We start from the raw sequence: 487,587 nt of genomic DNA, 5'->3' as shown, positions 1-487,587 counted from the left end.
GTGCAGCGTAGGAACTTGTACTTCATTGTCAATACCATGGTACTGAATAAAGAAATGCCCTTGAAGCGCAAAACAAGATATAAGGCAAACAACTTACAGTACACTATCTGCCAATACTAGTCTCAATTGCGTCACCCTTCTGTAAATAATATGTTATGAAAATAATTTTTGTTGCACATACTGTAATTGGCTCTTCCCAGTGCTAATAGACAAGCTTATCTTCTTTTAAGTTTACGTTTAGTAACAACCAAGCGTAAAGCAATGTTTTTGTCGGTCTATTTATAATAGCCTATCGAATCAAGAAAATGAGAGCGAAGTATACGTAGTATGGAGAGGAGTGTGCTTGGTGTTGAATTAATTTAGGAAAGGAGAATGGATCTTGTATGCCACGTGTATTATCAAAATGAACAGCCAATAAGATTATAAATGGGCGAAGTTTTTATTTGTCCCTGTTTTCTAATCATCATATTTTTTTGTGTTCAGAAAAACAAAAGTCCTCAGAATGGCCGTCACCACCACTGAGCTACCGATGCTTACACCACAGTTTTGCTGTTGGTGATCGATGACTACAATTATTATCAACGCCAGGACATGTTAAGAGGCAGGAAAGGAATGTGGAAAAGAGAACAAAGGCTGGCAGAAACCCGCGCACTAAGTGGCGGTCGAGACGGGTCCAGGAACGAAGACCGATAGTGAACAACGGAACTTTTGAATCGAAACCCGGATCTAATCGATTCGTTCATTTTAAATCGTTCGTTCCTGAACGTTGCAACACCAATAACAAATTCCTAAAATATGACGTCTTTAAACATGTTGGGTTGATTACAAATATGTTATAAAGGCATATTTGACTGTTTTGTACAGTTTTTGAGTTCTGACAGTTAAATAACGAGACTCGCAAGACTGTGACGATAGCAAGTGCTGCTGGCGATGGGTATTAATTAGTACATGTCTGAACTCTACGCAGTAGCAAATTTGTCTTGACGAGTGCAGAGTTCTGCTTTGACTGACAAAAGTGTTTGGTACAATAATTTATTTACCGTCTATACACAAACTTAAAAATGTTGTTAAAATTACTTAAAATTACAACATTTTTTCATTAGATACTAGATCTTGTTATATTTTATATTGACGACATGTTTCGATGTGTATTACACCATCATCAGGTCTATCAATTTTAAAAACTGTTTTAAAAACTGTTGCACATCTTGCTTTGCTTATATTGATTTGTTTGATTTTTAAGTCTCTTCCTTTAAATGTTGTGCTTGGATGTTTTATATCTGTAAAATACACATCGAAACATGTCGTCAATATAAAATGTAACAAGATCTAGTATCTAATGAAAAAATGTTGTAATTTTAAGTAATTTTAACAACATTTTTAAGTTTGTGTATAGACGGTAAATAAATTATTGTATTAATAAACACAAACATGACGCAATTAAGATATAAATTAAAAAAAAAAAAAGTGTTTGGATACCTCGAAAATGGGTGATGCAAATTTTGAGCAAAGAATCAACATGAAAGTTTCGCTCGAACTTGAAAAATATCTTTGAATTGGTAAAGCAAGTGTCTGGAGGGAAGGTTTGTTCAATAACACGCGCTTCTGAATTGTGTCAACGGTTTTCTGAAGGAAGGGACGGAGTTGAGTTTAACAGCCGACCTGGACGTCCGACGATATCAAAATCAGATTAAAACGCTGAAAGGGTAAGACATCTATGCTGGATGATCGACGTCTTACTGTCAGGGTAATTGCAGAAGTGAATGTCAATAGAGAGATTGTGTGATTGATTCTGACGGAAAATTTGTGGATGGAGAAAGTTTCTGCGAAGATGCAGAGGAGGGGGGAGGGGGGGGAGTTTTCGCTGAACTTCTGCAACGAGCAGAAGATAAATAGCTGAACACACTCATCACTGCGGATGAAAGTTAGAGTTTTCAGTATGACCCCGAGACAAAGTTACAGAGCATGCACTGGAAATCTACAGGCTCACCCAGCCCCAAGAAAGCGAGGATACTACAATGAAAAATAGAGATAATGTTGATTTGTTTATTTGCCTGCAAAGAGATAGTGCACCGATTTGGAGGGAGAAACATCGATCTTAGTCCTGAAACACCCCTCTTACTCACCCGATATCGCTGTGTGCGACTTCTTCCTGATCCCTAACGTGAATAATCATTTCAAGAGATCACATTTTGAAATACGAAAGAGAATGAGCTTACCACTCCTGTTCCAGACAACCTGCAGAAGAATGGCTTCGAGAGTTAGAATTAACGCTGACATTCAAGCATAGTCGCAGACGAGAAGTACTGTGAAGGAGACCACTGCAGTTCAGAATAGCATTCAATACGGTGTTGCCTTGCATACAGTCTCATTATTGAATTATCAGACCTTGTACAGCAAAGCCAATCATTGCAAGTAGGTCTAATGCAATGGAAATGGAAATACCAAATCCACGTAAGTTAACAAATAATTCAATTTGTCTGGCACATCTTGAAAACTAAAATAGAATTCTGTAAGACTGGAGTTACCGAAACGTAACATTTCACTCACCTGGACTATCTTTAGATGCACATGTAACACCTTTACTCATTTTTTTTCGGAAGCCAATAGATTAGTTATTATGTTACACAATAACAGTTAAATATTAAAGTCAGGTTGTTAAACACTGCGTCAAATAATATAGCAGTGAGAATTGATTATCTGTGCTCCCAACATGGAATGCACAACGTTGTAAATTGCGTCAACTTTTGTTTCGTTTCTATTTCGAAAGAATGGAGGAAGTTCTGTAAACGTAACACGAGCCATAAGTTTGACACGGAGTATTTTTTTTCAAACCACTGTGCCGCAACTGAGGCGGTTAGTCATCGGTCTCTGAACATGGAGGCTCAGGTTCGAGCCTAGGACAGTCCATGAGAAAATTGTGATGGACAAAGTAGCACTGGGATAGGTTTTCGAAAGAGTTCTCTGGTTTTCCCCTGTTAGTATCATAGCACCTATGCTCTATGTTCACTCCCACACAGACACAGTCTTATCCATGGCAAAGAATAACAATATTTTAAACGCAATGCGATATTAAGATCCCAGCTTGACATGTATTTAGTACGACACGTTCATTCCAGCAGTTGGGGTATTAAGGTCAATAACATATAAAATAAGTAAACTCTCCCCTTTTCACCACATGCGCACAAGCTTAGAGGAAATAATTAATTTCCAGGAAGTCAATTAAAGCTGGCTCACATTCAATGCAATCAGTGACAGGAATGCGTCCCATCAGTTCAGACTCCATTTACTGGAATCGTACTACATCAGTGGTATCAAAAGTGCGTGAAGAATTGTAAACAAATTCTGATATACACAAGTACAAATACAAGATACAGGTATAACCTTCATATGTCAAACACTAAACTCAGTAAATATAAAAAGGAGTTTATTATACTGGAACTGAGCTATTTTTCCCCCCCATTATAAACAGTCTGAATCACGATATAAAGAACTTCATGCCAGCACTGAAATAATATCTTTTATCTCACTCCTACTCCACACAAGAATTTACCTCAACCAAAAGTGTCAGCTATTATAAATACGAGTACATATAAGCAATAGTGGTTATGCATTGCTATGTAATTAGTTTTGCAGTAACACTGTAGTTTACTGTAAATCACTGTCATAATTATGTAATTTATAATTGTATTAGAAACAGTTAATGTATTTGTGGTATGACATGTCCTTTTGTTCTGTATGGGTGCGAAACATGGTCTCTCACTCTGAGAATAGAACGTAGATTGAAAGGTGTTTGAGAATAGGGTGTTGAGGAGGATAATTGGGCCTAGGAGAGGAAAAGATGGGGTATGGACAAAAGTGCATAATGATGAGCTTAATAATCTGTACTCCTCCCCCAATATTATCAGGGTAATTAAGTCAGGAAGAATGAGATGGGTGGGGCATGTAGCGCGCATGGATGGGACAAGAGGTATTGGTTGGGAAGCCTGAGGGGAAGAGATCGCTGGGGAGACCTAGATGTAGATGGGAGAATAATCTCAGGCGGGATCTATGGGAGATAGGAGTTGAAGGAGACTGGATTTTGGTGGCCCAGGACAGGGACCAGTGGAGGGCTTTGGTTAATTCGGTGATGAACCTTCGAGTTCGGTAACCAATCTCGTTAGTTAGTTAGTTAGTTAGTGGTATGACATGTTCTACATCTTTGGCTTTGGTCTATAAAGGATCTCTAGAATGTAAACACGTTCTATTCTATTCTGTTCTGTTATGTATGGAACAAAATTTTTCTCTACCGCCATATTCGTTTGAAGCAGATGTAAGCCTCAGCCTGCCATTTATGTACTGTGAACTGAGTTTCTCTGTAATAAGGACGTGTGATATTTATCCTCGTGCCCAACTCCTGTGAATGGTTTGTCCCGTGTAATATGCGTGAAAGTAAATTGACGTTGAAGAGATTAATGACGATGCAAGAAAGTGGTCCAGACCGAATGGAAGAAAGGTAGCGAGTGTGACTCGCTTTTGGAAAGTCCCCTGTTCTAATCCTACCAAGGTTTGGACTACGCATATTCGCGGTTCTCCCGAAACCCTTCCTGCAAATGTGGAAGTAATACCACAATGTAGGCCACGACAGTCCATTCTTCTTCCATAAAGTAGGCCACTACAGTTCCTATGTCCTTTATTCAGAATTACCCTACCTCACTCGAAGTTACAAACTTGACGCTAAATACTTGAAAAACCACGAAGAAATGTCCGTCATGACCAATCTGTCTAAGAAAATCCATTTTTGCTTGTAAAGATATAAACTGTTTTTGCACATGTAGTTTGTAGCAGTGGTACAGTAGCGTTCGTTGTATGACTGCTTCCATTGACTTTGACCCCCAGTCGGTTGTAATATGTGGGAAACTAATGGCAACATTAAAAAGTCGAAACATAGTGAAATGCTTTGTCTCTTAACGCAACAAACGTGACGTTACAAACTTCTGACGCAATGCGAGCTGCAAGTCGCGTCAGCTGCTATATCCGGATGCCGATAGTTTCTCCTGACGTCGCGCTGACACCCACTGACCCATCACCCCAGCAAGTCCCGACAGAATCAACGATTGTCTATATCTGGACGGGACAGGTCGGCGACTTGTCGAAGGTTTTGGCAGGTCTCTGCTTTTCATAGTCAACAAAACAGCCCCATTGACCGCTGTAATGTCTTGTTCCACAAAGATGATCATCGGCATTTCACCAGAGCTTCAGGATGGAAAATTCAAACTAAGTTGGTCTTCACGGCTTTCGAAAGACAGTAACATATTTAAAATTCCGATAACTTGTTCCACATCTATAATGTGAGACATGCTCGCCAAATAAGTGTGCAAATATTTATTCCATTCACAGGTGTGTTTACTTCGTACTTACCAATGAGTTTTTTCCCCTAAAACTAAAAGACCGGGGTTCGATCCCCGACGGGGGCAGAGGATTTTTCCTCTAGCCTCTGCGTCCAGACTGGCTCTGGGGCCCACCCAGCCTCCTCTACAGTGGGTACCGGGGTCCTTTCCCGGGGGTAAAGCCGGCCGGGGCGTGAGGCTACCACTCACCCCCATCTAGTGCCGAGGTCAAGGAAGAGAGGAGCTATACCTCCACTCACCCCAAGCGCCTGTATGGCGTATAGTGGGACAAACTTTACTTTACTTTTACTGTACTAATGTACTATAATATACACTTCTGCTCTATATTATAGAGCTATTGGAAGCGAAAATATTGTTATGTTGTACAAGATCCTAGAACTTGTATAAAAATATTCAACTTCTGTTTTGGCCAGTTTGCGTGACATGTAAAATAACAATAGTACCAACACAAAACCCTTGTTTACTTTTTTTTGATAACAGTAACTGAAATCTAAATGTATGATCTTTCATGTGGAGTTAAGTTACAAGCATATCTACCCACAGTTACTTTTAATATACTGTTCCCCATCCATCATCTACATTTGTTCTCAAAACACCAAGTCACGGAACGTACCGTTTTGAGAATAATAGGCCTATTACAACCATGAGGCAGCAACGTGACATACATTCAGAAATGAATACCTGCCCAATCTGCACGGAACATTTTGTGTGTTAAGAATAGCGATCTCAGAAGAGAGCACGAATGCTTGAAATTGTGCCTAACGTCTTTCTGATGCTCTATAGGTCTACTCGTGGAACTTATATAACATAAGATAAAGCATTCTGTTGTATAATTAGCCTTGTACAAATACCATTCTAGCTGGCCTTTCTGTAGAAATTTAAGAGTTACGGAATTTTCCTGTTTCTCCCAAGTTACTGCGTGTCTATAAAATTACATAAACTTTTGCTTTTAGCAAAAAGCTTAGTCGTTGGTAATACATTACCTTGAACGATTATTCTATTAATGGTACACACTTAAATGACAAACAAACGCGAAATGGAAGATGCAGACTATATAAAATGTGATTTGTCATTGTGTTGTCTTAGCGAAAACCAAGGGTACTCAACCTTGTAGGCAGCAAGCCACATTTAAAGATTGATGTGCCAGAGAATTTAGATGTCTCTACAGTGAGAAATACAGCACTGAAAATTACAATAATAATAGCCTGAATTTACCATAGTAATGTGAATTAAAATTTAGTTCTCACTAACTAAATAACTAATGGGGTCCGCAGTGGCCGCGCGGTCTGAGGCGTGGGCCTTGTGCCGCTTGGTCGCTGGGACCGTGGGTTCGAATCCCACTCAAGCCATGGATGTTTGTCCGCGTTTTTCTGTGTTGTGCTGTCCTGTGTACAGATAAGATCCTTGCGACGGGCCGATGCCTCGTCCTACCGAATGTCGATAGATCAAGCCCAACATTAACTTTGGTACCGGAAAAATGTATAAACATTGTTAAACTAGAAATATATATAACTAACTAACTAGATGGCTTAAGGATCCCGAAGGTTCATCACCGAATTAACCAAAGCCCTCCACCGGTCCCTGTCCTTTTTTTAGTCGTGTCTGGTCAATACCTGACCGTCGTGACCCCTTTCGGGGCGCTCATGAGAAAGTACCACGGCAGGTTCGAACTTCCTTCCGAGGCCAGTCTTAACCTACCAGACTGGAAGAAGAGACGCGGACAAACATCCATGCCTTGAGTGGGACTCGAACCCACGGTCGCAGCGGCCAGGCGCACGAGGACCATGCCTCAGACCGCGTGGCTACTGCTGCTGGCGGTCCCTGTCCTAGGCCAACGAAACACAGTCTCCTTCAGCTCCTATCTCCCACAGATCCTGCTTGATATAATCCTCCCATTTACGTCTAGGTCTACCCAGCGGTCTCTTCCCTTCAGGATTCCCGACCAATACCCGGTGCACATCTCTCTGACAGCCCCAAACATAAGAAAAATGAGTTTCTGTTTATCTTGAAGATTATGTCGTGAAAATATATTTGGCTACTAAGTGAGCAACACGGCAATGTGCCCGCAATGTAGAGGAATTATCATTGGATTATTTTCTGAAGACATTCTCTTGTGACTGAAACCCCGTTTTTAAAGCTGCCACTTTGTCTCTTCTGACAGCACCGACATAGTTTTTGTACTTCTTTGTGATCCGAATTATAATGCTTAGCAATGTTATAGTCTTTCAAAACAGGTATATTTCCAATATAAATTAAACATAAAGAATTCCCATGCATACAAACACATAAATATTTGTCTGCACACTTTTCTTGAAAAATTCTACGTTCAGAGTCCACTCCTTGATAAAGACATTATACAGAGATTACATGTGTAATGTTTACCATTTCAGTGCAATATTGCTCATGAAACGAAAGGCAGAGAAAATAAAACAAAACGTATTTTAGTAGGTTATGTGATCAAGTTTATAATTCATGCCAGTTGATTTTCAAAAATTGTTTACTTTGATGAGCTACAGTCACAGTTATTAAAACTGCGTTTGAAGTAGAGGAATTTCTCATACCTATTTTAGAAAATGAGGGTCCAGAGCGCCTTCACATTTCCACAAGGAAGCGAACGAATTCTTAAATTACAATTTCCAGAGAAATTAATTGCCACCACTGGCTACCACTTTGCCGGAAATCAGTGGGTGGATAAGAAATGCAGTGGCTACAATAACCCCTGACTTGCTTGACAATGTGTGAATTGAAAGTGAATGCAGATATAATATCTACCCAGACACTCATGGTATCCTCATTGAATATCAGAAAAGTGTAGGTCACGAAAACGTGATCATATAACCTACTCAAAAACTTTACTTTCATCTCTCTGCTTTTCAGTCCATAAGCAATGGACAGCAAAATTATATAAATTTCATGTGTAGACCCTGTGTAAGGCATTGTTGTTTAATTTATTATAGTTCCTTCAATTATAGACAAAGAAAAGTAACTAATATTGGAAAAACGTACACGCATTCACACTTAGAACAGAGTTCGAATAAACTTTCCAAAGAATGATAAGTCTGCCTGAGAGGAATTGTCCCAGTTCTACCCACAACCAGACTGAAATAAATTTAATCGGTCAACATCGGGGAAAAAACGTTGAATGCACTACAGTCAGCATGAAAATTTACCACAGACACAAAATTCTGTTACGAACACAAGACAAACATCTTGCTGATGTGGGCCGACTGATACTTTTCTTGAAAACGTATTGCAACTCAAATTGCAAAACAATATCGAATTCGCACGTGTTATGATGGAAACTTTAAATATTAGTGGCAAAATTAAGTACAACAATTCTCTTGGGAGAAATTATAAGTGAATTTTCCCTCCCTAAACTAGGTGGCACATGTAGACATATTAATATTTGTTGTTTTGGCCTTTTGCGTGTCACGCCACTAGCGATCCTTCGCAGAGAGGGTACATGAAACGGATGCATTCCCTTCGGTGCGAGATGCATCCCGAACACTCCGGCCTCCCTCAACAGAACCTGCGAAACTATGTCAGCCTTCTCCAAAGTAAAGGATTTGACCCTTAACCCCAAAATCTAGGTGCAACTACGCTACCAGTACAAGCAGAAGAAATTTTCGGACCACGTCCTCCAACTGCAACTGTTGATGCCGATATTTAAACGCGGTTCCATCAGTTATTGAACTCAGCTGAACATCTGAAGGACATGCAGCGAACAGTCCGCTATAAGATATCGCTGTTGGCCAAACATCTGGCCGAGATTAACGAAGCCCCAGGTGAGTTCCTAAAATAGAATTCCGACCTATTCACCACCAACGCTGTAGCTAGGTTATTAGCAACCCCAGCCCCGTCTAAGGTGGCAGACAAAGCTGAACATGGCGTTGCAGGTTGCAAGGACAATCTGTTGATTGGCACATGTATCTGTCAAGATGCCTTCCAGTATAAACGAAACCTGTCAATGGTCTGGGTGTACTATAAGAAGGCTTTCGACACAACTTCTCATGAGCTGATTCTCATCTCGCTCAAAGTGCTGAAAGTCCAGCCTGACATAGCGAGATGCATCGAAAACCTGCTACCGCTCTGGAAAACGCGCTTCATTTTGACATCTGGGAAGCGTGGAGTGTCGACAGAGTTCGTATGCTACCACCGCGGGGTATACAAGGTGACAGCTTGAGTCCTCTTCTTTTCTGCATCTCGTTACTTCCTCTTTCCGTTGTGCTAAGACGTGAGCGCGGTGTGATGTACCTTTCAACCGCAGGCATAAAGTCACCCACCTTTTTTATATGGATGACTTAAAGCTTCATGCCTCCAGCGACAGTTACCTTCAAAGTGCACTGAACACCGTGCAAGTATACACTCAGGATATCGGCATGGAATTTGGATTGGACAAGTGTGCAGTTCTGCATTTGAAAAGGGGAAGAAATAGGGATTTCGGCGAAGACGTGCAACTCGTGGACCGAAGCATCACACACCATCTTGTTCCCGGAGAGTTCTATACATATCTTGGTGTGAGTGTGAGTCATGTCCAGGATGTGTCCAAGGTCAAAGAGGCTCTGTGCAGCAAGTATAGACACATCCTACGACAGATTTGGAGTTCCGAGCTCTCTGGTAGGAATGAAGTCGCTGCTACCATCATGCTTGCTGTTCCGATCCTGCGCTACACTTTTGGAGCAATAAAGTGGACAGTCTTCATCCCAAATTTTCCGTCGAACTCATATACCTCCCAAGTCATCTTGCAGGTATAGGTCTCTTGGGTATGGAAAATATTCATAATAGGATAGTACTGGGTACAGCTCATTCCATCATAAATAGCTCTGACCCCCTCTCAAAATTCGCATGCTCACATGAGTTTGAGGGTGTAGGAGCGTTTATATTTCAGGCGGCAAAGAGAGCAGGAAATGACCTTGGACTTGACTTCGACATCAGCTCAGTTGGACGGCGAAGACAGTTGCCCCTGTTGACGATGACGTCAGATCAATTCAAGGGCACTGTTAAGAAGGCTGAGAAAACTTTGTTGATCAAACAACATGCAGATAAACCCATGCATGGGACCTTCTTCGAAAATGTAGAAAAAATGGGCTTGTCAAAAGACCTGACGTTCGCCTTTCTACGGTCTGCCGGACTAAAGTCTGAAACCGAGGGTTTCATCTTAGCGTGCCAAGATGGTGTTGTAAACACACTTGTGTACCGCCGAATGGTGATGTGTGTGGGGGTAGCGGATACTGTCTGCAGGGCATGCCGAATGCAACCAGAGACGCTGATGCATCTTCTGTCGACATCCAAACACTATGCCAGCTGCGCCTACATTCATCGACATAATGCTGCTTTACGTGTACTCTAATACCACCTGAGGCACTTTTATGGCATTGATAAGACCCCCCGTTTTGCCGTACGCCCCTGAGGACATGGAGTCCGTTGTTCAGATTGCTCCGACTACTGCGTGCGCACGATCCCAACTCACTGTAGCCGCCCATCTCGTGGTTCGAGCCTTGGCTGCAGTTTCGCTTGGTCTGCAAGCAGTCGAGTTATGACGGCCAAAAGCCCTAGGTTTTGACTGTTTGTGGAACAACCAAACAATTGATTAACAATTATAATGATGATTATAATGGCAGTTGCTTACAATGATGTTTTTGTGTCAATAGCATAGTCATCAAACTGAGAGAACTTGCATTACCATTTAGAGATCAGGTTTGAAGAAGACGTTTTCTAAAGCAGTAATTTTAATGTAAGTGAGACATCTGTCATAAATTGAGACGAACGAGAGAGCTTTATCGCCGTATTTTTAGCATTCGTCGGGGTATCATGATATATTTCTCTTCCACACCAGCACATTTACACATCTCTCCCGTACCCAGCATCTTTTTCCTTTTTCTCATCTCGCTTTGATTATTTTTTCGTATTATACGTACTAATACGCAGGCGGTGAAGTCTATAGTGCAGAGTCATTGATAGAAATATATCGGAATGAGATATAGACTCTTATCAAAGGATTTAATAATAGTAGCTACAAGAGTTTCGATAAAATGAAGTATTTGCAGAAATACTAACGAATTCTGTATTCTGAGCTAATTATACTAATGAGGTGATAACATATTCTCAATTGTAACAATGATATAAAATAGCATACACGGTTAATAACTGGGACAATGCAACACACAAGAACTGTTACATTTCTCTGTGCAGTGAAGAAAATCTGACAACTGTGTAGAGTCTTCATCTAGACCTCGTAGTCTACACTGTAGACTACGAGGTCACTCTCAATGTAGCTGAATATCCAAAGCCTAAATGCATAACCTATTGTAAGATTCTATTATTGTACCAAATTACAAGAAATGTGATACTCTAACTCACTCCCTGGCAGCAGAACCTGCAGGTCCAACACCGACAACACCAAAGCCTGCCACCAGCCATGATCCTTAAACAGCTCCATTAATTTACTATTTTCACAACCCACCTCCCTAAGATCCATCTTGATATTAACCTCTCATCTCCTTCTTGGTCTACCCAGTGGTTGTTTTCGAGAAGGCTTCCCTCCCAAAATTCCCCTTGCCTTCCCCCCAATGTGTTCTACACGTCCAGTCCACCAGAGCCTCCTACATTTCGCTATCCTCACTATGCTAGGTGACCTGTACAATCCATGCAGCTCCTTGTTATGCAATATTCTAAATTTCCCATTTATTCCATCCCTCCTAAGTCCAAATATCTTCCTGAGCACCTTGTTTTCAAACACTTGTAATCTACATTCTTCCTTCAAGGTAAGTTTCACAACCCTGCAACAGGCAAAGTCATTGTTTTACATATCCTGATCTTTAGTGTTTCGGACAGCAACAAGAGTTTTTGAATTGAATAAAAACAAGTATTTCCCAAACTGTATTCTACTCTTAATTTCATCATGGACCTCATTTCTATCTGTTATTGTTGTTCCCAAATACTTAAATTTTCAAATGATTTGTTAATTACAATTATATTCCACCACTGTTGCCGATGTTGATCCTGTATTATGCCCATGTATTTAGTTTTGTCTACCTTTAATTCCAGTTTCTGCATTCTTGGTTATGGAACCCACACCATCAACCAGCAAATTGACATTATCAGCATAGGCAAGTATCTATAAATCATACAAAACCGATATTGTGTGTAACATCCCTCATTTTGGTTATGAGGCCTACAAAATGGTGGAGAAGCAGCAGTCACAAATTATTGCCACTATCCTGCTACTACATGTGAGCTGGGTAGCACAGTCAGGAGAGTGACTGGCTACAGGCTGGTTGATTGGGTTTGATCCCTGATACAGGATTTTATTCTAGCCTGTGCATCCAGACTATCTCCAGGGCCCATCCCACCTCCTGACCAATGGGTAACAGGGTCCTTTCCTGGTGGCAAAGTGTGGCCAGGGTGGGCTGCTGACCACTCACCCCATCTAGTGCCGAGGTTGAGAACAAGTAGAAGCTATACTACCTCTCTCCTGTGTGTCTGCATGGTGCTTAATGGAATGGAAAATCCTATATGGCTGAAGGACTGACAATTGGCGTGAACTATGGTAGTAGAGAAAGTAAAGTGGACTGATGAATGTGTGTAGTATGGTCAAACTTGGTTCTCTGAGATCACACAACCACAATGTTATGCCATGTAGTCTGGTAGAAGGGCAATGACGGAAGCAGTAACCTGGAAGACAGCCATCTTATTGCCATGTGAAACTGAAATCTCACAATGTATCTTGTAACAGTCAACAAGTAAGTATAGCTGGATTCAGCGTTTTTGGCCGCTGAACTTTGTGAATTGGAACCTCGGAGCAAGTCACTTACCAGAAGTTTCCTGGAAGGGATGGCAGCACACTCCAAATAAAATGAAACATCACCATGGTATGTAACACAGGAATGTCGATTTCACTACACTACACATAACTAGAAAATTAATACTGCGGAGAGTAATAGATAATTTTATCTTCTTCACAACTCTTCTGTCCTCTTCCAATTCTTCCACTCCTGACAGACCTTAACTTTTTGACGTATCATTCAATTTATCACTGCTGCCGCTGCTGTCCACTCCATTATCTTCAATTATAATATGTTCAATAGTGTCTTCGATTATGCTTTCTAGCTCATAATAAATTTGTTCTAGTTTTTCCACATGCCAACATACATTCTCTCATTCCTCTTGCCCAATTTCTTCGAATCTCTGGCGACACAGATTCTCGATGTCCTTTATTTTAAATGTTGTGTTCTTGCTTGCAACCCATTGTTTTGCCCAAATAAGTTCAATGGCAGTCTCAGCACAGTGTGCCCTTTGTCTGTCAAAATCTTATCAAAAACATAACATTTGTGCTTTGGCTTATTTAAATTGATTAAATCGTACAGTAGAGATTTCAACATGTCACAAAATGGGATGTTTCTTTCCGTTAGCCAGGCCTTCATTTCGTCCTTCTTCGAGTTAGATGTCGGTTGTTTGTGTCTGTCTGAGTGTTGTGATACGAGGCTTTATCAATGACCAGAAGGGAGATTGCAACGAACAGGTGTCATGTTGTTAACACAGCATAGTCACAAGACAACAATATCAGGCTTTCACACTGCTGCACTGACACAGACTGTACTGACTGACAGAAACAAGTGGCAAACTTAATTGCCTCCTTTCCTCCTCCTCCTTCCTTACCTCATTAAGTGGTCTGCATAATGGGCTCTCCCAACAAGGTCAGCAGCCAAAAACGACGAATCCAGCTATACATTAGCCTGATATCACCTTGCAATTGAATGTAAGGACAAGAGATGCTATTCTTGAGTAAGGTTTTGCATGTAACCTTTATTATTTTGAACTACACTTCCTGAATCTGATACCACAGTTCTTATTCACAGTGCATGAAATTATCCCTGATTGTCATCCTCTGGGGTGTGCTACCAACATTTTATACAACCTACTTCCTCCAGCTTCACTGTCATTCCTTCTTAAACACTGGTAACCAGCTGCAAAAACTGACAGTCTGTAAGTCCACAGTCTAATCTCTCATTGCTGTGAAAACCTCAAGTCTCTAATTACAGGTCCTTTACCTATTCCTGATGTCCCTAATGTTTACCAAGTGGTCTCTTCATTTCAGGTTTCCCAGTAATATTTTTGTATGCATTTCTCATCTCTACCATGCATGCTACATGTTTTGTGCTACCCATCTTATCCTCCTTGGTTTCATCATCCTAATAAATCTGTCACAGAGTATAAATTGTTATGCTTCTCAGTATGCAGTTTTCTCCAAACAAACATACAAAACTGGGGTTTCTTCCTTTCAGGACTTGAACCTGAGAGGATCTCCATACCACTCTATGAACTAGAAACTGATAATTCAACAATTCATTTTGAATGCATAGGAATCATTGAAACATACAAATACAAAATGCAGAGTTAACAGATTGTTGAAGCACCTGGGACATGTAATTACCACTGGGCTTTAAAGGATTAATCACCATAACAATGCAAGGCAAAAGGGGTACAAATTATGAAGCTCCTCACTGCATACCTTATTTTCTGCAGTGTTAAGATACACCGAGATTTTAGAGGAACAACTTTAGGGGAAAAAAACCTAGAATACTTTATACAACCTAGAACACCTTTGGACCAAACAACAGTATAATTCCTATATCATAATAACCTAGCGCTTGGGGTTTCTAAGCCCTAATTAAATTTATGATAAAATTTCATCTTTCAACTGCTTGTCTTATTTTTAAAAACACTAATCAACATTTTCACTAGAATGCTACAAACTATCTACAATCTGAATTTCATTACCTGTTTCTTACATATCATACTGCAAAAAAAATCTTACATTTAGTAACAGGGTACTCAAAATTATATTAGTTTATTCTGGAAAATTTGGAAGAAGCAGTGATTTGGTTTTCTGTGGGAAATAAACATAACTCTTAAACAATATAAATTATTTTATTTCACCTTGTGCCACTTATGTATACATCTGAAGTTAAAAAATTCATTTTTTTCCCCTAAGATGTTTCTACTATATGTGGGTCATCTGCAAAAACCCTTGATAGTATATTATGCAATATAATTAACACTACATCACAGGAACAGAATTCTATACACTGCAAATAAATATCACTTTACACAGATACATGCAATATGTTACAATCTGCTTCACTGAAAGTGATCGATGACAAGCCACTTTTCTTGTACCTGCTCTACTTGCTTTGTAAGAATTGGATTGCGAATGCGAACCTTCACTTCCAACTTCCCACCTACTGGCTTGCGACCTTCCATGAGCTGCAATACAAGAAAACTGTTACAACATTATCTCAATGATTTAAGAGATTACAGGTACAAGTATTACAGTTTTAACAATATATCAGAATAAAATACCTGTTTTGCTGTTGGATCAGGTTTCATGCAGACATTAGTATTATGATGTTATATGTGTTATTACATCTAAGCTCTGTGATTCATAAAATACTGTCATGAAAAGGCAACAGTCTTATTGCTTATGAAATGATTTGTTGTGTATAAGAAATATTACCTATACATAATTTGAAGCCATGATTATTATTTCTATTGTACCACACTTCAACACAACAAAATAATGAATCTGCATTTTGCTCTGCTACCATATTATTATTTTCCACCTACATAAATGTTAAATTAACAAAAGTTGCAAATTATTTGAAGAGTCATATAAAATTTCAGAATTTTCACTAGTTTGATAATTGTACCGTGGGGAATTTGGTTTGAAAACAGGTTTTGCAACTTATTTATTGCTTACAGCCTGCAGAATGGACTGTCAGACAAGGAAGTAAATACTATTTCAAGACTACATAAAAACAATAATCATGACAAAGATCAAGAAGTACTAAACTGAAAATAGAACATTGTGAACATAACTAATATATTACATTATCCCACACATCACAGATCCTTCATGCAGAAGCATGTTCCCAAATACTGGAATTCTGTCACAGCTTTGAGGGCTTTATTAACTATTATGATTTTGTCCTGCAGTTTGGTAACAAGACATGATGATTACTTAATTTTCTCCGTGTTTACTTATACAATGACTTCTTTCCTAGCATCTAAGGCAGGTTCCACATGCTCCGTTTTGCTCATCATTTTTCCTGCAAGCTCATAAGGTCTGGAGGTAAAATAGTACACAGGGACTGCCCACACTCACAACACTCCCTGTTCATCATTTTGCCTTTACAATCATAAGTCTGAAGGTAAGACGGAGCATTTGTGGGAGCACATAAGAGTTATAAACAATGTGATAGCAAATCCTGCAACTAATGCACAGTCTTACCTCTTGCCAAGTGACTGAGAGTACATCATGATTGGAAGAAGAAATGACACCAAGAAAAAGTTAAATATGATGCACCAGTATTTACAATAAAGGCTCTGGAGATCCAAGTATGCATTTTAATCTTTATAAAACTATTTTAATTTTATTTTATCAAGCATAAATATAATATTAATAGATCATGCACAAACAGCACACTAATTACCCTACACTGTTGTGACAGACATGCATTAACATAGAACACTGATGATGATCTGTTAAAGACTGAAACATGTCTGACTGTTAATTGCAGCTACATGGTTTGAGAAATTAGAAGAAAATAATCAGGTCTGCTAGTAGTTCAGATTCCAAAAGTAGTTTGCAAAGAAAAAAGTTATGAAACTTTCTGCATATATAGAACTTGACAGAGCTATGTAGGAATGATTGAATTGCAAAAGAGCACAAAGGACACAAGTATCCAGCATAATATGCACTAATCAAGCACAATATTTCTTTGAAGACTCAGGAGTTGAGGGCAAAATCAATGCATACTCCAGTTGGCTAATGATATTTAACACCAATATGGTATATGGGAAATAGACATTCAATTCCAATCCTTTTCTGTGTTCTATGACCTCACACTGCCATTCAATTTCACAGGGATTTCCAGGAATGCATTCTGAATGAAAATCTAAAAGTAGATAAAATAACAAGGATAAAATTCTGGAAGTGTCTGCCAACAAAAACTCTAGCTTTCTATACATCACGGAATGCACTGTGCCATACACTGAGCAAAAAACCACATCCTAAGAAAATTAAGTAACTGTCCATTCATGCACACATTTGGTTATTTACAACAGCTGTATTTATAACTTCTAATCACAATGAATGAAAACCAAACATTCAAATGCTACTAACTCTCTTCAGTTTGAATGTTACGATACATTTAACATAAATGTCTGATCATGTAGTGGCAGAGGAGCTGCTATCATTATTTTGCTCTTGGATGCAATGTAAACTGCAAGAAAATGCAGTATGACCTCTGTCTTATGATGTTATGAAGGCTCTATCAAGAGGCAACATTTGAAATTCCATAACTATGGAATGTTGCTATGTGCTGCAACTGTTTCTTTAAATGTTCTGCTCCAAATTATCTCAATGACCCTGTACAGTTTGGCCATAAGAATTTAAATTACCCTGTTTATTGTAGGCTGCTACCCATTTTTTATTCTTTAATAAAAATTTCTAAAATATGTATTCTTCCTGTTTTGTTATGAGCCCATACTATTCTGTCATCCCCCTTCTTACTCCCAAGTCTTTGACTACCTCATACCATATATTGCAATTACCTCAATTTATCTGGCACAGACTCTACAGTCATCACAATTTAGTTTTAAACAGTGAAACTTATAATGATTCACAGTACACCAATATGCTTAGAGTCCATTAATTTAATTTTACTTCATCATTTGTGATGGAACTTACATCAAAGGAGTCATGAATAGTGCATTTGGTTTCCAGTGGAAGCAACTTCACAGCAGCTGTTCCAATCAACACATCACTTCTGAAGAAGCTCCTACAAGACAAGACCTTCAAATGTTAAACATTGCATTACCAAGAACTCAGACATTACAATGATGGCTCAATTAATGCATGCCCACAACATAACAAACAAAACCTGGAAAACTGAAGAATCCTTATGCAGTAAGTGTATCTTAATAACAAATAACACAAAACAAGTATGTACATATGCATGTATGAGTGTGTTTATTGTGTTATGGTGTGTGTGCGTACACATGAATGTGTATGTATGCGTGGGTGTGCATCCCTGTTCACTTAATCCACTACCAGCCCTGTACATCTCATGAAATACAGTATCCTACATAGCAGGATTTCATAACATTCTTCTCAGCTTACTGGCGGCCATAATCAAGGTCTCCGTATACATCCCAGGTCTCATATGGTCCCCAGGATCTTTGGGGAGGGTTAACCTCTTTAACCAGGAAGACCTGGATCTTTTATGCACCCTGGTCAGGGCCTCTGTATACTTGGGTAGTGCCATGTGCCCTGGTTTCCATAAGCCTCTGGTATTACATTGGCTATTTCTGGTTTTAATCTTACTTCTGGCACTTCCAGACACTTTGTCTTTGCATATGAAGTATGCCTTTAGAACAGTTGTCTTCTCAAAACCTCTGGATTGGCTAATACTTTCAGCTTCCCAAGGTGGTATGCCAGAACTGCTGGCTCCCTGCTGAGAGGAATCAATTTTCAAATAGAGGCCCCGTGTTAGAGAGCCCTTTCATTGGTGGCCATAATCAAGGCCTCCCTGCAAGTCTCTGTCTCAGAGTCACTGGGTCCTTTGTGTTGACTGGCATCTTTAATAAGGATGGTGCTTTCAAACGTAGGCCTTATAGACACCCTGGTCAAAGACTTCCTGGACTTGGGTAATGCCAAGTATCCTGTATGCTATAAGCACCTGGTACTACTTTGGCTCTCCTTGATTTTAAGTTTCCTCCTGGCATTTTCAGACACTTAGTCAGATGAAGCCTGAACCTTAAAGTCTACATACTGTATGTCACCTTTATCCAAAGGTTTGCTGAAACCACCAGCTTTCTGTGGTGGTATGCCAGAGCCACTGGCTCCCTCTATAAATGGCAATAGTAGATGAGTCCCTGCCCCCACTGTCTTCTGAGCTAACACTGTTAGGTTTCCAAGATGGTAGGCCAGAACTGCTGGCTCCCTGTAGCCTTTAAACAGATGCTTCATATTGGAGAACTCCTTTGTACAACTTCCATCCCCTTAAAAGTTACATATTGTAAGTCACCTTCATCCACAGGTTAGTTGGAATTACCAGCTCCCGGTTGTAATATGTCAAAACTACTGACTCCCAATTTGTAGGTTTCCTGGAGCCAATGGCCCCAGTCCCCACAGTGGAGTGCCACATCTACTGGCTTCCAACACAGAACAGTAAATAAAAACAATGCAGCTATGACACAACTTAGTTCAGGATTAAACACCACCAAAAATAAAATAATAATCAGAAAAGAAATAAGGTCCACAACAACCACCAGGGAACAAAATACAACCTAGTTCAAAATAAACACCATCAACATAAAATAATGATTCACTGAAGACTGAATTCATTGCTCTGATGACAGAGGCAGTATGACCTCTGAAATGGTGGTGGAAATCTACCATACTACATGACACAATAACCCAGAATACTGCAATCTTCAGACTAACCACTGTGAAAACCTCAAATCTACAATGATTCACTATGTAACAAATACATATATTTAGAATGTACGAGGGTGAGTCAAATGAAAACCGTAATTTTTTTTTTAAATTTAATTTATTGAGTGAAAGCGGTACACAACTATATCATTTTTCTACATAGTCTACATTTCGTTCAATACAGGCCCTCCAGCGTTTACGAAGTGTATGGATTCCTCTAGAAAAAAATTCTTGTGGTTGTCTGCGCAACCACTCATGCACCGCCTGCTGTATCGCTTCGTCAGAACGGAACTTCTTTCCTCCCATCGCCTCTTTGAGTGGCCCAAACATGTGGTAATCACTTGGGGCTAGGTCTAGTGAGTATGGCGGATGTGGAAGACACTCAAAGTGCAAGTCTTGGATTGTTGCAACTGTTGCACGGGCAGTATGGGGCCGAGCATTGTCATGTCAAGGACACCTCTAGTCAAAAGTCCACGTCGCTTTGATCTGACTGCAGGTCGAAGATGATTCTTCAAGATTCTTCACTGATCAAAAAACGAATTACAGAACGTTGTTCTTCTTTCGTGCACGTAACTAGTGGAGCAGCCATTTTCAAATTGGCACTGTGATGGCGATATGTTTGTCTGCATTATACTACCACCTATAGGATACTCTTTATAGCATTGGTAACATGTCTGCCAACTTATAGGACAATGGCGCGATATTTCGAATTTTTATCTCAGTTTTACGGTTTTCATTTGACTCACCCTCGTATAATCACATCATGTATAATTTTATGATTTCTACAAACTGAATAAATGAAACAATACTGTTACAAAGAGATTCATTTGGTGAAGTTATTATATCATTACTTACAGCTGTATGTACAAAACAATGGAACATTAAGCAACTCGAATAAAAACGTATGACACATGTGATAGCCCAAAGGTAATCCATGCATGATTTAGTAACATCCAAAAATACAGCTCATAATAAACAATAATTCATAATTTGAAGATGGCTGTCTCCTGGGTTACTGTATCATTGAGTTCAGTACAAGTTTAATGATGCTTCAGAGGTGCTTATTGCCTCCACTATCAGAGTGATGAGTAAGCTGCACAAGGATCAGTTTGAAATATGAGAACCAGTTGGACAAGGCAGAACCTTGGCCAAACCTGTGGGGAAGGGAGTGAGAACAAAGGAGCTAATGGGATAAGAGTAGACCAGATCCTGACCAGGAGGAGGAGGGAAAGATAGGTTTACCTTGGACATGTGTGACAGAGGGAGAGGAAAGGGGAGATTGCTGGGCAGAAGCAAATGAGGACATTAGGTAAACATTAAAGAAGAGGTATGGCATGATGGATGGAGACAAGAAAAAGGAGAGTACAGGAAAAAAGACAAGAAAGAAAAGTTTATTTTTCCTTCTTTCCTTTCCATTCTTCATACCATTTCATTTGTTCCTTCTATTCTCAGTGATCTGCTATTGGTTGCTGAGAGGCACTGATAAGGGCTATTTGAGGTTTTCACAGCGATGATCGCCCTGATGACGGAGGCAGTATGACCTCTGAAACGTTGGTTAACATCGACCAGACTACACAGCGCAACAACCCAGAAGATGGAAATCTTCTATTTCCTTTTCTTTATCTTTCTTGCATATCTGAGCTACACATGTCTTCCTCCACTCCTTCTAGCCAGGCTGTGATCTGCTCTTCTCCTACTGGCTCCCTTGCCCTCTACCCCACTGGTCTAACCAAGGTTCTACCATATCCAACTGCTTTCCATATCTCAAATCTGATACCTTGAGAGCTGCTTACACACTGCTCAGATGATGGAGATAGAAAGCACTTTTGAAATGTTGGTAAACTATTATCAGACTACACAGTGCAACAACCAAGCCCAGAAGATAGCCATATTAATACTCCTCACTGTGAGAACCTGAAATCTCACAATACATAATTTGTATTCTTCAACAAATATCATCGGGTAATAAAATGAAGAAGAATGAGTTAGGTAAACATGCAGCATGCACCAATAGCTGAAAAATGCATAGATTTTAGTAAAAAAAACCCTGAAGGAAATAAGCCACTTGGGAGATCTGGGCATAGATTGGAGGAAGACATGGTGATGGGACTTAACATGTTCAATCCTGTATCCACTTTTGGTCCTTTTCTGCTGCCTTGTCTAGACTAACAAATCTGACCTAGGCTAAAAGATAAGATGTTGTGAAAAGAAACAAAAAGATTTCTCTTTCAGAACACTTCAAGAAGAAATCTGTTCCATAGACTTAGTTACATAAAAATTAATCAAGCTTGGTTCTATTAAAAAAATAAAATGATCTTAAAGTAGTGAGAAAGGGAGGAAACTTACTTTACAACCACTTAGAAAAAACTGAACACAACTCATATAATAAAGGGTGATTAACGCAAGTGTCAGAAATATAAAAATGTACAATATTAATAGACCTAGATGAATACGAGGGGCAGTCAAAAAGTTTCCGGAATTGTGGTATAGCACTGTAATGGTAGGACATATGGCAACGCTTACCTAATCACCTTCAAAGTAGGACCCTTGCGCACACACACACTTGCTCCATCGATCCTGCCATTGTTGGAAGCACCGGCGGAAGGCTTCGTTTGGAATCTTCCGGAGTTCAGCCGTCACATTCGATTTGATGTCCTCCATGGTTGCAAAACGCGTCCCCTTGAGGCCCATTTTCAGAGTAGGGAACAGCCAGAAGTCACTCGGAATGAGATCCGGAGAGTATGGTGGTTGGGTGACGACAGTAATGCTTTTCTCAGCGAGGTGTCGAATGCGACGGCCGAACTCCGGAAGATTCCAAATGAAGCCTTCCGCCGGTGCTTCCAACAATGGCAGGATCGATGGAGCAAGTGTGTGCGTGTGCAAGGGTCCTACTTTGAAGGTGATTAGGTAAGCGTTGCCATATGTCCTACTATTACAGTGCTATACCACAATTCCGGAAACTTTTTGACTGCCCTACGTATATTTATAATATTACAGGACGCTGTTTTATACATCAGTAGGAAAACAAATATATGCATTTGTTTGAATACTGAAAACATAAAATACAGTGTCAATGTTACCTGAAGGAACCATCAAAATATAACTGATGTGCTGATGATTTATTTTGTTCCTTGCATGTTTCAGTCCACCTTTGCCATCATCAGGTTTGTGTAATACACACACATATCTTCTTACAAAACACTCTGCTCCGTAAAGCATGTAATAACATTCATGCAATAAAATATGGTTAATAATTATAATATACAAAGTACAAATAAAAATAAAAGTAAAATGTAAACATCTAATTAATACAGGCTGAGAATTTTCATGATCAAGCATCTCAACAGTTTAAAAACATTAAAATATAACACGGAAATGTACTTCATGGTGTGAGCTACTTAATGTCATGTTTCTGTGGTATAAGCTGCCGTAGTGAATGAAGCTGAACTATATGTGGCTGTGATAGTTGAGTATACACTACAACATACACACCACACACATTTAAACTTTAAATGGTTAAACTTTCATGGTTCCTTTAACAAACAATATGTGAAATATAAAAGCATGGCATCCAATATGAAAGTTAAACACGGTCAGCTAGTAATAAAAAACTTGTTTATGGAACATAAAATAAGCAATTTAATTTTCTTCTGTATGGAATGAAATATAAGATATTCTGCATACCTGAAACTGGATACAGATATTGTTTAGTTTGAAAATTTATCTAGTATTATAACTGTTTCTTCACAGGGAATGTGAAAGATGAAACCGAACACAGATAATGGACTAATGAACTAGAGACAAAAGTAAAGTACATAAAGTAAGAAATATGTATCAATATTTCCTACTGAAACTTAATATGATAAATATGAGATTTGTAACCTACCCTCGTGACCAGACCTCCAACTTGATGCCGTGTCTCTTGAACACTCGCTGGCAAGCACGTGAGTTACGATGAATTGTCAGATTGAAGGTAGAATTATATTCAGGGTTATTTGTGTCTTTTACCAAGGATGTTCGGTCCTTTGGTGGATCCTCCTGCACAATAAATATCATGATTTGTGAAACAGCAACAAAAATTACTTGCTCATAGCTCACTATAGGAAGTTACTTACACTGGGATAGGGGAACTCAAACTTCACATATGTGTCCACATCCTTCGGGTTAGATACAGTGTAATTGATTCCTTGTATAATTGTCAATTCAAGGTCATTGTCACCCAGATCTGTACAGCACCTAGAAGCATGAATGTTAGTGAAGGTAAGCAATGCTGCTTTGAAAAACAAAAAAACACATTTATAATGCAGCAACAGCATCAACGTAGACCTAAATGACCAGTTCCATTCACACAGAAATACTTAAGAATATTAAAATGTATCTTCCATTGCTTTCTTCAGGGTCCAATATCTCTGTAGCTAATGGGTTTATAAGACATAATGTGCTATTGTCTGCAGTTTCATTCATGAGAGATTTTGATGCCATTCTATTTTACATGACTGAATACTTTCACCAATATTAAATATCTGTAGTTCTTCACGTACAGTTGTATTTCATCTTGAAGGGTATACCCAGTGACTCATCTTAAAATTATATTCATATTTTTCTAATAAACTGACACACAACACAGGTATGCCATTACACTCTCTGGGATTTCAAGAGGCAGTACTTTATTAACCAATAAGATACATAATGCTACTGTTCAAATCATAATCCCCATCTTAACATTTATTTCAGCATATGAAAAGCATTTTGGATGTATAAAAAAGCTTTAGTAAAAAATTAAACCATTTCTACTTCTTCTCTCTCTCTCTCTCTTTTTTACATCTGCATCATGTTTGAACTTACGGCTACAAAGCATACCATTAAATGAACCAAACATGCACAGTAAAATTTCAGTATAACAAATTTCTGTGCAATGGCAAATTATATTTTTAATACTGACATTTTATCATAATGAAAGGTAGGAAAAACAAATTAATGACATATTTATTGTTTTTACAAAGGTCAATCGATTTTACCAAATAAGAGGCACACCACCTGTTCATAATGCTATTAACAAGTGTAAAAAGAATTGTTTACTCCACTATTGTGATGTGACCTAGAACAATCTGACATTTACATGATTATGTATAATTACCCTTTACCAGCTGATTGTGTAAATTACCATTTATCAGCTATGTGTAAAGGTTTGTTTATGCACAGTTTGGCTGGCTATGCATCACAGCAGCATACAACGGCATATACTGTTAATTGTTAGACTGAATCTGGCAGCTGACATGGCACACTTCTCACAAAGATCCGGTAGCCAGTTACTCACGGCCTGCATTTCTGCTGCAGTTTAACTTAACTTATTTCATAGAAAAGTTACAAAGTAACGACCCTCTATATTTAAATATGCCTCACATTGTAAAAATATGTTCCTAGACACACGCCTCAGCTACTGTACAGGAATAGCTGAATTTCATGCCCAATATTTTCTTGAACTTCTTCCAAAGAGTGCAGATTGTTCACATACACATTCTCTTTCAGCATGCCCAACAAATAAAAGTCACAAGGATTTAAACTGGGTAATCACAAAAAGCCACAATCCCCAACTTATAACTCGTTTGCTGAATACTTCATGTAATGCAACTACAGAATTGAAGATGGCTGTCTTCTGGGTTTTTGTGCCTTGTAGTCTGGTAGACGTTTTTTCAGAGGTCCTTGCTGCCTCCATCGTCAGGGTGATCTCTGATGATGGAGGCATATGTATCATATACAAACAATTTCTGTTCAGCTCTTTACTTCATTTTCAAGCTCTGTGCTTCACAACACTGTGAACCGTACTTGTACATATCTCAAGGACATCTAACTACGCTAATCACACAGCAATATCGAGATATGCCAGCAAGCATCGAGTGAAAAAAGACACTTCGGCGGCCAGCAGTGGACATGCATGGGCAAATAGATTTTTAGCCGGCCAGTCTAAGGGCAAATGGGATTCCTTTAAAAAAAAACGTTTAATCGTTTAAAATACAAATGACCACCTTGTAGTATGGAGGTTTAAATCTCCTTTCCCATACAGTAAAGGTCATTATATGTTCCTTGCAAAAGCACTCACACAAGAAGTGTTTTGAAAATTTGTATGAATTTCATGCCATATGGGGATACCTGGGAGCCAGATTTTCATTTGCCATTTCATAGCACACCACCCACTGACAATGGAATTGCATTCTAATCCCTTATTTCACTGTCCGATGTGGCACTTTTGTCACCAGATTCTTAACTGTCAGCCATTTCATTATCACTGTCACTATACTCTACTATTAAAAGATTTCCATCCATAAAGGAAAAAGTTTCAAAATATGATAAGCACTCACTTTGTTCTATGACATACTACATTTTAGGGGAACTGAGGTAGGTGGAAGGTTTTTACGATATACTGAGCTCACAGCAAAAATTTTCATTACAATATTTCCATCTCATAGTTTACTGAACTGACATTTTGGCATATATGTGTATCCTGTGTGTGTTTGTGCATGCGTGTATGGATACATGTATGGCTGTGACATCTAGTACACATTTAACAAACTATATAAAAGAAACTGCAGTAATTTTTAATTCAGAACCACCACTTACATTGCCAGTACAACATATGCTTGTGAAGGACTAACAGTCTCAATAAATTTTTAAAAATATTGTTAAAAATAATTTTTATGGGAATGGGGTTTTCCTGCATTGCACTGAAATGTCAATATATAGCAACATCTGTTATTGTGAAATATTTTTGCATATGAGTACAGTAGGGCCCCGCTTTTCGGCGCTCCGCTAATACGGCGCTCAACAGCTGAGTCAGAGAAGTGCGTCCAGCGCCATTTTCTCATCGCTGATTCAGTCTGTTTACAGCTTTTGTGCGCTCCGCGTCTCTCTGTATTTCTGGCAATTTTTCAGTTATTACAAACTGTATATTTATATAATATTTTTGTGTTACTACAGTGTAATTACAATGGCGTCTAAGGGTAGTAGCGATAAAAAGAGGAGTCGTAAGCCTCTTACTTTAAATGCCAAGTTAGAGATGATTAAACTTCGTGAACAAGGCATGTCTATGGCTTCCGAACCATCACCAAAACCAATAAGATTCGTTGAAGAGTCAGATGATGAAGATGCGCCATCTCCTTCATCCTTCCTACTATAAGCATATCAATTTTCAAATTTATATTCACCAATCACTATAAGCTGAGGACAATGTGTGTATTGCTGATATTCATTTTAATTTCATATCGTTTTCTTAGGCCTAGCACTATTGTGCACTTACTATATGATTGTGTAACATCTTATTAGGCTTTGATATGCATTTGCAAGTGAAATAAGGCAAAGATCCGCTTTTCGGCGATTTTCGCTTTACGGCGGGGGTCTGGTCCCTAACCCGCCGTATAAGCGGTGCCCTACTGTATATGGTACTCTGGTAGGGGATGAACAGTATTTTTATATAATGAAATTTAATTACAATGGCAAGCTTTACCTGAGACTGTACTATTACACTCATAAGATGAAAGATAAGGAATTTATGTCAAATGTGGGAGTCTTGGTACAATTCAGGACTTTTTTGTTATCAGGTGGAGCAGCATCTTCCTGCTGGAAGAAAAATCTTGTCTAGGAACCTTGCCTTTTTGATGTTATGATGATGATAACATGAAGCAGAATATTTCAGTTGTTCTCTTGGCTGCACAGAAATTCATCAAAATAGGATAATTTTTCTCTGTACCATCGAGTCGGAGTCGACCCCTAGTAACATTATGAACAAGATCCCTCTGATATGGAACTGTTCATATATTTTCTACGCAAATGATCCAGAAGTGGTTTGCTGTTGCCTTCTTCTGTTTGCATGGAGTATAAATGACACAGTATGGAATGCAGTGTTCCATGACTAAGATTCAATTTTATGAATAAACACACACATTTTTTTTAAATTGTATGCTTAGATTTTTCTGTTCTCTGAAGTGTTAAAAGGTTTAACCTAATTTTTGACTTATAAGACCAATATTTTCATTAAATTATTAACACATATTAATGCTAATAATATTTACTTTTCAATAATTCTTTTTGTTGCTGTTTGAGTTTTGTACTGAGCCAATATTTATTATGGTACGTTGTTAAATTCTTAACAATTTGTGCATATTTGAGAGGCATAAAAGTAGTTTCAAGAGTAAGGTACAAACAGGCACAGAATGTAGTAAATGAGTGGAAGCATTTTACAGGCATTGTTAAGGGTGTTTGAATACTAATCTGAACAGTGAGCAATGCACATGCACATGTGCATGACATAAAACCAATATGTCATTGAGAATGGAGACTTGGATGAAAATTGTCTCTGCGTACCTTACTTTCAGACCATCCCTTGCAGACTTCTAACAGTAATGTACTGAATGACACAATATATAAATAAATTAATTACTGTGATTGTGTTCTTTGCTGACATGGACATTATTTTATGGACTAAAACATAAGCTTTTACACTTTACCCCTGAGTAAACAAATGTATACTCACTGCACAATAGAGAAGCTTTTAGTTTCATAATGGAATTTGGGGATTGATTCACTCCGTTTGTGTGCACAGCGCACTGCATTCAAATCTTTCTTTGAGTGTAATGCCAGTTGCTCAAAACGGTTTGCACTAGCCACATCTCCTATTGCTTTGAAGTGGTCCCGTGTAGTCAGACACATCTGTAATCAATAGGTTTCCATTAAGTTATGTGAATAATATCTACAGCAGAAGCAAATGAAACTAGTAGTTATTTCATTGAGGAATTTTCTTGATATGAAAATAATTTTCAATTATTTGTACAATTCATTTTTAATGTACAACAAATGAGGATTATTACATAATGAAAAATATAATGACTTTTAAAGGTCACCTTGTATTATTAAAGACAGTACAATCAGGGAGACTATGACGAGATAGGAATATGTGTATGGTGAAGGAGAGCAAGACCGCAAACAGAATTTTTGCAGGAAAAGCTGTTGGAAAATGTCCACTTCAAAGACCAAGGAGCTGGAAGGATGACAATGAGATAAATCTTAGGAAGACAATGCAGTCATGTTTATAAAGATTACCTCTCAACTGAATATAACTTTGAGTTATTGTCAACAACTGCTAAGGAAAGGATATTTGCTGAGCAAACTGCATTCTTCATTTTGATCAATTAACACTTAACATATAAACAGCTCAGTTTTATCAAAATCTGAAATCTTTAATCACATGAGGATATACCTGGAACTGCTGAGACTTTTAATTAAAGTGCACACAGATTTGTCCCACTTTATGTGATGTTACTTGCCAGGATTACAGATGAGATTTGATGAGGTAAAACTGACATTTTGGACACTAAGGACTTCAGTTCTTGCATCTAAAAATCAGTAGTTTGGCTACTAGGACCATGGCAAAATGTTCTTGTAATACTGGTATAAACATAACAGCAGAGTTAGTTTTTTGAATTCAACCCAAATCAGGTTCTTCGTCATTTTCCAGTTTTTTACTATGGTTACAGGTTTATTATAAAAAGTATTTCACTGAACATTGTGATAAAATGGTTAACACTCCTGCTTAATATTTGAAAGGTTTCAGAACAAACTCTGGGCCTGGAGGCTGACTACCTTAACTGAGACTTTTTACCATCTTCCTTACACATTTCAAGAAATGTTTGAACACCTTAAAACAGACCACAACCACTTAGTTCCATATCTTTTCTGATAAATAATTAATAATTTTTCCTATTCAACACTATACGTCCCGCACCGTAGCCGCGTGTTCTGAGGCATCATGCTTCGGACCGACGATACGGAATGCGTGCTGGTTCGAGTCTCGGGGGAGAAGAAATTTTCTCATGAGGTTTCGACCAGTGTATGGGACCGGTGCCAACCCAGCATCATGAGGAAATTGGGGAGCTACAATGGGTAGCATAATCCGGTCAGGAAAACCAGCAATGGCTGGGGGGTTCGTCGTGCTGACCACACGTCACCCTATATCTGGTTGGATGATCGTTCATGCTTAGGCATGTGAACGTGAGACCAGCAGTCAAGCTAGTCAGCTTTGGCTCTCTTGAGCTGTTACGCCACATATTTATTTATTTATTTTATTCAACACTACACAGAAAATAATTAAAATCCAGTTGACATAACAAATGTGGATTATCATATGTTGTGAAAGTCCATGAGGGTTTTTGAATACTTCAAAACTATCCAGTCAACATTTTACAAACCTATACAAAATTTTGCAATGAATGACATCAAGTTTTTAGCCGTATCCAAAGAAGAAAAAATATCTGGAATAATAGTGCAAGACTTTTATAGCAGATGATATATATATAATACAACGTGCCAGTTTACATAGAAAAACACGAGAATACTGCTGCAGGTGTCAAATGGAACACAGCACCAGGTAGCAAGAAAAGCAGAGGTCCTTGGACATTGGCTGCTCATAAACACAATTATTTTTCATTACCTAAACTCTTTTTGAATCTACACAGTAGTAATAGGAATGCTTGAAGCACTGACAGTCAAAACAAAAATGTATTTTAGCTAGAGATAATGAAGCTGGAAAAGGGGACATCTACATATGCAATGCATGAACACACAAGTGGTGTTTGTTGGAAATACAAGGGGAATTGTTATGCACAATCCTCTGTATTGGTAAAGAAGGAATCACTACTCCCATGGGGCCAAACTCACCCATACATTATACAGCTTCATCTTTCAGGAACAAGCCATGTCAAATGTTGAAAGTTATCCAACATTTCAGCTAACAATGCAGTTGCCATCTTCAGGGTGAATGTGTACTGGTTGGGCATTATTTTAAAGCTTTACAGAGGGCAGGCAGTAGGAAGTGAGATTAATGTGATGGTGCTGACTGGTGGAGCACAGATTCTCTTGTTCTTGTGATAAGGTGTACAGCAGCCAAACAGGCTTTCACAACACTACCAGGATTTCATGATAAATCGCAGAAAACAAACCAGAAAACCAGCAACCTGCAGTAGCCAACTATTCTATAGCAACCAGCACTGACTTTGACAAAACAGAAGTCACATCCAACATCCACAACTAATAGATACAACTGAAATAACTAAACACACCCACAACTTCAACCATGAAACTGTTATAGATGAAGTAATTTCTAGCTTCACCTCTTCTCTCCCAAAACACATATCCAACCATCTCTATCCCTGAACAATGATCAAACCTTCCTTCCTGTCCATGACAAAAACTTTCTCATCACCTCTTCTCCTTCCCAGGAGCAAGTTGAAAGACTTTCTCATCACTTCCACTTAACATGGCACCTCCCTTCCAGACTTACAAGACCACTAATCTTCTTTCTTCACCTCTTTTTCTCATCTCCAGTTGGACAACAGCCCACTCTTACAATCCACCAATCAACAACATCACATCCAACTTACCTCCTACTGTCTGCCCTATATAAAGCTTTCAAAAAATGCCCAACCAATACATATTCACCCTGATGATGGTAACTGCAACGTTTGCTGAAAATGATAATTTCAAACATTGAACATGGCTGATTCCTGAAAGCCAAATTTGTACATAAACTCCAGCTGCAAAAATCTAAGGACAATAATCACCCATAAATTTCAAGAATTATTTCTAGGTCTGTTTTATCTTATAAGATCAATTTAGGATTTTGAAGATGATGATGTCCACTTTGTGCTTAGTTCATAAAGTATGCGACTGAGGTTGAACACAGAGCTAGGGCAACATTCATCTGATAATACAGTGTCACAGCCTAAGCAAAAACACTTCATTTGGGGAATCCTACCAACAAGCAAAATATCTAAGCCACACAGATGACATGCCATGTGCTACAAGCATGGGAAGAGGAGGGATTGGTATATTGGTGTGAGACTTGTGATATGGGCCTCTGTTTCAACCATTTTTAGGATCATCACACCAAACTCAACTTTTATGGTATCCATCATCCATCACTAATTATGGATGCTATCATTTTTAAATAATATGCACATAATTTTTGGGAATTTAAATCCAAATCTCCTCTGCCTGCAGGATTTAAATATAATTAAATACTCTAGTAATGAAAGGGTACATTGGCTTTTTTTTAAACATTAATTATAACCAAGTGAAACTTATCATCTCCATGTACATTATTTATCAAAATGTTAATTGCCACACAGGTGGTTCAAATTTAATCTGGAATTTTGATAATAGTATGCCAATAAATTACTTTATCCATTTCATCATAGGTAGTCTTCTTGAGGTACTATCAACCTACAAGTTCATGCTTATTTCAGTCTTGCAACAGAATTTTTTAAGATGGGTCTGCAACCAAAGGAGAAATTCAGAAACAATAAAAACCCAAATTAAATTTGAACCAACCTTGTACTTAAAACAACACAAATCTGGAATATACCTTGGTTTGTTTCAGAAGATCTTCTTCCAATTTATCGAAAATTTCAGCATCACTTCCAGGGACACAGTCATCAACAGTAACAAAATCAAAATCTGATTCAAGGACTACCCTTGTGTCTGGAGGTATTGGTACCTGTAAAACAGATATATGTTTGCATTTAGTTCTTTCTACCTATTACTTATACTGTCCATTCTATGATATTTTCAGTTTCACACGACTTTAAAACATTACACTCGCTGTAAATTAATAAGATGAAGAGTTCAAAATGTGTAAGATTCTATGTAAGCTTCAGCTTCAATCATCATTCCAAACACACGACACTGAATGAGGACAGTTACCCCACATCTGACACTATTACTACTATCCAAAATGAAAATAGAAGTCAAAGTTGCTACTTCCTTACTCTAGAAAAAGTATTTATAACTGACACTAATTACAACATTTTGAACAGGTGGAAGAATTACTTCTCTCAGCTACTGAATGTTCACAGAGTTATTGATGTTAGGCAAACAGAAATACATACAGCTGAGCCATTAGTACCTAAGCCTAGTACATTTGAGGCTGAAATTGCTATTGCTAAGTTGAAAAGGTATAAATTGCCAGGCAGTGATCAAACTGCAATAGAAGTGATTCAAGCAGGAGGTGATACATTATACTCTGAGATCCATAAATTCCTAAATTCTATTCGGAATAAGGAAGAATTGCCTCAGCAGTGGAACGAGTCTATTATTGTACCAAATTACAAGAAATGTGATACTCTAACTAACTCACTCCCTGGTAGCAGAACCTGCAGGTCCAACACCGACAACACCAAAGCCTGCCACCAGCCATGATCCTTAAACAGCTCCATTAATTTACTATCTTCACAACCCACCTCCCTAAGATCCATCTTGATATTAACCTCTCATCTCCTTCTTGGTCTACCCAGTGGTTGTTTTCGAGAAGGATTCCCTTCCAAAATTCGGTATGTACCCCTTGCCTTCCCCCCAATGTGTTCTACACGTCCAGTCCACCAGAGCCTCCTACATTTCGCTATCCTCACTATGCTAGGTGACCTGTACAATCCATGCAGCTCCTTGTTATGCAATATTCTAAATTTCCCATTTATTCCATCCCTCCTAAGTCCAAATATCTTCCTGAGCACCTTGTTTTCAAACACTTGTAATCTACATTCTTCCTTCAAGGTAAGTTTCACAACCCTGCAACAGGCAAAGTCATTGTTTTACATATCCTGATCTTTAGTGTTTCAGACAGCAACAAGAGTTTTTGAATTGAATAAAAACAAGTGTTTTCCAAACTGTATTCTACTCTTAATTTCATCATGGACCTCATTTTTATCTGTTATTGTTGTTTCCAAATACTTAAATTTTCAAATGATTTGTTAATTACAATTATATTCTACCACTGTTGCCAATGTTGATCCTGTATTATACCCATGTATTTAGTTGTCTACATTTACTTCTAGGCCTATTTCCTTGCTAGCCTGTAGGAGAGTTTCTGCATTCTTGGTTATGGAACCCACACCATACACCAGCAAACTGACATCATCAGCATAAGCAAATACCTGGTGCAATCCATTCAATTCCAGCCCTTCCTGATGACATGTTCTAAGAGCAAAATTAAGAAGCATTGGGGTTAAAGCATTAGGCCATTGTGCATTGGGAATGAATCCAACAGAAGGTTACCTATACAAACTGTACTAGATACTGCATCCATGCACATCTTAACTAACTTAAGAAGTTTCTTTGGTATTTCAAACACAATCAAAATGCCATACAGTACCTCTCTTCTAACTGAGTCATACTCCTTCCTAAAGTCCACAAACAGCTGGTGTACTGATCCATTATACTCTCACTTTTTCCATATTTGTCAAATGCAAAAGATCTGATCAATGGTTGGTCTATTAAAACAGAATCCACATTGATTGTCCCCCCACAGTTTCATTAATAAATGGCATTATTGGATAACATTTTGTATGGTGCTGACAAAAGAGGGACACTTATGAAGTTACTGCACTCAGTTTTATAACATGTTTTATGGATAGGAACAACAACTGATTCTTTCCACTGTTGGGGTAGTAATTTCTGGTTCCAAATCTACATTATAAGCATATGTACCTTTGAGTGCAGTGCCCTACCACCTGCATGGATTAGTTCCACTGGGATTGAGTCAAGATTTATAACATTTTAATTTCCCAATAAAAATTTAAACTTCATTTAGGCTCAGTTCCGGGATGAAGGGCTCTGCTGTTTTTACTTCAGGCTCTTTAAATTTATCAGCTACGTGAACGTTTAGTAACTTACTAAAGTAATTTCTCCATCTGCTATGTGATCTCCATTTTCATCCTTGATCAACTGTGTCCTAAGTTTGTACCCCCTCTTAAATTCACTCATGCCTCTATACAACTCTCTGGTGTTTTATTTTTGCTGTTCGTTTCCAACTTTCCAGTCTAATCTTTGAGATACTCCCTCTTCTTTTTCCTCAAAATTCTGCTGGTTTTGCAACATCTTTTCCCTGTTTATTTGAGTACGTGCCTGCAGCCATTGCAATCTAACCTGCTTCCTCCACCTTACCAAAATAGAGTATTCTTCATCAAACCATGCTTTATTTTGCAAATTGTTATGATACCCTACACTCTCCTCACTTTAAATTTCCATGTTATTACATATATTTCCCCAGGCCATATTGGGGTCTTCTACTTATTCTCTGTATTATCTTCACCGTTATCTAGGATTGCAACCTGATACTCTTGCTTAGTTTCTACATCACTCAGTCTTTTTACACTGAATTTTTCAATCCTGTATATCTGTCATACCTGTTTTCTGACAAAGAGTCTTGACCTCAATTTTGCTGTCACTAAATAATGGTCAGTATCACAGTCCACTCCCCTATAAGATCCCATGTCTACAGTGTTTGATTGTCTCCTCCAATTGATTAGAACGTGATCAACTTGATAATAGGGCATCACATCAGGTGACGTCCAGGTGTGCTTATGGATATCAAGATGGAGGAATGTTGTTCTTTTGATGATCATATTTTTGAATGTGTGGAAGTTCATTAATCTCACCCCATTGTCATTACTAAATTCATGTTATGGGGCGATAATCTGACTGTAGTAATCATCAAGGCACATTACTGTTTTTAACTTCATACAAAATTTTATCCAATATCCTTCTTTCAAGGCTAATTCCATATGTAGATGAAATTACTGGCCATCATCAGTGTGTGTTTCAACATACGTAATAGGTCAACTACTGATCATATTTTTTGTATTCGTCAGATAATGAAGAAGAAATGGGAGTACAATGAGACAGTACATCAGTTATTCATAGACTTCAAGAAAGCATTTAATTCAGTTAAAAGAGAAGTATTGTATAATATTCTCACTGAGTTTGGTACACCCACAAAACTAGTTAGGCTTATTAAAATGTGGTTCAATGAAAACCACAGTAAAATCTGACAAGCTTCATATTCAAAATGGTCTAAAACTAGATGCTTTATCGCCATTGGAAAGGTCCAAGAAAACCAGGTGGGACTGAAAATGAATGGGACACATCAGCTTCTGGTATATGCTGATGAAGTAAATCTATTGGGGGATAACATAAGTACCAGAAAGAAAAACACAGAAGCTCTAATTGATGTTAGTAAGGAAGTTGGTCTAGAAGTAAACACAGAAAAACTAAGTATCTGTTGACATCTTATCACCAGAATGCAGGGCAAAATCATAATATGAAGATAGCTAATGGATCCTTTGAAAATGTGGCTAAGTTCAGATAACTGGGAGGGACAGTAACAAATCAAAATCCAATTCATGACAAAATTACGAGCAGATTAAATTTGGGTAATGCTTCCTACCATTCAATTCGGAACCATGTCTTCTCATCTACTGTCTAAAAACATAAAGCTTTAAAATACATAAAACTATAATTTTGCCTGCAGTTTTGCGTGGGTGTGAAACTTGGTCTCTGACACTATGGGAGGACTGTAGACTGAAAGGATTAGCTAACAGGAAAATATACGAACTCAAGAGGGATAAAATACTAGGAGGTTGGAGATAGTTGCATAATGAGGAGCTTCATAAGTTGTACTCCTCACCAAATATAATAGGCTGATCAGGTCAAGGAGACTGAGATGGTCAGGGCATGTAACTCACATGGGACTTTCTTAAATTTTTATGGGACAGAATTCGAGATGGAACGCATATTATTCATACAATTGCCAACAATGTCAGTTTAACTACAATTAACACCATCAGCTTGCATCATCCTCTCACCACACCCACATTTACCACATTCCTTTCAATTTTTCCCCTCACTATGCACCTCAAAATCATAAATCTCTGCAAGAATTTTACTGAAACCACAGGCTTCCAACCAATCTTATTTCACAATTTAACTGACAGATTTTCTAATTATTTACTGGAGAATAGGGAAGAAAATTGTGCCATTGAATTGCATTAAAAACTTTCATTATGCAAAGAGAAGTAAAGATTTTAATTTTTATATGCTGCTTTGTTAAACCTTTCAGTAAAAATGTGTTTTTAAAATACTTTAGATTTTCCTGTTATTCTTTATGGGCAATTTGCTAGTTATTTCTCAATGTAATTTACAGCACCTACCATTCATACGATGTGTAACAGTTAAGTTTTCAGAATGCTCTGTAAAGCTGTATTTAATTAATTACAAACTAGTGGATGCTGTCACCTTCAAAGTAGTCTCCCTGTACATCAGCACTGTAACCGTCCCTTTAGTTCTACCACACGTCTCAATGTTGTTCACTGTTTGTTTGTTCTTGTGGCCAGGTGCTCAGGTGGTTACAGCCTTCTTTACGTGGGGTATGTGTGCGGAGATATTGAAGGGAATTTTTGACGATGGTGTGGGATTGTCGGCGAGTAGGAGCCTCCGACACCCAGGGAATATACGTGGAGCAGATGGTGAGGCGGCTTTAACACAGATGGAGCGAATTCTCTTCTCTTATGTCACTGTGATATTCGGAGAAGCGTACCTTTATTGTTTCTTAAGATACAAAGCGACGAATATATTCGTAATTACACTTCTAGTAGACGGCTCGATGATTCAGCTGTTGCGTTTGATAGAAACGTGTCTTCTCGGTGGAAGAATCAAAACTTGAGAGTGCCAAGAGATTGAGAGATTGAGCTTCCGCAACCACACTCGCTCTTTTTATACACTGCATTACGCCTGGCTTTTTGGGTTACGCCCGGTTCCCACCAGACCGAATGTCGAAGAGGGAAACACCCAAGTGTGTGAACACTTTCTTGCAACTTAATATGCTTAATAAGGACAAATTTTTAATACACAATCAAATTTAGATGAAGTAAGGCGTTCCCATAACCATCTAATTACACCTTCGTTCTTTTATATATAAACCAGTTTAACATGCCAAAGCCTGGTTTACACTTCATCTCAAGGTTTAGCCCGTTCGGGGATCGAACCACTTACCTGGACTGGCACAGCACACTTAGTGAGTTGGTGTTTCCAGTGCTCAAAACATCTGTGGAACTCCTCTTCTAGAAAGTCATTGCATGTCTGCAATGTCTGAAAAACTGGCCCTTCAAAGCAGTCTTCAGTTTTGGGAATAGCCAAAAGTCACACAGGGCCAAATCTTGTGAATAAGGTGGATGGTTCAATTTCAATATCAACTGTTTGGCAAAACAGTCCCAGACAGCAAGTGGGTCACAAGCAAGAGCAATGTTATGATGCAAGATCCAATAATCAGAACAAAGTTCAGGTCTTCTCCAACAAACAGCCTCAACCTTGCCATTATTTCCAAATAACACTTAATCATTTGTCAGAATAAACCAATTTCTGCACTCTTTCCACATGTTCATCTGTCTGTTGAATTTCCGAATGTCCAATTCTTTCAGCATCTTTCATGTGTTTCCAATCCACTTTAAACCTTTTATGCCACTCACAGACACTAGAATTTTTCATAGCATCAGCACTATAAGCTTCTGTTAACACCTGCAGAGTTTCACTCACATTTTTTCCTGACTTTGCACAATGCATTACTCCAATAACCTATCACTCATTTAACTCCTGGGACAACACAGGCTTGTACAACTATGCCACTGCTTCACTATTACTGACTTACTTGCTTCACCACCACACAAGACATAACCACATACATGTCATAACATGTCACCACTTAGTTACTGCTCACTCACTACTCAATGCAACATACATGTGGGGATTCTGAGAATTTAACTGCCACACTTTGTATGTTGTACTATACGGTTAAGATCCTCGAGGCTTCCAGGACATTATAATTTTACACCTACCACAGCATATCAAACACCAAAGTTTCATTAAAATCTTTGCACGTGACTATAACATGACTGACTCCATGGAACAGAGTTCTTCTTAAGAAGCTGTTAGTAACTCATCTGGTATGTATAGAAATTTCACATTACTTTAAACGTGAAAAGATGACTATGCAAAACTGAGATGTTACATAATTAAGCCACAATGCAACACTATAAATCAAACACACAACTTCTGTATAAAACATTTTTTGTGTATTAGAGAATAAAAACAATAAACAATCAAGTTACGTTTTTAAGAGGAACAAAAGCTGATCTAGGTATGGGCAAGTTCACCATTTGTTTGTACTCTTATCTGCTACCCTAATAAGAGACTTCACTGCACTAAGAGATACTATGGACATTTAAGATTGCATTATAAAGTAGAACTTATATTCCCATTATGACATATAAAGAATAATCATGAAATCATAAATTATGAGCAATTCAGTCATATAAAGATTTCATTTCACTTTCAACTTGTTCCTGAATAATAAGAACAGTGTAGAGAAAGAATATCATGGAGATAGTCCTTTCTTCAAGCTATGACTTTGATAACTGATATAACTTATGCATCCTGCCCTGAAGGTGGTGTTATAGCACTAAGCAATCACAATACATCATGCAATCAGACATTCTGATCAGCTTAAAGAGTTTTTTGTATCATCAAGTCGGAGTCAACCCCTAGTGACATTATGAACAGGATCCTAATGATAGGGACCTGTTCATATATTTTCTACGTAAATGATCCAGAAGTGGTTTGCCGTTGCCTTCTTCTGTTTGCATGGAGTAATTGTTAGGATGCCATGAAGAAACCAGGGAAGACCCAGAGGAAAACTCTGTGATGCGTAGACCACGGCCTTGCCCAACACAAGTTATAAATCCGGGCACCATCGGCAATCGAACCCGGGACCCCATGATTACAAGGCCAGCGTTCTGACCGCTAGACCACCGTGGCGGTGCTTAAAGAGTATATGAGGGAAATTCAACAACTCTGCCATCATGCATGGAACAATGAAAGTAAAATACAATGTAGCAAAAACCTAACATCTTGTAACTGTAACCAATCTGGTACATAGGACATCTATTTTAAAAGTGTCCCTCCCATGGCATACTATATAGGAAAGTATGGTTATAAGACCAAACAATCAGTCTGTAATACACTTCACAATCTCTCACAAACTATTCACATTATATACCACTGAAAAATCTCATGCACCTGCAAACACAAAATCATAAGCACAAGTATTTATTGTTTTAAGTAAATTATGCAGATTTGTGCTGAATTTCATGTCAATAAATGGAATGAAGACTAAATAACATAATCCAATAAAAATAATTTAGTTACATCATCAAATTTTTAATAATACTCACTGTATCCATGTCTACTGGCAAGCCGCAATTTGAAGCCTCAATTAGTGGATCAAAACCTTTCGCAAGCCTTAAATATTCCTTAGCTTGATTCACTTCTCCTTTACGTTTAGCTTGTAATGCTGCTTCTTTGAATTCCTTTTGGCGAGCCAGAAGGAATGCCAATTGCTTTTCTTGACGGGATTGTGGAGTTTTGCGCACTACAGAAAAAGAGTATGTGGAAAATGATTAATACCTGAGTAAGCATTATCTGATAGAAACAATGTATTACAAGAATATTAACTAACTAATTAGATGGCTTACGAAACCCAAAGGTTCATCATCAAATTAACCAAAGCCCTCCACAGACAAAACATTATATACTTCCTTTCCTTCACATGAGGGAGGGTTTTAAAACAAAATTGCCCATGTGAAGTAAAACACAGGAATATTAATTAACAGTAATAAAATAAAAGTGATAATTACAACAACAACAATAACACATATACCACAGAAGGAACAGTTAATGACACATATAAGAGGTTGGGCTCTGTAACAAGACACTCAGAACATCTAAATTTTATATATATATGCTCTTCTAATTATGTTTAGAATCAACTATATCTATCAGAAGAAATATCATATATCTGCCTATGAAAATAAAGTATCATATATCTAATTATTGCAAGAATCTAATAATGTAGCTATGGCTAGTAAGCATGAAATCAGTGAACAGGCATTTCTTTATAAAACTGTAATTGGTGTTTTAGACAATAGCGCATTTCTTGAATTAGATGTTACTACCAGTTAAAGCAACCTATATACCTGACATCTCATCTCTTATATTATCCAAAAAAACAGCACAGAGCATGCCACTGCTTATAATATATGTATAATGCATATAACACTGTTGCAGTGACATATCCAGAACTTGATTTAAATCTGCCACTTGTTCAATATTTAAAGTTACTTTTTTATGTCCGAAAACTTGTACACTGGATAAATGATGTTTCAGGCAATTATTAATTTTTGTAATTTTGTAATTTTTCCTTCTTTAACATTATTTTACATGTATCATATTAAGAAGATTGTAATTCATTTTATTTTTCCATGTTTGTAGAGCATTCGTGTTTTGTATGCATTGTATAGGCCTCTTGTAACTGGAGAGCTTCTCTGTTGGAGGAAAATAAATAAATGTAGACACTTCTGTATTAGATATTTAAATTTTCTTTCCATTATCAATTCAAATATATATGACAATTTAATCTTTCTGTTACAATTTTAATTTATTTTATCACTTTCTAGATCAGAGTAACACAAAATGGAAGACACTATTATTGATATGAACCCTATTTTACATAACTTGATTTCTCATGTGTAATCTGTTTTATTAACAATTCATTATGAAGGTACACAATATCAACGATGAAATTTCTATCAAATGGCATCCCCAGTAACAACTACCTGTCTTTCATCACCTGAATTTCTTAATATTATTCACTGCCGAGTGTTTCCCTTGTCAAATACATACATACAAGTCAGAACAGTGACAGTGATATCCATATCAAAATATCTTAATACCTGACACTGGAGGTTCTAAGTCAGGCAGTTTCATGCCTACACTTCTTTTCTAATGGCATCAGTTCCCATTCATTTCCAATGGATCATTTGGTAAATTTATGTAACTTATACATTAGTAACAGTGGTGGTGTGAGTGCTTGCATCACTGACACTAATTTTTCAGGGACAATTATAATGGACAAAGGTAAACCATTACAGAAATTAGTGAAACTCAGAAGAAAAAGAGTGCAAAGAATGTTAAACAAGAATGTTAATTTTTGTTCTTCTGTTTTCTTTAAGAAGACAATTCTCCTGCATAAAATATTAAGAATTCAATTTTAGTAAACATTAGACACAGCATATATACTGTACATGCTTATGTGTATTGTATACAATGTACCTGATAGTTAATAAAATTGAATTTTCATGTAATTTTTGTTCTTGTTTGGGTAAAACTTAAATACTTAGAAATTCTTCTCCCATATCAATAGTGGGATAAATAATTAAATAATCCAGCTTTATGCAGTTAATACAGATCGCCTGTAAACATGCATAACTAAATTTCAGAAATACATCTTATAAACTTACGTTTCAACTGGTTGCTTTTAAAACATAACAAATATTACATACAGCACAGCAATTCACAACCTTATAAATTTCTTTCTTAACCCTTTGTGGTCTCCTTTAAATACCACTACAGCTCTCAGTTGATCTATTTAATTACCACTAAGCTGTATAAATTAAACTACTATTATGAACTGGTTTGATTTTATTTTATAACTTGCATAAAACAGACGAAACTTTGCTAAATATGGCGAAATATGTTCTGAGAGGATCATAGTTCCTTTTGTTTGAATACTGACCATCTGAAATATTTTTCATGGACTGTACCACTGTCAATAGTGAGATGCGTAATAAGTGGTGCCTTTCTGCTTGCTGTCGTTCGGTAGAGAATAAAGCAAGACCAAGGCGGGAGATATGACTTTGGTGACTAAACATCTCTTATTGCATGCAGATAAATGATGTATAAGCATTGGATTTATTACCAAGTTCAACACCATAAAAGTGAAACAGAACGCGAAGTGTAAAGGATGAAGTCACCACACATAAAGAATGCTTGATAAGAAGACGAATGAATATGCATGTCACTGGTGGATTGCTCAATGCATCAAAAATAATTTAGAAAATAGAATATCCTAGTAGGAAGATGGGATATTTGTCTCTAACTTTATCAGCTATAAAATACTTATATTCTAAGCAAATATGACAGATACACAACCAATGGTATTCCTTCACTATATGGTACGAGGTGCGATCGGAAAGTTTCAAGACTGTGTCAATAGAGGGCGAACCGGATGTAGTACGAGCTTCTGCCGCTAAGGGGTGCGGCCTACATTCATAGTGAATCAGTGTGCCAGCCAGCATCATCGAATTAGAATTTGTTTCTTAGTTACGGGCGTTTTGGTAGTGCATTACACCGACCCTCCTGCGATTTCGGAATGGCGGATTTTCATGAACAAATCAAATTTTGCCAAAGACTCGCCAAAACGGCTACGGAAACCTATGAAATGCTAAAGCAAGCATTTGGGGAGTCCGCAATGGGTCGTGCACAAACGTTTGTGTGGCATTCACGTTTTAAAAATGGCCGAACCTCTGTCGATGATGACGAGCGTTCTGGACGATCATCTTCGAGCACAACGCCCGAAAATGTTACGAAGATTCGGCAGGCCATTCACGAAGATCGACGTCGTACCATCAACGACTTGTGCGACATTGTTGTTGGGATGTGAGACGGAAGCGGCCGGCAAAGTGGCGCAACCACAACTGGCTGCTGCATAATGACAACGCGCCAGTGCACACCGCCCTCAAAGTTCGGCAGTTTTTGGCCTCAAACACCATGGCCGTCATCCCGCACCCTCCTTATTCGCCGGATTTAGCTGCGTGTGACTTCTTCCTCTCCCCAAAGATGAAAATTCAGCTAAAGGGAAGGAGATTTGAGACGATAGAAGAGATTCAGGCAGAATCGCAGATAGGGCTTGACAGGCTGACAAAGAAAGATTTCCAGGGATGCTTCCAGGCTTGGCAGCGGCGCTGGGATCGTTGTGTTCACTCCCTGGGGAACTACTTCGAGGGTGATGGATGAATTTAATACCTGAGATAAGTGTACGGGTTTTTATAGGCGCAGTCTTGAAACTTTCCGATCGCACCTCGTATATGGTAAAATATTTTGTGTGGAATCCTGGCTTCCTTGGACACCTGTCAGAATAAAATGACTTTTCTCTCCTGCCTCCTTTCACTATTATAAGTCACACAAAGTCTTACCAGGAAAACTAGGATAGAACTAGTGCAAAGAAGAAGGCTTGAATGATATGCTAACACTGTTTACAAGCCTCAGTTTGACAACAGATCACATAAAAAATTTGTAAAATACGTGGCGGACTCAGTCCGACATCGGACCGGAACTCGGATTTTTAAATGTCGGATTCAGTCCAACATAGGACCGCAAGGGTTAAACAAAGTTTAAATAAGTAATTATTAAAATGACAGGAAACCATCCATCACAAAGCAAATGGTAATGACCGAATAAAAATGTCATTTTCCCCATTTGGAAACTCAATCCTTTGCGAAGATGACAGCAACTTTTACGAAATTTAAGATAAATTCTCAAATATAAAAATGTTAAGCATTCTCACCATTTATTTTTAGTGGTGTCTCTGGACCAGATGTTGTAGGAGCAGTGCCAGATTGATCTTCCTTTGGTCTAAGGATTGGAGATGATGCAGCAGCAGCAGCTGGAGTCAGTACAGTAGGGACAGGAGATGGTGCACGATCTTCACTTGGACTAGTGGTTGTGGGTGCAGTTCCACCACCTCCCAATGGGATGGGGCCAAAACCTGAACAATAGAATAGCATGGATACAACAGTGAAATGATTCTCTGAAGGTTTGTTATAATGACTGAATCATGAATGTTATGTTAGACACTGTCCACTGTCTGAGGAATTTAGATAAACCAAATATTTTGGAAGGATGGAAGGATCCTGTTCATAATATGTCGCCAACCTTCTGTAAAGGAGACGGTGTAAGAAAGAAGAAGAAGAATAAATATTTTGGGAATTGACTATTCCATTTTCAAGTAATGGCTGTCATCAGCCCAGCAGTCTAATTATTAGTGTATTAACCCAGAATCCAAAAGGTCCTCAGTTTGATTCCAACTTTCACCACTAACATCATAAATATAAAAGTAATGACAAATCTGTCAGTATAATGATAACCAATTTCTTAATTACAAGAGCAGAGCCAACTCTCAATACACTGTGTACATCAAACAAATCTCAAAAACTAGATAATGTTGAATTTAACATTTGTATAAAGAAATGAAAGTTCATTGCTGCTATTTAAGGTAATATCTAAACACATAAAGACTTAAGGTTATGAACAAATAATTTTTAATTATAGTTCACAATTGAAAAGGTCCCAGAAAAGTAATTTCTCACATATTTTGCTACAAATGGAAATGCAGCATGTTTAAAATGTAGTTTTAATACAGTAAAACATATTTATGTTACTAGAATGTATATTGTCCCATAAATTACTAATTTTATTCAGTCCATTAATTTTCCTACCACATCAATGTGTTTCTTCCCACCAATTACATAATTTTATTTGAGTTTACCTCTTTTTTCCCTTGGGGGGGGGGGGGGGGGTGAGACTGGTCAACTTTTCTTTCAAACCACTGGCTACTCAAATAAGTGAAGTCATTTTTGCCAGGTATCAACTTAACTTTTGAAATGATTGCTTTCAAGTTGGCTGTTGTTATTATTTAATCTGTTAACAGAGTCTGCTGCATGCACTGCAGTTGTTTTATTTGAATTTGCAAATCTGATAATGAACATTGACAACACAAAAAAAATCAACAGGCCATGAGATGTTGACATGCATGGGGATTTATTTTTCCTGGGTGAAGTAATATGGATTTTCATTATCAACTTTGTGTATAAAGTAAAGAACTGCCTTGTCATTGAAAGAAAATACAAATCAGTGTGGAAGATACCAGAATATTTTTTGAAGATTTTCATATGAATATTTTTAGTTTCTGGAAACTATGTCACAGAAATGTCCATACATTGCTTAGTAATTTGCCTACATTATTTCTAGAGAATTCCAGTAAAGGGTTAAGGTAAAGGACAGTACCAAGTTTATTATTTATGCATTTCCTGCAATTTACACTTTTCATCAATGCCCAGAAAAGTGTAGAAAAGGAGTTCCACTGTAAGTGGCATCACCCACTAGTTTCACAACTTGAATTCTTTTGAGCTAAGCAGTATTAATGAAAGCTTTGGAACCCATGAAAAACATTTAACTTACTGATTACCAAAGCGAAGGAGACAGTAGTTTTGCTTATAGTGTGTTCTGCTGTGGAGTAGCTTTTGTTAACCTTTAGGATACGGAATTGAAATTTCCTTGTGCAAACTTGAGGCCAGATTAAATTGTCATTTAATGCTTTAAAGTGCAGAGAATAGTTACATAAAATTCAGTCTATCATTGCAAAGAGATAAAAAGATACGTCTAAATAACTTTACACCAAAGTTAATAGTACTATCAAGACTTATGGACAAGTGAACAAGAAATAACACTGATATTAGCAGAAAATGACCCTAATACAATTCCCTTACCCTAGATGAACTGTTGTCAACATTGCAAAGTTTTAAGAATAAAAAATCTCCAGGTCCAGATGATACAAATACATAATTAATAAAAACTGCACCACTAATCTTTCTCTTAAAATTTTGTAATTCCTAAATACATGAATAATAATACATAAATAGAGGCATTTTTGAGGCATCTTCAGATATTTCTATGTGATTTTGACATTTTTGGGACATCAAATAAAGAACAGATTCTTGGAGAGAACTATTTTAAATATTCCAAAATTTCTGCAAAATTCAGAGGGATGTTTGTAAGTAAATACACCCCTTAAAGTGAATAATTTAATTACAAATGAATCTCTAATAATTTAAGAAGCCTATCGCAGCATTTTAGAAACACAAGACATTGTTACTGAATATATACAATTTTTATTGAAGGTTGATCTTGTTTGTCCGTCATATTCTGGCAGCCAGTTTTCAAACAAAAATTATCTTCAATTCCATGTCATATTTCAAAAGTCTGTATAATCATACAAATTGTGCTTAGTCAAGAACAAAAACTTTTGAATGCTTTATGAGATGCAGGGAAGATAATGTAAAAAAAAAAGTTAATGCTGGGGGAGAATCACAATTAGAGTCCAATTAATAACAAAATATTTTAAAGTGTCAAACAAAATTATATAATAAATTTTAGTTGGAACCTTCAACATGTTGACAGTTTGTGTGCACATGGTTATGAAAATGTTGACTGATGATACAGAACTGAGGAGGAAGGCAATTTATTCTGATCATATCATAGTTCAAACCAGGACCAAAATGTGGATTTTTCAGTATTATTCTGAGACCAAGCACCAGACTTGTCAATGCAAATCTCTAGACTTGCAAACATTCAAAAAGACATGAATACAAGACCTCTTTAGGTTCCTTCTTTACAGCCAATAATATGGCAACTAAGTAACTAACTAGATGGCTTACCGAACCCGAAGGTTCATTACCGAATTAACCAAAGTCCTCCAATGGACCCTGTCCTGGGCCAACAAAATCCAGTCTCCTTCAACTCCTATCTCCCATAGATCCCGCCTGACATTATCCTCCCATCTACATCTAGGTCTCCCCAGCGGTCTCTTCCCCTCAGGCTTCCCAACCAATATCCGGTGCACACCTCTTGTCCCATCCATGCGCGCTACATGTCCCGAATAATAATATGGCAACACCAAACACATATATATGCAACGTATTTTTATAAGATTTTATAATAATAAATCTTGTTTTTCAAGTAGACACAGTTAAAATATTTTTGTCACCTGCATACAGATGAAATTATATGCAAGCCAGATATGTAACTGCTTCAAATCTGACTACCAAGCTCATCACTTACTAATTTTAACTATGTCAATAGACCATTTTTGTAATTAAATAGAATCAGCAATATTGCAGTTTATCATCAATAAATCAGGATCCTATCAGAATACGAATAGTCGTCAATGGTACCTCTTCTCCAAGTTTATATTAATCAAATTTTAACTAACTTTCAGATTTTCTGTAATACCTTATTTCATAACTTGTGATTTCTTACACCTGGTCAACCCTTGAAGATAAACCTCATTACTGTACCTGAATCTTAGACCAAGACAGCAGTGAGTGTCGAAACAATAGATTAGAATGACAAGAGACTACATCCAATGTGAAATACTTGAACAGTTCTGTTATGGTATCAAAGTGTGCCTGTAATATACCTGGGGGGTTGGGTAGTTCATCCACTGGAATTGGTCTGCCTGCATTATGTAACTTGATGGCATTCTCATACTGCTTCACAATACGACCCATGCGGCGGGCTTTGCTGGTATTTCCATCATCACGAGCAGCCTGTTCAACACTGCGATACTTGAGGAGACGTTGTTCCAATGCTTCCATCACTGTAGTTGGTGCTGGTGGGGCAGAATAAATATCCACTTCTGACTCAACCAATGGTGCTGTTTCTGTTAGCTCAGTGGGTGGCACCACCTGGTCATTTACCAGTGCTGGGACCTCCTCAGATGTACACTGCCTTTCACCTTCTTCTTTCTGCCCACTTAATGCTGATGCAGGTACCACAAAGTCTGGTGGAGGCAGTGGCATTGCACTCAAATCCACTGGCTGGCCTTCCTGCAGTGCTGCTATTACAGGATCAAATTGCTGTGGTGCACAAATGTGGAACTCATCAACTGTCCAGAGGAGCATATTATTCTGACCAAGAATGGGTTCAAAGATGGTTGTCTTCTGTGTTGTAGCAGCATGTAGTCTGGTAGAAGTTTACTGACATTTCAGAGGTACTTACTGCTGTCATCACTAAGACAATGATGGCCTCACTCAATGCCCTGATGATGGAGGCAGCAGGGATCTCTGAAACACCAGTATGTTTCTACCAGACTACACAGCACTACAAACCAGAAGATAGCCATATGAGAACCTCAGAGGCTGCTTCATACAAGTCAATACAAGATATTCAACAGAAACAAATACAATATAAATTGGTTATTCACTGTGTATAACGCCCTACCAAAAAAAGAGCTGAAGACAGATGAAACAGAACGTACACAGATAAAAATTAATATGTGTCATCAGATAATGAAATACTTCTTTTTTTAGAATATCAGTGGTAAGCTAGATTTAACATAAGTAACATTAAGGAACTGGTTCACAGTGTGCATTCAAACAAACATTATTTTGGTTTACAATGTGTGAAAACTGAGAGAGAACAGTAAAATATTCCCTGCATTAAACATATTTATGAGTTTACTTTGTTACTATACATGTACAAAAAAGAAACAGATTTCATAGCAACCTCTTTATCAGTGCAAAGCAACCAAGCCACTTACCAAGTTGACTTCTTCAGTACAACTTGCATGTTGACTATTTTTCATTATTTATTAGCCTTTTTTACATTCTGTAACACTTTCTACTAGGATGCCTTCCTTTCACATTAATTAACAATACCTTGACTGTACGGACATACTGGATGGCTAATGTATTGTTGCCTGCCCTCTTGGCCTGTAATGCAGCTTGCTTGTACTGGCTTTGCCGTTCCTTCAGCATGTTCAGTGTCTTACTACCTTCCCCTGTCAATTCTACAGGAGACTGGGATGTACTGTTGTTTATGTCATCTGCAACAATGCCAGGCAAAGGAACTCCTAATGGAGGATGGGGTGGTACAGGAGGTGGCTGGACTGAAACTGGAGGTGGTGGTGCTGGGCGTGATGGTACAGGAAGTTCTTTTGAAGGAGGTGATCGTGCTGAAGAAGGAAGATCGGGTTCAACAGATTTCTTCCCTGCAACAGTCACCACAGGAGGAGGTATCTCTTCCTCACTGACTGCTTTTCCTGAAAGGGCTTGTTTTAGAAGGTCATTGAGTGTCTTGATACCACGACCAAACCTGAAATACAGTATAATGCTTACTATCTCACCAGAGAAAAAGAGATGAAGGGAGACAGAATAGAATACATACAATGACAAAAATTACCAATATGGTTTCAGACAAATAATTTTTATTAGAATAATAGTGACAAAGCTAGATTACGAGGTGCGATCAGAAAGTTTCAAGACTGTGTCAATAGAGGGCGAACCGGATGTAGTACGAGCTTCTGCCGCTAGGGGGTGCGGCCTACATTCATAGTGAATCAGTGTGTCAGCCGGCATCATCGAATTAGAATTTGTTTCTTAGTTATGGGCGTTTTGGTAGTGCATTACACCGACCCTCCTGCGATTTCGGAATGGCGGATTTTCATGAACAAATCAAATTTTGCCAAAGACTCGCCAAAACGGCTACGGAAACCTATGAAATGCTAAAGCAAGCATTTGGGGAGTCCGCAATGGGTCGTACACAAACTTTTGTGTGGCATTCACATTTTAAAAATGGCCGAACCTCTGTCGAAGATGACGAGCGTTCTGGACGACCATCTTCGAGTACAACGCCCGAAAATGTTATGAAGATTCGGCAGGCCACTCACGAAGATCGACGTCGTACCATCAACGACTTGTGCAACATTGTTGGGATAGGCTATGGGACCTGTCAGCTGATTCTAAAGGAAGAACTCCACATGCAACGCATCGCAGCCAAGTTTGTGCCAAGGCTCCTGTCTGAGGACCAGAAGCAGAATCAACTTCTCGTTTGACAGGAGCTCAAAGATCTTGCCGGATCGCCGGATTTAGCTCCGTGTGACTTCTTCCTCTTCCCAAAGATGAAAATTCAGCTAAAGAGAAGGAGATTTGAGACGATAGAAGAGATTCAGGCAGAATCGCAGATGGTGCTTGACAGGCTGACAAAGAAAGATTTCCAGGGATGCTTCCAGGCTTGGCAGCGGCGCTGGGATCGTTGTGTTCACTCCCAGGGGAACTACTTCGAGGATGATGGATGAATTTAATATCTGAGATAAGTGTACGGGTTTTTATAGGCGCAGTCTAGAAACTTTCCGATCGCACCTCGTATCATGAAGAAATCATAACACACTTCTACAATTTTCCTCACTCATACATATTCTAATACAACGTGCTACTAAAGTACAAATATTTATTTCTTAAATTATTTCATGCTTAATATACATTTTAATGTTAATATTATCTCTTAATGTCACATTATGAAACTTCCAATCATCTGACTTTAAAATCAGCATGATGTATTAACGTTTAAGAATAAATAGAAAATTTCAAGTCTTCTGCACTCTTCTTCACTAACTCAATAGCCTGTAATTACAGATATTTTCTAAATCCTATGTACACTTGCAACAGGACTCAAGTGATAAGCGATCAATCCACAATGTCTGTACTCCCTCGGAGTAATATAAAAAAAGCAAATACATATGGTTTGAGTAGAGTTTGATTTCATAATCCTAATGTATAGGCATACCTCGTTTTATTGCACTTCACTTTATTGTGCTTCGCAGATATTGCGTTTTTTACAAATTGAAGGTTTGGGGCAACCCTGCATCGAGCAAGTCTATCGGCGCCATTTTTCCAACAGCATGTGCTCACTTCGTGTCTCTGTGTCACATTTCGGTAATTCCCGCAATGATCTCGCATTGTTTTTTTTAGACATAATGCTATTGCACACTAATAGGCTGCAGTATAGTGTAAACATAACTTTTATATGCACTGGGAAACCAAAAAAATCATATGACTCACTTTATTGCGGTGGTCTGGAACCGAACCCACAATATCTCCAAGGTATGCCTGTATATAAAGACTGTGGTCCTTTCACTGTGTAGCCAAAGCAGTAATTAGCTTCACAAGCACTTCATCATGCATATACAACATGAAGTATTACTGGCATTCTAAAGGACATTAAGAATGGTATATTGTAATAGTTTTGGCTAAAATTTTGGGCATTATCCATTATATGTTGTTTCTCATGAAATGGCATTTTGAGTTCTGGACCTGCCTCCATCATCAGGTAAAATAGGGGGGCAAAAGGGTTCCCACTCTGTGAGGTCCCTCAGAAGGAACTAATCTCCATCCCTGAACACCTACTGGTGTCCATGCCGGGTATATACACTCCTTGTGTTACATTTCATCTGTGAGAAACATCAACACCTAAAACCTAAATAAAAATTTTAGAAGATTAGTAAAGCATAAAATAAAGAAGCTGCCAAAATCTCAAGCAGGAGTGGATGCAAAAATCCAAGCTAGCACAACATACCTACAAAGGGTAGCAGTAGGTGTCCAGAGATGAAGACTAGCTCCTTCTAAGGGACCCCAAACAGTAAGAACCCTTTTGTCCCCCTTATATTACCTGATGATGGGGACAGATCCAGTCCCTGGAATGTTATGATAAACAACTGATGATTGATAATGTCCAAACATTTTGCCAAAAGTGTTAATGGCAACTAAAAGTAATAAAATTTAGCAAATAGTCTGTTTCAAAATAATGTGGTTAGCTGGTTGAAAAGATTTTGTCAGTCATGAGAAGTCTGGAAGTAATGAGAATCAAAGCAATACAAATCATGAAGTTAAATGTTAGTAACTTTTATTATCTTTCCTTATTTTATATACACAGCCAAACAAAAGAGCAATGTCTCACTACAGAAGCAACTAACAATCATACTTTTTAATTCCCTACCATCAACAATGACAGCACGGCAGTTACGAGAGTTTCTGAGACAGATAACACAATGTAATGTAGGGTTTTTAAATTCTTTTATCATATTTGAAAAATATGTAATAGTTGTTCAGTTCATTTTTGTAGACTGCAAAATAATATTATGGCAGTGAAAATTTTAAATTTACCTTTCATCTGACAGCAGCAATAAAAGACTCATTGCAGCCAGGTATGTTATATTTGGTATGTGCAAGCAATATAAACATACATTCAAAATATGTGTAAATTATTTCTTATATGTTCAAAATTACAAACATTCATATGGTATACAACTGGTACATATGGTATACGAGATGCGATCGGAAAGTTTCAAGACTGTGTCAATAGAGGGTGAACCGGATGTAGTACGAGCTTCTGCCACTAAGGGGTTGGGCCTACATTCATAGTGAATCAGTGTGCCAGCCGGCATCATCGAATTAGAATTTGTTTCTTAGTTATGGGCGTTTTGGTAGTGCATTACACCGACCTTCCTGTGATTTCGGAATGGCGTGTGCATCAAATTTTGCCAAAGACTCGCCAAAACGGATACGGAAACCTATGAAATGCTAAAGCAAGCATTTGGGGAATCTGCAATGGGTCATGCACAAACTTTTGTGTGGCATTCACGTTCTAAAATTGGCCGAACCTCTGTCGATGATGACGAGCGTTCTGGACGACCATCTTCGAGCACAACGCCCGAAAATGTTACGAAGATTCGGCAGGCCATTCACGAAGATCGACGTCGTACCATCAACGACTTGTGCGACATTGTTGGGATAGGCTATGGGACCTGTCAGCTGATTCTAAAGGAAGAACTCCACATGCGACGCATCCTGTCTGAGGACCAGAAGCAGAATCGACTTCTCGTTTGACAGGAGCTCAAAGATCTTGCAAGAACCGACCCCAACTTCCTTTCTAAGCTCCGTGTGACTTCTTCCTCTTCCCAAAGATGAAAATTCAGCTAAAGGGAAGGAGATTTGAGACGATAGAAGAGATTCAGGCAGAATTGCAGATGGTGCTTGACAGGCTGACAAAGAAAGATTTCCAGGGATGCTTCCAGGCTTGGCAGCGGCGCTGGGATCGTTGTGTTCACTCCCAGGTGAACTACTTCGAGGGTGATGGATGAATTTAATACCTGAGATAAGTGTACGGGTTTTTATACGCGCAGTCTGGAAACCTTTCGATCGCACCTCGTATCTAAAAATTTTCTGATAGAAGAAATTGGCAATAACTGAAGGAAATTATGTATAAAACTCCTTCTATAACTTATTTTTTCATTTAAGAATTTAAATGGGTACATTCATGAATCTGAATGAAATGCAAACAATAATGAATGTCAAGTCCAAGATCTGGAGAGTAGGAATTTGTTTCTTTGCCACTTCTTTCAGACCAAATTTGGGGCCGACTCAGCTTCCTATCTAATGGACCAGAGGATCTTTCCTGAGGGTCATAATAAATGAATGTATGTACATGCATACATGTGTGGGGAAATGGTGCACAACAACAATAGGAACAAGTGGAAAACCTCAAAATAAAAATCACAGGAGATGGCTGTCTTCTGGTTTGTTGCGCTGTGTAGTCTAGTAGAAGTTTGCCAATGTTTTTGAGAGTTTATTGCTCCCACCAGGACCTCTGAAACGTCAGTAACCTTCTACAAGACTACATGGCACAACAACCCAGAAGACAGCCATCTTCAGACTCACCACCATAAAACCCTCAAATCCTATGTGAAAATCACAATACACATTTAAGAGAAACTTACATTTAAAAATCTGGGTATTTGTACATCTTTAAAAAAATTATGTGTGAACCTTGCAATGAGAAACTGCATAGGAGGCCAAAGTTTAGATGGAAAATGGATTTTATGTACAAACTGGCTTATTTGTTTTATTTATGGCTCATTTACTGTGCTGTCCTTAGTTCAGACTACATAACATCAAATAAAAGGCTGAGTTCATGTGAATAGGGTTTAGCTGCCTAATGACAGTCCAGTGGTTAACTTATGTATTTATGCTGATAATCCTATATAGTTAATGTTCTGTGTTTGTATACAACAATGTGAGATGTCAGAATGATTTTGAATAATAAACTGAAAGAGGTGTGTGGGCAAGTGATGTGACCTATTTCAAATGTACTACTTCAGCTTTACCTTGAAAGGAAAAAGACAAGGGTTAATCTCTGCAAGAGAGAAACTTGCTTCATCAATATCATGCTACTACAACGCAATGTCTGTTCCCACAGTGGGATCATGAAAGTCTACAATTGCAGAAACAATGAAGAACAAACCACATTTTGCTTATATTACCTTCTTGCCCTGGAAGTCTCACCAGCAGCCTTTGCACTGCCTTCAGCTTCCTGGTACATTTTGAGTCTCTCTTCAAGCATGGCCACTAAGGAAAGTTCCATGTTACCAGGGCCAACTGATAAGCCTTCAGCTACATGATGGGGCACAGGCTCCTCCACTTCATCCTTACTTAAAGCACTGAGCTCATCCTGGAATATGGTTAACAGCATTTGTTAAGATTAATACTGTCAGTAAGAGACAATATAATGATAAATGCTTATGAAATTTGCAGTGAAGTCAGGTAGGCCTGATAACTATCTCATTATCCCACAAGGGAACTGAAGGATTCATGATCATGCCATCACAAGACACAAATCTTGACTTCATAATCTACATCTCTAAACTGCAATTAATCTGCTCCATAGTCTTGTAATTTTCACAGAAAAATTCCACATGCACTTCTTGTATCCCCCAAGTGAGCTACATGACTAGCCCATCATAACTTCCTTGCTATGGCTAACTGAATACTACAGAACATGAGGTCTTTGTTTTCAAACACTCGCAATTGACTTCTTCCTTTAAAGTTAAAAACCATGTTTCACCCTTCTAAACTAGACGAATAATATGAATTATGAAGCTCTCATCATGCAATTTCCTCCACTCATATGTTCATTTATCTCCCTCAGACACAAATGGTCTTTGTTCTCACATAGTATTGATACCTGTTCTGACCTTTAGGCAAGAAACTTAAAAATGGTATATGAAATCAATTATACACTATCACTTAAGTTACTTTTTGGGTAAAGATAAAACAATCTATACCACATGGCAGAATTAATTTCCTAGAGTCGTTTTTTTCTTAATTTCATATGTTCTTTAGACAAAGTGAATAAAAGTTTTAAAACCATGTAAGAGTCAGGAATTATTATCCTTGTAATTCATTATAAGTAATCACCATGTTGAAGAAGATGCTTCAAAAAAATAGTTACTAGTCTCAATGAGAACTACCCTTCTATGGACTCATTCAATGCACAATGAACCATTTCTGAGGAAATCAAACTTTATTTAGGGTTTATATCTGCCAAAGATGAACTAAAATCAAGTTTACTTGACTTTAGTGCAACACCTAATACCAAACTTCACACAAATCTGCCAAATAGTTCTGAGATAAGACATGAGACAGTCAAATACAGTGTGTTATATGTTGACTGATGACAATGACTATAACAGTCACTTCCTGACTCTAAGTGAGAACTGCAAGACTTACTGCCAAGTGCCAACAGTAACTGCTGCTAAAATTATTCACAAAACAGTGTGACTGTATCTAACATCATGTTAAGTACTGGTCACTGTCATGTACGAGGTGCGATCGGAAAGTTTTAAGACTGTCAATAGCGGGCGAACCGGATGTAGTACGAGCTTCTGCCGCTAGGGGGTGCGGCCTACATTCATAGTGAATCAGTGTGCCAGCCGGCATCATCGAATTAGCATTTGTTTCTTAGTTATGGGCGTTTTGGTAGTGCATTACACCGACCCTCCTGCGATTTCGGAATGGCGGATTTTCATGAACAAATCAAATTTTGCCAAAGACTCGCCAAAACGGCTACGGAAACCTATGAAATGCTAAAGCAAGCATTTGGGGAATCTGCAATGGGTCGTGCACAAACTTTTGTGTGGCATTCACGTTTTAAAAATGGCCGAACCTCTGTCGATGATGACGAGCGTTCTGGACGACCATCTTCAAGCACAACGCCCGAAAATGTTACGAAGATTCGGCAGGCCATTCACGAAGATCGACGTCGTACCATCAACGACTTGTGCGACATTGTTGGGATAGGCTATAGGACCTGTCAGCTGATTCTAAAGGAAGAACTCCACATGCGACGCATCATGACAACGCGCCAGCGCACACCGCCCTCAAAGTTCGGCAGTTTTTGGCCTCAAACACCATGGCCGTCATCCCGCACCCTCCTTATTCGCCGTGTGACTTCTTCCTCTTCCCAAAGATGAAAATTCAGCTAAAGGGAAGGAGATTTGAGACGATAGAAGAGATTCAGGCAGAATCGCAGATGGTGCTTGACAGGCTGACAAAGAAAGATTTCCAGGGATGCTTCCAGGCTTGGCAGCGGCGCTGGGATCGTTGTGTTCACTCCCAGGGGAACTACTTCGAGGGTGATGGATGAATTTAATACCTGAGATAAGTGTACGGGTTTTTATAGGCGCAGTCTAGAAACTTTCCGATCGCACCTCTTATGTGTGTGTGGATATGGTTCAATACACTGTCAAACAGAATGCTTCTCCATATGAATCTTACGTAAAATGTGGTTCCATTAGAAAGCATTGGAGAAAATTACACTATAAATTTTCCAGGATCACAGTTTCAAGCACAACAGGCATCCATAATGTTCTTTTGTTAAAGCATGGTTTTATTTACATGGACATAATTGTTTAATTTTAACCGTCTAATCACAATGAAATATTTTATGAAATATTAAAATATTATTATTACAATTAACATTTAATATTTAATATATTTTATTAAATATTAAAATATTATTATTACAATTAACATTTAATATATTTTAATATATTTTAAATATTAAATGTTAATTGTAATAATAATATTTTAATATTTAATAAAATATTTTATTGTGATTAGACGGTTAAAATTAAACAATTATAATCATCACAATATGACGCAACATTATCATCTCATTACATGGACATGTTTCCTCCCACAATAACCACTACTGGAGTTCTGTTAATCAATATTTAATCTACAAAGTTTCTCTTCATAACATAAAAGTTGGTGTGGTGGAGAGTAAATGCTAAATAAATTATTGGGCACACATTCTGTGTAGAAACATTTAATTCTGATTAGTATGTGACACTAATATTGACATAATTCTTTTTCTTCTGCAGGTAAATTTAAATCTATTTAAATGGTATAGCGCACATGTGTGTGTACGTACAGGAACAATATTTTCAGCACCTCTTGTACTAAAAGATTAACTACTAGATGGCTTACCGAAACCGAAGGTTCATCGCCGAATTAACCAAAGCCCTCCACCGGACCCTGTCCTGGGCCAACAAAATCCAGTCTCCTTCAACTCATCACATAGATCCTGCCTGATATTATCCTCCCATCCATGTCTAGGTCTCCCCAGCAGTCTCCTCCCTTCAGGCTTCCTGACCAATACCTGGTACCCACCTCTAGCCCCCATCCATGCGTACCACATGCCCTGCCCATCTCACTCTTCTTGACTTAATCACCGTGGCAATACTAGGGGAAGAGTACAGATTTTTAAGCTCATCATTAAGCATCCTCTTCTCTCCTAGCCCCAAATATCCTCCTCAACACTCATTCTCAAAAAACCTGCAATCTATGTTACTCCCTCAGAGTGAAAGACCATGTTTTGTACCCATACAAAACAAAAGGCAAAATTATCGTTTTGTATATTTAACGCACAAAGACTACTGCTCTACAAACCATCATGAAGAAGGAACATCGAACGACCAAAAAAACGGAAGGACCAGCTTTGATTAACCCGAGGAGATGAAACAGGCACAGTGGCCTAATCCGTAAAGTTATTGATGATGATGTATATTTTAACCTTTAGTTTCTTAGATATCAGACAGGAAGACAAAATATTTTGAACTGAAAAGTAGCAAGCATTTCCAGAATTTAGTCTCCTCCTAACTTCCTCATAAATATCATTTTGATTTGTTATTGCTGTTCCCAAATATTTGAACTTTGTCACACTCAAAGGATTTATTAGCCACCCTAATATGATTCTGCCCACTTGTCTGCTGAGAGGACACTAACATGTATTTAGGTTTTTCCTGAATTTACTTTAATACTTTTGTTTCTCTTTATTGTATTTATATGTCACCCAATACATTAGCATCGTCAGCTTATGTCAATAGCTGATGTGTCCCATTCAATTCCAAACCCTCCTGCCTATCTTGGACTTTCCTGATGGCGTATTCTAACGCAAAGTTAAAGATCAATGGAGACAAAGCATCTCCTTGTTTCAGACCATTCTTGATGGAAAATGAGTCAGATAAATATTTACCTATATGAATTTTACTACAAGTTTCATTTAAGCACATTTTTATTAGACTCACTAGCTTCTTTGATATACCAAATTCAATGAGAATATAACACTTCTCTCTTAATAGTTGTAAATTTTTTTGAAATTTATTAACAATTTATGGATGGTCCCACTGTACTCCCATTTTTTCTAGTAACTGACAGATGTAGGAGATCTGATCAATTGTTGATCTGTTACATCAACCCACACTGATAATCCCCAATAATTTCATTCACATATGGAGTTAATCTCGCCAACAGAAATGTTTAATAAAATTTTGTATGAGGTTGATAGTAGACAAAGTCCTTGGTAATTACCACACTCAATCTTGTTCCTCTTCTTATGAATAGGAATAATTACAAACTCCTTCCATTGTTATGGCATCTCTTCCTTATCCCAAATTAACTGAATAAGCTTATGGGTCTCCATATGCAACTTTCTGTCACCTGCTTAAATTAATTCTGCTGGAATTTGGTCAATACCTGGAGATTTACAACTTTTCAACTTCATCTAAACGAGGTACTGGCACTAACAGTTCAGCCGTATGTATTTTCATTTGTCTAACATCATCAGTCCCATGAACATGTAAGAGCTGGTTAAAGAAATTTGTTCACCTACTCAAAATTTTGATTGAATCTGTAAGTAAACTGCCATTATCATTCTTTACCAAATTAGTCTGAGGTTGATATCCTTTCTTAAAATCATTTATGCCTCTGTATATATATATATATATATATATATATATATATATATATATATATATATCTGCTATTTTTGTCCTTACTATTTGTTTCAAGCTCAATAATTTTACCTTTCAGATCTTTTCTTATTCCTAAAGGTTTTACTAGCTTCACGTCTCATGTTACATAGATTATCCGTAATCGTTCTGTTTCGGTCCTGCAACCATTTAAGTCTTGTTTGCTTCTTTTGATCTATTAATTCTGAACATTCTTCATCAATCCATGGTTTATTTTGCTTTCTCCTGTAGTATCCTATAATAGTTTCCCTTTGGTTGAAATTTTTATACAATCTCTGACATTTTCCCACTTCCTGTTGAGGTCCACACTTTTATCAAATCTTTGTGTCAAAATTTTGCTTAGTCCCTCTACTTACTGAAAGCCTCTCCCTCAATTTTGTTACTACCAGATAATGGGTAGTAAAAGATAAGTACATTTTATTGTTTTTATGGAACAATACTTGACTTGTATCAAGAAAAACTTGTAGTGTTTGGCAGTGAGTCATGAAGTAACAAGCTGAGAAGTAACAATTGCATTTATCTCTGTCAGTGGCCATACTGTATGACCTCCTAACATTATGGATTAATTTCATGTGTGAAGAAAAGATATTAAACATTCATAACATTTTGAAATTCAATAAAATTAAAGCCATGCTGAAAAGTAGGTATGATGTGGGGCAAGTCTACCCAAAGAAGAATAAGAAACTGGTCCAAATATTCTGGTACATATGTTAACCACTTCACACTTAAATAATGGGTATTTCGCAAACTTTTACAATTACATTAATAGGAAAAGTTGTTTGTACCAAGTTCAAACCTAATATCAGTTATTTAGCATGCCAACCCAACATTATCACACTCAAGAGGTAATTGAAAGTGTGATTTAGTGTCAAGAGAAAAAAACTTGATCAGATATTATGAATAACATCTACTTCAAATAGTGCACAAGGGAATGATTAGGTGATGTGGTTATCATTAATGTCAACAGCACCATTAATTTAATAAAATAATCTTTCTTTCAAAAATAAAACCTTGGTTATGCTAATGGATCAGTGAAGAAGGCAGCCTTCTATGTTGTTGCATCATGTAGGTTGGTAGAAGCTTACCGACATTTTAGAGGTGCTTGCTGTCTCCATCATCAGAACAACTTGTCTGACTGGTTCCCACATCTTAAACCAATTCCTCACACAAGGCTTACTCATTGCCCTGATGATGGAGGCAGCAAACATCTCTGAAATGTCAGTAAACTTCTATCAGACTACACGGCACAAAAACCCAGAAGACAGCCTTCATAGTTGCCACCATGAGAAGCTGAAATCTCACCTATTGGATCAGTTCTTCGAAAAATTCATACCTGATTCTCAAAATACCAACCCCTTCAGAGATATGGAATTATTCAAAGATAGATACTTACCAACAAATAAGAATCATTCTCATCTTCTGATAATTCTTCATCTGTAGGGATATCCCGCATACATTCTGACACCATCACATCCATATTTACAGGAGTTGGACGAACTGCAAAGTAATATCTGAGTTCAAAACACTGTGAGACATAAACATGGAACCCTTCTTCCCAAACTGTAGGCTCTAAAACACAGGTCGTCAACCTGGTCCCTACCGCCCACCAGTGGGCGATTCAAGTTTTCATGGTGGGGGTTTTTGTACGATGTTACAAATTTTGTTCTTCCTCCATATATCGAATACATTGCTAACAACTTCGCGAGTTTGACTTTTTAAAATATGCTTTTGCAATTTACTTTTGAATTCCATCTCTAAACTTTGAATATAGATAATAATTCACTGGACACTTCTCGAAGTATACTCGTGGACGAGGGAGCAACGAATGAGCTCCATAGCCAAAGGCACGAGTTTAGTGCGCAAAACGACGGCGGGGCTTACCATCAGCCATCACTCATTCTTCGAGCTGTACCTCTTTCATGGTGGTAGGCAGTACGTGCGGCACCAGTGGGCGGTAAGGAAATTTTACCATCAACAAAGATACAAAAGTGGGCGGTAGGTATAAAAAGGTTGATGACCCCTGCTCTAAAAAATTATCTCTTCCCACTTATTTATATGAAACAAGTATTAAATGTAAGAACTAAAGTTTTCACAGCAATTTGGGTGTAGGAAGTTGGCTTGTGTGTTGCTGCATCATGCAGTCTTTCGCCTGCATACCAATGTTTCAGAGCAACATATTGCCGCCATCTTCAGCACTAAAGATGTACATCACCATATAAATCTCCAAGGGCTTATTGTTTCCAGCTTTCGGATTCACATAGCCACAATGTCAGTACCGTTGATTAGAGACAGTTAAATAGTACTATAGGGTGGCATCCAAAGTATATGATGTCTTCAAACCTGTCACTCCTTTCTTTTAAGTAAGCCTTAGAAAAATTATTTACATTTCCACAAAAATTTTGTTCACATCACTGCGGCAAAGCACGTAAATCCATCAATGAAAACTAAGAGCTCTGTTGAAAAGACTGAATACTGACATTACCTATGGCAAGAACCTTGCAAAATGCACAGGTAGGAATGAAGTTGAGAAAAATCCCAATACAAAGACACAATGTTTCTTGAGATTTAAGGTTTTCAGTGTTGAAAAACAGGACCGTGGCCTTCTGGATAGGACACTGTACAGTACTGCAGATGGTTACCAATGTTATGTACGAACTTATAGCCTTCATGTGCTTGGTGATATATTCTTCTGAAAGGTAAGTAATCACCTACAAGACTACACAGTGCCATAACCCAGAACATCGTGACCCAAACTGCTTCTTTACCAAGGTCTGGCACAAGTCAGATGGTTTATTATAAAGGTAATATTCATTCAATTTCTAAAGCTTAACCTTATAGCTAAACCTCAAAATTATAAAATCAAAAATAGTCTGATATTTGCATTTTGTTTCAATGAAATTCTTTAAAAAATTTATGGAATCTATACAACTGCACCCTCTTATATATTCTCAGGAAACTGTATTGTATTTTTCATGTGTTTAGGTTTTTATTATAACTAGAGCAGGGCGCTCCTTTCGGAGCTCCTAGGGAGAGTTGGTCAAGTTTGTAAAACGCCACCAACCTTGTGTAAGAAACTAAACTAACCGCCCTGAATTGAAAGTTAAAACAATTGACCATTGCTTTTTGAAATCTTAAGTAACACGCTAAACTAACTCCCCTTCGGGGGGGTTAGTTTAGTGTCTCATTCAAGTGTTTTAACCCCTGAGTAAGAAACTAAACTAACCCCCCGAATGAGGTTTTAAACACTTGGCGAAACCCCCCCCCCCCGGAGGGGGGTTGGTTGCGTTTTAAATTCTTGAGTAAGACACTAAACTATCCCCCTTTGGGGTGTTAATTTAGTGTCTTATTCGGAGCACTTTCTCTAATCTGATTTTTTACTTCTTTATGTCGCTGTTCAGAGGCCAACTGTTCTTGGTCAGTCAGCTTTCTACGTCCAACCCCACCCTTTCAAATCTTCGTCTGATTTTTTCCCTTCTGTTTTTGTTGAATACGTTTTTCTACTTTTATCAATGTAAGTCTTACTTCGCTTTCCTTCATTTGTTAAATAGTTCTGATGTTTTAGTTCTTTACCTCGCTGTTCACTTGCCAACTGATCTTGGTCAGCCAACTTTCTACGTCCAACCCAATCCATACATATCTTCGTTGTTTCTCTTCTACTCTTGGTGAATAAGTTTTTCTACGTTTATCAATGTATGTCTTCCTTAGATTTTCTTTATTTGTTAAATAGTTCTGATGTTTTAGTTCTTTACGTCGCTGTTCAGAGGTCAACAGTTCTTGGTCAGTCAACTATCTACGTCCAACCCCACCCTTTCAAATCTTCGTCTGATTTTTTGTTCTTGTGTTCTTGTTAAATACGTTTTCCTGCGTTTATCAATATAGGTCTCCCTTCGCTTTCTTTATTTGTTAAGTACGTCTGATGTTTTAGTTCTTTACATCGCTGTTCAGAGGCCAATTTTCTTGGACAGTCATCTATCTACGTCCAACCCCACCCTTGCAAATCATCGTTTGTTTGTTTTTTGCTCTTCTGTTCTTGCTGAATAAGATTTTCTACGTTCATTAATGTAAATCTCCCTTCGCTTTTCGTTACTTGTTAAGTAGGTCTGATGTTGTAGTTCTTTACGTCTCTGTTCAGAGACCAACAGTTCTTGTTCAGTCAACTTTCTACGTCCAACCCCACCCTTACAAATCTTCGTCTGCTTTTTTCCCCTTCGGTTCTTATTGAATAAGTTTTTCTACGTTTATCAATGTAAGTCTTACTTCGCTTTTCTTTATTTCTTAAATATGTCTGATGTTGTAGTTCTTTACGTCGCTGTTCAGAGACCAACAGTTCTTGTTCAGTCAACTACTTACGTCCAGCCCCACCCCTGCAAATCTTCGTCTTAAAATCGATCAAAAGTCAGTTTAAATAATACTTTCGTAATCGTAATATATCGAATGAGTATCAGTTTACCTTGTAGGAGTTGTTGGAGTTGGTACTTCAAATACTCGATAACTTCTTCTTTCACTTTTCTGAGGTTTTAGGCCAACTGTCAGTCAATATTCAAGAATGCGATATGTTGCTTCTGGAGCAGTGATAATGCAACTGGGTTGATAGTTTTTGATTTCTTTGTTGTGAAGCGTTATTTGTTTACTCTGCATTGTTGTGTTCCACAACAAAGCCGAGTAAACAAATATCTGTTGACATTGTTGATGACGTAATTTGTTGACGACAACGAGGAATCACAAATTTTTATAGTAGAAAGATAAAGACTTAATTATATGTAACCTTCTCTGTATTAGTTAGTTTCTTCATACTACACCTCGTTTTGGCCTGGTAGGAGATTTTCCTGAAGTCAAAGCCATCAACTCAGCCTCAAGATCATCATCTTCATAATCATCCACTCCTCCCATCACTTCAATATTTCCAAAATCATTTAGATTTGGTACATCCAACAGTCCAAACTAAAACAATAACAAATTGTTTCACTCATTATTGTTAGACCTTTTGTTCATCTTATATACAAAATTCAAATTGTGGGTAAATGTGTATGAATGCTCACTCAAAGTTCAAGGAGGTATACACCAATTTGCCCCACAATTGGTTTTGAGACAAGAAAGAGATTTCAGAAAGGTCATAACTTTAAAAAAAAAAGTCACAGGCTCAAATCCAAGCAAAGGCAAATTTTTGTAGTTCAGCATGATTAATTAAGATAATAAATGAGAAATGGCAAAAGCCATATAAATGAGTTCTCTGACACAGTCTCTACCTGAAAGACAATTCTTCCTTCTCTACAGTGAGGCAGCAGTTCTGGCATACCACCTTGAGTAGCTGATAGTATCAGCCAACCTGGGTAAACTGAAAAGACAACTAGGGACAAGAGCCCACCAGTTATGAGAAACTTGCCTTTTCTATTTATAGAGGTCACCTTTCTGGATGCCAGCAGCTCTGGTATATCATAACATGAAGCTGGTGGTTCCAGCAAACCTTTCTGCCTTCAAAAAGTACTCTAATACACAGCCTCCATTTTAAAGTTGATTTCTCCCAGCAGAAAACAAGTAATCTTGGAATATAACTTTGTGGAGCTGGCAATATCAACCAACCCATGAAAGCCAAGAAGACAAATAGGGGCAGGGACTCTCCAGTTGTGAGAAATCTACTTTTACATTTTATGGAGGTCACCTCCCTGAGACATCAGCTACAGCATACCACCACAGGAGCTAGCAGTTCTTGCATGCCTAGGAAAGAAGCAGTAGCTCTGGCATACAACAGGGGGCTGAAAGTTCCAGATAACCTGTCAACTGAGGTGACTTAAACATGTATGTAGCCTTCAAGTAGGTGGAAACTGTACAAAGTTCTCCAACATGGAGCCTTCATTTGATAGCTGATTTCTCTTAGCAGGGAGCCAGCAGTTCTGGCACAACACTTCAGGAAGTTGAAAGTACCAGAAAACACAGGGAAGCTGAAAAGACAGCTGGGGGCAAGAACTCACCAGTTGTGATAAAATTACCTTTACCATTTATACAGGTCATTTCACTAGGAGCAAAGGCTCTGGCATATCATCATGTGGGAGCTGGCAGTTCCAGCAAACCTGTGAATGACATAGGTGACCTACAATATGTAGACTTTAAGGCAGACAGGGTTCATTTGACACATACCAAGTGTCTGGATGTGCCAGGAGAAAGCTTCAGAAGTCTCAGAGAACGAAAATAGCATCGAGGGCTTATGGCAACCAAGGTATGTGGCACTACCCACTTTTCTTTATAGATGCTAATAATTAATTTTGCAAATGAAACTCTCCCCCTATGTTGCAGTATATTCTTTGCAGAGTCAATTGTTACTCGGCTTGTCAAGGATTAGCCCACATCCTTTATGGAACCCAAAGGTTCATCCCTGTGTTCACAAAAGCCCGCCACCAGACTCTATTCCTGAGCTACCTGAATCCAGTTCACTCCGTCATTTCCTGTCTCCCTAACGTTATCCTCCCACTTAAGCCTAGTCTTCCCACCGGTCTCCTCCTGACAGACCTACCAACCAATACCTTCATATTTTATATTCCAATACACTACATTGTATGCAAGGTTTTAAGATTGTTGTAAACACTCCTCCCATCCCCCACAAAATACCGCATGTCCTGCCAACCTCATCCTCCTCAATTTAATCACCCTAACAATATCAGGTGAGGAGTACAGGCCATGAAGCTCATCATTACACAATTTTCTCTATGATTCATTCATCTCCCTCCCATTTAGGTCCAAATATCTTCCTCTACACTCTGTTCTCAAAAACCCTAAATCTATGTTCCTCCCTCAAAGTGAGAGACTAAGTTTCACACCCATATAGCACAACTAGTAAAATTACACTTTATATATTTTAACCTTTAGTTGTTTCTTTATGAGACAGGAGGACAAAAGATTTTGGACTGAATGATAGCAAGCATTCCCTGAATTTAATCTGCTCTTGTTTTTGTCATGAATGTTATTCTTACTTGTTAGTGTTGTCCCCAAGTACTTAAATTTTGTCATATAATTTTTAAACGGTTCATTAGCTATCCTTATAATCTGGTTCTGTTCTGAATTCTGGTGCCAGGATATGATCACATACTTATCTTTTCTGCACTTATTTCTTGGCCAACAACCCTTCAAACCCTGATTCTGAGTTTGCTTTTACAGTATTTACTGTCGCCCAACAGATTAATATCATCAACTAGAACAACAGCTGATGTGTCCTATCCAGTGCCAAACCACCCTGATTATCTTGGACTTTCCTGATGGCATATCCTAATGCAAAATTGAAAAGCAACGGTGATAGAACATCTCCCTGTTTCAGGCCATTCTGAATAGGAAATGTATCAGACAAATGTTTACCCACATGAATTTGCTTGAGGTTTCACATAAACAGATTTTAATTAACCTGACTAGCTTCTTAAGTATAGCAAATTCAAGCAAAATATTATAAAGTGTTTTTTTTTTGAGAGAGTCATAGGCTTTCTTGAAGTCTATAATTAGTTGATGTACTGTCCCATTAAACTCCCATTTTTTTTCTACTAAATGGTGTATGCAGAAAATTTTATCAGTTATAGTTATGGAACCCACACTGATATATGGAGTCAACCTCACCAGAAGAATGATGGATAAAATGTTGTAAGCAACAAAAATGAAACTACCATGTGAGTATTTAATCACTTTTTTTCAGTTTTATGATCAATGGAGATAGTGTGCAAAATTTAAGACATGAAACCAGTAGAACATTTAGGAAGAAGAAAAGGGAATACCCAAAAGACAAAATTAATTAACTTGAAACTAATTATACAAACAAAAATATTAGACTCAAGTAATTACGTAGGTAAACATTTGAGAAGCTAGCAGTTATTCAACTGCACAAGAAATTCTCTGCTTGTTATGGAGTCCAAATATTTTTTTACTGTGTTCACAACCTGATAATTGGTCCCTACCCTGAGCCAGAAGAATCCAGTCCACATTTTCATACCCTATTTAAGATCCATCTTAATATTATCATCCCATCTATAAATAAGTTTCCCTAGTGGCCTCTTCCCTTCAGGTTTTCCAACTAACAGTATTTTGTGAAGTGCAACAGTAACATTCATTACCACCAAATTTTCTCCAGCTTTCTGTTACTTCCTCTTTCTTAGATCCAAGTATTCTTCTAAGCACTCTATTCTCAATTACCTTCAATATATGTTATTTCCTTGACACAGGAGACCCAAGGTTTGTAGTTCAAAGTACTTCCGGAGGTACAGCACTGTAAACTGGCCTACCACGATAAGCAAAATTAACTAATTCATGACGAAGGTATGCCAATTGGAAGCATACATGTCAGCTAATCATATGAAAATGGATCCAATAAACTTTAAATTATCAAACCTAAACTCATTCACACACTATTATTTGATATTGACCAGCTGCAGGTAACTACTTCTCTCAGAAAAAAACATATAAATTCACCCTTATTTGTTTGTATTTATTCTCTGTTGTGTGCTACTGAATACAGTGTCTTTCTATGTTAAATCTCACTTCAGAGGCAACATTTTCAAGGCCATCTCTGATTCTAATAAAATTCTGGAAACTTGTTGGGTCTCCTTATGAAGTAAAGCTGTCCCACTATACGCCATATAGGCGCTTGGGGGGAGAAGTAGTATAACTCCCACTCATTCTTAGGGGTAAATGATCAGCATCATGCCCCGCCCGCACTTTACCGCTAGGAAAGGACCCCGGTACCCAATGGATAGGAGGCTGGGTGGGCCCCAGAACTGGTCTGGATGCAGAGGCTAGAGGAAATATCCTCTGCCTGTCAGGGATCGAACCCCGGTCGTCCAGTCCATAGCCAGTCACTACACCAGCTGAGCTAAACTGTACCTATTGAAATATTAGATTTTCTTTAAATGTTCCCTAATTCTGATTTACAAAAATGCTTTTAACTCTGGTCCTAGTTGAGATAGAGAGCTTACTCTTGAACTAATTGAAAGCTGTTAAACAAGGCTTTTATTTGGTATGCAACTATTCTGGAACACAGGAACATTTTGGCTGTTTCCTTCTCATTTATTTTCTTTATTCTAAAGGATATGATAAATCAATTGTGATTCTTATCTCATCTGCTGCTTTAAATAAATATACCACATATACTATTTACTTTAATACCACATAATAAAATGTGGTTTGCAACCTCATTACTTGGCTAGCAGGATTAATTTCTGCAATTGGTTTTTGTAAGCATTTCATAACAGTGAAGTTGACCATCAACTGTCTTCTTTCACAGATAAAACATGGCTTCATTTGCACCAACATGTTTCCTCCCAGAATAATCAATACTGGAGTTAATCCACAAGTAGCTTTTAACATAATTTAAATGTATTCAAATTGTATAGAGTGTGTGTGCTTGTACAGTAACAGCATTTTCAGCACATAAAAAATGGAAAAGTAATTTTATGTTTTACGGAGCAATATTTGACTACAGGAAAATCTTGTAGCACTTAGCAGTGAATCATGATGATCCTGCCAGGAGCTGAAAACTGACAAATGTGTTTGAATTTGTATAAAACACGTTCATAACAGATATGAATGTCACACAATTCATTAGATATCTGATGAGTAATCCTACATTTTAATTTTCTGAGAAGCAAACTGAGTACCTAAGATATACATTCCATACAGTGAGCATGGAAGGTGGCAGTGCTGATATGGATGGTATGCATATCGCACTGTAATGGGTAAAGTTGTCACTCTTTAACTAAGCACCATGCCATTAAGACAAACGGAAGTACAACTCAACCTCTTACATATACACACATCCAAGAAACTTGGTAACTTATCTATATCACGAATAAGAAAGAAATGATACACCAAATTGCAGTTGCATCCAAAGCTTGACTGAAACAAATTTAATAAAACTGCACTGATTTATTCAACTACTTACAACCTCAACAAACTGTAACTATATGACCACCAAGAATTTAGAGGTCAATTTTATTCTTCACGGTGATACGCATAATACCTTGTGAAAAACCTAAAATCAGGGGGAAAATGTTTAGAAAAAGGAACCATCGTATTACTAACTTCACATACTTCCTCCTGGTAGTAAACATAAGAGTTTAAAATTTCCATGCCCACCTGTGACAACCCACGTCCGTCATTCATACGGCGTTTTTCCTCTTTCCTACGGCCAAACATTGTGAAATACCTAATATTAATCAGTAGCAACAAAGTTTCCTGTATAACTCATACGCAAGCAACTCAAACAGTATCCATTACTAATTCAACTACAACATGGTCGCCAATAGTGGTGGACTAAAGTGCTATCCCCAACAGTGTTGCCAACGGACGATTATTGTCATTCACATGGCAAATAAATCAGAATTACCCACTGTGTGCAATTTAACCAATTACGTTTTGTTTGTGTATTGTCCTCTTACTAACAGAGGGCCCACAGTGTTACTGTGGGCAAATTCGACAAAACCTTTCCACAGGCCTGATCATTTGATATATGTCACTGAATATAACAGGAAGAAACGTCTTCACCGGGTCTCAGACCCACAACACACATTCGTGGTTGTGACCTTTGTTCCTACAATTTTCTCGCAGAAACAAAGTCTGATCTTGGTGTCGTCTTTATACTGTGGCTATTTTATACTTTCTCAAATAACGGAAACATTTTCACTGGGACTCGGACACAACGATTTTCTGGCCTACGTTTCTTGGATACATTTTTCGGATTTTTGTCCTTTCTAAATGTCTTTCTGGTCTCAAGGAATAAGCTTGCTATGTTCAGTGCAAATTAATGTATTTGTTCTTTTAGCTATAATTGCACACACATAGTTTCCATTTTATAAACAAGAGGACTAGCTTACATTTTAGTCTTCGAACAATCGTCAGTGTCCATGCTATTTGTAACATTTAGATTCAACAAGCAATGTATGATCTGAAGGTTTCACGGCGACTAGGTATAATGAATTATTCTTGGACTACCAGCCGTGTCAAGTGATTGAATGGAGAAAAACACCAACGTTTCGAGAACCATCTTCGTCCTCGACCTCAGAGTACTGAAGTTAACCTATGTTGGTGATCAGCCACCCAACCACCAAAAAGCAAGCTAGGGGCGAAGTCCTGCGCTGCGCAAGACTTCGTCCCCTACTATGTTACACCATCCTTGCGAAAGAAACGCATTACTGGAAATAGTAAACAGTGTCTTACAACCAGAATGGGGGTGTGCTTACGCTAACCGGGATTTTGTGTTGGCGGAAAGGATTGACTATTCGAACTAGGGTATATTGCTGCTGATTAGAGATTATCCCGTCAATCAACTTTTCATTTGTGAAAGGATTTTGGTTACATGGCTCTGTGGAATTTTAACCCAGAAGGGGCGTGAATCGCTTTGACTGATGGCTACTGCGGCTTGGGGGAGAGAATCACTTCAGCTGAAAGCCTCCATGATTCGGGAGAGCGGGCCATGCCCCTTTTGAATTGTACCATGGCATTTGCCTTGCACCTGAGGAAAAGCACGGAAAAACTCAGTCAGTGTAGCCAAATGGTTAGACCACTCGTTGCGCCGACTTGGCCGTCTTTTCAGGAACAGCTTCGGCTGTCCTGCTAAACATCAACCAGCCCTTGGTCGGCATAAGCGTCTTCCAAGTTGCCGAATTATGGAGTTCCCCTCCTCAGCAAACTTTAAGTCGAAGCTCTCAGTCAGTGCTCTGATGTGGGTGGCGAAGAATGGAATTCCCAAATCCTCGTGAATTTGCGTTACCAGCATACCAAGGCTCGTTGGTTCGCAATGCAAATACACTTGGATTGTAATACTTGAAGCTTCCGGACGTGGCTGCTGACATGCAAAATCCATCATAGGACGTATGAGCTGCTTGTAGAGCAGCGAATCGCTTCTGATGGACAGGCCGCTTTTCCTGTTAATCGTTGCGTTTCCCTGTTTTCCACCTAGCTGACGTGCGCCGATCAGGTCACCCCAAGATACCACGCTGTTTTGACCCATTGTATCGGCTCTCCGAGAAACTGCACTGCTCAGGGCTTTCGGATGTGTTTCGCGTTTTTTAACGAAGAGCACAAGCTGTGCCGCTTGGTCGCTGGGACCGTGGGTTCGAATCCCACTCAAGCCATGGATGTTTGTCCGCGTTTTTCTGTGTTGTGCTGTCCTGTGTACAGGTAGAGGCCTTGCGACGGGCCGATCCCTCGTCCAAGGAGTCCTACCGAATGTCTATAGATCAAGCCAACGAAAAGTTGGGATCCGCAGTGCTCAGGCACTTGAAGAACGGGTCTTTCCCAGTACCTGCAGTATCTCCCCCTCCACGCGTTGTGGAACTTGGCAGTAGACAGTTTCCTGATCCAGCTGCTTTACCCTTCGTTAGAGGGCATCTAAAAACATCGAAATGTCAAAGCATGGCCTATTCTCCCATCCAGATTTGAACCAGTTACTTCCCGAATACAACAAGCCTGAAGCCTTGCAGTTTAAAACACTACCTCGGTATATTAGACTTCGGAAGCTTTGTATAGGCAGGCCTACTCTATTTTTGTTCAATTTGAAAACACTACAGATTCGGTACCCCAGTTCTTTCAATTATATTAACAAAAACTGATTCCGACCTTCGCGTACTATTAGGAAAAACTTAGAGGATTCGAATGTATGCAGCTCAGGTGCTCAAAAGTACTTATTATTCAAAAAAAAAATTGCACAACGTTGAAACACGAACATCGGAACCCAAGGAGATTGAATTCGAGTTGTACAGCCTGAATGAGTGTTAATAATAGAGGCCTTTATCCTTTCAGAAGAACATAATCGTCAACGCGTTGGTGACATGCTCGGGCAGTACCAGGCTCGAATTCCGGATGGAACATCGAATGTCATGCTGTTTTCATGGTTCTCCTCAGTCTTTCCAGACTAATGCTGGATGAATTAACACACACCTTCACGTCTTCTTCCCCCGTTCTTCTACTACGCCTTGTACAATCATAATCTGAGTCAAAGTTAAGTAGCCTCTGTACTTGATACAGCATGGTTAAATACCCTATTTTTTTAGTCGTCTCTGGTCAATATCTGACCGTCGTGACCCCTTTCGGGCGCTCATGCGAAAGTACCACGGTAGGTTCGCACTTCCTTACTTGGGCAGTCTTAACCCGCCAGACTGGAAGATTCGAACCCACGGTCGCAGCGGCCAGGCGCACGAGGACCATGCCTCAGACCGCGTGGCTACTGCGGCCGGCTAAATAACCTATAAGTCTCTTAACATGTCTTGTTATAAAAGAAACTGTCTGTTTGGTTAGTTATTTGGCTGTGGAATTGGGTTGCATTTCTGTACGAATGTTGACCCCATATTATTGATAAACTCTTTCGAGGAAAGCATAAGGGACTCCTCAGTAATCCTTGATTCACAAAGAAAGTTAAACAGGAAACTGTCGAATCTCCTCTGGCACCCAAATGGCTCGCTTCCACGATCGTTTGCTTATGTTTAAAAATAATTCCCATGCTTAAATGAGGCTCGTACGGAACTTCGCAGTCTGTAGGCCTACTTTCACGACTACAAATTCTTATTTTATGTTCTTTGGCTATTTTATTACGGTGAACCATTTCATTTACCGAAGTCATTTACAGTTTAGTGAAATATTATTGAAACTTTGAATCAGAACGGGTATGGGAGTAGGCTCCAAGATGCATGTTTTTGCAAGTTGAACTTTAGTGGAAAATATACCGATATTTTTCTATGTTATTTGAAATGTAAATCATCGTAGTGTCGGAAATTCTATTTAACATTTTTTCTACGTGCCGAACTTTTTGGGTACTTCTATATTTAATTCTTTAAATTTAAAAAATCAACAATTTGCCACGTTTCCTCTATAAGTGGAACATTTTAGGTTTATAGCTTTTTACGATAAGCTGTTATATAAGCTGTCATGAAAACTAGCAATGGCTGGGGGTTTGTCGTGCTGACCACACATCATCCTATATCTGGTTGGATGATCGTTCACCTCTGCTTAGGCATGTGAACGTGAGGCCAGCAGTCAAGCTAGTCGGCTTTGGCTCTGAGAGGGCTGTTACGCCACGGATTATATTATTATTATTATTATTATTATTATCATCCCATCTCTTCACCACCTTATGGGGTATGTACTTCCATGTAACCGAGACTATGTCCCTAAGGTACATAGGGCAGCAGCTATTTCCGGGATCCATATTGTTTTTAGCAAGTGCCACATGTATTATAAAATATTTTACAATACATGTGACACCAAACTACTTCCTTCATTTCTTCTCTTGTCCAAGCCACTCTTGTTTTTCTTGATTGATTTTCTGGTGAGTCTTGGGCTTGTTGGCTGTGCGTGAATAGATGGGATAATAATAATAATAAAGATTTCTGTCTTCTGGGTTGTTGCGCTGTGTAGTCTGGTCGATGTTAACCAACGTTTCAGAGGTCATACTGCCTCCGTCATCCCCACTATCACCTGTCATCGCCAATTTCTACATGGAGAACTTTGAAGAAATGGCGGTGGACGGGGCGACCTTCAAGCCCCTCTGCTGGTTCCGTTACGTAGACGACACGTTTTTCATCTGGCCCCACGGCCCTGACAAGCTCGCGGAGTTCCTCAGCCACCTCAACAGCATTCACGAGAGCATCCAGTTCACCATGGAGACTGAAAAGGACGGCCATCTCCCATTCCTCGACATAGACATTCACCGAAAACCTGACGGCTCATTAGGCCACAAGGTGTACCGGAAACCAACCCATACCGACCTTTACCTCAACTCCAATTCCCATCACCACCCGTCCAACAAACAGGCCGTGCTCTCGACCCTGGTACACAGGGCTAAAGCCCTTTGCGACCACGACAGCCTACAGAGTGAACTGGAGGCACTCACCACCACCTTCAGGAAAAACGGATACAGCAACCGTCAGATTCAGAAAGCTCTCAATCCGCCTGCGAGGCTGCCACCGCCTACTGAAAAACCAGCCTCGGTTGCCTTCCTGCCCTACGTCGGGACGACCTTCAACCGCATAAGCAGGTTGCTGGCCAGGCACGACATCAAGTCTGTTGGTCTTCCGCCAAAGAAAATTCCCAGTTTTCTCCGGCCGGTAAAGGACGACCTAGGACTGAAGACGCCTGGCGTATACAGACTTCCCTGCGAGTGCGGAAAAGTCTACATCGGCCAGACAGGCCGTTCCGTTGAGGCCAGGATCAAGGAGCACGAACGCCACATCCGGCTCGGGCAGCCCGAGAAATCTGCGGTTGCTGAACACCACTTCACCTTGGAGCACAAGATACAGCTAGAGGACACTTCTATCCTCTCCTCAAAAACCGGCTACATGGACCGGTTAATCAGGGAAGCCATCGAGATCGAACTTCATCCTGATAACTTTAACAGGGAAGATGGACTTCACCTGAGCCGGTCCTGGAAGCCTCTGATCCACACACTCCGAGGACTCCGAGAACGAGCAAGAGTGCGCCGCCAGAACCAACCAGACCAGTAACTCGGCCCCTTTCAGGGCCTTTATCCATACAACTACACTCACCTTTCTCTCTCTACTTTCTCTCCCTCTCCCACCCTCGCCCGCGTGCTACCATTGGTCCACTCCCATACCTGCTCCCATTGGCTCGGGGCAGGCTACACCTTTCACTTCCCTGCCTATAAAATCCAACTCCTCACACCCTATTGGCATAGAGATAGATAGAGGAGAGGATTGGATCTCACTTTTCGGCACTGGTCGAGAGAATTGTCTGGTTCAACACTCTCAGCGCTCGGCGAGGTATGGACGGAGGTGACCTGGCCTTTCTGAAGGCCCACCTCCCTGAGCTGCTCCAGCAGGTGCGGAAGCAGCTTCTGGACGCCATCGACGCCGAAAAGCAGCGACAGCGGGCGGCAGCAGCAGCAGCAACAGCAACAGCCGTAGCCGTGGTCGGAGGGCCTACTCGAGCCAACGCTGGCAAGAGGAAGGCCAACGAGTTGGACTTGTCCAACTCGGGCGGTTCGACGGAACCCGCATCTAGGCGCCCGGCGCCCGGGCCACTGTCCGGAGCCGGGTCCACTCCTCTGCCGGCACCGGCGAAAGTCCATCGGCCCGATGGCTCGGCGGCGGCAGTAACAGCAACCTACACCAACGCTTCCACGGGCGAACAAGCCACCTCGTGTGGCCGGCAACTCGGCAGTTATGCTGAGGTCAGCGCGGCGTACACCGGGGTAGTGGCCGGGCGACCGGTTAAAGGGGCGACTGCTGGGGTGGATTCCTCGGCACCGCTCCCCACTAAAGCCGGGGCCTCGCAAGAGGTTAAAGGAGTGAGGGACGTGAAGTCGTCCCGCGGACCTCCCCCCGCTCACCCCGCCGCGCTGAAACCGCCAAGCGGGACAGTGAAGCCCTCAGCCAAGGGACCCGGCTCCCAGCCGGGACCCGCTTCCTCGATGGAGGAGGCACATGGGCGCAGGTCTCCCCGGGCTTCCGGGGACCTGTCCGGGCCGCTCACTGGCGTGTCATCTGACGCCGCTTCTTCTTCCCACGCTCAAGTGGACAAAACGGCTCCGGGGGAGCGCCGTAACAAAACCCCGGTGTACGTGTCTGGGGTGAAGGACGTACGCGGTTTCCTGCAGAGGATTCGCGCGGAGTCGGCCTGCGGGATCGTGGCGCAGATGAAGGGAGAAAACCTGACTCTTGTGCCTGAGACCGCCGACGGATTCCGGGCCACCGTCAGGGTCCTGCGTTCCCTCGGTGAGGGCGAGGGTGTGAGTTTTCACACATTCTCCCTCCCCGAGGATCGGTGCGTGCGCCTGGTGATTAAAAACCTGGGCGTGCGCATGCCCGTGGCCGAGATACGCGAGGAGCTGGCCGCCATGCACATTACTGTGCAGGGTGTCCTGCAACTCCGATCAACGCGCCGGGCCATGGACCAGGACGGTGACCGTCCCCTTACGCCACACTTTATAGTGTCGGTAGCACGGGGCCCCGACGTGGCGAAAGTGCGTTCCCTTACCGAGATCTGCGGTCTGCGGGTCAAGGTGGAGACGTACGTCGCACCGAAGGGGCCCATGCAGTGCAAGCGGTGCCAACGCTTCGGGCACACGCAGCGGAACTGCGGTTATGCACCTAGGTGCGTGGCCTGCGGGGACGCTCACCCATCCGGGTCGTGTGCCACCCCCAAGCAGCAGCTTAAGTGCTGCAGCTGCGGGGGCAACCACACTGCGAACTATAGAGGTTGCAGAAAGTGGAAGGAAGCCAAGGCGGCCGCTGCGCAGCGTGCGAAAGGGGATCGTGGCAGAAAGGACGGCGTCTTCACGCGCCTGCCAGCGCCCAAATCGGCGCCAGCTAAGCCTTCTCTAGACCAGGAGAACTTGGGCCCTGGGTGGAACCACGTGGTCCGTGGTGGCCGCGTCGTCAAAGCTGCGGCCATGGGGAACTCCGCCCCAACGCCATCTAGCGCCATTGCACGGACTGAGCGGCAGGCTGTCTCCAAGGGCGGCCGTGCCAAGCCCGCTCGTCCTGCGGTGCCGGTGGCAAATCCCACTGCACCTGTTCCCAACAAGCCCGCACCTGCTCCCAAGAAGACTGACCCCACCCCACCCAAGGGTCAGTCACCGCTCCAGGACATCGCAGATATCCTGGAGACCCTCTTACCACGAGTCTGCGTCGAGTTGACGCGCCGTCTCCTCGCCGCGATCCACTCCCTCCCACCCGGCGGGTCTCGTCCGCGAGCCCTCCTCAAAACCGTTCTCCTCTTCATGGCCGACAATGACTGCACGGCCTAGAGGACACGGTGGTAAAGCCTTGCGGCTGGCTTACTGGAACGCCGACGGTGTTCGCGGCAGGAAGCTGGAGCTGGAGCAGTTCCTCGGTGACTACGGAGTCGATGTTTGCCTCCTGAACGAGACGCACCTCACGTCGGGTCGGGCCTTGAGGTTCGCGAACTACGTTTGCCACCGTACGGACCGCCCGACGCTGGGGGGCGGCACAGCGATCCTTGTCCGCAGGGGCATTGATCACTACCCTGTGCCGGTCTCGGGTCTGCAGCAACTGGAAGCAACCGCCATTCACCTGGTGCTGGCAACTAGGAAAGTTAAGCTCGTGGCGGCATACCTCGCACCCACCCGGCCCTGGATTGAGTCGGACTTGACCGAGTGCTTAAGCGGGGGTTTCCCGGTCCTCTTGGCTGGTGACCTCAACGCAAAGCACACGGACTGGAATTCTAGGCTGATCTCTGCTAGGGGCTCGCTCCTGCGTGATTACGCCAACAGAAATTCCTGCTTGATCTACGGGCCGGATTCCCCAACCACGGCTCCCTACACACACAACGCCACACCCGACGTCCTTGATATTGTCCTCATCAAGGACTTCGTTCTACCGGTGCACCTGACTGTATGCCCCGCACTCAGCTCAGATCACCTGCCCGTCCTCATCGACACCACGTGCCGATCGTCCTTTCAAAACCTGCCTGATCGCCCGGACTTCGCGAGAATGGACTGGGCTGCATTCCAGGCTTGCCTCGAAAGCAGACTCCCGGGGAACCCCGTGGTAAACGACGAGGAGGCAATCGACAAGTGCGTCGAGGAGCTGACCAGTGCTATCCTGGAAGCCACAGCAGCGTCCGCTCCCAAGCTTCGACCCCGCGTTGACAGGCGACCGCTTCTGCCCGCTAGTATTCGGGATGAAATACGCCTGAAGAACCGGCTGAGGAGGCGGTGGCAGGTCACGAGGGACCCCGCTCTTAAGACCCAGGTCAATCGACTCCAGAGGTCGGTGACCTATCGTCTCAACGAGTGGCGGAACGAACAGTGGAGCGACACGCTCGAATCCTTGGACTGCGAGGACCAGTCGCTTTGGAAGATGACCAAGCGGGTGATGCGAGTCCCCACTCCGTCGCCCCCCTTGATAGTGCCGGGAGGACTGGCTCTCTCGAACCCCGAGAAGGCAGAAGCCCTGGCCGACAGCCTTGAGGTCCAATTCCAGCCGGTAGACAACCCGTCGGACCCGACTGCAATTGACATGGTTAACGAGGAGATGCGAGCATACGAGTATGCCCCCGCAAGTGAACCGAAATTAACCAGTCCCTCGGAGGTCGCCCAGGCCATCAAGGGACTCAAGGTTGGCAAGGCTCCGGGCCCCAACGGTATACCGAACAGGGTCCTGAGACATCTCCCACGACGCGCGGTAACCTTTCTCACGAAAGTGTTCAACGCGGTTCTCCGCAGGCAGCACTTCCCCTCGGCATGGAAACACGCTCGCGTGGTGTCCATACTGAAACCGGGGAAGGACCCCACGCTACCTTCTTCCTATAGACCCATCAGTCTTCTCGACACGGTAGGCAAGCTCTGCGAGAAGATCCTTCTAACGAGGGTCCTACACGAGGTCAGCGAACGCGGGCTGCTGCGCGACGAGCAGTTTGGGTTTCGACCCAGACACAGCACGTCGCTGCAGCTGGCTCGCCTCGTCGAAAGGGTCAACAGAAACCTTGATGAGAAGCGGCTAACCGGCGCGGTCTTCCTGGACGTGGCCAAAGCCTTCGACACAGTCTGGGTCCAAGGCCTCCTATACAAACTAACCGTCCTCAACTTCCCGTCGTACTTGGTGAAAACCATCTCTTCCTACCTCGCTGACCGGACATTCCAGACGTCCTTCCAGTCGGCCGCGTCCACACGTCGAGCCATGCGGGCTGGAGTTGTGCAGGGCGGACTTCTCTCCCCTGTGCTCTTCAGTCTGTATGTCAACGACATACCCACTCCGTCCCTCCACGTCGAGTTAGCACAGTACGCGGACGACACGGCTCTAGTAGCCACGTCCCGTAGCCCAACGCTTCTCGTCGGGTACCTGGAGACCTACCTCAGTAGACTGGAGCTCTGGCTCAGGGCCTGGAGGATTGCTATCAACGTCTCGAAGAGCACCGCGGTTCTCTTCGTTTCGTCGAGAAGACGCATCCAACATCCCAGAGCAGTGCAGTTTCTCGGCCAGCCGATCGAATGGGTCAAAACAGCGCGGTATCTGGGGGTCACCCTTGACGCCGGGCTTACCTGGTCGGCGCACGTCAACCAGGTGGGAAAGAAGGCGGCGCAACGATTAGGTGTGCTAGGCCCGCTCATCAATAGGAGAAGTGGCCTGTCCATCAGGAACGGTGTGCTGCTCTATAAGCAGCTCATCCGTCCCATGATGGATTACGCATGCCCGATCTGGAGGTCAGCTGCCCGCACCCACGTCCGGAAGCTGCAAGTTCTGCAATCCAAGTGTCTCCGCATTGTTACTAACGCGCCCTGGTACGTTAGTAACAGGCAAATACATGAGGATCTGGGGGTCCCTTTCTTTGCCGACCACACCAGAGCACTGACTGAGAGATTTGACTCGAGGTTAGCTGGTGTGGGGAACCCCTTAGTTCGGCAACTCGGGAGGCACTCGTGCCGAACGAGGGCTGCCAGAGGTCGCCCAAGGGCAACCGAGGGCGACCGATGTCCAGCAGGCCAGCCGAGGCCGTCCCCAAACGACGGCCAAGTCGGCACAACGAGTGATTAGACTACTCGGCTACCCTGACTGAGGTTTTCCGTGCTTTTCCTCAGTTGTAAGGCGAATGCCAGGGTATAACTTAATAGGGGCACGGCCCGCCACCCTCCCCCCCCCCCCCGATCGTGGAGGCCATCAGCTGAAATGATCTTCCCCCCACGCCGCAGAGGCCTTCAGCCGAAACGGCCCCCCCCTCTCTGGGTTCAAACCCCAGAGATCCAACCAACCAAATTCCTTTGGACAACTTGCCTGACGGGATAACCTCCCATCAGCAGCAACAGATCCCAGTTTGAATGGTCGAGGCTCCAGCCACGGCGTAACCCTGTTAGCGTCAGCAAAATTTTCGTTTTTTTTTTTTTATATTAAGACCGTTTACCATTTCCAGCAATGCGCCTTGAGTGCAGGAATGGTGTCACCTAGGTAGGGACGATGCTTGCGCTTGCGCAGGCCTCCGCCCTCGGTTAGCTTTTTGGTTGGTTGGGTTGGCCTATTGGCATATTCATCGCCCTGATGACGGAGGCAGTATGACCTCTGAAACGTTGGTTAACATCGACCAGACTACACAGCGCAACAACCCAGAAGACAGAAATCTTCATATTCACCGCTGTGAGAACCTCAAGTCTTAAATAATAATAAAGCTAGAAAAGAAGCACTGTATGAACACATCCCGAAGAGAGTGGAGACAAGTCAAGATAGCCAAATAACTATTTTGTGAACCAACAAGTCAGAGCAGATAGAACCATCCCAAATAATAAACGAGACATTATAATCAGAAACAAAAACGGAACTTGCCTCTGACTTGTCTCCACTGTCTTCGGGATGTGTTCATACCAGTGCTTCTTTTCTAGCTTTATTATTATTATGTTATATACGTATTTTGGAAACCCAATACCTAATTGTTGAAATACAAAGAAATCTATTTTTTCCAGGATTGTCTTTCCAAGAGGTATTTACCACTGTCTTTTAAGACACATAAGTTTTTGGACATCGCTGTGTTTGATTTCGATACTTTCCTGGGGCTGTTCCTCCAAGACGAACAATTTTTGTCCGTGTTACTTTTTCTACGATGCGTCGTTTGGGAGGAAAGTGATAAGCCGGACAGACGGACGGACGGTTGGCTGGTATATATAATTAAAGATCATTGGTTAGATAGGACGTATTGTTGCAATTGGATGGAGTAGAAATGGAAAACGGAAGCAATTTGGCTACCCTTTTAAACACAAAATTAACGTAAATAATATTTAAAAATCCAGTCCCTATCTCAGAGAAAACATAACACATCTCCATTAAAAACACCAAATGATTAATGCTGTTACAGAAATAATCACTATTTGTTCCGAGAATAATACGAAACCAGTCAATCCCCTCTGTGGGCAAAATTCAGAGTTAGTGAATATGAAAGCCGGTTGTATGTACACTTACCAATATCAGTACATAGAAGAGCAGTTTCGTTATGACTATTCTTTAGCTGCATACATTTTCACCAACTAGTTTGACATCAACGGTTATTAAATTATTCAGTAGCCTATACAGATTCACATTTATTACGATGTGAATAATGATACGATAACCACTCGTTTGAAAATTTAGTCTCGAAAATTTAGTATTTGTCATAACTAGAAGTTCTTAACAGAAAATAGAATTGCTGGTTCTAAAAATCCATCTAGCATTCTAAGACAAAGTAGATAGAAATTTTGTAAAATATGCCGAAATAAAATAAACCAATGATATCTAAAATATACGAGTACCCTGCAAAATGCATTTAGTTGTCAATTCTAAAGGGTTCTGACGATGGTGTACCACTTTTAAAATTACTGTATTTCTCGACTAGTATGATTTTGAATATCCAGAAAACCAGTAATTCTAATTCATTTCATTGTGTAGATGTAAACTGATTTCAAGCGGTTAAAATTAAGGGCAAATGATGCCCTCTTATGGTGATAATTAAGGATGTTCAGGTTCTATTAACGTCGTAATTTTCATTTTATTGGAAAGTTATGAGTTAGTTATTGTTCAGGATAGCCCCGTATCAGTTTCTTAGTGGTGTTAGTCAATAACATTAATAATAACAATGAAGGTTCGAAAATATGTTTTGTTTCCCGGGACAGGCCTTCGTGAATACACTTTAAACTTGTTTCCAACATTGCATGATGCAAATTATCTATATTTTGTGAATGAAGAATTACAATGACAAAAGAACGCTATCACTGAAAAAAGGCAAAGTGACTAACAAATTAAGTATGCTAATGCAGACATGTCACGCTATAAATGAAGAGATTTTTTTTCAGAATTAACAAATGGACAAAAGTTATTCTGATAATACCTATGATTTTAACTGTTTTGTTCATAACTCTCTACATAATACGGCATTTTAGTTCAACATCATTTGGGAGGAAATTAATAGTCAATTATAATTAATATAAATTCACATCTGTGCTCAAGCAGTATACGCCATGAAAGCTTATAAATAAGATTTGGGAAGACTGTGAATGGTGTAAGCCAAGCATGTCAAACTCGCGGCCCGCGGGCCGCATGCGGCCCAAAACGAATATTTTTGCGGCCCAGCCAATATAACGATATGTAAGAAACGTTTTAATAAAAATTTCGTAACTTAATTTGAAGGCAAAATTCAGTGAAGTTGGCGTGCCTGGATTTTGCAAATATTTACCTGCCAGGTTTGAAAATACTCGAAAATTCGCATATGAAATTATTTCCATGTTTGGAAGTACTTATCGGTGTGAGCAGTTATTTACAATTATGAAAGGAAATAAGTCTCCTGTCAGATCCAGAATTACTGACATTCACCTTGGGTTAGTTTTGAAAGTAATCACTGCGAACAAGATTCCCCTCGAAGTAGGAAAGATAGTAGCAGAGAAGAGATGCCAAGTGTCAGGAAGAAAACATTTCATTTTATCGTTGTTCTTGTTCTTTTTTTTATACTATACTTTTCGAAATAAACCTACGTTTCTATGAAAATTGATTATTATTATTTTTTTTTTTTGCGGCCCACATAAACTTGAACCTTGTTTGTGTGGCCCGTGTTAGCCTTTGAGTTTGACATGCTTGGTGTAAGCAGATATAACCACAACTTATCTGAAGACAGTATCCCTGAAATCGCTTTGACAGACTGAGAAAAACTACAAGACAATTCATCCAGGACAGTAGGTAGATCGGTAGAGATTCGAACCGGGTACATCCCGAATACAAGTCTAAAACTTTATTATTATTATTATTATTATTATTATTATTATTTACTATTGACTGCAAATGGGTTTATACCCGGTGGCAGTGACCTACAATAAGATACAAAACAATGAGACACAACAGAACAATGAGATACATCAACACAATGAGACAGAACAAAAACAATAATAAAAAAACACAACAAGAAAAGAAAACTATAAGACACAACAAAACAATGAGATACCTCACCACAATGAGACAGAACAAAACAATCAACAAAAGGACACAACAAAAACAATAAGACACAACAAAACAATGAGATACATCAACACAATGAGACAGCACAAAACAATAAAAAAAGGACACAACAAAAACAATAAGACACAACAGACAATGAGATACATCAACACAGAGACAGAACAAAACAATAAAAAAAGGACACAACAAAAACAATAAGACACAACAAAACAACACATCCCACTCAAAATCAACCAACTCATAAATTACAAAACCATCCAACCTAAAGTACTTAACTTAAAAAAAAATAAAACATTAATACCACCTAGACATAAGACAATAACTGTATTGTATTACAAACGTCATGAATACAATGAGACACAACAATACAACATACCACACTCAAAATAAAACATCTGGCACACAATACAAAACACACATCCACTAATTAATCACAATACTTAGAGTAGAATATAAAGTCCGCTCTCAGTACATGAAAATTTTATCCCAAAGAACTACAGCCCTTCATCACTTGGAGACTAAGACACTTCACTTCCCTTATCACCATTTATTCCCAACTTAATAACCCTTAGCTTGTAACTACTTTTCTGACCCTCTTTCTAAAGGTGCCTAATTTACAGGGGAAAGACTCTAGCACGCCTGGAGGTAATTGGTTCCAGCTTCTTATGATCCTATTTACAAAGGAATATTTGCCTACATCCGTTCTTTGTTTCCTAGTCCTAATTTTCCGAGTATGATCGTCCCTGCCCAGGTAGCATGGCTTTAGTAATCTATCCTCTATCGTTTTCCAAGCCCGGCCCCCCGTGTATGCTTTGAAAAGGGCGCACATTCGGGCTATCAATCTACGCTGTGCCAATGTTTCCCAACCAGATTCGTTCGTGAAATTTGCAAATTTAGCCGCTCTCTTCTGCACCCGATTTAGGGCTCTTACCTGCCCTTCCCTGTAAGGGTCCCAACACACAGCTCCATATTCAAGTATCGGTCTCACTAGCGACGTATAAGCTAAACGTTTCGTATTGTTATTTCCCTTTTTTAGTATACGCATTACGAAATGGAGAGCCTTCCATGCTTTAATTAGTGTATAATTTACATGATCTGCCCAGCTCAGATCGCTGCGAATAAGTATTCCTAAGTACTTAAAGCTATTTGCCTCTGGAATAAATTGATCCCCAAAAAAGTACCTCAGCCTATCCTTCACCCTAGCTTTATTGAAGCTGACTGCTTTACTTTTACCTGGATTTATCTTCATTTCATTTTCTACCGCCCATTCCCATAATCTATTCATATCTGTCTGTAACTTATCAATGTCACCACTATCCATTATTTTCCTGTATACTATACAATCATCAGCGAAAAGCCGTATATTTGAATCAATGTTTTTCCAGATATCATTAACATAAGCTAGGAATAGCAAGGGACCTAATACGCTCCCTTGCGGCACTCCTGACGTTACCCTGACTTCATGAGATAGTTGCCCGTCCACTCTTACTCTTTGCGAACGTCCTAAGAGAAATTCCTTTACCCATACCACTACCCTCAAGTCCACACCGGTTGCAGCAATTTTTGTAATCAGCCTATCGTGTGGGACTAAATCGAATGCCTTTGAGAAATCTATTATAACCGCATCAGTCCTGATTCCTTCGTCCAATGAATCAGCAACATCTTGACAAACCGTGACTACTTGACTTTCGCATGAGTACCCTGGTCTAAACCCATGTTGACCCTCATATAACAACTCACTCCTTTCCCAGACTTGCCTTAGATACCCTGCTATAACGTGCTCCATTTGCTTGCAAACCACTGAGGTTAAACTGACCGGTCTATAGTTCCCAACTACCGATCGATCTCCCCCTTTATAAATAGGGACCACTGTAGCCTTCTTCCAGGACCTGGGATAGAATTATTAGTGAGATGTGAATGGATATGCGTGCAATGTTCTGGCAAGTGCACCGGATTTTGGTAACCACTTAACGAGTGACTTCTACCACCGAATTTCACCACCGAGTGGGTAGTACACCTGTTTGGTATTCGGGAGGTCCTGGGTTCAAATCTCGGACCGAAGAACCGGCTATTCTTACGAATGGTTTTCGCGGATTTTCTCAGTTCCTCCAGGCAAATTACGGGATAGTACCTCGAATTAGGTCACGACCGCTTCCTTCCATACCCTTTCCCATTCATTATTCATCAATCACCCCCATCATTCGACATAAAACGTTTAAGCTACTGACAGCGTCTTTAAATAAATCACAAATGAAAAAAGAATAAGAAAATTCTGACTGACTTAACACATTAATGAATTTGTACACACCTGCTCCAGATGGAAGAGAGCAGTAGACTTTATTCTTCGGCTGAATTATGTGGATAGGGGGACCCCAGAACTCTTTGAATAAAAGGTTGTGTGTACCTGAGCCTCGGTCTTAACTTAGCAAAGAGAGGAATCCTGTTTGTAAGTAAAATCGAACTCGGTTAGTTGATGATAATCACAACAAGGAACATTCCTCCTCCCACAAAAAAACTTGATCCGCAGTTAAGCCCTGTCTCACTGCTGTAACGAGTATCGCGATATACCGGTAAGCAACTAGTTTGTAGATGACCAAACATAAGTATATTTTAGGTCTTCAGTTTTAGGCTCCGCAGTATGAGAGAGGATGATCTCATGAGTTTATTTACTATACGAGATTAAGGTGGACTTTTGTGGCTTTCCGTAACACAGTATATTGCCACACATATCACAAAGTTGAAGCAACAGCTCACACTTCCAAACAACACAAACAGTTGGTGATCTGGTAGACAATTTCTACACACCTCCATCAGACTAAGGCACCCAAATTCAACTTGAGGTGTACAGTACATATTTATCAAAATATTTCTGTCTTAATCATCTGTACTTTGCGATGGGGTAATTTCCCAGTCAAATATTCCTAATGTTTCTGAATAAAGGTAGATACTTTCCTTCAGTCACCACACTGAATTCCAACATGTGATAAGAAATATAGAATATATATAAATTTATATTGACATCCAAACGCCCATCACCGCTACGACAAAACACTGTTTGTACAGGACAGGTTCAATTTTCTTACAGAACCACTGCAGTAGAGAAAACTGAGGTATGACTTGGACTGTAAAACCAGTTTCTACATCGAAATCCTGTACCATTTCCAAAGTCACTTAAAAACAATTTTTGGTTTTAGACACGTTACTTTAGAACGTTTTGGGCAGCATGAACTAAGATTTTTTCTTTGCATTAATCACTTCGTAATTTCCACAGCTGGAATCTTTACACTTAACAAACTAACAAACTACCGAGTGGGCTGGCTCAAATGTGACTTGGAAAAGCGGCTCGAACACAAATTGTCCTGTCTCATTTGCTTCGTAATTTTCTCAGTCTCTCCAGGAAAATTCTTGAACACTATAATAAAGTCAGCCACGGCCGAGTCCATCTGTATTCTTTCCAATTCATAGTTCATAATTATTCTACTACTCTGTCAAATTTCATGGAACGCGAATGTCCATAACAGTGTTCACCGGAGCTCCCTACTAGACCCTACCATGAGCTAAATAAATCCAGTCCACATTGCAACATCCTATATTTAAGACCCATTTTAATATTATTCTTTGACCTAGGGACTCTATGAGGCCAGGGACCTATAGGGAGGCCTTGATTATGGCGGTCAATAAAGGAGCACTTGAATACAGAGCTATTGTACTTCTTAGAAGGTACGGAGCTGCTGGCAGATTTTGTGAATGAGAAGAAATTGTCACGGTGCAAGGGTTGATTGGGCGCCCACCCATTTACAATCAAACAATATTGTTCTTTCATCTACATGTAGGTCTCCCGAGTGGTTCCTTCCCTTCATGTTTACCAACCTATATTTTTCATAGCATTTATAATCTCTCCCATGCGTTCTACATGTCACGCCCATATAATCCTCCTTAGTTTTATCACCGACTTAATAACGCAAGTGAGAAATTTTAAAACAGCTCAAGATTCGTGGTACTGCAAATTTGCTTTTCCAGTGCTTGGTAACAGCGATACTTACCGCTCATTCCCACTTCCAGTATCCGATATTACGTCATTCGACATACCACTCGAAGTTGTGTTTATTCAATTTCTGTGCGTGGCTTCGAGCGCATGGCTGATGACATACATGACACCAAGGAGTGTGCGCGGACAACATGGGTGTGTCTGTGGGGAGGTGAAGGGAGGAAGACGCCACTACGACGTCTGTTAAAAGCATGTGAGAAGTTGGATCTGGTACCTTGCTATATATTTTAATACAGTTTTATGACTTACCTGCATCCAGCCACACAATACGCTGGGAGCGAGCATTATACTATACTCCGCACACTGTTAATTTAAACGTGTTAAAAGCACCGAAAAATGACATCTCAAAACGTTTAAAAAAGTATTGTTTTGTTTGAGTGACAGTATGTGTGAAACACGCTGAACTTGTTGGTTTCTCCCGTGCTGGGAAGACGGTCAGTCAGACCCGTATCATATGGTGGTTTGCATTGATTGCTCTGTTGGTGGATCAGAGTGGCCATGCCTACACGCCTAGACGTTAGCATGGTAACATCTAAACCTCGTAAGTCGTCGACTTCACCTTCGCATCACGGGATGTCGTCATTTGCATCCAGGGTTGTTAGGAGGTTTCGCAGAGTCACCCTGAAGCTCCGACATAAAACAGGTGACTATATGTTACGATTTGTAACATTTCATTATCTTGCTAAACACGTCATTTCAAGCTGTAGTGTAGTGTAGATATTGTTTAAAATTCAATAAATTATTAATTATTATGAAAATATCACGTATGAGATCATGCTGGAGGTCAGTCCAATAAATACAAACATAGAATATTATTTATAACTTTAAACAGCAATAAGTGTATAATTATCTCGATCACAGTGGTTTTACTGTCTGTATGATATTTGACGCTAGAATACAACATTTGTTTTCGCGCGTTGCTTTGGGTTTCTTGTCCTTGCGACGAGTCGACACCCAGCCTAGGGAGACCCACAAAATATCTATACTATTTATGTTTTCATAATTACTTCAGAATAGGAACATTCCAGAAGGACTGATACGTAATGGTTTAAGAAGATGTAGGCTACATAATTATCTTGTCACATTATTTAAAAGGAAAAATAGGAGAATAAGACTGTTTGCAAGGTTCAATGTAACCGGTAAATCGAGAGTCTTCTTTTTTAGTCCTATTACGTTTTTTGACTTGTGGTCAGTGCATAATGGGAGGTCCCGTGCTTCCGTCCACGTGTTTCATCTTATAAATCAGTTCTTTCCAAACCGTGATCAGCGGAACTCTGTCGGCTCATGGCTTAATCTATGACTGTCGGAAAATTCTAGTTATACTGTAAGCTTTTCACACACACAGCTGACAGCTTTGTTTATTTTTCGTTTTCTCTTGGCGACTGAACAGTTCGTGTTGAACAACACTTTAGTTTAATGGTGAAGCCGGCCGAGCGATGAGATCAAGAGCACGAATTTTGTAAGTTGGTCGCTAAACCCTCATTGATAGTAAGGTCGAGCTGCATTTAATTACACACTTCAGATTCTTCGACGACGCATCGGGTGACATTACTACAAGTTGGAAAGCTAATATGAACCTGTTCAGACGTATTAGTGATACACTTGCACATCATTATCATTCAACCTATCTGTGTTGCACAATATGATACTGGTGGAGATAAACCTCGTTGTATAATATAAATTTCACACTTCATACTTTTTATGTGTTTTCCTGAGAACTTTGTTTCAAAATTCTGCAATGTTCTTCCCTATAAACTTCTCACACGTAGCCTATTGCTCTTTCGAACTTTATATATCTTCCTTAGAACTGCTAAGTGTAAATAAAGAAGTGACCTATATATGAGCTCAAAGGAGAAAAAAGGAAGCAATATAGCCTTTTTGTCGCGAAATCTTTCCACTTGCAACACTATGGGATATTAATTATTAGTTTCTTTAACGATGTTGTTTCATCTGCAAAGGCTATGTGGGGTCGAAGGAAAGGATTTGAAAGGATGCTGCCTTGGCTCACTTATATGCCTATGTACTAACCTGTAATCTCTATGGATAGCGTGAGGAAAATCACGAATAACCTCAGTAAGGCCAGGTGGTAATCTATGTGCACCCTGAACACAAGCCTAGAATTTTACCGCTATACTAGCTTGCTTGGTATAACAAGGATGAGATGGAACTGTAATAATTAAAACTTATTTTATTAGGCAGGTAGGTTGTGAGTAAAACAAGTGGACGGGACTGATTCAGGACAATATCCAAGGATGGGTTCTTGCGTTGGTGGTGTTGACCTTTGGATCCTTTTACCAGAGAATTCATAAGTAATAAAGTGGAAGCAGGCGGCCATGACCTTAAAGTAGCGCCACCGTGCTTGAGAAAACTGAAGAAAACTACGAAATCATCAGCGAGGACGGACAATAGGCCTGCTCTAGCTTATGTACAAATTGCGTACGTTTCGTGAATTTTCATGGCTTGTGGAATAGGCACGGACAACTTTCATACTGCATGCGACATTTTGTACAATCTTCTAGATGCACGTAGACAGAAAATCTACATAAAGTACACAACCATACAGGCCTACAACCTATATACGCATGTGGAATGAAGGCAGTTGCAGCAGATAAATGTCACTCTTAGCCCATAAACGATTCCTAATATTTCAGTCAAGAAAATTTAACACGCACAAAAGTCACCAATTAATCAGTGAGTAACACACAAAATTTAGAAGTTTATCTCGATTAAAATCTGATAACCGAACGTTCCGTCCATAAACTGTTTGTTACCAGAAGGTTATTAATTGCCCGGGATTTTCTAATGAATGTTTTCAGATCAAACAACGTAACGGCTCAATAAAACTGTACTTTGTTTGCAAAAGATTTAGTATACTGGCCTACTGTAACAGTAAAAGCGAAAAGAGAGTGTACACACTTTCTTTTATAACTTCAAAGGCATTCCTTAAAGAACAAAGTACGAAATCAAAAAGAGAGAAATCGTAGCATGTATTCTGTCAGGGAGAAGATGCACTCCTAAGGAATATGCATATTTTCCAAATACGTTCTTCGCTAATTTACACTGTGGAATTCGTGTTATTTAGTTTCCTCGTTTCGTTCCTCTTATCCATATGCTGATATCGTGCAAAAAGAGCTGCAAAAACTCGTAATGTAGTAGCAACAAAGTGATGATTGCATCTACTTTAATTGGTTGAACATAACACTCTCTCTCAAATAGGTGTTAACGGCCGAAATGACAATGACAACAGAAAAGATACATGAAAGTAAATATCACCAGTTGTTGTTTAAATGCAAATTACTTGTCCAGTCGGCTTTGAAGTTGACACAAGCAAATTATTCACTTATAATGGCCTTCGGACCAAGTGAAATTACTCGCAATTATCTTAAAATGCGAAGTTATTTGGTATGCATCAGTATACCTACTCACGGCTTGTAACAATTTCAAAAGGTTCCATAATTTAGACTTGTGTTAGTTTCCAGAATCGGAGTAGCGCAGTTTCTAGTCAAAACCGTCTCGAATTCCAAACGAAGAAGAGTAATGAAACTACCTGGTGTTTAACCGAGTACCCTCGATTTAAAAAAAAAATCACGCCACAAAATTTCCTCTTTCCTGACTCATATTATTTCTGAAAACCAAGCTCTTACATTTGTAACGAGTATTCTGGTCGGTGGGAGTCCTTAATTACTAAAATCTGAACCACGTGATTTCTTAGAATTCTTGTTAATCACTTTCCACTTCTGGAAGCTATCCAGTTTTGAAGGCATTTCCAAAATCCATCTTTGCCCCAATGACAACGTTATAAAAGGTCAGTGCTCCCTTTAACAAAATAAATATAAACACCTAAGTTAGGATTGATAAACAAAGCGGGCCCCCAGTTGCAACAATACTGACAAATTTTCGATCTATTCTTCTCACCACCGGTTGTAGCTTCTGTGCACACGTGTTAACTCTTAACTGACTCAGCAATACCAACTAAAGTAGAAATTATCCCGCAGAATTACACAAAATTCGAACAAAGCTTACATTTAAATAAAACAATGAATAAATCGATCTAGACTGAAAAAACCTTGAATATCACAATTATATAAATTAATTAATCAATAACATTAATTTTTATTACATTTAAATTTAAATAAATCAGGTTGGCCTTACTTGAACGACTGTAGCAGAGAAGTATGTAATTCAGTTGTTTACAAAATTCATTAGAAATAGAGGAATGTATTATTATTTTACTTATATTTCATTATCGAGAGATGTTTGAAACAACGGCAGATCTGAATTAATAAGATCCGTATTTTACGCCACGGCTCAGCTTTCTTATTAGGATATTGTAAAGTATTTCTTTATAAAACGAATCAAGTTTACATAATCTTAGATTCGCGTAAAACTAAATTCGCCGGATACGATTGTAAAACAAAGTCGCCTGACAACTTTCACACACAAACAGGTCTACTACAATAGAAATCTGTTAAACAAGATCATATAAAAATACATGCGGATGGACAGGCATGAATTTTGTTAAACGCAAGAGTGGTCCAAAGCAACTTTCTATGATTGATAGCTGAGCCACTATCGTGACTAAACTACGGACTGGACGACCGGGGAAAATTCCCTGCAGGGATTTTTTCTTCACCTCAACACCCAGATCAACCTACTACCCAATGGGTACCTGACATCTTTCCTAGGGAGTAAGTGATGTCAGTAAATTTAATAAGATATAAACAACTGCAATAATTAATTTAAAATTACGTATGCATGTGTGTATTTATCAATAAATATATGCAGGCCTGTGTAGTTCCAATACTGACTCTAAACCAAGGCCATGGCATTCACCAGCTTCCACAAAACAAAGTTCAGCAAGGAATAAAATATGATCAAGTGAATATGTTTCGTGTTCTCGGCTATTAGCATGTCATATACAATGTAAAGATTTACACAGAATGCACGTAACTTAATATTTTGATGGAAGTTCGGAAATTCTGCCCATGGAGTTATATTTAGGGCCAGCGTGACAACGCATTTTTCTATAAGTGAAACAAAGGTATAAAATACAACTAATCAGAACCGAATTCTACAGATACGATTTATGGGAACAACAACAGGCTGAACTCGACGGGGCAAAGAAACAAATACGGATAATCTACATTAAAGATGATATAACTATAGGGACGATGGTTTCATTATCTGGAGAGAATGAATGATGACAATGCCTACACTGCCTCTTACTAGGTTCCTTCAGAGATGATTGGTGCTCGCCTGGAATACAGGCTGACAGATGATGACAACCACACAATCACGCTTCAGCACACTCCACATACTCCCCACCGAGGTCAACGCACCGTTGTCATCTTTTTTACAACTTCCTGATCGATGCAGCAAAACCAGTCTTTCGTGGTAGTACTCAGCGACTGACGGAGTCCGCTCTGCAAGTCGTCGGCGGCCCCTCAGTGGCCCACACGTCTTCGCCGGAAAATCCAGCAATGCCGCGAAGACAAATGGGCACAGAAATTGTTGATGCTCCATGATTAATGCCATGCCCCATACCTGCCGTCAACTAACACAGCCACTGGGCTCATTGTCCTACTGCATCCGCCAGATGAATCGGATTTGGTCCCATCATTTTGTGCCCTGTTTTATAAGATGAGTGATCCATAGGCGGTCGCGCAATGGAAGACGTGTTAGCCACTATGTGGCCGCCAACGATGACTTGCAGAGCGGACTCCGCGAGTCGGTGCGTACTATGAGGAAAGAATTATTTTCTATATCCATCAGGAAGTTACCAGAAAGATAGCAGCGGTGCATTTGACCTCAGTGGGGAATATGTGGAGTGAACTGAGGTGTGATTGTGTGGCTGGCATCACCATTCAGCCTGTATTCTAGGCAAGTTCCAATAATCTCTGAACTACCATCGTAAATACATAAATCACGACGAAGAAGAGGCGTTTGTAAGCTGAGGAAGAAAAGAACTGACGAAATGAATGGAGCAGGAACAGACATAACTGCTGAAGATAGTATGTAGTGTAGTCGGCGCAGTAGTTTTTGGCCGGTGGAATTTTCAAGGGGAAGGCTAGGAGCGAGTCACTTGTGCGATAATACAATGCTGACTGCACCGAGGAGCTTGTGTGACTGAACGCCCAAACAAAAGAAATACACTGACCGTGCCACCTCAGGTGCACAGCTCCACTAGCTTCTCCACCGGCCAAAAACTACTGCGCCGACTATAATAACAATAACAGCAAAATAATAACAATGATTATGACAATAATAGTAGCAACTGCGTTTCTTTTTCTTTCTTCTTTCGTTCTCTACACGAATAACGTAAAACTGACACATAAATGAGAGGTAGTTTCTGTCCGTCTTAAAACGTAATCTTCGAAACTGCGAAGGAATGTCGGTGAAGTGTTACAGTAGCGTCTACGCTAAATGTTGGTTAAACATGCTTGTGGTTCATGCCAATTCAGTACAATCACTACCGTGAATAGGATCTAATCAGATTTTTAAATAGTAAAGCATTGTTCAAAACATGGCTCAAAATACAGATCTGCTTAAGATTTATAATATTTATTTGAAACGTTTTTCGAATATGGTGAATGCAGAAGAAATGTTATATGCATTGTAATATCTATGATTAACAGTTGTGCAACGAAAAATTTGTATATGCAGCGAATGAACACTAAGGCTAACGAATTATAAAGGACAGAAATCGCAAAGATTGCATCTGGAAAATAAGAGTAATCAACCGAAGTCACAATTTCCACTCCTGTTTAGCAAGGCAACGAAATAAATCATCTACTGCGTTGTCAAAGTGTTAACACACTTCTGTTAACACGAGTACTGGTATTTTATAGTCCACAGCGATGTGTGTGGAAATGTATTCTGGGTCTGTGGGTTGTTTATTCGGGTGATTTAGTAATTTGAATTAGCTGTTCTGTTTAGAAATGGCAGTTTAGGGAACATGTTTATATGCGCGGCAAAGTAGCATACATGTTTAAGACAATGAAGATTACGCATCCACAATTTTTACTCGTAAAAATATAAAGTATATTAACAACTGTGCCGTGCAATTTTCTTAACGCTTTGTTTCTTCATCTCTTCCAGATTCAAATGTGACAATCAACACTTTGTTATCAAACACCCTCAGCCTGTTTAAGAGTGAGGCTACAGTGTGTGATATTCTATCATTAATAAAGATTTGTTAACGTTTCTCTTTTTGAGGCTTCGCATATCCTGTGATACCATAATGCACACGACACACTTTCAGCAGAGGAAAAAATTCCAAAGTGCTGTAATGTATCTTTCTGTCTGCACTTTCCATTGAACGGTCTGATGCAATACTGGGCTAGACTTAAGGAACCCTCCGGAACCTGTGTTTATCGCATTTACATCAAATTTTGATGTATAGTTGTTCAGTATTTTTCAATGGTTTCACTGCAAGCAGTTACACTTGTGTAAAAATCAGAGACGAGTCGAGGGTTTGTTGAGTTACAAACACACAGAATTTAAACTTGTCAAGGCAAATGCGAATGCTACTCGTCCCCGCATTCGGGAGGCAGTCTGTTTGCTGTAGGATGCTGGTTTTAAATTGGCATTTACAGAAGTCAGTATTATGTAATTGAGTAAAATTTTTGATAGTATAGAATTCCAGCGCCTCAACATTTTAGCATCCATGTCTGAACATTTACCACTCAAAAAATACTTCACAAGAAATGTATGGAGAGTAGAAGGACAGATAAAACTTTCATGCAGTGTTAATCGATATCTTGGAAATTAATACAAATATTATGCCAAAAAGAACTGTTTTCTTCAAGGCGTGTTTTCTCAGGTAAATACTTGGTGATATATAACCATACATTTTTTGGCCCTTACGCAGTGTAAAGATTGAAACACACTAAAGAAAACGCAAATTATAATAATCTTCTAACAAAAGTGTCTTATGTCAAGTTTAATCAAAATCTGTTACAGTAATGTATCTCAACTGGGGGTCCGCAAGTTGTGCCTAAGGGTTACGCGAGTAGAGTAGATTCTATGCTTTTATTTTTTTACGCTGTATTTCTGCGAATTTTAAGCTTTCATCTTAATTTGTTACTTCCACATTAGCGTAAACGACATGACGATAAAATCTATACCTACCTATACTATAGGTAGGCTGTATTATATTTAATGGTAATGTATAATATAATTCTGGGCAGGGGTCCGCAACAACAACAAGCTGAGAAACACTGTGTTACAGTGATTCGAATAATTAAAGTTAATAAGACTTATACCTACTAGGTATTGTTCGTATAATAGGAGTGTCATTATGTAACGTTTTATCGTAATCTTTGAAATAACTGAAACGCACTGTGTGCATTGTGTTTCTCTATCCGTATCTTGTGTACTACAAAGTCGATACTGCTGCTAATTATTCTCTCCCGTCTTTTGTTAGCAGCTACGCCGCGGGTGATATAAACGTGATATGCCAATTATTTAACTCATCGTGCAGAGATCTTTATTGTAAACTTATATGTGGCTGCAAGGCTAAATTTATGACGAACAGATCCACGTTCTCCCACCTAAAGGCTTCTCAGCGTGTCTTTTAGGTGGGGATTCCAGGAAAAGAGAAATTGTTGATAGAGTGCTAAATATTTACAGCTCCCAATTTGAACGAAACACTGTCCAGATGTAAGAAGCTGACTTTAAAGTACAGTTAGATCTATAAAAATTGGTCACTCACTTTCAAAGCGGTACAAAACATAAATATGCATTGCAATTAAATTAAGTTGAGTTTGTTACTGTTAAATTGGAAGATTTTACCGGGATAGTAAATTCAAACAAGCAATGCCCGCTTCCTCGTTCATCTAAGCACTCATGGCCGTGTTATTTTTCATTCGACGCGCTGCTCGGATGATTAATGGTTTTATAATCCACTCAAGCAATGGTTATACGCGACTTTCAACACATTAAACAAATACAACAGGAACTTATGAACTATATTAAAGTAACTTAGATATTAATAGTAGCATTTCATTTATATCATAACTGAGCCATAGCATCCTCGATTGTGATATCACGTGAATATTAGGTTGACACACAGTAGGAAAACCTTTATATGCACGTTTTACTTCTAGCGCCCTTTATCAGGGTAGCTAAAGGTCCATTAAATAAAAACTTAAACAAGATATAGACCATTAATACATATTTGGAAATGACACTAACCTAAATGAAGGTGGAATAATATGATTAAGACACGTTTTAGGGATATGGATTTTCAAATAATTGGTTAAAATCGTTGCATCAGTGGCCAAAGCTGTCATAGTATTGGTTACAACAAGATTAAATGGGAAAAAGAATCCCGTGAGTGTACTGAAAAGATAAGTCCACTGATAACCATACATCCGACTCGGAGTTAGCAGATTCGCTGAGATCCGTTTCCCGGTTCCAGCCTAGTCTATGACACCGTAGACGTTTTCGTAGGTTCTCGAGATATTATTACAAAATAGATCACGAATGCTTCCTTCCCTACTCAAGGTTTCCAATTCGCCTTACAAATCGCTTCCTTACTACGTTAAAAGTTAAGTTACATCTTCAATTGATAGTTTCTTTAAATAACCTGCAAACCGCATTCAGGAGTTATCTGATTCAAAACTTAGCCGAGGCAACACCTATCCTGATATTCATCGTGATTTCCGTCAACCTTTCTGAACTAATACCTATATACAAAAGGCCATGAGCACCTGGTTCCCACTTCGTACGTATTAACTAAAACTTCCGCTGCCATTTTAGTAAAATAATGCACGCACCAACCAACTGACCCTGAATTCGGGAAAGTCCAGACATATAGCTTTCGACCCAATGAAGTTCTTTAGCGGAGTCGTATGCCAGTGGATGTTTGAAATCAGGTGATATCCAGTCTGTCTTCCCCAGCGCTTGACTGTTTGTGTTTAATTTTAAAAAACGAGCGAGTGCGTCACGCTAAGCTCAAGAAACTTCAGAAACTGTCTGACGCTTCTTAGCAAGAGCAGTCCTCGCCTTTTTACTGTTCTTGGAGCACTGACCACTTTAATCACATCCACTGCCACCGGGTGCAAACCCAATTGCAGTAAATAAATAAATAATATCACATATTTTAACACAAACGAGCTTCGAGTTTCTCACACCGGCGAAGATGTCGATGTTGGTCTTCCTGGTTTGTCACGCCATCTGGACTCGTTAACGACGTTTCGAAGAAACATACTGTCGCCATCTTCAGAGCTGAAACGCTGGTGTCTACCTAGAAGTCCATACGGCGTTGTAACCCAGAAGACCAAAATCTATAACTTAACACATCATAATGGCCCAACTATGTAAGCTTTTTAAACCATACAGGTGGCAACCAAAGTCTATTTACGGCTGTATTGTGACTATTAAATTTATTTTAAATTGGGGGATATTCATCTTCATTTGATGGATAACTTTCAATGACCACATTCCATTCGTTAAATGAATTTGTGCATTCCAAGTACCAGAAAAATACAAGTAGCAGAGTCATATTCTGAAGCATCGCGTATCCAGGTAGTTGATTAATAAAAAGTCTAAGACCAAATCATATAATTCTACCCCATTAACATAATGGCAGAGAAACTAGGTTGCATTTCTGTACGAATTTTGACCCCACATTAACATTAACGAATCCTTCGTGGAAACCAGAGAGAACTTCTCAGCAGTCCTTGATTTGATTCCAAGAGAAACTAACAGGCAGTTCCCAACACTTCATCTTATATAAACCCTTGTGATCCAATGTGTTCTTGTATGAAACTTGTCTTTAAAAAATAATCTCTCACTTTGAAGACATTTTCAAGTGTTTCACTATTTCAACTGATGGCAGAAAATGATTTGCATGAAGATTGAAACCAGTGAGACGTAAATTCGTATTAAGTTATATTATTATAAGTACTTTCTTATTTCCGACCGTCCCATTTTAGGAAACACATATTGTTGTGATTAAAACATTTACAACTATCCGAGTAAAATCAAGAGTGAAGAAATAAATAAACGAAGCATATGGACTGGAAGAAATTACATAATGAAGATCTTCATAATTTATACTAATTTATACTCTTCACTTGATCTTATTACGACGATTAAATACGCCTATAGTTTTAAGAAATACATTACTTCTTAGACCATCTCAGTGGGTGAGACATGTAACACAATAGGGGAAATAATAACTGCATTAAGAGGTTTGGTAAGTAAACCAAAAGGGAAAATATCATTTGAGGCACCTAGGCGTATATGGGACGATAATATAAAATGGTCCTTAGAGAAAGATATTAATTGGATACCATTTACTCATGACAGGATCTAGAGGAGGAATTTAGTGAACACGGTGAATATTGAAAACAGAAGAGAATAATGTTTACGAATCAAAATATCGTTTCTGCCTCTTGAAGGTTAACACATACGACGTACAGACTTGGAAGAGAATAACAAAGAAAAACAAGTCATGCCAGAACTCGACTGTTACTTGCACTCTAACATTTAACCTGCTCTTGTCTCCCTCCCACACACACGGCTTCCGGGAAAAAAAGACAGGTGAAATGTTCCCTGCGTCGAGTAGCTCACGGCTTCCCACTCTTCACGTCCCAAATGGCCTATCGATTACCACTAGCCACTACATAGAATATTCATACGGTGGTATCGATTTTGTATCTCAGGTGACCTCAAGATTTATTGATCGCTTCACAATATAAAATTGCCTTTAATGTCACGCAAGAAACTACGAAGGAAAGTGTGTATAATTTTTGTTCGGTATAAAATGGGGAATGGAGACAAATCTCCACACATTCTTAATCACGGCATTACGGATGTGAGCGGTTTGCTTGATGTCAGGCTGGTTGCTTTTACCTCATCGGAAAGAACCGAGTTGATGGGAGGCTGAGTGGGGTCGAAAACCGATTTGGACACGGAGGCGAAAATAATATGTTGGCCCTCTCCGAAGTCGAACTCCGGTCGTCCAGCCCGTAGCCTGTCACTTCACCTAGTTCTTCTAGATAATAGTTTTCGTTCGGTCCCGGATAAATTATTAAAGTAATCATGTATCGAAGTATCTCTTGTTTACGAAATGTACTAAATAAATAAATATCTTACACTCGAACTGGCAGTTGGTCATGGTTCTGCTGTTGCTTATAAAGTAAAGTAAAGTTTGTCCCACTATACGCCATGTAGGCGTTTGGAGTGAGTGGAGGTATAGCTCCTCTCTTCCTTGACCTCGGCTCTAGATGGGGGTGAGTGGTCAGCATCACGCCCCGGCCGGCTTTACCCCCGGGAAAGGACCCCGCTACCCATTGTAGAGGAGGCTGGGTGGGCCCCAGAGCCGGTCTGGACGCAGAGGCTATAGGAAAAATCCTCTGCCTCCGTCGGGGATCGAACCCCGGTCGTCCAGCCCGTAGCTAGTCACTATACTGACTGGCTGTTGCTTATATAACAGCAGATATTATTTGGCGTCGAATGAGACGAGATGAAAATGTACAATGAACTGAAAATAATTGAAGAGGAAGTTATCGATAGTGCCCTATATTACCCTGGAATTTTCCCGGAGAAACTGAAGGACATCACTGAAACCTTGAGCCAGTTTTTGAATCAAAATTCGAATCCTGGATCTGAAAAGGTCGATCAGGCCTGCTGACCATTACATTCTGACGTTTGATGGGAATCTTATGGAAATTCAAAACATGGAAGATTCAGAAGGCGATGGGAAGATAATATTGAAGTGGATCTTATATTGTAACGATATGAAGTCGAGTAACGTGACTCTGAATATTTTTTGCTAGTAACCTGTGGTAGTAACAATGTTCAAAATCTGTTATCATAGTCAATCTCAAAACCTAACGTCAGCGTGCCATGTCTGGGAGACTAACTGGATTCATTTCACGAAAAAGGAAAAATTACCCTTCAGGTACACGGCAACACTGTTGCATTCATCGAGAATATTTAGTCACTAAGAAGATGCCAGAAGAATTGAAAAATGTCTTGAATGAATCAGTCAAAATCGTTTTTCTTTATCAAAGTTAGGTCACTAAATTCAAGGCTTTAGAGCAGCTCTGTCAATCTATGAATAGTGATCACCAGCGGCTTTTGTTGCATGACGAAGTCCGATGGCTGTCTCGCGGCAAAGTGTTGTCCCGGCTCTTCGAATTAAGTGATTAAATCAGGGTATTCTTCATAGATCTCGAATGTCCATTCGCAGTAACAGCGCTTGAATGACTATTCCTGGTTAACCATGCTGGCAAATATAGCGGACATCTGCATGCATTTAAATGCACTCAAATTGAGCATGTAAAGAGGCGGTATAACAATTTTAAATGTCAAAGACAAGATCGAGTTAATGATTAAAAAACTAGAATTGTGGGCTTGTCGTTTATCAAAACGAAATTTCGATACTGAACCGATAGCTGCTCCTCCGGTCCATTTGCTATCATTTATGAACCATCAGCTCATCCGGTCCACCTAATACATGCTGACTCGTTGTTCGTGTATTCTACGCCCCGAGATATTCGTGGGGAAACCAAGGAACATTGAAGGCAGTTGAACATTCACAATCAATCAAATCAAATCCCATTCAATTGAAGTTAAACAAACAAAATGAATTTAATATTTAAAAAATTGAACAAAGCAAAAATGACAAAAACAAAACTGTGAAACAAAAGAGCATACAAACCAATTTTCCAATAAGAACAAAATTCTAAGTTACACACATTCATACAGACCCCAGGTGCGTTCATACACTACCACACCTCACACCGATTATTTGGCGAAGCGCTACTAAAGGTGTCACACCTTTCAACTTGCAACTTCCCAACACAACTCCAGGTACCCCATGGCACCTTCCACAGTTTCGGGTTTCCTTACACAACCCGTTAAAAAAAACTTAACCTCGCCATCGGCTGCCAGATCAGCCTCGACTTACACGTAACATCATACACATACTAATACACAGACATCCATACGCACAACACTCGCACACACTCAACACCCAGTGAAATCACAAGACGATGCGTACGTTACAACACTTCCTCCAAAGCTTCAACTTTTCTACGCGACCTTATTTACCTTATGGTCCGCGAAGAATCATGAAAGATCAAGTCCCATACATTGATCAGTCATCCGTTTGAACCGCACAAGGATTCAAACACTCATCTTGTCTCGGCGTGACACACGCTCCCAGGAGACCAAGAGAGCCACTAGCCTCTCAACCAGGCGTTAGCTTTGGGATCACGTGTTTCGCTACGCAGTAGCTCGTGATCGAACTGGTGCTTCCCCGTTCTTATCGCGCTGCTAGCCTCGCAACAGGCGTCCCATTCCACCTGTGCAACAGTCTAACTCACGCGATACATTCACCAAAAACTCACAATTACTCTTTTCCATTTACACACTAACAAAAGAGTACTATACATGATTACACAAATACAATTCCAGTCAACGTATATGACGATACATACAAGACAGTAAGATGAGGCCCTTTGTTACAACTGGGCCACACCCTATCACAAGCACAGCATACTTACAAGTTCCATTTACTCACAAATGAATAACACAACAAGAAGATAAACTATTTTACAGGGTGCAGATCCAGTTGACAATCATAATGACCGTACTAAGTTAAGTTTGAACCAAAATTGACGGCCTCGACAATTTTTGGTGCCAGACATAACTCTACGCACGTCTGTTGATTATGACCGTCGAACCGGAAGAGAAAGACCCAAGCCAGGTCTTAATCACACGTCTTCCCGAGCCAGAGACATTGAGAGGGGGGAAAGAAGCTAATTGGTTAGTAATGACGTAAGGGTACATAGAGGAATTATTACTGGAACGTTATCTTGATGGTCCATCATCCTCCCGTGACCAACCAAGCACAGTTCAAATGCTGGCCACCAGAGGTCATCGAAGGCCTGAACCTTAGAACGGTTCAATACTTTTCAAAAACTGAAGACCTTCCTGGAATCTGCTGATGAAGAATTGTCAAACAAAGTCTTGGAATATTTTACCCCGCATCAGCAAGATCTGTGATGCAGTTTTCGCACGTACTTTCCACCTCGAGATGAAAGTAAAAATTGGATTAAAGATCCATTTAATGTAGATATCGACAAATTAACAGGACTGACAGCAGCAGAAGATAATGGATTGATTGAACTCTCTGCTGACAATGCAATAAAACTTAAATTCAAGGAAAATTCTATGGCGAATTTTTGTCTGCGTGTAAGAACGGATTATCCTGAATTATTGTACAAAGCACTGAAAGTTTTAATTCCATTTCACACCACCTATTTATGTAAAAAAAGTTTCTCAGCTCTTATGTATCTAAAAAATAAATACAGAAACCGCTTAAGAAATGTATAATCTGACTTCATAACGCAAATCTCAGAAACAAATACAATATCGAAAACTAGTCGCTGCGATGCAGCATTAATCTTCCCATTAAAATTAAAACTCCGATTTTTTTATATTTTTTCGTTTGTGAATTCAATAAAATATTGTATTGTTTGCGTGTTTTTGTGAATTGTTCTGAGGTTCAAATCGCAGAAATGGCTTAGGGGTCCGCAGAAGTCAAAAGGTTAATAACCGCTGCTTGTATGCATTTCTCATCTCGCCCTGATCACATCACCCTTAAATTGTAATTTCCAAGTAGAATATTTGTGCATATAAGTTTTTGTTGCTGTGCTCACTGTCACGAACATCCAGCACAATATAATCCGACCGAATATCCAAAAGATAACACAATATCAGAACTGTACACACAAGATACTATCATACGTCTAGAGCTGCGTTTCTCAACGTATGGTACGCGTACTGGTGGGTCCCAGAGCCGGTCTGGACGCAGAGGCTTGAGGAAAAATCCTCAGTCCCCGCCTGCGATCGAACCCGTCGCCCAGCTCGTAGCTAGTCACTATACTGATTGAGCTACGCCGGCTCATACAAGAGACCTATAAAGACCAAAATAAAATTTCTTCCGTAATTTTCAGTGTATACACACAATTGTAAATTTAATCGAAGCCCGTTTAGCGGTATCCTATTAGATGTTATTAAATTAAATGTACAAACAAACACAGGACTCATCATTAAATTCCATTTTATACATTGTTCTCCGTATCACGTTAAACAAAACTGCTTACTTACTCCACGAAGCCGAGTCCTTCCTGACAAGCCAACAGTCGCTCAGGCACTCAAGAAATTCCCATTTTATGGAACCAAAAGGATCGTTATCGTTTTCACAAGAGCCCGCCACTGGTCGCTATCCTGAGCCAGATAAATCCAGTCCATACCATCCCATTCCTCTAAGATCCATTTTAATATTATCAACTCACCTACCTCTAGGTCTTCCTAGCGGTCTCTTTCCTTCTGGTTTGACCATGGAAACCCTGTATGCATTCCTCTTCTCTTCCATCTCATCCTTCTTGACTTGATCAGTCTAATTATATCTGATGAGTACAACTTATGAAGCTCCTCATTATGCAACTTTCTCCAGCCTCCTAGTAATTCATCCCTCTTGGGTCCATATATTCTCCTCAGCACCCTGTTTGCAAACACCCTCAGTCTATATTTCTCCCTTAATGTCAGAGACCAAGTTTCACGCCCATACAAAACTACAGGCAAAATAAAGTTTTGCATACGTTAATCTTTACATTTTTAGACAGCAGACGAAAAAATAAAAGGTTTCGAATTGAATGGTAGCAGGTATTACCCGAATTTAATCTGCTCTTAATTTTCTAATGAATCAAATTTTGCTTTGTTACTGTCGCTCCCAGATATCTGAACTTTGTCTCATTTTCAAAGGATCCATTAACTATCTTCATGTTTCAATTTTTCCTTGCATTCTGGTCACGAGACATCGACATATACTTAGTTGTCTCTGTATTTACTTCTAGACTAACCTCCTTATTAGCATAAATTAGAGCTACTGTGTTTTCTTTCTGATATTTATGCTCCCCCCCCCGCATAGACAAGAAGTAGATGTGTCGCATTCATTTTCAGCCCCACCTGGTTTTCTTGGACCTTTCTGATGGCGTATTCTAAATAAAGGCTGAGAAACAATGGCAATAGAGTATCCCCTAGTTTTAGACCATTTTGAATAGGAAACGTGTCAGACAAATGTTTAGCTACGTGGATTTTACTGTAGGTTTCATTCAACCACATTTTAATAAGCCTAACTAGTTTCATGGGAATACCGCACTGAATGAAATTATTTTACACTACTTCTCTCCTAACTGAATCATATGCATTCTTGAAGTCGATGAACTGTCTCATTGTGCTACCTTTTTTATCTAGTATCTAATGAATACAAAAAAAATCTGATGAATAGTTGACATATTATGTCGAAACCCACCCTGATGATCCCCAATAATTTCGTCAACGTGTGGACTTAACCTTGAGAGAAGGATGTTGGATACAGTTTTGTACGAAGTTGAAAACAGATATGCCTCGATAATTACTAAAGTCAGACTATCGCCCTTCTTGTAAATTAGTACAAAAATAGATTCCTTCCACTGCTAAGGCAATTCTTCCGTATTAGAAATGGAATGAGGGAGTTTATGGATAACTTTACAAGAAAGGACGGTTTCATACTTTGCGGTGGATGCACTTGTATCTGCAACGAATAAACATCACAGCCAATCAGGCTCACAAAGTCACCCAGTACTCTAGTAAACAAACCTCGATAGTCTCATATGTGTATTTCTTAATTAATGTGTTGCTGATATATTTCAAGACCTATGATAGGGCACTGAGAGCCACAGATTAACATTAGCATTATCAAATAGGAAGAATACTAGTAAACTTCAATATCTGAAACTAAATACGTCACAATATCCCACGAATCCAAAAATAAAAAGATAATATTTTAGATATTTAGTATATGTGAATAAACTAAATGAATATCCACCACAATGTTAACAAAAGATAGCCAATGGACCCTGTCCTGGATCAGTTTACATCTCTACAAGCTATTCATCTGAGACAAATTTTAATATTATCGTACTATCTACTTCCAAGTCTTCCACGTAGCCTCATGATTGGAAGCTTCGCAATATTTGCAGTTAATACAGCGTCGTTCAATAACCTACAAAACAATCAACCAACAAAAGGAACAATTAAGCGCCATGCCTGTATGTATGAACGAGACACTCGAGATAATTTCCTCTAACTCTTCAGCTGCTCCCCCAGGTAGACAGAAACAACCACGATACATCCTCAGGTACAGCAATTACAGCTACAACTGCCACTGGATTTCGAACTAGTTCCTGGCCATTTCTAAGCCGTTCAGTGAAAACGTTCTTCATTGCTTACAGAAACAGAAAATACACCAAAACGTTTGTCCAGGGATTGCTTTGTATTGTAATTTTAACAACTGGTGTCGACAGTAATTACTTCCTGTTTGAGCAATTCATAAAAATAAAGCCCAATAATCCTAAAGGAATCGCTGGCATTTCATTCATATTAAACCGTATAATAGTCAAGGAGGTAGGCTTGTAGACCAGGAGAGATTGATCAGTAAACCCGGTACGTGTGAGTTATATGTGTACCGGAAGACACAAGAAACATGAAAGTATGCATGAATAAAGTTCGTTACCTCACATACACCAAACCATAGTTTAGTTCAACCGGAATGCTGGAAGCACCGTACGCTACATAGCATGATTTCTGGTACAGACGAACTATATTCTTACAGAACACGACGCATCTGGCTCTTGTTTTCATCTTGTCTAGAATACGCATTTTTCCATTCGCATTCCTAAATACTAAGCGGCACACCGAGTATCACAAAGAACGCGTTTCATAAGCAGCACAACCAGGTGCGTCTTTTAACTTAACGATATGTTTAACAACAGTGCAAAAAGCACAGGAATTTTTGCTTCTACATTTTTTACTTCTTTCTCCTGCCAATTTTTGTTTTAATCCATTTATCTTTGAGTGTTTAAAGAACCTAGGGATTATAGTCAATTATAGGGTAATTCCATGTCAAGTCAACAAATGCATTTGGTATCACTGCCACAGAATGAGACTTGTCAGTCTTAATGTGTAATTCCTTATTAAGAAGTACACAAGCAATGAACCGGGGTACCTCAGTGTGTATAGTGACTGGCTACGGACTGGACGACCGGATTAGATCACCGACGGGGGCCAGACCGGCTCTGGGGCCCACCCAGCCTTCTATCCAATGGATACCGGGGTCCTTTCCCCGGTTTAGAACGCGGCCGGGGCGTGACGCTAACCACCTCACCCCCATCTAGTGCTCAGGTTAAGAATGAGTAGGTGTTAAACGTCATTATAACGTCGTTATAACGTAATTCCATATAGGTATTTTATTAATTCATTTTATTTTAATCATCTGAACAAGCATGCAGATTTATCCATTTCTTACACCATAATATCGGGCTATTTCTTGCTATTATAATAATTTTAATAAGCAACATGATTTGATCATATTGAAGTTATCCCCTGTTTACACCAAAGCCTAAAATTAATTTCTCCACAGTGAAGACATATCAGTAACTATCGCAATCCAGATCTATTCTGTGGTGTAGTTTCAATAATCGGACGGACGAATACTGCCGCCCTGTGACTTCAATTATTGCTGTTCGTGCGAAGAGGGCATAAAATATTACCTTCTACAACTTTACAAAACGTCGCACGAAATGTCTGACAAACTTCGGCTGGTTATTCATTGGTTTATTTTGAGTGGAGATGTTATGCAAGTTCCTCCTAACAAGGAATTCTATTTTTCTTGTTATAGTGATGTCACCGAAAGGCCGCAGTGGCCACGCGGTCTGAGGTATGGTCCTCGTGGGTTCGAGTCCCACTCAAGGCATGGATGTTTGTCCGTCCTCCTCTTCCAGTCTGGTGGGTTAAGACTGGCCACAGTAGGCAAGGCGAAACCACCGTGGTATCTTCGCTAGTAAATCCCTGTAATGGGGTGACAACCAATCCTAGGACTGATGACTTAAAGAAAAACAACTGATGTCATCAAAGCATACAAATACTCTTGTACGTAGGGCTTCGTTTTAGATGGAACACTGTACAATACACACAGACCTACATATAATACTACAGGTAATTTATTCACGGAAATCAAGTCTTGCCTTACCTCTAATTATGAGTTGCTTGAAGAATTTCCAGGTGTGATCAAGTATGTACGTCCATTATTTGCGTGTTTCATTTCGAACATTAGACGGATTTTTAAAAAAACTTGGTGTGAACGTTTTGCAGTCAGAGGCCATCGCAAAATTTGACCTTTTAATTTTCTACAACTGATAAAATGGCGAATATTCTAACTTGTGAGAACAAGACAAACGTGACTTAATATTGAGTTCTGAAATGATGTATGGTGAAGGCAATTGAAATGTGTACAATTTTTGTTAACTCTTCTTTTATAGTATGTAAACCATCATGACGGATGTGCAGAAATATTCTTCGGCGTTTAGTTTGCCAACGAAAACTATTAATAAACCATTGGATTTAAGCATGTGAAATTCGGAACAGCGATAGATCATAAGAATCCCCCAAAATTATGCGTAGATCATTGTAAGTCTAATACAAACACGATGAAGATGCGGTTGTATGAGGCAAGTGTATCATTGACGGAATCAGCATATAATAAGTTCTTCCAAGAAATATATCATTACCATTATTATTACTAAAAACAATAATAATTAGATCCCAAAATAGTTTTATCACTCTGCCTCAGAAATAATGAAAAGTAACAAAAATATGACCTGAGTTGGATTTGATCATATGAGCTATTTGTGTCATGTCCAGAACGCTACAACATAGATAATATAACCTCTCTCTCACACACACACAAATGATACACAAACACTACTGGGAATGTTTTGAATGCCAAGATGCAGAAAACGTGTGTGGGAACTTTCGTGTACTCTGGTACGTATTACAGTTTTCTAACCACATTTAAAGTGTTGACAGTCGTGATCAACCAGCTCCGTTGGCCTCATCGTCATTAAATAATCGATGAAATTACTTTCGAATTGTACGAAGCGTGTGGACCCGCCGTCTCCAACGACCATCCGTTATTTTGCGTGTTTCACCTTCTCTATTCACTGCGCTGGATTTAGCTATACTGAGGTCAAAATAAAGGCTGGATCTTTTACCACTACGACAGTCAAGTCTTGATCCAATATCGCAATCAAAGACGAAAGTTTGGTTTTGTCACGCAAGGAACGAAGAACTATGAATATATCGCAATAAGGTAGTAAGTTGTCCCTTTGTACTTTAAATATAAGGCATATTTGTATAGGGTTCTAGGGTCCAAAGAAACAAAATGGGGTTGGAATTGAATGTAACAAATCACCTTCTGTGGTATACGATAATACCTTCTTGTGAGAAAACAAAAAGCAAGCTGGAAACGTACGCATAGTGTAACTTTCGATATAACCTCAACTGTAACTTTGTGGATATGTTCAAAATTAATAGATCGAAGGAAGCAACAAAGACTACGATGGCTGCAGGACCCAAACAAAACGAATGTAACGTGAGACGTGAATGCGAAAAGGCAATATCTGAAATACATAATAAGGACAAAAATATCAGAGATGTATACAGAGGCATAAATGATTTTAAGAAAGGACATCAACCCCAGACCAATTTGGCAAAGGATGGTAATGGCAGTTTACTTACAGATTCAATCAAACTTTTGAGTAGGTGAACAAATTTCTTTAACCAACTCTTATATGTTCATGGGACTGATGATGTTAGACAGATGAAAATACATACGGCTGAACTGTTAGTGCCAGTACCTCGTTTAGATGAAGTTGAACTAGCCGTTGGAAAGTTATAAATCTCTAGGTATTGATAACATTCCCGATTAATTAATTAAAGCAGGTGGCAAAAAGATGCATATGGAGACCCATAAGCTTATTCAGTTAATTTGGAATAAGGAAGAGATTCCAAAACAATGGAAGGAATCCATAATTATTCCTACTTACAAGACTGGGTGTGGAAATTACCGAGGAATTTCTCTACTATCAACCTCATACAAAATTCTAACAAACATTCTTCGGCCGAGATTAACTCCATATGTGAATGCAATTATTGTGGACGATCAGTGTGGGTTCAGACGTAAAAGATCACCAATTGATCAGATCTTCTGTATCCGTCAGATACTAGATAAAAAATGGAAGTAGAGTGGGACCGTACTTCAATTATTTATAGATTTCAAAAAAGCCTATGACTCTGTGAAGAGAGAAGTTTCATATAATATTCTTACTGAATCTGGTACACCAAAGAAGCTAGTGAGTCTAATAAAATGTGCTTAAATCAAACCTGTAGCTAAATTCGAGTAGGTAAATATGTATCTGAGACATTCTTCACCAAGAACGGTCTAAAACAAGGAGATGCTTTGTCTCCCTTGCTCTTAAACTTTGCGCTAGAATATGCTATCAGGAAAGTCCAAGATAGGCAGGAGGGTTTGCAATTGAATGGGACACATCAGCTATTGGCATATGCTGATGATATTAATTTATTGGGGGACGATATGAATACAATAAAGAGGAACGCAGAAGTTTTACTAAAGGCTAGTAGACAGGTGGGGCTAGACGTAAATTCAGAAAAAACTAAGTACATGTTAGTATCTCGTCATCAGAAGACAGGCGGGCAAAATTATCTTAGGGTAGCTAATAAGCCCTTTGAAAGGGTTATAAAGTTCAAATATCTGGGAACAACAATAACAAATGAAAATGACACTCATGAGGAAGTTGGGAGGAGATTAAATTCTGGAAATGCTTGCTACTTCTCAGTTCAAAATATTTTGTCTTCCCGTCTGATTTCTAAGAACCTGAAAATTAAAGTGTACAAAACAATAATCTTGCCTGTTGTTTTGTATGGGTGCGAAACATGATCTCTCACTCAGAGGGAGGAGCACAGATTGCAGGTGTTTGAGAACAGGGTGTTGAGGAGGATATTAGGGCCTAAGAGGGAAGACGATGGGGCGTGGAGAAAACTGCATAATGATGAGCTTAAAAATCTGTACTCTTCCCCCAGTATTGTCAGGGTGATTAAGTCGAGAAGAATGAGATGGGCTGGGCATGTAGCGCGCATGGATGTGACAAGAGGTATTGGTCGGGAAGCCTGAATGGAAGAGACCGCTGGGGAGACCTAGACGTAGATGGGAGGATAATCTCATTCGGGATCTATTGGAGATAGGAGTTGAAAGAGACTGGATTTTGTTGGCCTAGGACAGGGTCTGGCGGAGGGCTTTGGTTAGTTCGGTGATGAACCTTTGGGTTCCGTACGCCATCTAGTTAGTTAGTTAGTCAGTAAGTAACTTTGTGAATGCTGTCAGTGACGTCAGAGTTATTTGGGGCCTTTGTCGTTTACGTTGGCGTGGTTTTTGTTTGGGTGGAAAAGTCATCACGGAGGGCCCCGAAGGTGGTCGCGCGTTAGTAAAGAAAAGTAAAAGTAATTTGTCCCGCTATACGCCATGTAGACGCTTGGAGGAGGGGGTAGGAGATTTACAGCTCCTGCTTATTCTCAACCGCGTCACTAGATAGGGGTGAGTGGTTAGCATCACGCCCCGGCCCAGCTTTACCTCCGCGAAAGGACCCCGGTTCCCATCGGAGAAAAGACTGGGTGGTCCCCAGAGCCGGAGTGGACGCAGAGGTTAGAAGAAAAATCTTCTTTCCCTGTCAGGCTGCAGTTTTCCCACGCAGAAATCCCAAGCATCCAAAGACACCTCTACTACCTTGGTTTTGTCCTCTCGGAGATTTCCCACACAATCACACTGGTGATCAATAACGCATGAAAACTGTAAATTGGTCCGATGTTAACTATAATTGGAACGAGCAGACACATTTTATTAAGACTCCCCAATATCAGATTTAATTGAATATCGTTCCCGTGTTGTTACTTGCAGACACACATGCCGAAACTGATGGGCGAATTTTGTAACTTTTAGATAGGAATGTAGCTAAAAATATATAAATTCTATAATTATACGCCAGTGAGATTCAACTACAAAAATATGTAGTAAAAACTGAAGACAGCAGCTTACCGGTCGTTTCATATGACTGTGAAACCTGGTCAAGGGAAGGACACATAGCCACTGGATGTGTTCAAGAACATGACGCTGAGGATAACATCTGTAACATGATGATAGTCATTCACAACCGGGCTCAAATTTATATCCTGACCTCCGAAATACGGAGTGCTGACCGATACCGATTCAGCGAATGTGCATATTCTATTTTGTTAACTTCAAAATGTTCCAACCATATTTCACACATCGAAGAGCCCTATATAATCGTACCAAGTCAAATAACCACTCAATGCATATATAACTCGTATACTTCATGATACGTAATAGGTCCCACCGCTATGGATGTGATAACACTGCATGTGGCATGCAATGCTGACTGAAACCCGTATTGATTAATTTGATATACCTCCTCAGATTCCGCCTTTCTTCGAAACGATACCGTCCGTTTCAAAGCTTTCAATCATCAGATGTTCTGTATATAAAATACGCCTGTATAAAATTATAATTTTGTCTGTCCTTTTGAAAGGGCCGTGATACGCGGCCTCTAGCCCTGCTGAAAGAGACAATCGAGGATTAAAGATAAAAACATTTGTACCTAGAATGAGGAAGTAACAAGGTGACAAAATTTATAACGAGAAAGTCCGTAATTCTTCACACAATATTTAGGAAATAAAATAAAAAACGATTGCGCTAGTGAGAAAAAGGGAGATAAAAACGTACAAAATTTTCATCGGCAAAATTAAAAAGGAGACAGCACTTAGGAGCTCCAAGAGTCGATGGAATGATAATATTAAAAGTAATCTTGATTCAGCTGGTTCAAGATAGTATCCAATGGCGGGATTTTTAAGCGTGGCATGTACCTTTCATCTTCATGAAAGAACTAAGCACTACAAAGCTTTTCCCGATACGAGCCAAGTACCACTCCACAAAACCAATAAAATAAATCTACCAATATTATAATAAGTGTTGAAAATTATGTCCCTGTACACGCACACGCTCTCTATGCCATTTAAATAGGTTCTAACTTAGCCCCAATTTCGTCTAGTTTATCTTCGATAAGGATACGGCGTTTTCAGCGTGTTTCTTCTCCAGAAATGACCCCGCAAGCCTGACTTTCTGAAGTAAATGGATGCATGTTGTACTTGGAACTATGATCCCAGGAAATTTACGACATTTTCTATTTTCTCCGACACTTACCAGCGGAACCACATTTCACAAACGATTCATACAGAAAAATACACTGTTTAACAGTATATCAAACCATATTAACACACACAAACAACAATAACTAGTACTTAACACGATGTTAGAACCCTCTCTGTCCCCATCATCAGAGTTCTGATGTGCTCCTATAGTAGCCAATTTCTTTTTGGAATATTTTGAAAAACGAGCATTAGGTTCCGCGGTGAACAAGCAAGCCCACTGGTACAGACACGCGGATAACAGTTTCGTAATTATGGCCCCGCGGAAAGAAAGAGCTCCAGAATTTCCTGCAACACCTGAACAGCATCCACCCAAACATTAAGTCCACGATGGAGATGGAAAAAGACAGGTCGTTCCGTTTTTAGACATCCAAGTCAGCAGTAAACCAAATGATTCACTCGGACACACTGTGTACAGAAAACCTACGCTCACAGACATCGTCCCTTGCTACGTAACATCATTCTTGGGTACGAAACGCATTGCTGGAAATAGTAAACAGTGCCTTAAACTAAAACGGAAGTGTGCTTGCACTGACGGGACTTGTCGTGGCGGAATGCCTAACTACTCAAACTAGGAGCTATTGCTGCTGGAGGTTATCCCGTCACGCAACTTGTCCATTGTGAAAAGAATTTTGCTTGGATGGGTCTATGGGATTTGAACCCAGAAGGGGCGGGGTCGCTTTGACTGATGGCCGGTGCGACTTGGTGGGAGGGGGGGGGGGTCACTTTAGAGCAGCGTTTATCAAAGCATGGTACGCGTAACACTAGTGGTACACGAGCCATTGTTGAGAGGTGCGCGAACTAAGTAAGAAAATCAAAAGGTAATATTAACATAAATAAGTTTTCCCTAAACGCATTTGGTTGGTGGTACATTTAATGTGTTAAATTATTATTAGTGGTACGCCAGCGAAAAATGTTGAGAACCTCTGCTTTAGAGGAAGGCCTCCATGATTGCGGAGGGAGGGTGGTTTAATTGGTCGCCCATTACCCCACATTTGTTATCACTCACTATACACAGGCATTTAACTTGACCATATTAAAATCTCAGTAGTAAAACCACTACAAAAAAAGGTGACAAAACTAGTATGATAAACTACAGGCCAATTTCACTAAGTACTTTTTTAAAAGTACTTCAGAAGGTTATGTACAATAGGTTAGTCCATCATATGCATACTAACAACATACTGGTCCCACAACAATATTGTTTCAGGAAAGGCATATCCACTGAAAATGCAGTATTCAAACTAACAGAAAATGTATTAAATATATTAACTAAAAATGCATTACGAATACATATTATGTAATTTAGCGAAAGCATTTGACTGTGTACATCATGAAATTTAGTTAACTAAATTACATTTTTATGGCATTCAAACAACAGCCACAAAATGGTTCAGATCCTATTTAAGAGACAGAAAATGAAAGATTAAAATAGAATATCCTAATGAGACTCAGAATTTTTTCTCAAACTGGAGAACAATAAATGGAGTTTGCCAAGGGTCAGTTCCAGGGCTTTTCATAATATACTTCAATGAGCTTCCTCCAAAAATAAATAACTTATCAAAACCCATATTTGTTGATGACACAAGTGTCTTAATTGCTAGTCAAATTTAGATGATTTTTGTACAATGTCAAACATAGTTCTCTCTCACAGGAGTAATTGATTCACTGCTAACAAGCTGACCCTAGATCTAGATAAAATAAACGTAACAAAATTTATGATAAATCATTTACTACAATATGCATTAAATATTCGTTGTGATAGAAAACATGTAGAAGAGACAGTAAATATGAAACTTCTTGGTTCACAAATTTATAATCATATAAACTGGAAAAATCATATTGATCAAATGATTAAGAAGTTAAGTGGAACATGTTATGCAGTTAGATCCATGTTCCATGCCAGCAACACCGACAATATCAAATCAGTTTATTTTGCCTATTTTCACTCTATAATGAAGTATGGAATAATTTTTTGGAGTAATTCACCTAACAGCAAAAAGATGTTCACTTTACAAACCTAGAAATTCATGTAGAAGTCTATTCAAGAGATCAGAGATCTTACACCTTCCATGTGAATACATATTCTCAGTAATGAACTTCATTGTGAATAATCACGAACATTTTCAGGCAAATTCTGCTGTACACAGTGTTAACACAAGGAACAAGAATCAGCTTCATAGACCAACTGCCAATCTCTCATGCTTTCAGAAAAGTGCAATCTATGCTGGCATCAAAATTTCTAACAGTCTATTATCGGGTCTCATGAATAAAATGTCGGTTTATACTGTTGAATTTCTGTTGTTTGAAAATGGCTCATAATGTTTTTAAAGGTTTTCTTGCCTTTCTATGGTATAAATGGGTAGTATAATTTATTTGCTGTATATGTCTGGATTTATTTGAAACAGTTCATTACTTTATGTAAAATCCTCATTTGTTCTATGTGAAAAGTTTATAAATGTTGGAATTGCACTTATACATGCATATTGCATTTTCATGACTTATACCGCATCCTATTGGCATCTGATTAACTTACGGATCCGAGGAATGTAATTGTGTGTGTGTGTGTATGCATTGTTACCTATGTATGTATGCATTAATTAAATTCTCCCACAAATTAAATAAAGAAAGTTCAGGAATCATGTTTTCAGTGCACAATCAGATGAATCCTAACATAAGATTAAAGTGACACAGACATACAAAATTTTAAAAACAAATAATTTGTTAAATAATTATTTTAAACCTAAGAAAGTGAATTTTCACCCAGGATGAACATAACCCAGAAATGCATAACAACTGCCACTTGAATGCTACATAATCAAGTTCACACTATAAAATCCACAAATTCTGTATTTTCCCTTGTGAAAAAAATTGCAGGATAAATTGGTTATCTGAAGACAAACAGTTTTCAGTTTTTATCTTATTAGAAAAACAATTTTCATTTTGATACTCAGATCAAAATATAGACTAAAGTGATTTGTAATTGGAACCTTCAACAACCTTGTACTTCTGAGAAGCACTCTTTAAGAATACTTATTCACAAGATACTAATGATGTCTGTTGAAGAGATATTGAACCAGTGAGGGCACAACTGGTAAAGAACTGGACAATTCCTTGGCAATTGATGATATAACTACCTGATACATCATTTAAACTAAATATGGATCTTTATTATGTTTAAATGTGATTAAAGTACAATGGTTGTTCACAAGTACCAAACAAAGTACCTTAACCTAACACAAGCGAAAAGAAGTACTCAAATAAAATGCATATTCTCTGAATACATTTGCTGCTTTGTATACTGTACCTGACTGGTTTGATCGTACATTCAACAGATATATAATTCTACCTTACTCCATATACCACAGTCCTTGAGAAGAAAACAGTTGCTCAGCTAATCAAAAAAATCTATATCTTCTATGGAACACAAAAGTTCATTACAGTGTTCACAGCTTGCTACTGGACTCTGTTTTGAGAAAGATGAATTGAGTATACATGAGCTAAATTTTAGTATTATTTGCTTATCCATGCATAGATATCTCAAGTGGTTTCTTCCCATCAGGTTTTAAGATTAGGATACTGTATGCATTTTTCAACTTTCCCAAGTTACATGCCCCACCCACCACATCCTCCTTCAATTCTACTGTTAAAATGTAAACCTCACTACTGAAAGAATCTTTAAAAACCTTGCATACCATGCAGTGTATTGATAAGTAAAATCATGCATACAAACAAAACTGTTTACACATTAAATAATGCTTTATGCCAAATGCGTTTCATCCTCTTCTTGAGGTCGAAACATGTTTGGCACAAAGTGTAATGTGTAAACATTTTTGTTTGTATGCATGATTTTACATATCACTGTCGAACATACATCATTCTACACAGGGTTAGGCATCTTTCTTTCCTTTCTCCGTTAAACGTTTATCAAAAACATTTACAAAATATTCATCTTAAAATGGGTGTACTATGTGAACATGAGACTGGCACTAGGGAAATGAGGTTTTATATTGTGTATTTTACCCACACTTTATATTGAAAACAGAGATTGGCCAATCTCTCACAGAAGAATACAATGTTTTTGTAGTGTATCTTACATCAATGTGGCATTACTCTGTTGACCAGATGCAGATGAGGAGGATGAGGATGGCCTGGCAAGTCCAACAGTGAGGTATCACCCTGACAACTTGGAAGACATAACTGCTGCCACAAAGTTCTCCAAGGATGAAATACGATGGGTGTACCGAGCATTCAAGCAGGAATGCCCAAGTGGAGCCATCAATGAACTAACTTTCAAAAATATCTATTCCAAATTCTTTCCACTTGGAGGTCAGTATATCTGCAGAGAAATTGTTGTTATTGTTGTGAAGGGGAAAGAGTATGTATGCCTGAAACTGTAGCCACTAACAGACCCATTATCCAGTCCCCAGATGATACATGAGTGAATATGGAGCAGCAGTGGAATGATGTAAACAAGAGAAACTAAAAAATTTAGAGAAAAACCTGTCCTATTATCACTTTGTCCAACACAAATCCCACATGAATTGCTGTGGAGATGAACCTGGGCCTCTGCACTGAGAAGCCAATGACTAAGCACCTGAGCTATGACTCAGTTGCTAAGACATCATAACCATCTCTTCCCCATGGCACATTGTCCTATAATATATTTTCTTCCATTCTTCTCTATCCAGCTATAAGCTTGCATATACATCCACTTTTTCCATACTCAATTTTGTATATCTTTCCTCATATGGTCTCTTCACTTTGTATTTGTCTTTCCAGCAGCCACCTGACATGCCCATTTCTGATGTTCTCAAAGGAATCCTATCAACCATACAAAACTAATCCATATCAAACTGTATTCTATTTTCAGATCTTATATAATGTTCTTGTTTTGGATATTATCCCTTTTTGTTCTTTTCTTGGTAGTTTCTAAAAGTGAAATTCAAAATATAATTACATTAAATTAATTTCTGTTCAAAGAGAAAAAATGTATGACACTTAAAGTAACTGATCTCAGAACATCAGGATGATGAATATTTAGTGGTGGAATAACGTCTTGGTGCAACAGTAATACTACACCTCCAATTTTAGCTTGGCTTATGCAGTATCTTTGTTTATGTGACCAAACAGTTTCAATCTATAAAAAAGAAAACTGTTTTTTAACACAAAATGAATAAGCACGTATGCAAAAGGCAGTAGAATGTGTAAAGCAATCAGCAACATTAACGGAGTGTAGATATAAAAACAGTGCCACATTGCAAACTGCTCAGCTCTAACAAAATATAAAAAGTTCATACAAAAGGGATACCCAGGCTCGCCACTATAGTTTGGATTCCACATTAATCTGTGGGTCCCCTCCTCACCTTCAACATCATCCAACTAACTGCACATAGTAAAGTCCTTCTTGAGAACTGATAGTCATTGAGGTAATCAATAATCAAGGCATTTCCTATCTTTTATAGAACCCAAAGGCTTTGAAGAGCTTGCCAGTGAGCTGTAATGTGAGACAGACAAATACAGTACATGCCAAATTTCTAGAAGACCCATTCTTTTATTACACTCCCACTTATGACTATATTTCCAAAGTGAACTATTCCCTTCACATTTTTTAGCAAAAATGTCATGTGCATTTCTCACCTCCCTCATACTACAGTTCTCATCCTCCTTCATTCAACCACTTTGATAATATTTGGTCAAGGATATAAATTATGATCATTATACAATAATTTTATCTTCATCTTTCTATTACCTCTTCTCCCTTTGGTTCAAACACCATTCTACCATCAACAGAAAAACTGAAATCCTGCCTCATAGATTTAACTGTCTGAAATGAGTATTCTCCTGTCAGGTGAGTAAAAGCCAGGATCATCCAACCATACCTGAAACTATATCTGGAGATATAAGCTACAGCATAATGTAGGTTGTATGATACCGTTCACATACCTAATTTACACGTTGAGCATACTGATTTCATCCCTATATTGCTAAAGTATGATTTTGACTTGTTCACATGATGAAGACTCCAGCCACTATGCTCACTATGTGTTTGCTGCATTGGATCAGGAACAGTCTGGGACAATCACATTCAGAGATTTTATGCTTGGACTCTCCATTGTAATGAAAGGAACCTTACAAGAGAGACTACGATGGGCCTTCTCGTGAGTAAATTTGTATTCAAATTAAGAACATGCAATACATGCAAGACAGATACAAAAACTTACCATGCTACAAATTATTTACATACTGTAGAAGACACAAGGACCAATTTTTTAATTAACAAACTGGTCGTTTTCCCTGTTAAAGTATACTTTTGTTGTGGGGAAATTTATTGCCTTTCCTTGACACTTAAGAGCTAAATATCCTCTAAAGCAAACACCAAATTTAAAAGGAAATAATTTTTTCCTGTTAAAAATTTTGGCATGGAAAGCACTAACACAGCTGTCTTGGTTTGACTCTCAATTCGCTTCCATACCATACAAAAGTCAAGTAAAACTAAAGCTGTCCCACTATACAACATGTAGGCTTTGGGAGGAGAGGTAGTATAGCAATTACTTATTCTTAACCTCGACGGTAGGTGGGTGTAAGTGGTTAGCGTCACACCCCGGCCGCGCATTACCCCTGAGAAAGACCCTGATACCCAATGTATAGGAGGCTGGGTGAGCCGCAGAGCCAGTCTAGGTGCAGCTTATGTTATAAATATAATGGCTTCACTATATCATATTGTTTTAATAGATATTGGGTTCAATTGTCCAGTTAAAAAATTTGATCACCTGTAAAAATTACAAAATAAAAGTAATGGTTCAATGTTTGGCAAATCTGTATCAAAGTCAGGTTTCTATAGCTTAAATTTCCCCAGGCTAAATGTCCCTTACTTTGTTCTGAAGCCACTTTAAATTTTATATTACTCAAATGCCTAAAAGTAGGAAGCAAATACTGTAAAAACCATATTTTGATTAAAATTTATATTTTGGTTATTTTATGTTTAAAATTTATAAAACAAATGCAGATTAAAAATCACTAATCATTCTCCCCCACATGCATTTTATCACTAAAACTACACTCTATTACCAATAAATAATCACCTGTTCCTTATGTTGTTATCTGGATATATATACTTTCCATGTGAGTAGCCAAAGACTGACATATATGCAGCTTTATTCGTAAACCATGTATTTTTGTTTTTATGTACTGCACAGCCTTCCTTTCAAGTGCACTTAGACTTACATCAACACAGAGGTATTCAAATGAGTAAAACCATCCCGTTATAATCACAAAATTTAAAATATCACACCTTTCAAAATTTATCTCCAATCTATTCGTCATTATACAAAAGTTGAGCAGTCTGGGTACTGGAAAGAATCTGTCTCTTGACATACATACTTACCAACAAAATATTTTGAATATGTAAGTATTTATTTTAACTAATATTCTTTCAAAGTGAAGCTTATTTCTAGCCATCCATATCAAGAAAGCAATTATTTTTAGTTGTATTTGTCCACTTTTTCCGATGGAAAAGTAAGCTGTTTTTTGTAATATTTTGAAATGATTGGAAGTGTATACCTACTGGTCTCTATGGTAAGAACATCAGTAATAGCAATCAGGAAGCATGGCCCACTTCAGTTAAGTCTTCAGTACGTATACCAAGTTAAACACCTGAGTGTGAGTTAACTTGTGAACTGTCTGATATATAGTCATGTTATTATTCCAAATTAGCTCAGAAAGCAAGGTATTCTCATTTTCCTAAAAGCCTCCATTTCATTGGCTGGATTATAACCTCAAAACACAGAAGTAATTTCTATCAATTTATCTTTTTTATTAATATCTGAATATGAATGTGTCCAAGTGTTCTTTATCACTTACCTTGAATGGACATTTCTGTATAATTTCATTCAGTTCATCAACTGTGAATTTGAAGCATGGATCATGCTTATCACATGCATGTGTACCTGGTTCAGCCCCATGATATATATTGGGATTTCCCTTGACATTTATTATAAGGAGCTGTGGTCTTGTAAGCCAAATAATATGATTAGCAAAATTATCTAAATATTATGAACATGTCACAAGCATACAAGTCATGTCATATACAGAGTGGGTGGGAAGTAAGTAGGCATTGAGAAATGGTTATAACTTCTATATTTCCAATGCAAAGATATTATTTAATGCCTACTTACTTCCCACTCATCCTGTAGAGTTCTTACAGGGCTCTCAGATGAAATGTGTATGCTCAACAAGAAGCTGTCAAGATTCACCATCACCACAGTCCTGAAGCGATAAGATTGAATATTAGATTTGTTTTCTCATGGGGCATAATTTTAAATGGACAAAATTCATATGCCCACATCATGTAATCTTTCATCTTGAATGTGTTTTTTCAGCAATTAACTGCACTGGAAATGTAATTCCTAACCTGGAAGCTACATGCAATACCATTTCACAAAACTGAATGTGGGTAACACATTTTAGTTACAACCTGTAGGATCAAATTTAATAAAATTCATGATGCATCACTTTTGATAGCGTACAACCCAAATACTTAACGGAGGGTACCGAGTTCTATCCAGTTCATTCCTGCATACCTATACAAGAACAGGAGTGCAATTTGTTCACAATGCAAAGAACAAATGTAGAGTGCGGAGAGGTTAACACAATGATACATTAACTGAACTCTGTAAATATAAAAGACCTATTAGTGTTTCACACTGAGTAAATAACAAGGGGTTTCAAAACGAACTGAAAGCCTCCTTTCCTAAGGCACAGATTTTGTCTCACTTGTGCACAATCACATGATCAGCACCAACTTTGGTCACATTTTTTATATTTACCTGCAACTGTAAATACATCAGATACTATTAATACTATCATCATCATTTTATTTTCTACCACAATATTAAATTTAATGAGCCATGTCCAATAGTTTATTACTTATCATTGTCAAACTGAAAGTTAGAGAATTTTTTTATATTTTACAAAGAAATTATCTAAACAAATGTTGTATATTTTTCAAAGATCTATTACCATGCATCATTTCAGAATCCTATATTAGCCCTTTAAAGCTGAATTTCGTGCAAACAATATTTAAAGATACTGTCCATACCACAAAGTAAGCATCACCTGTCACATTTACAAAGATCAAAATATGAATATTGTTCACAGAAATAATTCCTGTTTACAGCAACAATCATACAAAAACTCATAAATAAAAAATTCTACTTTCATATAGTTACCACTAGGCTCTATAAGACTTAGTAATGCTAATGTCACAAGTCTGCACATTTACCATATTACTACTTTATACTGATTGTAGAAATTAAATAAGTATGAGGTTGGGGTGGTTTCCAGTGATATAATGGTAACCAGGTTTCATGAGAAAACAGGTATAGTGGTACAAAAGATTAAAGGGAGAACACAGCCAGCTCTCATTAACAAAGAAAAGTGGGCTAAATGGGCAAGTCTGTCACATGGTGATACTTGGGCAGCCATTTTAAACGTGTCACAGGATGACCATAGCCATCTTCTGGGTTGCGACACCATGTAGATTTCATGGTGTCTATGAGCAGAGAGACATCTGTTGCTTAATATGCTGCCTGTACTAAACAAAATAAAAGACAATTACAGTCCACAGTTAAACAAGAGCAATGGCTGTGGCAGTAAAAAATCTAGTCACATAGTAAAAATCCTGAATGATTACTGTAATATAGCTCAGGGTAATTAAATACTGTTTCCAAGCAGGTTTATATTACATTGACAATATTTCTCCTTCCAGTTGCCAATACTGATACTAAAGCCTAATTTATGCTAGGAAAGTTTACTTGAAGAAAAGTGGCTGAAGCCATTAGCCTCACACAGTGCATTTTCATTATGTTTTGCTTTGCCTCACTAACTCAATTATTGCCAAGCAACAGTCATGATGAAGTACTTAAACTGTATATAAGTGTTAGAGGTTCTGATATACATTTTCTCATGAATATGAAACAATCCTGAACTGCCACTACAACACAGGTTAACTGTCAGAATATCGGATGGAGGCATGTTTACAAAAAATTAACATTTAGGTTAATAACAAATCTTGGGCACTATTTCAATCTTCATGCCTCTTCAATCATAATGGCACAGGATTCCAGTTGAATTATACAATCAGCCTCTTAAGTGTTGCATGTGCACACTTCATAAATGAACAAGGCATTTAAGCTGCTTCTGTTGAATAAACTAATTTACATTGGCTTCATATATGAAATGTAAAAAACACTAATTTTACTGTTTTGGCAAGCATATAGTAAACAATAGGGTTATAAATTATAGCTGGTGATTATTGTGTATGTCAGCATAATAATTAAGGAACAGATTTCTAGGCAAAAAAGAACTTTCTTTGCAGTTTTTCATGCTAAAAAAAATCAAAGTTAACATTCATGTTACTAACATTATTACTTACACACTATTATTATTGACAACATAAGCAGAGCATCAAAAGTATACTAGATGACACTAGTTGCAAACACCCTCTAACTGCACTAACTAGTGTGCACAACACTGTCTTGTACTGCTCAACTGATAACTGTTTACCATTACTGCAACTGAATGTGACACATCAGCTATTGGCATATGCTGATTATGTTAACTTATTGGGAGACGATATAAATACAATAAAGAGGAACAAAGAAGTTTTAGTAGAAGCTAGTAGAAAGGTTGGCCCAGAAATAAATTAAAAAAAAACTAAGTACGTGTTAGTATCCCATCAGTAGACAGGTGGGCAAAATCATATTATGGTGGCTAATAAATCCTTGGAAAGTGTGGCAAAGTTAAAATATTTGGGAAAAACAATAACAAAACAAAATTATATTCACAAGGAAAGTAGGAGGAGACTAAATTCTGGAAATGCTTGCGACGTTTCAATACAAAATATTTTGTCTTCCTGTGTGATATCTAAGAACCTAAAAATTAAAATATACAAAACAACAATTTTGTCTGTTATTTTGTATGGGTGTGAAACATGGTCTCTCACTCAGAGGGAGGAACACAGATTGCAGGTGTTTCAGAATAGGGTGTTGAGGAGGATATTTGGGCCTAGGAGAGGAAAAGATGGGACATGAAGTAAACTGCATAATGATGAGTTTAAAAATTTGTACTCCTCCTCCAGTATTGTCAGTATGATTAAGTCAAGAAGAATGAGATGGGTGGGTCATGTGGCATGCATGGATGGGCAAGAGGTGTGCATCAGGTATTGGTCAGGAAGCCTGAAGGGAGGCCTAGACATAGATGGGAGAATAATAGTAGGTGGAATGTATGGGAGACAGGAGTTCAAGCCAGTTGGATTTTGCTGGCCCAGGACAGGGACCAGTGGAGGGCTTTGGTTAATTTGGTGATGGACCTTTGGGTTCCCTAAGCCAGCTAGTTAGTTAGTTAGTTAACCCTTGCCAGTCTTCATCCATACATCAGACAGGCCTCAGACATTGCAGGCTGATGATCACTGTCTGTCACCATCTGGTACACTTCTGATGCTCTGTTTGTTTACAATGTATCAATTACAATAGCATTCATCACCACAGTGTGGAAGGCAGTTTGATGTATAATCAGTCATTGAATGTGTATGACTACTACTTAAGCTCGCAAGGAGCTTTGTCTATCAAATTCCAACATGTAAGAAGGGCCCTAACTTAAAAACAAAAGTTATGTGGACTTATGTTTATACAAATGTTTTAAATTGTTTTTGGATATACAACTCATCACTAAAATGTGTATGTCTAATATAAAATCACTGTTTATTGTATAAATTTAGTGCAATGTGGTGACTGAGAACAACAAAAATATGTGGCTATTTTTCTTTTGTTTCTCATATGAATAGTCAAACTTACATGCAAACTATTGGCAGATTTGGAAAAAAAGGGAAAAACTGTTACTGAAATTTATAACATTTATGGAGTATTATGAACCTTTGAAACAAATTATTTATTCTTGTACCTATAATAAATGAACACCATAGCACAACAAAGGCAGGAAAAATCACTAATGACATATTCCAGCCTTGTTACATCTTTACAGATGTGATATAGATCTTAAAGGAATTATGCTTTCGCACACAACGTTACACATTTAATTAACAAACTCATGACAGTGTTTTTCTTGAGAAACTGAAGACTCATTACTGTGTTCACAAGAGCCTACTACTATTCCTTATTGTTAGCCAAATCGATTCAGTCTACACCTTCCAACCTTGTTTCCTTAAAATCCATTCTAATATTATCATCCCATCAAAACCTATGCTTTCCCAGTGGTCTCTTCCCTTAACAATTTCCAACTAAAATTTTATATGTATTTTTGATCACTTCCACTTTGTGTGTGCTATATGCCCTACCCACCTTATTCTCCCTTCATTTTATCATCCTAAAATATTTAGCGAAGAATAATACAAATTATGGAGGGCTTCATAAAACATTTTTTCTTTCCAGTCTGTATGATGTAAATCATGATGGGTATATTACAAAAGCAGAAATGCTTGCTGTCACTTCTGCCATATACAACCTGCTCGGAGACAGTGGCAATGCAGCTGATCACTGTCCACAGTCACATGTAAATATGATATTTAAGGTATACAGACATTCTCTGCCTTTTTCTGTAATACACATAGATATTTAAGTGTACTCACAAATGCATTTATCTCTCACATCAGAAGCACAAGCATGACATAACAATAATCTTTAAGCTATAAAAACGCTATGGACCAGTAACAGAGTAGGAGGAAATCCTGATACCATTATTCGAGAGTGACAGCAAGTAAGCAATGGTGGCCATGTTCAGACAAAACAAGCTAAATCATTAAATTTTGTGAGGCCTTGCAACTACTGCAACACCATGTGGACCTAGTATTCTCTGTCTCTTGCTTGAATTAATTAGACACCTCAAGAACTAAGTCTCTTGCTTATCTGAGAAAACTGTTGAGTAATTTCTTGGCCTTCTATTTCCAAGTCAGTTCAGTAAGTGATAAATACTGTATTTACCCATTTATTTTCAAATAGATCCATTTTGTGTTTTTTACCAACAAAAACAGATTAAGCACCTCACAGACTTACAAAATAATACAAAATTACAATTTACACAAATGAACTAATTCCATGGATCAGAGCCCTTCAAGAGAAGCTACCAGTAGGTTAGCTAGTCAAAGATGTTCCTGTGTACTGTGTTCACAAGCCCTTGCCACTGGTCCGTTTAACATTATCCCCCTACTTATATCTAGGTCTTCCAAGTGATCTTAGCAGCAACATTCAGATTTTCTGACCAGCATAATACAAGATATTATTTCAAGTAGTATTCTTTAGTTTTGAACAATATTAATTACAGCCTCAAATAATAAATAGAGATTATCATCTTTGCCCGTCAACATGTAAATAGGAACATGTAATTTAGACATTTTCAAAACCAAAACTACAGGACTGCACAAAATACATTAATGCACCATACACCTGAATTAAATTGTAATGACTGGTTTAGATTTAAAGCATAAGTGAGTGTACAGTACAAACTTTGGTGAGATCAGACATCCTGAGTGTGGGTTTTCCTCTGTTTTACACATATACAGTGAAACCTCTATCCATCATTCCCTTAACTATCTTCTTCCCGGATGCATAGTCTGGTTTGTTCGGTCCCTGATAATTTCAGTATAAAATAATGTTATATTTTCTCGTTTCTAGCGTTCCTCGAATTGCCGTTTATCGCATCAACCGTACAAAAATCTTTGTCCTGGCCCACAATTTTCCCGCACTGATCGTTTCTGAGAAATTATAACGAAATTTACGCAGTGTTTTTAGAATTTAAAATGACTGATTTAGAGATAATCAATATCTCGAGACGCGCAGCGAGCTTGCCACATGCGGGGTCGACACTATTGATGAGTTGCGAGACGATCGCGAAAGAAGCGGAAGCATTGAGGAAACAGAAGACGAATGCGAGCCCGAAGAAGGGCAGAATTTTGATGACGCACATGATGTATTGATGTAAAAGTTAATTCTTTCTTTTATGCGCACAATATTTGTGAAGATGATGAGGACAACTTTTTGAATACGGAAAGGGATCTGTTTTGCCTAAAACGTAAAGTTATCCATTAGAAACATTTTGGCAAACAGAAGTAACTTTGAAATAGGTTTTGTGTGTTTTGTTTTGTGTATACCAAAGAGAAAAATGCACTATTTTAATTATTTCTCATTTTTAATGCTTTCTCGCAACTGTCGTTTTCCCGTATTCATCGTTTTTATTTCTCTCCCCCGTCAAAAACGATGCATCGAGGTTTCACTGTACTAGAATAGCACCTTAAAATGTCACAACCACATCCCTCCAACTATCGGCTCATAATCTTATTATGATTCTGTGCAACATAACCAGCGTAGTTAGTACAACATTATTAAATAAAGAAACAAACATCAAAAACATCATTTCTTTTTTATTTATATTGCAGAAGCTGGATTTGAATAATGATGGTGTCATCACAATTGATGAATTCATTAACTACTGCTCTAAGGTACGTAAGTTCTATGCAGCTTTACAAAATTATATTACACATCTGGTTATGTGTAAGGAGCAAATGCAGACACAGGGCAGGCAGCTAAAGTCAAAATACTGGTTTCATATTTGCCACAAAGCAAGATGATGCTTAAATTGTTGTTTCATGCAATATCTCTATTTCTTACATCAGAAGAAGCTGCTAGGATATCAGTAAAGAAATACAATATTCATACAATGATCAGTGATCATGTTACAGTAATGATCGATAGTTAGCTGTGATCAAAGGCATTCAGAATTATGTAAATCATTTGTTATAATCAGCTTATAGCAAAACAGGCTTTCTGCACATTGCACCAGTCTTGTCCATCATATCAACTCTACTGATATCCTGAATTAAGAATCATTCATACAATTGCATGTGGTAGTTTTCTTCAACCTCAGGATTTCATTCAATCACTAATCCAGTGTAATAAAAATATTTTTGTATTAGCTGAAGTTTGAATTAATGGTATCAAAGGCAAAATTCCCAACTTTTCTATATGCTGTCAATGTTGAATTGCATTTACCACACAATATATTGCTTGGTCCAACTGACTTTCAAGGAAAACTATTAATGTGGTTCTATTATTCTTTTGCAGGATGAAAACATTTGTAATTCATTTGCCATTTTTGATGATCTTTGGTAAAAGGACATACTATGCATTATAGCAAACCAAGATGAATGAGTACTTTCCATATATCGCGACTAAATCCAATGCAAAACCCCTGTCTACACACGATGGAACTTCATGAGATTCCAGTAAACAAAATTAAGTTTACTGTTTCCACAAACTGTGGTACTTGCAAGCCTGCTCATATCTTACATGTCACATTAAGAACAACTGAAAATAAAGTACATACAGAGAAGTGTTTTCTGGTAACAATTTCCAAAATCAGGACTATGATGCTGTGCCAGTTGAATCCACTGTATTCTGATACTGTCAGAACACATAATTTGAATATACTTTATACACTGTTTCAGCACATTAAATGAAGAAAAGAAACATTAATTCTACTACATTCTATGTCAAAAACATCAATGGGTAAAGTATCACCCATTAACTATTTTAAGATAATTTTACCTGGACTCAATAGTGAGAATCATTTCCTAGAATTCTTGAGCAATATTTCATCTGCATAAGTGGGCTAACCCATAGATATGTGGGACCGTGGTGGTGATATGGAAGTGAAAAACATTAACAATGCCCATGTCAGATTAAAACTCATTACTCTTGTGTCCACTCAGAAAAAGACCATGCCTATGCAGCCACTACAATTAACATGTCCATCTTATCCTTCCACTGGGGTGGGTTTATGCCCATGCTCTCTTCTGCACAGCTGCTCTTGAGTTGCCAACAAAGGTCATATGTCACTGACCAGAAGATTCCAGAACACTGTTCAACGAAGTTCAAGATACATGCACATCCTGGTTAATGTAATGACATGGCCAGCCATCTGTCAACACCAGAAGCCCTCAGATGATGCAATCATAGCTCCAGTAATGGATGTTCACAACATCACCAATGTGAAATTTGAAGTTTTCACAGCAGTGATGATGATCTTCTGGATTTTGGTTCAGCGGACTGGTAGGTCCTCCAATACAACAGCATCCACACCAAGACACAGTTCACCATGGAGCCTTAATGGCCCATTCCTTCCTGACACCCAAGAAATTCAACTTATTCTCAGCACCATTTCAGACCTGAAGATGGAAAGAGTAAATTTCTTCTGAAACGTTGGCATCTACCAACCAGTCTACGTGGTGCGAAGCTCAAAAGAACATCAATGATAAACAATGTCTCAATCTGAATTATGTACCAGAACCCAATTTAATCCAGTTAACTGCACCCAAAAATGTTTTGTAAATCATGTTACAACAAAAATGCAATGCAGTGAGTACTGTGAATAAACTGCAGGTTATTAAGGGAATAGAGGCTGGAGTTTCACTTGCTGCAATTTTAAAAGAGTGGCATAGCAATACTAACTGTGTCTGACATTAAATTAAGAAAGGCTGAAGCAAGTTAATCCAGATTACATTTCTACCCTATATAGTCTAGATCAGCAAGGTTTCACTGTAACTATAAAAGGTAATAATGGATCAAAAGTCATATCCAACAACTCAGTGATGATATACCTGGCTCTTCTGCTATAATGTTGGGTGGTACAACAATATAATGGATGGAAGTAAGATATGAAAAGACAAGACTTTCTAAACTTATTGTTATCGTTATTCAACAAATTTTAAGCTACAGTCTACCACTGGGAGAAAATTCTTTCGCTGAATTACATATTAGGTATAACAATTTAAAATGCCGAAATACTTCAATAAATGTCACACTGAATATCAAATTATACAAACTGGATGAGATTTGAGATCACTTAAGAAGCAATGAATTGATGCATTTATTTTTGTACATGTAGTGTAGTGGCTGCTGTATCTGACTGCATAAGTGAACCAGCAAATAATGTACTGATATGTCAACAAATAAAGTTGAACTGAATTTTAAAAAGTTATAAGCAATTTTAAATTGAAACATCTGGCAATGGTCTACAAGAACTGAGGGAAATCACAAAATTCTCCTGGGATCTCCTGAATGTGGAGTGCTACTGTTATGTTCAGTGCCAGGCATATTTATGTTACAGAAATCTATCACACTTATTTGTATTCACAGTCTTTACCCAGTTACTTCACATGAATGCTAGGATTATACTTTGAAAAAGACTACAATGCTATTTTCCAAGTTTTTACATCCCATGATCAGTATCTATCTCATAATACACCACATAACCTGCCCATCAGAACAGTATACTGACTTCCTACACTATTAAATTCCTGGTGTTATACATTATGCCAGGTTCACACCTGTGCATTCTTCTGTACCATAAAACTATATTCCAAGGTTCATATGTGGATGAGACAGCATGCATTGCAGTGAACACCTACATTTGCTCTGGTAGCATAATGTAACATCCTATGATTGGGCATACCACAAACTGAACCGGAGTGAATGTTACAGAAAGATCATCCACACACGTGCATTTGACATTATGATGTGGCAGAATGTGTAAGTATTGACCTGTTTTAATAGATATCATTGAAAACAAGATTAAATGCTGAAAGTACACACTTCTCACACGTATCTTCTCTACAGAAAAGTGCACATTACCACCTGCTTGCCTTATTATATTCTAGAAGATGGCTTCCTAAAAAAATTGATAAAAGACTTTATCAGACTGAAGTATGCAACAGGAAACTGTACAAAAAAATTTCTTCACTTCACTATGCAACTGCCTCACTACACACATCTTCCAACATAGCTACCAGTGAGAGGAAGACCAACAGGTCAACACTGTGTCCTCAGACACCTACCAGTGCATTACCTATAAGATGTTTCAAACTCTCTCAACAGACATTTGATACACTGGCATGTATCCAGGACAACACACTTCTGTGAACCATAGACACATTTAAATTTAATTTTCTAAAGATTCATGCTATCAAAATAAGTGATCTATGTGAACAATCAGACAGTGAAATTAGGTATGGCGTATGGTTTGTAAACTCAGCTGGAACATACCAAGTGGCTATCACTTCTGATTGATCACTGTAAACAAATGTGTAGACCAGTGTGTGTGTGCGAGTATCTAGTGTGCATGAATTAGCAAATTAGCATAAACTTTGGTTACAAATGTGCTACTGCTGCCACCACCACAAAGAAAACAATGCATTACCGTTATCAAGATCAATTTGTTAATGCCTTTGGGACTTGCACATCTTCTGCTCTCCTGCTTGGCTGATAGGCATGACAGATCAGATCACCATCACAAGGATCAAATGACAATACCTTTGGGAAACCACCTTCTCCTTTGCTCTCCTTCTCATATTTTAATATTTTCCATCAAATCACAATTTTTAATAAGATAATAAAATATAAAATATTTAAAATATCATTTCACGTTCCGCATCGAATTTTCGATTTACAAATTGGAACGTCTTTTACGACATGTTTCGGTTATATTTAACCGTCCTCAGGTATAAATTTGATTGGTAAATTTAAAACTCGAATTACAATCCTTTACAATGTTATGCAGTTTATTGAAGATGTTCTTATCAGATTACCCTTATATATTAGAACGAATACTTCTAGATGTCTTCCGCTAGACACTTCATGTCTCTATCAACTCATTACCGACTAATATTGAACATCAGATGAACCACGTCATATAAAAAACAATACCTTCGTTCTAATATATAAGAGTAATCTGATAAGAACATCTTCAATAAACTGCATAACATTGTAAAGGATTGTAATTCGAGTTTTAAATTTACCAATCTAATTTATACCTGAGGACGGTTAAATATAACCGAAACATGTCGTAAAAGACGTTCCAATTTGTAAATCGATCATTCGATGCGGAACGTGAAATAATATTTTAAATATTTTATATTTTATTATCTTATTAAAAATTGTGATTTGATGGAAAATATTAAAATATTAACCTAATTCACAATATGACGCAAATATACTATCTTCTTCTCATGTTAAAAGAAATGACTGTAACATCATGGCAATGAGTCCCTACAGCTACATGTCACCATCACAAAGATTAATTTGATCAAACCTTTGGGACATGTATATTTGTATACCTTTTATGGCCACTCATAGAAGGTAGCATGATCTCCGGTAAGGAGACAACAGATGGATGGACAAACAGGCAGAACATGCCTATAAATAATTCTTCCTTAATTATAATGTTCAAAGAATGCCCAAATCTTTAACACAGTTTCATATTATGTGGCATTTTCCAACAATGCAAATACTATATATATACCAAGGTCAGGCTTGATGAAGAGTCACATCTAGAAGAACACAATCACCTAGCTGCCATCTCCTTCATCCACAATGTTCAAGGAATTTGCAAAGGGAAATAAGGTGGAATGCCCTGCTCAACAATCCCAATCCTAATTCTCAATAACCAACCGAAAGGACAAAGACCTTTAAGGGGAGGTTGGGATCCTACTAATGAATTTAAGACGCCACTAAGCCTACATGGACATCTGTCTATCTAGTATTCAGGGAAAAAGCAAGATTTGTAAAAGACAGATTTTCATATAAGTCAGTAAAAAAAAGTAGTTACTAAGCTACTGAGCATGGCACAATTGTGGTTGCATAACTGTTGTAATGGTGAGACTTTAGTTATGAATCATCATCATACTTGTCTCAGGTATGTGGTAAATGGATTGAAACTCAAATATGCTAAAGTAAAGTCCATGATGAATTTGGATGGGATAAACAGGTTAAAGGTGGATAACTAGGGAAATACTGAGAGATGAGTTTAAGTTAAGGGTCTAGTAAACATACAGTTGTACATCATGTTTTATAATTAATCTTTTAATACATGTATGTATACACAGTAAAGCCATGTATCAGACTTATTAGATAATTCCCTACTCCTGGCTAATCCCTGCCTGACCTGAACTTCCTGAGAGAATTATATAGGTATAAGCTCAGCTGGAGATATGCTACTATAAAACCATGACATTTTCTGTGATGAAACTGTGCCAGTCTTCTTGTGTCCCTTGCACCATCATTTCTAGCTTCTGATATGCATTCATCCTCCAATTCAATGTCACTTTCATCTACACATAACATTAATTAATCACCAGAATCATCATCTATAACTTCTGCTATTTCACTTTCATCTAAATGCTTCACTTTTCCACACTTTGCTTCAGTCATCTTTATACAAAGCAACCACATGTTTACAAAGGAATAGTAAGCTGTTTTCTGAGAGCATCACCTGTAAATACAGAACAATCTCTCCTTCATCTGTAAAAGTATGACTGCATTTTGAGTGATATCTCTAGGAGATATGAGCAACTACATGTACATCAGCATCAAAACACCATGGGCATGTTTAGCGCAAGATAATGAAAACACTGACACATTTAGCAGTGAATGTGTTAACACAGATTCCAAATAGGTAGCTGAAATTTTCAGAGGTCAGGAATGGCATGTAGAAATATGCACACTGTATCTAGCCATCTTGAATACTGGACTTTTGGTGTGAGAATCCTATGCCACCAGAATGTCTGTATCACTATTTCTGCAAAACAGCTTGAACTGTTTGACTGACCACACTCTGAAACAAAGTAAGTATGAATTAAATCATAACATAATCTGTAATGTACAGTTCCTATAAATTTCACAAACCAGATGCCTCAGTTGGTAGTGCATGTTCAGAAATAATCATTATCTTCATTGTATGATTCAAAATTTCATCACTGGCAAGAATGACCAATTAATCATTTCCATGTTCTCATCTTATTAGCCTTCTTCATGATGGTGACCCTCTGTACTACTTATTCTAAAAACATAATTGACAACAGAACATGCACAAACAAACACATGCTACAATAAATATATACTGCTTATACACCAAGGGGGTCAATGTCCACCTCCTTTAGCATTGCTGTCCTCTAAAACATGAATGATCAGAAGTTCCATGAATTCTTCTGTCAGTTTGTCTACTTGCTATATTTGCTCATCTTCACAAATCACAAGATGCAGTCTTTCTACATGTCTGGCACAATGTGATACACTCTCTTGTCCATCAAGATTTGTATAGTAAAACTCCTATTATTTCTGGCTATGTGACCTTTCATCTCACTCCACCACCTTTCACCTGGCTTCACTGACTCCATAGCATTGCTATAGGATTCAGCAAGCAGTGATACAGGGGAGGTCTCAGAAATTCCCTTTCCTCCACTACAGACAGTGTCATCACTATCAGAAAGTACCCAAAATTTATTCTTAGATACTTAAGCTGAAGAAACTTCAGCAGCCAATTTAACATGCTTTAAGAAAAGTTGGGCAGTTGTTCATCAGTGTTCACTTCAAATAAACCTGTGTCTAACACAGATCTTATAGCATAAAAAGAACTGGTATATTTATAAGTGTGTCACTAGAAGTCACTGAAGATGGATGGGGTAGGGGAACTTCATGCTACACTCTATCCCAAAAACATCAGTCAATTTACCTGCACTACAGGCAAATGAAATCAGACATAAATGATTCTACATCTTCAGAATCAGTACTACTCTTACTGTCACCATCACTGCTGTCTTTGTCACTATGGCCAGTGTCACCCAAATTAATTATGAAGTTGTCTCATTACATCCATTTAATTTCTACCCTCTGGTCTACTGACCACTTCTCACATAGCAGAAGAACATGAAATATTTCATCACACAGTATAATATAAAAAATTTGCAAATTAACTGAAATACAGAACCTAAGAAAAGGTAAATGCATGCACACAAAAGCCACCATGAAAAATATATGCATCATACAATATCTTCACAAATTGATACTGATTCTACAATTTGAAAACACTTAAAGAAAGAAAATAAACTATATGATGCTTTTACTTCCCAACTATTTTATAGGCACAATTAATAGAGGCAAGAGACAAAGTTAAACATGGGATCAGCATAGTCTTACAATTTGCTGCATAACCAGCACTTGCTTATATGCAACAGAAGTTGTAGATAAGACCAGTATGTACAATCAGGTCTCTACATATGCTAGATATCAAGTAACCACAGCACCCACAATGTTTACTATGGTTTATTTAATGACCCTCTCAATAACTCATACTACATAGCATTAAATAAGATGACCGATACACAATAAATCAGAAGGGATACTGAAGGAAGTTGTGACCTAATTTAGGGCAATATCCTGACATCTGCCGGGACAGATAGAAGAAAACCACAAAAGACCTCAGTTAGGTTGCACAAAATTCATTGTATTGTAATCAGTAAAACTGATCTGCACTTTGTACATTGTCTAAATGATAAAAAGCAGTGTTCTAGAAGCTGGACTCTGCGTCTGTCTTCAAATACGAAAGGAAAACCTATGTGTAGATGGATGTATGTTGGCCTCTCTGGTCAAGCTTTTTCAGATGATAGGCAATGTCCAAGAAAATTTTACATATAACACACCATCATCAGTACACTTCAGACATCATTCCTAGTACTTCCTGGAAATGTATTAAGTTCTGTATTCACATGGAGGTTTTTGCTACTACCACCAAGATCTGCACCGGCGGCGGCTCCAGGCGGGCTCGCGCCCTGACCCTTCCGCGCACACATTTTCACATATAAGGTATGAAGATCCATCTATTCAGACTGCTGCTTCAAATAACAGTAAAAACAGAAGCTCTGCTATTGAATCTGTAGGTTAAATTACAGTATCTGTAGTTTATTCCTCCTGCCTATATTTTAACTTTTGCTTTCTCCCATTCTTCAACCTTGTGATGTTCACTATTCCAACTATCGTACACACCCGAAAGAAAAATGAGGATTTTTTTTATAATTTTTAGATTTGAAAAAGTAAGTGTCATCTTGGATTCAAATCTGAAACACATACCAACTTCTTCCAACATTTTAAATTTTAACGGGTTGTTATTTTTAAGATATCAGTATATGCCAATTTCGCATCATACCATGGCACAACAAATGAGAGAGAAATGTTTTGAGGTTAGCAGACAGCATGAAGGATAATCACAACCACAAGAGTTAGCAGTAAGTATCCAGGTTTACTTTGTAAACTGTATCATAAATTGTCACAGTTCATACTATACATAACACACAAAGAAATAATCAACATGTTTGGGTGAAAACCTGCAATGAGTAAACTTCTTGGCTTATCACTATACCTCAGCAAATTCCAAAGAAATTCTCTTGGCTTATTCTAGACAAAGACCTTTGTTGCACATGAAACATGTGTAGGATTATTATCTTTCCCTAAATGGTGGACATGCATGGTTATTCATGGTATAGATGAGACCAACTGACTCAAAGTCATGTAATTGGTAACATGCAGTCTCCCATCCTCCACCAGACTATATTTCCTTATTTATGATGAAAACTTTAATTTTATGGTCTTTAAACATGCAGAACAGTCACCCTTGATGGACTAGTGGTTAGCATGCTTGCCACAGGACCCAAAGTTCGCTGGTTCAATCCCAGCCGAGGTTGACGGATTTTTAAGGGTGATAAAAATTCATACCACAACTTCCTTTGGAGGGGAAGTAAAGCCAGAGGTCCCATGTCGTAAATTTACGGCATGTAAAGGAAACTTAGGAGCATGAAAGAGATGTTTTCAAGCAAAATTCAGTAGCCATTTCTCACCCAAGTCTCTCATGATTTACTGCTAGATGGCTTTGGCAGTCAAATCAGGATTGAGTAGAAATTGTGCAGTCAGTGGGCTGGTCACTCACTACTCACAAATGCATACTTCAAAGACCAAGAAACCTCTGAAAAGGAGGCGGCGAAAACCCACAAACAGGGTTGTAGAGCCAAGGAACAACTGTGAAGCAGCAAGAAAGTACACTGTCTCAGAGACAAACACACAAAGTTCAAAACAACAGAAACAAAAACTTAAGAATTTCAAAACCTGTAAATCATCAGCCAGAATCAGATGTGCTAATAAATGTGAATATCCCAAGTGACAGGCAGATATAAATCTCATACAACGTCTAAACAAGTCATGGATCTGTGTGAGTAAAACCAGTATGATCTTCATGTTCTTAGTATTCTGTTGTCATCCATCAAGCAATTCATTTCAAAAAGAGATTGAAGCACCTTTACTTATTATTTATTTGCATTTGGCTCTGTGAGACATGATTATGAAGTCTCAGCTCATGTTTCTAGTCCCCTAACATTCATACTGACTGCAAGTTCTCCCATCACTACAGCCATCACAAAACCAGAAACATAAGTAGTGTCTAAGGTGTTTTATGGAAACATGGATGAGAAGGCATTTCTGGCTTCACATCCTGAAATCTTTGCTAAAATATGTCATCAGTTGGCAGAAAACTATGAAACAGTGACTGACATAATTAGTGATTTGAAATACATCACGGTCCATCCAAATGTCTGATACAAAGGTTGTTATGAACATCTTGTTCCAAACATGTGCTGAAGGATGCTTTACAAATGTGCTTTATTAAAGCAAAAATTGGACCCTGTTGAATTTTATCGCTGATCATCATATAATATATACTTCTGGGCTTATGCAACAGTATGAAATATAGTTCAAATGCTTTTATATTTCCACCCTAAATTCTAATTTCTGTGGGTGGCTCCTACAATAGGAAATTTGTTGGCATGGCTCCACACAACAAATATTTTGGTAGAATCGTGGGAATAGTAGCTTGTCTGCACTGTATGCTACTTTCTCCAATGTATTAAAAGCTCTGCCCATTCTGCAGTTTCTGAGAAATGTTTCCAAAAAATGCATGATGTTAAAACTTTTTACTAATAATGTATAACGAATAACATATTTTCACTAAACAGATATAAGAATGTGAACAACATAGTTAAAAAGGGCAAAATTGTGAAAATAATTGTTTATTTATTTGTTATATTTAATAATGCTGTCAGTTACTTGAACTATACAGTGTTGAATGGTAGGATGATTAAAGAATAATGAATTGGAAGTTGACAACTTTACTAATAAATACAACTTTCATAAAAAGACAGACACAAACACACTGTTTCAGAGTCATGTGTGAAACACTCAAAGTTTATTATAGACATTACAGGCATTCATCATAAGCACCATTTGTCACATGTACAATGTCCAAACAATATTCAAGCTCCATCCATGTATGCTGCAGTATGTCAAAATTAACTGTTATAATAGGAGCCACAATTCTCTCCTTCAAATTATTGACGTCAGCCACTGGAGTTTGGTACACAGTCTTTCAGGTGCACCCTGAAGAAAAAATTAAAGGATGCACAGGATCTTTGTCTACAGTGCATGAAAGTTGTCAAATATCTGCAGCATGTGAGTTGAAAATGTCACATTCGACAGCACATACAGTGTCTTGAAAACATTTGTGTCTGTAAGCTTACACGTTGCCAGTGGTGTTGGCAATATGCCATATAATAGGGTACCCCATAAGGAATTTGCAGTGACTATGCTTGAGAAACTGGATGAAGATAATGAATTCCTGAGGAAAATTATGTTCTCTGATGAAGCTACATTACATATTTCAGACACACATGGAAGCCATGTACCTTTTGGGTGCAAAACACTTCCAGTCTCCTTGAACTGTTTGTACCAGTCACATATTGATGGTCCTAATAGTGGTGTCTTGTGATATGTTTTTCTGAAACGTCTTTGGACCTATGTATCTGATTTCATTTTGATAAACCATTCCACGCACTGTGCCTTCTCCTGTGTGTTCATGGTGATGGACCTGGTTCACAAAGACTGATGCAATGCAGTAGAAAATAATGGCAGCTACCATCTACCAGGAACATGGTAAAACTTGAGAGTTTCTCTTGCAGATGACACTAACAGTGTGTCTATGTCTCTTCATAAAGGTTTCATTCACAAGTAAAGTTGTAAAGATAATTTTCACTCTGTACATGTAAACAGCTGTGGCCTCCCTGCATATTCTGGGAGGGGGTGAGGGAAGCCACAAAAAAAATCTGAGTCAGGAAAGTTGGTTAACAGGCCAAGATCTGAAAAAAGTGCCACCTGAATACAAAGCCAGAATACTAAGCACTTGGCCTCAACATTCAGCTGTTGATTTTAAATATATATATATATATATATATATATACACATATACACACACACACACACACACATATATATATACATAGAGGCACTGAAACAAGACAAAACAAAGTCTCACACACCATAAAATTTGGTAATATTGGCTGTAAAACATACCATTCTGACAACACAGAATTTGAGTTTTGGTTCTATAAAATATTACTAAATAGAATGCATGAAATGTCTCTCCATGAGTTTACAGTCTAAAATGAAGCAAAGGTTCATAATAAATTATGTATTCTTTGTTAAAAAAGACTACTGAACCACTGTCAGAGCTAATGACATCTTTAATTAAATAAACAAAATATACAAATAAACATTTACATACCTCATTCAGTCTGGCATCAACTTCACATTTTCACAACAAACTATAGAATCACCATAACACTGAAACACAATGTAATAAGTTTAGAATTTAAAACAAACAAAACTTACTGTTCTTTATTATGCAACAAATGCCTCAGCTGGTAGTGCATGTTAACAAATAATCATATTTCTCATACAAAGTAATGTAAGCTGTCATCACTGGCAATTAAATTTATTTACAATTTTTAGATATTAAAGAAACATGAAATTATGTAATACCTTTGAAACTCACACTAGGTAATTATATTATGCCTTTATAAGTGCTAAGGGTAAGATAATTCATTATATGGACATCAATTATCATATGAAAAGTACTCTTCATATTCCAAACCATATTAACGAATCTGAACCAGTAAGTAAGAAAGTAATACTGCCCCACCCACTATATGCCATGTAGACACGTTGAGGGTGAGATAGTACAGCTCCTACTCATTCTTAACCTTAGCACTAGATGGGGGTGAGTGGTCAGCATTACACCTAGGCTGCACTCTACCCCTGGGAAAGGACCCTAGTACCCATTGGACAGGAGGCAGAGCTACCCCATCTCTCATAAAATAATAACATGACTTAAACTAACTGAACCCAACATAACCGAAACAAACTTAACCTTACATAACCAAACTTCTAACCTCAAACTCAGGTTTCACACTTCCACATTCGAAATCCGTAACTTCTGAACAAATAGAAGCTAAAATTGTTCTTTCTTGTCACAAGTTGTTCGTAATGAGTACATACGAAACTCAAGAATTGTGATTCCAACGATTGTATACCTGGTGGTAGGACCATATTCACCACAGAAAATTCAAACACAAGATGTAAAAACAAACGCTGTGCTACGATTTAATTAAGTGTGGTCGACAAACTCTTCCCTGCACCCGAAGGTAAGGTAGTGTTGGTATCACAAATAATACTAACATACTACCGGTAGATAATACCGATATAACACAGGATAAGGTGTTCTTCGAAAATGTTAACTCACAAAGGTTTATCGTGTCTGCAAGTCGGTTTGCATGTTTCACCTCCAGAATCGCTGAGCGGGTTCATGAAATTTGGAATTTTATTACGTTGGATTCTCCATTTACACTTACACGCACGGTACGCATATATAGACATTTATACATGCAGACGAACGTAGAAGCATTCAGATTGCCAAGGTGGTAAGACGAACACCTTGCCACATACCTCGTCTGTCGATTTCAATTAAATTTAACCCTGATGTCTACATAAAAAGGCGTAGAGCGAATTTACTTTCGGTTTGAACACGAAATGCAAACTCTGAAACTCCTTTTATTGCACTCAATTTCGTGTTACATCATCAATTTAGCTCAAAATGTGTCCAAGCTATTGTCTTTGTTCCAGTCTTTCCGAAACTACAAAAAATCGTATATCCCTTAACACAATTTTGTGTGACCCTCACATTAAATTAACAATGTTTATCAGATCTGCTTAAAATTAGAATATACGAGATCTATGGTTTTCTGTGTGGCTAAAATGTGGATTGTGATATTCTTGGTTCTATGGTCACGCTGTTGCTGCAATTTCAGAGAGACTCATCCTCACCATGTTCTGGATGGAGATGTAAAGATGGTGATTCGATGCTTTAAAATGTTTGTATCCACCTTCAGTAACACAAGAATATGCTAAATGCCTGGTGTAAACCAAGATAGTCTGGAAAATACACTGAGGAAGGCAACAGCTCTTTACCCGAGACAAACTGGGACTAAGTATAGCCATTTATCTCAGGTGTCCAAGCTTGCGGAAGTGGGCCAACTTGCCCTTTGTCCATCAACGACTGACTATATTAGAATGAATTTCAAACAACGGAGGACTACAGACAGCTGACAACCTTACGATTCAAAGACAAACCTTTTCCTGTGCTCCTTTATTCACCGTAATGCCACACGGACTGACCTGAGTCTGACTGCCCAAATAGAAATCATCACCCACAACCATCATTCTTAATCAAACACAAACATCACTCTATAAGCCACAAATGCAATGGAATGTACTCACCCATAACCATATACAACACAGCTAATACCAACATAGAGATTGGAATCTCAGTGTTTAATGTTGGCAAAAGTCGAGGCTTATGACGTCACGTGTATATTGTCCTACCACCTATCCGCAAGTGATGAAACTCCTTTAAAAAGGCTCTAGGGGCAAGTCGACAACTTTACCTACTACCCCACTCCCCCAAACCGTTATCAACGCCAGTAGAACAATTTTAAACATCTGAAGTTGCCTTCTGGGATATTGCACCATGTAATCTGGTGGAAACTAACCGATGTTTCAAATGTGCTTTTGTTATAAACACTTCAGAAATGGCATTCAATGGCACCAAACTAAATAGTGCAATATCCCTGAAGATGAGTCACCATCATAGTACCCACTAAGAACCTGAAATCTCAGCTTTACAAACTTCATCCACGAGATTGCAAAGGAACATCTCCACTGCTGCATCAGAACTGGTTAAAACTAGTATAACTACACTTTTGTGCAACAGGAAAAGTTTCTTAGCAGTTCCTTTCACAATTATTCATAAGCATTTTGGACACCTCAGGTTGGGCAAACTTGAATGAAAAATATGTTTCCATTACAAACATTTATTTATATTCAACCTTATAACTTCAATTAAGAGTTTCCACTTGAAAGTCACCTAATATATTACAAATGACGTTTAACACACAGTAATAGTAACATTTATAAAAATTCTTCAGAATTGCTACTTTAGCATGAGAAAAACTATGTCAGTAAACCAGAGAATATTATTCAATTCTTAAAGGTTTTGACGACGGTAGATTACACTTAAAATTATTCATTGTCAGGACTTTTTCTATCGTCTATTCTTTAAAACTCACAACGTTTCAGAGGCTGGTTCTATCTCCATCTTCAGGTGAGAGGTACCTACTCTGTTCGGTCCCTTAGATAGAGCTAGTATCTGTCAGTGGACAATATATATCGTCCAACTATGTCAACATATCCACCCGAGTACAGGTTTTATCAGCAGATTATAATACGTATATGGCAAAATAAAATTATTAGACCGCTCAAAAAGTTCTAAAAAGACCAGTAATGAAACCGCAATAACTGACATCAAATCCAAACCAAAAAATGTTGGCATCCAAGTCGTCGTAGGACATTAAAACCAAACATAAAAAATCCACTACTAGCATCCTATGTATGGGAGGATATGAACCTACCACTAGCGTCCTATAAGCAGGAAGAAACATGTCACTAGTGCCATTTTTTTTTGAGAGATATGAGCCTACCAGGTAACTTAGGACCAATGCTGTAGACAGTTATCAGTATCTACTAAATTACACTATTGCTGACTTCCGTGTTGTCATAAGAATCCATGTGGGCGAAATTTCCAGACTGGGTTGACTGACGGGCTCCGTCAAACATGCCATGTGAGCCGATTCTTTGTACTTTCTATAAGTACCATTTCTTTTGATTTGTAGAATCTTGACATCGTTCCAACTTATGTGATGGTCCTCCTCATAAGCATGTTTAGCCAGTCTTGATTTCTCCAGTAGACCTTGCTTGAAGTTGTATCTATGTTCTTGAAGTCATATGGCCAGTGGTCTTCCTGTTTCTGCAATGTAGCTTCTGCCGCATTCATATGGTTTACAATACACACTGTGTCGTTTGTTGTGAATCCCTTCTTGGTCTAGTTCTCATAAGTGGGTCCCTGAGGGTGTACTTTTTTACGAAAATTGTTCTAATGTTATTGTAATGTTTTTTATCTCTTGTAGTAGATGTTATATTGTCGTTGCTACCAGGTAATCTTGTAGTTGTAGTAGTAGAGTTCCAGATAGGTTTTCTATTGGTCGGGATAATCAGTTGGTACGGTGAGGAAGCTAAGTCCCTCACGCAGGAAGCTTTGAGGTGAATCAGCAACAACCAGCGTCCACGTCCAAGTAGAGTTTATTTAAAGAGTAAGCTGACGTTCCAGTGAACAGCAGTGATAGAATAGTAGTCATAGAATAGTCCCTCTTCAGCCCAGATAGTGGTTTATATAGGATCAAAAAATGAATAGTCATATTATGGTAACGGAAATGAGGCAATTCCCAAACAGACCCTGTGACCGTAGTCATCTTGACGGCTGAGGGGTCCGGATGTCCTCCTCAAGATAGCACCAAATTTATGTATCCTTAGTGTGAGATTTATACATCCGTTATTTCCCAAAACATACTAATTTCTACTGATATAAGTTATTCCACTATCTGGTCTGTTCATTCCGTGACTTACATATTGATAATAAGATGTCAAAGGAATGAATACATAATTATTTAGGAGGGGTTCAAGGTACATAGTACAGTACATATTACATTATATTGATTTGCAATGCATTTAAATTTCTCGGAAACAACCTTTATATATGGAATAAACACCAAGTCAACAGGCTTTATTTCGTTTTCTGGACAACTTATTCTCTTGGAAGTACTAATAACTGAATTTCATTCATTAATGATGGATGGGAAGATGCCTTCTCTAATTGATACATTGACTAATTCTACAATTGATTTTATCATGTGAAGTACACATTTATTCAGTAAGAAAGGTAAGATGTCATGAAGTCCTGCTGATTTGTTATTATTCATGCTCTGGATTAATTTTATCAATTCAGTCTCTGTTATTTCTAATAGGACCAGTGAATCATTTATGCTTGTTATATTATTACTAGTTTGTGGATGCATAAAATTTTTGTCTAGTATGAGTTTATTTACAGTTTATATAAATGTTTTGTTGTATATGTTACACATTCTGCTCGGACTTGAGACTATTTCATAAATTATATTTAATAATTACTTTATTCAATTCGTGAAGGGCTCTTTCAAAAGTATTTTCATCATTGAAGATAATAACCTGGTTGTCCGCAAACATGAGTGTCTTTATAAATTTATATGCTTTTCCATATTTCCATATATGTTTAAAATATTCAGCTGCAATTTCCAATGTCTCACAGCATTGTTGAGGTATAGGTTAAATAAAATAGGGGATGACTGCATTTTTGTCTAACTCCTAAATTAATGATTGCAGAAGACAACTCTCCTGTGTTCATTCTGATGCATATGTTTGTTTTATCATACATATTCTTTATTACTTCTACCAGATGGTTAGGGATACCCCTCCTATGGAGAATACTCCATAGCTTCCGTCAATCTATTCAATCAGAAGCTTTCATGTAGTCCAGTGTTGTGCAACCTTTCTACAGTCCACGACTGTAATATAGAGACTTGCGGGGTGAGGAGGTGGGGTGAAGGTTGAAGGAGGAAAGATAGCGTCTGCCTTTAACAATCCAGACTTATTGCATTCCTTGCAAGTCTCAAGATTACATTCGTGGACTGCACACTCGCAGCACACTAAATATTGTCGAAGAGTCATAGCAGCACACACCAACCCCATTTTGCGTATCATGGAGGGGGGGGAGTAGATGGTTTATGGCATTGATTGGCTGCGACTTCTTATAAATTGACCCCAACCGAAAAATGTTCTATTTGATATTCGTAATTATCCATCTTTATTATTATGTCACTTATTTTAAATAAATTGAAATATAATATTTCCTCCTGTTTGATCCAAAATTTATTAACTATGTATAAACATTTAAACTTAAAGATACTTATTTATATTCGTACACATTATAACTGTCCTTCTTCGGTTAGTTGTTTGCTCCAGCTAGCCAGGGACTCAGGGTCGTTCATGGGGATCGAATATGTAACGGAGAGATAATGATTGACTGTGAATCTAATTGTACCTTTATTTCAAACACAAGCTTACGAAAGTTTTAACCTTCTACTGTTAAGAAACTCTCCACGACTGCCCAGACACACTTCCCGAATGCTGCTCCTGGCTTACTCCCCCAAGAGACCACATGTGAGTCCTCCCCCTACTTTCTCACTTAACACAGCCGACCCTTTGTTTTTAAAGAATTTCAGCCAGCTCGCCCTTGCAGCGTTACTCCATAGGACTCTAATGTCTGGACGGTTACAACGTCGGCTGCATAAAAATACATAGAGTGGCAATAAAAGTAAAGGGGAGGTACACATGTTTTGCTGCAAAGTGTTTGTGTTGTTTTCCAATTCCATTTAGTAGATCTTGTCTGTCCTCAGTCTGCCCGATCATAATAAAGAAAATGAAAACTGAGATAGAGCAGAAAACAAGATTAACAATTATTTATCTCATTATGGTTATAATTCTAATATGAGGTGAAAATTTTGTGGCACACCTAGATGGCCTCTGCAGCATACCGGTGTGTTGCAGAACACCTTCTGCACATCACTGACGTAGTCAATAAAAAAGAGGTGTACAGTGAAACCTCGATGCATCGTTTTCGGCGGGGGATGGGAAATAAAAACGATGAATGCGGGAAAACGATAGATGCGGGAAAGCATTAAAAATTTAAAAAAAAACAATGTTTCTCTTTCAAAGTTACTTCTTTTTACCAAAAAAGTCTTTAATGGACAACTGGTTTGTTGAAACTTTACGTTTTAGACCAAACAGAGCACTTTCCACGTTCAAAATGTTTTCTTCGTCACGTTCACTAATATTAAGAGCATAAAAGAACGACTTCACTTTCGCCAATGCAGCGAGTGCTTCGGCAAAACTCGGCAAAGCTTCGGGCTCGCATTCGTCGTCTTCCTCTTCCTCACTGCTCCAACCCCCTTTGCGGACAATAACATGAAGAATGGAAATACTATTACTGCCGAACTCAACGAAGACCCTGAACCGCTGGAAACGAGATGAACCAGAAGAATGAAAAGTGCCGCCAGCCTTTCCTTTGTACTTGTAATAAAAGCATTTGTGAAGAAATTCACACTGCACATGCCATCTGGCATCGCTGGAACGAAATATGAGTGCACCCTAATTAAAATCGTAAAATTTCTGACAATGCGCGCCGCCATTCTCTCCAACTATCACCCCTGCACCGCTGACCCTCATTCCAAAAGAATGTGCTGGTTACCGCTACTGTGTATTCCAAAAACATTATGCGTCTTTCGGTATTAATTTATCTCTAAACCCAGCATTTTAAATTCTCAGAAACGATCATTGCGGGAATATTGTGGGCCGGGACTAAGATTTTTGAACGATCGATGCGATAAAACGATAGTTCGAGGAACGATAGAAGCGGGAAAATGTAACATTATTTTATATGGGATGTATTCGGGACCGAACAAAACGGACGATGCATCCGGGAAAACGATAGTTCCGGGAACGATGGATAGAGGTTTCACTGTAATTCATGGTTGAATTCTCTATGCTTTTTGATGAGCTGTTTTAGAATAAAGACACTATCTGTACAGGACGTTTCCTCTTCTAAATCCTGACTGTTCTTCCAAAATAATGGCTTCAGCTATTATTTGTAATTTAGATGTAAGAATTTTTGCATATATTTTGTATATGTCATTCAGTAGCCTTATTCCTCTATAATTTTCACATTTTGTTCTCTCTCCCCTTTTAAAAATTGGTAAGATTTCAGCTTCTTTCCAAATTTCTGGGATACATCTCTTCTGCAAGCAGTTATTTAGGAAATTAAGGAAACTTGACTGAACTTCTACCGTAGAATATTTTATCAGCTCTATGTTAATTGTCTGTTCTTGGACTTTTCCTTTTTTGGTTCTTTGAAGAGCTGTCTCAAGTTTCCAGGTCGTAATTGGGTCCACCTCTGAGAGGAAGCCCAAAATCTCTGGGAGAACATTTTCATCTTGACCTTCTTTTGTCCACTGGTTTTTAAGTTTTCAAGCCATACCTTACCATGTATTACCTTTATGTTTGCACAATCTCAATGTGGTTTATTAAGATGTTTTAATATTTTGTAAGCATTTAGTTGTCGTCCATGGACATCATTCTTGATGTTAGATATATAGGGATTCCAGCTTTCTTACTCAGTGGATCATGCCAGGTATTTTGCCTTGGCTAATTTTTGTTTATAATCTAGAAGATGAGGAAGTTTGTTTTAAGCCAATACCTTATTTGCCTGCTTCTTATCCCGGACCACTGCTTTTAGCTCTGGGTTCCAAGTATACGATCCTCTTTTATAATTGTGTTCTTTGTTGAGTATTTCAACCAACCGTCTCTATTCCTCTTCAATATCATCACTAGATGGGTTGCAGTTACAGATACCAGTTATTCTTCTTTCGTACATGTTTAATTTTAGTCAATAACATAAAATGGTCTGACCCTATATCACTGTAATAGCTGCATAGATTCTTGAGAATGAAGGGTCATATCACTCACAAAAATAGATAAATAACATTATACACTGATGTATAAAGTGAAGCCTTCATGACAACTGAAGCTGATGAAAGACTCTCAGGTTACCAGCCATGCCAGCTGAATGGTGAATAAATCACCATTCAGCCATCAGACACGGCTGGTAGAGTTCGATCCAGCATTTATGGCCACTGACCTTGTAGGGAGAGCCCAGTATGTGGACCACTCAATGAAGATAAGTAGGTGAGGGACGAAGTAACGAAGCAATTAAGATTGCCACTTCTTTCCATCAGTCAGTACAGTCTGTGTCAGTGCAAGTGGAAGCCTGATATTGTTGTCTTGCGACTGTGTTGTGTTAAGATGCCACCTGTTTGTTCCAAGTTAGGTTCCAAAACATTACACAGTCAGAGCTGAGAAATTGTCATGAACATCTGCAATATTATGAAAAGAGAGGCAAGAAGTAAAGATAAAGTGACTTCGCCAGTATACTTTAAAGAAATACAAAAAGTGCAGAAAAGCGTGTCAGAAGCTACTGGAGTGTCTGAAAGGACAATTAGAAGGTTTCTGGAAGAGCGAGAAGAATGTAAGGAACAAGGCACTTCATTTGGAAGGCCTGCCAAGAAGCATGACGTCCTTAAGCGAATAACTGAAATAGACAACTTTGATAAATATGTAGTTCGGCATCCATAATTTCTATGCACAGGAGGGAACTGTTCCAACAATTGCTAAATTACTTGTAAAGCTAAAAGAAAGCATTAATTTTAAAGGTAGTTGTTCAAGCCTCAGAAGAATTGTTAGGGACCTCGGTTTTAGGTGGAAGAAGACCAGGACAAACAGAGGGGTGCTCATTAAAAGGCATGATATACGATCTATGCGCGTATCATGCCTGACTGCACTAAGAAGTACAAAGCCGATGGACATCCAATAATATTTGAAGACGAGATTTACATTCATGGCAGCCTTACCAGACCGAAGAATTGGACTGACGATAGTGATTCCGGTTTGTTGGTGCCAACATCAAAAGGTGAGAGACTTATCATTGTTCATGCTGGAGGAAGAGCAGGCTTTATTTCAAACGCACTTCTCAAATATAAATCTAGGCAGAAAACCGGAGATCACAATGAAATGGACAATAAAAATTATGCCTGCTTGGTTAAAAACAATGCTAATACCAAATTTACCACAGAACTTTGTTCTGGTCATTGATAAAGACTTGTATCACAACACTCTGATAAACAAACCAACGACATCTAACTCATAGGACGAAATTAAAGCCTGGATATTGGAAAGAAACATCCCATTTTGTCACAACATGTTGAAAGCTCAACTGTATGATTTAATCAATTTAAATAAGACAAAGCACAAATGTTATGTGATTGATAAGATTTTGACAGACAAAGGGCACATTGTGCTGAGACTGCCATTGAACTTATTTGGGCAAAACAATGGGTTGCAAGCAAGAACACAACATTTAAAATAAAGGACGCCGAGCAACTGTGTTGCCAGAGATTCGAAGAAATTGGGCAAGAGGAATGGGAGAATGTATGTAAGCATGTGGGAAAACTAGAACAAATTTATTATGAGCTAGAAAGCATAATCGAAGACACTATTGAACATATTATAATTGAAGATAATGGAGTGGACAGCAGCGGCAGCAGTGATTCGAATGATACGTCAAAAAGCGAAGGTCTGTCAGGAGTGGAAGAATTGGAAGAGGACAGAAAAGTTGTGAAGAAGATAAAATTACCTAATACTCTATGCAGTGTTAATTTTCTAGTGATGTGTAGTGTAGTGAGATCGAATTTCCTGTGTTACATACCGTGGTGATATTTTATTTGGAGTGTATTGATTGCAGCCTGCTGCCATCCCTTCCAGGAAACCTCTGGTAAGTGACTTGCTCCGACGTTCCAATTCACAAAACGCAGTGGCTAAACACGCTGGAACCAAGTATAACCTGAGAGTCTTTCATAAACATTATATGGTGTCATGAAATATAAATCAGTGGAAATGCAATATATAGTAAAACACTTTTAACATCCAACAGAAAATCATTACTGTAACTACAAGAGTAGAGAATTATTAAAGAAAATTAATATATTTCCACTTACTAACAAATACTCTTATTACAATCATTCATTGTGGATAAATTTAAAAGAAATTCAGATATTACATGACATAAGTCAGAGAGAAACAGAATGTATGGAATAGAATAAATAAAATATAAATATGCATAGAATCTGTTACATTACTCATATTCTTTAGGCTGAAGTAGGTAACCTGAACATTTTAACAGTCCATTAATGACAGTTAATTTTTATCTATAAGTGATCAAAAATCTTGTGTCAAATCAAAAATTTGGTTAGTATTCCATACAATCCCCAACTGCAGTATATTTTTGTCAACATAAGCTGCTGAACACTATATTCTTCTCCAGAGATGCAAGATCATGCCTTTTTCTGCTACTGGCTTCCAAGTGCTTGATATCATTGTCACTTTCTTCAAGTCATCTAACATCTAATGATGCTCATATCAATGGTTTCCACAGACATTCTTTCAGCAATTTAGTAACTACTATTCACTTAATTTCAGGCATGGTATTACGTCACGTGATGGGTATATTTACAGTTAGTATGCAACTACTTACCCTAATATTTGCTTTGGGCCAGTGAACTACATAAGGGTCTGTTGTCACTAAATGGGCAACAATGTGTCTTCCTTTGGTCAACACACATTCCTCCACTGAAACCACTGAAGAGGTTATCAGCCTCTTGATATACTTATCTGTGGTCAGATAAATATGGTGCAGCCTCCTCCTGAAACAACCATAAAAGGAAATGAGAGGGTGTCCACTACCATATAAGCTGCAATTACAAAAGAACAGTGATTTTGTTACAGTAGTTGTGTATTTTAATTACATTCTTTCTTACAGAAATGTTTTCACCACAGATCATATTTGGGATACACTGATCTGCTTTTCGAATTATGCTATTTAAATACACATATATATTATTTCTGTGCCATATCCTACATTACGTGTATAATCCTCTACAAGATTGATAAATATTAAATTACAATGTTATTTTGCTGATCATAACTAAATTCTGGGAGCAATAACTTGGGAAAATTGGCCTACTTCATTCTCATTAAATACTGCCTTAATAACAAAGTATTATAACTGACTGAACACAAAACACTGTTCATTACCTGCAGACACCAGATGGTTATGGCCTGCTGCAACAGTTTGTGGCTCATCACTTTTGCTTAGGTGGTCTTTTCAGTTGTTGTAAAATCACTTTCTGAAGTGTGACTCCTGCATACATACTTATTATGCAGCATTCTTGTACTCTTCCTGCCCATAGCAATATAAAAGCATAAGATCCTGTATTACAACTAAACATAATTGTTCATCAGTCAAGACAAACAAACTTGGCAAATAGTGTGGAAGTTTGGAGTTATATCAAAGAAATTTTAACGTAGAGGCAGCTAAACTAAATCGTGATTGGAATAACAGATTTTTAGGACTAGCTGTCTGTAATTGGCAAGTAGTCTTTGTAGTTCTGCACGTAATAGCTTATTTGGTATTTGTAAACATTTAATAGTGCTCTGTTATAGGTTATTTAGTACCAAAAAAACTGGTTATTACGATCATTATAATAGAAATTTTCGTACGAAATCCTCACGCAACACGAAAATGAAATAATTACCAGTATACCAGAAACTCAAAATGATAACCTCTGAGCTTACCTTCCTATGGGGAGGACAATATGCTTATCGCTAGGTTAACTATGCATGTCACGTTGGCAAGATTGCATCTTACATCAGTTTTGGCGCTATGTTATTGAAGAGTTAAGCTGTCTTCGTGTAACGTCAGTCGCAGACGATACTTCCCAAGTTTGTCGCTTAAATGCAGTAAAGTAGTATGATAATTCACGTTAACCTAAGTTCCGAAGTACTAAATAAAATATGGATGACAATCACGTTGTAGATGTTGTAAGACAAGAGATTGTGAACCATAACCTACTTATTAAGGCCCTGATTCAGGTAATTTGTTTTATGTAACATCCCGTATTGTTGATATATTTATATATGCTATGATGAATTCGTATTAGTTATATATATATTGCTTTCATTGTCATTTTATTGTCACCCAGCACTTTACAATGTGTCGTAAAATTACCGAATTTATAAATTGCTAGATACGAGACCATGACACCAATTTAATTTTAATTTGAATCTCTATGAAGCTTAACAGATAAATTTTATATTGGTGAAAGAATCATGTGAACAGCATGTCTTTGTTACTCTTCTGTGTTGTAATGCTGTGTGGAGTTGTAGGTAGATACCAACGTTTCTGAGAAAGTACTGCCTCCATCTTCATCCTGAAAATGGAGGCAGTTTGTTGATCTGAAGTGATGGTAACACCCTGCAAGTCCACTTGGCATTACAACTGAGAAGACAAGCATTGAGAACCTCAGATTTGATATGCTCCTGTGAAGACTAGTTTTGACCATATAATATGTTCCAAAGAAAATAACTATTATGTTTTGTTCTTTGGGGGCAGTGTATTACACTGTCGAAATCTTCTCAGAGTGATAACTCTTTCCAGAGCAACTGTCCTACTGTTCAGCACAGCTGCTCTGGAAAGAGTTATCATAATCTATTTTAAGGTACATTTCAACATTTGCCTGCAGAAACTAAGGAAAACCATGAGAAAGCTTGGTAAAAGTAGCTGACTACTCAGCTGTGACATTTAGTTTGGAGATGGGTGAAGGAGGGGGTATAAAGTGGGAACAGTTGACATGAACTGTAAATCACCAATCAAGTCAAGGTTCCAAGTTACAGAGCACACATTTGTCACTTTTGGCAATGTACATTCTTAGGATCATATTCTATCTACCATAACTTGAAAATTGTATTGTAATTTTGTTAGAGTTGTTATTTGAATGATACAAAAAATCTTGCAAAGATTAAAACAGTATAAAATAATTATTTTTGGAATATGTGTTGATGAGTAGTTTTCTCTAACTAACTAGATGGCTTAGGGAACCCAAAGTTTCATCACCAAATTAACCAGACCACTCCACTAGTCCCTGTTCTGGGCCAGCAAAATCTGATTGCCTTCAACTCCTATCTCCCATAGATCCTACTTGATATTATCCTCCCATCTATGTCTAGGTCTCCCCAGCATTCTCTGCCCTTCAGGCTTCCCTGGCCAATACCTCTTGCCCCATCCATGTACATCACATGCCCTGCCCATCTCATTCTTCTTGACTTGATCACTCTGACAGTGTTGGGGTGGAGTACAAATTTTTAAGCTCATCATTATGCAGTTTTCTCCATGCCCCATCCTCTTCTCTTTTAGGCTCAAATAACCTGCTCAACACCCTATTCTTAATCACCTGCAATCTGTGTTCCTCCCTCAGAGCAAGAGACCATGTTTCATACCCATACAAAACAACAGGCAAATTTATTAATTTGTATATTTTAATCTTCAGGTTCTTAGAAATCAGACAGGAAGACAAAAGTAGCAAGCATTTCCAGAATTTAGTCTCCTAACTTCCTCATGAATATCATTTGATTTATTATTGTTGTTCCCAAATATTTGAACTTTGTCACACATTCAAAGGATTTGTTAGCCACCCTAATATGATTTTGCCTGCCTGTCTGCTGAAGGGATACTAACATGCATTTATTTCTAGGCCCATATTTCTAGTAGCTTCAAGTAGTTTTCTTTGCTGGTGATAAATTTGTTTTCAGGATATCTATGCATGTCCAGGGCCACTTGAAGTTTTAAATGAACTGAACAGAGAAGGTCGATATAAGATTGGGATTCTCAGAAAACATATACATCACTTAGAGGGTCTTGCCAAAGAGCAGAAAAAGGAATCAGGAAGAATAAAGCTTTTGAAGGAAGTGGAAAGCCATCAGCAACAACTGACAAGGTAGAAGACAGAATTGTTACCATAAGTCAGAAATGTAACATGTAAAAATAGTCAAGACTTCATCAATAAGTTGCATGTAAGATCACAGATAGAAGTATGTATGTTTCTGCATTAAGAAAATTGCTTTGCAAGGTGTGACTTCTCATTTTTATATGCACTTGGTTCTTAATTTCGTGTTCTCATTTTCCATCAAATCTTTATATGTGAGTTGACCCTGTTCTGCTCTTAATATACTAAAATTAAATGTCTTGTGCCTTACTTAATGTAATAAAACACAGTGTATAAAGAACATAAATTAACTAGTCTGATATCATTATGTACACTCATTGAATTTAAATGGTGTGGCAAAGGGTTAGAATTAATTTATTACAGTTTTATATTTTATCCATTTATGTTCTTATTGCAGTGGGTGCTTTTCTCATGAAACAATGTTACCTGTGCCATTGAATATTAAATGAAAGATAGTTTTGAATTTATTTAACTAACTAAAATAACTAACACAAATAATGGCAGCTGAGTTTGAATGTTTTTGCACATCTACTGTTGACATACCCTTGTGATGACATCTACTTCAGAGAACTGGTGTGTCAAGTATTCAGTCCTTCAAGCATAAAACATCACCAATCCATGTTCATGTTGATCACTTGTCTCCATACAGCAGAGTCCTTGAGATGTTGACAGTCGCTCAGCTAGTCAAATTTCCTGCCTTTTATGGAACTCAGACTTCATTATCATGTTCAAAAGTGACCACAAAAGAAAATGTATGATGCCCTGTGTAACATTTCATAATATGTTGGTTTTATATGGGTAGGGTTTGTTAGCCCCTCCAAACCCAAATGGTGAAACATTTTTATGTATCTGATGAAATTAACATAATCATGCTGGGGAAAAAAGATTATGTTTCTGTTAACTCAAAAGGTAAGAAGGTTCATGATGATGTCTGTGTAGTCTTGTAGAAATTTACTGACGTTTCAGAGGTCTTTGCTGTTTCCAGTCATTGATGGGGGCAGCAAAGACCTGTGAAATGTTGGTAAACTACCAGACTACACAATGCTACAACCCTGAAGACAGCCATTTTCGTACTTGCTGCTGTGAGAGCCTTAAATCCTGCTGATAAGGTTCATCTTCAGGAACAACTGAAATTGTGTAACCTGAAAGAGGCCTAATTCAGTTTTAAGGAACAGAATACTGAGAGTTTGTAGGATGTTAAAAGTTTGCAGAGTTATGGCCAAGAAACTGTGTGTTGACTGGAGCAAGTGCATGCAGTTTGCGTATTCCATTCAACAGAATGTTAAACACGATTTAAAGTTCAAAATTGTATGTGATTAGATTGTACTGGAGCATCATATAGTAGTTAAATTAGAAAACATTATTATTAGCTGTCTTCATACAACTAAGTAATACACAAGCACATAAACACTGATCATATATTTAATATTAATAGGTATTTTTACTATGTGACATGTTTTGGACACATGGTTTTCAATAGACAACTGTCTATGCAACTGTGTTATACTTTAGCAGTGATTAAAGGACATAAAACATGTCTATAAAACCTTGTGAGAACATAAAAACATACAATATCTTTGCCATATGGTACCAGACATAAATGTGTTTAGTTGGGTTCCATGACAAGAGCCCACATGAAAATTACGCACAAAACAAACCCCACAGTCATAAATGCTCACATGAAACATGCTCACACGGAAAAATGCTCACACAGACAAATGCTCACACAACTTATACCCTGAGGTTGGCCTGGGGTTTTCATGTATGATAACTGTTTTGTGAAGACTGCCATGGACATTTCTTTCCTACAGTCACAGACTGAATTTGCCGTGATTAAAAATTATATGATATGACACAAAGTAAGTAAAAACTTGTGACAAATGTTTGTCCAGAATTATTTGTAATGTGCGAAGTGTAAGTTGCTACCAGGGAGACTGTTATATATGTCTAGGACTTAGAACCTAATCATACACTGTACATAGATTTCAAGACAACACCATAGACAATATATCTTACAGACGGAGAATGACTACTGACACATCAACTGTAGAAACAACTGTCTCGTAGTGACTTCCTCAACTCTTTTGCTGAAGAGTTAAACATCCTGCTTTGTCAATCTTTAATAGCATGATGGCAGTCATGCTTCTATAAGAAACTGAAGTTGAAACTTAAAAGCAAAGAAATTGCTGTTATCTGTAAATTTTCTGGAAACAAGTAATACATTATACAAGATAGGTACAAGGTTATTGTTGGAACAATGCTGAGGCAACTCTTCATCCACTTATGACTTACTAACAAAATTAAATGACAGGCCATGCCACTTTTGTTCTTATAGTGGACCTGCAGAGTGAGAAAGTGTGCCCAGCCACTAATAGGATTATTAAAGCATAATGAATTGGAAAGTACAAGGTGTATATAAATTACATTTACAACTCTATTCATGAATAAAACCTAACATCTTCTCCCCCCATGTTTTCCTCATCATGTACATTAAAAAAGCCAGATCCTGAACACAGCCCTCTCAAGGGCTGACATACAAATTCAAATTATATATAAGTAACTAATATACTTTAAGAAACAAAAAAAATTCTCCCCTTCCAAATAAAATTGTTCATCTCCAGTGAGATGTAAATATGGCACCTTCAGATCAGAAGTAAAGTGTTTACTGCAGGACCTAGTCCCACGTCATGGAAATGTCATTAACATTAATTCATGTTTTCTTCACATTAGGCAGACATGCTGAGGTGTTTCCTTAATTTACATCTTGCACAACTAATTGTAATCAGTGGATGGTACAGAAAAGCCACATACGGACAAATACAAGGAGATTACAAATGATTCGAATTATGATGCTCATCATACACTTACATTACTTCCAGTTTCAGACCTACAAGATTTTAAGTGCTTTATTTTTGTTGCACAGAGTTTACCATGGCCATGTATTGTGGGTCCCTTCTCACCACAGCATGGTGTGTCCTCAGGTTGCAGATGGAGGAGACAACCTCCAGATATGGAGGGTAGCTGCAAATATATTGAATAAGCAGTCACAGAGAGCTGACAAGGGGTGGTCCTCCAGCTTGGGGGTTGGGCGTGAAGCTAACAGCTCCTCAGTATAAAAATAATAAATTGTTACAAAATGTTACACATGGCCTCGGACTGATTCTTTGGAACGACCTAAGCGAAAGAAAATGGACATGAGATTTGGCACTTGAAATGGAAGGATTCTGTATAGGGCAGGTTCACTGGGAACAGTTTCAAGTGAATTAGCAAGGTACGAGGTGCGATCGGAAAGTTTCAAGACTGCGCCTATAAAAACCCGTACACTTATCTCAGGTATTAAATTCATCCATCACCCTCGAAGTAGTTCCCCTGGGAGTGAACACAACGATCCCAGCGCCGCTGCCAAGCCTGGAAGCATCCCTGGAAATCTTTCTTTGTCAGCCTGTCAAGCACCATCTGCGATTCTGCCTGAATCTCTTCTATCGTCTCAAATCTCCTTCCCTTTAGCTGAATTTTCATCTTTGGGAAGAGGAAGAAGTCACACGGAGCTTAGAAAGGAAGTTGGGGTCGGTTCTTGCAAGATCTTTGAGCTCCTGACAAACGAGAAGTCGATTCTGCTTCTGGTCCTCAGACAGGATGCGTCGCATGTGGAGTTCTTCCTTTAGAATCAGCTGACAGGTCCCATAGCTTATCCCAACAATGTCGCACAAGTCGTTGATGGTACGACGTCGATCTTCGTGAATGGCCTGCCGAATCTTCGTAACATTTTCGGGCGTTGTGCTCGAAGATGGTCGTCCAGAACGCTCGTCATCATCGACAGAGGTTCGGCCATTTTTAAAACGTGAATGCCACACAAAAGTTTGTGCACGACCCATTGCGGACTCCCCAAATGCTTGCTTTAGCATTTCATAGGTTTCCGTATCCGTTTTGGCGAGTCTTTGGCAAAATTTGATGCACACGCCATTCCGAAATCGCAGGAGGGTCGGTGTAATGCACTACCAAAACGCCCGTAACTAAGAAACAAATGCTAATTCGATGATGCCGGCTGGCACACTGATTCACTATGAATGTAGGCCGCACCCCCTAAAGGCAGAAGCTCGTACTACATCCGGTTCGCCCGCTATTGACACAGTCTAGAAACTTTCCGATCGCACCTCGTATAAATTAGATTTAGTGGCAGTACAGTAGGTCAGATGGGACGAGTGGCACTGTACCTGCAGGCGATTACACATTTTTCTGTTGAAAGGGGGATGAGCATCATGAATTGGGGGACAGGATTGTTTGTACACAAGAGAATCATATCAGCAGTTAAGAAGGTATAGTTTGTTAGTGACAGGATGTCTTATATAATACTAAGAGGTCATTGGTGCATTATTACTCTTCTGAATGTGTATTAAACAGTGGAGGATAAAGATCATACAAAGTATGAGGTACTATAGCGTGTATTTGATCAAATCCCAAAGTACCACATGAAAATATTGTTAGGATATTTCAATGCTAAAGTAGGTAGGGAAGATATTTTCAAACCAACAGTTGGGGATAAGAGTTTACATGAAATAATTAATGATAATTGAATTTGAGTAGTAAACTTTGCCACATCCAAAAGTCTAATTGTCAAGAGTACTATGTTCCCATATTGTAGCTTTCATAAATTCACTTGGACATCTGATGGAAAGACGCAGTCAGATTTACCACATTTTGATAGATAGGAGACAGCATTCAAGTGTACTTGATGTCTGATCTTTCAGGGGAATAGACTGTGATACTGATCACTATCTGGTGGTTGCAGAAGTTAGGGAGAGGCTGGTAGTAAGTAAACATTCAATGCAAAAGTTTGATATGGAGTGAGTCAATGTGAAGAAACTAACAAGGCAGAAGGTGAAGAACAGTATGAGGTTAAAATCTCAAACAGGTTCGCAGCTCTTTGAAAACTTAGATGATGATGCAGATATCATTAAAGATTGGGAAATCATTAGAATATCAAAATGTCAGCCAAGGAGAGCGTAGGTTATTAAGAATTCAAACAGCATAAGCCATGGATGTTTAAAACTAAATAAAAGGAAAAAACCCAAATTGAAATTTTTACAGGATCCAAGCCAAATAAGTGCAAGTGATCTGAATGATGTATGATGAGAAGCTAGTAAACATTTCTGGAACAAAAAAAGGGAATATCTGAAAGACAGAATTATTGAGCTTACAACATATAGTAAGAACAAGAACATTAGAGGCTCATACAGAGGTGTAATTGAGTTTAAGAAGGGTTACCAACCTAGAAATAGCTTGGTAATGGATGAGAATGTTTGATCTGCTTACAGACTCCTGCCTGAACCTAGTCTTTTTGAGGTTGAAATCTCTATTGCAAAATTGAAAAGGTATAAATCACCAGATAGTGATCAAATTCCAGCAAAACTGATTCAAGCAGGAGGTGAAACATTACACTCTGAGATCCATAAACTCCTTAATTCTACTTTGAATATGGATTAATTGTCTCAGCAGTGAAAGGAGTTTATTATTATACTAATTTATAAGAAGGGAAATAAAACTGACTGTAGTAATTATCAAGGCACATTACTGTTATCAACTTCATACAAAATTTTATCCAACATTATTCTCTCATGGTTAAGTCCATACATAAATGAGGATCATCAGTGTGGGTAGGTTTCAATGTAATAAGTCAACTATTAATCAGATTCTTTTATATTCATCATATACTAGAGAAAAAATTGGAGTACAATGAGCCAGTATACCAGTTATTCATAGACTTCAAGAAAGAATATGATTCAATTAAACAAGAAGAATTGTACAGTAATCTCACTGGGTTTGGTATACCCATGAAACTAATTAGGCTTATTAAAATGTGTTCAAATGAAACCTAGAGTAAGGTCTGTATAAGTAAACATTTGTCTGACATGTTTCCCATTCAAAGTGGTCTAAAACAAGGAAATGCTTTATTACTATTGCTTTTTAACTTTGCTTTAGAATATGAAATTAGGAAGATCCAAGAAAATCAGGTAGGAAAAACTGAATGGGACACATCAGCTTTTGGTTTGTGCTGATGATGTAAATCTTTTGGGGAATAACATAAAGAAAAAACAGAAGCTCTAACTGCTCCTAGAAAGGAGATTGGTTTAGAAGTAAACACAGTAAACTAGGTGTATGATGCTGTCTTATCAGTAGAATGCAGGGAGAAATGTAACATAAAGATGGCTAATAGATCCTTTGAAAATGTGACAGTAACAAATCAAAATTTGATTCATGAGGAAATTAAGATCAGATTAAATTTGGGTAATGCCTGCCACAATTCAATTCAATTCAAAACCTTTTGTCTTCTCATCTGCTGTCTGAAAACGTAAAGATTAAAATAAACAGAACTATAATTTTGTCTGTAGTTTTGTTTGGGTGTGAAGCTTGGTCTCCGACACTAAGGGGGGGAACGTAGACTGGGGGTGTTTGAGAGCAGGGTGCTGAGGAGAATATATGGACCTGAGAGGGATGAATTACTAGGAGGATGGAGAAAGTTACATAATGAGGAACTTTATAAGTTTTACTTCTCGCAAAATAAAATTAGACTGATCAAGTGAAGGAGGATGAGATGGGCAGGGCATGTAGCCCACATGGGAGAGAAGAGGGTTTTTATTGTCAAACCAGAAGAAAAAATACCACTAAGAAGACCTTAAGTTAGGTGATGGGATAATATTAAAATGGATCTTAGAGAAATGGACTGGATTCATCTGGCTCAGGATAGGGACCAGTGGCAGGCTGTTATGAACATGGTGATGAATCTTCGTGTTCCATAAAATGTTGGAAAATTTTGAGTTGCTGAGTGACTGTTAGTTTCTCAGGAAGGACTCATCTGCATGGAGTAAGTAGGTAAGTAAGAGTTTAACATGCCATGAAAATATAAGGGAGTGAAGGTAAAGTCCTACATACTAATAATCTCAATACTAGATGGGGTGAGTGGTCAGCTTCATACTATTGTCATTTTACCCCCAAGGAAATCTCACCATTGCCTACTGGATAGGAGGATGGATGGGTCTCAGAGCTGGTAGTCATGGTGGGAAAAGAAAAGTCCTTTCCCCTGCCAGAATTCCAACTGTTGTCATCCAATCCATAGCCAGTCTTTTTATTGACTGAACTATTCTGGTTCATGATGTCACTGGGAGACAGGAATACAGTACACATGTGTTTAAGTGCTAAGGCAAGGAACATCCTACCATATGGATGTGTTTAGGCTGTGAGGGGTTTAGACAAAGAGAAGCAACTTTTAAACATCTTTTCTCTGATATTTCAGTACCCTCGGAGCATTTCAAAAGGCCAACATTATGTGTATGTTTACAATTGAAAAGTCCAACAAGGAGGAGCTTTTAGATGAAGGATCAGAAGAGACTATTTTACACCACAGGCAAGAAAGTATTGATATAGTGAAAGTATAATTTTTTTGCCTCGTGCTATTAAATTTACCAGTTGCTAATAAATATAATTTTATCCATGTGCTGAAATTCAGGCAGCGTAAGGATAAAGAAGGACTGGTCAAAATGTCATCAGATGTCACAGATCAGTTACTATCAATTAGTCGTCATTTGGCTGACACAACACAACGCAGTGCTGATACGCTTGAAACATTAGGTATGGCTGTGTTTCAGTTTGTTTATTATATATACATGTCTTTACAATCCTGTTGTTATATACTTGGTGGTATGTTTTTCTTTTTATTACTAAGGCTGCCATGAATAACTTTTAGAAGGAAGTAAAGGATGTCTGTGATGAAAAATTCATATTAAATAACCCTGCAGAAATGTGTGCTAACACAACAATGATATACATTCCCTCCATAAAACTGTTTTTGGACACCTTTGTGAAAATTTTCATCTGATGTTATGGAGCATGGTGAAATTGATACCAATTTTCTAATTACCTGAGAAAAATTGTGTGCATGTGTGTGAGCATGTTATCATTTACAAGTTTATAGTATCATGTAAACATGTTTTGAATAATGTTGCTGATGTTACATGTGCAACCATTTCAGCAGGAAGGATAAAATTAAAATGTTGTTTCCACCCACTTCTCTCTCTAACATGCAGCACTTAATGTAATTTATAGATTAAGTACTCATAGCTAATAATGGAAATTTAAAAATGTACTAACATTTTTTTTCTGGAGCAGAGTGATGAAAAACATATTTATTATTTTTTCACTCTGGCTAGGATGTGAATAAATGCAAGTTTTCATGGAATTTTTATATTCTGTACACTACTTTGTGTCCTGGTATGTACAGAAAGGAAATGCATCTGTAATTCTCTACAGTTTAAATAAACAGAACTTCCAGACACAGGCAGATCAAAAGTATATTTTATGCATCATTCTTGCTTTAAACTCTGCATTTAGCTTCAGGGTAGGAAGAGCCATATCTCCATAGAGAAGGATAATATGTAAGATCAGCCCAGACAGACTGGACATATTGAATTCACAGGGTTTCCCAGTTAAGTATATGGGCTGAGGCCATTTGTTGAATGAAAAAATTTAATCACTGAGGAAAAGACAGAATTTCAGTAAAACAGGAACAGTGAAAATTTAATATAGCAGCTTAATACAAAAATAAAAAAGTAGCAGTGAATGATACACAATTGTCAAGTGTTAATACATTTTCCAATTAATCCACGAGACATTACACACCAGCAGTAATCTATTCACATGACACATACAGGCACACACAATATGTTGATATAAATCAGTTGCTGTGCAAGTTGCAACATTTTACTTACAATTTTCAAGTGTCTCTGTTTATTGTTATGTATTTTAAAGTCAACAGAATTATTATAACTGGTCTGAATCTTTGCTTCATTTTAGCAAATTCAACAAGCAATGTTCAGGACACTCATGATGAACTTCAGACAACTGGAAGTGCCATAAGTCAATCTGGAAAACTACTTGCTAAATATGATCGTCGTGAATCCACTGATAAGGTTATTTTATTTTTAGCATTTGTATTCTTTCTTTTCTGTGTTTTGTATATAATACAGAAAAGATTATATTAATTTACATTGTACTACAGTCATTACTCTAAGTGTTTACCACATTGCTTATGTATAAGGATCAAAGTGCAGTGTTCACTGATTTGGTGAAAATCTGAAACGTCTTATAAGTTTATGATTAATTGTAGAAACAATGACATATATCAGAAAATTATTTATGCGTACAACTGTTTTGAACAGTAAAATAATTTCTGAAAACACTAATGTGGGCAACTATTCAGCTGCTGGAACATGTCTGTTCTTGCAAGATGGTTATTTTATTATTTCACAGTAGTATATTAACTTTTGTTAGTTATGTGGCATCAAATTAACCATACTAGAATGTTGCAGTTGATGAACTGGGAGAGATTCAGAAGCAATTGTGACTAACTTTAAGGTACTATCTCAGGGGCTGCCTAAGAGGACAGAAAAATAAGTCTCAAATCGTGGCAGTCATTTTACCAGCCAAAATTGTAAAAGTATTCTGTCTGAATTTGAGTCAGACATGGTGTCACTGTGCCAAATTGTGCACCACAATTTAAATGTGAAAATGAAATAAACATGTTTCCATAATTTGTAATAAGTCAAAAACTTATCAAATGAATCTTGTGAGACCTCTACTATTGTATGACTGTGGGCAGTGTTGAAAAATCAGTTATAAAAAATACTTCATATCAAATTCACAAATCAGTTACGTATGCTTCTAATGTAAGTGTTACTCCTATAAAAATCTTTGTTTATAACAAAATTTCTTTCATATAAAGTGTTTCATTTCTTGTCATCCTAGACATTTTAAGGAGGTTTGATCCCATACATTCACTCTTTTAATGTGGACTTATTTTAAAAATAAGATAACATTTGCCAATTATGCAACACTCAGCATCTTTAAACAGCAGCGCAGCAGTGGTAACAAATTGTAATTACATATATATTTCATGACCAAACTATATTAAAATTGACAACAGAAGAACCAGCTCAGCATTAAAATAATTATTGTTTCTTCAATTAAAATTTTGAGGAGGATGATTATCTTTTGTGCATGGTTAATATATACTGATACATCTCATTAAATCAGTTGCTACAACAAAGTAGAAGTATTGAATTGCTCTTTTGGACTTCATCCATCATTTAAATTACAGAATTATATTTTAAAAGATGAATTCTGCTTTCAATGTCAGGTGGAAAAGATATGTTTCACGGCTTCTCTGTCTCCCCCCCCCCATCTGATGATGAAAGCAGATTCCAACCTTCAAAATGTAATTTTATGACTGAATAATTTAGACAATGGACAAAGTCCAAAATATCAATTTAACACAAAAAGTAGTCATATGGGAACATTTTAATGTTTCTTCAGGATAAATTTATTCTTTTGTATTACAATATGTAGGACGGTTATCTACAGATTTCATTGGTACAGCCAATAAATTGAATCTAACCATGAACTAAGTCTTGCTATTTTTTATAGCATGCATAGTAAAATTATTGGCCAACTTACGTTCTCATTCCTTCATTTTCTGCACATGTCGTTTCTGAAATAAGTGAAATATAACTGTTGTGTACATGCATAAGAAACTTGTATTTTACATTAAACATGAAAGTCTATTGTATTCAAAGAGAATGTAGGATGGGACATGTCCAAACATATTCACTGATATAAGTGACAATGTTTTAAATATAACAAACTCCACAGTAGAGAATATTATTTTAAAAGTTACGAATTATTTAAACAGTCAAATTTTTTTCTACTTTTACCTGTCATATTGTTCACAAAAGCCTAGTTCAAATTTGTACCTTTCACAAACACTAGAACATTATTAAAAAAAACTGGTACTCTTATTGATTGTTATGTGGTTTCTGAATTGGAAATGTATGGGTAATTAACTCAAGGTTATGACAGGATGAATGTGTAGCACAAATGGGGGGGGAATTCATACAAAATTTGGATGGAAAAACCTCTTTCTTGGTAGTCACTTAACAAATCAAGAAGGGGATGAATGGAAATTAAGTATTCATGGCTCATTTTAAGGTAATATGTTTTTTTTAAATAGGGAATGAGGAAACCTTGAGAAATCTGTTAGGGTAGTCAATTTCTAACTGAGATTCTAACTAGGTACCTTCTAAATGGATACCAGTCAAAAACGTGAACAGTGTGATACTTAAACACATGTAGACATTTATAATATTATCAACTGGGGAGAAGTACTGACCACAAAACTCAGAATCTGCTGTTACACAGAACAGGTTAGCATAGTAATAATAAATATGATGAAAATTTTGGAAGTATCTGGGTCAAATCTCTGCTGCTCTGAGGCTTGGAATTATTTTCCTCAGTCCTGCCACACAAATGCAAATATACTGCAACTACTTCCACATAACACCAGTTTCATTCATGGCCATCTCGATAATCTCTCTCCACACATGGCAAAGAAATTGAAATTTCTGAGACTGCAAATAACTAACACCATGGATTAGAGTCTTTCTTAAGAAACTGACAGTCATAGCTACTCAAGAAATTACCCAACTTTGAAGAGACATGAAGGTTCATTACAATGTTCACAAAAGCCTAGTGACCCCTACCTGAGCCAGCTTACTACAGTCTGCACCATATTTTCAGAATAAAATAAATATAACAAAGGTGAAGATGACAGAGGCAAGTGGCAAATTTGTATGACTGATGTAAAGTAGAATTACACTTATCAGAAACTTTCACAGTGGCCTATGATGTCATACAGTCATCCTCTTGACCTCCTACAAAAGGATGGTAAAAGTGTAATAATTTGTGTTTATAAAAGTTCAATGATCTAACTCCCTTTCAGTCTCAAATATCATACAGGGGCAAGTGCCACTTTATTTCACATCATCTATACTATCCACATTACAGAATATACAAATTCACTTGACAAGTGGCAGAAAAAAGAGGATGATTGGAAACCTAGGGGTAGATAGGAGGGTAATATTAAAATGGATAATAAGGGAATAGGTTATGTATGTGTGAGCTGGAATGAATTCTCAGGATAGTGGTCACTGCTGAGGTATTGTGATGATGGTGATAAATCCTCAGATTCAATAGCAGCAAAGAATGTCTTGATAAGCTGAGTATTATTTAAAAAATCTACTGTTCCATTAAGTTAGTGAATATGAAATTTGATATTGATTCTGCAGTAATTTTAAGAAGTGTGTATGATTATAAGCAACTGTTTTTAAGTATTTACTGTTAATGACTAAGTTCTTTGGATATAAAATAATATATACTTGGTTTACCTGTGTAAAGTACTTTTTCTTCACATCCTGTAATTCTTTGTTTACTTTCTCCAAGTCAAATTTATATTCTGACACTTGGGCTTTGTACATGTTTAACTCAGACACCAAACACTGAGAAAGAAGAACAAAGTAACAAGAAAAATAAGACAGTCTCCTGCTATTTGAACGGTTATAGTTCATTTATATCCTTATATATCAGTGGGTGGTGACTATTGAAAGCTGACAATTTAGGCATCAAGACAAAAAAAATTATCGCAATAAGTTTAAACATGATCAAAGACTACGGTAATTTTAAAAGAGACAAGCTTCTTTACCATTTTGAGAATTGTGATGGTTAGGACTATCTTTCATAATGTATCACTCTCAAATGCCAAATGACAAAACATCTGAGAAAAATTTATTGGACAGATTCCATATTAAGTTACTTTAAAGAATAAACATTGCAGTATGTGCTACATGATAGTTGTCGGCTGCTGCAGGCACTACCCAAGCCACCCAGGTGAGAATCTGTTATTGTCCACAACAGTGTACATGGTGTCTGCACTCCAGCGGTGTTCACTCCACTGTTACAAGTGCATGCTGCTCATATTGCGTGTATAACAGAAGTGTTATTTTGAATGGTAGTACTAAGCAGAGCATGCACATGGCAGGTCATATTAGCCTTGCTTTCTCCCAGCCCCTTTCCATTAGATACCAATATAAATAACAGACAATAACATTTAATCTCTAGTAAATAATCTACAAAATTACAAAGCCAATACACTTAATTTCATATTGTAGTCTTCTGGTCTGTGATATCATGTAGTCTTGTAGGTGCTTATGAATATTTTGGAGGACCTCTTACCTCCATTTTTGCTCTTTTCAACTGTGAAAATAGAAGCACAGAATTCCTCTGAAATGGCAGCCACGTACAACACCACATGGTGCATGGTGTCACAGCCTAGAAGACCACAATCCACATTTTTACTTCCATAAGAACCTCAGATCTCATACCATTTTATATTCCTTTTGTAGAATATAAATTCATCATGTCAACTGAAAATAATAATGTGTAATTTAAAGTATGTGGAAAATGAGAAATATAAAATGAAGCTTGATGAGATAGTGATATGGACAATAAGAAAGAAGGAGACAGAAGAGGATGATTATGATGATTATTGCAATGACATGTTATACAGAGGGTGGAACATCAGTGTGTTATGCTGCACCTACAATGTGATGCAGTTAAAAAGAAAAACAATATGAACAAATGTTTTATAACATTGTGTTTAATTATTGGATTTTGTTCTTGAAATTCATAATTCTGAATATTTTTTTTTAATAAGTGATCTGAGTTGTCATGAGGAAGTTAGGAGGAGAGTAAATTCTGGAAATGCTTGCTACTTCTCAGTTCAAAATATTTTGTCTCCGTCTGATTTCTAAGAACCTGAAGATTAAAATATAACTTAACAATAATTCTGCCTGTTGTTTTGTATGGGTGCAAAACATGGTCTCTCACTCTGAGGGAGGAACACAGATTGCAGGTGTTTGAGAACAGGGTGTTGAGGAGGATATTTGGGCCTAGGAGAGAAGAGGATGGGGTGTGGAGAAAACTGCATAATGATGAGCCTAAAAATTTGTACACCTCCCTCAATATTGTCAGGGTGATAAAGTCAAGAAGAATGAGATGGGGAGGGCATGTGGCACAAGGTGTGCACCGGGTATTGGTCGAGAAGCGTGAGGGGAGGAGACCACTGGGGAGACCTAGACATAGATGGGAGGATAATCTCAGGCAGGTTCTATGGGAGATAGGACTTAAAGAAGACTGGATTTTGTTGGCCCAGGATAGGGTCCGGTGGAGGGCTTTCGTTAATTCGGTGATGAACCTTCGGGTTCCGTATGCCATCTAGTTAGTGATCTGATTTGGAATCTACATCAACATGTGTTCCTTTTGAGTGACTAAAAAAATATGCACTTTTGTTTTTTGTTATGAAGTTCTCTACAACTAATTATGCATGCATCTGAAATCCATCTCCTTTCGAATTTTAACTCTACTTTTGCATTATTTTTGTTTCTTAGATCTTGTCAGGGGGAATATTTCTTCACAGCCTTATTCAGACACATTAGGTAGGAGATAAAATGTACATTTATAAAGCACATGGTGATAATACAGCAGAAATATTGTAAGCTTTATGTAAAAGTGGTTTAGAAAGGTCTTTTAGAACAATTTTATGAGCTCACTATTTTAAAGTTTCTATTATAAAAAAATTAATCTCTTGCCTATAGTCATACAAATTCCTATTACTGGTTTTAATGAGGCCATTAAGAATATTATTTGTCAGTGTGAGCGTATGTGTGTAAGGTGGTTAGACATGAATAAGCTTGGCTGGTGTTGTGTGCTCACTACTACTGCTACTAGTACTTCTAGTACCACCACCACCATGACTACTAATACTACTATATTACTATTATAATTATAGTGTCACATACCTTCATTTTTCGTTCTCTGTCCTTGAGGATATGTTGTGTTTCTTGTAACCTGATGGCTACCCTGGGGCCTGACTGACAGGCTAGGACTTCACATAAATTTAGGTAGAGATGTTCAGATTCTTGTAACTGGGCCTCTTGTTTAATGGCTGTTTGGGTTTGTACTAATAGACGCTTCTGTAGGAGCTGACTCTTCTGGATTAGTTTGTATGTAGAAGGATCTGAGCCCTTCATTCAATAAGGGAAATAGAGATGTAATGTTATAAATATAACAATACGATTCTTTTTGTTGAGTTTATTTTATTTTATTTAATATTCTGTCTGACGACAGGTCCATATGAACAGGATCCTTTTATCGGACTGGGACCTGTTAATATACGTTCTTGGCAGATGATCAAGAAGTGGTTTGCCATTGCCTTCTTCTGTGTGTGAATGGAGTAATTGTTGGGATGCCACGGAGAAACCGGGGAAGCCTGCGGAGGAAAACTCCGTGTTGCCTAGACCACGGCCTTGCCTAACACAAGTTATAAATTCGGGCACCGCCGGGAATCGAACCCGAGACCCCAGGATTACAAGGCCAGCGTTCTAACTTTGTTACGTATCAAGAACAAAGAAAACAATTTCTTTAATCTTTTCAACATTATTATCGTTGTGTGGCAAAATCTGCTTCACCATTTTTAGTGTGTATGCCCAATACCAAATTCAGTTAAAATCCAATCAGTACATTCACAGGTTAAACAAACTAGTGGGCAGACGGATACATATATTTGTGAATACAAGGTATCCCAAAATTCGTGCCCATGGACGTAACCATGCTAATTCTTGCGAAATTTTAAGACAAAAATGTTCTTTGTTGACATTTAAGCCAACACGATATTTCTATGGTAAACACAATAAAAGTTCAAAGTGATGTGGCAGCACTATTTGAAAGAGGAAGTTGTGATCAAGATTCTTGATTGAAAAGCTGTTGCATCATTTCACTGCAGATCAGCATTAGTGTGCTTGCTTTGTATGTGGCTGTTTCAAATTTCAATCCCTGACATCCAATTATTTTCCCCATGTTTTCATCTGGTTTTGGTTCCTTCTGTAATTCTTAAATTATTGTATCTGCTTTTATATTTTCACTTGTTTGTTTTGTCATTGCTTTATTTCAAATTTTTTTGGTAAGTGGATTTTTATCAACATGATATTTTGTTGAACAACGGCAATACTACCTACAATCATTCACTTCAGTTAATTATAATTAGTGTGCTGTATCAACAGCCAGAAGGCCAATTACAGATACGGCACAAAAGTGGAACAAAAGAACACAATAATAAATACAAAATGGTAACAACAAAGAGATTATCTAAAATTACATGATTGTAGGCATAATAAAGGCAACTTGCTACTGAATACATATGTTTGTACTGAAAGTTTAATTACATAACCTAAGACATATAGACAAACATGAGAAGAAAATATGCACACCATACAAGGTACTTGATGAGAGAATTTACGTAATTCCAATGATAACACACTGCTGGTCAAAGATGAGTAGTGGAGGAGAGAAAGGGGTCAAATTTATATAAATTTGTATAATGTAATTAATATCTAAAACATGGTTGTGAAATCGAAGTTTTAGAGTCAATAAATATTCCCAGGTCTTTAATAGTATCGGTACATGTTACAGAGAACTGGGTAAGTTTATAATCATAGATCAATGTAGTGGTTTTTCTTGAGAAGGATGTTACTCTGGTTTTACTAATATCGAGTTTCATGAAATTAGCAGTGCACCAACCTTGTACATAGTCAATGTCAGTATGAAGTTGATTGCAATCGGGAGATTCAATAGCACAAAAGATTTTGATATCATTAGCGAAAAGAAGGCATCTAGAATGATTGATTACATTGCATATGTCATCAATAAATAATTTGAAAAGCAGAGGACCCAAAACATTCCAGCAGAACTATAGAGAGCACTACAAAAGGAGACGAAAGAGTTCCAGGAACAGGAACCTGAGATTGTTGGTTAACTACAAAACCACTTTACATAACCACCAGAAAGTCCAAAAGCACTGAGCTTTTTGAGGAGCAGGGTCTGAGGAACAAGATCAAATGCACTGCTTAGATGAAAATATATAGCATCAGCTTGTCCTTGGGAGCCAACTATTGGGTTAATAAGTCATGATAAGTTACCAGATCTGTTATGGTAGATTTAGATTTTGTAAGACCATCCTGACAAGGATTTAATTTAGACTTTACATAATGTGAGACATGATCATGAATAACAAGTAACAAATAATTTGGAAAAATTATGAAGCATAGAAATATGTTGGTAGTTGCTAACAGAAGCAGAGTTACCTTTTTTTAAAAACAGAACTACTGCTGCCTGTTTCCGTACAGTAGGAAAATAATGCTGTGTTATACTTATATTAAAACTATATTTGAGTGCAGGGACAAAGATCTCAGAACAATCCTTTAATCAAAGCTAGGGATGACATCAAGTCCAACAGATTTATATTGTCTTAGATGTCTAATTGCTTTACAAATGTCCAATTCAGAGATAGGGGCTAATGATAAGAATTTGGAGGACTCTATAAGGGATGGTAATACTCCTAAATAAGGGGTACTGTAGACAGACTGAAAATTCTCAGCAATAATACAAAAATAACCGATCATAAAACAAAGCAAATGCTGTGGCAAAAATTACAAGAAACCTTTGCAAGGATTCGCATGGTTAGGTCTGTGAGCGTGAATTTTGGGACGTATGTATACTGCTTTCCAAATCATGCAGTCATTTAACATGAACGATATGCACAAAACATAAAAGAAGGAAGGCACAAGCATGATTTTTATGTAGTGGAGACTCTCAAATAATGTATCTATTTTACTTTATCTTTTTGTTACATTAGCCTCACTTTTAAAAGATGTTTAAGTGTCTTACTTCCAGTTTCCTCCAGTGATGGATATTAAGAGGGCTTTGTAACTCCTCTTCCAATGCATGGCACTTCAGTTTCTCTCGAGTAAGTTCTCGCTCAAGATGGAAAATTTCTTGGCGCATATCAGTCATACTGGTCACACGTTTTGACAGTAAATTTTTTTCTTCCCTAAAGTACACAGGAAAAATGATAGAATAACAATGTAAACCCATTAATATTCCTCAATTTAAGGATTTGTTTTATTTAATGCTTCAAGGCCTGGTCATTTTATATAGAAATTACAATGGTGATGTATATTTTGGACATGTCATGAAAAAAATCACTGCTTATAAATATGCATATTCATGTATAGAATTTTGAGCAATTTCAGATCAATGATTGAAGAAGAAGACATTGATTTTTTATGTTTTTTCATAATTATTGAATAAAAATGCTGAAAATAACTAAAAATAGAAACATTCCACATGGATGCTATAGTAAACCTAAAAATATTTTAATGAAGAATAGCTATGAATAATGTATAACAGACACAAAGTCTGACTGCATTTACGAGGTGCGATCGGAAAGTTTCAGACTGCGCCTATAAAAACCCGTACACTTATCTCAGGTATTAAATTCATCCATCACCCTCGAAGTAGTTCCCCTGGGAGTGAACACAACGATCCCAGCGTCGCTGCCAAGCCTGGAAGCATCCCTGGAAATCTTTCTTTGTCAGCCTGTCAAGCACCATCTGCGATTCTGCCTGAATCTCTTCTATAGTCTCAAATCTCCTTCCCTTTAGCTGAATTTTCATCTTTGGGAAGAGGAAGAAGTCACACGGAGCTAAATCCGGCGATCCGGCAAGATCTTTGAGCTCCTGACAAACGAGAAGTCGATTCTGCTTCTGGTCCTCAGACAGGAGGCTTGGCACAAACTTGGCTGCGATGCGTCGCATGTGGAGTTCTTCCTTTAGAATCACCTGACAGGTCCCATAGCCTATCCCAACAATGTCGCACAAGTCGTTGATGGTACGACGTCGATCTTCGTGAATGGCCTGCCGAATCTTCTTAACATTTTCGGGCGTTGTGTTCGAAGATGGTCGTCCAGAACGCTCGTCACCATCGACAGAGGTTCGGCCATTTTTAAAACGTGAATGCCACACAAAAGTTTGTGCGCGACCCATTGCGGACTCCCCAAATGCTTGCTTTAGCATTTCATAGGTTTCCGTAGCCGTTTTGGCGAGTCTTTAGCAAAATTTGATGCACACTCTTTGTTCATGAAAATCCGCCATTCCGAAATCGCAGGAGGGTCGGTGTAATGCACTACTAAAACGCCCGTAACTAAGAAACAAATGCTAATTCGATGATGCCGGCTGGCACACTGATTCACTATGAATGTAGGCCGCACCCCCTAGAGGCAGAAGCTCGTACTACATCCGGTTCGCCCTCTATTGACACAGTCTTGAAACTTTCCGATCGCACCTCGTATATTTCATTATCCAGGATTTTCATTAGTCATGTCTGTAGAGTTTAATTTAAAAATTATAGTTTCTGAGGCTGCATTTTTATTATGAAATTATATATTATAAAGCATAGGATGTTCTCCTCTAAACCAAACCAGATGCAAAGTTTGAAATCTGGTAGTGTCCAAAACAGCATTTTCCAACTTTATAAAACAATGAAAGACACCAAAAACAGTCAGTATAGTGACTAGCTACGGGCTGGACGACCGGGGTTCGATCCCCGACGGGGGCAGAGGATTTTTCCTCTAGCCTCTGCGTCCAGACCGGCTCTGGGGCCCACCCAGCCTCCTCTACAATGGGTAACGGGGTCCTTTCCCGGGGGTAAAGCCGGCCGGGGCGTGATGCTTACCACTCACCCCCATCTAGTGCCGAGGTCAAGGAAGAGAGGAGCTATACCTCCACTCACCCCAAACGCCTACATGGCGTATAGTGGGACAAACTTTACTTTACTTACCATGTAAGTGCTCGCGTAAAGTTCACACTATAATTATATTTTTCACTTAAAACACATAGTGATAGATTCGGGGTAGCTCAGTCAGTATAGTGACAGGCTATGGACTGGATAACCGGGGTTCAATATCTGACAGGGGTAGAGGATTTTTCCTCTAGCCTCTGCATCCTGACCGGTTCTGCACCCAGCCTCCTATGCAGTGGGTACCAGGGTCCTTTTATGGGGGTAAAGTGCAGCTGAGGCGTGATGTTGACCACTCACCCCCATCTAGTGCCGAAGTCAAGAATGAGTAGGAGCTATACCGCCTCTCCTCCCAAGTGCCTATGTGGCATGTAGTGAGACAGCTTTACCTAACTTTTTACACATCGTGATATGGCATTGCCGTTGAGTGATGTATGATCTGACTAACAGAAAATCTGACAAGGCAAGAGAAGGCTGTATGGCATTTGTTGACCAACAAATATTGTCCACAGACCATGAGAAAAGCCCTGCGGGGGGGGAAGTCGTTTCTGGGGCGGTACAGGGGGAATGTTTACTATCAAGTGGACTAGAGGGCTGCTATTGGTGGGAAGTGTGATATGTCAGAGTTTTACACTATCACACACAGACTGAAAACATCAAGCAGTTAATAGTAGCCTGTAGTGAGTGCACCACTAATGAGTTCTGTGGGTGCTGTGATAATATTCTAGATTAAATCACTGTGCCACGTTGTTTACAGTGGCCCTGTTAAGTAATAATTTGTTCAGATTAGGAAGTTACCAGAATGTGAATAATTTAAATTAACAGGCTTGATAGCATCAGGATACAGAGAATTCAATTAGCATAGCAAATATTAAAATAACTGCAATGTCACTGGAAGTTTACATCAGAAGACTGTGTAGTAATAAAATAGAGTATTACCTGAGTCTCTTAATCTCCAGTTTCAGTAGACGAATGTCCTCCAACCTCTGATCATAATGTACTTCACCTTTATGAAGTGTATTCTGTAGAATGTTTATTTTTTCATACAGCAAAGATAACTCATGATTTCTCTTAACTAACTCTGTTCCTAGAATGTGTTGTTCATGAATTATCTGAAAATATATGATTCCATCTATAATTTAAATTGTAACCTTCAATGCAATAATTTTGTATTCTTATGTATTCTTTGTAATATTTAGTGTTCAATCAATAATGCACACGTGTGTCAAAGATTGCAGAATATGAATCATCATTTACCATTGTTGGTGACAAGCATATGCATCATGGATCACTCTTACTGTTCCTTTGAACAAAATTAAAATATAATACTGGTCTCTGGGGTCAGTCTTCCACTTATGGACAGCAGTGTGTGTTAAATATCCTAACACACTAGTTCTGTTATGCTTACTTTTATTTACTGGCTGGTTTATCTTTGGGGATAGTCGATTTGAAATTTAAAGTCAGGATCATCTTAGGTGCTGGGTATTTAACACTGAGGTAACTGGTTGGGACCACTGAACTTGTACACAAAATGATGAAATCCTTAAATTGAGATTCCACTGTAAAAAGAAATAAGAATTGATACATATATTACAGACTGTTATTGTATTGACATAAGCAGCTCTTCATAGGTACCCACAGATGGGACATTCTGCATCAGTTTGAATAGCGCTGTCAACAGCATAATAGATATTTTGATTTTACAAGTAGATATCCACAAAGTGAAAGTTTTTCCAGAGTTTAAATTTTCTAATGTGACTAAATTCCTAGATATTAAGTAATGAAATTAGGCAAATTCTAGGATGTGGCACCCATTTTTTTTACAAATATGTAAAATATCTTCATTATTAAATTGGAAGAAATACAAAATCTGGTGCCCAGCAGTACTTTTTCTCAGAGAATCGATTGGTGTAAACTATATGCATATATCTGCAATCATTTGAGAGTTAAGACCTTTGTACCAGTTCTTTTCCTTTAAATTAAAACCTGATGTGGTAATACATTTAGAAAGGTGAAACTTTTACCAAGTACAAGGGACTGTATTATCAGATAAAATTTTAAACTGGGCAGACTTTCACTGGAGTGATGAAAAATAAATGTTTAAATGTGTAGAAGATAGTAAATGAAACATGCTTCAAAACCTATAAACATTTTGATCAAATCATTTGAAATTAATCTTAAGAAAGTTCTTACAAATTATGTCTATAACAGTTTGCTGAGGTCTATACTGTTGTCCAATCCTTACATACAGTGACGTACACTGTGGCCATGAAACCAAAATATTTTGTCTTTTTCTCTCCATAAATTTTACAAGAATAACACATTTTTCATCATTATGTTCAGTTATATGTCTGATGTACCAGTCACTGTTGTATACAGCAGCAGCAGCATACTTTCCAGGACATAACTGGCTTGACTGTACTGCAACATGCAAAGCTCACTTTGCTATCTATATCTTCTTTATCTGATGACAAGAACTATATCTTATTCTCTGTAGTGTTAATTAGGCAAATATTTACTGTGGCTCTGCGTACCTGGGATAGTTTTAGGATATTGTAACATGTCAGTCTTAGAACATGTGCCTTGATTTTTTTTGTGTTATGTAGAAGAATTTAATTACTGTGATCTTTCTTTGGCCCATTTATATAAATCTTCTGATGTTAAAATGTGGTTTGTCCAAGCTGCTTGAAGACAAGCATGTGCTAAAAGTCACTTTATTTTTCCACCAAGCCCATTGAAAGGACTTTTGCAATGTGAAGTACCAAAGGAATTCCACTCTGCAGCTACATGCAAATCTTCATGATAACATAAGTTCAAGAAATTTTTACAGTTCTTATACTGTGAACTTGCACCATCACTGAAGCAATATCCTTAAGTATTGTAAAACATCATAAACCAAATTTTGTGCAATGTAACTTTTGAAAGAATTGACTGTAGTTGTTATATGCTCAAGACAGTCACCAATGACACACAAACTTACAAACTCTTATTCTTTCATGCTATTTTCTGGTTGTAATGAGCAATAACAGACTACAGACAGGTGGACAGTAGCCTGATCAGTTTCACAGTGGAACCCTTGTATGGTATCTTGACATAAAAATAAAAAAATATCTGAAAAATCAAGTAAAATTATAGCTCCTGTGTTTGTACGAATGGATTCAACATCTTCAAATATGAATATGCATACACATTGAATGCATTCCCCTCTTTAGGAGTAGGCTTACAAACTTCTTCCATTTTTCAAAGGCATCCACACAATAAAAATAAAAGAATACTGTTGGTAGAGTTCTCTCTTGACTCAATTGTATATTCTTATTGGCAGAGATGCCAGACTTCAAAAGGATGAGCTTGATACTGGTGCATAATTTCAAAGTTTAATTTCTTGAGACTGGTGAAAAAATCTACATTAGTTTTTTTCCATTACAGATTAAACAGTTTTGTTATACTTGGTAAAAGTTTGAGCCTTTTAAATGCAGCCCCACAATGCTTTTTAAAGTTTTTTTAAAAAAAAGGCTGGTAGAAACGTCATACTCCAAAACTACAGCAGATATATGCATACACTTTGCACCAATACATTTCTTGAAACAAACTAATGCTGGATAACAAATTTTTGTATTTCTGACTTTTTAAATAATAGATATTTACATATTTGTAAAAGAAATTACCTGCTACATGTGCCTAATTTCATTAATTCATATCAAGGGATTTAATCACAACAAAAATTAAAACGTTGGACAAATTTTTACTTTATTGATATTTACATGTGAAATAAAATCACAAAAATTTATGATAGTGGGGCTGACAATTGAATTTTGTTTGATTTAATATGGGATGATGGCAGTTTGTCATGCATAGAGAGAAAGATCTACAAGTGGGCAATGCTGCCAGATTTCTTTCCATCATAAACAGTTCATTTCATTATCCTTAGTTCAATAACACACACATGAACATGGCATTCTCATGACTTGTGAATACTGAGCATTCATTCTCCATCGTCCACTTCACACACTTATATCAATGAACCACCCTAAAAACTTGGTCTCTAGTTTGTCTAACAAATACTGAATGTTAATTTGGTGAGAGGATTATTCAGAAAAAATATGGTTCCTATTTACCTGGTCCATTACTTTCTTTTGCTTCTTCCTCTCCTCATCTGTATCCTGTATGAGCTTATGCAACTTCCTTTCTTCCAAGTTAAGAGCCGTAATTTGTTCCTTGCTATCATGTAATTCATCTTTCAGTTTTCTTACTTCAATTTTTTGATTCTCTCTTTCTTTTTCACTTTTCTGTAATGCTATATAACAAAAACTATTTCAGATTAATGTATCAAAAATTAAACATATTATGTAGGTTAGTTTAGATTCATTTAGTTTACTCAGTTTAAATATTTTTATACAGACTAATTAACAACTAACTCCATGGAGCAGAGACCATCTTGTGACGCTGATAATGCTCAGCTAGTCAGGAAATTACCTTTTATCAAATACATAAAAGTCAATTAGTAATCACCTGAATACATAAAATCCTGAAATGGTTACAGTGTTAAGTTACTGAGTGTTTGAATACTGGCCTGAAGGTTTGAAAAAGCACCAGGGAAAAATGAGATTTCTGGTTCCTACAACGGCAAGTATGAAGATGACAGTCTCTGGATTGTTGCACCATGTAGACTGGTAGAAGTATATCACACAAATATTGCAAGAACCCAGAAGACAGCCATCTTCACCAGGGACAACTTTACCTTACCATTATTTTGTATAATGAGAAAAGTTAGTAAACTTTGATTTGAGCTTCATGTCAAGTAGGGGTTATATTGGATCAATTCAAACCAACCAAATGAACTTGAAAACCTTGGAAAGAAATCAAGTAACAAGTTTAATCAAAATCCACTGAGTAGTTTCAGATAAGAAACATGCAAATGAATGGACAGAAAAAACCTCACCATTATCTGCTCATTTATGCACTTCTTGCACCAAGTCTATATTTAGAGACATAGAGCAAATTATAAATCCATATGCTCATGATGAATCACCGATCAATGTCACTGAATCACCTCCTGCAAATCTCAGCTCAGAGACTGGCTATCCTGAATGGGGTTTTGATGGTTTTCCTCAGTTCCTTGAGGCAAATTCCAGGATAGTACTTTAAATTAGGCCACAACCAGTTCCTTCTACATTCTTTCCAATTCTTTCTTCACTATCATCCTCTCATTTGATGCTATATATTTTGAGCTACTGAAAAAGCATAAATATCACATCCTGCATTTTAAAAGTATAAATACAAAATTAGAAGTACAGTTCTGATATTACCATGCTCTTCTTTCATGAGCTGTCTCTCTTTTGTTGTAATGTCCTCTTTGAGTTGCTCAGTCAGATAGCTCATAACCTTCAACTTCTGTGTAAGTTCAGAAATTTCATCCTGCAAGAAATATTAAAGACAAGAATATTAAACACTTGACTATTTATATTAGATAAAATGAGAAAACAAGCATCCTTATGGTATGACAAAGCACAGGTATATGAGAAATGTATCATTTTCTTTCTTATGTTCCTTCCCTTTTCTATCTCTTCATATTTATTTGTCCATTTGCCATCATGGGTGAGTTAATAGAAACACATGAGTACATTTCTATACCCTAATATATATACACATGCACATGTGCACACACACAGTGTACATAAAATCATGTCACAAAATGAAGTATCTTTTCAATATGATGCTAACTGAATCCAGCAGTTTGCAACATGATGGAAATATGGGAGTTTTTATCTATTGGCAGCAGATAACACTAAACAACCAGTATGGGTACTGTTTGTTTCAAAATGGCAACTGTACAAGGGACAGTATGTTGTGTAGAGTGGTTATTTGAGACAGATTCAACAATCCAGGAGTAATGAAACTTCAGGAGACTATTCACCGGACAAGATGCACCATCCAGATGTGACATTAAACACACTTATAATTAGTTGATGGAGATAGCAGTGTATTGAAAGCATAATAACCATAAACACCCTGTTTATCTGAAGACCAAGTTGAGACAATAAAGGAATCTTTTTGGCTAAGACCCACTAAATCAAGTTTTCATGTATTTCAGGAACTACAGAGTCCACACTCAGTCATTCATAGAATGCTTCGCAAGCACCTAAACTATATGCATACTAGGTGCAAGTTGTACAGGCATTATGAAACAGTGACAAACCAAAAGAATAAAAATTGCTATGGACATGTTGGACAGAACAGATGAAGACATCATTTTTGCTGAGAGTTCTTTTCTCAGATGAAACAACATACCATTACAACCTTAGGATATGGGCTCTGAATAGCCATGTGTTATAAGAAAACATGAGAGAGACAGCTTGAAGGTCATCTGGTGCATCTTCATGCTTGACCACATAATTGGAGCTTTCTTTCTTTCTTTATTTGTAGAAAACACACTCACTCACTATATGGTGCAGGAAATTTTTCAAAAAGTTTATTGTATACTTGGCTTGTCAAATAATAGCCCACTTTATTCATGGAACACAAAGGTTCATCACTGTGTTCCCACTGTGTGCCACCAGACTCTATCCTGAGCTAGCTCTACCTATTTTGCCCCATCAATTCCATCTCCCTAAGATCCATCTTATGTTGTCCTCCCACCTATGCCTAGGTCCTCCCAGCAGTCTCCTCCTTTCACGCCTCCCAGCCCACCTCATCCTCTTCGATTTAATCACACCAGCAATATCAGATTAGTAGTACAGGCCATGAAGCTCATCACTATGCAGTTTTCTCCATGATGCAACCATCTCATTCCCTTTTAGGTCCAAATGTCTTACTTAACACTCTGTTCTCAAAGACCCTAAATCTGTGGTCTCCATCAAAGTGAGAGACCAAGTTTTGCAACCGTACAGCACAACTAGCAAAATTACACTGTTGTACACTTTAAACTTTTAGTTATTTTTATATGGGATGGGAGGACAAAAGATTTTGTACTGAATGATAATAAGCATTCCCTGCATTTTATCTTTTCTTCATTTTGTCATGAATTCCATCCTGACTTATTAGTGTCATAACCAAGTACTTGAATTTTGTCACATTTCGAACGATTCATCAGCGATCCTTATATTCTGGTTCTATCCTGAACTCTGATCCCTAGTCATTTCTGCATTTATTTCTATTGTGCTTCTGACAATTAGATTTTTTGAAGTTGCAAAATTTACTACTCTGACCCCATTATCATTATTAACTTCATGCAGAATTTCCTTACCAATAATTGGTTTAAAAAATAATCCCTCCCTACCTTTGCAATGAAATCTCCAAGCAGAATTTTCAGATGGTACCTAGGGAACTGGTGAAATACCTCTTTTAGTAGTGTCATCATCTTTATCATCAGCTGGGGCATACACATTCAGTACAACGATATCACAGCGACAACCATTCAGAGCTGAAATAATCCTATTATATACCAAATTTCCTGTCCCTAAATGGTGATTAACGTTACCTTTTCATAGAAAATGTATAATTTTCCGCTGTTTGATATACCTCCCCTTCCCACCTAACCTCTTTAACTCCCACTAACTCTAGCTTGTACTTCTCTAACTCCCCACTACTGACTTGATTGAACCTATCCTGTAGATCAGTGGTCCCCAACTTTTTTGTGCCTACAGGCACATTTGAGTGTTTATGAGATCGTGGCGGGCACCAACCAATCAACAAAGCCAAATTTTCTTTTCTCTGGACAAATAAGATATGGACACCAAATAATACACATAACAACACGACGTTTAATGATACAAGAAACCATGCAATCAAAAATACGTAGTTTCATAAGTACAGTTATTATTACTCAAGTGGGAAGTTAGTGTGATGTTTGGCACTGCATTTCATCGGCCAATTTTTCAAATTTGGGAGTGTAGGATGATGTTGCTGCTCTCAAACAATCGTCAAGATGGGCATCAGTAAGTCGAGATCTGTGCTTTGATTTTATAATGTTCATGGTTGAATGGCCTTCATTATTCAGTAAAACCTCTTTCCGTAACAACGCGGGTACCCAGAAAAAGCCTTGGCGGGCGCCACGTTGGGGACCACTGCTATAGATAATCCTAATATTCCATGTGCCAAATCTCATGTCCTTTTTACATTGCTTAGGTCATGCCAAAGAATCAGTCCAGGCCCCAGGTACTTTCAGACATTTCGCAATAAAATACATTTTTACAGTGAGGGGTTGTTAGCCCTATGCCCAACTCCCAAACTGGATAAACAACCCTTGTCGGCTGTCCGCTGCTGCTTATCCAACATATTCGCAGCTACCCTCCATATCTGGAAGCCTTATCTTCCATCTGCAACCTGAGAATGTGCCATGCCATGGTGACAATAAACCCACTTAACATGGCTGTAGAAAAGACAAGTGACTGCAAATGCGTTTGTGGATATGTTGGAACAACTTGTACTACTTCAACTTCAGCAACTGCAACTGAACATTGTGTTCCATTAAGACTGGGTGCCTCCACATTGGTTTCTTATTGAGACATTTTTTAAGGCATATGATGGTGATTCACATTTGATATACACTTTTGAACAAAATGTGTCAAGAAATAGTCTTACTTATTTCATATTAGGTAATCTTCTTGAGGTACTCTCCCATATATATATATATGCAACTGTCAGGTCACATAATATGACTGTGCTAAAACAACACTAATCCATATAGTTGTTTATGAGAAACAATGAAAACTCTTGGTCTAATTTGAATATCTGTTTTAAGTCAGTAACTGTTCATGGTGAGAGAAATCTGAGGTTCTCATGGTGGTGAAGATGTTATTGGTGGTCTCTCGGTTGTGATGTCATGTGTGCTTATAAGTGGATATCAGTATTTCAAGGGAACACAATGTCTCCATATTTATTTCAGTTCTGAAGATGAAGGCAGTATGCTCTTCTGACATGTTCGTACCTACCTACAAGTCCACACAGTGTTACAACCGAGAAGACCACCACAACCCCTTTGACTGGTCCCTACCTGTATTATTGCCCTATTGTTTGAACTAAGCACAATCCAGTCCTGTCAGCACTGTCATCTCCAAAGTGACTCCCTTTGCCCTTGCTAAGATTACAGAGGTTAAAAATATCAGAAGACTGTAAATTAAGATCTATGATTTATCAATACTGCCTCACCTGAGCTTCAAGTAGCATCTTCCTGAAGGTATTTCGATCATTTTGGACTGCTTCAAACAGGTTTTCTTGTATTTTAAACTTGGTATCTGCTTCTGATATCTTCTTTTTATGATCAAAGATGGCCTTCTCATTCAGTTTCACTTTATCCAGTGTATCCTGTAGTTTCTGATTTAGCTCTTGGGACTGAAATATGTATCTGTAACACATACATTTAATTTTTTTCATTCAGCTCTGATTGTCTTATCTTTAACCAATACTTAATTTTTGGCTTCATTTTCCAACACCAGTTACTAGATACTTAATTTTAATATACTGTAATGTATAGCACTGATTACACAGTGGGTTTATTCACCTGACTGATTTATTAACCACTCTATTACAATCAATTATGCCTCATTACTGAATTGAAACTATTGAAATAATAACACTTGAAATAACTGCTCTCTATTAGTTACTCTTCCTATATTTTGGTTTGTTTGTCTCTAAATCACACATCTTTTCTTCTTGACTGCCCATAATCATGTAACTCACAGCGATGTTCTCAATTTCTGTCTCACTCATACAACCAGTTCACTTGCATAGCACTTAACACTTCATTCACTGTTCTAAGAACTGGGCTTCATGGTCAAACAGCTGGCAGTTTATAGTTTTGTAACTCTTCAACAGAGGACTCAAATATTCTATCCTAGCCCCGAAACTGCAAGTTTTGGTGGCATTATTTAGAATCTGGTAGACACTCTGAGAAGATGGCATATGCAGCATACTGAAGGGAGGAGGGACATGAATTCTCACTCTGCAGGTTTGTATAGCACATGGTTACAGATATTTTAATTTTTAAATACTAGTAATGCTAATCATAGTGTCCACACAGTTTAAGCCTCATATGGTTTTGGACCACTCAAACACAATGATCAAGGTTTGACCCCACTCAGAAAAAGGATGTGTGTCCATCTTTTTCAGTTGTCTTGTGTTATCCTGTGTAGACAGACACCTTACAATGTGTTAACCAGCCATCTAAGGAGTCTCACCAAATGTCTCAAAGTTTCAAAATTTAAGAAACAATTCTAAATTGAAGAGGGCAGAGGTCCTAATGTATGACAGTTAAGAAATAATAGAGGACTATCCTACTGAAACAAATAAAAAATTAAGACCACATATATAATTTACTATAATTACAGTATTCAAATTGCTGCAAAATATACTGTGACAAAATTGTACTCTTTAAGAAAATTAGAAAACTTTGCCCTGAGGCACTAATCCCCTGACAACAGAATCTGATATCAATGCCCACTATTGTGCATTATTCTCAGAAAGTTCAAACCATTTCACATCCTGTAAATATCTTTCCCTAAAATGTATTTTCATAATATTCTCTCATCATCTTTCAGATTTCCAAGTGGCCACTTTCCAAAAGATTTGTCCACCAAAATTCTGTATGCATTTCTTTTTTCCCCATCAAAGTTACATGTCAGTCCCATCAGTTTCCTTCCTTTGATCAAACTAATACTAAAATGTGAGCTGAATAATTCAGTAACTTATCTTAAAATTGCACTTGTATTAACAGTCAAACCCCAATAGAGTGCCCCTTCATATATCACCGCTCTCTCATTGCACTCTTAAAACTTCATAACAGAATTCCCCTATGCAATTTTAAAGGGTAACTTATGTGAAAAGCATCATCATCATCATGAACTATTTAGGGTTAAGGTCATATGGCCTGTTCCTTTGAATCCCAAGATACGATGTTCCTGGTACTTCCACAAACACTTTGGTTATCCCAAGTCTCTACATCCTCGTGATTGGTAATGGAACACCAATTTTGGAAGCCTATTTCTGTCCATGCATTTCAAATTGTCTTCCCAATTTTATTGATATTTTTGTATTTATTCATCTATATTTAGAACCTGACCCACACCTATACGATGACAGTAGTACTTCTGGACATATCGGAACAATCACTCCTACATCTATGACCGATATGTACATCTGATAAAATTTAAGAAAAGACAACACCTCGCCCAAAATTGAAAAACAAATGGCATGAAACATCACCAAATGGAATCATATTTGAGTTTTAAGTTCGTAAATATTATACACCTGATGATGGTTTTGTAAAAACTGAAACATGTTGTGTAAAGGATGTTCCAAAATGTAAATCGATCAATCGATATGGAACATCAATGATATTTTATTATCTTAATTATAAGAAATTTTAAATATTGTGATAAGACGGATTAAAATAAATAATTGTTAGAACCTGAAGTTTTTCTAATATCAGCATTCCTCTGATGGTTCAGCTTGGTAAAACCTAATAGTGGTCTGAAAAATGTGAATGTCTGCTGCCTCAAGTTTTTCAGTATCTTTTCTTTTTAAAATCCATATTTCACTGCCATAACTGAGTGCTAATTTTTAAGTAATATTGCGTAAACGCAATTTCATATCAACTGTCATTTGTTCACCGAAATGTTTTCTAATAACATCATTCATCTTATTATATTTCTGTAATTTATCTATATCATTTTTGTGTTCTGAAAATTTATTTCCCAAGTATGGAAAATCAGAAACTTACTTTATTATTTTCCCTTCTATTTCTATTTTTCACTCATTGCATATTTTTTCCACACATTCCCATTGTTTTGGATTTTAAAGTGGAAATTTTCATATCATATTTCCATGTAGTTTAATTTAATTGGTATGCTCCAAATTGTAGTGTGTCCTCAGATTTTGTTTTAGTACTTATCATCTGCATACAGTATTGTTTCAATTACTTTATCTTTTATTAACTCAATTCCATTATTTATAGTTTGTTTTCATTCTATTTTGTCAGTATATATTTTAAATAAAGATAGGGACAGTCCACATCCTTGCCTTATCCCTTTGTTGTTAATTATGGGTTCTGAGGTTTGTCCATTTAAATAATTAATACAATTTTTTTTTTAATTTTGATGTAGGCTTTGTATTGCTCTTATTAATTGTGACTGTATGTTCTCTTCATTTAAAATATGCCATAGTTTCTCATGATTTAAACTGTCACAGGCTTTCTCATAGTCAATGAATAATATAAATGTTGGAAGCTTGAACTCTTTTATTGATAATTTGTTGAAGTGTAAATATGGCATCCACAGTTCTTCCTTTCATAAAACTGCATTGTTCTTCCACTAAAAATGTTTCATTGATTGAATTCAATTTATTTCTAAGTATGTATGCATGCAATTTGGAAGCAATTGATAGTAATGTGATAACTCTATAATATCACATTTATTTTTAGGTCCTTTTTGTGTATACTTATAACCAAACCTGTATCCCAGTCCTTTGGTATTTTAAGATACTGCCATAGCTTTTTAATTAAGTCCAATGCAGTGCCATGCCAGCTCAACAACAACATATAGTCATTTGGGGATGGAATTGGATTGTTATTTGAGTCAGTAGCAACATTCCAAATCCAGGCAGTTACAGCAAATGAACTTGTTACTGGAAGGGGAATTGATTTGAAAGTTGCAACATTATGGATAATAAGCTGCATACAGTAGCAGATAAACTTTCAAGGATTCTGGCAGAAGTAACAGATCACCCCTCTTTCGTTGTTCCACAGACTAGTGTACTATTTCATAATGATAATGTTTTCTACACACATTTCTTGAGTAAAGCATATAGGATGCAAACACATGTAATCTGAATATAATTTATAGGCCTATCACGGAGTAAAGAAATATCTACATGTGCAGACACTATCAGTGGCTTCCATTAGCACCAGATTTCATGTCCAAAGTCATGAAAAGTCAGCAAAATATTTCCATCTAATTATCCAATTTATGGAATAAAACCATCCATCAGTTAGCAATATGTTGGAGGTATTCTTTGTGAAAAAAATAAATAATAAAGCAAAACACATAAAAATGTAAAATTGTTGAAGGATGCAAAATTTGAAGACCTTGGAAGATGTATTAGTTATTTGGATAGGGGAAGTGAATGTGAAAAATGGAGCAGCAACTGACAAAATTATTAATGAAAAAGCAGATGTAATTGCACAGATGAATTTTACAAATTTTTGTAACAAAATTTAGTATGTCCTTTGTTAAAAGAATTATATAATAGTAAAGAAAATAAAATTGTATTGTTACAGAAGTTGTCAAGTCTAGATGCATAATTCACCAATTTATCCTTGTCTTTTACACAAAGTTACTAACTACAGTATTTTATACACCAGATGGTACTTCTAATATGTTAATAAACAAAAATACACCCAAATTTAAAAAATTCAATTCAACACCAAAATGTATGGTAAACAATGTGTAGCACTCTTAGCAGGGTCTAGAGTGAAAATTCCATACCATTGCATTATCCATTAAATGAACAATTACAGACAAATGTTTGTTAGCTGGATTTTATGTTGTTGATTAATGCCCAAACATTTGTCGTCCACATGGTCCTTCAACAGCATCTTTTTTATAATATATGTGTGTAAAATAGGATATTACAGTCCATGTGGATCAAAATATACTGTGCATTAATTGACACAAAGTCTGGCTAGTGTCTTGTGGTTCATTTATAGCTTAAATAATTAAATAATATACTAGTTCTGCAATATCCTCCTCTCTCACTTTACTTTAAGTTTTCAAGATCAATGTCTGCAATTATCACCATATTTATATCACACTTTCAGACAAAACCTTACACATTGACACATCTTGACAACCAACTTTTTAAGTGAAAATATTATATTATAAATAATAAGTAAAATGTAACCCCACCTGTCTCTCTCTTTCTCAAGACTATCAATCATCTTTCTTTGTTTATTAGTTTCCAGATTAAGGTTGTCAATTTCTTTCTCTAAGCCTCTCCTTATTTCCTCCTGCTCTTTCAAAAGCTTCTGTTGTTCAAATGTTCCTCCTGGAAGTAGGAATAATACTTCATAGTATGTGTAAGTTAGATAAATCAATCCCTCTCAAGCAAAAATATGCCATAGCCATATTTACGAGCAAGAGGTTTTGCTATGGCTGCATTCATGAACAACAAAATCTGGGTGGCCACATTTGGTTTTTTAAAAAAATATTTGCTTTCAGTTTAGGTGGAAAACTTCACTGAGTAGATGTGTGGAGGATTACTTATATAAGACATTATGCATGATACACAGAGAAAATATTCACACATTGAATTGGAACATGAAATACCCATAAAGCTTCTTGGACTATTCAAGAAAAGTGGAGAACAGAGACAGCCTATGCAAAAGTTGTATCACAAATATGGAAATGATTTGAGGAAGAATAAGGTGCAGAATGCAGAAAGAACTGCATATGTAAAGTGGAAAATAAAGTACAGCTGTCCCACTACATGTCATGGAGGGGAGGTGTTTGCAGGATAGGAAGCATAGTTCCTATTCATTCTTGACATTGGCACTAGAAGAGGCTGAGTGATAAGTATCATGTCTTGGCCACACTTTACCCCCAGGAAAAGGCCCTGGTATTCACTGGACAGGCTGGATATGTTCCAGAGCCAGTCTGGATGCAGAGGCTAGAAGAAAAGTCCTTTGTCCCTGCCAAAGATTGAACTTTGATCATCCAGTATGTAGTTAGACACTATACTGACTGAGCTACACTAGCTCCTTATGTAAGGGGGTATCATGCATTAGCAGATGTTTTTAAGAATAAAAATAGAATATACATAAAAATGCACAAATAGGAAATCTAAATTGGAGAATATCTGTAGCTGGTGTTCACAATTCAAGATTTACATGGATAACACAATGAGGAGAAAGAGACCTTCTTGAAAACTGACAGTTTCTCAGTTATTCAATACATTCCCTGCCCTTTACTGCATTTACAACAATGTGCCACTCAACCATATCCTGAACAAATTAAATGCAGTCTACACTCTCACACCATATTTCTTAGAGGCACATTTTTATATTATTTTTGCATATGCCTAGGTATCCCAAGAAGTATATTCATTTCTTGTTTCTTGAATGCATTTCTTAACTTCCCCATGCATGGTACATGTACTGTCTAACTCATGCTTCTTTGTAAGACTTGAGGTTCTCACAGCGGTGAGTATGAAGATATCCGTCTTCTGGGTTATTGCGCTGTGTAGTCTGGTCGATGTTAACCAACGTTTCAGAGGTCATACTGCCTCCGTCATCAGGGCGATGACGGAGGCAGTATGACCTCTGAAACGTTGGTTAACATCGACCAGACTACACAGCGCAATAACCCAGAAGATGGATATCTTCATGCTTCTTTATTTGCTAATTCTATTATTTTGTAAAGAATATGAATTACAAAGCTCCTAAATAAATAATTATCTTGAGAATGAATGACCTAAGATATGGTATAACACTTGCTTGAAGACTTCTTTTCTACCTTAGAGTTCTCAATACTAGAATCATACTTGCTGCTTTCTGAATATTCTTGTTGAGGATTTCTCTGTCTTTCTGTAGATCATCACAAGTCTTCCTGTTATTCTCCATTTGCTTCTTGGCTGTACCCAGATCTTTCTCCAACTGACCAATAACTCCTTTCAGCTTCTCTTTTTCCTGTTCCAAGCTCCCACGTTGATTCTCTGAATGTGTCAGCTTCTTGACGCACTGTTCATGCATATTTCCCACCTTAGATACTTCACTGTGCAGTCTTGTAACTTCTTCCCCTTGCATCTGTGTAATATTGGTAACAAAATGCATTATTAACACAGTGTATGTCCACAAACATCACATTGAATATCATGATCCCACACAAGCAGGAGGCATAATTCCAAAGCGAGGAATATTTCAGGTTTTAATATGTTTTTGTACAAAATGCATAAAATGAACACAGTGAAAAGGTCATGTCCAGCCATCTGTTCACATATTTCACTTCTCAAACCATTTAACAGACTTCGTTTTGGGCATATGCTCTAAACATTGTAAGGATAGTTTCAGTTTGTTCTGCATCGTTCCACTATAAATTTTACTCTAAAAGAAGATCAAATTAAAAATCATTACATTTCTCAAACATAGCTCATCAGACAAAAATGGGAATGCAGACATAAAATATAAACCTTACGAAGGTTTATAACTCACTCTGAAACAGTTTTCAAAATGGGGTACATTATATGAAATATATGAAAAAATAATTTTTCTCTATGCAGTGTGATATCTCTCCTGTTGATTTGCTTTGTCAATAACACATTTGTATCTGTTTTAGATAAACAATAAAATCAGCAAACAATACAGAATTGCTAAGACGTGTGAAAATTAAACATAAAGATTGACGTTTTTGTGAAGCAACTTGAAATGCTGGTAAGTTCATGCAATCTGGATTACACGACTATGTGATTCAGCAGTTTGGATTCACTCTTCTTCATTGTTGCAGTAATTATACTTGCTTTCAGAAACATGGGTGATACGTTATTATAAGAGAATTAACATTAAATATTCCTTATTATAATTTTGTATCCTATATTTCATTTTTCACTCCATTGTATTTCCTGAATTTTGTTCTTTTCTATTGTCATTGTATACTACTGTCTACTTCCATGGTTCTGCCTTCCCCTTCTCCACCCACCCCCACCCCCCAGTTACACTCATCTGACCTTCTTCCATTGGCGTCCTTGCTCTCACTCAATACTTTTGGATAATTTACAATGTTACAAACACTTAAAATATTCAGATTAAAAACTGCAGATTCCACAATTTAATTTGGAAAGAAAGTGGTTATTCAGAATAAGCCTGACTTTATAGTCTGGAGTTATTTAATGACTCAAGAGTGCCTGATTTAAACTGAGTTTAATAGATTATACAAATGTTAACGGGAACCTGGGTAGCTCAGCCAGTACAGTGACTGGCTATGGACTGGATGATTGGAGTTTGATCCCCAGCAGGGGCAGAAGATTTTTCCTCTAGCCTCTGCATCCAGACTGGTTCCAGGGTCTACCCAGCCTCCTATCCAATGGGCCTGGTGGTAAAGTGTTACCAAGGTGTGAAACTGACCACTCACCCCTATCTAGTGCAGAGGTTAAGAATGAGTAGGAGCTGTACCACCACTCAGCTCAAGTGCCTACATGGCATATTGCGGGACAGCTTTACTTTTACTTTATACAAATGCTGAGAGAAGTTGTTTCAACTACACTGTTTATACTGTATGAAATGAGATGGGAAAATGGTAGATAGCACATTCAAGTTTAGGTGGAAGACAAGCACAAAATATTTTAAGGTAATGTTCTAGTATTCATCTGAAGAGACTGATGAAAACCAAAGAGAACTTCTGCCAGGATAGTTGGTAACCCAGTTAAGATTCAAAATGTGTTAATCCAAATTTTAAATTTAGAATGTTACCATAGCAGCAAGCTGCTTGATTATGCACAGAATATATATACTGTGTTATGAAGAATTACCTTAAGTTCATGTGTTTTAGTAGAATTCTCATTTTTCAGCTTTTCAAGACTTTCTGCCTGCAACTCAAAATCCACCTGCATCTTGGCCAGTCGATTACTGAGGCTTTCAAAATTTCTCTGTAAGCGCTCATTCAATGCCTGAAATATTGTGGAAAATTATGCCTTTAAAGTATCTGCTAAAATCTCATCCAATCCACACTGTTATCTCATCCTGACACATTCCCTGTAGCCAAAACTTGGCTTTTTGAAGTAACTAAAGTTACTTCGAATACTTTATTGTATGTTACATGTTTCAATAAATCATTATTAGTATTAAAATTTGTAAGTCTTATCATGCATTGTGCCACATTATTTATTGCAAAATAAATTTTATTTAATCCCATTATGATTAATCTTTATATTGTTTATTAAATTTTAGAAGGTACCATTTTTCTGTTTGCATTGTCTGTTTTGGTTTAGTTAAGTTTTATAAGCTGCAGAGTCAACAGACTTGAAGCAAATGAAAAGTCGTATAACAGGGCATGTGTATCCTTTATTGTGTGATTCCAAGTAAATGAGTGAGGTACTTTATGGTGACATTCATTTTGATGGATATGCAACTCATATGATTAAGAAGTAATTAGAACTGTAGGTTCAAATTAATGAATAATGTCTGAATGTTTGGAACCGGCATTGAACCCTGGGTTCTCCTTAGTGTAAAGTAATGCCTATGATGGAGCACAGCAGATATTTATTTGCCTTTTGGTTATGAAGAGTTGCACTATAACTCTGTACTAATGGGTAAAAATTCTTCAGCATTACTTTAGCACACACATTTAACAAGAAACACACACATATAACAAGATTATTAATCGTAAGAAGCCTAATAATCTACCAGACTATATGGCAAAATAACCCAGAAGACAGCAATCTTCAGACTCACTGCTGTCAAAAACCTCAAATCCTACAAGTTTAATAATACTATTAAGTAAGGTTTGAAGCTTTCATAGCATACAAATGCACGAAAATTGTTGCAGGTGATAAGGCTCATCAAAGTTAAATTAAAGACCAATATTTTGGGAGACATGCTCTGTCACCATCATAAGGACCAACTCATCTTTGGCCCTGATGACTTTGCTGATACTTTGTAGGATTATAGTGAATACCTATTAAAATTAAATCATCATAAGTATTGTGCAAACTCCATCACATGCAAATGAAACATTTCATCTTGCACAGAGGTTGGTTCAATTACACTATTGATTGAATTATTGATACTAAAGTGTGTATTATCCAGAATGGTTCTGGGCCCACCTAGAGAACACTGAAAAAGGTTTTGTAATGAGACACATACCCTCACTGAAATGTAAATGGACAACAAAGATCTTGGTATGATCCCAGATTTTCTAAGTTATATGGGGGATCTATCTTGCACAGGAATCAGCAAATCTGCACATTGTTCATGACAAGGAACTTATTATATAAATATGATAGTACATCTAGTTTTAATTTTGTTCTCTTTTCCATTAATACCTTTAAATCTTTCACATTTGTTTCTAGCTTTCCAACATCGTGCTGTGCTTGACCAAGTTGATGTTTAAGACTTGTTACTTGTGTAGATTTTTCGTCCAAGCTTTTAAGTAATACCTTCAGTTCTTCTTCCAAGTGTTTTTTGATGTGGAGTTCTTTGTTTATTTCATTTCTTTGATTCTGAAAGCAAATCACAAACAAATAATTTATATAAGACGTACAAATTATGTTCACTGTTCATTAGTAGAGGTATTACTTCTCACACATATGTAAGAGTGAAAGGCCTATGCCTCATTCTAGTTCCGATAGTAACATTTACTCACTTTTTAGAGTTTTATGTGTTTGTCTAAAACAGTACAACACTCAATAAGAATTATGTTTGGTTGGAAACACAAATTAGATTAACAACAGATGGATATGGAGTGATTTGTAACTGAATAAAAGATATGAAGTTAAATCAAGTTATTACAGTAAATTCCTGATTATCTGTGTGCAGATTATCTAGTTTCTGAAGTATCCATGCACAACATTTCTAGGCTTTTGATGTCTTTCTGTGTTACACCATCCACTTTGGAAGGTTCTGGTCGTGGGAGGGTCTGCAGAAGATACAGCTGAATAATACCGTACTTTTTTGGTGCTTTATGGTCAGTAGAGTGGGAAGGTTTGTTCCAGTGGTCATGGTAGTAAAAACAGGGGATGGTACAGGTGCTTGGTACTGGAAAGGCTTACCAACAAGAACCCTCGTGTTTGAAAGGCAGAAGTGTGCTCCTGGGTATATATTATCCAAAGAATGCCTTATGGCCATGTGTTGTAGAAATGCATCCAGAAATCACAAACTAAAACTTGTAGTGATTGGACAACTAAAAACCATGACTGTTCAAGAGTACCAAAGTAAATAATATTATCATCCATTATGACAACCAGAAATGAGCAGGGATGGATAGGAAGATTTTTGAAAATTGGTTCTCCAAGCATTTTATCCCAGAAATTAATGCTTTCCTGAAAGAGGGGATTACCACAGAAATCACTTTTGCTACTACACAATGGTCAATTTCACGCAGATTTTTATATGCTGATGATACTGCAATCATTGTACAACGCAGGAATTTCAATCAAGTGGAGAGGAATTTAACAGCAGCTCTTGAAACGATAGGCAGATACTATGAAGTAAACCATCAACAGCTGAAACTGAGTGAAACATAGGTTTATGCTTTTCATCTTCATAACAAGGAAGCCAAAACAAGACTCAATATTGTGTGGAGAGGCGTTGTTTTAGAACACTGTGATAACCCAAATATTTGGGAGTAAAACTAGACTGTACTCTCTCGTTCAAGCAACACTGCCAAGATCTTAAAGGAAAAATCAGTGCTAGAAACAATATCATCCATAAGTTGATAGGCACAACATGGGGAGCACTGCCTTGTGTTTTACGTTCATCAGCCCTGGAACTGTGCTTCGCAGTAGCTGAGTATGCAGCCCCAGTGTGGGAAGCATCAGTACACACCAAATATGTCGATGTAGCCCTGAATGAAACTGGACGCATCATAACCGGATACATGAAACCTACTCCAGTCCAGAAAATTTACTTCCTAATTGGCATAGCTCCTCCCAACGTTAGAAGAAAAGTGGCAGGAGAAGTTGAGAGAAAGAAGCAGGTAACAGACATAAGGCATCTGCTGCACAACCACCGTAAAATTCCTACTTGACTGAGATCCAGAAATAGTTTCAAAAGAGAACCATACCATTAGAGGCACGGCCCAGGGCCCATCGAATCTCACTCTGGAATGATACAATGCCTGCTAATATGGACCTCGAGCCCAGAGAAGAACTCGGCACAGAGCGCCAATTACCATATACTACATGGAGATCCCTGAACCGTCTCAGAAGAGGCGTGGCAAGGTGCAGATCTAACTTGCTAAAATGGGGCTACAGCAATGATGAAGAACAGTGTGACTGTGGACAGACTCAGAGCCCAGAAAATCTACTCATATGTCCAAAGATGGGTGAAGTCTGTACAGAACAGGATTTGATGCTAGCTAATAACAAGGTGATTATCCCCGCAGAATTTTGGAAAAATAATATTTAGGTACTGCCAGACACGGAAATGAATGAATTTCATGCAAGAGACAGCACATTGACTTCTGATGACTGCCTCATCACTGTAAAGTTCACTGTAATGCTGCTGGGGAGGGGGGAAGGGGAGAAAGTGAAGAAAACAAACCTTTTCCCAAGTTTTGATGAGAGAACTAGATTATGTCTAAACTCCGTCATGAACTATTGATCATGCCAACTTGTTTCATATCAGACAGAAGCATATATCCAAATTCAACAATCACAGTTTATGACATGAATTAATACCTCCTACCTTTCATTTGCTGAGAATAAAGTTGGGCTCCTATACATAGCATGCCATTGACAGACTCAGCCAGATGAAATTGTTAAAAAGAATGAAATCCAAGGCAAGGGGTTTGAACAACATTGCTCTGTTTATGAAACAAGAGAATTTTAAACTTTTGATGATTAAAATATATATAAGCCATGCAGATTATTATTTAGTCTTACTCACACAAAAAACTTATGTGTACTAGGAAATTTGAAAATATGCTGAAATTCTGCAGCCTAAATTATAGTTCACGAGAAGTCATTCACACAAGATAGCAATTCTGTCAAGATACATTATTTCTCAATGAAACAATATTATGGAGCATGGACAGAATACAGAATAATGCTATAATAAGAAGTTTCACTCAGAAATAAAGGTCACTTCTGCTTGAAATAACTTATATTTTTATCATAAAATCCTCTCAGGCTAGCAGCCACATCAGTATTGGTTTTTGATGCAACATTGACATGGCTGACAACCCAAGATTTTATAATATTTATGCAACATAAAAGTTCTAAATTTTACAAACTGATTCTTTAAACATTGCTAGTAAAGAAAAATCTTCTGTCTTTTCTCCGTGAAGGTAATGTGTCACAGATCCTAAAATAAGCTTCCTACTCACTATATTTCTTGCATTCTTACTTCCTGGTCATCTCAGATATGTAAAGAAATTTTTTTCAAAAATATATTACTATTTAACCATTTCCCATACAAATGCACAAAAATGTTTTGATGTAAATTTTTATCCCTGGTTTTATCACTAAGAATCATCTATGTTTTCTTCCTGTCTCCTGACATCTGTGGACAGAATCAACTAACTTCTTAATGCTTTGATAGATCATATGATTATGTATGGGGCAGTGATTCTTTTACACATCTGCTGCAGTTTGGTTGCCATTAACTACAATAATTTATTGTAAAATGATATACTAAAATACAGGATTTAGTCTGTCTGAATAGAGTAATATACTTATTTACGATAAGATTCCAGAAATGTTAGCATTTCGTGCCCACCTCTAATTCCTGTGTTAATTCACTGCATCGTAGGTCTGCAGCAGAATTCTTTCTTTCTAAATCTTCTTGCACATTTAAGGCACCAGAAAGTTGTTCTTTCAATATCACAATTTCATCCATTAAGCATTCCCTCTCTTTCAGGAAATTATCTCTGTCTTTCATTGCACTACCAGACCTAAAACACATTTGGAAGACATGTACAGAACTACAAACAGCCATACAATTGTTGGTTTAGTGATAATGCAGAATAGGTTCTCTGTCCTCACTGACAGATCTCTCTGCATGACTTTCTCTTTCCTTGCCTATAGCAAAGATACAGCTTTCTTAATGACAGTAATACTGTGCCTCATCACAATCCCCCCCCCAATAAATTGTAAGTTCACTCTGCTAGTTCTCATCCTGCCATGGCGAGCAACAAAGTCTGTCTCATAGGAATCCCCACTTCTGAAATGGACTCCTTTAACAGTGGTATGTCAGACACAGACCTGGATATTTAAATAGGCCATAAGCAGAGACATTAGCCACTACAGACAATCACTACATTGTCAGGTGGCTTGTAACCTGGGAGTCTTTCATCAACTTTAGTCACCATGAAAGCTTCACTTTATATATACTACACACGTCTCTTCTTGAAAACTGTTCAGGTTTATCCTAACTTTAACTAATTTGGTAGGATCTAAACACAAAGACATACCATAAGACAATAAACAGTGTGACCTATCACTCTGTAATGTAGGATTCATGTAGGCTTTCTATAAAGAAGGAATGTTCACCTGCAAATTCAGATCAAGATAATAGGTGAATATGATGCAGATACATAATATTTTTATATGATGATATGCTGTGCCTCCAAACAAGTGCAATGTCAGACATACAACTTTGATATGAAAGGCAAGTAACCCTAGGAGTAACAATAAAGAATGCAGATCAGAATGTTCCTCCAAAACACTGGTACCTAACTACACATCTACACGGCATAACAACCCAGAAGACCAATAACATTATGGGGGGGGGGGGGGGGGGGCGTTTGTAGTGCTATTTCTTATGTGGATCCTTCAAATTCTTTGATGTAAGAATATTTATATAACAATAATAATGACAAAAAGTTGATCTTTGAAAGCATGAAGCACATGCAAATTATATTACTTCATAAGAATGGATGGCATGCCATCGTAATTTTCCTGACATGAAAATTTGTAAATCCCTATCATTATTGATTTCAACATTATGGCCATAAAGTTTTGAGGTGGTATCGTTTCATATAAAAAACTTTAGTTACTGCCATAATTTTTAACATCAGTCTGAAATACATATTTAATAATACAACTGGGAACTTAAATTAATAATTTAAGTCTCAAAAATACATTAATAACTCTCTATACTCACTCTTCTGATTGGTCTAATCCAAGCTGAACTCTTTGTTCCATCTCTGTAATCAGTTGACTTATTTGCAGTCTGAGGTTCTCAATTACTTCTAGAGAGTTTTCTTCTCTGGCATGAGCTGAATCCACCATTTTCCACGCTTGCTGAATTTCACATTTTAGCTGATCAATTGTTTCTTTACTGGCTGCTGCCAATCTTTCTGCAACAGCTGTTTTGGCAGTATTAGTTTCTGCCTGTGCTTGTAATGTTTCATTCTCCTTCATGAGTTCCTCTTCATGAGCATGGGCCTTGTAGAATGCTTTAAAAATTTGTATGTATTCTTGGGCAAATGTTTCCACGCCCTCCTTCTCATCCATCTGAGCAAGCACCTGAAAAGCATTATTAAATTTGTAATAACAGTATGAGGTTTTACCTTGTACTCTGCTTCTGTGATGTTATGCTAAGGACACTGGAGATGACATATTACAAAACAAAGAGTTCTATAAAGATCTAATTATGCTTCAGTTTCTTCAATGATTAATTTGGCAAGGCAAGGCTAGCAACTGCTATGATTCATTATGGGCACAATGTTTAATAATGCAAATTCCCACTGTTTGTCAGCTGCAACCTTCCACATGCTTGTCATCTTTATAACTAAAACACAAAAGAAATGTTTCACATACCATTTTTACAGCTAAAGCTATGATATATCTCCATACAACATTTCAAACACCTAGCTGCAATAGTTCATTAATCACTGCCATGCAATGGAAAGCTAAATATGGATTCCTTGAGGCTTCCATGTTGTTTTACAGTCTAAAAAATTACAACCTTTACAACAGTTGCATATTTTCAAGGACTTGTTACAGCAATCCCTTGGCAACTGCAGGGGTTATGTTTCTAAGAAGCATTGCAGTTTCTGAAACCACAGTCAGGAGGACCACATCTTATGGGGAATTAGGGGTTGGGAGAACACTAATCAGAGTTGAAGTACATACAAAATTTCAGTTCAGAAGCATGATAGGAACAGACTGCTTGGGAGATCTGAGCATAGATAGAAGAATTAATATTAAAACTAATATTGCAGGAATAGAGAGTGAAGATATGGACTGAATTAATGTTGCTGTTAAAGCCCTGCCCCCAACAAATTAAAAATTCCAAATGCATTAAACCAAGTAGTGAAGCTGCCAGAACTGGATATAAATGGAAAACTGTGATTACTTGAAATCCCTGTTTGATGAGAGATTGCTGTATCTCATAAAACTTCTGGATTCTATGCTATTAGGCTTATAGTGTTACTAGATATTCTTACAACTTTTAAGATCAAAGAATATGGACATATTAACAAGTACGAAGGAGGGTTGGCATCTAGTGTCATGAAATACATACAAAGTTGTAACAGAAATCCATCAATTATTTCAAAAGTTATTATAACAGATACATACAAACATAGTGATACCATTCTTTCATGTACAATAAAGGAAATAAACTAAAGTATACCAGCTTAAATTGAAATAAAATGTTTGCATTGAGTTCAACTGTATGCAGCCTCACTTTTTAGTAAAAGGTTAGTTAAGTTTTGTGTTTAATGAAAACAGTGCCACTGTGCCATATCATTACATAACATGGGGTAATAGCACTGCATAAAACTCTGCCTAATCTACATAGACTTTCTTTCTCTTACTTATTTCCTTACTCTGGATATTATGGTTCATATGGCCATGTTCATTTGTCTGCCAAAATAGTTTGCTGACATGCTCCTGGAGGTCACTATAATACCAACCTTTCATTTCTCTACCATCATTAACAGAGCACCAACATCAGTTCAACTTTATGTACAGTCCTGAAGTTTGTTACAATGACGGATATGAAATATTTGCAACTTTTCTGGTGATATTCTTTTTAAATCTGGTAAACAATATTTTGTGACAAAATAAGATAAATTATTTATATAAACAGAATATGGGAAAAATTGTGCATAATAACAATGGGAATGGGTAGAAAACCTCGACATAAAAAAGAAAATGTAAAAGGGGGAATTCTATAGAAGGAACTGTTCCTGAGATATCATGATGAGAAGGAATCATCAAATGGGGCAAGATTTGCACAAATCAATAGTAATAAAGAAATTAGTGGCACACTGAGAGACAGAGGTAAACATATGGGAGGGCTGAATAACTACCTATAAAGAAACTTCAAAAGAATGGCATACATAAGACAAACGCACAGTTCATACATGTCAAGATAAACAACACTTGAGAACTGTACAATGCTTGCTGACATAGAACATAGCAGATACATAATTAAGAAGGTGGCAGTTACAGTAAGCATTCAAAGTGCCCACCATGTATTCACTGACATGCAACTGTATGTCATGGAAAAGTAGCTTGCACACATCAGGACATGTCTCATCAATGGTTGCTGCAGTAGTATGAAACTATGCTGTGAAGTCTTCCATGTCAGTTACTGGATTACTGAAAACAATTTAGTTTAGGTATCCCAAAAGGAAGATGTCCAGACATTTCACATTTCGTTATTTCACAGGCCATGAAACAGGGCTGGTACATCCTAGATACCTATCAGAAACTGTGTGTGTTGAGCTACTGTTGGATCTATGCACTAAAAGGCACCGCTGTCCAATCATGCTGAAGCCACATGTCAAATTAAACTGCTAGTGACACATCTGCAAACAGCACCTCTAGCACTTCCTACAGGTATGAACAATAAGCAGGGCCATTGGGGCACTAGAGTGGTAGGTATTGTCAGTGAACTTGATGCCCCACAGGATTGTGTTGTGCCTACAAGTGACCACTGTGACTGTTGAAAACACTTTCACCTGTGAATGCTGCTCTGTCTGATCATAAGATGTGCACCAAAAGCCTGTGTCATGTTCATATTCCCATAAATGCCACTCGCAGTACTGGAGACAATGATGATAATCATAAGGCATTAAACCTTGAACACACTAGTAATGGTATGGATACAGGTTTAAATGTACAGCATTATGTTTGGCACCCACCTCTTGGGCAATTCCTCATGTTCTATGACATTAATTCTGTGCCACCATAACCAGAAACATCTCTTCAAGTGCTGATGTCTGGTGAGTGTGTGGTTCACCTCAGTTCAATTATGGTGTTGGCAGGTCATTGCCAATCTCCCTTATCCTCATACCTAGCTGGAAAAGCACATTACTGTCTAGATGGTGGCATGTTGGATAACTTTTGCATAAGCCCTGGTTACCACAAGGACCAAGAATCAAATACATGTTGTGGTATTTGTGCAACGTGAAGTTCAATTTATTTACTGTTTCTTACTGATGTTTTACTGCCATGGGATCACTACACAGTACAACAATAAGACTACTACAGTGTACTGAGAGATGTTCACTGTTGACAATGGCATCACAGGAAGCTATCTTCATATTTACTGTGCTGTACATAATGTCCTATGAGCCTTGGTCCTCCTACAGCAAGCTTAACCCCATTTGATGGTTATGTATAAATTCTTTCCAAAGAATTCTTCCCCTTACATTTCGTTTTGTTTTGTGGTTTCTTACTCATTCCTGTTATTGTGTACCAGTCATTTTTTGGCAGTATGCAACCGTATAGTATACTGTGTTTTCTTGCCCAAAAATAAGCATATGAAGGAACAAAGTATTTGTAAGTATGGCTAAATTTTTATTTTAGCTTAAGTCTGTTGATAGTATTTTTATCAACGTAATTTTAAAAATATCCTCCCCCTTTCTTTCTACAATAACGCAATTCGTTATTTTTAGACACACATTTGGTCTTATGGCAATAGTTCGATAAGACTCAATACCAAATTATGGGAAACTTATTATGAAATTCTATGAACATGTCTAAATGAAACGTTGCTGTATTTGTCATGAAGCACCAATACAGAGTGGAATAAAACTTTGAGGTTATGTTTGATGACTCTGAAGATGTTAAAATTCTACCTTAACAAAAATATTACAAAAAATTACATGAAGAAGATACGTTCAATGTAAAGTTTTGGCTGGCTTCATTACTAAAATAGATTTTTTATTTTCATTTACACTGAAAATACATCCTTCAGTTCAAAATTCTTGCTACTTACATTATGATAAGTTTGCTCTAGAACCTGGTATTCACTCAGCTTAGTAATTTCACCTTCTCTTTGTCCTTCTTCTTCCTCTTCAGACTCAGATGTCTCTTCTTGGGTCTGTAAAATGAAAAGCCATGTTTATCTACAAAAATATTAAAGTTGAGAGTTTGTAGTGTAGCTCAGGATTAGGGCCTATAATAGGTTAGTATGTTAGTAGTTCAAGTTCTGTTGCTAAATATTTAGTTACAGCGTGACAGATTAAAGAAAGTGAAGGCAGTGGGGAAATCAGGTATTTGGCTTTCGTTGCTCTGCTCAATAGCAATTAGTCAGTTCAAAGAAATTTCAAGAACTTTTCCATACCACAGACTGCATTCTGATTACCACTTAACCTTACCTCATCAAAGAAACTCAAGCCAAGCTCAACTAAACCAGACCCAGGAGCAATGCGGGATCAGAAACTGCCCTGAAACATATGGTGATGGAACCTAAACTATTTTGTACTGCATCCAAATGGTTTTTTTAATAAGTTATATATCATTTAAAATACCTCTTTTTCAGTCAGACCTTCTTCCATGATTAAGAAATTATTGCTGTATTCTTCACTGCCTCAAAAATTCACAAACACAGGAGTATGAAGCAATTTTTTACATAAACATGAATTTCAATAACATACTTTTAAAACAATTAAAAAGATTAAAAGTGCGTAAAACCAGTAATAAAGCCTACAAAAACTGATCTCAGACTCTGTATGATGTGTATGATGAACAAACTACATCAGGCAACTTATTTTCGTTTGTTACCATGGTAACAGTTTCATAGTATGCACCACCCCCCCCCCCCCCCTCTGTGTGCATGTTACCAGGCATGTTACCAGCCATGCTCTCTAGAAACCAGACTCTATGAAATGTGTAAAAATGAGTTTCCGTAGAAAAATATGATGTAGAAATAGTATTTACAGAGCTTATTAAGTAAAGTAAAGTTTGTCCTGCTATGTGCCATGTAGGCGCTTGGGGTGAGAGGAGGTATAGCTCCTCCCTTTCTTGACCTCGGCACTAGATGGGGGTGAGTGGTCAGCATCACGCCTCGGCCGGCTTTACCCCCGGGAAAGGACCCCGGTACCCATTATAGAGGAGGCTGGGTGGGCCCCAGAGCCCGTCTGGACGCAGAGGCTAGAGGAAAAATCCTCTGCCCCCATCGGGAGCTTATTAACCACTCATGTTATATTATCTCTTCAGAGCTTGAACTTATTTTTAACTCTTTGAAGTCAAACCTCATCTAAATAATATTTAAAGATTCAGTTCCTACCTCAAAGAAATAACAAAACTTTTCCATTACAATGACCAATCGGTTAATGATGCTTTATATTATTTATTTAGTGTTCTGTCTGACGACAGGTCCATATGAACAGGATCCTTCCATCCTTTTCTCGGACTGGGACCTGTTCATATACGTTCTTGGCAGATGATCCAGAAGTGGTTTGCCATTGCCTTCTTCTGTGTGTGAATGGAGCAATTGTTGGGATGCCACTGAGAAACCGGGGAAGCCCCCGGAGGAAAACTCCGTGCTCCCTAGACCACGGCCTTGCCCAACACAAGTTATAAATTCGGGCACCGCTGGGAATCGAACCCGAGACCCCATGATTACAAGGCCAGCGTCCTAACCGCTAGATCACCGTGATGCTTAGCAAAATTAAAGCTGTATATTCTGATAATCATATAAAATCCATGAATACAGACTGTGGGAAAAATTAAGATTATTTGTTGATAATCAGGTAGTTTAGGCATTAAAGGGCTAGACCCTGCGCGCACGAGCGGTTTGGACCGCGGTGGTTTTTCTGCCGCATTGATAGAACTCACTGTTTCAGTAGGAAGTGAGCGCACGTGCTTTAGTTTTTCTGCCGCAACATGCTTTATTTCCGATGCGGTGCGGTGGCCTCACAGCGGCTGGCGGTGGCAATAGAATACCTGTTTGCCCATTGTTTGCCCGACCTTGGTGTAACTGAATAGGAGAAAAGGCCGGCACTGTACAGTTCGACCATGTCGGAGTATATCGGAGTACAGTGACAAAGCCTAAAGAGAAACTGTGGATAGAAGTCTGTGAAGTTCTACTGCCAAACTCGAGCCTACTTGACAAAAACAGAAAGTATCTGAATAATTTCTTTGGATACATACGCAGGTCTTCATACAACTTGTGAACTTGGGCTTTCAAAAATCGTTGACTTACAAGCAGAAGAAACCAAAATTTATTTCTACGCTTTGCCCCTGCTCTTAGCAAAAAGTGCACACAGCGACAGTCTCAACAAAATCCATACCTCGACTTTTCAGCCTAGAGCGCACACCAACTATCTCCACAAAATCCAGCTCCCAACTGAAAAGAAAACACAAACATTTGTGTTTATTTCACCGTCCGTGCGCACAGTCGACAAGAATTTGCGGTTGCGGTTGTTCTATCACTGCGGCGAAAAAAACGTTTGTGCGCGCTAGCCCTTAATGTTTAATGTTTATAACAGAGACCCCATCTTTATTATAATTTATTACTTCGGGAAGTCTTAATCTGACTCTACTGTCTTCATGTAAATTCTATGGCCTTTGCTTTTCATAATATATGTAAATGACCTTCCTCCAACAAAAATTAACTTATCAAAACCCATAATGTTCACTGATGATACAAATGTCATAATTGCTAGTAACAATTTTCATAACTTCTATACAATGTCAAACACAGTCTCTCTCATATGAATAAGCGGTTCACTGGTAACAACTGGCCGTAAATCTAGATGGAACAATTGTAATAAAATTTATAACAACTAATTCACCACAATGTGCCTAAAGTATTGGTTATTACAGAAAGTACATAGAAGAGTCAGTAAATATGAGATTTCTTGGTTCACAAATTGATAATCATATAAATTGGAAAAATCATATTGATCAAATGGTTCTGAAGTGAAGTAAAGCATGTCATGCAGTTAGAACCATGTTTCATGTCAGCAACACTGAAACTCTCAAATCAGCTTATTTTGTCTATTTTCACTCTATAATGACGCATGGAAGATATTCACTTTACAAAAGAAACTTGTCAGGATAATGGGTGGTGTCAAACACAAAAATTCACGCAGAAGTCTATTTAAGAGATTAAAGATATTACCTCTTCCACGTATTTAGACTGAAGATGGTGATAGTCCTGATGATGGAGGCAGCAGCGACCTCTGAAACGTCGGTAATCTTCTGCCAGACTACACGGCACATCAACCCAGAAGACAGCCATCTTCAGGCTCACTGCCGTGAAAACCTCAAATCCTACCGAATTTATATTCTCATTAATGAACTTCATTGTGATTATTCAGGAACAATGCGGAAAAATTCTGCTGTACAATGTTAATACAAGGAAAAATTATTAGCTTCACAAATCAATTGCTAATCACTCATGCATTCAGAAAAGTGCAGTCTATGCTGGCATCAAAATTTTCAACAGTCTACCATCTAGTCGCATGAGTTGTATGAATAAAAATAACAATTTAAAGTAGCAATTAAAGGGTACTTAAATAAATATTCGTTTTACTCTGTTGATCAATTTATAATGTTTGAAAAGACTTATAATACTTTTAAATTTTTTCTTGCCTTTCTATAATAGAAATGGGTAGTATAATTTATACTTTATATGAAATACTTTTATACTAAAATATGTTATTATTTTATAAATGTATTATTATTTATATTAAAATATATTTTTTCTATGTCAAAAGTTTATAATAGTACTTAATTGTACTTAGTATAATTGCACTTGTATACGTATATGTACTGTATTTCTTATGGCTTATTCCACACCCTACTGTTATCTGACTAACCATACGTCCAAGGAATGTAATATTCTGCTTGTATGAATGAATTAATGAATAAATGACAACTTTCGTAGGGGAAGTGGAGGAAATCGCGCCAATAAACGTAGAGGCTGCGCGAGCAAAGAACTGATTTTGGTCATGAGATGGACCCGTCTGAATCATGCGCAAGAGGGGTGCCAGGTTTAGTTGGTTTGTAGCTCTAGCTGTGTTTAGATCGGTACGCCATCTGCTATAAGCAAATTAAAAGCATTGACCTACTCGGTGTTTTGCTGTTCATAGTCATAAAAACTAAAAGTTTCAACGTCGTTAGATACATCTATTTTATTTGTTTATCCATTTATTTGTATTGCAACCTCTAATTTAATAACATGACAACCTCTAAGATAGGCGATAACAGAGTTATTCACAGTCAAGGACGCGAGATTATGTCAGACGAGGAAGGGGATGTCATAAAAATCCCTTCAAAGAGTGTTGGCTGGAGGGTGATGGCTGCCACTGACATTTCCAAGCGAACACTTGCAAGAATTATCAAAGAGGGAAAGAAAGTTTATAAATCACTTTCAAAAAAAGAAGAAGGTCGCAGTCGTAGATGCATTCGATGATGAAATCATCAAAAGATTAATTCATCATTTTCACGTGACACAAAGCCAGCGGACTGCTTTGAATACTCTTCTTCATTTGATTAGTGAAAACACCAATGTCAAGGGAGGTAAAACATCTTTGAGAATAGTTTTGAAGAAGCTAGGGTTCAGGTATTTAAAAAAAAAAACATTCCTCGAAACAAATCTGCACAACCTTTGTTTTGGTTAAAAATTTTGAATAATTTTCCCATAAACGTTTCTTTTAGATGGAAGAAAACTAGATACAATACACAAGTAATTGTAGAACGCTGTAATATTAGAGCCCTGAGAATGGCCTACCTCAGAGCAATAGGAAATTACCGTCAGGAAGGCAGGCTTATAATACATGTGGACGAAACATATCTACATAGCTCCCACACCATTCCACATGAGTGGACAGACGAAAGTACTGCGGGAGTCAAAGCTTCCATGTCCAAAGGACAACGTCTCATTATCGTTCATGGAGGTAACTGATTAAATATATCAAATTATAATTTGAAATGCGAAACACAAACAGTATAATTTATTTTAAAATTTACCTTTCTCTTATTTATAAAATAAAATCAGTTCGACCACGTCACAGTTCTGTAGAGTATTTTCTTATTTACAGGAGGGGACGCTGGATTTGTTCCTAACGCCCTTTTAATGTTTAAATCAGGAATGAAAACTTTACCAATACTTTATGGAGCGTGCACCATAATGAACATCATAACCATCTGCAAGGACTGCCAGTACTGAATGGTCCCATATTAGCTTTATTTTGTGTTTCTCCATAGCCTGAAATACAAGAAATGTAAAAATATATAATGAAGAATGTAATATTATTGTGTTCATCATACAAACATCATAAAATTTCCATCATATCTAAAATTACTAACAACTTGTGATTAAATTTGTTGTCAGAATCTACACTAAAAACTATCCACCAAATTTAATTTTGGTTCACACTGCTGATCCAATGAAGTATCTACTTTATATAAAGTTCAATCCAAACTTTAAAATGTTTTTAAATAATTTTACATACGGTGAATATTTAATGAAACAGACTGATAATTTCTAACTGCATGCAGTATGATATCTGTAATGTGATCAGCTCCACAAGAAATTTAACATTAAGGAAAAAATATAGAAAGCACATTTGGAAAACATGTACTCCTTATATGTGCAGGCTACGGTTTCCATTCTTATTTCTCTAACCTCAAATATTTGCAGTATGGTCTTATGATTATATTAGCCATTGCCCACCACTTCTCAGATGATATTATGTATATTTCCAATGACAGTAATAATAAAAATTAGAAACCTACAGCTGTGTGATTTGAATACATTTGCTCACAGCTCTTAATTTTGATGCTTGTAATTTTCATACTAACTGTGCAAAATGCAAAATTGAAAATACCACTATGGAGCTCAAAATTGCTTGGTCAAAAATGAGACCAGCAAATCACTACTGGTATACTAATCACCTGGAAACAAACATATCACTAGTCACCGGCTGCTTAAGCCAGTCAATAGGCGAATAGTAAACTGACCAAAATGCTTTGTGTAAGTCTTTCTCTATGTTGGAAAAATATAAGATACTCTTTACAATAAAGCCATTTTCAGACAGAAAGAAAATGTACAGTAGGTCCCCGCTTTTCGGCAATCCGCTAATACGGCACTTTTCATTTGCGTGCATATGCCCCACGCGCTCAACAGCAGAGTCAGAGAAGTGCGTCCGGAGCCATTTTCTCGTCGCTGATCCAGTCTGTTTACAGCTACTGCTGATATTCATTTTACTTTCATATCGTTTGTTTAGGCCTAGCGCTATTGTGCACTTACTATATGATAGTGTAAACATATTATTAGGCTTTGATATGCATTTGCAATTGAAAAAAGGCAAAGATCCGCTTTTCGGCGGGGGTCTGGTCCCTAACCAGCCGTATATGCGGTGCCCTACTGTACAAGTTTGGACTAAGCAGGTCAACTAAGTCAAGGACTTCAGTAATGGCAAAATTTAATTCTTAGTTAAGTTAACAGTCCCATTACACGACCATAATTAATGGAAGGTCTGCTATGTAATCCAAAAATCATGTGCCATCCTCGAAAACAGGTTTAAAACAGCTCATTCAATATGGGATGTGACGACAGTCTCCAGCATTTGAACACAAACCTGAGTCTCAAAATTCAAATTATGCTGAAACCTTAAATGTTAGTCACTCAGGTCATTTAGTTCTTATCATGTAGTAGGTCTGCATCTGAACTTGTTGGGGAACATTTTTTTACTCATTGTGATAGCAAGATGTTATGAATGTGCTACTTCATTTAGATTCTGGCTAGTTGTACAAAGCTAATTTTCTAGTCTGGCCTGGAATTTGACACACACCAACTGGACTGTTTAATAATATAAGGATATTTATTAGGTTCAAGAGAGTTATGTCTTGGAAGCAAAGAATAGCATAAAATCACTTAAGCCAAGTGTACTCCCCAGAAGCTCTTTCCATAACTCCCGAAATCATGGTTTTTTGACCAAGACAAGCAGGTTGTTAGAAAAACTCCTGAAAATTCATTACACTATACTCACCTCACATTCAGCCTTTATTATTGGATGCGTTATTTGCACAGGATCCTCTTCCTCTTTTATATCTGCCACACCTTCATCTTTTGCTTTGATGAGCTGACTTCCATCATGAGGAGAAATGAGACATGTTTCACTACACGACTCCGATACAACTTCCAACATGTTGCCGTTCTGTAAAACCGCCATCAGGCATATTAAGTATCTAAATTTTATCACAAGGATATGTTTGGGTACTTGGAAAAACCATTAAAGAATAGAAGTTCATAATGAAATGATAACAAGAACCACAGGAGATACAAGCGAATAACATATTCCTGTATTTTGCTTGTATCTCTTGTGTTTCTTGTTATCATTTCATCAGGTATCATGCCAGTGGAATCATCTTCACCAAGAACATCCACATCATCTTCTGTTTTGATTATATCAATATTCTACAGTAAAATTATCAATTAAACATAATTATTTCAGATAATACAGTTCACATGCTCTAAAGACATGGAGCAAAGAGACCGTCTGTACAACAGCGGATTCCTCGCTGCTACTTTTAAAATTATGTTGTATGCAAGGCTTCAAAAATATAATAGGGAATGCCGTCAAACTAACATCAAGTCCTTTCAGGTTAAATTCTATCTCACTATTATGTCTCACATTTAAAATTCTGAAACATGAGAAAATTTTGGCAATATTGTGCGCTGCAAGAAACCTCTCTAACCTTGTGTTGCTGGAGCAAGAAACTGAAAAGATCTTACTGCAGTGAAGGCAAAGTACATAGCCTGTTATGAAAGTAACCCACATATACAGCTTTTCAAGTATTACATTTCTTAAGTAAGCTTTATGGTTGGTCAATTAAACATTTTATATAAGATACTAATTTGTTTCAACTGGACACAGTTAAAAGTAGTTTTGTCCTGTTCTGAATAATCGAGAAATGTGACAAACTCTGCTTAATAATTACAACATGAAATTTCTTAATGTTCCTATGAGTTAGTTTCACCTATTGTAATGGAAGAACTTATTAAGCTATGAATATGTGAACATCATCAGTGTGACACATGCATGAGATGAAAGTTATAAGGGCTTACTCAATCTCACTGAAATATATTACTTGAAATTCACAATATGAATACACTAAACCCTTCAAATGTACAAAGATTCCTGTAGACTTAAAGAGACAGAAATTAAAAAATAACACATTCTTCTCACAAAATAATTACCTTACTGGTCCTGTAAATTCAGTGAGTGAGTGAGTTAGATTTCATGAAGTTCTCACAGCAATGAGGATATACACGGCTGTCTTCTGGGCCGTAGTGCCATCCGGTCTGGAAGAAGTTTACTAATGTTTCAGAGATACTTGCTGCCTATATTACCATTGCCCTGATAATGGATTCAGCAAGTCCTCTGATATGTTAGTACACTTCTACCAGACTACACAGTGCTACAATACAGAAGACACATCGATCACATTAATTTTCATACATAAACACTCACTAAGGTCTCCTTCAGAGATGAAAATATTTCAACTCTCTGCAAAATAATTTTTGGTACTCTTGTTACAAGAGACTGCCCTGTTTTGTGTAAGTTTGAAACTAGTTTATCATCACACATCATGGTTCGTGGCTTTTGTAAGAAAGTGGGTTGCAAGTAACCTACAGATATAAATTCATAGTTCGGTTAATTGTATCTAACCTGGAATATCTCTCCATGTTCTGAAAGAAAACATACTGATTACAGGAGGTGTTTAAAGATACAAAGTTTAATGGTAAAATGGATTTATATCTAATAGGCATTCACCCTTCATTCAGACATATTGCAACTTCAATATCTTGACCCTAGACCATCACTTATCAGACTTCTTTAATAATACAACAGAGACTGACAAGCCTAATGGATGACGAAAAAAGACATATTATATTAAAATATGTGACATATCAGAAAGATCATGCCTGAAAAAGAATGCTCAAAAGTTTGAAAAATCACAATGAGAAGTGGCAGAAAATATGATCTAAGGCGACGAAACTGCAGAATAATAAGATTATTAACATCATACAGTCCTAAGCCACTTGCTCCTGACATTTTCGTGTCAAAACCTGGAAACAGTAAAAGAGATATTTCAGTGATTTGAAGGCTGTGCTAATGCACGTGCAGCAGTGGAAAAGTAAGAATGAACAATATGACTTCTTATCATCTGAAAACATCTAGAGAGAACAGGAAATACTAAAGAAACAATACACTTCATTACAAAACAGTAACATAATTAAAAGTATTAAAAGCCATTAACAATTTCCACCTTCTAGAATAATGTCCGTGATATTAAAACTGACATACCTTCATCACAAACTTTCATAAATAAGGGAATGTCTTAATTTTCTGGATATTGCTGATCAAAATTACCCCTCTAATCACACTTTTCAGTTATATTACCCTGATGCATGCTTAACATTAGTCTGGTAGATAAGTAATCGCAGCAGCCTCAACTAATGTGCCAACCCACAGCAATCACTTCACAACACCCATCCCAATACAACTTAAAGGACATATCTCTGACTAGTTTTGCTAATTATCTCTTCCTTTCAAATTTTATAACTACAATATTCTGTGCATTTATATATTCCCCTATCTGTGATACATGATCCTGAAATGTTGAACACAGTATCATTTGATGAACTGAATAAAATAAAGTCATAGATAATGAGTAATATCCAAATAAAATAATATAATAATATAAAGTTCTACATTATGCAATTTGCTCCACCCTCCTGTTACCATCTGACATGTGCCAATTTTTTCCTCAGGAGTTTGTTCTCAAACGCTCTGACACTATATGACTTTTGAGGTTTTGACAGTAGTGAAAATGTCATCAAGAACGTTTTTAATCACCTGTACCACTACACAGCATCGTAACCTGAAAGACCAAGCCAACACTATGAATCCAATTTATTCCCATACAGTGAGAGTCAAATACACATTCATATAAAACAAGACAAATAACAGTATTTTTATACTTTAACCCCTATGATTTTATACACATATCAGCAAGATTTAACAATCCTAACTATGTTGTAGAAAGCTAAAACTTAACACAAAAGTTTAGATGTTACTATACACCAGCTCAATCAGATGACAAATTACAAATGATGCAAACAAAACACATATTTGCAAATATATAAAAACTCCATCACAAATGGCATCATACAAAAAGGAACGTTACACCAAATCATAGTCATAACACAAGACAAATAGAATTTATTTATATTCCAAAGATCCTTCATAGGCCTAAGCTGGGGATGCAGAACATGTTACAACACAATTACAATATTTGTTTCTAATACATATATAAATTACATAGTTATGACAGTGATTTAGATAAGTTTGATTAAGACATTGCTTATTTAACTTGAATTAGTTACGCTTAAGATGAGTCTGTGGTAGCTGAATGTAATGTAGAGTAATGTAATGTATGTAATGTATGTAATGTAATGTAATGTAATGTAAGGTAAGGTAAGGTAAGGTAAGGTAAGGTACGGTACGGTACGGTAAGGTAAGGTAAGGTAAGGTAACAACAATGCCGAGTAAACAGATGACGTTTCCTAGGTAACAAAAATGCTGAGTAAATAGATGTTTCTTAGGTAACCATTATTGTCGATTTGTTGATAAACAGATGACGTTTCCTAGGTAACCATTATTGTTTATTTGTTGATAAACAGATGACGTTTCCTAGGTAACCATTATTGTTTATTTGTTGATAAACAGATGACGTTTCCTAGGTAACCATCTTACACATTTTCCTTTCACGTTTTTGCGGAATGACACTGACCCTTCCATATAGACGTATTTTCGTCAAAAATAAGGGCATACAGTCATTTCCTGTAAGTGAACAATTTGAATTTACGTAGCCTTGCAAACATGTTATAGAACTGTACATGTGAAAATGCACTTATGTTCTCTCCTAATCTCTTTGGCATTCCTACACCTGTTTTTCATCACCCTTTGCCTCATTCTTGCTTACGAGGTGCGATCGGAAAGTTTCAGACTGCGCCTATAAAAACCCGTACACTTATCTCAGGTATTAAATTCATCCATCACCCTCGAAGTAGTTCCCCTGGGAGTGAACACAACGATCCCAGCGCCGCTGCCAAGCCTGGAAGCATCCCTGGAAATCTTTCTTTGTCAGCCTGTCAAGCACCATCTGCGATTCTGCCTGAATCTCTTCTATCGTCTCAAATCTCCTTCCCTTTAGCTGAATTTTCATCTTTGGGAAGAGGAAGAAGTCACACGGAGCTTAATCCGGCGAATAAGGAGGGTGCGGGATGACGGCCATGGTGTTTGAGGCCAAAAACTGCCGAACTTTGAGGGCGGTGTGCGCTGGCGCGTTGTCATGATGCGTCGCATGTGGAGTTCTTCCTTTAGAATCAGCTGACAGGTCCCATAGCCTATCCCAACAATGTCGCACAAGTCGTTGATGGTACGACGTCGATCTTCGTGAATGGCCTGCCGAATCTTCGTAACATTTTCGGGCGTTGTGCTCGAAGATGGTCGTCCAGAACGCTCGTCATCATCGACAGAGGTTCGGCCATTTTTAAAACGTGAATGCCACACAAAAGTTTGTGCACGACCCATTGCGGACTCCCCAAATGCTTGCTTTAGCATTTCATAGGTTTCCGTAGCCGTTTTGGCGAGTCTTTGGCAAAATTTGATTTGTTCATGAAAATCCGCCATTCCGAAATCGCAGGAGGGTCGGTGTAATGCACTACCAAAACGCCCGTAATTAAGAAATAAATGCTAATTCAATGATGCCGGCTGACACACTGATTCACTATGAATGTAGGCCGCACCCCCTAGCGGCAGAAGCTCGTACTACATCCGGTTCGCCCTCTATTGACACAGTCTGGAAAATTTCCGATCGCACCTCGTATGTTGCTACCATGTTAAGTTCATGATTATGGTTTTAGTAGGTGTATAATTTCCACACTTTGTAAGTAAGTCAGTGTCATTCCGCAAAAAAGTGTGACGAAAAAGTGACAGGAAAAAGTGTAACGAAAAAGTGACAGGAAAATGTGTAAGATGGTTACCTAGGAAATATCAACAATTTGTAAATATGGACTGACAACAGTGGCTAGCTTGTATGCATTGTTATGTTACCTAAGAAACGTCATCTGTTTACTCGGCATTGTTGTGTTACATTACTGCCGTCAAGAATCCGCTTTCGTTATTGCGGAAAAAGCTGAGCTGTGAATCGCTTGTAGAAGAAGTGCGTCTAGACTAGATTATTTTGTGCTCGTAAAAACGTTTTACAATATCACAGGTACTTATCTTATATAAGAATTATTAAGAAATTTATTGTTGCGTTAATTTGTTGTGTCATACTATGTACAAGATGGATGACATTGAAGCTAAAAGACTCCATATCGCAGAATATATGAGACAGTACAGAAAATGTAAAAAAAAAGTTGTCAGTGGAACCACGGTTCCGGAGAATTTGACGTAAATACGTCATACCTGCTTTACAATTGAGTAAAGTTTGATTAAGACATTGCTTATTTAACCTGAATTAGTTACGCTTAACATGGGTCTGTGGTAGATGAATGTAATGTAAAGTAATGTAAGGTAAGGTAATGTAAAGTAATGTAATGTAAGGTAAGGTAACTATGTAGGTAACCACTGTTGTTTATTTGTTGATAAACAGATGACGTTTCCAAGGTAACATAACAATGAAGTTACACTTTTTCGTTTCCCTTTTACGTAACACATTTTTGCCGAATGACACTGACCCTAAAATATAGACGTATTTACGTCAAAAAGAAGTATTAAATAATGAACTCCAGAGTGAATGGTCAATGGTGAATAAGTTTTAATTGTAACCACAAACCTATTGATGATTGTAAGAGACTTACTTTGAGTCATTTGAGAAATTATACAAAGATGTTTTCAGTTATGGACACAGAAGATCCTAGAACAACGCCGATAATATTGACAGGAGATTTTAACATTGTTTTAAAGAAGGGGGAAAATCAAAGCTTTCTCACATTTATGGAGAAAACGTTTGGCTTAATGTTGATGTCAAATCCTCAATGTAGTACTACTAGATCAAAATCTTGTATAGATATGGTGTTTGCACGATATGTCGGTACTCTAAAATGTACAAATTTTATAACATATTTCACCTACCACAGACCCATCTTAAGCATAACTAATTCAAGGTAGGCAGTACTGTCTTACTCAAACTTTACTCAATTGTAAAGCATGTATAAAGAAAATATTTAGAATAAAGCCAATATATAAACTTCCTTACCGTATAGACGTATTTACGTCAAATTCTCCGGAACCGTGGTTCCACTGTCACTTTTATACCTCTAAAGATATACATATCTTTATTAATGGGAGACTTACACTACATGTTTAGTTTATACACCATAGATTTACATAATGATCATTCTTGAGGGTTCTGTCCATGATGTTGGACAAGGATTTACTGTACTTTCGTTTGTGCTTTTCTATCTTTTGAGAAGGTGTTGAAGTATTGAATTTTGTATTGACAGGATGCAAATCTTTGTGAAGACTCTCACTGGAAAAACCGTTACTCTTGAAGTGGAAACGTTTGACACCATTGAAGACGTGAAACGCAAACTCAACGACAAGGAAGGAATTCCCCCTGATCAACAACGTTTAATTTTTGCAGGAAAGCAGTTGGAAGATGGTCGTACAATTTCTGACTACAATATACAGAAAGGTGAAAGAGGGTTACTATTTAAAGCATATGAATGCATTACATAAGTTTCCATCACTTATAAGTCACTTAATATTGACCAATGAAGAAGTGTAAACAAATTTTGAGAACTTGAAATTTCTGTAAAAATCAACTACTGTGCTGGTGAAAATTGGTGATAAGAGTTGAGGGGCATTGTTAAGTTCGCTGCATTCACACGTCAATTTACTCATTTGTTCTTTGCATTCCTTGGGAGAGTTGGTGTCAAAATTCATGCATGCACATTCACTCATTTGTGCAGTAGTTTTCTGGACCATTGTTGGATTTCGTGGAGGATGATCCACAGAAAGGAAGGCTTACAGCAGCAAAAAATATGGACACCAGTTCTTGTGTGCAACAAAGTACAATATTCAGGAAGACTGCAAGTTATTAGCAAGCTATAGTGAGTGTGTCACGTGATACAAAAAATGCACGTACTTGAGGGCGGCAGAAATCAGAATGACATTTATGACAAAATGAAGAGCAGATTAAATTCAAGGAAAACTTGCTATCATTTAGTCCAAAATCTTCATTTCTCCCATCTCATTTAAAAAAAAAATACAAGACATGTTATTCTGCCAGTTGTGCTGTATGGCTGTGAAACTTGGTGTTTCACTTTGAGGGCGGAACATAGGTTAAGTTGTCTTTGAGAACAGAGTGTTGAAAGATATTTGGACCTAAAAGGCAGGTAGACATGTTGGAGAAAATTTCGTAATGATGAGCCTGTATTCCTCACGTGATATTGTTTGGGCGATTAAATCGAAGAGGATGAGGTGGGCAGGATATGCGGGAGGGGAGCTGTGGTTACAAGGTAATGGTTTTGAGGCCTGAAGGGAGGAGACCGCTGGGAAGACCTAGGTGTAGGCGGGAGGATAACATTAAGATGGACCTTGCAGAGATAGGAATCAACGGAGAGCAGCTAGAGCCAATGTCAGGCTTTTGTGAACATGATAATGAACCTTGAGGTTCCATTAAGAAAATGGGCTATTCTTTGACGAGCTTAGTATGCAATATCCTGCACAGAGAGGGAGTGAGTGGTTATACAAATTATAGAATTGTTGATGGTGATTTTTTCACTGGGACATCATGGAAAGAACTAAATCCATAATTCTTGCGATACACATGACTTTTGTCTGCTACCACAGCTGAGTAAATGCGCATGTGTAAATGAGCCTCTGCAGGTTGCCTAGCATCCTCCCACTCTTGCCACCTGTGTCAAGAAGGGCAACCAGAAATAGAAAAGACGTGATCTGCTGAGAGATGTAGGTTTGTGGACCCCACCACAAGTGAACTAAAGGGCATGCAGAAATGATACTCTCATTACATGTGTCAAAGTGTGCAGGCATGAATTATTTTAGTACCAGTTTCAAATTTCACGGAATTTTCTTCAACCCTTTGCATTGCATTTTACATTTCTGAAGAAATTGTATTAAAAATATTTATTAAATTTTTTTTCCGTCAATCACAAATATAATATTGTTAAAAGATTAAAACATCATTTAACGTTCCCTATCGAGTACTCGATTACATTGGAACTTACACGACTAGTTTCGGCTATAATTTAGCCATCAACGGGTGTTATGTAGTTTAAACTTATCACTGAATTACTGTCTGCCAGTCTGGCAGTCGGTAACCAGCCACGATCCAATACAGTCCAGTACATCTCCGTTCTCTTATATACGAATACGATATTACTTCTTGGTCCTACACAAAATATTGACGTCACTACGAAATACGAAATACAAACCTAATAGTGACCTGTGATAATACAACGAACGAAGAAACAATATAAAGGACAAGAACATCATCAGAAAATGAAGACTATAAATCAAAAAAAACAATAAAAATCAGTAATTCAGTGATAAGTTTAAACTACATAACACCCGTTGATGGCTAAATTATAGCCGAAACTAGTCGTGTAAGTTCCAATGTAATCGAGTACTCGATAGGGAACGTTAAATGATGTTTTAATCTTTTAACAATATTATATTTGTGATTGACGGAAAAAAATTTTAATAAATATTTTTAATACTATATAAATCACAATATGACGCATTTACAATATCTTTGAAGAAATTGTGTTTCTTCAACTCTGTTACTTGGCTGCTTGTTTCCATCTGCATTCCATCATAGACCTCAATATTATAGAGAGTGATTTTCATAAAACCTGCATGACATCATTTTACTTAGAGGCCACCCTATCCACTGGTTTTAATCACTTAGCACAGTGCTTATCAACCTTTCTGGTACTCTAGATCCACCCCTCCCCTCACCAACCAATTTGGTATCATGGACCCCCTCACAAACATTGTCATATATTTTGATTAATTATAATTTATGCTACTAAAATTTGTAAGGAAGATATTTGTTTTTTTGTAATGCCTTTTTTATTCCAGTGTGGAAGTAAAAAAGTGATGAAAGGAAGATTAAAATTTGCAGCACTATATCAGAAAATAAAAGAACAGAATCTGTTTAACTTGCAGACCTCTAACGCATGTAGGGTGCAAGGAGTCCCATTGGGGAAGACTTTTTAGCGACTGATGGCATTATTGTATTCCCACATTAAGATTCTAGTACTAACAACTATAGTATAATGATTCTTTCTTCTGTTAAAGTAATGAATGCGATATTGCTCTGCTTTAAGAAGGTATTACTGAAAATGGTTTTAATAAAATAAAATAAAATATGATGCTGTAACAGTTAGTGATGTGACATTTATCTTGAATGAATGCATCCAACCTCCCCCCCCCCCCCCCTCAAGAAAGAATAGGAAATTCAATGGAAGTAGACCAGACTGGTATAATTATTGTTCTTCCTTTGTTCCAAACCTTCCGCTTCACATCTTTCCGAAATGGGAGGTCTTCCACTTGTATGATAGCGTCTTGTTGAAGTATCTTTGTGAAAGCATTTACAATCTCTGTTATTCTGATAGACTATCACATCTGGATTAGAGTGACATGTTTTGTTTTGTTTATAGAATCCACTCTCCACTTGGTACTGCGTCTGCGTGGTGGCATGCAGATTTTTGTGAAGACCCTGACAGGGAAGACCATCACTCTGGAGGTAGAGACAGCTGATACCATTGAGGCTGTAAAGAAAAAGCTGCAGGACAAGGAGGGCATACCCCCTGACCAGCAGCGACTTATCTTTGCTGGAAAGCAATTGGAGGATGGCCGCACCTTATCAGATTACAACATCCAGAAAGAATCCACTCTCCACTTGGTACTGCGTCTGCGTGGTGGCATCCAGATTTTTGTGAAGACCCTGACAGGGAAGACCATCACTCTGGAGGTAGAGACAGCTGATACCATTGAGGCTGTAAAGAAAAAGCTGCAGGACAAGGAGGGTATACCCCCTGACCAGCAGCGACTTATCTTTGCTGGCAAGCAATTGGAGGATGGCCGCACCTTATCAGATTACAACATCCAGAAAGAATCAACGCTGCATTTGGTTCTTCGCCTCCGAGGTGGTTTCTGAACAGCCCACCTCATAATTTCAGAGCACCAGCATACATTTTTAATGCGTAGCTGTTAAATAACATATATCATTTATGTTTTATTAGCTGCCTGACAGAATTTGCTTTCAGTCATAATTTAGTTTCTCTTAATGAACAGAAGATATGCAGTGATTGATTTAATAAAAATTAATACATTTGATAAATATGAAGATTTATGACTTCTGCGTTGTTGCGCTGTGTAGTCTGGTAGATGTTTACCAACGTTTCAGAAGTCATACTGCCTCCATCATCAGGGCGATGAATGTGCCAATTGGGTGGCAGTATGACCTCTGAAACGTTGGTTAACATCTACCAGACTACACAGCGCAACAACCCAGAAAACAGAAATCTTCATACTCACTGCTGTGAAAACCTCAAATCTTACTTAATAAATATCTTAATCTGCAAATATGTGCTTTGTTATTGTTAATCTGTATAAATACGAGGGTTAATTCAAAAGTCATGGAAACTAATTTTGGGGGGCAAACACGTTATACTGAAAAAAGTTCAAAATATACATATGAAAGGGCACGATATACTCCTCCGATTGGCGTGTTCTGATCAGGTAGGTGTGAACGGGTGTAGGTATAGTAGGCAAGAAAAAAGGGCTCATTACGGAATGACCGTTTATTTCATTCTTTAATCCTCGAAAAATTCAATTGTGATTAAAAAATTCAATGTGAGTTAAATCGGAATTCTTACATTAAGACTAGCAACCTTCAAATTAGTCTCCGAGTGTATCAAGTACTCGCTGTCAACGACGAGGAAGACGGCGAATACCATCAGCTTCACATCTCCAAATCTTGCCATCTCGCGCCGAACTGCGTTGGAAATGTCCTCTCGTGTACGCAATGGCTGTTTCAACTTGGGTATTAAGTCACAGTCACATGGCGAAAGGTCGGGTGAATGTGGAGGATGGTAAAGTACTTCCCATCTCCAACGTCGTAAAACGGTCATTCTGTAATGTGCCTTTTTTCTTGCTTTTTATGGCTTGAGTGGAATTCGAACCCACGGTCCCAGTGACCAAGCGGCACAAGGCCCACGCGACCACTGCGACCCCGTAATATGGCAATACAAAATCTAAAAAAACTGAAAATGTCGTCAAATAGCCAATAATATAAATAAAATTTTGAAGTTCATATTGTACACACAATTTTGAAATTTTTCAACAGCTGACACAAAATACCTTATTAACATCATAACACTCGCCTTGGTTAACACTTTCTTGGAAAAGTATTCTAATGGAATAAATGCCACAAACTACGTATTTCAATATGGATTAGCAATCTGAAATATACATAATAATCGAGCCAGCATAGAACAACACATTTCTCGACTTTCTGTAGTTATGAGTAAAAGCAATAATACATTTTTAATATAAGTGTTTGTTTTTCCTCACTAAGTATGAACCAAATCACCTTTGACTAGTGAATTTTTTTTCTGTATGGATTGAATTATTAACGATTATTTTGGTGATTTTTAACTTTAGAGGGTTAAGGTAAACTGGGTTTTCTGATCTGCACCAGGCACTGTAGTGTGCTTATACAAATACTTCATAAATATTAAAAACCACTACAAGTAGGCCTATATAAAGAATTGCATGCCAATATTTACATAGACTAACATTATGGTGCACAGTCATTCTTGAGAATCTAATTGTGGCTCTAGCAATTCCTACTTATATGAAAAACAAGTGCTCATTACCGAGTTCACTACAGTCTGCCAAAGGACCTCATCTACAGCCAGATGAATTCAGGTCATTTATTCACATCATTTTTCTAAAATATTCATTTTAATATTATTCTCCCATCTATGACCTAGGCTTCCTAAATGGACTCTTTAGGTTTTCCCATTAAATTCTGGATTCATCTGTCATTGACAGAGAAACAAACAAGATCAAAATGCATTAGATCGATTCAGAAAATAGCCTCTTCAAATTCATGTGTCAGTCACATTACACTTATAAAAGGATCCAACACTTTTTCCCACATTTTTAGATGACATGTCTTGTGCATCGTCTTTGACTTATGTGGTTTCCAGGATGGCAGGATTAAAATGCTCTTCAACTTAACAAAATGTATTAGTTCATGTACAGCTATCTCTTAATGGTATGCCAAGTTAAAGATGCAATTTTCAGAGACCATAAATTTTCATTATTAAACAGAATTAAATTATCTTGTTTTCTGTTACAAACACATTTGAATCCACAGAGAAGCTTTTACAGTGCACTAGAATTCAAAAGGCCCTGCCCCTTTTAACATAGTAAATCAAAGAAAAATTTAATTTAGAACATACGTATCCAGACAAAACTGGGCCAACAGCCCACACACAAGTGTTTTAAATGGAGTGGGAAAAGGGTAAATTAAAATAACGACTACTCTACTTGAATTGGAAACAAAGTACTAATGATCATACATTTGACTGTCTGAAGGAACCAACAGATCTTCCACATATGTTTTTAAAGCAGAGTTGCTGGCAATTTGATTCAAGCCATTGGATACCCCCCTTTCCGCATCACTACAAGATGATCTGAAATGTACAGAAAAATTACAGATAAACCTACACTAAACTATGAAGGGATTTAACACTGTTCTATTAGATTAAGATTATTCACATTCATTCTTTGTCTCACCCATCAGGTAAAGTACGAGAGTCCATTAATATATTTCTTTTATGGGAGACACTTCTGCTACTCATGTGTGATTTACTTCAGTCATCTTTAGGGACGCTTTACTTAAAAGCTCCGACAAACTTTGTATATCTTTTGAATCCCATGACAGATTTTAATGGAAACTGAAATTGGACACCTCCACTACACAAGTATTACAACATGAAAGTTTCATTCATTTAAGATCTACATAAATTGAATACCAAATTTATTGGTATCCATAAAATCACACTGTATACAATATTTCTATAACAGGGTGACCAGAGATTTTCGAGTTTGTGTTAAGTGAATGCATTTCATTAAAAAACACACAACTCATTTTGGAATTCTCTTTTGCCATTCCTGGTTCTAGTGCAGCTATAGAGTATTTTTTATCAAAGATACTCTGTGGACTGATGAAAAGAACTTTTCCTTGTTGAAACCATCAATCCAGTGATAGGAACAAAAAATACATTTTGAGGAACTTTTGTGCAACAACTTCTCTCAAATAAACCCAAATTACTTCAAGAAATTGTTCACTATGAAGTACCCAACATCTGTCCGAGAGGAAAGAACAACTCTTCAACATTAACTGGATATTAACTTCAAACAAAATTCTGTAAGTATGAATGAAAAAAATAATTAAAATACAAAATTAATTTAAACAGTATCAGTGAAATCATCTGTTGTAAATTCGACTTGGATACTTGGACGACTAAACAGGAATACTAAATAATTTGAGTAATGGAATGAATCTGGGATGTAGAATTGCCTTTGAAACGTTTTCTACACCACGAGAATATTGTACTTCAAATATTGTCTGTATTTATGGTAAATATTTCAACTTTTACAGCAATACGAAAAAATCTCGTGAATTAATTTCGTAACTCTTTTAATCCGAAGATGGTCTAAAAAATATTTATAATAATCCGTGGCGTAACAGCCCTCTGAGAGCCAAAGCCGACTAGCTGGCTGCTGGCCTCACGTTCACATGCCTGAGCAGAGGTGAACGATCATCCAACCAGATATAGGGTGACGTGTGGTCAGCACGACGAACCCCCAGCCATTGCTAGCTTTTCTGACCGGATTACGCTACTCATTGTAGCTCCCCAATTTCCTCACGATGCTGGCACCGGTATTATTATTATGAAGAATTCCAAATAATCACTGCTTACAGTGCGACCCATAAATACAGATTGTAGCGTTAAAAGTTGCTACAGCTGATGGTACATGCACGGACTACCGCTCTGTTCGAAGTGTCGTGAAAACTAAGAAGATTTCCTTGAGTTCAGAGCGTAACAGTAGCCAAAGTCGCTTGTTGCTTTTCAGTTTTGAACGATGATGAACCAACTGCCAAGTCCGAAATCTTCATATTAATATCGTGGTGAAGGAACGTAAATTCTGTTTCTAGCATTTAAGATCGTAGAAGGTCAATGTACGTAATCCTGGTTTGATAAAAAGTGCCGGAAAACTTTCTGATAGATCCGAGACATAATATGTATTTAGACTAGACACATTTGAAAATTAATTTGGTAACGACTATTTTGATAAAGAAGAAGAACACAGACGTTTTACTTGACGCTAGTAGAAAGTTGGGGACGAGTGATGTTTCCCGAGCTTTTCCTCAGTTGTAAGGCAAATACAAGGGTATAATTCAAAAACAGGGCGGTCCGCCAACCCCAAATAATTGAGGCCTTCAGCTGACGTGAACCCTCCCTTCCCAGAGCGACCTCTGGGTTCAATTTCAAGAAAACTATCCAACCAAAATCCTTTTCATGAAGGACAAGCTGCCTCTACGCGATAACTCTCATCAGCAGCAACAGACCCTAGTTTGAATAATCAAGGCTTCTGCAGCGACAAAACCCTCGTTTTAGTTATAAGGCACTGTTTACCATTTACAGCAATGCGTTCCCTACGCAGAAATGGAGTTATCTAGCAAGGAATGATGTCTTGCGCTTGCGTTGGACTCTGCCGTTAGCTTTTTGGAACTGCTAGGTCCAGAGACAGGGACTAGCTCTATGGATTGTGCCCAACAGAGAGGGATTTCTACCTGGAGACGGAGAAAGACTCCATTCTCCAAAACGCCATTTTTATTGCTTTTTGGTCTTGGACTACGCAGTAGGTCCAAAAAATAGTTTGCCTCAACATCTAAGAGAGACAGTTTTCGGGTCTGTGACCTTAGATCCTGTAATTTCCTCTCCGAAAGGACAGTATTTTGCCTTGACGTTCTTTTATCGCGGTTGCGTTCCTGTCAACAGAAACCATTCTTCTTGTCAGGAGTCGAAACCAATGTTGAGGCCTTTGTTTCTGTAATCTCCTATAACTAACTAACTAACTAGATGGCTTACCGAACCCGAAGGTTCATCACCGAATTAACCAAAGCCCTCCACCGGACCCTGTCCTGGGCCAACAAAATCCAGTTTCCTTCAACTCCTATCTCCCATAGATCCCGCCTGAGATTATCCTCCCATCTACGTCTAGGTCTCCCCAGCGGTCTCTTCCCTTCAGGTTTCCCAACCAGTACCCGGTGCACACCTCTTGTCCCATCCATGCGCGCTACATGTCCCGCCCATCTCACTCTTCTCGACTTAATCACCCTCACAATACTGGGGGAGCAGTACAGATTTTTAAGCTCGTCATTGTGCAGTTTTCTCCACGCCCCATCGTCTTCCCTCTTAGGCCCAAATATCCTCCTCAACACCCGATTCTCAAACACCTGCAATCTGTGTTCCTCCCTCTGAGTGAGAGACCATGTTTCGCACCCATACAAAACAACAGGCAAGATTATTGTTTTGTATACTTTAATTTTCAGGTTCTTAGAAATCAGACGGTAAGACAAAATATTTTGGACTGAGAAGTAGCAAGCATTTCCGGAATTTAGTCTCCTCCTAACTTCCTCACAAGTATCGTTTTGATTTGTTATTGTTGTTCCCAAATATTTGAACTTTGTAACCCTTTCAAAGGATTTATTAGCCACCCTAAGATAATTTTGCCCGCCTGTCTTCTGATTACGAGATACTAACATGTACTTAGTTTTTTCTGAATTTACTTCCAGCCCCACTTGTCTACCAGCCTCTAGTAAAACTTCTGCGTTCCTCTTTATTGTACTTATATCGTCCCCCAATAAATTAACATCATCAGCATATGCCAATAGCTGATGTGTCCCATTCAATTGCAAACCCTCCTGCCTACCTTGGACCTTCCTGATGGCGTATTCTAGCGCAAAGTTAAAGAGCAAGGGAGACAAAGCATCTCCTTGTTTTAGACCGTTCTTGATGAGGAATGTCTCAGATACATATTTACCTACTCGAATTTTGCTACAGGTTTCATTTAAGCACATTTTTATTAGACCCACTAGCTTCTTTGGTATACCAAATTCAATAAGAATATTATATAGCACTTCTCTCTTCACAGAGTCATAGGCTTTTTTGAAATCTATAAATAACTGATGTACGGTCCCACCGAACTCCCATTTTTTCTCTAGTATCTGACGAATGCAAAAGATCTGATCAATCGTTGATCTGTTTCGTCTGAACCCACACTGATGATCCCCAATAATTTCATTCGCATATGGGGTTAACCTTGCCAAAAGAATGTTGGATAGAATTTTGTATGAGGTTGATAGCAGCGATATTCCTCGGTAATTACCACACTCAGTCTTGCCCCCCTTCTTATGAATAGGAATAATTATGGATTCCTTCCACTGTTGTGGCATCTCTTCCTTACCCCAAATTAACTGAATAAGCTTATGGATCCTCATATGCAACCCTTTGCCACCTGCTTTAATTAATTCGGCCGGAATCTGATCAATTCCTGGAGATTTATAACTTTTCAACTTCCCAATGGCTAGTTCCACTTCATCTAAGCTAGGTTCTGGCGCCAACAGTTCAGCTGTATGCATTTTAATCTGTCTAATATCACCAGTATCATGAACATTTAAGAGCTCGCTAAAGAAATTTTTCCACCTATTCACAATTTTTATTGGATCTGCAAGCAAATTGCCACTATCATCCTTTACCAAATTGGTCTGGGGTTGATATCCTTTCTTAAAGTTATTAATGCCTCTGTACAGGTCTCTGATGTTTTTTTCCTTATTATTTGTCTCAAGTTCAGCAATTTTGCCCTTCAGGTATTCCCTTTTCTTAGTCCTAAAGGTTCTACTAGCCTCACGTCTCACGTTACATAGATTATCCGCATTTGTTTTGTTTGGGTTCTGCAACCATTGAAATTTTGTTTGCTTCCTTCGATCTATTAATTTTGAACATTCTTCATCAAACCACGGTTTATTTTGCTTTCTCCTGTAGTATCCTAGTTTCTCTTTTGCTGAAATTTTGATGCAGTTTCTGACATTTTCCCACTCCCTGTTGATGTCCAAACTTTCATTATCCTCATTTGTCTCTAAAATTTGAAACCTATTGGAAATTTCAACTTGATATTGTTCCTTTGCCTCTTCCTCACTTAATTTTTTCAAATCAAATCTTTCTGTGTCAAAATTTTGTTTAGTTCGTCTACTTACTGAAAGCCGCTCCCTCACTTTTGCTACCACCAGATAATGATCAGTGTCGCAATCTGCTCCTCTGAATGATCTCACATCAATTACATTTGTCTGCCTTCTCTTATCTACTAAACATGATCTATTTGATTGTGTATTCTGCCATCTGGGGAAGTCCAAGTGTATTTATGAACATCACGGTGTGGAAATTTTGTACTTTTTACAATTAAATCTTTTGACGTAGCAAAGGTTACTGCTCTAACACCGTTATCATTACTAAGTGCATGGAGACTCTCGCTGCCTATTGTGGGTTTGAAGATATCCTCCCTCCCAATTTTTGCATTGAAATCTCCTAGCAGAATTTTCATGTGATACTTGCCAAATGTATCAAATACTGATTCTAATTCTTCATAAAAGCTATCCTTGATATCATCTCTGTAATCTCCTATTCGAGGAAAAAGTCTCTGATTCTGGCGCCGTTGTTCTATCTCGCTTAGTTTCGGAGTTAAAGGAACCGCCCTTGCCGGAAATCGAACTCAAGACGCTTTTCCCCGAGTTCTGACCTTCCTGTGTTCTCTCATTTGTCTTAAGGAATAATTACGCCAGGTTTCTTCGTCACGAGCCACAAGCGAATGAGTAAAGAAACGTCAACCCCCAATCTCGAGTTTACGCATGATCAGTAGACTCTGCGGTATTTTCTAAGGGCAAATATGACTGTTTCTTACAATTTCATCTTCTGGGTCTCAGACAGTTTTTTGGGCTTGTGACCCTAGACAGTCAAATAATTTCCCAGGAAAAAACAGAATTTTCCTTAGCGCCATCTTCCCTAGGGCTTGCTAACTGGACAACAGAAAACATCTTTGCCGGGATTCGAACGAAGGAAACATTTTCTTTGGCCCAGCGCCCGGGCCCCTCAAAAATCATCTTAAAATTAATCAAGTATACTGAAACCGGGCGCTATTTTTAAATAAGGGCAATTGGAATTGTAGTTTTCTTCACATCTCTTCCGATTATTTTTAAATGTGTTCTCTTCTTATAGGGAAAGTACTTAGCATTAATTATTGACTTCTTACATTTATGACTGAATGTAACCAAATTATAAGTTTGAGTAATTCTCTTTGTATTATTTTCAACTACCAACAAAGTATAAACATGGACTGACAACGGTCGGCTTTTATATGTTCTGAACTGAGGGTATACTCCTATACTGCATAGCAGACGCCATCTTTCCTCCTTCCTCCTTCACCCCACTTCATCACCCCGCAAGTCGCAAGATTAGAGTCGCAAACTGTAAGTTAATCCCTGGATGGATGCAGGGTATCGTAAGACGAGGACTGCAGGTTGCAACCAACGTGACTACTATCGGTGCAAAACATTCTCCGAAGGATATAAGACCTCACGGCACACAACTCAGGCTGTCTGTACTTGGAATCGATGGTTACGAGGTAGGGGTCAGTGGTCAGCATATCGCCCCGTTAAACATATGGAAGACTGCTGAGAAATTTTTTCTCCACGTGAATCGAACTTGAAAGTGGACAAATTCAAGAATAATGAAGAATCGACAAATAAGCATTACAGAGAATTACGAGGATGGCGGTCTTGTTGGTTCCAGCGTCTTATATTCTGGTAGAAGTTTAAAAACGTTTCAGAGGTCCTTGCTGCCTCCGTCAACAGCGCAATACTTACCGCCGTGAGAACCTCAAATCCTACTTCTAGAGAACTGTTGCGTTGTTTGACCTGCATAATAAGGATCAAGACTTCAAATTTGTTTTGCTGTTAGCAATTTGTGTATACTTCAAGTTTGTGAAACTGATATTCGTTGACAGCATTTTACGCAGGTGTTGTTATTCGAAATCCACTAATTTTGAATTGGCACACATTAAACACAAGCAGGATATTCTTTAGTTTCGTGGATGCTGACTGGGCTGATGACTTAATGGACAGATGGTCTCCTTTAGGTTATACGTACGTATATTCAGAGAGTTCAATGGCGTTGCATCGTGTGCGACTAAGAAACAGGCTTCACTAGCCTTATCACCTAAAGATGAATACACGGCAATTAATGCAGCAATGTGTGAAGTGCTACGGCCGAAGTAACTTCGAGAAACTTGAATTTAGATGTGAAAGGTCCAATAAAATTTTTTGAACAACTGAGAGCAAAATGTCCGGCACAATACTGATATCAGATATTTCATAAAAGAAAACGTTATGAAATTAAATATGCTTAATATCTGTAAATCTGGCAGACATTATGGCATTGTACCATCAAAGACATGTTTTGAAAGGTTGTATGAAGGCGTGAATGTGTAATTTCATACCTTCACTCAGGAAGAATGTTTGCCACGCAATGAAAGATCAACTATGTCTAGGTTGTCTGGGAATTTGTTAGTGTGTTATATAGATAACAAACTGCAGGTTAATAATACTACCCCTATGTGAAACGGTAGAGAATTTCGGTCTGCACATGGGTAAGGGTGGCCAGAGATAACGAGAAGGTGCTTCTTGCAAGATTAATTATCATATTATTCGTCGCTACTTACAGTCATTAAAGAAGCACACAACGTGGATGCTGTATACGTCCATCTCGTACACATTAGGATGTTGATTGCAAAAAGTAGTACATAAAACTGTATGTAGAAACGGAATGGCAAACACACCCTAAACGTAATTTCTTGAGAAAATGATTTCATTTTTAATTTGATAAAATTTCATGAAGCATCAGTACATATTATTGGATTTTTCTGGACAGAGAGCTGATTGTGTTGAAGCATATATAACTCAGAAAATTGCTTTTAAGTTTCTAGACATAATAATGTGTTTATATATATTTTTTGTTATCAATCCTAGGATTGGTTTGCAACACCATTTCGGGGTTGTTTCTCGCTAAGATACCACGGTGGTTACGCCTTGCCTTCCGTGGCCAGTCTTTATCCATCAGACTGGAAGAGAAAGGACGCGGACAAACATCCATGCCTTGAGTGGGACTCGAAACCACGGTCCCAGCGGCCAGGCGCACGAGGTCCAATGCCTCAGACCGCGTGGCCACTGCGGCCGGCATATATATATATATATATATATGGGAGACCAGGGCAGAACGGGGAACTTAATCTTTGGAGGCATGTGGAAGGAACAATAATAAAGATATTGTCTATTTGGAATTTATTTAGTTTAGTTCTAAGAGTTATAGTTTTTTAAATATTAATTTTTTACAAGAATGTAATTTACCCCGTGCAAGAAGGGGTATGGTTGATATGTGTTTGAAAAGTTGTAAGACACAGATTATCTAATAATTATGACGCAGAATATAAAAATGATTTAGTATACAATGTATAATGTCGAAACTTTACACATTTGAAATCTAATTAGGCCTAACACAGACGGCACACATGTGCAACTCTTCATCATCGTGACTATCAACACCTGCACATGAGTTATGGGCCCATTTCAAGCAAGACGAACACAGGATCAACCCTTCAACAGACTGCGAATAGACATCGCCACAATACAGGCACTTGTCATTTGATCTTCTTCTCTGGGTACCCCATTCTGCCCTACCCCATCCTGCCCCGAGTATACTATTTCAAATTAGGATTGTCCCACCAAAAATGGCATAATGAAAATAAATAAAAATATTGTGTTTAAGACTTTCAAGAAAACACCTTGTAACATGCATCATTCAACAAAGTGAATATGAATAATGAATCGATCTTACCTTCACTGGAAGTTGAGAAAAATTTCTAAAATGTGGGAGCAAAATCCATCATGGGTGATTATTTCAGAAACTGTAAGCACAAAATGGCGCTGACTGACATGACATAACCCTGTGCTCTATGCTAATGGTATTCACCCGGTCCCGATAGATCGCAACGCATTGCAGACGAAATAAAGCTGATACCCTGTTCTGCCCTGGTCTCCCCCCCCTCTCTATCACCTTTTAAACAGATTACATTTAAGTGATATTAGTACATACTGACAGCAGCCTCACAGACTGGGAAGCAGATCACCATTCCTCGCTAATGAAATGAGGTTCAGTGTGGAAATTACTTGGATTACTGTAAATTATTTTAATCATACTGATAAATAAAGATATTTTAGGTCAGCTTTTATTTATGACACTGTGTTACAGAATAAAACAGGCGTTACAAGATGCTCAGTTTTCTAGTAATACGCAATCCACCAAGAGAACCCTTGGAGAATGAGCAGACTGATGATCCATAAAGGGTTTATATGTGGTGCTGGAAACTCACAGCCTTGGCGGTATTATATTAATTCAGAATGCTGTTGTTGTCTTCAGGCCTTAGCTAATATTTGTGTACTGTAACTCTGATATGGTGCAGTCTGAGTGACAGATATTCAGCCTGCCATATTCATGACAAACGTTTATGGGCATAAATGACCTTTATTAACAAAATTATGGTCTCCACGGTGAATTGCATACAACGATAACAACGTTGTGCTTGTTAACTTATAGAAATATTAATTGTGACTAAGAAGAGAGCATGTTTTAATCTAGGATTTTCTTAAAATATGAATTGAAGTAATGGAAATACTTACTTGTTATGACAGTCTTAAATACCGTCATTCCTTTTCCAGGATTAGGTAGGATATCTTTTTTAATTTCAAAAGCAAAATATACACACTGTCTGTTTCCCCACAATTACACAATTTAAAATGTGCACAAATAATGAAATTCTGTTTTGGTGTTGGTCTTGTGGGTTGTAATACACTACTATCTGATACGTTTTTTTTTTTACTTTTGAAAAATGCATAGCAGTGGCATTTTCAGTGGAAATAGTGGAATAACACAAACGTTTTTACAACTGTTATTGAAGACGCAGAAACCCTCATCTAATCGATATGGCATAAGCAGGCAATGAGCAGGGCAGACATAATCATCATCATAATCATAAATTTTCTGAACATCCTGTAAGATAAACACTGCTCAGTGTGCAAGTAGTCACAGCCAATTTAAAGTATTAATGCCAGCATCAGGAGTATGAATATTGCTGAGGAGATGCAGAAACCAATATCCAATTGATATGTCATACGCAGGCGATGAGCGGGAAGGGGGGTATAAGCATGATTTGAAGAAGTGAAGAGGAAGATGCAATCTGGCGAAATTTCAGAATCTCATGGTAGCAAGTAGGAAGATGACTGTCTTCTGTGTAACCACTCATCCGATCTTAGTTTAGTTTAGTTAATTAATTCTGTATATTTAATCTTTTCTCTTTATAAGGTGATGTATCTTTTATATCAATTTATTAACAGTTTTGTACTTCACATGAATCACCACACGATTTGTTCAATTTAACACGTGTTTCTGCATCACACATCTCAAGATGTTTATTATATTGACAACTACTTGGGATTCTAGCACCACATACTTAGAACGGGAGTGGACATCCGTCTCTAAGTGCTAAAAGTAGCCCTTACGCTACGTGAGCAGAAAACACATTTAGGGATTTACTTAATTTTCGATTTCACATCTAAATTACCCTGCTTTTAGCTAAATTCCGTTTATTACCCAACAGAGAGTTACATTTTAGAGAAAGCGTGGGAAACCAGGTTGTGCGGATGTTGTAAGATCTCTCTCTTTCATGAGAAAGGGGTGGTTCTTTACGCCAAACCCGTACCTTTACACCAATGGTAATTAATGTAATATCGTTCTTGGTTGGAGTTACAAGTTTGTTATCCAGTCAGGAATGTGTTGTCTTCTTGTGAATGTATCTTAACCCCCTTGTTGAGGGTGACAGATTTCACTCCGACTTGGCACTTCGCACTTGGACTTCGAGACTTCTCTTTTCACTTGGTACATTTAGAACCATGATTAGAAACGTCACAAGCCACAATTAAACTTCAAGTATCGAAGCTACCAAGAGCACGCAAGTGATTAATAGCTTTACTGTGCTGTTTTATAAATTTAACCTAAGTGTCAAACGCGTGTCAATAAATAGTGGTGACTGCCACAAAAGCATCAATCCGTGTTATCATTAGCTGATGCGAACCAGGCCGTTAACACGACCCGAGGTCAGGACCCAGCAATCATACATCCTGAGGTGCCCACATCGCCCCTGGGAGCAGAGGCAGCTGAGCATCTACAGCTCCACGGGGTTACGACCAGTGGACGGTTACAGCGTTTTTGGGCGGCAACGACTTCTGGACTCGTAGCAGCCAAGAATTGAAGGAGGTCAGCACTGAAGACGTGTAACCACTGGCAGCGACTTGGGCGGGGGGCCATCCAGTCGCCTATCGCACAGACAACAGCTTCACGACCGCGGAACATCACACACCCGAACACGAGGTTAGTGACTTGAAAATGGCAGGAAAACAGCTTCGAAGCAAAACAGCTGGTGGAGGTTACGAAACGTCCGAAGGCAGTGATTCCAAAACGGAAATATCATGCGCTGAAATCGAGCATTTTAGTGAGGCAGGTAGCCCGGCGGCCGGGAGTTCTGTAATAGTGGAGACGGCTGTCGAGCCGAGCGATAAATTTGTAAATACCGCAGTGGGGTTGGAAAGTACGGGAGACCTTGCCTTCATCAAACGATCGTATGTTCCGAAAGTACGAACCATGAAAGCTCGGATTCCTTGCGCGATATCATAGCTGATATGTTCCGTAATTTGAAAGATAGCCAAGCCAAGTTACGCGAGAAAATGGAAAGGAACAATAGAGAGTTGAGTGAAAAGACTGAGAAGGGCAATAGAGAATTGAGCGAGAAAATTCAGAATATTGAGGAAAATATAAGGCTAGAAAATGAGAAACTAATCGCGAAGTTTGAACGTCAAAATCAGAAGTTGAGAAAAGAATTGTCAGGCACGAAAATGAAACTGCCAGACTGCATGCAAATATAAAGCATGTCAAGGTTAATGCTGACAAGGAATTTTCCGGAGTAAGGGATAGGTTTGATAGCTTCGTTTGTCAGGTTAATGAACAGTTGATACAAGTGACGGACAATACTAAAGAGATAGCTAAAGAACTCATGCACGAAGTGGATCAGAAACGTAACGAGGTAACTTGTAATACAGTGTGTCCACAAAGTCCCTTCATGTTCCTTTATAAATTACATGTTAACGATAAAATACAATCAGTATTTAGCTTCACATCCCCCCTCCCCCCAAGAACGTATTATGCGAATGTTTTGTTCGCGGCTGCATTACCGACCCTTCTCAAAATGTAAGAATGAACTGGTCCCTTAACTGAAAGTGGTACGTTTCCAGTCTTCAAAAAGCTTTTTAGAGTCGTATAATGTATAGTTTTAAGCTGCACTATATTCCGATTAAAATTCACAAAGTTACAGGATGATATTTGGTGTTCTCATATTTCGCCTTTTCAGATCGTGAAACGCACAAATCTGAAACTTTGTTCATTTGCGTGCAGCGACATCGTAGTTCGTCGGAGAATATCGCTGCAGCTCATTAATGTGTGAATTCAGCAGACGTATTGATGTTCACTGACAGACGTACGGTGCGATGGTTGCCTTTTTCATCTAAATAACAGGATCAAAGTACCAGCTACAAATAGAGTGGGGTGAAAATAAACTAACCCACTGCCACAACCAAGTTTATCTTGGTGTTACACTTGACCGTACACTCACCTACAAAAACATATTGGAAAGACTAAAGCTAAAGTCAACACCCGTAACGGCATCTTATAGAAGCCAAAAACTACAAAATGGGGAGCCAATGCTCATGTGCTACGCGCCACGGCTTTGTCATCTTGTTTTGCTGTTGCTGAGTATGCCAGCTCTGTTTGGGGAACGTCATGTCATACCTCAAAACTGGACACTACATTGAATCAGAGTTGTAGGCTATCGACCCTGCAGCAAGTTTACGGTGATACTGCACTAAAGAAATTCGCAGTTTACGACTGGTTTTCCCGGTTTAAGAATGGACAGGAGACGTTGGTGGATGACCAGCGCAGCGGAAGGCCTTCGACATCCAGAACCGTGGAAACGATTGAACAAGTGCGACAACTGATTCTATCTGATCGCAGGATGACCATCGTGGAGTTGGAGTATGAAGTTGGTATCTCTCACGGATCCATTCATGCGATTCTGTCCCAAGATTTCAAGATGAGACGTGTCAGTGCGAAGTTCGTTCCGAGGCAGCTGACTACGGATCAGATGGAATGTCGCACGATGGTCGCTGCAGATCTGTTTGAGAAAAGTACTCAGGACCCGATGTTTCTCACAAAGCTCGTCACTGGTGATGGGTCATGGGTGTTCGCCTACGACCCGGAGACGAAGATGCAGTCATCCGAGTGGCACACAGCGTCGTCTCCCCGACCAAAGAAATCACGCCTCGTCCGATCCAAGGAAAAAGTGATGCTCATGGCATTCTTTGACATCGACGGTGTGGTGCACCATGAGTTCGTACCGCCTGGACAGACTGTTACGGGTCATTTCTACGTGCTGCAGAGGTGGCGCGAAGCAGTTCGGAGGAATCGGCGCGACAAGTGGCAGGGTGGGTGGTTTCTGCATCACGATAACGCACCGAGCCACACACTGCTGGTTGTGCAGCAATTCCTCGCCGAGAAAAGCATTACCGTCATCATCCAACCACCATACTCTCCGGATCTCGCTCCGAGTGACTTCTGGCTGTTCCCTACTCAGAAAATGGGCCTCAAGGGGACGCGTTTCGCAACCATGGAGGGCATCAAATCGAATGCGACGGCTGAACTCCGGAAGATTCCAAACGAATCCTTCCGCCGGTGCTTCCAACAATCGATGGAGCAAGTGTGTGTGTGCGCAAGGGTCCTACTTTGAAGGTGATTAGGTAAGCGTTGCCATATGTCCTACCATTACAGTGCTATACCACAATTCCGGGAACTTTTTGACTGCCCCTCGTATAGAGGACAGCTCGAGGAGCTGGGCTGACATTCGTATGTGGAGCTGAAGAGATTAGCACAGGACAAGAACCGGTGGAGAGCTGCTGCCAACCAACCGCAAGGTTGACAACCTAAGAAGAGAAGACAGAACCCATCTAGTAATGTTTATACACAAAATTTCAGTTGCTGATACGTCGTGCAAGGGTGTGAAAAAAACTGCTCAAAATTCGAATGTACATTTAAAATTCGCGCCATGACGCACGCGTTGATGGCAGTGCGCCTAGCAGTGCCACGGTATTCACCGGTACATTGCAACGGAGAGCGTTGACCAGCCGCTGAGAGGGCTGTAAAGAAATCTGCTGCCTGCCGGCGCAATGACGGCTAGCAGGGATATTTGCGAGGTGTGCAACAAGGCTTTCTACGGAAATCAGAATTATATTAGATGTCGTGGGCCATGTGCTTCTCGTTTTATTTGACTTGCTTGAAAATTAGTGAGGTCGAATACTATTTTTTTTGTATGATGGTGTTTCCACCTACAAGTGTGCAAAGTGTGTCAAGGCGCTTCGCCGTATTAGAGGTGAATATACACCTCCACAGAACTTGCGTTTCGCCTCTGCTTCAGAGCTTGTTAAGAAGGCAGTGTCTCCTGAAAAGGAACCGATTCTGCCAGACGCTGGGGATTCTGACTCTCGTTGGTAAGCTGGAGATGGTGCGGCTCAATGGAGTTAGCATGCATAATCTCGTGGAAAACTTGGTGCAGTTGGTCCTCAAACTTTCTGAGTATTGCAGCAGCTGTGCAAAGACAACGAATATTTGAAGCAGCATTTGAGTAGCATTACTGCCGGAGTCTCTGACTCTGCGGATAGTTCTAAATCAACAAGACAAGGATTTTCAACCGTTCCGTCGCGCAAAGTTGCTGTGCCATCAGACAACTCTACTTCGACCTGTGCTGCTGAGGCGGGCGTTAAATCTTACAAGGACGTCGCACTCAATGGTATTTATAGCGTGCTTGTGTTGTTGCTCTCTTGGCTCTCAAGGTTTCGGTCTTCAAGTCGTGCAAGTTCTGTTCGCAAAGTTTCAGTACATAAACAGCCGATATATTGCACTGCCTAAATATCAACACAATTGTCTTTTGCATCAGTGTGTTTAAATTCGTGAATAAATTGAGTGATTTCAATAACAACAACAACAACTGTGTCGTTACCAATTGCACCAGCTCAACGACTTCGCTACCCTCACGCGAGCGCAGCTCCAATTAAGGCCTCCCCTGTATATTCCCTGAGAGTCGGAGATCTTTGCCCACCGACTAACCCAATATCAAAGTATCCCGAGAAAACCTTTAACTCCTTCCGTGCACCGAAGTGTGAAAAGTTGTAACCGCATCAGAGCCGGGCAAGCTACTGTGTTTGAATCCGTGGCGACATCAGTAGAAAGACGAGTCGTGTGTGGAAGGGCGGTTACAGTGTTTTGGCGCCCCACGTGGGACATCGAAGGGAAAAGTCGATGTCACCATACCCGCAAGGTGAAAGTGAAATAACCTGAAGGAATACATCGCCCAAGGCACGTGGGAGAGTAAGCAGCCCGGCAACGCAGAACTTCGAGGAGAAGAATTCGCCACCGGCAGACCTGTATTCGGAGTGTGTACGTTCCGAGGAGAGATCTTTGATACGTTGGAGAAGGCCCGAACTTCGGATGTCGAGACGCGTGGCAACGTCGCATCGACCGACCACATGGGCGTGTAGGACACTCGGCTGACAGACGGGACACCAAGGCTACAAGGTTTGAGACCTGTTATATCTGAGTGCTGCTGCAGAAAGTCAGCAACAAATCCCTTAACAATGGCGAACCGTTCCCTCCGTAGCAAAAGGGAGGCTGAATGCGACGAAGTGAGCGAAAGTGAATTAATTGAAAAGGTAGAAAGACGCCCTGCTCTTTATGACAAAAAATTAAAAGATTATGCAAACATCAATGTTAAAAGAGAACTTTGGCAAGAGATTTGTTCAGTTGTGGTGCCAGGTTGGAGCGAATTGTCGCCCGAAAATAAAACTGAAGCAGGTTAGTTAATTTGTTTTTTATTTAATTTAAACAATTACATTTTAACAATTTAAAGTTTAACTTATAGTGTAGACCGATTTCCTTGATAATTATGAAGAGTTTCATTGCATTTTCATAATATTTTATTCGAAAATAAATGTTGTTTCATCTTATATGGCACCAAATCTGTCATTCTTGGTAAAATGTTTATTGTCTCCACACGACCTGCCTATTACATTTTTTCGTATTGCTTTGGTATTGATCCTTGAGGTGAAATGAAAAACTTCGACAAGAAACTCCTAACATCGGTTCCACAATTTCGTATGTTATTAACAACAGTACTTTCAAGAGGACATTCATATACAGTAACAACAAAACGTATGCCATCCTTACAGCGAACAAAATTATGAAGTACACAACATGCCTTAATTATGCAGTCCCAGAAGCCGATGCTGACATCTAATGGCCTGTGCATAACCCTCAATTTGTTAGCTAAAATGCCAAATGTGCACTCCACCATTCGGTGAGCTTTTGTATGTCGATAATTATATATTCTTTTGAGCATTGTCAACTTTTTCTCTGCATATGGCCTCAGGACGTGTTTTGATAACCCAAAATCTTCGTCTGCCATAACAGAGAACGGCAACGATCGGTCGTCTTCATAAGCAGGCAAAGGCATTCCAGTTGGTATGTTTAGTTTATTCAGTTCCAACATTCTCCCCATTTTCGAATTCTTAAAAATGGTTGAGTCACTTGAAGATCCGTATGATCCGACATCTATAAATATAAATTTGTAATCTGCATCAGTCCATGCCATTAACACCTGTGAAAAATATTTTTATAATTGAAAAAAGTTGATCCACTTGCAGGAGGTTGGATAATGCGAATATGCTTTCCATCAATGGCATCTCTTACATTGGGAAACTTGGTTCTTTGGTAGAATTGATCAGCTATTTTGATCCAATTTTCTTCTTTTATGTTTCCTGGTATATAGAGCGGTTGTAAAATACTCCAAATGGTGGCGCAGGTGCATTGGATTATCAACCTTAACGTTGAAGGTGCAATTAAGAACTCAAAGGACAGCGAATTGAAGCTTGCGCCGGTTACCAAATATCTGGAAAAAAATGGGACAAGTCTAGAATATGGTCATAATACAATATAAATACTATCACATCACAGAACATATATACCTACACGTACAACGTAACATAAAATCACACAACATAGCATACAATACTAGGATCGTATTATAAACTTATATTATATTAAATATTGTCATTATTTCTAGGTCGAGACATACAAAAGAAGTGGCAGAATTTAAGATCATGTTTAGCAGAGAGCTTCGCGCCCAGAAACAGACCAAGTCCGGCCAATCAGCATCGAAGAGGAAGAAATATATATATTTTGAAAAACTGTTATTATTACTTCCCATAATGGAATCTAGATCAACGGAAACAAATGCAATACCAGATGACGATGGCGATGAAGAAGAGGGAATCGACCACGTAAACGAGGCTGAAAACAGATCACAATCTTCCAGGGAAGAAAAAAAGAAACAACAAACAAGAAACAAGCAGAAGCCATTCGAGGAATCTTTACTTAACATTTTGAGTTCAAGAAATACCGACGACGAAGATGTCCACCTCGCACTTTCCTTAGTTCCTTCGCTCAAAAATCTAGGCGAAGATAAGAATTTTGTGCGTGATTAAAAACTTAAGGGCTGAACAATCCCCCCCTTTCATGTTGAATGCAGCTGGGCCATCTGGGTTAAATAGCAACAGGAATGCATTTATTTTGAAGCAAGGTGCTGCAACAACCTCAGTCAACTACGAAGAAATACAACAACGTTGCTCATCTACTCCAGTGCATCCTGATTTCAGTTCTCCAAATTCAAATGACACAGTCCAAACATATTATTCCAATTTCTCTTGTGATTCTGACATATTAGACCTTTAGATAGTAAGTAGGCTGTTTGCCTAGGTTATTTGTCTACAGCAAGGAATAATTTCACATTGTATCTAAGTTTATTTCTTTAACAATAAGGAAAATAAGAATAATAAAAATAATTAATGTAAAGTTGATTTTATTTATTCACTTATCTTAGTGTCACTGCCAGTCCTTCTTCAGGTGAAATAGCGAGACGCATATCCGTATCTTGATGTTATACTCGGTCTCAGCAATAATAGAAGTTCATCAAAACTTTGTGTACTCATGCGAAAATATGAAAAGAATTTTGCAGGATAATTCCGTAATGTTTCATACATAGTATGGAATTTTCCTTTCAACAGTCTCTCACTGTATAATGGATAAAAATACTTTTTAGACCAGTTACTGTGGATATACTCCCTTGAGTCTGATAAACGCAAAAATATCTGACACTGAAATGTTAGAAGCTTTTAGACACCACTTTCCAATTCAAGTGCAAAGATCATGGGTCATTGCGCAACCAAAAAGTATACCGAATGCGGTAACATTTCTCAATGAAGTAGAGGCGTTGGATCATGATCATTGTCATCAAACTACGTTTCAACCCCAACGAACCCAGGATCTCGTTTCGACAACAGAAACCACCACTCTTATCAAGGTCAGGATAATAAACGGAGGAGGAGTCCGCCGCGAGTACAACAAGTACAGTACAACGAATATGATTATCAACGTAGATGGGAACCTTATCGACAACATGACCATGAAGCATTCCGTGATTGAAATTCTCGAGGTCTAAACCCTACAGATAGAAATGGAAGAAATAACCCAAGATCAAATCAAGAGTCTCAAGTGGATCCGCAGGCATCACCATATGTCCAAAGGCAAACAAACAATCGTGACTTACGTTCCAATAACGAGCGCTTGGAAAACCAGTAAGTGACGTTACTAAGGCCGAAGTGATGTCAACGGCGAAGTCTAATAAAGGCAATTCTACTGATGATCTAAAAAATTTCAAATTTACTGATCAAGTGTGTTTTGAAGAAGACGAGGAGGAAAAAATTTCAGAATCCTTTCACAGGAGTTACTAGGAATCATATTTGCCTTACAGAAGTTTAGGAATTTTATTTATGGTAGTAAGATTACCGTAAATTCAGACAACAAAGCTTTATCATTTATCAATCGATGCGTCATAACTTCAAATCGAATTGCACGTTGGGTAATGCAGTTACAAGAGTATGAGATTGAAATCGTCCATGTTGCCGGGGGCAAAAAGCATTTTGCTGACGCTTTGAGTCAAAACCCAGCAGGTTTGATCCAAGAGCAAATCTATACGCTATTGGTTGCCACTATAAATTTGAATTTTGATCAATCGATTAAACACGATCTTGGGAAACTAGCTGTCTTACAAAAACAAGATAGACGGTTACTTGAAATTTACCAAAAACTTACTACTGGAGATGTTCGTTTAAATAGTCGTTTTAGACTTCACAATGACTAGCTGTATTGCAGTGTTTGGCAAAATGAATCCCTGTGGAGAGTTTGTATACCACATAACCTTGAAAGAAAAATAATCAACTTTGTCCACCAGTCAATAGGTCACGCCGGCAGTGACAAATGTCTCAAACTTATCAGTGAATCGGTCTACATCAGGGTCTAAGGAGGAAGGTCCGTCGAGTTCTTGCATGTTGTGAGACTTGTCAGAAGGTGAAGCATCCCAACAAAAGTTCTGAAATTGAAAACTGGCCACATCTAACCAAGAGGAATGGACAATTAACGAACGTTGACTTCTTTGGACCTGTGCCTCGAGGGAGAGGTGGGGTAAAATATGTATTTGTGTGCCTTGATGTCTTTAGTAAACATATCAAATTATATTACCCTATTAAATCCGCTACGACTCAGATTAGCTTAAAGAAACTAATTAAAGATTATATCCCACGTTTTGGTAAACCAGAGTGCATTTTATCTGATCATGGAACAAAATTCACATCTCCGAGATGGAATAAAGGTAGACTTTGAGTTCAAGTCAATTATTACTTCTTTATTCTACATTCGATCCCCGTGAGCGACCCGGAAGCAAGAACCGAAGAGAGTGGACGGTTATAAAAGGTGCGCAAAAGGAATGCGAGACCCCCCTCAGAAGTGACTGTAATTGCTAGTACAGCCAGTCCCAGTAGGAACATGGAACAAATATTCAGTTAGGGTCCACCGGCAGAATTATTAAGCATGATATGGCAGGCCATACAGAAAAACGAGGAAAGTAGTTTAGAAAGTGAAAGGAAGGGAGAAGGACGGTTAAACAAGCTACGAGAGGACCTCATTAAATTACAGAGCAGTTGTCGCAACAGTTCAGGTCCTAAATAGATAAGTTGAGCGAGCAGGATTTTACAAAGATGAAAGATGAAATCAATAAGTTAAGGGGAGTCTGTGGCTACCCTGCGGCAAGATACTCGGCAACAAATTGAGGGAATGAATAAGAAATTATGTAAGATTTGAGGTTTTCGCAGCGGTGAGTATGAATATTTCTGTCTTCTGGGTTGTTGCGCTGTGTAGTCTGGTCGATGTTAACCAACGTTTCAGAGGTCATACTGCCTCCGTCATCAGGGCGATGAATATGCCCACCCAACTGACACAGCGGAACAACCCAGAAGACAGAAATCTTCAATGCAAAATTAGTTGATGTAGGCAAGGGTATAAATGAAACATTAGCAAATGTAACCGAGAGCATATATGAGAATGTGACTGAGAGGTTATTAACACCACACATATCGGAGATAGAAAGCAATACTAGGAACATGGTGGTTACAGAACTTTCAAGTTTTGAACAAAGAATTACTAATGAGAACCTAAATTTCATTCAAGAGAGAGTAGACATAGTTAATAGAAACAACGATGCTAAATTAGGTGAAATGTCGTCCCAACTTGAGAAGCTACAAGAAAAATTAGACACATCAAGTCAGTCAGCTGTTAGAGAGCCTATGGAACAAGGTGATTCGAGCAGGAGTTCAGTTCAGAGATAATCTTATACCTCTGTAGTGAATTTTTAAATCCGACAAGTGAGTGAGAGGCTAATGGATGAATGTGATAGGTTAAACAACCATTGTAGCGGTGGCGACCATGTGTCTGTTGTGTCAGTCACTATTGGCAGCGCTGACGGTGGGGCGCACAGACCGCGTGGACTTGCCGAGCTAACCCATCCCCAATGTCCCAGCCACGTTTTGAACGACATAGTGTTGCCAAAATTTTTCCACCACCTTAATAGTCTCAGACCGACAATACAATTTACCATGGAGGTGGAAAATAATGATACTCTTCCATTCCTGGATGTTTTGGTCATGAAAAATGGCTCTAGTTTACTCACAGATGTATACAGGAAACCCACACACACAGGACGATATTTAAATTTTAAATATAATCACCCACTCCACGTGAAAAGAGGAGTGGTTCACAGTCTTGTCAATAGAGCTAACGTCATATACCAAGAGAAAAATAATTTCAACATAGAAATCAGGATCATTAAACAGGATCTACCTCTTAATGGGTATCCTCAGCACGTAACTGACTCCATTATCAAGTCTGAGAAAAACATCCAGCCTTCTTCTGACAGAACACCTCTGGGTACGGTGGTTATCCCATGTCAGAGGTGTCTAATAATTCTTTTTAGGAGAATTGGTAACCGCTATAATATCAGGACTATTTTTAAATCCACTCACACTCTTTGTGGTATATTGATGACGAGACCCAGCAGAGACGAGAAACAGATTAGGCAATGCGTGTACGGGATCCCTTGTGATTGCGGTAGACGGTATATGGCGAAACAAGCAGACCTCTGGAGGTACGCATTAAAGAACATAAATATAACCTTAGACAGGGTCTGCTGGAGAAATCCAGATTGGCCCAACATGCGTATGAAGAAGATCATCACAGGGAATCATTACTTTGTCACGGATTGTGATATAAAAGCAAATGAAAATTATTTAAACTCTTTAGAAGTAAATATAAATTCTCATCTCTATCGGGTAGTCACATTAGGAGATTTTAATGTCCCAAATTATGAGTGGCTAAAAGGCACTCCTTCTAATTCGTACTACTATAATAAAATTAAAGGAAATTCTCTTTACGCCACCTCCTGCTTTCTTGGCCTTAATCAGCACAACTGCGTTCTTAACAGTGTTCTGCTCGACCTTGTCTTTACAAACATCAGCGATCTCAGCATTTCTCTTTCTACTCACTCGTTGGTGCCTCCTGACCACTATCATCCGCCTCGTGTCCTTAATCTTAAATTAAGTCTGGACTGTCAATATACTTCGCTTACACCTCGAAGCAATTACGGTAAAGGACACTATTTATTACTTTACTATACCCTAGAACACTCGGACTGGTCTTGCGTTGATGCTGCAGTTAATAATCTCACGGCTACTGTATCGAAGGCGATTAACCTAGCTATTCCCTTTGTAAAATCCCAAAATCCTACCTATACTCATTGGTTTTCCAAAACTCTTGTCCACTCTTAAGACATCTAACTCTGAATACACTGGTCAACAATGTTTCGGTAAAATAAACGAAAATGTTTCATATTGTATTTTTTGCGCAAAATTCAAATATGGCCTAGAAAAGTTTCCATCACGTACCATTTTTGTGTTATTTTGTCTTACGTCTACCAAATGAGTGAATTTCTTGATTCCATAGGGATATTTTTTGCAGGTTGGCTACACTGGCAGTCTCCCATAACCTCACTGTAAGTGCGAGTTTTGACGTTTAAGCACATGCTATTGTAATGACATTAATGGCTTTATGAAAGAAATAGGAGTCACTTATGATCCGAAAGAATGGCGACTATTTATAGATTCGTCAAAACTCAGCTTGAAGGCCGTGCTGTTACACAATGGGAATGTAAAAGCTTCAGTTCCAGTAGCACATTCTGTAGGCCTAAAACAATACTATGAAAATATTGAAAGAATCATCAAAAGTGTGAAGTACGAGGAACACAGGTGGCAGCTATGCGCTGATTTTAAGGTCATAGCGTTGTTACTCGGTCTCCAAGGGGGATTCACTAAATACTGCTGTTCCCTTTGTATGTGTGACAGTAGAGCAACAGAGAGGCACTATGAAACGAAAGACAGGCCGCGAAGAAATGAATTAATTCCGGGAAAAAGTAATATCAAGTTCTAGCCTTTGGTTGGTCCACAAAATGTTCTCTTACCACCACTTCATATTAAACTAGGACTTATCAAAAATTTTGGTAAAGGAATGGACAAGGAATTTTTCAGAATCTTAGTGATGCCAAGTTAAAAGAAGGAATTTTTGTCGGGCCTCAGATCAGAAAACTGTTCGACGATGAAAATTTTGAAGCCAGACTTTCTAATAATGAACTCGCAGCGTGAAAATCTTTTGTATCTGTGGTGAAAGGTTTCCTTGGAAAGCGAAAGGAAGAAAACTACCACAATCTTTGTAAATAAAGCCATAAAGATGACATTAGCAGTAGGCCAAACTTTGTATACGGAAAAGAGAAATAGTAAAAGTTATCGTACCAAAAAATCTTACGTGTTTTCAAGGTCATACTTGAAATTTGACGTAAATACGTCTATACGGAAAGTAAGTTTATATATTGGATTTATTCTAAATATTTCCTTTATACATGCTTTACAACTGAGTAAAGTTTGATTAAGACATTGCTTATTTAACTTTAATTAGTTACGCTTAACATGGGTCTGTGGTAGATGAATGTAATGTAAAGTAATGTAATGTAACGTTTCCTAGGTAACAAAAATGCTGAGTAAACAGATGACGTTTCCTAGGTAACAATAATGCCGAGTAAACATGATTTTTGTATTCCCTTATACGTTCAGCATTGGTTTTTGGCATTTTTTGGGGGGAAATTTAGGTTCATTATTTGATAATAATTGCTTCTTGCAATTTTTGTATTCCCTTATACGTTCAGCATTGGTTTTTGGTTTTTTTTGGGAACTTTAGGTTCATTATTTGATAATAATTGCTTCTTGCGATTTTTGTATTCCCTTATACGTTCAGCATTGGTTTTTGGGTTTTTTTTGGGGAACTTTAGGTTCATTATTTGATAATAATTGCTTCTTGCGATTTTTGTATTCCCTTATACGTTCAGCATTGGTTTTTGGTTTTTTTTGGGAACTTTAGGTTCATTATTTGATAATAATTGCTTCTTGCGATTTTTGTATTCCCTTATACGTTCAGCATTGGTTTTTGGGTTTTTTTTGGGAACTTTAGGTTCATTATTTGATAATAATTGCTTCTTGCGATTTTTGTATTCCCTTATACGCTCAGCATTGGTTTTTGGTATTTTTTTTGGGAACTTTAGGTTCATTTGATAATAATTGCTTCTTGCGATTTCTATATTCCCTTATACGCTCAGCATTGGTTTTTGGTATTTTTTTTGGGAACCTTATGTTCATTATTTGATAATAATTGCTTCTTGCGTTTTCTACATTCCCTTATACGTTCAGCATTGGTTTTTGGTATTTTTTTGGGAAGTTTAGGTTCATTATCTAATACTTCTATATTTTTACGTTTTCTGTACTGTCTCATCTATTCTGCTTTATGGAGTCTTTTAGCATCAATGTCATCCATCTTGTACATAGTATGAAGCAACAAACTAACGCAACAACAGATTACTTAATAATTATTATATAAGATAAGTACTTGTGATATTGTAAAACGTTTTTAACAGCACAAAATTATCTACTCAACGACGCACTTCTTCTACAAGCGAATCACAGCTCAGCTCTTTCCGCAATAACGAAAGTAATGTAACACAATGCCAAGTAACGTTTCCTAGGTAACACAACAATGCCAAGTAAACAGATGACTTTTCGTAGGTAACAATAATGCCGAGTAAACAGGCGATGTTCCCTAGGTAACCATTGTTACCGGATCTTTTTCGTTTCACTTTTTTGCCGAATGACCCTTCCTTATAGACGTATTTACGTCAAAACAATTGATAATAATTTGAGAACTCAACCAAAGCACTTTTGGAAATACATTTCTAAATTTAAAAAGAAAGATCAGTCTATTACACAAATTAAACTTGGAGAGAGTTTTATCACGGAACCGCAGTCAATCGCAGACCGCTTTCGTTCTGATTTTAACTCCTCTTCTTGCGTTACTGTTACGACTAGTTCTGACTTCGCCTATTCTGTTGTGTTGAATATTCCACGTATCTCTGTTGATGATGTTACACGGGTGATTAGTCGTCTCCGTTCGAAGAAATACGCCGGACCCGATGAAATCCCGACTTTCACCATAAAAGGTTGTACTCCTCTTTTACGCCATATTTTCAACCCTAGTTTACCTCGTGGGAATTTTCCCTTATCAAGGAAGCAAGCGGCTGTTGTGCCGATTTTTAAGAAAGGCAACAGCGCTTTAGTTTGTATCTACAGACCTATTTCGATCTTAAATAACTTTTCCAACATTTTTGAACGTATTGTTCAAGATCACATTTCCTTTTATTTCAAATTCAACTTACACCCCAGTCAGCATGATTTTTGTAAATCTAAACCTAGGGTACCTAATTTAGTTACCTTGTTCAGTCATCTGTTTGTTCACAGGGACAGTCCCTCATTCTATTCTATTGGACAAGCTTAATAATTTTGGACTATCTTCTCCCTACGTCAAATGGTTCCAAAGTTATTTATCAACTAGATCTGCCTTCGTTCGCATTTTAGGACAGTCTTCTTCTTTTTACTCTGTGTTATCTGGAGTGCCACAAGGCTCTACCTAGGGACCTCTCCTATATAATGTTTTTATTAACGACCTTTGTGGCAAAATTAAGTATTCTAAATTTCATTTATTTGCTGATGACTTGAAACTATATATTAAATCTGTTGATGACTGCAAATCTCTTCAAGCAGATACTGATTCCGTACATGAGCGGTGCGATAACTAGGGTTCGGATGTTCACGATGTCATATTTTTATCGAGGCTTCTATTTTCATTCTAAACTGAAATTAAACTCTAATTGGATTATTCTAATTACAATTAACTATTTTGGGTATAAAGTTCTTACTTATAACTACATTTCTTAGGCATTTACAGTGTACCCTTCAGCAAGTTAAGATGCGGAAAGTGGAGTGTTCTGAAAGTGCGAAGTTAAGAGGTTTCGTTAAAGATTTTGGCGAGGAATATTTTAGTTGCGATGGAACAATTCTGTTCTGTAAACTTTGCGAAGTTAAAGTTACAGCTGGCAAGCGATTTACTGTGTAACAACATTGTGATATGGCAAAACAAAAATAATTTGAGCCCACAAACCAGTCATCAAAGCGAGCAACGACTTCTGTTCGGTAACACCTTCACCATCAAACAAAACATCGGAATTTTACAAAGGACCTGTGTGAAATGGTGTCTGCTAAAATACCACTGAACAAAGTGACCAATGAGCAATTCAAAACTTTCTTGAAGAAAAACACGACTAAGTTACTTCCAGACGAATCAACACTACGAAAAAACTAACAACGGATGTCTGCGGAAGATATGTAGCGAATTTCGTTATTGGCACGTTCTTTGCTGACCGCCGTGGTGACATATTCCTTCTTGATACAGTAAACCACTCCTCTATCGCTGTACTTTTCGATAACGCCATGAAACTTTCGTGGAAAGGTGACGTTAGGCGAGACAATATCTTCCTTGTAACGGACGCTGCACCGTATATAGTAAAAGTTGCCAAGGGCCTTAAAATGCTTTATCCAAAAATGTCAGTTGCCAAAGAAATTAGAAATAGTTTTACTGAAGTCGACATGTTATTCTCGAATGTAAAGAAAGCGTTCGTTAAAGCTCCACTGAGAGCGCAGAAATTCAAACAACTCGCACCTTCATTGCCTGTTCCTCCTCATCCGGTACTCACTCGACGGGGTACCTGGCTCGATGCTGCTACTGCGAAAACTACGCAGTTATTGAAGAAATTGTTAACAGTGAGGCATTTTCTGTCAAATTTGTTAAAGAACTACTTCCCAGTAGTTTGTGAGGAAGTCTGGCTTGTATAAAATCTAGTTATGGCGGCATAGCAACTACAATTTCTCGCCTAGAGGCAGTTGGCGCAAATCTACATGAAAGTTTGGAGTTGATCAAGGGTGTAGATTGTGGGACAGGGCGAGAAAGAGGCAAAATAGGTGATGCTGTGAAATCAAAACTTAATACAGTGTTGTGTCGAAATGATGGTTATGCGACAATGTGCAAAATAAGCGACATCCTAAGCGGAAATGAAGCTACAGTGGGAGAATATGAACAAGCGTTAAACAGCAATGATTTAACCCTCTTCAAATAAGCTCCGATGACGTCGTGCGATGTCGAAAGGAGCTTCTCAAATTACAAGACCACATTGAGCGACAATGGAAGAAGATTTTCATTAGAGACCTTGAAAGTCCACATCCTTATACATCGCAATGCTGCCAAGAAAGGTACATAATATTTTGAATTTTATTTATTTATTTGTAATTAATGAATCTGATATGCATGAAAGGCTCTTCTTTTTATAGGAGCATGTATTCTCAACATCTGATGCTGATCCAAAACGAGGCATCTACAACTTGCAGCGACCGAGGTTTTTGATTAAAATTGCTAAGAAATCAAGTAATGTAATAGTTGTACATGCATATGTAAATAAATAAAATGATTTAAATACAAAATGCTTTTTTTTTTAAATTTTAGCGAATATTTTTGCGTAAGAAATTATGTCATATTTTGCCTTTTTGGGTCATATTTAGCTATTTTGGGGGCATATCTGCATGCATATATCACAGTTTTTAGGTCATTAACATCCGAACCCTAATGACAACAATATAGAACTTAATATAGTGAAAACCAAAATTATATCGTTCGCACATAAAACCAACAGTATTCATTTTAATTACTTTGCTAGTGACATTTTAATCTTGCATACTAATTGTATAAAAGATCTTGGTATTTTGTTAGACAGTAAACTATATTTTCATTGTCATGTAAATGATGTTCATTCTCAGGCATTAAGGACATTAGGGCTTACTCGTTTGATTACATATAATTTTTCCTCTTTAGTATGCCTCGGTCGTATGGAATAATCTTACGCAGGCCACTGTTTCCTGCATTTAGTAAAGGGGCCTAGGCAAAACGGGGTTGATAACTGAGAAAATTTGGTCGGCGCTTAATCGCCCACAGAAAGGGACAATCAAGGAACTGTTTGTCTAAACACAAGTATTGTTTATTGAAGGAAAATCACCAGAGACAGACACGTGAAAAGAAGCAAAGTCAATTTTTTTTCCAGTCCAGTGCAGACAAGTGAAACAAGCTTAAATTGCTCCTTCAAAGACGTCTCAATGTCAACGGCAGTAACTACAGGTCAAAACCTAGAGGCGAAAAGTGCCGTAGTTTGTATCTTCCTAGCAACAACAGGGTGGGAGGTAGGGTAAACTCCTCACTCCGATCACGGTAGCTTTGTGGCCCTTGGCAGGAATTGTGGGCAGGCTAGGGAATTCATCCCCAGCCACACCCCTCGTCTTTCTAGTCGAAATTTTAAAACCATCACTCACAGTAATATTCGTTGATCCGGATAATGACTGCATTAAGTACCATCATATCATTCCCTGACGTCAACTTCAAAGACAAAGCAACATTCCTGACAAAGAAATAAGAAAATTTTATGAAGCTGTCAAATTCACATGGAAAGATTTCAAACCAAGGACAATAGCTTGTAAAGACAAAGATGACACTCTGTTAAATGATAAAACTGAAATTCTTAGTAGATGGGCTGAGCATTCTTACATGTTGCTAAATGGAATGGAATGGATGAACCAAATATACAGCAGCCTGTCACAGACAATAATGGATCCTGATCAACCACCCCCTACTGTTGAAGAAACAGTTGCTGCAATTGGGAAACTTAGAAACAATAAGTCTCCAGGATCTGATAGTTTACCAGTGGAGATATGTAAAAGTGGAAAAAAAGCACTAGAAGGCCCGATCCATGAAATTATGATGGAGGTATGGAACTCTCAAGTTTCACCAGAAGAATGGAACAAGGGTATTATAGTCCCCATACATAAGAAAGGAAGCCAAATGTATTACAAAAATTTCAGGGGGAAGACACTATTGAATATATGGTATAAAATCTCCAATACACTTTATGAAAGACTGAAACCGTTTGTTGAAAATAGCATTGTTGGACACAGGGTCCCAAGTATCACTAGTGAGAAAAAGAAGTTTAAGAGGATATAATAATTATGAGGAAATAATGAACGAAACAATACAAGGTATTAATGGATTTGATGTAAAGATATTAGGTACATTACAACTGAAAGTAAATTATATAGAAATACAATGTTATGTAATTAAGGAACTACCACGAAATCTGGATGTGACATTGGGCATGAATTATTTACAAAAGGCAGGATACATGTTAACTCAGTTCATAGAACCTTATTCCCAAACGGTAGTGACTTTTGATACTCATGAAAAAGGAACAAGATATGTAGAATCACAAATGACAGCTTAGTTTGCGCTACAAATATGGTTGAATGTAAAAATTCAAAATTTCAATGCTTAGTATTAAATTTAACAGATGTTAGAATCCCTGTGAAACAAACACCTCAAATCATACAACCACCGTGTCAAAGTAGTCAAAAGGAGAAGAAACGAATGTAGACAGAAAGAATTTATTACATGAAAATTTACGATTGACACATATCCAAGATGGGGCTGAGAAAATTAAGCAAATTTGTACAGAATTCATAGATATTTTTAAATTGCCGGTTGATAAATTAACAGCAACAACAGCTGCTGAACATTCAATTCCCACTCCATCAATACCACAAGGTAGGGCAATTACATTAAGAAATTATAGGCTACCAGAAGCCCAAAGCAATGAAGTACAAAGTCAAATTACAAAGATGTTGGATGAAGATATAATAACTCCAAGTAAAAGCGAATGGAATTTTCCATTAATAATTGTTCCTAAAAAGATAAATGCTTCAGGAAAGAGGAAGTGGAGAATTTGCATAGATTTCAGAAAATTAAATGAAGTTACGATAGGGGATAGTTGCCAAATATCCAAGATATTTTAGACAAACTAGGTAAAGCCAGATATTTCAGTGCGTTAGACTGTGCCATGGGATATCTTCAGGTGCCAGTAAAAGAAGAAGATAGGTGCAAAACTGCGTTTAGTACACCTAATGGCCATTACGAATATAAACGGGTGCCTTTTGGACTTAAAGCGGCTCCAGCCACATTTCAACAAATGATGAATACTGTTTTACACGAATTAATAGGGTTTCAGTGTTTAGTATACATGGATGATATTTTAATAATGGGAGAGACATTAGAAGAACATAATACAAAGCTAAAACAAGTATTTTCTAAATTGCGAGAATTTAACATTAAATTAGAACCAGATAAGTGTGAGTTTTTGAAACAAGAATTAAATTATGTAGGACATGTTGTCACTGTTGAAGGTGTCAAACCAGATCCCAAGAAAGTCGCAGCAGTAACAGAATTCCCAACACCACATAATGAAAAGGATATCAAATCTTGTCTTGGTCTTACGGGATATTACAGAAAATTTATAGATCAATTTAGTGCAATCGCTAAACCTATGACAGATTTGTTAAAGAAGGATAGTGACTGGAAATAGACTGAGAAGGAGCAGAACAGTTTTGAGATGTTAAAAGAGAAATTAACAAATCCCCTTCTTTTACAATATCCTGATTTTGCTCAACCATTCCTTCTTACCACGGATGCTAGTGGTTATGCAATAGGTGCTATTTTGAGCCAAGGAAAGTTAGGCTCTGACAAACCCATTTGCTATGCTAGTAGAACCCTCAATTCTGCTGAAACTCATTACAGCACCACAGAAAAGGAACTACTTGCTATAGTATGGGCAGTTAAACATTTTCGACCATATTTATACGGTAGAAAATTCACCATTTGTACAGATCATAAAGGTTTAGTTTGGATATTTAATGTCAAAGACCCGAGCTCAAGACTCGTTAGATGGAAGTTAATATTAGAAGACTACGAATATGAGATTGTTCATAGAGCAGGAAAGAAACATTGCAATGCGGATTGTCTTAGTAGATACCCCTTACAGTGCTTAAACATAGAAATACAGGAATTAACTCCTGAAAGAAAAACACGTATTATTTCTGAAATGCATGATTGCCCAATAGGTGGACATCAAGGTATAAATAGGACAATAGAAAGAATCCAATTATATTGTAAATGGGAAAACATGTATAAAGATGTAGAAACATATATCCGGAATTGTCAGACATGTCAACAAAACAAAGTTATGGGACAACGAACAAAAACTAAGTTAGAAATAACCGATACAAGTGAAGAGGCGTGGGATAAAATATATTTGGATCTAGTTGGACCATTTAATTTAACTGAAAATGGTTTTAAATATATTTTAACATGTCAGGACAATTTAAGTAAGTATTTAATCACCATTCCTCTTAGAACCCCAAGTGAAGAGGAGTTAGCAGAACAGTTTGTAGAAAAGATAATTTACATTTTCGGTATTCCAAACGTTGTAGTCACAGACCAAGGTACGAATTTTATGAGCCGCGTATTCCAGCAAATTTGTAAAATGTTAAGAATCAAGAAAATTCACACAACAGCCTACCATCCTGAAAGCAATGGAGCTCTAGAAAGAACACACAAACCACTACTTAATTATTTTCGGTGCTTTTGTTCCGGTAAGAATAATGAATGGGATAAATGGATTAGTTATGCTAGCTTTGTTTATAACACTACACCTCATTCTATTACAAGGTATACACCGTATGAAATGTTATTTGGTAAAAAGGCAAATATTCCAGGTAGTTTACAGAAAGAACCAACACCTTTGTACAATTACGAAGACATTGTGCTAGGATTGAAACATAAATTAAGCAGTGTTCACCAAACTGCAAAAGAAAGGTTAATTACGAAAAAGGAACTACAATGTAAAAAGAGTCAAAGTAATGAAAAAGAGTTTAATGTAGGAGATTTAATTTTGTTATACAATGAACAAAAAGGGAATAAGTTGGATATAATATGGAAATGTCCATATGAAATAAAAGCAATCAATCATCCCAATGTCACTATCCAAGAGTTAGGAAAAAGAAAACATGTCACAGTGCATTAAGATAGGATAAAACAGTATTTTTCTAATACAATATTTTTATTTTCCGTCTATACACAAACTTAAAATAATGTTGTTTAAAATTATCTAAAATTATAACATTCTCAGTAGACACTGCATCATGTTACATTTTTTGTATCGACGACATGTTTCAATGTGTATTACATCATCATCAGGTCTATCAATTTTAATATATTTTTTAAAAACTGTAGTACATTTTGCGTTGCGTTTATTGATTATTTTAATTTGTTTAATTTTAAGTTTTTTGTTTCTTCCTTTTGGTTTGGAGGTTGTACTTGGATGTTTTATATCTGTAAAATTAATTTTTCAAGTCGTGATTTTGGATATTGACATAGGAAATATAATAATTTAAAAAGTTAATACGTAATACAACATAATAAAATGTAAATGAATCAGAATAAAATGTAGTAAAAGGTAGTAAAACATACCGGGTTGTAATTGATGTGTTGTGTGTCCGATATTAAGAGACGGTAAACTGCAACTGAGATGTGTGTGTCGCGTGTGGCTATATATATTGAGTGAAAGTTGTTAGGGGGTTAGGTCGATGTACTGTAAAGCATTAAATATTGGGTTGTTTACGTAGATGTTGCTGTCATTTAATGCGATATTTTGTTTATGCGTTCGTTGTATATGGTATTTTTCTATTGTGTCTCTGTGTCGTTTGTTTTGTACTATTTTTATAATATCCATAGTTTGTTCTATTTTGTTGTATGCATGTCCAGTATTTAATATATGTTTTGCGTATGCTGAATAGTCTTTATTGTGTTTAATGGCTGTTATATGTTCTTTGTATCTTTGATTGAATGTGCGTCCGGTTTGGCCTATATAGGTTAATGGGCAATCATTGCATTTCAACCTATATATGCCTGGTTGTTCATATTGATTTTTTGTGTCTAATTGTGGTTTTTGTTTTAAGATGTTTTTTATTGTTTTTTGTTCTAAATGCTATTTTTATGTTATTTGTTTTGAATATTTTTGTTATATATTTGGTTTCTTTACCTATATATGTGAATGTGGCCCATTTGTTTTGTATATTTTCGTTTTCGTTTTCATTTATGTTGTTTACATTGTTTATTTTATTTTTGGGTTTTAATTCGTAATTATTATATCCGTTTTCTATTAGAATTTGTTTTATTATGTTACATTCAATTTGTTTGTTTATTGTAGTTATGGGATATGTATTTTTTCTGTTTATTAAGTAATTGATAGCCATTTGTTTATGTTCATTTGGATGGCATGAAGAGGCATGAAAAATTAATTTTACAGATATAAAACATCCAAGTACAACCTCCAAACCAAAAGGAAGAAACAAAAAACTTAAAATTAAACAAATTAAAATAATCAATAAACGCAACGCAAAATGTACTACAGTTTTTAAAAAATATATTAAAATTGATAGACCTGATGATGATGTAATACACATTGAAACATGTCGTCGATACAAAAAATGTAACATGATGCAGTGTCTACTGAGAATGTTATAATTTTAGATAATTTTAAACAACATTATTTTAAGTTTGTGTATAGACGGAAAATAAAAATATTGTATCAATAAAACACAAACATGACGCAATTAAGATATATAAAAAAAAGTATTTTTCTGTTACAAATGAAAGTAACATGGGCACTGCTGATAATAGCATGCATACAATTAAGTAAAAGCCAACAAGTTGAGAAAATAGAAACTAAGGTAGGAATTTATTATGATGAAATAGGACATATTTAATTTTATTCCACACAGTGGGAGGTAGTCAATTATGTGAATTTGGAAAAGGTAAAAGATATCTGGAAACAAACTCAAACCCGTTATTTGCAAGTAGCACATTATTGTCAAAGGTACAGTCAAAAGGTTTGGATGCATTACACAGATTGTGAAGAGTTCAAAACATATCTGGAAGCTAAAGTCACTCAATTAAATCGTTTGCAAAGTATTGTTTCACAATAGCTGGGTCAAGATGATATGACCACGACATCAAAAAAAAAAAAGGTGTTGAGGAAACAACATAGTTTTGAAATGTTAGTTAAGCATTAGTTCACGCACAATCAGGAAAAGTACAACCAGAGATCATAACCCCTATGTAAATTAAAACTTTAATTGTGAGGGACCAACTGCCATCAGGAGCGGGCCATCCTGACTTCACTTTCCCAGAAATACAATGACTAAAGTGGCAGTCCGCCACACTCTCTCAAACTTTCAAGCAACTACTTATCAAGAAATACTGTCACAGCCACGTGAAAGCATGGCCCTGCTCCATCCTGCTGGAAGAGTAGACAACCAGAAGGTCTTCTCTCAATTGGTCTCATGCATATCTGAGAATGTAATATTGAGTAACAATGTGACACCGTATTAGATTAAGGATTGTAATAGTGCTGTAGTAGCCAATAAGTAAACTTCTTCTTATGACTGTGAAACTTGGGTTGTTTCTGTATATGTACAGTAAAACCTCTCTAACTTGGACACTTGCGGTTCCACGACAATGTGTCCAACTTACAGAGATGTCCAAGATAGAGGGAAAGGGGAAAATCATCCTTTAAAATTGTCGTGTAATAACAATGTGGTAATTGTAAAGTATTATGAAGCCCTTCACAAAAAGGAAATTATTGATAAGAAAAATGAATAGGGTAAATTAAATTTTTACAAATTTTGTTTTCACTAAATTAAACTTGCATGGATAAGGTCAAAGGGAAGGACACCAATACTTTACGTTTACCGACAATGTAATCTATTTACTTACATAATCTAACTACTGTAGGCTTGCTCGAATTAAGAATTAATGACAATAATAATAATCTTTTGAAACCCACTCTCATGGTTGCACATTACACCCCAGACTCAATGAAATTTTAAATGTTCAGAATGTATTTTTTTAATTGTACTTAAGGCATTAGCTCAACATATGATGTCACTTATTTCTTGTAAAAAGTCCATCACAAGACACTGCTTTTTTGCTTTTATCTTGAAATTTGCCATCCTCTTACTAATTTTTGCCGTAATTAATTGGAATAAAGTTTCAACCACTCCTGGTTGATTATGAGCGAACGCATACCGTTCCAATTTATGTTAACACTGTTTAACTCAGTTGCAAGCACAGTACTGACAAAGTTAAAACTCCAGTGAGGTGTTTAACAAAAGAATAACTACACACTTTCACTGCATTCCAGTGATGTGCTCAATGTCTCACACCCTCAACAATAAGTAAATCCTCAGGTAGAAGGCATTCAGCTGTCAGAAATTCAAAACAACAAAATACTAACTGTAAACGTTTCCCATAAAAGCATCGAAGTTAAGTGCATGAACCTGTCCAACTTACAACAAAAAGGGGTGACCAAGTTCCAGGATAAAGGGTATTGTAAATATGTAAAATTATAGGATATTCGCCGGTTCCAATTAAAAGTGTCCAACTAGAGGGGTTTTACTGTACTGTAAGTTATTTCTTTGTTTCCAATTGTACTGGTACATTAAACATAGCCAATTGTAATCATATTATTAATTTTTAAACAAGATGTATTGTTAAAGATAACTTAAATTTGCTACTGTGGATATACAGTTACTCCTTTGTAGAAGTGCTTTTTGCAGTGTTTGTGAATGTATGATTAATTTTAGTACCATCTTTCTAATTGAATAGAATATTTGTTGACTTACCAGTACGCAATGCTGAATTGCAAGGTGATACAACTTGATGTAATCTGTATGGTAATTGGATGATTTATTTGTACGACTAAGGCACTCTTCATTGTAGCATAAATTTAAATTTACTTTAAGTCAGTGGGTATATCAGGTAATGATGCATACCAAAATGTTGACACATTTGAATGTTACATTGTCAGAACAACAGCTCGCTCTCAGATGGCGAGAGATTTTACATCCGACATACTGTTCATAAGAACAAACTCCCACTTTTACAATATGAGAATGATTTCTGCTATAAACAGGCACAATTAGTTGATTTAAGTTTCAAACAGATTGTATTGGTTGAATCTGTAGCGTTAAATGTATGCACACATTCCGTTCACTATTGATATTGTTGGTGTTCACTGCAAGATTGTATGCATTTTAAGTATTGCCAATTAACGATTTAATTGTTTTAATAAGTTTAAGTATTATTATACTCAAAGTTTAAAACATGGTTTTAATCTTTTTTGTGGAACAGGTGTAACATAGGTTATTGTTCCACACATTGCAACTAAGCATACCCTTCAAGTGTGTGTCTGGCCCATGTAACTTACAGCTGTGTTTTTAGGGGTGATACATTATCTGTGGCGCCATTCCCTGTAACATATCGCTTATGTGTATGAGTGGGGTCGCATTCCAGAGGAGAATGACATTAAACCTCTTGACCTGACTGTTCACCCCACCAAAAACCCCATCTCCTTTGATGTTCTATATAAGCTTATGACCCCAAGGCACAGCAGCAGAAGGTGGTCTTGAAGTCATAGCATATACTTCGTGTAACTTTACTGTTCAACTTTACTATACACCTTTGTTCTTTGTCTTGAGTTTTGAATAAAACTCTTCTTATTAGAAAATACGAACTGACTATCTTCTACAACTGGAATACCTAGTTATTTCAACTTATCCGCAAATCCTGAACAATCCCAAACGTATTACACAACATCCAAGGAAGCCGATTAACAACTTTACCTCAGGCACTTCCAAACGTATTACACTAGCATCAAATTGGTCATTATGACTTTCATTTCTAGAATGCCTAATAGGTATTATACCTAGGTCATTAACCCTTGAGCACAACATTATGTCTCTTTGATTGAGTAACCTCCTCAGTCAACTCAGAAACCATACCAAGGAGTGACTTCAACATTTCAATTGTTGACTGACCATTCAGACACACTGTCTCAATCTGTATGCTAATACAGGCATACCTCATCTTATTGCACTTCGCAGATATTGCGTTTTTTTTTTTTTTACAAATTGAAGGTTTGTGCCAACCCTGCGTCCAGCAAGTCTATAGGCGCCATTTTTCCAACAGCATGTGCTCGTGTCTCTGTGTCACATTTCGGTAATTCCCGCAATGATCTCGCATTGTGTTTTAGACATAATGCTATTGCACACTTAATAGACTGCAGTATAGTGTAAACATAACTTTTATATGCACTGGGAAACCAAAAAAATAGTATGACTCGCTTTATTGCGGTGGTCTGGAACCGAACCCGCAACATCTCCGAGGTATGCCTGCAGTGTCGACACTGCATACACGGAGCAAAATTGCCTCTCTAAAGAAAACACTTTCTTACTAGAATCAGATGGTGACAACTGTAGTATTTTCACCGGTATCTCATCTGTCCTTGGGGTCTTCAGTAGCTTTGTACACTGGAATTCACCACCGAACGTTACGTTCTACTCTGCATCACGCCTAACACAGTCTTGCATCATAGTTTTCTGACTCGAGATACTGTAAACTGGTGAACTTCAGTTAAACCAGTGGGAAGTATGTAGGCATTAAATAATCGCTATAGGTTTTGTAATATTAATGCAATCGTAATGAAAATAATATGTATACATATACGTCACGAAATAGGATATCATAATTCGCGCGTCGGTGGTGTGGGCAGTGGCCGAGAGAGGCAGCACGCGAAATGGCAACAAAGATGGCTGGCCGCATGACTGTTCAGGAGCGAGCGCAGATTGCTGCACGCGATGAGGTGTGAAATTTAGTGGTTGCTGTGCAGAGATGGTGGCGTACGGTGAAGGAAAGAAATGCCACAATCCGTCCGGAAACAATCAAGAACTGTCATTCGAAGGTTATGACCACAGGTTCGGTTACGGACGCACGGAGAAGTGGCCGTCCATCCACATCCCGATCTGAGGAGAACGTAGCGTTGGTGCGGGAAATGTTCACCCGCAGCCCGCATAAATCAACACGTCAGGCTGCTCGCGAAAGCGGACTGTCGAGGCACACGATACGTACGGTGTTAGAGAAAGACTTGCATTTTCGACCGTGGAAACCCCATTAAGTGCAGGAGCTGACACCTGAAGACTGTGACCGCAGAATGGAATATGGGGAGTTGATGCTGGGTTGGCACAAGGATTGGCCACAACTGTTTGAAAACATTCTCTGGAGCCACGAGGCCGTTTTCCATATCGGCGGTTTCGTCAATCGACATAATTGCCATTACTGGGCGGTGGAGAAGATGCAAAATCGTCCAGAAGTGCCCGTGTGGTGCGGAATGACGGCCACTAGGGTCATCGGCCCATATCTTCTGCCCGACACCATGAATGCAAACCGCTACCTTCAGATACTGGAAAATTACGTGTGGCCCAGCGTATCTGGCTGGGAAAACATCGATGAACTTGTTTTCATGCAGGATGGCGCACCGCCTCACTTTACACATACCGTACGTGCCTGGTTGGATCAGACGTTTCCGGTACGTTGGCTGGGACAAGAGGACCTCACGAATGATCTGCAAGAAGTCCAGATCTCACGGCCTGTGACTTTTTCCTGTGGGGCTGGGCAAAGGAGGAGGTGTACCGGGAAAAACCTCGCACACTGGAACAATTGGAGGCACGGATTCGGGACGTTATCACCAACGTCCCACACTACTTCCTACATCCCCGTCGTTTGAGGAAGCTGGTGGATGCCGCCGGTGCCTACATTGAATTTTAAGCTATGCGTCCATATTCCCTTTTACAAAGGTAAATTATTTTCATTATCTTTGTATTAGAAATATAGAGGTTATAACCATTTCTCAATGCCTACTTACTTCCCACCCATCTATATATCTCTACTGTGTTGCTACAAGTGGACTTGAATATCAATTCTTAAGTGTCCAACGCACCCAATCAACAAACAGACTTCCGCTCGGTCTACGCTCCCGTATCCCAGCACCATCCTTCGGGATACAGCACGCCGTCATAATTCTGGTGTCAGCAGTGCGGGGTGTGACACAGCCAAGTTAGCAACGACCAGTAAATTAAATCATCTCCAAGAATTCTACATCTCGTCGACTATCATCATAAGGCATCCTGGTGGTTGCAAGGAGACTGCCTGTCCAATTCGGAAAGTGTGAAGGTTGGCCCTGCACTCTCGTCTACAAGTTGCCTACCGTATCATCCATCACTGGTTACTCTTCGAAAGGATCCTCGAGCTCTGACCGGAGTTTGACTACGAGGCAACATCATCGCATTCTCAACCAGTCATCGAGACTAGAACTTCAGAAGAAGCCGACAGCAGATCGACTCCAAGGAACATACCCCTGAGACCGTCTGCAGCACCGCCATCTCTCGCAGGAAATTCGTGGGACGTCCCCTGTGTCTTCCACAGCCCCGAAGAAGAAATCCTCGGGTAAGTTGCACTCAAAACCTTACTTTCCTTCGAAGTCAGTTTGTTAGGAATATTGTGTAATTGTCTACGGCTAGGTATCGGGATTAAATATTATTCTTGATTCATAGTCGGGTTACAATTGGATAATTAGAAAGGTTTTCCCTTCGAGACGACGGTTTGGCCCAAAACGCGTTCGATAGTACTGTAGGCTGAGGGTTAAGTTCTGATTTCTACTAAACCAAGTATTCAGAAATTAACTGTTGAATATCATGGAGGCAGACAATAGTAGCGATATTGATTCGGTGCCCTACGAAGACACATGTTACTGTAGCATAGCGGAGGCTATAAAGTTAGTCACTTATCGTTTCGACGGTGACAAACACAAGTTACGGCAATTTGTGGAAAATGTGGACGTAGTATTCGAACTAGTGGACCCTAGCAAGCATGACATTCTCCTGAAGTTTGTGAAGGCTAAAATAGCAGGAGACGCCCGATCTAAATTAATGGTTAGAGACCTGACGCACAGTTGGGATCTCGTGAAGGCAATACTAGAGGAAAACTACGCAACAAGGCGTACGTTTGATTATCATGCATGCAAAATGTTTAGTGCTAGACAGAGCAAAGGTGAGAGTATTGCTTCGTGGGGAAATTAGATGAATTACAAACTGACTTGAGGTAAGCTGCCAGGAGGGTTCGCAAACCCGAAGATTCAGGGAGCCATAAGCTTAATAAACCATCTAGGAAAGGCCTGTTTCATACAAGGACTCCATAACGAACGAATTCAAACCGTAGTTCGAAGCAGAGGAGAATCAACCCTTCTCTCGCAGGCTATAGAAATTTCACTGAAAGAGGAGAGCGCTATCCTCTCCGTGAAAGAAAGATCGACCTCCGCAGCTAATGGGCCCCCCCTTAAGATGTAATAAGTTGGGCCACACGGCCAACAGATGTATGAGCTCATATAGATTCCCTAATGCCGATGTAAAGGCAGTTTCAAGTTGTTTTTCTTGCGGTAGTGGATCGCACATCGCAAAAGAATGCCCGCAAGGTCGGGTATGTAGAAAGTGTGGTCGTAAGGGACACACTGCTAATGTATGTAGAGCCCAGAGTAAGGGCTGGATCGGAGCGAGAAACGATTGGAGGGAGCCGTCGAGCAACCCGACCAAACAAGTAAAGGGTTGTCCACAGTTCAGAAATAATGAATGTAATAGGCATGTAAGCAACCAACTAAAGTTCTTAGTTGATACAGACGCAGAAATTCCCATCGTCAATAATTCGACTCTGAAACCTGGGTTTGACTACAAACCCGCGGAAGGAATAAAAGTAAAGGGGGTTTGAAATACTATTATGAAAACCGAAGGAACCACTGTATTAAGGCTAGGCACAACAACCCTTGAAACCACGCACACTTTTCATGTTATGGGAAGCAGCATTCAATTCCCGTATGATGGAATATTAGGACGTGACTTCTGGGAAAACAAGGGAGCCAGTTATTGTGACAGAGAAATAATTATGGGAGACGATGTAATTAAATTCGACCCCAAGGAAATAGGCAATATCAATGGACCTCAGAAAATAACATTAAAATCTAGATCAGAGAACCTTGTACAGTTACCGACTTCATCAAAAGGACAGGGAATTATAACTAAAAGGGAATTGTTACCCGGTGTGTATTTATGACAGTGAGCTTCTTTCTGTGCGCAATTTTCGTGTGCGGTTTTGTCGTGTACGGTTTTGTCTGGTCACCGTATTTAGCAGAATCGCTTAGTGAGGAAGCTAATGGGACTTGTGTGACGAGCATTATAAACACCTTAGAGACGTCACAATCGATCCACCCAAAGTTGAAGTAGAAGAAATAGATAATGACGAATCGTTTGCCCTAATATTTACAACTGCATTAATTCAGGATAACAACCGTTTACGTAGATTACGGGAAGAGCTGAGGACGGATCACCTAAATTGGCTCGAAGTGGCCTATCTCCCCCTCTCGACGTTATTTGGAGCCGATGGCCTCAAGGCCCTGATGAGCCAATCTGTGAGTCCGCCAGGCAGAGGAGGACTCTAGCACCGAGTGCTTGAAGTCATATAGGTCTGTTTTTTTGGCGTTCCTTTAAAGTTACTAGTCGTAACCTGAGCCTTGGGGTGGGGTTGGTTGATTGATTGGTGTTTGTATGTTCTTTTTTTAAATTTTTTTTCTTTATATACATTTTATTAATTTTTGGAGAGTATTTATTTTGTATTTTGGGGTCACCCCCAGCAATAATCCTGTAACCGTACCACCTCCCGGCCTCTGAGTTGTTATAATCTTTTCACGTCGCCAGTAGGGCGTAATACAATGACGTATTCCACTTACCAGGAGATAAATTAACATTCACGGCAGCTGTTGAACATGCCATACCCACTCCAACTATTAACCCGAACAGAGGTATAAATACTAAACCTTATAGAATTCCAGAAATCCACAAAGAAGAGGTTCAAGGACAGACAGCAAATGTTACGCGATGGTATTATCGCACCCAGCAATAGACCATGGAATTCCCCGATATTAGTTGTACCAAAGAAGGCGGACGCCTCCGGTAAAAAGAAATGAATAGTGGTAGATTTTAGAAAACTGAACGATGTCACGATTGGCGACAGCTTTCCCATACCTGTCATATCAGAAGTACTAGACGCCTTAGGTACCTCCAGATACTTCTCAACTATTGACTGCGCAAGCGGCTTCCTTCAGGTCCCAGTAAAAGATGTAGATCAGCCCAAAACAGCATTTAGTACCTCCCAAGGCCATTATGAATATAAGCGAATGCCTTTTGGTTTAAAAGGTGCCCCATCGACATTCTAAAGACTAATGACATCCGTATTTAGCGGAATTCAAGGAATAAAATGCCTAGTTTATCTTGACGACATTATAATTTTCGGAGAAACTCTGCACGTACACAATGAAACGTTAAGGGAAGTTTTAAGCAGAATGCGGCAGCACAACCTGAAATCGCAGCCTGATAAATGCGAATTTTTGAGAAAGGAAGTATCCTATATAGGCCATATTATCACAAGTACCGGCGTTAAACCGGATGACAAAAAGGTAGAAGCCGTAAGGAATTTTCCAGTCCTGACAACTACTAAGAAACTACAGTGTTTTCTAGGTTTAGAAGGATATTATTATAGGCGTTTCATAGCAGATTTTAGCAAAATTGCCAAACCCTTGACAGAACCATTGAAAAAGAACACACCATATGTTTGGAATGAACGGACAGAAGCAGCCTTCAATACCTTGAAAGAATTATTAACGACAGATTTTAAAAGGTCGTTTGTCCTAACCACTGATGCTAGGAACGAATCCATTGGAGCTATCCTAAGCCAAGGCCCAATAGGGAAGGATATCCCCATTGCCTACGCGAGTCGAACCCTGAACAACGCAGAAAGAAACTATCCCACTGTAGAAAAGGAACTATTAGCTATAGTGTGGGGATACAAATATTTCAGGCAATACCTGTATGGTAGAAGATTCACAATAGTCACTGACCACCGCCCTTTAACATAGATATTCAGTGTAAAGGGCCCAAGTTCGAGACTCTTAAGATGGAGACTAAAATTAGAGGAATACGACTATGAAGTAATTTACAAAAACAAAGTTCAAATAATACAAATGCTGACGCACTTAGCATAATTCAGGTAGCCATAAGCACCACTGAAGCCAAAAACGAAAATTCAGAAATAACTAAGGAAGAAAAACAAAGAATATTTCAGGAAATGCATGAAAAGCCCACCGGCAGTCATTTGGGAATGAACAGAACGTATGATAGGATAAAATGTTTTGTAACTAGGCCGAGATTGAAACACGAATTAGAAGAATATATTCTAAAATGCGAAGTTTGTCAAAAGAACAAAATTACCCAAAACAAGACAAGGAAGCCCTTACAAATTACCACTACCCTCGACGTTACTTGGGAGAAGTGTTCATTCGATATTGTTGGCCCCTTAACACCAACACTAGATGGAAATAAGTATTTGTTAACATTCCAAGACGAATTGTCAAAATTCACACCAGCCGTTCCAATTCGAAAACAAGATGCCGAAACAGTAGCCAAGGCCTTTGTAGAAGAAGTTGTGTTAAAGTTCGGAATACCACAAATAATTCTAACAGACCAAGGGTCAAACTTTTTGAGTGAACTATCCACAAACATTTGTAAGATTCTAAAAATCAAAAAGATAAAGACAACTGCATATCACCCGCAATCAATGAAGCACTAGAGAGAACTCACAGGGCATTAGTAGAGTATCTTCGTTGTATCATCCTCGAAAATCAAACTAATTGGGACAAGTGGATCTCTTACGCCATTTTTGTATTTAATACGACCCCTCATACGTCCACTGGATATGCCCCTCACGAACTCATGTTCGGTAGAAAGCCAAATATACCGGGAATATTGCAGTAAGAACCTCCCGACACCCAGTACATATAAGATAATTATATTAAGGAATTGTAGTCTCGTTTACAAACAAGTTACGAAATAGCGAGAACCAACATACAGGCAAGAAAAGAACGCAGCAAAGAATATCACGACAAAAATATCAATGTCCCTCTGTTCACAGTCGGAAACAAGGTTTTGTTACATGACGAAAAGATCAAGAGAGGTAGATCGTTAAAATTATCTCCGCCGTGGATAGGACCTTATGAAATCACAGAGGTCGATGATGTAAACATCACGTTAAAATTACCCAAAAATAGAACCCTCAAGGTCCACGCTGACAGACTGAAACCATTCTTTCATTAATTACAGGACTATGGCCAACAACAACAGACTCTGGACCATCTGTACACTATTGATGACACTAAGACAAGCCCCTGTCCTTGACGTGACACAACAAATATTTAAGGAATCACCCGGTCTTTATTACGACCAGATGGGAGAAGTCCAGCTGTACAATACAGAATGGTAAATTGTCACATATGTCAATCTGCGAGAAGCAGATAACAATTTAGATACTGTGAGGAAATAGGCGGAACAATCCCTGAAATTTTGTAAAAAGCATGAGCACACGTTCTGGATATACTTACAGACTGCATGAAAACTATTAAACATGTAGACAGACAAATTAAAGAAATAGAAGATATGAAATTGCTTGTCAGACAGTTAACTAGAAGTGACGATGACACGAATCATTCACGTTTTAAACGAGGAGTTTTTAACTTCATTGGCGGAATAAGCAAAATTTTATTTGGTACAATGGACAGCGATGACGCTTCACATTATACTGACAAAATTTCCAACTTAGAAAAAGAACAAGTCGATTTTCTCAAACTTTCGAAAAAACAGATTACGATCGTCAAATCAACATTAAGGTCAGTAAATTCCACCTTGACGGAAGTATCCGAAAATGAAAGAGTTTTGTCTGAAGGTTTACAGAAAATGGCCTCGCGCATAAATGAAAACGACGGTGAAGTACAGAAAATGTTTACTGCCACCTCCATGATGCTCACTGTTAACGAACATGCCATGCAGTTAGATACAGCAATTAATGAATGTAGTAGAGAATACGAAATTTTAATAGATGCCGTTATGAATGCACAAAAGGGAGTACTTCAGCCACATACTATAACGCCTGCTCAAATTATGAAACAAATAAAGGCAAGCCAAGCTGACATTCCAAGTGAACTGTCATTACCTATACCACTGAGTGCAACGTACCAAAACCTAGTTTTAAGATTGATTGATTTTGATGTATTTTTAAAGGGTAATTATCTTGTATATGTAATTCGCCTACCTTTAACAAATCATGTAAATTACAACGTATACCACGTTCTGCCATTGCCAATTAAGATTAGGAACACAGATTCTAAATTTACCTTCATCCTCCCAGAACGTGAGTACCTATTAATGGATGTAGCTAAACAATACTACGCCAGATTAAGGGTAAACGAAATCAAGGATTGCAAAATAATCAACAACTATCACCGCATTTGCAAACAAAACCATCCTGTGCAGGTAACGCATCTTGATGAGGAATGTAAAGCTATGATGCTTCAATCCATTAGGACCATACAACCCAGCTGCTATCGGAGAGTAGTTCAGTTGAACTAGACTCTATTAGGGTTTGTGGGTTTTTAAAAACAGCTTTTTTGGATAAATTTGTAAAATTTAAAAAACCTGTTTTAGATACTAGAATTAATATGTAAAAATTTCTGTTAAATGAACTAACAAATTTAAACACTGAAATTAGTTCCAAATTATTAAATGCTTTAGAAGTACGACTTCAAGAAAGAAGACAAGTTGGATTGGTAACCCTTTTGCTATACAGTCAAACCCTGGTTCACGAACAATTCAGTTTACGAACAAATTTTCCGAGCAAAAAGCGTCTCGGATGACGTACTGTGTCTTGAGTTACGAACACGCAAGCCGTCAACATCGTGGAGCGATAAGCTGGGAGAATCAGCATCGGCAGTATTCGTAGAAGAATGATCCAGCATGGGGCCAAAGAAAGACAATGATAGCAGCGAAGTGAAAAGAAAAAATACCAATATCATGATAGATGTTAAGAAAGAAATCATAGCCAAACATGAAAATGGTGTTCGTGTCTCTGATCTTGCTACTCAGTTTGGGATGGCAAAATCAACGATCTGTACTATTCTTAAAAATAGAGAGACAATCAAGAAAGGCGATGTTGCAAGAGGAATGACAGTTATTACTAAACAAAGATCACAGACGATTGGAGAAGTGGAGAAATTGCTGCTAATTTGAATAAACAACAATATGTTAGCTGGCTACAGTGTTTCTGAGGGTATGATTTGTGAAAAAGCAAGGCGACTGCATGATGACCTGGTAAAAAAATATCCTGGTACGAGTGGTGATACTGATGTTTTCAAAGCTAGCAGATGAAAAAGAATCCCCTTCCAAACAATGACATTTCTCTTCCTCACCACCTTCCACTTTCGCCGTCAACTCTCCTCCATACAGGTACGATAAAACTAAATTAAGTTTTCGTCTGTATTTGATCTGCTTAGTGTTGTGTTTATCTTTTTTGTGATAGATTTAATGATTTCCATTGATTTTGAGTTAGGAACTTGTGCACAAAGTAGTTGTAAAATTTTAAATAAGCAATCATCTGGGGTCCAGGAACGGATTAATCCATTTTACATTAATTCCTATGGGGAAAACAGTTTCGGATTACGAACGACCTTCAGGAACGAATTAAGTTCGTGAACCGAGGTTTGACTGTATTTGCTAAATCCACAAAACATTTCAACAAAGAAATCTAGTGTATTTCCACTTGCTTCGAAACTCGATATTATTAAGTTATCTGGAAAAACATATCGGAGACGGAGAAACTATTAATCAGGGCAATGCTCTAAAAAGAAGCCATGGAAAAATCAATTCATAGGTTTCTTGAGGAACCTGAAGAAATAATATCAAATACGAAGACACTGAAGGCCGAATTTTCAGTATTTGAGGCAACCAATAAAAGAACAAAGAATTTAGATTTATTATTTGATGCCCTGAAAACGATACAACCAAGTTCAGTAGCCAGTGAGAGAGTATTTTCTATTTCAGGCAATTTTGACGTATATACATCTATACGGAAGGGTCATTCGGCAAAAAAGTGAAAGGAAAACGTGGAAGGAAAATGTGTAAGATCCGTATGAACAAATCGACAACAATGGTTAGGGAACGTCGTGTTTACTCGGCATTGTTGTGTTACATTACTGCCGTCAACAATCCGCTTTCGTTATTGCGGAAAGAGCTGAGCTGTGAATCGCTTGTAGAAGAAGTGCATCGTAGACTAGATAATTTTGTGCTGGTAAAAACGTATTAGAATATCAAAAGTACTTATCTTATATAAGAATTATTACATTACATTACATAGACGTATTTACGTCAGATTCTCCGGAACCGTGGTTCCACTGTCAACTTTTATATCTAGAATAAGAACAAGATTAAGTAATCGTTCAGTGGACATTTTATGTTTTTTGAAATCATATTTCCTGAAGAAAAATACTAAATGAAATAAAAATCTGTAATTTATATTTTGTACGGATTTTAGTTATTTTATTTTATTTCGTTTTGTATGGAGTATATTTTATTTTGTTATATTTTTGTAGTTCCATAAATATTAAATAAACTGCATTTTTTTAAAATAAGTATAAACATTTTTTACTGTTTTAATTATTTTTTTTTGTAAAAATTCGAAAACCGGTTTTTGTATAAACCCTAGACTCCATGGATCCAGTTAGATAACAATGAATGGTTATATGTTCCCCTCGACCTGATACCCTTACAGTTCTTTGTTACAAACAAGAACCCACAGTTATTGAGATAACGGGCACAGGAAAACTTAAATTAAATAATATGTGCAAGGGTTATGGTTCAAGCACAGACGGTTGTTGAGTCAAATAATACAGATAAAGACATTATTCCATCTTTGTCTCTAGAATACAACTGTTGTGAACTGGAAGGTCAAGGTATCAATCTCAATACCATCCATCTGGACACTCCAATAAGAAAACATTGTAAATCATCTTGACGACTTAAGGATAGCAAGCCATAAGGTAGATGAGGTCGAGAAGCTTGTCAAAGACCAAGAGTGGAAGTTAAAACACGCAAACAAAGACAATCACCTTTCCTTCCTCTCCTACGTAGGAATGGTCACCACAGGAATAGTCATGATCTTCCTTTGCTGTCATTGTTGTAAATGTTGTCGCAAAATCTTTCCAAACGTTTCGAGGTGGTGGAAGGAAAATAACCCGTGTACCACCATAATATTTAAACCCAAGATTGTGAACTCAATCTATTCCTCAAGAGAAAGATTAAAATTTCCGAATAGCAGGGCAAGTATCAAGCAAAGATCGTCACAAGACGATGCACTAGAAGCAACTGCACTTGTGTGATTAAACACTAATGCAAAACGTATTGGTCCTTCTGGCAAATGCTGAATGTTAAATGTACATTGCATTCTAATCCTTGTTACAATTGTGCCTAAGCGCCATAGAACTGTAAAATAATCACCATGTAATTTTGCTTAAAAATAAGCACCATTATTGCTTATTTTTCCTTAAGGGAAGGAGGTGTTGCATATGGACCCTCTTGTCACGTAACTGTGTATGACCACATGTATTGTGTGATACTTTTAGTTCTTATTATTAATAGATACTTGTAATTATCAACCATATTGTAAGCGTCAGTAAGCTACAGATGCTACGGGCCAGACTGCGGAGATATTGAACTATAAATACGATAAGAAGATTACTATACAAAAATCCGATTACACTAATACCCCACGAGTCTCTAATTAAGTGTCGCCCTATTATAAACCCTCGCAGCTGTTGATGAGTCTGTTTGCCCAATCCGGCACTACGATAGCACACGACGCACTTTTCATCCCTTTATAAACCACTCTCTGTAAGGAAAACGCAGACTACACCGGAATTCACCACCGAACGTTACGTTCTACTCTGCATCACGCCTAAAGGGGGGGTTCACACGGAGTCGTGGACCGGGCGAGAACACGACCAAGAGGACCGGAGGTCGTGCTCACTACCGAGTGGGAACTAGTGGTCGTTGCACAGTTGGTAGTATACGTCCTTGAAGACAGCGGTCGTAACCACTCCGGCATGTTGGAGTGATCACGACCAAGTCAGTCGTGTGCCATTTTCAAGCACCGTGACTCTGAAGGCGAGAAGAAGCAATTGCAAAGTCAAGTGGGAACTGGAGACGGGCGTTATTAAGCAGGTCGTGTGACTCACTCAAATAGAGTAGTGTTCTCGCCTGGTCCACGACTCCGTGTGAACCCCCCTTAACACAGTCTTGCATCTAGTTTTCTGACTCGAGATACTGTAAACTGGTGTAACTTTAATTCAATATACAGGGCTATTCAAAAAGATTGTCGGGGTTTTAAAAAATCACTACACGTAGTACAATTGAGGTAGGAATACGAATCTTGTTTTATTGTGTAGCAAAATTCTCAAAGTTTTTTTACATCCATTATAAATGCTCAATATGTGCGCCTTCTGTCAATCTGCAGACATCTACACGATAGTCCATTTCTTCCCCAGCGTGTCAGCGGTGATGTTTAGAATGGCGGCTCTGATACGTACCTTCAGATCCAGGATAGTCGCAGATAGAGGGAGGACAAAGACTTGATCCTTCCCAAATTTCGTGTGGAAGTGCCGCTGGACAATGGTAACGGACCGACTTTGATGATATTCGAGAGTACAAAAAGCCATCTCCTTACCGTTAGCCGCCATATTGCAAAATCTGACACCTGGCGGCCAAACGCGTAACTACTGGATGGCGGGCGGTACAGAACAAAACTTTGAGAGTTTCTCTATCCACCAGTGTAATGATAATAGTCGTATGTTTAAAGCATTGCCCCACAAAAATTCACAAAACCCCGACAATCTTTTTGAATAGCCCTGTATATCCACATATCTCTACTGTGTTGTTACAAGTGGACTTGAATATCAATTCTTAAGTGTCAACGCACCCAATCAACAGACTTCTGCTCGGTCTACGCTCCCCTATCCCATCATCATCCTTCGGGATACAACAGAATATAATTCTCATATCTAGGCTCAAAAGTTAATTGCATTAATAACATCAAAGATGAAATACATAATAGAATACTCCTTGCCAACAGAGCGTATTATGACCTACGCAACTTGTTTACATCAAGATCCATATCTAGGAGAACAAAGTGTCTTCTTTATAAAACATTAATACTTCCAGTAGCATTATATGCATCTGAAACCTGACCCCTTAACCCCCCCCCCCCAAAAAGAGAGATTTCTTTAAACACATTTTAAAGAAAGACATTAAGGAAAATTTATGGCCCCATTCAAGATAAGAGTTGAAACATTTTCAAGACGTGTCTGAGACTTGAGATTATTCACAAGATGGATGACTTTCCAAACAACATCGTCAGAAACCCAAGGATGAAACCATCTGAAGTGGTTGGCCTGGAGGAGGCCATGAACGACATAATTGAAGGGGCAATATCCCCCAATAAGTTCCCAAGACTTTTTTCAGGACCCCGGAAACCATGGAGAGCGGTATTACTTTTTGGGCCCCCAGGAACTGGGAAAACCTATTTGGCCGAGACCGTTGCAACCGAGGCGGAGGTTTCAAAATTTCTTTGTATCTCACCTTCAGACTTGTCACCCAACCAGGATGTGGAATCTGCGTCACTTGTCAGAGGACTGTTTCAATACGCAAGAGATAATACACCCAGCATAATTTTCTTCGACGAAGTGGATTCACTTCTTTCAGAACGCTTTGAAAGTGAATCTGAATCATCCACAAAAATGAAATCTGAGTTTTTGATTCGGATGGATGGTGCTCGCTATGATAATGATGGGATATTGGTAATAGGGGCCACTAATATCCCTTGGGTATTAGATGGCGCGATCCTCCGCCGATTCGAGAAAAGTTGTACATTGCTCTTCCCGAAGAGAAAGATAGATTGAAATTATTTAAGTCATGTTTGGAAAAAGCAAACCACAACCTGGGAGTTGGCGATTTTGAAATCCTGGCCAAGATGACACAACGGTATTCTGGTGCTGATATCTGTAATGTTATGCAAGGTGCACTGATGCTACCGTTAAGACAGATTACTACAGCAACTCACTTTCATGATGCCAACAGCAAAGTCCGCAAAAGTCCATTGTTGACAACCCCACTTCTGACACCAGTGTGACGTAGGTTGGTAATTACGACCTTGGTTTTTCGGGGGGGGGGGGGGGGGTCTGCTACCTTGAATACGATCCGACTGTAAACTTGGTTCAATCGTAAGAGACCACGATGTCCTCCAGCAATGATTACCAACCTACGTCACACTACTCCCTCCTAATAGCTGCTCGTCCCGAGCAGCACCCGAGTACGGCGCCAACCAGTCCAGGTGGGCTACCATCAGCCGGGCCCGGGTATGCGGCTGAATCCGGTAAACCACGTCGTTGATTCTGGTCACCACCTAGTAGGGGCCCTCCCAAGATGTTTGTAGCTTGGGAGACTTCCCTTTTGTCCGGGTAGGACGATACAACCACCTTCTCGAAGGTATCACCACCTTGTCGAAGGCAATCTGCCGGGTGAGGAGGCTTGCGTGCTCAAATGACCCTTAGGGCTATGCCGGCCGGAGCTTCGGCTCATGGTAGGGTCACCCAAGTCGGACAGGTCTAAGGCGATGTGCTAGACTAAGAGTGATACCTTGGTCCTCCAGGTTGGGGGTTGGGCTTAAGGCACACAACCTTTCACCGTAAAAAAAAGCACCGTTACGAAAAAAAATAACTAAGCCTCGGACCAGGACGGACTCTTTGGCACGACCATGGCAATTGAAAAAGGACGAGATTTCGTACTTGGAACATTAGGAGCCTCTATAGGGCTGGGGCACTGAAATCAGTGAGTAGGGAATTAGAGAATTATAAGTTAGACTTAGTGGCAGTGCAGGAAGTGCGATGGGAGGGGGAGGGCACGATCCCTGTGGACAATTTCACATTTTTCTATGGAAAGGGGAATGACAATCATCAGTTAGGGACGGGTTTTTTTGTTCATAACAGAATTAGGGCAGCAGTTAAGAGAGTATAATTTGTTAGTGACAGGTTGTCTTACGTAATTTTGAAAGGACGTTGGTGCAACATCATTGTCCTTAATGTTCATGCTCCAACTGAGGACAAAAGCGATGATATCAAGGATAGCTTTTATGAAGAACTGGAATCAGTATTTGATACATTTGGCAAGTATCACATGAAAATTCTGCTAGGAGATTTCAATGCAAAAATTGGGAGGGAGGATATCTTCAAACCCACAATAGGCAGCGAGAGTCTCCATGCACTTAGTAATGATAACGGTGTTAGAGCAGTAACCTTCGCTACGTCAAAAGATTTCATTGTAAAAAGTACAAAATTTCCACACCGTGATATTCATAAATACACTTGGACTTCCCCAGATGGGAACACACACAATCAAATAGATCATGTTTTAGAAAGATAACAGAAGGCAGACAAATGTAATTGATGTGAGGTCTTTCAGAGGAGCAGATTGTGACACTGACCATTATCTGGTGGTAGCAAAGGTGAGGGAGTGGTTTTCAGTAAGTAGACGAACTAAGCAAAATTTTGACACAGAAAGATTTGATTTGAAACAAATAAGTGAGGGAGAGGTAAAGGAACAATACCAAGTTGAAATTTCGAATAGGTTTCAAATTTTAGAGACGGATGAAGATATGGGAAGTGGGGACATCAACAGGGAGTGGGAAAATGTCAGAAACTGCATCAAAATTTCAGCCAAAGAGAAACTAGGATACTACAGGAGAAAGCAAAATAAACCGTGGTTTGATGTAGAATGTTCCAAATTAATAGATCGACGGAAGCAAACAAAATTTCAATGGTTGCAGGACCCAAACAAAACAAATGCAGATAATCTATGTAACGTGAGACGTGAAGCTAGCAGAACCTTTAGGAATAAGGGCAAAATTGCTGAACTTGAGACAAATAATAAGGAAAAAAATATCAGAGACCTGTACAGAGGCATTAATAACTTTAAGAAAGGATATCAACCCCAGACCAATGTGGTAAAGGATGATAATGGCAATTTGCTTGCAGATCCAATAAAAATTTTGAATAGGTCGAAAAGTTTCTTTAGCAAGCTCTTAAATGTTCATGAGACTGGTGACATTAGACAGATTAAAATACATACAGCTGAACTGTTGGTGCCAGAACCTAGCTTAGATGAAGTTGAACTAGCCATTGGGACGTTGAAAAGTTATAAATCTCCAGAAATTGATCAGATTCCAGCCGAATTAATTAAAGCAGGTGGCAAAAAGATGCATATGGAGACCCAAAAGCTTATTCAGTTAATTTGGAATAAGGAAGAGATTCCAAAACAATGGAAGGAATCCATAATTATTCCTATTCATAAGAAGGGGGACAAGACTGAGTGTGGTAATTACCGAGGAATTTCTCTACTATCAACCTCATACAAAATTCTATCCAACATTATTTTGGCAAGATTAACTCCATATGCGAATGAAATTATTGGGGATCATCAGTGTGGGTTCAGCCGAAACAGGTCAACCATTGATCAGATCTTTTGCATTCGTCAGATACTAGAGAGAAAATGGGAGTTCAGTGGGACGGTACATCAGTTATTTATGAATTTCAAAAAAGCCTATGACTCTGTGAGAGAGAAGTGTTATATAATATTCTTACTGAATTTGGTATACCAAAGAAGCTAGTGAGTCTAATAGGAATGTGCTTAGATGAAACCTGTAGCAAAATTTGAGTAGGTAAATATGTATCTGAGACATTCTTCATCAAGAACAGTCTAAAACAAGGAGATGCTTTGTCTCCCTTGCTCTTTAACTTTGCCCTAGAATATGCTATCAGGAAAGTCCAAGATAGGCAGGAGGGTTTGCAATTGAATGGGACACATCAGCTATTGGCATATGCGGATGATGTTAATTTATTGGGGGACGATATGAATACAATAAAGAGGAATGCAAAAGTTTTACTAGAGGCTAGTAGACAGGTGGGGCTAGAAGTAACTTAAAAAAAAACTAAGTACATGTTGGTATCTTGTCGTCAGCAGACAGGTGGGCAAAATTATCTAAGGGTAGCTAATAAGTCCTTTGAAAGGGTTACAAAGTTCAAATATCTGGGAACAACAATAACAAATGAAAATGACAATCATGAGGAAGTTAGGAGATTAAATTCTGGAAATGCTTGCTACTTCTCAGTCCAAAATATTTTGTCTTACCGTCTGATTTCTAAGAACCTGAAAATTAAAGTGTACAAAACAATAATCTTGCCTGTTGTTTTGTATGGGTGCGAAACATGGTCTCTCACTCAGAGGGAGAAGCACAGATTGCAGGTGTTTGAGAATAGGGTGTTGAGGAGGATATTTGGGCCTAAGAGGGAAGACGATGGGGGGTGGAGAAAACTGCATAATGATGAGCTTAAAAATCTGTACTCCTCCCCCAGTATTGTCAGGGTGATTAAGTCGAGAAGAATGAGATGGGCTGGGCATGTAGCGCACATGGATGTGACAAGAGGTGTGCATCGGGTATTGGTTGGGAAGCCTAAGGGGAAGAGACCGCTGGGGAGACCTAGACGCAGATGGGAGGATAATCCCAGGCGGGATCTACGGGAGATAGGAGTTGAAGGAGACTGGATTTCGTTGGCCCAGGACAGGGTCCGGTGGAGGGCTTTGGTTAATTAGGTGATGAACCTTCGGGTTCGGTAAGCCATCTAGTTAGTTAGGACGATACAACCACACGCGATCGCCCTCCTGGAAGCCAGCCGAGTCGGCTAGGCGATCACAGCGTGCCGTCATCCGGTCTCTGGCCATCTTCAGATGCTGGCGGGCACGGTTACGTATGTGCGTCGCGTCAAGTGGACCTCGAAACGTTGGTCTTTTCATGTTTTAACCACTTGACGCGGCTGACAGCCCGAGAAGATTTTATTGTACATAGTCGCCGTGAAAGCTCAAGATCATACATTACGTACCTTTACGGGGAGGAAACTTATCATGATATACGACGCCTGGAGAATCTCCGGAAGAGAAAATCAAGACTGCTCACCTCGTTATCATTTATGCTTAGATGCCGAGATCAACGCATTATACCTACATGTATTAAAGTAAAACATCATGTCAATGCGGAGGCTTCGAGAAGAATTTTACGATGCACGAGCTTGGCATTAATCCGTGAAAGAATACACGACAAGAGACGTGAGCCGAACAGGGTTTCCCTAAGAACTCCTCCGGCTGTATCTGTAATTGGCTACGTTACTATCTCGCCACGACTGGGACATGGTGGATAACTATATCGCGGCGCAAGCAAGTTGGATTCTACTGTCCTCTACCGCCACATAAAAGCAGAAATTTGTCCGCCTTCAAGACACACAACAACCAACGGAGGGTATAGAGACAGATAAAGTGGTGATTAATCTAACCAAAAGGACACTCGACCCAGCAGCTATAGCCATTCTAAGCAGTGGTCTAAATTACGCACAAACTACAGGCCCTAAGTCCAATTTAAAAAACGTTATCACTGGAGTGGAACGATCTATCCAACATCTATCTACGGAGACAGCCGAGGAAATACGACAGGAAATTAGCCGAATACTAAGACGAGCAAAACTGAAAAATAGAAATACTTCACAAGCCTAACGGGATGCACTGCTAGCCCTGCGGAAAGATAAAGATATTGTTATACTCCCCGCAGATAAGGGCAATGCAGTAGTTGTACTACTAAGTGAGAATTATCAGAATAAAATAAAAGACGTACTCAGTGATCCGGTATATATGAAGCTGAGAATGGATCCGACTAACAAATAAGAGAGACAAACAACTTCTCTCATAAAGAAGTCGCCAAGAAGCTGATACCCCATGCGTCGGCCCCACCAAGGCTATATGGACTACCTAAAGGCCGCCATTCGCGATCGCTCCAGATGGATGACATCCGAATGGATGTCGTCCAAAGAGGTACTACATTCACGGTCGCGTCACGCCAGTCGCGGTTTGTTGTCCCTCTGTGAAGTGCGTGGTGTTTGCGATGGAAGAAGAATTGGTACTAGCTACGGCAGTATGCCTGTATATTAAAAGGAAAAAACCAAAACGAAAGTGGTCAAAGCAATGGCTCTTAAATAGAAGCAATTTAAGTCATTATGCTCCTTTCTGAAGCAACTTATAAGGGAATTTTCTTTGTTGGCGGTAGGATCTTTGGTTTTAAATAAAACCACCAATTCTTCCATTGCTAAGCTTCTTTTAGCTTTATCATGATAGTCTTCACTACTTATCTGCCACAAACATGGCAACTCTCTATATTTCTCAATCATCTCAATAACAAACTCACGACCCGACATTATACAAGTTTGGACTTCACTGGACGAAGGCTCGTGGCAGACTGGCATGAGAATGGACCACGTTTCCGCCACTCACGAACCGATTTGGAGTGGCTCGATCGCCGATTCCCCCATTCACGATACGATGACGCGATGGAGTGATCGGATGGATTATGGCTCGACAGAATATCCAAACGAGCCCACCACGCCACGCCAATGGACTTCAGTTTCCGCATTCACGGTACAATTTTGGAGCGACACCGCGCCATTTGGACGAATGGAGCGATCGTGAATGGCGGTCTTAAGATTCATAAGAACGACGTTCCACTGAGACTGATAGTAAACTGTATAGCCTCTCCTACATAGTACATATGCCTTGGCAAAGTATCTGGCAGGTCTTCTCGGCCCGTTTGTTGGACGTTACAACCATCACATTTAAAACTCAGAGATGTTTGTTCAGAAGTTACAGTCAATCAAACTACAAGAAGCAGACATCTTGGTGAGTTTTGATGCGGTTTCACTGTTTACTAAAGTTCCGCTGGAAGTCACTCTACAGGTACTTTCGCAACATCTCCATAAACAAACTCCCAATCTGATTAGACATGTGCTCACTACCACATATTTTCTATATGCAGGTGCGTTTTACGACCAAATATGGAACACTTTGAGCAGCAAGCCTTAAGTTCGGCGATGAGGAAGCCAATGAGTTGATATAGATACGTGGATGATATGTTCGTGGTGTGGCCACGCGGAAAGGATGAGTTACAGGAATTTCTGAAATACCTTAACAACATCCGTCCGAATATCAAGTTTACGATGGAGGTAGAGCATAATAAAACTCTGCCGTTCTTGGACGTTCTGGTGAGTAGGAGACCAGATGGTTCACTCGGACACTCGGTATATAGAAAATCCACACATACGGAGCTCTACCTTTACGCCAAATCCGAACATCATCCGGCACAAAAGAGGCTGTACTAACCACACTGGTCCGACGCGCCAGAACACTATGTGAAACTGATAGTCTGGGTGAAGAAATTCACCATCTAAACGCATTTTTCAGCAGAATGGTTATAACAAGAATTATACAGCCTAAACGGAAGCCAAAATTAAATGATGAAAAGACTACCAGTATAGCTTCAATACCGTATCAAAAAAACATTACGAACAAAATCAGCAGGCTTTCGGCTAAATATAACATTAAGACGGTTCATATACCACAAACGAAAAACAAACATTTGCTCAGGCCTGTGAAGGATGACTTAGGTCTAAAGGTCCCTGGGGTGTATAGTATTCCATATGAATGTGGCAGAGTATACGTAGGCCAGACGGGGAGATCAATTGAGGCCAGATGTAAAGAACATGTACGTCTCAAACAGCCGGATAAGTTGGCGGTTGCAGAACACAACTTCAACACAAGGCACCGTATCGACTTTAGCGATACTTCAGTATTGGATAAGGCAACAGGCTACATGGACCGGATCGTGAAGGAGGCAATTGAAATCCGATTGAATACCGCAAATATCAACAGAGACGGAGGTTTTGTGCTAAGCCGGGCCTGGTTTCCTGTGTTGAATGTTGTCTAATCGGTAAGCTGAGCATAACAAGGCGTGCTCGTGACGTCATCCACCAGTCACATGATAAGGTGGACAGCCCCAACCACTTCAGTACCCTGAGGACGAGGACAGAGATGGACCTCGAAACGTTGGTCTTTTCATGTTTAACCACTTGACACGGCTGATAGCCCGAGAAGATTTTATTATATAATGATGTTCAAATCTCCAAAAAAGGCAAATTTTCCAGAATAAAATATGCAGGACATGTGCTCAGAATGAATGATGAAGAGCCCACAAGGAATTGATGCTAGGAAAACGTGATGGTACAAGAAGAAGTGGAAGACCCAAGTCGTGATGGTTTGATGGGCTTGCAAAAGATTTCCACATCAGTACCAGAAACTGGAGTATTTTGGTACCCTATGTCAAGGGAATTCATTTATTGAAGCATATATATACCTCTCGCAAATTTAAGACAAGGAGGAGTAACTACAACCATTCAGCTCAGGCAGTCACGCTGCCATTGAATTTGAATCTCTGCTCTTGGGTCTCTGAAGTCTCAGCAACCTCACTGATTGTATCAGCAGCTCTGTCAATAAAGCACATCTAAAGATTGCATTTGAGCTATATCACTCTTAAGTGACGCCTTATCCAACAGCTCCATAGCCACCTGAACACAGAAGCATCCGCTCGGCTCATCTGCAGTAGTTAATCCTTAGTCCAAGAGTCAAGAGTCCGACGACTCTGGGGGACCTGGGATACTACACAACATTTCAATTGTTGATTGACCATTCAGACACACTGTCTCAATCTGTATGCTAATACAGGCATACCTCATCTTATTGCACTTCGTAGATATTGCGTTTTTTTTACAAATTGAAGGTTTGTGCCAACCCTGCGTCGAGCAAGTCTATCGGCGCCATTTTTCCAACAGCATGTGCTCGTGTCTCTGTGTCACATTTCCGTAATTCCTGCAATGATCTCGCATTGTGTTTTAGACATAATGCTATTGCACACTTAATAGACTGCAGTATAGTGTAAACATAACTTTTATATGCACTGGGAAACCAAAAAAAATAGTATGACTCGCTTTATTGCGGTGGTCTGGAACCGAACCCGCAACATCTCCGAGGTATGCCTGCAGTATCGACACTGCATACACGGAGCAAAATTACCTCTCTAAAGAAAGCACTTTCTTACTAGAATCAGATGCTGAGAACAACCGTAGTATTTTCACCGGTATCTCATCTGTCCTTGGGGACTTCAGTAGCTTTGTATGGCTTCACATTTGTACAACAATCTGCCAATAGCAGTATATACTGCAAGCGCATTATCACTATTTTAAGATGAGTACAGTGAAAATGGATATCAGCTACCACATCTAATAACCTACTTTTTTCACAGAACGCCTTCCAACAAACAGAACACAAATCCTTACTGGTTGCCATAAGAGGCCAGAAGGATTAACACAGCATAATACTCGTAATGTCCGCTCACCTCCAGCGCTTGTGCCACAACAGCAGCAGAGGAACAAGTTCAGGCTATACAAACCATGCTAAGGCAGTGGCTAGGTATATGAATACCAAGTCTTAATTTAGTCTTATATGGAGCACATTATACATATTTATAAACTAAAAATTGTTTTCCTTTCTTTAAATCAATTAAAAATTCCCACATCTCTGGCTTATTCTACTGTCTGCACAAACATACAGGAGGTCACAGAGGACACTGCATCACCTGCTGTGAAATTTCCATGCCAAGCAGTAATTATGGAAAAGAAAGAGAACTTCCAGACCCATATTATGTAAACTGTTGCCACTGCTTTGATGCATAGAACTCTTTCTTATATTTTTGCCATAACTGCATAACAGAAATAATGTGCTTGAAATTGCACTCTGTGTATTTATAACACCGCCGCAATAAATAAAGAATTTCATTATTAGAGCTATTGATTATGCTCACTTTCAGTAACTTCATCTGGTAATATATTCTTATGACTGTCATAACAAATAAGCATTTCCATTACTTCAGGTCAGGTTATATTAAGAAAATCACAGACTAAAAGTGGGCTCTTTCCCTAGTCACAACACAAACTTCCAGGAGTTAGCAACAACGTTACTGTTGTTAACTGCAACTTACTCCTGAGGACTATTATTTTATAAACACCTTTCATTTATGCCCATAAACTTTTTTTTAGTATGGCAGTGTGAATATTTCATAAGCACCACATCAGCTAGAGCAGTGGTCTCCAACCTTTTTGTGCCTATGGGCACATTTGAGAGTTTATGAGATCGTGGCGGGCACCAACCAATTAACAAAGCCAAATTTTCTTTTCTCTGGACAAATAAGATATGGACACCAAATAATACACAAAACAACACGACATTTAATGATACATGAAACCATGCAATCAAAAATACGTAGTTTCATAAGTACAATTATTATTACTCAAGTGGGAAGTTAGTGTGATGTTTGGCGCTGCATTTCATCGGCCAGTTTTTCAAATTTGGGAGTGTAGGATGATGATGCTGCTCGCAAACAATCGTCAAGATGGGCATCAGTAAGTCGAGATCTGTGCTTTGATTTTATAATGTTCATGGTTGAATGACCTTCATTATTCAGTATAACCTCTTTCCATAACAACTCGGGCATCCAAAAAAAGCCTTGGCGGGCACTGTGTTGGGGACCACTGAGCTAGAGTATACAAATATTAGCCAAGGCCCAAGGACAACAACAACATTCTAAATAACACCTTCAAGGCTATGGAGACCTGAGTTTCCAACTCCTGTTCTAATGATAGGAGAAATTAACCCTATTCTTATGCACCACTAAATGAAACATAAGGCAGTACTTGTTCTGACCTTGAGTTTTGTCAAGCTCTTGCAACAGAGTGACTTTTGAATGACTGAAAAGCTCCATCCCCAAGTGGTCCTGACTGGTGTCAATGATGACCTTGTTATCAACAGGTGGCTGGCAGCTTTTCATGACATCTCTCTCCATTTGATGCTCTGTAGGATGAAGCATAAACATTAATGGTATGGACCAGAATGCTTGTTGTAGAGTGTGGCAGGGTGAAGTGAGAACACCTCAGTTTAAGATTCTTCAATTGTGGAGAAAATAGAAGCATTTTGAACTGAGGCCTTCTGTATGGTATGTGCTTTAAGTTACTTAACAATACTGGATGACTGCAAATCTCTTCAAGCCGATAATGATTCTGTACATCAGTGGTGTGAAGATAATTCTATGGAACTTAATGTTGAGAAAACAAAAATTATATCGTTCACACGGAAAACCAACAGTATTTACTTTAATTACTTTGTAAGTGGTATTTTAATTTCCCGTACTGACTGTATAAAAGATCTTGGTGTACTATTAGACAGTAAACTTTACTTTCACTCTCATGTAAATTTTGTTTATTCTCAGGCACTTAGGACATTAGGGCTTATTCGATTTATTACATATAATTTTTCCTCTTTAGACAGTCTTGTTGTTTTGTATAATGCTTTAGTTAGGCCAAAGCTTGAGTATGCCTCTGTCGCTTGGAATAATCTTACACAGACTGATTCTAATAAATTAGAAAATATTCAAAGGAAATTTGCCAGTTTGTGCAATTACCGGTTTTTTCAGTTTAATACCTCAGGTAAATATGAGTTGATTTTAACTACGTTAAATTTTAGAACACTTTATTCCAGGCAGCGACATCTCGATGCTTTATTTCTTATTAATGTTTTTAAGGGCAAAATTAATTGCAATTCTATTATGGATACTGTTGGTATTCGTGTGCCGTCAAGGCAAATAAGAGAATTTTCTACGTTTTGCGTGTGCGGTGCGCTTAGACACAGTCCTTCAGCCAGGTGTGTCATTGCTGCTAATTATGTTTGTACATTCTTGGTATAATCAATGTTTCTTTTGATGACACTTATTCCATAAGGGATAATACCTAGAGTGGATCTTATTGGTTACTTTTGTACTTTAAATTTGCTTTTTATGTTATCTATTAAGTTTTTAATGTCTTTTTTTCTTCCCTTTTCTGTGTTGTCTTTGTATTTTGTTTGTTTGTTTGTGTTGCCCTGTAATTGGCTATAGCAGCTGTTGGTGAGTACATTAAATAAAGAATTTAATTATAGAATTGAAGTATTTAATTTGGCAAACACGTAAATAAATGAATTGAATTGAATATTGTACATTTATATAATTAGTTCATTTGTTTGTTTGTTTTTTATTTTAATGTTTCACTTTTAGGCATATTATTTAGCTCATTTACTGTTCATTATTTTGCAATAAATTAATGAATTGATTTATTATCATTATTATATTCTACATTTATATATTTAGTTCATTATTTGTTTTTGTATTGCTATGTTTACTTTTATTATTTTTTTGTATTGTTAGTGCTCGGCTGTTATTGGCCTTTTTGGCTGTTGCCAAGCACTCAAATAAATGAATTGAATTGAATTGAATACTGCATCTGCTGGGAAGAAAGTTTGAGGACATCTAATTATGCCAAATAGGTTTTAAATCTTGCATATTTAAAGCATGTACTAAGGATCTGACAGTACATTAACCTTTAAATGACGGGAATTTAAATGGCAAAGTGGTAGCAGCCCTAAGGAGTTTTTTTGCAGGTTTTTAAACTTTAATATTATCTAAAGTAAAAGTAAAGTAAAGTTTGTCCCACTATACGCCATGCAGGCGTTTGGGGTGAGTGGAGGTATAGCTCTTCTCTTCCTTGACCTCGGCACTAGATGGGGGTGAGTGGTCAGCATCACGCCCCGGCCGGCTTTACCCCCGGGAAAGGACCCCGGTACCCATTGTAGAGGAGGCTGGGTGGGTCCCAGAGCCGGTCTGGACGCAGAGGCTAGAGGAAAAATCCTCTGCCCCCGTCGGTGATCGAACCCCGGCCGTCCAGCCCGTAGCTAGTCACTATACTGACTGAGCTATCCCGGCTCATAATATTATCTAAAGTAAACATGATAAATTGACGAAATAAAAGCCACATTTATTCGAATAGAACAGAGAATAAACAGTTTTTTAAAAATGCAGTTAATATCTTAATTGCCTAAATAGGCCTTAGAATTAACTTTACTTTCTTCTTTGGAAGCTCATTTGACATGGTAGAAGCCATGGTTGTGAACTAATGACCACACAGAAATATTTGTTTCCCCTACTTCAGTGGATACACATTCTTTGCACACATCATGCCCAGGAATGTGAGAAGCTTTGAATAGGGGGTATGAAAAGGAAGCCCAAACCCACTTGACAATAACAATGTTTATTGCTGTTTATGGTTATAGCTCAGGCTGACCTTGTCAAAACCCTAGAGAAAGTGAATCAATGTTTGCAGCCTCTAAAACAGGCCAAAAGAAGTAGCCAAGTCTACATACAGTGTTGCTAGATTTGCGTTCTGCACAAGGACCCTTATATAGGGCTGAGTACACAACTTACTCCCAGACAAGGAACCTTAGTAAGATAAATGTTAAACACTTCTTCTTAAACCTATTATTGTGATCCTACTGTGTACCTACTGATAGTGTTATGACATTTCATACACAAAAATTGCTCTGCTGGTCACACTTTTTGCCCACTACATTTTTAGAAGAATCAAATCACTCAGAAACAATGCCAAGAGTCTCCAACTGTGTGCTCATGTTTGATTTTCTTAGTACATAACATGAAAAAGACACAATTTAGAACTAAAATAGTTACATACAATGAACTTTGTTAACTAGAAGAACAAATGTCTCTTGGTCTCCAGAACACCAACCTCCTCTTTACCAGACTGTTTTTCAGGATCCTTCTCAAAAAATATGCTACATCTAAGGAAAATTTCAATGGCATCTTTGGTGTCTAAATAAGAATTCTGTCTGTCAAAGAGAAGTCAATTCTTACATTGGGGTCATTCCACATGAAGTCAACAAATGGATGTGATAACACTGTCAGAATTAATTATACTTGTCAGTCTTAATATGTGACTCCTAATTAAGTAGTATACAACTACTGAGCTGGTATCAACATTTCACAGATATTTCAAGAAGTATACACAAAAGAAAAATGTCACTTAAGCTATTTTAACAAAGGTAACATGGCAAATATTTTTGGGATCTTTGATAAGATTCACATTATTTTACTCTCTAACTGTAGACCTATAAGAGTAATTCTAGAGCATATTTGTCTTACTGCTCTTGGGAGCCAATTCGATGGCAAATTTTGGGTCAAATCTTACCACAAAATTTCATGGTTTTTGTAAGCTAGAAAAAAACCTGAGATTTATGTTGTCACACATCTCAGAAAATTTAAGACTAGAGCAACACGCTCCTTTCGGAGCGCTTTCTCTAATCTGATATTTTACTTCTTTACGTCACTGTTCAGAGGCCAACTGTTCTTGGTCAGTCAACTTTCTACGTCCAACTCCACCCTTGCAAATCTTCGTCTTAAAATCAATCATAAAGTGTTTTCATAATCGTAATATATTGAATAAGTAGTATGACTTGAATGAGTAGTATTATTAGTATCAGTTTACCTTGTTGGTGTTGGTACTTCAAATAGCTGATAACATCTTCTTTCACTTTTCATTACTTAAATAGGTCTGATGTTTTAGTTCTTTACATCGCTGTTCAGAGGCCAACTGTCAGTAAAATCTTCATTTTCAGGAATGCGATGTGCTGCTTCTGGAGCAGTGATCATGTGACTGTCTTGGTAGTTGGTGATCTCGTCGTTGTGAAGCATCATTTGTTTACTTGGCATTGATGTGTTGGTATACCAACACAACAATGCCGAGTAAACAAATGACGTAAAATTGTTTGATGACATAATTGTTTGGCGACGAAAGATTGACGACGATGGGGAATCACGAATTTTAGTATATAGAGCAACGCGCTCCTTTCGGAGCACTTTTTCTGGTCTAATGTTTTAGTTCTTTACGTCGCTGTTCAGAGGTCAACTGTTCTTGGTCAGTAAACTTTCTATGTCCAGCCCCACCCTTGCAAATCTTTGTCTTAAAATCGATCATAAAGTCAGTTTTCATAATAGTTTTCGTAATCGTAATATATGGAATGAGTAGTATGACTTGAATGAGTATTATTATTAGTATCAGTTTACCTTGTTGGTGTTGGTACTTCAAATAATTGATAAGGTCTTCTTTCACTTTCCTTCATTTCTTAAATAGGTCTGATGTTTTAGTTCTTTACGTCGCTGTTCGGAGGCCAACTGTCGGTCAAATCTTCATTTTTAAGAATGCGATGTGCTGCTTCTGGAGCAGTGATCATGCGACTGTCTTGGTAGTTGGTGATCTCGTCGTTGTGAAGCGTCATTTGTTTGATGACGTCATTGTTTGGTCCTATGTTCTTGTTGAATAAGTTTTTCTATGTGTGTTGTTAATATGGTCTCGTTTATCAATGAAAGTCTTCTTTCACTTTTCTTTATTTGCTAAATAGTTATGATGTTTTAGTTCTTTACGTTGCTGTTCAGAGGCCAACTGTTCTTGTTCAGTCACTCCACCCTTGCAAATCTTCGTCTGTTCTTTTTTTGCCCTTCTGTTCTTGTTGAATAAGTTTTTCTACATTTATCAATGTAAGTCTTCTTTCGCTTTTCTTTATTTGTTAAATATTTCTGATGTTTTAGTTCTTTACGTTGCTGTTCGAAGGCCAACTGTCAGTCAAATCTTCATTTTCAAGAATGCGATGTGCTGCTTCTGGAGCAGTGATCATGCGACCGTCTTGGTACTTGGTGATCTCATCGTTGTGAAGCATATACCAACACAACAATGCCGAGTAAACAAATGACGTAACATTGTTTGATGACGCAATTGTTTGGCTACGAAAGATTGGCAACAACGACAAATCACGAATTTTAGTATATAAGAAGATACAAGTATTAAACTCTGTACACTTTACTACCTAAAGGAGGACTCTGAAGTATATTAATACTGAAGTTGCAGGTTCAGGCAGTCTTCAGATAATTGAGGTAAAATAAGATGCATTCTCATTATGTTGCAAAAAACGTCAATTTTCATACTCAATTTCTCAAGTCTGACAGCTCATACATACTTGTCATATATACCAAAGATATGTTGGCATATGACAAAAATATACTCAAAATTCAGAATTGCATTCATTCTCTACTTTGAAACAATTCTGTCTAAATATATCTATAAGCACATGTGCATCCTTACCTGAAGCATATGTAGGTTCCAGTCCAAGTACCTTCATGCATGTGTGGTTAGTATATGATTAATAAGACACCATTTCAATGTTTCTTCTCAATTCAGAATAATAATTCTGTTAACATTTTATATGTTTGATGCTTCGAACATGTATGACAAGCTCAAAACTGTTATCTTCAATCCAGAAGGAATCTTCTCTCTGAGGACAAAAAATGTTACAATTTGGTCAATGAGGCTGCATGAATTTTACACAGAACATTTCTTGATCAATATCCAACCACCAAACCATCATATTCACAGGCAATATATGAAGACACATATACCAGTATGCTGTGCTGTTTAACATGAGACTTCTGTTATTTGGTGTGTCATAAAACATGTGGATAGAAAAGTAACAGCTTTAGTGATTTCTCTGGTATTGCAACTGATATATCAAATACTTCCTTTGTATAGTTAAGAATACATTATAAAAATTCATAATGTTCATTAAAGTTTTCTTGTCATAATATATTATAAACGGGTAGTATAATTTATCAACTGTATGTAATGAGTGGATGTATTTGTATTTTATGTAAACCCTTATATTATTAATTTTTATTTCACTATTATTGTATATATTATCAGTGTTTGCCTGTTATTGGCTTCTTGCTGTTGGCAAACACGTAAATAAATTAATTGAATTGAATCTTTATAACAGTATGAATTGTAATTGGTATATATGTATTGTATAAATTCTGACCATCTAACTAACTTATGGATCCATGGAATGAAATAAATATGTATGTATGTAATGTTGTGTATGTTGCTGATGTAGTCATTTAATAGTTCATGAGGTATTTGAAGTTGCTGACTTGTAGATTTGCCTTTGCAACCAACATTTATAATTCTCATACCTTGACACAAAAAAGTATAAAATCTTTTTTTTTAAAAAGCAAGATTTTCAATGTGCTTGGTAACCACTGTTTTACAGTCATTGAGTCAATCTGCCATTATGCACTGTTTCTACTCTATTGTCATATCATCAAATTCAAGTATTACTTGCAGTGTTTATGCACCATACATACAATCCTCATTCTCAGTTTTGCACACATTGTTATCATTTCCTTCACTCATGTCCTGATAAACTGTACATACATATGTGATGTGTGTACCATACAAACAAAACCGGAACACCAATTTGGTCTTTCTAGTAGTTCAGAACATACTGAAAAGCTTATTGCACTACCTGGGCATTTTTCTTTGAATTATATAGACTTCTTTTAGATTATGAAACAAAATTTTCTGTTTTTGTACTCTGTCTCCACTCAGTTTTACAGATGGTGTGTCAATATTTGTGTTATTCATGATCTATAGCTTACACAAAATGTTTAATAAATTTCAAGGCTACAAATCCATCATCCCACCAAATTTAATTTCCTTTTGCGAATTCTTACCTAGATCAAGTTATTTCTGGTACCTGTAAAACGAAGATGATGTGCTCACACACAAAAGAATGGTGCAGTTTCAAAAGTTAATAAAAAAATTATTTCTCACCTCACACGGGCACAACATACACCGTCAGCGGCGGAAATATTTTTTTTATTAACTTGTGAAACTGCACCATTCTTTTGTGTATACCCTGTATTTAGAGACAGGCATTTCAGAATACAGTAGGAGTTGAATGCTGAATTTTGAGCATATTATATATCATATACCAATACATCTTTGGTTTCATGAAAACTGCATGTGAGCTGTCATACCTTAAATGAGGTATGAAAATGGACACTTTTTACAATATAACAAAACAACATTTTATTTAACCTCAATTATCTGAGCTGTCATTTCCATCAGTACCTGTAATAAAGGCAGCAATATTTTAAATTTTATGGTCCAACAGAGGCATCTATAGACCATTCTGCCCCACATGTGAAGAACTAGGAAGAAGTTAGAAAATTATGAATGCCACAACAATTACGGTCACTTACCAGGTATGACCTTTGACATCTGTGAATGGTGCCAGTTATGTTAGAGTCGGGTATTTCCCATGTGATTGGTTAGGTGGGTGGGTTGGTGGATGTCTGGCTGAAGATTCCCCACCCAGTCACTTCAGCACACAGAAATATGTGTAGGTCCTCATGTAAAGTGTCTGCTACTGCTGTCATATGTGAACCAAAATTGGAACACGTCAAATTTCTATAGAACTACCCAAAATCACATTTCATAAAAACTATCTACATTTCTTGAAGTTTTGTGTTGGAAAAGGAATGGTCACAATCTATTTCACAGTATGTCTAAAATGGGGCTGAAGAAACCATAAACAATCTCAGTTAGGATACACGGCAATGCAGCTAAACTTTGAAGTGGGCATCTCCCAATGAGAGTCTTGAGTGTTACTGCTATATGAACCCTTGTGAGATAATACTTTGCAAAAATTGTTTTGCAAGTAATATTTAACTGAATAGACACCAAAACATTTTCAAATGCAAGTTTAAAAAAGTGTCTGTACGCATGTTCATAAGTATTTATGTATATGCATGTATGAACATATATGTTAAAAATCCATTTTTCATATAATCAACTGTTTCCTGATAAAGTCTGACTTCAGCTTCACATAGTTATAGAGGGCATATATGAAGTAAAATGAAATCAGCCAAGCAACTTAATATAAACCTCTTGCATAAAAGTATCTTTCACAGAATATTGTACCAGAATCTGTTGATAATGATAATGAGCATGACTTATGTGAAACAACCCAGAACTCCCTTTCATTCATACTGTGGTTACTTATTTAGAACCATGAGGCTGAACACAAATATAATATTAGAATATTACTCACTAGCTCCATGCACACCTGCGGAAGGTGTCTTGGTAGATGACATCTCCAAGGTGACACACATAGACTGGAACGTCACTCATCTGAAACTCTGTGTAACTTGCTGTAGCTCAAACTGCTGGAATCCAATGGCAAGAGCTTCTTCACAGTCAAATCTGACAGCACATCTAGAGCAACAAAATTAATTGTGTATCAGACATTTAATAGAAACACCTCCCATTTTCACTCTCCTAATTTCATGCAGCAGAGTTGTTCAGTTAGTTCAGAAATGTTGTGTCCTTCACAAAACCCAAATGTTCATTGCTGTGGTACATCCTTCTGCCTATAAAAATTAATAAAGCATATTCTCTCATCTCAGTTTCAAATTTCTCTTTGAAATAACTGAATCTATATATTACAAGATTATCATAACATCACAACATTCAATTGTTATGGCAGTGCATCCATTCCTGTGACCTAGGAATCACACCACATAGACAGTCAGAGTATGGAATAAAACTTCCACGTACATTTGAGATGATGAAAGGAAGTGGTCAGCTTCATGTTCAAACCACTTTTATGTCCGACAATGAGGAAAAACTGAATCCCAGCATCCAGCTGGCATTTTACTGCCAATCTATAACTGCACTTCCTTAACCCTTTCACATTTGGACGCAAAACAAACAACAATGTCAGTCATGTTAGCTAATATACCTCGGACTGTAAGAATATGAAGGAAATATTTTATCCTTTCCGCCATGGCTGTGGAGTCGGTAAAAATGTACCGACTCCGACATAAATTCTTAAGAATGCTTTCGCTACCGTGTGAGCCGCCAGTGGTCTCCCGGTTAGGGAGATTCAATAATTCTTTGTAACTTTGGCTCCGGTACCTTAAGAATACAAACTGTCTACAAATCAACCGATTTCAGCAATAACCATTAGACAAATATTTAAACATATAAGTCTAAAATGTAGCCTCATGATGAAATCTCTTGTGGTACCATTTACCATTTTAGTAGGTTTACCATCATTAATACATATTGAGCTTTTATGAAGGAGTCCGAGATTTTATTACTGACTCCACAGCCCTGCTTTCCACACATAAAACATATTACAGTTTTTACATATATGACCACTGTTTGAATACACCAGTCAACTTTCACATAGAAAATGCTACAAACAAGAAATAACAACCCATGCATATACAGGCTACCAAACTAAACTCATCATAACATACACCTCATAAAAAAACAGTACACCAGGATAAGGATATAAAAAGTAATATATTGTAATAACATGCCAACATGAGATTAGCACCACATATAACAAGAATTCTAACTCCATACTAATGGGACAAAAATACTTAAATAACTAGTCACAACAAGAATTTAAACTAATCTGTGTATAAAAACATGTAGAATTACTTTATTTATTCTACTTTTCCTAAGGCAAAGATATATGTAGGGCATAATAATTTTTTTTAACCATTTTGGGAAATATAATGGTAATCACAAGTATGGAGCCATCTATGTATAAAACTGATATTGCCAGTATGTGTGTGTGTGTGTGCATTTGCTTGCAGCTCAAGGATATACACATTTATTTCTTCTTCTTTTGTAATCAATCCTATTTGTAGGACTGGCTGGCAGCAGCTCTCCAAGCTTCTCGATCCTCAGCAAGTCTCTTCAATGCTGTATAGGAGGGGCAGCCGGTGTCCTCCGTTAACTGATTAATATATGTTAACCTCGGTCTGCCCCTAGAGTTCTTTCCCTCCACAGCACCTTCAAGGATCATCTTAATCAGTCCCAAGAGTCTTATGATGTGCCCGACCCAGATGTTTCTTCTCTTCTGTAACGTATCCCACAGGCACAGTTTCTCCTCCTCAATCCTCAGCAGCACTTCTTTGTTTGACACTCTGTCCACCCAGGGCATTTTTAATATTCTACGGTAGCACCACGGTTCAAATGCCACTATTCTCTTTTTCTCTGCCTCCCCGATTGTCCAGGTCTCACTTCCATATAATAATACAATCCATACAAATGTCTTTACCAGATGTTTCCTGAGGTGTTTATCAATGCTGTTAGAGGTGAAAAGGTTGTGCTTTTTGTTAAAGGCGAGCTTCGCTTGATTAATGCGGCTTATAACTTCTGCTTTTGACCTTTCATCTGATGATAACCTGCATCCAAGATACGTGAAGGACTCCATGTTCTCCAGCCGCTCGCTGCCCAGCGAGCAATGCGCCTGCATGCCATGTTTGCTCACCACCAGGATTTTAGTCTTCTCTTTGTTGATGTTCAAGTTGTAGGTGGTGCTGAGGGTGCTCTCCATCTCCGCCAGGGTCGCTACCAGGTCTTGCAAATTTTCAGCCAACACTGCTATGTCATCAGCAAATCGTAGCATGTCAACTTTCTCCCCTTGAATACACACTCTTCTTACTCCTTCAAGCTTCTCTCTCACCTCATCCAACCCTCTATGAATATAACCACTGAACAGGACAGGTGAGAGTGAGCAGCCCTGTCGCATTCCTTGCTTGATGTTCACCGCACCTCACCACCGCCATCTCCTCTCTGTACAGTCTCTGCACCACCCTCCTGTCCTTGTACTTCACGCCTGCCTCCCTCAGTATCTTGAACAGCTGCCAGTCGACCCTATCGAACGCTTTTTCCAGGTCTATGAAGGCAATATACGTGTCTTGGTCTTTCCTTAATCTCTTTTCAATAATTAGGCGTAGACCTAGAATTGCTTCACGGGTGCCCCTTCCTTTCCTGAAACCGAACTCGTCCTCCGTGAGCATCGCTTCTATCTTCCCTTCGATCCTCCGTAAAATTATAGTGGTTAGGATCTTAGATGCATGGGCCACTAAGCTGAGGGTTCTATACTGCTCGCATTTGACTGCAGACGCTTTTTTTGGTAGCGGGACAATGATACACTTTTTAAAATCTGATGGAATCTGCCCTGTCTCATAAATTCTACTCACTAAGTGGAACAGTTCACTTTGTACCCTTTCGCCTGCGGCCTTGATGAGCTCCGCTGGTAGATCGTCGATACCAGCTGCCTTCCTATCTTTCATCTGTGTTACAGCCTGGTCGAAGTCATCTCACAGAATATAGCCTCCTTTCTCTTCTGGATCGACTTCGTCTTCCTTTTCCAGTGTCTCTTCTCCATAATGCCCTCCTTTTCCATAAAGTTTTTCTAGGTATTTCTTCCATCCCTCAGCAATGTCCTTTTGCTGATACACTACCATTCCTTCTTCAGTTTGTATACAATTGCATCTTATCCATCGATTACCAAAGAATTGTTTAATTATCTTGTAGGCTCTCTCCATTTTACCTTCCTTAGTCAGTTCACCAACCTCCTTACATTTTTCTCCTAAATATTTCTTTATGGATGCATATACCTTGAAGCCGAGTGGTTATTCAACATTGTCACTAATAACATTTAGATTTAAATTATGAAAAACATATCTCTTCAAAAATTTGAACTCATCTGTGACATGTAAGAAGGGCAATGTCTGAATTAAGAGATGACTTGACAGTATGAAGTGCAATGAAAATGCAGTTCATGGTAGATTTAAGGCCTCAGAAACAGACGCTGCACACAATCAAGAAACATCATAGAACACCCAGCATGTACTTAAACATTAACCATAAATATGATCTAACTAAAAACATGGACATACTAAATGTGTCACAAACAGATAAACTTAAACATATTAGAATTTATAAAGCTGTTTGTCTAACATAGCAGTACTGCCGAAGTCAATGCAGTGCCCTGTGTTTATGCTGTGCTCCGCAACCGCTGACTTCTCATTCTGCTCGAGATGTATATGTCTCATAAGTTCTTTGCATCTGTAGAAGCAGCACTTTTGGTGAGACAGTTCAAGCAAAATATCTAAACTGCAGGAGCCTAGTCCAAAAAAAGGGATGAAATGGGTAAGTTATCTCCTGAATTATTCATAAAATAAAATAGTGTGGTCTTTTTGGTAAACATAATCAATCACAAGAAATTTCAGAGAACCAAAATTGTGTATGCACATGTCCTGAATGGTGCATCACTAAGAAAAATGATTAGGAGCAAATATGACTCCTCTGAGATCATCAGCACTACAATGCATGCCCATTAGGGGTCTAATAATAGTGTTGTGGTTCCAAGATATGCTAGTCTTACATGAATATGTATTTAATCTTTGTATCTTAATTTAAATGGCACAATATATGGCCTAGCAACAATGGGACCTAAGCACGGATAAAAGTACAATTATAAAATAATCTTAAAAAATAAAACATGGTGTGAGTCTGTCAACTGAATTAAACAAAAGGGAGATCACGTATTAGCTATGACAGGTCACATTATTTCTGCTACATGAACGTGTTGGCTGTCATCTTCCATACACAGTCAGCTGCGTCAATGGTGAGTTTGCAGCAACATCAGAGACTGAAGTTCACTTACATACATTACAAGAGATGCTGTAAATGTTCCCCCCACTGACTTGGATAGACACACTTGCAGATGAAGGGATTCTCTGAGTTCTTCCATGTGTGGAATAGTTCACAGACTTCAGTTTTTAAACATCCCCACTGACTTAAGTTGCCAGCTAATGAAGTTAAATCTTGACTATCAGTTCACAAAGCTGCAAAGAGTGCGCTACTGTGGTTTTTGGAAGCTGTACTTTTAATAATTTATATCAGTTTGCACAGTCCATTTCGATACTCCCATTTATCACAACTGCTTATTATGAAGTGTGGCAGTCAATGTAGTGATCTCACACACTGGAAAGGCATCCCAGCCAAAAATCTCTATAGTGCAAGACAGGTTCTTGCGAATGAAACCTTCAAGGCGTGGAATTTGACTAGCTCAACAACAATCAGTTTATCATGAATGATCTTGATCCACTGAATGAGTGAATAAGTTGCTTATTTATGGAGTAAATCATGTAACATTCACAAACAACTTGCAAAACATGAGGTTGTAGTAGTTTGACTTTTCACTGAAGCGACAAATAGAGTATCACATTCACAATACTTACTAAACTATTTTGTCACCAAGCCTGATGCAACCATCAGAAAGCACAGGTTCACGAACCAGTGCACAAGCATAATGACCCAAATCACTTTCATCTTCCTTCTGCAAGGTAAAACCAAGACCGACATTAACTTTGGTCAGCATGATGCCAACGTCTACAAACAGAGAATATTAAATGGTGATCACACGTGAGTGGTGACATTTTTTATTATCTCCAGTTAACAACTTCTACAAACTGTAGGAAAGGCATAAATTAGTTTATATTTATCTGTGCAACAGGGGTGACATGTTTGATTTCTCACATGCATCATGAAAAGTTGTGTGAATTCTCTGAACAAAACATTTAATTTCATAATTTTCATTTTGTCCTATCATGTAACAAATTACTAAGCACAATGGTTGTATAAACAACAAAAGTGTGGGTGCACACAAAAAGAGGATGAAAATGGCACAGGACTGATATTTGTATACTTTTCATCTTCTGACCTATCACCTTAATACAAATAAAGACAAAAGAACAAACATCATATTTTAACTATAAAAGGCTGAATTGATTGTAAACATGAGTTTCTTTCAAGGAAACAAAATTATGGACACTGTATGGTGTTGTCTTCCTCGAAATTACAATGTAACAGCAGACCATTCATGCACAATATTAAATGGAATGACAAAAATAAATTAGATATTTTTGAAATAATTAAATCCTTGGATAAAAATAATTGTCTTCCATGGGGTGATCCTTTGCAAAGGAAAAAGACATCATATTTTTGCTCCAAATTTCGAAACCCGAATCAGGCAACCGATAAGGATGGTTTAATGTACCACCACCTTACAACATGAATTCTGCGATACGTTCGGCAGAACACAATGACACGCTTGCTGCTTCAGAAAGATGTTTAAACACATGTTCATCGTAATGCTGTTCCACATGCTTGCCTTGCCGGGTCTCACAGACACAATCATTATGAGCCACCCTTGCATTTTCTTGGAGGGACTAAGGCATAACACGAAAACCCAGAGTACATGCAATCAGAAGCCACCACTATTTTGTGTCGTCCGTAACCACAAGATATGTTTAGAAGAACTTCACAACGTAATTTATGTTATAAAAAGTAACTACATTTTAAGTAAGAGTCCACTCACTACATACAAAGTTTTCAACCATAATTCCATTTACAGTAATACTTATTCACTCTCCTGTATAAATGCAATGGCTAGACTGGCTTGATCTGCAGCTCACTGAGCCTCATGTGAAAGGGTTCCATGTTAAAGAAGACAAAACTCTCCCCACCAGTAGACGCTACTAGGGGAGAGCTGCACAGTGGCTCATGAGCCGCTCACACAGGTTCACCGGCTCTCGTCTGAAAGGGTGCAATTTCTATCCCCAGCAGTCACTTCAGCTCACATGAGCCACGTGTGAAAGGGCCCTAACACTGAACAACTTGATAAAAAGCATTCCCTGAATTTAATCTACACTTGATTTAATCAAGAATGTCACTCTGATTTGTTAGTGTCCTCCCCAAGTACTTGAATTTTGTCACATTTTCAAACGATTCATTACTTATCTTTATATTTTTGTTGTCTTGAGTTCTGATGTTGGGACATGATCATATACTATGTCTTTTCTGCATTTATTTCTAGACCAACAACCCTATTATCCATTAAGAGTGTTTCTGTGTTTGCTTTTATAGTATTCATATTATCGCTCAATAGATTAACATCAGCATAGACTAAAAACTTGTAATATATAATAAAATATTGTAAAAAGCTTCTCTTTTAACTGTGTCAGAAGCTTTCTTTACGACTATTTCTCTAGTATCTGAAAAATGTATAAAATTTGATCAGCTGTAGATCTATTATGACAGAACCCACATTGATGATCCCCAATCACTGGCATATGGAGTCAGCCTTACCAGAAGAATGATGGATCAAATTTTGCAGGCACATGATAAGAGGGAGATTCTTCAATAATTATTAATGTCTCATCATCCTTCTTATGAACTGGCACAATAATAGATTCCATCCACTGCTGTGGCATTTCCTCCTTATCCCATTCGGAGCAGATAAGTTTGCATAATTCAGAACACAGCGTTCCGCCTCCTCCTTTGATCAGTTCAGCCGGAATCTGATCAGTACTGGGGAATTTAAACCTGCAAAAGATGTACAATAACTGGGACTTAAAAATTATCATTGCCAAGACTCTAGCACTGATGCAGTTAAACTATTGACAGAGATTGGAGTGAAGATCCTTAGTGCAATGACATACACTTGATAATAGCCACACTGGTTTGAAACATGTTGTTCAAGTGAACACAGCTGTGTGAAAAATTATGTGCAGAAAAACCAAGGAATCACACTTCTTACTTCCAAGGTCAATCTGCAGGTAATATACTTTTATCTGTGGCAAAAAATAAATGAAACACTGCTTCCTGCACATGTTCCAAGAATTTTTCTGGAAAACTTTAATTCACACAAATACCTTCTGCCATTAATCACCCTCTTCAAGTTGGTTGGTTCTGTACCTTGTTGTGGTGAGAAGGCTTGCATGCCTCTAATTCTGTGAGCAATGTCGGCAGGGGATCAAGCTCCTGGTGGGTCTAACCAAGATGATAAGATCAAGATGGAGAGACTAGACTAAAGTGGGACCAACTAGCCTGTCCAAAGGCCTAAGATGGCACCCCCACAACTGAACTTGCAGTGTGAAAGGTTGTCAGGCGACTTGACAAACTACTCAGAAAATGGTCAAGACAAATCAAACTGAATTTAAGGATAATGACCCTGGCAATGGGAAAAGGTGTATGATGAGGAATCTCAAAGTGACCACTTGGAATGTGTGAGGTATAACTCATAAATTGGACAAACCAAACAGGGAATTATGTAATTATATACTAAGGAATACCAAGTGAAGAACGTGCTTCATCAGGGGAAGCAATATTAGGAAAGAATGGAGGAACAGAATAACAGATTATGAATGAATATCACTAAGGATTGTGAAATTCAGATTAAAAATGTGAACATACACAGCAGTAATAATTAACACCTATGCACCAGTTGAAGGGAAACTACTGAAACTGAGGAATTTTATAAAAAATTACAAGTAGTCATTGACAAACTTAATAAAAATATATACCTCATATTGGCCAGGGACTTAATGCAAGAAATGGGGCTGAACCAGTTGATAAATACATTGGATCAGAAGGCAAACAAACTGTCAACAAGAACTGAAGAGAACTCATAGATTTCTGCCTATTTAATAAACTCAAAATTATGAACATCTTCTTCAGACACAACAATATACACAAGTTCACGTGGGAAGCGAGAGGAACCAAATCTGTAACTGACTAAATCATCATTAATGATAAAATGAAGATGGCAGTAAGAGACACTACAGCATTCAGATTAAGTGAGATTGATACTGAACATTTTCTGCTGGGAAGCACATTTAAAATCAGTAAACAAAATCACACTCAAAGGAGGGGTAATAAACTGATAAAAATCAATAAAATGATAAAAGTAATTTATTAGAAAGCATCCAAATATTATATTAAACAGACTGAATGGCAAACTCTAACGACTGGAAACATACAACGCTGAAGAAAACCAGTTAAAGATAAAAGATACAATATTAGAAGCTGCTAAATAAAGTGTAGGACAAAAAACTATCAAAAATAAAATGGATTTGAACATGGAATGAAGAATTAAAACAGGTAACTAATACAAAAAAATGAATAAGATATACAGTAAAAACCCCTCTAGTTGGACACCCCTCTATATTGGACACTTTTAATTGGAACCTGCAGATATCCTATAATTTTACATGTCCACAATACCCTATATCTTGGACACCCCTTTATCCTGGAACTTGGTCACCCCTTTTGTTGTAAGTTGGACAGGTTCATGCACTTAGCTTCAATGCTTTTATGGGAAACATTTACAGTTAGTATTTTGTTATTTTGAATTTCTGACTGATGAATGCCTTCTACCTCAGGATTAGCTTATGGTTGAGGGTGTGAGACTTTGAACACATCATCGGAATGCAGTGAAAGTGTATAGTTATTCCTTTGTTAAACCCTTCACTGGACTACAGTACGTATTGCTGGTACAGTTTTAACTTTGTCAGTACAGTACAACCCCACTATAGCGGGTCGCGGGGGACAGGGGTAAACCCGCGTTATAGAGTATTGATAGACTATCGCCATTTAAGAGTATACATACTTATTTAACTATGTTACGATTGATTTTTACGGAAAAAGTAATAAATAATTAATTTGGCTTGCATTTTAATATAATTTTGAATTCTGTGTGAAGGATAATTGATGAACTTCTTTCTTTTTTGCTGCACTATGGGGGACATGAGGTACCCGTGTTATATCTGGAATCGCGGTATAGCGAACCACGTTATGGACGGATCGTACTGTACTGTGCTTGCAACTGAGTTAAACAGTGTTAACAGAAATTACAGTAGTTAGATTATGTAAGTAAATAGATTACATTGTCGGTAAACGTAAAGTATTGGTGCCCTTCCCTTTCAGCTTATCCATGCAAGTTTAATTTAGTGAAAACAAAATTTGTAAAAATTTAATTTACTCTTTTGATTTTTCTTATCAATAATTTCCTTTTTGGGAAGGGCTCCATAATACTAAAAAATTACCACATTGTCATTACACCACAATTTGAAAGGATGATTTTCCCCTTTCCCTCTATCCTGGACACCTCTGTAAGTTGGACACATTATCGTGGAACCGCAAGTGTCCAAGTTAGAGAGGTTTTACTGTACTTACAAACTAGAGGCCCAGAACAGCATGCTATATATATGCAACTTAGAGCAAAAGTTTGAAAATTAACCAGAAGAATCAAAGCAAAGTTATTGGGGTAATTTGTGAAATCATTGGAACGTGATATAACAGGCCACAAAAATGAAATTTTAAAATACTAGAGAAACTACAATTATAAGTAAATTATAAAATATAAACCAACTTAATATCAAAAGAAGATTGTAAGACATATTACTCCAAACTGCGGCAAAACCCTGACATTCAAGAGGAGTGGGTTGAAGAAATTGCTGACACAGTTGACTGAGGTAAGGACATAACAATGGAGGAACTAAATCTGGTACTAACAAAATAAAAATAGACCCATGGTGTGATAATCAAAATGCAAAATATGTTAAATATGGTGGACCCCCATGAAAAGATCAATAGTTACAGTTATTTAATAAGACATGGCATAAGTAGGATTTGAGGTTTTCACTGTGGTGAGTGAAGTTGTTGTACTGTGTAGTCTAGTAGAAGTTTACCAATGTTTTAGCGGTCCTTGCAGCAAGAGCCTCTGAAACGTCGATAAACTTCTACCAGATCACATGGCGCAACAACCCAGAAGACAGCCATTTCAAGACATGGCATAACCACCAATACCCAAAGGCTGGGAACAGGAATTGTATCGGCACACAAAAGAAAGGTACCAAAAAACTGCAACAACTACACGGGAATTACACTGCTGTCGTCTGCATCCAAGTTATACGCAAGCATATTAAGAAATAAACTTGAGCTTAAAAAAAAGGAACAGGTCTTGAGACCTAAGCCTTATATTCATAATGATGATCTTTTGTCATTAATCTTATACAAAGAAATAAATATCAAACATGTGGTATGAGCGCGCTGAAAATCAAAGTGGCAAGTTGCTGCTGTTATAGCCGGATACTTTCCTAACCGCCAACAACGCTTACCAAGGGAAGGTTGTCTCAGATAACTCACCTAGGACGGCCTGCAATGCTTGATACTCCCAGGACGTCCAGAGTTCACCTTCTGTGAAGTCCTTCAATTAAATTCACCTTCGAATAATTGCTTTTCCCATACTTACATTTCACGCACATCACACAAAAAACGTACCGGAACTCTATACAGTCACGTGACGTAAGTCACAGCTCTCAAGGATGGCCTACAGATAACGCTAATGTCAAGGTGCTTGAACGCGTTATTTTTCTTTAGGATTGGTTTGTTTATATACTGGCATTCAGAGCGACATTTAAACGCATTTGATAAAAATCAAAACTCTTCACATCCACAGTATTTAGCTTTAAATGTACAGTTGAAAACATACACCACTTGAATCAAATGTCGCCTGTGACCGTTGTCATGGCAACCAAAATTCCAGTTTATGTAAATAAACTGTCCCTACTATGTCAGTGATGTAAAAGTAAAACCTGAGGTAAATAATAAAATACTGTTTTCTTTTCATATTCTGTCAGGTAATGAAATACAAGTAGTAGCAGTAACATATAAGGATAACCCATTCTATATTACTTTCTTATTTTAAATCTTGTCATGATGATTAAAAAAAATACAATTGTCAGCAATAATGGGGAGAATGTTTTTATCCCTTGATATTTGTAAAAGGCAGCTTATATTTGTGATGGCGTTTCCAATCTATTGCACTTAAAGGACATTTAAGTGGCATAGCATAGGATCAATTCAAAGCTACATTATCTCCAATAAGAAGTTGTTTCTCATCTGACATAGCACAGGTGACACTTCAGGCAACCCTGATAATCCCAGACTTAGTGGAACAGATGTATTGCTCTCAGCAAATTTATATACCACCCACATTCCCATTCATATTGAAGCAGTATGCTAAAGCAGCAATCCGTACTCAGCCACATGATCTGCTATGCTTGTCAGCTGCTTATTTCTGAGCAATGGCTTGGGGAGAAGAACCTCCTGTTAAGAAAAGATTGGAATATCCACTTGTTACACCATCTGGATTGTCTCCAGTACATCTGAAAGTATTACTTAAGCAGGTAAATTATTAATGAAACTAAAATTGTTTTTGTTTAGCACTTCAGTGAATGTTAAAAGAATGAAATTACCTTCCTTCTTTACTCATAAATGTCATTATTTATGATATTTAGGTTAGTTAACTTGTTAAATATTTAGCAGCAATATATCAGTTGTATAGGCAAATTAGCAATAAAAGTTATGAAAGAATTACAAAGAGTATAACTAAAAGAATGAAGGAGCAGACCATATCCTATTTGAAGTAAATATCCTGAAATTTACTTTTAAGAATAAAGAGTGTTAGTGAGAATAGTAGAGGATCAAACCAGGTAATTTCCAAATACTTATCACATTAAACCAATGTTGATTGGTACATGACAATATACCATTCTACGGCATTCTTTCCTTGGTTGTCTTGTCAATAACGTGGAACTGTGTGCCATTATTTTTAACATTACCTTATAAAAACTAAGTTTCCTCTTTTGTGTAATATTTCAGTCTATGAAATAAACTAGTAATCAATGCAAGAATATCAGAGAGAGATTCATGTAAGCAAAACCTGTCATTTTTGCATGCAGAATCTAAATTTATTGCAATGCTTGAGAGTTTTATTTCTTCGAGCAACTCATCTTATACTTCTCATCAGTTTACTGATCATCAAATGTACTAATCAGTTAAAGACACTGATCTGATGAAAGTCATAAGATATGTTTTAGGAAGACTTTCTTTAAGAAATGAGAATTGTTGATTTATGGAGATGTGTGATGTCACAGTCTTTCATTTTTAGAACTGGAGTTTCATAAGTAAAGAGTAATTCAGCACATGTTTCTAGCAGTGCAAAGGCCATTGTTTACATTGATTATGGAATTTATTAAAAGTGTTTGATGTAAGAAAGTAGCTCACTATTTTAGTTTTGTTTGTATGAAAACTTTGTGAAGAAATGGGGTATATTAACAGTGTTTTAATATCCCTTTTGAAAAAAATATAAATATAATGGCAATGCTCACAAATTACACAGAATGAGACAAAAGTATGTTTACAAACTTTGTGTGTGTTCCAGGATCAAAAATAATAAAAAGTGTTACTATGACGATGGTGTCACAAATGTTTCATTTTCGAAATAATTGCCAAAAATAAGTTTCAATGAATCACTTTATGTCAAAGTGAATCCAGCTTCCAGCAAAGATTTTCAATTAACATTTGGGCAGAAATTGTTGGTGACATGCTTATTGGTCCATGCATGCTTCCATCGCATCTAAGAGGACCTTCATATCATGGATTCTTAAGAAGATGCTCGTCACGTCTTCTTGAAGATGTACCACTGAATACAAGAAGACAAATGTGGTTTATGCACGATGGAGCCCCAGCACTCTTCTCCCGTCTCGTCAGACATCATCTCAATGAACATTACCCTCAGCGATGAATTGGACTCGGTGGCCCAGCAGCATGGCAATTGAGGTCACTAAACCTGACTCCATTGGACTTTTATCTGTGGGGTCACTTGAAGTCTGTTATTTATGCAACACCCATAAACAATGAAGACGACCTATTGGAACGTGTTCAGAATGCATGCCAGATGATTCGAGGAAACCCTGGTGTGTACGAACTAATCCATCAGTCTTGTGTACGTCGTGCTCGGGCATGTGTGGAGAATCGAGGAGCAACCTTTGAGCATCTGTTATAAAGAAACATTCCTCTTCTTATACTTGTCATTGAAGGCATACATTGAAACTTATTTTTGGCTACTATTTTCAAAAAGAAGCATTTGCGCCCACATGTTCACAGGAACATTTTTTCTTGTTTTTGAACCTGGAACACACACACAAAGTTTGTAAACATACTTTTGACTCTTCCTGTATTTATGATGACATTAATAAGAGTAAAATTAGGATATGCATGTATCATTTTATTCAGAACATTTTATCTTCTGCTCTAAAGTCTAAAGATTGAGATGTATGAACTTATAGTTTTACGTTATTTTATAACAATGCAAAGCCTGACCAAAGAACAGATACTGAAGGTATTTTTTCGCAAAGTTTTGGGAAAATTTAATGGAAAGGGGCCACTTCAGGCATTAAGAATAGAAAAAGAGAGTAATATTGATACTGAACTTTAGGAAATTTGTTCTCATAATGGCTACTGGAGTATACAGGTCCAGGATAGAATCACATTGATAATCTCTTTCCAATAAAAGCAACAATCCTTCAGTTTTCATAAAACAGGAAGTTTCTTTGAACAACATAGTATCAAGTGCTGGAAAAATTTCTGTGATTCAATACATCTACAGGTTGTTTATAGTAAGCCACAAAGTAGGAATGTATTATGTAGGATCTTGATGCAATCATTTTTCCCCACAGGAAACACTGGGTCAGGTGAAGAGGAACCTGTAACATCTAAATTGTATAGGAGAATTAATATTTCAGAAATTGGCCCAGTAATCATGCTGCACAGATACAATCAGTGCTGCTAAAGTATCTTGAATATTGGCAGGGCAACAGAGAGGTACGGTGTTGCCACATTATATCCATCATTTCCTTTGCCCATAACTAGATAAAATGCCCTTGCCAGAGCAGTGATTCACAGTAATGACATGTAGTCATGGTTTTCTGTTCCATTATACTTTGCTGAATATTATCTGCTTTTCACAGATGTAACCAGGCCATTACCTGAATGATATAAAAGTAATTTTTAAAACTTTTCATTCATAGGTGCTACTTTATGAACACATACTGAATGTATTTCCATTAATTTAGATGGAAAAGTAAAACTAATAATAAGTTTCCCTGCATAATAAAAGACATTTTAAACATTTTGTTTAAAATTTCTTTGCTGCAGAATCTTAGTTCACATATATTTCCACATGAAGATTCACTGGAATAATAAAAATTGAGGTATTTCTCCCATGGGCTATTTACACTGGTTATAAGTCCACGGGACAAGAATGTGATGTTAACAGTGTTTCTTAGCAGAGCGAAGAATGCTTCATGTTGGCTGGGTAGGATCATGTTACTGTGTAAAATCCTATGCTTTGAAAATACTATGCTGCTAATTTACAGACAGATTACTGGGAAAGGTGAGAGATCAGACAGGATTAGTAACATCACAGATATTGACAGTTGTCAGTAAACTGACAAATGACATCCTATGAGTTAGATGATTGGGATTCAGTTCCCAACAGGAAGGATTCTTAGACAATTTCAAAACTGTCTATCTATATATAACTTGAGAAATCCACAACAGATTTTCATGAAATTTTATATTGGGTAGTTTTACTGAAATTTGTCAATAAATTCCAGTTTTGTTAAAATCAAGTAACAAAAATGGACACTTTATGTAAAAAACTTACACACGTTTCTGCACAAAGAAATGAGAGAATTTGGGGTTCCCCAAGCAGCCCATAGATCCATGTAGGGTATACCACACTCTTATCTCACTGGCTCGATTCACAAAGGTCAAATTCAGGCAAACACACCAGAATTGTGATGCTACACATACATTTCCTAATTTTTTATCTTTTCCGCCACATCCACTACTGGGTAAAGCAGCTCTAACTCACTTCCTTCTAATGGTGAGGTAAAATTAATTCCTCTTCCACCATGCACTAACACAAGGACAACTTTCCCTCTTTTAAGCAAGACATACCACTGCATTAAAACATATCTCACACATTGTAATATTATGGCAGTGGCAATAGTCCAATGCTTCTGGGAACTGTTTTAAGCGGAAGAGCACAAGGAATAATGCACCATGTTGTAGAATATCTAGAGAAGGAAGAATTTACTTGCATTTTCTGTAATTATGAACACCATTTCATCATGATAAGATGTAACCAGGCCTGCTTAGTTGCCTTCTTTCTTCCTTTCAGCTTGATGCTGCATGAGAAATACTATGCACACAGAATTTTTGTTTACATGTTTGTCTTCTGACTATAAATGGCAAGCACATGAATATAAAGAATGGGGCAAAACCTTGAGTGCTATAATTTTATTCACTCAATAATGACATCTCAGAAAAAGGCATCCTGCCAGTAATTTATGTTATAATGCTGTTAAATTAAAATCTGGTATTGCTGGTAATCTCATGATATGAACCATAATGGTTATTTGCTTCTCAGCCTCCTTTCATTCTTTGCAGCAAAGTCACACCAGCACCTGAACAGTAGATCTGCAGCTACCAAGTACATAAAATGTAGAAGGTGCGTGGGAGAGTACGATTCATTCTGCTTCATGTCGAGTTTAATGCTGATAAAATGGAGTGTTCTGACACAGCATGAATGAGAAAATGGAATGTCAGATAATAAGGACTTCAACTGTAGTTCAAAATGCAATTTAACTATGGAATAATTTATTTTGTTGTTCAGTGATATGTTACTGCAGTGTTTTATATCTTTTGTTGTTTTTTATTGAGTGATCACATTTTTTTTCAACAGTTGGGGGTAATATTAATAATTTCCACTGCATTTACAATACCTAATGGCAGGGAGAGGACAAGGATATTGGTCAACAGAAGGGACCAATCATTATATTTCTTTTGGTATTACCTTTGCCACATATGAGAAAGGGGAAAGGTATGTTGAAAAGTCTGCAATGGCCTGCTCTTGAACCAGAGACTTTTGGTGCAGAGGTCAATTACCTTGCCCTTAAAACAAAATAAATCTGTTAGACATGTATTTCACTCACAGGTTATTCTAAACTGGGCTAATTAAACAGCAGTTTGTAAATTATTCACAGATTCATAATTCCAATAATTTTATTTGATAATTTATAGTATTACAAGCAACTTGAACTGCAAAGGATTTTCAGTCACCCATGCTTCTACAAATTAAATGACTTAACTGGACTTTGTATTGTCTGACAGCATAATAACTTAAAATACAAGCATTTCTAAAAGCCACTGAAGTGAAAATTCAACTTATTTTGAATTAAAGAAAAGGGAATCTCATTCCCAGCACAAAGTCTCTGCTTTATAGGATATATAAATTACCAATTATATTTACAATAATCGTTCTCTACTAAAAACTATATATTTCAACATGTTAACATCATTTAATGTTATTCTGGATGCTTATAAATGTCCCATAAATCCACAAAATTTATTAGCAATCCTCTTCTAATAACAATGCAACTTCTAAATTACATCCATGTCATCCATAACAAAGCTAAATACAAATAATTACAACATACTTACCTCTCCCTTTATAAATATTTTTACATTTATTTCATATTTGAGCTTGAGTTAGATTTAGGAAGTACTAATCTTAATTTAGGCATATTTATGAACATGGTATGACAGATTGCATAGTATCATTTCATTACACAACAGATTTTCATGTAAGGAATGTATGACTGAAAAACCCCACAATTTTGGATACTATATGATCCTTATTCTGGAAAAATTATGGATAATTCCAGAAACTCAATGGTAAAATTGTCATATTGTCATTGTTGTTATTATTTTAAAGTGTGTTATAATCCAGATTTTTATATGGACTGTTATTGTAAATATATTAATCTTTCTCACTTTAATGATGCTTTCACTACATACTGACGTTAAAATCTGTTGTTACATAAGAAGCAACATTTTCCTGTAAATACAAATGAGGAATATTGATGCTCTGTTTATATTCTAAATTACAAGGTATGGTGTAGTACTTAATAATTATGATAAAAATATCACAGGCAGAAGTTAAAATTACTGCTGTTACATGGTTCAGTAAATAAATCATCAAATTGTACAAACTGAACTTTGATTTAGCAAAGACAAATAACTGCAGTGCCTTGCAGATTGCTTACAAATTTCTTTTCACAGATAGATAATATCAACACAAAAATGTCAGCATTAAGCAATGGAAATTATTCATGTAAAAGTACATACTGTTAATAACTCTGATCTTATGAAATCAGTTCTTCTAAATACTTATTATATCATACACATAGGAAATACGACAGACTAATCAGAGCTTCGTTCAGAATATGGTATACTTACACTTGTGCTCTGATAGTCCTGATATTCTGTATACTGTTATTACAGTTTTCATTTTTGACAATTTTTACAACACTGATTTATACAAACCTAATAGTCACTGTATAATTACTTCCATAACCACAAATATTATAATAAAATGTACCTACAACTATATAAAAGTTCAAAGAAGAGCAACATCAGTGTACAGAGAATTTATATGTTAATTCCTTTTCCTATAGTGCTTTTTGACCCTGAGCACATAACTACACGCCTCAACAATATTACTTCTGTTTACATCATAATTATGTGTTTAGATGAACAGGCATACAGGTAACTTGTCTATATTAGCAATTATTATAAGTGATTTCTGCCACAAGAATATGCTGAAAGTTGCATGAGGAGAAAAGAAATAGAGAAAAGAGGATAAAGAAAAAAAACATGGAAAAAAAAAGAAAAAAAAAGAGGAACATGAGAAAAAATTGAAAAAATAAATTACATACTTTTTGTGTAATTTCCATATTTATATTATCAAGGAAACCATCACTCTTTGCTTTGGTCTAAAAGGAGTACCACATTTTGGGACATGATATTTATAGCAGGAGGAACTGGAAGATTACACCAGTATTTTCAAATATTCTGAAATTCTATTAAATGAACTCACTCAAATCATCATATAGCCCTCAGCCTACACACCTGTATTTGGACACTGTGAAATTTTATATATATATATATATATATACACACACACACACACAGCATTATACCCAGTCTTCAGAGCATATATCATATGATTTTAAAAATAGGCACACTTATGTTACTTAGCCTACCCACCAAAGTAGCACAACATAATATTCAACACAAAAGTTAACGTTTACTTTCTTGGCAGTCACCATATTTTATTTATCATATTCACACACAAAAAAGTATATTTATTAAATAAAACATAAATCACTCCTATTCACACTTTCAAAGCTGAAGTTGACTATTTTAAACCACTGGGCCTCTTAGCTTAATTTTTACAGTAATCATTGTTAATCTCTCAATAAAGCAAAAAACAATATTTTTAATTACACATATACAATTTTTCTCTTCCATGGAGTTGAGGAATTTATTAAACATGTTATCACCACTTTTTTCATTAAAGGAAGAACGTCTATAACAATTGTGATGTTTTAATGTAGTATCAACTTCTGAAACCACTTTCATTGTCCATATACAGGCATGAATTTAACATATCAAAATCCATCTAAAGAAGTAATGGTTAAACTAAAATATAAAACAAACTGGCTTTAACAGAATTAACACTAATAATGTTAGTCACACATACCAATACTTAAATTTTCATTAGCCAGCTAGTTCTGTTTTTTATATGACATCTTCCCTGCATTCTTATTTTTATTCTTATAACCATGAATCTATGCCAAGAAGCATCTCTTTAGCCTTAAGCTTCTAGAGCTCTTTGGCAAGTGAGAACTATGTAAAAAGACAAGTATGAAAAACATTTGCCATTAGTATGCTACAGCTTAAAAATTTTTACTCCTCTCCCAATATTTTCAGGGTAATTAAATCAAGCATTATGAGATGGGCAGAGTATGTGGTGTGCATTGATGGGGCAAGAGATGTGCACCGGATATCAGTTGGGAAGCCTGAAGGAGAGAGACTGCTGAGGAGACCTGAGACCTAGACGGGAGGATAATATTAAGTGGGATCTTTGGGAGATAGGAGTTGAAGGCGACTGGATTTTGTTGGCCCAGGACAGGGTCCAGTGGAGGACTTTGCTTAATTTGGTGATGAACCTCCAGGTTCCATAAGCCATCTAGTTAGTTACTGGTACAACACTTATTAGGCTTAAAAGGGTTACACTGTCAGTTTTGATACTACTTATACTATTAGCAGATTCGATATTTGAGGTTTTCACAGTGGTGAGGATGATTATGTTCTTCTCTCAAGTTAGAACAGCCACTAATTCAGAACAGGGTCCACTGGTGGGCTGTTGTGAATACAGTAATAAACATCAAGTTCCATTAAAGCCAGGTAACTTCTTCAACAGCTGAGAAAGTATCACCATCTCAATAAAGACTCTTTGTTTATGATGTTGCTTTAGATGGTAATGAAAGCATATCATAATTTACTAGTGAAAATTATACATTTTGCTACAGTATAATATGATATGATGACATGATATGTAATACGATTACAATGTATAATCCTTATTGCAGCTTGTCATCACTGTGCTGTTTTACAGAAGATCCTCACTTTATTGCCTCATGTTCTCCTACAGTTAAGTTCAGTATCCTCTAAAATACTGCAAACAGTTTTTGTTTTTCTCATTGTGATAACTGAATTTACTAAAATGCTGGTTCTTGTGAAGTGTACAAGAGGACAAGTGCTTAAAAAACAAATATATGTATATAGTAAAGCTGTCACACTATATGCCCTGTAGGGGCTTGGGGGGAGAGAAGGTATAGCTCCTACTCATTCTCAACCTCAGCACTAGGTGAGAGTGAGTGGGTAGTGTCATGCCCCGATCACACTTCATTCCCAAGAAAGGGCCCTGATATCCATTGGATAGGAGACTGGGCAAGCCCCAGAGCAATTCTGGATGCAGAGGCTACAGGAAAAATCCTCTGCCCCCTTTGGGGATCAAACCCTGGTCGTCCAGTCCATAGCCAGTCACTATACTGACTGAGATACCCCTCTGGATATATATAAAAGGTGAATATTTTCTTAACTTATAAAGAACTGCAACATTTAAAACAGTCTCCATACAATACACATATAAAAATATTATTCTGGGTGAGATTATGCTAATACAAAGTGTGAGCTGGTAGGTGGTACAGGGCTATCGAATTCTGCTATCAAATGTCTCTGTCAACAATATAACAAAACTGTATGGTATAACTTGGTTACAATGAACATGAATTATAAATTATAGCAACCAAATGACAACTTCACACTTTACTTATATTTTCAACTGTGTTTGTTTTTAACAGTACAGCATAAGTCAGTTCTTATCTGCACTTGTACTGCTAGGGTTGGGTTCTGTTGTGGTTAGCCTGCTGTAAATAGCCTGGCTGGTAACCCATAACCAATACAGATTTTAATCTTCAATGACCAACATGTCTGTAAACAAGAGGAAGTGTTTGTCTTTGTATGATAAAGCTGAAATTATTAGGGAGTTAGAACATGGTGGTAAAAATGTATCTGTGTATAAAGAATTAAATTTATCATCCACAGTTTTAAATTTTTGGAAGAACAATGAGAAAATTCTGTGTTCAAGAAGACTGTCACTACAAACAAATAAATGAAAAAAGTGGGTTTGACAACATTAACAAAGCATTATTGGAATTAAGGTGGAGAGGTATGCTGGTACCTAATTTGGTCCCATTCTGAAGATCCATGCAGACAATGCAATTAGAGCATAAAAACTAAAGTTACAGTAAAGGATGGCTTGATCATTTTAAAATTGGTATATTATCATTTATGCTGCAGTTAGTAAAAAGGCCTTATCAGCAAGTGAATGGGTAAAACATGTTTGGGAGGAATGAAAAAATGGATATACCAAAGAACTCTATAATGCAGACGAAAGTAGACTCTACAACAGTGGTCCCTGCCAAGGCTTTTTTTGGGTGCCCGCGTTGATACGGAAAGAGGTTATACTGAATAATAAGACTGATACAGCTAACCGACGATCTGAAACAAGGAAAGAAGATGAAGTGCCAGGAATTAAAATGAGAAGCTGAGAATAGGGAAAACTGGAGAGCTCTTTTTGGGCAGAGCAATGGACCTGTCGTAAGACAGAACACTGAATAATAATAAATAACTGAATAATGAAGGCCGTTCAACCATGAACATTATAAAATCAAAGCACAGATCTCTACTTACTAATGCCCATCTTCACGGTTGTTTGCGAGCAGCAACATCATCCTACACTCCCAAATTTGAAAAACTGGCCGATTAAATGCAGCGCCAAACATCACACTAACTTCCCACTTGAGTAATAATAATTGTACTTATAAAAGTACGTATTTTTGATTTCATGGTTTCTTGTATCATTAAACGTCGTGTTGTTTTGTGTATTATTTGGTGTCCATATCTTATTTGTCCAGAGAAAAGAAAATTTGGCTTTGTTAATTGGTTGGTGACCACCACGATCTCATAAACTCTCAAATGTGCCCGTTGGCACAAAAAGGTGTTCTACAACATGGCTCCAAAAAAAACGTGTAATTTAAAGATGAAAAATGTGTGGCAAGAAGCTGAAAAACCATTTAACAGTGTTGATATGTGAAGATATGAGTAGAATGGACAAAAAAGAACTGTAATTGAACAATCTCAAAAGCCTCAACATTTGAAAAGTGTAAAGATGCTTCTGTTGAATATGTAACTAATAAAAAGGATGGGCAACTTCTGACATTTTAAAACAATATGTAAGGAAGTGGACCATATAGTCTGACAGAAGTTTACCAACATTTCAGAGGTCCTTGTTGACAAGAAGTAAATAACAAGCGTGATTTATTTAATGAAAAATGTCTGAGATACTATTACACCTGCAATGGTTCAAACTGTTTGAGAAAAAAAGCTATCCCGCTACATGCCATATAGGTGTTTCAGGGGAGTGGAGATACAGCTCCAACTCTTTCTTGACCTCGGCACTAGGTGGGGGTGAGGTGGTCAGCATCACGCCCCAGCCGAGTCAGCTTATTATCAGATGTTTCTTTAAATAACAAAACTGTCACTGAAGGTGAACCTTGTTTTTCTGAGTAACTGAAAGTGAGTGAAATAAAAACCTTTGAACATGTTCCCAATATTGAAGATTTCATTAACACTGACGACGATTCGGCAAAATCTGAAATACCTATAAATGATGACATAATAAATGTAGTATTACATAAAGAATACAGGAACCAAGACAGAGAAATACATTCAAAAAACATTGCCTGCCCAGGATGCCATGCGGATGTTAACGAACTGTTTTGAAAACAACAAAACAATAGATGACAGCATACTTAATGTTCTAAGTGTATTAAAAATAAATCTTAGAAATATCAAAGTAAAATCGATGAAACAAATTTTCACCCTAAATTATGTTTAAAATAAACAAGGTAATAACTAACTTATGCATTTATCTATATTTCAAAATTATTTTTATGCAGTTTCATACTGTAATTTTTATAATTTTCTAGATAAAAGGAAATATAAAACTGATGCCTCTAAACATCTTTTGTTGGGGGGGGTTAAGAGGGAGGGAACATCAGCTACAAAACCAGGCTTGCATAAACCTCAGATACCAGGTCACCATAGCACCTAAAATTTTCATGGTAGTGTAACTGTGGATACATGTGAACTTGTCTGTTGATATAATTCCACACCAGACTGTCCACTTGGGGTGATGGAGGTTGTTTTGGGTGGATCTACAGAATATATGGCCAACAACACATTTTTTTGTTCATTAATTAGTATCAGTAATTCCTTGGGAAGATTTTCTATAATGGTCAGTGTGATGGAGAAAGGGCATGCTACAGGTGCTTGGTATTTTTAAAATACTAGTGTCCCTCAGTCAATTCTGTTACACTGTATTACATGCCTAAACTGTTTTCAGCCGAATTGGCGGCTGGAGTGTACACCAATCACATGTACTGTGCCATGGTAGGAAGTATTGGTGGTACTTGAAGGGGTGAGATAGTTAGGTAACAACATAGAGAGGTGCCAGATACAGCATCGCGGGACATTGGATTCCACAACACTACGCAAAGAACATGTTAGAATTGGCAACAATGCAGTGCAGCTGCCGATGCTTCTACCACGGTGTTTCTTAACAGACTGAGGTCTAGCTGCTTATCAGCAGACTTTCTTTGTGCCGACTGGTCACTCACAAAGAGCAGAACTCGACTCAGCCGCCAATTCTGCTGAAAAACATAATAGTGAAAGTAATAGTTAATACTTTGCAGATCAAAACTGAATTGGCTGGAGAGGGAGAGGGGGGGAGGGAGAGAGAGAGAACACAAGAACATGGTATTGACACCAAAACAAAAGCTTGAGTTAGCTGAAAAAATTTACAAGAGTGAACTGGTGATGAAACATTATGGGACTGAGTGCTTATGTCCATGAAATAAAGCTGCCAGGTGGACCTTCTCAGAACTCTTGGTGATGAAGATAACATAACAGGATTATGTAAAAAATGATGGTGGTAGATGCTATATACAGTGTATTCTCGCATGGTCTTCCATATATCCAGAAATGGTGATTTGATTGTGGAGAAAACTTGTCCCAGATCTAGAAGATTATTTGCAAGGTTTACTTAAGAAATAAATTAGCAATCTAAAATTCTTGACATGGCATGTGCTATGAGAAGCGTCAAAAGTTGATAAACATAATGCAAAATAATGGCAACAGAGTGATGATTGTGAACCAGGCTTCCAGCACATGACAGACAGACACTGTCAATGCTGCTGTGAAACAAAAGAGAGAAGAAAAGGGTGAGGAGGGTAAGAGTGAAGAATATGGAAAAAGTAGTGTAAATGCCACTTTACTAGACTAAATGGGTCAGAGATGGTTCAAATGTCAGGATATAATGGCAGTATAACCGCCAGGAAAATTAAAACTGCTGTGAGGAATAGTCTACAACAGGGGTTCTCAACCTTTCTTGCTGGCATACCACTAATTCTAATTTAACACATTAATGTACCACTAACCAAATGGGTTCAGGGAAAATAGTTATTTATGATAATACTAACTTTGATTTTCTTACTTAGCTCACGAACCACTTAACATTGGCTCGCGTACCATAGGTTGAGAAACGCTGGTCTAAACAGTTCACAAAAACAAGTGGTCTTTGTACAAACTGTTTCTCAGAATAAGTTTTGTGTGTGTGTGTGTGTATAAAAGGGAGAGAGAGTACAGTAATTTGTAAATGCATCAAAATATTTTGGATTATCTGCATTTTAAAATTTTTCATGAATGTTCTCCCCTTTATTTACCTGGATAAATGGGAGATTACTGTAGTAATATAACACCACTGCCAAAGACAAAGAAAAACTACCTCACCAATCTCTTGCTTGGTATTCCAAGTGGCTGTTTCCTAAGAGATTTCTGCACCAAACATTTGTATGCAAACCTTGTCACACACCATCCTAGTCATCTGCACACCATAATCTCCTAGACTGCACAAACCTAATACGTAATATTAGGTGACCTGTGTAAATCACGAGATTTGTTGTTATGTAATATTCTAAACTGCCCACTTACTTCATCTTTCTTAGGTCCAAACTTTTGCAATTTTTGGTTTCTGTCTTAAAGAGACTGTGAAAAGGGCACTGCTCTGTAACTGGGCAACAAAAACATCAGGAAACTCAGTCAGAGGTTGCATTACAAAATATTACCAATTAAATCGTTAAAAATATCAACAATCATCTTCAAATTTAACAAAAATAAAAACAACAAAGCCAATTTTACAATATTAAATTTGTAATAACTAGAGACTGACCAGCATTCTGGAAATTAACAATTACTAAATTCATATTGTTTTCAATATCAAAACCCATGCCTTAGTTCTTATTTTAACAAATATATAGATTCCTTGGAGAAGAATGCTTCTGTACCAGCTAATTCCCTTATGGTGAAACTGGTGTTAGGCAGAAGGAAACACATGAAGATGTGGTGGAACTGTTAACAAATAAAATCCAATAAAAATGCAATACAGTCTATTATTTTAAATTCACTTGTGTTCTTTCTTACCATGCAGCTCTTAAACATTTAATATTTATTAGATTTGAATTTGAAATGTATAAAGTGTTTCCAATTGCTTTGCCCATCATATTTAATTATTTCTTGTATGTACATCCTGGTCATATATGACGACCATCCCTAATGCCTCATTCATGTAATAATACATATTTAGTTCATGTACAATTACATCTTTGCAGTACTACCTCTAGTGAACATTATTCTTTTTAGCTGTCCTTGTGTTTATTATTTATATATCCAATTCATTTTTTGTTTACACATTGCAAGCATTCCTTTAATATGGTATCTATACTCTATTCTATGTCACTATTGTTACAACCTGTGTACCTTATTTTTATTTCCTTAATAACTATTTTCTCATCTTCAAATGCCTCTATCAAGATATGACACAGGATACAATCAGAACGTACAAAACACAGATAACATAATGGAAGATAACAATGGGAAAAATATATGTTTCTTGGTAAAGTCATCTGCATGCTTAAAATATATAAAATATTAATGTAAAAATTTCATTCTGCATAAACAATACTATAAGAAGGAGCACAGCTAAGCAGAAACAACAAAAGAATAAATTGATAACAATTGAGAATACAAACTGAAATGCACATATTGTGAAAGAAGGCAGATAGGCCAAACAGGGTGGAAATTCAAGGCTAGGTATAGTAAATATATTCATGATATCAAGCACAACAGTAATAAAACAAAAATAAGTTAAATGTCTTTTGGATCACGAACATAAAAAATGACAGAAGGTATAAAAGTACTGAAAGTAGCTTAAAAGGGAGAATGACTGACCTCTATAAAAAGGTTTTCAAATTCAAATTCAATTCATTTATTTAAGTGCTTGACAACAGCCAAAAAGGCCAATAACAGCCAAGCACCAACAATACAAACATTACAATACAAAAGCAAACAAACAATGAACTGAACATATAAATGTACAATATTAATAATGATAATAATTCAATTCATTCATTTATTGCAAAATAATTAACAAATGAGCTAAATAATATGCATAAGTACAATAATAATTAAATTAAAATCAGTTCAATTTTGAACAAAACATAGATAACATACAAAATAAAATATTATACTAAATATACAATAAAATCAATGATTATTGTTTAAAAAGCTGACTGACATCAGTAAGCAAAATATGATCTTTGTTAAAGATGTTGATGCTCCTACAGACTGTGTTGGCAGCAGAAACACATCTGGCAAAGGGACTGGCCTTAAAATTATGTTGTACAGTAAAGGTAGAGTAGTCTTTAATAGACCTAGTGCGTATGCAGAAACTAACTGTATCAAAAACAGATGAGCAACTATTATGAACACAACAAATGGGACACAATGTACTTTTTTATTTACTAATTAAATAACATGAAAATAGCAATGAAGGAGAAAGGCTGGAATTTTTTTAACTTAACAGTGGTGACTAATGTAACATTTAGCAATAGCAAAGTGCAGGAGACAGGAATGAAAGAAAAAGCATACACCAAAGATGAAAGGAAGCATGTTCACTCATCAGCAGCAACAATCGAGCAAAGAACATAAGGAGTTAAGAAGAACAAGGACAAGGAATGAACCATATTAAGTGCTTGGCGATCATAAATAGTAAATAAAAAATATGTGCAGCAATAAAAGAAATTAGTATAGAAGTATTGAGATGTAGTATAGCTACAGACAAATATTCCATAGTGACACAATTTTAACATGTTAGAGAACTGTGAGTGTAAATAAGACAGTCAATAATATATGTACTAGAGACAGAGAAGTTTAAAGAACAAAAAATCCAACATATACCTAAAAAATATGAATAAGGTACAGAGGCTAAAAATAATAGTGACAAAGAACAAGATATGGATCATATATGAACAGTATGCTTGTTCTGTGTAAACAAATATGCACTGGATATAAAAATAACAACTACAGAGAAAAGGGCAGCAAAAAATAATTTACATCATGTACAAAAATGTAAAGGAGTGAACTTATGTAATAAGCCAAATGCGTATTATAAGAAGAATAACGCACTCATGATGATAGACATAGGTGATCAAAACTTATACAGAAAAATGTCAGAAACATTCTTATGCTGTAATATATTCACATTCATCCATTCATTTCCTGCCTTCCAGGAAACCTAAGATTCATTACAATGTTCACAACAGCCAGCCAATATCTATATCCTGAGCTAGATGAATCCAGTGCTTACCCTATTTCCTCAATATCTGTTTTAATATTATCCTCCCACATTTTCCTAGGTCTTCCAGGGTTTCAGACTAAAATTGACATCAAATGTGGAACTGTATTCTAATGAGTGCATTTCTCATCCTTCCCACACATGCTGTATGCTGCATACTGATCCTTCTAATAAATTTGGTGAAGAGTATACATCATGCACTTTTCCATATTTTTTTGTTATTTCTTCGCCCTCAGATCCAAATACTCTCTTCAGCAACCTGTTCTTAGACATCCTCAGTATATATTAATCCCTGAGAAAGTCAGTTTCACACCCATACAAAGTAATGGGTAAAATTAGAGGTTTGAGTGATTGTGAAATGAATGGTAGCAAGTGTTGCCTAGATTTAATATACATTTAGTTTCTTCATTAATATAATTCTGATTAGAGAGTAAGGCCACTGAAAAGATTTTCTTGGATTTGTGGTCAATAACTGTAATATCTGGGGTTAATGGAATTGCATTTTCCTCTTTCATCTTCAGACATTTTATCGAGAAATAAATAAACAGCAAGTATGGGGGACACAGGACATAAACAGATGTTTATATAAATGCAAACTGTTCACATAAAAAAATGCATAAACTGAAGATTTATGACAATTTTGAAAGATGCAAAGAAATAAATACATGTCTGTACCAGCCATGAGTCAAGGTTTACGTGCATTCCAGCTGAATGTGCATTACATTTTACATGCAGCTCAGCTGGAAGTGCACTGCAGAAGCATACTGCTAAACTATCAAGCCTGGAGTCTTGCTGGCAGCTAAATCCCCTATTCCTGCACAATAAAGTTAATAAATTACTGTTACAGGAAAGCACTGCATTTTGAGTAGACAGCTGTTAAAACTGTCCAGTATGGACCAAAAGTTTGTTCTACTGATAAAATTTAGAACATGCCACCAGCACTAAAAGTTAAAAATCTACGTAAACCAAATGTGGAGATTTGTCATGTGTACAATCTGCCACAGACAAAAGGCACACTTGCTTGAATCTGAAAGTAAATCCGAACCCAAAAGTATACTAACAGTTTATTTTCAAACTGATTAAAATTCCTCTTGAAAACCTAAAGACTTTTGCAAGGTACTAGCTTAGTTATGTCTTTAATTCTGAAGTTGTTGAAATACTAACCTGTACAGGCAAGTAGGCAGAAAGGCAGTTATAGGCAAAAATGTATCAGACACTATGATCTTGTGGCCAATTCTTCCAGAGTAAATGGAGTCACTTGGTACAAGAAGCAACGATTACAGACCCGCACAGGTTTTTCATGGCCATATCGGGGCAGTGGGACGGAATTGGAACTACACCGTGCACAAAAAACCTGTAAAAATCAAATGCACATCACCACTGTTCTATTACAAGAATAAGAATATGTGCACATATATGGAAATAATTATACATAATATGAAAAAGCATAGAACAAGGGAACCTGGTTAATTAAAACACCCCATTTCAGCTCTGGTTTTGGAGTGTGGTAATGGACCCTCCTCCATCTTCCTCACCAAACTACTGAGTGTTGACACACCACTGTTTCTTTGTAACACATACTTTTCATTTTCCACATTCTTCACAGTTACTTCACAAGTCTTTTAAGAGAAGCTTTCTGTGGTAGTTCAGTGGCAGCATGTGTGCCTACAGAGCAGGCAATCCAGGTTCTGTTCCAAAGTAGGCCTTTTCTTTTAATCACCTTGTCTGCAGTGGCTTTGGAGGCCATAAAATGACATTTGTTTTTTTTTAAGTATTTGCATTTGTTTATAATCTTTTCTCCTTTATTCACATTTGAGAGCAAGAAGAGAGCAGGTGGTTTCTCAACATGAAAGGTTTCTCCCATTTTGTTTCCTCAGGAGGATCATCATCAAACACACATGATACTTGGCATTTTGAAGACTTGCCTTCCACTGCATTAGAATTTATGATCCACAAAATATCAATACTGATAGGCAACTGACTGTACCTTTATCATTCCCTGTGCATTAAACTGTCCTAACAAAGTGGAATTTTCTAAACAATCTCTCACACACAAACTTTGGAGGGGACTCTGTGACTGTGTAAGAAAAAATCAAACATACAATCATCTTTGCATAAGAATATAAAAGCTAGTGTTCAGACTGACAATCAGACATTGTGAAAGTTGTTGTGTAGTAACAACTTAATTTTGGTCATAATGTTTCGAGAAATCAACTGCAATCCTTTTGTTCTCAAATGTGAATAAAGGAAGAAAGAGAATAAATAAATGCAAAGTCTTAAAAGACAGTGCAAAACAAAATTCTGCATTAAAAATAACAGTGTAGTGCTGACACCTAATATTTTGGCCAGGTAGTCAGAGAAGGGTCCACTACCATAATGCAAAATAGAAGCCAAATTGGAGGGTTTCAACTGACCACAACCCTTTGTAAATTCTATATCTTCTTAGAACTAACTGTTTCAGATTGAATATCATACTCAGGCCAACAAATTAAAAAATATCAAGCTGATCCAGCATTGAAATCAGTCTGAAAATCTCAAAATAAAGGATGGAGAGAGGGAGAATGACCTTGCCAGTTTGTCAGATTCTCTCTTTAGGAAAAGTTTTTGTGGTAAAGTCTTCATGGGCAATCAACTGAATCAGGTGAATGAAAGGAAAGAAAAACAAAACAACAACTAATGTTTCAGCAGCTGTCTGAGTCCTCATCAGTGATATAATATGTCTGTGGTCCAACATAGTCGCCCTCAGTCAACTAGTGGTTAGCATGCTTGCCACAGGACCCAAAGTTTGCGAGTTCAAACCTGGCCAAGGTCGATGGATTTTTAAGGGTGATAAAAATCCACAGCATGACTTCCTTTGGAGAGGAAGTAAAGCCAGCGGTCCCATGTCGTAGATTTACGGCATGTAAAAGAACCTTATGAGCATAAACAAGATGTTTCATAAGCAAAAATTCAGCAGCCATTTCTCACCCAAGTCTCTACTGATTCACTACTAGATGGCTCTAGCAGACAAATCAGGATCGAGTGGAAATTGTGCAGAGGCAGTGGGCTTGTGTGTGTGCACACTTCAAAGACAAAGAATCCTCCCACATGGGAGGAGGCCAAAGCTTCGGGCTGATGTCCCATAGGGTCAGTCAGTCAATGGTCCAATATAACTCATACTTTTACATACAGTGTGTAACAAAAGTCTGTTCTCATAGAGAAATAATAATTTGTGAATTAAAAGTTAAATTAATTTTAATTTTTCTTTTTTGATCTTCCTCTGGCAGAACACAGTGTTTCTTCTTTCAACAAGATGGCACTCCACCACACTTCCATATAACTGTCCAGAAATTTGTTATCCAACCTCCTACCTGGACAATGGATTGGATGCTGTGGTCCAAACAAATGGCCCACACGCAGTCCAGATCTCACACCATTAGAATATTTTCTGTGGAGTCAGTTAAAACCAGTGGTCTGTGCTTGCAGACCTCATACTCTTGACAATTTAAAACGCAATTATAAACAAATTCAGAAAAATTGATGACGAAATGTTACAGAGCCACAACCAATCTCAGAATGCAGATCAATATGTGTATGAATGTAGAAGGAACCCAATTTGAACATATGATGACGTAACATAAATAAAGTAAATAAAAAATAAATATAATTTATTTTCCCTATGAGAACAGACTTTTGTTACACCGTGTATATATAATTTACACCAAATTTTAGAAGTTTTCTCAAAAACAGTTTGTTGTACAATGTATGATGCATGTGTGTGTAATCTCAATGCACTCTACAACTTGTGTTTGACATTTCTTATGTAGTGAATACTTAATTAAATACAATAAGAAACAATTTCTTACTCTATGCAGTGAGGTATCTGTTGTGACTAAGTCTTCAACAGTGGGTTTATATCTGGAATTAATGAACATTCAGACTAACGAGATAGGGAAGATTCCAAAGAAAGCATTTAAAATTAGCATCAACCAGGGTAGATTGTTTTCCACCATGTCATCCAACATACTTAGTAAGTTGGTAATACCACTTTCCAATGAGTAATTTTTACAGTTTTCAAGATATTCTGTAAGTGTCTGATATGATGTGAAAAACAATAATTTGAATTCAGTCTGCACTTTCAATTTTATTTTTTGTTACTAATTGTGGAACAGTAAGTTAAAAATCACAATACAATACACTATACCACACATTAACTAATGCTTCTATCCTGTACAGACTACTACAGATTGATGGTACCAAGACTATGCATATATTTTGAAACTGTGGTTTACCCTTCTTGTATCTCTATTTGATGAATTCCACTGAGATGTGAGAATTTTTTAATGATATGTACATATCTCAAGGTGTTCTGTTTTGTACTGCCTTCTCTGAAGTATTTACAACTCCTTGATTGTTAAATCATCGCAAATCTGGTCTGATATTGTTTATTCATTCAAAATATTAATAACATTTTGTAACAAATGCTTTCATATGCAGAATGAGAGGAAGTCTCAAAATGCTAATAGTCAGACAGCGAAAATGAAAATTCTGTGTATAAATATGTACTAACTGACAATGAAAAAATTGGGGGGTGATATTAATAACATATTTAGAATGGGAAGATGTGTTGGATTACAAAGGACAGATATAACTTTCTGGCAGTGACACAGGGTATAGCATAGGGGTGGCCAACCCAAATGATCTTTCGGGCCACTTTGGAAATGCATCATAACTCCGCGGGCCACATATAACTGTAAACTCATGAATAAAAGAGGCAATATCTGTCATATATTCGCAAGAATATTATTTTAAAATCAAAGTTAATTTTTTCTCATAATTTCGACAGATAATTTTTGAATATATGGATGCACAAATAATGTATTTTTTTAATACATTGGTTTTCACTACTTTGGCCATTATAAAATAAATATATTTTGTAAAAGTGTGATGAATTTCGCGGGCCGGAAAAATGTTCAAGGCGGGCCACATGCGGCCCGCGGGTTGGCCACCCCTGGTATAGCATATGACACAAATAATATTTTGGATAGAAAGTAACTGTTACCAACTGTTAAGCCCACCTGTTCTGCACATTAAGTCATTAAATGGGAAAAATGAAAATGTCCAAATCAAAATCCCCACTGCAGCCTTAAAAATCAGTAACAACTAAAGAAATTTGTGTTGCACTTCATGTATGTATGTGTTAATGGGGATACTGGATTCTGCTTTGAGTGCTTTGGGGACTACCACACTAAGCTGAATTACTACAATAATGTAAAACACATTATCACATTCTGCAGAAATTACAGAACTTCCCTATAAAATCTAAACAAAATGTTATTACACCACAGACGTTTCCGTTATAAAGTCTGAATGTGCAACATTTGTGAATATACAAGTCCCATATCCTACTTCTTCAAAGTACTCAAAATTATTTAGTCTCTGGAGTAGAAGGGTTAAGAGTTCAAGCTAAATGCATATATCTGAAATCATCAATACATCATGACTAATGCTCTACAATACTGAGTATAATATATTAAGTATAAAATACATTATAGAATAGAGCATAAATTACTGATGTGCCTACACTTCAACTCTTCTATAAAGAATCACTAAAAGAACCTTACTTTTCCACAGTTTCTACAGTGATGGCGCCTCCTAACAACAGTGAACACAGCTTCACAAGACATACAACGAGGAGCCATGTCATCTGGAATCCAAGGTGGAGGTGATTCCACTTCCATTGGACTTGCTGGAGACTCCCAACCTGTTGAGAGAGCTTCTTCTGCATTCTCCACAGGACGCGAGAAATCTGAAAGTCAGAGATAAAAATGTTTACATGAAATTTGTATGTTCAAGTAACATAACAAAATACATGTAAAAAGTAACAGTCTACATACCCACAAAGAACACCCTGAATAATGGAAGTCCACTATCAGACAGAAAAATATGAAGCACTTCATCGAAGGACCTTTCCAGGACAGACTAAGGAACTATATAGTCAAACAGCGATGTTGGCAGGACATTGTCATTTAAAAGCACATTATTTAAACTGTTGTTAAAAGATAATCCTGTTTGCTGTACATGTTCAAACAAGGAAAAGCAACCTCACTTATTACATAAATGTAAGGACCTTCTGGGACTCTGACAATGATACTTAGGAGCCAAATACGTGACTACAAATGAGCATGAGATCCCAATAAGCAAACTACTGCATCTTCCTTAAAGTGCAGGACTGCTTAATAGTTAAAAAAGATGGGGAAGCACAACAGGTCATGGTGCAAGGGGCATTTATGCCAACCCTTCTAACTGAACTTCATACTACACATACATACAGAGTAAGCATAGTCTACTCTGAATAAAATTAAACAAAAATATAATTTACATGTTACTAGTTCACCAAATCACTGAATACCTGCTTCCATTGCAGTATTTATTTGTCCTTCATGATTCAGTATCAAATGAGTTACTGTAACATTTGAACCACATACATACAGAGCTGAAACCTAGGAATCCAGAAAGTACATGTTGACATCCATGTTGTAAATATAGTTCATGATTAAAATTACTAATTCAAATATTACAGTTCTTTACATATTTTAAATACAACAGAAATGCTATACAATATAATTTAAAAGTTCAAATCATAATTCTTACATCGCTGATTTTGAATAAAAATTATAAATGCAGTCACCTCTGCACTCATTGCTAAGTAGCTGTGAGATAATCTCCTAAAAATCCGCCAACATTGCACAACAGTCACGTGAGCATTGGTCACTCTTCAAGGTGAGTCATTTGCATTCAGCCTGATGAGGGAGTAAGGAAAAATGCGCTCAGTTCGCTTCTTGTTAACACATTGAATGTGCTGAAAACTATGTGCCAAACATGTTTGTGTTGTTGTTTGACCACTAATCTGCAGTAGCAACTGTTTCATATTTAAAAATTGTAGAAGAGCCACCATGTCTGGTAAGAGAAGTGAATGTGTTGCTAAAAAGTTGCGTAGGTCTATTGCATTAGAAGATAAGATGGACGTAATTCGTAGAATAGAAGGTGGTGATACCTGTCGTAATGTGACTACCATAATGAAAAATTCATATAAAATAAAATAGTCAATGCAACAGGCTACGAGAGTAAGTGCAACGCAAGTGAGTTATAGCAGAAGTAAACTTAGAAAGAATGGAGAAATTACTGTTGCTATGGGTGGATACCATGGGGGGGGGGATAAAAAATAAATAATAATAATAATAATAATTTCCCCTTGACTGAAATTACCATCACGGATAAGGCAAAGTCAATTTATGAGGAAATTAAGTCGTCAATGTTTGGGTGCCGGGGATGCATGTCATTGACTTCCCATTGATTTACATTATAAAAAGAGTTTCAATTTACGCCGGTTCATCCAGGAACGCATCCCCGGCGTAAATTGAGGTTTACCTGTATGTGTATATATACATATATATTTAATACTAACTCCTTGAAGCAGAGTCTTTCTTCAGAAGCTACTAGTATATTCACCTAGTCAAGAAATTGTCAAACTTTCATGGAATTCAAAGATTCATCACAACATTCACAAAGGCCAGCCAGTGGTCCCTAGCCTCAGCCATAAAAGTCCAAACTATGCCTACAAACCCTATTTCCCTAATATCAATTTTTAATATTATCCTCCATCAAACCCAGGTTTTCCAAGTGGTCTCTTCCCTTTAGGATTTCCAACCAATATGGACCTCTTTCAAATACCAACAATAAAGTACCAAAGCATGCAACAAGATAGCACAAGTTTACAATAATATACAACGCCAAACTTAAGAATGTTTTTCAATTAAGAAATTTCTGCAGTAATACATTTCACAGATTAATACTAATTTTTCATTATTAAGTAACAAATTTATTTTTAAACATCATCATTCCAAACTTCAGAACCCAACCCACCAACTTCTACCAATCATACATCACCTGTCAGATTTTAATAGCAGAGCTTCATTTTGTTTTTCATTTTCTCTTTCCTTTCATATTCTATGCTTGTTTTAATTAGTAATTAGCACTGTTCATTTCAAATTAATTACAATTCACTATTAACACACATGTGCACATGCACACACACATGTACTACATATATATATATATATATCTTTCTTTATTATTATCAGAAATAACTGATTTCAACATATCCACCAAGTTTAAGACTACATGTTCCCAGAATAAATCCTAATACCACTCAAGAGAATAAAGCCAACTTCAGATGACCAATTAACAAAAATAAATTGAAAACATGAACATTCAGCTAAAAATAGGCAACCCTAACAGCAAAATTCTGAGAAAGACTCTGATACCATTATTTCTATATATGTATTATTTCAGATCACAGTTACATTTAATTATTGTATTTAAATTAACAAAAAGTTCATTTCCATTTAATAAACTCTCTGAGTATTTATTTACCATTATATCCTGAAGGGGAAGAAAGTGATTCTTGTTCAACAGATACAGCTGTCACAGGACCTTCCTCTGAATCTTGCTCCTCTGTGCTAATGCTACTTGATGCATTCATAAGAAACACACACTTCAGAATGTGTCTAAGATCACCTGCAAAATTTGTCTGCAACTGGTCTGCCACACCAGCAATGCACACAAACAAGCGATGAACCAAATCCTCACTTGACCTGCACAGAAGCAAATACCATATATATGATCTGACAGACTGCAAGTTACTTAAGAATGTAAGATTTGAGGTTTCCACAGCGGTGAGTATGAAGATTTCCGTCTTCTGGGTTGTTGCGCTGTGTAGACTGGTCGATGTTAACAAACGTTTCAAAGGTCATACTGCCTCCGTCATCGCCCTGATGACGGAGGCAGTATGACCTCTGAAACGTTGGTTAACATCGACCAGTCTACACAGCGCAAGAACCCAGAAGACGGAAATATTCTTACTTAAGAATGCTGTATTAAGTGCACCAGTTATTTAGTGTCATTATATCAGACACTGATCACATTCAACGAACCTGAAAGGACAGAAAAGGAACTGGTTGTGTCCTATTTCATGTTGTTGAGTCAGTAAATACAAAGTTCCTGGGTTTGCAAATTGATAACCACCTGAATTGGACAAATAATATTGATAAACTGATACCTAAGTTAAGCGGAGCATGTTATGCAGTTAGATCTATGTTGCATGTCAGCAACACTGACACACTCAGATCAGTATATTTTGCCTATTTTCACTCTTTAATGAAACATGGAATAATTTTGGGGGGAATTCATCAAACATCAAAAAGATATTCACTTTACAAAAGAAAATTGTTAGATTAATGGTTGGTGTCAAACCTAGGAATTCATGTAGAAGTCTGTTTAAGATATTAGAAATCTTAGCTCTTCCACGTGAATACATATTCTCATTAATGAACTTTATTGTAAATAACCAAGAACATTTTCAAACTAATTCTGCTATACACAGTGTCAACACAAGGAATAATAATCAGATTCATAGACCAATTGCCAACCTCTCATGTTTTCAGAAGAGTGCATATTATGCAGGGATCAAAATTTTCAACAGTCTACCATCAAATCTCACAAGTCTTGTAAATAAAAAGGCACAATTTAAAGTAACATTAAAAAGATACTTAATTACACACTCCTTTTACTCTGTCGATGAATTTCTAATGTTTATAAGTAAGTCATAATTTATCTATTGTATATAATGGGTGGATTTATTTGTAACTTATCTCTGCTTTATGTGAACCCTTTGTTCGTATTTTTGTGACATTTATATAATAGTATGACTTGTATTTGTATAACATGTATTGTATTATTATGACTTATTCTACATCCTATTGTCATCTGACTAACTTATGGATCCATGGAATGTAATAAAGATGTATGTATGTATTATCCTGATATTCATCTGGAGGGATGGAAAATTATTCTCTAAAGTTAACTACATAAAAATAATTGCTATCCAGATGTTGGCATCACTCACACACATTTAAAATACTGTGAAAATAAAATGAGATATCCAAGATGGATGACAAAAGAAAAAAATTCTAATAAGTTAATTAATGATATAGTGATCTCTTATTTCAACACCATTTTCTTTAAATAGAAATTATTTTATACTTAAGTTGTCATTTCAGGAGATAGTATAGCTGCGTCATATTGTGATATTAATTAAAATAATTATTATATTTGTTTACCTTCAAATCACAATAAAATAGTAAGATAAGATAATTAAAATGATTAAAATATCATCTTATGTTCCATATCGAGCATTCGATTTACATCGGAACATTAACAACATGTTTCGGTTTATCAAACCGTCATCAGGTGCAAATTATAAACTTTTAAACTCAAATTACAATTATTTATAGTTTTTACAATTTTATAATTTTATCATCTTTCTTAGTACATTTTATGGAAGTTGTGTCTAGATATTATTAATATAACATTATTGTTGAGGTGGTGTTATTGATGTTTATACCAGTCATATATGAAATAGCAATCGGTTCAGACGTGTTCAGAGGAGAGATCCAGAAGTGTTACCATCTCCTGTTCCTCTGAAACACTTGTAACTACCTATAAGATTATGCAACATCATAACCCATAAGACCACAAACATAAGCACACACCTGAACTTTGCACGGGCTTCATTTCGATTGGCTATCTCAGCTGCTTGCATTGCCAAAGCAATTTCTTCATCATCCTGGCATTCAGAATTGAAAGACGAAGTATCACTGCTCATGCTGCAACTGAAATAAGATAGTGGAAGTGTAAAGTAATTCAAGAAAAATGATCAATAATATCCTTGTAACTAGCACATATGAATAAAGTCATCTTTGGACTCACTGCCGTGAAAACCTAAAATCCTAACTAGCACAACTCTCTGCAGAAATCAAATCAAAACATATAAAAAAAATTAAAAAGCACAGTAAAATTAAATCACTGTTACTGATGATGTGGCTAATGCTTTCACTTATAATCTATTCCACTTCCCTTGCCTTTTCCTGCCTAGACAAAGTCTGAGTCAATTCCTGAGGCAGCAGGGGTTTTGAAGCATGTGATGCCTGGTATTCCCAAGCATCTGAGGTAACTAACATAATCTCATGATACAGAATTCCCAAGAAAACAAAGATATCAATCTTTATGACACTACAGCATTCTTAGAGCATCAAAACCTTGCAAGTTGAGTCCATTATGGCTGGTCATTCTAGTCCAACCACAAATAATAACTGAAAACTAACTCCAAATCTCAACTCCACTGCTGTCCTCTGAAGTGAAGTTAATTACATTCAGCAATCCACAGCACTGTGTTTGGGGCATAACAAATCCCAAAGAGTGTGTATTAAGGTATACTTCACTACTTACAACAAAATTGTCCATTAATTTAACTTTCTGTATGACAGAACCCATTGAATGCACTGACTGATTTATCACTATCTGAAAACAACTTTTCCAACTACATTGATTACATAGCATTGAAAGATAGGATAATTTGTAAATTACAAACTGTAAATGACACTGTTGTGACCTACTTCAAAGTACTATCCCAGCATTTGCCTGGAGGGCTGAGGAAAACAATAAAAACCTTAGTGAAGATAACTGATCTCTGGATCTAATTTTCAAACCAGTGACCCTCCCCACCCCACCATATACAATATACTAATCACTCAACTACATTCTGCCCTCCAAACACATGGAGAACTGAGTGTGGAATTCTCCATGTAATATAAACTAGGTATAGCAAAACCCATTCTACAGCGAATAAGAATGGACAGTACACCCCACTATAATTAGTAAACTAAATCATCATTCATAGGCACGCAACACTATATCTGACCCAGAGTACAGAAGACTGAACCACATACAAAATAGTGGTACAGAAGACCATTCATTCCTCCGCATATTAATTTATTACATGAAGTACAAAAGACCCTACCGCATATACGATCTCACTACTTGGCGACAAGATCAGCCTTTCTCTCCACATAAAATTATTCCTGTCTGAAATACAACTAACCCCAGGCCACTGTAATCTTTTAGTAATTCAAAAGTGAAATAATATTGAAATAAAATACAAAGATGAGATTTCAGGTACTCACGGCAGTGAGTATGATGAAGACTGTCTTCTGGGATGTTGCACCATGCCTCCATCAACAGGGTAATAAGGCAGCAAGCACCTCTGAAATGTCAGTACACTTCTACCAGATTACATGGTACAACATCCATAACTACTAACTAACTAGATGGCTTAGGGAACCTGAAGGTTCATCACCGAATTAACCAAAGCCCTCCACTGGTCCCTGTCCTGGGCCAGCAAAATCCAATTGCCTTGAACTTCTATCTCCCATAGATTCCACTTGATATTGTTCTCCCATCTACGTCTAGGCATCCCCAGTGGTCTCTTCCCTTCAGGCTTCCCAACCACACCTCTCGCCCCACCCATCTCATTCTTCTTCACTTATCACCCTGACAATATTGGGGGAGGAGTACAAATTTTTAAGCTCATCATTATGCAATTTTCTCCATACCCCATCTTTTTCTCTCCTAGGCCCAAATATCCTCAACACCTTATTCTCAAACACCAGCAATCTATGTTCCTCCCTGAGAGTGAGAGACCATGTTTCACACCCATACAAAATAAGAGACAAAATTATTGCTTTGTATATTTTAATCTTTAGGTTCTTAGAAATCAGATGGGAAGACAAAATAGTTTGTACTGAAAAGTCGCAAGCATTTCCAGAATTTAGTCTCCTCCTAATTTCCTCATGAATATAATTTTGATATGTCATTGTTGTTACCAAATATTTAAACTTTGTAACCCTTTCAAAGGACTTGCTGACGACGAGATACTAACATGTACTTAGTTTTTTTCTGAATTTACTTCTAGACCCACCTCTCTACTATCTTCTAGTGAAACTTCTGTGCTCCTCTTTATTGTATTTTTTCATCACCCAATAAATTAACATCATCAGCATATGCCAACAGCTGATGTGTGCCATTCAACTGCAAACCCTCCTGCCTATCTTGGACTTTCCTGATGGTGTATTCTAGTACAAAGTTAAAGAGCAATGGAGACAAAGCATCTTGTTTCAGACTATTCTTGATGGAAAACGAATACGACAATATTTACATCATAATACAAACACATTAAAACATAAACTAAATACGGCATTAAATAAACAAATACATACTAATGCACCCCTGTACACATGCCTCCATGTGGAAGAATAATATGCCTGATTTCCAAAATGAGTTAAGAGGGAGATTCCAGAAGTATTGCACACACAAAGGAATGCAGCACATAAATACAGGATATAAAGATTCATGGACTGAAGACATGATTTATGAAACAAGGGGATACCTGTCCTATTAAGTAAAGCCAAATCCTAACACAGCACCCCTCTATTTATTGTAACACTCATGATGTGCCTCAGAACAGAAATTCACTATGAAATTACAAACAGAATCTCCAGGTAAAGTATCTACCATCCAATATGTGTGGCAGTACAATGTACCATTAAACATTATAATCACATCTGATATACTGACATATCATTTTGTTTCAATTGGCTAAACAAACAACTCTCTGGAATATTCAGTATACCAACTGTGTTAAAATCACTCATGTAAGAAACTACCTACAGCAACTTGGGGTGAATGGTATAATTAACTAAATTGCAAATCCAGTCACAACAAATCTGCTACTAGGATAAACCTTGATCTGAAAATGGAAACATCACGCAGAATAAGCAGCATACAGTAACAGGTTACATTCCAAAAATTCTGGTAGAACAGTTACAGATCAATCCCCCTCTTTTTTCCCTCATTGAAAGGGTAGTGGGCTCTTCTATAATGCAAGTGTTTTCCACACACTTTTAATAACTAAGATACAGTATAGAAACACACTTAAAATTCAGTACCAACAAGTTGAATTTGTCTGATGTGGGGCAAATGACTGTGAAGTGTTGGTAAAAAAGGGGCGTATGTGCCTACAAAGAACAACATCCCAGTGCATGCCAGCAAAATATTGTAAACTGATTTGTACCTTTCATGGGATGAACTCCTCAGCTGGCATTGTGTTGGAGATATTCTGAATGGGGGTGAAAGTTTAAATTTACTGCCACAACAATATTGGTGGTGGTAAAAGTGTAGAGCTCTAACAGGACTTGACTGTATTAAAAAATACATCATCCAATAATTTTCTAGCACAGAGATTTATTGTTAAAATAATAATAAGTAATTCTGATGTGATTATGTGGGAAAAATGTTTCTCTGATCACTGTAAGACTGAGGAGAAAGAGCATGGATATTATTAAACCGGATCTTAGGGAAACAAATTAAGGATATATAAATTAGATTAAATTTACTTACTCATATCTGATGGTAGGGAGAGTTAGTTTGGATTGGATTTGAAGTTTTCTTACCTGTCAGAACTTACTGTGACTGAACTCTGGCAACTTGAACTTGTAGAAGAAAAGCTGCTAGCTAGTGGCACATCAAGGCTCCTAACAGCACACACACACACACATTCTTTATAAGCAGTATAAAATTTTAACACAAATTTATTTTATACAAACACACAAAAGAACTGACAGCTGAAGCTTGCAATATTTATAAACGACCACAGTTAAACTCTTTTGCAATTATCAAGTGCAAGGCACAATTAGCAACCAAGACAAACAATTGGTTGTTTGCCTGCAAACCACAGAAGACAAAATTCACATATCAGCATCTCCAGATAAACCTGTTGAAAAAATAATATTGCCTTCATTCCCAATGGCTTATCTAATGCAGTGGAAGTGTTTCCCAGACTTTTCTGATTTATGAACTGGTAAAAAGTCAGGTACCTTCTCTCATACTGTGTGGTAAAAACAACAGTCTACAAACCTAAATCATTACTAGCAGACTTAACCATTGATATCTAAAATATTAGAATAAATGTCTTAATATTAAAATCAAAGATCTGTCATAATTACCCAGACCATATGTGATTAAAAATTATAAAATCACTGAAAGCAAATGAAATAAATTAAGTTGTTAGAAACTTCCTATCACTACATAATGGAAGAAAGTAATATTACCTAGTGAGCCTCTGTGCAAAGAAGTGTAATAATGTTCAACACAGACTAGTGACTAGAATGAATTGTGGGAGGGAGGGGGGGGGGGGGTTTGCACAGTTGCACACAGTCATAAAATAGAAAACATTTTATGATTCATGTGCTCATCATGCATGACTGCCCATGTTCTCAATGACACTAAATGGGAAAAGTACTGTATTTTTCACATGCAGCTACCATTAGGTAGATTTTATAAGTATGCCTAAAGGAGATAAAAGTGCATAGAAATAATGGCAAAGAAGAAAGTGGTAAAGGATGAAGAAACCGAATAAATAATTTCTTGTTGAATTTCATGGGCCTTTTCCTCTAGTATTGAAATATTCAGTTCCTACCTCAAAGAAAACATTGTGTCTCTATTACATCACTGATTGGTTAATATTGTGAAGGAAAAAAAAACATTGTCTATTCTGAGAATCATATGAAACTCATAAATGAAGAGTTACTCAATGTTAAAGCATGTGACATATACAGTTACTACTGTGTTTTAAAGGGTCACTACAAAGAGGTCTTACAGAAGATTGATCTCTGCAAGTTCTAAGAAATTGTGGCTTATTTGTCCATAAAGTCGAACTTGTGCAAGCATTAAAATTTCAAGGCCACCAAATGCATGATGTATTATTGTGGTCCCAACTTTATGCTGGTGTTTAATTCAGCATTATGATTAAATTGTATTAAACATGTATTCAATAACAAATGAGCAGACTTTCCATACAGTCACGATTATTATACATGAATGCAATGAAAGGACATTTCAATTAAACAATCTGATAACACCAAGAAATGTGAATCTAAATGGTATGCCAAATATTCAGAGGGTTAATGTCATCCTTATTATAATTAATGTAATCATTATAAACACTTTAAAGTTTCCTTTATGTTGCTGAGCCTCTAATACTACATGCATGACTCAATATGGTGTCCTTGCTGTGCTCATATTCATATGGGTGGGTTGTTTATAAACACACATAATTGAAACTAAGGTTCTGAATGCATTAAAACTTGCAGCACATATACTTCAATCTAACACAAATACAATGAACAACACACCAGACTTCTTGCTGACTCTGTATGCTGCCTGTAAAGGAATTTAGAAACTACTGCAACTAGCAGTGGGAATACCCTACTCTACATATCACCTCACCTTGGCCATCATAGGGATAGCTAAAATGGCAACTATTAGCAGATCCCATTGGCTGCATGGAATAATAGATGATGAAATTACATACTTATTGATAACTATAGAGTCTGAAAGTGAATTAGACAATACAGTATGAGTGTGAGTGCAAGTGCAAGTGAAAGTGGTGAAGCAGCACTACAAAATTAATTCAGCACAGGAGGTTACACTAGGCTTTAATACTCAACAGTGAAAGAGTTAAGAAACATACATAACAATAAAATAAACTTTATATTAACATTGCTGTTCTCTAGTATCTACCTGTGACTCTACAGTATCACAACTCACAAGAATGTAATAATCATCACCACTGTGAGAATTTCAATCTCACAAATTTAAGTTCAAACACTCCCATGCCACTCAGTCACTTCTGTATCAGGCAGCGCAATATAAGTGACAAAAGATTAACATGGAACAGCCCTTCTGCATTGTTGCCCTCAGTGGACTAGTGGTTAGTGTGCTCGCCACTGTTGCAGGTTCAAACCCGGCCAAGGTCAATGGATTTTTAAGGGTCATAAAATCTGTAGTTGAACTTCCTTCGAGGGGAAGTAAAGTCAGCAGTCCCATGTTGGAATGTAAAAGAGCCTTACGAGCATTAACAAGAAATTTCGTAAGCAAAGTTTAAAGTTTATCCCGCTACGTGCCATACAGGCACTTGGGGTGAGTGGTGGTATAGCTCCTCTCTTTCTTGACCTTGGCACTAGATGGGGTGAGTGGTCAGCATCACGCCCCGACCGGCTTTACCCCCGGGAAAAGACCCCGGTACCCATTGTGGAGGAAGCTGGGTGGGCCCCAGAGGCTAGAGGAAAAATCCTCTGCCCCCGTCGGGGATCGAACCCCAGTCGTCCAGCCCGTAGCTAGTCACTATACTGACTGAGCTATCCCGGCTCTTTCGTAAGCAAAACTTAGTGGAATTTCCCACCCATGTCTCTCCTTATTCTCTACTAGATGGCTATAGCAGACAAACCAGGATTGAGTACAAAGTAGGTAGAGGCCTTGTGACAGGCTGATCACTTGTCCAAGGAGTCCTACCAAATGCCTGAACATTCAAGAAACCTCCAAAAGGAGGCAGCCAAGACCCACACTAGGTTGTAGAGCCACAGGAAGAAGCCCTTCTGCACTGGGAAGACTCATTATGTGCTTCCATCTGCCTATCTTATGCCAAACTATTCTAACACATCAACATGGCAACAGTAAGTTACATTGGACGTTAAAAGGCATGGGACTAGCACAGATCACATAAACTTATTTCAACAAAATTCAAGTTAGCCTTCTGAAACTTATAGCAGAAATCAAGATGCTCACCTTCCACTTTGACTAGGAATTACTGCCAATGTTGATCCACCAGGCTGATTATTTGTATCAGATGCAACATTTTGTGAGGAACTAGTCTGAAGAAAAACATTTCTATTTCCCACTATCCTTCCAATTTCAGCTGTTTTCTGAGCCAAATGACTACTTATTTGTGTTGCACATTCTAAACCTGAATCATGCACTTCACTCTGCTGCTTTATCATACGATGTTCCCAGTTGCCTGCACTATTCAGGAGACAATCTGAGGTTTGACTTTGAGCTCCATCATGATTGTTGATACTGCATAAACTACACTGGCATTCTCCATTTGCTACACCAAACCATTTTTCACTTCCACCTTTGTCTTGTTCCCCATCCACCTTCACCACAATACAAGGCAAGGTTTTGTTTTGTTCATGTCTCCCACTTGATGTAACAACCATGTCCTTATTTGACCCATTCAACTGGAAGGTAGTTACAGGTACATCGTTAATAAGCCCTACTGTCCTCTTGTAAATCTCACCTCCATTAGGATCATCAGTATTTTCTTCAAACTCTTGCGGTATATCAATATTACAGGATGCAGCATTACTGACATTTGCAGCACCATAACTAAAGTTACCTACATTATGAGACATAAGAACATTTGTCTCTTGGCTATTGTTCTGAAAACTACTAGAAGTTGGACTAAAATTTCTAGTGGTGGTTTCATTACAGAAAACCCTGTCCCTCTTACTTTCACTACAGGACGTAAAATTTGCGAATTCTTTATCTCCATCACTTAAAACTTTGAAAGACCCAACATCAGATGATATTAGATCCTCTTTGTCAACATTATCTGCTTCTATAGTCAAGAAGCAATCCTGAAAAGCCACAATGTTCTCACCACTGTCAACCACAGTCGTATCACAGATATCATCATTACATGTTCTAACTACAGTTATAAAACACCCATCCACATCAAAATCCTGACATGATCCACCTCCTGTGTTTGTGCTAACACTGCTGTAAGACTCAGCAGAACAATTCTGTAATTCATTCACACACCTGCTAGGGTTACTGGACACTGCTGGTCTATCACTCAGAGTACAGCTGCATGGAATAGTTTCAACTTGCCACTGTTGTTGACATTTATGAGCATTATTACAGCAAGTCTGAGCAGTACATGAATTCTCTGTCATTTTTGTTTCACTTGATATCAATGAAGGAGCTGAAGCTGTATCAGGCGATCTGTCTGAAAAACTTCCAGTGTCACTATAACTTACAACAGTGCCCACTCCAGAATCTAAAGGTGACTGAATACTTGAATCTTCTTCAATGTCATTTGACACATCACCAACAGGAGAAACATTTGGGCTGCTAAGCAGTAAAGTGGACAGAGTAGCTGTCGCAACTGACAGAGCTTCACGGGAATCCCCATCAGGAAGTGATCCTCCAGCACCCGGAGATAGGTCTGGCATTCTAGGACTTGTAATTCTTTCCATATGTGCAAGCATTGACTCATGACCCACTTGGTTAGCAAGAAGAAATCCACACACACTAGGTGTGGGAATTTTAATTGTATCTGAATATGGCAAGTGACTGCAGGAATCAGAATATTGGGACTCTACTGTAGTGGCTGTAAGCCTGGCAGATTCATATGTTTTCATCTGGAAGTCAAGGTTGGAAGCACAAGATGAGGAAGATGATGCTGACTGCTGACCTGTACTTAAACGTTCTCCAAGTACCAAGTTTTCTCCCAACTCAGGATTACTACATTCTGTTGGGAAATCTTCTGGTAATGATGTCAAAGTATTACCGTCATTCTCAACAGAACTCGTAATCTCTTCCGACTCATATGCACCTGTAACAACAGTTTCACATTCTGAAGTTTCACCCACATACTCAGTTTCATCTTCACTTTCTTCAGTGCTCTCCCATGATGGAACAACTTCACTGTCACATACTTTTGCTTCTTCCTCAGTCCTGAATATGTTTGTAACACTGGCACACAACTCAATTCTGGAAATATTTTCATTCACTCCATTGTTAAGGGGATCTTGAATTTCTCCAACATTTCTTGAAGATGTACTGGCATAAAAGTCTGTAACAAACTGCTTACAGCTTGGGTAGTCAATGTAAAAGCGAGTGACGAAATCATCAAGATCAGGCACTGTGGGATACGATGGGGCTGCGTTGGCTGTTCCGACTGATTCAGCAGCTTCGTCAATTTCAACTGAATGGCCCGAAGAACGAAAGTCAATAGGTTCTTCTGATGAACACAAAAATTTTTCAAGAGTAAACAGTTCCTTGCTATTCAATGTCCACAATAACTCACGTATCTTATGTAGCAAAGTCTGTAAATAAAGTAAGCATGTCAGAAATCAGAACAATTATATGCAACAAGTTTTAAAGATTAATGCATTTAAGTGCTAAATTATTATGAAGTTCCAAAACAAATTCTTCAAACAAAGTTCATAAAATGAACACATAATGTGGAAGTCACATTTGTTTCCAAATCTATTCAACAGAAGATGATGGTACCGAGTGCTTACACTATAAGTTGTAAAATAAATTTAATTTTGGTTCAAATAAGGCTAAAGTAAATCCCAGTTTAAAAGACAAACTTTATCAGCTTCCTTAATAATGGCTGAGATAAAAAAAATTATTTTAAACATTTTATGATATAATTCACCTCTAACAAAACACAAAGTAATATAATTTCCAATTTTATGCAGTGTGATACTGTTCATGTTCTTAGTTATGCAATAACAGATCTCTAATCGAAATAAACAAAATCTGAAGGTCAATAAGATAAACTAAATTGCAAAGATAACATTTGAAGAACACGTGTACACCAATAATAGGGTACATATATCCATTCCTGCAACATCCTTCCTTAAGGAGATCTGATCAGGTGCAATGCAACTTAAGTACTCAAGAGGCAGCCAGTTCAGTTCAGTTCAGTTCTAATACCAGATACTGATGAAATTCATCATTTTCAAACAGTCTATTCAGGACAATGCTGAAGTAGCACCTGAACTACCACTATCACAAACTTCAGTTCAATAGATAATCAACTCATGTAATGTTAAACAACCTCGTAGTTGATATAACCCAATAAAATAACCAACAAATAAACATAAAAAATACTTAAAACTTTATATCTATTACTGAGTTTCATTTAATATTTTTTAATAACATTGGGTATATAGTAGCTGTACTGAAACCTATGCCATGTACATTTCTGTTTATGCTTTGTACTTTGCATGATGGTATCTAAAATTACCAATTACTTTGACATGTGAATGAGTAACACAGCAAATAAACAGCATTCACATCTCACATTTGACAAAATACCCCAAATGGCAGTTAAAGTTAACTCATTAACTTATATTTGTAACCCGTATCTGAAAGATTTATAGTAGTTACAGAAGCTCACAGAGAAGCAAATTTGATTTGTAATACATGCATTATGCTCAAGATAACACAAAATGCATCAGTGATGCAAATAAATTTCCTATTTACTAGTGAACATAAATCACTAAACACTAAGAAAGTCATTACCAAACTCCATTATATTAAAAAAAAAAGTCAGAATAAACAGTTTCCAGCATGTTTTCAATATAATTTGGTCCTGATGTTCATTTACTATGGAGATAAGCATACTGATAACAAAGTAAACCAATAATAAAGACAATCAAGGTATAACACTGCATAATTATGTAAATAAAATACAATAACAAAAAATGGTTCAAATCAATGTTTAAATGTCATATATACTTCATGAAGCAAACATCTTTTAGTGTGATGAGCCATTTCACAGGCTTCTTGATTTAAGGTTATCACACATTTTGTGTTAATTTTTGTGATCCTAGTCACAGCTCCATATAATAAACTGTTTACATGGATTAGTGTTTCTTAATCTAAGCTTATTCCCCCATTTAAAGAATGGAGTTTAGGTCCAGACATGGAATCTGGACCCTAATTAAGTGTTCACATGAACACAATTCAACATTAACACCAATGAGTAGCTGCAAGAAATATGTGAAGTCCTTTCCTCTCTTGCTGATCATTAAGTCACTTCCTCCCCTGCCACTACTGATTGGTTAAGCCACATGGCCTGATGAGGCATTGTGAGGTGACTGGAGTTGCAAGGTTGTGCATGTGGGCCCATAGTAAACATCCACACGCGAATGTTAGTCACATGCAAGTTCTACACTTTACAAGCATTGTTACAACCAAAAGGGTTGCTTTCTGTTTCATTTTTATATGACCCCCATTTAAGGTTTTTCTTAATTTAAGGTACAAAATGTTTGTTCCCCAGGAAAACCTTAAATGGGAGATTCACTTAAGTTTGCTTTAACCTTCACAAGAATTAGAAGGCCTAGAGTTCCAGCAACAAAACAAAATTAAACCTCAAAACTTTTTCAGTGCTTACTAACATGCCACAATTAATCAAAACTTGTAAAAAGTTATGCAGTCTGGAAAATGAAATATTCATGTGGACGATAGAAGCGGGAAAATGTAACATTATTTTATATGGGATGTATTCGGGACCGAACAAAACGGACGATGCATCCGGGAAAACGATAGTTCCGGGAACGATGGATAGAGGTTTCACTGTATATGATCTGATGGAATTATGGATGGAACAAGACTGGAAATATGTACTCTGTACCAGAATATACAGTTTCCACATGTATTCCTTTTACCTTTGAATTCTGAATGCTGCTAAGACGCAAAGAAATATGCCATATCATATATACAGTACAGTAACATTAGCCTAAGTATTGCCCACAAACATGTGGCAACAGATTGCAGACAATGTAAGAACATATGATGTGAAGCTTTCATGATGGCTTTCATTAACAAGTCTTCTCGGGCTATCAGCCATGTTAGTAAACAGCCTTGAAAATGAGGATAGAGATGGTCCTCAAAATGTCTGCAATTAATGACCATCTAACACGGCTGATAGCCCGAGAAGACATTATTAATGTAAGAACACATTCATACCATTTCAACATATGATTTATTCATTAACTCTTACCTACTATCTTATTATTCACAAAAAAATCTGCCATGAATTATAATCCAATTTATAAAAATTCCATCATTACCATCATTATCATAACTAAAACACATGAACATTCATTTTACAGACAGTTTTCCTTTTTCTGTACTGTTTCCTCTGTTTACTGAAAACTGACTATTGAGTGAAAAGTTTCAAAAGATGGCCTTAACTCTGTTTCAGTATACAATACAAACTATCAACAAATAAAATGTACAACCTGTGATAAACACTGAAATGACTTTTAACCCGCTAATTTTAATAAAAACGTATTTGCAAAAGAAAATGACTGTATCTCACTCAAACAAATTTAATTTCTAAATTTATAAAACATGTGTTTTAATAACTTTAAGTAACACAATCCATAATAATACAATGCAACATGAGTAAGCTCTGTGGTAGTTTACTAGACTCATTCAATTCATAGGTCATGGAATAGAAACCTGTACAAGTGAAATTTGTTTCATCCAGTAACCATATAACTGTTTTACACTGCACAAATAATTACTGTATCAAAGTTGTGTAGTTTTCATCATATGACTGTATATTAACCCTTCAGTGTGGAGTGCCGAACATCGCTCGTCATGACGTAGTCATCCCATGGCGTGGAGTGCCGAGCACTGCTCGCAGAATGCGTGCTAAGACTTCTCCTTCTTCGTAGCGACTGACCTTGTATTTTATGTATTCTGGATCCAGTAGCCATGTAGAGAAAAATGCTGGCTATCGATTGATATATAACATGACTCTGACAGATCGATTTTACCAGTGTTTTTCGACTTTGAAATATAGATAAATTTTTGAACTCAACTGCATTCAGCCTCTGCTTTGTGGCCCTCTCTAGGGAAGACAAATAGGGTAATAAATTTAAGGTTTTGACCACTGTGTAGGACACATTCCAACCTTTCTAACGGTATATGATGTCAACGACCTTGGTCAATGCATTCTCTGTTTTCCCCTTGGTAAGTACAGAATTCTATAGTACATATCTGCCGCCAGTCAGCCGTGAATATGGCTTCGAGTAGCAGGCGTTTTTTGTCTCCTCAAGACATTGCTAGAAGTGTAGACGAACCTCTAACTGATTCCGAAAGTAGCGTGTTCGATTCAGATGATGAATCAAGTGTAATCGATGATTTACCTGTTCGTGAATTTCTTACATGTGACGAATCTGAAAATGAATACAATGGCGGTGAACAAAGTGGGAGCAGTTTACCGAGTGTGGCACGTCCTACTGCTTTTACATGGGAGAACATGGACAACTATGTAGGGCAAAGAGAACAATTTGTCGGCAATTGTGGGCCTCAAAATGAAGTGAAAAGTGTGACTGAATCTGTGAATGTGTTCAAACTCTTTTTCACTCACGAGCTGATATCTCTAATCGTGCGTGAAACAAATCGCTATGCAGAGAGATATTCCACACAAAACTCAACTTTTAAGGTAAATTTTTTACCTTTCTATAAAGCATAGAGTGTTGTGAACATTTTGTTCAAAGTTTCACTAAAATTCATCAATTATTAGGGAAGTTGTGCCCATATAAGTAAAATGATGCACTTTCGGCTCAAATTTAAATCCCCAAGCAGAAACTCCTCCCACAGCACGGTATAGACTTGGGATTTAAATGCTCCCACGCTGAAGGGTTAAGTGGCACTAGAGTTAAGTTGAATCATGTGGACAGACATGATCAGCCCTAATATGAGTATAATTAATGCACATCATGCAAACAACACATGGTAAGAAGATATCCGTCTTCTGGGTTATTGCGCTGTGTAGTCTGGTCGATGTTAACCAACGTTTCAGAGGTCATACTGCCTCCGTCATCAGGGCGATGACCTCTGAAACGTTGGTTAACATCGACCAGACTACACAGCGCAATAACCCAGAAGACGGATATCTTCATACTCACCGCTGTGAGAACCTCAAGTCTTACATAACACATGGTAATGTATAGTCATCTTGATTATGCATTCACTTTATGCACATGATGCATATAAATTGTCTTTAATAAATAATACTAACCCTGAAAGGACGGAACATTTCAGACATATCAGCAGGTGTTCTGTCGAGGCACAGTGGACCTTCAGGGAAAATAAGCAGACCACTAACAATGGCAAGACGTGGGATTGTAAACATAAGCGCTGGATCATAGTCATCTACCATCTCCTCTGTTAGAAGATTCATTTTTAATGCTCTGTAAACAAATAATGTGAAAATTAGATGAGAAAACAAATGTTAATAATCCCTACAAACATAGCAATTTATAAGTTATATGAATGAAGTCACAAAATAATCCATACTGCAAATGTATATACGCTTATAACAGGGGTCGTCAACCTGGTCCCTACCGCCCACTAGTGGGTGATTCAAGCTTTCATGGTGGGCGGTGGGGTTTTTTGTCCGTTGTTACAAATTTTGTTCTTCCTCCATGTATTGAATACATTGCTAACAACTTCACAAGTTTGACTTTTTAAAATATGGTTTTGCAATTTACTTTTGAATTCCACCTCTAAACTTTGAATATAGATAATAATTCACCAGACACTTCTCGAAGTTTACTCGTGGACGAGGGAGCAACAAATGAACTCCGTAACCAAAGGCACGAGTTTAGTGCGCATGACGAGGGTGGGACTTACCACCGGCTATCACTCAGTCTTCGAGCTGTATCTCTTTCATGGTGGTGGGCAGTACGTGCAGCACCAGTGGGCAGTAAGGAAATTTTACCATCAACAAAGATACAAAAGTGGGTGGTAGGTATAAAAAGGTTGACGACCCCTGGCTTATAACAATTAGCCTTTTTACTTGTCCAAAATTATCACTGTTATTGGTGTATGTATATATATTTATTGCAACAGTTCAGACTAAAGCAATTTGTGTGAAAAAGTCACATTTTACCTTCCTAATATTTCATCCTTGGTCACCTTATGAACTATAGCAATTTAGTGCAAAAAAGGGATACCATTCTTTGATGGCAGGAGGCAGAAAAGAGAAACATAATGCAATTCGGTATTGAAAATGGGGTTCTACCTGTGGAAGGTTGCATGTTTCATACCTAGGTAAATATAAAATATAGAGACCCACTGGAAATGATAAATATCAATTGCTATACCTCTGCAATGTCTCAGAGAACAAAACAACAACTAACTGCTGCAGTTCATATTCCTTGGTTGACTTCACAGGCACCATCGCACTCACATAACACAGTTCAAATTCTGCAAAGAGGCGATCAAAAATCTTGAGTGCCTCCTGCAGTCTTTCTCCAATCACTTCATTAATCCCACTGGCTAAATTTGGCTTCAAAGCAAGGTTGCTAGTGTTTCCACGGAGACACTGTTCTCGAAGGAGGTTGCGAACATTCTCCAGCGCCTTTGTTAATGCTTTTGCTAATGGCCGCATTGCCGAACTTTCACCCTCGCGATTCATGATGCTAGAACCAGCAGCCAAACACTAGAAATAAAAGCACGTCATTAAAAAGAGTATTCTGAGAAGTATATTTTAATTTGGCCTGAAAGCATCACGTTAATGTTTATAATTTAATACCGTCAATACCTTATACAATGAATGCTTCTGTAGAAAATATAGTGTCCAATCATGCAAATGCCAGACTTTGGGAGCATATTCTACAGGCTATTTCGAGCAAAAGAGTCCTATAAACAATAGTTCAATTCATAACAGTACTGAAAGAACAGTCAGTGTAGTGCAGCAAACTACAGTCATCGTAACAAACACATTTGTTCTCAGTCTGATTGTTGTAGACGCTGATGCAGTTGTTCTCAGTAGTGCAAAATTATTAATCAAATACCCTCCAGCCTTTCACATTTACAAAAGGAATATGCTAAAATGAATTTCATATATGGATTCTTTAATGGAAAGTGTAGGGCTGGTGTGGAGATCTACAATTTGAGAGGTGCTACACCAAAAAAACACACACAGTAATAAATAATCATATTACATAACATGTGGCATACATTAAATATTTAGGGTATGATATTAGCTGTGAACACAACAATAACATACTAGGAAACTATTAACTTCCAATCCACATATGAAATAAAATAAATAAATAAGCAACCTACTTATAAGAACAATGCAGCATTAGGTACATAAATTTCTGGGGCACATAGTCAATGAATGATGAAAGGATACCTGAAATTTCATTAAAACACACATACCCAGGGGACATAGAAATCTGAAACAACCAAAGAAAATATGGACTGATCAGTGAATCTAGAACAGGCAATACTGTCTACTCCATGAACTTCAGAAGAATTTTAGGTACTACCCCCACTCAGGGTTCAGCCCTGAGTCAATTACTTACATATTAAAATCCCCCACACAGCGTTTTATTCTGTTCTCAAATCCAATGTCCATCAGAGAAACCTTAAATGGAAGCTTTGTTGAAATCACTAAGCTATACATATCTAATGTAATGATGAGACACTCACTTCAGCACCAAACCATAGTTGACCAGCCAAGTTTTCCTGCATTACATCATCTGGAAATTTGACACGGAAGTCCCTGTTTGCTCTCTCAGTAGGAATAACATCATCCATAATGTGATTGCAGATAGTTAACACCTAAAAATCAATGTAAGAAATGTAGGATTTGAGGTTCACACATCATTGAGTCTGACTGAAGATGGCAGTCTTCTGGGTTGTTGTACCATGTAGTCTGGTAGAAGTTTACTGATGTTTCACAGGTCCTTGCTGCTGCCATCATCAAGGCAATGACGGAGGCAGCAAGGACCTGTAAAACGTCAGTAAACTTCTACCAGATGACACAGAGCAACAACCCAGAAAACAGCCATCTACAAAGTAAAAAACATTGTTTCCCAAAGCTATTATAATTTCCAGTCTATGATGTGAAGGTGGTGAAATGATATATAAATGTATTTGGAATAACTGGTAACATATATAGTGTCAGCAAATTGCATAATAACAATGGGGGAGCGTAGGAAACCTTGATACAAAACAAAAATGTAAAAAGAATAATTCATTGGAAGGAATTTTTACAAAACTATCAAATGTAGCAAATACATTAATCACAATGTGAGAGGATCAAGGATCACAGGACATGAAATATGAAGATAGTTCCCTGCAATACCATAGTCAACAGTGATCAACACTAAGCACACAGTAGTACTTACAGTTGTATTGTGCGGTCATCCCATGGTAGTAACACATCAGCAAGGGTAAGCAAAATGAACTTTATGTTGCACGAATATTGTGCTATGTATTTGATCCTTGGTGCTTGTGGTAAAGGGGCCTATGCTGCAGCCAGAGCTTATGTGGAATGGTATGCAGCATGCCACCATTTAGGCAGTAATGTGCTTTACTGGCAAGAGTATGAGGGAGACTGGCAATGCCCTACCATCACTGGATAGGAGTTAACCATGCATTTGCCAGATACCAGCACTTGAAGACATGATTATGAATATGGAGGCACAGACTCCATGTCACAATGCATGAGGAATTGAGGTGGGTGAAAACACCACACTGTCTATTTAATCCTCAAGGATCAAAACCTGTACCCATATCATTATCCACAGGTCCACTCATCTTGTGTCTCAAGATTATCATCATCTCCAATACTGCAAGTGGCTTTGGCAGAACATGAATGTGATCCAGGCTTTTTGAGGCACATTTTATGATCAGACAAAGCAGCATTCACACATGAAGATGTCTTCAACAGTCACAACATCCACTTGTGGGCACAGCATAATCTCCATTTAACACACTACTGGAGCATTAATGTGTGGGTCGGTATCATAGGCAACTGTGTGGCTAGGACATACCTACCACCCAATTGCCTCAATGCCCCTGTTTATTGAGTGTTTCTGCAGGAAATGCTACCAGTACTGCATGAAGATTTATCAATGGCAGTTTGCTGTAATATTTGGCTTCAATAGAATGGGGAAATGGTGCATTTTTGTGCAGACCCAACAGCACCTCAACACACAGCTTCCTAACAGGTGGCTAGGACATGGCAGCCCTGTATCACAGCCTGTAAGATCAATGGACCTAAACCATCTAGTCTTCCTTTAAGGACACCTGAAAGAAATTGTTTACAAGAATCCACGGATTGATACTGAAGATCTGACAGCAACGTTTCATGCTGCTGTGGCAACCAGTGATGCAGACAGGTTACGACGTGTGCAAGCAAGTATTCCATGATGTGTTGTTGCATGTCGATAAATACACGGCATACACTGTAATTACTGCCCTCTCAGTTATGTATATGCTGTGTTCTATGTTGGCAAGCACTGTATAATTCTCAAATGATGTTTATCCTGATATGTAAACTGTGCATTCTTCTTATGTACACTATTCTTTGTATTAACACACTTTTTCATGAGTGTCACCTGCAGTTTTTTGTAGTTATTCAACCCTGTGTGTCTGCCTCTAACTTCCAGCATTACCACTAATTTCTTTGCTACTTATGATCAGTGTGACTTGCCCCATTTAGTAATCCTTATCGTTTTTAGTATGATATCTTGAGAACAATTCCTTCTAGATAATTCTTCTTTTATATTTCTGTTCTGTTTTGTGGTTTTCTACCCATTCCCACTGTTGTTATGCACCATTTTTCCCATGCCGCATATTTCCATGCTGGATTGATCTTCTTTTGATTAATATTATAAGGTTTAGGATGTGCAACAATAAAATCTTTCCCACCTTGACGTCAGTCTCACCTTTGCTTGGTCCTCCCATTATAACCAAACTAAGCTCTGGTGAGTAAGTCCAGGCCATACAACCCTAACATCCAGGATGAAGGAAGTGTCATTATATATTTCAAGAAACCCGACTCATGTAAAAGACCATAAAGTCTGTTGTGGAGAAAATATAAGATATATTTTGAGAAACCAAGTCATGACAGTATAACCATTACATTGCATGTGGAGGAAATGCCAGTTAAAAATGAAGGTAGTAAATATGTAGGTTTAGTAGTTATACAGTATATTGTATTTATGTTGTTTAATTACTTTAACCATAAATCTATAATGTGTCACACTAGTGAAGCATGACAAACCATCATTAACACCACTCTGATTTTGTTTTACATATGAGGCCTTGTCAAGGTTAAACAACTATCTCACATAAAGATAGTTGCATCAGTCTGGCTTTGGTAAACATGGTGACCTCTACAAGGTAGACATCATGTTTATATCAACAAGCTTTTATCAATGTGCTAATGCACAACTGTACACCATAAATCTAAATGCTTTATACATACAGAGGTTCCCAAACTGTGAGAATGCACAATACATCATTATACCTTAAAACTGTTGTAGTTATTTTCGACAGTTACTACAAAAAACAAGGAAAGATTAAAAATTTTGTAAGGATGTGTAGCTGTTAAAGTTAAACCAACTATTTACTGTATGTATAGAAATTTTATGTTTTCAATATTAATCAATTGCACTGTATTAAAACGTCACAAGTATGAACAATGTAAAAGAATTATAACTTCTCTGTTCCCTCTCCAACTTAAAAAAGTAAACCTAAATAAACATGATTTTCAAGGTACAAAACATAAAAAATTCAGAATGCATAGAATAGATGGCAGTTTATGAACATTATAAAGCTGCCGAGTTCCTATTTTTGATGAAAGTATATTAAGAGATTCCCAGCAATTATACAATGTGATCACTCCCTTGTATTACAAACTCATTTTAAGTCAGGACAGTAATCTTCAAAGCATATCAGCTAGTGTAACAAAGGTCTTACATTCAGATAACCCTCTGAGATGTCAGACATATTTAATAGTATAAGAATGATTTATTTTCACATTTCTAACCAAAACATATAAGCATAATCTTAAATCAAATAGAATAGTTCTGAATGAATTCTTCAGCATAAAACATGTGTTGTTTGAATGTGAAGAACAGTTTGCTTTCATATTATTCAGCTTAAAGTAATTCGCAAAACATGTACAATATCAAATTATAATGCAGCAGAGTCCTGATTATTCAATCTTTGGTTATACAACTTTCTGTTTTATCTGACATATCATGAGTTACGGTCAGGGAATAAATTCCAACAAGACTGCACTTGCTTACATTGAATAACAAACGAAGGCAACTGCTACAGATGAAATATTGTCAAGGCATTGTCTTGACCCTTCCACAAAGAAAGGGAAGGCGGCTCAGAAGCAAATACCCAATAATATTTTTTTTTAAAAAAACTCTCTATCTCTCTTTGAAATACAAATTTACATTTTGTTAAATACTATGCTTGTTTGCAAGATTTCTTCATTTGATGTTATACTGTATTTTTTATACAAAATAAATTTGTATTTACCCTCATCTTTTTCAATAGTCTCCTGTATTATCTGACATTTTCAATTATACAACTGTCCTCTGATCCCATTTAGGTTGGATAACTGGGACTACACTGTCATACATTATTTAACTTGGATCCATTTACCTTATCCTGGCATTGCCTGAGATGGTTAACAAGGGCTGTACATCTCTCTGGATCCTTGCGTCCATCAAAGCTATCCAGTTCAGCTGCAACAAGGTTTAATGCCTCATCGGCATAGAAAAACTGCGCCAGCAAGGATGGATCATCTCTCTGAAAGATAAATTATCTACACTATACTATACAATAATTCACACCATATGTTTTGTATTACCTCAAATTACACATGAACAGTTGTCAGAAAGAACAAATATAATTTTCATCAACCTATTCTGAAAAGAAAATGGAAATTTTTGAAGTTTCAATGTTAATCACTGGATCCTTATATGACACAAAACTGAAAGACAAAGCAAATTAAAAGAAAATAAATTTATTTTTACTGACCTACCCATTTTAGTAAAACAAAAAATCTATTGGACGTGTGAAATTATTTACAGGACACTTCAAAAATATTTTCGCAATACACCGAAATTCTAAAGTGAAAGCCAGAAACAAAAAAGCTTGAATTCATAAAGATATCAAAATAATTGATTCTTCACAGACAGCACTGAATAATATGATCATCTATGAATGATGAACAAGAAAGAGTGTAGGGGAGTGACTATGCCTATTTTAATCTATCTCTGCCTGGAGCAATAAAAGAAACATATCAAGTTCTATTTATGAGACTAGAATCTGGGCCAAGTTTAGAATTGAGAAGCTAGAAAATATGAAGGAGGATGCTAACAAATCAACTGCAGCATTTCATGAAGATTGTGAATTCTCAAATACAGAGTAAGTAAAAGCAAGAGCAAGAGCATGATTAAAATTTTATGTTTACCAGTCCATTCCCAAGTTTTAACTCCAGAAGTGTTTAATACTTAATTAATGCCTATTAAATTTAATATTGGGCATGCAGGCCTACACAGAACACTGCTCGGCAATGTAGGATTTGAAGTTCTCACAGCAGTGAGTATGAAGATGGCTATCTTCTTGGTTGTAGTGCCATGTAGTCTGGTAGAAGTTTACTCACTTATCACCTGATGACAGAGACAGCAATGACCTTTGAAATGTTGGTAAACCTCTACCAAACCAAACAGTGTTACAACCCAGAAGACAGACTCCACTGTTGGGCAATTTAATGCAGTGTAACCATTCGATACAAAGTATAATGTACATGAGGATAAACTTCACAAATTTTAATAATATAAATGCTCAGTGCACAAAATGTTGGTAAATTATATAAAATGTCATTAATATAGATAATTCACAATCTAAGATAATTATCAACATCACTGACACCACATAATTTCATTTGAAACATTTTCAGATATGGATATATTTAACAAAATAAGATTGAAAAAACAAGTGATTCTCTACAACAGACCAACTGCTGTATGTAAGCAATGTTAGCACTTATTTCGGACACAAGAATGTAGCAGAGGGTAAGGAGTTTAAAGAAGATAAATGTAAATACCATTATCATGTTTCAATTACAAGACCCTTTCCACAGTGCTCTGGGCCTGAAAGTTTAATAAAATACAAGGAAAAATAATATAACCAATTATTCTTGTTTAGAAATGACAAGAGACTTAAAGTTATAATAATTCAGTGCCCATTTCTGCAATAACATTTGGGGGGGGGGGGGGGGAGAAGAAGGGGAGGAGGAAACTGGCAAAGAATGTATTTGTACAATTGGTATATACCTTTCCACTCTTACTACTTGAATTTTGCATGATACAATTGGATTTCATTAAGACACTGTACAAAATGAACTTTGCTCACAAAACATGCAAACAAAGGCTTCTGAAACTCGTGACTAGTTCGTCTCATTACCAAGATAAGAGTATGGGATAAGACTGCATTATGTTATCTTTATAGACACAGGCCACACACTATGCAATCAGATTTAAGGTACCAATAATGTAAAAACACTATTAATCATAATTATCTGGTGAAATCTAATGTTACCTTATGAATATCTATGAAAAGAAACTGAAAATGGTTTAATGGCTCGATTAGGTTGGTTACAGTGGTAACGTTCTGGACTTGTATCCCACAGGTAAAAGCTCAGGTCAAAACTAAGCTATGCTACTGGCTATATTGAGGTTGTTCATGGTTTTCCAGTACTTTAGGTAAATGATGAACCTTAAAATTGGCCACAACTTTCCTCTTCCAAATCCTCATCTACTTACCATTCATGACCACCTTTCTACCTTATTTAACACTTTCTAACTTATGCAATTGAAACAGCACAATTAAATAACACGAGAATCAATCAGTCATTTGTATTGTGGTTTACATCATTATCTCATCACATTCAACTCTAAAATAATCATCCTCTGCAGTATATATTGAAATCAAGACACCCATGATATTAATTTTATTTATTTTTTCAGAATTCTAAATAAATTTCCACCATTTCTTGAAGTGCTATGAAATGGAAATGAAGTTTATTCTTCTGCTTGTCTGTGTTCATATCCTTCGTTCATATCCTGACTGTGTTTATGAGTCACAATTTAGCTAATCAATCATTTGCAAATGTGGAAAAGTTAAATTTCTTGATGACAGTTGCAAATCAAAATAATATTCAAACCAAAACTATGTTATGTTTCTTGTTGTTGCTATCATTGTCATGTGAAACTGTCTAATTGTTTGGGAACATAGACAGAGGGTGTTTAGGAACAAACCCTGATGAAAACATTGAAGCCTTAGAGAGATTATTAACAAGGATCAGAGAAAATTTATAAATAAGGGGCATTACAGCTTGTGACCACCTAATATCGTCAGGGTCATTAAATAAATTATAAGATAATCAAGATGCAAATGGTGCTTCTTTGTTCTTCCAGAATGTGCAATTTTTTCCAATCCATCTTTTAAACTTCCCCACAAACAAAAGTCACAAAATGTTAAGTCAGGGGAACATGGGCCACAAACCGCAGCTAATTATGTGGCCACTGAAATCCTGTTGCAGCGCTTCCAAAGCTATGTGCCATATGACCTGTTGCAGAATCTAGCTGGAAAACACTATACATAGCCTTTCCTCTTCTGTTAGCTTGACAAAAAATTGGGTCAGGAAGTTGTTAACATATCTGGCAACATTAACAAAGGCCAAGTCAGAATTCACCTCTCCAAGTAAGGAAAACCAGGCCTCATTGGGGGTGGGGAACACACACTAATTATGGATCAACTTCTCCATCATGTACTGACAAAGAAACCAATTACAAACATTTATTCTGACAACCAGATCCTTGAAAGCATAACTTGGGTTGTATTAAATGGTCACAGTTTTAACAGTTTTTGGCCCTCCATACAGATGTTATTGAAACACATTCTCTTATGGTAGTCATTTAAGAGATTTTCTTGATGAAGTTTCAAGTCTAGCACCAATGCCATCCAATGGTTCTTCTGTCAACAAAGTTTGTTTACTATGTGACTTTTTGTCTAGTAATGGTCCTGTTTTCTAAGCTTATTGACCAGATAATGTGTATTTTGTCTGTTTGGAACTGGTTCTCCTGGAAACTTCTATTGAACTGTCCAAATATTTTCTAGCAGAATCATATCTAAAACAGGGTTGCAATAAACATACACACTGTTCAACAGTATACCTCACTTGAGCCACGTTGCACAGCACTGAATGGTTGACAGAGAAATTCATTAACACATACAAATGTGATGATTGATGGTAGAAGTATAATATCAGCATCTGTTATCTAGGCCTGGCTGGGTGCTGCTTCTTGGCCACACAGGAAGTAGTAGACCTTAAACTATGAAAACAGTAAAAGCAACAGTCCCTCAAAGTAAAATTTTCTTCACTCTCCAGTTAGTTCATGCCTCTGAGGTCTTTGTTTTCGAGTACACCGAAATAACTTAGATGAACCTACCCTAAAATTGTATTTTAAGTTTTGCAATGTTTTCGCAGCATTAACTTGAAATTTCAGTTACCACATCTTTGCCACTGAGTTAAATTGCATTTTAATTTATTGGAACAAGAACATTCACCTCTGTCTAGTGTCAAGGTTAAGTGTAAGTTTTACCATGACATGGCACAGACAGCTTACCATCTTTCACCATACTGTCAATGGCAAGTTAAGCCATAATGTCATACTGTGAATGATGTGGCTTGGCTCCTGAAGTTAGAACTGTGAACACATTTATCTTATACAGTAAATTTTCAAAAACAATGGACAGGTTTTGTGGAAACTCATGAATACAGAATGAAAATCAATGCAGAATTACATTCAACAAATATAAACCACGTGACACAGAAGAAGAAAATTATTATCCTGCTTGAATATTTCTGTGTTCATATAAATCTGATATGTTCTCTACTTCTTGGAAAATTACTCTAGAAACATTCCTATCAAAAGTGATAAGGAAGAAAACCCAACTTTCTTGAAAATATGAGCCAAATACTTCAATGGGCTACTGGTAAGAAATAAAAATGAATGAAAATTCCAGGTAAAATGGAAGAAAGGAGACTGGAAATGATTACAGTTCAGTAACAGTGGAATTAACTGTACTGTTGTTAATGTTGTGATGGGGGGAAACTTTATCTCAGTGGAAATGCAGCTGTTAATGAGCCCATTGAGTGTCCCCTCAGATGATATATGAATAAGTATGGAGCAGATGTAAAATAATACTGACAGGGGAAACTGAAGAACGTGGAGAAAAAAATGTCCCAGTGCCACTTTCTGTACTACAAAATCCCACTGGACTGACCTGGGCACAAACCCAGATTGCTGCAGTGAAAAACCAATGACTGAGGTATGGCATGGCTATAGTGTAAGTATACAGCATAAATTTATGTCTTGTAATTTGGGATATGTAGTGTGTAATGGATCTTTGAGGGATTAAGTGACAAGAAAAAACAAACTGTATAAGGAGCTGCATTTGTACTTTTCACCATATATGAATATTATCGAGATGATCAAGGAAAGGAGATGGTGTAGAGGACAAACAGCACACATGGGGAGATGCAAAATTCATACAAAATTTTCGCTGTAAAACATCAGATAACTTGAAAGACACAGGCATAAAAGCGAATATAATATTAAAAAGGAAGAAAACAGGGTGGAAAGGTGTAGGCTGGATTAATTTAACTCAGGATAAGGATTGGTGGAAGGGTCTGTCAAACAAAAACTTTTTATAGGTGACGTGTCAGCATACAACAAATGTCATTATCAGATCCAGGGCTTTAGTCAAGCCAAGGTGGTCCAAGGTAGCACCCTGATGCTATTTAGAGTACCAGGGCACTACCCTGGCACTCTTTTTAAATTAACTGATATTAAACACAAGCAATGCAATCTAATAGCAAGATAGGTGTGACCTCTGTTCTAAAATACATAATATAGGGAACACTCCTCTAGAAACTTTGAAAAAAAAATCTGGTGTCAAAGTCGAAATACAAAAGCGTTGCTCAAAAAGTCCTTGTACTAATACAATGTTTTCATTTATTTATAAGCTACCTATAATTCAATTCTCAGTCTATAAGTAAACACAGAGAAAACTAAGTATACATTTATGTTTTGTCACCAGAATGCAGGGAAAATCTTAACATAAAGACAGCCAATATTTTTTTTTATTTGTAGTGTTCTGTCTGACGACAGGTCCATATATCATGAACAGGATCCTTCCAACCTCTTCAGGTTGTCAGGGACCTGCTCATACATATATACATTCTTGGCAGAGATGATCAGAAGTGGTTTGCCATTGCCTTCTTCTGTGTGTGAGTGGAGTAATTGTTGGGATGCCACGGAGAAACCGGGGAAGCCCCCGGAGGAAAACTCCGTGATGCCTAGACCACGGCCTTGCCCAACACAAGTTATAAATTTGAGCACCACCGGGAATTGAACCCGGGACCCCAGGCTTACAAGGCTAGTGTTCTGACCGCTAGACCACCGTGGCGAACAGCCAATATATCCAATAAAAATATGGCAAAGTCCAGATATTTGGAAACAACAGTAACAAAACAAAATTTGATTCATAAGGAAATTAAGAGCAGATTAAATCCGAGTAATACTCACTACCATTCAGTTCATAATGTTTTGTCTTTTCGTTTGCTGTCTAAAAATGTGAAGATTAAAATATACAAAACTATAATTTTGCCTGTAGTTTTGAAAGTGTCTGTGACACTAAGGGAGGAATGTAGACTGATTGTATTTGAGAACATGGTGCAAGGAAGAATATTTGGACCCAAGACATATTAAATATTAGGAGGCTGGGGAAAGTTGTTTAATGAGGAGCTTCAAACGTTGTACTCCTCACCAAATGTGATTAAGACTGATCAAGTCAAAGAAGATGAGATGATCAGGGCATGCAGACCATGTGGGAGAGAAAAGAAATAAATACAGGATTTTGGTGGGCAAACCAAAAGGAAAGAGACCATTAGGAAGACCTAGACATAGGTGGGAGAATAATATTAAAATGTCTTTGAGAAATAGGATAGGATGGTATGGGCTGGATTCATCTTGCTCAAAACAGGTACCAGTGGCAGGCTCTTGTAAACATGGTAATGAACCTTCGGGTTTCATAAAAGTTGGGAAATTCATGAGTGGGTAAGTGACTGTTGGCATTTGAGAAAGGATTCAGCTCCATAGAGTAAGCATCATTCAATTCTACATTTAAATTTGTAAAGCAATCATTAAATGACAGGTACAACCTCATATCATGATTACTGTCCATATCTTACAATCTGGAATGCTAGATAACCTGGAACTTTATAAGGCTACAAGCCTGATCAGACCCTTACATGAAATATGAAGTATCTTATTTGTATTTACAATACTTATATAACTATGTTAAAAAGGATAGTACATCTCTATTTATGATATAAAAGAGATTTTAAATATATAACAAAATATACCAAAGTCACATTTGTTGCAAAAATTATTACACTAGTTAAAACAAGTATAAATTACTGATCAACTTTTAATGTAAAGAAGAAACATTTCCCACATCAACTATTTGCACAATTAGACCTAAATGTGTCTGACATTAGTATGTTACAATAAATATGTTGATGACGATCATCATCATCACCATCATCAATGCATCTGCAAAGCATTATAAACAGTCTGTTCAAATGAAAATAACATTAATTCAAAATAAATAGCAAGAAAATAAATTTAATTTGGACATTCTTTATGCAATATGTTTAGGTTTCTTATATACTCAGTTTTGCAGCACTGCATCATCCTGATGACGGAGGCAGCATGGACCTCTAAAACGTTGGTAAAATTCTACCAGACTACATGGTGCAACAAACCAGAAGACAGCCATCTTCAAACTCACTGCCATGAAAACCTCAAATCTTACATATTACAAGGTAGTGTCATTGCAATGTACTATCATGACATTTTCCTATGTAGAATGAGGTAAATAATGAGAAACAACAATCAGTACAGCTCGTTTCTGGCTGAGATACATATTAGGTATCTTCCATACCCTAGTCAGATGTTTTACTAATATGCCAACCAAGAAAGTTCCTGCTTTGGGTTCATATTGTCTTTGAAATGATGGTGTCCTTTTCAGATGTAATTCTGTTTATATAGACAGAATTTGCTTATAAACATCATAATAATGTAAGATTTTACCCCTTTCTGTGATTTGCAAATGTACACTTAGAAATATTAACCAGAGTTTGTTTAATGTAGAACAGTATCAGTGATAGAAACTTCTGCTGTTTCTTAACAATTAAAGGCATCTGTGGCTTTCAACTTCTGAAATTATATATTAACAGACCAACATAGTAACAGAAGAAGAGTTCTTTAAAAAAACAAAAAACTACATGTTAATAGCTGAACTTCAAATGACTCCAGCTTCTTTGTAACATGTTAATCACAGTGACTACAGCATCCTGCAATTTTAATCAGGCAGCACCAGCAAGATCTTTAGTATATCTTTACAGTATAGTATCCAGTTCTATTAGGTAAGTTAGAATGTTTGTGATAAGGCTATAAACCTTATTCAGTGTATGTTACAATGCTTTATGTTAGCCTCAGTAACAAGGTCAGAGTGTTGTAAAATTGTCCAGGCATTTTTAAGAAAACTTGTACAATGTTCTGGTCTGATAATTAAACTAAGAGCCACTAACAGAATGGAATAAAATGTAGTTATATTCCATAGATCCTTCATAGGTCGAAGCCAAGGATTAAAATTAAATCCGTAGCGTAACAGCTCCAGAGAGCCAAGCCGACTAGCTTGACTGCTGGCCTCACGTTCACATGCCTAAGCAGAGGTGAACGATCATCCAACTAGATATAGGGTGACATGTGGTCAGCACAACGAACCCCAAGCCATTGCTAGTTTTCATGACCAGATTACGCTACTCATTGTAGCTTCCCAATTTCCTCACGATGCTGGGTTGGCACTGGTCCCATACACTGGTCGAAAGCTCATGAGAAAATTTCTTCTCCCCCGAGACTCTAACCAGCAAGCATTCCGTATCGCTGGTCCGAAGCATGATGCCTCAGACCACGCGGCTACGGCGGGAGACCGAAGCCAAGGATGTGGTTTACAAATAAAATAATTGTTTCTAATACATTTATAAATTACAGTTATGCCAGTGATTTAGTTGAAAAAACAATTACATAAGAAAGAATCACTACTATTTATAATATCAGAGAATTTTCATTGGAGGTAAATTCTTTTATGGAGTATAAGGAGTAAGACAAATTATAGAAGATACTCTTTTAGTGCTGGCTCAAACTTCTTTATATCATGAATAAGACTTTTTATAGTGGTGGGGAGTGGGAGATTTTGAATAGTTTAATTCTAGTACAGTGAACTCCTTTTTGATATTTACTGGGGTAAGTGTTTGGCAATCTGTATCTTGTGCTTATATTGCGGATATCTAGAAAATAATTCCGTATAACATGATGAAATGGAAGTATGCAAAGTAGACTAATTTTAAAGTTTCTGTTTTTATGAGTGATGTGACAGTCCCCCTAGCAAAGTATGTTGAGCTTAGTTTAAGGATAATGTATTGAATATGTGTTTTTCAGCTAAGTTATTGTCACTTTGTAGGCCAAGAAATTCAGTTGTTTCTACTTCTTTAATTGTTTTATCCTCATTTCCTATACTACATTAACATAAATTTTGTTGGTAGTACAAAATTTAATGGGAATTTATTGGCTTTAATAATTATGGTCAATCTAGCAAAGATATCATTCATGCAGATTTGGAAATAGTTAATTTCTGGATGTAAAATAATAATATTAGTATCATCCGCAAAAAGTATGAATTCCGACCGATAGTTAATAGTTGGTGGTAAATCACTGATATTTCCGAGGAAAAACAGAGGACCAAGTAATGAATCTATAGAGGAACTCCATGCTTTATAATGCCCCAATGTGAGGAGGTCCTATTATTAAAATCTGGTAACTTTACTTCTACTTGTTGCCTTCTGTCATGAAGTTACGATTTAAACCACTGACTAGCTTTATTTCAAATTCCATAAAAATGAAGTCTTGACAGCAATAATTCATGATTTACACAATTAATGCTTTAGAAAGATCACAAGATATTCCACTAACATGCATATTATTATTGTTAGGAGCACTTAGGATTTCATCTGTAAAATTGAAAAAGGCTTTATCAGTTCACAGACTTTTCCTACATCCAAACTGTTCACTTGCAAAAACATTGTTTGAATTTAAAAAAGTCTCTTGCTCTCTTATACATGTAAAGTAAAGCTGTCCCACTATATGCCATGTAGGTGCTTGGGGGAGAGGAGGTATAACTCCTACTTATTCTTGACCTCGACACTAGATGGGGGCGAGTAATCAGAGGATCCAGTACCCATTGGATAGGAGGCTGGGTGGGACCCAGAATTGGTCTGGATGTAGAGGCTAGAGGAAAAATCCTCTGCCCCCGATGGGGATCAAATCCCGGTCGTCCAGTCCATAGCCAGTCACTATACTGCACACTTTCTCAAATATTTCAGAGAATGGTGTTAGTAATGTCATTGGTCTGTAGTTTGATATGCATACTGAAAAGATGTGCTAAGAGTTTAAGATTTTTTATTGCACTATCATTTAGCTTTATTAATGGGATCACTTCTCCTGTAGAATATTTCCCTACTTCCTTTTTCACTGTTTTCCAGACTGCTTTCATTTTATTATTCAGTTCTAGTATCTGTTTATTGTAATGTATATGTTTGGCCTATTTAATGACTTGAGTAAGAATCTTGCAATGTTTCCTGATGTGAATTTTCATTACTTGGTTGTTTCTAGGTTGACAGTTTTGGTAAAGATCTCATTCATGTTTACAAGATGTTACGATGCCTTTAATAATCCACTATTTTCATATATCCCTTTCACAGTTTTGGTGGGGAAACGTACTTCAAAAATGTTTAAAATGTTTAAGAACGAATCTATATCATGGCTGTTTAAAACTGACTCCCAGTTTTCATTGCTTACATGAGTTACAAATTCTTTACCAGTGTTTTCATTTTTAAGTCTGATTAATTTCCTGCATTTATGATCATTCAAGACTGTTTCCATATTTTTTATAAAGTGGAATCACAAATTTTTATAGTAGAAGATGCGATGCCACGTGCTGCTTGTAGAACAGTGATAATGCGACTGGCTTGGTAGTGAAGCATTATTTGTTTACTTGGCATTGTTGTGTTGTGCTCCACAACAATGCCGAGTAAACAAATATCTGTTGACATTGTTGATGACATCATTTCTTGAAGACAACGAGGAATCACAAATTTTTTTTATACTAGGGCAGAACGCTCCTTTCGGAGCTCCTCGGAGGGGCTGGTCAAGTTTTTAAAAAGCAACCAACCCCTTCGGGGGGTTGGTTACGTTTTAAAATCTTGAGTAAGACACTAAACTCGGCATTGTTGTGGAACACAACAATACCGAGTTTGTTTATAGTTGACATTGTTGATGACGTAATTTATTGACGACGACGAAATCACAAATTTTTATAGTAGATATATATATATATATATATATATAACTAGAAGTGGTGCGTCATGATCAGATAACACATTTAACACCAGTTCAATAGAAACATGTTTTTCCTGGAACTGTCTACAAAAACACTGCTAATGACAGTACTGGTGTAATTTTAAATTCTTGAGGGGAAATTAACAATTTACGTGAGACACATTAATGCAAACACAGAGTAATATCCCACACTTCAGAAGACCATACAAAATTAACTTGATTCTTGTCATCTTCAACTTTGTAGTATATCATCTACAAACTTCTCAGAATGGCACTTAACATATCAAACATGCTTCACTGGAGAAACAAAATCACTAAATTATGTATTAAACTATAGGTACTTGCAAGGAAATTTAAAAGTTACTTATACAAGTAAAACCTTGATTAATAATTCAATTAAGCAATTATGAAGCCTTTTAAAATATTCAACACAATGCAGCTACTTAATTGAGTCTTTCTCACTGAAGTCTACCGGTCTGACCATATTACTGATTGACCATGAAAGTAATTATAGTCATGTCTCCTCTTTGTAAACACATTACTGAAGGCTTTCTGTGGGTTGAATAGAAGAGGAAAATCAGGGTAGTACAGTGCCTGTCTAACAAACATTTTGACAACATTAAGTGGCACAGAAATGAACTAAGTGTTAAGATCATACATAGTAGTCACAGGAACCAAGGTAAAAATACATGTGCAAGAAAATAGCCATAAACTACAGTAAAAAATTACAACCATGTCTAGCTGAAAAAATTATTCATTAAACCCAACTCTAAAAATCATAAGAAACAAAAACTGAAAGTACATAAATATGTGGTACATTTTATTACAACTAACGAAAATGGCAGTATTTTATGAAGAACGTTAACATTAGTCAAGGGCAGTAATATCCATCAACGTAGCTGATATTTTCATTGTAAATCTAAAATAGGATATCACTATTCCAAACAATACTAAATGACATCCTACATAAGAGTCGAACATAGAAAAGTAATGGAAATGACGTTTACTATATTACAACTTCCTTATGCTTTATATACCTTGGGCTTGTAGAACCATTTCCTTATAGATTCCATCTTCTGAATTCTTGATGTATACGTACAAAAACGCTACGAGAAGTCACAACAATTAATATATTGTAAAATAACCATTTCGAAAACTGCTAGCTACAAACTTTCACAGAAATGATTCACGCACCAGCTAAAACCTGATAAACCTTACACATCTAAAAGTGTCAGAAAACGAAATCACGAAAACAAGAGAAACCCGTACACCGCTGGAAACGACACGCATGCGCTCTCTGTGTTTAAGGCCATGGTAGTTCGAAATCGTTGCATGGTCAATTAACAATTGCAGTTTCCATTTATTAAATACATTGGACGTTGATATTTATGAAAAATATGACATCTGGTATTACATTTTTCTTTTACTTAACAAGTAAAACTTGTATTTCTTGCGGTTATACAGTTCAAAAATTGATATATTCAAAGACCACTAACATGTATTTTAACTATACATTCTGACCAAAAAATTAATTTGTTCCAAAATTATATCCTTATAACAATGCCATAATGAAACATGTGCAAAATCTTAATAATATGCGTGTTTTAATTTTAAAATATGAAAAACTATATAAATATAGGTTTATTATACATGTTAGCTATAAGAAGTACTTGCGGAATCATAATTTAGTTTTCTCCGCCGCCATATTATAAACAAGTTCCAGTTGTACAGTGTAATTAATACTTCAGCCAACAATAAAACCTATTCAAAAGCCTGTACTCCCACTCTCAAGGGGGTGGTACTATTAGCGCCAACAGATTTCACGATAGGGGTAGGAGGGTGAGAAATGACTACGGAAACAAGATGCGCGGTAAATGGAATTTGAAACCCGGAGTTTGGTATATAATCCCCATAGAAGCAAATGTTCGGCAGATAATCTGAAAACATTGCAGCGTTACATACTCAACATTAGAAACGTTTCAGGATAACAAGACGTGGGCAGCAAACGCCGTAATTCCTTCGCTTCATTTACAGGTAGGTAAGGTTACAACAAATGCTAACTGTAATATGGGAATTACAAATATTTAATTTTGATCTCAGATATGTGATTTATTTAAAGACGCTGTCAGTAGGTTTAATCATATAGCATCAAATGGCAGGATGATTTCTGAGCAGTGAATTTCATAGGGCATGGAAGGAAACGGTCATCACCTAACTTAATGTACTATCGCGGCATTTGCCTGGAGGGACTGAGGAAAACCACAAAACCCTCATCCATGATAACCGATCTTCGGGCAGAGATTTGAACGCGGGACTTACCGAATACGTTGCAGGATAACCACTCGGCTGCGACATTAGGTGAAAAGTTCTTGAATGAGGGATCATAAAAATAAGTATTAGACAGATTTGGTTGTAATAGGGATATAACTTAATCGTGAAACGTGAACATATATGGACAATTTAAAATTTACATTTACTTATTTAGTTTGAAAACAGTGGTTTAATAAATAAATAATTCATTGACGTGCAGAAAAACTTCATTATCACTATAAACGACTACAAATGATACTGTATTATTGTAAGTTTTATGTGCATGTTTATATGTCTGAAGAACACATTTTTATAAAAATTAATATATAGTGATTCTTTACATAACTCTATAGCAAACGTAATGGTGTATCAGCACTGTTTCTTTGCGATTTACTATGTTCGAATTGTCTGAAATGAATACGAACTACTGAATCTTGATTTATTAATATATTAGGCCTACGTTTTGATATGTACCTGTTTTAAATCATCAGCCTCTTTTAAACTTGTAATCAATAAAATGTCATACGGTATTATATGCAGGAACATCTAACACTTCAAGTGAAAAATGGAAACTATTTTATCATCAGTGTCTTTCTCCCTTTCTCGATTATACATACATTTTCAGTTTTTCCTTCGCAAATATTTTTAGAAAATTAAAAGATAAACTGTGTATCATTACAGTACATTAACTTAATATAAAAAGTGTTTTCAGTATGTTTACTGTCTATAACATCGGCAACATGTGCACATTATTATAGTTTAGTAACAATTTGGTAACTGCAAAATGGGTCCTTTGTCAGTACGGTATAGCGCGTATTGGGGTTGTCGATAGAAAATATGCGGAAATTAGCTAAAATTATGCTGCATAAATAGTCATAGATGGCGGACGAGAATTAGTCCTCAGTCTTGTGGTTTTGGCATGTGACTAACAACTTTTCATAGTAAAATTAACAATATTGAAATCGTAGTCTAGATAGTGTAACAATCGGGTCCGGCAGGCAAGCTCAAAAATGTGTTTATATTTTACATGGTCGTTAAAATTATTTTATAAATTAAGACCGAAATGACTCGACAATTCTTCATAAAAAATTTTGATACAGAATTTAATCAGAACCGTATTATTCTTTCTCGAGTTGTTTAACGCGTATATACAGACGGAAGACACGATTTAATGGGCGTTACTCAAGGATCCAAACACACCTGAAATCTTGTAGTCCGTGTTACAGAATGTTACAGAGAACCTCGGAATAAGCAGATCCTTTGACACAATCTAAACAACAGCAAAAGGACGAATCTAGAGCTTCGACTGTCAAGATCTTTATAAGTCAGGTTCATTGGAATATATAACAAGTAAACTAGCGAAACAAAACCTAAGATGGATTTTCTGAACGAGGAAAATTCCAAGAAAAGTATAGATTTAGTGAACCGACTTACAATGCTACCGAATCTGACATATTAATAGTACAGAGTGATTGAAAAATCACGTAAACCGATCCTCCTGACAAACGATATATTTGTCAACATATGTATTACAGTGAAATCAGAAGAAAAAGTTATATCAAGTCTTGGAAATGCCCATCGCGTTCTGCGATGCATGCGTTAATGTTTTTACGCATAAGCGACCAGGAAGGTTTCGCCAGACGAGATATTGTAAAATTTTGTTCTTCACAGGAGAATCTAAAAATGTCAATTAAGGATGATTCATTTGGGATAAGGAAGGAAGGACCGTGGCCTAATTTAAGGTACTATCCCGGGATTTGTCAGAGGGACTAAGGCAACGTACGAAGCAATAAACACTTCATTCAGGATAGCCGCTCTTCGGTCTGAAATTTCAACCCTATGAGTTAATGATAATTTTGACAGATATCAAATAAAACACTGAAATTATCATATCAGTTTATCTCAGAATATTTTTAAACTGGATACATTATACAAGTGTTTATATAAGCAAGTTCGAAGCATCGTTTTCATTTACAGAAACTGTCTTTCTTTTCTACGATAGGTTAACACATAATTTGTAACGTTGAGAAAGCATGATAAGTTTTTACTGAGGTCAGATAATTTTCACCAACGTTCTCATTAACAGAAGGATTAGCGCGTCCAACCAGACAGACTTATCACATACATATATTTTTATTACATTCCATGGATCCATAAGTTAGTCAGATGACAATAGGATGTAGAATAAGTCATAATAATACAATACATGTTATACAAATACAAGTCATACTATTATATAAATGTCACAAAAATACAAACAAAGGGTTCACATAAAGCAGAGATAAGTTACAAATAAATCCACCCTTTATATACAATAGATAAATTATGACTTACTTGTAAACATTAAAAATTCATCGACAGAGTAAAAGGAGTGTGTAATTAAGTATCTTTTTAATGCTGGTTTAAATTGTGCTTTTTATTTAAAAGAACTGTGAGATTTGATGGTAGACTATTGAAAATTTTAATCACTTCTGAGATATTACAACTTTTACACGTGGAGTAATACTCTGATTCATCGCAACGCGTCTACTAGTAGCCTCCATAGCTCCACATGCGAAAGGTGACAAATATTTATGCACTTAACAGTGCTTTTGTGGTGAATTGGAATGGCCTGGATTCACGTCTAGGCCAAAAAACCGATTATTCTGAGGTCTCTTAGTGATTTTTTATTCAGCCCTTACTGGAACATTCTCTGATAGTACCTTAATACTGGCCGCGACCACTTCCACTCACACCCTTTCGAATTTATTCACAATAATCCTATCATTCGATGCTATATAAAACATTAATTTAAAAAATACTAATTTAATAGCTCAAGATTAATTTAGTCGATATCTAGAGTACATTGAACGGGATTCTAATCGGAAATACTAGTGTGCAATCGACCCAAGATCCCACGAGGCCGCCAGGATCGACGGTAAGGGAAAATAATCATCCACGCTCTTCTTTTCACAATGTGCTGCAATTATTTGAACAGAAATTTTAAACAAAAATCTCCCTTTTGGGAAAAAAATCAATATTGCCTTAAGAAAAGTAACTATTTTTTGATAGCCAGAGTTATAATGTTTGTGCGTTCCTTGCTAGAAATGGAGACATTGTGTCCGTTTACGTTTCGATCTCATACTGATGTTCGAAAATGCTAAACGGTCTCTCTTTAAGTTGAAAAAGGTTTATCGTATAAAATAACAGTTGCTATAAACATATATTCCATGTATGATGTAGTCCTCAAGTTTTGTGAGACTGTAGGTTGTCACGGCAGACAGTATGAAGGAGACTGTCTTTTGATATGTAGCGCCCTGATGATGGAGGCATTAAGCACTCCTAAACATCAGTTAATTTCTAGTAGACTACACGCGCAACATTCCAGAAGACATTGAAGTTCATGTCTAAACAATTTTTTAAGTATTTTTAGTATAATGTATATTTAATTAAATAAAAAATAAAGCCATGCAGGCTCTTGGGGGTTGTGGCGGTATAACTCCTACTCATTCTTAACCTCGGCTCTAGATAGGGGTGAGTGGTCAGCGTCACACCTCGGCCGCGCTTTACCCCCGGGATAGGACCACGGTAACCATTTCGGCCCCAGAGCCGGTCTGGACGCAAAGGCTAGAGAAAAAGTCCTCTAATCCCGTTGGGGATATTTAATTTAATACAAGGAATAATAACAATAATTTATGTAAATTGTGGTTTTCTGAGTTGGGACGCAGTGTACGCTTATAACAATGAACATTTTTTCCTTAATGTACACGTTCTTAGTTCATAAAACTGGTATTTTGTAAGGAACATGAAAATTTCACATCAAGCATTTGCTATCGAACGAATTCAATATATAATCCTTAACATCTCTCAGACCGCGATGAAAATTCGTAACTTGGAGTTTACTAATTGACTCATGTTTCAAACTAAATCCATAGGCTTACATTTGCTATGGTGATCAAATGATGAAGGGTGATACTGGTGAAATAATAAGCACGGACTGAAGGAGACGCGAATAAAACTGAAGTCAAAACCTGAAAAAGGAAAGATATCGCTTTGAAGACGTAAGCATAGCTGGATAACAACATTAATTTAAAAGTATAGAGTAGATTAAACTTATTCAGGATGTAGTCTAGTGGCGGGTTCTTGAGAACACGGTAATATACTTGGGGGTTTCATAAGAGGCGATTCACTTCTTGACGAGTTGAGTGGCTTATCGATAGTACTGTTCCGAGGAGTTAGTTAATTCGCAAAGTATAACTCAAAACTTTGATGAATTTTTGCTGATTAATATCACTCACTGAAAATACGGGGAAAACGGCAAATAAAAATGCCCAAATATTACGTCGACATTTAAATTGTTGCAAATGACTTTCAAAGTATAAGCCTACAAATTTAAATTTGTCTGTGTGATCAATCACCATACCAAAAGTACCTATAAGGAGACAGGAAGTATAGGCCCAGCTATTTTTAAACTCGACTTTGGGTGGAGGTGGGAAGACGTCTTCACGTGTACTATCGGAAGCAGGTCGCCTATAGCACGCTGATAGGAAGCTGACGGGCCGCAAAGCGTTAACAAAAAGAAGACTTATGCTGCAGCCGGGACTCGACCTCTGACAGTTCTTACAATGGCTAATCACTTTACTGGCTAGGCTAAAGCAAGTCTAACTAACTAACTTTATGGAAGAGTCATACTTGAGAAGCAAATATTACGCTCAACTAATCAGGAAATCTTTTATGGCACCCGTAGGTTCATTACTGTGTTCACAAAAGTCCGTTACAGGCCCCATTTTGAGTCAGATAAATCCAATCAACATCCAAACTCTATTTCCCTAATGTACATTTAAATATTATTCTTCCATGTACGCCTATGTCTTCCAAGTGGTCTCATTCATTCAGCCTTTTCAACCAGAATTTTGTACACATTTCTCAACGCCCACATGCGCGCTACATGGCCCGCCCATCTCATCCTCCTTGATTTGATCACCTTCATATTTTATGAAGAGTAAATATGTTGGATGTCCTTATTAATTTCTACCCTCCTGTTCCTTCATTCGTCGCAGGTCCAGATATTGTTCTCAATAAGCTGTTCTAAAACACCATCAATCTGCGTTTTTCCCTTTACGTGAGAGACCAAGTTTCACAAGTTGAACTTAATTTTATCTGCGTCTACTTCCAGACCAATTTCCTAATATCTAATAGAGCTTCTGTGTTCTTCTTTGTGCTATTTAAAAGTAAGCCTATAAGAGTACATAAATTCATTAACATAGCAGTTACAGTTAACTTGTATACAAGGATATTAAAGGGACCTATATCAAATTACCTTGGCACAAAGCAAACACTTTTACTGTGACATCCAGTTTACCAATCATGTTGATGTGGCCGTAACACACTAAAATTATATTCTAACAGATAACCGGTTTGAATTTCAGATGCGTTACCTACTGTCCTGAAAGAAGTTTTCTTGTTGTCAGCATTTCGAGGCGAATGCTACCTCCAAATGTAACATCAGTCTTTCATTCAAAATTTTTACTCACCAATCTTGATTATCTTCCCATCTCATTAGACGTCAAGCAACGTTTGCAGTCGTCATTATGTATCTAAGAATTAATCAGCCAGTTTTCAGACAATTTTCTCGCCAGTCGTTCTTTCCATATCTTATCCCAATCATATTCAATACCTTGACACAAATAAGTGGTAGAAATATGTGTATGTTAATTCTTATAGTTTGGACGCAAACATACAATGTTCCTAAGAAACCCTGGAGTAACAATAACTCTCTAAACGTACCTATATACGGTAGATACACAATTTAGAGCTAATCGCTCTAATTCGATGATTAAACCATGTACTAACACCCCATGTGGAAAAGAACGTGTGACTTAAGTATTCTAGGATCGATTAAACCAACAAATTCGAGAAGAAACTCTTGTACTAGACTTCAAAAAACCTGTTTCCTAGGATTTCATATAAAATGTAACGGTTTTAAAGATACTATGATTCACTCAAGTTATACACCACATTCGATTTGTTTTTGCCATTATAGGATTTGTCTATCCTCTAGAATTCATATGTAGACTTAGATACTCGTTAGTGTGCGCAAACTACAGAGGCTATGCTATTACTTGGTTTGGCTGCTTCACTTACTCACTCGGTAATTATTTTGAAACTCTCTTTTTCCAGCATCGCCAATAAACAAGAAACACTTAACCTCAGGTAGGAAATTGCGAAGGATATCAAACCAATTACAATATCGAACATAGTTACATGAGAATGAATGTTTGAACCTTTAACAGCTAGCTGTTCGCTCTTCGGAGCCTGTATTGGCTACGCAGTCGTTTACAAACAAGAACACGGCGTAAAAGCTCTTTAGATTATTGGCAGATCCTATCTTTAATCAGAGTAAGGAAACACGGTCACACCATTCGTTTAAAGTTCACGCTTTTGAGGTGAATATCTGTTTTTATTCTTATTTATTACTGAAAGTTCGGATATCCGAGAAAATATCTGTTACGCCTTAAACATTATCTTGCTTTTTCTTTCTTCATTTAGAAGGTGAAGACTGACTTATACTGTCACAAATATCCGTTTGCGTATGTCTACTTAAATCATACTTGAATAAATTGAAGAACTTTTATGAAACTTGACACGAACATCATGCCACTACAGGTTACCACTAGCTCTGTGTTTCTTGAATCCCTGCCATTTAATAATAACATCCCTGTTCAAACGTCTGAGGTATGTAGCGACACTTAACGTAATGTATATAAACTACGCGTCGTAACATAAATACAAAAAATATGTCAAGTAATGAACCATTGTAGGAAACCATGTGAAACTGATTATAGATAAGATTACTGATGATAAACATATCAGCAAATTGTATACGCAACAGGACGACAGTGCGAAATTTGAGGTCATGTCTGAGAATTTTAAGGTACTACTAGTAAACAATTTGAACTAAAGTTAATCAATGCAGTCATCAGAAGAACCACCCGAAATCTTTCATACCAAAGGATCAAAGAGGAAAAAGGCGAGATTTGAGAAGCGTGGTGAGTGTTAATGGCGGTCATGAACACACACAAAGGACAACTATACGTCACCTATGCAACCCTTTGATCAAATTGCAGGATAGAAATTATTAACATTACCTCCTTCAAATAAAAATTAATGTTGCTATATATTATAAGAACATTGGGTTCACATCTCATTTAATGTTAATGCTGCTAGGACATCAAAGAGCACGAACAAAGGAGAGTTGTATATTCGTTCACTTAAAATACAGTTTTTATGCGTCATTTTTATGAAGTGTACAAAATAAACATATATTAGTAGTGGCTTTTCTTTCCATTCGTTATGACGTTTCATCTCATAAATTAATAAATGGTTTTAAATATAATTGTTTACTTAAAAGTCTGTACCAAATTAGAACTTTGTTTAATCCCCACTTTACTCGACAAGTTTTATAAATTTTCTCCTAAACTTATCACTGCACAAAGAAATGATGCATTTCATAAAACACATACATAATTACGATCTATAATAATTATTTAAACATGTTGTATAGTGAATTAAAAATTAAATCCGTGGCGCAACAGCTCCAGAGAGCCAAAGCCGACTAGCTTGACTGCTGACCTCACGTTCACATGCCTAAGCAGAGGTGAACGATCATCCAACCAGATATAGGGTGACGTGTGGTCAGCGCGACGAACCCCTAGCCATTGCTAGTTTTCATGACCGGATTACGCTACCCATTGTAGCTCCCCAATTTCCTCACGATGCTGGGTTGGCACCGGTCCCATACACGGTCGAAAGCTCATGAGAAAATTTCTTCTCCCCCGAGACTCGAACCAGTGCTCATTCTGCATCGCCGGTCCGAAGCATGAAGCCTCAGACCGCGCGGCTACGGCGCGGGACGTTGTATAGTGAATATTTAAGGAAATAAAAGCAACATAATATATTACTTCCCAAGTATGATTTTTCCAACAATATACCTTTATTTTGCCAAATCCTCTTGCAGGATATATGAACCATAATACGAAATAAATGAATAAATATAAATGTACAGCGTGTTTCAGAAGTAGCTTTACAACTTGAGGGCGAGATATTGGTGAACTAATAGGAGAAATATATAATTTCAGAACATAGAAATGTAGTCAAACACTTCAAGTTTTATGTCCATCGGATTTTTATGATTCAATGTGACTTCCATTTGTTATGCAGTCGACCCATCTGTAGTCAATATCTTGCCACACGCGGTGTAGCATCTCCGGTGTCACTTCAGCAACTGCAGCGGTAATTCGAGTTCGGAGTTCGGCCACATTTGCAGGTAAGGGTGGCACGTACACTAGATCTTTAACAAATCCCCACAAGAAAAAATCTAAAGGTGTTAGATCCAGAGAACGAGGTGGCCATGCTATTGGTGCGGCCCGACCAATCCACCGACGTGGGAAACGGTTGTTGAAGTACTCGCGCACTTCTCCGAGGTAATGAGGGGGTGCACCGTCTTGCTGGAAGCGAATGAGTCCTTCCTGGACATCTTAGTCAAGTTGAGGAATGAGGAACTGTTGGAGCATGTCCAGATACACAATGCCAGTAATGGTCTTCTCCATGAAAAAGAAGGGGCCACACACTGGTCGGGAGCGCTCGCTGTAGCGGTTTTCGATACTACAGTTTATATGAATGAAACTTTATGTGTTTGGCTAAATTTGCGCGTTTAAAAATATTGCACATGTCCCTTAAATAAATTTATATTCTCCTGCGAAGTTGTAAAGCTACTTTTGAAACACGGTGTATTTGCATTAATAGAACTGTACTGGAACACAAAATGATTTAAGTTTTATGTAGCGGTGAAGAAATTCAGGATACGTATTGAACAATAGTGGAAAAGTTAACTGTATTTGATGTCGCAGAATTTTTAAATAATTTCTTTGTGAGTATCGTTTGTGCATATGCAAGATCTTCTTGAGTATTAGATTCTAATTAAGTAGTTCCTTCTACAAAATAAGAAGTTGGTGACTTTGTAAAGTATTTCAGAAAAGCAGGGTTCTTATACAATCTTTTATAATGTTATGTTACATGGTGGGAGGGGGGTTTGCGTAGATCGCTTTCTCCCCACAGTCTGTACCTCGCACTGTCTTGGATACTGGATACTGGGATACTGGGAACGACCCGTTCTTCAAGTGCCTGAGCACTGCAGGTCCAAACTTTTCGTTTGGCTTGATCTATAGACATTCGGTAGCACTCCATGGACGAGGGATCGGCCCGTCGCAAGGCTCTTATCTGTACACAGGACAGCACAACAATCTCTTCACATTGCAGAGAACATGTTAAGAAATGTTACAAAGGTCCTCGAACTGGGACGGATTAATTGGGATGACCTAAGAACCAAGCATAAGGAGAAGTGGCTGGACACGGTAATGAACCTCTCGGTTCCATAAACGACGGAAAATGTCTTAATTAGCTGAGTGACTATTCGCTTCGCAAGAAGAACTCGGTTCTATGAAGTTGGTTAACTTGTAATTTACTGTAGGATTTGAGGCTTTCGCGACTGCGAGCGCGATGTAGTCTGGTAGTAGTTTGCCAACGTTTCAGAAGTACTTGCTGCCTCCATTATCAGTGCGACTGAATGATTAAAGTACTCTCAGTTGTGTATTTCAACGTCATAGTGGACAGTCGCATTTCTATTCTTCTCAGGATCTGGATAGTATAAAATTAAAAGGTGTTGTGCATTTTTATTTATTTCAGGATATGCGTGTTAGTCCAATCAAAAGGGGTAGCGTCCATTTTTCTACTTTCAAGCTTTTACGTACTCTGTGTTAAATAAAAACACGTAAACTTGAATTGTCTGGACACTTCTCCATATCAGACATTCATCACTATTCTGTCATCTATCAATTCATGTGACTCAAAATAACCCAAGAAATTAACTCAGGGCTGAGATATAACTCACCATTTCGCAAGCAGGGCTTGTTTATTGGAGTCACCTGCTTCTCAGCATAAACAGTTGAATATTTCCTCCACGCTTCAGCAGACTAATCTTTGTAAGAGGCGTGTTTTTTGTTAGAGAAGGGGTTAAAATTTTGAAATACTGTTAAATGATATTCGTCTCCTGCAGAATTAACTTACGCTATATACAATATTATTAGAAGAATTATATTCGAAATTGTACTTGGGAAACAGAAACCACGGAAGAAACAATCGAATCAGCTAGCTTTAAATTACACTGAAGTGGTTTTGGCCATTTTTGTGAACAGAGTTAACACCAGTTCTGGGTTCATAATATGAAATGGGATGGCCATCTGAATAATTGTTACCTGCCGGATATCTGACCGGAAATTTGTTTGTTAGTTTCTTGGTCAGTAAGGTGATCAATATTCGATTGTGATAGTAGTCTTCTGGGTTTCTGACGCCGTGTAGTCTTGTAGGAATGGAAGAATGGCTAGCATCCGTATTCAGGTGGATAAACATATCTCAAGATCAGCAACGTTCGTAATCACCTACAAGTCTACACGGCTTCACAACCCAGAAGACCAAAATTGATATCTTTACCGCCCTAAGAACCTAAAATCTCTGATAGTGACTTAGTTATTTACGAACTTCTGACTTCGTTGGTGTATTAACTTTTTATGCATAGTTAGCTAATCAGTCGGCTAGTTTGTTTATTGGACGGTTTATTTGGTTAGTCAGTTTGCTTGTTGTTGAGTCATGTCTTCATTTGATAAATTCAACGTAGTCTCTACTTTTCATACCACATTTACAGGCAAATGAGAACAGTCATTGAAATATGTATTATTTCACTTCCAGGTCCGCTAGGTATTGAAAACGCCATGCATCTCAACAGCACTGCTTCGTCTTCCCGGTGTCGTTCCAGGATGACCGGACTTCTTCTTATCTTCTGTTGTCTAACCGGCTCCATCTTAGCCCAGACATTTCAGTACTCTAGAGGATGGACTAACGGACGTAAGCGTTCAGGGCCTTCTCCACAAATGCTCATCCCCTCATCTGCTTCCGGAGAAAGACTTTTTCAGAATACAGATGAGTCCTCTGCCATCTCCAACCCCTGTAGCCAACTGCAAAGGATCAGGTTCCTCCTTGGAGCGCGCAACCCTCAACAGGTAAATGGAGGCTTGATTCACTGTTGTTGTGTTTGTTCCATGGGTTTCTCTGTCCAGTACACTGAACTGTGTCAGACGGAGGGTGACTACTAGTTGCCCAATAGCAATAATTGTTACAAAGTGAGAAGTGAAACAATCGTTGCCGGATGAATGACGGTTCGTCACGCCGCTACAACACAACTACAAGGTTACAGAATTGAAAGTCTGATTTATATTGAAATTTTAGAGCAACAGTATATGCGCCTAGATATACTGAAAGTTGACAACACTGCGCACTGAACCACAGTTCTACGCTTCATGCTTGAAATCAGACGAATTAATCTCCCAGAAACGTTAAGTCTTTAGCGAATAACATTGTTTTATGCAGACAGACGTTTCAAAGGATTCAAATAAGTCCGAGGTCCTCTGTCCTGTCCTGTAACAATTCATGATTTGCGGTGAGGACTATTTATCTCCCAGGCCAACAAGGATTATTGAGGGCCACTCATTGTCGGCTGTCCGCGACTTATTATTCAATACATTTGCATTTACTCTCCATATCTAGAGGAAATTTCCTTCATCCGCAACCTAACGAAACGCCATGCCGTAGTGACAAAAGATCAGTTTAACATAGGCAGATAGTAGAGAATTGTTACTTAAACACCTGACTCTTTTTTCATTTGCACATTTAGCAAGTACGCAAGTGTCAATTGTCCTAATAGGAATTTGCAAGAACTGCACGGCTGCAACGAAGGTTAGCATCGCGTCTCTAAACTATGTAATATTTTCATTTTGTCTTCATACAACTAAACGTCTGAAGAGTGTCGTTTAGATTTTCTCATATGATGGATATTTTTGGAACCATTGGTATAAGTGAGCAAACTGAAACATAAAGGGGAGATCACAGTGGAATTTATTCATCTGTATATCTAATCTCCGAATTCGAACGGATTTTGTTTAAATTTGACATTAGGAATCTATACTGAAAGTTGTCGGGAACATTTGGTTTTTGGTTTTTACAGGTTCAGTGTCAAATATCACCAAATTTCTTAAAAATAGTTTGTCATAAAGAAAAGTGGAACATTATATTCGGTATTTTTTAAATTTTGTCGATACGGTGTGCATGGCATATGAGAGAACTACGTCGGAACATAACTTATGACTTGCTCTCTGTAGTGTGATTAGCTTATTAAATACAGATCTCTACCAAGGTCAGTAATGTACTAAAAGGTGGAATAAACGGTTCTTAAAATTGAGCATTTCTAATTTAAATACACAAATACACTCATTGCTAGCGAAGGCAAATAACTTCTGGAAACATGCTATTTTAAAATCTGTTACTTCAACAGTTCAAAATACAGTCACGTCACACTCCAGTCTGCTCTGCAATCACAAAAGGGGTCGACACGGACCGGAATTAAATTAGCCAAAGAACATCCAACACAGTTTAATATAATTTTTTTATTCGTTTAGTTGTTTTGTAGATTTAAGATTGGCAGAGGGACGAGCCGACAAATTATATCACAAATATACGTTGCGTACACATGCTGAACCTAAAACCACGCATTATAAAGAAAAATTTCGCAGACACTGTACCATGAATATGGGAAGTCATATAAAACTCAAGTACTATAAAGAGGAGAGGAACATTTCAGTACAAGGATAGTTTCCTAACATTCCAGAAATAGAAACGGCAAGAAAGGACTTCTTTTTCCTTCTCTTCTTCCTGCTTCTCGTACCACATTTTTCTTATTACCCACTCTTTTCTCCAATTATTCCCCATCTCTGTATCTTTGTCTCCCCGCGTCAGCCTTATATTTCTTTATTTATTCTCCGTTTTTTCACTGGTTCCTACTTCATTGGGTCGGTTAGAAAATCTTGGCAGAAGTTAACAACAGAAGAGTAACCATTAACCGTGGCGTGTTAAATGAAACTACGAGTAAAATAATTGTAGACAGAAATATTTACAACAAACCAGAAAATATAGGCATAGCTTAACAAATCTGGCGTCTTCGCACCATTGTTAGCTCTATATTTTAAATCTGTTAACGCCAACTTCTGTACTCTGTTACAAATAGCGGACGAGCAAAGAATGCATAATAATTCCTTTAGTATAATTATTTCCGAAAACCTTACGACTTACGACAGAAATGTACTGGGCGTAAAACATGTTATTAATTTTTATACAGCTTTAGTCCGAAGTGCTTTTTATTCAACTAATATTTAGCGAGTTAAGCTGAGATGAGGTTAGAAACACATTTAGGCATTCACGTAAGAAGTAGTCCGATTTTGAGCAGAATTGGAACATGCCAAATATTTGTAATAAATTTCCCCAACATAAAATTTCATAAACATCCGTACAGCAGTTATTGAATTGTTAGAAGCAAACAGATAAACATGGTGAAGTTAATGGACGCACTTTTCCAACGTCGTTGTGAACGCGTGCATAGAGTAATACGACGAGGGAATTCAATATTATAAAAATAAATAGTCGTGTAATGAATTCGCGTATACACTCATTAGACAAGATCTTATCTAGGTGAAGACGGATACGTCGTACGTTTAATTATCCAAAGAGAGACAATATCGAAAGAAACCCTCTCACTGCCACAAAAGTTTTAAAATCGTCCGTATACAAATTTTGAAAATTAAAAATTTCCAGATACTTTTCGTTAAATTCGCAGATAGTTACGAAAGGTCCAATGATATCTGCAGGGAAGAGATAATAATGAAAAGTGAGTTGCACATTTTATGACCACAGTTACACAACACAGAAGAAATGAATTACGTAACAAAATGACTACTGCTATGATGAACTTGCAGAACGTAACAGTGAGTGTTGTGATTAATTTATGCAAATTAGCTAAGGGTATGTGAAATAGAGTTGGGGTAGCTTAGTACAGTGACCAACGTAGATTCTGAGGGTCGCATTCGAATCTAGGCAGAGGCACAATTCCATCACTCAGCCACTGCATCCATGTGGAATCTGGGGCCCAAACAGCCTCCATAGAGTTTTCATTATGTGGGGTTCACCAAACACCAGAGATAACTTTACCTTTACCTTAACTTGCAAAAAAATTTGAGCTGAAATTTGGTGACAAATCCAAGCTGATAAAATGAGAAAATTGCTCAAGGACCAGTTTCGTCATTTAACTTTTACACAATTTAGTGAAAGTGCAGCCTGCCTGTAAATATACGAGGTGCGATCGGAAAGTTTCAAGACTGTGTCAATAGCGGGCGAACCGGATGTAGTACGAGCTTCTGCCTTTAGGGGGTGCGGCCTACATTCATAGAGAATCAGTGTGCCAGCCGGCATCATCGAATTAGCATTTGTTTCTTAGTTACGGGCGTTTTGGTAGTGCATTACACCGACCCTCCTGCGATTTCGGAATGGCGGATTTTCATGAACAAATCAAATTTTGCCAAAGACTCGCCAAAGCGGCTACGGAAACCTATGAAATGCTAGAGCAAGCATTTGGGGAGTCCGCAATGGGTCGTGCACAAACTTTTGTGTGGCATTCACGTTTTAAAAATGGCCGAACCTCTGTCGATGATGACGAGCATTCTGGACGACCATCTTCGAGCACAACGCCCGAAATTGTTACGAAGATTCGGCAGGCCATTCACGAAGATCGACGTCGTACCATCAACGACTTGTGCGACATTGTTGGGATAGGCTATGGGACCTGTCAGCTGATTCTAAAGGAAGAACTCCACATGCGACTCATCCTGTCTGAGGACCAGAAGCAGAATCGACTTCTCGTTTGTCAGGAGCTCAAAGATCTTGCAAGAACCGACCCCAACTTATTTTCTAAGCTCCGTGTGACTTCTTCCTCTTCCTAAAGATGAAAATTCAGCTAAAGGGAAGGAGATTTGAGACGATAGAAGAGATTCAGGCAGAATCGCAGATGGTGCTTGACAGGCTGACAAAGAAAGATTTCCAGGGATGCTTCCAGGCTTGGCAGCGGCGCTGGGATCGTTGTGTTCACTCCCAGGGGAACTACTTCGAGGGTGATGGATGAATTTAATACCTGAGATAAGTGTACGGGTTTTTATAGGCGCAGTCTAGAAACTTTCCGATCGCACCTCGTAAGTCAGTCGCAGTAAGTTCGGACACGAACTTCAGCTTCGTGCGATAAGGCGATACAACACATTTTAAATTTTGCTCAATCACTGTCATGACATTCCTACAGCAATACAGCTCTTATTTTCAGTGAAATGTAAATGATGGATCATAAAATATTTAACGACACCATATCAACTTAAATTATGTCATTCATCGTCGAATAACATGCGAAGAACCGAAAGTCATAGATTAGTGGTTACCATTTCTGTTTATTTGGTAAGTCCCGGATTCAAGTATCTGCCCAGAGAGAGGCTATTTTGATTAAAGTTTTTGGAGGTTCTATTCAGTCTCTCCACGCGAATTCCAAACTCGTAGGCTACCGGTAACTTAAATTAGGCCACACCTGCTTCCTTCTACGTCCTTTACATTACATTGTTCATTATCTCATGCGATGATATATAAAGATGGATGTCTTCTGGGTTGTAGGGTCCTGTAGTCTAATATAAGTTTGCCGACGTTTTAGGGTGTTGATGGAGGCAGCAGGTACCTTTGAAACGGCAGCAAACTTCTACCAAATTATTCTGCTCTACAAACCAAGATACATCCAACTTCATAATAGCCGCCATGAGAAACTCAAATCCTACGATGCTATACGCCTTTTGTCTAAGCCACTAAAAGTGTCGTTATATAACCTACAAATAAATGGATTCGCGAGGATGATCTGATCCGGAATGACCCCTTAAATAATCAAATCATGATAACAGCTATATTTTCGCAGCCTCTATCCGCAGTGTGCGTTACACTCTAAATGGACGGCAGTCATTGCTACAAAACACGCTACAGATGATGACATGAATAAACGTATATGTATTCGAAAATAAAACGGGTGATTATAATTCACGTGTATTTTAATTACATTCTTTTCTGATTTCAGTTCTATTTCCCTTGTGAGACATGGACAGATATTTTTGAAACACCATCTGAAGAGGTCAGCGAACGTTTTAGGCGAAAGGCTCATCAAGATTTTGCAGAAGGAAATAACATTGAAGGAAACTGAAGGTTGCTTTAGTCTGTATCTTATTAAAAACTGTAGTCTTGTATACATTCTTGACAGCATTGTGTGTACATCATATTTTGGTTTTTAATAAAGATATGCAGCAATTCGACGACTATCCTAATGGTATACTGAGGTTTTATAGAGCTGATGTTAACTCAGTCTTATACGAAAGCAGTGTTTTAAAATTAAAAACAGTCTATAATAATCCTGTATTTTAATTACCATTATAATGACTTGATTGTAATTGTAAATATTTACAAAATAGTTATATAATGATAGTTATAAATTAAGAATATATGCACATTAGCAATGACTTCTTTTATTAATATTAAAATATTTATTCCTGAGTTTGACATCTCAAAAACAAACAAATAATTCGCTCTCTCTTGTATGGTATGTTGCAGAAATAAAATGAATACGGATGCATTCAAATGAACAAACAAACTAATTTTTATGCTTCCAATTTTCCCAAAATTTTCCAGTTAAACCCGAAAAGTATCCTGTGAATTTTTAAGCGAATTAACGTAGCATGATCTGCAGTGATATTACTAAGGCATAATTCCAAATGTCTCACTAGAGTTCTGTCTGCCTGATTATGATGTTTATTTATTATACTATAAAACCGCTGTTGCGTAGCAAATCAGCTACAAATATGTACGTCAGTAGTCAGAAATTAGTTTTCAAATTTCGTCAAAATTTCACCACATGAACAAATTATTCAAATAAAAGTAGCGGACGTTAGTTCTGCGTTCATGTTCTGTGATAATGTTTTATACGATGATATTTCATGTAAGTAGAGGTTATAACTGACGGGCACATACCAAAGTTACATTTAAGTTACTGTATATCATCAGTAAAAGTTTAATAGAAATTCTAATATCGATTTCTGCGATGAGGGGCAATTTGCCATTTTGCGTTTATCTCATGCACATTGTTCAAAGAAGTTTTACACATGTAAATAATGTAATTTTATTAATGAAGTGCAGTATTTTGTCATTTTTATTAACTTAATCTTAGTGGCGATATTTTAGTAAAAACTCGGTAAACGTATTTAACAACAGAGAAGGATTTATAACCAATTGTTATTAGGTTACCTTGTTAAGTTAGTCTACTTCTCAGTTCTGTTTACATTCCTTATTCATGATGATTATCTGGAATGAAACGGTACCAGAATATCAGTTACTCACATCCAGTGACTGAAGTTCTCTGTTGAAACTAACATCGGATGTACCGTTATAATTTATGCATTAGGTGACGAAGATCGTATTCACATACAATAGCATCGTATAACAAACTCCATGACACAAACATTTCCTTGAAAAGCTGAAAGGTTTCTTTGTCAAGGAAATTCCCAACTTTCATGAAACTCGAAGACTCGGTGGTGTGTTAAATTTCATATGTCAGTTGAATCCAGTCAATATCCTCGCATTCCACTGCCCTCCTAAATCTTAATGTCCTAACAGCTCACAACTTAACGTGTTTCTCTGCTAAAATGTATGTATTCCGCATGGCTTTCGCAGAGTCATTCATGTTTGTCGTATTTGGCATCACTCTGTATAATTTTACACCAAAACATTTTATTTGAGAAGATTGGTGGAATGTCATGTTACCTTCTTAGAATGTGTATTCACAATTGACATGCCTGAAATAACTTCTCTGGAATCTCAAGCTCTCTGACAGAGTTTTTTAATAGGCGTTGTCCGTCAGGTGTAATATGAATAAATACGTAGACTTGTAAGTGCGTGTCCAGGTTTCCACTGAGCGCTCCTACAGTAGAAAGATCGCAAGGCATTTTCATAGCTGCCAGACTTCAGTTTCTTATCGGTTTTATAAGACGGAAATATGCTTCTTGGTTGCAAAAATACTGTCTTTTTTCTTGGGATCGACGCTATGTAAGCTATAAATATTCCATTATTTATTGCTACATCTTTTAGGTAAGGCAGGCCAGTAAAGTAGTAAATTATGAGCATTTAAAATAAATGGAAGCATTTATTATGTTATGCATTGTCATCATAATGCAAGCAAATATCAAAATAGCGCATAATTAAAATGGTAGATTTGTAAATACAAACTGTTAACTTAAGAAAACAGAAGTTTCAATAATATTGTTTTCGATTATTTGATGAAATATAAACATTTTACATGCATTTAAAGTGATCCAACAAATACTCGGTTAACACGTTTTGTACTTTTCCAATAATGAATTATTTTCCATATTACAAATAATATTTTCGTTATTACGCGAAAAACTAATCAAACGGCATAGGTCGGATATCCAGTGTTCAGTGTGTACCGGCAAAGTTAAAATCTAGTTTTGTAGAATATTTTTCTCATTACCGCATTATTGTTATACAGAGTGATGGAAAAATCACGAAACCTTTATTAAAGTATTTAGTGATATTTGCAATTCAGTACAGTTCGATTGGATTAATAATCACACAATATCGCTGTAAATATACAAGGGCTTACGCAGGCCACGTCATGTTGTAATCTGCTCGCTCCAGTCAGTTGTCTTCAAACAGTAAAAGTACAAGGATGTCTTTTTCGCAGGTTCAATGAGTGTTCATCATTTTTCATTATTATTTGAAAACTTTATGTGAGAGCATTGGGTAGGGACCTAGTCATTTAGTCTGACAACAAGAAGTAAAGTTTAGTAGTATCAATTCATCTTTTTAACATATTTCCGATTAGTTAACATTGTACTTTTAACACAGTTAATATATGGTTTTTTCCCCACGAAATGTAATAAAATCAATATAACCTGAAGTGTTCAGTATCTAAAATAATGATAGTTCAATCCCTGTCGCGAATTACGATCGAAATGTGCCAAGAGACGCAGTAAGTTTTGTAAAACAGTGATATTTATGCAGACAGATTGTCTCTGATCTTATGTATTAATTGGATAATTTTATAATTGAATGTGTTTGATATGCGTAAGTTATTGTAACAGTTGCCATGGTTTGCATTGGTAACCCCGTCGTCTACTACTGGCTAACAGCCATGGTTATTTTTATCAGATGTAGACGTTTATTGGCTTTTTCAGGGGAACAATTTAAACCTGCAGGCTTTGGTGCGAGAATATGTCTATATGGAAGTGACCTACTAACATAATGCGTGAGAGACTATACAACGGAAGTGGAATAACAATGGCAGGGAAAATCCGAATGATTCTGAAAAAACCCGTCTCAATGCAACTTTATCCACCACAATGTCCATATGGACTTCCCTTGGAGCGAGCCCGGGTCTTCGCAGTGAGAAACCGACCTCAGCTTTGGCACTGTCAAGCTACAGATGTTACGACGGACATCAGTCGACAGTGAGGAAGGTCGTTGGTGCTGAAAGCTAATTGTTTTCAAGTTTGTTATTTTTGGTGGAAGACGGAACAGAGAGAAAAAGTCATGTCGTACGTATGCCACGCAGTGTCAGTCTGCTCTCACAAGGGAATGGTTAGGTTGGTCATGCCGAAACCTCACCTGAAATTTTGCTCATCTACAGAGCCCATCTAGTAATGATTGTACACAAAATGTTAGCTGCTGATGCGCTCTGTAAGGGTGCGAAAAAATTGCTCAAAGTTAGTATGTATATTTAAAATTCGCTCCGCCGCACATGCGCGTGACAGCAGAGCGCCATTCACCGGTACATGGCAGCGGAGGGCGTGGGCCAGGCGCTGGTGAGAAGGCAGGGAAAGACTTGAGAAATGTCTCTCTCTCTCACTCACATACACGCGCGCGCGTAGTTTATTGAATAAGTAAGTACACAGGAAGCATCTATATCAGGGGTGGCCAACCCAAATGATCTTTCGGGCCACTTTGGAAATGCATCATAACTCCGCGGGCCACATATAACTGTAAACTCATGAATAAAAGAGGCAATATCTGTCATATATTCGCAAGAATATTATTTTAAAATCAAAGTTAATTTTTTCTCATAATTTCGACAGATAATTTTTGAATATATGGATGCACAAATAATTTATTTTTTTAATACATTGGTTTTCACTACTTTGGCCATTATAAAATAAATATATTTTGTAAAAGTGTGATGAATCTCGCGGGCCGGAAAAATGTTCAAGGCGGGCCACATGCGGCCCGCGGGCCACGGGTTGGCCACCCCTGATCTATATGTATATAATACGCAGGTGTTTTATATGCTGCTTTGTGGAAGCAATGCACCGGAACAAAAGACTGTTCACTCATCCATGGCTACTATATACATGTACTAATATACAGTAAAACCTCTCAAGTTGGACACCCCTATATATTGGACACTTTTAATTGGAACCGGCGAATATCCTATAATTTTACATGTCCACAATACCCTATATCTTGGACACCCCTTTTGTTGTAAGTTAGACAGGTTCATGCACTTAGGCTTCAATACATTTCAGGGAAACATTTACAGTTACATATTTTGTTGTTTTGAATTATTGACTGATGAATGTCTTCTGTCTGGAGGATTAGCCTATGATTCAGGGGGTAAGATACATTAACCTATCGTTGAAATGCAATGAAAGTTTTTAGTTATTCTTTCTTTGAACCCTCCACTGAACTACAGAATTGCAGATACAGTTTTAACTCCAATAGCACTGCGCTTGCATTCGAGTTCAATCTTTGTTAACAGAAACGGGATTTTCTTTTTGCGACAGGGAAGGGAAAATTGATGGAATTAACTTTATAAAATTTCATTGAGTCTGGGGTGTAATGTGCAATGAATGGGAATGGGTTTCAAAAGATTATTGTTGTTGCTACTTTTGACGGGTATTTCTCCAGTATATTTTATATTAGGAATCAAGAAGGTCACACATCTGCTGGTCTTCAATCGTGTTGTGTCACCTGGCTGTAATATTGCGTCCTTCATAGACCTGCATTGCAAGTCGCAAAACGTTGACAGCCTTCCACATTGCATTGAAAGATCTGGTAATCAGAATGCCATTAAAACACCTCCTCTACTACGCGCAAACAACAATAGTTACGATTGTAGCTCCCCGGAGACTAATCTTTCAATGCCCTCTCAGCGCCTGGCCCGCGCCCTCCGCTGCAATGTAACCGTGAATGGCGCGCTGCTGTCACGCGCATGCGCGGCGGAGCGAATTTTAAATATACATACCAACTTTGAGCAATTTTTTCGCACCCTTACACAGCGCATCAGCAGCAACGATTTTGTGTACAATCACTACTGGATGGGCTCTGTAGATGAGCAAAATTTCAGGTGAGGTTTCGGCATGACCAACCTAACCATTCCCTTGTCAGTAACAGAAAGTAGAAAGCTCACAGAAGAATTTGGAGAAAGTTTAGTAGACAAGTGCTTTAGAAATTTTAGCTACACGTTATACGTTAAGTTTATATAATTTCGACTAAAATTTTCTGTTGAAATCAGCCATAGTGTGTTCTTGTAGCTGTTTCTGGAGCAGTTAGAAAGATAAGAGTTTTAATATTTTACAGATAAATTCAAGATAATGATTAAGGTGCTCTTTAAGTGGAATTAATAATTTGCAGAGAAGCAAAAAACACAGCAGAAACAGTAAAGGAAAAGAATAATGAGTATATAACAAGCAGAAGAATTAAACAGAATCGGACACATAAGCAATGATATGACAAAGAGAAGGTTAAAAGACACCGAAAAGCAAAAGAAGATCAGACTATAGAAAAACATAAAAGAACCAGTGAAGGAATGAGAAAGGAAGAACAAAACAAAATATACTAGAGGAAACAGATAGACAAATGCGTAGAAAAGAAGATGAAAGAACGTGGACTAGAAAAGCTAAGATAAACTTGGGCGAGATATATTCCTGCACGCCCAAAGCTGGATTTGAACAGAGATCTAGCTACTACTCCAGTAGTTATGAATTCAACCGATTCCACTAAAGTAATAATTGCACAATTTTGATTAACTTTTAATGAATAATTACTTAAGTTTATTCTAGTAATGGTTTACAAGAGAAAGAAATTTTTTCTGACGTGGAAAACTGTACAAACAGAACAGACTTTTACTTGAAGCTTTAAAGTTCAATAACATGTTCAGAAACTCTGAGCTAACACAAACGCTTCTAAACGAATGTCCTAATCAACTGAATTTTACATTTTTATTAGTGTATAAAACCCTTTTTAAAGCCAGACTTGTACTCACGAGTCCAGATGTGGCAATAACATTATTGAAGGCTAGTCTAGTTGAAGTAAAGTTCTTACCTCTGGAATCAATGGCAACATTATTGTCGATACAGTTAAAATAACAATTTTCCATTTCGTTCAAAATACAGGACGTTAATTAATTGACAAGTTGAACTCACCCTTCTTTGATGGCTTCGACCATAAGCCCATAACCATTATAACTAAAACCGACCACAGGACTTTTTCAAAGCCAGTTTAATTCAGTTCAGGTTATCACCACTTATTCTTCTACGATCCATTTCTATTCAGCCCAGGTCCCTCATATGGTCTCCTGTTACTACATCTTATGATATACTTTAAAGCTATGTGAGAGATCAACGTTAAGCGAGCGACAAAGTGACAAGTTACTGGACAGATGGCCGGGAGAAGCAGGTTTCTCCTCCACGACATCACGTCTAGATCGGTCTCCGATTTCCGATTTAATGGTTTCGAGGGCCCCTTTTTACGAAGGTAAAGTGAATCTGGCCACCATTTCGTGCATTATGTGTAAATACTATATGTTATAACTTCTGAAAAACTAATGTATTTGAATTTGTTATTTTCAGAGATATTTGCTTTGCGCCTAACAGAAGGGTGGAGGTAAGGATGTACGTAAGCATAGTACAGTGCGACACGCCTTGCGCGTGCTGTGCTCAGTACTGTCGCACAAAATATTTCTTTCTCATTCGCACAGTTTGTGAAGTGTGGAGTGGACGACGCAGAGCAATATGTTTTCTGACCGGTGAATACCTGCTTTACCGTCTCTTTGCACAAACCAATCCGTAACGAGCCGAGCTAAAATCACTACTATGCAGTGCAGACGTCAACTAAACTGACGCGAACAATATACAGCCTAGACCTAACAGTACAAAATATTTACCAAAGGTCCTAATTGTTTGTGTTACGCTCTTTCATTGACTTCAGAACGGGATCGAATTTCTGAGACTACAACTTCTTGTAAAAGGACAATTGAATGAAGTTAACATGGCACCAAAACAATTGCCAAAAAGTCATAATTCTGCTTTACGAAAAACTCCATATATATTAAAGTCAAATTAATGTTGTATAGATATTACTATTAAAGTTAGACGTCGATTAGGTTAGTGTAGCGGAAGTGCTCTGCACATGTATTAGGTACGTATACTAAGCATTACGTGATTTAGTTTTCTCCTTCTCTTCAGGTGAATGTCGATCATGTATTTAAAAAGGCCACGACTGTCTCCTTCCAAACACTTACCTACTCACTCTCTATCTTAATAATCATCTTCCCATCTAAGCTATGCTGTTTACTATTTATTTGATTTTACAGGTCTGTTTCATAAAAACAGCGAAGTTACTGTCTGCAGCACTAGACAAATGGCTCTTAATAATGATTTAATAACATTCAACGCTGTGAAGTGTGTGTAGTGTCATTAAAAACCTAAGAATGGCTCATATAATGAAGAATTCGTACGTTTTAAATGCGGATTTTTAATGCTAATTTCCATTACGAATATAAAAAAGACTGGATTGTTTATGAATCAGTCTAATGGTATAGAACCGTCATGATCTTTGTCTTTTTGTATGTGACATAGTGTTAGTGACGTTAATAGAAAATAGATGTTCGTAAAATGTTGTATCCATACCTTGGGTTACTTCATATTGCATTGGTAAACTGGCTACGAGTGTATTTAAAACCCTTTCTGGGCTGAATATTTATTAGATAAAATGATAACAATTTTAATACGTTAGATTTATATTTAAAATAGAAAAGTCAGAAAGTTATAAAATACGTCACGTTGAAGATCACTGTCTTCTAGGATATTGCTCCGTGAAGTTTGGTAGGAGTTTTACCGACGTTTCACAGGTATCGTCTGCCTCCATCATCACAGTCCATTACCAGCCTGCATGACATAAAATCACAGAAGAAAGAGATCTTACAATAAATTAACTTGTCATTTTATCTGGAATTTTGCACGAAAAATGAGCACCGAGCAAGCCTTCGTAAGTACTTTACATGAAATTACCAATTAAGTGGGCCTTACCCGGTTTCTTCTGCATTTAACTGCAGTCAAATCGAATACTCTGTTGACCTGCGTGCAACACTAAACTGACCGGAATGTTAATCTAGCTTCTAAGAAAAGAAAAGGAAAAGTTTAAATTCCGGGAATACGTATGTATGCGACACTCATTCTTTATTATTATGCATAAATCGCTGGCCTTGATATTTGCTTATTCCAGTCACAAATCCATGTTGCATAGCGATGCACACTACAGATACCTAACAAACTCCATGTAGCACAGACATTCTTGAGCAGTCAATCGGTTCTCAACTAGTGAGTACAGAGTCCGAGGTTTCATTGCAGTATTCAAAGAAATTATTTTTACTGTATTTTGTTAAATGTAAAACATACCAAAACAAACTTCAAATGCAAGTGATAAATTTCAGTGGTCTTTTCGTTTTATATATGTATGAATTTTATGGACTGTGGACAGATTTTGGGAAGATAAATTTGAATTTGAGCTTCACATAAAGAAGTATACACTGATATTTGAGAAAGAGACGTTTGGGAAGACCACTGAAGAGTTTACTTGGAACCAAAGTAGGAAACATGATCTGATAGATGGCAGGATAATGGCCATGATGATGAAAAAAATGTTGTACTCGACCGATACAGTCCAAAATGAAATTAATCTGACAACTTTTAGTGTACGTTCAAATTATCTAATATTATCGAAATAACTTTATGTATGAAACACGCTAACGGACTAAAACGGCATGCATTCATTTTATCTATTAGGTGACTGAAAAGATAAAAAATCAATTACTTTAGATGTTGTTTTGTATGACTGCAAAATTCTGTTTCTTAATCTGAATAAATATTATAAACTGCACATGTTTAATATCATAGCTGCCAGGAAAATTGTTTAGATTTAGGAAATATAAAGTTTCTGAAGTCGCCTACTAATTACAATGAGATTTATGACTTAAGCATGTCACTCAGTGCTGAGAGAGAGAGAGAGAGAGAGAGTGGGAGGGGGAGTAGCGATAGGAACTACTGTTATAAGTGGGGGGGGGGGGTGCATAAAGTTGGTTTGAGGCTACGAAAGTTCCCAGGCAGTGTCCGCTCGTCCTTCTGGTATAAATATGTTTAATAAAAGCAAGGGATTTAGAAGGAGACAGGGTATGTTAAGAAATGTAGTAGGGGGAGTTGATCAGGGTCTTTGCGTTAATTTTGAATTTTGATATTGGCCTTGGGGGTGGAGTTTGGAAAAATATTTAAGTTATTATGGGGGGGGGGGGGAGCTACTATAGAGCGGAATTTTGATGCTAACACTGGGAGGGCTGCATGAGAGGCATGCAGAACAACGTGGAATTTTGGTAAAAACTCAGCATTTGCTCTAATACCGAGGAAAACCACGGAATACCTTGGTCGAGTTGGCCGATCGCAGGACCTTCCGGATGCGTGCTGACTCCTAACCAGCAGTCCGGCATTTAAAAACGCGAGCCCTAACTGTAGCCTCTGTCCGTGTGCTTCCTTTATTAAAAATTGATACATATTTTCTTTTTTCTACATAGATAAGTTTTGGATAGGAAACTACCAACTTGGTTCGTTGCTTATCCAATTAAAAAAAAGTTTACAGTCATATTCCAGAAATCACTTTTCCATTTTCTTGCCGTGGTCGTCCTGTGTCCCTTGGTTCACAGTCCGTCCAGCGTAGGGGATTGGTCGATGTGAGAACCTGTGGACTGGACCCTCCGGGGTACCTGAAACAAACTGGTGATGATAGAAAGAGAGAGAGAGAGAAAGAGGAAATTGATGGGGGGGTGGGGGAGAAGTGAGAGACACTTCGATTTCAGGGGGGGGGGAGAGAAAGAGCATCTTATAGTTAGAAGGTCCCCAGGCAATGCCCGCTCATCCTTCTGTTAAAGATAAAGTAAGAGTGAAGACGTTAGTGCAATAATTGGCAGAAAAGACGGAATTTTGAATTTTTAATTAGAGAGAGCTGAGGCTATTAATTTGAAAGTTTAGTACATAATTTATAAGTTCATACTGAGGGGGGGGGGGTAAATTTTGATTAATTTAAATCGGGAGGGCTGCATGAGAAGCATGCAGTGGCAACTTGGAACTTGAGAACCATCTGAGCATTTGCTTGAATACAGAGGAATTACTTTTAAGATTTCAGTCCGTACTGCGAAGAAAACACCGCACTTCACCATTAAAAAGATGAACTGGTTAACGCTGTTTAAGGAAATAATCGCTCTTTTTTCTGATAATTAATTAACCATTTGAAGCAGGAGAGAGAGAGAGAAGAGAAAGTGGTTGGGAGTAGCGATAGGCACTACTGTTATAAATGTGGGGGGGGGGGGGCCAGAAAGTTGGTTTGAGGCTACGAAGGTTCCCAGTACTGTTAGGCTAGTTAAATTAAGCAGATTTTCTTGGGCTGGGAAAAAATCTCGGATGTACAAATCCTTGAGATGATACGTTTAAAAAGCTATAACTCACAGACCGAGATGAAGATGGTGTGATAAAACAATAAAGAATTACATAAAATTATTTATTGAATGTAACTTACTGAAGGTCGTGTCCAGTGACTACCAAATAGTATGAATGGCTTTAAATGCTTGGATTATATCACCAGAAAGTTAGTTAATTAGTTCTTAAAGAGATGACGCATTTTTCTCGCCTGGTATTGTTAGGAAAATTAAATATAAAATAATTAAATGCCTGTAAAATTTAATACTTACTGGGAAAATCAGGAAGGTGCACATAGGAGGATAGTGAGTCGGTTAGCTCATTCATTATAATGGCTGGCTACGGGCTGGGCGATCGGGGTTTAATCCCCGACAGAGACAGAAGATATTCTTCTAGACTCTGCTTCCAGACCAGCTCTGGGGCCCACCTAGCCTCCTGTCTAATTGGCGCTTGAGTCCTTTCCCGGGGGTAAAACGCAACCGGGACTTGCAGCTGACCACTCACCCCCTTCTAGTTCAAGATCCATAAAATCGAGAAATTCTTGATCGGCTATCTATCAGCTATTGAAGAACACTTTACAGTATGAGTTCTGTCGGTTTCTTTGCGAAATTACTGAAATTATGTATTTCATTAGTACGCCACTGTTCCTTTGCACTCCACTGCTCGTCGAAATATTACATGTTTGCTTTAAAAACTTGCGGTGAAGTCAGATACACTTGCGTGAATGATTGATACGTTGTAAAAGCAAGGGAGAATGGCAGGGTAAGGGGGGTATTTAATTTCAATACGCCATGTCCACTGTTTAGTTCCAATTTGCTTCTGTATTTTATGTTCTGATTGCAGAAGATCGCTCTGTGTTGGTATCTGCCAATGCATACACACACACAGTTCTTGGAAACCTACAAACTTACGAGGTGCGACCGGAAAGTTTCAAGACTGTGTCAATAGAGGGCGAACCGGATGTAGTACGAGCTTCTGCCTTTAGGGGGTGCGGCCTACATTCATAGAGAATCAGTGTGCCAGCCGGCATCATCGAATTAGCATTTGTTTCTTAGTTACGGGCATTTTGGTAGTGCATTACACCGACCCTCCTGCGATTTCGGAATGGCGTGTGCATCAAATTTTGCCAGACTCGCCAAAGCGGCTACGGAAACCTATGAAATGCTAAAGCAAGCATTTGGGGAGTCCGCAATGGGTCGTGCACAAACTTTTGTGTGGCATTCACGTTTTAAAAATGGCCGAACCTCTGTCGATGATGACGAGCGTTCTGGACGACCATCTTCGAGCACAACGCCCGAAAATGTTACGAAGATTCGGCAGGCTATTCACGAAGATCGACGTCGTACCATCAACGACTTGTGCGACATTGTTAGGATAGGCTATGGGACCTGTCAGCTGATTCTAAAGGAAGAACTCCACATGCGACGCATCGCAGCCAAGTTTGTGCTAAGGCTCCTGTCTGAGGACCAGAAGCAGAATCGACTTCTCGTTTATCAGGAGCTCAAAGATCTTGCCGGATTTAGCTCCGTGTGACTTCTTCCTCTTCCCAAAGATGAAAATTCAGCTAAAGGGAAGGAGTTTTGAGACGATAGAAGAGATTCAGTCAGAATCGCAGATGGTGCTTGACAGGCTGACAAAGAAAGATTTCCAGGGATGCTTCCAGGCTTGGGAGCGGCGCTGGGATCGTTGTGTTCACTCCCAGGGGAACTACTTTGAGGGTGATGGATGAATTTAATACCTGAGATAAGTGTACGGGTTTTTATAGGCGCAGTCTAGAAACTTTCCGATCGCACCTCGTAGTGTTTGCCTTTTCAACACAGAATACTTTGTTGCTTCCATTCAGCGCTATGCAGAAATCTGGTGATATTTGTATTAATGTTCCAATAACTTTAGAAGTTGAAACACCTACAAACCATTTATTTATTAACCAACTGGATCTTTCAGAACGTGTACATTTATCAATAAAATCTTCTCGGGCAATCAGCCGCGTTAACTGGTTTACTACGTTAAGAACCGAGAGTACGTAATGATTTGAAAGGAGGCGATTGTGGCGTATTTCAAAGTACCACACTGTACTGTAATTCAGCCGATGATAATGTGGAGGAACAAGAACCTGCAAGGACAGCCGATAGCCCGGTTCATATTTGAGGCGAGTATCCTCCATAACACATCTAAATACCCATATCGACGCTAAGCTGCTAGTCCGCCTGAAATGGGCTTAATCTTGTGAAACTTAACTGACGTAAAATGACGTCACTGCTATGCTACTGAACAATTTATATTTTTTATTTTGGGGACATTTTAGGAAGGAGGTACATCTTTTGCAAGATGACTGTCGATTTATTCGTTACAAATAAGTGACTGGAAAATGAAAGAAATATGAGCGTGCTTAATCTTACATAATGCGTGCTTATAATTCAAACAAAATAAATTGACCTTTCAATCGGTTAATGCCGTTACTCTGTCACACGAATAGAAAATGATACACCGAACTTGGACTCGAAGATTGTATGCATGTACGTGTGTAAAGAAACAGATGAAAGAGATAAACTCAAAGTAATTTCATAAAGAATATACAGTAACGCTTGACGTATCCCCATTGTATATTTCATATTCTGAGCTGTCCATTGGTTTAAAACCGAATAAATGTGTAGACCTATGGAGAAATGTATACATGTACGAAAACACACATGAATGCGCATGCATACAAATATGCGTACGGTCCTCGGAATTTCTGAGCACCGCTTCATTCTGAATATTCTTATAACGAATGCATCTATAAAATACATGCGACTTGCACTGACATGTATGTATGTATGTATGTATGTATGTATGTATGTATGTATGTATGTATGTATGTATGTATGTATGTATGTATGTATGTATGTATGTATGTATGTATGTATGTATGTATGTATGTATGTATGTATGTATGTATGTATGTATGTATGTATGTATGTATGTATGTATGTATGTATGTATGTATGTATGTATGTATGTATGTATGTATGTATGTATGTATGTATGTATGTATGTATGTATGTATGTATGTATGTATGTATGTATGTATGTATGTATGTATGTATGTATGTATGTATGTATGTATGTATGTATGTATGTATGTATGTATGTATGTATGTATGTATGTATGTATGTATGTATGTATGTATGTATGTATGTATGTATGTATGTATGTATGTATGTATGTATGTATGTATGTATGTATGTATGTATGTATGTATGTATGTATGTATGTATGTATGTATGTATGTATGTATGTATGTATGTATGTATGTATGTATGTATGTATGTATGTATGTATGTATGTATGTATGTATGTATGTATGTATGTATGTATGTATGTATGTATGTATGTATGTATGTATGTATGTATGTATGTATGTATGTATGTATGTATGTATGTATGTATGTATGTATGTATGTATGTATGTATGTATGTATGTATGTATGTATGTATGTATGTATGTATGTATGTATGTATGTATGTATGTATGTATGTATGTATTATGTATGTATGTATGTATATATGTATGTATGTATGTATGTATGTATGTATGTAGATAACGAGGAAGGATTGTTAGCTTGTAATCGAGTAGGTTTACGCAGCCATAAGAAGGGTGACTTAACATTCGTCAAGAAAGACCGTCGATCAATAGGCCTAATGTCATTTCAAATATCTGACATTTCGCGGCGTCTTCAATTCTATACCAACGAAGCAAATTCGTTTAACAAAAACTGTTCTTCATACATTAACCAGATCTGACATATTTTATAACATGATTTTAATCAGGTAAGAAAAGGCCTACAATAAGACTAAACATCGTGTATGTTATTAGTAATAACAGTACATACTAAGTACGCGAGATTTCAGTCTTCATGGCGACTTATATAATGATATATTCAATTCAATTCAATTCATTTATTAAAGTGCTTGACAACAGCCAAAAAGGCCAATAACAGCCAAGCACTAACAACAATACAAACATTACTATACAAAAGCAAACAAACAATGAACTGAAAACATAAATGTACAATATTGATTTATTGCAAAATAACTAATAAGTAAAAAACTAAATGTTATAGATAAGTAAAGTAATAATTAAACTAAAATCAGTTCAATTTTGGACAAACAACATACAAGATAAAATATTATACTAAATAAATAATAAAAAAGAACAATGATTATTGTTTAAAAAGCTGACTGACATCAGTAAGCAAAATACGATCTTTGTTAAAGATGTCGATGCTCCTGCAGACTGCATTAGCACCAGAAACGCATCTGGCAGAAGGACTGGCCTTGAAATTACGTTGTACAGTAAAGGTAGAGTAGTCTCTGATAGACCTAGTGGGTATGCAGAGACTAACTGTATCAAAAACAGATGAGCAACTAATTTTGCCTTTAAAAACATTGATGAGGAAAAGCGCATCCAAAAGCCTCCTCCTTAAATGTAACGATAAGAAGTTTAATCTAACTAGTATATCATCTTATTTATAGGCACACACGCCATTAAAGAATCTAGTGTAACATAGAGCTACAAATTTCCTTTGAATCCTTTCCAATTTAAAGGAATCAGTATTAGTAATAGAGTTCCAAACAACGGATGCATACTCAATTTTGGAACGGACTTGCTGCCACCATCATCAGGGCGATAATGATGGAGGCAGCAAGGACCTCTGAAACGTTGGTAAAATTCTACTAGACTTCACGGCGTTACAACAGCCACCTTCGGACTCACGGCCTAGAAAAACTAAAATTTGAACTGAAAAAATTTTCTTCGGATTTAAACACACCGTAGGCCGACGTATGGAGAGTGAAAGTAAAGCTCTCGGCATTCTTGACCTTAGGATTAAATGGGAGTGAATGGTAAGCTTCAGGCTTCGGACCTTTACAATTAAGGGAAGAAGAGCAACAGGCACTGAATAGAAGTTGAGTGGGGTCCAAAGTCGGTCTAGACCCGGGGGGTGGAATTTTACAGAACAAATCCTTTTATTTTTATTAATACATGCTGCAACCAAATATTCAAATGCTTTCCAACAAAAAGCAGACACAACAAAGTCATTAAAAGATTAAATTAAATTAAATCCGTGGCGTAAGAGCCCTCTGAGAGCCAAAGCCGACTGGCTTGACTGCTGGCCTTACGTTCAGATGCCTAAGCAGAGGTGAACGATCATCCAACCAGATATAGGGTGACGTGTGGTCAGCACGACGAACCCCCAGCCATTGCTAGTTTTCCTGACCGGATTACGCTACTCATTGTAGCTCCCCAATTTCCTCACGATGCTGGATTGGAACCGGTCCCATACACTGGTAGAAAGCTCATGATAAAATTTCTTCTCCCCCGAGACTCGAACCAGTGCGCATTCCGAATCACCGGTCCGAAGCATGACGCCTAAGACCGCGCGGCTACGGCGCGGGACCATTATAAGATTAGTTAACTTTAACATTAACAAATAGTTTTCATTTTTTGAAATAATTAATTACATAGTAGTTAGATTTTTACAAAATAATGTACATTTTTAAGTATATCTAATTTAAGTTTCTTGAATGCGGCCTTATTTGATTACAGCTAAATTAATGCGGACTTCCAACATGAAAATGTTCCCCACCCCTGGTTTAGACGTACTGGTGGAGAGCTAGACACTACACCTGCACGGAATAATTCTTCAACTGCCCAAAGTGTGACAAGTCACTTTACTAACTAATATATCATAATGAATCAATACAACACGGAACAAATTAAACTTGTCTACAAACTTTAAATTTAGAACTTGCTTACCTAATTTCATGGACAGGTATCGGACAAGTGATAGGAGTTTAATATATGAATACCTTTCAGTTGTGTGTTTAGTTTATGCTCAAAATACGACAAGTGTAAAAGAAGAAGTGGTTTCCACATTTGTTAAATCTCGGACACGGAAATGCCTGGAGTATCATGAGCCACAGCACGTAGTTTTCTGCGCAGCCGGCCATATTCTGCTGAACAGCAAACTGGCGGCTGTCCGCATTTGGACATGGTCTTCTTGAGACACGTCCATCTCCACCCAACACCGCGCATATGCAAGTCGAGTTCGGCGACATTGAAGAAATTAGACGAACACACTGACACGTAATATTTGTTAAGTTTATTCTGTAACCGCGCAAACTCCGCTGTTTAATAAATTGCACCAGACTGAAAGAATGCACGTATAACATACAATAGAATAAATCTATTTGAAACAAAGTTTTGAAAACAATAGGTGGACCCCAAAAAAGATGGAGTAGGACTAAGTTGACAATTAAGAATTTGAGGGCTGCAGAATAAGATTCATGCAGGTCACCTACTATTGTCTAAATTGTGTAATATAGGAGCATACAAGGAGCTGGTCGAGTGCAATGGAGAGAAAGAAAATGCATACAGAATTTTTGTTGGAAATCCTCTTGGAAAATGACTGCTTGGAAGACTGAGAAGATGGGGGATTGGGAAGCAGCTTAGAATCATGTGTAATGGGGTCAGTGATGTTAGCAATGTTGAAACTTCGAGTTCTGCAACGCAGGAGCTTATTACAAATTACTGTCCTACTGCTTGTGAAACCAGAAGCCCATATACGGTCCCAGGACACGCTTTGTGGTTGTTCTTCGGCTGTAGCTACTCCACTTTTTCCCTGTCAGTTCTAATTCCAATAGTGTTCCATGTTCTATCATCTCTTTAAGTGCGCGACGGACTGAACCTGAAATTGTAAAAGTAAAGATTCTTTGTAAAACAATAACAAAATGAAATATGTTGGCGCTGAGAGTTAGAGTAGATTCAGTTGTTAGCACTCATTCAGAATATAATACCTTTGGTGCCTTATCTAAAATCTTAGGATTAAAATGTCGGAAAGATATGAAATACAACACTTGTGTTCATGAGTGTAAAACGTGACCTCTCGATCCTGGGAAAGAATGTATGCGGGAGGTATTTGTGAACAGATATTTAAAGAGATTATTTAAATATAGAAGAAATGAAACAAACAAGATTTTATAAAGCATTGCATCATGAGGAATTAGAATGATTAAATTAAGACGGATGATATATTGATTAAAAGGACATATACCGCGCATGGAGAAAATGAAAAATACAATACTTTCGTCGGAAAATCTAAAGATAGAGTGAATTTTGGATAATGTATTTAAGCGCAGACAAGAAAATAATGTTACAGTGGTAAGTATGATGTAAAGATTTGGCCTGGATGAAGTTGGCTGTGGACAGGGCACATGCCGTGCTTTTCTGAACACGGTAATCATCATTTGGGGAAAAAAGATAAGCATTTCCTAGCATTCCTTGACCATTCAAGCAGTTGTTATTTGAAGTAAGACACTGACATTGAATTAGAAATCTGTGTGACGTTATGGTAAGATTTCATATTCTCGCAGCGACGAGTGTGAAGATGGCTGTCTTCTGGGATATTGCGTCATTTAGTTTGGTAGTTACTGACCGACATTTCAAAAGCGATTTCTGTTTCCATTATGAGGGCGAAGGAAGCAGTAAGTTACTCTGGAACGTCGGTACTTTTTGCCGTAAATACGTCTATATTTTAGGGTCAGTGTCATTCGGCAAAAAGTGGAACGAAAAAGTGTAACAATGGTTTATCAACAAATAAACAACAATGGTTACCTAGGAAACTTCTTCTGTTTATGAACAAATCGACAATAATGGTTACCTAAGGAACATCTATTTACTCGGCAGTTTTGTTACCTAGGAAACGTCATCTGTTTACTCGGCATTGTTGTGAACGGAAGTGGAACGAAATAGTGGAACGAAAAGTGTAACAATGGTTTATAAACAACAATGTCATTATTATTACCTACGTAGTCTGTTTACTTGGCATTGTTGCATTAGTATATATTGCCGTCAACAATGGGATTTCGTTATTGCAGTCAACAATGGGCTTTCGTTAGTGTGGAAGGAGTTGAGCTGTGAATCGCTTGTAGAAGAAGTGCGTCGTAGAGTAGATAATTTTGTGTTGTTAAAAACGTTTTAAAATATCACAGGTACTTATCTTATATAAGAATTATTAAGAAATGTTTGTTGCGTCATACTATGTACAAGATGGAGGACATTGAACCTAAAAGACTCCATAAAGCAGAATATATGAGACAGTACAGAAAACGTAAAAATATAGAAGTATTAGATAATGAACCTGAAGTTCCCAAACAAATACCAAAAACTAATGCTGAACGTAAAAGGGAATATAGGAATCGCAAGAATCAATTATTATCAAATAATGAACCTAAGGTTCCCAAACAAATACCAAAAACTAATGTTGAACATAAAATAGAATATAGAAATCGCAAGAAGCCATTAGTGCAAGTTAATGCTTCCACATCTTTAGCAAGTACAAGCGTTCCTACAAGAATCGCACAACCAAGGTATGATAATGCAACAGAATATTTTCATAAGCATTTCAATGAAAATAGATTTGGATACGATTGCAATGTATGTGATCAGTTATGGTTTGAAAAAGATTTGAAACAAGTTACTGATAGCCATTTATATTTATTGGGTACGGAGTTTGTAAATGAAAATGTATCCCAATTTAAGGTATGCACAACATGCTGGCTATCTTTAAATAAGCAGCAAATACCTATATTGTCTAGGAGTAATGGATTTTTGTATCAACCATACCCCACTGATTGGCCTCCTCTAGATTGCATAAGCGAAAGATTAATATCTCCTAGACTTCCATTTATGCAAATTAGGAGGTTAAGACATCAATTGGGTGCATTTGGGATACTGGGACAAGTAATCAATGTTCCAGTAGATGTTAATAATATGGTAACGCTACTACCTAGACAATTGGACGATGATTACAGTTTCAAGGTCCATATAAAGAGAAACTTGATTCACAAATCTACGTATCTGGTAGGAACTATGAAGAAAGATACAATAAAACGTTGGCTTACTTATTTGATTAATATTCCATTGTACAAACATTACAAGATTACAGTTAACGATGCATTTTTCGAAAAACAACAAACTACTGAAGAGGAAAATAAATGGATAGAAGACATAGAATTGTCAAGTGATGTAGAATTGCTGCTAGCTGAACAGCAAACTCTCTTGTGGAATGAGGATAAATACTTGGAAATTGCTCGCAAATTTATGCGTGAGGAACAAAGAGCAGGCGGAGTGCCTATGTACGATAAATATGGAACAACTACCATGGCTACCCCACATTTGTTGATTAAGCTACCTAAGGAGGATGGAGAAGATTACAGAATAGTTGCAGCTGAAAAGAGAGGTGATATCTGTGCGGCAGAGTGTATGGTCAATGGTGAAAAAGTTTTAATTGTAACCACAAACCTATTGATGATTGTAAGAGACTTATTTTGAGTCATTTGAGAAATTATACAAAGATGTTTTCAGTTATGGACACAGAAAATCCTAGAACAACGCCGATAATATTGACAGGAGATTTTAACATTGATTTAAAGAAAGAGGAAAATCAAAGCTTTGTCACATTTATGGATGAAACGTTTGGCTTAATGTTGATGTCAAATCCTCAATGTAGTACTACTAGATCAAAATCTTGTATAGATATGGTGTTTGCACGATATGTTGATACTCTAAAATGTACAAATTTTATAACATATTTCAGCTATCACAGACCAATCTTAAGCGTAACTAATTCAGGTTAAATAAGTAATGTCTTACTCAAAATTTACTCAATTGTAAAGCATGTATAAAGGAAATATTTAGAATAAAGCCAATATATCAACTTCCTTTCCGTATAGACGTATTTGCGTCAAATTCTCCGGAACCGTGGTTCCACTATCACTTTTTAAAAGGACTACACAGCGCAATATCCCATCCATCGTTAACTGAACAGTAGAAGGAGGTCTATTAGCAAAGAATTAAGGAGTTGTAATTATGGTAGGTTCACTAATGAAGAAAGAGGGCGTTGTGTTGTTTCCTGCTGAGATACTGTTAGCTGAACTTCCCACCTGTTCAGACAGTGTGCCGATGAGATGATACGGTCTACGCTAATGACACAGAATGCTGCTGGGCCTCAGCTTCCAGTAAGACAGCTGCCTGCAGATCAGATGCATAGTACGTTGACACACGAAGACCGTTAAAATACACACTGGTGAACCTTAAATTTTATCTGTGGTTGTTAAAGTGCGTAAACTGGAATAGTCACTCTGAAGATAGAAAAGATGTTGAAGTACTTTAGAGTAGAATGCTGAGGTGAATATCTGGACCTAGGAAACACAAAGTAACTGTTACCCTTAAGCCTAAGTGACGGCGTATAGGGGGAGAATAATTGCTCGAACAGTTATTAATTTTGGCACTTGTTGGAGATGAGTGGTCAGTTTAACGCTCCAGCCGCTTTACTCCCGTGGAAGGAGCCTCCGGAACGTACTGGATCGGAAGCTGTGAGGTTGCAGAGCCGGTCTGAACGTAGTGGCGAAAAAGAAGTTCCTTCACCATCCTGAAATCAAGCTACGTTCGTCCAGTCTGTATAGAAATGGACAAAATTACGTAACGAGGAACTTGAACATATTGCACGCCTACATATAATCGAATGGCATCAGCATAGCTCAGTTAAGAATGTAGATGCTTACGAGTCTGCATATCGGGGTTCGATTCCCGACAAGTAGAGGGAATTTCCTCTTGGCAACCGTGTCTAGATCTACTTTGGTCTTCAGTACAGATGTCCAGAAGGAGTGCATATATCCTCCCCCCAGTCCATATCCATACAACGTGATTTGGAAATGGGACGCTGTGTTTACTCATATAATATTGTTAGAGTGATTATATAAAGGGGAAGAACATGTAGCAGTCACAAGAAAATAAATGCATGCGAAACGTTGGTTGGAAAACGGGGAAGAATTCTATGCAAGGGCTGAGAGAATTTAAGAGAACAATACTAAAATCTGTATTAGAAGAACAGGTCTATAACTCAGAAAAGACTGATGAAAGACTCTCGGGTAACAAGCCGCGTCAGGTGGCTGAATGGCGAATGAACCATTTCTTCCGCCATCGTTTCGAGAGCCTTCTCTGCTCTCATCCTCAGGGCAGCTACTATCTGCCGTCCACCGTAAGTTCACATAGGTGAGCGCGCTACATAGGACCAATTTCATTTCGCAGCTGCCCTGAGGATGAGAGCAGAGATGGCTCTCAAAACGTTGGCGGAAGAAATGGTTCATTCACCATTCAGCCACCTGACGCGGCTTGTTACCCGAGAGTCTTTCATCAACTTCGGTCGCCGCGAAAGCTTCACTTTATACTTAGAAAAGACACGTTTTATGGAGTGCTCTAGGGCTCATGATAGTGAACGTTCCGGTTTTATAGAAGCAGGGATTTCGTCTCCACATCACTTGTACACCGCCGACGGATATTCAGAAATTGTCTAACGACAAACTTAAAGTTTTCTGCAACCCACCTGCTGTTAGGAGAGTGAAATTTATGTTACTATGGGCTGGAAATTTCGCACAGATGGGGAAAACAAAAAAATATACAGAATCTGTATATGAAAACTACTGAAAAAACGTTACTTGGAACACCGAAGAGGGGTAACATTACAATAGATATTTGATGCTTATGAAAACTGTTTGCTGACGTGAAGGTAAAATATTTTTCCAATCTTTGCTCTTGCTCAATCCGAGTCAAAAATCGACCTCTTTTACTGTAGAAGCTTTCTAAATCCTCATTACGATGAGTGATTTGCACTTCTGCGTCGCACTCGGAACTTTCTTGTTTCGAATTTTGTTCTGGAGACAGGCCCTTTTAACGTATCTCGTGTTTTCTTCAGTTGCTCTATTCAAATGATAGTAATTCAAAATAAACCACAGCTTCCTTCGCATCATTTCTAGCTCGTTGTACAATGTATACCAACTTTTGGCACTGACCTTTGAAGCGTATGTAACTCACCCAGGAGATTACTGCGCTGTATTGATTCAGACTTGCAGTAAGTGTATTGGGAGTATCAGATTCGATTCCTCGTCGGACCACCAAAAGTATTTACGGAAATGTTTCGTGGTTTTACTTGTCGTTACAGGTGAATACTAGGAAAGTAATTCAAGAGAACGCAATCGCTTCATACAAAATCATTAACTACACGCTACTCACAATATTCTTTTCTCACGCGATGGCATACAACGTCTTCAAATGAAACAACCTAAGAATCTATCAATAACCTGTACTATTCGGTCTATAAGCATCGTTAAATAAACAAAGAATCAGCCAGGATCAGACCGTGGTCTACAATGCTTGGCGATACACAACAGCGCGACAAACGTCAGTGCTTGAGGAAGAATTTCCAAACTGAAATACCGAAGTCTGTATGTTCTTTGGATCGATTGTGTCTGGGGGAAAGGTAATGGTGTTCATGCAATCATTAAGTGATGCGTATTAGCTGGATACTAAGCTGGTGTTCTTATCAGGTGAAAACACCCTCTTCATCTTACTGGTGGGAGAAGTCGGTTGCCACGCCATTCAAGAAAATTTGGGGCTGCGCAGACTGTTACATTATCGGCTGGGGATCTCCTGAGGTAGGCTTTAAGCAGATTTTGATTTACTACTCTGGCTAGAATAACAAATTAAAATTCATTCCATGAACTTACGGGTAGATTAAATTAGGGGAATGCTTGCTACTATTCAGTTCAGAATCTTTAACCTTCCTGTTCCCCATCTAAAAATGAAAATATGAAACTACGGTAGCTTCCGGTTAATCGGGGTAGACGTTTATTTGGGGAAAATCTTATAGAACAAACCTTTTTAACTCCTTACGTGGAACTTCGCATAATTGGGCCAGAGTGTTTTATTCCCGATTTGTCCCAATTAACCGGAAGCCACTGTATACCAAATTTTAATCTACTTCTTCTATAAAGGTGTGAGTCTTGGCTCCTTGCCCTAAGGACAGAGCACAAATTTAGGGTTTTGAGAACAGGATACTGAGTAGAGTATTTGAACCTAAGGGAAAGAAAACAACATGAAGGAGAAAATTGCATAAAGAGGATCTTCATAATTGGTACAGTAAAACCTCTCTAACTTGGACACCTGCGGTTCCACGATAATGTGTCCAACTTACAGAGGTGTCCAGGATAGAGGGAAAGGGGAAAATCATCCTTTAAAATTGTCGTGTAATAACAATGTGGTAATTGTAGAGTATTATGAAGCCCTTCACAAAAAGGAAATTATTGATAAGAAAAATCAAAAGGGTAAATTAAATTTTTACAAATTTTGTTTTTACTAAATTAAACTTGCATGGATAAGCTGAAAGGGAAAGGCACCAATACTTTACGTTTACGGACAATATAATCTATTTACTTACATAATCTAACTACTCTAATTTCTGTTAACACTGTTTAACTCAGTTGGAAGCACAGTACAGTACAACCCCTCTATAACGTGGTTCGCTATACCGCGATTCCAGATATAACACGGGTACCTCATGTCCCCCATAGTGCAGCAAAAAGAAAAAAAGTTCATCAATTATCCTCACACAGAATTCAAAATTATATTAAAATGCAAGCCAAATTAATTATTTATTACTTTTTCCGTAAAAATCAATCGTAACTTAGTTAAATAAGTATGTATACTCTTAAATGGCGTTAGTCTATCAATACTCTATAACGCGGGTTTACCCCTGTCCCCCGCGACCCGCTATAGTGGGGTTGTACTGTACTGACAAAGTTAAAACTGTACCAGCAATACGTACTGTAGTCCAGTGAAGGGTTTAACAAAGGAATAACTATACACTTTCACTGCATTCCGATGATGTGTTCAAAGTCTCACACCCTCAACCATAAGCTAATCCTGAGGTAGAAGGCATTCATCAGTCAGAAATTCAAAATAACAAAATACTAACTGTAAATGTTTCCCATAAAAGCATTGAAGCTAAGTGCATGAACCTGTCCAACTTACAACAAAAGGGGTGACCAAGTTCCAGGATAAAGAGGTGTCCAAGATATAGGGTATTGTGGACATGTAAAATTATAGGATATCAGCCAGTTCCAATTAAAAGTGTCCAATATAGAGGGGTGTCCAGGATATAGGGGTGACCAACTAGAGGGATTTTATTATTATTATTTATTTGACTGCAAGTGGGTTTTTACCCGGTGGCAGTGGTCCTACAATAAGACACAAAACAATAAGACACAACAAAACATAAGACAACAAAAACAATAAGAAACAACAGAACAATGAGACAGAACAAAACAATAAGACACAAAAAACATAAGACAACAAAAACAATAAGAAACAACAGAACAATGAGACACAACAAAACAGTAAGACAAAAATACATAAGACACAACAAAACAATAAGACACAACAAAACAATGAGACACAAAAACATAAGGCACAACAAGAACGATAAGACACAACAAAACAATGAGACACAACAAAACAGTAAGACAAAAAGACATGACACAACAAAACAACACACCACACTCAAAATAAAACAACTCATAATATTACAAAACCATATAACCTAAAGTACATAACTTAAAAATTAATACCAACTAGACATAAGACAGTAATAGTAATGAATCACACGTTTCATCAGGACCTTCTCTTCACTTCACTACACTTATGAAGCCTTCCCATCCTCACCCCAATTTACCCCCCTTCACTGCACCCAACCATCTGTTCCCTTTACTTCACCTCATCTATCACTTTCCTAACCTTCTTCCTAAACGTACTTAGTTTACAGGAGAGAGTCCCTAAAACCTCAGCAGGTAGCTGGTTCCAGAGTTGGATGGTCCTATTTACAAAGGAATATTTTCCGATATCTGTTCTTTGTTTTCTGCTCCTAACTTTCCGAATATGATCGACCCTGCTCAGGTAGTATGGCCTTTGCAATCTGTCACCTATAGCTTTCCATGCCCGATCTCCCGTGTACGCCTTGAAGAGAGCACATATTCGTGCTATCTTTCTACGCTGTGCCAGGGTTTCCCAGTTCGAATCGCTCCTGTGATATGCAAATTTACATGCTTTATTTTGCACCCGTTCTAACGCATTTATCTGCCCCTCCCTGTAAGGATCCCAGCACGCCGCCCCATATTCCAGAATCGGACGCACTAGTGATGTGTAGGCTAGACTTCCAGGCTTTCTTCACCGTATAATTTACTTGATCAGCCCAGCTTAAATCGCTGCTTAAGAGTATTCCCAAGTGCTTACAACTGCTCACTTCCGGAATTATTTGGTCCCGTAACAAATAGTTTAGTGGTTCCTTCACCCGACTTCTCGTGAAACTAACTGCTTTACTTTTACTTGGGTTAATTTTCATAACATATTCAGCCGCCCATTCCCCCAGACTGTTTAGATCCATCTGCATCTTTTCTATATCTTTACTATTTATAATTTTCCTATATATTATACAGTCATCTGCAAAAAGTCTAATAGTCGATTCAATGTTCCTCCAAATATCATTTACGTACGCGAGGAATAAAAGTGAACCCAATACACTCCCTTGCGGTACACCTGACGTTACTCTGACTTCCTCTGATAATTGCCCTCCTACTCTAACTCTCTGCGTTCGGCCTAAAAGGAATTCCCTTACCCATACGACTATCCTCGAGTCCACGCCCGATGCCGCGATTTTCATAAGCAGCCGATCGTGAGGAACTAAATCAAAGGCCTTCGAAAAATCGATTATAATCGCGTCTAACCTTCCTCCGTTATCCAGTGTGTCTGCAATATCCTGACAAACCGCGATTACTTGACTTTCACATGAATATCCCGGCCTGAACCCATGTTGACCCTCGAATAACCAATTCTTTTCCTCCCAGTTTTTCCTCAGGTACGATGCTATAACGTGTTCCATTTGTTTGCAGACCACCGATGTTAAACTGACCGGTCTGTAATTTGTGACCAATGATCGATCACCTCCTTTGTAAATAGGAACCACTATGGCTTTTTTCCAGTCCCTTGGTATAGTGGCATTATTAATTGTTACGTCCAATAATCGCGCCAGGTATGGAATCATGGCTTCCCCACCCAATTTTAGAATTTTCCCAGAAATGCTGTCAGGCCCTACTGATTTGCTTTTTCCCATCCCTGCTAGCCTTTTTCTAATGATTTTAGTACTAATGGCGAAGGGTTCGCCTGAGTTAGCGCATTGTATCTGCGGGATGCTACGCTCGCAGCTAAATCTTCTTCTTCTTCTTATAGCGTTATAACCCTGTGTGGGTCTTAGCTTGTTCGATGAATTTTTTCCATTCTGTCCTATCATTCACAATTCTTCTCCATCCCCTTACTCCCATCGTCCTCACATCCTCCTCCACGTCGTCTATCCATCGTTTCCGTGGTCTCCCTCGCTCGCAGCTAAATACCGAAGAATAATAGAAATTAAGGGAGTTGGCCTTTTCTATCGAGTCAGTAATGAGCCGTCCATTACCATCCTTGATCGCCGGAATATTTTCCCTGTTTCCTTTACGTCGTTTTACATACTTGTAGAAATCAGTCCAGCATTTACCTTCATTTCTTAATATTGTCCGTAAAAATGTTTCCTGCGCATTTTGTTTAGCTAATAGCAACTGCTTTGATAGACATTTCAGTTCCTCTTGGTGCTGTTGTCCTAATTTTCTGCTGTTATATGCTTTTCTCACCTTTGACTTTAACCGTTTCACCTCCTTATTGTAGTATTCAGGGTCTGAATTTTTTCTCAGTATTTTATGTGGCACAAAACGTTGGATACTCTCGAATATTATATTCTTGAAATTATCCCATATCTCCTCGACACATCTCCCATTACTTGCCCAAATTGCGAATTTTTCCCTGAGGAAGGTTTGTAATCCCAAAACATTTGTTTTATGGTACACCGGGACACTTCTTTCTACCTGAGGTTCACAGCTATTTTCTTCCCATTCCACTTCTAATACTACCCCATAGTGGTTACTGATCCCCTGTACTATGCTGCAAGAGGTGAAGGAACTTTCAGGCCGGACAAGGTAAACATCCAACAATGCATCCCCTCGGGTTGGCCTCTCTACTACCTGCGTGTACCCATTTTCCCATACCAGTCTATTTATAAATGCCTGATTTCCACTAGTACATTGCACGTTTCCATCCCAATCTGCATACGGCAAATTTAAGTCACCTCCAATGATGCTACGCTTCGTAGAATTTCCTAAATAACTGGTTCGGGCTGCCAATCTTTCCATAACTCGCATGTCCTCGTTCGGAGCCCTGTAGATGCCTATGATATCCCATGTGAATTTAGGGTCCCTGCCTTTCGCTTCAACTGCTAACATCTCAAAATCCTCGTCCACCCATAGTTTCGCGCAAGCTATGTAATTTTTTACACAGATGAACACTCCGCCACCTCGTGCATTCCTATCTCTCCTAAAGGTTGTGTAATCGTCCCTAAATACTTCGGCATCACTAATTTCCTCTCTAAGCCATGATTCCGTGCCTATTACAACATCGGGATTGTATGTGTCAACTAAATTCCAAAAATCCAAAGACTTATTGAGGATACTCCTGCAATTTACCTGCAGCAAAACCAGCGAATTTTCCTCCATCTGCTCTACTCCTCTCTTGGCTACCCCATCATCACTTATCCCGCCTTCTGTATCGTTCCTAGCCTGAATTGCCCTCGCTTCCTTCCTCCCTTTCTTCTCCCAGACCAGCGTCGGATTTTCCTTGATGATCTTCCGCGTTATGTTAGATGCCCCCACACTGTATCTTCACAAAATATTAACTATTTAGGTGGTAAAATTGAGCTGGGCAGAATATATAGCACGCATTGAAAGAAGATAAATGAAGAAAAAGTTGGTCTAAATACATGTAGGGAGATGTACGTGACCATTCGGGAGACTTGGACAAGCATGTATGACAGGATAATATTAAAATGGATCTTAGTATTAATATCGTGTTAACGTACAGACCGGATTTAACTAGTTATTGGTATGGTCAAATGACCGACTCTTGTGGACACTGGTTCTATAAAAGATATTTGAGCGACTACGAGCTTGTCAAGGACTCTGTTCTATGGATTTCCCACAGCTGTCAACATCGTGCAGCTGCTGTTACTAAATCTAAAGGTTCGTTGCTCTACCTTCTGTTCCACGGCGGTCAGATTTCAGATGTTGTGGTCTTTCGGCCTACGACACTGTGTAGTTTTGTAGGTGACTACCATCGTTGAGGAATTTAGTTTCATCTTCAGGGTTTAAAGTTGCAAAGAGAAAGTTCCTTCAAAACATAGTAACTACCTACTAGACTGTACGATGTAACAAATCACAAGACCACATCTGAACAGTTCGACCTAGTTTACATTCTCACTAACATACATTTAAATATTATCGTCCTATCCATTGCTGTACCTACCAAACGACAATTAATTATCTGTGGTGTTTTCCAATGAGCATATATGGATTTTGCGTGCTACATGCCCATCCAATCTCTAATTCCTGTGGTGGCGCAGTGCGCGTCTTATATATAAGTTAACTTATGTGTATCATTTTATTTACAAACCTCGTTATAGCAAACTTGTTAATGGTAGTAAGACCAGTGCAACTGATGTGGAAGAAATGCCACTAAAACAATAAGTTAAATTAGTTATGATTTTATCGATTTGAACTTCATGTAGGATACGGATCATTCTGTACCGATATCCACCCAAATTAAGTTAATCGAACAACGTATGTTGTAGAAACAGTTATCACAATATGTTCACAGAGTGACAGACAGACAGACAAAACATCCTCCGCATTACGCTTTCATTTCACAAAATTCGCCAAAAGAATGAACAAAGACATTAGTATAAATCCCAAAACAGTCATTTTGTGTTATGCGTATCACAACTAATAGGCTATCTTTTGTTATGTGGACACATAACAAGAGTATGTGTTGTCCAAATGCGTATTTCTTTTTCCAGCGATTCTATATACCTTATTCGCCTTATTACGGGCACAAGTCATGTTACTGCAAAGTCCGTATATTATTATTATATTATAAATAATAAGTTGAATTATTTTCCTTTTATTTAGTCGAATATCCGCTATATAGAAAAATAAACCAAATAAAAAGTATTAGATCGCAAAGAGATTTATATTTGTAAACAATATTGTGTAGGATGGAACGCTTCTTAATGAAATTAATTAGTTTGATTTAAATTTTATGTAAGCTATAGGTTACATCAAAATAGAATTTGTCCGAGAAGTTTTAGTGTAGAATCCAGTACCACACTTCATCGAAAGTTTTTAAACAGATTCAAAGATAACCCATACAGCAAACACAACTCGCCTTTGCACGTTCATTTGACACAGTGTGAGAAGAAAGCATAAAATGTATTAAACGTAGTACAAATTTTGATTTCTTTATTCAAATTTCGACCCGAACTGCGTTTTAAAATTTGTACATTGCCGCTCGAACAAAAATTGCCTTGCTCATCACAGATCTTACGCAATAATAATTACCTCAATTATGAATTTTAAGTCGTAATTTTATTAAACAACGTGTGAACGTAATCTATAATCCAGAAAAACATTTTCTGTGACGAGAAACGGAAACTTCAAAGCCCTCAGGGTTTTGGTTTGGGGTTACCATTGCCAGACCGCTTTGTAGTGAGCTTGTCATTCGACTAGAAGCGGTTTATACTACCACGCAGCCTGGAAACAAACCAACGTTCAAGGAAGCCTTACACTCTAGGCAACCCATCTATCAGAGGAGTATAGTGGCTAAAATCCACAAGCTTTAACTAGAGAACACATTAACTGGACCCGATACTGAAGGTTCTCTATAGTGGTGAATAATATGGACAGGGTACTGTCACAAACAGATGCGTCAAATTCAGTCTAAACCCTTTTGTTTGAAACTCTCCAATCAATGCACCAGCAGTTATTCTATTCAAAAGGTCACGTATGATGTTACGAGCCATTTAACATAATTTGACTCCAGTTAAGCACAATGCAATATCAATAAATTTGTGGTTAAAATGTTAAATAAGTTTATATAAATGTACGTTCGTTTCTGACACATTTGAATTAAACTGCTTATTAAATAAAATAACCGGTTGCTATGAAATAGACAAATAGTTTACGTAATATTTACGAAAATCTATCAAATACTAAATATCTCATTAGCAGAATTTCGAAGTACTAGCAAAAACAAAATTTTCTTTAGATTCTTACTGGCCTGCGTTTCTTAAAATTATTGTATTTTCCTTTCAAATAACACGATGCTGATACATTGGACATTCTGTATAAAATTTACATTTATATGTTGGGGCAGGAAGGTAGGACAGCAGTGAAATGGAGCAGGTATTTATTAACAATATTGATAAATATAAGTCTAAACACATAGGCTCGTTCTGAATAAAATAACCAACCAAGAGCAAAAGTACAGCAGTAAACAAATGACATGCACAGTTACGCACAATACTACAAGTTAATCAAATGGAGTAATGACAAAATAGAATGGGGACCCGAATTAATATAGGTGTGTATTGTACAAGTTGCCCTCGGTGGACTAGTGATTAGTGCGATCTCCACTTGACCGAAGGTACGCGGTTTCAAACCCGGCCGAGTTCGATGAATTTTTAAGGGAGATAAAAATTCGTAGCACAACTTCCTTCGGAGGGGAAGTAAATCCGGCGGCCCCATGTCATAGATTTACGGCATTTAACAGAACATTGCAAGCATGAAACGAGATGTTTCGTAAGCAAAATTCAGCGGCCATTTCTCACCCAAGTCTCTCCTGATTCACTACGAGATGGCTCTAGCAGACAAATCAGGATTGAGTGGAAATTGTGCAGAGGCAATGGGCTTATCACTCACTACTCATAAATGCACACTTCAAAGACAAAGAAAAAAGCCTGCTCGACTTCGGTTTGTTGCGCCGTAGAAGAAGAAGAATGTTACACAATATACAGAGTATACACAAAAGAATGGTGCAACTGTGACTGGAAAGCTGGTTGTTACCCCAACTGAATACCAATTAGGAAGATTACATTCTACAACTGGACGGAGCTCATCCCCCCCCCCCCCCATTTTCACAGGAATATACGAGTGCTTCTCAATCGTGTTTTTCCACAGCGCTGGATCGGACGAGTTTGATTACCGTGTGGATGTGTGTCGTGTGACCCAGGGTGCACACATAGAAGGATTGTAATTAACGCATGAGAAACTCGGACAGTTGCCGTCGCTGACGGCGTATGTTGTGCCCGTGTAAGATGAGAAATAAATTTTTATTAACTTTTGAAACCGCACCATTCTTTTGTGTAAACCCTGTACAAGAGTAATAAGGAAGACTAGTTAACACAGTAAAATGGGAATGTGTATTAGTGCATGCAAATATAAGACTACCAGTATTTGGAATAACAATACAAATAATGATAATTACAAAAGCACCGATAAACGAAACCAACCTTGAAACGTCTCTGTAACCCCCCCCCCCCCCCGACATCTCATTTTGCCAGAAAATTTTAAATCCAAGTACATCATACAAAAATTTTAAAAGCCAAAAAGTAGAGCGTACACGGCTTTCCGCTAGCAGGAAAAAAGTGACAATAAATCAAGATTGGAGCACTCGCCCCAAGGACAAAAAGGAGGGATGAAGGTAAATAGGGGTGGGTTAAGGAGGGAGAAAGAGCAGGGGTGGCTTCAGCAACAAGGTAAGTCGTTACAAATTACATAGAGTTCGCGACTCTAATCTTGCGACTTGCGGGGTGAGGAAGTGGGGTGAAGGAGGAAGGAGGAAAGATGGCGTCTGCTATGCAGTATAGGAGTATAGCCTCAGTTTAGAACATATTGGCCACTAGTACGCGTGTGTAGTGCTCAAGTGAACCGAACTGAAGTAATTGTGTTTGTATCTGTAGGTTTCATTGTAGTGTAAGGCATCATTTCAGATCATAGAGACCACTGACAACTTTCATTATTTAGTGTGTGTAAATTCAAAAGTCTATTGTAATAACTGTGTTCACGTAGAATACAGATATACGAGGTGCGATCGGAAAGTTTCAAGACTGCGCCTATAAAAAAAAAATCAGTCATGTTCCGCTGTATTAATCAAAATCTCTGATATTCGATTATAAGTGCCTCTTATTCATTATTGTTCTACTGGTGCTCTGAATATCATTTACTAATTCCTGCACATCACATCTTCTTTCACATTTCAGACTTTCTATCCCACCCTTACCATAAATTCCTGCTATATTTTTTGATCTGTTATACGCACAATTCCTATAACTACTGTTAACGTCTGTCTTGTAATTATACCAATTTTCTTGTAATATTGTAATACTTACGAGGTGCGATCGGAAAGTTTCAGACTGCGCCTATAAAAACCCGTACACTTATCTCAGGTATTAAATTCATCCATCACCCTCGAAGTAGTTCCCCTAGGAGTGAACACAACGATCCCATCGCCGCTGCCAAGCCTGGAAGCATCCCTGGAAATCTTTCTTTGTCAGCCTGTCAAGCACCATCTGCGATTCTGCCTGAATCTCTTCTATCGTCTCAAATCTCCTTCCCTTTAGCTGAATTTTCATCTTTGGGAAGAGGAAGAAGTCACACGGAGCTAAATCCGGCAAGATCTTTGAGCTCCTGATAAACGAGAAGTCGATTCTGCTTCTGGTCCTCAGACAGGAGCCTTAGCACAAACTTGGCTGCGATGCGTCGCATGTGGAGTTCTTCCTTTAGAATCACCTGACAGGTCCCATAGCCTATCCCAACAATGTCGCACAAGTCGTTGATGGTACGACGTCGATCTTCGTGAATGGCCTGCCAAATCTTCGTAACATTTTCGGGCGTTGTGCTCGAAGATGGTCGTCCAGAACGCTCGTCATCTTCGACAGAGGTTCGGCCATTTTTAAAACGTGAATGCCACACAAAGGTTTGTGCACGACCCATTGCGGACTCCCCAAATGCTTGCTTTAGCATTTCATAGGTTTCCGTAGCCGTTTTGGCGAGTCTTTGGCAAAATTTGATGCACACTCTTTGTTCATGAAAATCCGCCATTCCGAAATCGCAGGACGGTCGGTGTAATGCACTACTAAAACGCCCGTAACTAAGAAACAAATGCTAATTCGATGATGCCGGCTGGCACACTGATTCACTATGAATGTAGCCCGCACCCTCTAGCGGCAGAAGCTCGTACTTCATCCGGTTCGCCCTCTATTGACACAGTATTGAAACTTTCCGATCGCACCTCGTAATGTCACCTCCACGGAATGTTACTATTCGCCGGGAGGGGATGGAAATAATAGCAAACGAAACGATTGTTGTTACCGATTAACAAGGCAACAGAGAGGGCAGCACTGTACACGGGGAAATCTCGGTCTTCTATATTATGAATCAGGAGGAAACGCAGGGAAAGGAATGCTACTAATCCAACCCAGCTTCTCAAATCACCGGGAAAGAAGAGAGGAAAGCGTTCACTGAACGTTGTGTTTGTGGATGACTTTGATAAGTGTGTTATCAGAAATACCATTCAGGATTTCTATATTCAGAAAGAAAGGTGGCAACAATACCAAAACTGCTAGTAATTATTAATAAATGAGAAAAGAGCCTCAGCCAATTTTGTTGCAGGCATGAGTCAGAAATTCCAATACGTTTTCTTGCATTGTTATGCACGCAGGAGTTCATATATAAAAACTGACCATTGTCGGTCCATATTTACACATTGTTGATATGGATCTTACACATCTTCGTAACGCTGTTTTTGCCTAATGACCCTTCCGTATAGACGTATTTACGTCAAAAAATACAAAGAGAATTACTCAAACTTATAATTTGGTTACATTCAATCATAAATGTAAGAAGTCAATAATTAATGCTAAGACTTTCCCTATAAGAAGAGAACACATTTAAAAATAATCGGAAGAGATGTGAAGAAAACTACAATTCCAATTGCCCTTCTTTTAAAATAGCGCCCGGTTTCAGTATACTTGATTAATTTTAAGATGATTTTTGAGGGGCCCGGGCGCTGGGCCAAAGAAAATGTTTCCTTCGTTCGAATCCCGGCAAAGATGTTTTCTGTTGTCCAGTTAGCAAGCAATTCTGTTTTTTCCTGGGAAATTATTTGACTGTGTAGGGTCACAAGCCCAAAAAACTGTCTGAGACCCAGAAGATGAAATTGTAAGAAACTGTCATATTTGCCCTTAGAAAATACCGCAGAGTCTACTGATCATGCGTAAACTCGAGATTGGGGGTTGACGTTTCTTTACTCATTCGCTTGTGGCTCGTGACGAAGAAACCTGGCGTAATTATTCCTTAAGACAAATGAGAGAACACAGGAAGGTCAGAACTCAGGGAAAAGCGTCCTGAGTTCGATTTCCGGCAAGGGCGGTTCCTTTAACTCCGAAACTAAGCGAGATAGAACAACGGCGACAGAATCAGAGACTTTTTCCTCGAATAGGAGATTACAGAAACAAAGGCCTCAACATTGGTTTCGACTCCTGACAAGAAGAATGGTTTCTGTTGACAGGAACGCAACCGCGATAAAAGAACGTCAAGGCAAAATACTGTCCTTTCGGAGAGGAAATTACAAGATCTATGGTCACAGTCTCTCTTAGATGTTGAGGCAAACTATTTTTTGGACCTAATGCGTAGTCCAAGACCAAAAAGCAATAAAAATGGCGTTTTGGAGAATGGAGTCTTTCTCCGTCTCCAGGTAGAAATCCGTCTCTGTTGGGCACAATCCATAGAGCTAGTCCCTGTCTCTTGACCTAGCAGTTCCAAAAAGCTAAGGGCAGAGTCCAACGCAAGCGCAAGACATCATTCCTTGCTAGATAACTCCATTTCTGCGTAGGGAACGCATTGCTGTAAATGGTAAACAGTGCCTTATAACTAAAACGAGGGTTTTGTCGCGGCAGAAGCCTTGATTATTCAAACTAGGGTCTGTTGCTGCTGATGAGAGTTATTGCGTAGAGGCAGCTTGTCCTTCATGAAAAGGATTTTGGTTGGATAGTTTTCTCGAAATTGAACCCAGAGGTCGCTCTGGGAAGGGAGGGTTCACGTCAGCTGAAGGCCTCAATTATTTGGGGTTGGCGGACCGCCCTGTTTTTGAATTATACCCTTGTATTTGCCTTACAACTGAGGAAAAGCTCGGGAAACATCACTCGTCCCCAACTTTCTACTAACGTCAAGTAAAACGTCTGTGTTCTTCTTTATCAAAATAGTCGTTACCAAACTAATTTTCAAATGTGTCTAGTCTAAATACATATTATGTCTCGGATCTATCAGAAAGTTTTCCGGCACTTTTTATCAAACCAGGATTACGTACATTGACCTTTTACGATTTTAATTCCAAGAAACAGAATTTACGTTCCTTCACCTCGATATTAATATGAAGATTTCGGACTTGGCAGTTGGTTCATCATCGTTTAAAACTGAAAAGCAACAAGCGACTTTGGCTAATGTTACGCTCTGAATTCAAGGAAATCTTAATTTTCACGACATTTCGAACAGAGCGGTAGTCCGTGTATGTACCATCAGCTGTAGCAACTTTTAACGCTACAATCTGTATTTATGGGTCACACTGTAAGCAGTGATTATTTGGAATTCTTAAATATTTTTTAGACCATCTTCCGATTAAAATAGTTAAGGAATTAATTCACGAGATTTTTCGTATTGCTGTAAAAGTTCAGATATTTACCATAAATACAGACAATATTTGAAGTACAATATTCTCGTGGTGTAGAAAACGTTTCAATGGCAATTCTACATCCCAGACTCATTCCATTACTCAAATTGTTTAGTATTCCTGTTTAGTCGTCCAAGTATCCAAGTCGAATTTACAACAGATGATTTCACTGATGCTGTTTAAACTAAATTTGTATTTTAATTATTTTTTTCATTCATACTTACAGAATTTTGTTTGAAGTTAATATCCAGTTAATGTTGAAGGAGTTGTTCTTTCCTCTCAGACAGATGTTGGGTACTTCATAGTGAACAAATTTCTTGAAGTAATTTGGGTTTGTTTGAGAGAAGTTGTTGCACAAACGTTCCTCAAAATGTGTTTTTTGTTCCTATCACTGGTTTGATGGTTTCAACAAGGAAAAGTTCTTTTCATCAGTCCACAGAGTATCTTTGATAAAAAATACTCTATAGCTGCACTAGAACAAGGAATGGCAAAAGAGAATTCCAAAATGAGTTTTTTTTAATGAAATGCATTCATTTAACACAAACTCGAAAATCTCTGGTCACCCTGTTATAGAAATATTGTATACAGTGTGATTTTATGGATACCAACAAATTTGGTATTCAATTTATGTGGATCTTAATGAATGAAACTTTCATGTTGTAATACTTGTGTAGTGGAGGTGTCCAATTTCAGTTTCCATTAATATCTGTCATGGGATTCAAAAGATATACAAAGTTTGTCGGAACTTTTAAGTAAAGCGTCCCTAAAAATGACTGAAGTAAATCACACATGAGTAGCAGAAGTGTCTCCCATAAAAGAAATATATTAATGGACTCTCGTACTTTACCTGATGGGTGAGACAAAGAATGAATGTGAATAATCTTAATCTAATAGAACAGTGTTAAATCCCTTCATAGTTTAGTGTAGGTTTATCTGTAATTTTTCTGTACATTTCAGATCATCTTGTAGTGATGCGGAAAGGGGGGTATCCAATGGCTTGAATCAAATTGCCAGCAACTCTGCTTTAAAAACATACGAATCTTAGCTGGACACTCACACATCCAGAATGGGAGGCTTCTTTGTTTTCTTCTGTCTCTAGGCAAATTTGCAAGTTAGCTTCAAACAGACGACGATCGGTCCCTCTAATACTAATAACTCCTCATTATCATATTTCCATGCACTTTGGTACATACAATGCAACAGCATCGTTATATAACCTTCAAGTCAAGAATTCACAGTTCATCATTCAAAATCATCACACTACCACTCGACGCTGTAGAGGTGCACAGCCTGTGTATTGTGTAACGGTTAAAATTGCAGGTGTATACGCGTACGAAAAAAAAAAAAAAAAAAAAAAAAAACACAACAACAACAACACAGTTCACGTGTATCATAGAATTCGGATAGTATTAATATTAAACTTCAAACAGGACTAAAGCCTTCTCAAGAGAAAGATGTAGACGATTATATCAGGTACAGAAATGATTTAGTTTCACAAGGATGCAGCTACAATGTACGGCGGATTTCAAGGTGCTAGTATTCTGGCATTTACCTGGAAGTACTGAAGATGGCCACTAAACTACCTCCATTGCAATACACCACAGTGCACGGCGCTTTAAACTTGTATGAAAAAGTTCATAAATACGGAAGTGCTAATCTCCCCAGTATAAAATTATCACTCACGAATAAAAACTGCTTAATGTTGAACCAGAAATCTAAACAAAAACAAAATTCTAGAAGATCATACAGAACTTGCATATTTGTTGCATCCTGAGAGAGAAAGAGAGAATAAAACTGATTTAAAAACAGTTTTATTGGTAAGATGGCAAAATGAGATCAATAGATGAGTTAGAATTGTCAAAAATGGAGGTATACACAACATTTTAACCATAAGTGACAACTGTTTCATCAAGGAGTAGGCCTATCTCATTCACAACACAGGAAAGGTTAAATTATCACACTATTTTGACAGCTTATCACTTACTTCTTGGTACTTTCATTTTGCAGCATAAACTCAGGAACTATTTACTTTATTTGTTGATCACAAAGTTTGGAGTACATGTTTTGCAGAAGGCAACCCTTTCACAAAGATAAAAAAGTACACTTTGCCCCAGATTTAAAACCTATGGAAAATTACACAGCCTCCTGTAAGACATTTTATAAAATACAAGAAGAAAACAAGTACTGCATCACATAAGTATAACCCATTATAAATATAAATAACTTTCCAATAGCATACTCTTTGGACCACTAGATTATGTTGGTAAAAGTATGGAGTATGGATCTCCATTTAATGAACATACCACTCAAAGTAGCAAATAAATATTTATTTGGTACTGGTAATGAAAGAAACCATAACAAATGTAAAGTTTTGGACTAAAATTTTAAGTCAGGAAAACTGATCACAATATACTCCTACTATGGGATCCAGACTTTGAGTAATTAAACCACTGTTCATGTTACATATGGTGATCAAATCATTTCTTGTAGAACTGCATCCTATCACAGTGCCCCTGCACAACTGAATCCTTGCATGTCTGAAGTCTTAATAACACTGTTACCCCCATTAACTAAAAGAAAAAGAAAATAATTATATTTGGCAATCTTTCACATCATAAATCATTACCCTAATGTACATACTTTGTCTAGTTCCAAAGTAAATTTAAAAGTGCAACTTAAAATTCCATGAGCAAACCTAACAACACAACAGAATTTTGAAGAATAAAAATCACTTGGATGAGATGCATCCTCATCGACTTGATAATCACCAGCTACTACTTGGAGAATTGTAGCTGGCAAGGCTGCACGACTACTGTATTTGAAATGGTCAAGAGGGTAAGAAAGAATAGAACAAGTACAACATGTTTTTGAACCCATGCACAGCCTCAAGAAAAAACCCTGCCAAATAAGAGTGGCCCACTAAATAAACTAAATTAATAAATTCGACCACTAAGTAAACCAAATTAATAAGAGTCCTTTAAGTACAGTCCAGCAAGTGCCAAAATTGGGGCACCAGTAGCATCATTTGGGAGATCCCCAGCAGAGGCAGCTATATCAATGTGCGAGTACTTCAAAGGTGTTTTAGACTCTGATCCATGCTGTAACAGAAAATGTTGTAACACATATATTGATTTAAATTTCAAGTTTTAACAGGCCAAATTATGTCCAAGGACACAAATTAATTTACCTACTTGCCGTTATTGTTTCTTTAGTTAAATAATGGATGCTAAAGACCGAATTATTAATCAAATGAGTAAATGTTGATTTGTATTATGGTGGAGTTCAAGATTAGTTTTTTACTGAATTATTTAATCTCTATTACAATTAGAAAGATTCCATATTTGTAATATCACTAATTCTTACAAGAACTGAAAATATGTCAGAAAAACCTGGACCATGATTATTTTAATCATGGAAAGCATTAAACCTTTGCATACCGAGCAGTGTATTAGAATATAAAATAAGATAATAAACAAACTATTAACACTATAAAAGACGCTAGTGCCATACGCGTTTCACCCTCAAGAGGTCATCATCAGTGGCAACAGGGGAATTAATTCATTTAATCAAAATGGTTTAAAATTGGTCTAAATATGGTTTAGAAAACAAATAATGAATAATTTTAGTGTAGTGTTGCTTGATATGCTTTTGTAAAATATTCCACTTCATTACTTGTTTTCTAAACCATATTTAGACCAATTTTAAACCATTTTGATTAAATGAATTAATTCCCCTGTTGCCACTGACGATGACCTCTTGAGGTTGAAACGCTTATGGCACTAGTGTCTTTTTATAGTGTTTAATAGTTTGTTTGTTTATTTTATATGGAAAGCATTGTTGACAGCCTCTGATTTGTTTTGGTAATGGATAAATAAATGAAATATATTCCTGCTAAAAGAATTCTTCAAGTTTTAGTTAGGAAAGACACATTAAAATATCGCTGACATACATAAATTTCTGTTTCATGTATCTTAGAGATTAATAATAGCACTGATCTTTACAAAGAGCCATGTTTCCATCAATTCAGTTGTATAGCAATACAAAAATGATGAGTTGAAGCAATTAAATAAGAATAGGACAGTTTTCTTTGGTGGCAGATGAATGCAATGAGGAACATTAAAACTTTTCACATAACATGAATATTCAGCTGTTACCTTATCGAGTCCCGAGACTAGCATCAGAAATCCAGCAGGACCTTGATGTCCACGCGGTGTCCGAGCAGAAGGCATGTTGTTAGCTTGAAATACATCATCTCCCATTCCTTTCCCTTAAAACAAAACAAATATAACTCTCAGGGGTATAAATCAAGAATTTATAAATTACAAGAGAAAGTCAGCCAAACATGGTACAAACATGTATATTATGTGTTGATGCCATTAGTAAAAATTCAAAATAAAGAGAACAAATGAGGAAGGGAAGAGTAGGGAAAAAGTAGAGGCAGCATTTATGAGAAGACAAAAGAACAGAGAATTTATGAGATGCTTCATAATTTGTACTCTACACCTGATATTTTTATATTAATGAAAGCAAATATAAGAAGGAAAGGCATGCAGAATGCATGGGGCAAACACAAAAGTTGCAGAAATGTTTGGCTGGAAAACCTCATACAAAATCTAGACACAGATGGGACAATATTAATTTATTCTTAGGTTATTTTATGATCATATTTCAACTGCAGAGATTATTGAGACTCTCAGGAATAGTAAGTAGATAAAGATATAAAATTTTGACACTCTATACAAGGGATACCCTATCAGAACATTCTTTCGACTACACATTTACAAATTAACATACATGGAATTCCTTGAACACCTGAACTGAGTTTGCCCAACAGTGATAAAAACATGTTAGTGGTAGCTAGCAATGCCTTACTTGGCACACAGGCTAGCACCAAGACATGTTGTTTTATCAGCTTTATTACTAGGCAGTGTCTCCATTATTATTAATCTGCTATGATATCACTGCATGCGAAACTGACATACTAAGATCAGTTCTCTTCGTGCTATTATAATAATAAACAGAACATGCCATTTCACCCCCAATGAATCACATGGTATTGCATTCAACCACTTGGTTTTTCTGAAAATATTAAATCATCCATTAAAATGAAACAGTCTTAAATCTAATGAGATGGCTAAATTAAAAAAACAATAACATGTGGTGTTCAAGTTAAGATATTTATTACATCTCAGCTGTTTTTTAAAAAAAATATACAAATATTTAAAAAAACTAGCCCAACTTCTTTTGTCAAACTATGTTACTGTTCCCAGCCATGAACTACTTTGGAATAAGAAAGTTATGGTAGAGAAATTCTTAAGGTATAAGAAATATCATTTCAATTTGGTGTTCCAATTAATTCTTTGTAGCTGAAGCTCATTTAAATAATATTTAAGAATTCAGTCCATACTGAAAAGAAAACACAATTCTTCACCATTGCAAAGGCAAATTTGATGATGTTGTTTTGGAAATAATCACTATTTACTGTCAGAACCAAAAGAAACCCATAAATACAAAATTAAATTTACAGATTGTTAGAGCCGGTAGGACATATAGTTAGTTACCACTGGGCTTTAAAGGTTTAAAACAATTAAAGGGTAACTGAAATCCAGTAATAAATGCATTACCAGTAGTTTGAAAACCACTCTTTGTAATATAAAGGTACTGGTGGCAAGCCAGTGTCTGAATTACGGTTATTAACAAAATTATATATTTCACCATTTCATGATGCTATTCATAAACAGTTATGATTATGTTCACTGAATGGCCTTACTGTATGTGAAAGTAAATCATTAATGGTATTTAGAATATTAATAGAAAAGGGAAACTGCAAATCAACAAGAGGTGTTTGTTGAAGATGCGTTCTTTGCAAATCCTGAATTCTGAATCCTCCTGGCTGAAATAAAAAATACACCATAGCTAACATATACTATGCAAGTATTACTATTTGCATAGCAATACACTGCAGGCAATGAAAAACATAAACCTATCTTTTCAACATAATTTTTGTTCACTGACGCTTACCTACTTCTTATTACAAAACAAATGAGCAAACTGCAGTGTAAGAGTATTACTCTCCACAGTTATCACCTAAATACATGAACATACATTTTAAACGTTATTTCTTCTCTACTGATTCACTGTGTAGCCGGACAAGTCCGTGTACCATGCCCCGGCTTGTTTCTGTAAGATATAATCTTGGTTATGAAGATCAGTTTTAAAATTTATATTTCACAAAGAACATGGGTTGGCAACCCAACTTTGGTGGAAATTTCCATTGAGGGTGTTTTGGTTTACCTCACACCCTGCCATAAAATGTTTGGAATCTTAGATGTTTCCAGAAAGTTGTATTTTACCCTCATACCCTGTTTCTGCCCAAATGTGGCTAGCCAATAGAAGAGCATTGCTCTCACTTGAACTAGTTGTTCGACCAAAAAGCAGACCAAGTTCCAATCTGGCTGAACAATTAGAACCTGCAGATTTAAACATACTAAAATGTGTCATTAAAAAAAAGAATGCTTTTCTTAGTGTTGGTGATGCTTAAAACACTTGCAACTTGGTCCTGGTAGACAGGTATCGCCCTTCCGTGCTGCTGCGTGAATAATCAGTTTCCAGTTACTATTCATCTTATCCAAGGAACAGTCAGAAAGAAAGAAAGAAAGACGAAGAAAAAAAGTAATTCAAGTTTATTAGTTTATAAATTTTAATAATAATTACTGGTTTATTTAAAATGCAGCACTAACAGTTAGCCAGTACCCACTTAAACATCACCTTACTCAGGTTTACCATTACCTAGCTGATAATGGCCCCATCCCTGAGTGAGTGAGTGAGAGAAAGGGGGGGGGGGGTGAAAGTGAGGAGGTGTCAGCACAACTGTTTACTAAAAACTGCAGGAAACAACATGTTGCTCCTAATCCCAACAAGAGAAGGACTAATCTATTTTTTTTTATTCTAGGGTTTCCTTTGTTTCTGATCCAGACTCAATTGCCTAGAAAGCTCATCAGTGGTAAAGTTTTGCTTCTAGTTCCACTAATGTATTAATCTGCAATCCTAAGCCTCTGTTTAAATGCAAGAATGTAGAGATTAGTAAGTTCTGTCAATGACAATGTCTAGAATGCACGAAACTTTACCTCCATAAGACTTTAATCCAAAATGATGTGTTGCTTATGCAAAGGGGGATTTTCACCTTATTCTTTCTTAAAACATTTCAAAGGTCCTTTAACATGCAATCCCATTCTTCCTGATATCTTCCCATTCATTAACCCACTTTCATACACTTGCATGCTGTAAACATACCCGAGTCAACATCACTGCCTACACTGTTTTGAAATAAATCAGCATGCCAGCACTGCTAGAACAAACTGAATGAGACCTCATTTTTATCAGTTGATTACTGGGTAAGACATTTTCTTCCTTCCAAGAATGTTCTAGAGTGGGTTAATGCAGTTGCATGAATTTATTTCCAAAGCAAATATTCTCTACTGATATTACTATCCATAAATACGAGAAAAGCTTAAGATAAGACTCTAATTCAGATCAGTTCAACAGTTGTTCTCTGTATGGCTGAGAAATGTGGTCCTATCCTGAGAGGAAAAAAACATAATTTGCAACTATTTGAGGACAAACTTGGACTACATAGCAAGGATAATAAAATTAAACCAAGTTGCGACATTGGGAAAATATAAGTGTATACAAAAATTTGACGAAAACCCTTAAAGTGGTCACATGGAAAATCAAAGGTTATGGAAAAGATGTACCTCAGGATCTATGGTATGAGGACTAAAACCAGACTGAATGACTCATGTAAAATGGCAAGCTTTAGTGTTGGTGATTTTCAAATGTATCCCTCTCTCTCACACACACATAGTGACACAAATCATTACAAGCACTCAAACTGGAAAATATAATGTTAAACTGAATTAACTCACCTCTGTGGAATGCAATGTCTTCCTTACGAATAGAGCTTATCTCCAGCATGTCACCTAGCTCTTCACCAGCAGCCTGCAGCTCCTGTGCATGCGAAGATTTCTTTGCTGGTCCATTATCCATCACAATCTATATATACATTTAAAAAAAACCCAAAGCATTAAAGACCTTCTACTTGTATGCCCTACCCTTGGCAAAATGTTATTTTTAAAAATAAATGTCAGTATTAAAAACAGTTAATTTATTTGTATCCAGTTCAGAATCAATGTCAATATGTCAATCCCCAGTAACTTCTTCACATATACGTACCTATTTTTAATACAGTGTCTCAGAATGATTAAAATGGTTATGATTTGCTATATTTAATAAATCAAAGCAGTTAAAACCATGAAATAACTTGATATATGCACAGAAACACCCCAAGTTCAATGTTACATATGGAGGTTAACTTCCTGTTGGTTTTAATCATCAGGTACTGAGGATGAACTCAGAATTTAGTACCCATCAAGGTTGAAGTTAGGATTTTATTGTTTTGGATCCCAATTATTACATAAACCCTTCCCCCATTGTCAAAGAAATTGTTTGTAAGGGTCGCAGGCAGACATTATCGGATTTCAACCACTATCAACTGGTCACCTGAGATCTAAGAACATACATACTCAAGTAATTAAAAACTTCTTTAAAATTAGTACAGGTTGCCCTCGATTTACGTCGGGGATGCGTTCCTGGACGAACTGGCGTAAATTGAAACTCTTTTATAATGTAAATCAATGAGAAGGCAATGACATTTGTTCCCAGCACACAAACATTGACGAGTAATATTATGGCACTGCATTTAAAGCTCTGAAATAATGTAAATAAAATAAAGGGAATTTAAAAAAATATATTTTATACACTTACAATCGGCGATTCGTTTGTCCCCGCGATTGACTCAGATTCTTTCATGTGACTGATGTGTACAGTCATCTCTACTGTTATTCGATAGTTGCATTCATGTAAGACGCCGACCTATAGAAAACCGCGTAGTAAAACCAACCCCTTTACCTCTGCAGAAATTAAATTAGTCCTTTGAAAGTTTAAAGCGCCAGGAATGAAAATGCATAAGAGCAAACTCGCATATGCAAAAGTTTGCCTTTCACAAACAGCTTTTACCATTAAAATATATAATAAAATTCAGGTCAATACACAAACTTTATTTAGATGTTAAAATTTAAAACTTAAATGTTAAAATTTAAAGTTTAAATTTGCGCCATTCATCACTATAACGATGTTACAATAGAGCGCTTTCATTCACTTCACTACATGTTTCGATGCAAAGCATCATCTTCAGGTGTTGTCTTTTAAAACTACTTTATATTAAAATGCATGTTTTTCAATATATTCGTCCTTTTTGTTCATTATTGTAGCATGTGTTCCGCTGATCCTGCCGTTTTACGCATCTTATGTTTGTTTTGATTATTCATAAGTCGTGTTGTGTGGTGTTTCTACGTCTGCTCAGGTTGACTGTCTGTTCGTGGACTCTGCTCAGGTTAACTGTCTGTTCGTGGACTCAACAGTCAACCTGAGCAGACGTAGAAACACCACACAACACGACTTATGAATAATCAAAACAAACATAAGATGCGTAAAACGGCAGGATCAGCGGAACACATGCTACAATAATGAACAAAAAGGACGAATATATTGAAAAACATGCATTTTAATATAAAGTAGTTTTAAAAGACAACACCTGAAGATGATGCTTTGCATCGAAACATGTAGTGAAGTGAATGAAAGCGCTCTATTGTAACATCGTTATAGTGATGAATGGCGCAAATTTAAACTTTAACATTTAAGTTTTAAATTTTAACATCTAAATAAAGTTTGTGTATTGACCTGAATTTTATTATATATTTTAATCATAAAACACAAACATGACGCATGTAAACCTTAAAGCTTTTACCAATTCATTGGAGCGAATTCGCGTAAACGAAAAATACGTAACTGCAGGGGTGACTGTATTTATAATTTTTATTCAAAATCAGCGATGTAAGAATTACAGTTTAGTAACATTGTAAAACGTTATGAATAATAGTAAAATATATTTCTTTCACTTTTTGACTTTCTGGTTTCAAAATCGTCGTTATTCTGAATCGGCGCAAATCAAGGACTACCTGTACTTCAAAAGGCCATTGCAGTTACTTCACTCTGAAGAGGTCAGACCAGTAAAAGTTGGCCTAAGTGACCTTGAATCACTATGCAAATTAATTGATAAGTTTAAGCTCAGGAGTTGAAGCCAGCCAATCACAGGAAGATAATTTTGACTTTTAATTTAAATTAGTCCACCAATCCAGAATCAAAGCAGGAAAAAGAACCAATGAAGTTACAAAATTCATGTTTTGACAAGAGAGGGAAAATTGGTACATTTTTGGAAGTGGTAAACTGACTTCAATTCTGAAGACACAGTTGATGGTGAACATTCAAAGTCAACAGTCGGTGGTAAATATCCAAAGACGCAGTTGGTGGTGAACATTCAAAGTACTGAGTCAGTGGCAAGCTTTCAACATACACAGTTAGTTGTAAACAGTCAATATAGACACTTCTGTCATTCAACAAACACAGTTAACATCCAGACCTTACGTGCTTGTAACAGTATGTACTTCCTCATCAAAACAACATATCTTAATTTTAATAAATATCTGTATTGATATCCCAGCTAGATGTTATGTGATTTTGATGCCAATTTTCTCTATTGTTATCTCCATATCCCTTGCTTCTACCTTCTGATGTCTATCACACAATAACCTGTATCCTGCTGATAAAGAGTCCTAGCTCACACAACTCACTTTTCCTTTGTAAAACTGAGCAACAGTGAAGCACAGTAACAATGAGAGTATCCAGTACAAATGGCTCCACAAAGTGTGGGGCATGAATGGTTTCAATGTTGCAATGCTGGCATATCCAGAAGAGTAAAATGGTGTCACAGCAACCAAAAGGTCAACGTATTCTTCGGTTTCACAAAATATAATCTGTGACTACAGATCAGCATCAGTTCCAAACAGTTTCAGGGGAAATGACCTTTGATGGAGTCAATCAAAGCTTGTGTGACAAGGCAAGAACTCTGACTGGCGAGCAAACATGGAAAGAACTTCAATATCACCTAGATATTTGTGGTGTGAACACTGAACACGTAAACTTAAATGTAGCAAACTGTAATCATCTTAATTATTCTCATATGTCCTAAATACCTTTCTATTTGCTTCCTAACCTTTTGGTGGTTGCTGTACTACATCCACTGCTCTTTTATCACTAGCCAACAGTATATAGTTTGATGAACAAAATGATATATTTGGTATTTAAAAGCCTTATCACTATGTGATGCCACTGTAAACAATATAAAAGATTTGTAATGCCACATGTTTTCATTTTTGGAATATGAAATGAATGATAAACAACAATTCAATGCTTGTTTAATGCAGTGTACAAACTTTCATATGCCAATTAAGAGGTTAGACTGCTTACATTGTTTATGAAGTTTATAAACTACCTTTATCCATAAAGCAGTCTGTTTTGAGAAGCTAATAATTACCTAGCCAGTTAAAAAATTGCTAATTTTTTATGAAACATGAAAGGTTCATTACTGTGTTCATAAGAACCCACCAACTGACTCCTGAGCAGCATTTATTAAAGATACACAAAATAAAAATAAAGAATTTTTATATTTCAGTAAAGTTTATGTTAAGAAAACCCCAGGTCAAGAATTGGTATTCTAGCTAGTTTCATCTTATATAGTAGTGGCTTGGCTTCATTTTAATTTTCATATTTCTACTCCTACATCCCATCCAGGTTTGAATTCTCGTATTACTAAGACAGTCCATAGCAAACATCACTGACAATAATGAAGACATTATAGGAACCTGAAGTGTACCAGAACACAATATTGTGAAACTGGGTAGACAGGAACATGCACAGGATATAAGGATGTGGTGACAATCCTCAATGTGTTAAAACACTTGAACACTGAGTAGCTTGTTGTTTTAATATGCGCACTAGCCAGCTATTAGTCATTCGCTCAGACACGAGCTGTGGAATGCGCGTGAGGGAGGGTACTGACGCTGTCTCCTAGTGATAGTGGGGAATGGAGGAGAACAGCTTTCTCTGTACTACTGAACACAAAAACATCAGTGCAGACTGAATTACTTACAGCGGCTGAAGATATTTTACAAAGCTCCTATTCCACTTAATTCCCCATCATCTTCTTCTGCATCTTCTTCCTCCCTCTCGTTTTCCTCACTACTGCTACAACTGTTGGTATCACTGCCATCTTGTAAATTAACTGTAATTTGTTCCGAAATGTCGTCAAGAACAGATTCCAACCGCAAGTAATTCTGTTCGCACTGATGGGATTTGTTGCACCTCGAGGTCCATTCTTCCTTTGTGATGCTACTAAACTTTTCCTCAGCTAGTTTCATAGCATCATCTTTCTGGTGACATATTCTTTGACCAATCCCCATATCAGTTCAATTGGATTCAGATCTGGGTGATATGGCGGCAAGCGAAGGACAGAGTGGCCATGTTCAGACAGTAGAGTATCAATTTTGAATGTTTTGAATCGTGGCTTACGCAGTTTAATTAGAGAATACAATTCGGGCTTACACATTCCGTCACTGAAAGGAATGCTACGATCTGAAAGCCAGTCGATCATAGCACTTTTTCGAGATGAAGAAGTTGGAGCCGGATTAAGTTGTACGTTATGGTAAGCTGCATTGTCCACTACTAATACCGAATTTGGTGGAAGGTTTGGAATTAACTTCGTTTTGAGCCATCTTTCATAGTTGTCAAAATTCATATCATGATAATTATCTCCAGATTTTGTCCCCGATTTAAACATTAACAAAGCATTTGGAATGAAGCCATTTTCATTGCCAGCATGTACGATGATGACTTGCTGTCCTTTGGAGACGGGTGCAAGTAGACCTGCATTTGTACCATCACCCCAGGCATGTCCTTTTGTGTGTGAGGAGTGAATGTACGTTTCGTCCATGTAGATGATAGGTCGCCCCTCATTTCTGTAACGACTTATATTTCTCAAATAAGACAGTCTTGCTGCACGAATATCATCCTTTTTGATGAGAACTTTCCTATTACTTTCCGATGTCCTCCACCTGAAGCCTAAATCTTTAATTATTTTCCAAAGAGCCCACTTCCCGCCACTGAAGTTAATCTTTTTCTTAATTACTGCCAACAACGATTTTAAAGTAGGACGCTCGCCTTGTGTAGTGTAAAATTCGTTAATCGTTCTTCGAATTACACACTTGTCAAAATCATCTACATCTGTTTTAATTTTCCTTCTTGGCCGTTTCTTGTGAGGTGTGCTGAATTCTTTTCCCACTCGTTTATTATGTTCGTACTCTTTCAGAGTACTTATGGACACACCAGTAGCTTCAGAAACACGATTTTGTATTTGATTAACGTTAATCACATTGCCGCTGTCCGCTTCTTTCTTCATAAAACTGTAAACACTTATCACCATTTCTCTACTTTGGCTGTGTATTACTTTACGTCCCCCTATTTTCTTTACACCTCTGCCCACGCTTTGCATTCTGTTCGTGCTGAGTAAAAACAACAGCGATGAATATGAAATGCCTATTAAAAATGGGTCAATGTTTTTGAAATGGAATTTACCACACGAAGTGAACTCGGTCGAGTCTGCCTTGTAACTGAGCTCTGAGTTCACCCCATCCACTGTTCGAGGTGGAAATGCACTGCACATCTCAAGGCCATAGCTCATGTCCCAGCAAACGGCCTATACTATGTAACAACACACCCTGCAATGCATTTTTGTAACATGACACAGCAAAGAATATATCTGGTAGATTTTGTTAGAATTTTAGTGTACATATTGAAACATGTCTAGCAGAATTGGAAAGAGAGATATTTTGTGAGTCTCCTGTACATAGAGAAACCTCTATCATACTTGCCATAATAATGAGCATTCTTTTATTTTTTTTTTCTTTTCTTACTCTTGAACTTACCAATACAATATCTTTGCTTGTCTTATAACATGCCAGCTTTTAATAGAACTGTCAGCCACTGACATCTATGATGAAGTTAACAAATTAGAACCTTTCAAATCTGGTCTGGCATAACGACCAGCTCCCTATGTTGGCTGACTTCCTACCATGATCCTGCTTTAATAAAAATAATATTTCATTGGTTTTTCTTGGCAATACTGAATCATGACCCTTCTATCTCTGTATTGTACAGTAGCTAATGTGTGGAAAAGTCAGTTGAGTTTTGTTTACCCGTTATCACAAAACCGATAAAATGTTATACAAAAGGACTGAATATCAACCAAAATTATGAGACATATAGTACATCCTTTTAATTATGAAAATAATAAAGAAGTAAAGGCAGAATTACAAAATTTCACCAACAGATTTCACACAACTCTACAGAAGAAATTAATGAACTGTGTAAGAGTCTCCCATATAAAGACAGAGATATTGAAATTTGTAATACCTGTATCATACCAAACAGTGATTCTATGCAAGCCTGTGACAGAGATTGATTCATTATACTGTATTGCAATTACGACAATGTATACTGCCAGGTTTAATACACAGTAACTAATGAGGGGGAGAAGACAAACAAATAAAAACACAGATAATCCAAAATATTTTGGAAATTCACAACTTTATAATTTTATACAACTGACATTTAATTTGAGAAAGAGTTTGAAGTGGTCACTTGTTTTGTGAACTGTTCATAGACTCCTCCACAAAACAGTATGAATTTTGCTCTCATCCTCCTTACCCGCGTCTTCATGCTTTTATTTTGAGGCAGCACTAACAATGTCCGTCAAGCATATCACTCTGTAGCCATTCTTTGTTTCTTCATTAATGTTTTAGAAACTTCTCACAGCACATGACATGTCAAGAATTTCAGATTTGCTGATTTCATTAGGAAAAACCTTGCAAATCATCTCCTTCTAGACCTGGAAGAAGTTTCCTTCATGATCAAACTCGTCTTACTGTATACATGGACTTTGGCCCAGATATGACATACTTAACATCCAACACCATTATTTTTCCATTATTCCTTCTGTCTGTCACCTTCTATTGCAAGAGCTCTGTAAAGGTCAGCCCAGTAGCATAGCTTCATGGATACAATTACTCAATCAGTAGATCTTGGCTAATTCTGTGGCCAATACTCTGTTCTCACATTTTTAAGTTAACTTCAGATTCTGTTTTACTGTTTTTTTAACATTCCTGATTATTTACAATCTGTCCTACATGGGCATTCAGTAAATCTTCTGATATTGTCTAATGACATGCGGAATACATGTCCAGTGACAATCTTCATTAGAAATTAACTTGACAGTACAGTTTTACTGTTAGTACAGTTTTCTTATGATTTTCAGCCACTTTATTTAGATCCACAAGTGTTAACTAACATTTTCACCAGACACAAAGTACAACACAACAGGATTGACTGTGAAACACCAATAATTTAAAAAAAAGACCAAGCACACTTGAAGCATTCCCTCTCTCTGCAATCATGACCACTGCAACAAACCTTCCTACCCAACCACCCATACTAACTAGAAGCACCAAAATAAAATGTATTGCTTAACCATATCTTCTGTATACATTTCAGAAACTAAAATCCTGAACAGGGTAGCACAGAGTCAAAATATGTCAAAAGTCTTGTTCACATGTGTCTGCAACTGGATCATCCACACAAAGATAAATAGGAGTCTACTGTATACGTCATTTAAGGAGACGGTTCTATTGCAATCTTCAGGTGATTATTATTATATTGACACATAATTTTAACATTAATGATACTGCTGGGTTACATTATAACAGCTGCCACTGATAGCACAAACAAAAGTACATGTCAATATTTAATGATAACTGAATTATATGAATACAGAATGATGATGATGATCATGATGTGGCTGCTGTCACTTCTACTACTACTGTATGTGAGAGTTGTTAAGTCCCTGTGATGTATGAGGCCTGGGAAGTCATATGCTACACTACTAGCAGACTAAAAATATCAAGCTTGTTTTTTTATTTGATGTAAACTTTACTCATAACACTGAAAGTAATAAAATGTCAGTAATGACAAAGCAAATAAATGAAAAATAATATTAAGAACAGTGGAAAGCAACAAAGATGTGCAAAAAATATCATTAAGACCAACATTCTCCACTCAGGAGCAGGGGGGTTATGCATGCACACATCACTTGCCTACCAGTCTGCCTACATCACAAACATTTACTAAGCACTTGTGCCACCAAAATCACCATCATCACTAAAATGACAATTTTTGAAATTATATGGTCAGACAACTCACTGAATATCCTGTTCCCACAGTAAGCACAGCATGTCCAGTTAATGTTGCAATTGTCACCAAATGTGGATTAACCGCTTTCTCTGCAAGTTCTCTCATCTGTAATAACATCAAGTAAAGTGTAAAATAAAGCTGTCCCACTATATGCCATGTAGGCACTTGGGGGGAGAGGTGGTATAGCTCCTATTAATTCTTAACTTCAGCACTAGATGGGGGTGAGTGGTGAGCATTACATCCCAGCCACATTTTACCCTTAGGAAAGGACCCCAGTACCCATTCGATAGAAGGCTGGGTGGGCCCCAGAGCCAGTCTGCATGCAGAGGCTAGAGAACAAATCCTCTGTCCCTGCTGGAATTGAACACCAGTCATCCAGTCTGTAGCCAGTCACTATGCTGACTGAGCAACCCCAGAATAACAAAAAGTAAAAAGAATAATAAAATGTAAGTCAAATGTTTCTTATAACCACATTTCATTTACATCTTTGTATGCAACATAAAGTAACATTCTATTACAAAGTACGATGATCAGCCAAAAGTTATGCCTTCTATTCTTTAATTCATACAATTTACAAAAAGCATATGAAAATTACACTGTATGTACCCACAACACTGATTAAGACAGTTATTCTTCAATTTAGTCTCTACCATTTAAATCTCACTTTTATGTATTTCATGAAAGAAAACATTCAATGCTGATCATAATGACCATATGAGCTGAGGTTTCTGCGGTCTCTGACTATTTGAACACCGGAAATGTGAATATGAATCTCACATGAGGAACAGATGTTTTGCTTGTATTTTCTGCACTGTGATATCCTGTGTAGGCAAACAATGACACCTTGTGATGGACCAGTTCCCCATCCAAGGAGTTCACCAAGTGTCTAGAAGGATTCATAATTTCAGAGGGCCTAATCCATAAAAGCTAAAGATGGATATATTCAGTAAAAAATGGTACTGAAAACAAAATACAATATAGTGTTTCCTTGTAACAATCCTTCTCTTTGTAAAAAGATAATTTTAGTACCTAAGGTGGAAACAGAGCAGTAGCAAAAATTTCATCCAACACAAAAATTATGATTTGGTGAACTACTGAAATGGATCCAAAAGTTAACATGAACAGAATCTACAACTACCAGTGCAGGCAATATTTGTTGGTGCCAATGATTTATCAAACTTGGATGTAACATTTAAAGAATATGTACTTTACCTTACATAGTACATCACCCATAATCATCCTGCCCTCAGCATCTGTGTTACAAATCCGCACTCTCAATTTCTTACGTGAGACGACGACCTCATCAGCTACATAAGAATCCATACCCACACTATTTCGCACAAGTGGCATTGCTCCTACCACTTTTATACCACGTGGCCTTAGTACTGACAACACCTAGAAAAATATGTCAGTGATAAATGGAGCCACAGGATAAGCTGAAAATATAATCCATTTATTCCAGATGAATGGATATTAAACATTTATGAAAAAACATACTACACATATCACAACTACTGTTAAGTCCCTGGAGAAGGATTTGGAAGCAAGTAGCTACAGTTTATTTCAAGGTAATAACACTGTATTTGCAAGGATAAACTGAAGAGAATCATAAAACCCTGTCAGGATAGCTGGTCTTTGGGTAAAAAAATTGAATTCAAGGTCTCCCAAATACAAAGAAGTGGTGCTAACCACTTAACTATAATGTACGGAAAATATTAATGAATAACCACAATCCTGACTGATCAGTCAATTTAACAATTTCTCAGCTGCACAGATTTCAGCATTGAATAGGGGCTGTGAATATCAAAGTGGGAAGTAAATAGAAGCGGTTGTGGCTTATTTTAAGGTATTATCCCAGCATTTGCCTGTCAGAAACAAAAACCATGTAACTGATGGCTGACAGGTTATACAATGCTGATACGTGAAAACTTATTAACATACCTGCATAAACCCAGCCACTGCTGCAGCACCACACTTGTCTCTTGACATGCCTGCCATGTTTCCTCCTGCCTTAATGTCTGCTCCTCCTGTGTCATAGGTCACACCCTTACCAACCAGGAAAAATGTTTTATCCACTTGGCCTGAGGTGGGTTCATATGTCAAGTACACAATTCGCCCACGATGTCGGTCAATACCTGAAATAAGAATAAACATAAAAAGCAGTGTTCAACCTATTAAGATTTTTGGATGGAGGACAACTGATCTGAGACAATTGGTGTAGTGGTCCAAATTATATCTTCTGCTGATATAGATTTAATTTATTATTATTTATTAATATAAATTTATTTTAGTTTCCTTTTCAAAATTGTAACTTTGTGTGGTGTTTGGAGTATTGTGGTAGGATGGATACTTCCATTTCATGGCATCTACCTAAGTGCTCAAGACACAGATGTGCAACAACCTTCTGTGCCCGAAAGTCTTGATTTTGACACTAATGGGTAATAAGTTACCATGAATTGGGTGTAGCCTCATGTGTCACACTTTGACATTTATGGCTTCAGTATGCCAAAAGTCAGTTTGGACAATATGGTTCATTGTCACTCAGCAGACAAATGTTATTGGAACATGCATTTTAAGGACTATGAGTGAGGAAATTTAAAAGAGCCAATTAGATGCAAGAGTTGAATGTAAGCGACTACGTCACTGGTTTGAATGTTTCAAACCAGGGACATGATGCTTCCAGCAGCATGTCAGTTTGGTATTCTGCAACAAACTTTGAACATTGTCGCACGCATAACATTCAAGTCCATCATAATTCTGGATTTAAACAACTATCACCTTCTTGAGGCTAGAGTTAAATTAAAATATAAAGTGTTCTCCATATATTAATACTGTAAATAAATAAATAAATCATTCTGCTCAATATAAAAATATTCAGCATTAGCGGCAGCTTCTAGTTATCGACAGTTATATGCCATAAACTCTCTGAGGAGAGAGAGAGTCAAGTGCCTGCCTAGGAGCAAAGCTCCTATCACTGAGTGGCTGTATTGGTTTGACTTAGAATTAATCATTTTTTTAGATATTAAAAATCCATACAGTTGTTCTTGCAGCATTACTACCCAGAATACCAACATCAATATAAAAGTAAAATTATGTCTGCAGAGTTTCTGCCTGTGAAGTTACATTTGTCTTTGAGATAAGGATATGTTAGGGTGATTTTATTTTTGTAATATAGTAATAGGATTAGCAGTAGCAGCAGTAGTAGGCATAATAGTAGTAATAGCAATAGTATTTTGATGTTCATATACTTGGAGAAATTCCATTTGTCTTCTGGCATCTCACTGTAGGCTTTCTAATATTATGACCATCATTTTGCAGATAACAGTTTTTGTATTACCACATCTTTTGTGTGTGACACTTCTTCAAAATAAACTGTAAAACCAATCTTGCAATTGTTATAGAAAATTTCACATAATGTAACATGAGAGAAAAACATCATCTGAAACCTTCAAACTTTGCCAAGAAACTTAATTCCTTGAGCTCATTAAATGTAAAAGTGTGCATTAACTATTAACCATATGCACTGGTGGTTGACATACAGATGTGTATACCATTTAGTGCATAAAGAAACCAGTGCCCAGAGCGCTCTGTTGAGTGCTAATGGAAAAAGTTTGTTAACATGCCTTAATCTTATCTAACATCTACCACGAAAACTAATTCAATACTGATATGTTCCGATATGCACCAAACATTTAGTTTTGAAGGGGAAGTACAATGACTAAGCTTTTGCAATATAATTATTTCACAAGTGACAAAATTACTGATTTGTTAAATGGCATTAATGACAATGAGTGCTAAAAGCAGAAAGAAGAGGAAAACAATACTAAACCTGTTATAGTGACAGTTCCTAACAGTGATACTAGATGGGTGTGATGTAATATAAATCCAGTATATGAAGCACAGAAAATACCTCTCTCAGGGAAACAGGGTTCACAAAAACATTTTTATAATGTTTCAGAAAATTTTTTGTTTTCTAGAAAAAGAAACAAATACCCTAATTGTACAGGAGACAAATAGATATGCAGAAAAATTCATAAAAGGCTGCACTCTGAAGCCAAGGTTGTGCATTAGGAACTAGCAGCCTGTGATAGGATGAAGTTTATGTTGCCCTTGGCCTCAAGATGTTTATGGGTACAGTGCAGAAGCCTACACTAGAGCTACTTCAGAAGGGATGCTTTTCTAGAATCTCCCATTTTTCTGCAATCAATGTCACAAAACCAATTTTGAGCTTATTTAGAAATGTTTTCATTTCATTGACAATAGTCACTTATACTGGCCCCACAAAATTTTTCAGAATTCAACCTATTCTGTAAATCATGAACCAAAATTTTCAGTCTGCCTTTTAATCATCTGAAAACATCAGTGTCGATGAATCCCTCACACTGTGGAAAGGTTGTTGGGAATGAGACAACCAAGTCTGGAATAAAGACTTTTGGCCTTTGTGAGTCTTCCAATGGGTATCTGTGGCATTTCATTGTATACACTGGTGATAGTACTGAAGTCACACCAGGTACTGATGTGCCAGACCAGCTCAAAAGTTCTAAAATCACAGTGAAGCTTTCTGAGCCCATCGTGAACAAAAACAATATACAGTCAAACCTCGGTTCACGAACGCCTCAGATCACGAACAATTCAGTTTACGAACAAATTTTCCGAGCAAAAAGCGTCTCGGATGACGTACTGTGTCTTGAGTTACGAACACGCAAGCCGTCAACATCGTGGAGCGATAAGCTGGGAGTATCAGCATCAGCAGTATTCGTAGAAGAATGATCCAGCATGGGGCCAAAGAAAGACAATGATAGCAGCGAAGTGAAAAGAAAAAATACCAATATCATGATAGATGTTAAGAAAGAAATCATAGCCAAACATGAAAATGGTGTTCGTGTCTCTGATCTTGCTACTCAGTTTGGGATGGCAAAATCAACGATCTGTACTATTCTTAAAAATAGAGAGACAATCAAGAAAGGCGATGTTGCAAGAGGAATGACAGTCATTACTAAACAAAGATCACAGACGATTGGAGAAGTGGAGAAATTGCTGCTAATTTGGATAAACAACAATATGTTAGCTGGCTACAGTGTTTCTGAGGGTATGATTTGTGAAAAAGCAAGGCGACTGCATGATGACCTGGTAAAAAAATATCCTGGTACAAGTGCTGATACTGATGTTTTCAAAACTAGCAGAGGAAAAAGAATCCCCTTCCAAACAATAACATTTCTCTTCCTCACCACCTTCCACTTACGCCGTCAACTCTCCTCCATACAGGTACGGTAAAACTAAATTAAGTTTTCGTCTGTATTTCATCTGCTTAGTGTTGTGTTTATCTTTTTGTGATAGATTTAATGGTTTACACTGATTTTGTGTTAAGAACTTGTGCACAAAGTACTGTTGTAAAATTTTAAATAAGCAATCATCTGGGGTCCAGGAATGGATTAATCCATTTTACATTAATTCCTATGGGGAAAATAGTTTCGGTTTACGAACGACCTTCAGGAACGAATTAAGTTCGTGAATCGAGGTTTGACTGTATTATGGACGGAAAACTTCGCATCCATACGTGTACTACTGAAAGACAACAATGTCAATGTGGCAGGAACTCTGCAATTGAACAGGAAAAATGTTCCTGCCTCAGTAAAGAAACAAAAGGCTGAAAAAGGGTAAAGCAATAGCTTTGCACTGCAATGGTGTAAGTTATGAAATGGACAGATAAAAGAGATGTTTCCTTTATTTCAAACATCCATGTCAATGCTATGGTAACTAAACTTTAGAGGAAATAAACTTACAAAACTTAAATGAATAACAGAGTACAAGAAACCCATGGGAGGAGTTAAGAAATATCAAATGTATATACTTAGTCACCATGAAAGCTTCAGATGAAATATCAAATGATTCAACCATGCCGCCTTGAAAGAAAAAGGGCAGAATGTGCAAAAGACTGTTGAATTCAGCAGTTCACAATGTATTTGCCATGTAGAATACAAAATTAAACACACTCAACCTTACATGCAGATTGGATTTGGTGAAATGTCTCATCCTTACTCACAGACCACTAATCCCAAGTCCTGCTTGACCCAGACAGCCATTCATCAATCTCCCACCAGGAAAACTTACAGGAATGCATTTCATTTGGAAAATTCCTCCAGAGAACAATTTAAATACTGCCTAGGGTCTGAGCTGCAGGCAATTCAAATACGAACATGAAGAGATAAAAATTGTCTGTTCATTGAAGCTCAGTGAAATTTATGCCTTTGGCACACAATATCAACAAAGATGTCATATGGTATGGATAGTCTACTTTGATTATGCCACAGATGGCAAGCAAAGTTAAATACAGCGAAATCCCCCATTTAAGGTTCTATGCAGGAAAATAAACAAAACCCATCCCCCTGGGGAACCTTAAATGTAAGGAATTAAATATATTCTCCACAATTTAATTAATTTATTCTCTACATTCTAATTTTTCAAATATGTCCAATATCCCACATAATTACATTTATTGACATATTCTACTTAATACCTGATTATCATTATTTTTATTCTTATCATGTCTGTGTTGTTGGAAAGTCACTGGCTTTGTTTCAATGTTGGAATTTTAAGGCATAAGCTACATTGCAATTTCTTGCATAATTCCTGGCAATTCAACTGTACATTAATAATAACAATATGTTTATAAACTTTTTCTTATCATTCTTCAATGCTACTGTATACATAAATACTGAAAATAAGGGTGAAAAAGAATACTTTGCTTTACTTCATCAATAGTTTCAGTTGTCATAGCATAACAAACTGTACTCACGACTTGCAGCCCTATCAACAGCTACAAACAGAGGATATTCCTGACTTAGAACTGCTGGATCACTGATCACTTCCATCTTTATATCTGTGTTCTGAAACACATTACGAATATACTTCTCAACATTAGGAGGAGCCATTCTCTCTGGATCAGATCCACCAATATCACGAGCAACAGACCTGGAAAAATACAGAAACCAATCCAGTATTTTAAATACTATATTATAATTCAAACTGTTCACATACACAATATTTTTAGTTTAATTTTTCATGTTTAAGGTGTCAAGAAAACTGTTGAATATCTCTGCTTGTCTATATGTAGGAATAATTTCCACTGTGTTACATTATAACAGAAATATCATTCCTTCTAAAGTTGTTAATAATATACTTAAATTTGATACATACCAGATAAATTGCCCTACTATTTTACACAAAGCTGCAAATCTGGATGATGGAAAATTGTCATTATATAATACAGAGGGGCCCAAAAAAATGTATACACACTTCAACAAAACAAAAACCTTTATAAAAGATTTAATACTAAATTTATACAGACATCAAGGGATGACTATAAGTCATGTTTGACTTCTACAATTATAACAGGTGCTCAAAGTGGTCACCATTAGTGTCCACACACTTCTGATTTCGGCGAACTACTGCTTCAGCAACGTTGGCCAAAGTGTCCACTGAGATTGCTGCGCATGAAATTTCAATTTCTTGACTGTCTTGTCGGTCGCATGGTGACTCTAGCATTAATGTGATTAACGACATCTTTTGAGGGAACATCATACTACACATTGCTACCGTAACTCGATTCAACTTCGAAAAAAGTCCATAGATAACATCTATTAAAGTGTGTATACATTTTTTTGGGCCCCTCTGTATATTAAAAGACTTTCATAAAGTATTCAACCTTGTAATATCTGTAATGTTCTCCATTTTGCTACTATTAATCCTACTGCTCGAATGCCAGCACAGACAATAAGTTTCCTGTCTTCTCTTGTGACAGCAGTTGTGAACAAACTTGGCTAAGACATGCCTTATTCCCAACTCTGGTTAAAACAGGTTAACATGAGCTGTGAGAAAATCCTACCTCTTCAGTCATTTCACAAATAGTCAATATTTTATCATTTCACACTGAATCATTGCACTTCAGCCACTCATTCATTGTGATTATTGGTTGAATAATATAAATTTTACTTGATAATTATCATTCCTTAAAATGATGGTACCACTCAAAAACACATGCTCAATTCATTGTTGTAACTCTAATGCTATTTATACTAATTGGCAAGTTTCAGTTGTTGCCTTTCTGACATCATTGTAAAACTTCATGCACAAGCGTTCTTTACTTTTACACATCATTAAAATAACCTGTGGCAAAACACTGACTATAATAAGCAATGAAGCAATGTAGTAGGCTGAAAGCACATCTGGACATGTAGTAACATGGCAGGACATATTAATTTCAGCTGTATCCACTGAACAGTGTAATTTATGTTAGATATGAATTCAGCCTTGAAAATTCACACTTCATGTCAGGGTAAAAATTGAATTAGCAATAAAATTTGTGCAATTATTATTTCAGTTTATAACTGTTGGCAGTAGTATACATGTCCAGTTTCTTTCTTACAACTGAACACACCTGATATGCCACTTTTTTCTTGGCCTCTCTGACTTCAGGAGAAGATAAACTGCACCTTCTCCCTGAGTAAAACCACTGATTACACAATTACAAACCATTGTGCAATCTGGTTTAGGCCCTAACAATAATGCTTTGCTTTCTTATGCCAGATAAATACCACGTGGACTAACAATAATTATGATATAATGAGAAAATAAATCCTAGCAAGCCAGACAAGACCTTTAAAAATTTATATATTACCAAGAAAAAGTAACAAAATATATATCCCTAACAGAAGAAATTAGGCAAATGTAGCAAAAAAGTTAGGTTTACTTCTATGCCCCAATGGAAACATCCAAAAGTGTCCACAGTAGAATCAAATGTATTGAGCTACAATAGCATATCTATCTAGACTCAACATAAAAATCAGTGATAAGTCATCTGCTCTAGAGTTTGCATATTCTTAAAAGGCTATATCATTTTGCAATGAAGATACTCATATTTTACATAACACATATCATGCATACTTACTGTACATAAATTAAATCTGTATTTATTGTAGCGCAAGTGACACATTTGTTGTGTAAGATTTGAGGTTTTCACAATGGTGAATATGAAGATTTTTGTCTTCTGGGTTGTTGCGCTGTGTAGTCTGGTCGATATTAACCAACGTTTCAGAGGTCATACTGTCTCCGTCATCAGGGCGCCCTGATGATGGTGACAGTATGACCTCTGAAACGTTGGTTAACATCGACCAGACTACACAGCGCAACAACCCAGAAGACAGAAATCGACACATTTGTTGTCTATCAGTCAAACCAGTTTGTAATGGTATAGAAAAGTATATTTGTTAACACTTAATAATGGAACTTTGAAAGCATTTATACAACTATAAAATGTGGACAGACTTGGGTGACAATAAACTACCACATTTTAGACAATTTGTGAGAGAGAAGTGTTCTAATTCAACAACTTTATGCAATTTAATCACTATGAAATTTTAAGAAAAAGGTAACAAGTCAACTCATGTATCAATCTAAATGAAACAGGTTCCCTAACACATTGCTATTTGTTTATGATCAAATTATTATTCAGGAATCAGAGGATATGTGTTACAGGAAATATTGACAATCAAACTCAGTTATAATGAGATCCAAGGGACTGAGGAAAAGTGCTTGTTATAACTGTTACTTGTTATATCTGTTATTATAACTATATATTCCTTTTGCTGTTACTCAGTACTTTTATCACACATGCACACAGATATATACTTACAGAAAAGGGATAAAACCAACAATAAACAGAGCTCATGATTACACTTTATCACAATGACGTTTTTTCAAAGGCACTAGTAATGCTTTCCCAGTATTTCCAAATGGCTGACACGATTGATGAGTTCAGTCTTAACTTTTTGCAAATGGATGCATTGCTTGTTCCATTCTCTATGTCACAAATAATTTCCACTTTCTCACTGACTGTCAAAATTTTTCTTTCCTCCCCTGCCATTTCAAGGTGAAAAAAAGAACCAAATTTAACACAGCACAACAAAACCTAAACCACAGAATCAAAATTGTTTTAAAAATTCCAAGTGTTTGTCCCAAGTTTTAAAAAGACATGTACACTCACAAAGATTTGAAATTGCACTGAATTCTTCATTTCGACTAAATTTGAAAGCTGAATATTTCACACCAAAAAAGAAAAATTTCATTGGTTAGTTTGCAGGTAGTTTCCCTCCCTAGGTCTTCTGAGAGTCCACAACATTAGGAAAGAGACAGAAGAGAGGATTACAAGATTGGGGAAAAAACAAAAAGCTCAATGTCATGTGCACCCGCAGCGTAGAACATGCTCTATTTACACGAGGCAGTGGTGTAGTGAAATCATTCTGCCCTCCCCCACCATGGGTAACCATTTGTATCACTATACATTTGCCCTGATGCCACAGAGCCCCCGTAGGCCTTCAGCACCCTAGCCATGAAGGGTCTGCAGGAATTTCTGCTACACCACTGGAACAAGGACTATGCTCATCGTGAGTAGCGTACCGCACTAAATGAGATTCTGAGAATGACAATCAAACCAAACACATTATGAATGCCGATTGAAAATATTGATAAAAGGGTTAGAAATTGCTATCGGCAGGGACGTGGAAAGAGATAAGGGGGAGAATGTCATAAATGGGCAAAGCAAAAATAGATCTTAGTCCCTTGTACAGCAGTTCAGCCACTGCTTGTTATAATGGCTCAAAGATATGATCGTAATACCCGTCAAGCTCTCAACTACCACAATCGCTTTAACCGTGAAATGTTGTTTATAAAATACATCATTTCCAACCAACTCTTCTCTGTTTGCTTGCAATAGCCAAGATCCTGTTATAACTGTGCTTCTTATAAAAAGAGTTTGACTGTAATATACTGCAAACTAGCTATTCTAAGTTGAATTACAGAACAAGCTTTACATTTTAACTACCTAGGATGTAACATTTCTTACAAAACTGAATATGCGGTCAATAATAATAATAATAATAATAAAAAACAACACCAACCAACCAACCAACTTGAATTGAGGAATGTGTGCAAAAACCAATAGGACAATAAAATAATACGAAAAAAGACAATGATTAAATTTATAATGTGATAGCAGTAAAATATTAAAAAACGTCTATCTGAGGAAATTAATTCTTTTAAGAATGTCATAGAAAGTATCAATTAAAAAATTAAGAACAAAGCTAAAAATAAGAATCTAGTTTTTAGTGATATAGACCTACACTGTGCACATGTGTATGTATATGTATGCACGTGTGCACACACGCACGTGCACACACACACAGAATAAACCCCCTCAAGTTGGATACCCCTACATCCCGGACACCCATCTATATTAGACATTTTTAATTGGAACTGGCAAATTACCTATAATTTTACATCTCCACAATACCTTATATCTTGGACAATCCTTTTGCTGTAAGCTGGACAGGTTAATGCACTTAGCTTCAATGCTTTTCAGAACATTTAAGCTACATATTTTGTTGTTTTGAATTTCTGACCAGATGAATGCCTTCTAACTGGAGAATTAGCTTATGGCTGAGGGTGGGAGACATTGAACCCATCATTGGAATGCAGTGAAAGTTTTATAGTATTGGGGACACAGTTCTAAATCCATCAGCACTGTGCTTGCAGTTCGGTTCAAACTGTGTTAACAGAAATCTCTCTCTCTATACAGAGAGAGCCAGAAGAATATTTACAAACTGTGTGCATGTTCCAAGATCAAAAATAAGCAAAAATGTTCCTATGAACTTGGGGTCGCAAATGTTTCATTTTTGAAATAATAGCCAAAAATAAGTTTCAATGAATTGACTTTATATCACAGTGCATCCAGCTTCCAGCAAAGATTTTCAATTAACGTTTGGGCAGGAATTGCTGGCGACATGCTTATTGGTCCACACATGCTTCCATCGCGTCTAAGAGGACCTTCATATCATGGATTCTTAAGAAGACACTTGCCACGTCTCCTTGAAGATGTACCATTGAATACAAGAAGACAAATGTGGTTTATGCACGACAGAGCCCCAGCACACTCTTCCCATCGCGTCAGATATCCCAATGAACAGTGCGCTCAGCGACGGATTGGGCGTGGTGGCCCAATAGCATGGCCACCGAGGTCACCGGACCTGACTCCATTGGACTTTTATCTGTGGGGTCACATGAAGTCCGTCGTTTTTACAACACCCATAAACGATGATGACCCTTTGGGAACGTGTGCAGAATGCATGCCAGATGATTCGAGGAAACCCTGGTGTGTACGAACGAATTCGTCAGTCTTGTGTACGTCGTGCTCGTGCATGTGTGAAGAATGGAGGAACAACCTTTGAGCATCTGTTATAAAGAAACATCCCTGTCCTTATACTTGGCAATAAAGGCATACTTTGAAAATTATTTTAGGTTATTATTTCGAAAATAAAACTTTTGTGACTCCATGTTCATAGGAACATTTTTTCTTATTTTTGATCCTGGAACACGCACACGAAGTTTGTAAACATACTTCTGACTCACTCTGTATAAACAAGTTAATTTACTCACCTGCCACTTTCTAGAGCTGTTGCCAACTCAACAATAGCTGGAAGATTGTCAGAATTTGCACTATACACACCAAGCATCTTGATCTTTTGAGCCTTATCTGGCAAATCTTCACGTAACTGGAGATTCTGCAACACATATGAAAATTATAAATCTTTTCAAAAAGCAAAAATTATTGAAGTTCTATCCTGATTAATATTTCAATTCCCAGCCTCATTTTAACCAAAGATGGGCAGTTAAGACTGCTGACATTAACAGCAGCTAAATATCACATCTTAATATTGTTAATCAAACACAGTAAACACGTGTTAACTGTAAAATAACACGACTTATTTAACAGTGACTGGACAAACCACATTCACTGGGACATCTATGAAATTCATTAGTATTTGAAGTTCAAAGTTTTTCAACTTTCAAATTAAACCTACATTACACCATCCATTAAACAAAGCTTAATTTCCAAATTTAATCAATGCTTCAGAGAATAATTAACATTTTGAAGGTGAAGCTTGTCTAAATAACATTTAAAAATTATTTTCTTATCTCAAAAAGACACAATTCTCTATTACAAAGATCACTTCATCAAAATTGTTTATAGATATAATCACTGCTTACTCTGAGAATCATGTAAAAACTATAAATAAATTCTGTGAATAAAGAATTACATGGAAGTCTGGTATATTTTATATTAGTCCTTTTTACTTTGGCTTAAGGTATCAAATCGACCCTGGCCTCTGCCCACCAGATACAGATGATTGCTGAAATTTTTTAAACCCTCATTAGACAAGAATCACACCAGTCCATTGCAAGGCCAACACAATTCAAGTATAATTTAGGATTAAGATGATCATGAACTGCAGATCATGAATCACATGGAAGTTTGATCTTGTAGTCTGTTTTACATCACAGTCCTTGTTTTGGCTTTACTGCTTCCCTGCTTATCCTGAGGTATCTTAGGTTGATATATAGGATTTGAGGTTTTCATGGCAATGTGTCTGAAGATGGCTGTCTTCTGGGTTGTTGCACTGTGTAGTCTGGTAGAAGTTTACCGATGTTTCAGAGGTCCTTGCTGCCTCAATCATCAGGGCAATGATGGAGGCAGCAAGGACCTCTGAAGTCAGTAAACTTCTGCAAGACTACATAAAGCAACAACCCAAAAGACAGCCATCTTCATCTTAGGTTGATGATTTTTTTGTGGGGAGGGAGAGAGAGAAAGAAGGGACAGACAGATAAACAAACAAACAACCTGAGTTATCTTGGGATAATATTTATTCTTCCATCCTTTTTTTTACTAAAACAAGTTAATTTGAGTGATGAAGAAAATACACTCATCAGACTCTTAGGTGTTAGTAGAAAACAGATTACTCTACTTACATAAACCTCACATATTTATATATTTTTACACTAGATTGCATGTGAACAGGACTTTTATGCTTCTGCAGCACGTCATAAGTTCCTGTGATACTTGCAGTGAGATCTGCATGCTGTGATTGTGAAGAAGTTAATATCTATAAAAACAATGGAATGTGATAGCAATACTTATGAGAACAGAAGTGAAGTGGAAATTATCAGTATTTCAGAATCTGACACTGAAATATCAGTGTCAGATTGCAATGATTTCAGTTCAGACTCTGAGATTTTAATAGATTGTAACCATTCTCCTCTGTCCTTGCTGATCGCAGCTTCCACAACAATGTGGTTGGTAATGATTGTTGGGTCCTAGGGATCTCTTAGGGTTCTATGCTCAGTTCAGCTAGTCGGTATGCATCGACTATCTCATTCGGTGTCACAGCCAGATTGAACACTCGGATTGATTTGGATGGAACACACTTTATTTATGACCTGCCTGATCGTTGATCTACATATGCTGATCACAAGACACGCAGTCTAATTCTTGATGTTTTATACATTGTTAAGTTTCACAATCCTCCCAAATGCAGAGCCACACACTGACTTCTCAATCACCTCCATTCTTAATACTCTAGCTTGCAATCTGGCAATCTAATCTTGAATAATCCTCTGGGGCCAAAATAGCCCCCTTTTATACTGTAAGCACCCTTATGGCTCCACAACCAATATTCCCAGCTTTGCCCAAAAGGAAATGTAACATCAACTCCTATTGGTGTGGGTCAAGGTTCAGTTCGAAGGACCTCCCCTTTCCCAATCAATCCTCAGGGAGTTCCTCCCACACACTTAATTCTAAAGGGCATGGCTAATGAGTGGCAAAACCCACTTGGGCTAACAGCAGGTAATTCAGGTACAAGGGAATTTCCAAGTCCGAAAATTCCTAAAACCTCTGCCTTCCCATGTACTTCAGGTACCCCTACATCACTCAGAATTGGCTATCCATTTCTGATCCCAAGCTTAAAATATTCCAGAATATAAATGAAATACAAAGGAATCACAAACTGACAAAATAAAAGCAGGACAATAAGTGGCTAATACAAAACCTCATGACCTAGCACATAAAAGTTGGGTTTTCTTACAAGTATAGAATTAGCATACACCAGTACAGGGATTGATGAGGGGTTACAAGATGTAGCACAAGTGTGACAGTGAATTGAGGTAGGCATGTCTCATGCTCATCCTGCACTATACTGCTTTCCATTCACAGGCTCATCATCAATGAAATTTGAAGTAGTAAACCAGGAAGAAGATATGTTACAGTTTTTCATGAACTGTGAATCAAGTATCACATGAAAGTATGTTCTTATAGTCACAGTCTTTGTTGTTTTGGCTAAATGTATAGACCTGATGACCCTGACCTCTGCCCCCCAAGGCACAGATAATTGCTGGGATCTTCTAAACTCTTCTCAGACAAAAAGCACATCACCCATTGCAAGGCCAACACTAAATATAACTTAAAATGCTTTAAAGGATTAAGATGATCATGAACTGTAAATCAAGTATCACATGGAAGTCTGATCTTGTAGTATATTTTGCATCACAGTCCTTGTTTTGGATTAAAATATTAAATCTGATTTCTCTGGCCTCAGCTCACCAGGCACAGATAATTGCTGAGATTTTATAAATTATCATCAGAGAAGAAGCACTAAGATAATGAAACAGACCATTACAAGGCCTACAAAATCAAAGTACAACATGCATAGAAACATCCATGCCCTGAATAAAATTCAAAACCCACAATCTCAGCATGTGGGTGACCTGATACTATGTGGTCACAAGTACAAATTATCTATCTCTGCCTGTATCAAACGTGATGCTAGTAGAATGAATTTTTGCACTACCTACACAATTTGTGCATTTGTATTCCAAACCTTTTATGTTTATGTGTTGTGTATCAAGTAACAATGTCTGTATTTTTGGAAATTAAGTAACTTCACTTCAGTATTGTTTTTTTAAACTAAATCCATCATTTGGTATACTGAAATAGAGCACCTTCTAGTGGATCAGCACAGTAGGTTTTATCACCTGAAGATAGAGCCAGCCCTTAAAATGTTGTGGCTGAATTTCTGTACACTGAACGATGGATTTATCACCACCACCAATACTGAATGTAACACACTTTTAAACTGTCTTGCTATGTAATGATTCTGCATTAACTAGCATCATGGTAATTAATGATAAAAACTGAGAAAGATTATCATAATGACAGAATGGCTGGCAACATTTACATATGGCTGATAGAAGGGAAACACCAAATTCTCAATATAAGGTTCACCTTATATCCGATTCTTGGGAAGCGGGTATTAAAACTTGACAGAAGCAATTTATAAAATTCTTTGCAATGGTAATTTAAAACACAGAAGGACCCTCAGTGATGCACCTAGACCGAAGTATGACTTGGTGGCATTAATGAACCCATACTGTGGGATGGTGGTAGAAAGGAAACAGTGGATTGAAGTCACATCTGGAAAAGTGATGTAAATTTGAGGGCAACATAATAAATAACATTGTCCAACAAATTTTTGGGTCATTTCTTGTTATGGGCATGAAAGTAAGTTTACCTTATAAATTTTGGGGTACTCAAAATGTTAACCCCTGAGCGTGCGACTCAGTAAAGTTATGCAGGACATTTAAATCCCTGGCTGTGTATGTCAGTAGTATTACGCCAGGTTGTAAGCCTAAATTTAACAGCCCATAAGTATGGAACGATTAACTCCAGCGCGATGAGGTTTACACTGGTCTGTTGTGAGAAAAATCCTCTGTAAGAAGATGTGGCAACCCTGTTGCCTTTCCCTCCAGCAAGTACCTGGGAGTCTAAAAATAAAAGCCTGGCCTCATACTTACAATGGAGTGGCCTTCAGCAAGTTGTGCCTTGACAGAGGCCCAAGTAGAAGAATTTCTAGCAGATGACTCTCTCAGTGAATACAGTTCTGATGAAGATCGTGTGTTAGAAATTGATTACGCACAGTTGGTGACACCCGGAGATGACGTTATTAGTGATACAGAAAGTGACAATGGTGGCGGCCAAATACAGAAACAAATCGTAGAGGCAGTTTCCAGCAAGTTTGTGTGGAAAGATATAGATTCATTTACTCCTTCACGGGAAGCATTTTGTAATATATGTGGTCCCCAGTCCGACACTGCTGAACTAGATGTCATGGGTTTTTTCGAAATTTTTTTTGATATAGCTCTTGTACAGCACATTGTTGTTGAAACCAACAGATATGCTCAGCAAGAAATATCAAAAAGTGCCCATCCTCTCACATTTCACTCTAGGATTAGGAAGTGGCAAGATGTTACAGTGGGCGAAATTTACGTGGTTTTGGCTGTATTTATGGTGATGGGCATTGTTCAAAAGCCTACACTTAGATCTGACTATTCAAAGAACCGGCTGCTGTTCACTCCATTTTTTCCTGAAACTTTACCTCTGGAAAGACTAGAGCTAATAAACAAATTTATGCATTTTGCAGATAATAATAAGGAAAATGAATATCAAGGACCTCCTAAACTTTTCAAAATTTATCCAGTCATTCAGCACCTAAATAACAAGTTTCAAAATTTGTATCTTCCATCCCAGAACATTTCGATAGACGAGTCCTTGACTCTATGGAAAGGTCGTTTGTCTTTCAAACAATACATACCCCTCAAGGCTGCTAAATTTGGCAAAAAAAAGTTTGAACTATGCGAGTCTAGTTCTGGCTATGTGTGGTCTTTTCTCGTGTATACTGGAAAAGGCATGGAACTGGCGAATCAGTTTGACTGCAGAAACAAGCTAAACTGCAGCAATTGTAGTCACACTGTTAGAACCTCTTCTTGGTCGTGGACACACAGTGTGGATGGACAATTTCTATAATTCACCTGATTTGGCACATTTCATAAAGTCCAAAAAAACAGACTGTGTTGGGACTTTACGTGCTAACAGGAAGAATGTCCCTCCTGCAGTGAAAGATAAGAAATTGAAGAAAGGAGAGCACTGTGGTCAACACTCTGGCAATGTGTCAGTTCTCGCGTGGCAAGACAAGAAGAGAGTCACCATGATATCAACATACCACAAAGATGATATGCGTGACTGTAAACAAAGCCAACCGAGAAGAGATAAAGCCTCTGGTAGTTCGTGACTACAATAAACACATGCTGGGAGTTGATCTGAAAGATCAGATGCCCCAGCCATACTTGCTGGAATGAAAGAGAGGGACAAAATGGTACATGACATTGTTCAAGAGATTACTCAATGTAGCGATACATAACGCAATGGTCATGTATCGGTCTGTTCCACAAAAAAGTGATAGTGGAACCACGGTTCCGGAGACTTTGACGTAAATACGTCTATACAGAAAGGAAGTTTATATATTGGCTTTATTCTAAATATTTCCTTTATATATGCTTTACAATTGAGATAAGTTTGATTAACACATTGCTTATTTAATTTGAATTAGTTACGCTTAAGATGGGTCTGTGGTAGCTGAAGGTAATGTAAAGTAATGTAATGTAAGGTAAGGTAAAGTAATGTAATGTAAGGTAATGTAATGAAATGTAATGTAAGGTAAGGTAAGGTAAGGTAATGTAAGGTATAATGTAATGTAATGTAAGGTAGGGTAATGTAATGTAATGTAAGGTAATGTAAGGTAAGGTAAGGTAAGGTAAGGTAATGTAAGGTAGGGTAATGTAATGTAAGGTAAGGTAATGTAATGTAAGGTAATGTAATGTAAGGTAAGGTAATGTAAGGTACGGTAATGTAATGTAAGGTAAGGTAAGGTAGGGTAATGTAATGTAATGTAAGGTAGGGTAATGTAAGGTAAGGTAGGGTAATGTAATGTAAGGTAAGGTAAGGTAATGTTAGATTATAAAACCATCTTTTAAGAGGATTTCAGTGAAAAATTCATAATTATATCTCATATAGTTCAAAAGTTATGAAAAAAAAAGTATTTTACAGTAAAATTTAAATGGACATTTAAAAAATATCTGCGCAGGACTAGCAGAAAAGTGGTTTTTAAATTTGCATGCTCAGGGGTTAATAGTGCTTAAATTGGCAGATTGGCTCTTGTGTTCCAAAAAAACTAGTTTGTTATGTTTATACAAGGTATTCTTTATTTAAATGGCAGTGAGATATAGCTACGAACATACCTTTGTCAAATATAGCGCCTTTTCGCCTTTCACTTGTATTTAGCTTCTGGAGCATCCCTTTTCACCATCCAAGAATAATCAGCTAACATGGCGGCACTCCATTTGCTTTTGTATCTTTGCTCCACTGTTGAGATGTCTTGATGGAAGCGCTCACCATGTCTGTCACTGATGGCACCATAGTTTAGTGGGAAGAAATCCAGGTATGAGTACAAGAAATGCATCTTCAATTACATGTTGCACCCCAGTTTTTCATAAGAAGTCATGAGATCTTCAACAAGCTGTCTGTAGTTTCCGGCTTTAACATTTCCTATAAAACCAGTTGAAACATTTCGAAAGGCTTTCCAAGCTAATTTCTCGGTATCACTAAGGATATATTTGAACTGTTTGTCTTTGAAAAGTTGCCTTATTTGTGGACCAATGAAAAGGCCTGCCTTAATCTTCTCTGTAATAAGTCTTGGGAATTTCTCCTGCAAGTATGTGAATGCAGGGCCGTTCACGTTCAAAGCCTTCACAAAATTTTTTATGAGCCCCAGTTTGATGTGTAGTGGTGGAAGCAAAACTTTACTTGGATCTACCAGAGGTTCAAATGCTATGTTCTTCATTCCAGGTGTTAATGCTTTTCGTTGAGGACAACTCCTCTTTTTGTAGTGTATATCCTTGGCACGGCTATCTCACTTGCAGAGAAACCAACAATACTTACTGTAACCCTTTTGTAAAAGTAAAGTAAAGTAAAGTTTGTCCCACTATACGCCATGTAGGCGTTTGGGGTGAGTGGAGGTATAGCTCCTCTCTTTCTTGACCTCGGCACTAGATGGGGGTGAGTGGTCAGCATCACGCCCCGGCCGTAACCCTTTTGTAGTCCTAACAAAATGGTGATTACCTTTAAATCACCACATATCTGATATTAAAACTTCCGGTAGTGTACACTTAAGAGGATGTTCTCCATCTTTGCATATGTTTCTTGTTTGTGGACGGTATATGCAATAGGTATTGAAGGCAGCATATTTCAATTGTGTAATAACACAGCCTTAAGGCTAACCTTAGAAGTGTCTATAAATAGCTGTCATTAGACCAGCAACATCCATACAAACAGTGAGTTTACCTTTTGTTTGATAGAATTTATCATAGTCTTTATTTTTCGAGTATGGAATGTTGCCACATTCACTGAATGATCCAGAAGATTCCACTATTGTAGCCTCGAGGCCAAAAGCTCTGCCTTGTTCTTCAGAAGTTCAAGATCCCTGATGAGGTCATTCTGCTCACTTTCTGTGATCTTATGTGGTTCAGAAGTATAGCGGCTTGTACAAAATGATGGATCCCTTGACGTAGATGGCTGCTGTACTACTTCGTGTATATCAAGCTCAACATGAACATCATCAGTGTCTTCATCTTCATCAGAGTCTACAAAAAAACTTTTGGGTGGTTCAGGAATAGGTAGTAGTTCACTGTGAGGCACTGGGCGACAGTTGCTGATCACGTGATAAGAGTGTGGTGGTACTATAACTGATAATAATGTAGAGTAACTCGCTAACATGAGACCCCAACCGTAATTCGAAAACAGGAGCCAACTGACAAATTTTAATGTGATTTTCATGTTCAGCAGCCTAAAATTAGTCAAGATTGGTTAGTTTCGTTTTCATAACATTTTATGGGTTGACTAGTTTAATTTTACTGTCAAGTAAAACTAGAAGTACTGCATTCCTATGAATGCTATTAGTTCTTAGAATATGAAAATGCTTCAAGTCATGGTATGGGTGACTCCATGAGTAGTGTTTATCAACCTGGATCTTTGCCAACAGAGGTCAAAACATTGAGGAAAAATGCAAAAGCTGACACTGAATGAAAGTACTGGTACTTCAGCTGGCCAGTGCCATTGAACATTACACTGTTGTAAAAGGGTTCAACAAAGGACTTACCACATACAGTGCTTCCAGTGCTCCGAGCAAGGTGACCAGCTCACTCTGCCTGAAAGTGCTATGTGATGGCAGTATCAGCAGTGGTGCCTTGACACCTGATTTCAGAGCCCTGGAAGTAAACCACATGTAACAACATGAACACATTCAATGTCAGACATATTTTCAAAATGTGCTCTCTGTTATTTTTTATACTTTGTTAGCCCTGATGTTCATGTATCATAGGTACAAACGTAATACTGCAAAAGCTAAATGCACTAAACATACACTCAGAGTCAGATTTTGTTCTGTCTTTCGTTCAGTATTCACAACATTATAAAAATAATCATACAAATTGTATATCTTTACATGGTCTGTACAAGAACACTTCAAATTTGACCTAAAACATTTTCCAGTCATTTCATGAGATGGGATAAGTGTATATATGTATACCAAAAGACTGCTTGATATGTAACAAGTAATCTTACATGCATTCATTTATTAAAGGGACTGAACACTGTAGTTGAATGGTAAGCACTCCTGCTTTGTATTTGCTCAAATCTTGGCCCACAGACTGGATATCCGAACTAAGGATTTCACATGCTTTCCAATTCATTATTCACTAATCTTCACTTCATTTAACACTGTGTAGTCTGCACTACTGACAGCACCATTAAACAAACCACAAATAAATAAATAAATTTACTGACATACCGATAACAGCTCTGAATCAAATCTGAACCATATATAAATAGGTGCTTATAGTTTATACAATGGACTGGGTCTTTGACAATCTGATTTTTAAAACATCTTTTAATGTAGCTCCCACTCACCATCAATAAAGATATGTATAGTAAGGACCAAATTACTTGTGAGTTTTTGCCATGGGGGTGAAGAGCAAGGTGATAAGCACCTCCACACTTTTTCTATCTGTTCTCCCCAGCCGTTCCATGCACCGACCAGGACGTGCTGAGTGCAAATATGTACAGCACTAGGGAGCTCAGCTAGCAAGTAATCTGGTCCCTACTATACATATCCAGCTGATGTGGTGCTGTGATCATAAAAGTGTTAGGTATACCAACTCTACTTGAGAAAATGTTTGCACATGAGTAATGGAATGCAAATGTGATTTAAGTCATACCTCACCTTGCAATTCCTTTCTTAGCTGCCTCAGAGAAACTCCGGACATCAGCATAGTCATTGTTGAGTGGCCCAGTGGGTGAGCTTATGATGCGCCCTGCTGGCAGGTCACATGGCAACACCGCAACTTCAGTGTCCAGAGCTTCGTCAATCTGATGGACAAAAAATAATGGAAGATATAAGCAGGGCACTTGGCTGATGAAAAAAAATTAATATGCAATAGAAGGAATCTGTTAATACACACACAGACACACACTAACAGAGAAAAACCAAATAAGAGAAAATCTTAAAATAATTCAAGAGACAGGTTAAATTACAGAACATGCAGCAACAAAATTTCCTACACTGATCCATCAACAACCCCTCCTTTCACATTTTTCTTTGAAACCAAAGCAATATGATATCTTTCTTTAGCCGCTTCTGCCAAGCAATGCCAACATATACAACATACCCTCATGTTACGTGTCAAGTTTTGTCCCTCTGAGAGTTGTTACAAAATGCCAACAATGATAAAAAATTAAAAGTTACTTCTAAATCACAGACAAGCATTTGTAATGCAGGCTGTCCTCCCAAAAATGTTAGATTAAGTTACAATTTAAATTGAATTTAATTTTTTAGTTTAATTTCATTTTTGTCACCCTCGGTGGACTAGCGGTTAGTGTGCTTGCCACTAGACCCAAGGTTTGCGGGTTCAAACCCGGCTGAGGTCGATGGATTTTTAAGGGTGATAAAAATCCGTAGCACAACATCCTTTGGAGGGGAAGTAAAGCTGCTGGCCGCATGTTGTAGATTTATGACATGTAAAAGAACCCTGCAAGCATGAAATAGATGCTTATTGGCAAAATTCAGTGGCCATATTTCTCACCCATGTCTCTCCTGATTCTCTACTAGATGGCTCCAGTAGACAAATCAGGAATGAGTAGATATTGTGCAGGGGCAGTGGGCTTGTCACTCACTACTCAAATGCACTCTACAAGAGTAATAAGGACAAGTTGCCTTGAGCAATTGTCCTGGAACAGGTCAATAGGCCCAACCCTTGTAGTAGTTGATGATAATGAATTGAGCGTTCGTTTCTATATCTGAACTTCAAACAAGACATTTAGTTCAATAGTAACAGTCATCTGATTAGTACATATTTATTTTTTATGTCTATTTAATGGCAGTGTCAATAGCTCGGACAATTTGGACAGAAAAAAGAAATCTGTGCTACAAAGTAAATAACTGCATCGGGTTAGAGGAATTTTAACATCAAGCAGTTAATAATTTAATCAAGTTTAAGAACAAATGAAACTACAGGAAGGAACATATTTAACTGAAGGGATTGCAATTCATGCCTTCATGTTAATGAGATTAGTTTGCCAAATTATATGTAATGCAGGAATCAGTGTAATCCTTGGGTGAAGGGAGACACCATATTTAGGTAAGACATCATTTTTTTAAGTCATTACCCTCTTTTACCTGCAGGTGTCCAGGTACACATTCATTCAGTTAATCCTATTAGATATTTGGTAGGACTCCTTGGATGAGTGATCAGCCCATCGCAAGGCCTCTACCTACACAGGACAGCACAACACAGAAAGATGCGGACAAACATCCATGCCTTGAGTGGGATTCAAAGCCACAGTCCTGTGCCCAAGCGCACGAGGTTTATGCCTCAGACCGCGTGGTCACTGTGGCCAGCATAAAATTGTATATACAGTACAAAAGGTATCAGATGAGCATATTCTTACATGACATACTTAATTTTTATAAAAAGTTGTGTAAAAAGTAAAAGAATCACATTATTTTGTTTCCAGAAGGAAAAGTTCTCTTTCATTTTACTTTTGTTCATGTCCCACACATTGTCAGTCATTCCCAAGAAACCACGTGGTGCAAAAAGTAATTTCTGTGGCTGCAAAGTCTATATTTCCACCAACTGATGTAGAAGATTGATAATAAATGCTCAAAAGAAGAAGAAATTACATAAGTAGATAGGTAAAACATTACTTACCTTTGCACAGGAATTGAAAGGTTTTTTCAGAAGTTCATCATAGTTATAGGTTTCTAGAATTGAGCTTACAATCACCACTATACCATCATATGCTGAACTCTTCAAATCTTTTTCTATTTTAAGAGCACATGGCAATCTGAAAATAAAATCAACAATAATTGAAACAGGAACTAAAATCTATGTTTAATAAAATTCCAAAGGAAAGTGTTTCGCTTTAGAAATCTTAGGTTGACTGAGTACTGAGTTGGCCTACTTTAACGCACTATAACAATATCTGCTTGATATGACAGAGAAAAATTAATTTGAAATGACCACAGGATTGTTCTGAATTGTTATTTGACAATTTCTTCCTTGACATTCAGATAATATTTTTGACCATGATCTCAAGACAGACTAAAACCATTAGCCAGAGCTAAACTATCCAGCCTTCTCAACAGTATTATAAAGAGATCAATGGCCTTGAGTGAACTTAATGTTTTTAATTGCAATAAAATAGTTTTCATTAAAGTTTTCTTGACCTTATGTCACCAGTTTTCATGCCACACAACTGCAGACTGAGTTTACTACATTAATGCACATAATGAGCATTTACATTATGATTAAGAACAGTTAGGGCAAATAAGGTCCTTACGATAGACAAACTTTTAAACATTTCTTACAAAGTACCACTTGGTTGCTCCATAGCAGGCTGGAGTTTGGTTAGTTATTGAAAAGATGTTGCAAACAGCACTGTGATCATGCAAATCTCCTGCTAAGTTTCTAATTCGTTTACTATTACCAGACCTAATATAAACCAATCCACCAAGCTCTCCAAATCTGACAATAAATACAGGTTTTATTTAAAGATGGCTATCTTCTGGGTTGTTGCTGCCTCCATCATCGGAGTGATGAGGACGCAACAACCCAGAAAACAGCCATCTTCAGACTCATCACTGTGAATACCTCAAATCCTAGGTTTTATTTAAAATAATCCAAACACAAAAAATTCTACCTTGCTTTATGAAAATGGACGCTGCATTAAAAATATGCCAACACATACATGATTTACAGTTCTCTTTTTTGAATTTTAAAATTACAAATATGGCCAAGAAACCCTTTGAGGTTATGTCTGACAATTTTCACAGAATAGAAATCCAAACCCAAAAAAAATTCTGCCCAACACTAGATCACTTCTATAATTACATCTTCTATACATTCTTCTTGCCCCTATGCATATATAGAAGCAACTATGAGAAAGGAAATAAGTGCCTCTCAAAATCTAACAAAGCCTTTCCCATATTTCATTATCCCTTATTTGAAAACAGCTTAGTATAGTCTGAATAAGATATATAAGAGAATTTCAAATATTTAAAGTTGTGTGTAGACAGTAACATGAAACAGAAAGGGTGAATGGCACATCAGCATCAACCAATAGCCTGTAATCATACAGCAGGTCAAAATATGAACTGATACACAAAGCACACAGTTCTATTGCTTTGTGGAAAGACTTCTGGTCACAAACTACTCTCCTCTGTAAACATGTACACATGCTTTAACAATGAAAATCACAGCTATAAAGTTGGGCCATTTAAAAAAACAACCTTCAGATTCAGAAGAATGAGGAATCTATTAAAACTTCTCTTCCAACCAGCTAATATTTCTGACCTATTTTGGGTAAAATTCCAAACATTTAAATGGGAAAACTTTGTTGAAAAAATATACCACAAATAAAGTAACTCTAATCTTTCCATTGTTTAAACTACAACTGCATATGTATAGATAGAAATTTAAAAGCAAGTGCATGGTTAGCAATAAAGGTTATGGTTTGGATGGAAAAAATACATCTGTCCTTGGAAAATTAGCATTTTAGGACCACCCGAAATCATTCAATTAAATTTAATTAAAAATCTTGTGAAGCTCATGATTCAAATTTTGTGCAATTTTCTATAAAGAAAAATATTTTATCTGCACAACCTACTTTCCAATTTTTTCATGAGGATATTGTAAGTATAAGTATACAAGATTAAATGGAACAGTCAATCAAAGTCTTCAAGTTAGCCTTAACATTTGGACATATTATACATGTAAGTCAACAAGAACACAAAAACAAAAGTTGTTATTCTAAAAATTATAGGTTTAAATATGTAGCACAGCTTCTTTTGAGATAGGTAACTACACAACACACAGACTATAAATAAATTCTTGTGGCAAGAGGTGGCTGATGCATCTGATTGTTGAAAGAATAATTGGTGGTCAAACATCAAGCATTAGCAGTATTCCTGTTATTACCCATGCTAGAGCCTCACCTTTTTTTTAGTAAGCTGTATCCACTGAAGATGTGGCCTTCAAACTAACAGACATTATGATGAAATCTATTAACTAAAAATGTATTGGAGGATTTTTTTTGTAATTTAATAAGACCTTTTAAAATGGAGAATGGTTCAGATCCTATCTAACACATAGAAGACAAAAGGTCAACTAAAACAATTAGGACTTTTTCTCAAAATGGGGAACAATAAAACATGGAGTTTCCCAAGGATCAGTTCTAGGACCCTTACTTTTCATAACATACATAAATGACCTTCCTCCAACAAATACCTTATCAGAACCCATAATATTTGCTGATGACAGAAGTATCATAATTTCTAGTACAAATGATTTTTGTGCAACATCAAACACAGTTCTCTCTCATACCAGTAAATGGTTTAAATATATAAGACAAATATAATTAAATTTACAACAACTGACTCTCCACAATATGCTGTTGAGTATTCATTACAATGAAAATTATATAGAAAGTCAGTAAATACAAAATTCATGGGTTTACAAATTGATAACCATCTAAATTTTATCATAGTGATAAACTGATACCTACGTTTCATGCAGCATGTTATGCAGTTAGATCTATGTTGCATGTCAGAACAAGTGACACACTGTAAGCAGTATATTTTGGCTATTTTCAGCCCATAATGAAGTACGGAATAATTTTGTGGGGCAATTCAACTAACAGAAAAATTATATTACCTTTAAAAAAGAAGACTGTTATATTACTGGCTAGTGTCAAACCTAGTAATTCATGTAGAAGAATAACTAAGAGATTAGAAATCCTAGCTCTTTCTTTTGGATACATACTCTCATTAAAGAACTTTATTGCAAGTAACTAAGAACATTTTTTCAAACTAATTCCAGTATACACAGCGTCAACACAAGGATTAAGAATCGGCTACACAGACCAACTGCCAAAATCTCATGTTTTCAACAGTCTACCATCAAATCTTCAGAAGTCTTACAAATAAAAAGGCACAGTTGAAAGTAGCATTAAAAAGATACTCCTTTTACACTGTTGATGAACTTACAATGTTTACAAATAAATCATTATGTTGATGAAAGATTCTTGGGCTACAAGCTGCATCAGGTAGGATGAGAACAGAGATTGTTCTTGAAATGTTGGTAGAATATATGGTTTGTTCACCATTCAACCACCTGACGCGGCTTATAGTCCGAGAATCTTTCGTCAACTTCAGTTGCCACAAAAGCCCCACTTCATACATCAAATCATTATGTTCATTACTTTCTTATAATTTTACATTATAAATGGGTAACATAATTTACCTGCTACATGTAATGGTTGGATATATTTGTAACAACTTTATATAAATTTTTGCTTATATTATGTGAAAACATTATAATACTATAAACTGTAATATGAAAATATATGAATTGTATTATCCTTATTCCACATCCTATTATCATCTGAGTAACTTGTGGATCAATGGAATGCAATAAAGATTTGTGTATGTAATATTTTCACACCACCCAACAAAATGTTTTACTTAGAATAGAAGGAATATAATTTATTTACATTCAATAGATCCTTCATAGGCCTAGGCCAAGGATGTATAATATGTCATAATACAAATACAACAGATTAAATACATAGTTTTAAGAGCTATTTACTTACAAAACCTAGCAAAAGGAGTATCTTTATCAAAACGACTTAAAATTCAATCAAGCAGATATAATGCAACAATGCAAATATACAGGACACAGAATGTTTTGCTGTGCAAATAGAATGTAATTTCTCCAACATGTATGCCCTAGCTACATACAGAGCACTCACAGGTGATTTTGAACTATGTATTCTTAAACAACTTAGAAATCATCATAAATTATCTCTAAAAACCTATGCAAAATAAATATTATCTTACTGAAGGTTACCACAAACACTGTCTGAACTTTTCTTCTTTTAGTACTGCAGCCAGGTTCAAGCCTTGACCGCCCCAATGATGGTCCTCCATTTCTCTCTATACCTGGCCAATCTGTTCCAAATGCCTACTCCACTGCTTCTAAGGTCATCTTCCACACTCTCTAGCCATCTTTTTGGAGGTCATCCTACTCTTCTAGTGACATGCAATATAGTAAAAGTTAACATTCTACAGGGATGGAATTTGTTAGCCCTGAAGAGATGTCCCAGCCATCTTACTTTTTATCTCTCTGATGATATTAGGTTCACCAAATAACTGATAGAGTTAATTGATGTACCTGATTCTCCATCTTCCATTCTGATGAGTTGGGCCATATATTTTCCTTAAAACCTTGCTTTCAAAGGTTGCAAACATATCTTCTGTTATCTATTCTATTAATGGCCAAGGTGACATATTCACATAGCAACATAGCAGTACAGGTCTCATTAAAGTTTTTGCACAATTTGCTTTTAGTCTTCGTGCTGATGTAATGTGATTTTGTTTTTGTAGACCATGATAGCGTCTATCGGCCATCAGCAACAACCTATGGTGGATTTCAATATCCAAATTGTTATTATCAGAGACCATAGTTCCTAAATACACAAATTCTGTTACTTTATCTAATCTATAGTTCCCAACATTAATGTATTTACTTTTTGTTGATTTAGCAGCTATCTCAATGTATTTGGTTTTATCCTCATCTATACAAAGCCCCATCTATTCAATGCCAATGTCTAACTTAATAAATGCCTCTTTGACATCTCTTTCTGATCTTCCAATAATACCTAAATCATCAGCATAAACTAAGACCTGCACTGATTTATAGTATATTATACCTTCTTTCTACACCTGAATCTCCGATCACCTTCTCCAATGCAATGTTAAACATGAGACATGCCAATGCATCCCCTTGTTTTAACCCCCTGTGTGTGAGAAATGGTTCTCTGAGAGCTTTCGCTGTAATTTGATTCTACATTTCACTCTTTTTAAAGTTGCTCTTGTTAAATCCATGGCACTGAGCAGTTTGTCCTTCTTCATATTAACACAGGCTGCCTTAAAATTTATAAATATGTGGAATGTATCAATTTTATATTCTCAAGTTCTCTCAACTATTGACATAGTGCTTGGATTTGATCTGTGGTTGTTTATCCTTCTCTGAAGCCACACTGGTAACTACCAGTTATTCTCTTTACATGTGATTTTAGTCTACTTTATAGCATGTTTGAGATAACTTTATACATGGTGTTTAGCAATGAAATACCTATATAATTCTGGCATTCTAGTGGGTCACATTTTTGCGTATAGGTCAAATTAGACCTTCCTCCCATTCCTGAGGTTCTGTTTCAATTTCCCACACTTTCTGAATTATTTTATGCAGTATGTTAATAAGGACAGATTTACTACTGTTAATTAATTTAGCATTTATATTATCTGCCCCTCAGGGACCCACATCAGTGGGTATGGCGACTGGCACCCATGAGGTACCCAAGCTACCCAGTGCCTGGGGGCATAGCTGGGCCACCCTAACTCTGGGGGCTATAAATATGGAGGTCTGGTCCTCCAGGTTGGGGGTTGGGCGTGAGGCTGACAACCCCACTCTGTAAAATGCAACTTGTTACAAAATCAGATGAAGCAACTGCTGGATGGACTCATTCATGGCGGACTGGCAAACAGATTGTCTGTGAATGAGGAAGAATGGAAGAAGCTTTTGAAGAAGGCCAGGGCCCACACAGTGCTGTAGAGTTAATAATGATGATGATTTATGTTATATGATCCAGGTGCTTTATTATTCTTAAGCTTGTCAAATGCCTCTTCCAATTCATCTACTGGAGGTAAATTTGTTCCTTCTTGGCTGTCCTGATGTTCTTCACTGGCTGTTTCTGGATTGTCTGTCTCATCATTCTCTTCTTTTCCTTCAAGCAGCTCTTGAAAGTAGTGGTTCCATCTTTCCAAGACCTCTCTTTTGTTTTTAATAATTTCTCCTCTTCTTTTTGGCATGCCAATATCCTTGGCTTAAATTCGTTTCTCATATTATTAACCATTCTGTAGAACTTCCTAGTCTCATTACATGAGTTGAGTTCCTCAATTTCCTTCAAGATACTTTCCAAGAATATCCTTTTATTCTTCTTATGTATTATTTTCTCTTCTTTCCTAAGTTGTTTATAATTTTCTATGGCCTTCTTGGTATAATGTCTCTGTATCATTTCTTTTAAGTCAGGTTCTTCTTCAGTGTTGCTTCCAGGGCTGTGGAGTTGGTAAAAATTACCGACTCTGACCTCGACGTAAAATCTTAAGAACAATTTCGCTATCGTGTGGGCCACCAGCGGCCTCACACTTAGGGAGAGTCAACAACGCGTTGAGCCACATGGTGTGGGGAGAATGCCTTGTAACTTTGGCTCCAGTACCTTAAGAATACAAACTGTCTACAAATCAACCAATTTCTGCAATAACCATTAGACATATATTTAAATATAGGTTATAAGCCTAAAAGGTAGCCTGATGATTAATGTGGTGGTGATGAAATCTCTTGTGGTGATGAAATCTCTTGTGGTACCATTTACCATTTTAGTAGGTTTACCATTATTAATACATATTGAGCTTTTATGAAGGAGTCAGATTTTAGTACCGACTCCACAGCCCTGGTTATTTCTCCACACTCCTTATCAAATCATTCATTCCTGTACCTCCTGCCCTCTTCTTAAAATTATTTCTTTTGCTGAATTTCCAACTATCTATTTACAGATGGTCCAGTCACCATTATCCAATTCTAAGGCATTTTCATTGGTTTCTATCTGACTATTTAGGTTATTCATATATCTGGTTACAGCTTCTGGGATATTTAACTTCTTTATATCATATGTTTTATACTAAATTGTTCCTGAGGTTGTATGCTGTTTGTTGATTCTACTCAGATTTTTGCTATTAACAAATGGTCAGAACCTACATTACCACCTCTGTAACTTCGCACATCCTATAAGCAACTTTTATGATAATGATCTATTAACACATGATTAACTTGATTTGTTGTACTCCTATCACGTGGCTCGACTTCCAAGATGCCCTATGCATGTTTCTGTGTGGGAATAGTGTGCTTCCTATCACCACGCTCATTGAGGCTGCATAGTTAATCAGTCTCATTCCACTGTCATTACTTTCTTTATGCAAGCTATTTATGCCAATAATGGGTTTCAGATTCTTTTCTTGGCCTATTTTGGCATTAAGATCCCCTAATACAATTTTAGTATCATGCTTTAAGTATTTTTCATATTCCTTTTCTAACATATCATAGGAAGTATCTTTTTCAGTTGCATCTTTATCTTCCATTTGGGCATGTGCACTAAGTATACTGTAATTATGAAAACATCCTCTCAGTCTGAATTTATGCAACCTCTTGGTAATAGGTTGGAAATCTATCACCATTTGCTTCATATTCTTGTTTACCACAAATCCTGTGCCAAACTGATGTGTTCTGTTATGGCAACTATAATATATTGTACCTTCCTTTTTCTCTAATATGTTTTGTCCTACCCATCTTATTTCTTAAATTACCAATAAAGCTATTTTATATTCCTGAACAATACTGATCATGCTTCTTAGAGCCCCACACCTGTACAATGAAAGTACATTCCATGTCCCCAGTTGTAGGCATTTGAACTTGCTGGTTCATCTATAATTAAACTGTCTGGCTTTCATCTCTTGGGGTTTCTCAACAATTGGTTTATACAGTATTAAAGTAGCATAATTACATCAACAAATCATCACCATTATTACATATATATTTATAATAAGTGAGAATTTATGTTTCTCAACAATTGGTTTATACAGTATTAAAGTAGCATAATTACATCAACAAATCATCACCATTATTACATATATATTTATAATAAGTGAGAATTTATGTTTTAAGTAATTGTCTTTACTGTGTAGAAGGAGTAAGATAAGATAGTGCTGGCTTAAACACTATTGTCATAATTTAACATTTTTATGGTAGAAGGAAGGTTATTGAGTAATTTAATTCTGGTGCAGTAAACTCATTTTTAATATTTGTTGAGGTTAGCATTTGGCACATGAAGGTTATGTCTGTATCTTGTATTTAAATTATGTACATCTGATTTTTCCATGATGTCCACAACAAGTAATAATAAAAATAAGAAATCGATGACTAGCGAGAAAATATTAAACTTCTTAAATAATTCCCTACAAGAGATTCTCCTTTTAACGCCTGCCATTATTCTAATGATTTTCTTTTGAACATAAAATACTTTTTTCCTGTCTGTTGAATTTCCCCAGAACTATTTCATATGACATAATGGAATGAGAGTAAGCAACGTAGACTAGTTTTTAAGTTTCTATTTTCATGACTGGAGCTAATATCCTGATAGAAAAACATCCTGAACGTAGTTTAGTGATAATATTTTAAATGTTTTCCAATTTAGCTTACTACATATACATTACACATTTCCCTTTGTTCAGCAGCACTACATTATTTGTGTTTCTGTAAAAGAACACGCTATTTGCTTCACGTTTCTTAAGTGAGCATCAATCGACGGTCAAATTTTAATTATATCGATGTTGAGGTTGTAAGCAAAACTTGTATTAAAATATTTGAACTTCGTAACGTTCAAAGTTTCTATATATACTTGAGAAATTCAATTACCATGTGCAATGAAAAAAATCAATGACAATGAACATCTCTTTTAGTCAAGTACTATTTCAGTAACCGTACTTTAAAGACAATGTGTACTACCTGGTATAACAATCACAACTAAATTTGCCAGCCGCCATCATATCAACTGCAACACACTGTCTGGCGCTGGTAATACCAACATAGCTATCTCGTACAGATTTTATCCCTGTGGTTCAGGAAATAAGGTGTGACCAACTTTCATGCAGTTTCCATTAGTGATGAGTTAAACCGCTCTTCTGTGAACACGGGTTTGACTGTGATTGCTCACTCTCAATCACGGCGATCTTACGCAGTGAAACTGTGATTAACCAGTGATCGAGATGCGAGCATGCATTTAGCATTCTGTCACAGCTGTGATTGGTAACATCGACTGTGGTGGTACACAATGATGCTACTGCGAATATGATTGGCTGTCTGTTGCTGCTCTCTTAACGTGTGATTACAGTACAGCTGATGTTATGAATACTAAAATTACAGAAATTAACATGTCGAAAATTCAGAATGTGTAAGTTGTATTTGAAATTTTAACGAAAGAACTAGTAACTGGAAGTTCTATTCTCTATGAGTGCTCAAGAGGTGATGAGCAGTTAGATCGTAAATCACAGCGCAATCACAGTCTAATGTTTTAATAGACCATCTAAATATACCCGCCCTGATGACGGAGGCAGTATGACCTCTGAAACGTTGGATAATATCAACCAGACTACACACCGCAACAACCCAGAAGACGGAAATCTTCATACTCACCGCTGCGAAAACCTCAAATCTTACATACCCCCCTATGTTTTCAGTTCTTATATAGTGATCGCCGTGATCACATCACACTGGCATACGGTTCAATTTGATTCCCACATGTTGCATTGTTGCGTTGTTAATCTATTTTTATTTGCTTGCGTGAAGTCATGGTTTACAAAAATGAATTAGGCTATAATATATTATGTAACACAATTTTGTAGTTAGGCAGTTATGAGTGTGCAATTGAAATAAATTATTTAAAACTGTAAAGCATCATTATGAAGTTATAACCACGCTTTGCGAAATATTAATGGAAGGGTGAGTGAGGGTTAATATTTGTGAGGCAAAGATATAAACAAAATATTATATAGATATTGCATAATAATATTATTTACATATAGCAGTACCGGTAGGCCTACAGCAACTTGTATAGTCAAATGCATTATTATTATGTTCCATGTATGATGATATGGACAATATAATTTATTTACTATACATTATAAAACATTCAAGTATTAAATGAAACAAAATGTATAGAAATTGTTTATTTAATATTTACAGACAGAAGAACTGAGCTGTCAAAATACTGTAGTGTCCCGTTTTCTCAGTAGGATGCGCTAGGATGCATAAAAAATTACTGAGCATCACTGTGACCTGATTCTGAAATGCTCTGAGGTGTCAAAATAGTGTACCGTGTTCTCGCTAGGGTGCATAAGAAATTAAGAATCACTGTGATCACTGTTTAGTGAGCACTTTAATCACTGCAGTGATCGTGATTTTCTGATCACAGTGACAAAATCACAGGTCACTGTTTATCGCTCATCACTAGTTTCCATTTACTTTCAAACGTATTGAGCAGAGAAAATGTACTCATACGATAAAGAAATTAAACTATGGTGAAGGGAAAACTGTTCTTATTGTTTACCTAAGCATCACGCCATGAAGAGAAATGGAGGAACCAAAGAATAAGTAATTAAGTATTCTTAACCTTGGCAGAAAATGGAGGTGAATAGCTCCATGCACTAGCCACTTTATTCCAGGCGAAGGGATCCCCGGTACCCATTGAATAGGAGGTTGTACGTGGTCTGGGTGTTGGGGTGAAGAGAAGGATGATATGCCAATAAAATAATCAAATGGACAATTAACACCTAAATTAAATCGGCAGGGACAGATAAAATTGTACCTTTAATTCTGGTGCATGGCTACTAGGCTTTACCCATACCGCTTAATTGTTTTAAGATTTTGTACAAAGATACACCCAACGGCATAGAAAATGGCAATACGAAAATATTAATATTTAAGGTTGCCCTATGTTACCGGTTGTCTTTCATATTTTTATTGCTGCATTGGAAAAATGAAAGCGCCGGATAAGAACGAGGTTTAAATTAAGGAAATGGATCCTAAATACCGCTATGTTTGCAGACGACCAAGCCATTTTTCCACAGACCGAAAGTAAATTGCAGCTAGTACGTAATATAACACAAAAATATAATTAAGATTTCCCAATAAAAATATTGAAGTTATGGATTTGCTAAACATTATCCAATAAGGTCTAAAACTTGTGACAAACAATCAGACTATACAGTGAAGTAAACACTTTAACTATGTGGGCTGTGATATATCCTATGCCCGTGACTAAAACTTGAAAAACAAATTATTAAAATTTCAGCGTATATGTGGAGCTCGGATAGTTTAGTCAGTAAAGCGACTGTCGACGGACTGGACGACTGAGGTTCGATCCCTGACATAATTTTTCTTCTGACCTCTGCATTCAGATCGTCTCTTGGGCCCACCTAGCCTCCTATCCAATATGTACCGGTGGCCCTTTCCTCGGGGGTGAAGCGTGGCCGGCGCGTGACGCTGACCACTAACCCCTATTTAGTGCCGAGGTTAAGATTAAGTCGGAGCTATACCACCTCTCTCCATTTAGCGCCTACATGGCATATAGCGGGACAGCTTTGCTTTTATTTTACTGTGAGAAAACATAGAGCGAATTCTCACTATCAAAATCAGGAAAAACAGAAGAAATTTTTTTACAAGGTACTGGTCACTCCTGCTGAGTTTGTGGGTATGAGAACTGGGCACCCAATAAAGGAAGCAAAAGAGGATTTAATTGGCTGAAATTAAACTTCCAAGAAAAGTCTCTGGCCACACCTTACAAGATAAAACAAGGGATCTCAACATTCGAAATGAGTTACATATATATCCAATACAGGGGAGATGGTCGCAGACAGAAAAAGAATTGTCATGAACATATTGGATAAATGAACTCACGCCTTGTAGACGGACAAGATATAATTTACAACAGGCTGACATCGGACGCCAAATGAGGAGGAGAGGAAGACGGGAGGACGGCCTATGTAATGTCAAATATGGCCGAACAGGTTTTTAGGCCCACCTTTACCGTAATTATGATGACGTGTCTTGCGTATGTACATTACATTTGGCACATGGATACATTCGTAGGGCCTGGAGCAAGTGTTCTGTACCTCTGAAGTAGAGTCTGGTGGTGACGAACTTTATGCGGGATATCAAATTTATATTGAAATACTTACAAATGGGAAAATTCATACAACAATTCCAAGTTCAACAGGGAAACAATGGCGCAATAAGACAGGCTTATATATATATATATATATGAACTCAAACAAAATGGCATTGACAACCTTTACCGGAGGAAGAAATTTTGGGATCCTTAAAGAACCAACTATTTCTGTCTTTTTTTAGTGTTCTGTCTGGCGACAGGTCCATATGTCTACAGATGTTAACACCTCGCTGGTTGTGTAGCAATTCCTCGCCGAGAAAAGCATTACCGTCATCACCCAACCACCATACTCTCCGGATCTCGCTCCGAGTGATTTCTGGTTGTTCCCTACTCAGAAAATTGGCCTCAAGGGGGCGAGTTTCGCAACCATGGAGGACATCAAATCGAATGCGACGGCCGAACTCCGGAAGATTCCAAACGAAGCCTTCCGCCGGTGCTTCCAACAATGGCAGGATCGATGGAGCAAGTGTGTGTGTGCGCAAGGGTCCTACTTTGAAGGTGATTAGGTAAGCATTGCCATATGTCCTACTATCACAGTGCTATACCACAATTCCGGGAACTTTTTGACTGCGCCTCGTATATGTTCCAACAATATAATATATAAAATATATAATATAAAATCACCGGAATGTAATCAAACCTTCAAAACTTTACTTAAGTTCACAAATTTGATTTTCCCACGAATACTTTAAAAGCACATTAAATTCGGATAATGCTTGCTACTATTCAGTGTATAATTTTTACTTCCTATTTCCTGCAGAAAATGCAAAGATTAAAATACACAAAACTATTACGAGTTAACCTTCTAATTTGTTTTGTGTGAAACTTGGTCATTGACGCTGAGGAAAAGAAGCAGATTGAGGGTAGTATTCGAGTTTTTCATGGCGGTGAGATCGAAAATGGCTTTCGGGCTTCTTTAAATGAGGCCACGCTCTTGTCTATCTGAAAGACTATAAGCTTCTAAAGGACTATATTCCACGTATTAGTTAGCTCAAAATAATATAAGCGCGAAACCAAAGCTCTCTACAGAGTATTGTACTCCACAGACCTTTGTGAAAGAAGAGAAACTCTTATGTTTTCCAGGTATGAAGGCAATTAAGAAAATTAACTTAAAATAAAACGTTACTGAATTGCTGTGACTACTATATGACGCATAAAACAGTGATTGATTCTGTATGCACTATAAAATATAATTATAAGTATGGGTTTTTAGCTTACCTTTTCCCTGACATGATTACTATGCGACTGAACAACAGAAATTTTACTGTAAGACTAGAGGTTCTTGGCTGTATATATTGCTTATGTGTAGTAGTAACAGAGTCTGAATTATGATAAAACTGACTGATAAAAGTCACGTGATAACCTTATGTTGTCCTTCATGATCCATGTAACATTCTCCGCAACGCAATAAACGTCCGCATGTAACTATTCAATTTCACGCGACGCCTACAGTAAATGCAATAAAGCTGTGTGTGTACAAGAAAACTTCACTATAAAGGCTCTAAGAGCAAGCGAGTAAGCTCAGAGCAGAGACGTGACTATGATTTAATTCCGATGGGTACTTTGTGATCTCTTTACCAGTGTCTGCTATTTCGACCTACATTTTGTCAGAAAAAGCGTTACCACGCAGTCTTTGACATTTCAGACGAGAATACGTTGAACTCGTAAATCCTCATTTTGAATACACTGCGTTTCAGAGGCTCAGTTAGATTCCTACTTTCGCTGCCACATGCAGACGGGATGTGGGTCACTCCTTCACCTGGTGAGTGGATTAACAAATGATGGATCTGTACCTCCACTTCTACACTCTTCATTGCGTAGTGCTTAATTAAACGCAGAGCCAGACCACACATGACATGAGCTTTGTGCTCCGGCCGCGTTATTCATAGGAAAATAATTCCATACAATATGTTTAGGTCTTTTATGGAACCAAAAGCCTTATTACGTGCCACTGCATCTAATCATTAGCCAATTTAATACAGTTTATACCCTAAAGAATAGTTTATTTAAGATAAACTTTAATCTTATTCTCTGTTGTAAGCTTAGATGTTCAAAGTCAAATCTATCCTCCAGCATGTCTGAGTTACATTTTGCATGAATCTATGGTCTCCCCAGTGCGTGCGCTGCAAATAGCTATTCTCATAAAAACACTTTTTCTCCAACTTAGGTTGAAATTCTAGGTTTCACACGTATATAGCAGGTAAAATTAGGCCTATAGCTCCGTATATTTTAATATTTAGGTTTATTTATTCCGAATTAACTGTTAGCAAGCATCCCGCCAAAATAATCTGCCCTTAACTCCGATTTTACAAGTACCTATCTTAATGTTATCCTCACATGTTCTCGTCCATATTCCCATTACAAAAGAAGTTCAACACCAAAGTTCTATTTAAATTCATAACGTCAGTCAAAATGGCTGGTTCTCGAAATATCGCAGCCTCCTCAATTTCACTAGACCTACCGTAAGGATATTAGATAACACATACAAACAACGAAGTATACTAAAAGTTAACTTACCTTAGCCGTCGCAAGCTCAGACTAAGATGTAAAGATGCACATACAAGCTCGTACAAGGTTTATTGCATCTGATCGACTATACTATGACAAATTTTATTTGTGCTTGGAGCCATATTAACAAGTTCAACTTAACAGGCTGACGTAGAAATAACGTACAAGATTGTATTCGGAAGGTACACAATTCAGATCTCTACCTGGTTATCGGCTGTCCTAAATGATTTCCTTAGTATCTCCAGAATAGACGCGACGGCCACATTACGAATTCTTAACTACTTAACATTCACTCTCATTGTTGTCATTCTAAGTTTTTAACAGTGTCGTTGAATATCCCAGGACCTAATGAATTTGTTATTTAAAATTAGAGTAAGAAGATATTCGGATGCTTCCATGCACAGTCCAAGACACTGCACAATCTGTGCAGTTGCAACAGCGTCCTTAAATAATCTGAGAATCAATTTAAATTCTTGGGTGATGACACCATATTGCTGTAATCTGCCTAACGGACGTTTAGGCGAATCTAACAAAGAGAAAGTCTCCAGTGCCTTTTAACCCTGAATTGTTCAGTATCCGAATTAGAGATCTGTTTGGTTATGTGTCATGCGCATTGAAGTTGGAAACAGTCAGGTTTTCCGAAACGTTTAGGAACCAGGTCACCTTAGCAAGTCATCAACATTTAAGTGGAAATAAGATTAGCTGTGAAACCTCGATGAATTTTGTGTCTTAAGAATCAATGATTAACGCAGGTCCAAATGTAGATAACCTATTAGAAGTGTATGCAAGAATTGATCAGAATGGCACTGGGATGCAGTAAGCAAGGGAGTGGAATCAGAGGAAACGCGATGCAGTTATAAGTCGAGTCGCACAACGGAGCGGATGGGGGAGAAATGGAATGCACGTAAGAAAGACGATAAATCGTTGCGAAATGTAGTACAGTCCACAGATCAGGAGAAAAGCCATGATAGTAATGCGATATACGCGCATGCGCAACATTTCGCGGTGAGTAATGCGCTACTACTAGCCAACCTAAAAGCATTCGTTCCACAACCACTGAAGGAACAACAGACAAAAGGCTTTCATAAGTTATAATGAGTATAGCTTTAAAATTACCTGACAGTGGCCGAGCGAGCTCGGAGTCAGAAAAGTCAGTTGCTTCTTCAGACTCAACATCTTCACAAGAAGTCTCTTCGTCATCGCTACTGTCCTTTGGATTGGAAATAATTATTGAGTCGATCACGTCAGCAACAACCCGGTCTCGCTCCCAGTATTGTTGTTCCAGTTGTTCCACATGTTGGCAGTATCCTTGCCAATCCTTTGCAGTCATAGTTGCAATCCCTTCTGTTGTTAAATCCAGCAGCCGCTTCAAAGACAGATCCCCTGTCACGTTCCTCTCGCGAACGTAGTTTTTTACCTTAGACCATGCTAGTTCTATTGGGCTTAGGTCACACATATTTGGAGGCAACCTAACTACAATGTGACCATGGGCGTTTAGTAACTGATCAATTTTGAAAATTGTTTCTTTTGGTTTCCTTGTCAGTATTAGGTCTTACAGTTGGCCTTTTCTCATAGCTCTACCACAGAAAACTCCGTGCCGCTGTAACCATGAGATCATTTCAGATTTAACCGAATATTTTGATGGGGCTTTATCTGCTTGTACACTGTGGTATGGAGCGTTATCAAGTACTGCCACTGAACTGGGGGGGGGGGGGGGGGGGGGCAAATTCTGTAACATTTTCTCTCTAACTCACTTTTCAAAATTTGTACTGTTCATCTGACCATAGTAGTCGCCATTTGCCGAGCCAGCTTTATATATCAGTCGCGCACCTTGAAGGAAACCAGTACGCGATCCAGCGTGAACCATAATCAGTCTTTTTCCAGCATTTCTATCAGAGCATACCCCTTTAACTTTTTGAAAGTTAAATTGCTGTCTACCCAGCTTTCATCTAGGTAGAATATTTGTCTTCCTTCATTGCGAAGCGTCTTAATATTCACTAAATACCTCCCTCGCCAGTTTACTATGTCCGGCCTGTCAATCAAGATCTTGCGCTTACTTTTCTTCCATTTAAACCCTAAGTTATGTAAAATATTCCGTAGAGCATCAACACCGCATGGAAAGTCAATTTTTTGTTTAATTATGGACAGTAGCTTGGGGCAGCTTGGAACTTTCTTCTGCATTGCGTAAAATTCTTGCACAGTCCGCCTTATCACTGACATATCAAACGAGTCAATGTTGACATGCCTGTCAGTAGGTCAAGGCCGGTGTTTCCCTGGCGTGTGTAAAGGTGACAGTGTGCCCTTCTCGTCTCTATCTTTTGACTCTCGCCTTACCTTCTTAATTAAAGCCTTAGATACACCCGCGTATCTGGCTGCCCTGTCTGTTACACTGGTCAAGAGAAATTTTAGTTCCTTCCGTCTTGCTTCTTCATCACACAGCTTCACTACGCTGGATATTATTTCCCGCGCTTCCCTGTGAATAGTTTTTCCCTGTGTACGTACAGTCGACATCTTTAAATCACCTGTGATTGAATATAGAATATTATCACAACACCCACAGAACTCAGAACAGACGCACTCAATACACACTAATCTCAACTGCTTGATGTTTTCAGTCTGTGTAATAGCATAACTCTCTGGCGTGTCACACTTCCCACCAATAACAGCCTTCTAGTCCAGCCGATAAGTAATATTCCCCCCGCACCGCACCAGAAACGACTTCCCCTCGAAGGGTTTTTCTCCTGATCTGTCGACAGTAGGCTAACAATTAAAAGGGGGGGGGGACCTTGAAAGAAAACACGCGGGTTCCAAATACACTTTACATACTTTGTTCTGAAAGAGGCGAAACCTTGGGATAGCGCAAATTTTTATAAAGCCCAATTTTTTCTTCCCCTTATTCTACGAGACTTGGTCTGGAGTTTGCTGAAGTGCGTCTATTTATTACGACAGAGTTACAAGACGAAGGAAAAGTTGTGGGAGAGTGAGGCTGGTCGTAAAATCTAGTATGCAATTTATATCCATAGCCCAGGCCTATGAATTTTGTGAGAAGAAAGAAAATATGTAGTAAAGTTCATACAACATGCTCTTCACTACGTGTGGATTCTTACCTTAAGACACAACAAAACACTGGATATTTATCGGCAGTTCATTTAGTTAGTACCGAACAAAGATTAAAGTTTGATTTTATTTTTGTTTCTTTGCTTCGTGTGATGCACAGTTTACATCGATGTACGTAACAAAAGACGTTCTTTTAACTTCATGCACTTGCTGGTTAAGGGGTGAGAGTGAGTAGGGGAACAGAGCTGCGCCTTCCTTTTCTCGTCAACAGATGGAGTGGAGTGGACGATTCAGTCCTTGGCCGCTTAATCCGAGGGAAGCGGCTCCCGATAACCAATGAATGGGAGTTGGTCTCATCACGCTGGCGAGAAAGGTCTGGGAATCGGATCTCAGTCGTCCAGCCTGCAGCCTAGTCAATTTCTTAGCTAAATCAGTGCCAAAAAGTATGAACCTGAAAGTAGTGCTATCTGTAATTATACTAAATGATCTTCTATCAATATATTTGCGAAAGGTGTTTGAGAACAATGTACTGAGTAAGGTAACTGAACTTACGAAAAATGAAATAGCAGACGACTGGATAAAATTTTATAATGAGAGTGCCATAATTTGCAACAGAATGTTTTTCTCGTGATTTAATCTTTTACGGACTGATGAATGGGCTACCTACTACGTATGAGAGAAATACAGAACGCAAAAACAATTTTAGTTGCAGAATATAAGAGGAAGACACCATTTCTTAGAACTAGGTTTGGATGAAGGGATAATATTAAAATTTACCTAAATAAGATAAGTGTAGAAGATGTGTTTTAAAGTATGAGCACGGATTTAATAAAATCAGGGAAAAAATAACCGTCAACTTTGATCAAATTATAAACGTTGAAGATTTTTAAATATCATTGTTTTATGTGTTGTTTGTAAGAATTATATAAAACAACATAATAAGGTTAAGATTTTTGGTTCATCTATTTATAAATAAAAAATAAGAACTGTGGTACTGGGAAATAGATTGGAATTTGTCATAGGACTGCAATTTATAATTAGTAGTCAAATACACCCTCTATTTTGGAGGAAGTTCAAGTTAAACTTCATCACGATTCTAAAAATAGTTCTCAGACAAATCGTCGGTTTATTAACAAAAATTGTTATTGAAATTCAAAAAGAAATCCGAGAGAATGGAAATGAAGTAATTTTATACCTTACATTTTTGTGTATTATACGTTTTCGAAGATAAGTTTCTTTTAATCACTGTGTAGCTGCTGTTATTATTTATGAATCATCTTCTAGTGATTTGCGGTCAGGGAATATATGTATTGAAGAGATTCGCTGAATACTTGATACGGATATTACAATGCTATTGTAAACAATCTTTTACATGTACGATTTGAGGTTTCCACAGCGGTGAGTATGAAGATTTCTGTCTTCTGGGTTGTTGCGCTGTGTAGTCTGGTAGATGGTAGACAGAAATCTTCTTAATCTTTTACATAGTCACCGTGGAGACTGAAGGACTTTACCCCGGGGGGAGTTCGTCTGTGCTCGTTCCATAGGAAGCAGTGTTCCGTTCTTTCAACCACTGTTTTATTTCTTTCTTATCATCGTCATACGTTTTGGCGTCGCAGATGTTGTTTTAGCATTAGAGACGGAAAGGAGGCAAGGGAGCATTAAGAGATAAATAAACAAATGAATAAAACGACAGAATGAATGAAAGAAAGACATCTTGAAGTTTGTTTTTGAAGATGTTGTTTTTACGATGCGTTCCATTGTAATGATTCTGATAGGCATAGGATAAATTCCACCTCTGTGTAGAAAAACAGGGCTATAATAAACAATACAGACTAAAATTAACTTCAGTAGACAACTTTTCATAAACGCTTCGATTACCAAAATTTCTCACAAAGTTGCTGACTGATTTTACACACGAGATATGCCGACTGACAGCTTCTTACAAAGAGCCGTCCGGTGAGTTTAAAATATAGAATGGAAAGTGAACTACTTTGGTTGTAATGAAACAGGCAAGTGGATAATTAATAGCTCTTGATATAGCGGCATGATCCTATATAATTGCCACTACTGGCTGTATGTTGTGAAGGATCACACTCTTAAGATGAGTGGGTCACATTTTACGTTACCAATCGTTAATTTTGACATCTTTCGAAGTTCAGTGGCAGAAATATGGAGAAGAATAAATGAACACGATCTTATATTCTGTATCCTCTGTCATTTTGTTAATAAAACGCTAAGAAGGAACGTTTAGGACAAAAGAAGGGATAGAATGATACAGTTATATTTCATCAGTATTTTCATGGCCTTCTGTCAATTCTACACCATTCCAGCAGATCAATAACTGTTAATTCTTAAAAAGGACTAAGAGCACAGAGAAAACTAGTGTTATACATGTATGGCTCTTATAAAAGATATGCAAAACCGCTCAAAAGTATTGACGCATGCACAAATTTATTACTTTATATTGTTATACTGTTTTATTAAACGGTGTGGATATATTTAAGCTCATCTATTAAGAAACTCAGCCAGACTCTTTCTGGATTTTGAAGACAATGGTTCAAACACATAGATTTTGTGTCGTCCACCTGGACACAAATGTGATCATAAATGTTAAGGAAACAATTAAAAGAATAAACAATATAGAAGGAAAGAAAAAAGAAAGCGAGAAATAAATAAAGACCGAATCAACAAAGTAAGGGAGAACGAAGGGGAATAGGATGAAAATAGGAAGAGGTGGTAGTGGCTTGTTTCAAGGAATAATATTTTATTTTTTCTGAATAGACTGATAAAAACCACCTCAAGTAGACGTCAGCGTATTTTGGAACATTAATACTCTTACTAATTGAAGACCAGCATAGGAAAAATTAGAACTTCAGAGAATAATTAGTTGTCAGCAATTTATGATAATATTAATGTAGGTCTATTAACCCTTGAAACCTAAAGTCGTCTAAATAACATTCAAGAATTCAATTCGTACCGCAAATAAAATAATACCCAAAACCATTCTAAGATAAACTTGTTAATGATGTTTAAGGTACTAATTGCTGTTTACATTGAGAATAATATGAAAAGGATATTCACACTTGTGGGCAAAACGCATAATTTTTAAATCAGATGGTACAAAAAGTTACCACTAGGTTTAAGAGGATTAACAATTATTGTCATAACATCATATCAATACAATTAGTTGTTTAAAAACAGGTGTGCCGTTTTGACCATGACGCAATAATCTGGCACTATACGATGATGATCCACCAGTCAAATCAAAGAATATAAAGAAAAAGAAAGCACAGAGCGAAATAAAGTAACACAAAATGGAACAAAAGAAAAAATAACGTGATAAATAAAGAAGAAAATGAGAAATAAAAGTGAAATAAAAAGAAAAGTGGAACGAAAGAAAATAAATCATGGAATGTATAAATGAATACTGCGTGTATAAATAATAAATAAATAAACAAAAATATATTGCTAGTGAAGATGGCTGCCTTTTGGGTTGCTGTGCCGTATAGTCTGGTAGAAGTTTACCGAAATTTCTCAGGTGCTTGCTGCCTCCATCATCATGAATATGGGGCGGTAAAATTCAACCAACTTTACACTCGCTGCCATGAGATAATAAAATCTTAATTAATATTGCTTTAGATTTTTAGATACTGGTTGTTGTTGTACCAAACTTCTGTTAAATAAATATCGCCGTGCTTGTCACAGAGCACGCGGAGAATTTTGCAGATACAAAGAACATAACTGCACACATAAGAAATTCTTTTCTGATTCTTCCATCAAGCTTGTTGATCTTTTGGCTAAAGGAAGAAAGTGCCCACGTTTCGAACAAGAAAAACATAACGATATTCTATTGATACAAAGGATAAAACGTTGGATAACAAACGTAGTAAAAAACACAAGAGAACTGCAAACTTAGAATGTCTCGATAAAAAGAACAATAGAAAGAAAGTGTGATAAAATACTAATTACATAGGTTTCCTGTATTAAATAAAAAAAGACTCGTGCGTAATAGTGAGTAATGAAGTTATTTCTTACAAATGACTAATACTAATCGATTTTACTGTCTTTCTGTGTACATGACTGACTGTGGAATAATCTAAAGTAGATTGTAAACTTCCATATATCAGCTACCCACATTTGTAGAAGTGATTTAAACTGCAATCAACTTCAAACTGATATTGACTCTGTACAAGGTTAGTGCACTGCTAACTTCATGAAATTCAATGTTAGTAAAACTACAGTAATTTCCTTCTCCAGAGAAACCACTATTTTGTATATTATTATAAACATTTTCAGTCCTCTATAACACGTACCGACACTATTAAAGACCTGGGAATATGTATCGACTCTAAGCTATGATTTCACAACCTTGTTGACCACATATTTTCACATTGTATTAAGTTGCTGGGTCTTGTTCGCACATTAACCTTTTCGATCTCTTCTCTCTATTTCCTGTATATATAATATGTAACCTTAGTTAGATCCAAGCTCGAGTACGCCTCGGTCGTTTAGAATTCTATTACGACTACTGATGCCAACAAACTGGAACGTATCCAGCAGAAATTTGCAGTCTTTTGCTACTACCGTTTCCTCTCCCAAGTGCATTACAGCTACGCTGATGCTTTAGAGTATGTAAAACTCCATACCCTGCGTAATAGAAGGCATTGTAGTGACGCACTGTTTCTTGCGCAGGTTTACCGCGATTTTAAATGCTGTCCTACCCTTCTGGAAGCTGTCGGTCTCCGCATTACTGCTCGGAATCTGAGACATTTTTCTATGTTCAGTGTTAGCCCTTTGATCAAGAACAGTCCTTCTGCTAGATGCGCATCAGCTGCTAATGTTGTCTGCAGGGACTTGAACGTATTCGAAACAAAACATTTTACACTTCATAACATTTTATAATAGTCCAATTTACTTAATTGATTTAAATTATTATTACAAATATACTAATATTTAATAGCATTTTTTCTTTATATATTAGTGTCCTCTGTATTATTGTATTCCGTTTCTTATTACCTTTCTATATTTATTATTGTGTTCGTGTGCTCATCTCTGTGCTGTATCTGTAACTGGCCTTCTGGCTGTTGATACAGCACACTAATAATAAAGAATTAAATTGAATTATTGCACTAAACCCGTCTACTACGGAAAATACTAAGCTGGGAGTTGTATGTAAAGGGAAACGTTCCTAGTTTCAAGAATGTAAAGCAGTATAAAACTAATGTAAAACGTTTCAAGCGGAAACTGAAAGGATAAGACAAAATGTAAAGCAAAATAGTCTTCCTGAATATCTGTTTTGTTCTGTTTATAAATTTCTGTTTTGTGTTGTGTTACACAGAACTCCTTATGAATTAATTATTTTTTGCAATAACTGGGACATGACAATGGAAGACCGCTGACAAGACAAAGAATATATACGGACACAATTTACGCTATTTGCAGAAAATTCTAATTTATGTACTAGTGGAAAAATCAAACGTAAAGCTTGGGCAAAGGGGAAGGAAGCAATGCATGAATAAACAAATAGACAGAATTGAAAATGTGCACTGTTCATTAACAATGTAGTGTGCATAGAAGCATAAAATTGACTTATTATGTGAAACATAAATACGAGCTTTGTGCTCCGTGTAGCGTCCTTTTATCTAGAACTATCAGTTTTCAACAAAATCCTGTCTAAATCAGGAAGATATTTACATATTCAGTCAAAAGCTTGTTTAGTGGCATCGTTGTTATTAAATCACTGAATATGTCAGTTTTCGTTTAGGAATAATACTGACAGTTACGAAACAGGAACTTTTCTTCATGAGCGAACTAGCACGCTGCTTTATCTTGTGAGATGGGTTGAAAGACGTCGGCGGAATAGGAGGAAAAACAGGGGATCAGCGCCTTGAAACATCAAAGATCATGACGCGCAGAAGACCACAGATTATTTGGAAAGCTACCATGTCGCTAATAGCACGCATATGGAACACAAGGAAAAGTCTACATCAGAGTTTCCCAAACCCCACGTAACAGGGCATCTTCCTTAAAGTTTTGTACTTACTTACAAACATTGTCGGAAAAGAGTTTGCAAAAAGTTTCGCCAGTGTTGCGAAGAGCCCGCAAACATATATTCTGTGCTTCTTGTTTGCCGTTGGAAATTAAAAACAAATGCGGAAATGTTCCTGAACACAACATCAATTTTTAGTGATATGGTATACCGCTAAGCCAGGTGCTCAGAATGTGGATAAGTGACAGACAATACGTTGGAGTTTGTGATTGTAAAAAATTAAAATCAGTTGGTGTCATTTTTAAAATATTTTTGAAGTCATTTCCATATTTTACTTTCACATCTGCATGAAGATCACCAAAATGACTTTTTCCTTCATTGGTAAAAGCTATTCACTCTGCATCGAGTCACAATTTGTTTCTCAGTATATTTATTTAAACGTTCGTCATATTGGAACATATCAAATCAAATTGTAACTTTTAATAGAATCAATGTTTCATGTCATGGAAACACATCTGACCGTTGAGCTAATTCTGAGAACATCGATTCATGAACTTCCATGTCCATGTCGTATTTGAACGATATGATAGCAGTTAACTTTTAACGATGAATTTTAGTATAGAAATTCAACACGAAATATAGTCGAAATCCGTCGGAGATTTTGAAAGGTAAAAATATACGTAGACACAGACAAAATGAAAGACGGACGGGCCAACGAGATCTCTTCATTATTGTAGGATTTGAGGTTTTAACTGCGGTAAGTTCGAAGTTGGCTGTCTTCTGGGTTGTTGCGCCGTGTAGTCTGGTAAAAGATTACCAACGTTTCAGAGGTCCTTGCTGCCTCCATCATCAGGGCACCTCTGAAACATCGGTAAATTTCTACCATACTACACGGCGCAACAACCCAGAAGACAACCATCTTCATCTCATCATTATTCATTTCATTAATTTTTCGCACATAACACATACATGGGGATAAACACTTACTTCCTCATTTGCGCATACTTTATTTCAGACTCTTGAACCACTCCGTCCATTGGCGTCTGCTTCAAGACAGCCGTGTCTTCCAGCTTTTGTCCGGTGTTCTGTGACCCTACGAATAACACCGCTAGGATCAGACACACAACAGGTGACCTCCACTTTCTCATTGTTGCCCACAGTAAGCTAAACGGATCCAGTTGACGTGTGAGATCCACATGGCAAGGCCCGCCTGTTGACATCAGCGCTTTATACTGAGGTGAGGGGACAATGGTGGCCGCGGTCTCCCCTCCGTCTTTTCTGTTCTAGTTCTGTTCGGTTCAGTGTTAGTGTCACAATCAACAGAACACATCGTTGCAATGTGACCAGTTGGCTTTCCATTCAGTGGAAACAGATGAGTGTCACCACAACAAAAGGTTAATGTGCGCTTGCAGTTTCCTCTCTTTCTTGTCATTTTCATGAGAATAGAATAACGACAATTTTGTTGAAGTATCCACACGGAGTACGAAGAAAGAGTACTGGATTGATCAGCGAAGTCGGAACAGGCACTAATATTTACAAGAACGTGTCGAGTGACTGTTATTTATGATCAAGGAGGAAAAGTCTGTTTATTCCTCCATCAGGTTTTGATTTCAGCTGTAACTGAAAGATCGGGTTCAAAAATTGTAATGGCGTGCGCAAAGTAATTTCCAATAATAATTTACAGACTGAATCTACATTTAACGTTCTAATTTATAATTACATTCATTTCATTTTAGTAGAATAACCGTTTACGTTAAAGTTTAACTAGCAAGTGAGATGTTTCCTAATAGGCATGTTCTGAATATTCAGAAAATTCTTTCAATACTATATTTAAATGGTAGCACGTAATTTACATTGTTTGGAAAATGGAAATTATTATAAAAATGTTAGGATGAATAAAAGGATAATGCAGTAGGGATAATTAGTAATTATTTATTTATATTTATTAATTTTCGATTCAGAAATGAGCCCGTTGACAAGAATGGGAAATCGAACGAACTGCGGGTTGCTACAGATACTAATCAAGAAAAGAGTCATATACATTTGAAATTGTTGGTTTTATTCCTCTTTTTTCTGTTTCGGAGTCGGGCAGTTAATAAAATACTTATTATAAATAAAGCATGTTGGATGACGAACACAAAATGATATTCCATGATAAATTTAGTTACAACGTGTTGAGAAAACTCATAACAGTCACGTTCGCTCCTGGGGCTATTATGCCCAAATCCTATTGATTTTGATGTATCTATAGGGTGCAATAGAAGATATGGACACGTTCGCAGAGTAGGTAAATCTTTCGTGCAGTGGTTTAAAAGGAACAAAATGTCTTTTTCGTATACTGTTAACTATTTTCTTGCTAAGAATTCACAACGGAAGAAATTATTTTGTTTTATAACTACAAGAAAAATTTAAATTGAAATTGTAAGATTTTGGAAAAGACTGTATTAAATGTCGAAAGAGGCTAAACAAGCATGGTTTCACTGATATTGCGGAGAAACTAAAGAAATGTCGGTTTCTGTACAACAGGTCTGAAGCTTAAAAACGCGTTTCTCTGTCATACAGGTTGGTAATGAAGTGATAAGGTGAACTCCAGAATAAGCGAACTACGAGGTGCTAACCAAACGTTCGGGGAATTTGAATTCCACGCGCGAACCGGTTGTGGAATGGCCTGCCGCCCTATTCGTCTGACCTCGCCCCCCTGCGACTTTTTCCTGTTCCCCAAAATGAAATTTCGATTGTAAGGCCGTCGTTTTGACACAATTGAGGAGATCCAGGCAGACTAGCTGGAAGTGCTTAAAACACTCACACTTGAAGACTTCCAGGGATGGATGGAATCATGGAAAAAACGTTAGGATCGCTGTACCAATGCCCAAGGGGACTACTTCGAAGGAGACGGTGGAAACTAGGAGTTATAATAAGCAATTTTTTTATGGGCAAATTCCCTGAACTTTTGGGTAGCACCTTGTACATCTATTTTCCAAACACTTGGGGGTGTAGATTCGATTAATGCACCTGAGACAGAAACGTCCTGGATTTATGAAAGTAGGGGAATTTTTGACGAGTTGTTTCAGTGTTAGTTTCTCATGAGAGACTCTGTTGCATGGGTATAGTTCAGAGGTGGGAACCTTCGGCCTTAAGGCCACATGTGGCATTCTAGGTCCTTAAAGTGCGGCCTTTTGACTGAATCCAAATTTTACAGAACTAATCCTTTTATTTTTATTAATACATTTTTCAAGACGCCCTTAAGGTCACAAATGACGGATAACCATCTAGAGGATAAACTGAAACTGCGGATGTCCATGCTGTAACCAAACATTCAAATGCTTTCCAACAAAAAGCAGACACAACAAAGTCATTAAAAGATTAGTTAACTTTAAAATTAACAAATAGTTTTCATTTTTTAAAATTATTGAGTACATAGTAGTTAGATTTTTACAAAATAATGTACATTTTATAAGTATATCTAATTGAAGTTTCTTGAATGCGGCCTTATTTGATTACAGCTAAATTACGGCCTTCCAACTTGAAAAGGTTCCCCACCCCTGGTTTAGTTCATTGGCGCTCGTAGATAAAACAATGTTTTTGCAAAGTTAATCGCACTATAGGTAGTCTGCTATATTAAAATGTCAAATTATTTTTATCTTTTAACTTTCACCATGTTGAAATACATTACAAATAAATTGTGTGGTTACGAATAAAGGACATATTTTATATAATGTACATAAACGCAAATAAAACATTTTTAACAAAATTAATACAAATCACGATTTGTTCTATGTGCAAAGTACTGATTAACTAACATGAACCAAAATCAATGTTCGTCAAACACAAAATTTAATCGACGTCAGTTGAATAGTTCCATATTTTAAAAAATCTGTTGTTGATATTTAACATATGCATTTTCCGAATTATGCATTCATTTCATATGCTTTAAAACTCTTAGAAATATTAATAAAACACATCTAAAGGAAAAAAATGCATTCAATAATTGGCCATAGTAGTTCTAAAATTGCTTCATAAATCATCTCATTGTGCAGAATGTCTGTTTAGGGTGGCCAAATGACTCCCACTGGTTTCCGATATTTGTGTTCTCTGGGAACATGTCACAACCAGGCGCCATTGTTTACTCTAATTGACTTGTATGTAAAGCCCTGTCTGAGAGGGCCGAAGAGGCTGTGCTACTTAGCGAGACAACCAAGAATTTCCATCTGTTTATGACTGATAATTCACATGTAACTTTGCTGTTGACAATAGAAACGTTTCCTTTGAAATTGTACAATCACATGAACAGACGAAGACAAGGATTATAAAGCTGACGCGTCGATATTCACACTAAAACGAAAGCCGTGCATTTGTGTTATCTTGTAGTACAATATTTATCATGCGTTCTTTGAAAAATATCAGTGTACGTAAATTGATGCAGGGTATGTCAGTCTGCATAATTCATCTCCAAGAACGAATGGAATTTGATATTAGCCACCTATAGTTGGAAATGTAGAGTAAGTTCAGTTTAGGATCATGTCGCTCATTAATATTAACTGACTGACTTACTAACAAACCAAATTCACAGAGCCCGGTCCATCATGAAGATCAGACTCACTGCCCTGATGATGGAGGTAGCAACGACTTCTGAAACGTCTGTAAACTTCTACAAGACTAAACGTCGGTACAACCCAGAAGACAGCAAACTTCGTACTCACCGCCGTGAGAACCTCAAATCCTATACAGCCTTCTATATCTAACATTACACTCGGGTAGTCAAAGAAAATAAAGGCAGCCTCAAGAAAATCTTCCCGGCCGATTAGCCGTGTCAAATGGTTGAAAGAAGAAACCGACTTTTCAGGGACCACATTTGTCCTCATCATCAGGGTTCTGATGTGAGTGGATGTTGCCTTTTAAAAACGCGAAAGTTCATTACTATGTCACAAGAGCCCGCCACAAGTCCCTATCTTTAGTCAGATAAATCAATCCACACTCTTCACCTTATTTCCGAAAATCAAACTACGGCGATGAAGGATTTGAGATTTTCATGGCGGTGAGTTCGAAGATGACTGTTTTGTGGGTTGTTGCGCCGTATAGTCTGGTAGAAGTTTACCAACTTTTCGGAGGTACTTGCTGTCTTCATCATCAGGGCGATATGTAAGCTGCGCGGGTAGAAACGGTTAGTTATAGGAGACTAACTATCAAGGAAGAGCCTTGGCTTGAACAGTGGGGACTGGAGTCAGAATCTGGAGAGGTCCTGGGAACCAATAGGATGGGTGGCGTGCCACAGCCCGGCCAGCTTCTTTCTTTATGTATTATTAATTATGTGGCTTTATTGACACAAAGATTTTAACAATATATCTCTGTATGTCTGTCACCACTGACAATGGTCCGCTAGGAACGAAAGGCGTTTGGTGAGGTAAATTACATGCCTGGAATAATGTTTAAAAGTGGAAAGTTTTTATCATTGTTATTCACTGGTGGACGGATGTAATGGGTTTTAAGATAGTGTTTCTTAATCGTTTGATAAATTGTGTGGAAATTCTTAATAGTCCCCGACGGCTGAAAACACATTAAGAACGTCCCATCATTTACAAACAGAATGGGAGTCTTCAGTTCTGTACTGACTAGTGCCTTGAAAACTTCTAGAAACCTTCAGAGATGTCTAATAGTGACGCAGTTCAAACGTCACAAACGAACATGCAATTAAGACACGAACACGAATTTTAGGCGGCTAGGAAGAAGTTCGCCTTTACGTTTGTGTGAAGGCAAAAACAATGACATTCGATTTCGACAATGTCTGACACGGCATATAGCCGTTCGTCATTTAAACTTGATATATACAAATCCGTAAGCACTGCATACCTAAATTTTTTGATCTATAGCTCCAATATAATTTAACAATACCAACACCACGTCGACGTTTGAGTCAGGTAATATATATGTAACTTCAAACTCCACAGCATATTCAAGAAACTGAAGTGTTCTCAAAAAGTGGGTAAATCGATATTTTGTTGAAACTGTGTGTATCTACAAACAATTATAGTTCAATAATACTGCCACTTCAGACAACCGAATCATCATATACCATTGCAGAAAATAGCCAACCAAGTGCGTCCTTCCTTAAAAGCAATCCTACCCTTACGACACCAATCCAAATTCATCGAACGTCGATTCAGGCTCCCCTGTATACACCTTGAGTAAACCTGAGAATCCCAAATGCATAGACGGAGAAACGTTTTTTTTCACACCCAAACCCGTTTCTTAACGTTCATCGACCCCGAAGACAGAAGCGACATGTTCCTGATTACAACGGGAATCGACATCGCATTTGCAACCGGAAACAGAGAGGCGCCTGGACGATTACAAAGATGATAAGAAAAGTTTGACCTGCATACAAAATGTTTACTGGAAAGCCTGAAGGGAAGAGCCCTAAGTGTAGGTGGGAGAACAAAATGAAAATGAATCTTCGGGAAATAGGGTTTTGAGGGTGTGTATTAAATTCAACTGGTTCAGGAGTAGGGCCGGCGGCGGGCACCGTTGAACACAATTACCTACTTGTTCCATAAAGTCGGGGAATTTCTTAATTATTTGAGCGACTACCAACTTGTTATACCTCAGATCGCGTTGCCACTGCTTCAATAATAATGATTTTTTATAAGCTAAGCGAGTTTAATAAAAAGGGATTTGAACCTACGAGGTGTCAATAGAGGGCGAACCGGACGTAGTACGAGCTTCTGCCGCTAGGGGGTGCGGCCTACATTCATAGTGAATCAGTGTGCCAGCCGGCATCATCGAATTAGCATTTGTTTCTCAGTTACGGGCGTTTTGGTAGTGCATTTCACCGACCCTCCTGCGATTTCGGAATGGCGGATTTTCATGAACAAATCAAATTTTGCCAAAGACTCGCCAAAACGGCTACGGAAACCTATGAAATGCTAAAGCAAGCATTTGGGGAGTCCGCAATGGGTCGTGCACAAACTTTTGTGTGGCATTCACGTTTTAAAAATGGCCGAACCTTTGTCGATGATGACGAGCGTTCTGGACGACCATCTTCGAGCACAACGCCCGAAAATGTTACGAAGATTCGGCAGGCCATTCACGAAGATCGACGTCGTACCATCAACGACTTGTGCGACATTGTTGGGATAGGCTATGGGACCTGTCAGCTGATTCTAAAGGAAGAACTCCACATGCGCAGCCAAGTTTGTGCTAAGGCTCCTGTCTGAGGACCAGAAGCAGAATCGACTTCTCGTTTGTCAGGACTTTATTCTTATTTAATTTTGTACTGTAAGACGTGATTGTTCCGGGTTGTGTTATGAAGGACACATTCTGTCTATTACGTCTTCAGTGTTTTGAGAAGTTAAAGGGAAGCTTTTGAAATGAATAATAACAAATATATTTTTTGCGTATTCTTCCCGTAATTTGATGATGAACCTCATGACTATTTGTTATTTTATAAAGAAATAAAATAATGCTGTGTAGAAGGTTAGAAAGTTGCATGTACAAAAGGCTGGACTACAATTAGACCACACTGATATACTTCTAAACTGTAACGTTTCATGTGCAGTGGGACACAGGAAATGTAGCGAAAAAGCAGTTAATGTCGTTCAACTGCTTGGCAGTGTATAAAGTCGCAGTAGAATTGAACCGTTCTATTGGTTCAGGGCTTCGAACGACCTCTGTGGTCCGGCATTTGAACTGTGTTTGGTCGGCCACGAGAGGTTGGTGGACCATCAAGAAACCGCTCCAGTTATAAATTCTCTGTGTCCTTTTGTGTCTTGGTAAACCAATTAGCTGTAACCTTTCCCCTCTCCTGTCTCCTGCTCTAAGGACTTGTGATCTGGACTGGCCTTGGTCCTTTCTCTCTCTCCGGTCAGCAGCCACAGGAACCACACGTGTGTTGAAGTTTGTCTGGATTTGAATTTGGTGGGTATCTTGATCCAAATTCTGTGTTGTACATTTCTTGTGGTAGCTGACAAAAGAGATGAGCGACTGTATATAAGTTTATTATACTTGGTGTGAATTATTTTTGTTGTTGAGTTGAGTGAAATTGTAAGTATGGAATGCTTGGTGTCGGGCGTGGCCCAGTGTTAACTGTGTGTGTGTGTGCATCATTTCCTCATTAGGTCGACTTGTATTATTCTTTTTTATGTTACAGCCTAAAATTCTCGTGTATTGTTTGAATTTGGCGTTATATATATATATATCTTATTCATTTATAATGGAACGGGTACTGATGACATCACTAGGTGCGACACTGAGACGGCGGTATGGGACGCCGTTGTCAGGCTAGCACAGCGTGATCGGTCCCGGGGAAGTACAGTTGATGAAGGTCACTGCGTAGTAGTCGCGTGATTCAAGCCTACGCCCTGTGAGAGGCTAGAGGCTTCCTTTGTCTTGGTTGGCGTTAGGACGCTAGACAGACAAAGATGTGAGTTGGTGTGGGAAGGCTGACCATATAGGAACTTGGTCGCAAATTAAGTAAAAGTGAAGTTTTTGCAAGTATATGTGTTACCACGTAGGCAATAAAACTTCAACTTAGTAAGTTTGAATCTGTAAGAGGTTCATAATTGGTGACTATAAAGGAACTTGGTCGCCAGAGTTGCTGTTGTGAACGAGAAGGGAGTAGATGTACTCCAACATACATATATGAATTTTCTTTGTTGTGATGAAGGGAAGGTGGCTTGGAGTTAATATATGTAGTAATAAGTTGCGGCCGGACTTGGCGGCTGGGGGTAAGTCGGGTAACTAAGCAAGTGCCCGCAAACCTACAAATTTTGAGGGGGGCCTTAATTTGTAATTCTGCATCAATAAGGGAAATATTTCCCATTAAAGTGTATTGGGTGTGGTAGCCACTGAAGTGTGGAACCATCTCGGTTTTGTGTGTGTGTGAAACTTGACTGTGTTTCTTTTGAAGGATTGGTTTGTATTCTCTGTTCAATATTACAGTTTTGTTATTTTACTTTTGTCTCTTTTTTTAAATACATTAAATTCATTTGTTTGTTTTGTAAATTCAAGATATGAGAGTTCATTAAGTTTTTATGTTCAACTGCGTACAAATTCAATGTTCCTTGGTTTCCCCAATTCTATCTCGGGGCATAGAATACACAAGCAATCGAGTCAGCAAGTATAGGTGGCGAGCGAGTCAGAGCAGCTGACGGTTCAGAATGAAGGCATAATTTTTGTATTTGTGTTATGCAACAAGGCCGGTTGGATTATTGTTTAATGGCTACTAACAAGGACTTTCACTCAGAACACGCACAGTGACTGTCGATCTTTATCTTAAGGGTTTTATCGCCTTGTAAACTTGTTAGTAGATATTGGTGTTTTGGAGGAACGTATTTACTTCCATCTTCAGGATGTGAGCGATATGTTCCTCCGAAACGATGGCATTAACTGCAAGTCCACACGGCGGTAAAACACTACATCGAAATCTTTACTGCCGTATCAACTTGAAATTTCATATACACATCACATAATGATATCAATAAATACGAAATCTCACACCACTTCTTGAAGGATAAAAGTAAATAGTATCCGTCACTTCTCATTATTAGAAGTTATAAGTTGCCATGGAAATGCACAAACAAAAGAAGAATTTTGTTTAGAAAAGAAAACATGTAAATGATTGAAGCACATTTATGTTTTCTTTCTTTGTAAGAATTGCAAGAATAAATGCATTATACTGAGATTTTTATTTTACCTTCTATTTTCCTGTTTCTTCTTCCAAAGTGCTATTGATTAAATCTGATATTTGGGGTTTACGCTCCCAGTTTACACCTTCCATTAATTTTGTTCATTCATATTCAGTACCTTCAATGAAAACAAAACTTCCTAAGAAAATGAAACCTACGTGCAATAAAATGTAGTGGTATTGAAATTGACGTATTTTCTATTTTAAAAAATACCAACAAAGATACCCTGCTAACTAGCAGCAAGAGTGACGCAGCGCCAATGAATGTAAGACACTGGAATGTATTGCAACAGGTCTACATATTCAAATACTATAATTCTTGTCAAGGCCATAGTTTTGAACAATTTAAAGTAACAGCATAATTTGATATTTTTTGTTACAGCAATAATCTATGGTACAAGAAACTTAATTTCAGATGTAACACAAGAAAAGTAAGACAAAATGGTTTATATTTGTCATAAACTACAAAAATTTCGAATTTTTAAAGAACAATTCTCTTTTAGTCTATTAGGGGATTAAGTTATTTATATATAAACATGCTCTTCTATCTTTCAAGCAATCACACCGCTTCTCATTCGGTTAATGTTTATTTATGAAACAAATTACTTTATATTTTACGAGCTGAATGAAATCCATGAATATATCATTACGGTAAAATACCAGATTACTGAATATTTATACAGGTGGTTCATATATTCATCATTGATCTATGAAAAGTGTTTGTTCATTTCTTGGTTTATGTTATAGAACTTTTTGAACTGCACAGGGTATTATGTAACATCGACGAAGTTTAATGACACTTTGGGAAGCTTGCGGAAGTAAGCAGTTGTGACCTATTTTAAGGTCAAAGCAAAATTTCACTCGGGACTGAAGAAACCACAAC

The 487,587-nt window shown here is 37.5% G+C and overlaps 8 protein-coding genes, 4 long non-coding RNA genes, 2 other non-coding genes and 1 pseudogene across 38 annotated transcripts; 7 read left to right on the top strand and 8 right to left on the bottom strand.

The window, feature by feature from the left end:
* Positions 1-15,301: 15,301 nt before the first annotated feature.
* Positions 15,302-69,699, bottom strand: l(2)gd1 (lethal (2) giant discs 1). Of its 3 annotated transcripts, XM_022067113.2 has the most exons (14): positions 69,527-69,699; positions 64,222-64,363; positions 60,816-60,919; positions 54,593-54,780; positions 49,155-49,590; positions 47,915-48,353; positions 44,225-44,425; positions 39,996-40,192; positions 32,303-32,434; positions 28,418-28,593; positions 24,006-24,126; positions 23,777-23,928; positions 18,142-18,232; positions 15,302-15,656 (listed from the first exon to the last, which is right to left on the bottom strand). In XM_022067113.2, the coding sequence occupies exons 1-14, from the start codon at positions 69,584-69,586 to the stop codon at positions 15,531-15,533; spliced, it is 2,565 nt and encodes an 854-aa protein (XP_021922805.1). In that variant the 5' UTR covers positions 69,587-69,699; the 3' UTR covers positions 15,302-15,530. The 3 variants fall into 3 exon arrangements, with proteins under 3 accessions (XP_021922805.1, XP_021922806.1, XP_087204035.1); XM_022067114.2 differs by lacking the exon at positions 18,142-18,232; XM_087347909.1 differs by lacking the exons at positions 64,222-64,363; positions 69,527-69,699 and adding an exon at positions 63,873-63,971.
* A 17,742-nt stretch (positions 69,700-87,441) lies between these two features.
* Positions 87,442-127,978, top strand: LOC110831279 (Kv channel-interacting protein 4-like). 2 transcript variants are annotated; one of them, XM_087347907.1, is made up of 6 exons: positions 87,442-88,019; positions 116,702-116,905; positions 118,599-118,737; positions 125,026-125,146; positions 127,026-127,088; positions 127,711-127,978. In XM_087347907.1, the coding sequence occupies exons 1-6, from the start codon at positions 87,875-87,877 to the stop codon at positions 127,756-127,758; spliced, it is 720 nt and encodes a 239-aa protein (XP_087204033.1). In that variant the 5' UTR covers positions 87,442-87,874; the 3' UTR covers positions 127,759-127,978. The 2 variants fall into 2 exon arrangements, with proteins under 2 accessions (XP_087204033.1, XP_087204032.1); XM_087347906.1 differs by having other exon boundaries at positions 87,443-88,019; positions 125,026-125,164.
* On the bottom strand, positions 121,432-125,032 carry LOC110831280 (uncharacterized). The gene is made up of 2 exons (XR_015534956.1): positions 123,012-125,032; positions 121,432-122,171 (listed from the first exon to the last, which is right to left on the bottom strand). It is a non-coding gene; the product is annotated as an uncharacterized LOC110831280 (long non-coding RNA).
* A 4,505-nt stretch (positions 127,979-132,483) lies between the features above and the next one.
* LOC147873991 (uncharacterized) lies at positions 132,484-157,032 on the bottom strand. Of its 8 annotated transcripts, none has more exons than XR_002543530.2 (8): positions 153,831-157,032; positions 150,541-150,685; positions 149,981-150,149; positions 149,156-149,273; positions 141,130-147,767; positions 139,079-139,137; positions 136,311-136,488; positions 132,484-133,255 (listed from the first exon to the last, which is right to left on the bottom strand). It is a non-coding gene; the product is annotated as an uncharacterized LOC147873991 (long non-coding RNA). The 8 variants fall into 8 exon arrangements; XR_002543528.2 differs by lacking the exon at positions 153,831-157,032 and adding an exon at positions 151,081-151,170; XR_002543529.2 differs by lacking the exon at positions 153,831-157,032 and adding an exon at positions 151,041-151,079.
* On the bottom strand, positions 139,205-139,283 carry LOC147873992 (small nucleolar RNA Z195/SNORD33/SNORD32 family). Its single transcript, XR_015535015.1, has one exon. It is a non-coding gene; the product is annotated as a small nucleolar RNA Z195/SNORD33/SNORD32 family (small nucleolar RNA).
* On the top strand, positions 151,237-165,568 carry Sec20 (vesicle transport protein Sec20). The gene is made up of 5 exons (XM_022067112.2): positions 151,237-151,377; positions 153,094-153,278; positions 160,579-160,689; positions 160,792-160,913; positions 162,135-165,568. The coding sequence occupies exons 1-5, from the start codon at positions 151,300-151,302 to the stop codon at positions 162,320-162,322; spliced, it is 684 nt and encodes a 227-aa protein (XP_021922804.1). The 5' UTR covers positions 151,237-151,299; the 3' UTR covers positions 162,323-165,568.
* LOC110831275 (cilia- and flagella-associated protein 58) lies at positions 163,626-299,562 on the bottom strand. 7 transcript variants are annotated; one of them, XM_087347900.1, is made up of 28 exons: positions 299,426-299,562; positions 295,586-295,822; positions 293,677-293,774; positions 288,675-288,838; positions 287,824-287,993; positions 285,869-286,058; positions 280,560-280,706; positions 208,957-209,177; positions 207,746-207,913; positions 205,856-205,959; positions 203,869-204,020; positions 203,036-203,091; positions 200,737-200,841; positions 199,658-199,813; positions 196,663-197,027; positions 195,277-195,451; positions 191,883-192,059; positions 190,371-190,508; positions 188,391-188,652; positions 186,758-186,896; positions 182,007-182,202; positions 178,166-178,274; positions 176,975-177,153; positions 173,799-173,971; positions 170,952-171,114; positions 168,029-168,253; positions 165,560-165,670; positions 163,626-163,827 (listed from the first exon to the last, which is right to left on the bottom strand). In XM_087347900.1, the coding sequence occupies exons 15-28, from the start codon at positions 197,013-197,015 to the stop codon at positions 163,798-163,800; spliced, it is 2,430 nt and encodes an 809-aa protein (XP_087204026.1). In that variant the 5' UTR covers positions 197,016-197,027; positions 199,658-199,813; positions 200,737-200,841; positions 203,036-203,091; positions 203,869-204,020; positions 205,856-205,959; positions 207,746-207,913; positions 208,957-209,177; positions 280,560-280,706; positions 285,869-286,058; positions 287,824-287,993; positions 288,675-288,838; positions 293,677-293,774; positions 295,586-295,822; positions 299,426-299,562; the 3' UTR covers positions 163,626-163,797. The 7 variants fall into 7 exon arrangements, 5 of the variants coding, with proteins under 5 accessions (XP_087204026.1, XP_087204027.1, XP_087204025.1 ...); XM_087347901.1 differs by lacking the exon at positions 199,658-199,813; XM_087347899.1 differs by lacking the exons at positions 199,658-199,813; positions 203,036-203,091.
* Positions 212,889-218,389, top strand: LOC147873990 (uncharacterized). Its single transcript, XM_087347905.1, has 3 exons — positions 212,889-213,044; positions 214,279-214,469; positions 217,462-218,389. Exons 2-3 carry the CDS (start codon positions 214,280-214,282, stop codon positions 217,959-217,961), a joined length of 690 nt encoding a protein of 229 aa, XP_087204031.1. The 5' UTR covers positions 212,889-213,044; position 214,279; the 3' UTR covers positions 217,962-218,389.
* LOC110828331 (vacuolar protein sorting-associated protein 4B pseudogene) lies at positions 270,209-270,778 on the top strand (annotated as a pseudogene).
* Positions 299,563-299,780: 218 nt separating the features above from the next.
* On the top strand, positions 299,781-304,808 carry LOC110828332 (uncharacterized). 2 transcript variants are annotated; one of them, XR_002542631.2, is made up of 3 exons: positions 299,781-299,879; positions 302,803-302,947; positions 304,580-304,808. It is a non-coding gene; the product is annotated as an uncharacterized LOC110828332 (long non-coding RNA). The 2 variants fall into 2 exon arrangements; XR_002542632.2 differs by lacking the exon at positions 299,781-299,879 and adding an exon at positions 299,936-300,468.
* Positions 304,809-305,176: 368 nt separating this feature from the next.
* LOC110828334 (lateral signaling target protein 2 homolog) lies at positions 305,177-359,567 on the bottom strand. 7 transcript variants are annotated; one of them, XR_015534944.1, is made up of 12 exons: positions 359,341-359,567; positions 347,370-347,516; positions 343,389-343,520; positions 342,053-342,390; positions 340,966-341,137; positions 333,915-336,238; positions 330,743-330,823; positions 326,948-327,067; positions 324,771-324,991; positions 321,959-322,143; positions 317,520-317,709; positions 305,177-314,071 (listed from the first exon to the last, which is right to left on the bottom strand). XR_015534944.1 is itself a non-coding variant. In XM_087347896.1 (11 exons), exons 1-11 carry the CDS (start codon positions 359,374-359,376, stop codon positions 317,572-317,574), a joined length of 3,894 nt encoding a protein of 1,297 aa, XP_087204022.1. In that variant the 5' UTR covers positions 359,377-359,567; the 3' UTR covers positions 314,095-317,571. The 7 variants fall into 7 exon arrangements, 3 of the variants coding, with proteins under 3 accessions (XP_087204022.1, XP_087204023.1, XP_087204024.1); XR_015534945.1 differs by having other exon boundaries at positions 305,177-312,315; XR_015534946.1 differs by having other exon boundaries at positions 305,177-312,312.
* LOC147873989 (uncharacterized) lies at positions 347,966-348,906 on the top strand. Its single transcript, XR_015534955.1, has 2 exons — positions 347,966-348,137; positions 348,673-348,906. It is a non-coding gene; the product is annotated as an uncharacterized LOC147873989 (long non-coding RNA).
* A 406-nt stretch (positions 359,568-359,973) lies between the features above and the next one.
* On the top strand, positions 359,974-371,422 carry LOC110828335 (uncharacterized). Its single transcript, XR_015534943.1, has 3 exons — positions 359,974-360,337; positions 368,813-368,918; positions 371,396-371,422. It is a non-coding gene; the product is annotated as an uncharacterized LOC110828335 (transcript).
* Positions 371,423-414,999: 43,577 nt separating this feature from the next.
* On the bottom strand, positions 415,000-466,803 carry Dip-B (Dipeptidase B). Of its 2 annotated transcripts, none has more exons than XM_022060947.2 (12): positions 466,690-466,803; positions 453,282-453,417; positions 451,298-451,443; positions 450,176-450,284; positions 441,732-441,856; positions 436,039-436,214; positions 431,184-431,377; positions 430,455-430,637; positions 429,252-429,347; positions 420,911-421,037; positions 417,140-417,252; positions 415,000-416,083 (listed from the first exon to the last, which is right to left on the bottom strand). In XM_022060947.2, exons 1-12 carry the CDS (start codon positions 466,701-466,703, stop codon positions 415,949-415,951), a joined length of 1,554 nt encoding a protein of 517 aa, XP_021916639.2. In that variant the 5' UTR covers positions 466,704-466,803; the 3' UTR covers positions 415,000-415,948. The 2 variants fall into 2 exon arrangements, with proteins under 2 accessions (XP_021916639.2, XP_021916637.2); XM_022060945.2 differs by lacking the exon at positions 466,690-466,803 and adding an exon at positions 462,252-462,404.
* On the bottom strand, positions 421,044-429,245 carry LOC147873988 (uncharacterized). The gene has a single exon (XM_087347895.1). It carries the CDS (start codon positions 426,676-426,678, stop codon positions 425,356-425,358), a length of 1,323 nt encoding a protein of 440 aa, XP_087204021.1. The 5' UTR covers positions 426,679-429,245; the 3' UTR covers positions 421,044-425,355.
* Positions 466,804-487,587: the final 20,784 nt, after the last annotated feature.

Source organism: Zootermopsis nevadensis, unplaced genomic scaffold, assembly GCF_977971745.1.
Source record: "Zootermopsis nevadensis isolate Lab colony 2312 unplaced genomic scaffold, Znev_1.0 Znev_ptg000012l, whole genome shotgun sequence".
Lineage (NCBI taxonomy): Eukaryota > Metazoa > Arthropoda > Insecta > Blattodea > Termopsidae > Zootermopsis > Zootermopsis nevadensis.
The sequence above is the reverse complement of the archived record's forward strand: the minus strand, read 5'-3'. Positions and strand labels throughout refer to the sequence as shown.

Coding starts and splice junctions, on each gene's coding strand:
- LOC110831279 (XM_087347906.1), top strand. CDS start 87,875: ATGCCTACACGCCTAGACGTTAGCATGGTAACATCTAAACCTCGTAAG. Junction 116,906..118,598: donor CAAATTCTTTCCACTTGGAG/GTCAGTATATCT, acceptor CACATGATGAAG/ACTCCAGCCACTATGCTCAC. Junction 127,089..127,710: donor TCATTAACTACTGCTCTAAG/GTACGTAAGTTC, acceptor ATTCTTTTGCAG/GATGAAAACATTTGTAATTC.
- Sec20 (XM_022067112.2), top strand. CDS start 151,300: ATGGATGACAATCACGTTGTAGATGTTGTAAGACAAGAGATTGTGAAC. Junction 160,690..160,791: donor GAGACTATTTTACACCACAG/GCAAGAAAGTAT, acceptor GCTGAAATTCAG/GCAGCGTAAGGATAAAGAAG. Junction 160,914..162,134: donor TGATACGCTTGAAACATTAG/GTATGGCTGTGT, acceptor GCTTCATTTTAG/CAAATTCAACAAGCAATGTT.
- LOC110831275 (XM_087347899.1), bottom strand. CDS start 203,988: ATGGCTGTCTTCTGGGTTGATGTGCCGTGTAGTCTGGCAGAAGATTAC. Junction 197,028..200,736: donor TAGAGCAAACTTATCATAAT/GTAAGTAGCAAG, acceptor AATGCTTTTCAG/GTGCTTGCTCAGATGGATGA. Junction 195,452..196,662: donor GGATTAGACCAATCAGAAGA/GTGAGTATAGAG, acceptor AATGTGTTTTAG/GTCTGGTAGTGCAATGAAAG.
- LOC147873990 (XM_087347905.1), top strand. CDS start 214,280: ATGCAAATCTTTGTGAAGACTCTCACTGGAAAAACCGTTACTCTTGAA. Junction 214,470..217,461: donor TGACTACAATATACAGAAAG/GTGAAAGAGGGT, acceptor TTTTGTTTATAG/AATCCACTCTCCACTTGGTA.
- LOC110828334 (XM_087347896.1), bottom strand. CDS start 359,376: ATGGAATCTATAAGGAAATGGTTCTACAAGCCCAAG. Junction 341,138..342,052: donor TTCTCTGAGACATTGCAGAG/GTATAGCAATTG, acceptor ATTTGTTTACAG/AGCATTAAAAATGAATCTTC. Junction 336,239..340,965: donor AAATGTTCCGTCCTTTCAGG/GTTAGTATTATT, acceptor CTTTATTTACAG/ACTTTGCTACATAAGATACG.
- LOC147873988 (XM_087347895.1), bottom strand. CDS start 426,678: ATGAGCTATGGCCTTGAGATGTGCAGTGCATTTCCACCTCGAACAGTG.
- Dip-B (XM_022060945.2), bottom strand. CDS start 462,292: ATGATGGCGGCTGGCAAATTTAGTTGTGATTGTTATACCAG. Junction 431,378..436,038: donor TGTTGATAGGGCTGCAAGTC/GTGAGTACAGTT, acceptor TTCTTATTTCAG/GTATTGACCGACATCGTGGG. Junction 421,038..429,251: donor CTGTGGGAACAGGATATTCA/GTGAGTTGTCTG, acceptor ATGTATATATAG/ATTGTGATGGATAATGGACC.